At 45.9% G+C, this 504,929-nt stretch overlaps 1 protein-coding gene across 1 annotated transcript; it reads right to left on the bottom strand.

Annotated features, from left to right (window-relative positions):
• Window positions 1-80,540: 80,540 nt before the first annotated feature.
• LOC138246476 (IgGFc-binding protein-like) lies at window positions 80,541-453,007 on the bottom strand. The gene is made up of 29 exons (XM_069201113.1): window positions 452,435-453,007; window positions 448,014-448,213; window positions 434,137-434,278; window positions 419,591-419,922; window positions 418,843-419,413; window positions 415,804-416,402; window positions 396,826-397,387; window positions 391,873-392,444; window positions 379,210-379,780; window positions 375,056-375,255; window positions 367,453-367,594; window positions 360,666-360,994; window positions 356,514-357,087; window positions 339,472-340,070; window positions 302,822-303,392; window positions 263,393-263,988; window positions 254,334-254,913; window positions 252,886-253,085; window positions 249,411-249,552; window positions 220,126-220,457; window positions 207,713-208,283; window positions 202,543-203,141; window positions 169,155-169,716; window positions 166,208-166,800; window positions 163,272-163,842; window positions 151,147-151,346; window positions 92,198-92,572; window positions 88,599-88,885; window positions 80,541-81,435 (listed from the first exon to the last, which is right to left on the bottom strand). The coding sequence occupies exons 1-29, from the start codon at window positions 452,976-452,978 to the stop codon at window positions 81,426-81,428; spliced, it is 12,126 nt and encodes a 4,041-aa protein (XP_069057214.1). The 5' UTR covers window positions 452,979-453,007; the 3' UTR covers window positions 80,541-81,425.
• Window positions 453,008-504,929: the final 51,922 nt, after the last annotated feature.

The raw sequence follows: 504,929 nt of genomic DNA on the forward strand, positions 1-504,929 counted from the left end.
GGAGACACACACAAAACCAGGCTGAGCGCAAGCCGAAAGCAGTGGTAAGGGGGGAGAGGTAGGCAGCAGGCATGCACAAAAAAACAGGCTGACCACAAGGAAAAAGCAGTGAGAAGTAGGGAAATGTAATCAGCAAGCACAGACAAAACTGGGTTGTGCACAATGAGAAAGCAGTGAGAAAGAGGGAAAGGAAGACAGCAGACACAGACAAAACTGGGCTGAGCACAAGGAGAAAGCAGTGAGAAGGAGGAAGAGATGAGCAGCAGGCACACACAGAACCAGGCTGAGCACAAGGAGAAAGTAGTGAGAAGAAGGGAGATGCAGGCAGCAGGCACAGACAAAACCAGGCTTAGCACAAGAAGAAATCAGTGAGAAGGATGGAGAGGAAGGCTTGTACAGAAAAGGGCTGAGCACAAGGACAAAGTAGTGAGAAGGAGGCAAAGGAAAACAGCAGGCATGGAGAAAACTGGGATGAGCACAAGAACAAAGCAGTGAGAAGGAGGGACAGGTGTAGCAGACATGCACAAAACTGGGCTGAGCGTGAGGGCAAAGGATTGAGAAAGAGGGAAGAAAAGACAGCAGGCACGGACAGAACCAAGTTGAGTGCAAGGACAAAGCAGTGAGAAGAAGGGAGTGGCAAGCACTGACAAAACTGCGTTGAGAGGAAGGAGAAAACAGTGTGAAGGAGGGCGAGGCAACCAGCAGGCATGCACAAAAATGGGCTTAGGGCAAGGCGAAAACAGTGATAAGGAGGGAAAGGAGAACAGCAGGCACGCACAAAACCAGGCTTAGTGCAAGGAGAAAGCAGTGATAAGGAGGCAAAGGAGAACATCAGGCACACAAAAAACCAGGCTGAGTGCAAGGAGAAAGTAGTGAGAAGGAGGGAGAGGTGAGCATCAGGCATGCGCAGAACCGGGCTGAGCATGAAGAGAAAGTAGTGAGAAGGAAGTGAGATGAAGGCACGCACAAAACCAGGCTGAACGCAAGCAGAAAACAGTGAGAAGGAAGGGAGAGGCATACAGCATGCAAACACAAAACTGCGCTGAGCACAAGGAAAAAGCAGTGAGAAGGAGGGAAAGGTAGGCAACAGTCATGGACAAAACTGGGCTAAGCGGAAGGAGAAAGCAATGAGAAGGATGGAAAGGAGGGCAGGAAGCACGCACAACACCAGGCTGAGCGCAAGGGCAAAGCAGTGAGAAGGAGGGAAAGGAAGACAGCAGGCACGGACAAAACTGGGCTGAGGGCAAAAACAAAGTGGTGAGAAGGAGGCAGAGGCAGATAGCCGGCATGCACCAAAGCAGACTGAGTGCAAGGACAAAGTCAAGAGAAGGAGAGAAAGGAAGACAGAAGACACAGACAAAACTAGACTGAGCATCATTGCAAAGCAGTGAGAAGGAGGGAACGGAGGACAGCAGGCATGGACCAAACTGGGCTCAGTGCAAGCAGAAAGCAGTGGAAAGGATGGAGAGGCAGGCTGGAGATACACACAAAACCAGGCTGAGAGTAAGAAGGAACCAGTGAAAAGGAATGATGTAATATGTGGTGTAATTATCTGTGCATGGTGAGGGCGCGAGTTATAGTTACCATAGGGCACAAGTTATAGTTACTTGAAATACCACTAACTAATTATATTTCGTAACTATAACATCCCTGTAATCTTTGTTTCATTTGTTTTTTAACCAATGAATTTCAACTGTATATATATATATATATATATATATATATATATATTCATATATATATATATATAGAGTGAGAGAGAGAGCGAGACAGATATTAACTTATCAAGATGAATTTAATTTCCATTGCACTTCAAGTTTTCCTTTGTACAGCGCTATAAAACAGAGTCCAACTACGTGAGCTCGCACATTCTGTGTATCTGCAAGCTCCTTTATAATAAGTACTTTTCTAATGTCATGAACGAGATTACAGCATGTAGTTGCTTCATGTTTTGTTCAGAGGACACTTTTAATCACACCCTTTGCATTTTGACACTTCACTGCTTTGCATGTCTGTACACTATTTTCACATATTTCCCTACCTGGATTTAATATCCCTCCTTTCTTGCTCATATGTAAATACAAATATCACGTGTCTTTGTTATTGTGTCTTTCTTCATGCATCTGAATACACGTTATAGCCATTCGGGAATTACAAACGTGCCAAAATGCACGCTGCCACCTCTGAGGCTGATTGCTCTGTTAGTCATTCTTTGGAAACCGCTAGGCCCTGATTTATACTTTTTGGGACAAAACTGTAGTAACGCAATTTTGCAACAAAAAGTTTAGCACCGGCTTGCTCCATTTCTGTGCACCAACCGGGCACCATATTTATGGAATGGTGCAAGCCGGTGCAAAAGGTAGGCTAGTGTAAAAAAGAAATGATTTTAGTCGGGTGGGGCTGGCGGTATGGAAGAAGGGGGTTTTGCACCAAAAAATGACATCAGGCAGGTTAGAGTGAAAAAAATGACTCTAACCTGCCTAGAGTCATTTTCTGACGCAAAACCATCCATACCACATGACCCTTGCTTTAGAAAAGACAGGAGTCAGGCCCACCACCCCAATGGCCAGCACAGGGGACCAGGGACCCCTGGGCATGGCCATTGCACCCTGTGCCATGTATGGGAGCCCATTTTAGGGCCCCCATGACATTTAAAAAAAAAAAATAATACTTACCTGTACTTACATATACCTACCTGGGATGGGGTCTCCCGTCCTCCGCTGTCCCTCTGGTGTGAGTGGGGGTGTCCCTGGGGAGGGCACCTGTGGGCTTATTCCATTGTCCCCTGACCCAGGCGTTAAAAAATGGGACAAAGCCAGTTTTGCAACATTTTTTGATCCCTCTTCCCTCTCGTGCACCATTTTTGCACGTATAAAGTATAAATATTGCGTTAAGGCCAAACAGTCATTTTTTGCATGGGAACTCCAACCCTGCATCTCATTGACGCAAGGTAGGTTTCCACATAAAAAAAATAACTTTAACTCCATAAATTTGGCGCTAGATGGGTCTAGCGGCAAAGTATAAATATGGAGTTAGTTTTGCACCGAATTAGAGTAAAACAAAATTATGCTAATTCGGTGCAAACAGTGTATAAATACGTCCCCTAGTCTGAATCAGCGCCCTCTATGTGCGTGCGAAAAGTGGACTGCCATGGCGCGTGCTCTCTGGCGCGTGCTGCTATTCAGCTTTCGCCCTACAGGAAGACATTCATACAGGGGCTTCCCAGAGCTGCTTTCTAGCTAGGTTTGTGCTGCATTCCTTTGTAAATGTACATGTTGTGCTGTGTTCATGTTTTTGTGTACCGCACTGTTCTTATTTACCCTAAACCGTGTTGTACATTACAAAGGGTTACAGACTGGGCTGGCTTTTGGCATAAGCGGGGTGGGCCCGATCCCAGGGTAAATGTGGCGCCCTGCACAGCACCACAAGAGCATCACAAAAAGTGGTGCAAGGGCCTTCTAAATCTGGCATTGCGCCCTTTGTAAATACACCACGGGATAAAAGCATCCTTAATGCCGCCTTAGCGTAAAAAAACAAATTATGCAAGGGGGGCGCAAGGTGGCACAAGGAGCTTGTAAATATGTCCCAAAGTGTGTCAAAATGGAGCAAATCCATTGAAGAGCGTATTTTTTGCACTAAAATGCGTAGATGAAATGAGTTTTCATCTAACTATGGCTGCTTAGTCTTTCATAAAATTTCGCGTCTTGGCAAACCATGATGAAGCGAACCAGTTTTACAGTGTTATGCTGCATTACATACATTGAGGGAACGCCACAAATTAATTTCCCTCTACGTGTAAAATGTGCAACTTTGGCAAACACCAGAAGGCTCGATTTATTTTACAAAAGTAGCAAACACAGTGCACAATTGCGCCCGGGGACACAGAATGCACCTAACTCGACTCGTTCCTGTACACATGCTTTCTCCACTCCATATCAAGTAAGCTGCAAAAAAGCTGTAAATACATTTTGACTTAGTTTTTACATTAGTGCAATTTTAAGAAACGTAAGTCTTGGTGACCAGGACTGCAGCCATATTGCTCAAGGGGTAGACAGCACGGCGAGTAAATATCTGCCGGTTCTGGGTATCAGCTTGCCTCTTCCCTGCTAACCAGCCCCACCCCTCATCCCAGGCCCACTGTAAGCCCAGGAAACATGGAGGTGACATAGTTGTTTAGGATAGAACCAACAGGGTCATTATATCCCAACAGCCACATCTCTATGGTTGCTGGAGAATGCATGTGTGCAATAAGCATTTGTTAACGATATTGCAGCAGCCACCCTCCTTTCATTGGCACGGGCTGGCCCCAGAAAGGTGGTGGTTCTTAGTGCTGTATATGGTCCGGGAAGGGAGGGGCACTTTTTTTTTTTTTTTTTTTTTTAATGTAGCCAATTCACAAATCTGCTGCAATTTTTGGGCAAAGATTTGAAAAATGTGTTTTTGTGCCCTGGCTGGGTCCGATGGGCACCCTAGCACCAAGGCTAGGGGATCAGGATATTCCCCTCCTACCCCTTGCCTTGCTTTTTACATTGTTTTTTGGGACTTGGCTTAGTCTGAGTCCCAAAATGGCTGCCAACACTTCCTGGTTGAAGTGTTGGCAGCCAATCAGATCTCTGCATGAGACTGGGAGGATCTGCAAAGTGTTTGCACCTCTAGATATACAGTTTTGGTTTTCTTCAAATATCTCACAAACTATTGAGTAGATTTACACCAAATACCAAAAAGGAAGCTTTTTGGACCAAGAGCTACCATCCTGCAAAAAATTGTTGTAATTTCGTCCAGTGGGTTGGGCTGTAATCGTGTCTAAAATCCCTATGGTGAATTGCATGGGGAAAATGTGTTTTGGTCCCCACCCCCCTGGTTTCCCTTCCCCCGTCTTGATGAATCACCCCAAAACTTTCAAAACAGCTGCTGAAATGAGTGCAAACAAGTTTTGAAAATGTTGTGAAGATTCGTCAAACGGTGTCAAAGTTATTGACAAAACAAAAAATGCTTTTCCCATGAAAACTTAGGGCCTAACTATAACTATCTACTGGCGACTGCCAGTAGGTAAATTATATATTTATATAAACAAAGATTAAAGTGACATTGCAGATAGATGACAATGTCAGTTATAAAGTAACATTTCTAACTCAGAAAACAAACACTGAAATTCACCAGTTTATTGTTAACACATGCCCTCGCTATGCACTGCTTGTGAGAAAACTGGGCTGACTGCAAAAGCCCCCTAAGTTTTTATAGGTGCTTTCCTGACTCTGATGGTGCCCTGCTTACTGCTAACCAGTCCCAGGGCCTGTGCTTTGTGTAAAATGAGTATGCAAATTAGGCTAATTATAATTGGCTATGTCAACCTACCTATAAGTCCCTAGACTATGGTAAGGCATGTAGGTTTAGGAACCCCAGCATAGATTGTTCACCCATAGGTGCACTGCTGAGGTGCCCAGGGTCATATTAAAGGTAGGCCTGCCTTGCTAGCTGCTTTTAAATTAACATTACATGCAAATTCGACTTTGGAATTAAAAATGCCAAAGTCTTTAACTACCTTATTTTTACATGTGAGTCACCCCCAAGGTGTGCCCTAGGTGCCCCCAGGGTTGGGTGCAGTGTAACTACAAGCAGGAGCCTTATAAAATATGTTTTAAATGCCCTGTTGAGGAAAAATAGACAAATTTTAGTGAATAGGCTCCATAAGCTAAAATGGGGCAGACTTTATTTTAATTAATAAAGTCCTCAAATGAGTTAGATATGGCTAGTTTGGTCTCAAACTGATTGTTATGATAAATGCAACAATTTGCAATTGTTGGATTTCATATAACTAGTTCATGGAAAGAGTTTTAGAATGCTTCCTAAAAGTTTCCAGTTTCAGCTCTATAATGCCCTTCTCTGATTTGCCAGACTCTGGCAGCCTGGCCAGGCTGCCGTAATGAGGTGTGAAGTGGCCTGGGCTGAACACAAAGGAAGTGCCTGGGGGAGGAGATCTGCCTCAGCACATGGTGAAACAGAATTGGAGGAGAGCAGCCAAACTGATCTTCAAAGGAGTGAAGGACATTTGGAGGAGCTCAAACTCCCCCCCATTTACTGCAAACCCAGAAAACCAGGTGTCCTCTTGATTAGATTAGGAGAGGGTGTGTTAAGGATTTTTAGCCACATCATGGATGGGCTGAGCCAGACCTAACCTCCAAAATTCAGTTTCTGCCATTTTGAATTTTTAAGGAATGTTGCTCCCGGGATTGATTCTTTCTAGACTTCCCAGGAAGTGATCATCCAATAGGGTAGTGGCCACCTGTGGTTGGACAGTTGCCCCCTTGCTTTTCACCCCAGAAGCAAGGATGAATTTGGCAGAGCTGCACCCACACCTCAGATCCCTACAAGGAACAACATCAGAAGAAGAAGGACTGCCCTGGTGGACCCCTGACCTGCACTTGGACACTGCACTCTGAAGGACTGCACCAGCTGCACACATGGGCTTCACCACTAAAAGGACTTTTCCTGTTTTCAACTGGTTCAAGAAGGGACTCCCTATGTGCTACAGATTATAAATAGCTTACCAGAGTCCCCTGCATCAAAACCTGAAGGAACTGACCAGCTGACCAGTGGTAATTTTGGGATTTGAACAAGGTGTATTCTGGGAGTTGGAGTCCTAACACTCAAGGGGCCTCTCAGAGCTTCTGGAACCTTGGGGTGAGCTGTGGACTCCTAAAGGACATTCAAAGACCTTCTGGAAGAAGATCCAGAAGTTTGGAGAAGTTTGGAGGACTTTTGGAATAAAGCTCCATAAAGGGCTCCACATATTGTGGTGAGGTGAGTCAAGCTGGCTTACCTCAATCACGACTCGGCCTGACTTGCGGTTTTATTTTGCTGAAAAGCTCTAGAGCCCCAGACTTCCTGAATTTTACCGGGGGCTCCTGGAAAGGTGATTCGATGACCTTGCATCAAAATCGGCTTGCTGTGGAGGGTTGACTCCTGTTGGAAGGAAAAAGCTAAAAAAAAGTGACAAAGTCCGAATGTAAACAGTTGACCGGTACTTCCCGTGCAGCGTACCCGAGGAGGGCTTGAGAGACGTCGGATCAAGATTCAGCTTTGGCCCGGCAAAGATTTTCACCCCGAAAAATCATCTAAGTCAGAAGGTAGAATTCTTCAGGTCTTCGAGGTCTCCTGCAATGTGTATCCGAAGAGGGATCCAGGGAGGTCAGATCGGATTAGTGACTTCGCCCAGCTGAAGAAAATCTTCAAGAAAAAGACCAAGTCCAAAGGTAAACTTTCGACTGAGGCCTCCCACTTGCTGTAGCAAAGCGGGGCTCCATTGCGGTCAGCCTAAAACTTTGATTTTGCCCCGGTCTAGTGCAACCAGATGACCAGATTGCAACTTTTAGTTTCTATGCGCTAGAAAACATTAACTCTTTAAAAATTCATATCTCCGGTTCCGCTTATCCGATTTTAATCTTTTCATTTTAAAGATAAAAATATACTCTATTTTTATACATTGGTGTTGGACTTTTATTGTGGTGTGCGCCTTACCTATTTACTGTTTTGTGATTTGTAAATGCTCTACACACCTGTCTCCTAAGTTAAGTCTTGTCGCTCCTTGCCAAACTACAAAGGGTTGAGCAGGGACTAATTTATTGAGACCTTACTGGACATAGTGGGGGTTAGTGCCTATTGCTAAGCGTAGGTACTTACCTGCCCCTACCAATAATTCACTTTCCAACACTGCTCATGACCTCAGATAGTACATATCTCATGACACCCTCTGACATCCCTGATAACATCACAGATAATATCTGAAATGATATCATTGATGACAGAAGTCTACATGGTGTGAGCCCTGCGTCCAGCCGCTTGCGGGCAAGCAACCTCCTGCATGTGACCTACCCCTGCACCCAACCTCCTGCATGCAACCTACACCCTGCTGCGCGTGGCCATTGACCCTGTGCAGAGTGTGGTTGGGTGCAAGATCTGTGCTTCGCACAGGCCTTACACTCAACCCCCTACAAATGCCCTACTTGCTTCAGCCCACAGCATTCAGGCATGCACAGCATGTCGCTGGTCGTGCAGGTCCTGGTGTTACTCAGGCAGACTTAAGGCCATATTTAGATATTGGTGGATAAAATACTCAGTCACAACAATGACAGATTTCTTGTCCATCGAAATCTGAATCCCACAGGACAGAATGGGATTTAGATTTCGGCTGACGGGATCTTCATCACTGTTGTGACGTAGTAACTCCTCCGCCAAAATCTAAATCTGGCCTTTACTGACTTTGTCAAAGAGTCATCACGCCAAAATATAAAAAATGGGCCTATTATAAAGTTTCAGTTAAAAAAGTAAAATCAACATGACTGTGAGTCTTTCTTTAACATAGTTTTTATGATTGTATTTTCTGGACTGAAAACGTTAATAGAGAGAATCTGAGACATGTTGGATTTTTTAAAAATAAAACCAAAATGTCTCTGAGTCTTTCTTTTAAAATTTTTCAGGCTACATAACAATCACAAAAACAACCACATGAGGGACTTGTACTCCAGCTGAAGAAAAGAGCTCCAGGTAGGAGAGTTAAAAATTTTTTATAGAAAGCTCTCCTGGGGTCATGACCCTTAGTAGATACTAGCAGGAGACAGCTTCTTTTTTCATAAGTGGGTTAGCACTCTGGGCACCCACAGCTTACGTTTTTTGGGAGCCACCAGGGGAGCTGGGACCATTGGGGTCTGCTGTGTGAGCTCCAAGGCCACTGCTTCCCTAGCTGGCTCCCCAGGCAGCACCATACTGGGTGTTGGCAGGAACCAGCACCTTTCCTTTGCTACTGCCCAGGCGGGAGCAGCATTTAATTACTGGTCCTACAAGGCAGGGAACCACAGTGTCCCGGGGTGGGCTCCATGGGACACTGTTAATTTTTGGGCCCCAAGGATGGAGTCCCTGAAAACGATATTGCCTCTAGGAGGGCGGCATATGCCCTGCCCCTTTAAAATAAATTACCACCCTTGGGGAACAGGTCCCTGGGCCCTTAAAGGGTCAGGGAGAGCGGTTGCGGGACCTCCTCCCCCTTACAATGATAATAACCATGGGTGATGGGATCCTCTGGGCAGTGCCTGAATAGCTCTGAGGGGGGCCTTCAGGATGACTTACACCTCTCTGCCGGGTCTGGCCCACCCTTGGGGGGCTGTTAAATATATATTGTAATTTTGCTGTGGATTTACAGATCTGCCACAAATTTGAAGGAAAATATAAAAAGTATACATGTTTTTCGCCCAACGGCCAAACCCATACCCTACCACATTATATATTTTTATACACTTTTTTCTACGACTCGTCCCAAGTCCTAAGATGGCTGGTGCCACATTATTGTGATAGCAGCCAATCAGATGTCCTCTGGATATGTATACTTGTAATGGGAGTGTTGGATAAAGTCTAAGATCGGGAAGCTTGGGGAAAAAAGATTTCAATAATTTTACACTGTATTTTTTCAGATAACCTGATGGGAGTAATATGGAATGTTTTGGTTAAAATCAGCAGCTACAAAAGAGGAGGAAGATGATTGTCAAGAATTTGTATGGGACGGAAGTGTTCTATTTTATTGTGTGTTCATGCAGTGCTCTAGAAGTGGTGAATCAAGTGTTTATGATAGCCTCCGTGTCCTTTGTAAAATCACAATTCTCTGTACACTAAACCTCTGAGAATCGACATTCTGGAAAGGAACTCTCATACACCACAGCGAAGCACGTCACACCCAAAAGTGTCATGAACATCCCATGTCTAGTCTTCTTCCATTTGATCAATTTAAAACTGTGTTGTTTCAGCCTAGTTCATTACTATTTATGGCCAGAATCATGGACTGAAAGTGGAAACAGGCATTTTAAAAAGATCAAATGACAAAAGAACCAAAAAAGGATTTTGCAATCTTTGGAAATAAACCTATTTAGATGTGTGGGAGATTTTCCTTTCACGCTTGTTTCTGTGAAGAACATGTGTTTTTTGCTACAGGTTTTTATTCTTCTATTTATTTATTCTGTATTTTATTGGTTTTTATATTGACCTATCCGCTACTGCACTTTTCTTATATTTGTGCACTGTGTTGCTCTTCAGAGGGGTATAGCTTTGTCCAGACACAAGGGAGCATCCAGTATAAGTCAAACCAAGGCCCTTTCAGGGTTAGAGTGACGCATAAATTATGCAAAAAACAAAGGAGAACTCTGGGAAGTTCCCAATTTTAGGTGGAGAGCTGCTCTAGTGAGGAGCACCCTGCAACACCAGATTAATCCTTAAAATTAAATAGTTGTCTCTTTGTTACACACAATACCTGACATGCGTAAAAAATAACAACGTGCAGAGACTTCAGAAGAGGAGATGCATGGCAAAATAGGGTGTTGCTTTGAATTTTCTGGCGCAACTTAGACAATGCGTTGTTTCTTTCCACGCTGCAAGGGGTTTGTGTCGTTTTTCGGACCACAGGCTTGGTTCCTCACTGAGGTGCGGGGATATTTTGATGCCGAGGGACGATGCAGGGAAAATCCTTGACCTGCTGGAAGAAGGCACAGGCACTGCGTCGATCCGGTAGGTGATGCATCATCTTTTCTGTCACAAGACAGGCGCTGCGTTGAATTTCCAATCGGGAAGTTCGGCTGCGTCGTTATGGTCAGCTGTGCAGCGATTTCTCATTTGCAATGCAGCCTTCACATCGATTTTGGCAGGTGGTGTGTATCGATTTTCAACACACAAGGAGTTTCCTGAAGAAATGAAGTCTTTTTGGCCCTGAGACTTCAGAAAACAGGAGGCAAGCTCAATCCAAGTCCTTGGAGAGCACTTTTGGGGAAGACAAAGTCCTTCTCAGCAAAGTCAGAGGCCAGAAGGGCAGCAGGGCAACAGCAGGGCAGCAGTCCTTCTCAGCCAAGCAGTGCAGATGAGTCCTTTGGGCAGCCAGGCAGTTCCTCTTGACTGGATGCAGGTGTCGATCCAGAAGTGTCTGAGTTGGACCCAGTTTATATACACAAAAATGCCTTTGAAGTGGGGGAGACTTCAAACAGTGTTTGTGAAGTATACAAGTTCCCCTTTCAGTTCAGCCCTGTGTGCCAGGGTCCCAGCAGGGGGTTTAGCAGTTCATTGTGTGGAGGTAGGCCACTGGCCTTTGAAATGTAAGTGTCAGGCCCTCCATCCTTCCAGCTCAAGAAAATCCATTCAATATGCAGATGAATGCGGGTGTGACTGAGTGTCCTGTGTTTGTGCTGTCTGGGTGAAATGCACAAGGGTTCTGTCAACCAGCACAGACCAGATGTTGATTGGAGACAGGCTGTAACGTACAGATGGTTTTAAGTGCAGAGAAATGCCCACTTTCTAAAAGTGACATTTCTAAAATAGTAATATAAAATCCAACCTCACCAATAAGCATGATTGTCTTTTACCATTCTGGCCCTACTAAATGTGACCTGTTTACCCCTTTGAGATCAGAAAGGAGCAGGCCTCACAGTAGTGGAAAACGAATTTAGGGGTTTTTCACTACCAGGACATATAAAACACATATGTACATGTCCTGCCTTTTACCTACATAGCACCCTGCCCTATGGGTGACCTAGGTCCTACCTTAGGGGGGACCTATCTGTAGGAAAAGGGGAGTTTAAGGCTTGGCAAGTACTTTCAAATGCCAAGTCGAAGTGGCAGTGAAACTGCACATACAGGCCTTGCAGTGGCAGGCCTATCATGTGGTTAGGGGCTACTTATGCACTATCAGTGCTGCAGGCCTACTAATAGCATTTAATTTACCGGCCCTGGGCACATGTAGTGCACTTTACTAGGGACTTATAAGTAAATCAGATATGCCAATTGGGCATGAACCAATGTTACCATGTTTAAGGGAGAAAGCATATGCACTTTAGCACTGGTTAGCACTGGTAAAGTGTTCAGCGTACTAAAACCAGCAAAAGCAGTGTCAGAAAAGTGGAGAGAGGTAGGCAAAAAGTTTGGGGATGACCACCTAAGGCTGTCAGGTCTAACATAGGTGTACATGTGTTTACAGTTGTGAATATATGTGCATGTCATTGTGAACCTTTTACATGTATGTTTATGTGTGACTATCTGCCTACATGTGGGTTTCTATCTGGATGTTTGTGTAAATTTTGTATGTGTGCTTGTGCATGTTTGTGTGTCTGTATGTTTGTGTTTATCTCTGTATGTCTGTATGTTCAACAGTGTTTTCAGTTCTTGTGGGGTGTGTGTGCTGTTGTGTGCATGGCATTTTGTGACCGATGTTTAGTATAAATTCAAAACAGATCAGTGCTCTGTGTGTTATCATCCCTATTCACTGACCTGTCTCTCCAGTTTTGAGAAGAAGAGAGTGAAATCCTTTTTGGCTTGTGTCTTGGTTTCTCCATTTAGAAACTTTTATGCTTACTATCTGCAGCAGGTTTTTGCAGCCGTAACAGCCAAACCTTGCTACTGGACATGCCTTGAAAAGTGAATGACAAAGATGTTTTGTGACCCTGTAACAAGCAATGTCTCATGCTCTACTTGCCTTACACATTGTGTCCTGATCATGGCCCACCCTTCCTGTGTCCCGATATGTCTTCCCTGCTGATCTCCCTCTGTTTTTATTGTTTTTTCATCATCTACATCAGTGGTTCCCATCCTGTGGTCCGGGAACCTCTGGGGGTCCACAAAGCCTCCTCAGGGGGTCTGTGACTGCTTAGAAAATTTAATAATTTTAACAGATTAGTTCCCCAGCTTGCAGTAATGACTGACTGTGGGGGGTCCCCAGATTCCAATAATGATTCAGTGGGAGTCCCCGGGTTCCAGTACTGATTCAGTGGTGGTCCACAGAAGTCAAACAGTTGGGAACCACTGGTCTACATGTCTTCATGTGAAAAAAATGCTTTGCTAAAACCAATAGTTCTCATCTTAATGAACTAACGTGCGAATATAATCAAGATTAAAGCATTTTCAATACATTAGCACATTGAAACTGGACAGTGTGTATCGTCTTTTGTTATCAAGGTGCCTTCATCTGTGTCTATTTTCTTGTGCTTGGTTTTTGGTGATATCAGCCTACTTTCCATGTGCCTCCACCTAAGAAGACTGTCACTGTTACAGAAATGTATTGAGCCTCTCACAGCCTGTGCAGTATCTCAGTTAGAGTGGACCACAGTTATGCCCCAACCCTCCCTGATAGCTCTTGCAGGATATCATAAACATCCCACGTTCTAGCTACACCAACTTGTCTGAGTAGAGGGGAGAACATCAGTGTTGAAGAGGTAGGGTCAGAGTACTAAATCCTATGGAACACCCCACCCAATGTAAGAAGAGGATGACAGGAACAATTCTAATGGAACTTTCTGGGAATGGTAGGAGAGGAAGGACAAAATCCAGCGTAGCATGGCCTGGTTTAGTCAGCCTGGTTTAGTTCAACAGGAGTTTATGATCGACAGTGTCAAACTCTGCCATAGATTCAATATGGTCAATATCTTGTGCAAGTGTGAAGACTCCACCCTGCGTGTGAAGATTCCACCCCAATTGCAGGGACTCCGCAGTCGCAAATATACTACTCATAACTTACCTTTGTGAATAGCAAAAAAAAGTAAACCTGCACCAAAAGTAAGTTTACCTGTGTGAATCAGGCCCTCAGAGGTTTCCGTCTAAAGAGCTCACATTGGCAGTCTTGGGACAGATGCAGCAATGAGGAGCAAATTGTGTCTCTGCGGATTGGTGCACTCAGTGAACAATTTACTTTGAATACTTTTAAAGGAACTGTGTTGGTTGATGCTACTGTTGACATTCTGAACAAATAATGTGATACAACAAAGGTTGTAATGTGTTATTTAGAAAATGCACATCACTTATCGTAGTGAGCAAGGCTGTAAGGGCTTTCGTTGTGCGAAAACTAGACTACATTGATACAGCGTTGCTGCTAATAAACCCACAGTAATATAATGGATTTTGTATACATTAAGGTCTGTGCCCAGTTTTGTGACAACTGTAGCAGGCACTGTCCAATTGTCAATGAAATACTTGGTTAACAAAACATTCTTTGGCACAAACGCGCCCAGAATGTTTTTCCCGGACTCATTTATAGAATGATTTAAAAAGGTGCTCAAAGTAAAGGTTAAAATATGCTCAGCATCATTTCAAGAACTGTCCTGCACAACAAACCACCCTAGTGATACTTGGCAGTGGAACAGAAGCTTTCTTCATGGTCCACACCACCAGCAGCCCATCAACAAAACTCAGATTCAAAGCCTGGGTCATAAACCTGATGTACTCTGTCATTCGTTGTGGTGTCAATGAACAAGGCTGGAGTCTGGCACACCTCACCTAGAGTCAAAAGCTGGAGCGCCTTGGGATGGACTTCAGTGCACATATTCTTTTCTAAATGAGCACAAGCAGGAGAAGTATCTTAGAACTTGTTTTATTTAATTACCTGTTTAGTTGTGGTCTTGCTTTCTCTCAACCATGAGTTCATATGTTTAGGTGACTAATGACTGGTCCCCTCGAACTATTTGCATGTTGCAATAGTCCAGAACACGCACACCTCTGTGTAAAAGGTCCTATCTATTCTAGAGAGATTTAGGGGCCAGATGTATGTTGCGACCGGAAAACTTATTTTCCCCATGTAACAATCCTATTCTGTGAGTCGGTAACCTGTTACCGACTCGCAGAATAGGGTTGCAAGCCACTATTTGGAAGGGGAATGCCAAGGGTGTTCCTTCCTCATAGTGAGTCACAGGGGAAGGTAAGATTGTTTTGTGACCATGAAATGCACATCACTTACCAACTCCCATGAATATGGTCACAAAACAATTGAAGAAGTTGGTAGTAACCCATTCGCAAACGAGAAGGCGTCCCCACGGGACTTCTTCCCCTTTATGTATGGAAGCAAAAATATTTTTTCAGGGCAGGTAGTGGTCCCACAGACCACTCTCTACTCTGAAAAATGAAAAGAAAACTTTCATTTTTTTTGTTTCAAATGCATCCTGTTTTCCTTAATGGAAAACGGGATGCATTTTTTTTTTTAAAACTGCTTTATTTAAAAAGCAGTCACAGACATGGTGGTCTGCTGTCCCAGCAAGCCACCCTCCCTGAGTGGGGCCATTCCCAATGGGGTTGCAAATTGCGACCTACCTCATAAATATTGACGAGGTTCGTCTTTGCGACCCCATTGGAAATCGCTAAATGTGTCTGAGATGCATTTGTACATTTCATTTTGCGAGTCTCTAATTCCGACACACAAAAAGTCACAATTAGAGACTCGCAAAATGAAAGGGTCTTACATCTGGCCCTAGGTATTGCTAGCAGTGGCGTTTGCCTTTTTGGCAGGAATATGTTTTTCCTGGTACAGGCCTGGAAGCATCTATCGCTCTGTCCTGTACTGGAACATCAAGATGATATTGAAATGCCACCCTGGCACAAAGGTGAAAATTTCCTCTGCAATCCACATGCAGCCCTAATTAGGCTTTTTCAAACCCTGTCCTGGTTCAAGGCTTCACATAACTGTTTCTCTGTCTAGTACCAGGCCGTCATGATTGTACCATCCTGGTACCAAGCTACAAATATCAATGGCAGTCTATTCTCAACTCCATTATTCTAGTACTAGACTACAGACAACTGCTGCCCTGTTGTATACTTCCCTATCTTAACTCTGTCCTGACATCAAGAAACTTCTTCTCTGTCTCGTAAAGGCCCATCATGGTCATACGTGAAATGCCATCCCGGTACCAAGCTGGAAATATACACTGCAGTGTATATCTTCAGCTCCCACTACTGCCCTATGCTGAACTTCCCCATCTTGACTTTTGTAACTCTGTCCTGTACTGAGCTTGAGACAGCCGTCTCACTGCCGCGTACTGTCCCATCATGATTTTTTCAAACTCCGTCCATGGAAAAGACTGGAAAGTCCACTGCACAAGCCAGTATTTTGTCATTGTGATTATATTATGAATATATTCAACCTTCATCCTGATTCTGGGTTCTAAAAGTCTACCGCACATCAATCTATTGAACAATTTCTCTAAACTCTGCCCTGGTACTGTCCTGTAATGTAACATCACCATAATTGTAGCCAAACTTCATCATGGAGCTGGTCTTTAACTTAGAACACACTGTGCCCTACTGCACCATCATGACTTTTTCAAAGTCGATCTTGGTACTGGCCTGTAAACATATAAAGCAGTGCTATGTACTGCTCCTTCTTCATTACTGTATCCATACTGTATCCTGCAGCAGGGACTTAACTTTTTATGCACTGACACCATTGTACCATCATAATGTTTCCAAACTGCATCCTGGTACTGGGCTGGATGAATCCAGTTCATGTCCCTTCCCTGCCCTGTAATGATTGTGCCAGACTAAACACTAGTACCTAGCTGGAAGCATCCACAGCACTATTCACTACTGCCCACTCTCTTCAGTATCCTAACACAGTTGTAGAGCAGTCCTTGAAGCATATACTGAACTATGACAACATCTGCAGCCGTAGTCGAATTTAGTTTTAAATATACCAGAAATATACAAGAAATCTGATGTCCTCTCGCTTGACTGCTTAAGAATGTAAAATACCTCCTTGTACCCTGTATGGAGGCGGGATATTGATCTGTGAGCCCAGAATATCTTGGGATGTACTGAAGAGAAGATGCTTAAAGCAAATCCTTAATTTAACATGTAATATAATGGATTAGATGTGTACCAAATGGGTTAGATGTGAGCGGAATGTAAATTCTTTGCACAAGATGGCTGCTGTGTACATGATAAGATTTGTACACCAGTTAGCTAACCCTTATCACATTAAAATTTCTTGACTATGTTGGAATGAGGTTACTGGATAACCTATGAAGCTCTCTGTGCCTGGCCGGACAATCTATGACCACTTCTAAAAAAAATCTAAGGGGGAAAGAAACCTCGGAATTACCATGGATGCCAATTTGTCAGTGAATGCGCAATTGGATATGGTGGCCAACTCAAGGTTTCACACAATGGAAACACTGCAACACACCTTCTCACACCTAGGAATCTCTCACATGGTTTGAACTGCAATCTCGTTTGCCCTTTCAAAACTGGATCCATCAATGGTCTGTTTCATGGGCCACCTTTGTCAACTATGAGAAATGTACATATAATTCAAAATGCTACCTTTGGACTCCTCCTACATGTATAGCCCATATATATCCCCTGCTTCGAGGGCCCTATACTGGTTACCAGTTGCCAGAAGATCTACCTTCAAGCTGCTTTGTATCATCATCATCAAATACTTTATTCGGTTCAATATAAAACCATAAAAGACATAAAATATATACATACAAAATTCTCAGATGTACAATAAATAGCAATATTAATTACAATTTCCAATACCAAAGGCAGCATATATATAATGTAACGAAGCCTGTATTATCTCTTCATTTCCCAGATTGTATAAATAAGAAAAAGCAAGGTAACTAGCTCTAATACCCTTAGATTAAAAAAATGGACGTAAAAACCTTCTCCTAGGTGCCATATAGAGGGTACAAAAAAGGACAAAGTGCAAAGTGCTTTGAAGTGTTTTACCATCACAGCAACATGGCGGAAGTTTCTTAAACCAAGTGCCAGGGGTAGGGAATGCTACTAAATAATGTATAGTATTCAGGCGCAGCCTGGTAGGTAAAAATCTATGCCGTTCAGAGGTAATAATGTCCAACTATAACATAGGGTGTAGTTGCTGTGGCGGCATCCTCTCCTGATCCCTAGCTGTGGCCATAATTTGTTTTGAATCATAAATTGAATGCCATTATGTCTCCTTAATCCTTTTAATATCCCGTTGCGCTAAAGAGTCGGGTGAAAGAAAAAGTTCCCCTGCCCCAAGACGAGATAAAGTAGAATGAATATATCTGAGCAAGGGTATGTCCATTGATCGTGATAATGAAAGACAGTCCTGGATCACTGTTCTACACAAGTGAGCTTCAGGATGTGACCACATTTTTAACCATAGCAATACAGGTTGGAATTTTATATAATCCGATATGCCCCTCAAGCCTAATTCTTCATGACAAAACATTACAGAGGCACATTGTGGGACTGCTTATAACCTTCATAAAAACTTGTTCTCAAATACCTGAACACTTGAACAATCAGCATAGCCCCAGACTCCTGCTCCAAATGTTGCAATAGAAGAGCATTTACTTTTTAAAATAGTCAACATCTCTTTAACAGGTTTGTGCTCCATCTTTTTTGAAAATCTAAACAGAGCATCAATGGCTCTTTGGAATTGCATTACACAAACACTTACTAAAAATTCCCAATTCAACTCTACGTCAGTGGGAATCCCAAAATAGGTAAAATGTAAAACCTTGAGTATTTCTACACCATCCAGAACAATTTTTTGACTTTTTGCTAATTTTGGGCTGCTCTTCATATCAAATGACTTTGTTCTGTTAGTTTTAAGACTGAGGTTTCCCATAAACATATTAAAAGCATTTAATAAAACCTGGAGACCATTTGCTATCTTTGAGATAAGTACAGCATCATCGGCATAAAGGAGAATTGGGGAATTGTGTTACACATAAAACAAATTCCAACCCATTTTTGAAGAGGAGGAAAGGGAAAGGGGCCAACACACATCCCTGTTGTACCCCTTTCAAAGAGGCAAATTTATCCGTTAGCTCACCCTCCTGGGTAAAACGAACTTGTGACAAGGTGCAAGCATGAAGCCTACTAAGTAAAACAATTGTATCTTTGTCCACCCCCATATTTAGCATAACAGTCCACAATTTCACTCAAATGTGTCAAAAGCACAGGACAGATCCATGAAGGCTAAATGTACACAGCCTTTTTTAGCCTTTGTGTATTTTTGAACTATCAGGGTCAGGTTGATAGTTTGTTTAACTGTACCCAGCCCTGGGCGGAACCCATACTGCACCTTTGACAAACAGTTAGTCTCCATTGCCCAATTTTCTAACTTATTTAAAATCACTCGGCCTAGTATCTTAACTGAGCTATTTAAGAGCGAGATTGGGCGGTAACATTATGGATCGGCCCTATCCCCCTTCTTAAAGATAGGTACAATAATCACCTCTCTCCACGTGTCTACTAAGGGGCCTATCATAGCAGATCCTCAAACGTTAGGAAGTAATGGTCCCCAAAACTCTGGGATTGCTTTATATAGGTCAGCTGGGATTCTATCAGGGCCTGGAGCTTTATCAGAGGGGCAGTCTTGGATTGCCTCTATTACATCGGCTACATCTATTGTATTACAGAAAGCTGCACCTACCAAGACATTTCTTATAGCCATAAAACAATTCATTTCATCCTAGGAAACACTATTCTCTATAATAATTTTTTTAGAAAAGTGGTCCACCCATATTTGAGTTGGGATAACAGTATTAATTGTAATTTATCCCTATCATTTAATGGGGGAAAGTTAACCACTTGTCAAAAAGCCTTTGTATCTTTTTTTTCCTTGCTTCAATTAGCTCGTCCAAAGCTTTCTCCCTCAGTTTGATCTTCCTGGCAGCAAGTGCATCCTTATATGTCCTTCTTGCCACCTTAATAGCATGTCGGATTTTGAGGGAAAATGTTGGTTATTTTCTTTAGGTCTTTAAGGGATGAGGTACATGCATGATTGAACCAACGAGGTCCTCTGTCTTTACTGGTGCTGGGGGGTTGCAATTTGTCAGCCATATACCTTGTCAAGGCATAAAATGCCTCAACAATTTTATATGGGGGCATATCTTCCCCCGAAGCAATCATGACCTCTTCCCTTCTATTCAACATTAGGTCTCTAAAAAAACTAAACTTATCAATTGTTCCCTATCTAATGGTCAGACCTTTCTGCACAGAGAGCTTCATAACAGGCAGTCGTTCCACTACCCTTGAAACCTTTTCCAAACCCAATCTTGTTTCTAGCATTAAGGGGTTAAGATCACTAATACAGGTTTACATCACCCCAAACTTCCCAACAAAGGGGGTAGGTTCTCTAGATGTATTACAGTCCAAGCAATAAGTAGCAAAAGATCACTCTAGAAAATCAACAAATACATACAACAAAGGAAGCTATGCTCAAGGCTGGCTTCCTGTCTCGACATTCTTACAAACAAGAAAAAAAAACATGGGTGCTGCTTCTACGGTATTTACTTACATAGGGGTTTTCTCCAGCCATTTAAAACTCACCAAGTCTCATGCAGATATACGTATGTTTAAGTGAATTTCAGTTTTTGTTGTAAAAAAATTCTTTCTCACAACCTTTGTTTTATCCCTCGTCTTTTTGACTCTTCCAAACCTTTCTGACTACTATGAACTCCCAAACGCTCTTCTCAAACTTTTCCCTCCGTTTTCAGCCATGACACCACCTAACAGGCACGCACAACCACTACTTACAAAAACAACGTACCACTTCTCCTTTCAAATCCAGTCCCATCATTCCAGCTGCACTCTAAACTCTACTAAACACGCAAAAAGCGCAAACCTAACACAACTAATGCACCAAAAAGAAAAAAATGACTAATCTAGTATCTATTGACCTCCAATCTTGAGTTTCGGAGCAGGGCGCTAGTCTGACGAATCACTGAAGCCTGACCCGACATTAAAGCCTGACGAGGCTTCAATGCCTTGTCAGGGGTAGTAAGTTGTATATAAATACATTTTACAAGTACAAGTAAAAGAAATGGGCAAGATTATTAGGAAATCTGATTTATTTAAGAACATGAACGGTACACATGGTAAAATAAACCACGTGGATCCATTTCTTTAGAAAGGGGCATGGATAGCTTGCAAATAGCCATTAGCAATAATATTGACTTTTTTTTAACAGAAAATCCCAATTTAACTTACCTTATTATCAGTTCCTGTATGTTGATTGGTTGTGACTGTTACCTGAGACCAGAGATTCTTACATTTAAATTAGGCCCGGACAGGTTATTCTCTGTTCCAGGGCTTGGTGTAAGGTTAAGAAACAATAATGAGAACAACTCCCAATGTTTTTAAATCTAATATTTTTAGCCAAATATAGAAAGATTTTACATCCCTTGTTTTTAAGAAATTGAATTTTATCAGGCAATCTGCTATGAGTTTTATAGTAAATATGCACGTTTTAGTTGTGAATATTGGTGTTGCTTGTTATCTCGTTTTGGTAAAACCAAAAAAAAACACTAAATGGAATGTTGTTCAACTTAATGAGCCGACCCGAGGGCTCCATGGGTTTTTTGCCAAAGACCAGTGGGAGACTTTCAATCCTATTTCCAGTTTCAAATGAAATTTGAAACACGGTCTGTTTTACCTCGAGTTAGCTGAACAAATGATAAAAACAAATGTTTTATCACGCATTGGTGATTAACAAAAACAAAACATTAATGCCAGGAAACAAACCGATTTAGGGCATAATAGAATGTATTAATGAAGAAAATTATATCAAAAGAACTGAAGGAATCCATAGCATACAACTAATTCCGCATTGAAAAGGAAATTATATGTAGTGTTCTGTACAAAAACAGTTGAATTGGAATTAACATATCAAGTTCCTAATAAAAAACTCCGCCATCTGATTTGCTGCCTGGTATGTTTTTCAGTAAATCAGAATATGAATATAACATCACAAATCCTCTACTCAATTATAGAATCTTTTTCTTGTTGTTTTATATTCTGAATATTATAGCAATTATAAGTGTTCCTAATCAGTGCTTAATTTGTAAATAAAAACGTGCCGGTGCCCAAAGCCATCCTATGAAACATGCGGATGCTGCAATTAAATGTACGAGCACGGAATACTGAGGCAGCGAAATCCTTAAGCCATCTCGGGCCTCTTCAATCCATTCAAAGCCACTCCCAGCCCGTTCAGCTTACTCCTGCAGCTTTCTGCTTTCTCCCATCGTGGCGGTGTTTCGTTTTTCTCTTCCTCCGTCTTTCCCATGTGTGTATTTTGCTCGCAGCAAATGCTTGAGGCAGAAGAATAAGCGCCGGCCCTCAAAAATAAGTGCTGGTGCTTCGCACCGGAAACAATAAGCACAAATTAAGCACTTTTCCTAATCATAATGAGCTTTACAAATTTCGCTCGTCTTGCAATACCAAACTTCTAAGGAGTCTAAATTCAGTGTATCGGCTGCTACTTCCATTTATTAATTGGTCCCAAGTTTGCTGATAGTGTCATTCTCCTCAATTGGTCATGAAAGGCCTGCATCTGCTTCAAGGTCATTTCCTTAATAACTCAGTCTTTTCAAAGCATTGCCTCATTCCCGAGCTGTTGTTGTGCATCAGTACAAGAAGACCTGTTAGACATGCCCTTTCATAGGGAATTTCTCTGAAACATTTTGCTTTTTCCTCCCGTTTTTTTTGCTGACTGGTGTTAACACGTACTGAGCCTGCCACTGTAGGTCAGTCTGTGCGCACTTACCCAATGGTGGTTTAACATGTGCTGAGCCTGCCACTGTAGGTCAGTCTGTGCGCACTTACCCAATGGTGGTTTAACATGTGCTGAGCCTGCCACTGTAGGCTTGTGTGGGCACAGGAAGTGAAGAATAGCCAGTGAGGATTTCCTCTGCCCACAAGTTAACATGGGGAAAGTTTACCATTACTTCTAATTGCAATAGTGGATTCCTATCATTGAAATCGTCCTAACAAACCCCTTCCTATAGTAAAGGTGGTTTTGACAATAATCACTGAGAAATACCACTTCTAGAAAGTGTGCATTTCTCTGCTCTAAAATGCTTCGTGTGCCTTTTTAAATTCTACTCTATTCCACATTGGAGGCTGGGGAGCACATCTGTGCATTCTCAAGTGATAGCTATAAACCATGGGCACACAACTGGAATGCCAGACTGCTGCTGTTTGAGAGCCTGGCTGGATAGATTGGAGGGAGATGTTTTGACACTTGGCCTCTCGGCCAGATCATGGCCTCACTAAAAATTAAGATCTGCATTCCACAGCCCAATGGCAAGTAGGACTAAAATTCAGGGGATACATTTGTGTTTCAAAGAGGAACCCTGTGAACCACCTCCAACTTCAAAAGCACACTACAGTATACCTACTGGTGTCCCCACTGCAACAAACTAGAGATACACTTGCAGGGACGTGGGACCGGAAACCCTGGACTGCGTGGTGCACACTGCCAGAGGAATCTGTTGTGTACAGGAGTATTTACAGCGCACCCTTCCTGCATTGTGGCTGGCCTAGGCAGATTGCCTACTGCTGTGCGGCACTCTGAAGTGTGCTCTCCAAGGGATTATTGACTTGTCTCAAGCTAGTGATATTTCTGAATGTGATTTATGCCCAGATTTACATGATGCTCATGTTATGTTAACAAATGTGTGCGTTGTATACAAACTTTCTTTACATACAACTTGTGGGAAGTCTCTTTTGTGACACTCAGTGTGTTTATTGTGCAAGAGAGCTGTGCCAGTGTTTTACACCTTGCCCCTGTGATAAGCCCGACTGCTCAGTGCCAAGCTACCCAAGGGTGAGCACAGGTTACATAGTGAATGTAATCACCCACCTCTGATGGAAGTGGTAGGTCCTACCTGGTTAGGGCCTCGAATCATCCAACGAGAAAGCACTGCCTCAAAAAGTACCAGACCATGGTCATTCAGTGAGCTCCAGAGAACTCTCTGACGGTACTCAAAGCCACACATTTCACCCTCTGTAACGCTGTGCCATGTCATCCACACTCTGCATTACACTGTTACTTTTAGAAAACGTCTCAAGTGATCCTCACTTCACTTGACCCTTTGAACTATGGACAACCAATAGGGGAATATAGAATGGAGAAGCATCCATCTGAGCTGGTGCTGTACTACAGGGTCCTTGTTAGGTCTGGCTAGAGGGAGTTTTGTTTGTTTGCTAATAATTGTTATTCATTATTTTGCCATATTTCAAGGGGGCATTTGATCGTTCCCAATGCAGTAACACCCTCTTACCAAATGCTATTGCTTTTAATGTGTCATGCGGCTTCCTATACTCTCTTTGCCATGCGTAAGGGACTTCTTTACATCTAAAAAGTACACTTGGTCATCATATTTTGAATCCTTTGTCATTCATTAACAAAGCAATCCTTTTTTTGTTTTTTTAACTTTAGCAGACTAATTAAAAAAATTGTTAGGATTTAGTGCATGCTTGATTTTATGCAGCCACTATACTGTATCTTTCCTTTGTAGATCAGATTGCCTTACCCCTAGAAGGTGGCCCAGGGTTTCAAAACTGAAAAGACTTTGGGTGGCAACCTTGGAGTCAGCTGCTCGATCACCACACACCACAGTCTTCCCTCCTTTTTCCTCGCTACCACAAGTCTCCAGCAGAACACCACAGAAACCCAACACTGACACATGTGATTTAACTTTAAGTGTGACTGTATAAGCCACTGCAAATGTCACATTTGAGATGGTGGTGTCTTCTCATCTTGGAAACAGCATGTCTGTAATCAAGGCGCAACACAAAGCGTTGGTGGTTCTGCTTGGGACCAAGAGGAGCTCAATATTAGGCCTTCCTCACCTTGTGATATGGGACTCTGCTTCATTTCCCAGAGAGGCATGAACTTGGCTAACTCAGCTCAGTGGGACAAGCTTTGGCCTCCAGGCTGTCTCCTGTCAGTGGAGTACAGGGCCAGGACTGGGGTAAATATTTGGGCATTCAATTCATTGACAGACCACCACAAACCATGAATTATACAGCAGAAGCTGCAATTTGTACTTTTTGAGAGTGTGTTTTAAACACTGAGTGCTCAAGTCCTTTGTTGCTCAGGAGAAATCCCATGCCCATCTCCCACTGATCTTTCTGGCAAGACTAGTGTCTTGTAGCTATGTGTGCTATTGATGTGTGCTGCTGGAAATCATGTCTTGTTAAATAACACTCACTTGTACTTGTTCTTGTAGAGGGATAGACTCAGTAGTCCAACGTTGATTACACACCTCCTAGAGGCAAGCTAAAGGAACAGAAATCACGAACAAAGGCATAGCATACAAGGATCTACATTCCTCAGGGTCCCTGCCCTCTACTTGGTCCAAGTCCTTGGTCTGTTTCCATCAACCTATTTTATATTTTACAGACCTAGTAAGTCATTATGCCTTACATCACTGATAACAACATGAAAGGTGTTGTAAAGCCCCCTTTTTGGATAGTCACCCCCACCCCCCACTTTTTGCTGCTCTTGCTGTTGCTTTTGACCTGAACGTGTACTACTACCTGCTAACCAGACCACATTACAAGTGCTCTTTCCCTTAAATTGTACTGGGATGCTTGCAAACTCAATTGGCAAGGACTTTACCACTCCTGTATGGCCCTAGTAAATGGTACCAGTGGTACCCAGGGCAGGGATGCTAAAGGAGTCACTAGAGCTGCACAATGATTGTGCCACCCTGCCTGACCGAGTAAAAGTAAACTTGGAGAGCTGCCATGTCAGCCAGCATGAGCAGCTTGCCTACTCTGGTTGGACTCTGCCAACACCATGTGCAGTCAGACTCTATTCACTGCCATAGCACAGGTAAGTCACCCATAAGGCAAGCCTCTCATAGCCCAGGAGGCAGGGTTCACTGTGTTATGAGTGTGGGCATATATTCACGAGCATATATGACCCTGTGATAGCATTTGAAAATTAATGCTATCACAAGTGACCTGCGGTCCCTAGGATAACATGGGCTGGCACACGAGCAGTTCCCAGATGTCCAGCTCCATGATGACCAGGCTGATTCACCCTGTGTTTGGTATCAAACACTGTGTTTTTTAACCCTGAGCACAATTCTCATGTCAGGGTTAGCTAGCGTGTACCCTGGTGTTGTCCTTAGAGAATGCCCACCAAAATACCAGATGCCCCTGCCTTGGAGGGCTCTCCTTAACCAATTGCAGCCAAAACAAGAGTCTGCCCTCTTGCTGGTCATGCTAACACTTCCCCCAGGAAGGAGACAAAGGTGCTTGGCAGGAAGAAAGTCACACCTCCTCCCTCCCAGGAAGGCTAGTGTTTACAGTAACTGAGGCGGTGAGCCTCAAAGGCTACACTGCCCCTGATGTGTAATCTCTTGTCCCCCAATTGAGGACAAAGACCTTTCCGCCCTGACAAAGCTGGCAGGCAGGAACATTAGATATTCAGGAGGTATACACCCCCCCAAAGACTATCCACACCTTTAGGGTGGGCTATGTGGTCTGTACAGCCAAAGAAGGGTTCTTCCAAGTTGGCAAACCTTAGGAATAGTGGGTTCTGGGTAGAAAAGTGACATACTTCCACAGGAAATCATCGCTTCAAGGGTGAGCCAGCTGCAGGGACCAGTAGCCCATTGGCCACTGTTTCCCACACTCATAACGCCCCCTAAACCAGGATTTAAGGTGCTCTCCTGGCACCAGAACCTGTGTTCTGACTTTCAGTCCAAGAAGAGGCACAAAGAAGACGCTGTCATCGACAACAGAATTTTGGACTCCGTTGCAGTGCAAAGAGAAGACACTTACATGCCCTGAGGAGACCATTTAAAGGAACTGTGTGATCAATATGTGTCTGTGGTGAAAATTAATTGCTCCCAGCAAGAGGGACTCCAGTGGACACCAAAAAATAAAGCAGGATCCCCTGACTGTTGGTACCAGTCACCTGCAACCTGCAGAAGAATTGTCGTGCTGCATCCCCAGAAGTGCAACCAATCGGGCCCCTCGTGGGTGAGCCCAAAGAAAGTCGGTGACCTGCACATCTGGAGTGGTAGTGAGGTTCTCACCAAGTTTCGAGCGACTACCCCCTTCAAGACGACCTCCAGCCAACAAAGTAACCTTGGACTACTTTTGCTGCTGCCAAGGCTTGTCTGTTGCCAGCCCTGTAACCGATAGCTTCTCGGACATCACAGATTCCAGAGCAGTTCCCCAGCATAGTAACCGATGTCAGCAATGACTCCACTCCTGAGAATCTGCATCCTGAAGGAGGCAACTTTGAGAGGAGCAGCAAAGCATGTTTGGCATGAGCAGTCCTCGTGATTGACAGCTGCAAGGCCACATCTGCACCCCGGAAGTGGTGGCGTAGGTCCAGCTGCTGAATCCAGGTCCTGGGACCTCCAAAGGCCTCTGCTCTCCAAGGGTAGAGTGTGAGTCCATCCCACAGTGTGCTTTTGTCAAGTGCTGCAAGTTCACAACGCCTGTGAATCCCGCCAGCACTCAGGACAGCCAGAGCACCTCTGCACCCGGAGTCCCTGGGCAAGATAACTAGAAACTGACTGTTGAGTCTTGGTCCAGGGACACGCCGGACCTTCACTCCAGCTGGGTTCCCCGAAGCTCACCCTACAAGTGACCGACTTCACACTGTGAATTTCCCCATTGACTTTATTGGGAGTAGTTTGACCATTAAAAGTACTCTATTTTTCAACACTTTAAAAGGTCACAGCTCTGGTTGTCTGCAAGATAAAAAGTTAATTTTGGTGTCTAAAGTAAGATAAAAATCTGCTTTATTTTTCTAAATTGGTGTTGGATTTCTTTTGACTCGTGCCAGTTACTTGTCGCTCATGTGGGTGTTGTGAAATGCTTTAAACATCTTCTTCTACGTAGCCTGGCTGCTCTTTGCCACGCTACAAAGACTGAGCTAAGGTCTACAAGTGTGAAACTGAGGTCCACTACTACGTAAGGTGCTAATAGTACATGGTTAGACTCCCCAGTCATACCACATAATGCTGCCATCTTGCTACAAAACGGTAATTGCCAAAGGCAATAGATCTGGCTCTAATGTGTTAAAGCACATAAACAAATGTAAAGGCAGTAGGTCTGGCTTTAATGTGCTTAAGGACGTAAGCACATGCATGGACAAATACAAAGGCAATAGGTCTGGCTTAAATGCGTTTAGGCACGTAATCACATGCATTGACAAATGGAAAGGCAACAAACACGTCTGTCTTTAATGTGTTAAAGCATGTAAACACATGCATGCATAAATGCACACTAGTTCTGCCAGTATTTCCATGTGTTAACACATTAACGTCAGTTTTGTCGGCACTGCTAGCTGCTGCTGTGGTTCATGGAGGTTGAACAGCAAGAGGGTGTCGAAGGAGTGACTATAACATCCAAGGCGCTTTAAGAATATGCCCTCTCTGCCTACCTGCCTGCAAACACAACAAAAGTATGTTTTATGGTTGATCACAAAGACTTCCTGGTTCCTCCTCTAAATAATCTGAATTAAGAGTCGCGTGCAGCTGCATGCCTTGGTTCTGTCTTTCCCAGGTACCCTCTACGCCTCAGCATGCATGCGGGCTGTGCCACATTCACCACAGCACACCACAGCACTTCAGGTCCTCACCCAACTTTTCTCAAGCAGGTCATACGGTCACCACACTCTTCTACAAACAAACATGCAGGTCTAGCGGTAATCGCTGTGGACGGTGAGAGCGCCACGAGCCCACATCATTGCCGGTTGTGTGCTATACAAGTGCCAGACAACATAACATCCTCTTCTTACGCCTATGTTGTCAAACATGGACACGATCTGGCCTCCTGAGTTCTAAGTGACGGGCATTGTATCCTAAGTACCCCTCACATGTTCTACCTTCTGCAAACCGCCTCCCTATAGAGTGGTCGAATTTTCATCTGTGCCCATAAATTATGGAAAGCGCTGTTTCATTCATCCATTTGTTTTGTTGTCACTTATATATGCAGCGTGGCCCTGTATAAAGCATCTTGCACGTTTGGCGGCTGTCAATAAAGAAACGTGTGTAATTAAAAGTGAAAAGCAGGGAGCCCCCTGCACGAACTCAATTTAGGATAACATTAAAATCTTTCCTAGGATGTTAAATGATTTCATAAATTTCCCTGGGTTTCCCAGGGACTGCAGGAAACCACGCTAATGATTTAAAAATGCAGAATTAAACAATTCATGTATCTAGTCCCTCAGTCTGCACTCCACGCAGTGTTGCACAGAGGGCTCTAGTTACCATCAATATTGTAATTCAGTCTCAGTTCTGAAAGTGCAAGCAAGCTCTGAATGATGCATTAACACGTTTTGCTTGCGGGTCAAGAAGGAGATGCTTCAAGGCGCTTTACCTATTAGGTTTGTTGCTCCTTGGAGCATCTCCAAGGCAGCTCATTTAGTCGCAGGTTTGGACTCAGGCTGCGCACAATATGTGACACTGGCTGCTGCATACGCGGCTTAACTCACTTCTTTTCTACATGTTACAGTATACTTAGCGCCTCTGGAACTACGCGATTTTGCGGCTGTCGCATATTTCGCATAATTATTGTTTTCCCGCATTTACCACACAATCCATAATCTGAAGATTTAAACAATAGACAATTTTATTTCTATCTGAAACAGATCAAACGTTACTAAAACGTGGCGTCACGTGTTGTCACGCAGAGAAAGGACATTCCCAAAGGTTGACTGGTGACACCTCTGTGTTTAGATTTCGACGTGGTACTAATGAGATAAAACCTTTGCCCATATAGTATTAAAATGTATAAACACCCCCAAATGATGAAGTAATACTAACACAAAATGCCATGCATTACGTCACATAAGTTGCCTTTTTTGTTGCATAATTCACTCAACACTCCCACTTAATTTGGTTCTCATCTGCCGCATAATTCTAGTGGGCCTGAGAGTAGTATTCGACGTATCATATGTCACACTGAGGGACTAGTGGTAAAGCAAGGGTGCCACGGGCCTCCAGCAACCATGGAAAACATGACCCCTATTTTCCTGGTGAAGAAAAAACACATCCACAATTAGGGTACACTTGGCCCCTCACGGCCTTGGGTGCTGAGGCGGCGCAGTCTGTGCCAGTCAGTCACCTACCTGAGAGGCAGTCTCTCCGATCCTGGGTCCTTTCCCACTCCGTGTACTCTTATAGACGGGGTCATAAGCCTGTCTGACCAATGGCCCAAGGCCACGCCTCCGACAGAGGACCAATGACCACGTCCTGTCACTTGGATCACCACAATCAAAGCTTTCTGTCATTCTCCCCGCTAGGCTCGCGCTCCCCTTTTAGCTCTATTCCGGGTCATCTTTGTTGCAGCCCAGTTAGTTCTGCCTCTTGCCCCAGTTCAGTCTCGGCCCAACTGTACCCACAGACCAGCTGTTAGTGGCTCCCTGCCTCTATCGCCTGTCTCTTATGTATTTTCTCCCTCTGTCTGTCTTTGCTCATTCTGTCTATGCCTCGCTTTGAACCTGTCTTGCCCTCGCTCCACCCCGTCTTTGTTTCTCTGCATCTCCTTGAACTCCCATTTTCTGTAAACAGCTTTCTGGTTTAGCTAGCCTGACTCTGCCTGCCTGCCCCTCCCTCTGCTGCTGCTGCCCGCTGTCTCTCTCACTCACTTCTGGCGTCCTCCTTGGTTTGCCTTCCCTTTATCTCCTCCTCATCTTCTCCCCCTCATTTCTGAACCTTCAGTCCCTCGTCGCAGCCCTCTCCTTGCCTCACCATCTATCCCACGTGCTTCTTTTCCCCACTTACGTTTTCTCTCCTACCCCTGGCGTGGATTCAGGAAAAGAGACTTTTCCTCTAGCTGGAGAGGAAGCGGAACGAGAGAGAGGGAGAGAGAGAGAAATAGAGGGGGTGGGGAGGAAGAGAAGGGAGAGAGAGAGGGAGAGAGAGAGAGATTGAAAGGGGGAGGGAAGAGAGAGAGAGAATGAGTTTACCCAGTGCTTTAAATGAAAACAGAAGTGAGGGTACTCACTAGTTAGAGTACGTGTTTGCTCCTGACTAGTGCAGATACTCTCCCATTAAAGGTATTGCAGCAGTACTGACTAGTGCAGCTACTCTCCCATTAAAGGTATTGCAGCAGTACCGAGAAGTGCAGGTACTCAGTACCCGACAGTACCTGCCCATTTAAAGGACTAGTTTTAGCTTTTATGCCAGGGTATTTGGCATAATGCAAAGGCCTCGATCTGGCGCGAAGAGGGGCATTAGTGCAACATAGTTTTCAAATATTCAGAAAAGGCCTCGAAATGTACCTGTTTAGACAGGTCATTATATTAAATGAAAACTGCTCCTCTTGCAATGACCAACAGGCAAAATATATCTCTCTCTTCCATTTATTTTATTGTGACTATACCTCTCCCACTACAAAGCGGTTTGAAGTGGTCTTGCGTGAGCCTTAGTGCTGTAGACTTTCTGAGATACAGGGAAGTCATGAAAACCAGTGCCATCTTCTTTGGTAGGTTGGTGAATATTTCATTAAATAAACAGCTATGGCGGAGAAGGCCTGCCTGCCTCGCCCCCATGTGCCTGCTCCACCTCGCCCCTTCATCCTCCCACACTCAAGCTATTCTTCTCCCAGGTATCATGTGTGTAACTAAAGAGCATGTTCTAAAGAACTTTGATGAACTGGCTTCAAACCTGCAAGTTTTAAATATATCCCTGTTTTGCAAATTCTCCCTATGTTTGGTACTTTCTTGCATAACGTGAGACAGATTTATGAAGGCTTTGCCCTAAAGTGATGCAAACCTGCGCTGCGTCTTGCTGAACTAGTAACTAGGAAAGTAGCCCTAAAGGTACACGAAGCTGCCCCTTGTGCTACTCTGAGATGCTTTGCATCAACGCAGTTTCGCATCTTTGGTACATGGGCGTTTTCATGCAAACAACCATAATTTTTGATGCAACACCTCCTCTACTAACAAAAGTAGACGCAGCTTTGCATAAAAAATACAGTATTTTTAGTAATTTATTGTAACGGTCAATAAACTTTGTATTAATTCCCCCTATATTTTATTATAGGGACAGCTCCACAACCAACTGTGACATTTCCCTGTGGTGAAGTACAGAGAAAAGTACCAAAATTGTATTTACCAAAAAAAAAAAATGGATGAAATATTTTTATGATAAGTTTTAATAAACATTTCATATTTTGCAAATACCTTACCATAGGGAGATCGCCACCACCCTGTCGGTGGAGTCTGGGTATGGTAAAGAATGGGAAAAAGATTTAAAAAATATGTACCTTTAAAAAATTGTAAAATTATTATTATGTTAATTATGAAAGTAAATTAATGTTATAAATGTATTTTCAATGTAGAAATAAAACAAATTCTGTACAATAATAGTAACAATTTTTTTTAATAAACCTTTCATTGGTTGCAATATATTAGACTGATTAATATGTTTTTGAAGCTTAAATTAAAAAACACATTAAAAATGAATTTTTATTACACATTAATATTTTGTAAAAGTGCTGTATAGTATGAATTAAAAGTGTTTTATTTATATTTAACAAATAGTACTACATTAATTCACACATTAAAACATTATATTTATTTTTCATAATCAAACAATACATGTTTTATTTTTATATTTATTTGTTAGCATTATATTTATTTATTTTTTATTGATTCATTGAACATTATTTCCTAAGGAGTTTTATTTTAAGTCCCTACCGCATTATTTTTTTATGTGAGGGTTTTGCAGTACTGGTGGATGCCCATGTGTGGAGCTGGACTCACTCTACCTCTGAAGTGGAGTATTTTACTACAGTTGTGGGTCTGTTTTTTTAGCTGTAGTAAATTTAGAAGTGCAGTTTGTGAATAGCAATGGGCTTACTTTTATATGGGTGGGTGCATGTCCTTTTCTAAACCCCAACACTCTTTAAACCCCTCCTTACTCCTCCCTAACCTCTTCCGATTTAGTAGGAGTAGGCTCCTTTTTCCAGCCACTTCCCTGGTTCTTCCCACAGCTATTACTAAGTAGTAAATTTACATGAGTGAAGAACCCTCATAGAAAAGACTGGTGGAGGTGGAGATTTACACTCGGAGGTTTGTGAATAGTTTTTTGTACTACTTTAGCAGTAGTACTATAGTATTATTTTACATATTACAAAATGAAGTGTGGTTTGAAGGAATTTCCTCATTAGAGGGAGTTTGTTTCTGCTCCTCGGTGATGATCCAGGGCTTTACCGAGTTCAGGGTATTTCACTCCGAGAGTTCAGCTGTTGTGTTTCAGTGCACTGAATGTATGTTGAGGAATGAGGTCATGGATGCTCATTGGAGGTTCCTGAGATGTAATGCATGGTCGCTTTCTGGAGATGTGATTTGCTGGTGTAGGTGTCTGGCCAAGGAGCCCCCAGATCACAATTATATATTGCTCTGGAAGGGCACTTACATTGCCCCTGCCTTATACTTCCATAATGTACAGGCATTGCTGGAGTTGTCTGCAGAAGCCATACTGGAAGGTGACCTTATTTTGGCTATGTAATTGAAGATCTCATATATTTACAACACTGGCAAAGCAGGCTCTGTGCTCAGTAAGACCACACCATGATGTTGTGTTCTGTTTAAGTTCTTTCTACAAGCTTCTCTACTCCTTAGGGTGCCTAATAGTAAGGAGTACTAGGTGTCTGCACAATTCTGCCAATAAAATAGCTGGCCGCTGTACCACTAGCACTAAACTCTTCAGGCCCTATTACAATTACCTTGAGAATATAGTGCACCCAAAATAACTGAAACTGGGCATATCAGTAAAGATGCAAGAATGATGCAGTGTTCCGGGTTTGGTACATGGATACGTGCTTTGTACTGCCACGTAGTGAAAAGCATTCCTTATGGTGTATACATTTATATCGAGCTTGGGATTGCACAGTATGTCAGTACCTTAAATATCATGCTAGTACATACAAAGATTGTGTTCGGGAGGCGCTTATTAGTATAAAACTGGCGTGCATGGGCACCCACACCGCACACCCACCCACACACACCTTTAAACGCCTAATTTTTAATATATATCTATTTGTTGTTGTTTAGAAGTTGTGTACGAGTTGGTCAGAAGTGGACTTCAAATAATTCCAAGATGCCTTTTGGCTAGGTAATATGGCACGTTTTTGATTGCGCTGATATTATACATCGCTCTCTTTCGAAATGAGTTAGAGTCAATCATCTGCTTCAGGCTTGTAAGAATTACACTCCTTTTTATAGGGCAGAACCCATGAATGTGCACTGCCAAGAACCGGAACTTCCGTTCTGAGGCTTTGTGTGAAAGGTGTACATGGTACTTCTATTACACTCACATTGGGTGCACCTTTTGTTAAATGCTTTAAAAGTCCTCCTGTTGCCTGTACCCAAGGGGACGGAAAGTTTGTTTAGGATGAAACGCCTCGATACATTTTCTGTCAAAGGCCACTTAAAGTGCTTGAGAGGAAGGATAGAGATATTTTTTTGGGTACTGTATGTTGAGAAGGTCTCCTTGACATTTTTAGCTTCTCTGGGGGAAGACTTCTATGAAGCCCTTTATGGGCATTTAGTAGTGAATGGGCCATATCAGTATAGTGTTTTAAAACATTCAAATTGCATCTTTATTTGTCCACCTTTCATTCTGGACAAATAAATTATCATTCTTTAATGATCGAGTTGAGCGTCCCTGTGCACCTCTGTGCATGTATGTTTGTGCATGCATGCATGTGTGTGATTTATATACCAGGGACACTGCAGGTTAGTGGTTTCAAGAGACGGCATCAAGGGCTGGGATTGCAGAGGGGAGCAGAGGGATGCTGGCAGGGAGGGTAGCTACAGGCATGGAGGAGATCAAACCGGAGTGCCCTTGTGCTCGTGCCAGGCTCAGATCAGCACGAGACAACGCAGACGAGGTTCTTTCTTTTTTCAGTCCGTACTCTCTCTCTCAAGAGATACTTACTCACCCCTTGCCACTTGGTCCTTGACATGCTGAAGATAGGTCAGCAACTGTCAAGGCCTCAGACTGACGTCATCCTGGTCATAGCCTATGTGTCCATTGGACCTATGGGTACACACACACATATATCCATGAAAATGACGCCCCCCGACGAACGATTTTTACGCTCCACGCTCCAGTAACACTGGCTTCCCTGATCTACCGTACTGTTCCTTACCCCCTGCATCCAGATCTATCCTGAAAAGAGCCGGTGCATGTGAGTCCACCCACTAAAGAATACGCCGTCCTCTGCCAGGTCCTATATCCATCCTGTTTACTTGAAACGTACAACTTTGCTGAAGTCCTTCCTGCGGACCCGTCTCCATTGTTCGGTAACCCAGCTGCTCACTCACCCGGGGGGGCAAGGCAGGAGCGAGACGGACATGCCGGGCTGCGGTGTTTGCTTTGGAAAGGATAGATGGTTTGGCTGGTACACCCCCTCTGCTCGTCCATTGTCCTGCAAGGATGCTGTTGCACTATTTTATAGAAGCTCTACTGGTTCCGATTTGATGACCGGAATATCGTGACACAAGGTAGGTTAAATACAATTTAATTAAGCACTGGGAGCACTTTTTGTTCTCGTAGAATCAATTTATCTAATAGTACACAGTAAACAAACAGTTGCTGTCAACTTTCCTTAAGTAATGCCATCTACTGAATTCACTGTGTTTCCTTGATGGGTAGACATCTCTATCCAATTCGTGCCCACATGGGGAGGATGTGCAACTAAAGTGGTGGCAGTCTGCACGCGCATGTGGTGTGGTTTCCTTGTAGAGTTCAACCTTTAGGAAAGAGAGGGGAACAACACTGAAGGGCATACTTACTAAAACCCCACACAGTGCAGATCAGCAAGCAAAGTTGCTGGGCTGGGTTGCATGAGTGGGAGCGAGCTGAACAGCACTACGGCCCTGATTTACACTTTTTGGGGCAAAACTGCACTAACGCAGTTTTGCACCAAAAAGTTTAGCACCGGCTTGCACCATTTCTGTGCACCAGCCAGGCACCATATTTATGGAATGGTGCAAGCCGGTGCAAAGGGTAGGACAGCGTAAAAAAATGACGTTAGTCGGGTGGGGGTGGCGGTATGGAAAAGGGCGTTTTGCACCAAAAAATGATGTTAGGCAGGATAGAGTAAAAGAAAATGACTCTAACCTGCCTAGAGTCATTTTCTGATGCAAACCATCCATACCACGACTCCTGTCTTTTCATGCCCACCATCCCAATGGCCAGCACAGGGGACCATGGTCTCCTGGGCATGACCATTGCACCCAGTGCCATGTAGGGGGGCACATTTCAGGGCCCCCAATGGCACTTTAAAAGAATAAAATAAATACTTATCTGTACTTACCTATACTTACCTGGGATGGGGTCCCCCATCCTCCGCTGTCCCTCTGGTGTGGGTGGGGGTGTCCCTGGGGCCTGAGGAGCGCACCGCTTGGCTTATTCCCTGGTGTTCCACCATGGAAATAGGCACACAGGTCCCCTAACGCCTGCCCTGACCCAGGCGTTAAAAAATGGTGCAAAGCAAGCTTTGCAGCATATTTTGACCCCTCCTCCCTCCCATGCGTGATTTTAGCATGGGGGGATAAATATGGCGCTAAGGCCACGGAGTCATTTTTTGGACAGGAATGCCTACTTTTTATCTCATTGACGCAAAGTAGGTTTCCACGTCCCAAAAATTAATTTAACTCCATAAATTTGGCACTAGACGGGTCTAGCGCCAAAGTATAAATATGGAGTTAGTTTTGCACTGAATTTGCATCAAAAAAATTACGCAAATTCGGCGCATAACAAGTATAAATATGCCCCTAAATCTATTAAGATAGAGTAATCTTCGGCTCTCTATTTTCATTGCTGCACTTAATGCTGCCTAGCACCAACTCAGGCACCCTTGTGTTGTGTTGTGTCGCAAGAGTGCCTGAGTTATTGGCATGACCTGCAAAAATACAATCCTAAGAGGTAATTTCCTCTTTCTATGTGTGATGTAGAATGCATTACACACAGAAAGAAAAAGTATTGAGGAGAAATAATATATTTATCCATTTTACACCTCTCAGTGGTTGGTACACCATTTTGGTGCTTTAGTAATTTTGGGAATGCATGAAATTCCATGGATGAATGCATGAAAGCACCAATGCACAACCCATGGAATGTCTTCCACAATGAAATCTAATGCATGCAGCACAAGCTGCTGCGTTGCATTGCTTTTCTTTACAAAGTCATGCAATATGGCTCAACTAGCCCCATGTGTGGATTTGTAAATCTTGTTAAAGGACTGACGCTGCCTTGCGGCGATTTGCATTACGCAAGGACAACAAAAGTCCTTAATAAATCTGGGTCTGAATCTCCTGGTTCGTGCAGTCCTGGCCCTTCTCTACAGATGGAAGTCCTCTGAGTACAGGTGGGGTAGAGGCCAGTCTCTTAGTTAAGCACACTGCACCCTCTGCAAGAATTGCACCCAGCTGCCCCTCAAGAAATGACTGCCTAGGAAAGCCTAGTAATTGTTTGGCTGCATATGCTGATCTTGCACTTGCCTTGCAATTTCCATTGCATTGTCATTTTGGGCTTTCTCTATTGTGATTTGAAATGTAGGCCTATATGCACAAAGTATCCTAGCTCATGTATTCACACCTAATGTATCTAGCACCTTCATGTTACAACAATAGACATATATGTGGGAAATAAAACTAGTCCTCTTTTAATTGGAGAGGTGAATGCTGGCTCCACCATTGCGTGTAGCTTGAACAAGCAAGTTAGATCTCTGAAACAGATGGATACCAGCAAGAAGAGGGGGGAGATGGAATGCAAAATAGCCTATTGAGAGATGAATGTTGGAAATGGCCTCTCTGCAGGGTCACCCCCAAACTTTTTGCTTTCCTCCGCTCCTTTCTCTGACCTCATTTTTGTTGGTTTTAGGACTCTGGGCAGTTTACCACTGCTAATCAGTGCTAAAGTGCATGTGCTCTCTCCCTTAAACATGGTGGTATTGGCTCATACCCAATTGGCATTATTTAATTTACTTGTAAGTCAAAGTGCTCTACATGTGCCCAAAGCCTGTAAATTAAATGCTACTAGTGGGCCTGCGGCACTGATTGTGCCATCCACATAAGTAGCCCCATAACCATGTCTCAGGTCTGCCATTGCAAGGCCTGTGTGTGCAGTTTCACTGCGACTTCGACATGGCATTTAAAAGTACTTGTGAAGCCTAAAACTCCCCTGCTTCTACATATAAGTCACCCCTAAGGTAGGCCCAAGGTAACCCATAGGGCAGGGTGCTATGTAGATAAAATGTACACGTGTGTTTTATATGTCCTGGTAGTGGAACACTCCTAAATTCGTTTTCCATTGCTTTGAGGCTTGCTCCTTTCATAGGATGGCATTAGGGCTACCCTCATATACTGTTTGAGTGGTAGATTCTGATCAGAGAGGGGTAAACAGGTCATGTTTAGTATTGCCAGAATAGTAATAAAAATCCTACTCATTGGTGAAGTTGGACTCTATATTACTATTTTAGAAATGCCACTTTTAGAAAGTGAGCATTTCTCTGCACCTAAAATCCATCTGTGCCTTACAGCCTGTCTCCAATCCACGTCTGGTCTGTGCTGGTTGACAGCTCCCTTGTGCATTTCACCCAGACAACCACACACACAGGATGCTCAGTCACACCTGCACACATCTGCATACTGAATGGGTCTTCCTGGGCTGGAAGGGTGGAGGGCCTGACACAGTTCAAAGGACAGTGGCCTGCCCTCACACAATGGACTGCCAAAGCCCCAACTGGGACCCTGGCAGACAGGGTTATACTGAAAGGGGACCATGTGCACTTCAGAACCACTCTTTGAAGTCTCCCCCACTTCAAAGGCACTTTTGGGTATATAACTTGGGTCCCGGACCCCACCAACTCAGACACTTTCTTGGACAGACACTCTGAATCAGATCCTGCAACCTGCCAGGAGGAGCTGCCTGGCTGCCCAAAGGACTCACCTGGACTGCTTTGCTGTGAAGAACTGCTGCCTTGCTGTTGCCTGCTGCCTTTGCTGGCCTCTGGCTCTGCTTAGAAGTGCTCTCCAAGGGCTTGGATTGAGCTTGCCTCCTGTTCCTAAAGTCTCAGGGCCAAACAGACTTCTTCTCTGCAAGGAAACTCCTTGTGTGGAGAAAATCGACGCATAGCCTGCTGGAATTGATGCACAGCCTGCCCAGCGGTGAAAGAATCACTGCATCACGAACCGGAATGATGCAGCTGAGCTCCCTGAGTGGAGATCGACACAGCGTCGGTGTTGCGACTGGAACTTCGATGCGAGGCCCACCGGATCGACGCAGCCCGACTTCCTGCAGGAGGAATCAACAGAAACTCTGATGCATTGCCCACCGGATCGACGCAGCTCCTGTGAGTTCGTCCTGCACACCCAGGATTCCCACGCATTGGGCATCAAAAGACCCCACATCGCAAAGAGGATTCAAGCCTGCGTGCCAGAATTCAACGCAAAGCCCTTGCTGCGTGGAAAAGAATAAACGCATGGTCTGTGTGCACTCGAAAATCTGACGCACACCTTCCTTTGTCCACACATCTCCTCCTCTGCGGTCTTTGCACGTGTAATTTTGACGCATACCAGGTACTTTGTTCACACAAGAGACATTTTTTGATTTTTAAAGACTTAAGACTCTTCTTATCTTTGCAACAGTGATATTGCAGCTTAAACCTGTGTGGTGTCTTTTTGTGGTGTTCTCACTGTGTTATTGAATGCTTTATTGCAGAAATACTTTACACATTGCCTTCTAAGTTAAGCCTGACTGCTCAGTGCCAAGGGTGGGCACAGGATAATTTGGATTGTGTGTGTCTTACCCTGAGTAGGATTGTGGTCCCTATTTAGACAAGGGTGTATACCTCTGCCAACAAGAGCCCCATTTCTAACAATGAAGATCTATAATAATCTTAGCATAGAAAATATTGTGGTAAACCTTTAAGAGGAGGTCTCTGAAATTCATGGCACTTTTATTACTGAGGTTCTGGTAAAGAGGAAGGGTATTGTGATGTCCTGCTATTAACCAAGGGTATTGTTGATGTCCTACTTAGGGTTAAGATTCCACTTGATTTCCTTCTCACCACAGGAGTCACTGTTGATCCTATACAGTTGCTATCTTGCTAGTGATTGAGGTTACCGTTGATTTCTAGCTGGTGGTTAAGGTTACCGTTGATATCCTACCAATTGTTGAGGCTGTGCTTAATGTCCTACTACTGGTTTAGTTTATGTTATTTTCTGCCAATGACTAAGGTTGCTTTTGAATTCATTTCAGTGGTAACGGTTATGATGGAAGTCCTATAAGTGTGTTGATGACTTACTTGTGGTTACTGCTAATGTCCTACTAGGGTCACGAATCCCGCAGTTGGGAAGTCAGTGGGTGAGGTTATTTTGGTGTCATGAACCCTAACCTCTAACGCCTCATGTCCATTAATAGTTGTGTCAAGTCACTGTTACTAACCTACAAGTGGTGAAGTTACAGTTGATGTCCTCAAAGTGGTTTAAACTTATTTTGCTGTCCTAGTAATGGTCATTGTTACTGCTTCTGCTCTATTGTTGATGGTTGAGGTTACCCCTGATGTTCAGCTGGTGACCACATTAGTGTTGATATTCTGCTAGCTGTTGCAGTTATGGTTAGTATGTACTTGTAGTTGAGGATTACACTGGTGGTCTAGGTTTAAGTGGCTATTGATGTTCCACTCATGTTTCAAGTAACTCCTGTTCTGTTAGTAGCTAAGGTTACTGTTGATGTCCCACCTGTTGACATCCAACATATAGCTGAAGTTCTGTTCAGCACTAGGCAGTGGCTGAGCCTGTTCTGGAGTACTAATAATACTGAGATTACAGTTGATGTTCTTCTCATTGTTGAGATCACGTTTAAACTCATACTAATGGTTGAGCATGAAGCTAATTTTAGACTAACAAGCATGATTACTACTGATGTTTCACCAGTGTTTAAGAAAACAGTAATGCTCGATGTCTGTCATAAATTTGACCCAGCAAGTTCAAGGGCAGTCAGAGGGTACTGTGTTCCTACTGTAACAGCTGGATTACTGTACCGAAAACCACCAAACTGGTAACTGAGGGCCATATTTACAAGGCCCTGTGGCGCAGAGTGGCGGAGTAAGTGCCTTGCTGCGCCACCCTGCGCTACTGAGAAAGGGCAGAAATGCACTGTATCTACAAGATACGCCGCATTTCTGTCCTCTCCCCCTGCGCTGTTACAGAAATTGCTGCCATGCGCCAGCGCAGGCACCCTTGCTCTAAGGTGCAAGGGTGCCTGTGTTGCGGGGATGATTGTTTTTGTGCAGGAAGGGACATCTTCCTGCACAAAAACAATCAATGGAGGCATTTTCCTTCTTCTATGTGTGCTGCAGAATACAGCACACATAGAAAAAGGAAAAACGGGGAGAAATAAAGATATTCCTCCCCAGTGTGTCACTCTTGCGTAGGCTTTTAATGCATTCCCAGGTTTACCAAACCTTGTAAATTCGGGAATGCGTCAAAATCCATGGATGTTGCGTGGGAACACCCACACAACACCCATGGAAAAGCCTCCCTGACCGAAAGTAGGGCAACGTAGCGACTTGCGCTGCATTGTCTTACTCCATATCTACAAGGCCATGAAAAGCCACGCAGAGTGACTTTGTTTGGCCTTGGAGATAGGGGTCAGCAGCCTACACCACTGGTGCGTGACTAAAAGTGATGCACTGGTGCCGCAGGCTAATTGTAAATATGGGCCTGAGTATCTCTTCTTAGCATGGGACTCTCGAGCTAGAGGTGAAGAGCAGCCCAAGTCTTACTCAGGGGAGGAGCTGTGGGCTAAAAACTCAGAACTCAGCAATGCAGCACAAACACCTGATAATTTGTTGTCTGGCCAGTGTCTTTTCTTATAAAAGAAAAAATGATTTACTATACATGTAGGAAGTTGGCTCTGTATGTGCTATTTCAAAGTAAGAAATAGCATGCAAAGAGTCCAGGGGTTCCCCTTAGAGGTAAGATAGTGGCAAAAAGAGATAATTCTAATGCTCTATTTTGTGGTAGTGTGGTCGAGCAGTAGGCTTATCAGAGGGTAAGTGTTAAGCATTTGTTGTACACACACAGGCAATAAATGAGAAACACACACTCAAGGACAATTCCAGGCCAATAGGTTTTTATATAGCACACTTTCAAATCATAACTTTGCATCAGCAAAGGCAAAAAGTCAGGGGGTAACCATGCCAAGGAGGCATTTCCTTACAATACACATTACTAAATACTATACACAAACTAACAAATATTTACAAAACAGCAGGTGGAAATACCTGTGATGATGAATATCTTACTTTAGCCCGCACACATTAGGCCGCATGACTTTGCTCCACACACTTTTACTCTTCAAGCCTTTACTCTACACTTTTTTTTTAAATGTTGATATCTGCCTTTACAACCCCTTGGGCAGATTTATGAACTTGCTGCGCTGCGTTGTGTGAAAGGAAGATATCAGAAACGCTCCATATTTACAAAGATATGGCACATTTCTTCTGCCTTCTTGTGGTGGCGCACTATGCCTAGTGCCAATGCAGCACCCTTGCACTGGGGTGCAAGGGAAACTGCATTACAGGCAGGATAGTATTTGTGCAGGAAGGGGCACCTTCCTGCACAAAACAATCCTTAAATACATTTTCCTTCTTCTATGTGTGCTACAGAATGCTTTAGACACAGAAACAGGACGTAACGAGGAGAGAGAAAGATATTTCTCCTCGTTACACCTGGGTCTGGGAAGCACACCATTATTTCCCATTTTCAGATTTACAATTCTTTGTAACTCTAGGAATGCGCCAAAAGTCCATGGGTGGATATGCAGGCTGTGGTATGTGTTGCCTTGCGTTAGTTTTGATTTTCTAAAGCATGCAGAGCCATACAAGGTGGCTTTTCAGTACTTAGTAAATCCCACTAAAGGACTTGCGGTGCCTTGAAATGACTTGCGTCACGCGAGAGGAAAGCTAGGTCTCAGTAAATCTGTCCCCAAGTCTTAACTCTTCTCATATATTTTTTGCTCTGTGTGTGTACCTTTTTTGGCTTTTTAAAATTATATATCTATCTATTTATCTATCCATCTATCTATCTATCTATCTATCTATCTATTATTCACTGAAAAAAATAAATGTTAAAGTGGCGTTATAGTTCGGTGGAAATGTAATGTCTTAAACTTTAAAAAACACTGAAATTCAACAGTTATAATTAACAGAAGTAACTATATCTCATACTCCCTTCATGCACAGTGTTGTCACCAACTTGTCATTTTCAGTGTTGCGTTGATGTTATCAATCATGTCATGTGTGATGTTCTATGTGAAGACACAAGAAGTGCATGCATGGCGAGTTACAGTTGTTCAGTTAACATTGACTGGTACATTTTAGTGGCTTTTACAGTATAAAACGTTACATTTTTGTAACTATAATGTCACTTTAATTAACCCTTCCGTTTATTCATTGAGTTGCTGAGTTTTTTTAAAATGTAAAGTAACATAATATTAATTTGGGCCTCTCTTGCAGAAGTTGCTGCTTTCTTCTATGTTTATGATTTAAATTTCTCACTAATATTTTAACATGGGTTTTAATTTCCCTGTCCCACTGGCAAGAGAGCTTGTTAGGCATTACAGGAGGTGCTGAACTCAAGGTTGAATTTTGATTTTCACCTACCCATTTTGGATTCTAATGCACTCCTTTTAAAGCTCCTGTTTCTCTCATGGCCAAGCCTTTTCTCTGGCGGGGTACAAACAACCCTGCCAAGTATCATGCATCTTGCGTTAGAATAACGCATTTCCGGTCATTTTCCCTTCTTGTTCCATTTTCTCACTTTGCTCCGAATAGTGTTTATCAAAGGCCACAAGGTGGCACTGGTGTGCAACGGGAGGTATAGGAATCTCGCTATACTTATATAATTATATGGTTTCCTTGTTTTCATTGATTGATTGTGCTTGCAAGAAAGTGTCACTCATAGTCGTTGAAATGTCACTCATAATCACACTGAAATTATGAAAATGTCACACATAGCAATTTCAAACCTTGGCAGCTATGTACAAATGTGTCGCTGCTGAGATCTGTGGAGTGGATGTGCACAAACATGGGGTGGCACGAAGGCATGCCAAAGCCAACCTGCCCCCGGCGGGACTGGGTCTAGCACCTGGCCCCCTGGCTCTTGTTTTCCCGCACAACCCTTCTGAACTCACCAAATTGTCGGACTCACTATAAGGCCTAATATGAAAAGGTAAGCCTCCGCTGTGCTGCTCCGTCTCTCCTGAAACCCACTTTGGCCCTTTTAACAGCTGTCACTGTAGCATTTCATGTTTTTCTTCCCTTTTCAACGCATCCTTTTCATCCTAATGTTTGGCCCCGCATTGCTCCTCCTCCATCACCTACCACCTCTTCTTGCACTGTCCCATCAGTGCCAAGCCTATGCTGCTCTTTTAACATTTCCTCTTTGTTTAAACACTAGTTAAACATATGGGATTTTATTAATTCCTACTCCCCAATCTCCTATTGTTCCGAAACAGCTTGACCTATACTCCAATCCTGATATTTCTTCAACCATTCCTTCTGGATAATACTAAGACAGAACAGGCCCAACAGACAGGGCATAGGGTCTGTCCACTCGACCATCAGCTTCACCATCCTATCAGCCAGCTCGTATCTTCACAATAGGGTCAACCTCCTGCCTTCTGAGGAGCTCTCATGGATCGCGCCCTCGGGGGATTTCAGCTCTAAGTTGACCAACATCATTGCTCTATTAGTCATGAAGCGTTCAAATTTCTGTATTACTTGAATCCTCAATTTACATCTGTAGACGGCAGAGATATACGTCATCTCCTGGATGACATCCCAATACTTGGCCTCACCCTGCATGTCATTGGCCCCACCCATTTAGCTCGACGTATACTAGAACCATTTTATACTAATGTGGAGGCTACCACCACATCATCATCACCTATCACAGTTACCCTGCCTGACCGCTTCATAGTCTCTTTTGCTTGGGAAATGTCTTGGGTCCCAGTGCTCTTGCAGCCTCCTGCTGCCCCAAAATATCTCAGGCTGGACCTTTCATTAAGCACCATTTGCCTATCATCTTAGCATCCACACCTCTATCTCCTGGTTCTGACATTTCTACAGCTGCCATTAATTTCAGTCAGTGCAGCACCAGTGCGCTCAGTACCATCACCTCGCTTATGACTTAACGTTCTGCAACCAAGCTGAGCTTCTAAGGCCCCTCAGATGCCACTGCAAAAGCCTTGAGCAAACTTCCAGGCTTTCCTACTGTCACTGATAAAGCAACCTATAAGGTTGCTATCCTAAACTATCACAGGCAGATCAAACTTACTCGCCTTGCTTACTATACCATTTGCATCAGCAGCAGCTCCTCCCTTCGAGGGAATTTGTTTCCCACTATAAAGAAGTTTAGACAGCCCAAAGCTTGTAGCACAGTGGTGCAATACTCTCAGTAACTCTGCTCGCTTTTTCTACTCACATTTCTAAAATTAACAACATTCACACCAATTTTAACAAACAACTCCCGCTTGATTCACTACCATTTATCATGGGAAAGCATCCCGACTCCATTATTGTGCAAAAAGTCATTTATTAGGACAGGATTGCAATAAACATCATAAAATGTAGCAACATATCAGACTGAACTTCTTAATATTTCAGCTGTGTCTTCTGATTTGCCCCCCTTCACCATTCCCTCATCATAATGCCTCACGCGTTATTTTGCCATTTGCCTCGTCACTTCCTCCCATTACCATTGTCCTCCTCCCTTCCATTCCAAACATCCTCCAAACACCATTTCACCCTACTGTTCCAGCCAACCTACCCCCAACCTACCCCCAGATCTTCTTTCACCTGAACTGTGGACCCGCCCGCATCTGCCTGTCCAGCTCCTGATGTATCACCACCCAGAAAAACTCTGAACTGTGTTTTTCTGCCCCCCCACTTGTATGCATGCACTACTGCAACACGATCAGTCCCACAGGCTTTTCTCACACCAAACTTTCTCATTCCACAAACTTGCCATCACTTCCCTGAGTTCCATCACACAGTAAGTGTAGCCCAAATCAGAAAGTTGTACCCCATCATCTCGAAAAAGTGCCTTTTCCTCCTCCCAAATACCCCAGTGAGCTACCACCTTTATTCCATGAAGGCACAAAAAAACGTCATTGCTCTGTTAATTTTCTTGCGAGCCTTGTCAATTGCTGCATGCTTGACCTCACCCCTCCAATTCCTGCATAGCACAAATTCTGTCCACACTAAACAAGTTGCATACAACTTATGTTTCAGTATCTGCAGGTCCTGCTGTATGTGTTGCAGTAGTGACAGTCCCGACAATTGCACCAAATCATTCTCCCCAAAATGCACCAGGAGAATGTCAGGACAGTCTCTCTGCGGCACCATCGAAGCCAGAAAAGGCAGCAAACTTCCCCATCTCATACCCCCTTTTCCCCACCATAGCAGCTCATCCTATCTGCTTGGCAGTCCAAAATTTTGTCCATAACTCTGCTACTCAGCATACTTTGCCGCCCAGTGAACAAACTAATGTCCCACTATCCATACCACAGCCTTGTGGCTTGATGGGCCTCCCACACACCATAGGAAAAAAGAAATAGGTTAGCTAACCCCCTTCAACCACTGCCAGCCCCTACCAAAACACCCCCAGTCACACCGTTACTTCCGCATGTAACATTCACTGCACTTCAATTTCCATCTCCCAATTTGACGAATCCTGGACGCTCCCCTCCCCAAACGCAAGGCCGATGAAGGTGCCCAATCTGAAAAGAATGGGTCCTGAATGCAGGAGGATCTCGGCCTGCTACCACCACCACCTTGCGTAGCATGGCCAAAAGCTGAAAAGCCGTGACCTTGGTACCATTTTGATGACAAAAAACAGCCACTTGCCGGCATCCTGGCCATGCCAAAAACTCACGCCATTCTCTTACCGGTCAACCCAACTCACAACCCCTTCATTCAGTCAAATCCAATTTTCCTCCCTGAACTTGGTCTGTCTTAGACCTCCTCAACCATATCCCCACTGTTAGACCTGACAGCCTTAGGGTGGTTATCCCCCAACTTTTTGCCTGCCTCCCTCCATTTTTCTGACCCTGCTTTTGCTGGTTTTAGGGCTCTGCGCACTTCACCACTGCTGTCCAGTGCTAAAGTGCATATTCTCTCCCACCTAAACATGGTAACATTGGTTCCTACCCAATTGGCATATTTAATTTACCTGTAAGTCCCTAGTAAAGTGCACGTCTTGTGGGCCTATAAATTAAATGCTACTAGTGGGCCTGCGGCACTGATTGTGCCACCTGCATGAGTAGCCCCTTAACCATGTCTCAGGCTTGCCATTGCAAGGTCAGTGTGTGCAGTTTCACTGCCACTTTGACTTAACATTTAAAACTTCTTGCCAAGCCTTAAACTCCCCTTTTTCTACATATAAGTCACCCCTAATGTAGGCCCTGGGTAACCCATAGGGCAGTGTGCTATGTAAGTAAGAGGCAGGACACGTACTTATGTATTTGACATGTCCTGTAGTGAAAAACCCATGCATTCGTTTTCCTCTACTGTGAGCCCTGCTCCTCTCAAAGACTGGCATTAGACCTACCCTCATACATGTTTGAGTTGTAGATTCTGATCTGGAAGGAGTGGCCCGGTCATGTTTGGTATTGTCAGACTGGTAATATAAAATCCTGCTTACTGGTGGACCTCACGCCATTGCACCTGGATGGAGGTAAGCCGCCTCAAACTGAACTCGGATAAGACTGTGATCGTCATCTTCGGCTCCAACAAATCAGCATGGGACGACTCCTGGTGGCCTGCCACCCTAGGAGCCACTCCAACTCCCACCACCCACGCACGCAACCTCAGCTTTATACTGGACTCCTCGCTCACTATGACCCAGCAAGTCAAGGCCATCTCATCCTCATGCTTCAACACCCTCCGCATGCTTCGCAAGACCTTCAGATAGATCCCCATTGAAACCAGAAGAACGGTCACCCATGCCCTCGTTAGCTGTAGACTGGACTACGGCAAAGCACTCTACGCGGGAACAACGGCCAAGCTCCAGAGAAAACTTCAGCACATTCAGAACGCCTCCGCACGACTCATCCTCAACCACCCTTGCCACGAACACATCTCAGCCCACTTCAGAGACCTCCACTGGTTCCCCTTCAACAAAAGGATCATCTTCAAACTCCTGATCCACGCTCACAAGGCTCTCCACAACGCCGGCCCTGCCTACCTCAACGACCGTCTCAACTTCCACGTCCCGACACGCCAGCTCCGCCAACCTCATCCTCGCCAACGTTCCCCGCATCCACTGTACCACGACCAGTGGCAGATCCTTCTCCCACCTCGCCGCCAAGACCTGGAACTCCCTCCCTGTCAACCTACGTCTGACCCAGGACCTTCTGACCTTCAGGAAGCGTCTCAAAACCTGGCTATTCAAGCAGTAGCATCTTCCTCCCCCCCAGCGCCTTGAGTCCCTACCAGGTGAGTAGAGTGCTTAACAAATGATTGATTGATTGATTGGGTTTCTGACCCCACCAAATCAGAAACTTCTGGACCTACACCTGCACTCTGTCAGAGGAACTAACTGCTGCCCTGCTTGTTGCTTTGCTACCCCGCTGGCTTCTGACACTGCTGGAAGGACTATGCCTTCCTCCTGAAGTGCTCCCCAAGGGCTTGGATTGAGCGTGCCTCCCATTTCTGAAGTCTCAGGGTTAACAAAGACTATACCTCTTCAAGAAACTCCTTGTGCCTCTAAAATTAACGGAACACCTGCAGAAATTGGCGCAAAACCTGCATCGCAGCTGAGAAATTGCTGCCCTGCTGACCGGAACGATGCAGCATCGACTTCCCGACGGGAAATTCAACACAGCGTCCGCTTTGCGATGGAAAATTTGATGCATCGCCTACCAGATCAATGCAGTGCCTGTCCTTCTTCCAGTGTGTCAAGGATTTTCAACGTATCAAAATATCCCCGCATCGCAGTGAGGAACCAAGACTGCATGCTAAAAAACGGTGCAAACCCTTGCAGCGTGGAAAGAAACAACGCATCATCTGTGCTGTGCCAGAAAATCCGATGCAACACCTTATTTTCCCACGCATCTCCTCCTTTGTGGTCTCCGTGCATCATTATTTTTGACGCATCCCAGGTACTGTGTGTAACAAAGAAACAACTGTCAATTTCTAAGGATTGAGACTCTTGAAACCTTTTAAAAGTGATATTTCAACTTGTGCTCATTGTATTTTTGTGTTTTTTACCTTTTTTATTCAGATAAATATGATCTATTTTAATAAACCTGTGTGGTGTATTTTTGTGGTGTTTTCACTGTGTTACTGTATGATTTATTGCACAAATACTTTACACTTTGCCTTCTAAGTTAAGCTTGACTGCTCAGTGCGAAGCGACCAGAGGATGGGCCGAGGATAATTTTGAATGTGTTGTGACTCTCCCTGACTAGGATTGTGGTCCCTACTTGGAGAAGGGTGTATACCTTTGCCAACTAGAGACCCCTTTTCCGAAAACCACGCATCTGGTCTCCAAATGCACCTCATCACTACGAAGGCCCTCATCACGACCCATACCCCAAACTTCTGACACTCTGAATGCCCCAAAGAGCATCCAAATCATATACAAACAGAACAATGTCACCTGAAGCTTGTCATAAGCGCACCCCCCAAACAACCCAAAACATCAAACCAATAACTCAAATGTAATGTCTTCCCTCGGCCCCCTCCCGACCCCAGAGTCTCCCTGCCCCAACCCTTCAGGATCTTCCCCAACACTCACTCCCATGAGCCACCTTGAAAACGATATTCTTTTGCAAGCATAACAGCATAAATCACCTCAGCCGCCTCAAAACCCTCAGGTCCCATGGCTTCTGCCTGTTCATCACCTCCACCAGCATCATGTTATCCATATTAAACACCACTGTCCTGTTTTGCATTTCATCATCCCACACAGCCAATGCTACCAGGAGAGGAAAGAACTCCAAGAATGCAATGCTGCGCCCCTGCTGCAACCACTCCAAAACAGGCCAAAATCATGTGCCACAGCCACATCTGAGAAAATCTGGACTTGCCACACCATTTCCTCCACCTGAAACCATATAGATATCATCATGAAAAGAGTGCCGAACCCCCAAATCAGCTCTCACTGCCGTGGACATCTGTATCCTGTGATGCTGAAGTGTTGCACCAGACAAAGCCAAGCCAAGCCGCCTGCGAAAAATCTGGCCCCATGTACCACCCTGCAAGCAAAGTTAAGGAAACCCAACAGTTTCTTTGCCTTCCGAAGCTCCAAACATTGTTCACTCATCACCTCCTTCAAAAAAGCCTAAAACTCCAGCACCTTTGGCCTAGGCAGATGTGCAATCATGTTAACGTGACTAGTTCAATCCCCAGAAAAACCAGGGTTGTACTGGGGCCCTCCGTCTTTTCAGGAGCCATGGGCACCCCAAAGTCATCAGCAATGACCTCAAACTGACGAGGTACCCTGACACTCTCACCTAAGTCTGCCTGCAAGACAAATAAGAAGTTATCCAGGTAGTGGGTAATCCCCATAAGCCAGTGGTCTCCAAACTTTTTTATGCCGCGCCCCCCCCAGTTAAAAAATAAAAATCATTGGGCCCCCCTTCAGAATTTTTTCACAATTATTTCATAAAGATGGCAATGTTTAAATATGTCTAAATGTATATAAATATTGCAGTTAAGTACGGTTACCGTTTAAAAAAATGCAATACCATGTTTTTGCTTAAAACAAAACACTGTTATCTGTGTAATGACTGTTTTGATCAGAGTTTGGCGCCCCCTGGGATCACTTGAGGCCACCCTAGGAGGGCCCGCCCCCCAGTTTGAAGACCCCTGCCATATGCCCACTGCCCTTCACAAAGACCCATTGCAGGAATGAGCTGAAAGCTTTGAAAATCTCCCTCAAACTGCATCCCCAACAAGGTAAAATCCCCTGGGTGAATAGGTAGTAAATGAAATGCAGATTTGATGTTGCACTTTGCCAAGTAAGCCCCCTTGCCCGCAGTATTGGACCAAACCCACAGCATCATCAACTGAGGCATACACTACGCTAATATCTTCTGTGGCTGTGAAGCCATTGACCGATATCCCCTCTAGGCCATGATAGATGATGTATCATCCTATACTCCCCCTCTTGCTTCTTGGGCACCACCCCAATGGAGAGATCATGAGGTCCGACAGTGGCCAATCAAAGAAGTGGCTCACAATCCTCCCTTCCCTTGTTTCTTTGCACAATTTTGCCCTCACCACATCAGGCAGCTCCTTGGCTGACCGCAAATTGTCAGCCCATCTGCGACCCTTAGGTCTTTGATACCTCACTTGAAACCCTTCCTGAAATCCCCATTAAAGTCTCAATGCCACATCCAATTCAGGATATCGGGCCAGCCATGGCAACAATGCCTCTACCGAAGGAGCCCTTTGGACCAGCAGGGCCCTACTGTCCTCTGCCCCATCCGGCCTTCCATTGCTATACAGGGCTGGCCAGCATAAAACATTGATGGGATGTCTGCCCCTGCACTTCATGCTTGAATCTGGACAGACTTCTGCTGCAGAAACCCTAGTTATAGTTCCTACATGCCCCAGATGTTCCCCCTTCTGAAATGCTTCGGGCCCCAGTGTTGACTGCACTACCCGCCCCCTGCTGGGCGGGGTGCTGTTGAAAAGACTTATAAGTGATAGGTAATCCACTCGCAATAGGAGTCCATGCTGTGGACTGGGTGGATGACATCCACTGCATCCAGCGCTCAGAGTCCACATCACCCCACGGCTTGTCAGGCTTGACCCTGATTCGCACCCAGAATTCCTCATCGTAGCTAAGCCAGGCCAACCCCCCAAAGTCAATTTGGGCCTTCCTAATATTGTCCATGTATTTTAACAAGACGATTGCCCTGTCAGGGTATTTGTCACAATAAATGCTGTCATATATTAAAAACACTGACATCCATTTCTCCATGGTAATGGGAAAAGTGTGTCTCCTGGCTAACTCCCATTCATCCTCTTTTGACCCCTCTTTTGCCTGAATATCCCTGTGAAGGAGCTTAAAAACATTCACATATTCATGCTTCCAAATCCTGCTTTTAGTTCAGTCAGATAGATGTGATCCAAGCAGCATAGCCCACCCCTTAGAATGTAACCACTTCTTGTGCTGAGCCTCTTCTTTGGCCTCCTCACTTTATACAACACCAACCGCCGCCGATGGGCCATCTTTATTACCCCCTCTGCTTTCTCCTCTGCCACCCTCAGTGGGGCGCACTCCTTTCCAATAACACCATCCCCCACACAATTGGATTTGCACAACTTTTTTGCAGACAGCCCCTCCCTGCGCATCCGACACGGCCCACCAATCCTCTTTACCTGGTGAGATGCCTGCATCTTTCTTCTGGCACCTGCCAACCGGACCCACCTGCTTCTGCTGCCCTTGTGTGCCACCAAGATTCTTCCTCTTATTGTGCAATGTGGCAAGACCTGACGTCAGGGCATCACCAGCAGGCCCTGGCATGTTTGTCTGACCGTCCCGAACATCCTCACACACCTCACCTTCCTCCCATGCATCACTCTCATTGTCATAATCAAGCTCCAGCTCGTCCTGACACTCGAACATCTCAACCACTCTAGCTTGTGCTGGCATGGAAGGTCGCGAGGCCCCTTCCCGTGCTGTCTTTTCTTTGGTTGTCGCAGAATGCCCACAGTCCCGTGCTGTAGGGTGTGGCCGCATTATAGCACCCTATTTCTTCAGACCAACGCCCTGAGGCTGTCATACTTCCCGCTGGTGTCACCATCCCTTTGTCAGTCTCAACCGAGTGCCTTGAGCCACTATCCACCCTGCCGCTCCAACCAGGGGTGTTGTCACCTGTAATAGGTCCAAGAACACCCCCAGGGCCCTTTGCCTGCATCCCTTCCTATGCTTTCGCCCCTACCCACAGCCAGTGCCCTCTGGGGCCTTGACTCTCTGTGTCACTCTGAGGGCCACCTTTGACCGGCACCCTTTTTGCCTTCTTAATCTGCTGCACCTGCTCTGCCCCCTGGGCCTACACAATTTTTCGAATAAGGCCTCTGTCTCCTCCACTGCCCAAGACTGTTCCCTGATCCTGGCCTCCAGATCCATCACCAGCCCACTACCCTGCCCACTCCCCATGCTTGCCTGGTCTCAACTGCCTTGGCCCCCAGGCGCCCCACATCTCTTGCACCCCCTGTGCCTGGACTGCAGTCAACCCTTCACCCCCTCGTCTGTTGCCACTCGCTATTGTCCGCACCCTGCGGCCACCCCCTGCCTGTTTTCTCTTATCCCCGCTGCTTTGGGCCTAGGCTCCTCTCCCTTACTCACTGGGCAGGGCCCCCCATGCAGTCAGGTTAAGTGGACCCTCCCACCTTGTGACCCCAGGTCCCCTACAGGCCCCCCAATCCCATGCTCTCCTGAACTCGATCAGTGTGCTCCCTGCCTTTGGTTCATGACTGGCCTCTATGCTGGGTCCTGCCTCCCCCTCTCTAACAGCCAAGCTGAAACCCTCATGCCTGCCAGCTATTTTGGGACCCCCCACCCCAGAAGAATCTGACTTCTCTTTCCCTACTTTTAACTTGAAGGCACTCTTAGCCTTTGGGGAGGTGCCAGCTAAGATCGCAGCTGCTACACCCAGCAATGCTGCCGGGGTTGGCCTTTTCATGCTGACCCAGGCCTCTGCGAGCATGCTAGACCACAGGAGATCCGTGCGCCTGGCGGCCCTAATTCTACAATGCAGCCCGTACTGCTTCTTGGTCGGATCGCGCCTCCATGTTTGAGTCCAAATGGAACTCACTCGAGGATCGTGTAGCTGACATGCAATTGCTTTCCGGGCCTGAATGAATAAGTATGCGCTACTGCGCCCGCACCTGGAAAAATGCCCCACACACAACTCCTACCTATCTCCGGAGCTCATCTAAAAGCTCCAACCTCCCCTATGCTGCCCCGAGAGCTGGAAGAGGACGGTACTTCCCCCTCCAGCTCTCTTATCCCTGCACCTACCTACATGACTCCCTCACCCACCCCAGCACCCCAGACTATTTTGTCCTCCCTCTCGCTTCCCATGAAACTTTCCGGGGGAGGAGTAGTCACTGACTAGCCTCCCCCGGGCCCCTCCATTGGTGTCAAATCATCAGTGCTTCACTGACCTATTTTGCTTCACTGACCTATTTTCAGCCCGCTAGACTTTGATCTTGTTACTAAGAGTATTCCTTCTATCAAGTCTGGTTCACCTCTTGACCTTTGTACACAACACATATTTGCATGAGAAATTAATCACCTTAGGTCCACTCTGATCTCCCTCTGTAATCAAACCTTGCATACTGCCATTGTTGCTGATACTTGGAAGTATTCTCCTTCTCAAAAACACTTCTGCCGACCTGCTGAACAGGTTGAACTGTCATCCGATATCTCTCTCACCCCATCCTTCCAAGCCACTTCAGCAGCTGGTCACCTCTCAACTTTCTAAGAATCTTGAATCTTATGCTTTTCTTGACCTTTCTCAATCTGGTTTCAGGACAACCCACAACTCAGAAACTGTGCTTTTCATCTACTACTGATGACCTCCCCTTATTTTGGATCAGAACAAGGGGAGGGGTTGATCCTGTAAATCCTCAGTGGAAGATGGCTCAGTATAAACAAGAATACACAAAGAGCTCCCACTTGCTATTGATTAATTAATTATGATCCAAAACACAAAACAAAATCCTGTGTGCATCAAGATATTATTTGCGATTACTTAAACAATTTACATCATCTTTTTGCATTATACTCAACAGACACATCCGTTAGTCAACAAATCGAAAAGAGAGCATTCGAAACACAATTACAAATTACTTCCCAAATAAACAAGAAATTTGAAACCATAAAACGTAATTACAAAAAAAGGGGTGGAGGGGTTTCTTTAGTTAGGTACATTTTGATAAGATTCCGATAAAGACCTAGGATAGTTCACCCTCGGTCTACTTCCAGGTTATACTTGTTCAAGAAGTTCATCAAGATCCTAAGCGCAAAAGGAATTTTATTATCTCTATATGGATTCGCCCTCCCTATTGGTCACAAGTCCATTTGGGTGTTAAAAGTCTCCGTGAAGTTACGCCACTTACATTTGTTGCCAACCTGATTGCTTTGGTTCATGCATTCCAACGTGCTGAAAGGGTACATGGCAAGTTTAGGTCGAAAGGTCATTGTTACGGGACCTCGCACTGGTGAAAGAAACTCTGTGAAACGCCATATGTGCCTTTCTCATGAATCACCACCAAACGCCCAGGTTAAGAATCCCTGGGTCTGATTTAAGAGGCCCTCGCGGCACCTTAATGCCACCATAGTGTCAATTTTTTGACACTAAGGTGGCGCTAAAGTGGCTTTTTACACGTGCCATAGTTACAAAGTGGTGCAATGCATGCATTGCGCCACTTTGTAAACCATTGCGCCACATTATCTCCGGTATTGTCATGAGGCATAAAATGCCCTCTCGCATGGTGGGAGTTCCAAGCCTCTGTGACTCCGCAAAGATCGCAAACAGTTTCTCTCTAAGCACATCGGTGTACGCTTGGTAAAATTCAGTTGGGAAGCCAACTCCCCCAGGGGCTCTTGCCCTACTGAACTCGGGAAGGGCAGCTCAAATCTCCTCCAATGTGAAGTTCTCATCTAGGTCTTGTATCACATCCAGGGGAAGGCTGGGTAGGACTAGCATGTCAAGGAACTCCTTCTGAATTGAGGGAGGTTCATTGGGAGCACTATACACACTATGGAAGTGCACTGCCAGGATTGTCAGTATTTCACAACAATTTGTCTTCACCTGTCCTCTAGGAGTATGACTCTTAATATAGATGGGACTTCCTGCTTGCGCTTCAGTATCCAGGCCAGGAATCATCTCGATTTATCTCCCTCCATGTGGAGGCGCTGGCGATAAGAGGTAAAAGTGTACTTATCTAAAGTGCCTAATAGGCCCTGTGATTCTCCCTGAGTGCGCATGACCCACCCACGCATGAGTGCCGAGCTCACCATCCCCTGTGGAGAGTTGCCAGTAGCTGCTCTCTGTCTTTAATGTTCACATTAAGGGGTTGCCAAACCCCACAAGTAGTACTGATACAGACACCTCTGAGGACCGCCTTTAGTGCATCCCATACAGTAGATCTTAACCCTGTGATGACCCAATTACCATCAATCTATATCTGTAGTGCCTTCTTCAGCGTTTCCCTACAGGCCTCATCTGTGAGCAGATCTGGTGGCATATACCAGCGTCTGGTGGTCTGTTTGGAGTCCCCCCACTGCAGACAAAGCAAAACTGGTGCGTGATCAGTAAGGTAGCACCCTAACTGGGCCACTGTTTGATTCACCCCGGGGTTGACTCCTGTAAAAAGGAGGCGATCAAGGCGGCTATATGTGCCATTTGTTGAGGAATGACAGGTGTACTCATGCAAGTGTGGGTGAAGAGTGCGCCAGCAGTCGATGAATCCTATGTTAGTCATGACTTGAGTGAGGGATTCCATCACTCTAGGCTTGGTGCTTAGTCACGGTGGCTATCAATCCTTATTACCATCTAGCATACAGTTGAAGTCACCTGCCCACACTATTGGGGAGTTTACACTGTCTTCAAGCAATTCCTGAATCGTAGCATAAAATTACCCATCGTCTACATCCGGGTCTTTTGTGTTCAGTATCATGATATTCTTGCCAACTAACTTTTCCTGCAGGAGCATATATCATCCCTCCACATCTGCCTCTCTGTATATGTGTTGGAACATCAATCCTGGTACTATCCAGATTGCCACCCTCTTGCGTATGATATTGTCACTACCTGTGTCCAGCTACGTAATAGTAACTCTGAACCAGGGCATGTTTGATATCAAATATGTCAGAATCATACCCCAATACTGTTTCCAGTATTGGTTGTATGATTCCATGCACTCAGGGGGGCTCCATAGAGAACCCCCAGCATTGCTCCTACCAGTCTCCTAGGGTTTTCCTGGCATCCCGCGCTGCTGCCACCCCTCAGGCAGATTTCTGCCCCTCTGCTGCTTGACCAGCTCAGACAGAGGAAGGCAGAACAAAGGATTTCCTGTGGGAGAAGGGGGTAAAACTCTCTGCTTTGGAAATAGGTGTTACATGGCTAGGGAGAGGCAGCCTCCTCAAATTACTGGTATGCTTTGAAGGACACATTTGGTGCCGTCCTTACATAAACGAGTTTGCACAAGTCCAGGGAACCCCAGTCCCTGCTCTGGCATGAAACTGGACAAAGCAAAGGGGAGTGACCACTCCCCTGTTCATTCTCACCCCATGGGTGATGCCCAGAGCTTCTCCAGGTGGCCACTTGATTCTGCCATCTTGAATCCAAGGGGGGCAATGGCCCCTGGAAGCATGTGAGTGGCCAGTTCAGGCAGGTGACACCACAGCCCCCTCCTGATAGGTGGTCACCTTGCAGGTGACCAAGCCCCCTTCCTGTGCTATTTAGGGTCTCCCTTATGGGTGGGCCCTAAGATTCAATGTGCATGATTCCATCAGGAGTTCTCTGCATTGTTTACTTCATCTTCTGGCCACTGGAACCATAACTGGACTCTTTAGGAACCAACAATCTGCAACTTCCGCAATGACTCTGCTTTGCAGCATTGTTTCTCTGGCTCCTTCCAGCATCTGCCACATTTCCCCAACTGTGCATCCTCTGAGGTTAACAAGACTCCAACCTGGAACAAGAAGTAAGAAGGAATCTCCCTTGGAGTGAAAGAGTCACTTCCTTGCATCTGCAGGCACCAACAGCAATGACGACTGGCTGCGTGGATCTTCTTTCCTCCTAAATTGCATGGATCCTCCATCACTGGTGGTGGTCTGGAAAGGTCCCTTTGGTCCTCTCTGCTAACGGTACAACTTGAGAGTCAGTAAGCCCTTGATTCTCCTTGCAGGACAGTTCCCCTGTGCACCGCGAGTCTTGCAGCTACCAAGACTTGTTTCCTCTTGCTCCAAGGGATCTTCAGGTTTCATGCACCCCCACCCCAGCACTTCTTCCTGCCAAGCACAATCCCCTCTCTGCTGCTTCAGCAATGTGGGACTCCTCTTTAGGTGTGCTGAGTGGGCCTCACTGTGACCTGCTGTGCCTGCTGCCAGTGGGTTGCCTGTGGGGGCTGCCTCCTCTTCTGGTGACTCTCCTGACTGCTGAGGGTCACCCCAGACTCTCCTCCTTGGGTCGAGTCTCCTGTGCCTTGCTGGTCCCCTTCAGCCTTACAACTCGTCCTATTCTTCTTTTGCATTTGCCGAGGTTTGTTGGTGGTCTCCCTGCACCACTGACCCACAGCTACCCAACAGCCAATGTGGGACACCATCTGCATCACTTCAGAGACTCCTCTTCTCTTCAGCTCCTGTGTTGCACAGCTGGTCTTCTTCTTCCCCTGGCGACCTGGTCCTGCATCCGCAGAAGGGTGGGTAGTGGCTCCTGCCACAACCGGGCACTCCATCACAAACTGGACTTGCTCCCCTTCCTTTGCAGGTCCTCTTCTGCCAGAATCCATTGGGTTCTTCTAGTCTGGTCGGGGTCTTGTACAATCCTTTTCCAAATTCCACCTGTTGAGTTTGGGGGAAAACCAGGTACTTACCACTGCTCTCCTGGTTGCTGAGGGTCACTCTGGTACTCACCTCTTGAGGTTCCTAGTTCTTTCAGCTCCCCTCTAGCAATTCCACATCCTTGGGTGGGGAACTGTATCTCGCATTCCACTTATTTAGTATATGGTTTGGCCCTCACCTAAGGCCTACACTGTTTTCTAATACTTTTGCCAATGCTGCTTGCTCTTATGCTCCTTCCTGATTGCTATTGTGTATATAATTAGAGTGTTTGCTTACCTCCAGATGGCGGGGACTGCCTATTAGTATTCTAGTATTTATGTTACCATGATAATGTCCTTTAGTTTTGTATCACTGTGTGGCACTTTCATGTATGATAGTGCAGTGTCACTATAGTGGTATTGCATAAGCTTTGCATGTTTCTAAGATAAATCTTGGCTGCTCATCCACAGCTACCTCTAGAGAGCCCTGGCTTCCTAGACACTGCCTACACTTCACTAATAGGGGATACCTGGACCTGGCATAAGGTGATAACACCATAGGTGCTCACCACAGACCAGACAAGCTTCCTAAACCATTTTCATATACTCTGAAAAAGATATGACAAACATTATTTAAACCTTAAGGTAAACCAAATGGACTTGTGACCAATAGGGAGGGTGACTTCATAAACAAATAACAAAACCCTTTTTGTGCTTAGCCTCTTGGTGAACTTCTTGTATAAGTACAACCTGGGAATAGTCTGTATTAGGTCTTTGTTGGACTCTTATCAAAATGTATCTAGCCAAAGGAACCCTCCCCTTTTTCTGTAATTGCATTTTATGTTTAACATTTCTTGTTTATTTGGAAAGTCATATGTAATTGTGTTTCCAGTACAATCTTTTCGATTTGTTGGCTAATAGATTATGTGGCTGTTCGGTATACTACAAAAAGATGATGAAAATTGTTTAAGTAATCCAAATAATATAATGCCCCACACAGGATTAATGTGCTGTTTTGTGTTTTGGATTATAATTAATTCATGGATAGTGATGACGCAGAAAAAGAGGGTCCAACATATATTCATACATATCGTGTAATCAAGACGTATAATGTAGTGTGATTTTAGTAAAGAAAATAATGTACGAGGGAAATTGTGCCCTCGGGGTAGTTCGCCATCATTGTAAATGAGCTTTATTAATCATGAAGTATTGAAAATGTAGTAATCCGTCATAATTGCAAATGTATGCCATGATTTCTTGTTTGAAAACTGTTTTGCTTAGCTTAAATTTAGTACAGGCTTTGGCCTAGTTGCCTGGTCTCAAATTCTAACTGCGTGGCTTTTCCTTGAACTAATGAAACATATATTCTTGCTTGAAGTTGTATTTTTCCAGTAGAGCTGACTGATACACTTATCTCCAAGGTCTCGTACTAGGCCGGTTTCATCGCCTTTGATAGAAGGTCAGTCTGCAGGTGCGGACAATGAAGGTACAGATAGTAAAATAATTGGCAAACCATGTTACAACTTGTGTTCCAAGGCCCCAAGGACAGTGTATGCATAAATGAGCGCTAGTAAAAGACAATTTTCATTGGACAATTTGAAGCCAACCTATGAACCCTCCAATGGAAGACCCTGCAGAATTTGGAATGTTTCTTACTTAAACCCACTGGACAAAGAGAAGTCAGCCATTTTCCTCGATGCCAGTTTGAAGCCAGATGCCAGACTCCATTTTGGACGACACCCTGATGCCCTTTTCTCTATCTGAGAGAAAGAGACTTTAAGAATTCTCACCCTAGAGACTTTAACTTTGATTTGCCCCGTCTTGCCCATGCAGTAACTTTGCCCCATTCTCCTTGCCGCTACAAGGAAGCTTGCCCTTAACTTTGCCCCTTTGAAACTTGCCCCATGCTGATCGAATGACTTTTCTTGAAATGCTGATTGTATTTGGTAAATATGAAAGGATAAATGTATTATGCATTGTGTTTTTCCTTTTAGGTACCAACTGCTATTTTGATAGGGTCCTAGCTAGAAGTTTTCCAAATTTGTGTTGACTAAATTCGTTTTGCATGAAGCCCCACATGCCAATGCTAATTAGAGGTTAGTCGAGGTATTCATTCGATGTACCATGCTAAATTGAAATCTTGTTATGCTGACCAATGTATGAAATTAGTCAAATACAGTTAGTCATATTAGTGATTTGTATTGCCATAACTGAGTGTATCATTATCCAGATTTTGCGTAGATTGCGTTTCTTTCACCGTTATGGACAGCCAGTAATGTTCATATACATATATCATTTGGTTTTGAGACTTATATACATCGTTTTAGCTTTGTTAATATAGGGAAATAAATTCACTAACTTTTAATAAACTGGTGTGGTTATTCATGACTGAAAGGTCATGGTGCGCCGAAATACCAACTGTTATTGATTTCTGATGTTCTATATTGATCTATTAATTGAGAATTGATTACCGATTGCAATAGTTATTGAATATTGATCGGAGTGACTCAACTATTTTAGGATGAGGAGAGCCCGACTCGGTTAAAAGATTCACCGACCTCCAACGTGTCCAGGTACAGGTAATTTGTAAGGGCTGGACGTGTTATCAGTAGATGGTAGCAGAGATTGATGGTTTAGCCCTTTGGGACCCCATCCGAACAATAGACAGAGTCAAGTTAGAATTTTCTTTGATAAAACAAGTTGGAGGGATGATGATGCCCTAAGTCCCCAATGACTTTCCCGGAATCTCGGAGCTTGCGAATGAAGAACATGGAGGTATGAGAATGGTTTCGGCGTTTCTAGTGACGGTATGAGTGAAGTTAGGGTTTTGCGCTTGCACAGCTTATTGCCGCAGACTAATTGAGAAGTTTGTGAGGATTTAAGGGGTTAAAAGATATTAGAGGAGTGTTACTCCAAAAGTGTGAGAGTAGGGAAGTCGGCGAACTTCACGTGTGTGTAGCGCTTTGAGCAGAGAAAAAAATTGTCCATGTGGTTGTTGATGTTGAGACGGGCCTTGCGAGGTCAAGAGACTCTGGAGTATGTTGAAAAGTGTATGTGACACTTGTTTGATGTTGTGATCTGGTCAGGTTTAATAGGTTGATCGGGCGTGGTCAACAAGTCGGTATGAATGTTGCAGAGTGAAAGAAAACTTCAACTTTGAGATTTGACGAATTCTAAAGTGCACTAGAATAGTTCATTGATCAGTTGAGAGTAAAGTTTGCGGGTCAAATTTTGCTTGCGAAAGTGGAAAACCGAGAAAGATGGAATAACTGCCGAGGCTAGTGAAAAATCCCTAAGGTTTCTGAAGCGATTGTATTACCTTTCCTGTAGTAAACCGACAGATCTGTTTATTCTTTTGGTTAAGTGCTCACGTTATATTGCAGAAATTAGTTTATGAGTGAAGCCGAATGAAAAGAGGACAAGCCGCGGGACTTTGTCAGCCGCAGTGTGTGAGTGTGACGTCACTAGGAGCCGCGCTAGGATAGGTCGGTTGGTGAGAAGGGTCGCGCACGGATTGGACGCAGTCCGTGAAGCGCAACTGGAAGGGGAAAGGCAAGCGAAGAGTATTCCGGGAATTAAAGTCGCTTATTGATTACATATTTTAGAAAAACAAAAAAGATGACACTTTTCAAAGCATTTAAGAGTGCCATGAGGGGAGATGTTTATATTAAAGCAAACGTAGGAGAAGAAACACCGCCTGAGGGTACACCAGCTTACATTGTCATTGAAGAAAAGGGTGTAGCACCATGTCTTTGGTTAAAACAATGGTGCAAATTAACAGAGAAACATGGAAGTGTAGCGTTCCCTATCCACGGGTCGTTTAATCTAAGAGTTTTAGAAAATCTGAGATTTGCGCTATACGACATGAAAGTGCCTCCAAGACCAGCACAGTTTGAGGCACTAGCAATTTGGGAGCTAATAGCTAGAAACCAACAACAAAAGAAGTTCGAGACCAGAATAAGAAAAGTAGAAAAGACACTAGCTGATGCTAGATGGGACAGCACACAAAAGGTTTGGAGATCAGACGTATTGCAGGGGATTAAATTGTTTCCAGCGATTACTGATGAAGCGGAGACGGAAGGAAGGAAAGCCACCTATCAGACAAACAGGAGTCAGTCCAGAGAGAGAGAGAACAATAGAAACTCGAAAAGGGGAGACGAGTCAGATGATGAGGAGTTCATTATACAATTGCTGAATGATCGCCCGCCACCGTATGTGGAAAAAGGCTCAGGCATTAGTACTGCCCCTCTAGAACCAGTACAGGGTAATGTAACACCAAATTTGAGAATATCTCAGAGGCCGAGCAGCTCCGACATGCCTTTCTCACCACAAATACCATAGATTCAGAGAATATACCCAGACGTGCCTACATTGAAACCTGCTGATAACTATCAGCCACAGGTTCAAAGGCACTGCTGTGATGAGCATAACATGGGAATGACTTCTGATTCTATGGCGCAGGGAGGACAAAACTATCAGAGACCGACATTGATTCAAGCTGAATCAACACAGTTCTCGATGCTCCAAAAGCAGACACAAGAAGTGCGAGTAATAGAAAGCCAGTTAGGTATGCCAGCAATGATGAACCACAATGTGGGGATTAACATGCCACAGAATTCGGGGAACAGACAGAATCCAGACGCAATATCTCTGCCTATCACTGTAGGTCCACCAGTACCACTGTACATACAGGCAAATTCAAGCACAAGTGACCAAGGGTTAATGATACAGAATGGGACAGGGAGAAGACGCATAGAAACCACTCCAGAGACAACTCCGATAGCGGCACTGCCAAATGGATCTGGGTCCTTGTCGGAATTCAGTCCAATTCCAATTTGTGCTCCGTCAACCGTGGTAAGGTCACATCCACCACTATTAGTACCGTTAACCTCAGAGACTGAAACATTACAGAAACCATCAGTAGCAGTTGATGTAACTGCTACACTGATGGGACTGAACGCGCAACAGTTAACACAATGGTTCAACAGCCTGAACTCCCCACAGAGTACATCCAGTGGGAAGGGAGAAGAATACCTGAATAAAATAAGGTTGGGTATGGAGGCAGATGAACTGGTAGAGGGAACAATGGGTTTGAACAGATTAGAATCATACACAGAGGAAGAACTAAGATACATGTGCCCTAGGATTACAAGAGAAGTAAGCAGCATACATAAGAAGTTACAAGAAATTGCAGACAGAAACAAGATCGATATAAGTAAGACTAAACACCTGAGCAGAAGTTACAGGTTAGACTTTGAGACAAAAGATTTTGAACACATGAGATCCGCAGGGATGAAAACACACCTTAAAGAGATACTGCAGAGTGCACAGGTCTGGAGATGTTTAGACAAGTGGGAAAGCAGGTGGGTTAAGAAAAAGGACAAAAAGAAAGAAAATACTCCAGAGCAGAATGAGAAAAAACAATAGAATGACGATCTGATAACTATGTTACCAATGAGAGAGACAGCAGGGTGAAAACTTGTACATGTACCATGGCACAGGTGCGATATTCAATCCTTTACTGATGACTTTCCCAAATTGAGAGAGAAGCCGATTGAGTGGTATCAACAAACAGATAGATTTGTGAAACTCGCAAAATGTCTCTGGGAAGACCTGAATACTTTATTTGAAATCGTGGTTCCGGCAGATTTGTGGGAAGATTGTAAAAGGGCTGTAGGTTGGCCGACGAGTGAACCAGAGAGAGATAGGGACACAGGTGCACCATCACCTACGGTAATGAGTTTGTACCACAAGGTGATCGAGCACTTGAAAACCAAGGTTGCATCGAAAAATGTGGATTGGCAAAGGATTGACAGGACCGCCCAAGAGGTTAAAGAGTCTATACATGCGTATTATGAGAGGTTGTTGAAAGCGTTTAAGAATTATAGTGGCACGGAAACGATTGAGGCAAAGGACATGCTCCATTTTGTGTTCAGGTTTGTGGAAGGGTTGAGACCCGAAATCAGCCAGATGATTAAAACACATTTGATTTGTTGCCAGTCGAAGTCGATCGATGAAGTGTTGAATTATGTGAAATACTGCAGTGATGAGATTGAGACCAAGCAGAAAAGATTAAAAGAAAAGGTGATGGTGATGCAGCTTAGAGCAGCTCAGACAGGTTTGCAAGGTTTACAAGGTTGCCAACAACAGATGCCGCAGCAACAGCAACAGGGAAACATTATGTTTCAGCCGCAGATGAGTGGCAGAGGCCGAGGAGGTTTTGTGAATAATGGTCCTGATTTGAATACCGTTATGATTCCAAATGGTATACAGGCAATGAAGAAGGTGATGCCATGTCACACGTGCGGAATTGTCGGGCATTGGAAACGGGAGTGCCCAATGATGGTGCAGGAAGGTGTAGGTCAGCAAAACAATGATGTCAATGCATTCCAGACTATGAGAGGACCGAAACTGAGAGGTCCAAATCCAAATTTTCAAAACAATATAAACCAGCTGCAGGGTTTACAACCCATGCAACCGCAACAGGTGCAAATGACACAATTGCAGCCAATGCAACAGCAGTTTCCTATGGTACCTAATCAGCAAATGCAAATATCCTTAGCACCAATGAATCAGCAGCAAGCAATGCTTCCTCAACAGGTCACGGGTCAGGGAATGAGTCAAAATGACACAGTACACCAATTCCCACTACACAGCGAGAATGGAATAAATGATGTATGGGAGAGTGAAATTGTGTGCTTGCAGCATCCTTGGAAGTTGATCAAAAGGGACCGTATGTGGAGGGAAGAGTTATGGGTCATCGCGTTTCATTCTTGCTTGACACAGGAGCCACACGTTCCACTGTCAGGAGCATTGAAGTACCGAATTTGCAACTTTCAGGGAGAACAGTTCAAGTAGTGGGAGTAGCAAACAGGTACCTGACGAACCCAATCACAGATCCAGTTCAAGTCAGAATTGGTAACTACCAAGGGTCACATAAATTTGTGGTATGTGACTCAAGCTCGATATCACTGTTAGGGAGAGACCTATTGTGCAAATTGGGATGTTCGATTATGTGTTAAAACGATGGAATTAAAATTCAGACAAGCAGTGATGGGGAAGAAGAGGACAGTGTAGGAGGGGATGAGGTGGAGACTGTCGATGAAGAGTATCCCCTGAATACCCTTTATCCGATGATCACTGAAGCAGATATTCCTGCTGAGTTACAGGAAACAGTCGGAAAAGAAGTGTGGGATATGACAGGAAAAGAGGTGGGATTGGTGAAAGGAGTGGAACCAGTGAAAGTGACTGTAAAACCCAATTTAACCTTTCCCCAGACCCCACAGTACCATATGGCACAAGACACCCTCATGAAAGTCGCCCAACTCATTGATGAGTTTGTAAAACAGGGAGTACTGAAAGAGGTGTTAAGCAGTCCATGTAATTCACCAATTATGGGACTAATAAAACCGAGTGGAAAGGTCCGAATTGTTCAGGATTTGAGGAAAATAAATGACATAATAATCAAATGTTGTCCCGTAGTACCGAATCCAGCTGTGATAATGTTTCAAGTTCCCTGTGATGCTGAGTGGTTCTCAGTTATCGACTTATCACAAGCATTCTTTTCTGTGCCCCTACATGAGGACAGCCAGTTTCTCTTTTGTTTCAAATTCTTAGACAGAGTTTACAGTTGGTGTCGAATTCCTCAAGGGTTTTCGGAGTCACCGTCAATTTTCAATCAGATTCTAAAGAAAGATTTGGAAGCGTTGGAATTGCCATTCGAGTCAACCCTAGTACAGTACATTGACGATTTACTGATTGCATCCAAGACAGAAAGTGACTGCACAGCCGACACCATTGCCCTATTGAACCATTTGGGAAGGAATGGACACAAGGTGTCTCCTTCAAAATTACAGTTCTGCCAGAAGAAAGTGAAATATTTGGGTCACCAAATAGAGAAAGGGTCACGAAGAATTATGAAGGAAAGGATAACAAGTGTACTTCAAATGAGTCCCCCAAAGACGAGGAGGGAGGTGAGAAAGTTTTTGCGAATGGTGAGCTACTGTCGCCCATGGATCCCCAATTTCTCAACCCTAGCAAAATCTTTACTGAAACTGACCCAGAAGGATGCGCTAGATGAAATAGAGCTGAAAGGAGATGAGATGGATGCTTTTATTGAATTGAAAGAGTGCATGTGCAGGGCTCCAGCTTTAGGTATGCATGATTACACAAAGCCTTTCACATTGTTTTGTCATGAACGTGATGCGTGTTCCTTGTCTGTCTTGACCCAAGCCCATGGCGGCGTAAACAGACCAGTAGCATATTTTTCAGCTACTTTGGATCCGGTCGCAGCAGCACTGCCAGGGTGCTTGCGTGCCGTAGCCGCAGTTGGTATCAGCCTCACTCAGAGTGAAGGAATTGTGATGGGACACCCTTTAACAGTCATGGTCCCTCACTCAGTCGAGATACTTTTGACACGTTCCCGAACACAACACATGACTGGTGCTAGACTCACAAGGTATGAAACAATAATTCTGGGATCACCTAATGTGCAGCTGAAAAGGTGCACTACGTTGAACCCAGCAACCTTGTTTCCCAGTGAAAATGCCGAAATTGAGAACGCTGAAGACATCGAGCACGACTGTCTTCAGGTGACTGAATTTTGCACCAAACCAAGACCTGATATCAAAGATACCCGATTGGAAGAAAATGATCAAGTCATTTTTGTTGATGGTTCATGTTTGAGAGATGCCCTGGGAATATTAAAAGCAGGATATGCTGTATGCACGGTAACAGGTGTTCTGGAAGCATCTTGGTTTCAAGGAGTTTACTCTGCACAAGTAGCGGAATTGGTAGCCCTTACTAAAGCTTGCCAACTCTCTGCATTGATGAAAGTCACCATCTACACTGACAGTCAGTACGGATTTGGAATAGTGCATGACTTTGGACAATTGTGGTCACAGAGAGGCTTCATGACCTCTTCAGGATCACCAGTGAAAAATGGTGAAAGAATAAGAGAATTGTTACATGCCATTCAATTGCCAGGGGAAGTAGCAGTGGTAAAATGCAGTGCACACTCGAAGGGACAAGACTATGGCGGTCATTCTGACCGCGGCGGTCGGCGGTCGCCGCCCGCCAAGCGGTTCCCGCCGAAAGACCGCACCAAGCCGACCGCCAGAAGACCGCTGCCCGGCCCAGCGGGACAGCCCCTTCAACAATGAAGCCGGCTAGGAATGGAGCCGGCGGAGTTGAAGGGGTGCGACGGGTGCAGTGGCACCCGTCGCGATTTTCACTGTCTGCAAAGCAGACAGTGAAAATCTTTGTGGGGCCCTGTTAGGGGGCCCCTGCACTGCCCATGCCAGTGGCATAGGCAGTGCAGGGGCCCCCAGGGGCCCCACAGCACCCGTTCCCACCATCCTGGTTCTGGCGGTGGACACTGCCAGAAACAGGCTGGCGGGAAGACGCTCGGAATCCCCATGGCGGTGCTGCAAGCAGCGCCGCCATGGCGGGTTCCCTGGGCCAGCGGAAAACCGGCGGGAAACCGCCGGCTTCCCTTTTCCGACCGCGGCTTTACCGCCGCGGTCAGAATCGCCCAGAAAGCACCGCCAGCCTGTTGGCGGTGCTTCCGCCGCACTCCGCCATGGCGGTCATGGACCGCCAAGGTCAGAATGACCCCCTAATTTTCTCTGGGAAATGGATATGCGGATCAAGTCGCAAGGTTTTGCGCATTGAACTGTATATTGCTCAGGGATGAATGGAATTTGATAAATGAGCCAGAACTCGAACCAAGTGAAATCTTTGCTCTAAAGGTTGTAGATACAATGGACGAATTGAAATCCTTACAAAATGATGTCAGTGAGGATGAGAAACTCTCATGGACCAAATCACAATGTTTAAAGAGACTAGATGAATTATGGGTTTCAAGTGAAGGGAAATTTGTTCTACCAAACAGCCTTTTGACACAGATAGCCAGATGTTACCATGGACAAGCTCATCTTGGGAGGGATGCCATGATTAGATTGTTTAAAACTGATTGGTTTAACCCCAAATTCCGTCAAGTTGCTGAAGCAGTTTGCCATTGTTGCGTCATTTGCCAACAGATGAACGCAGGGAAGGGAACAGTAGTAAATTTGAGCCACATTGGAAGAGCAGGGGGTCCCTTCAGCAGGATGCAAATGGACTTTATTGAGATGCCTGTGCATGGAGGCTTGAAGTATGTGTTGGTGGTTGTGTGCATTTTTAGTCACTGGATTGAAGCATACCCTACACGCAGAAATGACAGTCTCACAGTTGCAAAACTACTCTTGAGAGAGTTAATACCACGTTTCGGATTTCCAATCTCCTTAGAATCAGATAGGGGAAGTCACTTCAATAACGAAGTAATAAAATTACTTTGTGCAGCGCTGAACATTGAGCAAAAGTTGCATTGTAGCTACCGCCCTGAAGCCTTAGGTCTAGTGGAGCAAATGAATGGCACATTGAAATCAAGGATGGCGAAAATATGTGCATCAACAAACTTGAAATGGCCTGACGCATTGCCTTTGGTGCTAATGTCAATGAGAAACACCCCTGACAGAAAGACTGGACTGTCCCCGCACAAGATTCTCATGGGCAGAGCCATGAGACTTCCAGCAGTCCCTGCAAATGCTCTTTTGAATATTACAGATGATATGGTGTTAGACTACTGCAAAGGTCTAGCTGATGTGGTTCGCTCTTTCTCTCACCAGGTGGAGGCAACCACCTTGCCACCGATCCAAGGTCCAGGACACGCCCTGAAAGCAGGTGACTGGGTCGTGATAAAGAAGCACGTGAGGAAGTCGTGTTTGGAACCCCGTTGGAAAGGACCTTTTCAAGTGATTCTGACGACTACTACCGCTGTGAAGTGTGCGGGAGTTCCCAACTGGATTCACGCCAGTCACACAAAGAGGGTATTGTGTCCCACAGATGAAGAAGTTGAAGCGCTGAAATCACCAGTGTCTGATAACAAAGTGGCAAGCGCTGAGACAGAGCGAAAGGGAACTAGAAGCGAACAGGCAGAAATAGAGGAGGGAGAAATAATATCTGAGGACGAAGCAACTGATTCATTTGGGGAAGACCAAGGAGAAGCCTCAGAGAGTGACGAAGGCCCGGAAGGTGACAAAGAGCCTGAAACAGCTGAAAGTGACAAAGAGCCTGAAGAAAGTAACGGTGACAAAGGGCTCGAAACAGGTGAAGAAGCAGGAGAGCCTGATCAGAGGAGGGCTTTCCCAGAAGCAGACGATACAGGAAAAGAAAAGGAAAACCTGATTGACTCCCCAGAAGGAGGGGACAAGGCAGAACAGAATGAAACTGCTCAAACTCCTTCAGAAGAGATTGCAGGTCCATCAAGTGGACACAGTGCAAAAAGAAGACCAAGCATATCGCCAGTAAAATTAAGAATTAGAGAAACGTTGAACGACAGTGAAGGGCCAAGAGTGAAAGAGAAAAGAAAGGAAGTGTCTGACGAAATAGCAGCACCAAGCGAAGAGAAAGACTTGGCCAAGGAAGAAAGTAACAGCGAGAAAGAATCAAAGAGAAATGCAAAATTGAAAAGAAAAAGGATACCGAGCAAAAGATATTCTGGTCCGGAGTGGGCATACTTAGCCAATAACGATTGGTCAGACGAATTCGTATCCCTCAGTCTCGAGAACGAAGAGGCAGAACTTCATTTTGGCACATGAGAAATAAAACTTCATGAACTTTACTGATTAAAGACATTGATCACCTGATTGGCTTTTCAACCGGCTAAGACATTGCTAACTTGATTGACTTTGAAACCGATCTTGAGACAACGCTGCTAACCGATAAGAGACTAAGCTGCTAAAGAAAACTGTGTGAACATTGAACTCGTTCAGCTTCGTAAATATCTGCAAATCCGTTTTGATAAAGTGTCTTCAACTTTCTGATTCTATACAGATCATGACTAGCTTCACTACACAGGGGCGTAAAATGAAGTGTTGTAAATACATGTGTATAGGTTTAATAACCGCATGCGTACTAATCATTGTAGCAATAGTTCTTGGAATGCATGGTAAAAATGAGAGTGAGACGAATGATGCTTCTACTTCTAAACCTACTATTGTTACTGAACTAACAGCTCTGAAGAGACTCGAACGAGACGAGAGACATTTGCATGATAAGAAGGAACTTTCATCTAACGTTTTCTATCGCTTGCTGAGTGAGTATGTTGAGACCATGGATGCGAAAGATTGTTATGTGTGTACACAAATACCTACCTCAGTAGTGGAAGGGGTAACGTATCACAGCATGCCTTTTACTTACGGAATTACATGTAGTATAATAACGTCCAGATTTTATGGTCAGACGTACATTCATTATTTTTACTCTAATTATGATGTTACATTTGCATATGTCCCCATAATTGAGTACCTGAGTAAAATAGCTAGAGATTATTATTTCAAATTAATGAGGGAATTCTTTGAGCCGTTGTCACCTTTTCACACAGCACACGCACATACAGAGAACCTTACATGCTTGCTTTCACAGGTAGAGATAAACTTCTTAGACCGCACTGATGATAGGAGGCAAGAAATGAAGGAGGAATTAGAAAAGGAATTACAACATCCGTAGATAACTATGCTTTTGCCGCAATAAAGACACAAGGGAAAATAGCTTTAGATACATTGCATGTAGGGAGATTTTGTATACATAGACATAAATCATATTATGACACAGTTTTTGTGGGAACGAGTGAATGCAAACATACGTTTTTGTTTCAACCTAAGTGGACATTCATGCTGAATGGACAAGACCCGGTTATTCCTGGGATATATTATATTTGTGGACTCAACGCCTATTATCGTCTTCCTAAAGGATGGTATGGGAGATGTTACTTGGGAATAGTGTTCCCAAAGATTTATCAACTGGATGACTTAACGAAATTTCCAAAGCTGTCTGAATCACATCATGTTCAGAAGAGAGAGACAGCTTCTGGTGTGGTAGGAGATATATTTGGAGCATTGATTCCTTCAGTGGGAGTCATATTGAATTCAATCAAAATACGAAAGTTGTCTACTATTGTGGATAACATGCTGACTAAGTTTTCAGGAGCTATAATCGTGATGGATGCTGAACTCGCTGCAGAAAGAGCTATGACTCTTCAAAATCGGCTTGCCTTAGACATTCTTTTAGCAAAGGATGGCGGCGTTTGCAAAATGCTTGGTACACGTCACTGTTGTACATATATACCAGACAGCAGTGGGAAAATTAGAACGATGCTTACAAATTTAACTAAAGAAAGTGTGGATTTAAAGGAATTGAAAGAACCAGGAGTTTGGGAGAAAGTTGGAAAAGGATTTGCTTCTGTGGGAAATTGGCTCAGCAACGTTTGGAACGGATTGTTACTAAAAATAGTAAAGGGAATATTAATAATATTAATTTGTCTATTAGGCTCTTGGGGAATATGGAAAGCTATCAAAATGTTAAAAGCAAGGAACAAAAGGAAAAGAGAAGAGAAAATAGAGAACAAAATGGTGGAAATATATAGAGAAAAGTCAAAAGGGACTAAAAGAAAAAGGGAATTGACTGAAGTGCCAAATTACTATACAGAATTTTAATGGAATAAAATTTGTGGGTAGACTTGATGTGATGACATAATTAGTCATCATAGGAGGGATTGATGACGCAGAAAAAGAGGGTCCAACATATATTCATACATATCGTGTAATCAAAACGTATAATATAGTGTGATTTTAGTAAAGAAAATAATGTACCAGGGAAATTGTGGCCTCGGGGTAGTTCGCCATCATTGTAAACGAGCTTTATTAATCATGAAGTATTGAAAATGTAGTAATCCGTCATAATTGCAAATGTATGCCATGATTTTTTGTTTGAAAACTGTTTTGCTTAGCTTAAATTTAGTACAGGCTTTGGCCTAGTTGCCTGGTCTCAAATTCTAACTGCGTGGCTTTTCCTTGAACTAATGAAACATATATTCTTGCTTGAAGTTGTATTTTTCCAGTAGAGCTGACTGATACACTTATCTTCAAGGTTTCATACTAGGCCGGTTTCATCCCCTTTGATACAAGGTCAGTCTGCAGGTGCGGACAATGAAGGTACAGATAGTAAAATAATTGGCAAACCATGTTACAACTTGTGTTCCAAGGCCCCAAGGACAGTGTATGCATAAATGAGCGCTAGTAAAAGGCAATTTTCATTGGACAATTTGAAGCCAACCTATGAACCCTCCAATGGAAGACCCTGCAGAATTTGGAATGTTTCTTACTTAAACCCACTAGACAAAGAGAAGTCAGCCATTTTCCTCGATGCCAGTTTGAAGCCAGATGCCAGACTCCATTTTGGACGACACCCTGATGCCCTTTTCTCTATCTGAGAGAAAGAGACTTTAAGAATTCTCACCCTAGAGACTTTAACTTTGATTTGCCCCGTCTTGCCCATGCAGTAACTTTGCCCCATTCTCCTTGCCGCTGCAAGGAAGCTTGCCCTTAACTTTGCCCCTTTGAAACTTGCCCCATGCTGATCGAACCGGTACCTGAAGGACGAAGACTTTTCTTGAAATGCTGATTGTATTTGGTAAATATGAAAGGATAAATGTATTATGCATTGTGTTTTTCCTTTTAGGTACCAACTGCTATTTTGATAGGGTCCTAGCTAGAAGTTTTCCAAATTTGTGTTGACTAAATTCGTTTTGCATGAAGCCCCACATGCCAATGCTAATTAGAGGTTAGTCGAGGTATTCATTCGATGTACCATGCTAAATTGAAATCTTGTTATGCTGACCAATGTATGAAATTAGTCAAATACAGTTAGTCATATTAGTGATTTGTATTGCCATAACTGAGTGTATCATTATCCAGATTTTGCGTAGATTGCGTTTCGTCCGCCGTTATGGACAGCCAGTAATGTTCATATACATATATCATTTGGTTTTGAGACTTATATACATCGTGTTAGCTTTGTTAATATAGGGAAATAAATTCACTAACTTTTAATAAACTGGTGTGGTTATTCATGACTGAAAGGTCATGGTGCGCCGAAATACCAACTGTTATTGATTTCTGATGTGCTATATTGATCTATTAACTGAGAATTGATTACCGATTGCAATAGTTATTGATTATTGATCTGAGTGACTCGACTATTTTAGGATGAGGAGAGCCCGACTCGGTTAAAAGATTCACCGACCTCCAACGTGTCCAGGTACAGGTAATTTATAAGGGCTGGACGCGTTATCAATAGCAAGTGGGAGCCCTTTGTGTATTCTTATTTTGGACCAGGGTGCTGCTCTCTCAGTGGCATTTTATACAAACTCTCAAGCATTGTCTCTGAATCACTAGCACAAGATTGCGAACTCTAAATTGGTTTCTCTCCTTTCTCACCAGCAAAACTCAATCTGTGCATTTTCCCCCTACGTCGCTTGACTGCAGAGCGCCTTACGGCTCAATACTGAGCCAAATGCTTTTCAATATCTGTATGTTACCTTTAGCAGGAAGTTAGATTATTTGGTTTCAACATTGCTCCATATGCTGACAACAATCAGATTATTGTCTCCGTCGTAAGTAACACTGCCTAGACTCGAGCTAGATTTTGCTCATGCAGGAGATCCATTGCGTCCTTGGTGCATCACAATTGTTTGAAATCAAATAGTAAACAGACGGAGGTCATCATGTACAACAAAACAGCATCAATTTGGTCAACCTCTTGGTGGCTAGTGGAAATAGGCAAGGCTCCCATCTCTATTAAGTCTCCCAGAAGTCTTGGGATCGTCTTGGATCAGGATCTCACCATGACTTTTCCCAAGTTAACCATTTAACAGTCCTTTGCTTTTTTTCCCTTGAGAATGCTCTGGAAGTAATCCCCATGACTTTCCACAAAACGGTAATGCAGAGACTTATAAAACTAGCTTTTTCAGAAAATCAATATTTAGGATACGGAGCACCATGGCGGTCGTTAGCACAATAGCATCCACATTTTTTACCCTATTGCAGCGCTTTGCTATACTAGCGTCAAAAATGTTGACTCTAGTGCAGCAAAGTGCAAGGATGCCCATAGGCTTCTATGGGAGCATCATTTTAACCCCTGCAGTGAGCAGGTATTAGAAAATGACCCCAAAAATGGTGCAGTGAAATCTTTTAAATTTCACTGCACTATTTTTGCAGGTCCCCTAGTGCCGGAACGCCCCCATTGCATACATTATGCCTCGCGCAGGCATATTGTTGCGCAAGTGGTTACAAAGTAGTGCAATGGAAGCATTGTGCCATTTTGTAATATGGCGTGGCAGAAAAGCCACATTAGCGCCGCCTTAGCGTAAAAAACGGACGCTATGGCGACGCAAAGGTGGAGCTATGGGCTCTTAAATATGCCCCAATGTTTTCAATTTTAGAAAACAGCGGCCACAGTAGCGCAGAACATATGCAGATTTATTATCATGTGACTGCATATTAAATTAAATTGGTTGAGAAATTGTGAATTAGGAGCGTCTGAGCAAATCATTACAGTGGTGCTTTTGGCAGCTGGGTACTGGGTGAATGAGCACCTCATTTGAGAAGTAGCAAAAGGGACTAACCTTAGGGTGTGCTGTTTTTTCACTTCTTCTTGTCTTCCCTATGTTCTTATTGGCCACTGCTGTCCACAGTGTACGCTCACATCAATTTATGTTATAGCTTTTGAAGCACACAGCCAGTTATGGCAAACTGTAATATTCATTGTCATATTTAATAAAATCAGTATGTTCTGAACACCAGCTATATACTGGATTTTGAATGTACAATAAAACATTATGATCATGTGTAGATTTTGTATCCTTACTGATAAAACGACCATGTAGGGAGCAGAGTTAGGAGGTGGTGGCTGGGACTTTTTGTGTTTTCCTCCTGATTTACACCTTGCACTGCTGTGCTCTTTGTCCCACTTATCACCAGTGTGTCCTCCTTTCTATGCAGCTTTCATCAGTGATTGAGCCCTCAGAGGACCGTGCACTGCCTTGCCTCCTAACTCCTTGCAATGTTAGACAAATAGCTAGGCTGTTGTATAGTGCATGTAAGGAGAGGCTCTCATATGTGCACATAGGAAGACAGAACAACTTTCATCCTTGCACATACAGACCAACTCACGTATAGGCACTGTTGTACTTTTTTGCTTATACAGGGTCATCCCCAATCTTTTTGCCTCCTGCCTCCTAATTTTTTCTGACCTGTCGCTGTTGGCTTTTGAACTCTGAGCACTTCACCACTGCTAACCAGTGCTAAAGTGCATATGTTCTCAGTGTAAGTTGCATGTGATTGGTTCATCCATGATTGGCATATTTGATTTACTAGTAAGTCCCTAGTAAAGTGCACTAGAGGTGCCATGGCCTGTAAATCAAATGCTACTAGTTGGCCTGCAGCACTGGTTGTGCCACCCACACAAGTAACCCTGTAATCATGCCTCAGAACTGCCACTGCAGTGTCTGTGTGTGTACTTTTACACTATAAATTCGACTTGGCAAGTGTACCCACTTGCCAGGCCTAAACCTTCCCTTTTCTTACATGTAAGGCACCCCTAAGGTAGGCCCTGGGTAGCACCAAGGGCAGGGTGCAGTGTATGGATAAGGTAGGACATATAGGGCCTCATTCCAAGTTTGGCTGGCGGTGGGCGCCGACAGCCAAACGGGAACCGCCACTTGGCCGCTCTGCGGTCAAAAGACCGCGGAGGCCATTCTGGCTTTCCCGCTGGGCTGGCGGGCGCCCGCCAAAGGAGCGCCCGCCGGCCCAGCGGGAAAGGCCCTGCAACAATGAAGCCGGCTCCGAATGGAGCCGGCGGAGTTGCAGGGGTGCGACGGGTGCAGTTGCACCCGTCGCGATTTTCACTGTCTGCTAAGCAGACAGTGAAAATCATGGTGGGGCCCTGTTAGGGGGCCCCTGCACTGCCCATGCCAGTGGCATGGGCAGTGCAGGGGCCCCCAGGGGCCCCACGACACCCGTTCCTGCCATCCTGTTTCTGGTGGTGAAAACTGCCAGAAACAGGCTGGCGGGAAGGGGGTCGGAATCCCCATGGCGGCGCTGAGGATTCTCCCAGCCGGGGGAAATCCGGCAGGAAACCGCCGGACCCGGCTGGGCGACCGCGGCTTTAAAGCCGTGGTCGGAATAGCAAAGGAAGCACCGCCAGCCTGTTGGCGGTGCTTCCGTGGTCATCGGACCGCCAGGGGTCAGAATGACCCCCATAGTAATGTGGTTTATATGTCCTGACAGTGAAACACTGCCAACTTCGTTTTTCACTGTTGCAAGGCCTGTCTCTCTCATAGGATAACATGGGGGCTACCTTTAAATACGATTAAAGTGTAGATTCCCCTAGAGAGTAGATGGACATGTGGAGTTTGGGGTCCCTGAACTAACAATTTAAAAATACATATTTTAGTAAAGTTGATTTTGAGATTGTGCGTTTGAAAATGCCACTTTTAGAAAGTGAGCATTTTCTTGCTTAAACCATTCTGTGACTCTGCCGTGTTTGTGGATTCCCTGTCTGGGTCAGTTTGACAGTTGGGTTGTTTTTCACCTCACACCAGACAGTGACACAAAGGTAGCTGGGGTGTAACCTGCATTTCCTGATTAGCCATCTCTGCTAGGAGGGAGGGGTGGAGTGGTCACTCTCATCTGAAAGGACTGTGTCTGCCTCTGACAATGCAGACTCCAACCCCCTGGTGTGTGTCTGAGGCCTTGCCTGGGCAAGGCAGGATTTCACAAGTAGGTGTGAGTCCCCTTTGAAGAAAGGTGACTTCAAAGACTAAAATGGGTATAAGAAGGGCACCCAAATCTACAGACTTTAGAAACACTTCTGGAACCAAAAGGAACCTCTGCTGGAGAAGAGCTGATAGCTGAGGAAGAAGTGCTGCCCTGCCTGTGACTGTGCTTTGTGGAGCTTTCCTGCAGTGCTGCTTCTGCCAGAGTAAGAGGGCAAAGACTGGACTTTGTGTGCCTTCCATTTTGTGAAGAAATCTCCAAGGGCTTGAGTTAGAGCTTGCCTCCTGTTGTTTGAAGTCTCAGGGACAGCAAAGACTTCTCTCTGCCAGCACCTGGAGTCTCTGGAGAGACTCCTGCTCTGACAAGTGGTGCCCTATCCAGTCCCTGGGCCCTTGAAAGGAAAGCTGGTGGAAATCCAAGAAAATCGACTTCGGACGACTCCGGACCGACGCCGCTGCTGAATCCGGTAACGCCGCCTGCACCTGACGCCGTGACCTTCGCTGGAACGCGACGCTCTTCGCAGGCCCGACGCCGCTGCAGCCCCGCTGAAGTCCGCGGCTTCGTGGAAGTCGCTGCACCCCGTCGTGACCGACACCGCTTGAAGCGCGTGGATTCAACGTTTCGCACAAACGCCGCGATCCCCGACTTCGCGCCTCGGCTTGTTTTCACTCTTCACCAAAGGTACTGTACTTGGGGGTCTACACGACTCTGTGTCCGGCGCCGCTGGTGTCGGCTTTTTGGGAACGACTCCGTCACGACGCTGTGTTAACATCTCATCGAAGCATTTTTGTTTCTAAGCGCTATTTTTGAGTTTAATCTTTAAAAATTCATAACTTGACTTCTGTATGTCGGATTTTTGTCGTTTTGGTCTTGTTTTGTTTAGATAAATATTTCCTATTTTTCTAAACTGGTGTTGTGTCATTTTGTAGTGTTTTCATTAAGTTGCTGTGTGTGTTGGTACAAATACTTTACACCTAGCGCTCTGAAGTTAAGCCTACTGCTCTGCCAAGCTACCAAGGGGGTAAGCAGGGGTTAGCTGAGGGTGATTCTCTTTTACCCTGACTACAGTGAGGGTCCTTGCTTGAACAGGGGGTAACCTGACTGTCAACCAAAGACCCCATTTCTAACACCATGGTTTTATATATATATAACCATATATATATATATATATATATATATATATATATGGTTATATATATTTCCTCTTCAAGAAAACTTCAACTAACAAAGAATAGTGGCACACTGTAGTGTGCTCTTTATATACGAGCATTATACAAGATCAAGGGGTTGATGCCTGTATGTACTTTTTCTGAATTAGACCATTGACTTTGTATAACCAATATGCTATAGGAAATGATGACCTACTGTCTAAGTAATAACATATTTTTGGTTTAGGATACCTTGTATAAAGGACCGGGACGGCGATGGGCACCTGCTTCGCCCCCAGCTTTGCACATTTAGTTTTAGGTTGGTGGGAGGAGCTGGCAGCACTTCGTACTACTTTACATCAAAAGGCCACAGCGGGCAATAGTGTGCTACATGTGCGCAGTTACCAACCCAGCACATTAAAATGTAGTGTGCCCTATGGGGAGCTATTGAGGGCCTGTAGAAATTGTAGTGATGGCTCAGATTTCGATACAAAACAGGAACTTATAATCAGTAGATTAAAGCAACGGGGTTACCCCACTAGGATTTTGCAACAGGCTATATCTAAAGTACAGGTCATGATGCAAAAGGAAATTCTCTTTAAGAATAAGGAAACAGGAGTTAACAAGAGAGTTATCAAAGAAGCGACCCCCAGGTTTATTACAACCTTTAATAACAAATCAAGGAAGATTAGGGACCTTTAGAAACGACAATGGGCGTTACTCAAAGCATTTCCTGTAATAGGAGAGGACATAGCAGATTCTCTCTAATGTGTTTTTAATTAAATGCAGTGGATTCATTACGTGCCCTGAAGAAGGTTGGTGGCTGGCTGGTCACATGACATTGAAACGCGCATCATGACAAATTCTGGCTGGACAAGACTATTTGACATTTCTCGCTTTGGACTCCACACAACTTGTGTTATGCTGATTTATGAATTTTGAGGATGAGTCTAGTAAGTTTGATGTGTGAGTGAGTAGTATGAGTGTATTAGTAGGGAGCATCATTTTTAAGTCCTACTATTTAATGAATATGCAAGTACTATGATATTAAATATATTTTTGATTAAGAATAAAAATAATACATTTATATAATTGTTCTGGGATTTATTATACTAATGCTTGACATGTAACTATATATTTTGGAGGGATTCCATTTTGGGAACCTTATTTTGGATGTGGGTTTTTCTCTTTCCCGTTTACACGGGAACTTGAAGACTGACATCACTTGCACTTTTAAAAGGACGCATAGGCTGGTCTGCTATGAGAATGAAAATATGTAAAAGTAATGGAATTATGTTTATAATAAACTTAGATTTGGAATTGCAACAACATTTTTGTTATGTGTTTTTGAGAGTTAATCGTGATAGCATGGAGACTGTGTTTACGGGCAGTGATCATTTATGTTGAGTCAGGGAGAGGGGCACACTGAACTCGAAAAAAGGTTGTTCTCTGTCAATAAACTACCTTCACCATACTACAGTGTGCTGCTATTCCTTGTTAGTCGAAGTTTTCTTGAGGAGGATTATAGGCGGCACCTACATCATGAGGAGGGAAGCGGCTTGCTTGCTGCCATTCTGTGTTTGAGAGAGATATATATGCATAGATATATATTCAAGGTATGTTGGTGTGGACTTTTCTAAAGGGAACTAAGGGGCATATTTATATTCTGTGCTGAATTTGCTTAATTGTTTAACGCAAATTCAGCGCAAACTTAGCTTCATATTTATATGTTGACGCTACACCCGTCTAGCGTCAAAATATTGGAGTTATAGTCATTTTTTGGATGCATGAAACCACCTTGCGTCAATGAGATACAAGCTAGGCGTTCCCGTCCAAAAAATCCCTTGCGCCTTATTTATCCTCCCACGCAAAAAAGGTGCACGGGTGGGAGGCGAGCCTAAATAATGGCGCTAAGCCTGCTTAGCGCCGTTATTTAACACCTGGGTAAGAGCAGGCTTTAGGGGACCTGTGGACCCATTTCCATGGTCAAACACCATGGAAAGGGCCCACAGGTGCCCGCTCAAAGCCACAGGAACACCCTCACCAGCGGATGGGGGACCCCATCGCAGGTAAGTAGGTTAAGTATAGGTAAGTATTTTTACAACAAATTTTAAGTGCGATTGGGGGTCATGAAATGGGGCATGGCTCCCGCAATGGCCATGCCCAGGGGACACTGGTCCCCTGTGCTGATCATTGGGGTGGTGGGCATTACTTCTGTCTTTTATAAGACAGGAGTCATGTGGTATGGATGGCTGAGCATCAGGAAATGACGCTAGGCTGGTTAGAGGCATTTTTTTTGCCTCAAACAGCCTAGCGTCATTGGTTGATGCTCAACCTCCATCTCCTCTACCGCCACCCCCACGGCGAACGTCTTTTTTTTTACCTTAGCCCATGCTTAGTGCTGACTTGCGTTATTCCTTAAATATGATGCCCGGCTGGCGCTGTGGAATGGCGCAAGCAGGCGCCTATCTTTTTGCCACAAAACTGTGTTTGCGCATAGTATAAATATGGGCCACAATGTGTTTTCTTTTTGAGCCAACGTGGAGAGAAACAAAAATAGGTTTGCTGCACAAAATAGTTTTGAATGTCTTTATTTTGCCAGCTCTTGTTTACATTAAGCAGCAGGCAAGAGGTCGCAGGGTAATAGAATATTGTAATGAAAATGAGTAATACATGATATGATCGAAGAAAGCAGAACACTAATACTTAAACATACACAGGGTTGTTATTACAAATACCTACATTTTTGTGGAGACAGGATTTATTGCTAATTCTGGCACCAACAAAAACAACAGATGCCTGGTTATTGCAGTGCACGCTCTGCATTATATCTGTGAATCATTTTGTTGTCATTCGTACTTTTCATATTGCATATAGAGATGATGTGTGTAATTAGTGCAAGCATCCTTTAGTAAAACAAGCCTAATACAAGCATAAGGCCCTCATTACCAGGGGGCTGAAAAATGGCCCCGATTCCCCAAACCCTCAGAGTTGCCTCTAAGGGTGGGAAAAATCCCCTGAGGATTGCCCTAGGAAAAGGGAATTACCAGAGAATCAGTAATTTGAGGTCTGTTGCTTCCAATACTTCCCAATTTTTCCCAGGATTTTCACACAGAGATTTCCACTACTTTCATGAATAAAAACCACGATCAATGCTGGAGCTCAGAATTTCACTGGGTCCCACAACTGCTCTTACCATTCCCAACCGGTCCCATCTGAATCAAAAGACAATGAAAGACTTAATCTAGCATTTAGTGCTAGCGGAGATCAAGCTAGTGTTCGGATACAGCTGTTCTGCACGAAACAGCTCTGTGCATGTGAAAAGAAAGAGAGCGAACATCAAAAACATTCTGTATTAAGTGAATCAGGCACATGAAACATGCCAGGGCTTGAGTAAGATGTAGGTAGTTCTTAGAAGGTAAGATGTCTGTCTCCTAGGTTACACCAAGAAAAGAGCGGGATGGAAAGAGGAGTTGATTGAGTATTACTTTACGCTGTAAAATAAAAACAGAAACATGGATTAAAATATTGCATGTTTACATAGTGCCGCATTATTAACAACGCTTAGTGAATTCAATACAGAGTGAGTTTGCACAGGGATCAGAATTACGAGTTAGGTGATAATTGCACCCTTGCAACCCCCCCACAATAGATTCTGGTAGTTTGAACTTGTCGGAAATTATTGGGGTGGGTGGTATATTAAATGCTGTAAAAAAAGCAAAACATGCAAAATTGGGTGTGTTAAAAATCAGTTCTGCATTAAAACTCAGTGGTAAATACTTAACCCTTTTGTAATAGAATGTCCCATATTGTAAATATCCCACTGCATCATGCCCAACTTCTAATGAGGGCCTGAGATTAGTGAAGACTTGTTTCAAGTCAAATGTTCTCGAATGTTCTTAAATGTAACATGAAATCCCCAGCAAACACAGAAAAGAAAGCACAATTGACTTTAGACAATAGGGGAAGACCCTTTGATCTGCACGGGATAAAGGATGGCCAATTGTAATAGACCTGGGGTGGGTCGTTACAAAATTGTTCTTCAGTGATGTTAGAATTTCAGCTGTGAATTCTGTGGTGGTTGAGGTTCGTGCCAAATTGCAACATATATATTATTCGTCCTGGCCGGTCCGACAGTACAACACAATGCAGGTGCAAACATTTAGATGAAGAAGAGGTAAAGTGGCTAAGGGAGAATCTAGAGTGTGAAATTTTAAAAGTGTAGACTATAGAAAAATCAATGCAGCATAGTAAATTGCACATTAATATGTAAAAGCCACAACATACTTCAAAATTACATATGAAGTATGTATAACGCAGTGTAATCCAGAATGCTTCAAAAGCTATGTTTGATAATCATCAACCTCAGTGACACCAATGTGGTCCCCGGCCCAGCTCTCTCTCTCGCTGTTGGTTCTCGATTACCCAGATTCTTGCCCTCCTTGTGATTTGTTTTTTCCTTCTTCTGGTCTTTGCCTTTTGTGCCTTTTTCCTTTTCCTTAGTGCCTTTCCCTTTTGTGCCTGCCAGTGCCTTGTCTTTTCCCTCCTTTTTCTCCCTGCTTATTCTCCCTCCTTTTTCTCCTGCTTGTTTTGGGGTCACCCATTTCCCACCTCTCGCTAACCCCACCCACCACCATCAAGGGCCTCAGCCTCTTCCCAGGACCTACTTAATGGAGACTGCAGTGCCAATGCACCGTTGCCGCACTGAAGGCATGCCAAAGGCAAGTCCATCTGCGTCCGTCCATGCCTGGTCCGAGTCCAGCATCAGGAGCACTGGTTCTCCTACACCCCGCAAATTCATTGCAGCGAACCCAAAGCCCTGAACCACAGACGCCGCAACAACTGCTGATGCCGCACCTACCATCAATCCATGGTAGGCCCTTTCTCTTGCATCGACTGCTCCTTCTCCTGCATCATCAGAGTGCCTACCAACATGCCATCAACCACCATGTGAACCAATCCACAGAATGAATCTGCTTCACAACAATTTGCCTGCCTTCTCCTCAAAACATGCTCACTTTGCAAACATGCCACTAAGATCTGGGACCTCATTACCACCCTCACCGCTGATGTTGTCTTCCTCACTGAGACCTGGCTCACACCCGTGTCTGCTCCCGACATCTCCACAGCAACAGCCGATGGATATAAAATCACACACAAAGAGGGCACCAACAAATGCGGAGGAGGGATTGCCATCAGCCACAAGGAAAACATCCACAGCTCCACCGAGGCAGAAGACTCCATCAAGAACATGTAACACCTCAACTTCAAACTCCAAACAGGTGGAAAAACGTCACATACAGACCACCTGGATCATGCCCCCAACTTCTTCACTGTGATCCTCAACTTTATCGCCCCTCTGGCCATTGACTCCAAAGACTACATCTTCATTGGAGATCTGAATTTCTACCTTGATGACCTCAACAATACCAACACTGCCAGCCTCCTTGACAGCATGAATAACATTGGACTTACTCAACTCGTTACTGACCCCATTTACAATGCAGGGTACATGCTGGACCCCATCTTCACCAAAGCAACAGGGTCAAGTACAGTCACGTCACAGAGCTCACCTGAACCCATCACTCCATAATGCACTTCAACATCTTCTTCCCCCACACTTCTACCGCCAAGTCACCCAGCACCCCCCACCGCAGCTGGAGCAAAGTATCAGAGAGCCAATGGGCTGACACCCTCAACACATCATGCCCTAAACCTGCATCAAATCTGTACCAAGCTATCAAAAAGTTCAACTCCTGGATCACCAACATCATTGCTGCCATCAATACCAGCAGACACAGGAGATCCACCAAGCAGGCAAGGTGGTACACCAAGGAACTGAGAACAACAAAACACCACTGCAAGCAACTGGCAAGAAGATCAACCACATGCAAGGACACTTCAGACAGGACCACCTTGAAGACCTCCCTCAACCTCCACCACTGGCTACTGAGAGAAACAAAGAGGAAAGCCCTAGCTGAGCGCATCAAATCCAGTTCCACAGGAAAGAGCTCTTCAACATTGTCAGAGAGTTCACCAACCACACAGCCACTGAAAACAGCATGAGGCCCTCCCAAGAATTAGGTGATGGATTCTTTTAAATTGTTTTTGCCATTATTCTTATTATTGATTCATGTTTTAGATACTTTTAATGTATAATCTATAGTCTTCTTTTATGTATATTCTTCTTTTATGTTTTAAAGTAATCGAATAAAGAATAATTGACTGAGTGATGTGACAGACTCGCCAACCTTTTCTCAGACAAGAGTGCCAAACTTTTTTCATCTTCATGCACTCACTGAAATCAATACGGACCTCGGACTTACCATGTGACCAGCTCATTCCCAAGGACACCATCATAAACTCCGTTCACTCAGGAGCCCCCACAGACCCCTGTCTGCACCACATTTTCAACCTGGAAGCTGCAGGATCAGTAGCAAGTTCACCACCCTCTTCAACTCATCACTTGCCACAACCACCATTTCCAAAGACTGGAAACATGCAGAAGTCAAACCGCTCCTCGAGAAACCATCTGCCGACCCAAGCAAACTCAAACACTACCACCCCTTCTACCTTTACCTGCCAAAGTCCTGGCAAGAGCCATCAACCAGCAACTCACAAAATATCTGGGGCTGAACCTTCTCCTAGAAAACTCCCAATCTGGATTGCGTACTAACCACAGCCCCAGACTGCCTTGATCACTGTCACCAATGACATTAGAACCCTCTTCAACAGGGTAGAAACTGCAGCCCGATCCTCCTTGACCTCTGAGCAGCCTTTGACACCGTATCTCATAACACTCTGATCAGAAGATTGCATCACATCAGTATCCAAAGAAACACCCTAAAGAGAATTGCCTCCTTCCTCACAGGATGAATGCAGAAGGTCGACCTACCTCCATTCACCTCCAAACCCATGGACATCATCTGTGGTGTCCCTCAAGGATCCTCCCTCAGCTTCACTCTTTTGAACACCTCCTGGCCAACATCAACTAAACATCATATACTATGCAGATGACACCTAGCTCATCTTCTTGCTCTCAGAAGATCCCGCCAACACAAGAATCAACTTCCACAGGAGCATGATGAGCGTAGCCAGCTGGAGGAAGGTCAATTACCTAAGCTCAACATGGAAAAAACAGAAGTACTAATCTTCTGCAACAACAACACCCCTTGAAACGACTCCTGGTGGCGTTTGGAACTAGGATCATCACGCAAACCGACCGACCACACTAGAAACCTCAGAATAATTCTGAACAGCAAACTGACCAGGAAGTCCCAGATCAACACAGTCACCTATGCCTGCTTTTGCACACATACCATGTTACGAAAATACTTTAAATGCCCCCCCCTGAGCACCAGCCGTATTGTCACTCAGGCCCAAAACACCAGCTGTGTACCCTATGGAAACACACTCTACGCTGGGATAATCACACATCTTCTGCAGAAACTCTATACAACACAGAACAACACTGCCAGCCTCACCCTCTACCTCCCCAGATGGACCCACATCACTTCCACCTCAAAACTCCACTTTCTGCCAATACAGAAGATATGCCAGTTCAATCTGATGATCCACACCTACAAAGCACTGCACAACCAAGGACCAGCCTACATCAACCTCCCCCGTATCCCCTGAAGGAACAGCCAAGAATGCTCCTTCTCCTACCTCCTGGCAAAATCCTTGAACGGCCTCCCTCTGCAGCTATGGATTCTCTCTAATGGATTCCTGAGAGCATTCAAGACCAGACTGTTTGACTGAGTCACCTGAACCATCATGACTGCCAAGCGCCTGGATACCCTCCCCGGTGATTAGTTGCACTATATATATCCACTTGATTGATTGAGTAATTGGATGTGCGGCATGGTGCAAACATAACAACTAGTTAACAGACTAAGAAGAAGACAAGGGTAACACTTTACATGGTTGTGATTTGCACTAAAACTGTGGCTACTGTATGTGGTTAAATAACATTGTAAAGTGTACAGGGAGTGCAGAATTATTAGGCAAATTAGTATTTTGACCACATCATCCTCTTTATGCATGTTGTCTTACTCCAAGCTGTATAGGCTCGAAAGCCTACTACCAATTAAGCATATTAGGTGATGTGCATCTCTGTAATGAGAAGGGGTGTGGTCTAATGACATCAACACCCTATATCAGGTGTGCATAATTATTAGGCAACTTCCTATCCTTTGGCAAAATGGGTCAAAAGAAGGACTTGACAGGCTCAGAAAAGTCAAACATAGTGAGATATCTTGCAGAGGGATGCAGCACTCTTAAAATTGCAAAGCTTCTGAAGCGTGATCATCGAACAATCAAGCGTTTCATTCAAAATAGTCAACAGGGTCGCAAGAAGCGTGTGGAAAAACCAAGGTGCAAAATAACTGCCCATGAACTGAGAAAAGTCAAGCGTGCAGCTGCCACGATGCCACTTGCCACCAGTTTGGCCATATTTCAGAGCTGCAACATCACTGGAGTGCCCAAAAGCACAAGGTGTGCAATACTCAGAGACATGGCCAAGGTAAGAAAGGCTGAAAGACGACCACCACTGAACAAGACACACAAGCTGAAACGTCAAGACTGGGCCAAGAAATATCTCAAGACTGATTTTTCTAAGGTTTTATGGACTGAGGAAATGAGAGTGAGTCTTGATGGGCCAGATGGATGGGCCCGTGGCTGGATTGGTAAAGGGCAGAGAGCTCCAGTCCGACTCAGACGCCAGCAATGTGGAGGTGGAGTACTGGTTTGGGCTGGTATCATCAAAGATGAGCTTGTGGGGCCTTTTCGGGTTGAGGATGGAGTCAAGCTCAACTCCCAGTCCTACTGCCAGTTCCTGGAAGACACCTTCTTCAAGCAGTGGTACAGGAAGAAGTCTGCATCCTTCAAGAAAAACATGATTTTCATGCAGGACAATGCTCCATCACACGCGTCCAAGTACTCCACAGCGTGGCTGGCAAGAAAGGGTATAAAAGAAGGAAATCTAATGACATGGCCTCCTTGTTCACCTGATCTGAACCCCATTGAGAACCTGTGGTCCATCATCAAATGTGAGATTTACAAGGAGGGAAAACAGTACACCTCTCTAAACAGTGTCTGGGAGGCTGTGGTTGCTGCTGCACGCAATGTTGAAGGTGAACAGATCAAAACACTGACAGAATCCATGGATGGCAGGCTTTTGAGTGTCCTTGCAAAGAAAGGTGGCTATATTGGTCACTGATTTGTTTTTGTTTTGTTTTTGAATGTCAGAAATGTATATTTGTGAATGTTGAGATGTTATATTGGTTTCACTGGTAATAATAAATAATTGAAATGGGTATATATTTGTTTTTTGTTAAGTTGCCTAATAATTATGCACAGTAATAGTCACCTGCACACACAGATATCCCCCTAACATAGCTAAAACTAAAAACAAACTAAAAACTACTTCCAAAAATATTCAGATTTGATATTAATGAGTTTTTTGGGTTCATTGAGAACATGGTTGTTGTTCAATAATAAAATTAATCCTCAAAAATACAACTTGCCTAATAATTCTGCACTCCCTGTATGTTATGTGATTCATCCTCATAGATGTGTGTGTGGTGCTTAATTTGATTAAGAATAAGTGCCAGGTCCAAAGGTTTTGCTCAGAAACCCACGGCAGGCGGTACTGAATGTCACTGTACATACTATCAAGGCTGCATGTTCTTGATTCCACCTCATGCCTCTTTAATTCACCACAGTCGCTACCTGCCCCTTTATCTCACTCTTGCAGGTTCCTGCTTTCTCATTTTGTCACAGCTATACTATATATCTCTTCTCCCTCGTGTGTGTCTCTCTCTCTTGCTCTGTGCCAAAGTGTGATGAGGAAAAATAAGTTCTGGTCCCCAAAAATGATTGCAGGTAGATCAAACCTACAGCCTTTGTCTCATATTAAGCACTGTTTGTGCAAGACCACACAAATATAGTGTAAAAACTAGGAGATAGAGGTGCATGGTTGTGTGAAGTTTAAACAAAACATCAGCTTTGGTGACTCCTTTCAGTAGCAGTAAACCATTTCCATTACCAAAATGTGCAGCAGGCGCATAAGCTCTGCATAACAGCCATCCTTCGTCAGAGCTCCCAAGCCCAACATGCCCATACGTATCCCAATTCTTGCATTTTTGGGAACCAGAACTACTGATTTGAACTGTTCCTCACCTCTAATGTCTCCAGAGCTCCAGCAAATCACCCTAGCACTAGCCTCCGTTCCATAACCCCTCTCCCCACCCATTCTCTGAGCAGTTTACAGTTGGAGCATGACCCCTTACTTCAGGGGCGTGACATCCTGTGACAGGGAAACAACCTAGTAGTGTAGACTGAAGGTGTGTAACATCTGTAAATAAAATATTGGGGGTCACAGCGACCGTCTTGGGAGCTAGAGAACTGGGTTCGAGCCTCCGGGTCGGTGCAACCTCCTGTGATTCTGGGCAAATCACTTAATCTCCCAGTGCCCACAGACAACGCCTTGAGACCCTCACGGGTGATAACCCACGATATATAAATCTATATTACATTACATCTGCACCCCAACCCCCCAGCATTATAACCAAAAGCAAAGGGGATAGTGGCAGAGGAAGCATCATGAGGGAAAGTAAGAGCTTCTCATTGCTGCTGGCACTGTAGATCTCCTTACCAGGGTGAGAAATCCGGTGCCCTCCAGGAAGTGATCATCTGAGATGCATCTGAAGCTTGTCCTCCCACGGAAAGCTGCAGGTCATCGTCTGAATTATCATTGAAGTTACCGCATGCACCGCAGAGCTTCCCAGCGTAGGTGTCCCATACCTGCACTCTCACATCTGCATTGGGACCGATGCTAATCTGCACTTTACCCCTCACTTCTAGGATGAGTTGATGCTCTCTTCTAAACACAGTGATGACTCCATTTACCCTGATTGGGACGGGGAGTGGACGTCCATTTAGCTGAAATAAGATAGCACACATTACAATTAGGCATTACTGCTGACATATGCAGAGGTATTTCTTTACAATAGGTGATGCACCCAACTTCTAAAATGTGTGTGTTGGGTGTGTTGGGAGGCTCTTCCCCACAAAGGATTATCAAATAAAAGGATGTACTTAAAGTAAATAGATTGACTCAGAAAAAAAAGTTATTGGCATTCACAAATGATATCACTACAAGCTGGACACTCAACATAGATGGTGGGGATGCTCGACCTTCCCACTCCCAAACCAAGCTTGAAAACAAAGTGGCAAGCCAGCCCATTTCATAGAACAATTCCTTTGAACTCGGCAAAAAAACATAGGTTTAAAAGGCTGTAAAAACTGTAATAGGTGAGCTGACATGAACATTTGTTTTTCAAGATTATGGGCCTGATTTAGAGTTTGGCAGAAGGGTACTCTGTCAGCGGATATAATGATCTTGTAATAAGGCTGACAGGATATCCATCATGTTTTTGACAAAGCAACTTGTTCACTAAACTCTAAATCAGACTCTTTCTGTCTTGTTTCTTTTATCTTGCCACCATGCAACTTTTAGATAGAGTTTAGAGATAGGATAACGCTAAGAATCTGCTTAGAAAGTGTTTGGTAGGAAAAGCTCAGGTTACACAGATCTCAGATCTTAACGCTGTGGACAGCAGAGCTCACAGCCTTAAACACTAGAGCTATTTCTCACTTTACAGACAGTTTGCAGGTTAAAACAGCAGACATATCTCTCAGGTTACACCAAGCTTTCAGGCTACAACGGAGACAGGGGTAGAGAAGATAATGTTATAAAATCTGCATCAATGATGAAATGCTTCTACATGAATCATGCATTTACTTTGTTGGAACGAATTCACAGGGGGCACCAAATCAATCACCTAGTATTTCCCTAAACACCAGCCTTGACTTTTCTGGTAATACATACAATTTTCTTCCGGACAGCAGTTTATAGGTACATGACTAATAATGCGAACCGAGCTACAGATCAACTGAACGCTGTAAATGATAGAGGAATTACAAGGGAGAATAAGGACTAGAGCTAAAAAACGCTAGGTCACAGAAGAAGGATACTTGAAGGGCTTAGAGGTGGGTGTGAGTTGTTAGATAAGGTGGGGCATTACACTGGAGGCCCCCAAATAGAGCTTGTTATTGTCTATAAGCTATATTTACCCCAAACACCAGCTTCCAGTTTCAATAGTTAACTGAGTTTGTCCCTCAATTATCAGCTTGTAAGACTGACAGCATGTGGTCTCTGCTGTTGACACAGATTGTGCTCACATACCCATGTGTCACCTCCTCACCTTCTAATAGGGGAGCACCTACCACAAGCTGGGTAATAGGGGAGCACCTACCACAAGCCGGGTAATAGGGGAGCACCTACCACAAGCCGTGTATAGTCATCACATGTTGAGAAGTCCACAGTATCACAAGGATGTCAGTCACAAGGCAATGATTGACACCATATGTCAGGGCTGCCCACAATCACCCCAGGCGTAGCCAAACCTGTGATTAAGATGGCCATAATTATGCCGAGGTTGTCCACAATATGCAAGGATAGCCAGCATATGCGGGGACAATTAACTGCTATAATCCATAGGATAGCCCACATTGCGTCAAATAAGAAAGCAATAGGGCACAGATGCCCAGAATATACCAAAAACATCATTTGGGAAATATAGCCATGACCGGGGACAACCAGCAACGTGTCAGGAACGGCCAATTTTAATGTCAAGCACGCCTTGATATGCAAAAGATGCCCATAAGATGCTAAGGCTTACATTATGTCAGTGGTGACCATGATAATGCTAGGAGCTGCACAATATGCCTAGGATAGTTTACTAGCCCTGCTCATCATTATGACAATGTCAGCTACTGTGCAAAGATTAGCAATAACCTGCAGTGGATGTCCACTATACACTAAGCAAGGCCATCGTATGCCATAAGCACCAGTATGCTAAGAATTAACACCACTATTCCCATGAAAGATACAATTATGCCAATGTACAAACATTATGCAAAGAGGGCACAGAATAGCATGACTGCTGTTATCCAAAATCAGGCTAATGTAATGACCTCAAATATTACAGTTTGCTAACTAAGGGAACAAAAGAGAAGGTCTTGCACCAGCATACAGGTGGCCCAGACAGGCAGAGGATGTAGACTAGGCTGGTGGACTAATGAGGACAAGGAAGCAACAGCAAGGCCAGGAACTGGAGCAGTCAGTGTACTCACTGCCACCCAAGGTCCTGCCTCAACCAGTCAATAGCTAAGTGCTGTGAACCTTAGCCAGTCAAGGGCCCAGGCTGAAATTTAGCAATGGCAACTTGCACTTCTCTTGACTCTCACATGCGCATAAAGACACGGACACGCGCGCACAGAAACACCATGACACTTATAATTATGAGGACCAGCAATTGACCGTAATGAAGTGTGTATTTACTATTTTAACTACACACACACTTCAATAGGAGGGAAGGTTATAAAGCGGGCCAAGACAAATATAACTGCACTTTTAGTCATTTGATGCAGAACACATAACTATCTAAGCACACTACGGGGACCAGTCCTCCTAACGCACTGGTCCTCACAAGGATAGGGTTTGTCTGGAACTGACAGTGTTTACCCCAGCTATGAGGACCAAACTGGTCCTCACAGCATGGGCTATATATGCCCACACACACACACACACACAAGGGTTTGGGGTGAAACTGAAAGAGCCCCCAACTTTTATGCACAGTGGGTGTGCACTGCTCTCCTACTGCATTTCTACGCTAAGACTCGGCAAAGAGAGGGCAGCAGCACGGTCTATGCATCTTGCTTCTCCTTCCCTCCACTGCTGGAAGGGCACTGTCTCCCTGCAGGCCTCTGATTTAAACTAAGGCACAATGTAGCATCTATTATATATTTGTAAATACTGTGTTACTTTCCTCCATTTCTTTGTGTGGAGGTCATTGCTGTTTTCCCTAGACATGGCTTCCTGACTCTCTGCTAGCTGTAACAACTGTTCCAATCTCTCAGTTAGCACCGACTCAGTGGCCTCAGCAGTGGCCTCAATCCTGTGTCTTTATATCATCCCAGCACTGTGTTCTCAGGCAACTATCTTTATACTCCTTTCTTCAGCCAAAGAATATTTCCTCGATTGCCTGTGCTTCTGAAGGTTAGCAACTATCTCTACCTCCTCAGTCCTTCCTCGAACTCAAATCCCACCACAGTGAGGCCAGTGGTACTCAATGCCCCAGCAACAACTGTTAAGCTATAGCTTATGACTTCCAAAATAACTTCACTCACCCAAAATTGTCTGTCGTCATTGACTGCGAAGAAGGCGTTCCAGAAGAAGACAAACACTACGGCCTTGGTGGACTCCACGCTGCATTGCTGCAGATCCACCACCACCCGGAACCAGTCCTTGCTTTTGCCATCACAGACGAAGGCCAAGTCGAAAGCTCCTGGGGACGGCACCTTGCCTCCCTGGTTGTCAAAGCTGATAAAGTCCAGTCCCATGTTGATAGTACAGTTGGCGTGTGCCCTGTAGCAGCCAAGCACATTATCACGGTGCTCGCAGACCTCATTAGGGCCACAAGTAAGTGGTGCACACACAGCAACACCATCAATCCCACAGGAGCAGCGCTGAGTACACGTGGGCATAACAATGGACTCATTGACCTAGAGTGAAAAAAACTGGTTAGTTAATTAGAAGTGGCTATGCCAGGGCACATGATATCCAGGTCATTTGTTTTAAACTAGGTAGAAACACCTGACTGGGGGCACTCAACTGTGGTGCTGGGATCCACAAACCAAAGACACCCTCATGAGAAGTCTTATCTACGTGTGAAGTCGAAAGTAAAAGACATATAGTGATGCTTTAGAGTCATTTCTAGGTCGGAAGTAAAATACCTGGAGACAATGATGTCTAAAATAAGTACACAATGATAAAACCATAACAATGTACAGTCCTTTGAGATTTGCAAAAAATAATATACACACAGATATGTTGCATTAGAGGCATAACAAGAAACTATTAACATGTTGGTTCCATTGCTAAAGACATCAGTCTTTAGTTGATATGGGCGAGCTACTTATCCACTCCCACAGTCCTTTTGTGTGATTAATTCACTATACTTTACCTGAAGCTCAATTCTAGTTTCTTTCTGTGTTACAAATCCCGTCTGCCCACAGGAGTGCCCCGGGGTGGTTTCTTTCTGAAACATGCTGATGTTACTGGGGACAGGCCTCAGATTTTAAATATTGCATTTCAGTATAGCTTATCCTTCCCTGTACCATCACCCTCTGTTAACTCTGTAATACAAGGAGGGCGTGTCTCCTCCTGTTGGGACCCTGATGCTCTCAAACTCATTTCCCTTGTTTTGTGTGTTTTTACGTGTCCAGGATGTATTGTATTTAGGTGTTATTTTAAAGAGGGATGTTTGATAGAGTTAATGTGATCTTATGTGTGGGGCACAAAAAGAGTTATCTCTTATGAATGTATATTGAACTATTTGCGTATATAAAATTAAACATGTATCTTTGAATTATTAGTTCCTTTTTTTATCTCAATTATACACTCTATCCACTCTCTTTTATATCCCGATGAATTTCCGAATGTTTAACTCTTGCGGACGCTGTGTCCGCAAGAGTTTTTTTATATATATTAACGTTTTGGAGCTAAAACAGAGAAAATATATGTATTCTGAATTTTCACGCAGCAAAATCCCAGGAAGCCATAGTTAGATAAGATAGCAGATAATATGGAAAAGTAGATTCTCATTTTCAAATGCAGGGTCGCCCTGTGGGTTCAAACAAAATGAGTGCAGTAGTAGTCCCACAATGCAATGCTGTGTGCCTAGAGTAAGAACGGTCACGGCCTCGAAGCGCTTACATCCCGCCACTGTTGAGGGCAGGATATTACACCAGTCTGATATAGTGCAGTGTATCCAGGCTGTCTCGGAAGGGGGCCTGCATCCAACATAGGGTATAGCAATCCTGGCATCCTGTGCATGCCTATTCTAACCAGGTTATATAACAGCGCAGGCTTACATCGAGCACAAGAGACAGATGTGTAGTGCTTGTATTCACTGTACCACCGTACACTCAAAAGTTGTGATATACATTTTTGTTACAAGCAGCGGCGGCCACCGCAAATCTCAAGATGAGGGGTGGGGTGGGTGTTTCAGGGTGCGTGGGATAAAAAAAGCTTGCCTTTCTGACACCGGCTGCCTTGCTCCTGTTCCATCTCGATGGTGTTGGTGTCCCAGCAGTACCTGGAACACCAGCTCTGCCTCCCCATGCGAGCATCAGAGCAGCAGCGGGACTGGTCTGAGTGACTTGGTCTGCCGCTCAGACACTGCATAGGAGCCTATGCAGTTTCTCCAACCTGGCTGTGCAACAAAGAAGAGTTGGAGAACCCTAAGTGTGAATATTTGTTTGGCTGGCATAAGACGGCAGGCCAAACACACATGCGCACTTAACTGCACTCCACTTTCCCTCCACTCTCTGATGGCCAGCCCGCCCCTCCCTGCACCTGCTGCTGGCTGAGCCAGCAGCTGAAAAACAAAACAATAGTAAACTATAGTTTTATTTTTCTGCTGCTGGCTTAGCCAGGGGGAAGTGACGCTCCTTCACCATTGCGAAGAAGCCGCCCCTTGTTACTAGACTTTTATGTACACACCTTGTACCTTCCTCTCTTTTTATTTCTCCACCTCTGAATGTTGTCACCCCCTCATATTTGATAGCTCTGTCTGCAGGCCCCTGAGCAGATTCTTGGGCTCTGGCATTTATTTAGCACTTGTGATGGGTGTTAAGAGCTCCTCAGTGATCATCTTTTGTTGATCCCAGAACAAAGACCTGGACTGGCAGCTCAGACACTGTGGCCCATGAAATGAGGGACTTCCTGGCGGGTGGGAAAGAGATGTAAACCAAAAGAAGAACAGGAGAAGTAGGAAAACAAAGTGAATAAATGTGCTGCTCTTTGGGGTGGGGGTCTTGGCTCAGTGGCTGTTGGACCTTGGGCAACAGCTGCCTAACTCTCTTGTGGTGCCAGTTCCCCCAACAAAGTATTTTATATTATTGCTAGTAGCAAAACTGTATCTTGTCTGAAAACATGCAAAAAAAAAAGCAACCAACTCTAACAGCAGAGGTCCAGTCGTATTATACAGCTGTCACTGCTTTTGACTTGAAAACACCTGCATGGATGAAGTGCTTGCTGGCAGAATTTGAAGTAAAACCTCTTTTAAGTTGTCACATATAAAAGGGACAACTTTATGAGTTTGGTCCATTCTCCATTCTCCAAACAAGAATACTATACCGAAGTACAAATACCCCTGAAGTATTCTCCTTCCAGCCAACTTCCACCAATAGTTTCCTCCGCCAGACCCTAAGCAAATCATTTGGATCTTGACTAGATTGTCAACCTAGGGCCAAAGTACAGACAATGCTCTGGGGACGCAATGGCATTGTGAGGCTGCTTTTTGCACCCCTGCGGCCCTTTGATATCACAGAAGGGGCTGCAGACGCTTGTGTGGTGCCTTCTGTAATACTGATAGCACAGACACACATGTAGCACCAGTGCTGTTATGAAAGAGTGTTTCCTCATTTGCATGGGGGCCTCGCCCCATGCAAATGAGGGAATCACTTTGACTCTCCGCCTGCGCCGTAATACCAATATGGGTGCAGAGTCAAACATGTACTCAGTGGATGCACTTACAGTGAGCAACAAAAAGGTGGCACATTGTTAGTGTGTCCCCCTTGGGGGAAGCCCTCTTGAGGGGCGAAAGGGGGTTCCATTGACTGCTCAGACATCTCTGTGCTCATTGCAGTGGCCTGCAAAGGGATCCCTGATACCTCTTGAAAGTGCAGGCGGGTTGCTATCTGAAAGCTCTGCCCTGGGGGCAGCACATTCGTCATAATAGTGGCAATTTTCCGTGTTTGTGGCTGGCACACCTGTTTAATGGTGTGCCTTGGCATAAACAGCGAAGATGTGTCATTTATATATTACAGGCCCAGATCTTGTTTTTTTAATGTAAATATTTGCATGGGACAAACTATTTTCTAGATGGAAGGTGTTGTCCTTCATTGTCAATTTTTGAATGAATGAAAATGCTAATTTAGACTTCAGAGGCCCTAGCATTTTAGGAAAGAGGACACCTCTGTGGAGGGCGGAGGATGGTGGGACACACACTTTCTTCCCTTGTTCCAGTCTGATAAAGTCCACACCCATGGCAGGGCGCGGGTGTTCCTGTTTTTCTGCTACTCCTCCCCACTCCACTTCCTAGAAGTTTTTCCATCACACTTCCTGCACGCCTTTCGCACATATCTTCAAAAATATTTGCCCTAAATCCCAAATGTCTTACCTCAACAAAGACCTTTACCAGCCCTTCCCAATGGCTACGACGAATGGAGCCTTCTATCTCACACTCAAATTAGGGGTGTAACGTACACCCCCACTCTCCTGCATTGGATGGAGCCCAGCAGTTCCCTGGGGACCCCAAAGCCAACTAACCAAAGGCTATCGGAAGTATAAGCCCAGAAGCAGAACGCTGCACAGCAGAAGTTGGTGATGCATCTGCTTGGACACCCCCTCACTTGTGACAGCCCGCCTGGAGCCTCTCAGTGATAGGCGTGGGGGGGCCATTTCCCCACCTGCACGGAGAATGCAATGACTGTACTTTCACTCTGTCTTACCACCTCTCATTGTGCGTGCTATACAGGGCAGGGGAAGGAAAGGCCGACAGTGCTGCCGCGCACTCAGAGGGCGCGCATGCGTACAGTGACCGAAGGCCAGTGCATGGTGAATTCAGCCACCTGTAAGTTTTTTTTATTTTATTTTAATGTGTTGCCCCAGGTGAGCGCCACTGTGGCAAAGGGGTGTCAGGCACTGTGATGTATGACAGCCACTTTCCCAAAAGAAAAGAACCCACCTTGTGTCCATGTTTTTATAGAACCTTATAAATAATTTGTATTTATGTGTAATATGACCTTTCTGAATTATAATTTTTTACTTTACGTATCAGTCAGGGACATTATGGCAGCTGTAGAGCACGTTTTAAAGTGCTCTCTTCTTATATTTGCTGTTTGAAGTATGTACTGATGAGAGGGAAGAATACTGGTTCTTTAGTTTACTACAACCGGGACAATAAAATGCCAGTACCGCTGTAGATTACAGGCCAAGTAGCAAGCCAATGCATGGCTGAGAAATATCCATAAAATGAAAATAGATGAAATCTGGAATGTATGTGTATAAAACAGATGACATTCAAAATGCATCTATTCAGTCCTCCGGGAAGCTGAAAAAGCTACATCCCAAAATACAATGAGCCAGGTTCAGAATGTTCATTTTAAATCTCAGTCTTATTACACCTCATGCCATTTCAAGACTGTATGCTTGGTGTGTGTTGGGTCTGGGCACGGTCACCTAAGAGTCAAGTGGCCCCATTTCACGTGTCACCATAAACCAGTGTCAGCTTCTCAGTCAATATCACTGTGGTTTCTAAACTCCTAGTTTTGCTTTTACCCTTACAGGCACGTTGCTTGATCCTATCACTGCTGCCCATGTTCTACTCTAATCTTTTGTGAGAGAGCCTTGTATTGCTGATTGTTACATATGCCATACTGTTTTAGGTAAGAGAGTCTGGTATTGCTGATTGTTTCATACGCTGTACGTGTTTTAGGTAAGAGAGCCTGGTATTGCTGAATGTTTCATATGCTGTACTTGTTTTAGTTAAGAGAGCCTGGGATTGCTGATTGTTTCATATGCTGAACTTGTTGTAGGTTAAAATAGCCTTGTATTTCTGATTGCTTCATATGCTGTACTTTCTTTAGTTAAAAGAGCCTGGCATTGCTAACTGTTTCATCCTCTGTACTTGTTTTGGTTAAAAGAGCCTTGTATTGCTGATTGTTTCTTAAGGTGTACTTATTTCAGTTAAGAGAACCTGGTATTGCTAATTGTTTCATAGGCTGTACTTGTTTTAGTTAAAAGAGCATTGGATTGTTGATTGTTTCTTGTGTTGTACTTGTTTCAGTTAGAGAAAGCCTGGTATTGCTGATTGTTTCATATGCTTTATTTGTTTCAGTTAAGAAAGCCTGGTATTGCTGATTGTTTCATACGCTGTACTTGTTGTAGTTAAAAGAGCCTGGCATTGCTAATTGTTTCATAAGCTGTACTTGTTTTAGTTAAAAGAGCCTTGTATTGTTGATTGTTTCTTATGCTGTACTTGCTTCAGTTAAGAGAGCCTGGCATTGCTAATCGTTTCATAAGCTGTACTTGTTTCATTTAAAAAAAAGGCAGGTATTGCTGATTATTTCTTATGCTGTTCTTGTTTCAGTTAAAAAAGCCTGGTACTGCTGATTGTTTTATACGTTGTACTTGTTTCATTTAAGAGAGCCTGGTATTGCTAATTGTTTCATACGCTGTACTTGTTTTAGTTAAAAGAGCCTTGTATTGTTGATTGTTTCTTATGCTGTACTTGTTTCAGTTAAGAGAGCCTGGTATTGCTAATTGTTTCATAGGCTGTACTTGTTTTAGTTAAAAGAGCCTTGTATTGTTGATTGTTTCTTATGCTGTACTTGTTTCAGTTAAGAAAGCCTGGTATTGCTGATTGTTTCATACGCTGTACTTGTTTCAGTTAAGAGAGCCTGGTATTGCTAATTGTTTCATAAGCTGTACTTGTTTTAGTTAAAAGAGCCTTGTATTGCTGATTGTTTCATATGCTGTACTTGTTTCAGTTAAGAGAGCCTGGTATTGCTAATTGTTTCATAAGCTGTACTTGATTTAGTTAAAATTGCCTTGTATTGCTAATTGTTTCATATGCTGTACTTGCTTCAGTTAAGAGAGCCTTGTATTGCTGATTGTGTCATATGATGACCCCCTAAACCCTAATCACCCCCAGCCCCCCACCCCACCCCAAAAACTAAAAATACCCTGAGTCCCCACCCGCCCCTAAAACCTAAACCCTGCCCCCAAACCCTATTTACCCCCAGCCGCCCCCCCCAAAACAGCCCCAGTCCCAGCCCCTTACCTCCTCCTTCACCGCATCCACTCCGACTCCCTTCTGTACCTTAACCACGCATGTATGTTGTTCAGACATGCGTGGTTAAGGTACCAAAACCAGGGAGTCGTGGAAAACGAAAGCGTTGTTTCGCTTCCATTTTTCACAACCTTGTGGTTCCGGACTCGTTCTTCCGGGTGTTTTCCTTTGCACAGCTCCTGTCTGAGTTGTGTCTCTTTAGTGCTAGGAATATTTGATGGGAGGCTCTGTGTTCTGTCCTCTGCCTGTGATTTACTACTAATGAATGCATCGGAGTACAGCAGCCAACACGGCAGCACTGCATTGCGTAAGGGGGAGAAACTCAGTCGTGTAGCAAGATCTTTTGGGGCCTCTCTGCAAACCACAGTGAGGGCCCCTTATATGCTCACTCTGCACTTGCTTTGTTCAAGTACCTCTCCCTTAAAACCACTGTCTATGATATACGCAGAAGTTTCAGAGATACAATTAGCTTTGAAGAGATCAACACAGAAACATATGTTTGTAGAGTTACCTTGTGTGGAATGCCGTGGCTTTGAAGTGCAGGGAATCCCCTTACTCCCTGCCTTGGCTTCAAGCTGGCTGGAGTGACAATACAGAGTTGTTGGGCCTATTGTGTGTGAACAGGGCACAGTCATTTAAGGTGCAAGTGAGGCTGTGCTAAGCTATGCGCCCCTCGATCAAGCCAGTTAATGGCTCATCAGGGCCTATCAAGTCAGAGCTAAGCTCCCATTGTGTGTGGCTGTCTAGAGGGAATGCACAAAGCCTAGCTGTCACCTACTCCAGACATGATTTGGAAGACAGGCTACACACACAAGGCTAAGAGCAGGAAAATGCCAACTTTCTAATTGTGACATTTTCAAAATTGTAACAATAAATCTGACTTTACCATTAAAGGGGATTTAGAATTAACATTTCATAGGTATTAAACACGAAATATTTACTGCCCCTCAGTCAGGAATTGCAGCTGATTGAATGTCATAAGGAATCCCTAATGTTATCCCATGAGAGGGGTAGGCCTCACAGTAGTGAAAAATAGATTTGCGAGTTTTTCACTACTAGAACAAGTAAAACTTAAGAGTGCATGTCCTACCTTTTAATTACACTGCACCCTGCCCTCTGGGCAACCTAGGGTCTATCTTAAAGGTGACATATGTAGAAAAAAGGAGTAGTTTAAGGCTTGGCAAGGAGTTTTAAACTGCTATGTTGACTTTGGAAAGAGTTTTAAACTGCCATGTGGGCTTGCTGGAAGTTCTGCCCTGCCAAGTGCTGCCAATCCACTCCTGGGTCCTTAGAAATGGAAATGGCATGAAGTGCTACAACTGCCAAAATCCATGCATCGCCGGCATTGCACTGGTTGGAACCAACACATCTCCTTTGATGCCGACTCATCGCTGCTCAAGGACTTCACATTGCCGGCTGCGCTGCTCAACAATGATGCATCAACTTAATTGCCAAAGGCACATCTCCGACTGCGCGGATTGGAACTGAAGTACCGCCTGCACCCAAAGGGATCAACGGTGATGCATTGCTTTGTCTGCTTCAGCAGGAAAAGGTTGGTCACTTTATCTAACCTGTGCTTCATTACGGATGGCCTGAACTGTAGGATTTGTCTCCATCAAGTGCGATCAGATAGTCTGGTTGGCTTTTTGTTTCTAAGCACTATATATTGCAGATATTCTTTGAAAAATCATATCTCTACTTCTACGTATTGGATATTTGTTCATTACATTGATCTCTATTTTTCTAACCAAGAGTGGTGTCTTTTTGTGTGGTGTTTTCACTTTTTTACTGTTTTTAGTGTTGCACAAATACTTTACACATTGCCCCCTAAATTAAACTTGCCTGCTCTGTGCCAGGCTACCAGAGGGTGGACACAGATTAATTTATGGTGTGTAACTGACTTACCCTGACTAGGATTGTGGTCCCTACAAGGACTGCCACTCTGGACTGCTGCTCTGGAAGAACTTCTTTTCTGCTGTGCTGCCCTGCAGCCTGTTGTCCTCTGCCCTGCTGAGAAAGGACTGGACCCATCTCACTTGAACCTAGAGTGGCTCCAAGGGCTTGCTGGCTTGCCTTCTGTCCTTCAGAATTGTCACAGACACAAAATACTTTGACCCCTCATCACTTACAGGGCATGGACTTTGATTGCTGCAGGTCTTGCCCTGCCAAGTGGTGCCAAGCCAGTCCTGGGCTCTTGGAAGCAGGTATAAAGTGCTGCAACTGCCAAAATCCACTCATTGCCACTATTATACCAGTTGGAACCGACGCATCTACTTCAACGCATCACTGCTCAAGGACTTTCCATCACCGGCTGTGCAGTTTGAATACGCATCGCAAAGGGTGTGCTGATGACGGATATCCAACTGCGTGGATCAGAGCAGACGCATTGCCTGCATCCAAAGGGATCACCGCAAAACATCACCACCTCTGCTCCCCGCATCGGGTCTATGACGTTGACTCATCCTCCATCCAAAGGTACCCTTTGAGCAGGGCAAGGTTGGTCCCTGTATCCAACTGCGCTCCATCATGATTGGCCTGAACTTTCAGATTTGACCCAGCTAAGTGAGACCAGATAGCTCCAGTTGGTGCTTTATGTTTCTAAGCACTATATTTATGGATATTCTTTCTTGACTTCTACTTATTGGATTATTGCCATTTTGATCTTATTTTGTTTATTAGACTTTTTTTGTTCTAACCTGGTGTGGTATCTTTTTGCACAGTGTTTTCACTGTTTTAATGTTTTTAGTGTTGCATAAATACTTTACACGTTGCCTCCTAAATTAAGCCTGCCTGTTCTGTGCCAAGCTCCCAGGATGTGAACACAGGTTAATATTTAGTGTGCAACTGACTTACAATGAGTAGGACTGTGGCCCCTACTTGGGCAGGTTGCATAACTCTACCAACTAGAGACCCTGTTTATAACAGTCCCTATGTCTATTAGGTCAGTAACATGTTTACTTATAAACCTCAGCCAGATCACTGAGATTAAAGCTGAGAAGCATAGTCTTCACTATAATTGATAAATACAATAGGTGCAGAATGGGCAGAAGTGCAGCATTTCCTCGCACAGAGTACAGGTGTAGCAGGTGAGTGCAATGTTCTTCCACACATACCATGGACCTGGTTCAAGTAACAGCATTGCAGGCTTCGCGCGCACACACACACACACACACATGCATGCAACATATACTGCATGGGAAGGACTGCAAGATTCTTTTGTATAATTTTATAGAAAGCCGTGCAAAATATTGCAAGGGTATTTATTTACTTTCCAACACAAAAGGTATTTTGTGCTGGAAAGGTATTTTGTGCAGGAACGTTGCCCTTTTCTCTGTGCCAGTAGCGCTTTGCACTGATTTGTGCCACTTTGCATCATGAGGTGGTACTTGGGTGTGTGGCTCACGCAAGCACCCATGGTTTTGATGCAAAGTCCATCCTGCAATGATACGCAAATCGTGATTTGCATCAATAAGTAACACCTCCATGAAGCAGTTTTAAATATCCCTTACCATTCTGTGTATCACATGTGCTGCAATCTAGAGCACACATTCAATGTGTGAATTGCTTTAAAACTTGTCTTGGCAAAGGATTTTGTACTGAAAGAATAGGAATATAATACAAATCCTATCTTACACATGAGGCACACACACACCTTTGCACTGTGGTGCAAAGGTTGTGCTTGGCACTAAGCAGCCTGAGGATGACAGCAGCAGGTTATTTTTGTGTAGCTACAAAGAATGTTTTTATCTGTACCCAGAGGTAGTTCTGAATGTGTATCATACAATGATTGAAGAGGATCTGTATTTTTTTCTATAAAAAGTTTATAGTTTCGTTTTCAAGGTCTTGGAGGTAAATGTGCCTTCATAGAGCAGAAACAGCACATGCACAAGTTAGTGTGATCACATCCGGATTCACTCTTTTAAATAGGATCTAAGAAACCGACTGTGCGATTGAGTAGGGACATCCTGCCTTGACTTGCCATAGAATATATTGTTTGGAGGCTTCTGATGAATGAATAAAACTTAGGTGCTATGTTTAAAAAAAATAAAAATAAAGTGAGCCTCTTTTCCGAGAGATCTGTGCATGGTGTAAAGAGTTGTAAGTGGTGGGGGACAGTTTTTATTACCCAAACCTTGTTGGCCAAAGTCATGAACCTTTGCCCTTGGTGAAAACTGCTGGAGGTTCCCACATTTTCTGATTTTGCCGAGGCATAGTGCATGCCTCAGTCCCACCTCTTTCAGCTGTATGATGTCTTCTATAGCTGGAAATCCATTACCATACTAGGCGGAGGCATCTTGTGCTTTCTGTTATCCACTACTGTGTAAGTTGGGGGTCACTATACACTTCCTTCCATGTAACACTGTATAAGGTGAGGGCGTTTTACTCTTTTTCATCAAGTAAAGGGTATGGTTTAGACACAATATGCTTTCATTCAAAACTTTATATGGTAGAGGGCTATGCACTTTGCTCCGCCCCATCTTCAATAATGTGGAAGTCCGAATGCACTTCTTTTTATCACATAAGACAATCAATCAAGTATTTTTAGAGCGCACTACTCACACACAGGGCCTCAAGGTGCTAAGGGGTGTGTACTCAGAGATCAGTTGAAGAGCCAGGTCTTGAGGTCCTTCCTGAACTGAGGCAGCGATGGCAACTGTCTGAGGTGAGGAGGTAAGGTGTTCCAACCTTTTGCTGCCAGGTATGAAAAAGGTCTTCCTCCAGGCGAGGAAAGCTTTATGCGGGGTACGTTGGTGAGTGACTGTTGGGATGATTGGAGAGATCTTGAAGTTAGCTAGGCTTGCTGTCGTGGAGGGCTCTGTAGGCATGTACAAGGAGTTTAAAGTTGATCTTCTTCTCGACGGTGAGCCAGTGGAAGTTTTTCAGGTGTTCTGTGGTGTGTTCTCAGCGGGGGGTGTCTAGGACGAGTCTGGTGGCAGCGTTCTGAATTTGTTGCAGCTTGTTCAGGTTCTTCTTGGAAGTTCCGGCATACAGGGTGTTGCCGTAGTCTAGTCTGTTTGTGATTAATGCGTGTCACAGTTTTCCATCTGAATATCTTCTGTAGGAGTCGGAGGGTGTGGAAGTAGGTGGAGTGGACAGAGTTTATCTGCCTGGTTGTGGTGAGCATTGAGTTGAAGACAAGACACTATGGGGGTCATTCTGACCTTGGCGGACGGCGGAGGCCGTCCGCCAAGGTACCGCCGTCAGAACACCGCACCGCGGTCAAAAGACCGCGGCGGTGATTCTGAGATTTGCCCTGGGCTGGCGGGCGGCCGCCAAAAGACCGCCCGCCAGCCCAGGGCAAATCAACCTTCCCACTAGGATGCCGGCTCAGAATTGAGCCAGCGGAGTGGGAAGGTGCGACGGGTGCAGTTGCACCCGTCGCGTATTTCAGTGTCTGCTAGGCAGACACTGAAATACTTTGTGGGGCCCTCTTACGGGGGCCCCTGCCGTGCCCATGCCATTGGCATGGGCACGGCAGGGGCCCCCAGGGGCCCCGCGGCACCCCCTACCGCCATCCTGTTCCTGGCGGGAGAACCGCCATGAACAGGATGGCGGTAGGGGGTGTCAGAATCCCCATGGCGGCGGAGCGCGCTCCGCCGCCATGGAGGATTCTGACGGGCAGCGGAAAGTCGGCGGTACACCGCCGGCTTTCCGCCTCTGGCCGCGGCTGTACCGCCGCGGTCAGAATGCCGGGCGGAGCACCGCCGGCCTGTTGGCGGTACTACCGCCAACCTCCGCCATGGCGGTAATTACCGCCGGGGTCAGAATGACCCCCTATATGCATTTCACCTAGTGCAGGATCAGGTGAATGCTCTAGGTGTTTTCAGGGCAGAACACGGTGAAAGCGCTAAATTGCCTTTGCCCTATTTCCAGGTATTTTATTTAAATGCTGATGGATCTGTGTGTCATTCGGCCACAGAGCTCTCAAGTTTCCAAGATCCATGCATCAGGGCTCACGCATTCCAGGTTATTTCTTTGCCTTCTGGCACTCGTAGTCCTGATTCGGTAATGGGATAAACAGGACTGAAAGTCTAGAATGCACATCAAAGAGAGCTGTGTAGATTAATATGGAATGACGGATTGTAATATTGCTCTAACTACGCCTTGGCATTTAAATCCTGAGCAGCAGAGCCACGCGGTTAAAGTTCTGATAATATGATTGGTGAACTGACATGGTCCGGTGTAGTTTGTTGCAGTTCTGGGAGAATGACTGATCCGGTAGCGCAGAGAAGACAGATCCGGTGTAGCGCATAGAAGACGGTCTGAGATATTGGAATTGTCAGTGAAAAGAAGAGGGGTAGAGAAAGTGTTTCTGAAAGTAAGAATTTGTGCTGCATGGTTAATCACTCCTATAACCAGGGAACAGGTACACTCAACTTATGGGGCCTACAGTTCAGCTTATGTGCACCGTTTTGACAATTCACTGGAGCTGATCCTTGGCAGGTGTATGTATGGGGGCTGTAGATACAAGCATATGTACAGGGGAAGGCGGATGGCCTGTGGCCAAAGCATGGGGCTGTTAAATGCCAGGGGCAGTGGTTTAAATAAATGGGCAGTAACTATGCGGTACTGCGTACGGTACTGAGTACCTGCACTTCTTTAATTTGAAAGTGAGAGTGCCTGTACGCCACACTTCTCAGCACTACTGCTATACATTTAATGGGAGAGTAGCGCACTTCTCGAGAGCAGACGGGTGCTCAAAAGAGTTCTGCACTTCGACATTTCTATTTAAAGCACTGGCCGGGGCTGTATCAAAGCCTTCACGTCTTTGCCGGATGTGACTGATCTCTCCCTTGGCCACATATCTCCTGAAAGGCAATAGTCTGTCAGGATGCCGCCGCAACTGGGGGAAGCCAGAGGATATTGATAACAATTCAGCGTTGCTTTTAGCGGCTGATCTACGGAGACCTGCACGGCTTGTCTTCCTGTCTTTGCTCGCAGCCTCGCACCTCTACCTCACATTCACTCAGGTGAAAGAGCGGCGGAGCCCCACCGACCACCAGTCATACGGACAGCACTGGGAAGAAAGAGGTGACAGTCTGGGCCAGTTTGCAGCCGGCTGCGTTTCGGAGAATTGTGCCCGAGTTTGCCCTCCCAGATACTGTCGCTAAGCCATTACAGTCATTAAACAAACTGAGGACAGACCATGGAGGGCAGATGCAGGCTTCTTTGTCACAAGTCGAAGCAAACCTTAAGAACATTTGGCAAACAAACTACACAGCAGACAAAACAACTTGACGATGTCGAAGTTAAAAGAATAGTTCAGCTGCGGCCTGTTGTCAGTATCGGTGTCCAAAGTGTTTTCTCATTTTCACGGCTATTCCCGACAGGGCCACATGGTGGCAGGAGAATGCAAGGCGTGTGAACCTGTCAAAGATACGAAGCTTCAAAGGCAGTTTCCTGGGACGAAAAGCCTTCTTCTATTCGAGAAGCAAAACTTAGAAATTCATTAGGAGTGGTCTGGTTGTAACCTTACACAGCCTCCACTCAGCACGGCAGCATCAGCCGTGCTATAACACCTCCATAACCCAACTATCACCTCCACCAATGAGGGTGTCACCACCCTCACAAGTAGCAGCAATTGGTGGTGAGCTGGTGGGTGTTATGTCGTTGGCCCTAGGCCTACATGCTGTGATAAATAATGGACGCAGACACCAGGATGATGGTTATTCGAGCTAGCCACAAGCACGTGCCCTCAGGTTCTTCTATTGACAGGGTCACGTGACCGGTGACGCCTGGTGTGGGATGGGAGTATTGTATTATATTGTATTGTAATAGTATTTATATAGCGCTTACTACCCCTGGCATCGAAGCGCTTTTTCGGCGAGTAGCACGCTACTCCGGAACCCAACAAGAACTAATTATAGATTAGTATAGGAAATATGAGTACAGTTTTAGTATTATTATGAGTTAATTCGAGCCGCGACTATGAGAGTTTGTAAGTTAGATTGACTGGAGTAATAGAGGGGTGGAGGAGGAAAGAATCCAGAAGTGTTAATTGGGAGTATATGGTAATAGGATTTAGGCTTGGGATGAGTAAAGGGGGATGGAGGAGGGAAGAGTGTGTGGAAAGGTTTAGGGAGATCATAGCAGCAGGGTGAGATAAACGAGGGTGAATTTAGTAGGGTTGTTTGGGAGGTCATGGTAGTAAAGTGAGGTTTGGTGAGTTAGATGTGGGAGCGGAGGGAAGAGCTTAGGCAGAGTTAATTAGGAGATGAAATTAGTAGTAGAACGGATTTGGGATGAGTCAGAGTGGGAATGGAGGATAGATTGATAGAGACATGACATATGGTGATGGGTAGATAAGTGTGATATAAGTTGAGAGCAGGGATTCATAGATATCTAGTATAACAACCCACCCAGGAGCCATGCAATGACCTACAAACATGCCAAGCACAGAACAACATACACACATACATACATATATATACACACACACACACACACACATACATACACACATGAATACACACAGATATGCACACATATATGTACACACATATACATATTTAAAACCATGAGTAAATATACTTAGTTAAACAGGTTTAGAGAGTGTGTGTGTAGTTTATTGTTATGACATAGTAGCAATACATATTTTCTAAAGAACTATACATAACTAGAGTATACACATAATCAGAAAATAATATTTATCAACATAGGCATATGCAGTCCATAGTTGTTTGAACATGGTGGTTATGAAGGAAAGAGCCAACTCTTGAATAGTTTTCTGAAGACCAGAAAGTTATCTGTGGCTCTTATAGTTGGGGGTAATGAATTCCATATGTTTGGCTGCTTGAACGGAGGATGTACCACCTATAGACTTTTTCTTGTATGGTGGTGCTCTAAGGCGGGGTGCCAATCTTGAGCAGAGGTTTCTTTGTTGAATGTATTAGGTTATTTTGTTTCTGATAAACAGCGGTCCTCTTCCATGTATAGCTTTGTGGGTGATACAAAGCAGCTTGAAAGTGCATCTTCTGGCAACGGGTAACCAGTGTAGTGCTCTCAAGGCAGGGGAGATGTGGGCTTGTGGCTTTACATATAATAGTAGCCTGGCTGCGGAGTTCTGAATACATTGTAGTTTTTTCATAATAGATAGAGATGATTCATGGTAGAGGCCATTGGCATAATCCAGTTTGGATAGTACAAGCGAGATAGTAGCTTGCACCTTGTGTGGAAATCCAAGGTGGGGAAAGATGCGTCGTAGAGTCTTCAAGGTGATGACGCTTGTTTGTGCTAATTGGTCCACTTGGGCATTCATAGTTAACTTGGAGTCCATAGTGTTTCCAAGGTTTTTAACTTCCTTGGATAATTGAGGAGGTGGTCCGAGATCGTCAGGCCAGGCGCACAGTGGGTCATAACTTTTCCATTCACCACATATGAGTATTTCTGTTTTGGAGGCATTTAGTTTGAGATGGCTCCAGGTCATCCACTGATCAACGGCTCTGAGGCAACTGAAGATTTCTAAGTTTTCAATGTTTTTGGGGCATTCTAATTTAAGTAGTATTTGTGTGTCATCTGCATAGTTGTAGCATGTGAGAAGAAAATAATTGATCAGTTCTGGTAATTATATCATGTAGATGTTGAAAAGTAAAAGTGAGATGATTGATCCTTGGGGGACCCCTGCTTTTGTGAGGTAGGGTTTGGACAAGAAGGGGGCGAATAGATGATATTAGATCTTTTTTGAAGATAGGATGTAATCCAGTCGAGGGCAGTCCCTTCTATGCTGGATTCGTGGAGTCTTTTAATTAGGGTGTCATGGTCAACCATATCAAAGGCAGCATGGAGGTCCAAGAGAAGTAGTACAGCAAATCCATTGCTGTCGACTGTGTTTTAAGATCATCCCAGATTGCTTTGAGTGCCGATTCAGTGCCTCTTTCTGGGCGGAATGCTGTTTGGAAGTCTGAAAGTATAGATTTGTCTTCAATGAATTGTGACATCTGGGCGAATGCTGCTGTCTGTAGTTGTTGGGGTCCTGCGGGTCTAGGTTTGTTTTCTTTAATAACGGTTGTATGTATGCCTTTTTCAGGTCTACAGGAAAAGTTCCTGTAGTTAAAGAGTTGTTGAAGATTCTTCTTACAGGTGTGGCAGCAGAAGTAGATAAAAGAATGTTCTTGAAGAGTTGTGGTGGACAAGGGTCAGAAGGGCAACCGGAAGGCCTGCTTGCTTTGACCAAATCCATAAATTCACCTTGGGATATTTGTTGGAAGGACTGTAGAGGCTGGGTTGGTTTATTCTTAGAGGGTAGTTTAGGAAAGGGGTTGGTTCTGATGTTTTTTTTCAGTTTTAAATAGGAGTCCAATGTGTCTGCCTTGGATGTGTAATGAGTTGCTAGTTTGTTTGTGAAATCTTGAGTAGTGGGGTGACTTCCTTCCATGCATGTAGGTTTTCGAAATTCATTGAGAATTTTATAAAATTCCTTGGTTGTAGATTTAGCATTTTGACTTCTGTCGGATTAGTACCTTTTCTTCGCTTTTTTGATTGATGATTTATATATTCTGTTAAGTTTGTGTAGCTGCAGTTTGTCTTGACTGTTGTTTGTTTTGAGCCAGGTCCGCTGCAACTTTCTGATTTGTTGCTTTATCTTTTTAAGTTATGTGTTTCTCCAAGGTGTTGGTTTTCTTTTGTTGTGTTTAGTTTTTCTGAGTGGTATTAGGATATCAAAAGCTTCTTGTAGCCACTCATAAAGTTTTGGAACATAATTAATTGCATCTAGATCTGTGTTGGCTGTTAGTTGTGTTTCTAAGTCATCCAAATTGAGTTTTCTCCATGGTCGATAGGTGCATGTATGTAAGTATTTGTGGGGTGTGTTGATTTGTTGAGTTTTATGTTGGAAAGTTATCAAATGGTGGTCTGACCATGTGATTGGCGTGATGCTATGAACGGTAACTCGTTCAGGCTTAGCAAAAACTGACATCTAGGATGTGTCCAGCGATGTGTGTGGGATTGTGTACAATCTGATGTAGGTGTTAATTCCAGCTTTCAGGGAGTCCCTGGTGGAAATGCTACATGCAAAGATTCACATGTGTCCAGCAGGACTCTGTATTTCCCCAAACTTTATTGAAAAACAAAAACAAAATCCAACTTAAAAAAAAAAATGCACAAAAACACCAACTAAATCTCTCAACCTCGAGAGGCAGGCCGCCAGCTGGCAGTGGACGGGTGCAGCTGGGAGCACCCGGGCATCTCCATATGAGTGTATGGCGTAACCAACTACTGCTGGACACGAACACTGTGTGGATGGAGTCTGGTCACAGTGACAGTCAGTTGGTTGGTTCAATGTCCACTCTCACACTGTGGGTCAGTCCTGCATGCTCTTGTGATGATGTAGTTGGTGTAGACAGCTCAACTTGTTCAAACTTGGTGCATCAGGAGCGTTGGTGGGTTCCGCCACAAAGATACTTCGGGAGACATTCTGACTTCATGAAGGTCTGTTCCACGAAGACTGGGAAGGCATTTGCAGTGATGTAACATCCTCCTTTGAGGCCCTGGCTAGTCCTGATATCTTGTCGGTGGAGCAGCTTCCAGACCACCTCACATTTATGGACTCTTCACTCATGAACTTCCTTGAGGCCCTTTTGATGGGTTGCCCAGGACTCCGTGGACTGTGTTGTGCTGCATGTGAGCCATCCGCAGGCTGCTGCAGGTTCTCTGACAAGAGCCACGGACAAATCACTTTTGCAACTGCAAGGGTGGATGATACATGGTCAGTGTGCTTACCAACAGGAGCCAGGTGCAGGTGGGCTCTCAGATAGTCTTTGGGCAATAGGTCTAAATATGTTGCCAGGAGTGCACAGTTGGTCTCTTGCCATTTTGCGGTGGTACGATTCCACTCTGGTGTTAAGATGCTCCTCAGTTGGATAAAGTGATGCACATGGCAATGATGGTGTTTGCCAGAAGGTGACCTTGGCGACAGGTGGTGATGTTGCTGGAGTGGGGGTGACTGGAGGGACTTCAGCATAGCTAGTGCAGTCTTTCTTTTCCTCATGTGCAGATGCTAGCAGTGATGCCATCTGCTTCAAGCAGCCAGTGACAGGTGGTTGGAGGGTCGCACTATGAAGTGTAGGGCCAGTACACAGTTCACACATGCAGGCGGCTTACGGTCGGTACTCCCGTTGAGCTGTCTACAGAGACACCACTGTACCTCAGTGGCTGGCTTGTCTGTAGGTGCACTCTCTGGTGTTGGCACGAGTCCTCCATCTATCCACTCTGGGATCTTTTGGTCTTGTGCATCTGTGGTTGCCAGGTCCTCCAGTGTGACAAGTGTTGTCACATGATCTTTTCTCTTCTCCCTTTTCTCCTTTCTTTGCGAAATGGCATTGTATCATGGTCACATCTTGTTTGCTCTGGTATGGCGTCCAGCAATATGTCTTCCCTTTGTGCAGTCCTTCCAAAGGTCTGGTCCTGTGCAAGGACTAGGCATCTTCTCCGTGTTTCAATGGTGGCAGCTTGCCACGCGGGGTATGTGCGACTCCTTTTGCCTGTTGTGAGTCACTTCTGACTCAGTCTTGAGGCAGGTGGAGGAGGACATTCCCTGATCAGTCACTGGCCCACTGCGGGCCATGATGGTGGGTTATATGCTTTCTGCCTTTTCCTTACTTAAGGGAGCGGTGCTTGCGTCTCAAGGTTGAGCCGTCACGGCGCCAGGCCCTTCCTCTGTTTGTGAGGGCTTGGCAGGGTTGGTCACTCCGTGTGACATTCTCAAGGATGGGCCAATTAGTGGCCATTCAATTTGGGTGGCCAACAAATACAGCTTCCTTGGCACTGCCTCTTCTTTTGCAATGGAGTGCTGCAGTGGCAGCAGGCAGCTTGTCATTGTCTTCAATGTGTGATCTTCATCTGGGACTCCCTCACAAAAGCCCCTCTCTTATGTCCATGGGTGACCTTGAGGTGGCAGTGCTGTTGAGCTACTCATGCCGCGGCAGCTTTATTTCAAATGAGGGCCCTGCAATTCCCATGTGAGCACGGTGCACCCAGGCAGTGGGGGCATTAAGCTGCTGGGCAGTTATCAGACACTCAGAGCAAGTGAGGCTGCCTTGGGTACAGCAGAGTTCTTTCTTTTGTTGCTGGTAGAGTGCTGTAGACATTTTCTGGCAGCCAGTGTGCACAGGGGCACACTTGTCATCAAGCTGCCGGGGGTGAAGTCATGGGACACTGCTGGTGCTGTGGCATGCTTGCCAGTTAGGCGGCTGGTGTCAGGCAGAGATAGTTTTGGACCAAGCCTGCTTCCTCACAACCCTCTCTCTCTGAAGCTGAGTGGTGCAGCAAGCAGCCACTAAGTGGCGATGCTGATGCCTTTCCTTCAAGGCAGCAGTCTATCCTCTGACTGCTAGCCTTGGTGGTTGCTGGTGCAGTCAGTTGCCACTAGGTGGTGGTCTTTCTTCCACCACAGCAGCTTTCCTCCAGCTGTGGGCGCAGTGATAGGTGCATGAGGGTGGGACAGCACTCGAAGTGGTGCAGCAGTGTGCCTCCGACAGCAGGGTCATGTGGCCGGCCGCCTCTCACCGGGCCGCAGCACCTCTTCACGTAAGCTGACTCCCCCCTTCCCGGACCAGGTAAGTGACTGTGGGATTAGGGAAATGTTAATGCCAGGGCTGCTTCTTCGCGTACACACCGCCCCCAGGCTCCTCACGCTGGTGCTGGCTTTCACTTTGTGATGGGTGGCAGAATGGCTTGCATTTCTTTTTCTTTTTAACTGATAGTCCCCATCGGGCTGTAAAACGGGAAGACCGGTTGAAGGGTGCATCACCTCACTGGCTCCCACTTGGACCATCAGGTTGGAACGCAGCCACGTCCCTCCAAATTCCAAATGCAGGCTCTGGAAAACTCACTGGCTTGGGAGCATGGCCTCTTCGGAGCAGCGGGGGGAGTACGCGGTGCCACACGCTTCCTTGCACAACTCAGCATCTCGGCTCTGCAGGTGAGAGCGGGGTGTCCTCCGGCGCGGGGCTCACTTTTCGCCCGACTATGTCTAGCTGTGCCTGGCTGGGCAGTTTTCTAATGCCGCAGTGGCCCCGATCCTCTCCTGATCCATCCCAGCGTTTTCTCCAGGGGCGGGGCCGTAATGCTGTACACTGTCTGTCAGCGGCCCCACCCTTCAACAGTCTGCGAGCAGATACTGCATTATCTCGGTGCCTCTCGGAATTGTCCAGCCCTTACAGTAGCAGCTTCTGGCAGCTTCATCGTTGTTTTTTTTTTGGACGGCCCTGTCTCACCTTGAGCGGCTAGCACTGCATTCTCATTGTCATGCTGCTCACCTAGTCCCTCAGCCGTGCAGTGGAGATGGGGCATAAGAGTTGCATGGTCTCCGTTCTCTCCTCTTCCCGGGCCAGTCCAAGGGTCGCCCTCTCCCTGGGGCAACATGCCCCCCTTCAAAGGCGGGCAGTAGTGGTTATGGCGCTATCTATCCTCCTTATCCACGCCAGATGAGGCACAAGGCAGCATGGCATGTGGGGTCGGACCCCTCGTCGCCAATGTTATGTCGTGGGCCCTAGGCCCACATGCTGTGACAAATGATTGACACAGATACTAAGATGATGGTTACTCAAGCTAGGCACGTGCACATGCATTCAGGCTCTTATTGGCCGGAACACCTGTGTTGGATGGGTGTGGAGTGGAGGTTAAGTCCAGCCCTCAGGGAGTGGCTGGTGAAAATACTACATGCAAAGATGCACCAGCAGGACACTACAGTGGGGAGGAGGGGCCTGGACTTGCGTTGGTCCAGCACCACTCCCCAGAGAACTGTTCAAAAGCAGGATGTTGTTATCTAGTTGTCCTAAGGACTGTTGCTTTACTGAGATTCTTTCTCTGAAAAGCTGCTGAAAGCCATTCACAAATACCTTCAAAAATTGGCACTTCTTGGATTTACTGGCAGCAAAGCCAATGGGTCTTGCCTTGGCAGGCTTGTGCAATTGTTAATTTTATTTATATATTGGCAATGGGCTGGTTTATGAATGAAACTGCCTTTTGTGTCATTGATGGGTTTAGACGCTCAGTAACTCATCATTCATATACTGTCTGTCATCTTTAAACTCATCCATCCACTAAATCATTCTTGAATTCACCCTGTGACACACACACAATAAAATACACACAGACTCAAGAACATATGCATGATAAATTAAAATAATGGAAGTAGAAACAAATGCAGCCATCTAAACACGGCGAGCATATGCTTGCAATAACAACAAGCATTTGCAATGCAACAGGTCTCGCGTTTGCTCATGGTAGAGCTGATCGCGTTGTAAACTCCTAACCCGACTTTTCACCTATCGAGCAAAAGTGCGTTTATGTACATAACCCGAAAAAGTGAAATTAACTATGTAAAGCACTCGACTTCTGCCAAGCGAGATCGCGCTCGTAAATTAGAGAAAAAGAAGTCCTCTAGCCCGATGGAAAACAGCGATCCTTGTATGTTTTCTGTACTTGGTCGCTGCACTCGAGGAGGGCTAGCCACCGGAAAAGGCATGAGTTATGCGTGCCTATGACGAATGAAAGCAAGCAGTTTTTATTAGGCAAGCCCATGAACCAATAAAAAACACTGACGTGACGTTGACAGGGCCCGAGCCCTTTTCTAAACACTAAAGCGTCTCTTTGCGATACGCATGCGCGAGCGCATGCAACGCAGGCTCGACCCTAAAAATGAATATATCAGTGCTTGTCTGTCTTGCAGAGCTTTTGTAAATAGTCTTTGTTTTGAAGTTCCAGCTTAGCATCCACATTTCAAACCAACATGCTGTAATGATAAAACAATAATACACTACGGACAAAAGCATTCCATAAAGGTATCCTGGCTTAGAAGAAGTAGCCTGATGAGATGCTGCTTCCAGCAGATGAAATGAGCCTTAAGCAAGTGACCCGTTAGCACTGCCTGGAGCATGAATTATTATCTTAAGACAGTAAAACAAAAAGAGAAGGAAGGAAATCAAAGGGGAAATATAAAACTACAGTACAGGCTAAGCAGCCCTTACACTGAAGCGTACTCATTTTCAGGTAGATTTACAAAAGCAATCAGAAAATGCTGCCATTTACATGGCACGGGAGCGAACAGCTGATGTGTAGTAAACTATTACCCCATTCAGTACACTCTAATAAATTGAAGCAGAGAAAAAAATTACATGTATGGATGCATATTTATCCACATGGAGACAGCTAAGAAAAGATCCTATCAAGAATTGTTACAGTGCAAAACTTATCCCTCTAGGGTTTGTCCCGGGGCAGTAACCAACACCAAAAGCTTTCCCTAAATAGGTAATCTGTAACATTTCATTTAAAAATAGTTATATCTAGGCTTTAATACATAGCTATCACAATCCATCCTTAAATACCTATTGATATCGACACGCTTTTTACAACCACTATGTCAGGCCTTCTTTATTTATCATAATTTATCATAATAAACAGGTCCGACCTATAGCATTGGAAATGCTGGTGAACCAATCAGGCCTCTAGCTGTTATCATTGGCTTGTCACCATAACTGACTCAGACCTAATATGTTGGTTGTAAGCCTTCCCACAAAGCAACCATCAGGTATAGCATAATAAAATTACAAATATGTTCACAATTGTTAAAAACAATATAAAATCCCCAGTAATAGAGCTGTACAAGGATTGATATAGTGCAAATCGTCTATCCCCATAGTTTGCTTGGGTGGGTCACCAACACCAAAACATCTGCATAATAAGGTAATTATTTCATTATTCCATGTGGCAGAGTACTTGCCTTCATACTTTAGTACACAGTAATAACAATTCACCCGTAAAAGATTATTGCCTTTTGCACATGTTTTTGACAATAAGTTAGGTCCACTTGGTTTGTCACAACTTTTCCTTATAAATAGATAACACTTAGAAACCTGACCTAACTTTTTCCAGTGTACTGATAAGGCCTCTAGGTTCTGCCAATCACTAAACATTTTATACAACTGAGTCCTACTGAAGTGTGCACCCATCATGCATATAGGTGTAAAATTACAAATATGTGCAAAATTGCAGTTGGAAAAACAATATACAACCTCCCTCAACAGGCCTAACAAAAATCACCAGAGGGAAATTCTGCTCTCAAAAGCTTTGCCTAGTATGTTAATCTGTTAGATTCCATGTCACCAAATATCTTTCTAAGTCCATTAACATAATATGACAACCTCCACTGTTAGAGGCATATTGGATTTGCCATATACATTTCACAAGAAATAAGTAGTCTATTGCTTTCGCAATAACTTTTCATAATAAACAGGCCACACCTATTGTATATGGCGTAACATTTTTCTGCACACTAATCAAGTCTATAGCGCTGACTTGTCACCCTAACCAGCTGAGGCCTACTGTAATGAGTGTAAAGTTTCCCACAAGGCAACCTTCAGGCCTACAGTCATAAAATTGTAAATGGTTACAAAATAATAGCTGACATGACAAAATACTATCTATTCTAACAGGGCTCCTCGAGAATTTACATGGTGCAAATCTTCTTTATCCATAGTTTGTCAGAGGGGGCAACCAGCATCTAAACCACTGCCCAATAAAGTAGTGTAGGGCACTGGCTCTCTATATGGTGCATTAAAAATAAATACACATTGCAGAGAGTCCAGTAGCACCCAAATTGGCTGACAGATGCAAAAGTAGATAATACTAATGCTTTCTTTTGCAGTAGTGTGGGCAAGTATTTCGGCTTATCAGAAGTCAGTGCAAAGCATTTGTTGTACTCACAGAGCCAATAAATGAGACACATACTCAAATAATAAACCCATGACCAATTTAGAAAAACAACACATCTTTTTTTAGATGTGTTTTGAAATCAAGACCTTTGTGAAAGAGTAAGTACTGCTTTTGTTATTACTTCTTACAGGTAAGTAAACAGTTCAAACCTGGGCGCTTTTATGCACAATGCAGTCTTATGGAAGGAAGAGTCAATAATGTATAAAGGTAAGTGCAGTCGGTTTCAGGGGGTTTACCTTCTTGGTTTAGAGATGTAGGGACCCAAGATCCAAAGTACTACCAGCAGTTTGTCGGGAGCTCCCCAAGTTCCACCGAGAGCAGCATGCTGGTGTGGTTGTAGCTGGGCATGTTACAAAGAAGGGGGCACCTGGAAGCAGGCTGCAAAGGGGGACTTGAGGAAAAGTCCAAGAGCTCCCAAATGGGGGCTCGGGTCATGGGGGCTCCTAGAGTAAGGGAGCACAGCCGGTTTTGTGGAATCAGGGTCGGGCGGCTCAGATGCAGAATGGGTCGGGCGGCTGGGCTTTGTGCACAAAGATGCTCCTCGTGGGTAGGGGCCAACAGCTTGCAGCGGCAAAATCATGACTGATGGGCCATTCACGAAGTTGGTTTCAGTGGTGCTGATGTCCCTCAATGGGTGCTTGGTCCTGGTGCAGTGGGAATCCGGTATGGACTCTCACTGTTGGTTCTTGGTTCAGGGTCCGGTACCCCAGGGATTAGTGCTGCACGGCTCTGGTTCATCCTGGTATCATCACACTCGTTGGGGAGACAGTCCTGGTCCTCCAGAGTACACGTACTTCCTCTTGGTTGTCTGCTGTGTAAATCGGGCCAGGGAGCTGCGAGGCAGTGGACCGAACTCTGCTTTTCGGTGCCTGCAGACTGCAGGAAAGTAGCTTCTCTACTCCAAGGGATACTGGCAGTGATCTGTGAGATGCTTGCTTTGTTAGTTCTCCAGCTTTGCAGGATGAGTCACTCTGTTGCAATTGTTGACAGAGGTGTGGGCAGGCAGGGTTTTGTGCTAAAAAGTCCACAGATCTTCGGCTGTTCTCGCCGGACAGTGACTCTTCTTCGTCCATCTTCTCTTGACCCAATGAATCTGAGTTCCTTGGTTAAGGGGTCCCACCTAAATACTCACTTAATTTAGAGGTGTTAAGGGGAGTACAGCGGTGGCTGCCGCAAACCTCAAGGGTAGGGGTGGGCGGGAGGAGGGATGAGAATAAGAAAAAAAAAACGTATTACTTCCTGTCACTGCCAACTCGTGCCGATTCGCTCATCGCTTCTCTTCTTCGGGTGTTCCAGCATTCACTGGGACACCAGCACGGGCTCCCCTGCAATCCTGGTGCTGCTTTCATGCTAAACCTAGCATGAAAGCAGCGTCAGCATTGGTCTGAGTGGCTTGGATTGCTGCTCAGACACAATGCTGGGGTCTGTGCAGTATCTCAGGCCCGGCTGTTCAACAGAACTGGGCTGGAGAAACCTAAGTGCGCATGTGTGTTTGGCCAGCCTGAGACGGCCAGCCAAATACACCATCGCACATAGGTGCACTCTCTCTTCATCCCCCCTCCCACCTCCCATGGCCCAGCCCGCCCCTCCCTGAATGTGCTGCTGGCTGAGCCAGCAGCTGATCGATAAAAAGATAAATATCTGTTTTATCTTTTAGCTCCTGGCTTAGCCAGGGGGGTGAAGCTCCTTCGCCATTGTGAAGGAGCAGCCCCGGGAGAGTGCCAGGTAGCAGCCAATGGGTTGCCTACCTTTATGGTGACTACATCCTCTATATATGACCACTTCCGCTGGGAAGTGAGCATAACCCTGACCCTAGAGTGCTAAATCTGTCCAAAACAAGACGGGGTAATTTGAAAAGTGGTGTCCACATCAGCTGGTCCACCTTAGGTGTGAGAATGGCATTATGTGGGCACACATAGTAATCTTACTAATTTTCCCACCTGTCCTGCGGCCAAGAAGGGGGTCAAGCCAAGAGGATGGTTTTCTCTGCCATCTGTAAAGACATGGGCTGCATAACAAAGGTGACCGGTCTTCTGAAGCTTTCCTCCCTGGAATGCCCATCATGCCTTCAAGAGGTGATAACACCCAAAGCAGGCCTCCAAGAGGCCTTTAAGATTGCTGGCTCTCACCTCAGGAGGTCAGAAATTTGTCTAGTGTCGCTGTGCTGGTTTAGACCAGTCAGTCCACATACTAGCAGTTGGGAGGGACTTCTAAGGTGCACATCTATCTAAAATGGCTTCCCTGCCCACTTACTATGTCTGGCTAAGACATAGCTGGGGCGTATCTGCTCAAGCAGATATGTCTTCACATGTGAAATAATTCACCCTGCCTTAGGGCTGGAGGCCTTCTGTAGGGGTGAATTACAAATATCACATGCTGTGGTAGAGGACCTGGCACACGGGGATGTGTGACATGTTGCGTTTTCACTTCTGTCTGCACCAAGGTAGCAGGTGATGGCAGCATTGTGTGCATGGGTGACTTCCTTCCGTGCATGTAGGTTTTCGAAATTCATTGAGAATTTTATAAAATTCCTTGGTTGTAGATTTAGCATTTTGACTTCTGTCGGATTAGTACCTTTTCTTCGCTTTTTTGATTGCTGATTTATATATTCTGTTAAGTTTGTGTAGCTGCAGTTTGTCTTGACTGTTGTTTGTTTTGAGCCAGGTCCGCTGCAACTTTCTGATTTGTTGCTTTATCTTTTTAAGTTATGTGTTTCTCCAAGGTGTTGGTTTTCTTTTGTTGTGTTTAGTTTTTCTGAGTGGTATTAGGATATCAAAAGCTTCTTGTAGCCACTCATAAAGTTTTGGAACATAATTAATTGCATCTAGATCTGTGTTGGCTGTTAGTTGTGTTTCTAAGTCATCCAAATTGAGTTTTCTCCATGGTCGATAGGTGCATGTATGTAAGTATTTGTGGGGTGTGTTGATTTGTTGAGTTTTATGTTGGAAAGTTATCAAATGGTGGTCTGACCATGTGATTGGCGTGATGCTATGAACGGTAACTCGTTCAGGCTTAGCAAAAACTGACATCTAGGATGTGTCCAGCGATGTGTGTGGGATTGTGTACAATCTGATGTAGGTGTTAATTCCAGCTTTCAGGGAGTCCCTGGTGGAAATGCTACATGCAAAGATTCACATGTGTCCAGCAGGACTCTGTATTTCCCCAAACTTTATTGAAAAACAAAAACAAAATCCAACTTAAAAAAAAAAATGCACAAAAACACCAACTAAATCTCTCAACCTCGAGAGGCAGGCCGCCAGCTGGCAGTGGACAGGTGCAGCTGGGAGCACCCGGGCATCTCCATATGAGTGTATGGCGTAACCAACTACTGCTGGACACGAACACTGTGTGGATGGAGTCTGGTCACAGTGACAGTCAGTTGGTTGGTTCAATGTCCACTCTCACACTGTGGGTCAGTCCTGCGTGCTCTTGTGATGATGTAGTTGGTGTAGACAGCTCAACTTGTTCAAACTTGGTGCATCAGGAGCGTTGGTGGGTTCCGCCACAAAGATACTTCGGGAGACATTCTGACTTCATGAAGGTCTGTTCCACGAAGACTGGGAAGGCATTTGCAGTGATGTAACATCCTCCTTTGAGGCCCTGGCTAGTCCTGATATCTTGTCGGTGGAGCAGCTTCCAGACCACCTCACATTTATGGACTCTTCACTCATGAACTTCCTTGAGGCCCTTTTGATGGGTTGCCCAGGACTCCGTGGACTGTGTTGTGCTGCATGTGAGCCATCCGCAGGCTGCTGCAGGTTCTCTGACAAGAGCCACGGACAAATCACTTTTGCAACTGCAAGGGTGGATGATACATGGTCAGTGTGCTTACCAACAGGAGCCAGGTGCAGGTGGGCTCTCAGATAGTCTTTGGGCAATAGGTCTAAATATGTTGCCAGGAGTGCACAGTTGGTCTCTTGCCATTTTGCGGTGGTACGATTCCACTCTGGTGTTAAGATGCTCCTCAGTTGGATAAAGTGATGCACATGGCAATGATGGTGTTTGCCAGTAGGTGACCTTGGCGACAGGTGGTGATGTTGCTGGAGTGGGGGTGACTGGAGGGACTTCAGCATAGCTAGTGCAGTCTTTCTTTTCCTCATGTGCAGATGCTAGCAGTGATGCCATCTGCTTCAAGCAGCCAGTGACAGGTGGTTGGAGGGTCGCACTATGAAGTGTAGGGCCAGTACACAGTTCACACATGCAGGTGGCTTACGGTCGGTACTCCCGTTGAGCTGTCTACAGAGACACCACTGTACCTCAGTGGCTGGCTTGTCTGTAAGTGCACTCTCTGGTGTTGGCACGAGTCCTCCATCTATCCACTCTGGGATCTTTTGGTCTTGTGCATCTGTGGTTGCCAGGTCCTCCAGTGTGACAAGTGTTGTCACATGATCTTTTCTCTTCTCCCTTTTCTCCTTTCTTTGCGAAATGGCATTGTATCATGGTCACATCTTGTTTGCTCTGGTATGGCGTCCAGCAATATGTCTTCCCTTTGTGCAGTCCTTCCAAAAGTCTGGTCCTGTGCAAGGACTAGGCATCTTCTCCGTGTTTCAATGGTGGCAGCTTGCCACGCGGGGTATGTGCGACTCCTTTTGCCTGTTGTGAGTCACTTCTGACTCAGTCTTGAGGCAGGTGGAGGAGGACATTCCCTGATCAGCCACTGGCCCACTGCGGGCCATGATGGTGGGTTATATGCTTTCTGCCTTTTCCTTACTTAAGGGAGCGGTGCTTGCGTCTCAAGGTTGAGCCGTCACGGCGCCAGGCCCTGCCTCTGTTTGTGAGGGCTTGGCAGGGTTGGTCACTCCGTGTGACATTCTCAAGGATGGGCCAATTAGTGGCCATTCGATTTGGGTGGCCAACAAATACAGCTTCCTTGGCACTGCCTCTTCTTTTGCAATGGAGTGCTGCAGTGGCAGCAGGCAGCTTGTAATTGTCTTCAATGTGTGATCCTCATCTGGGACTCCCTCACAAAAGCCCCTCTCTTATGTCCATGGGTGACCTTGAGGTGGCAGTGCTGTTGAGCTACTCATGCCGCGGCAGCTTTATTTCAAATGAGGGCCCTGCAATTCCCATGTGAGCACGGTGCACCCAGGCAGTGGGGGCATTAAGCTGCTGGGCAGTTATCAGACACTCAGAGGAAGTGAGGCTGCCTTGGGTACAGCAGAGTTCTTTCTTTTGTTGCTGGTAGAGTGCTGTAGACATTTTCTGGCAGCCAGTGTGCACAGGGGCACACTTGTCATCAAGCTGCCGGGGGTGAAGTCATGGGACACTGCTGGTGCTGTGGCATGCTTGCCAGTTAGGCGGCTGGTGTCAGGCAGAGATAGTTTTGGACCAAGCCTGCTTCCTCACAACCCTCTCTCTCTGAAGCTGAGTGGTGCAGCAAGCAGCCACTAAGTGGCGATGCTGATGCCTTTCCTTCAAGGCAGCAGTCTATCCTCTGACTGCTAGCCTTGGTGGTTGCTGGTGCAGTCAGTTGCCACTAGGTGGTGGTCTTTCTTCCACCACAGCAGCTTTCCTCCAGCTGTGGGCGCAGTGATAGGTGCATGAGGGTGGGACAGCACTCGAAGTGGTGCAGCAGTGTGCCTCCGACAGCAGGCTCATGTGGCTGGCCGCCTCTCACCGGGCCGCAGCACCTCTTCACGTAAGCTGACTCCCCCCTTCCCGGACCAGGTAAGTGACTGTGGGATTAGGGAAATGTTAATGCCAGGGCTGCTTCTTCGCGTACACACCGCCCCCAGGCTCCTCACGCTGGTGCTGGCTTTCACTTTGTGATGGGTGGCAGAATGGCTTGCATTTCTTTTTCTTTTTAACTGATAGTCCCCATCGGGCTGTAAAACGGGAAGACCGGTTGAAGGGTGCATCACCTCACTGGCTCCCACTTGGACCATCAGGTTGGAACGCAGCCACGTCCCTCCAAATTCCAAATGCAGGCTCTGGAAAACTCACTGGCTTGGGAGCATGGCCTCTTCGGAGCAGCGGGGGGAGTACGCGGTGCCACACGCTTCCTTGCACAACTCAGCATCTCGGCTCTGCAGGTGAGAGCGGGGTGTCCTCCGGCGTGGGGCTCACTTTTCGCCCGACTATGTCTAGCTGTGGCTGGCTGGGCAGTTTTCTAATGCCGCAGTGGCCCCGATCCTCTCCTGATCCATCCCAGCGTTTTCTCCAGGGGCGGGGCCGTAATGCTGTACACTGTCTGTCAGCGGCCCCACCCTTCAACAGTCTGCGAGCAGATACTGCATTATCTCGGTGCCTCTCGGAATTGTCCAGCCCTTACAGTAGCAGCTTCTGGCAGCTTCATCGTTGTTTTTTTTTTGGACGGCCCTGTCTCACCTTGAGCGGCTAGCACTGCATTCTCATTGTCATGCTGCTCACCTAGTCCCTCAGCCGTGCAGTGGAGATGGGGCATAAGAGTTGCATGGTCTCCGTTCTCTCCTCTTCCCGGGCCAGTCCAAGGGTCGCCCTCTCCCTGGGGCAACATGCCCCCCTTCAAAGGCGGGCAGTAGTGGTTATGGCGCTATCTATCCTCCTTATCCACGCCAGATGAGGCACAAGGCAGCATGGCATGTGGGGTCGGACCCCTCGTCGCCAATGTTATGTCGTGGGCCCTAGGCCCACATGCTGTGACAAATGATTGACACAGATACTAAGATGATGGTTACTCAAGCTAGGCACGTGCACATGCATTCAGGCTCTTATTGGCCGGAACACCTGTGTTGGATGGGTGTGGAGTGGAGGTTAAGTCCAGTCCTCAGGGAGTGGCTGGTGAAAATACTACATGCAAAGATGCACCAGCAGGACACTACAGTGGGGAGGAGGGGCCTGGACTTGCGTTGGTCCAGCACCACTCCCCAGAGAACTGTTCAAAAGCAGGATGTTGTTATCTAGTTGTCCTAAGGACTGTTGCTTTACTGAGATTCTTTCTCTGAAAAGCTGCTGAAAGCCATTCACAAATACCTTCAAAAATTGGCACTTCTTGGATTTACTGGCAGCAAAGCCAATGGGTCTTGCCTTGGCAGGCTTGTGCAATTGTTAATTTTATTTATATATTGGCAATGGGCTGGTTTATGAATGAAACTGCCTTTTGTGTCATTGATGGGTTTAGACGCTCAGTAACTCATCATTCATATACTGTCTGTCATCTTTAAACTCATCCATCCACTAAATCATTCTTGAATTCACCCTGTGACACACACACAATAAAATACACACAGACTCAAGAACATATGCATGATAAATTAAAATAATGGAAGTAGAAACAAATGCAGCCATCTAAACACGGCGAGCATATGCTTGCAATAACAACAAGCATTTGCAATGCAACGGGTCTCGCGTTTGCTCATGGTAGAGCTGATCGCGTTGTAAACTCCTAACCCGACTTTTCACCTATCGAGCAAAAGTGCGTTTATGTACATAACCCGAAAAAGTGAAATTAACTATGTAAAGCACTCGACTTCTGCCAAGCGAGATCGCGCTCGTAAATTAGAGAAAAAGAAGTCCTCTAGCCCGATGGAAAACAGCGAGCCTCGCATGTTTTCTGTACTTGGTCGCTGCGCTCGAGGAGGGCTAGCCACCGGAAAAGGCATGAGTTATGCGTGCCTATGACGAATGAAAGCAAGCAGTTTTTATTAGGCAAGCCCATGAACCAATAAAAAACACTGACGTGACGTTGACAGGGCCCGAGCCCTTTTCTAAACACTAAAGCGTCTCTTTGCGATACGCATGCGCGAGCGCATGCAACGCAGGCTCGACCCTAAAAATGAATATATCAGTGCTTGTCTGTCTTGCAGAGCTTTTGTAAATAGTCTTTGTTTTGAAGTTCCAGCTTGGCATCCACATTTCAAACCAACATGCTGTAATGATAAAACAATAATACACTACGGACAAAAGCATTCCATAAAGGTATCCTGGCTTAGAAGAAGTATCCTGATGAGATGCTGCTTCCAGCAGATGAAATGAGCCTTAAGCAAGTGACCCGTTAGCACTGCCTGGAGCATGAATTATTATCTTAAGACAATAAAACAAAAAGAGAAGGAAGGAAATCAAAGGGGAAATATAAAACTACAGTACAGGCTAAGCAGCCCTTACACTGAAGCGTACTCATTTTCAGGTAGATGTACAAATGCAATCAGAAAATGCTGCCATTTACATGGCACGGGAGCGAACAGCTGATGTGTAGTAAACTATTACCCCATTCAGTACACTCTAATAAATTGAAGCAGAGAAAAAAATTACATGTATGGATGCATATTTATCCACATGGAGACAGCTAAGAAAAGATCCTATCAAGAATTGTTACAGTGCAAAACTTATCCCTCTAGGGTTTGTCCCGGGGCAGTAACCAACACCAAAAGCTTTCCCTAAATAGGTAATCTGTAACATTTCATTTACAAATAGTTATATCTAGGCTTTAATACATAGCTATCACAATCCATCCTTAAATACCTATTGATATCGACACGTTTTTTACAATCACTATGTCAGGCCTTCTTTATTTATCATAATTTATCATAATAAACAGGTCCGACCTATAGCATTGGAAATGCTGGTGAACCAATCAGGCCTCTAGCTGTTATCATTGGCTTGTCACCATAACTGACTCAGACCTAATATGTTGGTTGTAAGCCTTCCCACAAAGCAACCATCAGGTATAGCATAATAAAATTACAAATATGTTCACAATTGTTAAAAACAATATAAAATCCCCAGTAATAGAGCTGTACAAGGATTGATATAGTGCAAATCGTCTATCCCCATAGTTTGCTTGGGTGGGTCACCAACACCAAAACATCTGCATAATAAGGTAATTATTTCATTATTCCATGTGGCAGAGTACTTGCCTTCATACTTTAGTACACAGTAATAACAATTCACCCGTAAAAGATTATTGCCTTTTGCACATGTTTTTGACAATAAGTTAGGTCCACTTGGTTTGTCACAACTTTTCCTTATAAATAGATAACACTTAGAAACCTGACCTAACTTTTTCCAGTGTACTGATAAGGCCTCTAGGTTCTGCCAATAACTAAACATTTTATACAACTGAGTCCTACTGAAGTGTGCACCCATCATGCATATAGGTGTAAAATTACAAATATGTGCAAAATTGCAGTTGGAAAAACAATATACAACCTCCCTCAACAGGCCTAACAAAAATCACCAGAGGGAAATTCTGCTCTCAAAAGCTTTGCCTAGTATGTTAATCTGTTAGATTCCATGTCACCAAATATCTTTCTAAGTCCATTAACATAATATGACAACCTCCACTGTTAGAGGCATATTGGATTTGCCATATACATTTCACAAGAAATAAGTAGTCTATTGCTTTCGCAATAACTTTTCATAATAAACAGGCCACACCTATTGTATATGGCGTAACATTTTTCTGCACACTAATCAAGTCTATAGCGCTGACTTGTCACCCTAACCAGCTGAGGCCTACTGTAATGAGTGTAAAGTTTCCCACAAGGCAACCTTCAGGCCTACAGTCATAAAATTGTAAATGGTTACAAAATAATAGCTGACATGACAAAATACTATCTATTCTAACAGGGCTCCTCGAGAATTTACATGGTGCAAATCTTCTTTATCCATAGTTTGTCAGAGGGGGCAACCAGCATCTAAACCACTGCCCAATAAAGTAGTGTAGGGCACTGGCTCTCTATATGGTGCATTAAAAATAAATACACATTGCAGAGAGTCCAGTAGCACCCAAATTGGCTGACAGATGCAAAAGTAGATAATACTAATGCTTTCTTTTGCAGTAGTGTGGGCAAGTATTTCGGCTTATCAGAAGTCAGTGCAAAGCATTTGTTGTACTCACAGAGCCAATAAATGAGACACATACTCAAATAATAAACCCATGACCAATTTAGAAAAACAACACATCTTTTTTTAGATGTGTTTTGAAATCAAGACCTTTGTGAAAGAGTAAGTACTGCTTTTGTTATTACTTCTTACAGGTAAGTAAACAGTTCAAACCTGGGCGCTTTTATGCACAATGCAGTCTTATGGAAGGAAGAGTCAATAATGTATAAAGGTAAGTGCAGTCGGTTTCAGGGGGTTTACCTTCTTGGTTTAGAGATGTAGGGACCCAAGATCCAAAGTACTACCAGCAGTTTGTCGGGAGCTCCCCAAGTTCCACCGAGAGCAGCATGCTGGTGTGGTTGTAGCTGGGCATGTTACAAAGAAGGGGGCACCTGGAAGCAGGCTGCAAAGGGGAACTTGAGGAAAAGTCCAAGAGCTCCCAAATGGGGGCTCGGGTCATGGGGGCTCCTAGAGTAAGGGAGCACAGCCGGTTTTGTGGAATCAGGGTCGGGCGGCTCAGATGCAGAATGGGTCGGGCGGCTGGGCTTTGTGCACAAAGATGCTCCTCGTGGGTAGGGGCCAACAGCTTGCAGTGGCAAAATCATGACTGATGGGCCATTCACGAAGTTGGTTTCAGTGGTGCTGATGTCCCTCAATGGCTGCTTGGTCCTGGTGCAGTGGGAATCCGGTATGGACTCTCACTGTTGGTTCTTGGTTCAGGGTCCGGTACCCCAGGGATTAGTGCTGCACGGCTCTGGTTCATCCTGGTATCATCACACTCGTTGGGGAGACAGTCCTGGTCCTCCAGAGTACACGTACTTCCTCTTGGTTGTCTGCTGTGTAAATCGGGCCAGGGAGCTGCGAGGCAGTGGACCGAACTCTGCTTTTCGGTGCCTGCAGACTGCAGGAAAGTAGCTTCTCTACTCCAAGGGATACTGGCAGTGATCTGTGAGATGCTGGCTTTGTTAGTTCTCCAGCTTTGCAGGATGAGTCACTCTGTTGCAATTGTTGACAGAGGTGTGGGCAGGCAGGGTTTTGTGCTAAAAAGTCCACAGATCTTCGGCTGTTCTCGCCGGACAGTGACTCTTCTTCGTCCATCTTCTCTTGACCCAATGAATCTGAGTTCCTTGGTTAAGGGGTCCCACCTAAATACTCACTTAATTTAGAGGTGTTAAGGGGAGTACAGCGGTGGCTGCCGCAAACCTCAAGGGTAGGGGTGGGCGGGAGGAGGGATGAGAATAAGAAAAAAAAAACGTATTACTTCCTGTCACTGCCAACTCGTGCCGATTCGCTCATTGCTTCTCTTCTTCGGGTGTTCCAGCATTCACTGGGACACCAGCACGGGCTCCCCTGCAATCCTGGTGCTGCTTTCATGCTAAACCTAGCATGAAAGCAGCGTCAGCATTGGTCTGAGTGGCTTGGATTGCTGCTCAGACACAATGCTGGGGTCTGTGCAGTATCTCAGGCCCGGCTGTTCAACAGAACTGGGCTGGAGAAACCTAAGTGCGCATGTGTGTTTGGCCAGCCTGAGACGGCCAGCCAAATACACCATCGCACATAGGTGCACTCTCTCTTCATCCCCCCTCCCACCTCCCATGGCCCAGCCCGCCCCTCCCTGAATGTGCTGCTGGCTGAGCCAGCAGCTGATCGATAAAAAGATAAATATCTGTTTTATCTTTTAGCTCCTGGCTTAGCCAGGGGGGTGAAGCTCCTTCGCCATTGTGAAGGAGCAGCCCCGGGAGAGTGCCAGGTAGCAGCCAATGGGTTGCCTACCTTTATGGTGACTACATCCTCTATATATGACCACTTCCGCTGGGAAGTGAGCATAACCCTGACCCTAGAGTGCTAAATCTGTCCAAAACAAGACGGGGTAATTTGAAAAGTGGTGTCCACATCAGCTGGTCCACCTTAGGTGTGAGAATGGCATTATGTGGGCACACATAGTAATCTTACTAATTTTCCCACCTGTCCTGCGGCCAAGAAGGGGGTCAAGCCAAGAGGATGGTTTTCTCTGCCATCTGTAAAGACATGGGCTGCATAACAAAGGTGACCGGTCTTCTGAAGCTTTCCTCCCTGGAATGCCCATCATGCCTTCAAGAGGTGATAACACCCAAAGCAGGCCTCCAAGAGGCCTTTAAGATTGCTGGCTCTCACCTCAGGAGGTCAGAAATTTGTCTAGTGTGGCTGTGCTGGTTTAGACCAGTCAGTCCACATACTAGCAGTTGGGAGGGACTTCTAAGGTGCACATCTATCTAAAATGGCTTCCCTGCCCACTTACTATGTCTGGCTAAGACATAGCTGGGGCGTATCTGCTCAAGCAGATATGTCTTCACATGTGAAATAATTCACCCTGCCTTAGGGCTGGAGGCCTTCTGTAGGGGTGAATTACAAATATCACATGCTGTGGTAGAGGACCTGGCACACGGGGATGTGTGACATGTTGCATTTTCACTTCTGTCTGCACCAAGGTAGCAGGTGATGGCAGCATTGTGTGCATGGGTGACTTCCTTCCATGCATGTAGGTTTTCGAAATTCATTGAGAATTTTATAAAATTCCTTGGTTGTAGATTTAGCATTTTGACTTCTGTCGGATTAGTACCTTTTCTTCGCTTTTTTGATTGCTGATCAATATATTCTGTTAAGTTTGTGTAGCTGCAGTTTGTCTTGACTGTTGTTTGTTTTGAGCCAGGTCCGCTGCAACTTTCTGATTTGTTGCTTTATCTTTTTAAGTTATGTGTTTCTCCAAGGTGTTGGTTTTCTTTTGTTGTGTTTAGTTTTTCTGAGTGGTATTAGGATATCAAAAGCTTCTTGTAGCCACTCATAAAGTTTTGGAACATAATTAATTGCATCTAGATCTGTGTTGGCTGTTAGTTGTGTTTCTAAGTCATCCAAATTGAGTTTTCTCCATGGTCGATAGGTGCATGTATGTAAGTATTTGTGGGGTGTGTTGATTTGTTGAGTTTTATGTTGGAAAGTTATCAAATGGTGGTCTGACCATGTGATTGGCGTGATGCTATGAACGGTAACTCGTTCAGGCTTAGCAAAAACTGACATCTAGGATGTGTCCAGCGATGTGTGTGGGATTGTGTACAATCTGATGTAGGTGTTAATTCCAGCTTTCAGGGAGTCCCTGGTGGAAATGCTACATGCAAAGATTCACATGTGTCCAGCAGGACTCTGTATTTCCCCAAACTTTATTGAAAAACAAAAACAAAATCCAACTTAAAAAAAAAAATGCACAAAAACACCAACTAAATCTCTCAACCTCGAGAGGCAGGCCGCCAGCTGGCAGTGGACGGGTGCAGCTGGGAGCACCCGGGCATCTCCATATGAGTGTATGGCGTAACCAACTACTGCTGGACACGAACACTGTGTGGATGGAGTCTGGTCACAGTGACAGTCAGTTGGTTGGTTCAATGTCCACTCTCACACTGTGGGTCAGTCCTGCATGCTCTTGTGATGATGTAGTTGGTGTAGACAGCTCAACTTGTTCAAACTTGGTGCATCAGGAGCGTTGGTGGGTTCCGCCACAAAGATACTTCGGGAGACATTCTGACTTCATGAAGGTCTGTTCCACGAAGACTGGGAAGGCATTTGCAGTGATGTAACATCCTCCTTTGAGGCCCTGGCTAGTCCTGATATCTTGTCGGTGGAGCAGCTTCCAGACCACCTCACATTTATGGACTCTTCACTCATGAACTTCCTTGAGGCCCTTTTGATGGGTTGCCCAGGACTCCGTGGACTGTGTTGTGCTGCATGTGAGCCATCCGCAGGCTGCTGCAGGTTCTCTGACAAGAGCCACGGACAAATCACTTTTGCAACTGCAAGGGTGGATGATACATGGTCAGTGTGCTTACCAACAGGAGCCAGGTGCAGGTGGGCTCTCAGATAGTCTTTGGGCAATAGGTCTAAATATGTTGCCAGGAGTGCACAGTTGGTCTCTTGCCATTTTGCGGTGGTACGATTCCACTCTGGTGTTAAGATGCTCCTCAGTTGGATAAAGTGATGCACATGGCAATGATGGTGTTTGCCAGAAGGTGACCTTGGCGACAGGTGGTGATGTTGCTGGAGTGGGGGTGACTGGAGGGACTTCAGCATAGCTAGTGCAGTCTTTCTTTTCCTCATGTGCAGATGCTAGCAGTGATGCCATCTGCTTCAAGCAGCCAGTGACAGGTGGTTGGAGGGTCGCACTATGAAGTGTAGGGCCAGTACACAGTTCACACATGCAGGCGGCTTACGGTCGGTACTCCCGTTGAGCTGTCTACAGAGACACCACTGTACCTCAGTGGCTGGCTTGTCTGTAGGTGCACTCTCTGGTGTTGGCACGAGTCCTCCATCTATCCACTCTGGGATCTTTTGGTCTTGTGCATCTGTGGTTGCCAGGTCCTCCAGTGTGACAAGTGTTGTCACATGATCTTTTCTCTTCTCCCTTTTCTCCTTTCTTTGCGAAATGGCATTGTATCATGGTCACATCTTGTTTGCTCTGGTATGGCGTCCAGCAATATGTCTTCCCTTTGTGCAGTCCTTCCAAAGGTCTGGTCCTGTGCAAGGACTAGGCATCTTCTCCGTGTTTCAATGGTGGCAGCTTGCCACGCGGGGTATGTGCGACTCCTTTTGCCTGTTGTGAGTCACTTCTGACTCAGTCTTGAGGCAGGTGGAGGAGGACATTCCCTGATCAGTCACTGGCCCACTGCGGGCCATGATGGTGGGTTATATGCTTTCTGCCTTTTCCTTACTTAAGGGAGCGGTGCTTGCGTCTCAAGGTTGAGCCGTCACGGCGCCAGGCCCTTCCTCTGTTTGTGAGGGCTTGGCAGGGTTGGTCACTCCGTGTGACATTCTCAAGGATGGGCCAATTAGTGGCCATTCAATTTGGGTGGCCAACAAATACAGCTTCCTTGGCACTGCCTCTTCTTTTGCAATGGAGTGCTGCAGTGGCAGCAGGCAGCTTGTCATTGTCTTCAATGTGTGATCTTCATCTGGGACTCCCTCACAAAAGCCCCTCTCTTATGTCCATGGGTGACCTTGAGGTGGCAGTGCTGTTGAGCTACTCATGCCGCGGCAGCTTTATTTCAAATGAGGGCCCTGCAATTCCCATGTGAGCACGGTGCACCCAGGCAGTGGGGGCATTAAGCTGCTGGGCAGTTATCAGACACTCAGAGCAAGTGAGGCTGCCTTGGGTACAGCAGAGTTCTTTCTTTTGTTGCTGGTAGAGTGCTGTAGACATTTTCTGGCAGCCAGTGTGCACAGGGGCACACTTGTCATCAAGCTGCCGGGGGTGAAGTCATGGGACACTGCTGGTGCTGTGGCATGCTTGCCAGTTAGGCGGCTGGTGTCAGGCAGAGATAGTTTTGGACCAAGCCTGCTTCCTCACAACCCTCTCTCTCTGAAGCTGAGTGGTGCAGCAAGCAGCCACTAAGTGGCGATGCTGATGCCTTTCCTTCAAGGCAGCAGTCTATCCTCTGACTGCTAGCCTTGGTGGTTGCTGGTGCAGTCAGTTGCCACTAGGTGGTGGTCTTTCTTCCACCACAGCAGCTTTCCTCCAGCTGTGGGCGCAGTGATAGGTGCATGAGGGTGGGACAGCACTCGAAGTGGTGCAGCAGTGTGCCTCCGACAGCAGGGTCATGTGGCCGGCCGCCTCTCACCGGGCCGCAGCACCTCTTCACGTAAGCTGACTCCCCCCTTCCCGGACCAGGTAAGTGACTGTGGGATTAGGGAAATGTTAATGCCAGGGCTGCTTCTTCGCGTACACACCGCCCCCAGGCTCCTCACGCTGGTGCTGGCTTTCACTTTGTGATGGGTGGCAGAATGGCTTGCATTTCTTTTTCTTTTTAACTGATAGTCCCCATCGGGCTGTAAAACGGGAAGACCGGTTGAAGGGTGCATCACCTCACTGGCTCCCACTTGGACCATCAGGTTGGAACGCAGCCACGTCCCTCCAAATTCCAAATGCAGGCTCTGGAAAACTCACTGGCTTGGGAGCATGGCCTCTTCGGAGCAGCGGGGGGAGTACGCGGTGCCACACGCTTCCTTGCACAACTCAGCATCTCGGCTCTGCAGGTGAGAGCGGGGTGTCCTCCGGCGCGGGGCTCACTTTTCGCCCGACTATGTCTAGCTGTGCCTGGCTGGGCAGTTTTCTAATGCCGCAGTGGCCCCGATCCTCTCCTGATCCATCCCAGCGTTTTCTCCAGGGGCGGGGCCGTAATGCTGTACACTGTCTGTCAGCGGCCCCACCCTTCAACAGTCTGCGAGCAGATACTGCATTATCTCGGTGCCTCTCGGAATTGTCCAGCCCTTACAGTAGCAGCTTCTGGCAGCTTCATCGTTGTTTTTTTTTTGGACGGCCCTGTCTCACCTTGAGCGGCTAGCACTGCATTCTCATTGTCATGCTGCTCACCTAGTCCCTCAGCCGTGCAGTGGAGATGGGGCATAAGAGTTGCATGGTCTCCGTTCTCTCCTCTTCCCGGGCCAGTCCAAGGGTCGCCCTCTCCCTGGGGCAACATGCCCCCCTTCAAAGGCGGGCAGTAGTGGTTATGGCGCTATCTATCCTCCTTATCCACGCCAGATGAGGCACAAGGCAGCATGGCATGTGGGGTCGGACCCCTCGTCGCCAATGTTATGTCGTGGGCCCTAGGCCCACATGCTGTGACAAATGATTGACACAGATACTAAGATGATGGTTACTCAAGCTAGGCACGTGCACATGCATTCAGGCTCTTATTGGCCGGAACACCTGTGTTGGATGGGTGTGGAGTGGAGGTTAAGTCCAGCCCTCAGGGAGTGGCTGGTGAAAATACTACATGCAAAGATGCACCAGCAGGACACTACAGTGGGGAGGAGGGGCCTGGACTTGCGTTGGTCCAGCACCACTCCCCAGAGAACTGTTCAAAAGCAGGATGTTGTTATCTAGTTGTCCTAAGGACTGTTGCTTTACTGAGATTCTTTCTCTGAAAAGCTGCTGAAAGCCATTCACAAATACCTTCAAAAATTGGCACTTCTTGGATTTACTGGCAGCAAAGCCAATGGGTCTTGCCTTGGCAGGCTTGTGCAATTGTTAATTTTATTTATATATTGGCAATGGGCTGGTTTATGAATGAAACTGCCTTTTGTGTCATTGATGGGTTTAGACGCTCAGTAACTCATCATTCATATACTGTCTGTCATCTTTAAACTCATCCATCCACTAAATCATTCTTGAATTCACCCTGTGACACACACACAATAAAATACACACAGACTCAAGAACATATGCATGATAAATTAAAATAATGGAAGTAGAAACAAATGCAGCCATCTAAACACGGCGAGCATATGCTTGCAATAACAACAAGCATTTGCAATGCAACAGGTCTCGCGTTTGCTCATGGTAGAGCTGATCGCGTTGTAAACTCCTAACCCGACTTTTCACCTATCGAGCAAAAGTGCGTTTATGTACATAACCCGAAAAAGTGAAATTAACTATGTAAAGCACTCGACTTCTGCCAAGCGAGATCGCGCTCGTAAATTAGAGAAAAAGAAGTCCTCTAGCCCGATGGAAAACAGCGATCCTTGTATGTTTTCTGTACTTGGTCGCTGCACTCGAGGAGGGCTAGCCACCGGAAAAGGCATGAGTTATGCGTGCCTATGACGAATGAAAGCAAGCAGTTTTTATTAGGCAAGCCCATGAACCAATAAAAAACACTGACGTGACGTTGACAGGGCCCGAGCCCTTTTCTAAACACTAAAGCGTCTCTTTGCGATACGCATGCGCGAGCGCATGCAACGCAGGCTCGACCCTAAAAATGAATATATCAGTGCTTGTCTGTCTTGCAGAGCTTTTGTAAATAGTCTTTGTTTTGAAGTTCCAGCTTAGCATCCACATTTCAAACCAACATGCTGTAATGATAAAACAATAATACACTACGGACAAAAGCATTCCATAAAGGTATCCTGGCTTAGAAGAAGTAGCCTGATGAGATGCTGCTTCCAGCAGATGAAATGAGCCTTAAGCAAGTGACCCGTTAGCACTGCCTGGAGCATGAATTATTATCTTAAGACAGTAAAACAAAAAGAGAAGGAAGGAAATCAAAGGGGAAATATAAAACTACAGTACAGGCTAAGCAGCCCTTACACTGAAGCGTACTCATTTTCAGGTAGATTTACAAAAGCAATCAGAAAATGCTGCCATTTACATGGCACGGGAGCGAACAGCTGATGTGTAGTAAACTATTACCCCATTCAGTACACTCTAATAAATTGAAGCAGAGAAAAAAATTACATGTATGGATGCATATTTATCCACATGGAGACAGCTAAGAAAAGATCCTATCAAGAATTGTTACAGTGCAAAACTTATCCCTCTAGGGTTTGTCCCGGGGCAGTAACCAACACCAAAAGCTTTCCCTAAATAGGTAATCTGTAACATTTCATTTAAAAATAGTTATATCTAGGCTTTAATACATAGCTATCACAATCCATCCTTAAATACCTATTGATATCGACACGCTTTTTACAATCACTATGTCAGGCCTTCTTTATTTATCATAATTTATCATAATAAACAGGTCCGACCTATAGCATTGGAAATGCTGGTGAACCAATCAGGCCTCTAGCTGTTATCATTGGCTTGTCACCATAACTGACTCAGACCTAATATGTTGGTTGTAAGCCTTCCCACAAAGCAACCATCAGGTATAGCATAATAAAATTACAAATATGTTCACAATTGTTAAAAACAATATAAAATCCCCAGTAATAGAGCTGTACAAGGATTGATATAGTGCAAATCGTCTATCCCCATAGTTTGCTTGGGTGGGTCACCAACACCAAAACATCTGCATAATAAGGTAATTATTTCATTATTCCATGTGGCAGAGTACTTGCCTTCATACTTTAGTACACAGTAATAACAATTCACCCGTAAAAGATTATTGCCTTTTGCACATGTTTTTGACAATAAGTTAGGTCCACTTGGTTTGTCACAACTTTTCCTTATAAATAGATAACACTTAGAAACCTGACCTAACTTTTTCCAGTGTACTGATAAGGCCTCTAGGTTCTGCCAATAACTAAACATTTTATACAACTGAGTCCTACTGAAGTGTGCACCCATCATGCATATAGGTGTAAAATTACAAATATGTGCAAAATTGCAGTTGGAAAAACAATATACAACCTCCCTCAACAGGCCTAACAAAAATCACCAGAGGGAAATTCTGCTCTCAAAAGCTTTGCCTAGTATGTTAATCTGTTAGATTCCATGTCACCAAATATCTTTCTAAGTCCATTAACATAATATGACAACCTCCACTGTTAGAGGCATATTGGATTTGCCATATACATTTCACAAGAAATAAGTAGTCTATTGCTTTCGCAATAACTTTTCATAATAAACAGGCCACACCTATTGTATATGGCGTAACATTTTTCTGCACACTAATCAAGTCTATAGCGCTGACTTGTCACCCTAACCAGCTGAGGCCTACTGTAATGAGTGTAAAGTTTCCCACAAGGCAACCTTCAGGCCTACAGTCATAAAATTGTAAATGGTTACAAAATAATAGCTGACATGACAAAATACTATCTATTCTAACAGGGCTCCTCGAGAATTTACATGGTGCAAATCTTCTTTATCCATAGTTTGTCAGAGGGGGCAACCAGCATCTAAACCACTGCCCAATAAAGTAGTGTAGGGCACTGGCTCTCTATATGGTGCATTAAAAATAAATACACATTGCAGAGAGTCCAGTAGCACCCAAATTGGCTGACAGATGCAAAAGTAGATAATACTAATGCTTTCTTTTGCAGTAGTGTGGGCAAGTATTTCGGCTTATCAGAAGTCAGTGCAAAGCATTTGTTGTACTCACAGAGCCAATAAATGAGACACATACTCAAATAATAAACCCATGACCAATTTAGAAAAACAACACATCTTTTTTTAGATGTGTTTTGAAATCAAGACCTTTGTGAAAGAGTAAGTACTGCTTTTGTTATTACTTCTTACAGGTAAGTAAACAGTTCAAACCTGGGCGCTTTTATGCACAATGCAGTCTTATGGAAGGAAGAGTCAATAATGTATAAAGGTAAGTGCAGTCGGTTTCAGGGGGTTTACCTTCTTGGTTTAGAGATGTAGGGACCCAAGATCCAAAGTACTACCAGCAGTTTGTCGGGAGCTCCCCAAGTTCCACCGAGAGCAGCATGCTGGTGTGGTTGTAGCTGGGCATGTTACAAAGAAGGGGGCACCTGGAAGCAGGCTGCAAAGGGGGACTTGAGGAAAAGTCCAAGAGCTCCCAAATGGGGGCTCGGGTCATGGGGGCTCCTAGAGTAAGGGAGCACAGCCGGTTTTGTGGAATCAGGGTCGGGCGGCTCAGATGCAGAATGGGTCGGGCGGCTGGGCTTTGTGCACAAAGATGCTCCTCGTGGGTAGGGGCCAACAGCTTGCAGCGGCAAAATCATGACTGATGGGCCATTCACGAAGTTGGTTTCAGTGGTGCTGATGTCCCTCAATGGCTGCTTGGTCCTGGTGCAGTGGGAATCCGGTATGGACTCTCACTGTTGGTTCTTGGTTCAGGGTCCGGTACCCCAGGGATTAGTGCTGCACGGCTCTGGTTCATCCTGGTATCATCACACTCGTTGGGGAGACAGTCCTGGTCCTCCAGAGTACACATACTTCCTCTTGGTTGTCTGCTGTGTAAATCGGGCCAGGGAGCTGCGAGGCAGTGGACCGAACTCTGCTTTTCGGTGCCTGCAGACTGCAGGAAAGTAGCTTCTCTACTCCAAGGGATACTGGCAGTGATCTGTGAGATGCTTGCTTTGTTAGTTCTCCAGCTTTGCAGGATGAGTCACTCTGTTGCAATTGTTGACAGAGGTGTGGGCAGGCAGGGTTTTGTGCTAAAAAGTCCACAGATCTTCGGCTGTTCTCGCCGGACAGTGACTCTTCTTCGTCCATCTTCTCTTGACCCAATGAATCTGAGTTCCTTGGTTAAGGGGTCCCACCTAAATACTCACTTAATTTAGAGGTGTTAAGGGGAGTACAGCGGTGGCTGCCGCAAACCTCAAGGGTAGGGGTGGGCGGGAGGAGGGATGAGAATAAGAAAAAAAAAACGTATTACTTCCTGTCACTGCCAACTCGTGCCGATTCGCTCATCGCTTCTCTTCTTCGGGTGTTCCAGCATTCACTGGGACACCAGCACGGGCTCCCCTGCAATCCTGGTGCTGCTTTCATGCTAAACCTAGCATGAAAGCAGCGTCAGCATTGGTCTGAGTGGCTTGGATTGCTGCTCAGACACAATGCTGGGGTCTGTGCAGTATCTCAGGCCCGGCTGTTCAACAGAACTGGGCTGGAGAAACCTAAGTGCGCATGTGTGTTTGGCCAGCCTGAGACGGCCAGCCAAATACACCATCGCACATAGGTGCACTCTCTCTTCATCCCCCCTCCCACCTCCCATGGCCCAGCCCGCCCCTCCCTGAATGTGCTGCTGGCTGAGCCAGCAGCTGATCGATAAAAAGATAAATATCTGTTTTATCTTTTAGCTCCTGGCTTAGCCAGGGGGGTGAAGCTCCTTCGCCATTGTGAAGGAGCAGCCCCGGGAGAGTGCCAGGTAGCAGCCAATGGGTTGCCTACCTTTATGGTGACTACATCCTCTATATATGACCACTTCCGCTGGGAAGTGAGCATAACCCTGACCCTAGAGTGCTAAATCTGTCCAAAACAAGACGGGGTAATTTGAAAAGTGGTGTCCACATCAGCTGGTCCACCTTAGGTGTGAGAATGGCATTATGTGGGCACACATAGTAATCTTACTAATTTTCCCACCTGTCCTGCGGCCAAGAAGGGGGTCAAGCCAAGAGGATGGTTTTCTCTGCCATCTGTAAAGACATGGGCTGCATAACAAAGGTGACCGGTCTTCTGAAGCTTTCCTCCCTGGAATGCCCATCATGCCTTCAAGAGGTGATAACACCCAAAGCAGGCCTCCAAGAGGCCTTTAAGATTGCTGGCTCTCACCTCAGGAGGTCAGAAATTTGTCTAGTGTCGCTGTGCTGGTTTAGACCAGTCAGTCCACATACTAGCAGTTGGGAGGGACTTCTAAGGTGCACATCTATCTAAAATGGCTTCCCTGCCCACTTACTATGTCTGGCTAAGACATAGCTGGGGCGTATCTGCTCAAGCAGATATGTCTTCACATGTGAAATAATTCACCCTGCCTTAGGGCTGGAGGCCTTCTGTAGGGGTGAATTACAAATATCACATGCTGTGGTAGAGGACCTGGCACACGGGGATGTGTGACATGTTGCGTTTTCACTTCTGTCTGCACCAAGGTAGCAGGTGATGGCAGCATTGTGTGCATGGGTGACTTCCTTCCGTGCATGTAGGTTTTCGAAATTCATTGAGAATTTTATAAAATTCCTTGGTTGTAGATTTAGCATTTTGACTTCTGTCGGATTAGTACCTTTTCTTCGCTTTTTTGATTGCTGATTTATATATTCTGTTAAGTTTGTGTAGCTGCAGTTTGTCTTGACTGTTGTTTGTTTTGAGCCAGGTCCGCTGCAACTTTCTGATTTGTTGCTTTATCTTTTTAAGTTATGTGTTTCTCCAAGGTGTTGGTTTTCTTTTGTTGTGTTTAGTTTTTCTGAGTGGTATTAGGATATCAAAAGCTTCTTGTAGCCACTCATAAAGTTTTGGAACATAATTAATTGCATCTAGATCTGTGTTGGCTGTTAGTTGTGTTTCTAAGTCATCCAAATTGAGTTTTCTCCATGGTCGATAGGTGCATGTATGTAAGTATTTGTGGGGTGTGTTGATTTGTTGAGTTTTATGTTGGAAAGTTATCAAATGGTGGTCTGACCATGTGATTGGCGTGATGCTATGAACGGTAACTCGTTCAGGCTTAGCAAAAACTGACATCTAGGATGTGTCCAGCGATGTGTGTGGGATTGTGTACAATCTGATGTAGGTGTTAATTCCAGCTTTCAGGGAGTCCCTGGTGGAAATGCTACATGCAAAGATTCACATGTGTCCAGCAGGACTCTGTATTTCCCCAAACTTTATTGAAAAACAAAAACAAAATCCAACTTAAAAAAAAAAATGCACAAAAACACCAACTAAATCTCTCAACCTCGAGAGGCAGGCCGCCAGCTGGCAGTGGACAGGTGCAGCTGGGAGCACCCGGGCATCTCCATATGAGTGTATGGCGTAACCAACTACTGCTGGACACGAACACTGTGTGGATGGAGTCTGGTCACAGTGACAGTCAGTTGGTTGGTTCAATGTCCACTCTCACACTGTGGGTCAGTCCTGCGTGCTCTTGTGATGATGTAGTTGGTGTAGACAGCTCAACTTGTTCAAACTTGGTGCATCAGGAGCGTTGGTGGGTTCCGCCACAAAGATACTTCGGGAGACATTCTGACTTCATGAAGGTCTGTTCCACGAAGACTGGGAAGGCATTTGCAGTGATGTAACATCCTCCTTTGAGGCCCTGGCTAGTCCTGATATCTTGTCGGTGGAGCAGCTTCCAGACCACCTCACATTTATGGACTCTTCACTCATGAACTTCCTTGAGGCCCTTTTGATGGGTTGCCCAGGACTCCGTGGACTGTGTTGTGCTGCATGTGAGCCATCCGCAGGCTGCTGCAGGTTCTCTGACAAGAGCCACGGACAAATCACTTTTGCAACTGCAAGGGTGGATGATACATGGTCAGTGTGCTTACCAACAGGAGCCAGGTGCAGGTGGGCTCTCAGATAGTCTTTGGGCAATAGGTCTAAATATGTTGCCAGGAGTGCACAGTTGGTCTCTTGCCATTTTGCGGTGGTACGATTCCACTCTGGTGTTAAGATGCTCCTCAGTTGGATAAAGTGATGCACATGGCAATGATGGTGTTTGCCAGTAGGTGACCTTGGCGACAGGTGGTGATGTTGCTGGAGTGGGGGTGACTGGAGGGACTTCAGCATAGCTAGTGCAGTCTTTCTTTTCCTCATGTGCAGATGCTAGCAGTGATGCCATCTGCTTCAAGCAGCCAGTGACAGGTGGTTGGAGGGTCGCACTATGAAGTGTAGGGCCAGTACACAGTTCACACATGCAGGTGGCTTACGGTCGGTACTCCCGTTGAGCTGTCTACAGAGACACCACTGTACCTCAGTGGCTGGCTTGTCTGTAAGTGCACTCTCTGGTGTTGGCACGAGTCCTCCATCTATCCACTCTGGGATCTTTTGGTCTTGTGCATCTGTGGTTGCCAGGTCCTCCAGTGTGACAAGTGTTGTCACATGATCTTTTCTCTTCTCCCTTTTCTCCTTTCTTTGCGAAATGGCATTGTATCATGGTCACATCTTGTTTGCTCTGGTATGGCGTCCAGCAATATGTCTTCCCTTTGTGCAGTCCTTCCAAAAGTCTGGTCCTGTGCAAGGACTAGGCATCTTCTCCGTGTTTCAATGGTGGCAGCTTGCCACGCGGGGTATGTGCGACTCCTTTTGCCTGTTGTGAGTCACTTCTGACTCAGTCTTGAGGCAGGTGGAGGAGGACATTCCCTGATCAGCCACTGGCCCACTGCGGGCCATGATGGTGGGTTATATGCTTTCTGCCTTTTCCTTACTTAAGGGAGCGGTGCTTGCGTCTCAAGGTTGAGCCGTCACGGCGCCAGGCCCTGCCTCTGTTTGTGAGGGCTTGGCAGGGTTGGTCACTCCGTGTGACATTCTCAAGGATGGGCCAATTAGTGGCCATTCGATTTGGGTGGCCAACAAATACAGCTTCCTTGGCACTGCCTCTTCTTTTGCAATGGAGTGCTGCAGTGGCAGCAGGCAGCTTGTCATTGTCTTCAATGTGTGATCCTCATCTGGGACTCCCTCACAAAAGCCCCTCTCTTATGTCCATGGGTGACCTTGAGGTGGCAGTGCTGTTGAGCTACTCATGCCGCGGCAGCTTTATTTCAAATGAGGGCCCTGCAATTCCCATGTGAGCACGGTGCACCCAGGCAGTGGGGGCATTAAGCTGCTGGGCAGTTATCAGACACTCAGAGGAAGTGAGGCTGCCTTGGGTACAGCAGAGTTCTTTCTTTTGTTGCTGGTAGAGTGCTGTAGACATTTTCTGGCAGCCAGTGTGCACAGGGGCACACTTGTCATCAAGCTGCCGGGGGTGAAGTCATGGGACACTGCTGGTGCTGTGGCATGCTTGCCAGTTAGGCGGCTGGTGTCAGGCAGAGATAGTTTTGGACCAAGCCTGCTTCCTCACAACCCTCTCTCTCTGAAGCTGAGTGGTGCAGCAAGCAGCCACTAAGTGGCGATGCTGATGCCTTTCCTTCAAGGCAGCAGTCTATCCTCTGACTGCTAGCCTTGGTGGTTGCTGGTGCAGTCAGTTGCCACTAGGTGGTGGTCTTTCTTCCACCACAGCAGCTTTCCTCCAGCTGTGGGCGCAGTGATAGGTGCATGAGGGTGGGACAGCACTCGAAGTGGTGCAGCAGTGTGCCTCCGACAGCAGGCTCATGTGGCTGGCCGCCTCTCACCGGGCCGCAGCACCTCTTCACGTAAGCTGACTCCCCCCTTCCCGGACCAGGTAAGTGACTGTGGGATTAGGGAAATGTTAATGCCAGGGCTGCTTCTTCGCGTACACACCGCCCCCAGGCTCCTCACGCTGGTGCTGGCTTTCACTTTGTGATGGGTGGCAGAATGGCTTGCATTTCTTTTTCTTTTTAACTGATAGTCCCCATCGGGCTGTAAAACGGGAAGACCGGTTGAAGGGTGCATCACCTCACTGGCTCCCACTTGGACCATCAGGTTGGAACGCAGCCACGTCCCTCCAAATTCCAAATGCAGGCTCTGGAAAACTCACTGGCTTGGGAGCATGGCCTCTTCGGAGCAGCGGGGGGAGTACGCGGTGCCACACGCTTCCTTGCACAACTCAGCATCTCGGCTCTGCAGGTGAGAGCGGGGTGTCCTCCGGCGTGGGGCTCACTTTTCGCCCGACTATGTCTAGCTGTGCCTGGCTGGGCAGTTTTCTAATGCCGCAGTGGCCCCGATCCTCTCCTGATCCATCCCAGCGTTTTCTCCAGGGGCGGGGCCGTAATGCTGTACACTGTCTGTCAGCGGCCCCACCCTTCAACAGTCTGCGAGCAGATACTGCATTATCTCGGTGCCTCTCGGAATTGTCCAGCCCTTACAGTAGCAGCTTCTGGCAGCTTCATCGTTGTTTTTTTTTTGGACGGCCCTGTCTCACCTTGAGCGGCTAGCACTGCATTCTCATTGTCATGCTGCTCACCTAGTCCCTCAGCCGTGCAGTGGAGATGGGGCATAAGAGTTGCATGGTCTCCGTTCTCTCCTCTTCCCGGGCCAGTCCAAGGGTCGCCCTCTCCCTGGGGCAACATGCCCCCCTTCAAAGGCGGGCAGTAGTGGTTATGGCGCTATCTATCCTCCTTATCCACGCCAGATGAGGCACAAGGCAGCATGGCATGTGGGGTCGGACCCCTCGTCGCCAATGTTATGTCGTGGGCCCTAGGCCCACATGCTGTGACAAATGATTGACACAGATACTAAGATGATGGTTACTCAAGCTAGGCACGTGCACATGCATTCAGGCTCTTATTGGCCGGAACACCTGTGTTGGATGGGTGTGGAGTGGAGGTTAAGTCCAGTCCTCAGGGAGTGGCTGGTGAAAATACTACATGCAAAGATGCACCAGCAGGACACTACAGTGGGGAGGAGGGGCCTGGACTTGCGTTGGTCCAGCACCACTCCCCAGAGAACTGTTCAAAAGCAGGATGTTGTTATCTAGTTGTCCTAAGGACTGTTGCTTTACTGAGATTCTTTCTCTGAAAAGCTGCTGAAAGCCATTCACAAATACCTTCAAAAATTGGCACTTCTTGGATTTACTGGCAGCAAAGCCAATGGGTCTTGCCTTGGCAGGCTTGTGCAATTGTTAATTTTATTTATATATTGGCAATGGGCTGGTTTATGAATGAAACTGCCTTTTGTGTCATTGATGGGTTTAGACGATCAGTAACTCATCATTCATATACTGTCTGTCATCTTTAAACTCATCCATCCACTAAATCATTCTTGAATTCACCCTGTGACACACACACAATAAAATACACACAGACTCAAGAACATATGCATGATAAATTAAAATAATGGAAGTAGAAACAAATGCAGCCATCTAAACACGGCGAGCATATGCTTGCAATAACAACAAGCATTTGCAATGCAACGGGTCTCGCGTTTGCTCATGGTAGAGCTGATCGCGTTGTAAACTCCTAACCCGACTTTTCACCTATCGAGCAAAAGTGCGTTTATGTACATAACCCGAAAAAGTGAAATTAACTATGTAAAGCACTCGACTTCTGCCAAGCGAGATCGCGCTCGTAAATTAGAGAAAAAGAAGTCCTCTAGCCCGATGGAAAACAGCGAGCCTCGCATGTTTTCTGTACTTGGTCGCTGCGCTCGAGGAGGGCTAGCCACCGGAAAAGGCATGAGTTATGCGTGCCTATGACGAATGAAAGCAAGCAGTTTTTATTAGGCAAGCCCATGAACCAATAAAAAACACTGACGTGACGTTGACAGGGCCCGAGCCCTTTTCTAAACACTAAAGCGTCTCTTTGCGATACGCATGCGCGAGCGCATGCAACGCAGGCTCGACCCTAAAAATGAATATATCAGTGCTTGTCTGTCTTGCAGAGCTTTTGTAAATAGTCTTTGTTTTGAAGTTCCAGCTTGGCATCCACATTTCAAACCAACATGCTGTAATGATAAAACAATAATACACTACGGACAAAAGCATTCCATAAAGGTATCCTGGCTTAGAAGAAGTATCCTGATGAGATGCTGCTTCCAGCAGATGAAATGAGCCTTAAGCAAGTGACCCGTTAGCACTGCCTGGAGCATGAATTATTATCTTAAGACAATAAAACAAAAAGAGAAGGAAGGAAATCAAAGGGGAAATATAAAACTACAGTACAGGCTAAGCAGCCCTTACACTGAAGCGTACTCATTTTCAGGTAGATGTACAAATGCAATCAGAAAATGCTGCCATTTACATGGCACGGGAGCGAACAGCTGATGTGTAGTAAACTATTACCCCATTCAGTACACTCTAATAAATTGAAGCAGAGAAAAAAATTACATGTATGGATGCATATTTATCCACATGGAGACAGCTAAGAAAAGATCCTATCAAGAATTGTTACAGTGCAAAACTTATCCCTCTAGGGTTTGTCCCGGGGCAGTAACCAACACCAAAAGCTTTCACTAAATAGGTAATCTGTAACATTTCATTTACAAATAGTTATATCTAGGCTTTAATACATAGCTATCACAATCCATCCTTAAATACCTATTGATATCGACACGCTTTTTACAATCACTATGTCAGGCCTTCTTTATTTATCATAATTTATCATAATAAACAGGTCCGACCTATAGCATTGGAAATGCTAGTGAACCAATCAGGCCTCTAGCTGTTATCATTGGCTTGTCACCATAACTGACTCAGACCTAATATGTTGGTTGTAAGCCTTCCCACAAAGCAACCATCAGGTATAGCATAATAAAATTACAAATATGTTCACAATTGTTAAAAACAATATAAAATCCCCAGTAATAGAGCTGTACAAGGATTGATATAGTGCAAATCGTCTATCCCCATAGTTTGCTTGGGTGGGTCACCAACACCAAAACATCTGCATAATAAGGTAATTATTTCATTATTCCATGTGGCAGAGTACTTGCCTTCATACTTTAGTACACAGTAATAACAATTCACCCGTAAAAGATTATTGCCTTTTGCATATGTTTTTGACAATAAGTTAGGTCCACTTGGTTTGTCACAACTTTTCCTTATAAATAGATAACACTTAGAAACCTGACCTAACTTTTTCCAGTGTACTGATAAGGCCTCTAGGTTCTGCCAATAACTAAACATTTTATACAACTGAGTCCTACTGAAGTGTGCACCTATCATGCATATAGGTGTAAAATTACAAATATGTGCAAAATTACAGTTGGAAAAACAATATACAACCTCCCTCAACAGGCCTAACAAAAATCACCAGAGGGAAATTCTGCTCTCAAAAGCTTTGCCTAGTATGTTAATCTGTTAGATTCCATGTCACCAAATATCTTTCTAAGTCCATTAACATAATATGACAACCTCCACTGTTAGAGGCATATTGGATTTGCCATATACATTTCACAAGAAATAAGTAGTCTATTGCTTTCGCAATAACTTTTCATAATAAACAGGCCACACCTATTGTATATGGCGTAACATTTTTCTGCACACTAATCAAGTCTATAGCGCTGACTTGTCACCCTAACCAGCTGAGGCCTACTGTAATGAGTGTAAAGTTTCCCACAAGGCAACCTTCAGGCCTACAGTCATAAAATTGTAAATGGTTACAAAATAATAGCTGACATGACAAAATACTATCTATTCTAACAGGGCTCCTCGAGAATTTACATGGTGCAAATCTTCTTTATCCATAGTTTGTCAGAGGGGGCAACCAGCATCTAAACCACTGCCCAATAAAGTAGTGTAGGGCACTGGCTCTCTATATGGTGCATTAAAAATACATACACATTGCAGAGAGTCCAGTAGCACCCAAATTGTCTGACAGATGCAAAAGTAGATAATACTAATGCTTTCTTTTGCAGTAGTGTGGGCAAGTATTTCGGCTTATCAGAAGTCAGTGCAAAGCATTTGTTGTACTCACAGAGCCAATAAATGAGACACATACTCAAATAATAAACCCATGACCAATTTAGAAAAACAACACATCTTTTTTTAGATGTGTTTTGAAATCAAGACCTTTGTGAAAGAGTAAGTACTGCTTTTGTTATTACTTCTTACAGGTAAGTAAACAGTTCAAACCTGGGCGCTTTTATGCACAATGCAGTCTTATGGAAGGAAGAGTCAATAATGTATAAAGGTAAGTGCAGTCGGTTTCAGGGGGTTTACCTTCTTGGTTTAGAGATGTAGGGACCCAAGATCCAAAGTACTACCAGCAGTTTGTCGGGAGCTCCCCAAGTTCCACCGAGAGCAGCATGCTGGTGTGGTTGTAGCTGGGCATGTTACAAAGAAGGGGGCACCTGGAAGCAGGCTGCAAAGGGGGACTTGAGGAAAAGTCCAAGAGCTCCCAAATGGGGGCTCGGGTCATGGGGGCTCCTAGAGTAAGGGAGCACAGCCGGTTCTGTGGAATCAGGGTCGGGCGGCTCAGATGCAGAATGGGTCGGGCGGCTGGGCTTTGTGCACAAAGATGCTCCTCGTGGGTAGGGGCCAACAGCTTGCAGCAGCAAAATCAAGACTGATGGGCCATTCACGAAGTTGGTTTCAGTGGTGCTGATGTCCCTCAATGGCTGCTTGGTCCTGGTGCAGTGGGAATCCGGTATGGACTCTCACTGTTGGTTCTTGGTTCAGGGTCCGGTACCCCAGGGATTAGTGCTGCACGGCTCTGGTTCATCCTGGTATCATCACACTCGTTGGGGAGACAGTCCTGGTCCTCCAGAGTACACGTACTTCCTCTTGGTTGTCTGCTGTGTAAATCGGGCCAGGGAGCTGCGAGGCAGTGGACCGAACTCTGCTTTTCGGTGCCTGCAGACTGCAGGAAACTAGCTTCTCTACTCCAAGGGATACTGGCAGTGATCTGTGAGATGCTGGCTTTGTTAGTTCTCCAGCTTTGCAGGATGAGTCACTCTGTTGCAATTGTTGACAGAGGTGTGGGCAGGCAGGGTTTTGTGCTAAAAAGTCCACAGATCTTCTGCTGTTCTCGCCGGACAGTGACTCTTCTTCGTCCATCTTCTCTTGACCCAATGAATCTGAGTTCCTTGGTTAAGGGGTCCCACCTAAATACTCACTTAATTTAGAGGTGTTAAGGGGAGTACAGCGGTGGCTGCCGCAAACCTCAAGGGTAGGGGTGGGCGGGAGGAGGGATGAGAATAAGAAAAAAAAAACGTATTACTTCCTGTCACTGCCAACTCGTGCCGATTCGCTCATCGCTTCTCTTCTTCGGGTGTTCCAGCATTCACTGGGAGACCAGCACGGGCTCCCCTGCAATCCTGGTGCTGCTTTCATGCTAAACCTAGCATGAAAGCAGCGTCAGCATTGGTCTGAGTGGCTTGGATTGCTGCTCAGACACAATGCTGGGGTCTGTGCAGTATCTCAGGCCCGCCTGTTCAACAGAACTGGGCTGGAGAAACCTAAGTGTGCATGTGTGTTTGGCCAGCCTGAGACGGCCAGCCAAATACACCATCGCACATAGGTGCACTCTCTCTTCATCCCCCCTCCCACCTCCCATGGCCCAGCCCGCCCCTCCCTGAATGTGCTGCTGGCTGAGCCAGCAGCTGATCGATAAAAAGATAAATATCTGTTTTATCTTTTAGCTCCTGGCTTAGCCAGGGGGGTGAAGCTCCTTCGCCATTGAGAAGGAGCAGCCCCGGGAGAGTGCCAGGTAGCAGCCAATGGGTTGCCTACCTTTATGGTGACTACATCCTCTATATATGACCACTTCCGCTGGGAAGTGAGCATAACCCTGACCCTAGAGTGCTAAATCTGTCCAAAACAAGACGGGGTAATTTGAAAAGTGGTGTCCACATCAGCTGGTCCACCTTAGTTTGCGAGAATTGCATTATGTGGGCACACATAGTAATCTTACTAATTTTCCCACCTGTCCTGCGGCCAAGAAGGGGGTCAAGCCAAGAGGATGGTTTTCTCTGCCATCTGTAAAGACATGGGCTGCATAACAAAGGTGACCGGTCTTCTGAAGCTTTCCTCCCTGGAATGCCCATCATGCCTTCAAGAGGTGATAACACCCAGAGGAGGCCTCCAAGAGGCCTTTATGATTGCTGGCTCTCACCTCAGGAGGTCAGAAATGTGTCTAGTGTGGCTGTGCTGGTTTAGACCAGTCAGTCCACATACTAGCAGTTGGGAGGGACTTCTAAGGTGCACATCTATCTAAAATGGCTTCCCTGCCCACTTACTATGTCTGGCTAAGACATAGCTGGGGCGTATCTGCTCAAGCAGATATGTCTTCACATGTGAAATAATTCACCCTGCCTTAGGGCTGGAGGCCTTCTGTAGGGGTGAATTACAAATATCACATGCTGTGGTGGAGGACCTGGCACACGGGGATGTGTGACATGTTGCGTTTTCACTTCTGTCTGCACCAAGGTAGCAGGTGATGGCAGCATTGTGTGCATTTGGTGAGTGGTCCCTGAGGGTGGCACAATTTGTGCTGCAACCCTCGGGGACCTTCTTTAGTACCCCATGCCCTAGGTACCAGGGGTATCATTTACTAGGGACTTACTGAAAGTGCTAAAGATCGTATCAATTGGGAGAAACAACTGTACAATTTAGGTATGGATCTGGCACAGGGGACCTGGTTAGCAGGGACCCATTGTACTTTCAGTTGCAGTCACATCAGATACCAGGCATAAAGTGGGGGCTAACCATGCCAAAAAGGGTGCTTTCCTACAAGTACTCTTTGAGATACCATGTGATAAAAAGACTACCTGAATGCTTTCATTCAAAGTAATAACAACCCACCCTGAAATGTCTATTGTCTTTTACATATGCTTGTCATAATCAGTATGCCGGGCCTTCTGCTTCTGTCGTAGCTTTCCCTAATAAAGAATCCGGTCAACATCCTTTATCTTTACCTATCTAATGCTACTTGCAGAAATAAATTATGTTTATCCCTGTTTAGATTGACAATAGCTAATGTAGGCCTGTATTTCAAAATGTCTGATGTTGTCTACCAACTTGCCATGTGATGCATTATCATTTTATATATAAGATCTTTGGAGTTCTAATTGTCTTACGCAGGAGTGTTGGGCGGCTCAGTTAGGGGAAGGGGTGATGTGTGCGCCGGTGGGGGGTCCAGAGGAGAAAAATTAATTTAATTTAAAAAAGCACTTTCCCGAATCAGTCCGCCGCCACCATCATGCTGCACCTTTTGCCTTCACTGCAGGCACAGGCACAGGTTCCCAGTCTGCCCTGTGGCCAATATGAACCCTGGCAACATAATAGCAGAGTTTGGATTGGTTGGAGTGCCAAGCCAGGGCACTCCAAGGCAGAGTGGGAGTCTCTGCCTGCTGTCTCCAACCTGGCAAAACAGTGCGGGGTTGGTGAGAGCCTAGTGTTCATGTATGTTTGGCTGGCCCGAGATGACCAGCCAAACATACATGCGCATTCCCCTCAGTCCCTGTCATTGCCTGTGGCCCCACCCCTTTTACAAGAAAACAATAATAAACATAATTTATTATCATTTTCCTTCAAACATTTTGCAACTGCTGGCGGGGGACAACGCTCCTCCGCCTTAGTGGAAGAGCCGGGCCTGGTCGAATGTGTTCATTTGTTCATTTCTTTCTGTCACATGTGAAGAAATGTTTTCCTTATAATTATCATGAAATGTGTTAATGAATAACACGCAGAAGACATCTGCAACATATAACACGTTTATGTACTTGATCTAGCTGCGGACAGTGTAAGTGTGAAGGACACAGAGCGAAAGCCTTTGTAAACCTGCAGAGTATGTCATTGTAAAATCTTGTCTTGCTTTAACCTGATTGGACAACTTTCATGACAACTGTGTGTAGGAGTGTAAAATGTTAGAATTTAGTTTTTAACGTAGTGCAAGGCTGACCTGTGAAAAGTAGAGATTGAGCCTGAGACCTGGATGTACAATGGAGCAGGGAAGTTTAGAGCGCTCTTTTAGTCCCAGAACTGCCTTTTTTTTGTCCTTTCGTTTGAGACAAGCTTACACTGGCTCATCCTCTGACTACATGATTTTGATAACGTTTCATTTGCGCATTATTTGAAGCATACGCATTTTGATTATGATTTGCTACTAACCCGAGTTTTGTCTTCTGAAATAATTTCTTTTAATCACTCTTCATGGTGAATATTTGCAATCTTCCCTGTGGAGCTCATGCTTCACATGTTATTGAATGTATTTGGTTTGTTGCCCAAGCTCAGTTGTGAAACTCGATCAATCCAATAACTCTTTATGGTCCCCAAAATTAGCACGAAGGAAAGCGCTACCACCACCATATTCTAAAAATCTGGTTGAAACGGGGGTTTCCTGTGCTGTGAAGCCATCAATAAATCAGGGTTCAATCAGGGTTATTATAAAGTGTGACCATCCACCCGTGAGGGGCTCAAGACGTTGGGGGGTATTATCGGTGGATTAGTCTAGCCATGCGAGAGACAGATGGGGTGACCAGGTGGCCCGGATTTGCCGGGAACGTCCCTGTTTTTCGCCAACTGTCCCATCAGATTTAGGCAAATTTGGCTTCTGCCCGTTTTTTGGAGGGGTGACCGAAAACGGTGAAATACAATTTTTCAGGTGTTCTAAAGGCGTGCTAGTTAGCAGCTGTTATAAGTAAGACATTTAATTAACAGGTATGATGCTGGCTTTAAAAATTACATTTTATTTCTTTTCATAGTGCCTCTTCTGTGTTCCCATGTTGGTGAGAGCTGTCAATCCACGCCACTCCGTTGATGTAAAATTGTAGTCCTTCTTCTATTTTTGTAAAATGTCCTGGTTGTTGCTTCTCAAGATCTGGTCACTCTAGAGACAGAGTGCTCAAGAAGGAGCAACAGGTACCTCCTACATAAAAGATATGTAACATTCATATCTATGACAGCTTGTTAACAGCAGCATTAGACAGTGATATTCATCAGGGCGAAGTGTGTCAATGGTTCCTTTCACTCCTAACCAGTGTGGGAGAGTTACAGAAAGGTTAGCGCTTACCTTGATGTACCTGCCGTTGTACACACACCCACAGGCCTTCCTGGGTACACAGCGGATCCCGTCAAACGCGTGCCAAGCATCACACTCGCAGCCCTCGTAGCATCGACGTGTACAAGAGGGTGGCCGCAGGAGGGCGGCACAGGTGTGCTCGCAGGTGCGCGTGCAGAGCTCGTAGTGGCTGCTGGCTGGACAGGTGAGGGCTGCAGAAGGAAATACAAGCTAGGAGTTTAGCAGGGCGACCACTGAGAGGCTGTAACCAATCCTAGGAGAGGAGTAGATTTCTTAAGACATTCCCGAGCTGAGATAGCATAACTGAAACCTTGATCTGAGCTCACATCCATGGTCACAGATCATGTTTACCTGTTTGCAGGTCAGCCTGGAAATCACCTAAAATGCTAGGTTGGGGGGGCACCAACCACATCACCCATATATTCAGAGCTACATTCTCAAGACATATATTCATCGTGCACATCCAGTGCACCTGCAAATTACAATATCAAGTGCAAATTGTGTAACCCAAACCCAGTTCCCGATCCTGTATGTGCATTTGCTGGTGTGTATATGCCCCGATTGCAAGCCACAAGCATTTGTTAAATTGCGTTCCAATACATTTTTTATTTCCACTCCTTTAGTAGTTATTGAACCTTAGAAGATGATTTGGTAATGATGACCTTTTTAAGGACTCTCCCCTCAGATCCCATCACCCAAGCAGCTGTATGGATGCATCATACATCAGCAGTCTCCTGTCCCTCCACTCACTTAAATGATGCACCGAGGTGGTGCACTGAGGCATTTTTCGAAGGATGCCTGAGAGTGAGCGTAGCACAGGCTTGTGCACTATGCGCCATTGTGAATCAGGAACTGGAGTTTGGTGAGGTCATAGATTCAAGGCCTTGTGAATATGGCCCCTATGAGGCCTCTGCGAATCAGATCATGTTACACCGCAGCGCTCGCTGCGGCCGCGGGCTCAGGTTGCCGCGGCGCGGCACGTTAATTTTGCCGCGGCCGACGCCCGGGCCGCGGTAGACGCCGAGGCAGACACCCAGGTCGCGGGGGTCGCCGCGGCTCCGGCGAGGGCCATAAAGGCTCCAGGGAGCCGGTCTGGGGGTCACGGCGCTCGCCGCTCCCCCTTTTTCAAGTTCTGCCTTAAAGGCAGACGCGGCAGAGCCTGAAACCCCGAGGGGGTTTCAGGCATGGCCGCACACAGCGCATTATGCGCTTAACATTTATTTCTCTTGCATGTATTCACCTGCCCACCACCACTTACCGATGTTCCTAGGACAAACCGAACCCTTACACTGGGGGTTCTTTATACTTGCCTTTTTTCTCTTCCCAGCATGCTTACCACTTCCTCTCTACCCAGCATGCATTGTCTAACACACATACCTAATTCATTACTGTTTTCTTTTCCCCAATCCAAGATGGCGGTGTTCTACTTCCTGTTTCCTGTTTCCTCTCCAGGGGTATTTAAGGGGATTCCAACTGCCTGTTCATTGCGTTGCAACACTCCTTGGTGATAGTCACGCTCCTATTTGATATCCTTCTGCGAATCCTGTCTGTTCCTGATTTGCTTTGTTTTCCTGCCTTCCTGAACTGCGGTCCTAATACCCTGGTGTCCTCCTTTTCGTTTCAGGGAGTTCCTGTGGAGGTTTTTTACCCTACTGGGGTTTTTCCTCTGGGACTCCTTCTGGAGGGCACGGACTGTAGTGGTTCGCTCATACCAAACAGCACCGTGGCTACCGGAAGGGGTCGCCCCTACCTCGGCCAGAGCAGAACCCGTCGGAACAAGGACCGTTCCCCTACGCCTCTCCGCTCCGAGGGTAAGACCGTTGAGAACCGCGACAGATTGCAACGCCCACAATTCCTGTTGCAGTCCGGAACTATGGATAACCCAGTGGTAAACACGGAACCTACTAACCAGGACCTACTGGCGACGATACAACAACAGGCTCAAGAACTCCAGCAATTACGTACTGAGAATACTGTTTATCGACAAACCTTTGCCTCCAGGACCACAGATGTCCCTGCAGTAGCCGCCTCTACACCTCGATTTTCCGGGGATCCCACCACATTAAAAGAATTCCTGGATGCCTTAACGGTGTACTTTGCCTTTCGCCCCTCGCAATTTGTACAAGATAAGACCAAGGTGGGGTATTTGATTAGTGCCTTATCAGGACCAGCCTTGGCCTGGGCCACACCTCTAGTAACCAGAAACGATCCCTGTCTATCTAATTATTCCACCTTTATCACTACTTTTAAACAGATGTTTGAACGCCCTGGACTCGAGGCGTCAGCAGAAGAGGCTCTTTGCGAAGTCCAACAAGGGAGTCAGGATGTATTACAATACATCACCCGTTTCAGACAATTAGCTGCAGAAACAACCTGGGTGGAACGTACCTTGGTGACACTCTTTCGTAGAGGTCTAAGAGAGGACATCAAAGATGAACTAGTACATTCTGCCAGGATAGAAAACCTCAAAGGGTTGATGGACCAAGCACTAACTATAGAGTATCGGTTAAATGAACGACGAATGGAGAAAAAGAAGAGTCGTTTGCCTTTTCACTCAGTACCATCTCGTCCCTTCGCCCATCGTTCCGAGGAAGCCCGCCCTGAATCCAAAGGGAATACCGAGGAAGAGCCCATGCAGATTGACACAGCTCGCGGACCTCTATCCGCCAGCGAAAGGGAACATAGACGAAGGAAGGGGCTTTGCCTATATTGTGGTGCAGCTGGTCACCTAATTCGCGCCTGCCCCATTCGTCCAACCAAGCCCTTGGGAAACGCCAACTCCCGTCCCCAGTAAGAAGGGTGAGGACGGGATATCGTGATATACCTTCTATTTGCTCTTCCAGGGAGGAAGGAACTGCTCTTTTTCTCTTACCAGTTATCCTCCATTTAACTGATGGCCGTGAAGCAAGAACTTTGGCTTTATTGGATTGCGGAGCCAGTGGCCTATATTTAGATGAAACCTGGGCCAAAGAACAACAAATAACACAAATACCCAAAGAAATACCAGAACAGGTACATACTGTTGATGGGTCACTCTTGGCCTCTGGACCGGTACAATACACCACCCCTACTTTCTGTTTACAGTTCGGTAAACATCAGGAAATTCTCTCGTTTGACTTAATCTCATCACCACACCATGTCATGATCCTGGGAATTCCATGGCTTACACGGCACAATCCTTACATCAACTGGGAAACAAAAACCATTTCGTTATCCTCCCATTTTTGTCAACACCATTGCTATCCGGCCGGGGATTATTGGTCCCCAAAAAGTCTCTCAACAGCACCTGCCCAGGTGGGAGGATCCATTAATGTTCTACAGGGAGTTCCCAGACAGTATCAGGACTATATCGATGTATTCCAGAAGCCAGAAAGACCTGAATTGCCACCCCACAGAGAATACGACTGTGCCATTTCTTTAGAGCCAGACACTGTAGTTCCTTTTGGGCGGATGTACTCCCTCACCGAACCAGAGAAACAAATTCTGAAGGAGTACCTAGATGAGAATCTACAAAGTGGGTTAATAACTCTCTCCTCTTCACCCGCCGGGGCTCCTCTTTTCTTTGTACCAAAGAAAACCAAAGACCTGCGTCCCTGTATCGACTTCAGAGGGTTAAACAGGATCACTATCAAAGACCGGTATCCGCTACCCCTCATCAAAGACATCTTAGAAGCAGTCAGAGGAGCCAAGAGGTTCACTAAGCTGGATCTCCGAGGAGCCTATCATCTGCTAAGAGTCAGAGAAGGTGATGAGTGGAAGACCGCCTTTAGAACACCTTTTGGTCACTACGAATATAGAGTAATGCCCTTCGGACTCACTAATGCCCCGTCCATCTTTCAAAGATTCATGGATTCTATCTTTTCTGATCTTTTGCAACAAACAGTGGTAGTGTATCTTGACGATATCCTAATTTATTCGGTTCATCCAGAGGAACATTCCAAACACGTCCGCCAAGTCTTAGAAAGACTCCGACAACATCATTTGTTCTGTAAGCCTGAAAAATGCGAATTTGATCAGATAGAAGTGAAATATTTGGGATACTGTATAGACCAAACCGGAATTGCCATGGACTCAGACAAAGTACAGGCTATATTGAACTGGCCATCTCCTTCTTCCATCAAGGAGACTCAATGTTTTCTGGGACTAGCCAACTTCTACCGGCAGTTCATAGCAGACTTTGCCCAGAGAACCAGCTTCATTACTCAAACCCTCAAAAAGGAACACCTAAAGAAAGGTTTTTGTTGGACACCAGGCGCTGAGTCAGCTTTTCAGGACTTAAAGAAAGCCTTTAGTCAAGCCCCTATTCTTCGACACCCAGACACTAGCAAACAATTCATTGTTGTCACAGACGCCTCAGAAAGAGCCATTGGGGCTGCCTTGTTACAAAGACAAGACAATGATGACCTAGAACACCCTGTATTCTATCTATCCCACATTCTATCTGATTCTGAGCGAAACTATTCCGTGCTAGAACGCGAATTACTCGCCTTAAAGGTCGCGTGCACTGAATGGAGACACTTTTTGATGGGATCAAAGGAGCCCTTCGAAGCCCGGACCGATCATAGAAATCTACAGTGTTTAAGAAATTTCCAGTGCCAAAATAGCCGGCAAGCTCGATGGGCCTTCTTCTTCAGCCAGTATGATTTCTATATCACCTACATCCCTGGTTCTCAGAACATCCTGGCGGATGCCCTGTCCCGACGTTATCCTGGGTGCGGTGATTCCGCGGTTCAAAACTTATTCGACAACAATAAAATCATAGGGGTAGCACAGACCTTTTTAGATCAAGTTAAGTCTGAATATGCCCGTCTACACGAAACAGAACTAAAGAGGTTACGTCCACAGCTGCACATAGATCATGACTACTATTATCATGATAAGGCCCTGTTTTTACCCACTAAAACAGTGCAAATCGAAGCCTTACACATGTGCCATGATTCTCCTATTGCGGGTCATCGAGGAGTGAAAGCGACTCAAGATCTTTTGCTTCGCTCTTTCTGGTGGCCAACTCTCAAGGCTGACACTGAGGCATATGTGTTATCCTGTCCTACATGTGCTCAAGCCAAGACACCCCGAACCAGACCTGTGGGCTTACTCCGCCCATTACCTGTTCCCCCAGGCCCATGGCTTACCATATCCACCGATTTTATGTGCGCCTTACCTTCCTCAATGGGAAACCACGTCATAATGGTAACTGTGGACTCCTTCACCAAGATGGCCCACTTCACGGCCTTGAGAAAGTTACCCACGGCAAAGGAGTTAAGTCAGGTCTTTACTCAAGAAATTTTCAGGCTACATGGGCTACCCCAAGTTATTATATCAGACAGAGGTCCCCAATATATCTCCCGTTTCTGGAACCAATTCTGCAAGATCTTGGGGATCCAGGTGGCCTTGTCATCCGGGTTCCACCCTCAAACCAATGGACAAACAGAACGACTCAATCAGGGTCTCGAGCAGTACTTACGTAGCTTCTGTAACGCTACACAAAGTAATTGGGCTCCCTACTTACCGCTTGCCGAATTCTCCTATAATAACTCTCTACACAGTGCCTCTAAAGTCTCTCCTTTCTATGGCTCCTATGGTTTCCATCCCAGGGCCTTCCCAACTCCCCTGAGAGACAACTCCAACCTTCCCGCCATCTCCTCTTTCGTTCGACAGCTACGGGGTATACAGCGAATTATCCATTCTAACCTTGTGTCCACCAAGTCCCGCATGAAGACAATAGCAGATAGGAGACGCTGTGCGGCTCCTCTATATCAAGTCCATGATAAGGTCTGGCTCTCCTCTAGATTCCTACCTCTCCGACTCACCCAAAACAAATTCAAGCCCCGCTTTTATGGTCCCTTTCTCATTCTCAAGAAGATCAACCCAGTGTCCATGCGTCTTCGCCTACCTCGGACATGGAAGATCCACCCAGTATTCCATGTCTCGCAACTGAAACCTTACCGTCCTGATCTCTTTCATAGGCAGTTGCCCTGTCCCCCTCCTTTGTTGGTTGACAATGTGCCTGAATACGAAGTGCAGGAGGTCTGTGACTCTCGATTTTTCCATGGGCGCCTCCAATACCTTATTCATTGGAAGGGGTACCCTTTGAGTGAGTGTTCCTGGGAGGATGCCTCTTCAGTCCATGCTCCTCTTTTAATCCGCCGCTTTTTTCGGCTCTTCCCTCACAAACCCGGGGCCTCGGGGAGGGGGCATACTGTTACACCGCAGCGCTCGCTACGGCCGCGGGCTCAGGTTGCCGCGGCGCGGCACGTTAATTTTGCCGCGGCCGACGCCCGGGCCGCGGTAGACGCCGAGGCAGACACCCAGGTCGCGGGGGTCGCCGCGGCTCCGGCGAGGGCCATAAAGGCTCCAGGGAGCCGGTCTGGGGGTCACGGCGCTCGCCGCTCCCCCTTTTTCAAGTTCTGCCTTAAAGGCAGACGCGGCAGAGCCTGAAACCCCGAGGGGGTTTCAGGCATGGCCGCACACAGCGCATTATGCGCTTAACATTTATTTCTCTTGCATGTATTCACCTGCCCACCACCACTTACCGATGTTCCTAGGACAAACCGAACCCTTACACTGGGGGTTCTTTATACTTGCCTTTTTTCTCTTCCCAGCATGCTTACCACTTCCTCTCTACCCAGCATGCATTGTCTAACACACATACCTAATTCATTACTGTTTTCTTTTCCCCAATCCAAGATGGCGGTGTTCTACTTCCTGTTTCCTGTTTCCTCTCCAGGGGTATTTAAGGGGATTCCAACTGCCTGTTCATTGCGTTGCAACACTCCTTGGTGATAGTCACGCTCCTATTTGATATCCTTCTGCGAATCCTGTCTGTTCCTGATTTGCTTTGTTTTCCTGCCTTCCTGAACTGCGGTCCTAATACCCTGGTGTCCTCCTTTTCGTTTCAGGGAGTTCCTGTGGAGGTTTTTTACCCTACTGGGGTTTTTCCTCTGGGACTCCTTCTGGAGGGCACGGACTGTAGTGGTTCGCTCATACCAAACAGCACCGTGGCTACCGGAAGGGGTCGCCCCTACCTCGGCCAGAGCAGAACCCGTCGGAACAAGGACCGTTCCCCTACGCCTCTCCGCTCCGAGGGTAAGACCGTTGAGAACCGCGACAGATCATTAGTGTTAGACCCATGATAATGCTGGAGTATTCGCTTCTGCTGTGACTCCAAGCAGGAAGGCACCATAGCAATAACTGATTAGGGTATGGTAGTTGCTGGAAAGATTTTATCTGAAGTAGTTTTCTCCCAAACTTTCATTATTAATGGAAAGTTGAGGAATATGGGGAAATGCAGTGCTCTCCACCTTGCACGAGGCAGCGGCACAGAGACTGGAATGTTAAAGGTAATAGAGCTCTGCAGCGGTAACCTTGCATGAGTCATTACCACTGTATGTCATAGTTTACTGAAAAAGTCAGAAAAAAATATTACAGTGACATAGTTGCTTAAATTATATTTTGCACCTCCTCGTGAGCTAATTGTTTTTGTGAGGTCCCAGACCAGTTCTCCCCCGCATCGCTCTCTCCTGTTTGCTGCCTCGTTCTCCCTGCCTTGTCCTCCTCCCCCCTGTTTTTCCGAGTGCTTTCCCCTGCTTTCTGCCTCATTTTAATAGCTTTTTCCCTCCATTCTCTGCGTTCTTTCTCCTGTTTTCTGACTCGTTTTCACTGCTTTATTCCCCCTTTTCCTCCATTTCTGAGTGCTTTCTCCTGCCTCATTTTCACTGCTTACTCCCTTCTTTACTTCTGTGTTTCTGAGTGCTTTCTGCCTCGTTTTCACTGCATTCTCCACCCTTTCCCTCTGTTTTCAGAGTGCTTTCTCCTGTCTTCTGCCTCATTTTCACTGCTTTCTCTCTCCTAGGCCTCCATTTCACTTTCTCCCGTTTTTTGCTTCCTTGCTTTCTCAGTTTATTCCTTTTTTCCCAATTCCTGCTCCTATCCGCTGCCTGTTTTCCCGCCTCCCGCCTAGCCCCACGCACCACCTCCCAGCACCCCTCCCACTCTCAGGACCTACTAAAAGGCATGCCCGTCTGCACCAGTCCGCGCCTGGACCGCGCCCAGTGCCTGGACCCCAGGCTGTTCCTCTCCACGAGGAAACACAGCTGCTGACCACCAAGCCCTGGACCCCAGACTCTCCACCAACCACTGCTGCCACTCATCCCTGTGATCCACCAGAGGACCATTCCCTTTCCGACACCGCCACCTCACCTTCAGCACTGAAGCAACCAACGCACCCAACACATCGAACGAGACCACCACAACACAATTCCAGTTCATCCTACTCAATGCACTGTTACTAATTAAACACACCACTGAGGTATGGGACACGATCTCCTCCTTCATCCCGGATGTCATCTTCCTCACAGAAACCTGGCTCAACCCCGCCTCCACACCAGAAATATTCCCCGCTATCCCCAAAGGTTACAAGATAACACACCAAGACTGAACTAACAAGCACGTTGGCGTAATTGCCATCATCCTCAGGGATACCATCCGCTGCACAACATCCCTTGATGACCCAAAACAGGTAATGGAACGCCTCAACTTCCAACTCCACATAGATGGAAAAAGCATCATCAGGGACACCTTTGCCTACAGACCACCAGCACCATGTCCCAGGTTCTGCAATGCCATCCCGGAACCCATCGCCCCGCAATCACTACATATTCCTAGGTAACCTCAACTTCCACCTCGACGACCCCAGCGACTCCAACTCCACGACCTCCTGGAAAGCTTGAGCAACATCAGCCTCAAGAAGCTTGTCACCGACTCTACCCACATCGCAGGACATGCACTTGACCCCATCTTCACTACCAGCAACAGAGTCAGGTACATCCACACCAAACCACTCACCTGGTCTGACCACCACAATGTACACTTCACTACATTCTGACCCACATACCCCGGCACCATTCCCCTCAGGTCCCCACAAAGAAACTAGAAAAAGATATCAGAAGACCAGTGGAACACTGCTCTCCACTCTCACCTCCCAGACTCTACACACAACCCTGAACAAGCAGCTAAGAGCTTCTCGCATTGGATGATAGAATGCACCAACGCCATGGCCCCAGCCAAGACAGTTAAGGGCAAAAAGCAAAGCAAAAGAGAAAGCTGGTTCACCGAGGAACTGCAGACCTCCAAATGCAACTGCCAACTTGAAAGGAAATGGCACATCAGTAAAAAACAGAAGACTGCACCGCCTTCAGGACCGCCCTCAACCAGTACAGCTGCCTCCCGAAAGACACCAAGAAGAACACACTAGAGAACAGCATCAAAGCCAGCTAGAACCACAGCAAAGAACTCTTCACCGTCTTGAAGGAGTTCACCAATCCTGAAGCCACTAAGAACAACGTAACTCCCTCGCAGGAACTGTGAGAAAACCTTGCAGACTTCTTCCACATTATGATCTTAGCTATCTAGGAAAACCTAAAATGCCAACCTTCTGCCGCAGACAGCATCAACCAGCTCACATGCACAAACACGAACCCCGAACGCCTTCTCACCTACTGGGAACTCCTCACCACGCAAGACTCTATCTCCATCATGAACTCTGTACCTTCCAGTGTACCTAGGTCCCTTGCCTCCACAATGTCTTCAACCTTGGAAGCAAAAGAACTGGCGATAAGCTTAGGAAGGTCCTAGATACCGCCATCACCATGACCTCCTTCTCAGAATGGAAGAACTACCGTCACACCTCTCTTCTTCCCTAGCCAGCAAAAGTCCATGAGAAATTAATCAAACATAACTCACCCAACATCTAGAAGGCCACAACCTCCTGAAACCGTACCAATCTGGATTTTGAGCTTACCACAGCACTAAGACAGCCCTGATTGCTGCCACAGATGATATCAGAGTCCTCCTGGACCATGGGGAAACAGCAGCCCTCATCCTTCTGGACCTGTCCGCAGTGTTTGACACAGTCTCCCACCACATCCTGATCAACAGACTCCATCACATCGAGGTTCAAGGAAACACCTTCAAGGATTGCCTCGTATCTCACTGGCAGAACCCAGAGGATCAGTCTCCCACTGTTCACCTCAGAGCCCAAGCAGATCACCCGTGGAGTCCCCAAGAATCATCCCTCAGTCGGATCCTCTTCAACACCTACATGACCTCCCTGGCCATCACCGTCAGATCAGATGGACTCAACATCATCTCCTACGCCAAAGACACACAGCTCATCCTATCACAGACCGAAGATCCTTCCATCGTAAAATCTAACTTCCACAGATGCATGATGAACATAGCAGAGTGGATGAAGGAAAACTGTCTCAAAGTCAAACACCGAAAAAACAGAAGTCCTCATGTTTGGGAACAACACCTGGCCATGGACTGATAGATGGTGGCCCGTAAAGCTCAGCACCCCCTCTGCCCCAACAGACCACGGCCGCAATCTCTGCATCATCCTGAATAGAAAGCTATCTGTTAAGAAAGTAGTTGATGCAGTTTCATCCGCCTGCTTCCATACCCTTCACATGCTCCGCAAGATCTTCAGGTGGCTCACAGGAGACACCAGAAGGACCATCACGTAGACCTTCATCACTAGCAGACAGGACTATGGGAACACACTCTATATAGGAATCACAGCATACCTCCTGAAGAGAAGCCGGACAATACAGAACTCAGTGACAAGACCCTTACTCAACCTCCTCAGAAGGATCCACATCACACCCCATCTTAAAAAACTACACTGATTCAGAAGAGATGCCAGTTCAAGATTGACCCACACCTACAAGGTCCTACACAAAGAAGGACCAGCATACATCAATAAACATCTGACCTTCCACAAACTGACCAGACACATATGATCAGCTCCTCTCTCCCTTGTAGACACCCCATGGATCCAACAAGCAAACAGCGGAGGATGCTCCTTCTCGCACCTGGCAACCAAGGCCTGAGACAATCTCCCCCTGCACCTCAGGACCGCACTGTTACTACAGTGATTTAGAAGAGAACTAAACACCTGAATGTTTGAATGATCATTCCTCCACACAGCAGCACACAGTTTTCCAGTGCCTCTAGACCCTCACAGGTGATTTGCTGCACTCTATAAATGTTTTATTAATTGATTGATTGATTGATTGATTGATTGAGATTTCAATGCTCAATTACAGTGAAACAGTAAAATCAGGCTGTAATCCGATTAGTAGACAGAATACTGGTATTTCTTAAATGAGATGCTGCATATGTTTTGCCACAATATGCCCATTTATGAAGCTTCTGAGAACTAGTATATGTATACTTTTCTGCATTATTTCCACAAGGCATATACTTTCTGAATTGAAGCCTACATGTTGACTGAGAAAGATAAGAATATTATAATTTTCCTACAGAAGAAGGTCAGTCTTAAAAAAAATCCTTGAGCACCACTGTGGCAATGGATGGAGGAGCTAAATGTGTATATATGGTTCTCCAGTGCTGAAAACAAGGGACATTGGAGCTTTCAGAGTGCAGGTTACAAACAGAGGCTATGTACCTGGGGACTCGGGGTTGTCATGGGAGCGCATGTTTAATATACAGCACAATCTCCCTAAATCCCACACCAAGTGGTCATCCCAGCTGAAGGCCTTGAGAAAGGGGCACCCAGCAGCACCACAGACCGTGCCAAATCAAAAGGCACTTTGGCCTCGTGAACTAGGGCTAAAGGACGCTTACATGATCTATACCTCACTGTCTAATGTACAGCAGGACCGGACTGGGAAATCCAAAGCCGCCATGGCAAAACACTCTTACCAGCCCCGCTCCCTTCCTCGCTTGACTCTATTCTCTCTTACCATACATCCATTCACTCTCTCCTCTCTCTCTTCACCCCCTCTGGTCATTCTCTCTCTCCATCCCTCCCTCCCCTTCTTTCCTTCTCTTTCATCATGTTCTCTCTGCTGCAATTATTAATTATGTTGAGGAGTTAGCGAAAATAACAGAGAGACCTGCAGTGTCCAGGATTTCAAAACCGTCCTTTAAGGGTTCCATTCCACTGGGGAAATACCCGGTGGAATAAATAACCAGTCCGGCCCTGCTGTACAGTTGTGTAAAAGTCAGTGTATTGCTTTGTGACTAAAGATATCAAAAAGTTAGCCAGCTGGTGTAACAACCCTGTGAGTCATACCACCATGTCATTCACTTACGGCAGGAAGCGGACTCCCTCCATGCATGGACCTCTGCTCCGGCATCTTGACAAGCCGCCGTGTACGCCTGCAGGTTGCTACAAAGCGCTTGTTGGTCATTGTTCAGCGCACACATATCATAGAGGCAGTGGCTGAAATAGCTGGTGGGGTCAACAAATTTGTGGCAGTTTTGGAAGGGTCCCTCTGTTGCTGTGATCATGCCACACTTGGTGTCTGCTGTGTATGGAGCGGTTCTTTCCTCGCTGCAGACCGGGCATTTGCTACCGCAGCCATCACTGCATTCAGAATCTTTCACTGGAAGCTTCCATGCTGCACAAAACTCATTCACATTTGTACTAGATTCGCCATTTGGCAGCAGGAAATCATCACTCGGATCACCATTGAAGTTCCCACAGAGGCCACACATCTTCTCCTTGTAAGTGTTAGGAACCTTCACTTGCACGTAATGCTCTCCATCATAGAGGACCTCCTCGCCTGCACCTGTGCGGACCACTATATTGTTTCCCTCTTGATTTACCATGACAAGTCCACCATCCAAGGTCACAGGTAGATTGTATCGTTCTTGGTTAATCTTTGTCAAGACAAGAGAAGAGTAAAGAACAACTGGTGAATTAATCAGTACATCATGTTAATTCAGCAAAATATAAAGTTGGTATCAAACAATACATGTAAACAAAGAAATGTAGTTCATGATATGCAACACAACCAAAAGCCTAGCAAAACATAAGAGAAGGATTCTCTAGTTGCACTGTTTCTCATCTATTCTCCATGCCATACAAATGCAGTTTCCTGTACATAAATGTACCTTCCCAACCTCCATGGAGCTTCACATATTAAGGAGGAAAAGTTTCTCTCCAAATCTGAGTGCATAACATCCAGACATATTCACGATATGTGCACAGCAAAAGGGTTCTGGAGGCAAATCGGATATCTCTCAATTTATTAATGCTGTCCATTATATACAGCAGAAAGGTGATCATCAAAAAATAATTATTTGCCTTACAAATAGTGCATTGTTTTGCACAAGTTAAACAAAAAAATGAAAAAAGTTACAGTAGAAAAGTTCATAATAAATCTAATGAGTTACATAAAATAACGAACGTTACATCTGTATCACATTTTTTTCTTTCACGGAGGGTAACTGAAACATCAGTGGTGTTTCAACCTAAGTGGTGTGTGAATGCAGTCTCCCTCAGGAAAGTTAACATTAAAACAGCATTGAAACTGGCAATCAGAAAAAGGAAACTGGTGTGAATGAAACATTTCAAACAATTTCAACTTCACCATCTAATACTGCAAGTCGGAAATTCCCAAAAAGTGGTTTGGGAGGGTCGGATAGAGATGCTCTCATCGACACATGAAGTCAGCAAGTGGGAAATCAAACAACCCTTGCTGAGTGCAGTTATTCAATAATGTGGCATAGTATCAGGTTAAGTGACTTTTTAAAGTTAATTTATGTCGATATGATTGATAATTCAGGAACGAGTTGATTCACATTAATTTGAAGTCGTAAAACAATCTTGTTAGTTACAAAGGATTACAAGACTCCAACAAGTGCGTAAGCTTGTGTAGCGTTTATTTCAGTGTAAGGGAGTCCTCTGTGCTATGATTATCTTACAACTTAAAATGAATGTGAACCAGCTTTGTCCTATATTCCTCAGTGAACTCAACGTGAATGGGTTAGGGGCTCCTCTTTCTAAGGAACAGCTGACCCTCCTACTCTACCCACTATACAAGGGTGCCCACGCCTGGGATCTTCACCCCTGGGTTTATTTGCATAATAATTAAAGAAGACTGTAAATTGGTTATTTTATTTAAATTAATCCAGTTGAGATTAATTAGGGTAAAGGTATTTATTTATTATATTTGGATCTAATTTCAAATCATTAAGTATAAGGGTTAGGATTGCTATCTTGGTTGGGTTAAGGTTACATTCTTTTTAAAAGAATGTAAAAGTAGACAAAAATTGGAACGTTATATTATACATTTTAAGTTAAGGAATTTTATTTTATTTTATTTAAAATAGTTAACAGTTATGCTTAGGGTCGGCATTATATTTATATTAAGGTTAATAATTTCATGTAATTTAATATAATGTAAACTACATTAAGGCGAGATGTACAATTAGATAATACAATTGATTCTCTAAAGTTTATTTTCCTGTCAGTGTAGCAGTGGAGTTACCAGCCAATTTACTAGAAAAGGATTTCGTTTAGGGATTTCAAGGGACAGCGCAATCAATGTGATACACATTTGCTGTTGATAGCAGATAACCTTTGGGTTCCCAGTTTCAGTCCTTGAAGGAACAACTCAGCCTTTCTGTTAACATTGGCAAAATGAGTGCTACTCATTTGACTAATGCTAATAGCATTTGACAATAAGTGGCATAAGGTATTCACTCCAAATCTGCAACAAAAACGCTATTTCCTTAGGTTTGCCACGTGCTATACACCACCTGTCCAGGCATGAAGTTCTCAATGTGCTCCATTTGTTGTGTCTAGTGACCAACCTCCACGCACAAGGTTGATAGCTCTCTTTAGAGTCCGCCATGTGTTCCTTGCCTGTGGCAGCTACATATCCTGCGAGCCAATGTACCATTGCATTGAAAACGCATCTTGCATCTAATTTCTGTCCCTCCATCCAATATGACTCAGCTTGAGAAATGTACGTTTTCTCTCCTGATTGTGAAAGGAGCTGTTTTATTTTATCAGGGTATTCTGACGCAGCCAAATATTTTACTTTGCATTTACAAAGCAGTAATATTATCCCTTGTCTGTGCATCTGCCACTTAGGTATTTTTTGTCTAGGTTAAAGGCATTACCTCGGTTGGAAGGCTTATTATTGCAAAAAAAAAGGATCAGCGTTTTTTTGTCAAACTCAAAGGCCTTACCTGGGTTGAAATGCTGATGCAGACAAAAGAGGGCACACAAACGTACCTTTACCATCCATTTCATTCCCCTTTCCATGGTGATATTGTGGTGGTCCAAGGACACCATCACCATCTTGGCGACCGCCACGTTGCTCTTTTCATGACGTCCATTGCCAACCACCACTGAAAACCTGTGTCCATGCTGACCACTGCAGATGGCCGCTAGTGTGTAGGTGCATGTTCCTTGGTAGTCAATGGCACGGTTATCAAATGATAAGTAATGTCGGTGACCCGCTGCCACACATATGCCGAATCCTGAGGGATGGCAGCCTTGGATTCCGTTCACAACTTTGCACTTCTCGTTGACACCACAGGAGGTCTTCACACATTCTGTGCTTCCACTGTCTGTGCACCTGCATCTCTCCTCACAGGTGGTGTCTGGGAAGAAGTCCTCTCCTTTCTTGTAGTACCTGCCCTTGTAGGTGCAGCCACAGTCTGCGATGGGGACACACGTATCTCCACTCAGCAGAAAACCGTTGTCGCAGAAGCATCCTTCAGTGCAAGGCTCATCACAACCAGTGGGCGGGGCAAGACCATAACAGGTGCCCGGACAGCCTCTGCCACACAACTCATAGTGACTCTTTCCGGGACATTTCAGATCTGTTTCAGACATAAGAACTTATTAATAGCAAATCTGAAGCACGGGTCATTGTGTTTTTAGAACAGATATCGTGCACAGCAGGTGGTAAGGCCAGTTAGTAGTAACAAATAATTCATCAATCAACAGCAAACATTTTTTTCCTTCATTAGGTGCTGCCAAATAATTTGGATGTTTCTGTGCGGGAAAGTTACATGGTTTTTCTCAAGAAGTGTACAGACATTCCTCGTACAATCCACAGATGATGGATGCTCTAGAACATATAACTAACTATATCAAGTTATGCATGTGGCCTAGGCACTCATACTTGTACCCCGAAAGTCTAGGTAGAGGGTTTCTTTTGACAGCTGCCTATCTCTTATGGGTTGTGACACTCACCTTGGGCAGTTACTGTTTTTATTAACTTTTTTGTATTCTACGCAAAAATCCCAATTTATCAATGCACAATAAACATAAAATGCTGGGATAACTGAGCAAGAAAAAAGTTTGCTGTGATTCTGTAAGAGGGCCATCATTGTGAGTTACACCACTGCTGGGGTCTGATGAATACAAGTGACCATGTCACATCCATCCATGACACTAAAGGGGCTCAGAAATTATCGGATGCCATAATGATTGGCTATTTCTAATTTTTGTGTTAAAAACAGGTTTCTTTTGATGCTTAGCATGCCAAGATCCAAATATCAAAGTAAATACTATGGGCCATATTTATACTTTTTGACGCACAACTGCGCCAACGCAGTTGTGCGTCAAAAAATCTGACGCCGGCTAACGCCATTCTGAAGCGCCATGCGGGCGCCGTATTTATTCAATGACGTTAGCTGGCGTTAGCCGGCGGAGCTGCCTGGTGTGCGTCAAACAAAATGACTTACACCAGGCAGCGCCCGCGTAGGGGAATATGGAGCTTGGGCGTCAAAAAATGGGGTAAGTCAGGCTGAGGCAAAATTTTTGCCTCAAGCACAAATCAGGCCCCCCTATGCCACAAAAAAAAAAAAAAAAAATACTTACCTGAACTTACCTTAAGTTCCCTGAGATGGGTCCCTCCATCCTTGGGCGTCCTCCTGGGGTGGGCAAGGGTGGCAGGGGGTGTCCCTGGGGGCATGGGAGGGCACCTCTGGGCTCATTCCGAGCCCACAGGTCCCTTAACGCCTGCCCTGACCAGGCACTAAAAAACGACGCAAAAGCGGCTGGACGTCATTTTTTTGACCCGCCCACTCCCGGGTGTCATTTTTGCCCGGGAGTGTAAATACGGCGCACATGCCTCAGAGTCATTTTTTAGAAGGGAACGCCTACCTTGCATATCATTAACGCAAAGTAGGTGTCCACGCTAAAAAATGACGCAAACTCCATGAACTTTGGCGCTAGACGCGTCTAACGCCAGAGTATAAATATGGAGTTCGTTTTGCGTCGAATTTGCGTAAAAAAAAATGACGCAAATCCGGCGCAAACGGAGTATAAATATGGCCCCATGTCTTTTACCCTTGTTAAATTCTAGCATGTTTCAGCTGACTACATTTAACAAAGGGTGCAATCACATAACTCCGATACCTGCGCAAACAGGTGTCTAAGTAGGCATCGCAAAGTAATGGGCATTTTGTAGCCAGGACCCTAAATTTGTAATGAATTGAGGGTCATAGAAGTGCAACTAATACATTTCTGTTTCTGATTATAAACTTGATTTGAATAGTAAACCTTTTATAATTTAACTGTATCACTGTTTCACTTCTTGTATCCTTTTACCCCAAAGCACTTTCTTAGATTAAAGTATTGCACTCTGCCCATGATACCAAAGGATGAGGCAAGGCTTGTTTTATGGAATATTTGGCTTGACTTCTGGGGTGCCCCCAAACAGTTTGCTTTGTAAGTGTGACGCCAGCGCATGCACGTCTTTCACTATTATCACTCCTTCAGTGTGCCACGATTAGGCCTGGGGGGAGTTTGGGGAGTTCCGCTGCGCAGAACTCTGTGAAGTGACCAAAAAAGAGGTCACTAACTTAACGTTGGAGAGCGCGAGTAAGGAAAAAACTCTGCTATGCAGAGTTTTTCTGAACTCCACCCACTAAGCGGAGCACGGAGTGGGAAAAACTCTGCAAGCAGAGTAGAGTTTACCGGCCAACCCTAGCCAAGATTATTAATTACACTGCTGCTATGTATCTATGCCACACTGCGCATGTCAATGTGTGAAGGCGGTTGTCTTCTCTAACTTTGTCTCAGCGCTTTACGAACTGTTAAACATATGATTGATTAAACAGTGTGAATGTGTGTGTGTGTGTATGTGCACGCATGTGTGTAAGGTGTTGGCTATTTCAATAAAAACAGGCATCAATAGAAACATAAAATCCATTGCTCAGCTTACGGCAGAAATGGTCTGTTCTCCATGCCTTGACCTCTACACCCTTGGCTTGGCAAGCAGTAACGTAGGCCCTGATGGCACTACACACTGTTGATTGTTGACCGTGGGTCTGGCAAGAGTCAAAGATACAATCTTTATAGTAGTTTGTTGGGTCAATGGTTTCATAGCACTGACTGAAGGGTCCATCAGGCTTGGTGAGGACCCCACAGTACTCCTCGGTCGTGTACATTTGCTTTTGTTCTTCGCTGCAGCTTGGACACTTGTCATTGCACTTTTCTTCACATCCTGGGATATCAGCAACTTTCCAACTGTCTGCAAACTCCTCTTCGTTGGATGTTGAATTTCCATCCTTCATGGTCAAGTCATCGTCAGCGTTTCCATTGTTGTTTCCACAAAGTCCAGACACTGCATTGGCATAGGTTTTGGGTATGGTAACACTAACTTCCGAGCCCCAATCAAACATCAATCTCACACCAAAGTCTGTTCTGATAACCACGTTGTCGCCAGAACGGATTGCTTGAAGGTCTCCAAAGTAGAAAGGTAAACAGATCTCAGTCCCATTCACCTAGGAAGAACACAAGACATCACATATTATTGTGCTGAGCCAATTCCAAAAGTCAAACTTTCTGATTTTTCCTTAAATGTTAACTTATTGAGAGCATAAAATTGTGCGGGCATAATAGGCTGCTGTTTGACCTTGCCCATATTTGCCAGTTAATGTACATATTTCTGTTGACCGGTTCTTTGCAGTATGAGATACCGTTTATGAGATATTTTTACCACAATATTGAAATTTTAATATCGAACGCCAACACACTGTCAAGTAGATGTGTAATAATAAACCCATACCTCCCATTTACAAAACTCTTTTAATTTTAGTTAAATATATATATATATATATATATATATATATATATATATATATATATATATATATATATATACTTATAGGGCTTTCAAACAGCCCTCTTCATCCATTGGTCAGTTGTGTCATGCATGCTATTCTTGCGCCTAGTACAGGGGGTCAAAAGGGCGTTAAGGAAGGAAGGCAACCGACTGGACTGAAAAAAAAACACCCATCAACCTCTGCCTCGTTTAAGAAAGGGGAGATATACCCCCACCCAAGACCAAACCAGTGGCACCAGTTAAACAATCCCCCTGGCCCTCCGGGACAGATTAGAATCATCCTCCCCACATGAAATCCTGCCCTAGCAAGCAAAGAGAGAGAGGCCTCCGCCTCGAGATCAACTAGCAATCTAGTGGCCCTCTGGGGTAGCTCACACAAACATTAACTGCCCTTCTTACACTCCCCCTCCCTCAAGGCCTGAAAAGCGTACAACGGAAGGGCAGGAACCCAAGCCAAATAAAGAATAAAAGCCCAAGAACAAGTCTCCCGGGCAGGCTAACCGGTACACTGCACTGCTGTAAGACAATCACTTTTAACTTGTTGATTTAAAACTGTCCTTTGCACATGTTCTCTTCCTGCAAAAGCTTTTATCCCCTGTACTAGATCTTGTTTCCCAGCTGGGGCACGCTCGGAAGTCTTGGCTTCACTGATTATGCCCTAATATGGCATCGATTTAAATTGCAAATGTATTCCAGGCAACCTGACTTTGTATGTTTGCAATGGCAAACACCTCACATATTGTTTGAATCATGATTATTGCTTTTAGGGCTGAGTCTGCTCATCAAAGGTTTCCGCAATTTTCACAGCAGACTTTTCACCACTCCACGTGGCTTAGGGAGTGTAGACCGGGCCACCAGGTGTGGCCTTCTCCCTTTCATCTTATGCACACTGCTGGGGTGTGGTCCCCATCGCCAGTTGGAAAGCCTCTTTTTATTTGTGATCTTAAAAAGCCTTTTTTTTATCGCACATTCTTTTTCATTGTATTTATATCCCTAGTATAAGGTACATTGTAATGGTTAAATTAATTAAACAATAAAGATTCTATCGCTGCAATGAATTTAATTAATCGATCAATAAATATTCTATTCTATTATTAACTTCCCTGTGAGCGATTGCATTTCGCTTTCTTTCTGTGGGACTCTTCACTGGGAGGGGGGAAGGAGAGGTAAAGAGGTGCAGTGATCATCACCACTAAGTGCACCGTGTAATGTGGGGCCCTAGGCCCTCATGCTGGTAAGTAAAGGGACGGAGACACGGTTTAAGGGTGGTACTGAACTGGCCTCAGGCACGTGCGCCCGGCCCCTTTTATTGGCAGGGTCACCTGACTGGTGACGCCTGTGTTGGGTGGGTGTGGGTTATACAAGTAAGACCAGCCCTCAGCAGAGTGGCTGACAGAAACACTAGAATGAGTCCAGCTGGACTCTACATCCCTCCCAAACTTTATTGAGGAACCAAACAAAAGTCCAACCTGTAAAAGAAACAATAACAAAGCACCACAATCAGTCTCTCGGCCTCGAAAAGGCAGACTGCAGAATTGCAGTGGACTTGGTGCAGCTGGGAGCACCCGGACACCTCCGCACGAGTCCATAATTTAACCAGGTACAGCTGGGCACGAACACTGTGTGGATGAAGTCCAGATACTTCAGTCGCTTGTCCACGACCTCACAGTTCGCTGGATATTGTCGATCCGGTCCTGCCTGGGCTCATGTGGTCAAAGTCTATTTACAGTTTCTGATGCGGGTGCATCTGGAGCAGTGGGGAGTCCACTGTACACAGTTCTGGACGGCATTCTGACTCTGGAGATTGTCTACCTCCTCAGACTGCAGATGACGTGACGGCCTGGGGCGCCTGGGAGTCCAGCGGCAGAGAAGCGGCAGTCTTCCCTCTCGTGCCAGATCTCCATCAAGCAGGAGTCTCCTCGAGGCCCTTTCACGGGCTTCCACGGAACTGTGTGGACTGTGCTTGCCTATCTCAGGCCCAGCAAAGACGTCTCAGAGGAACAGCCTACAGGACCACATCCTAGTCTCGCATGGAGCCACAAGGGTTGTTGATGCAGGGTCCGATTGCTCGAGCCATCCGGATTCAGGTGCTCTGGCCACGGTGCAAAGTCTTCAGGTGACCAGTCTCTCGATATGAGACCTCCGTGCTTCCGGATGCCTGACGTGGAGCTGTCTCAGATGCATTCTCTCAGCGATATTCCGCTCTCACAGGAATTTGTTGGAGGCCCTTGTCCCTGGATTGCGGCGGGACTGCGTGGGCTGTGCGGGCCAACGTCGGCCACGCCAAAGGAGTCTCTCTGAACTCTTAACAGGGCCACGTCCTAGTCTTGTGCAACCCCAAGGGTGGATGGTCCAAATGATCTGGTCTGCTCTCACCGGCAGGCGTCTGGTTCACGGAGCTCATGGCAAGTGTTCAGATGATAAGTTTCTACGTTGCCAGACATGCCTTGTCAGCGTCGGTTCTTGTTGCTGACTGTCTCCACTCAGGTGGTGCTGTGCTCCTCCTTCGATGATTGGACGATGCACCACATCATGATGATGATGTTTGTTTTCATCCTGTTGCAGATCAAACAGGTGGCGGCGGCTTCGTCAGCGTAAGGACCACTTGATGGACATAGGGGCCACGGCGGGTCTTGTGTGGCCTGTGCAGTCGGCGTCAGGGATGCCATCACAGCCAAGCAGCCGGTGACAGGTGACAGGTCGGTCGTACTGGGAAGCGTGGGGGACCACCCACATCGCTGTCTTCAGTGACTTCTGCTCACCCCGGTGACTGTCGTGTACTGATGGGTACCTCCTCATCTGCTCGCACGAGTCCTCAGTTGTGTCACTCTACTTCCTTCCACTTTCACACCTGCGATGGAGTTGATCTGTGGTGTGACCGGTCTGTCACACTCCTCTCATCATTTCTTGTTGGCATCGTGCCACTCTCTCTTCTCCTTGGTGTGGCGTCGTGCCACAGGTCACATGTTGCAGCACATGGACCTTGCGCTGCACCTCCGCTGGTACATCTTCCTCTTCGTCCTCGATGTGGCGTTGTGCCACGGGTCGCATGCTGCTTCACACGGACCTCTCACTGCACCTTCGCTGGTGCATCTTGCTCTTCATCCTCAATGTGGCGTTGTGCCACAGGTCGCATGCTGCGTCACATGGACCTATCACTGCACCTCCTCTGGTGCATCTTGCTCGGTCGCAGCCTCTCACAGGCTGAGTCCTGCGGGTAGGACATGATCTGCTCTTCAGGCAGACCTCACCCGGTCTGGTCCGTTCCCGGATCCTCTTGGTGGACCTCTCTCTTCTCCTTCTCTTCACTCGATGGCGCCATTCTTGCGCCTTGAGGCTGCGCTGTTACGGCGCTCACTCCTGCCATCTGCTCTGGCAGGGTCGGTCAGTTCAGATGACCTGCTCACTGATGGGCCAACAGTGGCCATGTTCCGTCGCTGCGCGGCCAGCTGACATGGCCTCTTTTCCCGTGCGTTACGTCACGCTCTCGGGTACTCTCTCCATCTTCACGGACTTTACCCATGTCGTCACATTCTCGGGCGCAGCTCTCTGTGCATGCTGCGCACGTGTCAGTCTCTTTTTTTTTCTGGGCGTCCTGTGGCCACGCCTGGCATGTCCCTTTCTTGTCCTGCGGTGATGTCCATCACTGCTGGGTCATGTGGCGTTCTTTCGGCGGTGGCGGCGGACAGCTGCCAGGGGCTGCGCAGACCATGCGCGCTCTCTTCGTACCTCACGTGGCACTTGCGTCCGTTTCTCACCGTTGCAGCTTGGCTGGGACAGCTGCAGTCTTCTCCTTCCCTTTTTGCAGCGTCGCCCGCGTCGCTTCCTTCTTTCTTGCCGTTTCCGTCTTCTGCGCCGTTTCTGTCCACGGGCGCACTCTTGGTTTGGAGCAGTCACTTTCTGAAGGTGCTGTTGTAAACTTTCCTTCATCCAAGCTTCTCTTCCCTTTAAAACAGAAATAGGGTGCAGTACCGATTCTGGCCACTGGATGCCAGTAGTGCACTTTTTTTCCTAGCTTGAAGACAGTCACACCGTTCGTCTTGCTTCCATTTTGGGTTCAATAACCAGAAGCCTCCCGGCTGAATCAGGGCTGTTGGCAAGTTTTTTAAATATATGTAATTGTCAGATAAAACGGTATGATGGTATTGAAGCTGTGACCATAAAAGAGAACATGCACAACATCTCTTGTTCTCGACACAGGCGCAGCATCTGACACGCACTCCGGTGCCGGAAACCATACTGGCTGTTCTTTGATCACTACTGCAGTATGCGTTTCATGCAATGGCCTGGAGGAGACACGAGGAACATGGCTTTTTCCCTTCTGAGCGTGACAACGCTGCCGCCGTGCCCACAGCTGGATGGCAGAATCTAGCTATATTGCAGTGTCACTGTACAAGCGCTGGAGATGTGCCTGTACCAAAGCATCAAGAACAACACAGGTGTGCACTTTGAGTCACTGCTTAATTTGTAAATAAAAATGTGCAGGTGCCCAAAGCCCTCGCAAAGCCCTGCTGCATTCAAATGTGCGAGTACAGAATACAGAGGCAGCGTAATCCCGAAGCCATCTCGGGCCTCTTCTATCCATTAACCCCTTCGCTGCCAGGCCTTTTCCCCCTCCTGTGCCGAGCCTTTTTTTGGCTATTTGGGGCATTTCGCACTTAGGCCCTCATAACTTTTTTTTTTCACATAAGCTACCCATGCCAGATTTGTGTCCTTTTTTTCCAACATCCTAGGGATTCTAGAGGTACCCAGACTTTGTGGACTCCCCTGAAGGAGACCAGGAAATTAGCCAAAATACAGTGAATTATTATTTTTTTTTTTTTAAAATAGAAAAAAGGGCTGCAGAAGGCAGCTCGTGGTTTTTCCCCTGAAAATGGCATCAACAAAGGGTTTGCGGTGGCAAGATCACCACCTTCCTAGCTTTCAGGAAGAGGCAGACTTGAATTGGAAAACCCAATTTTTCAATACAATTTTGACATTTTACTGGGACATACCACATTTTTACTATTTTTTGTGCTTTCAGCCTCCTTCCAGTTAGTGACCAAAATAGGTAAGAAACCAATGCTGGATCCCAGAAAGCTAAACATTTCTGAAAAGTAGACAACATTCTGAATTCAGCAAGGGGTCATTTGTGTACATCCTACAAGTGTTTCCTACAGAAAATAACAGCTGAAACAACAAAATATTGAAATTGAGGTGAAAAAAACAGCAATTTTTCTCCACGTTTTACTCTGTAACTTTTTCCTGCGATGTCACATTTTTGAAAGCAGTATACCGTTACGTCAGCTGGACTCATCTGGTTGCGGGGATATATAGGGCTTGTAGGTTCATCAAGAACTCTAAGTGCCCAGAGCCAATAAATGAGCTGCACCTTGCAATGGGTTTTTATTCTATACCGGGTATACAGCAATTCATTTGCTGAAATATAAAAAATTAAAAATAGGTATCAAGAAAACCTTTGTATTTCCAAAATGGCCACAAGATAAGGTGTTGAGAAGCAGTGGTTATTTGCACATCTCTGAATTCCGGGGTGCCCATACTAGCATGTGAATTACAGGGCATTTCTCAAATAGACGTGTTTTTTACACACTGCCTTACATTTGGAAGAAAAAATGTAGAGAAAGACAAGGGGCAATAACACTTGTTTTGCTATTCTGTGTTCCCCCAAGTCTCCTGATAAAAATGGTACCTCACTTGTGGGGGTAGGCCTAGCGCCCACGAAAGGAAATGGCTCAAAACACAACATGGACACATCACATTTTTTCACAGAAAACAGAGTTGTTTTTCACAAAGTGCCTAATTGTGGATTAGTGCCTCTAGCTCAGCCGGCACCTGGGGAAACCTAGCAAACCAGTGCATTTTTGAAAACTAGACACCTAGGGGAATCCAAGATGGGGTGACTTGTGGGGCTCTGACCAGGTTCTGTTACCCAGAATCCTTTGCAAACCTTAAAATTTGACCAAAAAACACTTTTCCTCTCATTTCGGTGATAGAAAGTTCTGGAATCTAGGAGGAGCCACAAATTTCCTTCCACCCAGCGTTCCCCCAAGTCTCCCGATAAAAATGGTACCTCACTGTTGTGGGTAGGCCTAACGCCCACGAAAGGAAATGGTTCAAAACACAACATGGACACATCACATTTTTTCACAGAAAACAGAGGTGTTTTTTACAAAGTGCCTACCTGTGGATTTTGGCCTCTAGCTCAGCCGGCCCCTGGGGAAACCTACAAACCAGTGCATTTTTGAAAACTAGACACCTAGGGGAATCCAAGATGGGGTGACTTGTGGGGCTCTGACCAGGTTCTGTTACCCAGAATCCTTTGCAAACCTCAAAATGTGACCAAAAAACACTTTTCCTCTCATTTCGGTGATAGAAAGTTCTGGATTCTAAGAGAAGCCACAAATTTCCTTCCACCCAGCGTTCCCCCAAGTCTCCTGATAAAAATGTTACCTCACTCCTGTGGGTAGGCCTAGTGCCCACGAAAGGAAATGGCCCAAAACACAACGTGGACACATCACATTTTTTCACAGATAACAGAGGTGTTTTTTACAACATGCCTACCTGTGGATTTTGGCCTCTAGCTCAGCCGGCACCTGGGGAAACCTAGCAAACCAGTGCATTTTTTAAAACTAGACACCTAGGGGAATCCAAGATGGGGTGACTTGTGGGGCTCTGACCAGGTTCTGTTACCCAGAATACTTTGCAAACCTCAAAATGTGACCAAAAACACTTTTCCTCTCATTTCGGTGATAGAAAGTTCTGGATTCTAAGAGAAGCCACAAATTTCCTTCCACCCAGCGTTCCCCCAAGTCTCCTGATAAAAATGTTACCTCACTCGTGTGGGTAGGCCTAGTGCCCACGAAAGGAAATGGCCCAAAACACAACGTGGACACATCACATTTTTTCACAGATAACAGGTGTTTTTTACAACATGCCTACCTGTGGATTTTGGCCTCTAGCTCAGCCGGCACCTGGGGAAACCTAGCAAACCAGTGCATTTTTGAAAACTAGACACCTAGGGGAATCCAAGATGGGGTGACTTGTGGGGCTCTGACCCGGTTCTGTTACCCAGAATCCTTTGCAAACCTCAACATTTGACCAAAAAACACTTTTCCTCTCATTTCGGTGATAGAAAGTTCTGGAATCTAGGAGGAGCCACAAATTTCCTTCCACCCAGCGTTCCCCCAAGTCTCCAGATAAAAATGGTACCTCACTGGTGTCGGTAGGCCTAGTGCCCACGAAAGGAAATGGCCCAAAACACAATGTGGACACATCACATTTTTTCACAGAAAACAGAGGTGTTTTTTACAAAGTACCTACCTATGGATTTTGGCCTCTAGCGCAGCCGGCACCTGGGGAAACCTAGCAAACCAGCACATTTTTGAAAACTAGATACCTAGGGGAATCCAAGATGGGGTGACTTGTGGGGCTCTGACCAGGTTCTGTTACCCAGAATCCTTTGCAAACCTCAAAATGTGACCAAAAAACACTTTTCCTCTCATTTCGGTGATAGAAAGTTCTGGATTCTAAGAGAAGCCACAAATTTCCTTCCACCCAGCGTTCCCCCAAGTCTCCTGATAAAAATGTTACCTCACTCGTGTGGGTAGGCCTAGTGCCCACGAAAGGAAATGGCCCAAAACACAACGTGGACACATCACATTTTTTCACAGATAACAGGTGTTTTTTACAACATGCCTACCTGTGGATTTTGGCCTCTAGCTCAGCCGGCACCTGGGGAAACCTAGCAAACCAGTGCATTTTTGAAAACTAGACACCTAGGGGAATCCAAGATGGGGTGACTTGTGGGGCTCTGACCAGGTTCTGTTACCCAGAATCCTTTGCAAACCTTAAAATTTGACCAAAAAACACTTTTCCTCTCATTTCGGTGATAGAAAGTTCTGGAATCTAGGAGGAGCCACAAATTTCCTTCCACCCAGCGTTCCCCCAAGTCTCCCGATAAAAATGGTACCTCACTGTTGTGGGTAGGCCTAACGCCCACGAAAGGAAATGGTTCAAAACACAACATGGACACATCACATTTTTTCACAGAAAACAGAGGTGTTTTTTACAAAGTGCCTACCTGTGGATTTTGGCCTCTAGCTCAGCCGGCCCCTGGGGAAACCTACAAACCAGTGCATTTTTAAAAACTAGACACCTAGGGGAATCCAAGATGGGGTGACTTGTGGGGCTCTGACCAGGTTCTGTTACCCAGAATCCTTTGCAAACCTCAAAATGTGACCAAAAAACACTTTTCCTCTCATTTCGGTGATAGAAAGTTCTGGATTCTAAGAGAAGCCACAAATTTCCTTCCACCCAGCGTTCCCCCAAGTCTCCTGATAAAAATGTTACCTCACTCCTGTGGGTAGGCCTAGTGCCCACGAAAGGAAATGGCCCAAAACACAACGTGGACACATCACATTTTTTCACAGATAACAGAGGTGTTTTTTACAACATGCCTACCTGTGGATTTTGGCCTCTAGCTCAGCCGGCACCTGGGGAAACCTAGCAAACCAGTGCATTTTTGAAAACTAGACACCTAGGGGAATCCAAGATGGGGTGACTTGTGGGGCTCTGACCAGGTTCTGTTACCCAGAATCCTTTGCAAACCTCAAAATGTGACCAAAAAACACTTTTCCTCTCATTTCGGTGATAGAAAGTTCTGGATTCTAAGAGAAGCCACAAATTTCCTTCCACCCAGCGTTCCCCCAAGTCTCCTGATAAAAATGTTACCTCACTCGTGTGGGTAGGCCTAGTGCCCACGAAAGGAAATGGCCCAAAACACAACGTGGACACATCACATTTTTTCACAGATAACAGGTGTTTTTTACAACATGCCTACCTGTGGATTTTGGCCTCTAACTCAGCCGGCACCTGGGGAAACCTAGCAAACCAGTGCATTTTTGAAAACTAGACACCTAGGGGAATCCAAGATTCGGTGACTTGTGGGGCTCTGACCCGGTTCTGTTACCCAGAATCCTTTGCAAACCTCAACATTTGACCAAAAAACACTTTTCCTCTCATTTCGGTGATAGAAAGTTCTGGAATCTAGGAGGAGCCACAAATTTCCTTCCACCCAGCGTTCCCCCAAGTCTCCAGATAAAAATGGTACCTCACTGGTGTGGGTAGGCCTAGTGCCCACGAAAGGAAATGGCCCAAAACACAATGTGGACACATCACATTTTTTCACAGAAAACAGAGGTGTTTTTTACAAAGTACCTACCTATGGATTTTGGCCTCTAGCGCAGCCGGCACCTGGGGAAACCTAGCAAACCAGCACATTTTTGAAAACTAGATACCTAGGGGAATCCAAGATGGGGTGACTTGTGGGGCTCTTACCAGGTTCTGTTACCCAGAATCCTTTGCAAACCTCAAAATTTAACCCCAAAAAAATGTTTTCCTCTCATTTCGGTGACAGAAAGTTCTGGAATCTGAGAGGAGCCACAAATTTACTTCCACCCAGCCTTCCCCCAAGTCTCCCGATAAAAATGGTACCTCACTTGTGTGGGTAGGCCTAGCGCCCACGAAAGGAAATGTCCCAAAATATGACGTGGACACATCAAATTTTTTCACAGAAAACAGAGGTGTTTTTTGCAAAGTGCCTATCTCTGGATTTTGGCCTGTAGCTCAGCCGGCCCCAGGGGGGGGGGCAGAAATGGCCTAAAATAAATTTGCTCCCCCAATCCACCCAGGGAGCGACCCATGCCTACGGGGTCGCTCCCCCTGCGTGACATTGGCGCAAAAAAAAAGATCCCCGGTGCCTAGTTGTTTCTGGGGGCAGATTGACATAAAATCGGCCGATTTGCCCCCAAGGGGGGCAGAAATGGTCTAAATACAATTTGCCTCCCAGGGGAGTGACCCTTGCCTAATGGGTCGCTCCCCATCTCTAAAAAACAAACAAAAAAAAACACACAAAAAAAAATTTGCCCTGGCGCCTAATAACAATAGGCAATCTGCCCCCAGGGGGGCAGAAATGGCTTAAAATAAATTTGGGGGGTGGCGCCCTGACATCACAGGGGGGGGTGGGGGGAACCATCCCTGCCTTGGGGGGGAACCCCACAGAGGCAGCGCTAGCGCTCCCTCTGCGCTCTGTGCCGAGGACATAATGGTTACGTCCTGGGCACAGGAGCACTGTGCCTCAGGACGTAACCATTACGTCCTGGGCACAGAAGGGGTTAAAAGCCCCTCCTGCCCCTTCAGCTCATTCTTGCAGCTTTCTGCTTTCTCCCATTGTGATGCTTTTTCGTATTTCTATTCCTCCGTCTTTCCCATATGTGTCTTTTGCTCTCAGCAATTACTTGAGGCAGAAGAATAAGCCCCGGCTCTCAAAAATAAGGGCTGGTTCTTAGCACTGGAAACAATAAGCACGAATTAAGCACTGGTTTTAGTATTTCAGGCCGCTCACATTTTGTATGTTGCGCGCAAAAGCAGAGCTCCAGCCAGCTTCCCAGTTGCACTTATCCGGATCCGGATGCACAGAGTTTGTCACATATATGTTTGGAAGACAACAGTGAAAAGTATTGCTTCTTAACTACTATTGTACTGCAGTTCTCCAGCAAAATCTGCCAGAGAGATTCCATTGGCTTCTGGTGGGAGAATTTCCAGCTGACACATGCATACCCATATATCATCTTACAGCAATTGAATTGGACTATACAAAACTATACTGACCAGAGGAAAACAGATCCTACTGCTGGGCTAGCAGAGGTCTAGATTATGGCTTACACAGAAGGATGGGTGTTGGGGCGGAAAAGTCCTGGGAATGGATGTGCACCTCTGACCTCGGTGCCCAGCTATTCTAATGCCTAGATCCCTAAGACTGTTGTTTTTTTGTTGTCAGAGACAAACAGGGATCTGGTGGGTGCTCAGTGACACAGTAATTTTCGGATACTCAGGCCTGCATGGTGAAATGTGGAGAGGAGGTAGAGATATTCCCCCAGACAGGTTTGTGTATTTTTGCATTCCTGTAACCTGGGTAAGATACACTGGAAAGGGGAGAGCCAGGCTTCCCTTCTCTAGTGTGTGTCAAAGGGTGTTCTATGATTCAGTGAGAGTTCAGAAAGAAGGGGCCTGGGCACATCTCAGGAAGGAGCCAGGGCTGATAAAGAGAATCATAACAGGTACGGCTGGGGCATTAGACTAAACATTTAACCATAACCTAGGATGCACAAGATCAATAATGTCTCACAACAAAGTCCACAACTGATTTTAAGCTTTGCCCAAGGTTTCCATTATTGAAACGTGGTAGGCAGGCTTGAGGCAATTTTAAATCATTTATTTGCACTTTCCAAACACGATCCCGCTCCGCTGTAACTCAGGCGTTGTAGCACACTGATGCATTAGGCGTCTTGGGTGGGAACCCTATGGTGAAGCATGTTGGTGAGGGTTCTCTTTAAAAACCCTTAGAGTTCCTCTTTGCCTAATTCCTGTTGTTTTTGCTAAATTCATTTTTGTTGGCCTTAGAACTCTGCACACTTTACCACTGCTAACCAGTTCTAAAGCGCTTGTGCTCTCTCCTTTAACCACAGTAAAATTGCCTTACTCCCAATTGGCACATTAATTCTACTTGTAAGTGCCCAGTAAAATTGTAATATATATACACCCAGTGCAGTTAGATTAAACGCAACTAGTGGGCCTGCAACACTTATTATGCCACCCACTTAAGTAGCCCTTTTAAATATGTCTTATGCCTTCCATTACAGTCTGTGTATACAGGGTTAACCTGGCATTTTGACCGGGTAAAATAAAACTTTTATTGGGCCTAAACTTTCCTTTTCTAATGCATATAGGTCACCCCTTAGTTAGGCCCTAAATGGCCCATACGGCAGGGTGCAGTGTATTTAAACTCCTAAGCACGTTTTTCACTACTATGAGGCCTACCTCTCCCATTGGATACTTTTGGGTTTTATAAGTCCTCACTTTCCATTGGGAGCAGGTAGTTTGGTGTCTGAAGAATTGTAATCTAAAACCCTCTTTAATGGTAAAGATTTTAAGTCACAATTCTGAAAATGCAACTTGTATAAACTTTGCATTTTCTTATCCTAACCGTTTGGTGTCTGCAGCCTGTATTCTGGCCCACGTGACTAGGTGTAGCTGGCAGCTGGTCTATGTGTATTACTCCCATGCAGTGAGACCAAAGGGGGATAGGTGTGGGCACGAGGGGCCATCTCTGACTTGAAAGGGGAAGAAGTTGTTACCTACCACACTTGCACATCACAAAGACTCTGCCTCAGCACACACAAAGGGTATCACACGTCGACTGTGTCACTAGACATGCTGTTGCCAAGGGAGGGAGGGAGGGAGGCAGGAAATTCCAAACACCTCTGGGGTTGGAAACCCCTAGATGCTTCTCTTAATTCAAAGTTAGCACCAAGTATAAATATGGGACCCTCAGTCCCAACTCTCCAGTACACCCCTGCACCTGTGGATATAACGGAAGTGGGACACTCTGCTGCACTGCTCCTTGAGGCCTGCCCTGCTTGCTAAGAAGGAAGACTGGACCTGCACCCCTCATCCAAGGCTGGAGTAACTTCAAGGGTCAGCTGATGGACTCCTTGTTCTGAGCCACAGGAACATAACAAGCTCCAGAGGCATCCCTGCCTCTGCCCAGCTGCCCTGATGCCTGCCCAGATAAATAGTTTGTTAGCAATATTAAGTTAACAAATTCTCCTTTATCTGCTCTTTTTTTCTTTTTCCAAATTCACTCTCATTGTACCCGACTGTCTGTGACCGTACCTGTGGAAACTGAATTCAAGCTTATCACCCTACAGTGCTACACAGTGTCTGAGCTCAAGGAGTTCTGTAAGGAAAGGGGATTTCCACCCAAACAGGGCACCAACATGTTGTAGCTTCAGAAAACTCTGACACCATATTTGGAAGTTCACCAGTTCCTGCCAGTGACAGATGACTATAATGAGGAAGATGATATGGAGGGGCAAATAGAAGGCCTGTGAATAGATCCTGAGATGCAGCACACAGAAGATGGGAATAACTTGTTCCCTGAATTGAAAATTCCTCCCAGAGTGGAAAGCAGTGTGTCCTCAGAAGGCTTTTTCCCAGAAGAACTGGAATGGAGTTTTAGCTTCAGATGACAAAACTTAAAATGAGGAAAGAGCTAGCTCTGAAGGAAAAGAAACTAGTCATGTATGAGTGTAGTCTCAGAGAGCTGGAAGTCAGAGCCACTGCCAGCTGCAATGGTGGCAGCATGCCCACAGTGTCTGAGGGGGACAGGGAAGTCCACATACCTAAAGATCTAGGGTCCAGCTATGTGGTAGGAAATGGTACTTACACCTGGCTTTCTGCCTATGAGGTGGCCCTCAAAATGTACAGGGTCCCAGAAGAGTATTGTGGGGCATCACTCTGGAAACACATGCTTACAGTGGATAGGGTTACTTTTCTTACAGTGGAGGTGGGGGACCAGATGAAGTATATCCCCATGGAAATCATCCTTATTACGAAATTTGGAGTAATTTCTGAGAAGTACCACATTAAATTCATGGATAGCCAAAAAATGAATAATCATTCTTGGGTGAATTTTCTTGATTAGGCCAGCAAGGCACTGAATAGCTGGGTGTTCGGGGATGTGAATCTGATGATTTTACTAAGTTGTTTAATCTGATACTGAGAGAGTAGGTGTTTAATATCTGTTTTACAGAGTTGTGCCAGCACCTGATTGATAGTAAGCCAGTTGACCCCAAAGAGCTTGCTAAGGAGGCAGACCTCTGGGTCAGCACCACAGTGTCTAAAAAGGTATCTGGCTGGGATTACCAGAAGGGTGGTCAGGGGTCCCTCCAGAAGAAGGCAGGGGTTGGGGTGGGGTGGGGGTAATAAAGAGTTCTCTAAAGGCCTCCAAAATATTTCCCAAGGGGACATAAGTACCTAGTCCCAGTCTGAGCCCCCCAGAAAGAAGGGGTTCTATGGCCAACAGACAATGAAGTTCATCCCCCAGTGTGCGGGGTGTTACAAAAGTGGGCACTAAAAGGTAGACACCAATGTCCCAAGAGGGCACTGCCCCCCACCTGTAGGCATACACCAGGGTTGGTGAGTGTAGCACTTGGGGAGGAGGTGGTCCCAGTTAGCTGGAGGGAGAGGACAGAGGTAACCCTAGTGTTCCTGGGGGATAGAGGGATGATGCAAAAGGCTCAAATGTCTTCAAATACTTCTAAGAATTGGGTCACCATCAATAGCCAAAGGTTGGAGGCTCAGAGAAACAAAGGAGTAAATTTGAATTCTGTGAGGAGTCATCTTTTGTCCTCAGGGAAGGTCATCCATAACTCATTCGCGCAGGTCACATATGCAGACAACTGTTAGAGTAACTACCCAGTAACTCTAGTCTCATTGAGCTGGGAGGGTACTCAGGTTCTCCAAAAGTAGCTGGAGCTCAGGTCACACCTAGAGATGTCTGGCTTGCCTAAATGGCTCTGTATGACGACAAGGTCCATGACTGCACTAAAGGAGAGAACCAAAGAAGCCTAGAAGAATGGTTTAGGTAACTGTAAAGAATTAGAAGGGCAGGGGGTGCAGGTTGCTGGGGCACCTGAGGAGGTCGCTCTGGAACAACCCAGGTAAGACACTGCCGCCCTGGGTGATTTGCCTGAGTTTGCTGGATGGCAAGTAGAGGGTGGGCCCACCAGGGAGGAATTCTGAAAGGAGCATAAAGTGTGCCAAACCGTAGAGGGCTTGAGGCAGCCACATGAAGCACAGAAGCAGGTGATACCTCTCAAGATCACCTTATCTATTAGGAGAATGACCTCCTATGCAGCAAGCCTAAGGTGCCTGGAGGTGGAGCAGCCTGTGTGCTGGGGGTCCCCAAGTGGTACAGGGCCTTTCTATTAGGGTTGCTCATGACATACCCTAGACAGGACATCTGGGGCAGGACAAGACATTTACCAGTCTTGTCCCCCCACTTCTATTGTCCCTGAATGAAGACAGCCTCAGACACGTTCAGAAGGTCCTGCCCCACCTGCCAGACCAGCAGGAAAGCAGGGGAAAAGCTGAAGGCTCCCCTTGTTCCAGTGCCTTTCATTGGCACTCCTTTTGAAAGGGTGGACATCAACATTGTTGGTCCTTGGACCCCTAGACAGTCTTAGGCAACAAGTTTATCCAGTGTTTAATTAGTAAATAAAAAGGTGCCAGTGCTCAAAGCTCTCCTCTTAAACACGTGGCTGCTGCAATTAAAAGTGCAAGCACATAATACTGAGGCAGCGTACTCCTGAAGCCACCTCGGGCCTCTTCAGACGATTTACAGCCACTCCCTGCCCCTTCAGCTCACTCTGTGAGCTTCCTGCTTTTCCCCTTTCTGACGCTTTTTCGTTTTTCTATTCCTACGTCTTTCCCACGTGTCTTTTGCTCGCAGTAAATGCTTGAGACAGAAAACGAAGCGCCTGCCCTCAGAAATAAGTGTTGGTGCTCCGCACCGGAAACAACAAGTACAAATTAAGCACTGGGTTTATCCTGGTCTTGGTGGACCACAACTCATGGTACTCAGATGGCATCTATCTGAGTTCGGTGACTGCACCTGTGGTGGTTAGGGCTCTGTTTGGAAAGTTTACCCGCGTAGGGTTCCCCATGGAAGTGGTGTTTGACAGGGGCACTAGCTTTATGTCAGGATACATGAACTCCATGTGGGATAAGTGTGGGATAATGTACAAGTTTTCCACATCCGATGACCCCTAAAAAAACGGGTTTGTTGGAAAATTCAACATGACCTTAAAGGGCATGACAATGTGCTTACCTAAGCCCATGAGGCCGAGGTGGAATGTCCTCTTGACATGCCTGCTATTTGCCTAAAGGGAGGAACCACAGAAGGGTGTTGGGTTTAGCCCATTTAGCTCCTCCCTGAACATTATTTTAGGGGCACTCTCAACTTTCTGAGAAAGAGGAGTAGGAGCAAGCTTCCAGGGATCTCCCTTATGATGTGGGCAGCTACATCCTGACTCTCCATGACCAAATACAGCACTTCTCAAAGAAGGCTAAAGACAAGCTTAAGGCAAGTCAAGAAGAAATTAAACTCTGGTATGAGCAGAAGACCACGCTAGTAGAGTTTCAGCATGGCCAGAATGTGCAAGTCAAGGAGCCAGTGGAACCCAAAGTGATCCAAGATTGCTGAACCAGCCCTAGGAGGTGAACAAGCAGACAACTTTCCTGGTGAATCTCAAGACCCCTAAAATACCCCTAAGGATACTCCACATAAAGCACCTGAAATCTCATTTGAGAGGTCTGAAGTCGCCATGCTCCCTGTGACAGATGACAGAGTGGAACAGGAGAGTAAACCTCTACCTGACCACCTGTCTACCCAGGAACATGATGGGTCAGTAGAGGGTGCTGACCCCAGAGCAGCAGAGTGACTGTCACCAATTACTCTGGCATTTTACTTCTCTATTCTCCCTCGCCCTTAGACTTACACACTTCTGTAGCCAGGACATCGATACTGGAGACAGTATGCCTGTTAAAAATAAAAATAAAAGGGCATACTTATCAGAGTTGCGTTGATCTTGCGCCTTGCAACTGAGTGCAAAAGCGACAAACTCTTAAGTTAGATTTATCAAACCCACAACTTGCATGGCCTTGCCTGGCTTGATAAATCGAGAGAAACTCAACACAGCACAAATCACTGCGTTGTGTTACTCTGCACCGCGAAGGCGTTCCATGGGTGGAGCCTGGGTGTTCCCACTTATCCATCCATGGAGCCAGTATCAAGGAGGAAGTCTCCAAGACACTGGTGTTAGGGGGGGATTGAGCACTACAGCATTCCCTTGTCCAGCTCTGTGGTGCTAGTACCAAGGCTGCCCTACCAGGCACCACCACAGAACTCAGGGTCTGCATGGACTACTAGGGACTTAATTCAGTCACCAAGAATGAAGCTCACCCGATCCCCCTGAATACTTTTGATCTCACATCAGGTTACTGGAAGATTGCTGTGACTGAGGGGTCAAAAGAGAAGTCGGCATTTTGGACCACAGAGAGCCACTTCCAATTGAGCGTGATGCCCTTTGGATTAAATAATGCCCCTATTGTCTTCCATAGGTTGGTGAACAAGGTCTTTTCTGAGAATGCAACATTCTGCGCTACCCAACTAGATGGCAAAGAGGTCTTCAGTTCCTTATGGAGGTGCTTCAGGCGCTGCAGCAGGTGGGCCTGACTATCTAGGCCAGTGTTTCCCAACCTGTGGTCCGGGGACCCCTGGGGGTCCATAAAGCCTTCTCAGGGGGTCCGCGACTGCTTAGAAAATTAAAAAATATTAACAAATATTGACAAATTAGGTCCCCAGCTTCCAGTCATGACTCAGGCGGGGTTCCCTGGATTCCCTGGGATCCATTAATATTAAAGTGGGGGTCCACAGAAATCAAAAGGTTGGGAACCATTGATGAAGGCCAGTAAGTGTCAGATAGGTCACGGTACCATGGGATATCTGGCCCACATAGTGGGGGTGAGGGCAACATGCGGCCCCTCCAGACCAAGATTGAGACTATTCTGGCCTGGCAACCCCCCAAAACTCTGACTGAGCTGAGGACCTTCTTGGGTCTCACAAGATATTACCAGAGGTTTGTTATGGGAAATTACACCATTGTTGCCCCGTTAACTGAGCTGACATCCAAGATGCAGCCCAAAAAGGTGATCTGGACAGAGGCCTGTCAAAAAAGCTTTCTGCATCCTCCATGAGGCCATGTGTACATCAACTGTACTCAATGCTACTGACTTCTCTTAGGAGCTTATTGTGCATACGGACACTTCATAGCATGGCATAGGGGCTGTCATGGCACAGTTAAATGAGGAGGGCCTAGACCAACATGTTGTCTTCATTAGCAGAAGGTTACTTCCCTCGGAACAAAGGTGGAGTGCTATTGAGAGGGAGGTCTTTACGGTGGTCTGGGCAATGAAAAAGCTGAGACCATACCTTTTTGGGACTCACTTGTGGGTTCAGACAGCCTATAGATCCCTCAGACGGGTCATGCAAATGACTGGTGAAAATCCCAAGATGATGAGGTGGTCCATCTCCCTATATAGAATAGACTTCTTTGATAATGGTCTCTCCAGGTTCTTCCCCCTTAGTGATAAGAACTCCAAGGAGGTTTGGTAGTTCCCTTCCACTTTTAGCTGAGGGGACACATGTTAGATCTATCAGCCTTACGGTGGTCTCCCCCAAACCTTTTGCTTTAGTTTTCCTTTTTTAGCTGGTATCATTTTTGTTGGCCTTAGGACTCTGCACACTTTACCACTGTTAACCAGTGGCAACGTAAGTACTTGTGCTCTCTCCTTTAAACCTGGTGAAATTGGATTACACCCAACTGACACATTAAGTTTACTTGTTAGTCCTTAGTAAAGTGGTACTACCTATACCCAGGGCCTTTAGATTAAATGCTATTAGTGGGCCTGCAGCATTGATTGTGCCACCCACCTATTTAGCCCTTTTAAACATGTCTCATGCCTGCAATTGCAGCCTTTATAAAAGAAACGCAGAGCAGCTGGAAGAAATGTCTAAATGGCTTCTCGCTGCTTGATGATAAACTGAGTTGAATCTGTTTTTCCTGGTGGGGTAGGAAGGAGGGGGAATTGAACATAGCCTGCTACACAAGGCCTAATAGGGTGAGATTTTCTTCGACCTGAAGGCACAAACCACAGCAGTGATGTCAAAGTGTAGAGCTCCTCTTGGTGCCCTTCACTGCGAACAGAACTGTGCTGGCCCAGGTTAGTCCAGTTGAAAGAGTTATAGGGGGATAATGGTAAAATATATTATTTACAGTCCCTGGAAAGTAGAGGTTATATAAAATAAGTTGTTAGAAATGGGGATCCCGGTTGCAAGAGTATGTACCTAAGCAAGGCAGAACCCACTACTTTAGTCACGGTAAGGGAGCTACACACCCAAGATAACCCCTGCTTACCCCCTTGGTAGCTTGGCCAGAGCTGTTAGGCTTTATTCCACAGGCAATGTGTAAAGCGTTTGTGCAACACACACACACATTTGCGATAACAATACACCACCATAGACCAAACTCTCATAAAACAGTGAATATCCTGTCAACTAGGCAATTGTCAAACATCACAATGCGTACAGTAAACAAAAATATTTCTAAGTTGCACATGTCATCAAAACACCATTACTGTGCACATTATACAGCCACTTCATATATTTCCCCACTATCTTGACAGTGCGAGGCATCAGTGACATATCACCATGAACACTAAGGGCATATAAAGCAGCATGTAATGAATAAAACCCCTTGATCACCAATACTATACACCATAAGCACATCATTAACTGTGGTGAATATTTTGGTCATAGAATACAGATCAGATTATGAAGGAAGCACTGGAGTCACCAACACTCACCATACACACGTAGACCACAATACATCTGCGCCACTTTTCTGTGTTATATGGTAAATAACTCCAAAACGTAGGACACAGGAACCTTTGCGCACCTACAACAGTTAACCTGATTCCTGAATACCTAAATAGAATTCCTAAACGAGGACTCACCCCCTTTGGTTACTCACACGGCAGACAAGTGCCCCCAAGGTAGGTACTAATATGTGCGAGGAGGCACAAAAGTAAAACACCACTGTCCAGCAATGTGCGGTGCAATCACAGGGGCCAACAGTACCTGACTCCCAAGGCACCAGGTCAGAAAATGACAGGCGTTGGGGTGGCTCCCCTCTCCAAGGGGTAGGCAAGGTCCAGCGTTGCTCAGTAAATCAGCTCGGACCGGGAGCGGACAGCAGACACCTGGTCTCCAGTCTTGCATAGGACATGTTAAATACACTACTGCTTCCACACGAAAGGGCTCCAAACTCCTGGGGTAGCAAGTGCGCTTGTATTACTGGCAGCGGGTGGCCAGAAGAGACAGTGCTGGGAGCTGCTACAGGGATTTCCACTTCAGCAACGAATCCCAACAGCCTCGGTAGCGCAACTCAGGTTCGGACACACGCTGCTCCAAATGGAGGGCATAACACTGGGCACCGCTGATCTGTATGGGCTTCAGACACAGCTCTCCATAAGCCCCAGCTCGGAGGGGACAATGTACGCTGCTTATTATAAAGAGGAGCGTTCACTCTGCATCATGTGAGGCAAGCTCCAGCACTTACTTGTCACTGACAAAGTGCTTACTACATGATGGAATGTAGAAAACAGGGGGGGCGCACCACCCCATCCCTGGAGAATGGGGGAGGGGGCACACACCCCATCCCTGGAAAACAACTGGTGAGCACAATTGCAGAGAGGCACGCAGCAGGCCAACACACTTGTCTCTTCAGCAAAGTGGCAGTCTCACTGGCAGCCAAGCAGGTCAGCACAGCAAAACAAACTCCAGTGGAGGTGTTAGACCTGGCAGCCTTAGGGTGGTCATACCCCAACTTTTTACCTGCCTCCCTCCACTCTTCTGACCCTGTTTTCGTAGGTTTTAGAACTCTGCGCACTTTACCATTGCTGTTCAGTGATAAAGTGTATATTCTCTCTCCCCTAAACATGGTAACATTAGTTCACTACATGTGCCCAGGGCCTGTAAATTAAATGCTACTAGTAGTCCTGGGGCACTGCTTTAGCCACTCACATAAGTAGCCTCTTAACCATGTCTCAGTCCTGCAATTGCTAGGCCTGTGTGTGAAGTTTCACTTCTACCCGACTTGGCATTTAAAACTACTTGCCAGGCCTTAAACTCCCCTTATTTTTACATATGTCACCTCTAAGGTAGGCCCTAGGAACCCATAGGGCAGGGTGCTAAGTAGGTAAAAGGCAGGACATGTACTTTTGTATTTTTCATGTCCTGGTAGTGAAAAACTCATACATTTGTTTTCCACTAGTGTGAGGCCTGCTCCTCTCATAGACTAGCATTAGACCTACCATGATATACTTTCAAGTGGTAGATTCTGATCTGGAAGTTGTGGTCCTGTCATGTTTAGTACTTCCAGAATGGTAATAGAAAATCCTGCTTACTGGTGAAGTTGGATTTTATATCACTATTTTTGAATAGCCTCTTTTAGAAAGTGGCCATTTCTCTGCATTTACTGTCATCTGTGCCATATGCATTTACTGCCATCTGTGCCTCTGTGACCGGTGTCTCCAGTCCGCATCTGATCTGTGCTGGTTGACAGCTCCATTTGTGCATTCCATCCAGACAGCCATAAACACAGGGCACTCAGTCACATCCGCATTAATCTGCATACTGAATGGGTCTCCTTGGGCAGGAAGGGTGGAGGGGCTCTCTATTACATTTCAAAGGCCAGTGGCCTGCCCTCACACAAAGGACTGATAACCCCAACAGGAATCCTGGCAGACAGTACTTGGCTGAAAGCGGAACTTGTGCACTTCAAAACCACACTTTGAAGTTTCTCCCACTTCAAAGGCATTTTGGGTATATAAACTGGGTCTCTAACCCCACCAAATCAGACACTTCTGGATCTACACCTGAACTCTGTCAGAACTGCCTGGCAGCCCGAAGGACCCACCTGGACTGCTTTGCTGAGAAGGACTGCTGGCCTGCTTGTTGCCCTGCTACCTGTTGGTCTCTGACTGTATTGGAAGGACTCTGCTTTCCCAAAAAGTGCTCACCAAGGGCTTGGATTGAGCTTGCCTCCTGTTCTGAAGTCTCAGGGAGATAAAAGACTTCACCTACTAGCTTCAAGCTAGTTTCCCGACTTCAGTGACGCCAGGAACGACTTCAGCAATGCGAGGGCACATGGGGCTCCTAAAGAGCACTGGGGGCAGGCCAGTGTAAACATGTGCCCCCACTTGGGAGGGACACGCTTCTAACATTACAGGTTGGGGACCAAACCAAGTACAGTCCTATGAAAGCCATTTTAATTGCCAAATTTGGACTGATCCCTGAGAAGTATCGCCAGCGGTTCAGGGACAGTAGAAAACTCCCCAAACCATCCTGGGTAGACTTTATGGATTATTCCAGTAAGGCACTGAATGGCTGAGTGCAGTGCAGAAATATCAGTGATTAAATTGGGTTGTACAATTTAATTCTAAGAGAGCACATGCTCAGTATTTGTTTTACAGAGTAGCGTCAACACCTAGTTGACAATACGCTGACTGATCCCAGGATGCTTGCTGAGGAGGTGGACCTCGGGGCTAGCAGCAGAGTGTCCAGAAAGGTATTTGGGGGGGACACCCACAAAGGTGGTCAGGGTTCCCAACAGAAGAAAGAGGGAGAAGAAAAACTTAAAAATAAGGAGCTCTCTAAAGGCCCCCAAAATAATTCCCAAGGGAAAAGTGGTAACCAGTTCCAGTCTGATCCTAAGAAGAAAGAGGTCTTTGATCACAAGACAGGGAGGTGGGTTCCCGAATGTGCAGAGTGCTTCAAGTACAGACACTCTAAGGGTGACTTCAAATGTCCAAAGAGGGCACAGCGCCCCACTGGTGGGCAGACACCTTGGTTGGCGAGTGTAGCGCTTGGGGAGGAGGTAGTCCCAGATAGCTTTGGGGACAGACAGAGGTAACCCCTAGTGTTCCTGGGGGATGCAGATGTGGTGCCAAAAGCCCACATACCTGCCAGTACTTCTACATATGGGCAGTGGGTCACCATTAATGGGCAACGGGTGGAGGCTCTGCGTGACACAGAAGCCAACATGACTACTATCAAGGGTCATCTGGTGTCAACAGAGCAGGTCCTACTGAACACATTCCACCAAGTCATAGTGCTGACAATTGCAAGAGCATCTACAGGTGGGTCTGGTTCCCTTTGAGTGGGGGAGGTCTCTGGTACTCTGAAAGTAGCTGTGAGTCATGCCTTGCCTGTATATTGTATGTTAGGCAATGACCAAGATTACACTCCTTGGAGGAAGGTAGAGCTTAGGCCTCACTTGGAGATGATGGGATTGCGTGAGTGAGTCTGTATGACCACACGTTTCATGGCTGCCCGGGTTGGGAGTCAAGGGCGTCTGTAGCGTGGAAAAATGGCCCAGACAGACAGGGGCCGGGGACATGGAAAACCAGCCCCCGAGGGGCCTGCGGTGGAGATTGACTGGGTCCCTGAGGAGGAGGCCCCTGAGCCAACCTGGTGAAGAAGTTGCCACCCTAGGTGACCTGCCTGAGCTTGCTGGTTGGCAAGTTGAGGGTGGGCCCACCAGGGAGGAATTCTGAAAAGCACAGAAAGAGTGTCCCACTCTTGAGGGCTTGAGACGACAGGCCTCAGCCCATGCGGCAGGTGAAGCTTCTGGTGATCACCTGATCTACAGGGAGAATGATCACCTATATAGTGAGGCTAAGGGTCTGGATACTGGGACATCACGTGTGCTGGTGGCCCCGTGTTACTGGGCCTTCCTATTGGGTTTGCCTCTTAACATACCCCTGACAGGACATTTAGGGCAAGACAAGACCTTTGCCAGGCTTATCACCCACTTCTATTGGGGCAGAGTGTTGACACATTCTGCAGGTCCTGTCCCAGCCGTCAGGCCAGTGGGACGTCAGGGAAAAAACTGAAGGCTACCCTGATCCCACTTCCCTTGTTGGCACCCCCTTTGAAAGGCTGGGCATCAATGTCTTTGGTCCATTGGACCCCAAGACAGCCCTAGGCAACAGATTCATCCTGGTCTTTGTGGACCATGACTCACGCTACCCAGAAGCAATTCCTCTGTGGTGACCAGAGCTTTGATGGAGATCTTTACAGATGTGGTGTTCCCCAAAGAGATAGTGTCTGACAGAGGCCCTAACGTCATGTCTGCATACTGGAAGTCCATGTAGAATACATGTGGTATAACTTACAAGTTCACCACACCCTATCACTCTCAATTCAATGATCTGGTTGAGAGATTCAACTATACCTTAATGGGCATGATTACAGGCCTATGTGAGGCCATGAGGCTTCAGGTGGATGTCCTCTTGTCACGCCTTCTCTTTGCTTACAGAAAGGTGCCCTCAGAAAGGGGTAGGTTTCAGTCCCTTTGAACATCTCTATGGCTACCCTGTTAGGGGGCCCCTAAGCACTGTCAAGGAGGGGTGGGAGAAAGGTCCCAGGAAACTCCCACAGGATGTGGTCAACTATATGTTGGCCCTCTGCAACCACATGCACCGCTTCTGAAAAAAGGCCAAAAGCAACCTTGAGGCCAGTCAAGAGGTGATGAAATGCTGGTATGACCAGAAGGCCACTCTGGTGAAGTTTCAACCAGGCCATAAAGTATGGGTCATAGAATCAGCAGAGCCCAGAGCTCTCCAGAATCGCTGGTCTGGCCCCTATGAAATGAAGGAGTGTAAGGGGGAGCCCACTTACTTAGTGGACCTCCAGAACCCTTGAAGCCCCTAAGAGCCCCCAAGGGTGCTCCATGTAAATAGACTAAAGCCTCATTTTGAGAGGTCTGAAGTCAGCATGCTCCTTGTGACAAATAAAGGTGTGGAAGAGGAGAGTGAACCTCTCCCTGACCTCCTCTCTTCACAAGAAAGTTATAGGTCAGTGGAGAGTGTCAACCTCTCTGACTCCTGACCCTAGACTAGCGAGGTGACTGTTACCAGTGACTGGGGCAGTTTTCCCTCACCCCTAGACTCACACATCTGTGTGTCCATGATATTGACACGAGAGACAGTCTCCCTGTAAAGAACAAAATCTACAGGTTGTCAGACATGGTGAAGACCAGCATTGAGGAAGAAGTTGCCAAGATGCTAGCTTTAGGGGTGATTGAAAACTCTAACAGTCCATGGTCCAGCCCAGTGGTGTTGGTACCTAAGGCTGCCCCACCAGGTGCCAAACCAGAACATCAGTTCTGTTTGGACTACCGAGGTCTTAACGCTATTACTAAGACTGACGCACACCCCATCCCCAGAGCCGATGAGCTCATTGATAGGCTAGGCACTGCCAAATTCCTCATTACCTTTGATTTAACATCAGGCTACTGGCAGATCACCTTGACTGAGGGGGCAAACAAGAGGTCAGCATTCTCAAACCCTGAGGGACATTACCTATTCCGGCTTGAAGAATGCCCCTGCTACCTTCCAACGGTTGGTGACGCGGTCCTGTCTGGTAAGGAGGCATTCTGTGTTGCCTACTTAGACGGCATTGCCATCTACAGTGCCAGCTAGGAGATACACCTGCTTCACCTCCAAGAGGTGCTCAAGGCCCTGCAGCAGGCAATCAAGGCCAGTAAGTGCCTGATTGGGCAGGGTTCTGTGGTGTACTTGGGACACTTAGTGGGTGGTTGTAGGAAGTTGGCTCTGTTTGTACTATCTCAAAGTGAGAGATAGTGTGAACAGAGTTCAATGGTTCTCCTTAGAGGTTGATAGTGGCAAAATTAGATAATACTAAGGCTCTAGTTTGTGGTAGTGTGGTCGAGCAGTAGGCTTATCAGAGGGTAGTGTTAAGCATTTGTTGTACACACACAGGCAATAAATGAGGAACACACACTCAAAGACTTAACGCCAGTCCAGTAGTTTTTATGTAGAAAAATATATCTTCTTAATTTATTTTAGAACCACAAGATTCAAGATTTGAGGTAAGTACATAAAATGCAAGTTACTTCACACAGGTAAGTATAGACCTATGATTTAAGACAGTAGTATACACAGTTTTAGTTAAAATGGCAATACGCTATTTTAAAAGTGGACACAGTGCAAAAATCAATAGTTCCTGGGGAAGGTAAGTTTGGTTACGTTTCTCAGGAAAGTAAAGCACTTACACAGTCAGTCTCCTGGGTATAGGCAGCCCACTGTTGGGGGTTCAGGGCAACCCCAAAGCCACCGCACCAGCAATACAGGGCTGGTCAGGTGCAGAGGTCAAAGGAGGGCCCAAAACACATAGGGGGTCATTCCGACTCCCGCCGGCGGCGGTAACCGCACGCCCGGCGGGAGCCGCCGAATGACCGCAGTGCGGTCAAATGACCGCGGCGGCCATTCTGGCTTTCCCGCTGGGCTGGCGGGCGACCGCCAGAAGGCCGCCCGCCAGCCCAGCGGGAAAGCGCCTTCAACGAGGAAGCCGGCTCCGAATGGAGCCGGTGGAGTTGAAGGCGTGCGACGGGTGTAGTGGCACCCGTCGCGATTTTCAGTGTCTGCTTGGCAGACACTGAAAATCAATGTGGGGCCCTGTTAGGGGGCCCCTGCAGTGCCCATGCCATTGGCATGGGCACTGCAGGGGCCCCCAGGGGCCCCACGACACCCGTTACCGCCATCCTGTTCCTGGCAGTGAAAACTGCCAAGAACAGGATGGCGGTAAGGGGGTCGGAATCCCTATGGCGGCGCTGCAAGCAGCGCCGCCGTGGAGGATTCCCTGGGGCAGCGGGTTTCCCGTTTCTGACCGCGGCTGTACCGGCGCGGTCAGAATGCCCATGGAAGCACCGCCAGCCTGTTGGCGGTGCTTCCGCGGTCGTTGGCCCTGGCGGTCGGTGACCGCCAGGGTCAGAATGACCCCATAGTCGCCTATGAATAACAGGGGTGCTCCGGTTCCAGCCTGCTAGCAGGTAAGTACCTGTGTCCTTGGGGAGCAGACCAGGGGGGTTTTGTAAAGCACTGGGGGGGACACAAACAGGCACACAAAACACACCCTCAGCGGCACAGGGGCAGCCAGGTGCAGTGTGCAAAGTAGGTGTCAGGTTTGCTATAGGAAGCAATGGAGGGACCCTCCCACCCACTGGGCTAGGGAGAGGGCCACCTGTTGGTCACTCCTGCACTGGAAGGTGGTACCTCTCGGTCCTGGGGGCTGCGAGTGCTTTGCTTGGTCCAGGCATTGGGTTCCTTGTTACCAGGCAGTTGCAGTCAGGGGGGGCCTCTGGATCCTCTCTGCAGGCGTCACTGTGGGGTGCAGGGGGGTCGACTCAGGGTACTCACATCGTCGTAGTCACCTGGAAGTCCTCTCTGCAGTGTTTGTTCTCTGGAGCTCGAGTCGGGGCTTCGGGTGCAGAGTGTGAAGTCTCACTCTTCCGGCGGGAAGAGAAAGTTCTTTGGAAGTTGCTAAAAAGTGGCAAAGTTGTTGCTGTTTTTGAACAGTGCTGCTGGGTTCAGGAGTTTCTTGGTCCTTCGGGTTCAGGGCAGTCCTCTGAGTCCTCAGAGGTCGCTGGTCCCTTTCGGATGCGTTGCTAGGCAGGTTCTTTGAGTCTGGAGACAGGCCGGTAGTGCTGGGGCCAAGTCAGTTGTCGTCTCTGTCGTATCTGCAGGGCTTTCAGCTCAGCAGTCCTTCTTCTTTCTTCAGGTTGCAGGAATCTGATTTCCTGGGTTCAGGGACGCCCCTAAATACTGAATTTAGGGGGGTGTTTAGGTCTGGGGGGCAGTAGCCAATGGCTACTGTCCTTGAGGGTGGCTACACCCTCTTTGTCCCTCCTCCCTGAGGGGAGGCGGGCACATCCCTATTCCGATTGGGGGAATCCTCCAATCTCAAGATGGAGGATTTCTAAAGGCAGGAGTCACCTCAACTCAGGGCACCTTAGGGGCTGTCCTGACTGGTGGGTGGCTCCTCGTTTTCCTCATTATCTCCTCCAACCTTGCCACCAGAAGTGGGGGCAGTGGCCAGAGGGGCAGGTATCTCCACTAGCTGGGATGCCCTGGGGTGCTGTAACAAAAGGCATGAGCCTTTGAGGCTCACCGCCAGGTGTTTCAGTTCCTGCAGGGGGAGGTGAGAAGCACCTCCACCCAGTACAGGCTTTGTTCCTGGCCACAGAGCAACCAAGGCACTCACCCCATGTGGCCAGAAACTCATCTGGTTGTGGCAGACTGGCAGAAACTGGTCAGCCTAGCACCAGGAGTCGGACTGGTAATCATGGGGCGTCTCTAAGATGCCCTCTGGATGTATTTTACAATAAATCCCACATGGGATTCGTATTTGATAAACTCCCAGACCATATACTCTTTATGGCTACCTTGCACTTACAATGCCTAAGGTTTTGCTTAGACACTGGAGTAGCCCTGTCATGTTTAGTATTGCAAGAATGGGAATAGAAAATCATGCTTACTGGTGAATTTGTATTTAATGTTACTGTTTTAGAAATGCCATTTTTAGTAAGTGGGCAATTTTCTGCACTTACTGCCATCTCTGTCTTACAGCCTGTCTCCAACCCACATCCGGTCTGTTCTGGTTGACAGCTCCCCTTGTGCATTCCACCCAGACAGCCATAAATGTAGGGCACTTAGTCACATCTGCATTCATCTGCGTATTGAATGGGTCTCCCTGGACAGGAAGGGTGGAGGGGCTCTCTGTTATATTTCAAAGGCCAGTGGCCTGCCCTCGCACAAAGGACTGATAACCCCCCACAGGGATCCTGAAATACAGGACTGGGATGAAAGGGGAACTTGTGCACTTCAAAACCACTCTTTGAACATTCCCCCACCTAAAAGGCATTTTGGGTATATAAACTGGGTCACTGACTCAACTAAATAAGACACTTCTGGATCTACACCTGAACTCTGTCTGAAGAACTGCCTGGCTGCCCAAAGGACTCATATGAACTGCGTTGCTGAGAAGGACTGCTGCCCTGCTCATTGCCCTGCTGCCGGCTGGTCTCTGTCTGTGTTGGAAGGACTCTGCTTTCCCCTAAAGTGCTCTCCAAGGGCTTGGATTGAGCTTGCCTCCTGTTTCTGAAGTCTCAGGGACAGCAAAGACTTCACCTGCTAGCTTCTAGTTAGTTTCCCAGCTTCAGCAACGCCAGGAATTACTTCAGCGACATGAGCACCTACCCTGCAGCCTGCTCCTGGTCTCTGGACATGGCTGCACGCAATGACCGTGGCCTGCAATGCAAGTCCGACGTTGTCGCAACACAATTAACGTCACACAAGGTCATTGTGACACTGTGAAGTCGACACATCACGTCTTGACCAACAGGATCCATCGACCCCGCCGGTGTCACAAGGAATCAATGCATCACCACAGATGCCCCACCAGCCCCCCTGCAACCGGATGAAACTGACACCCCGCCTGCCCCTGCCTCACAGTGGAAAACCGATGCCTCCTCTCCTAGGACGCTGTAAGGGACTGACGCTGCACTGGCCCCACCGACGCCTCATCTCCCTGACTCCGTGCAGAGTCTTTGTTTCTTCGTTTTTAAAAGTTACAGTACCTGGGGGTTCGTGCGACTCAGTGACTGACACCTGTGGCATTGGATTATAGGGAACAACTCCGTCAATGACACCGTGATAGCCCCAGTTGGATCTATTGTGTTTCTAAGCACTTTAGGTGGATTTAATTAATAACTTTGCTTGTGTACATTGAATTTTCAACAGTATTTTATTCAGATAAATACTCTCTATTTTCCTAAACCTGTGTTGTGTATCTTTGTGATGTTTTCATTTTGTTACTGTATAGGTTCTTGCACAAATACTTTACCTGTTGCCTTCTAAGTTAAGCCCGACTGCTCAGTGCCGACCGGAGGGTAGAACACAGGATAATTTAGATTGTGTTGTGACTTAGCCTGACTAGGATTGTGGTCCCAACTTGGACAAGGGTGTATACCTCTACCAACTAGAAACCCCATTTCTAACATGTGGTTTCCTCACACAGCACAGCAGTTCTCTGGTACAGCATGTGGAGCCAGCAGTATCTGGCTACAAGTCCCACGCAGTGTCTAAAACATGGGGTACACGCTTGCTTACACTCCAAATATCTTTGATCTAGGGGGCACTTCAAAAGAACTTTGGAAGTGCACAACACCCCCTTTCAACCCCAGCCCTGACTTCAGGCATCCGTAGGGGGTAAACAAGCCCTTTGAGTGAGGACAGGTCCCAGCCTATAGAGATGTAAGGCCACCCCACCTCCCACTCTCCTAGCTCAGAAAGACTATTCAGTATACAGATGTAATCCTGTTACACCTCCACCCCCCGTGTGATGGCTGTCTGGAAAGTATGCACAAAACCCAGTTGTCACTGTACCCTACATGTTTGATTGAAGGCCAGCTGCAAAGCACAAGAGTCATAAGCACACTGAAATTCCCACTTTCTAAAAATGGCATTTCCACAATAGTAAATAAAAATCCACCTGCACCAATAAGCAGGATTTCTCACTAACATTCCAGACATACCAAACATGCCCACACTACTCCTCATATATATATCAGAAATGACCATTTAGACATATATAAGGGAATTCCCAATGCAACCCTGTGAGAGGAGCAGCACTCACAGCAGTAAGAAACAAAATAGGCTGTTTGTCACACCAGGACATGTCACACAATAAAGGCACATGTCCTACCTTTTACCTACACAGCACCCTGCTCATAGGGCTATCTAGGGCCTACCTTAGGGATGACCTATATGGAGTAAAAGGGGAGTTCCAGGCTTTGCAAATAAATTTAGATGCCAAGCCAAATGTGGCAGTAAACTGCGCACACAGGCCCTGCAGTGGCAGTCCTGAGACAGATTTGAAAAGCTACTTCTGTGGGTGGCACAAGCTGCACTGCAGACCCACTAGTAGCACATCATTTACAGGCCCTGGCTATAGGGGATACCACTGTACGAGGAATTGCAGGTAAATCAAAGGTGCCAATCAGGTGTAAGCCAATTGTACCAAGTTTAAAGGAGAGAGCACATGCACTTTAGCACTGATCAGCAGTGATAAAATGCCCAGAGTCCTAATGCCAAGAAAAAGAGGGTCGGAAAAAGAGGAGGAGGAAGGCACAACATTTGAGGATTAAAAGGGCCAGGTCTAACACAAGTTATCATTATTCATTTTGTAAAGAAGACCACCTGATTCTGAAGAAGGTGAAACCTGTGTAGAAACTGGTGAAATTCAACAGATTTGTGTGGTGTAACAAGGGGAACCCCAACAAGAAATAATTTTTGTCATTGTGTCTGTCTTTATTAGATGCCTGTTTTCAGGGCTGACAATGGCACATATTTCAGGGTTAGAAGACTGTTTACATCATAGCCAGCTGGGCCAGTACTGTACTTTGCCAATGTTATTTTTTTTTAGTTACCTGTGTATTTAAACTATGTCTTCGGGTAACTTTACCTCAAATTATATTGCAACTTGTCATTGTGCCAATAATAAACATGGGCTCCTATACACTAAACCTAAAAAGGGGTTCTATGCCTTTTCTACATACACAAAGCCGAATGAAAATGCCTGTATTGTTCTTTTAAAATTTTTAAATACATTGCGATGGTTATTGTTTCTTGCATTTACATATTTATTACAAGCATGTGGCCACAACGTTTAGCCAGTGGCATGCTTTTTTTTAATTTATTTGGCACGTGCTTGCAAAAATATTAACATATAAAAACAAATTACCATTACACCTGCTGGCAGAGGGAAGACCCATTGATTTTGCCAATGCTTGTCTTGTTAAATGTGATATTGTGGCAATGTAGAGTGTGATGTTCTCATAGAAGGCTGGGGGCCTCATTCACCAAAGGTAAACTTACAGTTTTGTGTATGTTTACTGCCTTTCGTTATTCATAATTTCCTCACAGAGTTTTACAACTCTGCACTCCCTACACGTATGTGTATGGAGTTCTCCACAGCAAAACTTTCACAATTAGATGAGAGAATTGGCCCCACATGAGTAGAGGGAGGGAAGAGTCGGAAAACCTCCACATCTAGGGGCATATTTACAGTCCCCTAGCGCCACTTTGTGCCACATTAACGTCATTATTTTTTATGTTAATGTCGTCCAACAAGGCCGAAATCCCCACGCCGTATTTACAGAGTGGTGCAGTGCATGCATTTTGCCACTCTGCAACCCCTGTATGCTCCAGGCATAATGTATGCAAAGGGGGCATTCTCCCGTAGGGTAGTTGGAAAAATGAGCAGGCGTTAAAAGGGGGCTACCATTCTTTAGAATGGGCCCCTATGTACTCTGCAGGAGTAGCGCCAACATTTTGGCGCTACTCCTGCAGAGTACACCAATAGAGTCACATGGAATGAAGCTATTGCCCCCTACCCTGCGCCATGGTACACTGTATTTAAAATACAGCGCACACATGGTGGCAGTAGGGGGGCGCAAGGAAAGTGGTGCTGCACTAGGTGTAGTGCCACTTTCCATAAATCTGCCCTGTAGTTTGTTAATACTGAAAGGGTGTAAACTTCCACAGAAGTGTACCTTTGTGAATCAGGCCCAATGTATCGAAATTATTTGGTTAAATTAAACATGTTTGCTTTAAAAGAGTACATTCGCAATTTGTATTGGTTCCTGATTGTTGATATGGGCTCCTAAAGTTCAAGGTGTAAGAAGCCTAGTGGATCACCATATGTTCTCACTTTCTAACACAGGAGGAGGGGATTGTAGTATGCGGGACGAGGTGATTGTAAATGATTTCACCATCAACCGTCCAATTAGTACATCAATCCTGCTGGTAAAAATGGTGGGTGAAGCAATTCTAGGGGTTGGCCCATGGTAGGACTTGTGGTGAAGCACTCAAGTGTAGGGCCCAAGGGGCAGTAAAATTAATCTATTTCTAGAAGCCAGTGATCCATGTACTAGCCCTGCTAACGTTTGGTCTTTAAGGAGGGCAAAAAAATATACTCTTCACGGGGGTAGCTTTGCTGGCTCTCTCTGCGTATGACCTAGCTGACACTACCGCTCAGATAACATTGTCTTATAATCTACTCAGATCACTCTTGTTACAAGAAGAGATCATACTGTACCAAGATCTTTCCAGGGTAGTCCTTGCTCAAGGTAATCTCTGACCCATACAGCTCCAGTGTCACCTCCTTGGTGAATGATACAGCCTTGATATCATGGTGGTCATTCTTGACTATAATTCTAAATGGAGTCAATGCAGGATCTTCGGACGTCGTTCCAACCAGTAGATAAGCACAGGTGCCCATGAAATCGAAACGCCTCCCATCGTATGTGTAGTAGTGCAGGTTTCCCCTGGCTGAACATTCGGCATAGCTGACTGGGAAGCAGCCGCGGACACCATTTGCCACCATGCATCTTTCACTGTCTTTGCATCTCACAGTTTGGCACACCACCATGCCCAGGGCTTCGTCACACCTACATTGCCTTTCACAGTTCTTGTCCTCCCAGAACTCCTCATTGGGCTTGTAGTACACACCGTTAGAACTGCAGCCACAGTTGTCGATGGCGACACACTCGCCAGAGCTGAGGACAAAGCCTTGGTCACATTGGCAGGTCTCTACTGGTGGGTCAGTGCATCTGTCTGGAGAAGTTCTGTCCAGGCATGTAGCAGGGCAGGCATTTCCACTAGCCTCATAGTGGCTGTTTGGCGGACAGGGCAAGGCTGTAATAGCAAAATTAATCAGTGAGTAACAAGGTGACAAACACATGGAGAAGGCCACAAAAGAACCTCCTTATATTAAATTTAATAATGAGATTAAAGGATGCTTTGAGTGGTACAGCAGGCGTGGTAGGGACCATAATGCATACAACAAAAATGCTGTGTCTAAATCTTATCGAGTTGTACATAAAAGTCATATTTGGGGTTCATATGCCCATCACTATCCAGGTCTTAGGTGCTAATGCACTAATAGTAAGGATTCCCCTCCTGAGATGAAAGCTGTGCAAAATGTTTTTTAGATAGCTCAGTAATTTAAGCGCAGAATTTGCAAATTTAAATGCTGGCAGTCTCATCTTACTCTTCGAGTTAGCCAAGGACAATATTTGTATTTCCATTATGTTTTGGTAACAAAAATGCCTCTTATACAACAACAATACTAAGGCCCTCAATTAGAAACTGGAGAAATTGTGAACGATTGTGTTAACTAATTGGGAAGAGGATTTATGCACATTTAGCACAGTTTTTCTGTTGTGGTATAGGTGTACCTAGAAAGGCGGTAATTACACTCCCTGTTCAAACACCTGTGTTTTTGTTTACCACCAGCAAAACATTAATGCTAAACATCCATCGGTAAATACAAAAAAATTATGAACCCACCATTTTTGGATGGTGTTCCACAAGCTAAATTCATGGTAATATGATTGTTGGGGCGGAAAAGTCTATTGCATGGTGATGGACGACCACCCCTGTCCTGAGTGCCCCAACTGTGATGATGTCTGGATCCCAGATTCAGATTTTTGTTGTCCTGGGAGAACACAGATCATGCATGGGCTCCATGACATAGGCCTGTCTCATGGACTGCAGTCTTTTGGATTGGGAGGGGCACCTAAAGCACTACACTCATAGTGGTGAAGGACTACTGCCTTTGCCAGGAGCGTGGTCGTGGCAGTAGACTGTGTAGTGATCAGAAGAAGTAAACAAGTCTTTTTACCTGTGTCATTTGAATGAGGCTTACAGGCTCACTCATTTAAAGTTGCACTGCTGTGTTCTTAACTCACCCTTGGCCTGCATCGATTTAGTGTCAAACACTGTGCAGTGCATGTATGTTATACATATGTTGGGTGTATGTGTGCTTGTGAATGGTAGAATACAGGGATGATGCAGTGCAGTGCATGGGTGTTATATTTATGTGTGTGTGTGTGTGTGTGTGTGTGTGTGTTTGGGTGTATGTGTGCCTGTGAAAGGTACAATACATGGAAGACTCTGGGTTCCATTTTCGGATTTGGAGCAATATCTGGAGGTGTATGGGGAAGTAGAGGAATCCCCCAGACAGATTTGTGGATTGTCTCATTGCCGTGAGCTGGGTGGGACCCACACTGGTGGAGGGAGAGTCAAGCTCCTCAGTTCACATCAAAGAGTAACCTTTTCATACACATATCACTGTTGCTAAAATCCAGGTGTGAGCATCTAACTACTCCCATGGCCTGTGTTTTGGAATCTACTGTGACAGACTGCTTTCCAGAGGAGGGGCAAAGCAGAGGGGAGGGCAGCTCATAAGGAAGCAGACCCCCAAAATAAACTTCACAGACTCTGACTCTAACTCACATTTGTTTTCTGGAAATGTACTATAATAAGAAGGAGAGATTGAGGCCCCCAAACTTGTCAACTGCCAAGCAGCCAGTTGGGCAGGAGGAAAACCTTTGCAAGTCGACTGCCTGTGATCGGCAAGGGAGGTCAAGGTCTGCCAGTCTCCCAGTTGAGTGAGTGCCCATCACCCAAAGAGTCCAAAATCACCTGCCACTGAAGCCTGGAAGGGCCAGTTCCTGCTTGCATGCCAAGACCAGAGCGCCCTGTGAGGGAGAGGAAAGCGCTGGATGGAGCAAGGTCCAGAGAGGGATCCTGGCAATTGAATCTCTGTAGCGAGGTATGAGGAGATGGCTGCTGCACTGACTGGGTTGGTGCCCGTGTGTAGGTTTGAAGTTGGCGACCTCGTATACCAGGTGAGCCTACCATAAGGATTGCTGTTGTGACAATCGGGCTATAGCCCCTATGGGGAGTGCAGTGGGTGACCCCATATGCCACGTGGGGCCACTGTGAAGACTGCTGCTGAACCAGGCGAGAAGTAGCCCGTGTAGAGAGTGAGGACAGTAAGACCATAAGGGAGGGAGGAGGGCACAAAGAAGGAGCGGGTCTGGTCAGAACCGTTGCATGAGGAGGGGCCAAAGTGGTGACTCGGCAAGGCCCAAGCCCTAACTGAGAACTAGCACCAGGAGCATTGCATTTCCCCCCACCTGTCCCCTCCTGCCCTGTTGCTCCCACTTGACTTGTATGGAGTATCCTAGGATACAAAACAGCTTTGAAGAGCCATCAAGGAACCTCTGGCTGCTGCCTTTGCAGGACCGCGTGTGAGAGAATTGAGGACAAACAATCAATGTACCTCCTGAGCCACGTGTGAAGAACTCACCCGAGACAGCAGCCACTCCCACGAAGGGGGTGTTCCAAGATTCCAGTTGCGCAGGTCCTGCTGGTGCAAGTAAGACTGACTTATAGGCACGAGGGAACTTGCCTGCCATATAGTGCTTCAGTGCTGAAACCCTTTTGACTTTATAGAGAGTTGGAGTAGGACTCCTGAGACTCAGATTATTGGTGGGTCTTAACCTGAATGTCACCTGTAGTGAATGAGGAATAACCTCTAATGAGAGGGAGTTGGACTTGGGGTTAAAACACTAGAGACCTAACCTCAGGGGACTGAGTGTATTGTTTGTGAATGCTGTATTTTATTTGATATTTGTATACAAATATTACTTTTTTTATAAAAGTCAAGTATTTGACTAGACTATCATTTATTGCTGCTGCTGAACTTATTTTGAGTTTCAAGCCTGTGTGTCTACCTTCACCCACAATTTACCTGAGAAGCCTTACGCTGCTCAACCTGCGCTACCACTGAGAGTCAAGCGTTTAAGGGGAACTTAGCCCAGGTGCTCAGGATCCAGGACATCAGGAGTAAAAGGTTTCAACCCCCATGTTTGGGCCAAGAATCTCCTGCTAGTCCCATGGCCCTCTGAAAGGGGCTTTGAAAATGCTTATTCATTTTTGTGTTAATCCTATCTTTTGAAATGTGGTATTTGTGATACCTCTATGAGATAATCTAAATGAGGGCTCGATTTTGCTAGAGTTAGTATCATTCCTGATTTAACCGAATGTACAATAGATAAAATGAGGATATTACTGGTAGGAAGGAAGGGATGGAGTCAGGTTCTTTTTGAGTTTTTTCTTATGTTATTGAGGAACGATTTATTAGAATGCATGGTACTTTTTTGTAATGTTTTTATGAACTATACAATAAACCTTACTTAGATTCAGATTCTGGGAAAATATCTATATTTTTCCAAGTAAACGAAGGATCAGTATGTCCCTAATCAACGTCAATTTTATTTTCCTGAACGCATTACTACACTTCTAAAGACACGTTGCTGACACATGTTGCTCTCACTGTACACCCTCCCTTAACATCTTCAACTCCAGATCTAAGAAGACATGTGAATGTTTTTCTTTTTTAATCTAGATTCCCTTACTGTTGTATGGTAGGCAACATACGGGAGGCTAGTTGCATCAAAGCAAAGAACTACAGATATGAGGAACACATGCAAAAATGTATCCCCACACCTACTGTAGATGCTGTATTACTGTATAATGCTTTGTTATTGTAGTGTAGTTATTGTAGTGGACACCACCAAACAGCACAGGAGCCTAGGGGATGGCCAAGTCAACAGCTTAGGCTGGACAAGGTTTGCCCAGTTTTCACACAGAGAATGTTTTTACTTACTGAAAGAATCCTGGCTTAGAAAAATACAAGGTTTAATACCATAATATCATAACCAAAATGGGGCCTGATTCATAAACGTAAACTTAGACCAAAGGTCGAAGTTTAGACCAAAAGTCTAAGTTTAGACCTAAAGTCTAACTTTTCTTGTAGTAACGTTAGACTTCTTGTCTAAGTTTAGACTCTTATCATAAGTTTACACCAAAAGTCTAAACTGGAACCAAAAGACTAACTTTACTCATAGTATGACCTACAACTGTAAATGAAGGATTTTTTAAAAAAAGTATAAACTAACTTCTTGCTCAATAGTGTAGGACAGTAATTAGCTGTCACGTTTAGACAAAATACTTGATTTCCTCACAAAGGGGACCTGGGTGGTCTCCGGCCACGATGTTGCTATTGATCAGACCCATGTGAGAGGAGGGACTTGCACTTCATCTCATCTTGTGATAGAAATATGTCTAGCATTGACCATAACTCATTAATCAACAACTTAAGGGATGAACCAAGAGCATTTGGTATTTAACACAGACAGTAACGGGTAAAAATACACATCTACTCATATAGTACCAAGGTTAGTCAACACGTCACACAGAGAGAACATGTTACAAGTATTTATCACCAATATACCATGCAACTTCCCTTCAACAACCTTGGTGTATATTAAGGCTTGCTTTAAGATTCAATAGAGATGACACAACTAAGACCTTTAATGTCTCTCACAGAATGGAGTTAGCTGGTTGTTACTTACGGCATGCAGACGGCATCCTCCAGTCATATAGGGTGACACTACTTTTCAAGCAGGTGCTGGCATAGGAGCTTAGTGCCTGACAGAGAATTTGCTTAGCTCCCCCGTTCATACAGACATCGTAGAGACAGTCATCGAAGAACTTATCGGGGTTCACTTTGGAGTGACATTCGCGGAACGGTCCATCAGTGCTATTGATGATCAACCCACAGTACTGGTTGCCGCTGTACAGGCTTTTCATGCTCTCCTCACAGGTAGGGCAGTCCCCAGAGCAGTAGTCCCAACAGAATGGGTCGCGGTCGTATACCTTCCAGCTACCAGCCCACGCTATGATGTCAGTGACCTGGTTGCGACTGGGATCAAACATGTCATCCTCTGCATCCTGATTGAAATCCCCACAGAGGCCACAGGTGGCGCCATAGTAGCTGCTGGGAAGGGTCAGCACAACATGCCAGATCCAGTCGAAGCTCACCTCAAGCCCGTTCTCTGCTTTTAGCAGCACTTGAAGGCCGCTCTGGTACACTTTAAGTAATCCAGCTTCCTCATAGGGCAAGTTGTATAAAATACCATTCACCTAAAGGAAATGGATCAATAACTACTAGTTATGTTGTGTTCAACAACACATTACATAATAACAGTTTCATAACAGTTCTATAGACATTACATGCTAAACAGAATACCTGCATATACATGTTTTATTTGGAATATCAGCATTCGTAAAAAGTGCTTATTTGGGACAAATTATGTTTCCAAATGATCCGTCTGAGGCTCCAGTTTAGTAACAGCATCACAGAAAGTTCAATATCTTCAACACTCTTCAAAGACTTCTGAAAATGTAGAAAAAGGTCAAAAAACGGTTCATATAATTCCTCTTTTGTATTATTTCTGAATTCTTTAAGCCCACCTATGGGAGGCCCTAACAGTCTATTATTTTCCTTTCTACTTAAGAAACTGATGACCTAAGATGCCTGCTGTCATGATAATGGAAGGAAATACCAAAATTGTGTTATGTGATGTTATTTTATGTTCTGACATGAAGCCTTCTGCAAAAAACTGCCTATGCAGCACCGAAGCTAAGTCGAAGTTAATGTTTAAAAAATGGTGCGATTACAGTGTTTTTTTTTTTTTTTCACATAATTGGATCATAAGCGTGAACTGAGCAAGAGAGCATTTTATAAACTTGTGAATGATTGTTGGTGTACGATGCCATAGGTTTTGAGAAGACAGTGTTATCCCATTCTAGAAGTCTTGTTTACCATTGCATGGGCACAGACTAATTAGCCTGAATTCCAGGCTTAGGTTTCTAAAGTATACTTTGACAGCGAATAACATCTCTAAGTGGTACCAAAAAAAAACCAGAAGATCTTGGAGAATAAAATAAGGAAAACAACTAATATAGAACTCTTTACCTCCTGAACTCAGAATTGCTCCCTCATACTCTTCTTTGGAGCCTGGCCTAAAGAATTCAGAGTATAGGAACAACACAGTGCTCAACCTAGGACTTCCTAAACAAACTACTCAACTGAACTCGAGTGATATTGTCAGGTCAAAAACAGCAATAGCCTATCAGGTCGAAAAGATCTATGTTGAAAAAATCTATACAACTCATTGCTTCTCTTTTAGCAAAGACTATGGGTTTGACCTTACTACGGTAACACACGGCAATACAGACATGCACAAGTGCACATTTGTGCATGCTTGGGTATGCTTGTGTATGTTAAAGCCAGACCGATATGCATGTCAACACAAGACTATGGTGAAAACTCACCTGCCCTCATTATAGTCTTTTTTGTTTTTAGTTGAAAAGGAGATTGGATGGCAAGGTAGCCTACATTACAACCCTACCTTTGTTTCTATAGCAAAGAAGCGAACGTAAGAAACACACTAAAGGTTCTTGCCACTATCTAAAAAACAAAGAAAAAAAAATCTGCTTTTGTCTTAGTAATAAGGTCCCAGAAGCCATAATTAATGAAAGGAAATCTTGCAAGGCGGCACTGAGTAAAATTCAGTTGGCGGTGGAAGTTGAAAAAAAAAAAAAACTCTGTTTTGTCGGAACTGAGAAGCTAACAGGAGCTGAAAAAATGTATAAACTACCACTAAGTTGTTATCTCGTCTGCGCCACGATGGGCTGATGGGCTGAGCTGAAATATAAAATACGGTTTCAGTGTCATGCATCGCACACAAGCCCTGGTTTTGGCATAAAAAAGACAATTATGAAGAAAAAAAAAAATGTAGTGAAAACAAATAGCTTTATGTATACAATGTGTATATGACAAAGAAATTAGTGTGTAATGACTTAAAAGTCAAATAGTCCCTCATGTATTGCAGCGAAAGGGTATATCTAAACAGCCAACAGCATGAGGTGCACAGTAGTACTTCTCTGAGGCAGATACAAAGCCCTCTCCATTGATCTATTGATCTGGTTCACGCAGGATTAAACACCAAAAATGGCACACAAATAATATTTGGAGCGATCCCACAAAGAAACCACTTGATCAGTCCAGCTCGTACTCCCTCTTCTTTCTTCCAGCCTTTCTCCCAAGGGGAGGAAGCACACGGTTTCCCAGAACAGCCGCCAGCAACTGGAAAATGTACCTGGCTGATGTCACCTGAGCAGCAGTTTCTTAAAGACTTTATAGTAAAAGGTAAAGAACTGTTTAAAACACCTTCCTTTCTTAATAGTTGTATCTTTTAACTGTTAGAATCTGCTTCAAGAGTTTCGGTACTGGACTTCTGCACAGTGCTTAATTTGTAAATAAAAACTTGCTGGTGGCCAATGCTCTCCTCTTAAACAGGCGGCTGCTGCAATTAAATGTGCAAGCAAGGAATACTGAGGCAGCGTAATCCCGAAGCCAGCTCCGGCGTTCTTAATCCATTTACAGCCATTCCCTACCCCTTCACCTTACTCTTGCAGCTTTCTGCTTTCTCCCTTTGTGATGCTTTTTCGTTTTTCTCTTCCTCCGTCCATCCCATATGTGCCTTTTGCTCGCAGCAAATGCTTGAGGCAGAAAAATAAGTGCCAGTCCTCAAAAACAAGTGCTGGTGCTCCGCACCGGAAACCACAAGCACAAATTAAGCACTGCTTCTACAACAGTATGTTGATATAAGGTGGAGCCCAACTCCAGCACTTTATAAAGCTACATTTATAAAGTGCTTACTTGGATCCTGCTTGCAATGCTTTCATAACATGGAGCCGCTTGAAGCCTGCTTCTTTAAGGCTAAGAAGAAGCCTGGTGGCTTGTTGAAGCTCTGCTGGCCTGTTCTGCTGTACTTGGCCATGCCTGCATGTAAGTCCCCATTCAAGGAGTCCAGAGTTGCTAAACCAGCATGCCCAGGTTAGGTGCCAAGGAGCAATTTAAAGGCACAGCTGGACTAAATGCTATCTGGTGAGCAATCACCCTCCCTGTGCTCCTTTGTGGCACTCCTGCCCTGACCCTTTCTCTGTATCCTTTCACTTCCTTTTGGTGATGCGCTGGACAGAGTCCCTGATCTAGAGTCTTTAGATGGTCCTTGTTAGAAATGGGGTCTTTGGTTGACAGTCAGGTTACCCCCTGTTCAAGCAAGGACCCTCACTCTAGTCAGGGTAAAAGAGAATCACCCTCAGCTAACCCCTGCTTACCCCCTTGGTAGCTTGGCAGAGCAGTAGGCTTAACTTCAGAGCGCTAGGTGTAAAGTATTTGTACCAACACACACAGTAACTTCATGTAAACACTACAAAATGACACAACACCGGTTTAGAAAAATAGGAAATATTTATCTAAACAAAACAAGACCAAAACGACAAAAATCCGACATACACAAGTCAAGTTATGAATTTTTAAAGATTAAACTTAAAAATAGCGCTTAGAAACAAAAATGCTTTGATGAGATGTTAACACGGCGTCGTGACGGAGTCGTTCCCAACAAGCCGACACCAGCGGCGCCGGACACGGAGTCGTGTAGACCCCCAAGTACAGTACCTTTGGTGAAGAGGGAAAACAAGCCGATGCGCGAAGTCGGGGATCGCGACAGCTGTGCGAAACGTTGAATCCGTGCACTTCGAGCGGCGTCGGTCACGACGTGGTGCGGCGACTTCCACAGAGTCGCGGACTTCAGCGGGGCTGCTACGGCGTCGGGCCTGCGAAGAGTGTCGCGTTCCAGCGAAGGTCACAGCGTCAGGTGCAGGCGGCGTCACTGGATTCAGCAGCGGCGTCGGTCCGGAGTCGTCCGAAGTCGATTTCCTTGGATTTCCACCAGCTTTCCTTTCAAGGGCCCAGGGACTGGATAGGGCACCACTTGTCAGAGCAGGAGTCTCTCCAGAGACTCCAGGTGCTGGCAGAGAGAAGTCTTTGCTGTCCCTGAGACTTCAAACAACAGGAGGCAAGCTCTAACTCAAGCCCTTGGAGATTTCTTCACAAGATGGAAGGCATACAAAGTCCAGTCTTTGCCCTCTTACTCTAGCAGAAGCAGCACTGCAGGAAAGCTCCACAAAGCACAGTCACAGGCAGGGCAGCACTTCTTCCTCAGCTATCAGCTCGTCTCCAGGCAGAGGTTCCTCTTGGTTCCAGAAGTGTTTCTAAAGTCTGTAGATTTGGGTGCCCTTCTTATACCCATTTTAGTCTTTGAAGTCACCTTTCTTCAAAGGGGACTCACACCTACTTGTGAAATCCTGCCTTGCCCAGGCAAGGCCTCAGACACACACCAGGGGGTTGGAGTCTGCATTGTCCGAGGCAGACACAGTCCTTTCAGATGAGAGTGACCACTCCACCCCTCCCTCCTAGCAGAGATGGCTAATCAGGAAATGCAGGTTACACCCCAGCTCCCTTTGTGTCACTGTCTAGTGCGAGGTGAAAAACAACCCAATTGTCAAACTGACCGAGACAGGGAATCCACAAACAAGGCAGAGTCACAGAATGGTATAAGCAAGAAAATGCTCACTTTCTAAAAGTGGCATTTTCAAACGCACAATCTTAAAATCAACTTTACTAAAAGATGTATTTTTAAATTGTGAGTTCAGGGACCCCAAACTCCACATGTCCATCTACTCTCTAGGGGAATATACACTTTAATCATATTTAAAGGTAGCCCCCATGTTATCCTATGAGAGAGACAGGCCTTGCAACAGTGAAAAACGAAGTTGGCAGTATTTCACTGTCAGGACATACAAATCACATTACTATATGTCCTACCTTATCCATACACTGCACCCTGCCCTTGGGGCTACCTAGGGCCTACCTTAGGGGTGCCTCACATGTAAGAAAAGGGAAGGTTTAGGCCTGGCAAGTGGGTACACTTGCCAAGTCGAATTTACAGTGTAAAAATACACACACAGACACTGCAGTGGCAGGTCTGCGACATGATTACAGAGCTACTTGTGTGGATGGCACAACCAGTGCTGCAGGCCCACTAGTAGCATTTGATTTACAGGCCCTGGCACCTCTAGCGCACCTTACTAGGGACTTACTAGTAAATCAAATAGGCCAATCTTGGATAAACCAATTACATACAATTTACACGGAGAGCATTTGCACTTTAGCACTGGTTAGCAGTGGTAAAGTGCTCAGAGTTAAAAAGCCAACAGCAACAGGTCATAAACAAATAGGAGGCAGGAGGCAAAAAGACTGGGGATGACCCTGCATAAGCAAAAGTCCAACAGTCCTGCGTTGCTCTTGTTTGTGCCCTTTGCACCCCACATACCCTACTTTAGGACCATGGTCTGTTTCTCCTGCACATGGGCTCATTTATATTTTTATTTATGTAACCTTTTCCTGTAGCAGGTCTGCACATAGGGGCCTTAGAGTGCTTTAAAATGATCTAAAAGATTACAACAGCTATTCATCAACTAACAATGACAGCCAAAATACACTGAGGATATTAAGTATGTAATAATACACAAATGTCATAGTAGGAGAGTAGGTTCCATTTCGTTTGAAATGGACAACATTCCTGGAAGGCTGAAGTAAGTTTGACGGACAAGAGATTAAACCATATATCACAAAAACAAATTCATCTACAGGTGTTTCCTAAAAGTCAGAACTGAGGTTCGAGTTCGCAAGAGATTGAAGAGGGCGTTCCAAAGGATTTGTGGTGACTTTGGAAAAGGACTGTTTCATAGCTTGAGCAGCTCTGAATTTCGCGGTTTCCAGCATGAGGCAATTGTTGCTTTCTGCGTCCTGTTCGCCGACATACATTCACGAGATGAGCCAGGTATGGAGAGATTTGTGATTAAGGTTTAGACAGCAATTTTTTAACTGATCCTAACTTCAAGAGACAGCCAATGGAGGTCCTTTGGAAAAGGCAGCATGTGATGAAATGTCTTAACATCTGCCAGAACTCTAGCTATTGTGGTGAGTCTGGTATTTGGTGGAGGGAAGGAAGTGAGCGCTATTCTGGCTAGAATGACATGTACACAGCCCACTCTTGAAATAATTAAGGGGTATTCTGCAGCCCTAGTGGGCCCGAAGAAAATGCTTTCATTTTTTCAAGGAGTGTAGGTGGCAATTAGCCATTTAGGCTAGCTATGTCACGTGATGCATAGAGTAAAGTTATTATTGAGGGTGGAGCCCAGAGAGATAACTACCAACACCACTTATGGTGACTGAGTTTTAATTCATTCAGGAGAGCTAGATCAAATCTGTTTTGGTGAGCATGAGTTAAGGTATCCGCCATCAATGCGTGTTAAGATATGAAGTAAGCACTCATAGTAAGGATAAACCAGCCCATTGTCTCAAATGGCATTGGATTTCTTATTTGCGATTTCCTAATAGCGATTCCTACTTAGTAGGAATTGCTATTACAAAATCGGTATCTTTGTACGTGGCATGTTGCATTTTCTAAATAGCGATTTCTATGAAGTCGCTATTTAAGAAATGCAAAATTGCATTTTAATACATCTGGCCCATAGTCTTCAAAACTGCAGTTCTTTTTCTCAGATTTTTACTTTATACAGAATGCATTAATTGTTTCCCAGAAATTCCTTCTTTAAGGCTGCACTGTTTGACATTTACTTCAAAGTAAGGCCCTCATTACGAGTTTATCGGAATAAGATGGGATATTTACTACTCATGGTACATTCCACTACCCAAGTGTGAGTTGTTTGCATCCTGCTAAACACCTCTTGGTCCGAGTTTTTAAACAGAAAATGGAGCATAACAGGTGGAATCGGTTTTAACACACCGAGTGGTGCATGTTTTGATTTTTTACCCAGGCTTTTCCCTCCAATAGATTTTGGCAGGTCTGACCTGCCCTAATTTATCAGCAAAAACGGTGAGGGTGTGACACTTATCACAGAACTTGTAATTGGATCAGAATTTATACCTGAACTCATAATGAAGGCCTAAGACGAGAGAGAGAAGGAGAGAGAGAGAGATGATCAGAATTTATACATGAACTCATAATGAAGGCCTGAGACGAAAGAGAGAGATAGAGAGAGAGATTGTTTGCACTTAAAAATACTATCTGATATATCCAAAGGTGAGGAACAATTAAATGTGGAGGGTATATCCAAAGATGTGAAAAATGTCAAGGTCCCTGCTTTGACAAGTACTGCTTCTCCAAACATGAAATTCTTTCTTTCTTTAGACCCTTTTAGATGGCGAGGAAACTGCTGTTACTGCTAAAAAATACACCAGGCCAATGACTGACTCACTGGCAAATGTGGCCTTGTCAATTACCCAATGTTTGCAGCAAAATACCTCCTCATGGATGACCACCCAAGTTATGAATGCCTCCTTGTCGATGTCCAAGACCTTATTACTTGTCTCTAGCCATTGTGGGGCTGCAGATAAATCCTAGTTAATAACCTCATCAGCAGGACTGTTATGATTTGTGGACAATATCCTTCTCATTAAGAAAAATCAAAACATCTGGTTCACCAATAAGGTAACCTCAAAAATAAAAAGCCCATTAGCACACGCCTCATCAATGGTTTTGTTTACCAACACTAAAAAGCCTCCCTCATCAATGCCTTAAGAAGGAAAGAACAGTACATTGATGCATGCTTGACCACAATGACATTTTCCACTACCTACCTACAACCTTTATTATATGACATCTAGTTTCCTAGCATCTCATACACTGGGCTAAACAGGGCAGTCAATTGTGGCCTCTTGCACTGCAGGGCTGGTGTAAACATTTTTGACAGGGCTGACTTTAGTTTTTTGTCCATCCCTGCTTAAAAAGCGCCTTTAGAGCTTTGTATCCTGATTTTAGTCAAGGATGATGGTAAAGATGGCGTCATCGGCGAGACTGTGATGCAGATGTGAGGATACTCATTTTATACCTTGTGATGCATTGATGACTGCAATGATTACTATGAGAGGGATAGTATAGAGAAAGAATGGAAGGAAAAGGATGTGAGAAGACTTCACTGTTAGCGTGCCTACAGCATACACTACGTCAAACATTGCCAGTCATGTGCTCAGACCATCAACGCCCATCCATAATACTGATGCCTGAAGATTTTTTATATGTCCTGCAACAAATTACAAATTATTTTTTATGAGAAGTTGATGTTGGATTGGGTGGAGGTCGTCCTTTCTCTTTTCCTCTAAGCCCTCTGATTGCAAGAGTCCCATGGAAGAGCAGAGAACGTCCTCGGTGTGCAAGCATAGTGGCTTCTGCCTGACCTTGTCAAGCTTGATTCTCAGGCCTGCTTCATCTTCAGAGGCATCCCATTGACCTCTCCTGGACAACGGCAGGGAGAGTGTTACGAACTCCGCTACACTAACAGAGCTTCAGGGCATGGTTCCTGTAAGGCTAGCCATCATACACCCTTTCCTCTCTGCAGAAATCAGATGATCACTGTTAAAGTTAAAATATTTGTCTTGTGGATGATATAACAATAGTATTGCATCGTCAGGATCAATATGAGTCTTGGTGGACTCCCGACAGAACCTACTTAGCACTCATAGTGGGCAATCGGTCATTTACCACAGCCAATGAGCATCTTAATCAGACACCCGCGGTCTAGTATGAACCCAGTCCATTTCTATGCAGACTGATTCACAAACCTTTTGAACCAACAGCTACATATGAAAAATGGTTCTATTTGGACAGCCTCTTTCTTGGAGGCTATGCCATATGACTCACATAGGAGTAGGTTGCAAGTCCTGTATGGCTCAGAGCTATTCACTGTTGTCCACTGGGAGAGAGTGGGTCTCAAAACACTTTCTATGGGTTTAAGGTTCAAATACATTCTATGGGAATTCTCTGTCTAAGGAGGAATTCTCCTCCAGACAGTCTTTCCCCATCCACACACTACTTCTGCTTGTGTGATACTCCACATCCTGGAGGTGAGATGTGCTTTGTCATTTTACCTTGATAGAACTAGAGATTCACATTTTCCCAATCTACTGCTAGTGACATTCGGAGACACCAACAACAGCCAACCAGCTGCTAGAGCCATCATTGCCAGCTGAAGGATACCATGCAGAGCAAGGTCTGTCTGACAATACTCCATAGTGCAGCGTAGATGGCATTTTCTTAGCAAATACCCGTGTGAGGCAAATGTAAGTCTGCTAAATGAGCTACCTCGCAAAAGCTATGGCACTATTGTTCACTCTGATCTTCATTATAAAACAATGCTGAGTTTAACCAGGACAACCTCTTTGCAATGGCCTAGGCCTTGCTTGCTTCACTTTCTCCATTTCTCATTCTTATTTGAGGTGGCATCTACCCATCTAACTCCAAATGGTAAAGGATGGAAGAAGTCAGAGGAGGCTACTTTTTCCAAGTGCCTTTGACCTCCACTCAGAGCCCCCTCAGCAAAATTGGTAGGTGGTAGGCCGGGGAAGGAGTGTCCTCTCCATGCACTTTAGCGGGGGCCCCCTCAGGTTACTCAGACCACTTACCAAGCCCTATATGTTCTTAATAGGGCACTGGAGGGTGTGCCTGAAAGCTCAAGGAAGGGCCCATGCCTTGAAGGCTGCATACATGTGTCCATCTCCCCGACATGCAAAACTCCTATAATTTGCGGGATATTTTTAACAATGTATTCTTTCTTCTACAGGACCTGGGCGTTACTGGAATTGTACACAAGCACCCCACCCACAATAGAGGCGAAGTTTCTAAATAGTGATGAATGTGTTTTGCAATCACACTTGACAAAGGTGTGTATCCAAATAGATTAAGCAGATGTTCGTCTTTCCCAGTGTTTGTGGATCTGTTTTGGTGATTTTGTAATAAATAAGGTTAATATTTAAAATGCTGGACCACAAGTAAAAGGCATAAAACATAATTTACAAATTAAAATAAGAATCAGGTTGCACTGAATGTTGTGTTGCCAGCCAACTGAATGATTACATCGACAGAGAACAAAAACTTTCACCTCTCCATTCCTGCTTTCAACCTGCACAAAGCAGCTACAATAAAGGTACTGCGTGATGTGCACCACATTGCTGGTAGTGGGAATTCAAATGTAGCCATCAGATGTTCCAGACATTGGATCAAAAGAGCTTACGCAGAACCTTTGAACATCACAGAGCTTCAGAGGTTGTGTTCTCAAATGGTCCTCCCCCTTCTTCTCCAGTGGTTGTCAAGTGGTAAGAGCAAGGAACTTAGGGCCAGATGTAGAAACGAAACATTTTGCGACTTGCAAATAGCGAGTCATAGCGACTCGCTATTTGCAACTCGCAAAATGTTATGCAGTACGGTGTCTCAGACACCGACTGCGACTCCCTATGGGGTCGCAATGACCCACCTCATGAATATTCATGAGGTGGGTCGCAAATTGCGGCCCCATAGCGAGTAAAGGCACTCGCAAACATGGAGGCCTGCTGTAGTCAGCAGACCTCCGTGTTCGTGACTGCTTTAAATAAAGCAGTTTTTTTTTTTTAAGTGTAGCCCGTTTTCCTTAAAGGAAAACGAGCTGCACTTAAAAAAAAAAACGAAACCTTTAGTTTCGGGTTTTTTTCAGGGCAGGCAGTGGTCCCTTGGACCACTACCTGCCCTGAAAAAAATGTTTGGGGTCCATTCACAAACTGGAATGGGTCCCATGGGGACCCCTTCCAATTTGCGAGTGGGTTACCATCCACTTGAAGTGGATGGTAACTGCGATACCATTTGCGACCGCGTACGCGGTCGCAAATGGTATTGCATCCCACAGCGACTGGCAAATAGGAAGGGAACACCCCTTCCTGTTTGCGAGTCGGAAATGCATTTTGCGAGTCGGTCCCGACTCGCAAAATGCATTTCTGAATAGGAAACTGCGATTTGCGACTCGCAAACGGCAAATTTTGCCGTTTGCGAGTCGCAAACAGTTTCCTACATCTGGCCCTTAATCTCTGGAAAACCTGAGATCAACCACGAGCCCACTTATGCAACCCATACATCAAGACACTCAGAATGATCATCAGGTAATAAGAAGTGTCCTTCCATGGGTGTACTGATGTCTGGCAACTGTACCTTAAACTCTGCACCGTCACAGACATCTCAGTCTTCAGACCTTGCTTGAACACCCCTGATGGATGCCAGAAAAACGTATTCTTCTCAAAACAAACAAGGCTGAATTTCGGGATTTTCGTCCCTCATTTAATTGTAAAATGAGATATTTTATCACTTCAAAACTAGAAGGCGGATTTCTCACACTGGAGCCATCTGCAAAGTCTCTCAGCTCTACCAAGCCAGATTTAACTCCTAAACTCAAAAGGTTTCTTTTCTGTGGCAGCGGGATCCGCTTGGTCCTCTCTTCCTTGTACTGTCAGACCTCACCCTTCCATAGTTTTCGCCAGAAAGTGTACCTGCTCAGTATTTTGTTGGACTAACTCTGCTAATCTGCAACCTTCCCTCTAATCTGGTCCCCCTTCATCCTTCACTCATCATTTACCCTTTTTCTTCTGGATTAAATTATTGTGCTTCCTGTCCGTTTTTCGATTCGTGCTCTTGAAATGTTAATTGTATGGGTTCCATAGTTTGATGTCAAGCGTGTAAATGCCATAGGGTGTGTGACTAATATATAAAGTAAAGGCTAGCTGCCAGTGAAGTGCGTGCCAAAACTTTGATTGATCACAGTGTTTTGTGCTGTGCTGGACTCATATCTTGTGCCTTACAAAAATGGGAGTAGCATTCGAAGAGTCACACAGTATGTTTTTGCCCCAGGCCTCACAAACTTGATGGAGGGCCACTTAATCCAGTTAGATGCAGGAATTTTAGTAAATTGGTGGGCAGTTCACATCCATCTCACGCTTGCCGGGAACACACTGCCATTGGTGTAATAGGGCCTTTTGTTGCTTGTAGAACCCAACAGTTCTAGGCCAATAAAATTGTTCTTCTAACCTAGAAGTAATTGTTCCCAATAGATGAAGGATAATATATTCCAGAAGCATGCAACCAGAGATCGCAAAAAGACAATAGTTATTGATACAAACTCATCCAACATCTTACTCAATCAGATGACGTATAATAATGGGCTAAGATAAATGTGATAATTCATTACTCACTCCTATTTTGAGGTATTCTGCTTTTTTCATGGTGATATAGTTTCCATATATATAGGTATGGATTTCAGACACATATGATATAGATTGGATTCCTCCTCGCACTTCGTTCTTTACCACAACTCTGAATGGTACTAAGGTGGTGTCATTTCCACAGTATTCAGAGAGGATGTAGGAGCAAGTACCCTGGAAGCTGAACTTTTTGCCATCATAGGTGAGCAGGTGTGGATCACCCCATCCCCAGCAGGTGCCAGTGAACTGTGGGAAACACTGGGCCTTTCCGTCAACCAACTTGCAGTCCTCCTTTGCTCGGCACTTCTTAGATTTACATGGATCTGCAATAGAAAGCACAGTCTCAGCAAGACTAGTCTTACAGCGAGCAAATATCGTAAGGTCTCAGTCCTGAATGAGTGATTGGTTTACATTTTATTAAACCTTGATTGCATTGAGAGTTCTTTCATGTACCTGGTGTGACCGCCTTTGGAAATTGACCTCCTGACATTGTGCATGCCATCCAACATGCTGCCAGATTAACCAAAGACATTCCACGTGTGAATATAGTGTTTTTGAATATACAACTCTAATCACCTTATACTCATGTATTTTGTTCATGCAATCACTTTCCAAAGTTATGTCTTACATTTGCTAAGTATATCGTAACTTTAAATAATCAGTAACAAGGAAATAGGCCTTATTAACCCTGATTTAAACATGGATTAACATTCACCAAAATGTGAGTAGTTGCAGAAGTGACGTTACATGTTTTTGACTCCTAGATGATGTCACAGGAAGTGTGTGGTATCATATGTTATTTGACACTTGTGACACCACAGTAAGTGATCTCACTAGATCTTTGGGCAAGCTGGTGTTGTTGGAAGTGACTTCCCCGAAGTTAAAAACCTACAATAAGTGATAATGTTTACCAAAGTATATAAAGAGTGTTTAGTTATGGAACTTATTGTAAGAAAGTAGCATAATTCTGCATAGTTGCACCCACTTCTTGCCTGGTGTCAGTATGTTTGGACTGTAGTACACTGGGATCCTGCTAACCAGGACCCCAGTGCTAGTGTTCTAATCCCCTAAATTCTGTTGTATGGTAACTTTTACACCCCACAATTGGAATACTGGTGCACCCATGTAAGTCCCTAGGATATGGTACTTAATTACCCGGGCATTGGGACAAAAGGGGTCACCCCTGGGCTGCAGCATCCATTGTGCCACCCATGGAGGTCCATGCAAAATGTGACTACAGGCCTGCCACCCATTGCAGCCTGTGTGAAATGGTGCAGGCACATTTTACTCCAGATTTAAGGTTTGCCTTATATCATGGTCACTGCACTCTGACCCTGTAATTCACCCCTAAGATGGGTCCTTAAGCCCAAGCGCAGGGTACATGGTTCCAAGTGTGAGGGCACCCCTGCATGAGCAGAGGTGTCCCTATAAATCCCAGACTCCATATCTTGGGCCTTGTAATGGTGGGGAAGTCATCTTAAGATATGTAGTGGACACTGGTCAACACAAGTTGACCAACTACATAATGGCTTCACCGAACATAGGCATGTTTGGTATTAAACATGTTGGAATCATGAAACTACACCATTTCCAGTGCTCGTTGCATGATACCATGTACTCTGGGGTTCCCTAGGGGAGCCCCCAAGGTCTGCCTGTACAGCCCTGCAGGGTCTGCATGCCAGCTAGTGCTGCTGCCAACTCAAGACACTATTCTGCCCACTTGCTGCTGAACTAAGCTCGTGCAGGGGATGGCAAAATAAAGGATTTCCTGTAAGATAGAGGTTTGATCCCTATTCTTTAGAAATAGATATCTCTAGGCTGGAGTGGGGGTGCCTCTGAGCGCCACCAGACTGCTTTGAAGGGCATATTTGGTGCCCTCCTTGCATAAACTGGTTTGCACCAACACAGGAACCCCCGGTTCCTACTCTGGCATGAAACCACACAAGGGAACGAAGGAGTGACCACTCTCCTGTCCATCTCCTCCCCAAGGGAGGTGCACAGAGCTCTTCCAGGTGGCCACTTGATTCTGCCATCTTGGAAATAAGATGAGCAGAGGCCTCTGGGGGCATCTGACTGTTAATTCCAGCTGGGTGACATCCCTGACCCTTTCTGATAGGTAGGTCACTGCAGTAAGTGTCCAACCCCCTTCCTAGGTTACTTAAGTGGTCCCCTGAGGGACGGAACCTGTATTTGTCTGCAAGACTTTAGGAACTGTCTGCAAGTCTCCTCTGCAAGACCTGCAACCTGGACACGGGAACCACTGCTGTTCCTCGCTGGAACCAAAAGCAAGACTGCAACCAGCAGGAGGGCTCCTACTGCAACTTTGTTTCCATGTTCTGCAAAGATATCTGCAACTCCGTGGCCATGCATCCTCTGAGGTCACTGGGACTCTGCCTGCACTTAGGAAAGCAAGAAGGAATCTCCCATGGAGTGAATGAGTCACTCCCTTGCATCTGCATGCACCTCAAAGATGACGACCGGCTTGTGGATCCTACTGTTCCACTGACTCTTCAAGGTTTTACAACACAGGTAGTGGTTCAGTGTCTCTCCAGAGGTCTGATCTATCTTCCTTGCAGCTGGGAACTCTTTGGCCCCTCACTGGAGCTGCTTGGCTGGAACCCCTGTGCACTGCGTCTGTTTGTTGTTGCAAAGGCTTGTTGACTCTTCAGACTGAAGACAGCTCTAAGAACGACATCCTGTCTGCAACCCCTGCAACGTTGGTATCCCTCTTTGCTGTGCTGTTGAGGCCTCCCTGTGACTCCCTTTGCCTGCTGCCAGTTGGTCCTGCTGGGGCCTCCACCGATTCCTGCTGGTTTTCTTGTGTGCTGAGGGTTGGCTTTAACTTACCTGACAAGGTTGGGTTGCCTGAAACTTGCTGGTCCCCAAATATCATGCAAACTCTGTGAAACTCTTTCCTGCATTTGCCAAGGTGTGTTGGTGCTCCCGCTGACAACTGACCCCTCTGCAATCCGACAACCGGCATGGGACAGCTTGTGCCCACTCCTGGGATCTTCCTGCATCCCATTGTCTCCACAGCTACACTTCTTAGTCCACCGTCCTACAGGAAGGTATCACAGAGAAGGGTGGGCATTGCCCTCCTGCACTGCCTGGGCACCTCAGGGTTCCCTTAGGTACTCTTCTTTTGGAATCCATGCCTGGATTCCACCGGCCTGGTCCATAGGTCACGACAGCAGCTGGACAACTGAAGTCTCCATTGACTTCAATCCAAGTTTCTGACATGGCTTCGCCCATATGCACCTTTGCTCCCTGGTGCAAGTACTACACTGTTCTGGGTATCCACGGGTGGGGCACCTGTCCATTCTCCCTTGTCCCAACAGGTTTCTTTGGGGTCCTCTGGGAAGTATCCTAAAACGTGAAATCTCTAACCTTGATTCCCTATATATACCTATGGACACTAACCCGAGATTACTACTCTGCCAACAGGCATCTGGGGAATCCTACCTACTTACCTGTGGGCTATTAGTACTTTCCCAATCCTAAGGGTCCTTGGGTGGTAGTGTGAGTTGGGAGTAATTTTTGCATTCCATTTTTTAAGTGTATGGTTTGACACCCACCGCCTTGTTCCAGCCCCTCCCACAGGGGCCAATGTTATTTTATGACCTTTACTTACCTGCTGCTAAGTATATTTTTGTATGTCCATATCTCTGGTTAGGAGATATACCAAAGTTAGCTCTAGAGTGTGTGTTACAAAAAACATTGCACAGTTTTCTGACATTGGTGTGGTTCCTTCCTGTGTGTACATTACTGACTGGCCTGTGTGGTATTTGCAACCACGTTTACACCCACCTGGATAAGCCTTAGCTGCTCTCCACAGCTGCCCTTATGAGAGCTCTGGTTATCTACAGCCACCTGCACTTTCACTAAGGGTTGCCTGGACTCAGTAAAGGGTGCCTCACCTATAGGTGTACACCATATACTGAGCCAGACTCCTACACTTATACTGAGTAGGCTGCTTTCTTGATATGCTGATGTGCAAGCCTGGAAATCCAGGAGCACAGCTATCGTAGGCCAGCAGACAAGTTCTCATAGGCTAGCTAGTCATCATATTCCTAAACATAGCTTCAAATGCCCACCCTGGCACAGTCATAATGTGCTAACCATAATCATCATTTTCAAAGAACAACCACAGATTCTATCCCTAGATATAGCCTCAAATGTACATGTTCGGACAGAATCTCTACATGCAAAAACAAAACCACTATATAAGTGCATGCATAATGCCATATGATCAATGCTGTTCTATAGGAGCATAATCATTGAGCTGACCGTGGGTGGCCCAGGTATGCAGGCGCTCCGTATCAGAGCCAGTCTGTACACAGACTCCATAAAGCCAACTCTGGGCAAAAATGTCCCTCCAAAAAATTCAGAATACTTATCTCACACACCATTTGCAATCCTACTCCTCTGCCCTTCTGCTGTCCCATCTGTCTGTGCATAATATATGCAGTAGCACAGTCGGTAAAGAGTATGTTTATTTTATTAACTGCTTTGAATGAATGCTAATAATTATAATTGTGTTACTATATTTATGCAGTATCTGCCACACACGGGAAATCTAGACTTGGTACTTTATTTATTTTAAACCTCCGTGCACCTAGCCACATCTTGTTTGTGTGAACCATGCACACACCAAATGACATGCTATCTGTGCAACTGGTTCTCTGGCTTCTGCTTTCACTGAGCCACACATCACTGTGAACGTATTTTGTAACTTATCATATGAGTGCCCACCTGCGTGGACCTAGCCTGATCTCGTGTATGCCTAGCTCTGTTTTACTAGTGCACACTGTGTCCATCTTAAAGATGTTAAATAACTGTATCCCCTTCATCCACTTACCAGTACTCACCTGTGTGCACATGGAACTCTCTCACCCATACACATCTAGACCTCATCAGTGTATTTTACTTGCTCCTCTGTGTGCACTTAGACCCTATCATCTGTTTGCACAGAGCCATTCCTGGCTACTCAAAATGAAATTGGTAAAATGTAGTCTTCAGAGGTCACCTGGCCCCTTTCATGTAGCTCTCTCTAACCTGTGTTCACCTAATTCCGTTCTCATTTGGGTGAACATACATTCCACTAACCTGTCTAAACCTAATTCATACACGCTTTTTACCCGTGTGCATTTAGTCGCCGCTATGCTGTCTACAACAACTCGTTTGTGGCCCATTTGCACCTAGCCTCCATCACCTGTGTACACCTAATTTGTTTACATTCCAACGATCTCACCTGTGTGCACTAGTCCACCACTCACTTGAATACACCAAGAGGCATAGTTATAGGCCCCTAGCTCCACCTTGTCCCACATTAACGTCATATATTTTGACATTAATCTTGACCAACGGGGCAAAAAATCCCTGTGCCTTATTTACAGGGTGGAGCAATGCATGCATTGCGCCACTCTGTAACCTTTTGCGCTACATTATGCCTGCACCAGGCATAATTTATGCAAAGGGGGTGTTCTATGAGATTTTGTTGCTCCATTTTTTATCGCACTTTTAACGCCTGCTCAAAAGCAGGCGTTAAAAAGGGGTTGCCATTCTTTATTATTGCCATCAATATTTTAGCGCTACTCCTGCAGAGTACACCAATAGCGTCATAAAACATTACACTATTGCCCCCTACCCTGCGCCATGGTGTGCGTATTTTAAATAAAGCGCACAGTAAGGGGCTGCTAAGGGCCCCAGGGAAAGTGCTGCTGCACTTGGTGCAGCGCCACTTTCCATAAATCTGCCCCCAAGTGTTCTTCCAAATATGGGCACACAATTTCCTTGAACCTATTTGCACGACACCACTCGCCTGTATGTACTGATTGATCTCGCAATTATATGCCCAACCCGCCTTCATTTCTGTATCTACACCTTTCTCATCGAGATCACTCTGCCAACTCTCACAACTCTACACACATATCCAGACAAATAGTGCTAACATGGTCACCCATTCTTAACACTCACAAAGACACAGATACACACTGCTAAAACACACATCCAGGTGTGCATCACTTAAAGACACAACTCGACACACAGTTCTAGAAGCACATTATAAAGACGCAGAGCAAGGCACATTTTCCAAGCAATCACACCCTTGTTATAATCTCCATCAGAAATCTGTCCTAATGCAGGTGCAGCCAAACAACACACACATACACAGAGCAACCACAGCCAGAAACGCATCCCTTACACAGCCATGCATATAAAATTATATCCATTTCAGATCAGGGCTGGCTCTAGGGCGATGCGACCGGTGCAACCGCACCGGGTGCTGACTGTAGGTTGGGGCGCCGTGTTTGTAGGTATATTATTGTATATTAAAAGCACCTGCTGCATCATTCTTTGCCTCCAACAATTTTGAAGTCTCAAGATGACTGTTGATTTCTGAGTTTTCCCTAGTGGAAGTTTTAAGGTAGTGCAGAGGGTTAATATGCCTGCTGCAAGGGCCATGCAAAGAACGTTTATCATGCAGATCACAAAGTGCATATAATGCAAATTGGTCAGCGTGCTACTACGTTTGTCAGAGAGGTCCTTTTTTGGTCGAGAGCTTTGACCTGTTCTAATGTATCTGTGGACTTTTAACCACGCCCACTGCGCGCCCATCACTATCACTTGTTTATGGGCTTGGCTTTCAAAAATTCTTTGTTATCATTGGTAAATGCTTTATGTTTGTCCCTCCTTGGGGCAGTTTTGTTACCGTCCTGGACACCAACCCTGTTACATGGATAATTGAACATTTGCTGATATGTTTGACTTTTGTGTCTCTCCTTCGCGATCATGGAGGCCGTGGCGCTTTGAATCGGCTCGCTTATGTCAACTGTTTTACTTTTCATTTTCAATTTATGTGGCAAGAAAAGTCCAGTTAGGAATTTACAAAGCTAATAGCTCTAACGTGAGCAAACGTGAGACCCATTGCATTGCAAATGCTTGTGTTACTTGTAGTTTATACATTAAAAATTAAAATCCTAATATAGAACAGTGAGCAGTAAACTGTTATCAAAGAACTGCATGCAAACGGAAATGTATAGATTAGACAGCGTTATGATTTTTTACCCCATCCTTTCATTATCCTAAAGTTGCAAAAAGAGTACATTTGAGAAGAAATCATTTTTTGTTAAAGAGAACCCCCAACCATGGTATTACATTTTAATTTTGAGTTTGTGCTTCTCCAGAACAAGCACTCTTAAACTATACAACCTACCAGTGTGGATTACATGTGACTCCTGCACCTTGCAGTCTTCTGTTTTATGTAATACTCCTTATACAACTATGATTGATTGTCTCTGTGTAATGTGCAGGCAATTTAAAGTGCTCTGACACCCTACACTGGAATAAGTGGTGCTATAAAACAAATTAAATGCATTTGAGAGAGAGTGGTTATGGAGACTTGAGGGGCGCTCTTAAAGGGTGGTAGTAAGGGAATCCATGGCGGAGGTGGTCACTGGGGGGCGCCAACAAACATAGTCGCACAGGGTGCCACCAGTGCTAAGGTCAGTCCTGTTTCAGATATACACACATCAGTACACATACTATGGCACTTCTAAAAAAACAGCTAACCATATTGGCTTCTCTCACTGCCAGACACTTATTACATACGCACATGGACACACAGTCAGGCATTACTCACCTAAACACACAGCACATAGACAAACATGAGTTCAGAACAGTGCATGATGCACATTTAGGCAGAGCACACACAGTTCTAGCATTGCGGGCAGAAAGCAAACATGATCTGGTTCCACCATGAGGCCAAGGGTTGCAGCAACCAGTCAGGGATCTTAAGATGAAGGCATGTGGTTGGAGCTACAACCCCTGGTGACCCCTAAACGATGTCAGTGTATTTAGAGTATGGCAAGTTGTACTTCATTCTGCTAAGGCAAGGGAGAGACATGTGCCTGGCAGGCAGAGGTTTCTCTGTCTTCAGAAGAACCGACGCAGCTGAAGGTAGTGAAACTTTCCTATGTGGACATCATGTTCACCGTGCCTGGATAGCATAGTTTTCTGTTTTTCAAAACCAATATCCCAAAGCAGATGTTTATATATATATTTTTTTATATGTCCTTGACCTGTTGGGAGTTTTCTTTCAGTGTGTTGAGATCAGTGCTTAATTTGTAAATAAAAACGTGTCGGTGCTCAAAGCCCTCTTCTTAAACACGCGGCTGCTGCAACTAAATGTGAGAACATGGAATACTGAGGCAGCGTAATCCTAAAGCCATCTCAGGCCTTCGTTAATCCATTTACAGCCACTCCCTGCCCCTTCAGCTCACTCTTGCAGGTTTCTGCTTTCTCCCATTGTGATGCCTTTTCGTTTTTCTCTTCCTCCATCTTTCCCATATTTGCAGTAAATGCTTGGGGTAGAAGAATAAGCGCCGGCCCTCAAAAATAAGTACCGGTGCCCAGCCCCGGAAACAAGAAATACAAATTATGCACTGGTTGGGATCACTTATTTGTTTTCCTTTCCGGGACTGCTCGCCTTTCCCTGTCAGTCTCAACAATGTAGGTCATAACGTCCATCCTAAACAGCCTGACAAATGTGAGCTACTCTGACCGATGGCCCATTGACAGGTGGGCTGCTGTACCACTTTCCCATTTCAATCTCCCTTTGCATTTGCTCGAAACTGGCTCCAACATTTTTCCTGTGTGTTTGGGTCACTTCTTTGGAGATTCCTCAGTACTGAGATGGTGGAGCAATGAAACACAGGGTTTTGATGTTTGTTTCCCTCCTTACTTTGAGGAGGACTGTGGTACTTCAGACTGTGTTTAGATCGTTTTACACATTTTCTTTATGTCTTGCATGACTAAATCTATACCCTCTTGGGAATACAGTTTCTGTCTTTTGGTTTTTCAGTTCTTTGCCAAATTTTCAGGCATTTTCTGCAGCATTTGATTAACTGATTGTAAAGTAAATGAAAGCGCTATAGGAATGTGTTAGACCTGACAGCCTTAGGGTAGTCACCCCTAACTTTTTGCCTCCCTCCACTTTTTGGACACTGTTTTTGCTGGCTTTTAGACTCTGCGCACTTTACCACTGCTAACCAGTGCTAAAGTGCATATGCTCTCTCCCCTAAAACATGGTAACCTTGAATCATACCTGATTGGACTATTAATTTACTTATAAGTCCCTAGTAATGTGCACTTTATGTGCATAGGGCCGGTAGATTAAATGCTACTAGTGGGCCTGCAGCACTGGTTGTGCCACCCACTTAAGTAGCCCATTTTCCTTGTCTCAGGCCTGCCATTGCAGGGCCTGTGTGTGCAGTTTCACTGCCACCTCGCCTTGCATTTAAAAGTACTTGCCAAGCCTAAACCTCCCCTTTCTCCACATATAAGTCACCTCTAACGTGTGACCTAGGTAACCCCTAGAGCAGGGTGCTGTGTGGGTGAAAGGCAGGACATGTACCTGTGTAGTTTTGCATGTCCTGGTAGTGTAAAACTCCTAAATTCGTTTTGCACTACTGTGAGGCCTGCTCCCTTCATAGGCTAACATTGGGGCTGCCCTCATACAGTATTGAAGTGGTAGCTGCTGATCAGAAAGGAGTAGGAAGGTCATATTTAGTATGGCCAGAATGGTAATATCAAATCCTGCTGACTGGTGAAGTTGGATTTAATATTACTATTCTAGAAATGCCACTTTTAGAAAGTGAGCCTTTCTTTGCACTTAAATCTTTCTGTGCCTTACAATCCACGTCTGGCTGGGCTTAGTTGACAGCTCCTTGTGCATTCACTCAGACACACCCCAAACACAGGGTACTCAGCCTCACTTGCATACATCTGCATTTTGAATGTGTCTTCCTGGGCTGGGAGGGTGGAGGGCCTGCTCTCACACAAAGGACTGCCACACCCCCTACTGGGACCCTGGCAGACAGGATTGAACTGAAAGGGGACCTGGTGCACTTCTTAGCCACTCTTTGAAGTCTCCCCCACTTCAAAGGCACATTTGGGTATAAAACAGGGCCTCTGCCCTACCTCATCAGACACTTGCTGGAGAAGAAACCTGAACCAGAACCTACATCCTGCCAAGAAGAACTGCCTGGCTGCTCAAAGGACTCACCTGTCTGCTTTTCTACAAAGGACTGCTGCCTTGCTGTTGGCCTGCTGCCATGCTGAACTTTTGTCTGGCTGTGAAAGTGCTCTCCAAGGCCTTGGATAGAGCTTGCCTCCTGTTCCCTGAAGTCTCAGGACCAAAAAGACTTCTCTTTTTCACTTGGACGCTCCGTGCGCTGAAATTATCGACGCACATTTGTTCTGCGGCAAGAAAAACGCCGCACACCGATGCTGATCGACGCAACGCCTTCGGGACGACCAAGACTTTGACGCACGGCCTCGCAAGGACAACGCCGCCCGACTTCCAAGGAGAAATCAACGCGACGCCTACAGTGAGATTGAAACTTTGATGCACGGCTCCGCAAGGACAACGCCGCCCGACTTCCAAGGAGAAATCGACGCGACGCCTGCCGTGAGATCGAAACTTTGAGGCACGGCCCCGCAAGGACAACGTCACCCGACTTCCAAGGAGAAATCGACACGACGCCTGCCATGAGATCGAAACTTCGACGCGCAGCCCCGCAGAACGACGCGCAGCCGGAAAACAAGCAGGAAAATCCACGCACAGACCCAGGACATCTGGTAATCCCGCGACCCACAGAAAGAGACTGTCCGCGCGCCGTAAAACGACGCACGACTTCCCTCGTGAAAAATAACGACGCAAGTCCGTGTGTGCTGGGGAGAAATCGATGCACACACCCTTTTTCCACGCATCTCTACTTCTGCTCCAAACCAGGTACTTTGTGCTGAAAGAGACTTTGTTTGCTTTTTAAAGACTTAAGACATTCTTATATCACTTTCCAGTGATATCTCTACAAATTCACATTGCAACTTTATTCTTTTTGACCTACAATTATCCTGATAAATATTATATATTTTTCTAAACACTGTGTGGTGTATTTTTGTGGTGTTATATGGTGGTATTGTATGATTTATTGCACAAATACTTTACACATTGCCTTCTAAGTTAAGCCTGACTGCTCGTGCCAAGCTACCAGAGGGTGGGCACAGGATAATCTTGGATTGTGTGTGACTTACCCTGACTAGAGGGAGGATTTTTGCTTGGACAGGGGGTAACCTGACTGCCAACCAAAAACCCCATTTCTAACATTGGTGATCAGCGGTGAGGATAGGACTTGTATTTGTGCAGTGACATACAGTACCTAAGTATTTCAGTACCTACCCACAGTTGAAGGTCAACTTGATTTTTATCTCTTTTTGCAAATTCGTTTTTTCCTGACAATTTTCAAAAACTAAATCCTCACTCAACATGTCTCTGACTGGGTCTCAGATAGGAGTCTTTGACCTAGTCCGTTTGGATACATATACGGTCAAACAACTAAGAGGATTCTGCAGGGCAATGAGGGTACCCACCCAAGGGGCCTCCAAAAAGGAGGACTTTCAAGTGGCGCTGAGGGCCTGGGCAGAAGCCCATTTAGAGGATGATGAGGAAGAGGAGCCAGAAAATGGCCCCTCAGAGGATTTTTCACTATCTGTGGATGGTGTTACCACTGCAATAGTGCCCCCTTCCAGACCAGGGAGCAGTGTCTCTGTGCAAAGCCTGACCGCAGAGGAAAGGAGAGAGGAAAGGGAGTTCCAGTTGCAAATGGCAAAACTGAAAATTGAGGCTCAACAGGAGGAGAGAAGGGCAGAAAGAGAAGCCAAGCAAGCTGAGGCTGAAAGAGCAGCCCAACAGATTGCAGCTGAGAGATTAGCTGAGAGAGCCTTGGCTGAAAAGAAACTGTTATTGGCTCATGAACTGAGTCTCAAGGAGCTGGACCTCAAGGCAAAACAGTCTGAATCCAGCAATAATGGTGGCAGCATACTGACAGGACCTGCTGGAGAAAAGAAGGTTCGTATACCCAAAAATGTGGTGCCCAGTTTTGTGGTGGGAGATGACATAGATAAATGGTTAGCTGCTTATGAAGTTGCACTAAGGGCTCATGAGGTTCCTGAAGGGCAATGGGGGGTAGCTATGTGGGGTTATGTACCGCCATTGGGGAGGGATACACTCCTCACATTGGATCAACCTGATCAAAACACACCCACTTCAGAAAGCCACTTTACTTGCCAAGTTTAGGCTGACCCCTGAGGGATACCGTCAGAGGTTCAGGGACAGCACCAAACAAACCACACAAACATGGGTAGATTTCTTTGACTTCTCCAGTAAGGCCCTGAATGGATGGGTGCGGGGCAACAAAGTAGCTGATTATAAAGGTTTATATGACTTGATTCTGAGAGAGCATATGCTTAGTACTACTTATACAGAGTTGCGCCAGCACTTAGTGGATAGTAAGCTGACTGATCCCAGGAAGCTTGCTGAGGAGGCGGACCTCTGAGTTAGCACCAGAGTGTCCAAGAAGGTACCTGGGGGGGACACCCACAAAGGTGGTCAGGGTTCCCAACAGAAGAAAGAGGGGGAGATAAACTTACAGATAAGGAACTCTCCAAAGGCCCCCAAAAGAATTCCCAGGGAGGGGGTGGCAACCCTTCCTTTTCCAGATTTGGAAAAAAGCCAGGGACATATGACAGGTCAGGAAAATCCAACCCCAAATGCATGGAGTGTTACCAGTATGGTCACTATAAAGGCGACCCCCAGTGCTCCAAGAGAGCACCGTCCACTACCGGACAGGCACCTGGGTTGACTAGTGTAGCGCTCGGGGGGGAGATGGACCCAGATAGCTTTGGGGAACAGGTAGAGATTTCCCTAGTGTCCCTGGGAGAAGGAGAATGGTGCCCAAAGCCCACATGCCCCAAAATACTTCCAAGTACAGGCAGTGGGTCACCATTGATGGGCAGAAGGTGGAGGCTCTGCGTGACACAGGAGCCAGTATGACTACTATCAAGAGTCAGCTGGTGTCAACAGAGCAGCTAGTCCCTAATACATTCCACCAGGTCATAGTCGCTGACAATCGTGAGAGTCACCTACCGGTGGCTCTGGTTCCCTTTGAGTGGGGGGGGTCTCTGGTGCTCTGAAAGTAGCTGTGAGTCCTGCCATGCCTGTAGATTGTCTGTTAGGCAATGATCTTGAGCATACTGCTTGGAAAGAAGTGGAGCTCAGGTCTCACCTGGAGATGTTAGGGTTACCTGAGTGGGTCTGCATGACCACACGGTCCATGGCTGACAGAGAGGGAAGTCAAGGGCGTCTGGAGCCTGAAACAATGGCCCAGAGAGCTGCCAAGAGGAGGGGCAAGGGGCACGGGAAACCGGCCCCAGAAGTTCCCACAGTGGCTGACGGGGCCCCTGAGGAGGAGGCTCCCGAGCCAACTGGGGAAGACATTGCCACCCTAGGTGACTTACCTGAGCTTGCTGGCTGGCAAGTTGAGGGTGGACCCACCAGGGAGGAATTCTGCAAGGCGCAGAAAGAATGTCCCACTCTGGAAGGTCTGAGGAAACAAGCCTCAAACCAGGCGGCAGGTGAAGCCTCTGGCGATCACCACATATATTGGGAGAACGATCTCCTCTACAGTGAGCCTAAGGTTCCGGCCTTTGGGGCAGCGCGTATGCTGGTGGTCCCCCAGTGTTACCGAACCTTCCTACTGGGTCTGGCTCACGACATTCCCCTGGCAGGACATTTGGGGCAAGGCAAGACCTTTAACAGGCTTGCCACCCACTTTTATTGGCCCAGAATGAGGACAAACTCAGATACATTTTGCAGATCTTGTCCTACCTGCCAGGCCAGTGGTAAAGCAGGAAAAAGGGTTAAAAGCCCCCTGATTCCACTTCCTGTTGTTGGCACCCCCTTTGAAAGGGTGGGCATCGACATTGTTGGTCCATTGGACCCCAAAACTGCCTTAGGCAACAGGTTCATCCTGGTTTTGGTGGACCATGCCACTCGTTACCCAGAGGCAATCCCTCTGAGGACCGTAACTGCACCAGTGGTGACCAGAACTCTGATGGGGATATTTACCCGTGTGGGTTTCCCCAAGGAGATAGTGTCTGACAGAGGCACTAACTTCATGTCTGCGTACATGAAGTCTCTGTGGGATGCGTGTGGTGTAACCTTCAAGTTCACCACACCCTATCACCCCCAGACTAATGGTCTTGTGGAGAGATTCAACAAGACCTTGAAAGGCATGATTGGTGGCCTCCCTGAGGCCATGAGGCGTAAGTGGGACGTCCTCTTACCATGCCTTCTCTTTGCTTACAGAGAGGTCCCCCAGAGGGGGGTAGGGTTCAGTCCCTTTGAGCTTCTCTATGGGTACCCTGTCAGGGGACCCTTAAGCATTGTCAAGGAGGGATTGGAGAAAGCTCCAAAGGCACCCCCTCAGGATGTGGTCAGCTACATGTTGGCCCTCCGCAACCAGATGACCCGCTTCTGGAAAGAGGCCCAAAGTAACCTTGAGGCCAGTCAAGAGGTAATGAAACACTGGTATGACCAGAAGGCCACCCTGGTAGAGTTTCAACCTGGAGACAAAGGGGGTCATTCTGACCATGGCGGTAATTACTGCCATGGCGGAGGTCGGCGGTAGCACCGCCAACAGGCTGGCGGTGCACCGCTGGGCATTCTGACCGCGGCGGTTCAGCCGCGGCCAGAAACGGAAAGTCGGCGGTGTACCGCCGACTTTCCGCTGCCCGTCTGAATCCTCCATGGCGGCGGAGCGCGCTCCGCCGCCATGGGGATTCTGACACCCCCTACCGCCATCCTGTTCATGGCGGCTCTCCCGCCATGAACAGGATGGCGGTAGGGGATGCCGCGGGGCCCTTGGGGGCCCCTGCCGTGCCCATGCCAATGGCATGGGCACGGCAGGGGCCCCCGTAAGAGGGCCCCAAAAAGTATTTCAGTGTCTGCCCAGCAGACACTGAAATACGCGACGGGTGCAACTGCACCCGTCGCACCTTCCCACTCCGCCGGCTCAATTCTGAGCCGGCATCCTAGTGGGAAGGTTGATTTGCCCTGGGCTGGCGGGCGGTCTTTTGGCGGCCGCCCGCCAGCCCAGGGCAAATGTCAGAATCACCGCCGCGGTCTTTCGACCGCGGTGCGGTGTTCTGACGGCGGTACCTTGGCGGACGGCCTCCGCCGTCCGCCAAGGTCAGAATGACCCCCAAAGTGTGGGTAATGGAGCCAGTAGAGCCCCAAGCTCTCCAGGACCGCTGGTCTGGCCCATTTGAAGTAAAGGAGCGGAAAGGGGAGGCCACTTACCTAGTGGACCTCCAAACCCCTAGGAACCCCCTAAAGGGTGTTAACCGCCTAAAGGCTCATTTTGAGAGGTCGGAGATCAACATGCTTCTGGTCACAGATGAAGGAATGGAAGAGGAGAGTGAACCTCTCCCCGACCTCCTCTCTGCCCAAGAAGGTGATGGGTCAGTGAACGGGGTCATTCTTTCTGACTTCTTGACTCTAAACCAGAAAGGAGACTGCTATGAGCTGTTGGAGCAGTTCTCCCCCCTGTTCTCCCTTACTCCTGGACTGACCCACCTCTGTGTTCATGACATTGACACCGGTGACAGTCTCCCTGTGAAGAACAAAATTTACAGGTTATCGGATAAGGTGAAGGCCAGCATCAAGGAGGAGGTCTCCAAGATGTTAGCCCTAGGGGTTATCGAGAAATCCAGTAGTCCCTGGGCCAGCCCAGTGGTGTTGGTCCCTAAGGCTACTGCCCCAGGTGCGAAGCCAGAACTCCGGTTCTGTGTGGACTACCGGGGTCTCAACTCAGTCACACGGACTGATGCTCACCCCATCCCCCGAGCTGATGAGCTCGTTGACAGGCTAGGCGCTGCCAAGTTCCTGAGTACGTTTGATCTTACTTCAGGGTACTGGCAGATCGCCCTGACTGAGGGGGCTAAAGAAAGATCCGCATTTTCAACCCCTAATGGCCATTACCAGTTCCGGGTGATGCCGTTTGCATTGAAAATGCCCACGCTACCTTCCAACGGTTGGTTAACGGGGTCCTAGCTGGCAAGGATGCCTTCAGTGCAGCCTACCTGGATGACATAGCTGTCTACAGCTCCAGCTGGGAGGAACACCTGCTTCACCTCAAGGAGGTGCTTCAGGCCCTGTCACAGGCAGGCCTGACCATCAAGGCTAGTAAGTGCCAGATTGGGCAGGGTTCCGTGGTGTACTTGGGACACCTAGTGGGTGGTGGCAAGGTGCATCCACTCCAGGCCAAGATTGAAACTATCAAGGCCTGGCAACCACCTAGAACTCAGACGGAGGTGAGAGCCTTTTTAGGCCTCACAGGATACTACCGCAGATTTTTCAAGGGCTATGGTACCATTGTGACACCCTTGACAAAACTCACTTCCAAGAAACAACCTAGGTTGGTGAATTGGACAGAGGCTTGTCAGAAAGCCTTTGACGCCCTGAAGGAAGCCATGTGCACGGCCCCCGTGCTCAAGGCCCCTGACTACTCCCAGGAATTTATTATGCAGACAGACGCTTCAGAGCATGGCATAGGGGCAGTCCTAGCACAGCTAAATGAGGAGGGCCTAGATCAACCGGTAGTCTTTATTAGCAGAAGGCTATTACCACGGGAACAGAGGTGGAGTGCTATTGAGAGAGAAGCTTTTGCTGTGGTCTGGGCACTGAAGAAGCTAAGACCCTACCTGTTTGCGACTCACTTCCGGGTTCAGACAGACCACAGGCCCCTCAGATGGCTCATGTAGATGAGGGGTGAGAATCCAAAACTCTTGAGGTGGTCCATTTCCCTACAGGAGATGGACTTTACGGTGGAACATCGCCCAGGGGTTGACCACGCCAATGCTGATGGTCTCTCCAGATACTTCCGCCATAGCGATGAGAGCTCCCAGGAGGTCGGGTAGCTCTCCCCACTTTCCGCTGGGGGGGACACATGTTAGACCTGACAGCCTTAGGGTAGTCACCCCTAACTTTTTGCCTGCCTCCCTCCACTTTTTGGACACTGTTTTTGCTGGCTTTTAGACTCTGCGCACTTTACCACTGCTAACCAGTGCTAAAGTGCATATGCTCTCTCCCCTAAAACATGGTAACCTTGAATCATACCTGATTGGACTATTAATTTACTTATAAGTCCCTAGTAATGTGCACTTTATGTGCATAGGGCCGGTAGATTAAATGCTACTAGTGGGCCTGCAGCACTGGTTGTGCCACCCACTTAAGTAGCCCCTTTTCCTTGTCTCAGGCCTGCCATTGCAGGGCCTGTGTGTGCAGTTTCACTGCCACCTCGCCTTGGCATTTAAAAGTACTTGCCAAGCCTAAACCTCCCCTTTCTCCACATCTGAGTCACCTCTAATGTGTGCCCTAGGTACCCCCTAGAGCAGGGTGCTGTGTGGGTGAAAGGCAGGACATGTACCTGTGTACTTTGCATGTCCTGGTAGTGTAAAACTCCTAAATTTGTTTTGCACTACTGTGAGGCCTGCTCCCTTCATAGGCTAATATTGGGGCTGCCCTCATACAGTATTGAAGTGGTAGCTGCTGATCTGAAAGGAGTAGGAAGGTCATATTTAGTATGGCCAGAATGGTAATATCAAATCCTGCTGACTGGTGAAGTTGGATTTAATATTACTATTGTAGAAATGGCACTTTTAGAAAGTGAGCCTTTCTTTGCACTTAAATCTTTCTGTGCCTTACAATCCACGTCTGGCTGGGCTTAGTTGACAGCTCCTTGTGCATTCACTCAGACACACCCCAAACACAGGGTACTCAGCCTCACTTGCATACATCTGCATTTTGAATGGGTCTTCCTGGGCTGGGAGGGTGGAGGGCCTGCTCTCACACAAAGGACTGCCACACCCCCTACTGGGACCCTGGCAGACAGGATTGAACTGAAAGGGGACCTGGTGCACTTCTTAGCCACTCTTTGAAGGCTCCCCCACTTCAAAGGCACATTTGGGTATAAAACAGGGCCTCTGCCCTACCTCATCAGACACTTGCTGGAGAAGAAACCTGAACCAGAACCTACATCCTGCCAAGAAGAACTGCCTGGCTGCTCAAAGGACTCACCTGTCTGCTTTTCTACAAAGGACTGCTGCCTTGCTGTTGGCCTGCTGCCTTGCTGAACTCTTGTCTGGCTGTAAAAGTGCTCTCCAAGGGCTTGGATAGAGCTTGCCTCAGGACCAAAAAGACTTCTCTTTTTCACTTGGACGCTCCTTGCGCCGAAATTTTCGACGCACTGCTTGTTCCGCGGCAAGAAAAACGCCGCACACCGACGCTGATCGACGGGACGCCTTTGGGGCGACCGAAACTTTGACGCACGGCCTCGCAAGGACAATGCCGCCCGACTTCCAAGGAGAAATCGACGCAACGCCTATCGTGAGATCGAAACTTTGACGCACGGCCCCGCAAGGACAACGCCGCCCAACTTACAAGGAGAAATCGACGCGACGCCTGCCGTGAGATCGAAACTTTGAGGCACGGCCCCGCAAGGACAACGCCGCCCGACTTCCAAGGAGAAATCGACGCAACGCCTGCCGTGAGATCGAAACTTCGACGCGCAGCCCCGCAGAACGACGCGCAGCCGGAAAACAAGCAGGAAAATCCACGCACAGACATGGGACATCTGGTAATCCCCGCGACCCACAGAAAGAGACTGTCCGCGCGCCGGAAAACGACGCACAACTTCCCATGTGAAAAATAACGACGCAAGTCTGTGTGTGCTGGGGAGAAATCGACGCACACACCCTTTTTCCACGCATCTCTTCTTCTGTGGCCCTCTGATGAGATTTTCCGCTCCAAACCAGGTACTTTGTGCTGAAAGAGACTTTGTTTGCTTTTTAAAGACTTAAGACATTCTTATATCACTTTCCAGTGATATCTCTACAAATTCACATTGCAACTTTATTCTTTGTGACCTACAATTATCCTGATAAATATTATATATTTTTCTAAACACTGTGTGGTGTATTTGTGTGGTGTTATATGGTGGTATTGTATGATTTATTGCACAAATACTTTACACATTGCCTTCTAAGTTAAGCCTGACTGCTCGTGCCACGCTACCAGAGGGTGGGCGCAGGATAATCTTGGATTGTGTGTGACTTACCCTGACTAGAGGGAGGGTTTTTGCTTGGACAGGGGGTAACCTGACTGCCAACCAAAAACCCCATTTCTAACAGAATGTCATGACAGCACTAATAAATATACATTGCACGAGAATCTCCTTGAAATAGTTCCTCTCGCTTGTTGAGGATTGGTTGTAATTCCTTGTCACTTTTAACGTTTTCCAGCTCATGGGGCACATGGGGCACATTTGCCAAACTATTTCGCAAGTTATCTCATTCTCACATACAGTGAAGGCATTGAGTGCGCCAGGACAGACGCCCTACTGCACCTAAAGGACTAGGAAGACTGAGTTAGATAAAGTTAATTAAAGACGCTTCCTGTTTGGACTGCACGCGCTTCTTGGTAAAACTTCTTTGTAACTCAGCATTGGATCAGATTTTGACTTTGTGGGGACAAAGCACTTTGCGTCAGAATAACTTCTGAGATATTTATGCTAGCGTACTCTGGCAGGCCAGCTTCATTCCGGTTGTTCTGCATGTCAACTAATTCATGGTACTCCGTATAATTCGTATCCAACCCGAGGTAGAAAATACAACTCTAGAGTATAAACAACTGTGAGTAAACGGTACTGCCAATATTAGTAAAGATTTCCAAATACATTGCTGCGTGAGGATCTTGAACTGGCACCTTTTCTGGATTGGGGAGCCAGTAGTGGTGTCTGAGGTGGGGGTTGATGCGGATCCATTTGGGGAGGGCCAGGATGAGTCTGGCTGCAGCATTCTGTATGGTCTGGAGTCTTCTGAGGAGCTGGGTGGAGATGCCAAGTTGGAGAGCGTTGCCATATTTGAGATGGCTGGAAATGAGGGCCTGAGTGACAGTCTCTCTGGTGTTGACTGGGATCCATCTGAAGATTCTGTGGAGCATGCGAAAGGTGTGGAAGCAGGAAGAACTGACTGTGTTGACTTGTTTCATGGTGAGTTTGCTATTGAGGATGATGTGTAGGTTGCTTGCATAGTCTGTTGGTGTGGGTGTCAGTCTGAGTTCTGCTGGCCACCAACTGTGGTCTCAGATGGAAGTGTTCTTACCGATGATCAGTACTTCTGTCTTGTCGGAGTTGAGTTTGAGGCAGTTGTCTCTTATCCAGTTGGTCATAGTGTCTCAGAGGTTGGCTTTGGCATTGGACGGGTCCTCGGTAAGCAAAAGGATTAGTTGAGTGTCTTCTGCATAGGAGATTATGTTGAGGCCATGGGATCTGATGATTTCTGCGAGGGGGGTTACATAGGTGCCAAACAGATTGGGGCTGTGGGATGATCCTTGGGGTACACCGCATATGATATACTTTGGTTCAGTGCTGAAGGGAGGCACCCGGATGCTCTGTGTGCATCCTGTAACGAACAAGAAGATCCACTTGAGGGCATATTGCTGTATGCCAAGGTTGTAGAGTCTGCTGATGAGTGTGTGGTGGGACACGGTGTTGAATGCAGCAGAGAGGTTAAGGAGGATCAGGGCCATAGTTTCTTCATGGTCGAGGAGAGTTCTAATATGTCATCTGATTGAGAGGCGTCAAGTAGGTGGTTATGTTCCAGGTATTCAGTGAACTGTTGGTTGATGGCTTTCTTGGATACTTTGGCCAGGTAGGGAAGCAGGAAGACTGGATGGTAATTTTTTAGATTGCTGGGGTCAGTGGAGTGTTTCTTTAGGAGAGGTCTGCCCTCTGCTTGTTCCATCTGTCTGGGAAGGCAGCTGTGGAGATGGAGGTGTTGATGATAATGGTGAGTTCCGTGCTGATAGGGTTGGTTCCGAGGTTGTACAGATGGTGGGGCAGGGGTCACTAGGTGCGCTGGAGTGGATGGAAGACATGATGGCTGTGGTGGTCTGAGTGGTGCGAGAAGACCAGGTGATGATCCTTTGGCTGGAGAGTGCTGGTTCGATGAGGTCAAAAGCAGTGGGGTGAGGTTGAAGTTGTTGTAGATGGTGCCAATCTTGCTGTGGAAGTAGTCCGAGAGGGTGTATCAGAGTTCTTGGGAGGGGTAGATGGTGTTCTCTGTGGCTGTTGGGTTGGAGAATTCCTTGACTATTTTGAAGAATTCCTTTGAGAGTTTGGCCACAGTATCGATGCGGGCTGTGATGGCTGCTTTTTTGGCTTGTTTGATGCGCAGGTGTTAGTTGCTGAGTGCTGTTTTGTGAGCAGCTCTGTTAGAGGAGTTTCTTGTTTTGTCTCTTGAGTCTGTAGCAGTTGCGCTTGGTGGTTCTAAACTTTGGGATGTACCAACTGGTTCGTTTTGAAGTTTTGTTGGTTTTTGCTGGTTTCAGCAGGGAGACTCTGTCTACGCCTATGGTGATCCATGTGCAGAAATCCTGGATGGCCTGCTCAACGTCTGATGAAGCTTTGCGTCGAGAGGTGCTGAGGGCTTGGTGACCACTTTGTCCTGGTTACCTCGCTCCAGCTGCAGTGTAATGAGTTGTAATGCTTGATGATGGTGTGCTCAGCATCGGAAATGGTGAAGTGAATGATGGCCTGGTCAATCCAGGTGAGTTCTGTGATGTGGCTGAATTTGATTTTGTTGCTGGAGGTGAAAATGGAGTCAAGTGTTTGTGCAGCTTTGTGTGTGGGTTTAATGACCAGTTGGGTGAGACCAATGTTGTTCAGATTCTCCAGGAGGGTGATGGAGTTGGGGTCGTTGGGGTTTTTGATGTGGAAATTGAGGTCGCTGAGTAGGATGTAGTGGAGGGAGTTGATGGCTGAGGGGGGCGATGAGAATGGAGACGGCACCACAGAAAGCCAGTCGGGGGCCTGTATATGAGTGTGCTTCTTATTGTGGCTTTGGCGTTGATCTGTAGTTGAAAGTTGAGGGTGTTCCATAAGAGGTGTGGGGTCGTCGTTGGTGATGGTGCATCGGATGGTTTCCCTGAAGATGTTGGCAGTGCCCTCACTGTGTTTGTTGGAGTAGTCTTGCTGTATCATCTTCTATCCATCAGGTGTTGCGGTCGCGATGTTGGGGTTCGAGGAGGGGTTGAGCCATGTTTCAGTGATGAAGGCCACATTGGGGAGAGGGTGATGATGGTGTCTTAGATTTCTGTGGTGTGTTTGCTGAGGGAAAGAGCGTTGTGGAGGCTAAAAGCCGCAAGTGAAACAAAACAACGCTGAACTTAACAGAAAGAACCAAGAGGCCTGAGCTGCAAACAGATAAAACCAACAAAACAAGGGAAATGTCAATAAAAATATGCTACTAACCAAACTGTGAAATTAGCAGTAAAAGTGAGTCTGTGGCACACAGGACCAATCCAGGAGGGCCTCGAGGGCTGGGGGTGAGGCATCGTCCTCGTACTGGTGGAGCTAATCAGCAGTCAGGGGAAGCAGCACAAAAGCCCTGGGGAAAGGTGGGAGGGTCTGGCAGGGAGGCGGGATGGCAGGAACCAGTGGGGGAGCGGGAAAACGAACAACGGGAGTGGGTGGGGGCCGAAAGCCATAACTAAAATGAAACAAAACTAAACCTAACAGAAAGGACTAAGTGGCCTGAACCACAAACTCATAAAACCAATAAGATAAGGCAAATGGCACTAAAAATGTTCTACTACCTACACTGTGCAATTAGCAGTGAATGTTAGCATGTGACAGGTGGGACTGAGCCAGGAGGGCCTCGAGGGCTGAAGCCAAGGTGTCATCCTTGTACTGACAAACTAATCAGTGGCCAGGGGGAGTGGCGTACAAGACCAGGGGTTAAGGGCTGATTCATGGAGTAAGAGGAATAGAAAACGGGTGCTATAACCATGGACGACCTAGATTATCTGAGAACTTTGGAAAATAGCAAAGGCCTGACAGTTGTTGCAAGTCTGTGTCCTGCAGCGAGACTGCCATTAAGCCAGCTTGCCTCAGCATGTATCACACTCCTCTACAGGGTGACAATACATGGTAATATTTGTTACCTTTGGACTGCAAAGAAGATCCAGTGTGACTGTCAAAGAAGCAAAGAAACAGGAATTAATTTCCTCATTCTTGTGGGCGCAAGTGAGAATAGGCCCTTTACTTCCATATTGCTATAATAGGACTGAAGAATACGGTTTTAAAAATCCTGAGTTACAAATTGTGGATAAAACAGGCACACATCATAAAATGGGTAGGCAGATGGGCTTTAAGCTTTTGTTTGGGACAGTCTCCATAATAGGATTAGAACATCCTTCCTCAACTCCAAGACGGGTCAATCATTAGAAGAGCAGCTGATGGTCTGGTGGACGTAGAGCTTAGCCCAATCCCAAATCGAGAGAAATGTTGTCTGCAAGTGCAAATGGTATGGAAATGTTCATGGTCCAAAGAAAAGGAGGTGGCGATGGAGAGAGATGCTGCTTAGCCATTTGGAAATAAAGAGAATAAAGAACAATCCTTGAGAATGAACTGACATTCAACCATCAGGCATGAGTGTCATAGAACTAGAATGTTGCCATCATAAATTCAGGCACTTTACATCTAGGGAATGATGAAAATAGGAGGCACAAGTCATTTTACACTCTGGACCCATCCCCAATAAGTAGAAAGTAAAGGAGCATATTTTAAGATGGACATTTAATGGCTCGTGTCTGAGAAGGAGCACAGAGATGTGCAATGTAAAGACCATACCTATTTTAGATTGGAGATTAAAGCTCAGCAGAAAGTGCTGTTGAAGCAGATATGCTAATTAAGAAATTATTAATGATATACATGTAACTACTAATGAGAAAATGCGTAGAGTACCTTTAAATCAATGTGAAGGCGCTTTATAAGATCCAGTAGAGATACATCGCATCCCAGAGTTTCCATGATTTGCCACAGCTTCTCCCTGTTTACCAAATCAAAGGCGCTGGATAAATCAATAAAAGCCATATGAATTGGCTCCCTTTTGGCAGTTACATATTTGTTAAGTATAAGATGCAGATTTAATACTTGCTCGACTGTTCCCAAACCGGGTCGAAAACCAAATTGAATTGGAGACAAAATTTGTGTCTGTAACACCCAATCCTCCAGGCGAGATAAAATCACACTACCCAAAATCTTAGCTGTGGAGTCAATCAAAGATATATGTCTGTAGCAGGAAGGGTCTTGCCTATTGCCTTTTTTAAAAATAGGGATAATAATTGCCAATTTCCAAGAAGAGGGTATATTAGTTTTGACAACATTTCTTAAAATATTTGTTACTTAAGGGCCCCAGAGATTGGGCATGGATTTAAAAATGTCAACGGGGACACCATCAGGGCCGGGGGCCTTCCCTTGTTTAGAGCGGGTTATGGCTCCAAGGATCTCATGTAGGTCAAAAGAAATATCTACGGTATTAATATTGGGGTCTGTATTAGTCCGGTTATTGATGTTATCCTCCCTGATTTGGAGATCATTTTCTGGATCGAATACTTTCCTAAAGTGGTTCAACCACACTTCTTCTACAATAAAACAGTCGTCAACCTTTTTGTTACTATCCGTAAAATAGGAATGATTGATCACTTTCCAGAATTTTGAGTAATCCTTCAGATTTGCAGTGGCCTGAAGCTCTTCCCATGCCTCAGACCTTATCTCTGATTTTCTTTTTTCCAAAGTGGCCTTATACTCCGCCCTGACAGATTTAATTAAGGGACAAGACGAAGGAACTGATTTAAGGGTATCCTTTAATTTTTTATGGGCGATAGAACATGCAGAGTCAAACCATTTATGGCCGGGCAAGCCCATAGTAGGCCTGTCCACCACCAGGGCGTGTGAAATGGCATTACTAATTTCAAATTCTTGAGCAATATGATCATGATCAAGCTGCTGAGATAAACATATGTTAATAGAGTCAAATCTAGATCTTTTGATTTCTTGATTAAAAATTGTTGGATTTATTCTATCCCACTTCAAGCGTTAACCGGAGTTTACATGAAAAGTAGTATTTCTTCTCAAGCCCTTATCCCTGGGTACCTGATCTATAATTAAGTCTAGGTTGATACACATAGGGTTGTGGTCACTGGCACAATGAGGGATTATCTTAAAATCACGAATTGAATGATAATCTGGGGAGCCAATAAGAATAAAATCAATAGTGCTCCCTTTCACATTCCCTTTATATCTACAGATAGTACCATGGACAAATTCATTATTATTAAGCCACTTGAAAAGCTTACATGCTCATGATACAGGTGCTGAAGTATAATTCAGAATTTATGGCATTTCTGCTTGTAGATGTAGTGGCAAAGACTAAGGAAGGTCCATTTTCCACTTTCCCCAACTCGGGGAAGTTTCTTCATTGTTGCTTAATATTTGTATATCCTGATTGGCAGTGAGAGGGATACAGGAACCACCCAGGAGTCCTTGTGGTCTACTATGCAGGACTGGCCACATGGTGTAACTTGACATTGTCAATCGAAAGAAAGCGGCTTTCTTTAGAACCAGGAAGCAGTGGTAGGATGACAGTACAAGTATATTACCAGGACTGGAACCAGTCAAATTCCTTTTTCACAGCAGTTTGTTTCCCAAACCCCAAAGTGGCTGCAGGTACAAAGAAGTATTCATCAGTGAACTGTTGTAATTCCTGTAAGACAGTGACATGTTCATTTATGTCAAAAGGTGTTTCTGCTGCCACCACGCCAGAGCCAACAAAATCTGGGACATACATAGGTGTGCTGAGCACAACCTTGTATGGGATACACCCTCCCAAGGGCTATATGAACAGATCATTTAGTGCTATCTGGACTTCATACAGTTGGTTAAGCCAGCTGCAACCGGTACCTGGTACTCTTGCTGTTAAGGATTGCTTTAAGTCTTGGTTTTTCCGTTCCACGTCTGCGTTATCCCCTGCCTAATGGAGAAGGGAAATGGTGTTGAACACCAATTGTGGCCATGGTGTCCTGAATGCCCTGGAGGCAAAGGCAAGGCCTGATCCAGATGGAATGAGGCATATGCCCCGGTAAAGACCTGCACATCTTTAATAACAGTTTGAGCGTCAGCTGATCATTGTGGCCAAACTCATAGAAATTTGGAGCATGAATCAACAGCGGCTACAATACATCTGTATTCACCATCAGGTTGTAAGACACAATGGTCCAGCTTCCCACAATGGAGTGGCATATTGAAAATTAGGAGGTGTTAGAAATCGGGTCTCTAGTTGGCAGAGGTATACACCCTTGTCCAAGTGGGGACCACAATCCTAGTCAGGGAAAGTCACACACAATCCAAATTATCCTGTGCCCTCCCTCTGGTAGCTTCAGTCAGGCATGACTTAGAAGGCAACGTGTAAAGTCTTTGTGCAATAAAATGACTAAAACTGTATGAAATAATGAAAATATATGAGAAAAATGTAATAATATGTCATAATGAGATGTATAACCTATGTTTTGCATTAATTTGTAGTGCTAAGTTAGCTGGACTAAAAGCCTAGTTTCCCTGGGCCTCACTCACTTGAAAAACTGAAATACTAAATGCTATGCAAAGGACTGGGAGCCAGCAATAACCCTAACCCACTCGATGTTCAAGTTACTTAGCTAGAATTTTCTGCAATGCACTGGCGGACAGGAGATGATGAAGACAATTTGATACAATTATGTGTAGAGCCGGCTAAATGTACTTTCCCAGGACTTAAACAATAGAGGAACTGACTGAAGAGGAATATGCAACAATTTCTATTCCTGATGAGCCGGATGATGAGGGCATCGTATGAAGAACCAATCCACATCTTTTTAACGGACTCATATGAAAATTAGTACATTTGGTAAACAAAAACTATAGGTTAAAGTCATATCTGCCGACTGACTGACCAATTAGCAATTAGGGGGATGGACTGGGAGACCCTTATAAAAAGTCATGACAAGGGGCAAAAATTCAGAGTTGCAGGAGGAGAATTGATGACGTCAGGAGGTGCTGATAGTGGGCTCAGATCTGTGAGCCTGATCCGTAGCTGACTAATTAATGACCTGAAGACGAAGACTGACTTGCTGCTGATCCATCCTGGATAGGTAGCTATGAAAATGTGACTGAGGATTTATTCCTTTTCTTCTAGGTACCCACTGGGCTGATTATAGAAATTCTCACTCAGGTAGATTTTTCCAAGTTGATGTTTTCTCCAAATTGCTTTTCGCATGAAGACCCACATGCTGATGGTAATCTTGGTTAGGCAGGCTGTTAAGGGTGATGTTGACAGTGACAATGACTGATGAACTTAATTGCTGAACTTCACTATTAATGCTGGTATTCTTAGCTTATGAAAACATTGCATTGTCGCAAATGATTTCGCCAAGAGTTGATGTTTTCAATTAATAAATTAATAAATTAAGTTGATTGAATAAAGATTGATCTAACAGACGATTTAGAGTTGTAATCAATAGGGAAATAAAAATTGTTAACGCCTTTCCGAGTTGTGGTTATTCATGAGTAGATGGTTTTAAGGTGTTTTCCTATAAAATGTTACCTTGATTATTGATTTGAATATTGGTCCAATGGTCACAGCATGACTAGAATACTCCATGCGATCCAAAAGGTTCATCGACCTATACGTGTCCCCTTGTAAGTTTACTTACTAAGGACCAGGTGCGCTATCAGTGCCCAAATTACTACGCAGTGCACATGCATATTTGGAAATAGCCGTGAGGAGCTGTGAAGATCTTCTTTTCGAAAGCATAAAAATCACCACTCTTGTTTTCACAAACTAAAACCCCCAACCACAGGAGCAAACACTTACACTTGCTTTCCTGACTATGATAGGCATGCTCTGTTATAGACAGGGCCGGCTTTAGCGCTGGTGGCGCCGAGAGCAACAATCTTTTTTGGAGCCCACACCCCCAGTTTCCTCCTCCTGATTCCCTCACTACCACCTGGCAAAAGTACTCCTCATCTCTCCACACCCACTCTCTCACATGCATTTCATTTGTTTAAAAGCGCTTGTAAAGGCTGGCTATTAATTCACTCAGCTATCCACATAAAATACATATCTTTTCTTTGCAGCAGGCATATTAACCCTCTGAGCTACTTAATGGTGAGTCAAAACTGCCCTCAGTCAAAACTCCCATCTCTCTTGCTAGCAGATATATTAAATCACAAGGGTTATCTTGACATTTTGATAGCCGGTGCTCTTAAATAATTAGTTATTGCTAAACACAGCGCTTCCCCTGAAGTCAGTGCCCCCCATCCTTCCAGGCCAGTGCCTAGTGCCCCCAGTGCAGCTTCACTGGACTCACTGCCGTAATGCTGGCCCTGTTAAGAAATATTACATTTCTACCCTTCCCAAAGCTTTCATAGGAGTTTCTGTGGACACACACTGTGAAGAGCTATCTGTCCCATAATGTGGTTACCCACTGTGCTCGTATGGTCGGATTTATTCGTCCTATTCATTTAATGCGGTGGAAGTGCTCTATGGTGCACATGCTCCAAAGCTGGGTGTCTTAGACACAGCCGCTCACAAAGTGACGCGGCCAGCCAGATTGTCTCCCTGTACTGTATGCTGGAATGTCACAAGTAAAGGGCAGCCAGGGCTCCTTACTTTACGCCCAACGCATTTGGGGTCCCTGCTCTGACAGTAAAACACCTTCAATATAAGACAGACAGCCCTACTTGTTCCCTCTAAATGCAGCTAACATGAAATTATGTTTATGTGGCTGTAAACACAGGAGCATATTTACAAGCCCCTAGCTCCACCCAGCACATCATTTTTTTACACCAAGGTGGCGTTAGGTAGGCCTTTCTCCCGCACCGTATTTAAAAACTGGTGAAATGCTTGCAATGCGCCACTTTATAAACCCTTGTGCCACATTATACCTGCGCCAGGCATAATGTATCCAAGGGGGGCATTCCCACGCAGGGAGGCTGAAAAAAATGGCACAGCGAAACTTACATTTCACTGTGTCATTATTTCCATAATTTTTTATGCCTGCTCAGAACAGACGTTAAAATGACGCACCCATTTTAATCAATGGGCCTCCCTGTGCTCTGCTGCACTAGCGTCAACATTTTTGATGGTAGTGCAGCAAAGCGCCACAACAGCATCAAGAATGTTGACGCTATTGTCCTAACAACCGCCATGGTGCAGCGTATTGTAAATATGCTGCAGCCATGGTGTTGTTAGGTGAGGCAAGAACGATGCAAAAAAAGTTGCACATCGGGAACGATGCAAGACTTTCTTGTAAATATGCCCCACAATGTTTTAACTTTTCATTCAGAACATGTCTTTGCTTTATCACTAGCCGCTTCTTAGTTCTGAAACCTATAAAAAGTCCTGCAAATGATTTGCCCTGGTTTCACCAAATCTTCTGAAGTGGCTGATTGGATGAAGGTCTTGTGTTTCTGGACTTGGCTGTAAGAGGGCCCCCTTACCTTTGTTGATGCACTTTATGACTCCATCTTCATTGGTGCACTTCTCGTCATCAGCACAGCCATGAGCCTCACAGTCCAGGCCATCAAGAGGACTGCAGGTGCAGGATTTGGAGCAGTCGTCTGCCAGGACCACCACACCCTGCTGTGGTGGAAACATGGGTAGTTTGTGTCAGTTTGATGTCTGGAACAGCATGAGACTGGCACAAAAAGGAAGGGAGAGGGGATAACAGGAGGCAAGATTGGGAACATTTTTTATTGATTGTATTCAAATAAACAACAGAGAAAACTCAGCTAAAAGGTAATTACAATTAGCTTGAGGTATGCTCCATCAATTTAATTTAAAGCCATTGTAGATGGACTTGAGTAGGAGTTGACAAGGAGGCACTGTGAACAGTCATGGCTTAGGGCACGGTTTATATGTTGATGGCAAATATACTCAGCCACGACGGAGTATCATATTTCCAACATAAAGGTCCACCCTCCCAATTTAAATGAGGGAGAACTCTTCATGTGGCTACAGCTGAGACTACCCCATCACTGCCAAAGCCAAACCTCTCCCACAGCCGGAAAGAGTGAGGGCCCTCTGGAAAACGGCTATATTTTCATCCACCCAACCAGAAAAGGCGGGCATTTAGCCTTTTTTTCACTGTCCATCACTGCCAGGCAAACCCTGATGGTGAGGGACAGTAAAAAACAAATAACGCTTCCCCCGCCATGCGAGATGACACCAATGGCGAGGGGAAACGACTTTTCTTCTTTTTATTTTCAAAGAGAAAATCCTTTTAAGACAAAACAATCCCAGAAGGCATGACAAACATTTAATAATAATAATTAACATGAACCCCGTGCAGCGCGTAACAAAGGCCCCCGCAGGTTCCTGAGCTCCAGGAGGCCCGCTCAGCCTGGCCTGAGAGCTCCTGAGTGAGATCGGAGGAGTCCCTACTTGTACTTTGCAGGGGGGTCACCTCAGGTTTCGTTACGCCTCTGACAACATGGGTGATAGAACAATCATTCCTAACATCGGAGGTGGCAACTACTGGTTTAGCATTGTAACTGGGTTTATTAAATCCCTTAAACTTTTGCTTCCAAAACATCTTGATAAAATAGTGAGTACATCACTGTGGCTATCATTCGCCATCTTTCTACTGGGTTGGAGGCAAGGACTCTTACAATCCGTTTCAACTATAATGGGCTGTTTTGGTGGTAGCTGACGATCTCAAAGCCGTTACTTTTTTTTTTGTGTCTGTCCAATGGGACCTGAGCACAATCTGGACTTGTTGCGTTTTAGGTCTTGTTCCTACTAGCAGCCTTCGGATGTGATAACACAGAGAGCAAAATTTCATGAAAATTCCTTAATAACCCAAATTTCAGCATTGCGTAATACTTCAGAAACACCCAACACAAGTGTTACATACACACAGGGGTTATGCACCTTTTCTATATATATATTCAGAGTCTCATTTAGAGTTTACAGACGGGATATTCCATCCCCAACATGGTAGATATCCTGTCCGCTGTATTACAAGTACATTACAGTCAATGCACTGCTCTTAACAGCGAACAGACCCTTAAGGCCTTAGGGTTTTGTAGAAGGGATGCTCCATGTCAAACATGGCATATGCGCCCATCGTATTTACGAGTGCATAATAGCCTATGGCACCTGTTATACAGGGGATGGAATATCAATCACGTGTTCACAGAATATCCTTTCCTCCAGGCTCTACATAAGTCCTCAGTTTTGGTGTTATGCCTCTATGAGAAGAAACTCACTTGGATTGCAGTGTACCTGGCACGCTTTCACAGAAAGACGCTGACTGCAACAAGTGCTTTATAAAAGCAATGTAACTCATGTTTCCGGGCTGTATTTTATAATCTTGGGGAACACAGAGCATGATGCACGACTTCCGTCCATATCAGTTCCCCCTCACTTTATCCTGTAATCTGCTTGGTGGTATAACAGGCTGGGGCTGAGACTCCCTCTATAGACTAAAGTGCATACGTTTGTCAATGCACGTAAATAATTTTTAAAGGCTTTCAAACTCCAGCGGTGATTCAGCCCTTGTCCCCATCCATGGCCGGACTGGACAACGGGGCAGGCAGCTATTCCTCGAGAGGCCGGAGCTCCAGGAGGCCGTTTCTGACACATGGAGGCCGGTTTTGGCCTCCGGGAGTGCTGATGCACATTACGTGATCCCTGCGGCAACTGGAAAGACTTTCTCATTTTGTTGTGATTTTTTTTAGCAACTTCTACCGCGCATCAGCACATCTGCGCATGGGGCTGAATATATCATTTTTTGCCGGGGCTGTTTTAAGTTCCCAGTCCGACCCTGTTCGAATCCTTACCTTCCACCCTTGGGAAAAAGGGTGGAGATGGCCTGTTCGTTACATTACAACATGCGGAAAGAGGAATAATTGTATCAAAGGAGCAGGCCTCAGTGGCGGCTCCTCTGCTTGGGCGGAGGAGTGTCGCCCCCCCCCAGCAGCAACCGCTGCAAATCCTTTAATAAGGAAAGGATAATAAACATAGTTTATTATCCTTTCCTTGTTAAAGAGCCGGGCATATGGGGTGACGAGTAGTGAGGGGAGTGCACGGTGTACTCCTCAGTGCACATGTATGTTTGGCTGACCATCTTGGACCGGCCAAACACACATGCGCACAGGGCTCTTTCCAGCCCCGCAATACAGTCTGCCTGGAAGCGCCCAGGCTGGGAGCACGCAGCCAATCCTGATGTTGCTTTGAGCAGCATCAGGATTGGCCGCAGGGCAGGCTGGGAACCTGTGCTTGCCTGCAGCGACGGAGGAGAGGAGCGGGCGTGCGGACCGAGGTAAGTTTAAAAAAAAATATATATTACTTTTTAATGTTTTTAATGTCCCCTCCCCCGTCTCCCCCGCGTGTCGCCTCCTATGGCCCCGTGAGCCGTGACTGGGCTCAGGGTCTCCCTGAAAGTTCTCCATAAATGCTGTTCGGGCCAGTAACACTGCAGGTGAGACTTTTCCCCCCTCAGACTAATCTAGCGGTATCGGTCACTCATGAGGAGCAGGGGCACTGTGTCATTCTTTGGCCTGCTTGTAATTGTCCGTAAGAGTGTGTTATGGCCTAGAAGTGAAAACGCCACAAAACCTGGGACAGAGGGAAATACATCCTTGTGGGTGGGGTCCCCATCGGCCATATCCCTGTTGCTTTATAGCTGCTGGACAAGTAGCATTCATTGCACAGGCGGATGAGAAGGTGGTCCCCTCTCCATCTTTGCTTTTATATATGCCTGTACATTCCGAATTTCAGATGTGTCTGACAACTTTTAAGAGGCCACATCCCCATTTTAGGTACCCTCTCGAAACTGGATTTAGTCAAGATAACTTTTGAGCGCAAACAACAAATCTTCCAAAACAATCTTCACTTGCCAAAGGCCGAGAAACACCCTAATGTGCATTTGTATGTCATGAAGGTCAAATAATCACTGTAGTTGTTTCCTACCGGGTAATATCTTCCATCTACAAAGCATCCACACTTGTCCATTGGCACACACTGCTGTCCATCGAAGAGCAGGTCCCCATCACATTCACAGCCTTCTACACAGTCCCGAGGACAGTCCCACGGATCAACGAGTGCAAAGCAGCTGGAGGCACAGATGTTGGAGCAGGTGCTGGAGCTGCTGTTTGCAGGACAGTCCATTGCTGGAAACAAAGAGCAGCATTGTTTACTATAAATGCATATACTCCCATTGGTTGCTGAGCATGGCATAAGGTTAGCACAGAGATCAGAACAAATGAGAACTATCTTACAGAGAATCAGGGCGACAGGTTAGTAACAATACATAAACGTAGAGGAATTCGCTACAGAGCTTTGCAAAACATTTCAAAGTAAACAGCAAAGCCTAAATTTATTACTGATTGAAAACAAACAATGTCACTAATGCTCACATCAAATGCAGAATGATCTGGCACAAAATTATCTTGGTGGTAGTGCTGACAGTAATGGAACTGGTGCCAATGGTGGTGGTAATTGCGGTGGTGTAATGCTAGAAGTAGTGACACCAGTCTTAGTGGTGGAGATGGTGGGCATAGTGCTGGTCGTGGTAGTAGTGGTGAGGTGATGATAGTGGTGATGTTGGTGGTGATCGTGCTTTGGTGTTGGTAATTGTGGTCATAATGGTGATGGCGTTGGTCATAATGGTGGTGGTAAATGTAGTAACTATTGGTCGCAGTAGTGGTAATGGTAAAGATGGTGGTGGTAAAATGGTGATACTGATAGTGGTGGCAACGACAGCGGTGAAATGGTGGAGGTCGTGCTGATGTAATGGTGGTGGTAACAGTGACAACAGTGTTTCAAGCGGCAACAGTGAGTGTGCCAGTACTGATGGTAGTCGTAATAAAAGTGATGATGGTTGTAATGGTGGAGCAATAATGGTTGTGGCGGTAATGGTTAAGGTGGTATTAGTGGTAATGGCAGTTGTAGTGGTAATGGCAGATATGGTAATGATGTTTGTAACAGTGGTGTTGATGGTGCCTGTGGTAACGGTGGTGATGTAATTGTAAGGGTGGCAGTAATGGCGGTGGTAATGGCAGCAGGGCCGTTAATAGTGAGCTGGTAATGGTATTGTGGTGGTAATGACAAAGGTAGTGCTAATGGCAGACATGGTTGTAATGTTGGTGATGCCAGTAGTAGTTGTGGTGGTGGTAGTGGTTTTGATTTTAATAATGGTGGATGTAAGGATGGTAATGGCAGTGGTGGTAGTGGATGTGATGGTGATGACGGTGTTATAGTGTGGTAGTATTGATGGGAATGGTGTAGGAGTAATTGTTGACATAATATTTTGGACACAATATTTATGTCGGGCGCTATTTCTGTATAATATATTTTGACAGGTGGATGAGTCTCAGCGCTCAAAGCTTCATGTGCATGATTAGCATTTCCACACTCACGACAGAAGGAGTCGCTCCTCCAGGGCCGGATCGTCACCCCAGCAGCCTGGCAGTCAGCCACGTAGCTCTGAATGTTGTGACACAGCCTCATTCTGTCTCCATTGGCAGCACATAGGTCATACACACAGTTTTCAAAGTAGGCGTCCGGTTTGATGGCGCTGTGGCAGTCCCTCAGAGGCCCGGCCACATCTGTGAGGAAACCACAGTACTCCTTGTTTCTAAAGACCGCCTTCTTGTCTTCGCTGCAGGTGAAGCAGGGGTTGTCGGGGGCTCCGCAGGTGACCGGGTCACAGGGCTCCTCTGCCTGCACCGCCCAGGCTGCCCCAAAAGCATTGACATCCGTGGTGAGCTGCCCATCAGGAAGGGTGAACTCGCCTGAGGTGTCCCCATTGTAGTTCCCGCACAGGCCGCGCATCTCGCCCTTGTAGCTCCCCGGCACGGTGACTTTGACATAGTTTTGCAAGTCGAACTGTATATCTAGGTGAAAGTCAGACTGTATCCGGATAGTCATCCCATGCTGAAAGGCTCTGACTCTTCCATCCATCAGGCTGACGGGGAGTCTGTTTATCACTCCATCCACCTAAAATGGAAGCATTAGCAAAAACATATTCAGCAAGATATATGCACTGAACATCATAGGACTTGTATTGCTCATTAATGTAATAAACATAAACATGTTCTGAACTGTAAGCCTGAAACACAGGGAATAAGACAAAAGGAGCAAATGGAAGCTGGCCAGAGAAACCTTTGTATTGACTGAGAGATAGAAGTATGCCAAGATCCAGATGTGGTTCAGTCAGTAGTACGCTAATTTTGCTGCAGATTGATGCTAGAGTCAGAAGTTAGTAGATACAACTTAAATTGCGTTGCTAAGGAACTAAGGGTGTCAACCACAAACATAGAGGGGCTTATAAGTGCCTCTATCTTGTGGAGAGAATTCTGCGGGCAGATGAGCTGGGCATGGGGCCAACCAAAATCTGCAATGCACAACCACAGTTCAACCCTGTCTGCAGCCTTCTGTTTTCCTTTACTCAAAGCATACAGGCGAATCCAGCCCCCAACCCCCAAGCCCCCACTGTGCTTGTCCTAAAATGCACACTGAGTTATGTCTGCTGCTAGGTGGCACATTGTGTTGTGTTCACACAGAAATTGTGCACTGATCCTGGTTAAAAGTGCACGTGCCCAGACCCTCTTTTGTGTGTGTTTTCAGCCACTGAGAGTAGGTACTGTCCTTAAGGGGACAGAAAGCAGGGCCTAACTTCACCAACTCCTCCTGTACATGACCAAAGACCATGCACAGTGTGTTTAGTACATACATGTGTGCTGGGTTTAGGACCGGGTCAAAGGCCATGAACTATGCTCAACTCAGGCTGGTCAAGGCTGACGGCCTTGCACGGAGGGTCATATCATCACTGGCCTCTACTCCAAATCTGAAGACATGTGATTGGGGGCAGTGCCTGACCAGAGATCACATCTTGATCACATCTTGCAACAAAACGCTGTGTGCATGGTAAAAGGGCTTGTAGAATCTTGCATCAAAACTTTGCTGTGCATGGTAAAAGGCCACCCAACCCGAGATCATGAGGAAAGGCGAAAGGCACAGGACCTCAATGAAGGCCAGGCCCTTTCCCCACTCCAGGGTAATCGACAAACCTTCCACAAAAGGTCTTAAACCGGAAGACTCCACATCAAGATTTGATGACTTAAAATAGTACTGTAATTGAGCACTTATAGTGGCCCTATACATCCAAAGAGCAGTGCTTTGGTGAATGCATAGGCACATCATTTCCTTACTCGTCAGTTCTCAAGGAACATTTAGCCTCTGAAACTGACCAGTTATGATTATGATCACCTCTGGAATATTTCATTAGGGGAAATCTTAAATGGACACTTAAATGGAAAGAAACACAAATTACACATTACACTTAAAACGACAGCTAAGAATTCTGCATTATTTAGTGGTTTGAATACATGTTGTAATTTAAATAAGTTGTGCTTTTAACTGGTAATTATTGGTATATTGTTTGAGGGGTCATGAGCACTGCATTTGGTGTGTGATACAAGGTAACCGAGCATGGTGTCCAAGCATGGTGTCCGAACAGCACAGCTTAACTACTTTCAGTAGAGCTGCCATAGTGCTGTTCCACCGAAGGCACAGAGATCCCTCTTGCATGGCGGAGAACTCCAAACATGGTGGGCTGTAGTCTGCCCCGATACAATAGTGGAAAACTGTGAAGTTTGCCAATCTCTAAAGGATGGCCATAGTCCCTGGTCTGTGACTTTCAGCTATATAAGCAATATCACGTCCCTGGAAATCCACTGACACAGAGTATATCATGTATATGTAAATGTTTGAGCATTTTCATTGCACAAAATGCAGTGATATAAGGAGCACTATTTCTCAGCCATATGGTATTTCAAAGATGTCAGTGAACTACGAATTACATCCAAAATGAGGTCTGGATTTAGTCTGATTTCCAGCTTTCCTGTTAACTATTGTGCACTCGAACAAGTTACTCACTTTTGGTAACTCTCTTTCTAGTGGATACTATATCTAACAGCAGATGCCTCACTTTGTGAATACCCCAGGTGCCAGTCTGGATGTGGATATTTTTCTCAGTAATTACCTTTCACATTAGTAGGTGGCATCATGTTGCTCTGTGCTGGCTCCATCGCACGCTGGAAGTGACATCAAGGCCACAATAAAACAACCACCTCCGCATGTCAACAGCAATTTCTTTCTGATATCCGTCCATGGCGTCAGACGCATGGTTCTTAGGGATGGCCAGGAGGGGGTGTACGGTTATTGGACAGACGGGGCATGCAGCTCAATCATGCAACAAGCTGAATTGATCCCAAAGAGGAATACTGTCTTCAATACGAGGAACCTCAGGGAGGAGCTGTGCATATGCTTGAATGGAGAGCACATTAAGAATGTAACAACCAGACTAATGTCCCACATGTACCACCTGGTGAGGTCCACCCGTAGGATTAAGGAGGCCAAGAGCCCAAGAAGCCACAAAGCTACTCTCACTGAGACCCAGGTCAAAGGTTGAAACAGTGAAATCATAGCCCAAATATCCTGGACGAGTTGAGCAGGAGGGAAGGCTGTAATCAGCACCATGTGCAGGATGGCTCCAATGAAATGGAGCCTCTGTGAAGTAGTCATGTATGACTACAAGTTGACCATCATCTAGCGGTAGTTCATTGTTATTTGAGGCGAGCCTGCCTTTAGCAACCTGTCACTGAGGTTTAGGAAGACTGATATTCCCAACCTCCTCAGATGGGCACCAGCCACCACCATCACTTTCGTGAACACTCAAGGGGCGCTGGTGACAGATAGCACAGATAGCGTCTGTGGGATTGCAGGACAGGGATGCGAAAATATGCATCCTGCAAATCAAATGTCACTATCCAGTGGCCTGGAACCAGGGATGACAGAACCTGGGCCAAACTGTGCCTTTTGAACTTTCCTCTCTTGAGGATGAAGTTCAGGGGCCAGAAGTCTAGAAATGGGTGAAGTCCTCTGTCCTTTTTTAGCACCAGAAAGTAGCGAAAATAGCATCCATTCCAGATTGCTGATGTTGGTATCATCTTTATAGCTCCCTTGTCCATGAGAGTGTGAACTTCTTGTTGGAAAATGGACAAGTGGTCCTCCGGAAGCTGTTCTAGTGTAAGCGGCATGTCTGAGAGGGTAGAGGTGAAGAGCAAGGCATAAAGCACTGGACAATTTGAAGTACCCATCAGTATGTTCTGATTCTTTGCCACTTGCCAGAGGGACTTGGAAGGGTACCGGAATTTTGCAAGGCCTCTTTTAAGGTCTGAATCTACTGAGGCATCAGCGATAGACCTGGCAACTAGGGCTGGATTGGGACTAATGCAGGAGTTGGTTCTGCAGTCTGTGGCCAAGATCTGGTGGTATATACCAAGATCTGGTGGTAGACCCGTGCAATGTCTCCTGAAAAGACTGTCTGGATGTTTCTTCTTTTTTGACTCACCTGAAAATGTGGAGAAGGATTAAGATCTCTCTCTGTAGTGGACTAGGGCCAGAAAACGCTTCCACACCCTCTGCAATCAGGATAAGGCCTTCTGAGCTTTCCTATGGTGTGGTGCTCGGCGACGCAGAGTTTGGCCTGAGGTTCCCATATGGTCTTCGGGTTCATCTGCGGACATCTGTTGCACAACTTCAACTTGTGCAAGGAGCTGAGACACCAGAGACAGACCTTCTGCAGTTCTGTCACTGATATTATTTTCAATCTTTACATAGTTCAAAAACTGTTATTTTAGGAGGAGACATGTACCTTGCACACTGGTAAACTTTGAGAAAATGTTTTCTGAAACCGAGGGGGCAAGCTTTGGATCTCCATCGGAAGGGATAGAAAGAAAGGAACTGATGTTGACATGATGATGAAGTGGTTATTTGTGGCTCAGATGTCAGTTCTGTGGCAGGACAAACACAACATGGAACTGCACACCACCACCTACCAGCATGTGAGGAAATTGCTGAGAACAATTTTGGAATCCAGTCTGGCACTAGGGGATATGCAGAATGTGAGGAATCTATGGTTAGAAGAATGATGACTCTGAGGTTAGAAGAATACACCAGAAAAAGAAGTGTATTTAAATAATGGCCCAAACCACTCTGCAAAGCTTCACTATTGACCATTCTTTAATTAGCATCTTTTTCACCTAAACCTAGTAAAATCTAATTGTTCTATTTGCAATAATGAGGATGAAGAACACCACCCTCAGGTTCATTACTCTGTTAGCCAGTGGAATTAGGCTATGGTCTTACCCCAGCTAAGTGTCTGCCAGAAAGTTAGAAGTCACACCCAATTCAATCACCTAATTGCCACCTGTTTTGCCACTTTGAAATTGTGGAGGAAGGTGTTCCCTTTGCTTCAAATGGATATCTGCAAAACTTCTGTCCAGACACTAATCACCTTTTGCTTGGAATATAGGAATTCCCTCTACTTGAGTTCACTGGTGCCCGGACTTCAGGTCATTCAAAATTCAGTGGCAAGTCTTTTCATCACTCTTTCTAGCCTGCTCACATTCAATACTACTCGTGGGCCTGCAGGACTGGTTGTGCCACCCTCAATAGTAGCCCTGTAATCATGTCTCAGACCTGCCACTGCAGTGTCTGTGCGTGCAGTTGTAAACTGCTAATTTGACTTGGCAAGTGTACCCACTTGCTTGGCCTAAACTTTCCCTTTTCTTACATGTAAGACACCCCTAAGGTAGGCCCTAGGTAGCCCCATGGGCAGGGTGGAGTGTATGTTTAAGGTAGGACATATACTAATGTGTTTTATATGTCCTAACAGTGAAATACTGCTAAATTTGTTTTTCATTGTTGCAAGGCCTATCCCTCTCATAGGGTAACATGGGGGCTGCCTTTAAATATGATTAAAGTGTATATTCCCTTTGGGAGCAGATAGACATATGGAGTTTGGGGTCTCTGAGCTCACAATTTAAAAATACATCTTGTAGGAAAGTTGATTTTGAGACTGTGTGTTTGAAAATGTCACTTTTAGAAAGTGAGCATTTTCTCACTTAAACCATTCTGTAACTCTGCCTCTTTGTGTATTCCCTGACTGGGTCAGTTTGACAGTAGGGCTGTTTGCATCTCTCTCTAGACAGTGACATAAAGGGAGCTGGGGTGTAGCCTGCATATCCTGATGAGCCATCTGTGCTAGGAGGGAGGGGAGGGGTCGTCACTCACACCTGAAAGGGCTGTGCATGCTCTCACACAATGCAGTCTCTAACCCCCTGGTGTGTTCCTGGGGCTTGGCCTGGGCAAGGCAGGATTTCACAAACAAGAGAGACTTTCCTTTAAAGTAGGCCTACTTCAAAGGGCAAAATGGGTATAAGAAGGGCACCCAAAACCACAGACTTTAGATCTCTTCTGGAAATCAAGCGGAACCTCTGCCTTGAGAAGAGCTGAAGAGCTGAGGAGAAGTGCTGCCCTGCCTGTGATTGTGCTTTGTAGAGCTATCCTGCAGTTGCTGCTTCTACCTGGTGAAAGGGGACAAAGACTGGACTTTGTTGTGCGTTCCTGCTTGTGAAGAGATTTCCAAAGGCTTGTCCTGAGCTTGCCTCCTGTTGTTGAAGTCTCAGGGCCATCAAGGACTTCCCCTGCCAGCACCTGGACTCTATGCTGAGACTCCTGCCCTGCCAAGTGGTGCCCTATCCAGTTCCTGGGGCCTTGACAGGTGAAGCTGGAAGACCAAGCTTGAAAATCCACGCACAGACCGTCGTGCGGGGATATTTCTGACACAACCTCCTGGGCACGGCTGAGAACGACGCGCCACTGGCTTTGAGGCTAAAATCGACGCTCCACTTGCAGCGCGGCTGGAAGATCAACGCACGCAGCTGGAGAAACGACGCACAACATCGCTGACGGAGGCTGATAAGTCGCAACTCACACTGCGTGGTTTTTGGGATACTGTGCGGCCGGATTTTTTACGCAAACCTTGCTTGGTGTGGAAAAACGACGCAACGCCTGCCCAGACCCCAGTGCTGCCCGGATCGACGCATCGCTCTCCTGCAGAGAGGAAAAACGATGCACGCTGATCCGACAGGAGAAGGAGAACCGACGCACGATCTCACTTGCTGGTGAGAAATCGGCGCGTACCTTTTTCGACGCACAATCGCACATGCTTGTTATTTTGACGCTACCCAGGTACTTTTCAATGCTAACAGTGTTTTACCTGGTTACAATAGGATTTAAGACTCTTTTGCTTTTAAAATTAATAACTTGACTTGTGTATGGTGTATTTTTTTCGTTTTGGTCTTGTTTTGTTTAGATACATATTTTCTATTTTCCTAAACCTGTGTTTGTCATTTTGTAGTGTTTTCATTAAGTTACTGTGTGTGTTGGTACAAATACTTCACACTTAGATCTCAGAAGTTAAGCCTGCCTGCTCGTGCCAAGCTTCGATGAGCGGGGGTTAGCTGAGGGTGATTCTCCTTTACCCTGACTAGAGTGAGGGTCCTTGCTTGGACAGGGGGTAACCTGACTGCCCACCAAGGACCCCATTTCTAACATATGGCCTACATAAGGGTGACATATTAAGATTTAAATTGAAGGCTTTCTTCTGAAGAAAAGGGTTATTTTGACAGGTCTTGCTTAATTTTTTCAACCTCAGCAGTGGTAGGCCTGGAGTTTTGTTTACCTGGTCACATGAGAGGATGGCACAGTAGTGCTGTATTCTATAGGTGTAAATGACATTTACCTTTCCATGGCATGGAATCTTTTTGGGAAACATATAGGCCCTCATTATAACATTGGCAGTATTGACCGCCTACTGCCACGGTGACGGCTGCCATCATATCGTCGCTGTGGCTACCGACCGTCCATGCCATTATGACCAGAAGGCTGGTGGAATTCCATTGACAGTCATGGCGGCGGATGGCGGTATGGTGGCGCTGCTGCCAGCAGCAGCGCCACACCAGCAAACCACCGCCTACCATATCATGTTCCATGATGCAGCGTCCCATCTCCCGCCGGAGGACCCCCTGCAAGCAGGTAAGTCGGGTTCTCCGACAGGAGAGGGGGTGGGGGGGTGGTGGTTTGCATGTGTTGGTGTGTGTGTGACTGCGAGTGAATGCGTGCATGAGGATGTAATGCGTGTGTGCATGAGTGTGTGTGTGTGTACGTGCATTTTGTGTCGTGTGATTCCGTGTGTGACCGGATGTATGTTTGTGAGTTTGGATGTGCAAGTGTATGTATGCATGCATGCGTGGGTGAATGTGTGTATGCATGTGTGTATGGGTGTATATATATGTGCCTGTATGTGTGTATCTGAAGGGGGGGTTGGGAGGGGAAGGATGGGAGAGGACTCTAGGGAGGGGGAGGTGGCGGGTGAGACCCCTATCAGTGCCAGGGAAGCAATTCCCTGGCACTGATAATGCCTACCGCCATGGTTTTTGTGGCGGTAAGATTGCTACGAAAACAATGGCGGTATGCAGGGTCATAATCCTGAGCGTGGGATTGTGAGGGCCGCCTGGCTGGAGACCGAAGTCTCCAGCCCGGCGGCTGTTACCGCCCTGGCGGACGGAGTGGTACATTGGCCGTTTGGCTTAAGCCAAACGGCCAATGTCATATTTTGGGGGAAGGTACCGCCAGCCTGTTGGCAGTACCTTTCTCCAAAATTACGCCGTCTGCCAGGGTCGTATTGAAGGCTATAGTGTGGCTGTATAGGAAAGGTAAAAATGATTATTAGGGCATGACCAATTTCCACATGTTTTAGGGGTCAAAGCACACGGAATGTTGTCTGGTTAACAGTGTCATAGTGAATAGAGTGAAAATGCGTGGACAGTTGTTTAATTTTCACCTGTCATTGCACTAACTCTCCTCCCACCAAATCTTTAAGAAAAATCTGAGAACTGGGGTCTTAAACAGAACTGTTTAATTACCTCCAATCTTTAGAGTAGTTTTCTGTTTCTAATGTCAGAATAGCTCTTGAGGGTAACAGTGCACCTTATAAATCAATATAACATAACAATAATAGCACATTGCTCGGCGATCATTACGGAAGAACCTTAAAAAATACCTGAGTTAAGTAGTTCCTACTCTTTAGTCTATAGTCTGATCATGAAAGATTAAATGCTAATTGTAATCAGGGGCCGTTGTTAGTACTGTCTTGCTTGCAGCAGCTTCAATAGTCTCTCGCCTCTACAGACATAATATGATTTCTACCGAACTAAGCTTCTTTTCTCTTAGCAACCTGTTTTTTTTAGCTATCTAGTTTAATACTTTTATTTTTTGCAGATAATTAATCATTGCAGTTTGGTTATTCACGTACTGTTCCACTTCGTGGTCTTTGTTACAGTCCCTTTAATGAGGGTACAGAACCATATTATATAAGTAATGTGAATGGAAGGAACATTTTACGTAGAGAAAACATACAGTCAGAGTAAAAATGTGAGCAAAATGATAAAAAGAGAGAGATTAGAGAACATACAATGTAATAACTATATTGGATAGATCTTAGAAAGGGTTAGCAATATTTGTCTTATTTGTACTATGATTTTCATATAGATTTTTGTTATCTCACCAGTATGGCATCTTTTCTGCTCTGGATCATGCCGAATGAGTGGTTGTATACCTCTAGAGTTACCATTGATGTGACCCTCGCTTGCATTTTTCCATAGTCATTATGTTTTACTTTGACCTCAAATTGAGTTAAGTTCTTATTCCCTCCAGAGGAGGTGGCCAGAGTGTACATACATCTTCCTTGGTAGTCATAGTGATGTCCATCAAGTGTAGTATAGTGAGAGTCTCCAAGAGCAGCACATGTTCCAAAATCTGCAGGGATGCACTTCAGGATACCATCCTCCAGTGTGCACTCTTCATTGGGCCCACAGGTGAAAGGGATACAGCCAACAGATCCACCTTCTTGACACGTGCACTGTGTGTTACACTTTCCATTGGGGTAAAACACTTCGCCTTTCTTGTAGTATTTCTCCCTGTAGAGACACCCACACTGACTTATATCAACACACTGATCTCCACTGAGGATAAAGCCATCATTGCAGGAGCAGCCTTCTGTGCAAGTAGAGTCACATCCTGCGGGGGTGGTGAGCCCACTACAGGTGATGGGACATCCAGTGGAACATAATTCATAGTGGCTGTTTGTAGGGCATGCCATAGCTATAAAATGAACACACAGTAATGGTTAGAGGTAAAAAGGCATATGAGTAAAGCAATTAAAACCAGCTGCTAAAGACGATGTAAGTCGCCACAGCTTAATGTGTTCAACTGTCTAACACAAAATTGTTGCAATTACACAGGACACAGAACACAAGGAACACCAGCCCGCAAATCTCGCAGGAGCCAAAAGCAAAGATCTGCAAATACACTTATCTGACCTGGAGCATTTGGGAGCTAGGCAGCCTATCCAAAACACATATACTCCACATCTGCTTCAAACGCAGGGAGGTACACCAGGCCCTGTTACAAAAGACACATCTCAGATCACTCAAGAGACTATGCTTCAATTAATACAGAATGAGCAGGTATATGGAACTGCTTTTTTTTCCTTATGTCCATGTAGTCCTTGTCCATTACCACAGCAAAGAACATGCAACAGACAGGGAAGGGTAGTTTGTCCATGTGACAGGCTGGATGGCAGAACATTGAACACGATTTCTTTTAAAAATATTTTTATTACGTTTTGACACATATACTAGTAGATAACAGTGAATTAACTGTACCGAGCATGACATTTGTGTTCAAGCATCCTCGCCCCTTTCAATAATACAGCCTATCAATTAACACAGAACAAAAACGTGTGCCCAACCCCCTCCTCAATTCGCCCAACCTTACCTGTACCTACTTAGAGTTTGCAGTATACTTGTCTACAGTCATAGAGATCAGTACGACACTGGACAGCAGTAGTGTTCAAACTTTTATTACCACCTGAGAAACACAGACCTTGAGCTTCTTCCTCCAAGAGCATCTTTCCCTCTACTCCATGGACCTGCGGACACTTGGTAAGAAAGATCTCATTGCTATCACTCCGACTTATTGCTGTGTTACCTTTTATTCTCCCTGTCCCTCCCTCCCTTGTTCCTGATTTTAACCCCGCTGCCCATGTTCAGGGGTAGCAGGTGGTGCTAGCTGCCTATTGAGGCTTACTTTTAATTGTTTTTAAGACTGGAAGAGTGCCATTTTTCCTCTAGGCTTCCGTGCCTCGAGGAGACGCCATTTTGATTGTCAGCCTAGCTGCACTGTCTGCTGCCTCCCTGACCCCTTTATAAGGGTAATGAAACAGTGGACGTGCTGCTGGCACACCAAAGACATGCCTGTTTGCACCCTGTTGCGCCTGACCAGCACCAAGGGCCAGGGATGCTGCTCTCCCGGCCTAGATGTAATAACATTTTCAGCAAGTCAACTCCTTGCCCTCAGAACACCTGTTTTGGACTGCTGCCAGCACTCTTTTGACCCTGGTCTCCCACACTGGGTCTGCAATAACTGCTTATGGACTCCCCAATGTGAATTTGTGCAGCCAGGAAGGAAGTAAAATGGGTCAGTTGGCAGGTTCCTATTAGTCAAATGCAGATACCTACCCACTCACAAAACTGATATCCAGATAGGGCACATTCAAGAGGTGAGGGGATCACCATTATCTTTAAGAGCTCTATTAAATGTCTCTTCTACCCTCTGATAATTCCTGACTGTGAAAGCATGTCCTTATCCCTAGCAGTGAACCCTACATTCACATTATTTGGGGCTCTTATTAACGTCCCCCCTCGCCCTCACAATAGGTTTATTCAAGCTCTTCCTGAACAAGTTGCTGATCTAGTTGGCAGTAAATCTAACTTTACTATTCTCGGCGATTTGAATATTCATGCGGACGAACCAAGTAATGCCGTGGCTAAAACACTACTTACAAACCTTGAGGCGCAAGGTCTCACATGGATGATCAATGGCCCTACACATACCAAAGGTCCTATGATCGACCTTGTGTTCAGCAACATCTCAGAACTTTCAGCTCAGACACCACTTCCTCTATCATGGTCTGACCACTTTTTAATCAGGCTCATGATAATGAATACCGCCACTGACACAGGTCGGCTAGCAAACAAGTTATCTGGTCAGCACTGGTCTAAACTAAATTGCAAGGAATGGACCTCAGCCCTTGAGAACACTAGAGCCATTCTCCTTAATTCCATCCTAAGCTCAGTGGACAAATTCATTGAATGGATCTCCACGTCCTTAGACTCTGTACTACAAATAAAAACTATCACCCGAGGTGCTGGCCATATAAAATCACCATGGTTCACTCCTCAGCTATTGCTGCTAAAAAAGGAGTGTGAACGCCTTGAAAGAAGGTGGAGAAGAACTTATGATATGTCCGCTAAAAAGGAATATAGGAAAGCAGTTAGACACTTCCATACAGAAATTAAAGCCACACAGACATCATTTTATGCATCTAAAATATATCAGTCCTCCAACTCTCCCAAATAAATCTTCTCAATATTTAAAGAAATCATTCAAGTGCCCGCTCACACCGATCTCACTGAAGCCTCCAAGAAGCATAGCAATAATGTGGCCTGTTTCTTTCAAAAGAAAATTCTAGACATATTTTCACTTTTTCCAGAATGACGACCTTGCAGGTCAGGCTCAAGTTCTAAACTCCAGAGATCCTCTATTAGATTTTCCGCCCCTTACGGAGGAATCAGTAACTAACTTGTTACACATTATAAATGCAAGATCTCCACTGGACCCTGCCCCTCCTCACATTTTGGCATTAGGTTCAGACATGATTGCCACTGCTCTGACTAAGGCCCTTAACGAGTCTTTAATAAAAGGCCTTATTCTGTCACATTGGAAACATGCTATTGTTAAACCTTTACTTAAAAAGCCTCATCTAGATGCAACCCTATTGAGTAACTATAGGCCAATTTCTCTCTTGCCTATGGCAGCTAAACTGATTGAAAAACATGTCAATAGACATCTGTCAGGTTTTCTTGAAGAACACAAGATCCTTCATCATACTCAAATGTGATTCAGACCCCATCATAGTAATGAGACTTCCCTTCTGGCAGTAGTCGAAGATGCTCAACGACAACTGGATTTAGGGGGCGCTGCCGCCATCATTCTATTGGACCTAAGTGCTGCTTTTGACACCGTAGGTCATAACATCCTGCTTCATAGAATTTTCAATGCAGGCATCAAGGGGCGTGCTTTGAAATGGTTCTCCTCCTTTTTGAGGGATAGAACCTTTCAAGTTCTTGATCGCTCTTTCTTTTCCAACAGCCTTCTTCTCAGCTGTGGTGTGCCCCAGGGCTTCTCTCTCAGCTCTAAGTTGTTTAATATCTATATGTCCCCTCTGGCTGAGATTGTGGAAGCTTACGGCTTGTTACTGGTTTCCTATGCTGATGATACACAGCTGGTCTTCTCATTCTCAACCTTCTCTAAGACAGGTTAGCCCCTCCTGACACCCTGTCTTCAAGCAGTAGCTAGATGGATGGCCAGCTGTAAACTTAAGCTGAACAAAGAAAAAAGAGAAGTCATGCTGGTGGGTAATTATGACCCACTCAGATCCTCTTCTCTGCTCCCTGATGGGTTGGAAGGCCTGCCTCCACCAAGCGACAACATAAAGTCCTTGGGTTTTTGGCTGGACTCTTAACTGACTTTGGACTATCAATCTAAAAAGCTGACAGCCACCTGTTTTTGTCTATTAAGACTTCATAGAAAAGTATTTAAGATACTTCCTTTTCAAGCCAAAAGACCAATCACTCAGGCTCTCATAATTTCATGCCTGGACTATGGAAATATCCTCTATCTCAGTTCACCTCAATATGTACTAAAAAGATTTCAGGTGGTGCAGAATGTCGCAGCACACCTACTTATGAAGATTCCCAGACACTTGTCCGCAAAACCTGCTTTAGTTTCCTTCACTGGCTGCCTTAGGAACAATTGATCAACTTTAAGGCCCTCTGCACTTTGCACAGAGCTCTGCATAATAAGGGTCCGGCCTTCCTTAAACAGATTGCAACACGCTACATCCCTCAAAGGGCTCTTAGATCTTCGACAGACTCCCTAATTAAACTTCCATGTACTAAAAAAGCAAGATGGGGAGGTTGATCTTTAGCATTTACAGCCGCAAAACTCTGGAATTCCCTTCTCTTGGAGCTCCTCCAGGATAGTCAAGAAATGTCATTTCGTAAGAATTTAAAGATCCTTACGTTCACAGCATAAGTTGTCTCCTTGTCGTTCTGCTTCAGCTCTAGCAATGGGAGGCCTCCAGGTACAACTCCTAAACTAAACTAAAGTAAACTGTATGCTTTACAAACTTCTAAACTATACTAAAGTAAACTCCCCCAACATTCCTTCAGGTTGCCAAAGTGTCCCTGGAGCATCAGTGATGCAGCGTTTGTCTGTGACATTACAAGCGTCAGTGACATTACAAGAACTGGACAAACTACAACACATCCCTCCTGCAATAGAAACTTAAGCAATATTGTTTCAATATCCCAATACAAAATACGTACCAAAATAAAAAAATAAAACAATGGTTTAAACCACAATCCACTGACAAGTACATTTCTGTCAGGATGCAAAATAGAAATGTACAAACTTTGAATTCCATTTTTCCATTTGTCACTCAATTCATAGTTCAACAAATAAGAGGGAACTTTCCTTGAGCAAAGAATGTGGCGTCTTTCCACATTGTTCACTGTCTCTGATGAATTGCACTGATAACCATGTCTGTCTCTTCCTTCACACCTTGCCAACCTGGACATGCTCCACCCACTATGATCACACAAAACTACAACATTTTTCTTCACGCACTAATACGCTTAGCACCTTTGGGTGTCCATCCTGGCTTTCTCACAAAAACATAGGCCCTCATTATGATAATGGCGGTAAATGCCGCCTACCGCCACGGCGATGGCCACCAAAATACCATCGCCGTGGCTACAAACCGTCCACCATAATATGACCGTAGCCAGAATTCCACAGAAGGCTGGCGGAATTCCGTCTACGGTCATGGCGGTGGACGGCAGTAAGGTGGCCTGCTGCCAGCAGCAGCACCACGCCAGAAGAACGCTGCTGACCGTATTATGACACATGATACGGCTTGGTGGTGTTCCGCTGGCGGACGCTGCTGCTGGCAGAAGCGCTGTGTCCCGTCTCCTGCCGGAGGATCCCCTGCATGCACGTAAGTCAAGTACTCCGACAGGAGATGGGGGTGGGGGGCGTTGTGTGTGTGTGTGTTTGTATCCGTGTGCATGCATGCGAGTGTGGGGCATGTGTGATGCGTTTGCGCATCAATGAATGTGAGTGTGCGAATATGTTGTGACGTGTGAATGCGTGTGTGCTGATATGTATGTCAGTGCGTGTGTGTGTGTGTGAGCATGGAAGTATGCATGCGTGGGTGAATGTGGGTATGCGTGTGTATGTACATGTGTGTTTATGTTGGGGGATGGGGTGGGTGGGGGAGAATTCTGGGGAGGGGGGCGAGGGAGACCCCTATCAGTGCCAGGGAAGGAATTACCTGACACTGATAGTGCCTACCGCCATGGTTTTCGTGGTGGCACAAAAACCACGGAAACCATGGCGGTAGGCGGGGACATATTACTGTGGGCGGCCTAGTGTTGGCCGCCGGGCTGGAGACTGTAGTCTCCAGCCCGGTGGTCGGTACTGCAGTGACGGTCGATGTGTTACATTGGCAGTTTGGCTTTTGCCAAACAGCCAATGTCATAATATGGCAGTATGCACTGCCAGTCTGTTGGCGGTACTACCGCCACTATTGCACCGACCGCCAAAGTCCTAATGAGGGCCATAATCTCCACTTATCAAACTTGATCATGCACCTTGTGTTTAATGTCAAATTGCTACTTGTATCTCACTTGGTATCTTTCCACAACACATGAATCAACCTCCTTAATCGTGTCTTCAGATTAGGAATTAAGGCCCTCATTTGGACCTCGGCGGCTGCCGGGCTCCCGCCAAGCGTATTATGACTGCTGGCAGCCCTCTGCCCTTTTTCAGACGCCATACTGGCGGTCGGCGGTGAAGTGGAGGCTGGTCCACCTCCGCTGCCACGTCATCAGAACACCGCCCACCAAATCACGTCCCAGGATTCGGCGTGGCAGTGTTCTGGTGATAGGGAGCTGGCGGCGGAGCAGCCCCCATGGATCCCGTGCCCTCCCGGAGGATCACCGGACCAGGTAAGGTGATCGTCTGTTAGGGGGGTAGGGGGTTGTGTGTTGTGTGCATGCATGGGGGTGTGCGTGTAAGTGTGTAGAGGGGATGTGTGAGTGCATGTATGCATGCAGTGGGTGTATTGTGTGTATGGGAAATGTGACGAATGTCTGTTTGCATGTGTGCATGTATATGTGCATGTACCTGTGCATGTATGTGTGCGTGTATGTGTTTGAGTGGTGTGAGCCTGCCTGTAGAGGTGTGTGGGGTGTGTGTGTGTGTATCTGGGGGGGAGGGGGTCCTACCACCTTTGCAGGGTGGTAGGGGGGTGGTGGGTGGTGGGGGGGTTCTGGGGAGGGGGAGTGAGGAGGGAGAGACCCCAATCAGTGCCAGGGAACATATTCCCTGGCACTGATAGTGCCTACTGCCATGGATTTCGTGGCAGTACAAAACCCCACGAAATCCATTGCGGTATGCGGGGTCCTGATACCGCCGGCGGTATAGTGAAGGCCGCTGGGCTGGAGACCGAAGTTTCCAGCCCAGCGGTCATTACCACCCTGGCGGTCAAAGTGTAGAAGTGCCAGGTTGCCATGGCGGTAACCGCCATGGCCATTATTCCATTTGTTTTCCGCCGGCCTGTTGCCGGTATTACCGCCACTTTTACTCCAACCGCCAGTGTTGTAATGAGGGCCTAAGTTTGGACATTGCAAGCCTTCCTCTAAAACACTGAAAAGGTGATAACTTAGTCACCATATTGGGTGTATTGCAATGCACCCACAGTCCTTCCCTGAGCACATTTTTAATAGTATCCTCCCGTCCACAGCCAGCTGTGCAGGTGCTTTAATCAACTTGTTCAAGAATTCAACCAAGCTATTGGAATGTGGTCAATGCAATGCTTACGTAAATGTGTGGGCTAAATTCCTCCAAAAACTCTTTCATCTCACTTGATATAAATTAGACTCTAATGTCCATTACAATTCACTTGGGAATGCCTTCTGATGCAAATACATTTCTCAGGAATTCAAAAACTGTTATGGTCATCACAGTACCCACACAACTTGCTGCAACCCACTTAGATGTGTAATTTACCAATATCAGGACAAAACTTTCCCCTGCCGGCAACAAATCAAAAGGATCCACAATATCTAACCCCAGTTTAACCCAGGGGTCTTCTGGAAGCACTAATGGTGACAATGGGGCGGTCCTGGTCACTCTAGACTTGTAATTTGCTGCACATTGGATTAAATCTCTAACTACACCCTCCACCTGGCTGTCCAACCCTGGCCACCAGTACTGTTCTCTAACTCTTGTCTTAATTAATTTGCTTCCCAAATGCCCCTCATGTGCTAGGTTCACAATCGTATCCTGCAGTCCAACTGGGGGAGCCATGAGATTCTCTCTGAAAAGATTCTCATCTGCAATACACAATTTCTTTTGGACATTCCAAAATCCACTAGGTTCCACATCCAGATCTTTGAAAGTTGGCCACCCTGCTGATGCCAATTTTTTACACTAAATCTTTCACCTCATACTTGGCAGCTTCACTGTCCCATTCACATTTGCCAACTGCTGACTCTCTCACCCACAAGAGAAGCATCCATTACCTCGTCACCCTTGCTAGATTTGGTGTTAAGCAATGGCAACAAGCAGTCCGCCAAAACATTTTTTATCCCACGTAGGAACTTCACCTTCCACCCATCTTTTAACATGTGGGGAAATGTTTTCTAAACTTCTGCATCCCAACAGTTGTACAAGAGGCCTGTGATCCGTTCTGAGTATAAATGGTTAGCCCCACAGAAAGAACTTGAAATGGTGTATTGCCAAAGTGCAAACCAATGCCTCATGCTCAATGAGTGAATATCTTTCCTCAGTACTCTTAACAGAGCGTGAGGTGAAAGCCACCACCTTCTCCTCACCATCTTTCACCTGAGACAACACTACTCCAAGCCCTTTCAAGCTGGCATCAGTGGTTAAAAATGTTTTCTTCATTACATTCAAATGGTTCAAAGTAGGCACCTTTTCAATCTCGTTCTTTACAACTTTGAAAGCCTCCTCTGCCTCCTCTTATGTTATACCTTTTTTTAGCTGTACCACACTCGCAAAATTTGTAATAAATTTGAAGTAGTAGACCACTGTACCTAAAATTTATCTGGCCTGGTCATTGTTAGATGGGCACAGTGCTTCAACAATGGAGTCAACCAATTCAACCTTTGGACTGATCCCTTCATCAGAGATGGTATGCCCCAAATACAACACTGATCCTATTGCAAACTTGCATTTCTCCTTATTTAGAGTCAACCCCTTGTCCTTCAACCTAGTCAACACCTGTCTTAGCACTTCATCATGCTGCTATCTATCCTTCCCATACTCTAGGATGTCATCTTGGACATCTGGAAAATCATCACCGACTCAAGACCCTCCAACACAAGCTTCATCAGCCTTTGGAAGCGCACCGCCGCTGAAGTCAATCCAGAAGGCAGCCTTTTGAGCGAAATGCTTCCAAAAGCATGACAAAAGAGGTGAGAGCCCTGGAGTACATGTGCAGAAACACCTGATGGTACTCAGCAGATAAATCCATTACACTAAATACTGTGACACTTTTAAGTGGGGCAAGGGCCTCCGTAATGTTTGGCAGGGGTTGACGATCCATCAGATAAATCTGTCCCTGAGATCAACACACATACGAATCTTAGCCCCATTGCCCTTTGGCGCAAGAACCACTGGGGCCAACCATTCCGAGGACTCTATCTCCTCAATGATTTGACTCTGCCGTCTATTTAACTCTTCCTGTAAAGGCTTAAGCATAAGATTAGGTACCTTCATTGCTTTGTGCATTTCTTGTTTAGCACACTTTTATACAATTATTTTATGGTCAAAACGCTCTAGAAGACCTAATTGATCACAGAACTCACTCACCCAGCTAGCATTTTCGCCAAGGAGGTACACCAACATTACTTGGGTGGGTGAATTTGGGTTCTATGCAATTCTCAAATCTCTCTGGTGCCTCCATCCCAACACATTGTTTCTGCTTTTGGCTTTGTAAATTTTCCCAACAGTTTTCCTTCCTTGAACATTGATCATCATTACAGTGTACCCCACCAGATCTACAGTCATGCCTCCATACCCTCCAGGATTGATGTCTGGTGGTAGTAATGTGATGCTATTTGAACCATATACTGTTTCACAAATTTTGTCCCCCTCCAAGAATTAGCGAAACCAGTGAGGTTCTTGCCTTCTATTTCAGCCTTACATTCTGGCATTGTTATTGGACCACTGTCCACATTATAACCCAAATGTTTGATATCAGCGGAAGAAGACACTACATGCAAAATCACACTCTAATTCTCTTCTGGAACATCAAAAACATCATTCAATTTTGTACTTTCACACACATGTGCAAAGTGCCCCTTTTCCCCTCAATTCTGAGTCTTTCCACCCACACCAGATCCAGACACACCTTCACTACCACCGGATCTTCAAAGACAATTCCTCTGGTTGCTACTCAGCACCTTATCTCCTTACACTTTTTCAGTAGGCGTTTCATCAGGATCAGTAGAAGCCAAATCTACTGTGTGAGGGTACTTACTCACATCTCCTAAGCCCAATTAGATGCGTATTTCATTCCTTCCATTATTTCAATTGCTTTTTTATTGTAGAGTTTGTTGCCACCATCGTTTCTTGGACCCTCAGATCATTTGTGCAGTGTACTAATTGGTCTCTGATGAGGGAATCAGTTAACTCACCAAATTCACACGTAAGAGCGAGATTCCTTAAAACAGCTACATAATTAGCTACCCATTCTTCCTTAGTCTGCACTCTCATAAAGAACTTGTGTCTCTGCCTTACACCATTTAACCATGGCCAAAAATGTTTCTCCAACATACTTACAGACATTTCGTATATATCTCTCAGTTCACCTTCTTCAGTACCTGTGTCTATTTCCTATAAGCTGTTGTAGGACTCTTGTCATGGGGAGGAGACTGCTGGTTTCTGGCAGCAGCACCACCATGCGTTGGGGACTGAGTCTTATCCCACACCGTCGGGCAGCTGTTGGCCTAATCCTTTAGAAGGGACTGTATCTCTGCGGATGACCTTGCCACTTGGAGATTATAGGTCTTGCGGGCAGATGTAAGCGCCACGTGTTTTTGAAAGAAAAGAGCATTCAGTCTGCTCAGCTTGTCAAAATTTACATTCAAAGTAGCAATACTTCTGCTACTTTTACCTCTTGCGTGGGGGGGAAAAAGCACATTTCCGCATCAAGTCACAGTTTGGGAGACCAAAACCATTTAGGCGATTCCACCCTGCATACTACAACAGCCTTCATCCTTTAGCATCACATAATTCCTATTCAAGAGCACCTGGAACTTCGAACGAATTAAAGAGACAGGAACACAGTCATATAACAAGCTAAGTTCGCTGGTGAAGTATTACAAGCTCCATGCAAGGACAGCTGTTTACAAATCATCAAATGGCTCACAGAAGTCTCACATTGGCTTCCGCTAAGAAAGACCTCTTTCATGCCGTTGTATGAAAAGGGTAGCTCCCACACCTTGTGAATGTAACTATCTCCTAGCCCTTCAAATGTGCCTTCTGGAATGTGTTTCAAGCATGATGTAAATTGAAATGTTGAAATTGGCCGAATAATTACCCCGTGTATAAACCATACTTCTGATGGTATTTTTTGCAACAGTAAAAGGCACCTTTCCTAACTTTTCGATGTTAAGAATGATGTAAGTTGCTTCTTTCTTAGCCATTATGTGTTGTTTTCATGACAAATGAAACACGGAAAATAAGTCCTTGGAGTTTCCGTATTGCCTGGGCATGTAACCACATTTCAGGACTTGTAACATCCAACCTAACTGCATGATGGACCTTAGTTGGCTCTGTCTATGATGTAAAATGACACATCGTTTTGAAATATGTTAATTACAGATGTCATAATAAGGTTTAGGGTGTAAATGCGGTTGGACAATGTGTCCATACCATTATCGGCTAAAGCTTTCTGCAAATTTTCCTGATCTATTTGCCTCAACCAGGCAGCGGCTTCTTTCTGGGAAAGCTTCCAAATCTCCATAAAAGTCTCTGTCTTCTGAGACTAAGGTGTTTTTAACGGCTGCTAGTGTGGAAGATTTCAGCCACTGTTGACATAGTTTGCCCACACTATATGTGGCGATGATACCATAGTGCTGTGCTGTGATGTAACAAGGGTGGGGTCGGCTCGCTCTAAAACCCTGTGTGGAGTTCACAAAACACACATGACAATCATTTGTGTCCACTAGCCACAATAACCACCTGTTGTGTTAAATGTTGAGTTAAAGGTGGAATTCTGGACCCACCCAATGGGCTGTTCTTCAGTGGCATTGAAAATCCTTTGCCATTTTTCAAATTTAGCTGGTGAAGGAATACAGGATGCATTAAGGGCCTGATTTATAAAAAGTTAGTGCCGCCTTTATGTCATTTTGTGACGCAAAAGCAGCGCAAACCTACAAAATATATTTATATTTTCTAAGTTTGCACCGCTTTTGCATCAAAAAATGACATAAAGGTGGTGCTAACTTTTCATAAATCAGGCCCTAAATTCCTTACTTTTTCCCAAGCCTAAGCAACTTGTTTATTGTACAGTTTCACTAAGAAATATAATTTGTAAAGGAATAAGGTAAGCTATATATAAGGCTTCCTTTCCCTGTATTTGCCACTCTCTAGTTCCCCAAACACTCTTTAAGCCAATCAACTTCAACCAGTATGCATAGCCCTCTACAGCCAACAGGGAAACAAAGGAATCAGAATAAATCAATTTTGTATGTCTTAGCAAAATATTCTGCAGTTTTGTAGGTGGCAATTTAAAATATTAAGACTCAGCATTTTTGACGTCATGCCCGATAAAATACAAGAAGTTTTCTACTGATGTTGTGGATCTCCCCACTGGTGGAGTCAGACAGTGTCCCCACTGCGTATAATTATGAACACTTCTCGGGGGGCTGGCTTTTTGTAGAAAATAATGTCCCTAATGATGGTAACAGAGCGTTTCCCCATAATTCGCAGTTGTCATATAAACATCTTCACTTTCAAACACAGTATAATAATCAAGCTTAGAAAGCATAAAAGTGACTGCTTTTACATCCCAGTCATGAGAAACAACCCCATGTGATATAATATCATTTGTAGAAACTTTGAATACATATGGAATTTGAATCATTCCTGTCAGACCGAAGATATCGAACGGTACTTTAGCCCAAACAATGCCATCTGGAATTATAATAGCTGAAATGCTCACTAGGAACAAGTCTTTTTGGACTTTATGTGAGGACAGGTAAAGATTTAAAACCTCATCCACCAGTTCAACAGCAGAGTGTTCAGGAAGATAATGACCATGTACCAGCAAACAGAAAACAATGACAAAATCAATGAAGAGGAGGAAGGCAAGCAAAGTCAGAAAAATCCACAGATAGTACGATTTCATTATTTTTAAGCCACTTGAAAAGCTTACATGCTCTTGATACAGGTGCTGCAGTATAATTCAGAATTTATGGCATTTCTGCTTGTAGATGTAGTGGCACAGACTAAGGAAGGTCCATTTTCCACTTTCCCCAAGCTCGGGGAAGTTTCTTCATTGTTGCTTAATATTTGTAGTCAGTCAGTCAGTCAAAGAACTTTATTCGGTAGATGCCATAAAAGTACAAATTTAAATCAAATTTCCGAAAAACAAACAGTGAGAACACATCTTACATATATTGTCCAAAAAAAAGATAACAGAATAATCTTATCCATGGTCCTCCTTAATAAATATTCCAATATTCTTATCAGAAGGTTTACTAATTTCATGCAATATCATACTAAAAGAGAACTGTTTAAATACCCTAAAATATAATAAAAAACATTTCTTCCACTAAAATAAAATCTATACTAAACCACACATATAGAGTATAGAATTCTGAAATTTAAAATAAGATTTAAAAATCAGCATAGAATAAAATTAATAAATTACAGAATGTTAATGCCGGTTCCTAATAGCTATAGATGATCTAATAAAGTTTAAAACCTGATAGCAAATTTTATCCTTTGGTAATTTCTGAAAATGTATCAAAGCTTCCTTATAATGGATTGGTCTTAGAGTACGTAAAATAGGTAAAATGAAAGAATTTCTAGGGGAGGCGTAAAGAGAACAAAAGAAGAAAAAATGAAGAGTGCTTTGTTTTGAGCTGGCATCACAAGGGCAGGGTGGTAAATCTTTTTGCCAGGTACACTGCTCGGGAAAGGCCACCTTAAAATGAATCAAATTTAGTCTAAAAGAGGTTAGAAGAGAATATATTTTTGGGCATGAAAACCAAGTCAAATAAGGTTCAATATATAAAACCGTAGCAATCTGGATATAAGAATCTAAAGATTTCAAGTTAAGACAGCTATAAAGTCTCATGCATATGCCTTAGCCCCAGCTTATCAAAAGATGATCGCAAATACGAAAGCCATGGAATCCTATTCGAGTTAGCCAATTGAGTGCATTCCGTAATACATTCCCGCACAAGACTAGCCGCTGGATTCGTCCAACATCTAATCCACAACAGAAGGGGGGCAATAGAAACCGAGTACTCTAAAAAGCATTGGCCCACTTCCTCGTGGATAATGATGTTTGCTATACACTTAGGTACCATCAATAGTCTGCGCATAAATTTATTTTCAGTACATTGGAGAGTGGGTATTTTAATGTAACCCCAGTCTCCAGCCCCATAAAGGGCTGCTGAGACACACCTTGAGGTATATAGCGTCATAATCTGGGAAGACGGTCTGTGGCCTAGTTTACCAGTAAAACGAAAAATTGCTTCAGTATTCCTTGACATTTGCTGAGTCTTAAATTTGAGGTGAGTGTTTCAAAGCATAGTAGAGCTTATATGCATGTCTAAATAACAGAAATCCCTCACCTTATTAATGATATTGCCCCCCATACTAAATGTTTTAGATTTTGTATTTCGGGGGGCCACATGTCATAACAAATGTCTTAGAATAATTACCTTTTAAATCTAAGTCCAACATGAAGTCCAAAAAAAGATCCAACAAGCCTTGTAAACCATTTGCAGTGCGTGCAATAAGTACAGCGTCATCTGCATATAGTAAAACTGGAAGCAATTTCTGACCCATCTTTGGCACATCCTTCCCATTTTTTGTCAAAAAATCATAAAGCCCATTAATGTATATCAAGAAAAGAAAGGGGGCCAAAATGCATCCCTGTCGCAATTCTGTATCACCCAATCCTCCAGGCGAGATAAAATCACACTACCCAAAATCTTAGATGTGAAGTCAATCAAAGATATAGGTCTGTAGCAGGAAGGGTCTTGCCTATTGCCTTATTTTAAAAATAGGGATAATAATTGCCAATTTCCAAGAAGAGGGCATATTAGTTTTGACAACATTTCTTAAAACATTTGTTACTAAAGGGCCCCAGAGATTGGGCATGGATTTAAAAATGTCAACGGGGACACCATCAGGGCCGGGGGCCTTCCCTTGTTTAGAGCGGGTTATGGCTCAAAGGATCTCATGTAGGTCAAAAGAAATATCTAAGGCATTAATATTGGGGTCTGTATTAGTCCGGTTATTGATGTTATCCTCCCTGATTTGGAGATCATTCTCTGGATCGAATACTTTCCTAAAGTGGTTCAACCACACTTCTTCTACAATAAAAGAGTTGTCAACCTTTTTGTTACTATCCGTAAAATAGGAACGATTGACCACTTTCCAGAATTTTGAGGAATCCTTCAGATTTGCCGCGGCCTGAAGCTCTTCCCATGCCTTAGACCTTATCTCTGATTTTCTTTTTTCCAAAGTGGCCTTATACTCCGCCCTGACAGATTTAATTAAGTGATGAGATGAAGGAACTGATTTAAGGGTATCCTTTAATTTTTTATGGGTGATAGAACATGCAGAGTCAAACCATTTATGGCCAGGCAAGCCCATCGTAGGCCTGTCCACCACCAGGGCGTGTGAAATGGCATTACTTAGAATTTCAAATTCTTGAACAATATGATCATGATCAAGATGCTGAGATAAACATATGTTAATAGAGTCAAATCTAGATCTTATGATTTCTTGATTAAAAATCGTTGGATTTATTCTATCCCACTTCAAGCGTAAACCGGAGTGTACATGAAAAGTAGTATTTCTTCTCAAGCCCTTATCCCTGGGTACCTGATCTATAATTAAGTCTAGGTTGATACAAATGCAGTGATTGATTGATACACAGAGGGTTGTGGTCACTGGCATAATGAGGGATTATCTTAAAATCACAAATTGAATGATAATCTGGGGAGCCAATAAGAATAAAATCAATAGTGCTCCCTTTCACATTCCATGTATATCCACAGATAGTACCATGGTCGAATTCATTATTTTTAAGCCACTTAAAAAGCTTACATGCTCTTGATACAGTTGCTGCAGTATAATTCAGAATTTATAGCATTTCTGCTTGTAGATGTAGTGGCAAAGACTAAGGAAGGTCCAATTTCCACTTTACCCAAGCTCGGGGAAGTTTCTTCATTGTTGCTTAATATTTGTACATCCTGATTGGCATTGAGAGGGATACAGGAACCACCCAGGAGTCCTTGTGGTCTACTATGCAGGACTGGCCACATGGTGTAATTTGACATTGTCAATCGAAACAAAGCGGCTTTCTTTAGAACCAGGAAGCAGTGGTAGGATGACAGTACAAGTATATTACCAGGACTGGAACCAGTGCTGTAAATGATGAGTCAAATTCCTTTTTCACAGCCATTTGTTTCCCAAACCCCAAAGTGGCTACAGGTGCAAAAAAGTATTCATCAGTGAAGTGTTGTAATTCTTGTAAGACAGTGACATGTTCATTTATGTCAAAAGGTGTTTCTGCTGCCACCGCGCCAGAGTCATCAAAATCTGGGACATACATAGGTGTGCTGAGCAGAACCTTGTATGGGATACACCCTCCCAAGGGCTATATGAACAGATCATTTAGTGCTATCTGGACTCCATACAGTTGGTTAAGCCACCTGCAACTGCAACCGGTACCTGGTACTCTTGCTGTTAAGGATTGCTTTAAGTCTTGGTTTTTCCGTTCCACGTCTGCGTTATCCCCTGCATGATGGAGAAAGGAAATGGAGTTGAACACCAATTGTGGCCATGGTGTCCTGAATGCCCTGGAGGCAAAGGCAAGGCCTGATCCAGATGGAATGAGGCATATGCCCCGGTAAAGACTTGCACATCTTTAATAACAGTTTGAGCGTCAGCTGATCATTGTGGCCAAAATCATTGGAAATTTGGAGCATGAATCAACAGCGGCTACAATACATCTGTATGCACCATCAGGTTGTAAGGCACAATGGTCCAGCTGCCCACATTGGAGTGGTATATTGGAAATTAGGAGGTGTTAGAAATCGGGTCTTTAGTTGGCAGAGGTATACACCCTTGTCCAAGTGGGGACCACAATCCTAGTCAGGTAAAGTCACACACAATCCAAATTATCCTGTGCCCTCCCTCTGGTAGCTTCAGTCAGGCATTACTTAGTAGCCAATGTGTAAAGTAGTTGTGCAATAAATCATGCAATAACACAGTGAAAACACCACAAAAATACACCAGACGGGTTTAGAATAATATAAGATATTTATCTGAGTGAATTAAGGTCATAACGATCAAGATTTGATAAGTACAAGTTGAAATGTCACTTTTGTAATGATAAGAAGAGTCTTCAGTCTTTAAAAAGCATCAAGTGTATCTTGCAAGAACAAAGTACTTGGCATGCATCAATGTTACATGCCCGGAGACCGCAGAGGAGAGTATGCGATGGAAACAAAGGGTGTGCGTTGGATTTCTGTGTGCACACAGACGGTGCGTTATTTTCCACATGGTAAGTACTTTGCGTTCAATTGAGGCGTGCAGGCTCAAATCATTTTTGCGATGCAGGGTCTTTTGATGCCCCGGGATGATGTGTGGAAGTCCTGGGCGTGCAGGACGAAGTCACAGGTGCTGCGTCGATCCGGTGGGCGATGCGTCAGAGTTTCTGTTGCTCGGCAGGTGCTGCGTCAACTCCTCCTGCAGAAAGTCAGGCTGCGTCGTTCTGGCATGGCGATGCATCGATCCAGTGGGCTGTGCATTGAAGTTCCGGTCACAACGCTGGCGCTGCATTGATCTCCACTCGGAAGCCGAGCTGCGTTGTTCCGGTTCAGTGGTGCAGTGAATTTTTTACCACTAGGCAGGCTGTGTGTCAATTTTCACCGCACAAGGAGTTTCATTGCAGAGATGAAGTGTTTTTGGCCCTGAGACTTCAGGAAAGAGGAGGCAAGCTCAATCCAAGCCCTTGGAGAGCACTTCTCAGCAGAGCCAAAGGCCAGCAAAGCAGCAGTCCTTCACAGCAAAGCAGTCAAGGCGAGTCCTTCGGGCAGCCATGCAGCTCCTGTTGGTGGGTTACAGGGTCTGGTTCAGAGTATCTGTCCCAGAAAGTGTTAAAGTTGGAATGGTCAGGGACTAAGTTTATATACCCAAAAGTGCCTTTGAATTGGGGGAGGCTTCAAAGAAGGTGCACAAGGTCCACTTTCAGTACAACACTGTCTTCCAGGTTCCCAGTAGGGGGTCTGGCAGTCCATTGTGTGAGGGCAGGCCACTGTCCTTTGAAATATAAGTGTCAGGCTCTCCACCCTTCCAACCCAGGAAGACCCATTCAGTATGCAGATGTGTGTAGGTGTGACTGAGCATACTGTGTGGTTGTCTGGGTGAAATGCATAAGGGAGCTGTCAACCAGCCAAGACGTGGATTGGAGACAGGCTGCAAGGCACAGAAGGATTTTAAGTGCAAAGTGAGAATGCTCACTTTCTAAAAGTGGCATTTCTAAAATAGTAACATACCCAAACAGTATATGAGGGTAGCCCTAATGTTAGCCTATGAAAGGAGCAGGCCTCACAGCAGTGGAAAACGAATTTAGGAGTTTTCCACTACTAGGACATATAAAACATACAGTTATATGTCCTGCCTTTTGCCTACATAGCACCCTGCCCTGTGGGTTATCCAGGGCCCACCTTAGGGGTGACTTACATGTAGAAAAAGGGGAGTTTCAGACTTGTCAAGTACTTTTAAATGCCAAGTCGAAGTGGCAGTTAAACTGAACACACAGGCCTTGTAATGGCAGGCCTGAGACATGGTTAAGGGGCTACTTACGTGGGTGGCACACTAGTAGCATTTAATTCACAGGCCCTGGGCACATGCAGTGCACTTTTCTATGGACTTACAAGTAAATTAAATATGCCAATTGGGTATATTGGGTTTTAAGGGAGAAAGCATATGCACTTTAGCACTGGTTAGCAGTGGTAAAGTGCACGGGAGTCCTAAAACCAGCTAAAACAGTGTCAAAAGGTGGATAGAGGCAGGCAAAAAGTTGGGGGTGACCACCCTAAGGCTGTCAGGTTTAACATGAGGGGTATCTGCAGTGGGTGCTTGACGGTGAACTCTTTAAATTGTTGTCAGATGTCACAACAAAGGAAATACCATTTGGTCTGATTGTATAGACCTGACCACCAATAGCGTTTTTGAAGTAATGAAATAAAAGCAGCCACATCTGCATGAGCAGAAGCAACCCCCTCGCATTCTGATTGTTTTAGATCTAGTCTCTGGTCTTGGTTGGGGATCATATGTTCACCCTGCCCCCCCCATGGTATTGTCATAAATGGAAAGTTTTGGGCACTTTGGTTCTAGGAATCTATGGCATAAAAAGCCTTTGGTAAGGACTTGCTGTTAGGTGAAGTCTTCACAGTAACTAGTGTTTCATCATCCAGCCTCGTGTGAGATGAGAACAAGTAATCGCAGCAACAGGAGCCATGACCACTGCTGATTTGGCTTCATTGGCCAAAGTGTTACCATGGGCCTTTGCTAGCTTGTCTTTCAGATCTGCTACCTTCCCCCACAAAAATCTGTGTTATCTGGTGTTCCCTTTTGAATCTGTGAACTCATTTTTGTGCCAATAATACAGATATTCATTGAAGGACTTGGCACAGTAGTACGAATCACACACAATCAATGTAGAAAGTTCAAGATCTGTGTGTTCCAGTGCCCATATTAGAGCTTAAAAGCTATGCAAGTTGTGCATTGCAGTCCCCTAGGGTCTACGTGTAGATGTTTTGAGGGAGGAATTTACCATTCTACATTACTCCGCTCACAGCTGCACAAGTGGCGGAGTATTGTTGTTTAGTATCTGCAGCTAGTTTAGCTGAACCATCAATGTAAATTATTATTTGGTATTGACCGTGAGGCAAAATGTTTTTAGCCATTGGGTATTCTAGTTTATAATGAAGGACCTCTTGGGTCTGAAGTTTTGTACCGAAAACATAATCTACATCAGTAGCTGTCAGAGATGTTTCGCATTGAATCCAACGTGGGTGTAATTGTTTTGTATTTGGAACGCCTGCTTTTGTAACAGCCTCTAGGGCTGGTATTGGAGTAACAACAAGAATGCATTTTTCCTGGGTCAGAGGTCTCTCTTTTATGACAACCATCTGAACAGAACTCAGATTTTTTTCAGTGGGAACAAAGTGCTGTTTAGTGGTAGAATGCAAATGTGATTTGCATGTTATTGGAAAGGTGTCACCTTTTCATTGAATGTACATAGGTGAACCCGGTGGCACCAGCAATTACTCTGATGACCAAGTTGGTTTTGTTATCATGTGTGTGTAAGTGTTTTGCTTTGAACATGTCCTTTTGTAATACTTTAAGAATGTGTGCATGTTCAACTGTCCATTTTTTGCTTGAAAAGTCTGGACATATTAAATAGTAAAGTGGTTTTGTGCCTAGTGCATAATCTGGAATGTAGATTCTGCCACAATTGAGAAGCCCAACAATGATTGTAGCTTTTCTATGGTATTAGGAGATTGTAACTGTGTGCATATTTCTAGAACGTGGGGTGCCAGACTCTTTCTTTCATCTGATAACTTGCATCCCAAAAAAAGGACACAGAGAAAAGCAAAAATGGAGAGGTGAAATCCGTGAAATTTCAATGCTCAATTTATGAGTGCCTCCTAGCGTCAGAACAACCCCCTTGCATACATTATGCCTGGTGCAGACATAGGGGGTGATTCTAACCCTGGCGGTCGGTGTTAAAGTGGCGGCCAACCCGCCAACAGGCTGGCGGTCCAAAAAATGGAATTCTGACCCTGGCGGGAACCGCCAGCACCGCCCGCCAACTTAACACTCCGACCGCCGCGGCGGTACAGACAAACAGCGCGGCGGTCACCGCCAACAGGCAGGCGGCAGACAATGTACCGCCCACCCTATCATAACTCACCAATCCGCCACCTTTTCCGGGGCGGGAGCACCGCCGATAAAAACACGGCGGAAACAGACTACGAACGAGAAAACGCTCACCTCTACGCACTCCACGAGGACGGAGGACAGCATGGAACCCGAATTGAACATCATACCTGCTCTCGTCTACCTTCTCATCTACCACGAGTACGAAGTCCGGCGCAGACGACAACGGTGAGTACTGCACCTACGACACACGGGAGGGGGAGGACGAAAGGTTACGGGCACACACATATGCGACCCCCCCCCCCCAATCATGTACTCACCAATGCAGAGCACCAAGTCACAGTGACACCACCCAAACACCCCTGAAAAATGCTAGGACATAATCATATTTGGAATAAATATTTATGTACCAAAAAGCTCCAGAAAATTAGCGTACAACCATGAAAGATATCCACAACAAAACAAATGACATACACATCAGTGTATAACTGAAGTACCAAGTCCTGCACATCCTACGAATTCAGCATGTCCGTGGGCCAAAGTCTTGAGAAACAAGGGCAAAGCCCACACAGGAGACCTGAGTCCTTTGGAGAGAACACTGCAGGGGCATCAGATGTAAAAACTACAGGCACCTCAGGGGGAAGGGAAGGGGGGGGCACCACAGCCACATGAGTCCACGACGCCAGATCCACGAGGAGCCACCATGCCCACTGTTCAATCCTGGGGAGTGCAAAGCCACAGTCTCTCAATGTCTCTACAGTGGGTGGGCTGCCCACTGGACCAACCTGGGGAGTGCAAAGCCACAGTCTCTCAATGTCTCTACAGTGGGTGGGCTGCCCACTGGACCAACCTGGGGAGTGCAAAGCCACAGTCTCTCAATGTCTCTACAGTGGGTGGGCTGCCCACTGGACCAACCTGGGGAGTGCAAAGCCACAGTCTCTCAATGTCTCTACAGTGGGTGGGCTGCCCACTGTGCCATCCTGGGGAGTGCAAAGCCACAGTCTCTCAAGTCTCTGCAGTGGGTGGATTGCCCACTGGACCATCCTGGGGAGTGCAAAGCCACAGTCCATCAGGTGGATGACAGTCTCCACTGGTCAAGGAGGAGGCATGGTGGGCACAATGAACCATCAACGGTGCTTGAGACGGCGGTGCCCTGTTTAGCGGTGCTTGAGACGGCGGGGCCCAGCGGAGCGGTGCTTGAGAGGAAGGGCCCAGCGGAGCGGTGCTTGAGACGGCGGGGCCCAGCGGAGCGGTGCTTGAGAGGAAGGGCCCAGCGGAGCGGTGCTTGAGAGGAAGGGCCCAGCGGAGCGGTGCTTGAGACGGCGGGGCCCAGCGGAGCGGTGCTTGAGACGGCGGGGCCCAGCGGAGCGGTGCTTGAGACGGCGGGGCCCAGCGGAGCGGTGCTTGAGAGGAAGGGCCCAGCGGAGCGGTGCTTGAGAGGAAGGGCCCAGCGGAGCGGTGCTTGAGAGGAAGGGCCCAGCGGAGCGGTGCTTGAGACGGCGGGGCCCAGCGGAGCGGTGCTTGAGAGGAAGGGCCCAGCGGAGCGGTGCTTGAGAGGAAGGGCCCAGCGGAGCGGTGCTTGAGACGGCGGGGCCCAGCGGAGCGGTGCTTGAGACGGCGGGGCCCAGCGGAGCGGTGCTTGAGACGGCGGGGCCCAGCGGAGCGGTGCTTGAGTGGAAGGGCCCAGCGGAGCGGTGCTTGAGAGGAAGGGCCCAGCGGAGCGGTGCTTGAGAGGAAGGGCCCAGCGGAGCGGTGCTTGAGAGGAAGGGCCCAGCGGAGCGGTGCTTGAGACGGCGGGGCCCAGCGGAGCGGTGCTTGAGAGGAAGGGCCCAGCGGAGCGGTGCTTGAGAGGAAGGGCCCAGCGGAGCGGTGCCTGAGACGGCGGGGCCCAGCGGAGCGGTGCTTGACAGGAAGGGCCCAGCGGAGCGGTGCTTGAGAGGAAGGGCCCAGCGGAGCGGTGCTTGAGACGGCGGGGCCCAGCGGAGCGGTGCTTGAGAGGAAGGGCCCAGCGGAGCGGTGCTTGAGACGGCGGGGCCCTGTTCAGCGGTGCTCTTCTGCACCGCGGGCCCTGTTCAGCGGTGCCTATCTCCACGGCGGGGCCCTGTTCAGCGGTGCTCTTCTGCACCGCGGGCCCTGTTCAGCGGTGCCTATCTCCACGGCGGGGCCCTGTTCAGCGGTGCTCTTCTGCACCGCGGGCCCTGTTCAGCGGTGCCTATCTCCACGGCGGGGCCCTGTTCAGCGGTGCTCTTCTGCACCGCGGGCCCTGTTCAGCGGTGCCCATCCAGCAGGTCAAGGGAGCCAGACCTGGCCTGGACTCCCTGTTCAGTCGCCCTCGGACCGTGACGTTTCTGGACCCTTCGGCGACGGACTCCTGGCTTCCTTAGTGTCCTCCTTCCCAGCTGGGATGTGGCATGTGGGGTCCACCTTCTCCGCGCTCCTGCTGCCCTTCCGCTCCTTTGATGGGGCTCTCGGGCCCTTGCCTCCCCCAGATGGTGTGGGTGGTGAAGTGGCCGCACATTGCTCCTTGGGGGCAGCCCTGTCGGTCCTCGCACGGCGGTCCTTGGTTTTGCGGGTCCTCTTGCCGGGGGTGGGGGGCTGGACGTGTCCTTGCTGCTGATCGATGTGTCACTGCTGCCAAAGGGTGGGCTCCAGAACCCAGGCACAACAGTGACACCCGAAGCTGGGCTGGTGGTGGCTGCGGTGCTCTTGGGACTCTTTGAAGATGGATGGGGGAGGTCATCGGGGGGAAAGAGGTTAAGGTTAGCCAGGAAAAGTTTTTTAGGGCCAAGGTAAACGGTAGGAGAAGTGGAGATGGAAGTGGAGGTAGAGGAGGTGGTTGTAGGAGAGTCAGGTGTGCTGTCATTGGGTGAAGGTGCTGGTGCTGTAGGCTGTCGTGAGGTGGATGGCTGTTGGGTGGGTGGCTGCCTGCGTTTGTGTGTCTTGGAAGAGGGGGTGACAGACACAGTGGGAGAGGACACAGGGGACGTGTACATGGCAGTGGGGGTGGTGACTGCACGAGTGTGGACTGTACTGGAGGGTGAGGTGGTGATGGAAGCACTGGCTGATGTTGGGGTGCATGCAGGTGTGAGTGTAGACGTCACAGGGAGGGAGGAGGGAGACGAGGAGGAGGGGGACACAGGGGTGGCAGTGGCTGTTGGCATGTCTGCATCTGGGTGTTGCTCGGGTGAGTGTTTGCGGGATCTGTGGTGCTTGTGTTTGGATGAGCTGCTCTTGGGTGTTGAGGTGTGTGCAGGCTGGTCTGATGGTGTGGATGGGATAGGCTGAGGAACAGGAGACAGAGACAGGCTGGAGGCAGTCAGAAGAGGGAGGCTGGAAACAGGGACAATGGCTGCCGTCAGTGCTGAGGCCAGAGCAGTGAACGCTCGTTGATGGGCAGCCTGACCCGAATGAATGCCCTCCAGGTACGCATTGCTCTGTTGCACCTCCCTTTGCACACCCTGGATGGCATTCAGAAGGGTCGTCTGCCCAACAATGAGCGTCCTTACCAGGTCAATGAGCTCCGCACTGAGGGCAGCAGGGGCAACAGGGGCAGGGGCTGAGGTGCCTGGGGCGAAGGAGACGCGCGCCTTCCTGGGCGAACCGGCACGGAGCGAAGACTGAGGGGCTGCTGGGAGGGCGGGGCTGGTGCGCTGGGTGGCGGCTGTACCTGTAGAGGCGGGGGGCACGGATGTTGCCGCCACCCCTAGGGAGCTCCCATCCGAGGACGTGTCGCTTTCGCTGCTCTCACCAGCGGTCCCCGTCGTGGTGCTCCCCTCGCCCTCCGGATCACTGGTGCCCTCGGTGTCTGTTCCTGGGCCCACCGGGGCCTTGTGTCCTGCAGCTCCCTCGTGCTCCGATGCCATATCTCCTCCGCCTGATGATGCTAATGCACACATGCACAAGAAGATGAAGAGAAAGGGTGGGGGGAGAAAAAAGAAGACCAGGTTAAGTGCATGCAATGTCAACACCGTTGGCGGAGAGGACAGACACAGGTGCCTAATGCACTAAGCCGCGCATTCGGGGTACACTACTCAGTACTACTGACTAAGACAACAGGCCAAGAGACGTCAAACGCGCACATGGGAGATGCTGGACCTTCAATGGCTGTACTTGTCACCCTACAGAGGTGGGGGCCGGGGGCACAGGGCCATGCCTAAGGGAGAGGACTACACTACAGAAAGCGCCCTGGCCTAATGTCACCCACAGCCCTCCTCCCCCACCCAGACGCCTCCACTGCGCAGAAAGATAGGAGAATGTGCTGATACTCACCCCCTTGTGTCTGCTGTGATGTCTTAAAGCGCCCATCCAATTCAGGGTAGGCCACCGCCAGGATCCGGGACATCAGCGGGGTCATGGTGCGACTGGCACCCCTCCTAGGTTGGGAGGCTATCCCCAGCAGTGTTTCTGCGGTCTTCCTTGTTCCGCGGCGGATGTCCTCCCACCTCTTGCGGCAGTGGGTGCCCCGTCTGTTGTGGACCCCCAAGGTCCGGACTTCCTTGGCGATGGCACGCCAAATATCGATCTTCTGATGGGCGCTGACCTATTAGACATGTACAGGGTGGAAAGGAGGAAATCATCAATGGCCTGCATGTTAGATGTAATTGGCCCCCCCCACCCACTTTGCCATATGGCACATGCTCTCATCTGTCGGGCGTTGCACTCCTCATTCGCCCCCCACCCCACCCCACCAACTTACATCCACCCCAATCCACACAGGCATAGCCCATTCCATTAGCACCCGGGGTACTCACTTGTTGGTCTGGAGGACCGTAGAGTAGCGCATACTGGGGGAGGACCCCATCCACAAGCTTGTCCAATTCTTCAGACGTGAAGGCAGGGGCCCTTTCCCCAGTCACAGCAGCCATTGTATCTTCCAGACCGAGGTCACAGCAGCACTTGCAGTATAGGTCCTCTCCTGTGGATGATCAGGTCTCGAGTGATTAAGCAGATAGAAAATGGCGGTCACGTCCGCGGCGGTGCGTACCGCGGCGGTGCGTACCGCGACCGCCGGCGCACTTCGTTATTGGCTCCTGAAACCCATAGGCTTCAATGTTAACCAATGCGGCTTTGCGCTGCGGTCTTCGACCGCCTACCGCCACGGTGTGCCCCGCCAGCGCAGTGACCTCACATCCCATTGTCCCACTTCACAGGTCAGGCAGCCGCCATTTCAAGGGCCCACATGGCTTAATTTTGACTGCGACACACAGGCCTAGGCCTTGCATTGCCACACATACACGCCTTTCAACCCATTGCCATTCTTTAACTGTGCAAGCTGTCTGTACGTACCTGTGGTTTGGCTGACTCTGTGCTCCATGTTGTCCTTCCTAGGCACCGTCCGCTGGGACTTGGGATGAGAAGGAGGAATCCTCGCGTGTACCGACCGCTGGTGGACCTGTCGACAATGGAAGAACGCCATATAATCCTTCGATACCGACTTGACCGTGCCACTATCCATGAACTGTGTGCCCAGCTGGAGCCAGCACTGATGTCCCCCATCCGCCAACCCACAGGGATTCCCCCTCTGGTGCAGGTTTTGTCAGTCCTCCATTTTTTGGCCAGTGGGTCATTCCAGACCACAGTGGCCATGTAATCTGGAATGTCTCAGCCTATGTTTTCAAAGATTTTGAGCAGAGTGTTGTCTGCCCTGATGAAACTCATGCGGAGCTACATCATTTTCCCCGAGGAGGGTGACTTGCCCACAGTGAAGGGTGATTTCTATGCCCTTGGACATATCCCCAACATCATTGGTGCCATTGATGGGACCCATGTGGCTTTGGTACCCCCAAAAGACGATGAGCAGGTGTACCGAAACAGAAAGAATTATCATTCGATGAATGTCCAGGTGGTCTGTTTGGCTGACCAGTACATCTCCCATGTAAATGCCAAGTTCCCAGGGTCAGTGCATGACGCGTATGTGATGCGAAATAGCAGCATCCCCTATGTGATGGAGCAGCTACAGAGACAACGTGTGTGGCTAATAGGTGACTCTGGTTACCCCAACCTGCCGTGGCTACTGACCCCAGTAAGGAATCCCCGGACAAGGGCAGAGGAACGCTACAATGAGGCCCATGGGCGTACAAGGAGGGTGATTGAGCGAACCTTTGGCCTCCTGAAGGCCAGGTTTAGGTGCCTGCATATGACTGGTGGATCCCTAATGTACTCACCAAAGAAGGTGTGCCATATCATCGTGGCGTGCTGTATGCTTCACAACCTGGCTTTGCGACGCCAGGTGCCTTTCCTGCAGGAGGATGGTCCAGATGGTGGTGTTGTAGAAGCCGTGGAGCCTGTGGAGAGTGAAGAGGAGGAAGACTCTGAGGACGACACAGACAATAGGGACAGAGTGATACAACAGTATTTCCAGTAACACCCAGGTAAGAATCACCCACGCCATTTCACAATTGCTTCTAGCCTCCTGCATCTGTACTTTCTGTAGTTCCCCACAGATGTTTTTTATTAATTTATGCCTTTCCCTTCCCTTCTCAGTGCTGTCTGACTCAGTACCTGACTTCTGCTTGGTTCGCCCATGAAATACAGCGTATTGACATTGGTATGTTGTCATGACTAATTGACAGAACAGAAATTGAACAGTAATATGTTATCCCTTTGGTAATAATACAGCATGACTCAAAACAGGTTTGTGTGCAAAATGTGATTTATTTACAGTGCTAGATACCGGTACATGTGATTCTAAGGGTGATGGGTGGGGGTGGAGGAATATCCAGTCCAGTTCTCAGTCTCACAGGTGCATTGTTCTTTTGCCTGTGGAAGGATGGAGCATAGGCAGTTCATGGTTGGACAGGGTGGCAATGTGGGACAGTGGGAAGACTTGAGGGGGTATGTCCTGCTGGCGGGGGTCTTGACATCCTACTCTGTCTTTTTCTTTGGTCTCAGGCTCCTCTTACGGGGTGGTTGTTCTTCAGCAGGAGGTGGGGTTCTGGGGGGCTGTCGAGGTGTTGGGACCTCCTGTCCACTAGCGCCGGCGGAGGTGGTAGGCTGTTCCTGGTCCGGCCTAGTGACAGGGGCCCTGTGTGGTGCACCATGGTCCCGCAACGCGTCCTCTATCCTGTGGAGGGCCAGGACAATGGTCCCCATTGCGGTCCCGATGATTCTCAGCTCCTCCCTGAAGCCCATGTAGCGTTCCTCCTGCTGTGCCTGGATCTCAGTGAACCTGGCCAGTACCGTCGCCATCGTTTCTTGGGAGTGGTGGTAGGCCCCCATGAGGGTGGTGAGGACCTCTTGGAGAGTGGGTTCCCTGGGCCTCTCCTCCCCCCCCTGTCGCACAGCAGCCCTCCGAGCTGCCCGGTTTCCCCCGGCCTCTGTCCCCTGGCCGGTGTGCCCGCTCCCACTGCCCCCAGGTCCCTGTTGTTGTTGGGGTGTCGGGTTAGCCTGGGTGCCCTGTAGTGGCAGACACACCGCTGATTGAGCTGTCCTAGAGACAGAGGCATGGGCCCGCTGGGTGGGAGCTGTGCTGGTGTCGGCAGAGGGGGTCGGGTCTGGTGTGGCCTGTGTCTGGGTGAGGGGAACCGACTGCCCAGAGGTCCCCGATGGTCCGGGCTGGTCATCAGGTTCACTGTCGACAGAGCTGCTATCCTCAGTGTGGGCCTGTTCCGGTGGTGGGATGGACACTTCTGGACCCTCCTGGCTGGTGTGTTGTCGTTCGGGTCCTGCATGGGGTAAGAGAGTTTGGTTATTGTTTCTGTGTGTGCAATAGCATGCGTGTTGTGGGTGCCCTTGTCCCCCAGTGCAGGCATTCCCTGGAGGGAGGTGTTGTGAGGGTATTTAGTGGGGGGGAGGGGTTAGTGCAGTGGTCATGCTTAGGTGATGGGTGCCCATGGTTTGTGTTGGCATGCAGGAGTTGGTGTTGGGATGGGTGGGTTGTGCTGGTGAGACATTGTCAGGAAGGATGTGTGCTGGGGGGTTGGGGGTGAGGGTGGGGGTGTGGGTTGGCATGCTGGTGGGGTGTGGGGGATATAGTAGTTGAGATGGGACTTACCAGAGTCCATTCCTCCGGCTACTCCTGCGAGGCCCTGAGGATGCAGGATGGTCAAGACCTCTTGCTCCCACGATGTAAATTCGGGAGGGGTGGGTGGGGGTCCGCCGCCAGTCTTCTGGACCGCGATGTTGTGCCTGGAGACCATCGACCGGACCTTCCCCCGTAGGTCGTTCCATCTTTTGCGGATGTCCTCCCTATTCCTGGGATGCTGTCCCACCGCGTTGACCCTGTCCACGATCCGCTGCCATAGCTCCGCCTTCCTGGCTATACTGGTGTGCTGCACCTGCGAGCCGAAGAGCTGGGGTTCCACTCTTAGGATTTCCTCCACCATAACCCGGAGTTCTTGGTCCGAAAAGCGTGGATGCCTTTGGGGTGCCATGGGGTGGTGTGGGTGAGGTGTGGGGTGGTGTATGTGATGAGGAGTGTGTTGGTGAGTGGTGCTTTGTGCTACTATGTGGTGTGTGTGATGGTGTAGTGTGCCTCAGTGTGTCTTGCTTTGGATTGTCTGCTGTGTCTCTCTCTCCTTCTCTCAGTAATTGGGGTCGCAGGGGTTTGTGGGTGATGTGGGTGTGTGTTTTATAGTTGGTTGATTGTGTGGGAGTGGTGTGTGTATGTGTATCAGGTGTGTGTATTTCAAATTGTCCAATGTGGCTGTGTTTTGGTGATGTGTGTGTATTCTGACCGCGGCGGTGTGTACCGCCAATGGAATACCGCGTTTGAATGACCGCCGTGTGGATTCGTGGGTCGTAATGGCATGGGCGTATTTCTGTTGGCGTGACGGTGGAGGTTTGGTCATCTCCAGTTTATCGCTGCCCGCCGATGTGGCGGGCTGCAGTGGAGGACGGATTTTTGGAGGTTTGGCCGTTATGGGTCAGAATGACCGTGGCGGTTGACCGCGGCCGTGGCGGTGTTATGGCGGTCTTCTGACCGGCGGTAAGGGCATTTTACCGCCGAGGTCAGAATCACCCCCATAATGTGGCATAAGGGATTACAAAGACAAGTAATGCATGCATTTTGCACTTTGTAAATATGCTGTGTGGAAAAAGCCACTTTAGTGGCGCCTTTGTGTAAAAAAAAAGAAAAAACGCTATTGTGGCGGAAAGGTGGCACTAGGGGCTCTTAAATATGCCCCAAAGTTGTTAATTAATGCTCTGCTGTGTGCGTTTTGTATTGCAAATGTGCTTGTGAGACTGTTCAGGTGTCTGTGATTTATGACTATTCTATACGAATGGTCTGGCTTCGCTACTGGAAACAAAGGCTTGTTCATTTGGGATATGCAGGGTTCTATTATACCATGGTATTCTAGTTGTGAGAGTATTTCTCTCATCAGTACTTTAGCCTCATGTTTAATGGGATATTGTAGTTGAACCTGTTGTGTTGATCTAATTAGTATTATATGGTGGGGAAACTTTGTCCCATACTACGTGGTTGCGATACAGCATTGGAGCTTGCACCAATGCCCAATCTACGACATAAGCTTCTCTTAATACCTCAGGAACAAGAGCTGAGAAAGATGGCAAGATGACATCTTCCCTTCATGGGAGATTACAGACAAATTCAGGTGGCCAATCTTTTTCTGCCAAGAGGATATCATAACTCAGTGTTAATCTGCCGCAAAATATCACTTTTATTGTGCACTCTATGTCTCCCTCTGTTTGTATTTTCGGTTTGTAAACCCTGTCAGAGCGGTTAGGTGGTTAGGGGGATGACATCTGTCCACAGTTTCGATTTCGGAAAAGTCGTTAGCTGCTGTCACATCCAGAAGCTCTTGAAGATTCTGGCAAACTATTGTGACCTCTGCCGCGGTGTGTAGCAGAGTCTCTGCCCACGTCCTGTTCTTCAGTAAATGAAGTGTGGCATTTTTAGCTGAAATTGCTACCAATTTTTTCTATTTAAATGGGGTTTCTGTTGGGGAAGTTTCTCTTCATTTTTGTCTGAAACTTCAGATGAGGGTTGTAAATACTGGTTTCACATACTCATTTTGGTATTCTGATCACACTTCTATCTCACTGCGTTTGTTTGATGAGTCCTGGAAGGAAAGAGATTGGCATGTGTCAGTATATTGACACCTATCTGGAGTTTTTAAGGTATCGCTATTTCTTAAATTGTAGCGTTTCTCAGAGCTCTCCAAATGCTGAGAGTTTACTCTTTGTTTTTGACTGTCTTTATTGTGTTTTTGTTTATCCCAGCATTTTTTAGAACCCTTCTGTGCTTATTTGGTAGAATCCTTATTGGATTCACTTTGTATTTGTGATTTACCTGGTCTGGTTCCCAGACTATCTCAACTTATACTGGAACAGGTCTCGGGGATAATGTTTGCCAGCTTGCGTTCTTGATCCTGTACAGGGGCATCCCAGAGCCGTTGGTGTACTGACAATGCTACTGCTTCCCCTTTAAGATTGCTTAATATTATTGAGGCTTCTGTGGCAAAATTACCCATTAATTGCATCCCCAAGTCCAGGGCCGGAGAAGTCCTGTATTAGTCTTGAATCTGCTTTACACTTCCAGAAGATTCACAAGTGTTGGTGTACGGTGTGCAGAAGTGTAGATTGCAGCACATACTGCATTCCATGTGGCGCACCTGTCCAATGAGGGAGCCATTCCAAACTGCAAGTACACTGTGAGAATTCTATGTTTACCTTGGGGTCCGTATGGGGAAACACTGCATTTGCTACAGTGTAGTGATAAAATGTGAGTGCTGCTGGAAAAGTGACTCAAGAATAGAAAATTTCAGTTCTGAATGCTGCGTGAGCCTCAACAACAAACATAACTTCTCCTCTCTTAACTGTGGGGCCATGATTTTTTAAATGTGTTGTGAGGAGGAGTCTCATGTTTGCTGCAATTACGACCCGGTCTTGTTCAGAGGTAGAAACTCCAATTTGGGGACATCATTGTTTAAGGTTTAAGCTTGAGCAACCAACAATGTCAAATAGGTACTATCTAGCTGAGGAGGATATTCCCTAATACCACAGAGGTCTCAGTATAAGGTAATTAGGGTGCCTAACGAGACAGGTACTCTGAAGATCCGTAAAATTAGTGCTTAACCAATGTTTCTCGTGCTATGTCATAGGACTCTTGTCATGGGATGAGACTGTTGGTTTCGGGTGGCAACACCACCGCACGGAGGGGACTGAGTCTTATCCCACACTGATAGCTGTCGGCCTAACCCTTTAAAGCTGAGTGGTGGCAGGCTGATGCATGACACTCTAAGACTACTCAGGGAAGCTGTGGTGGAACACATCTTACCCCTTTCTCTCAGTTACACAAGTCTAATACATGCAGGAACCAAACAGAAGCAGTATTTGGTTCAATATATTTTACTGAAGCAACTGTGTTCTATGTAAAAACAATTTGATTATTCGGACAGTGAAACACAACACTATTACTGCAGTGACCAGAAAAGTGAAACAGATAAAAAGCCACACCATCCTGTCACGGTAGTGAATCTAAAATTCCTACCTTTACTATAAAAATCTACATGAGAGCAATAGCAGTGCTATCCCTAATATGGCGGTCTAGTCTCGGCAAGGAAACCCCCAAACCTATGGGGTAGGTAGAAAGGAGGTCTATTATACTGCTGGCAGTCCTCCCAACTGGATAGAGAGAAGACACTGGGTTCAGCAGAATTGCAATGACATGGTACATTGTAAAATGGCTGGCTGACTGGAATGCCTTAGTTTGGGCAACGTGCTGTTTTACAACATGTTGTTGTTCTAAGTACTCCCCTGAGGCATTAATACATATTTTCTGTATAGAGTAGACATTGTACTCTTCGGAACGGCAATACTCAGTAAATAATAATGTACAGCCTTGGGCCGAGCACACAATGAAATGTGCAAGAAAATGAATAACAAATTCTGCAAGGAAGAGCAGCTGATGAAAATAATAAAACATCTTCACTAAAATGAAGCTTTGCTAAAATAATAAAAGAAATAACATGTGGTGCAACCAGGTGAAAGGGCACAGGCCCCAGGACCTGAGTTAAAATAAATGGACCATTGTAAAGCTTTAAAATAACCACCGTCAAAGCTCCCTTTTATCCCTAAATTATGAAGTAACACTGCTTTCTTTCTAGCTGCAGAGAATTTTTCCCCACCAATTGCCACCAAATACATCGACTTGCACCTATTCCAAACTAATATGGGTTCTCCTGATTCCAATAAGAATTGTGGAGGTTGAGACATATTTGCTACAGTCATGTCTATATCCTGCAAAAAAAAACGTAATATAGAAAACTTAAATAACTGACTAATACAACATATTAAAATAACTGGCTAAGTTAACAAATTAATATAATAAATTAAAATAATATTTAACAACAGGATGTTCTTCCGTGTCTGGGATTCACCTCTGCAGTTGGAATCTGGAATGTTCCTGTTTCCGATGATATCAACACCGCCAAAGTGTTTATAATTCGAGGTTCTTGAAATAATGAGGTACGTATGTGCTGTATAGATGTTGCTGGCACACCAAGTTGACATGTTCACGCAGCATCAATGTGACCAATCAACGAGGGTGCGCAGTCCTGGTTAATTAATCTATATGCTGCCAGCACACTGCATTGACAAACTCACGAAACGTCAATGCCACAAATGAATGCGCAACCCCAATGAACTGCTGCCGACTGTAAACAGAGTAGGAATCTTTGCGCAAAGATATCCACAGTGCCGGTACATGCATACACTTCACACAATGTATATAGCTAGTGCTGCAGAGCGGTATTATGGCCTCTCTAACAACCTCTCTGCTGCCGCTGTGATGGCCAAAATACAATTAATTCACCACACTGCCAGGGTGAAATGAGCTTGCCGACATCAATGCTTCCTGGGAAACATACAGAATGATTAGCTAAGCCTCCGTCTGGCTGATTTTGATCTCCATACTGGTACAATTATTGGAGTAATGAATCGGAGGTGTGTTGGTGGGTTCCCTGTTCCTCACAGATCATTACGAGACTGGACAGCAGTAGCGTTCAAGCTTTTATTACTACCAACCAAGAGCCACAGACCTTGAGCTTATTCCTGCAAGTGCAACTGTTCCTCTACCCCCCCCAACATTCCACCAGGTTGCCAAGGTGTCCCCAGGACCATCACTGATGGAGCATTTGTCAGTTACTTTCCAAGAACAGGACAAACCAGAACACATAGCACCCTCCATCCTGTGCAGCAAGTATCATCGCCCCTCAGCAGTGTTAACCATGAAAAATTTGTGCGCTTCCAACACAGATAAAATGACGCACTGAGAAGGAGTGGGTGTGATGCTGGTTAGACACCCACACGAGCCATTCATTGTCGAGGGGACTTCACCTCCATTACGTGCATTGAAGAAGATAGACCACCTCTACTGGTGCACAATACAATGGTCAGGAAGTTAACTGAAGGTCTGACAACCTAGATTAAAAGGCATGGCTTTAACCAACTGCTGGAGAGCTCTCATCCCACTGAAGTGGGAATATTAATTTCTTCCTGTTACATGCTCTCCCCACATGAACATGTGCTGACTACTTGGCAAAATTATCATCCGAAAACAATCTGTTGTTCATGACTGTTTAATGGAAAATCTGTCTTGCAAAGATACCCACATGGAAATTACACACATCAATGCTCAACGTTCAGAGATGCCATTAAGGAAGAAATAATATGGCTCATTTTTAATTATACATTAGGGGGATGTGTCTGAAATCTAAGAGAGGGGTGTGAAGGATGCTATATGCCTATGCCTATATTGTAGACCTCAAGAACGGCATGGCACTAACTGAGCCTGAAACCCTTACTAATCCTGACTCACTCCCCAAACTAATGCAACAGTTTTGTTCCTACTGAGAGCTTTGAGACAGGCTAGGCATCTATGTCACTATGGATACCTGACTAGGAGTCTTTCCAAGTGCAACAAAATAGGGCATTGTTATGATTACACCACATGGTTTCAATGAAAGTAGTGATCTTTATTTAAGTAAAAGATCAAGATGCAGGCCAACACGTATCTCTCAGCTTCACCCGGTTACCACCTGTTGCTTTCTCCTTTCCTTCTTCACAATTCCATTACATATTCACATTCCAGTTGTGGTGACCTACCTTACATTTCACCCCAATGAAGTAATTAAAATACAATGAACACAACAGCCATCCACTTGCCAAATTGGTTCAAGCCACATCACTACGCTCAAATATTACCAAAGTACACTGTCAACATGGCCAGAGAGTGCATTCCATGGCAGGCATTAATGACAAGCTTGCAACATACTATCTTGATATATATATATACAATGCACACAATTCAGAACTATATGGAGATCAGTACATACATGATGCAGTTCCAGTACAGCTGTCTTCGGTACAGCATAATGAGCTCGATCCCCTTATAGTGTCGGACGAGGTCAAAGTGACCCTGACACAATGACGTACAGGCAAGACTCCTGGCAGCTTTTTACAAAATATTTCATGGGCATTTGATCCCCCATCTTCGAGACCTTTACCAAGAGGCCTACATGTGAGCTCAGTTACCATCAACCTCCAGGAAGAAGGTCATAACAGTGCAGCCAAAGGCAGGTCATGATCCATTGGCGGTGGGCTCCTATCACCCCCTATAACTACTTAATCTTGAATGCAAGATTTTGGGGAAGGTCCTGGCAAAAGGACTACCCTGAGTACTACCGTCTATAGTACATTGTGATCAGAGCGGATTTGTGTCTGGCCTCAGCACAATACTCAATGTTAGGTGGCAGTTCCATATCCTCAGCAGCATCACAGAGAACTCTTGTCAGGGCAGTGGCAGCCTCCATAGATATTGAGAAACCTTTTGAAATCTTCGAATAGAACTCTTTTGTGGTCATCCCTAAGACACATGGGTTTCGGACAATGTATCACCAAATGGGTGCAGCTGCTCTCTGCTCTATCCTGCTCCAGACTGCCCAGGTCAGAACGACGAGTGTGATCTCAGATGCCTGGATAGTGTGACCTGGGACATGGCCGGGGGTGCCCCTTGCTGTTTGCACAGGCAATGCAAGCCCTAGAATGCTACACTTGCCACCATGGGATGATGTCTAGAGTTTCTATTAAAGGCTGTACTCAAGTCATATTGCTATATCTTGATGATATTCTGTTATGAATTCTATTCTATTCCATGCATGACCACACTGATGGCCTGGTGACACTCCTTAGGGAGCGCCAGGTTTGGAGCACAATATGGCATCCATATGAATGTGGTGAAATTGTGCATCTTCCCCATGGCCGGGGGAGGTAATGCACAGATGCCCTTGCCCCAAACTAAGGGGCTACCAGTAGTGCTCACAAAATTAAAATATCCGGAGGTAAGTATGCGTAGAGATCAACAACCCATGCGCCAGGGCAATCTAGGAAGGGCGCCTCCAGGGCTTCTGTAGGTTTCTTGTGAAGGCTTCCTCCGTCAGTTATGGGTCAGGTCACCCTCACCCAAGACATACTTTCTGTTGGCACTGCTCAGTGTGGCTGAATGGTTTAGCCGTGGGTCATACCTTGCATTTGAGTCTTTACAAAAATAAGCCATTCCTCACAGACATCTGCAAATATGCACAAAAAAAACTACCAGGCTGCATGATATAATTAGCAATAACATTTGTGCCAAAGGACGATTTTGCAATAAAATACAAAGATGCAGCCCATGCAGGGCTGCTCGAAGACTAGGAGATCCCAGTACACAAGACTGACACCACACTTGCTAAAGCCAAGCTATATGGCTCCACAGCAGATCCTGGGGCGTAGCATACCTGCCTCTTACTATTATGAACTTCAGCAGCAAGTCAAAACACAGGCAGATGAAACAGGAAAAGGAAAGGGGAGAGGTGCCCTTTGGTAGCCATAAAGAGCAGAGGATAAAAAAGGTTACTTGTTCTCCTAGGTGAGGATCTTTCTTTTTGGGAGTTGCAAAACAGTTTCCTCTCTCCATGCCGCGGTCCAGAGTAAGAGTTGGGATGAGTAAGACGGACGATAAGAAAGTAGATAAATGGCACATTAGTAAAAAGAGCACCATTCACAAATGCATAGTTGTGTTGCCCGTGCATGTGATAAGTGCCAAACCTACACGTAACATATGAGTGTTAAAAAAAAAGTGCATAACAAAGGTAAGGGAGTGTGTATGAGTGCGCAAGAGTAGGCAATCTAAATGAACCTTCTAAACCCATAAACATGCACATCCCACTGCAGGATTGAGGATTTGTAAATTGGGTGGAAAGATGTTCTATTGTGGTCCTTGGTAGCAAAGTCCTCCTATTCCTCAGGATCGTTACTAACACTAAGGTGATGATGATCTTTTTTAGTGTTTAGAGTTTTTTTGTAACACAGGTACAACTTCTCTAGACAACTCACCTTTCATTACTGGGAGATCTCTTTAAAAGAAAAAACTCTTGGTAATTTGCTGAAAAGGATTTCACAAATGTATTTTTAATCAGCTAGTTTAGCCCATGAGCATTTCCACTCTTTCCTGCTGGTTCCATGTTAAATATTAGAGCTCTAATGTTTGGAAAAGTGACTAAGCAAGCAAGTTGCACTCTTCGGCATTGATGCAATGCTGGCTTGCAAAAGGCAAGCCCGTCTGTCCCTATCCATGTCCGGATCGCAGCCACCACCAGTTATACTGCTCATTGACGTAGGAAAGAAAAGGTGAGGATTGTCTTTAATAGAGAGGGACTCCTTGCACCAGGGGCAGGGAAGGGATGCAAAAATCGACTCAGTCCTCTCAATAGCATTAGCACTTTGAAATGCCATGCATGACAAAAAAACATACTGTAATATGGTTGAGTAAGGGCTACTGAGAAAGAGAAGGGTACACAAAGCCTGGACCAGCAAGATCCTTGTACAAGTACAACCCAAATTGAGGATGGTCAGATTAATCTGAGATCCCTCCCTAAGCATGCACTTGACATGTGAAGCTTTTTAAATGACGATTAGTGTAATGTTCTATTCTTTACTGAGACATGGTTTGGGGTGTCTTCTGGTCTGGGCATTGACCAAGCCATACTGGATGGTTATGTTATCCTCCAATAAGATTGGGAAAACAGAAAAGGAGGAGGGTTGCATTGATTTACCAATCATGCTTTACCTGCACAACGAGGATATTGGACAGGTTGGGTGAGGCAGAGGGTCTAATATTCTCTATCAAAATGTCACATAATTTTTCTATTTCAGCAGCACTAATTAATCATCAGACAATATATGGTGCAAACTGTGGTGAAGCATTAGCTAATGCAGTCTCACAAATCTTGTTGAAGTTTTCTAATTTTACAGTACTAGGAGATTTCAATGTCCATATAGATGATCCTCCCTGCAAGGGGCTAATGCATTGATAGAGGCAAAAAATTGATCTAAATCTTCAACAAAAAGTGAGAGGTCCACACATAAGTTGGGCAAGACACTTTGCTTTTCTGTAATTGCTGCAACCTAATAGGGGACAATCCACAACCACTGGCATGGTCTCAAAACTTCTTGGTGCCATTTTCGTTGGTTTAAATGGGAGCTCCGTTGAGCGATACCAAGCCAACGATTCCAGTGAGTTAATGGAATGCAATCTAAGAGACTAATTTGTTAGAGGCCTTGGACACCTCATGAATTAGCCAGAATGGGACTTTAGAGTCTGATGTTTTGACTTTCAGTACACCAAGGCTCTATGACTAAAATATCCCTGAACATGGCAAAGAGAGACTGGACTGTACTAGCTCATCCTTGGGCTAGCAAAGACAGGACTGTGCCTGTAGTGCCCAGCTTGGGGAAATGCAGTCCCCGATTCCCAGACAGAAGTGACTTGGCTGACTTCCTATTACAGCTACAGAAACACTAAAGCTGAAGAAGAAGCCTGCCTTGGTGGGTCCGTGGCCAAGATTGGCAGAATGCCGCTGACTGCTGAAGTGCAGGTGGGTAAACTGAGGGCCTGATTTAGATTTTGGCAGATAGGTTACTCCATCACAACGGTGACAGATAGTCCATTTGCCAAAATATAAACCCTGTTATATCCTATGGGATTTATATGTCAGCAGATGGGCTACCTGTCACTGTTGTAACGGAGAAAACCATCCGCCGAACACTAAATCAGGCCCTGAGTCTCAATGCTCAAATGTTGCATCTGGGAGGATTGTTGGAATGCAGTTTGCTCACCCAAGATGGAAACTATCCTCAGTTAAAGGGAATCACTGGTTTTGCTGTAGCCGGAGTGTAGTAGACCAGTGGTAGTTGGTTTCTGTACTTTAAGTCAGCTTTAAGGAACATCGACCCCTGTGGCCAAAATCACACCACCCTGGTCATGGATCGGGGGATGTCCCCAGAAGGACCATCATCACCAGATCAGCATCTTCAGAATCCTGCATCTCTTCCATCAGGACCACTCCACTGACGTCACAGTTCCGCATAGAGCCTGGAACTGGATTGGATGCTGCTTCAACTGCAAGGTAGCTGTCCTGCCAAGCCTATTATTGGTTATCTATGTTGCATTGTGTTACCCTTTCTCATGTCCTATTTTTTAAAGATTATTGCACAAATACTGCAATGCTTACTGGTTTTCCCTGCGTATTTCTTTACACTGCAGATGCACACATAAGAAACAGAAAAATATACTTACGACAGAATGTTTCAGTTCTCCAGGATTCCACCTGGCCACCTGCTTCTTGGCAGGCGACTGCGTAACTAGCCAAGGCGGGGCAAAAGGTTGCTTGCTGCCCTGAATAAAAACAAGAGTCATAGACACAGTCTTCAAAGTAACCCTCTGGGTCCACTTTACGGTGGCAGTTCTGGAATGGCCCCTCCGCACTGAGAAGGACTCCACAGTCAGTCCCACTTGGCCTTTGGCTGTCCTTCACGTCTTGCAGATTTGGACAGGTAGGTGTTGGGGTACTCTCTTTGCAACCTGGTATGTCTCTAGTTCTCCAACTGTCTCCAAAGGTAGCAGGGTTCGGGGCTTTTGCTCCATTTTTGAGGGTCAGATCATTGGTTTTGTCCCCATCGAAGTCTCCACAGAGGCCACAGACAAACCCTGCATATGTACTTGGAAGTTTTAGGGTGATTCGGTTCTGAAAGTCGAAGGTCACTGTTATTCCAATGTCGGTTTTGATAACCACCTTGGAGCTCGCCTTATACATTCTCACTTTGCCATCATCAGTGTTGTAGGGTAAGTTAATGCGGTGTGAATTCAGCTGTGAACGATAAATAAAGGAAGGAGATTACAATTTAGCACATTCCAAACAGTCAATGCTCTCCATCACTGAGTTATCAGAGGTAAAAATACAGGCTGTAGGTGATTTAACAAAGAAAATGGATTTTCCCTCAAAAATAAATTGAAAGACAAATTTCTTTTTTACACATTTTACTATACATTCAAAAGCAGATGAATTTTAAAAACCAGATGAAAGAGGAGCAGAATAAAATCAAGATAAAATAAATGTATTTATATGAAAATGAGACACATATTAACAAATACAACCAACTTAGATTAGCATTTGTTCTTACGATGTTACATATATGAGATACTAGAAACAGGAAGCAACAGTTGATTTAATCACGGGTGGAGTCTGAGTTGATATTGATAGAAGAAATGTAATTATTTCACCTCTTCTGCTAATTATGATTAAAATATCACTACTTTGGGGATTCTCCATCTTCATGACCATCAGAATAAAGTATTATATATATATATATATATATATATATATATATATATATATATATATATATATATATATATATATATATATATGCACACACTCATATATATAGCCACATACCCCTTCAACATTACAGGCTACTTTATCATTTAATTATATAGTATAATACATATTACATTTAATTTTTACAGCAGGGGCGCAAAATGGCAGACGCAAATTAGTGTTGCTCCCACTACAGCCTAGGTGTGGGTCTGGCTGACTTGACTCTGGACTATCTGTCGACCCCTCCCTGCACTACAGTGCACCTCCACTAGCATCACTATTGCCTGTATGGTACCCTGACACTTCCATTGCGCTGCGTTGTAGCGCCAACTACACTTCAAGACTGCCCCAGTGGGCCAATTTCGATCAGCAAAGAAGATGGTGACTATTACTCATATCGGTCAGGACTCTACTACCTCAACGAGCTTCACCCTGCACCATGTGGCCCACATCGATCCACACCAGTCACCCCCTGTTACTCCTCCGTGATAAACTGGATCTGATTCTCATGGCTTTTTGAGATACACGAACAGCAATGGAAGATAAAATCAACGTGCTATCCATTGACATTACCCTAATCCGAGATGACCAGTGAAAAGATAAATGACAGTGTCCATTGGAGAGAAGGTCCTGCAGGACATTCCACCACAGCATAATGAGATGACTGCTCCCTTCCTGGAACTCATGGATCAAGTCTAGATTCTGGAAAACCACACCAAGGATGCTGAAGACTGCACCATCAGTGGGCGTCCTTCCTGGCAGTCAAGAAAAGACTGCAAGCTTGTCCTTGAAATACACTATCTTGTTCCCCTCCCACTGGAAAATGATCATTGATTACCATTACCATCACATTTCTTCACAGACCCAAAAAACATCTAGGCCTGGATCAATGAACTTATGGCAATGTTAGCCTCTGCCCTTGTCAAGCCACCCAGGCCAAGAGGCAGAGACGATGAGGGCATCATCGGAGATCCCAACCGCAGACAAGACACCATGGGGGTCATTACGACCCTGGCGGAACAAGTCCGCCAGGGCCGTGGGATGCGGTGGCACCGCCGACAGGCCGGCGGTGCCCCGCGGGGCATTCTGACCGCGGCGGCTCAGCCGCGGTCAGAGAAGGGAAACCGGCGGTCTCCCGCCGGTTTCCCGCTGCCCCAAAGGAATCCTCCAAGCCGGCGCAGCATGCTGCGCCGGCATGGGGATTCCGACTCCCCCTCCCGCCATCCAGTTCCTGGCGGTTCTCCCGCCGGGAACCGGATGGCGGGAGGGGGAGTCGCGGGGCCCCTGGGGGCCCCTGCCGTGCCCATGCCTATGGCATGGGCACGGCAGGGGCCCCCGTAAGAGGGCCCCTAAAAGTATTTCAGTGTCTGCAAAGCAGACACTGAAATACGCGACGGGTGCAACTGCACCCGTCGCACCTTCCCACTCCGCCGGCTCTATTACGAGCCGGCGTCATCGTGGGAAGGGAGTTTTCCCCTGGGCTGGCGGGCGGTCTTGTGAAGACCGCCCGCCAGCCCAGGGGAAAACTCGGAATACCCTCCGCGGTCTTACGACCGCGGAGCGGTATTTCGGAGGGGGGAAGCCTGGCGGGCGGCCTCCGCCGCCCGCCAGGCTCGGAATGAGGGCCCATGTGGACAATCTGCTGTCGCAGGCCAAAATGCAAACAGACCAGCTTCCAGAACCATACCCTGCATATATCATTGGAGGACAGCTCTTGAGACTCATCATCCTCTCTGTGCTCAACCAGTGCCCCTAGGTTCACACCACAGATGGCAAATAATGTGGTTTGAGGGAGCGGCCCCCACTCCTCAGTCTGCTTGATTTCTCCCCTCTCCCCATCCGCTCAATTGAACACACCATACTTCCTAACTCAACTGACTCATTCATCGTCCCAGATGCCTGGGTCCACCTCTCCTGCTCAACCCACGCAAGACTTCCTGTTTCATAACTTTGCGCAACCTTACTATTATATCTGTTCACATGTATAGATCAGTGCACACTTGGAGGCTAATATAATCTTTCTCCAAGAGACCCATGTAAGTAATATGGAAGTCCTGGCACTTTGTTGCAAATTGCGAGGGCAAATCTTTAGCACAAAACACTCCTATGTTCGGGGAACCACTACCTGGGTCTACCCCAAAACCTTCTTCCAATTAGAGGACACCTGAATTGATCCAGAGGGCAGATATGTGCTGGCTTAAGGGTGCCTGGATAGTCTGCCCATAGTAGTAGGATTTAATATGCTCCTAAGACATACCAAGCACGATATTGAACTTCACTCACCACCACCCTTGTCCCATGCTTGGATCTCCCCTAGGGCCCTGAGTGGCAACTTCAGTGCTACCCTAGACACCACTTTAGACCAATCATACCCTCCCTTCTAGGGCGCTCCTGCCATCTGCAACTCAGCGACACTTGTCAATTGGCTTCATTATTGGACCTTGTTAATGTCTGGTGGATGCAACACCCTTAGGTGAAAGAGAACTCCATCTCTTCCCCAGCGCACACCATCTAGGTTCACCTTGATTGACTGGTTTGCGCCACATCTCTCCAAACGCAGTAACTTACTGTAGATTACCTCAGTACTCCGAGATCACAACCCCTTAATGGCACACCTTGCCTGAGAAAGGGTGCCTACCCTGGTACCCACCTGGCGGATGCAACCGATGTGGCTAGAACACGAAGCATTTTGGAAAACACTATGTAAAGCAACTGTGCAGTACTTTGAAGAAAATAGTGGTTTGGCCTCGACCAGAGTGATCGACTGGAAAGCGTACTGTATGCAGTGTTACAAGGTGCACACACATCTCTGGAGTTAACCTTACGACAGACTGAGGTGTTGATGCGAGAGCTCAAAAAAATAATTGCCACTGCCCTAAATGTCTCTGAACAGCTTGCACGCAAAAGAGGCAAGCATGACAAACTTATGGAACGCATGAAAAGCCTGGGCGCAGTGGCTAGAACCCACATGGAGTCCGATAGACCAGTCAGCTGATTAGCTTGCCTTATCCCTCCCATGACCTAAAGTCCTCTCTACACTCTATCAGGATCATCTCCTGTTCACCAGTGCTCACACAACACAACATGAATGTGACGTTCGTCTGTTACTACAAGGACTTATACAAAGCGGACCTTTAGCTGAGCCCACCAACTTAACATCAGTTCCTAGTGAGCCTAACAATTCCACGAATCTCTTCAGATGCCATTGTATCAGTCAAATCCCCAAGCTCTACACAAGAAATATGTCAGGTCATGCGCCCCATGGCACTCAAAAAGTCCTAAGGCCTTGACATCTTCCAACATTTTTATGCCCTTTTGTACTTTGCTTAGGACTGTTTGCTGTGCCACAACAACTATCTTGCCTCCTCCCTACCATGTGAATTAGTTGTTAAGCTTCATATCTAAGACCAACTGTGATCCCACAAACGTTGCCTCCTATCACCTGGATTATTATAAAATCATCAGTAAAATACTAGCAGGCCACCTACTGCCACAACTTACACACTTCTTCATGTCGACCCCAAACGCTTTGTCCCCCTTTGTATTACCTCCCTCAATATATGAAGCTTATACCACATCATAGAAGGGGCTTTGCAAACATGCCCAGAGATGGCCTGAATCACTGTTGATCTGGAACAAGCACTTTACATGCTTAGTTGGGAATATATGTTGTTAGTCTTGAAACAATAGTGCCTCGCCCCTGAAATACTGCAGTGGACCACAGTATTATACTCCTCCCCCTCTGTCAGGGACCAGACAGGCTAATACATTGCCGACTCACACCCCATTGCATGTGACACCTTTTTTTCATTCTAGTGGTAAAACCATTAGCAATCATACTACGAAAGACTGGAGGAGACAGGGAACACCGCTGGAGGGTACCATACACACCATCCTTCCTATACACAGATCATATGTTATTGTGTCTGCATTCCTAATTACAGAGCTTGAGGCTATGCTAAATGTCTTCCACTCCCAGTCTGGTCTCAATGTCAAACCAGACAAAAACATTATTTTTCCCACTGTTCCAAGGTGTTTCTCCCCATAAACTTACTTTTGGCAACAACCACCTCCAATGGACCCCGCATTCCTATAAATGTCTTTGATTAAAATCTTTCAGACTCTGAGCATAATCTGGAGGGCATGCTCGGCACCATGTGGGCCTAAGTAGCCTTTCAGAAAACTCTCCCGGATGATAAAGGGGCACCTAACCCTCTCCAGGATGGTGATCCACCTGCGCTTGTTATATTACTTTGCAAACCTATCGGTGTTAGTCACCGCTAATATGTTGCAAGACTTCAGTACTTTATCGCCCAACTTTATCTGGAACATAGGTTGTCACGCATTGCCTTGACAAAACCTTTCCTTCCTACTGACCTTGGTGATTTTGGGGTAACAGACTTTTGAGTCCACTATTTTGTGGCACCACTGCAATGGCCCGTCTACTTGCTAGCGGGACACCACTTGGCTGAGAGGGGCCTCACAGCAGACTAGATAAAAAGTGGAACACTCTACTATTTCCATATGCCAGAGGGCATTCCCACCTATGCCCTGCTCTTAGACGTGGCCATGCCTGACTGTATAATTCCTTGAAATATGCCAAGGCATTACCAGCCTATGCTCCGGCACTTCCACTGCTGGGATACCTGACTCGAACCACAGGACTCTCCTCCACCGACCTCGCACATTGGGAGCCTTTTGGTTTGTCCTCCGTGGGGGAGCCTGTTTGAGACTGGGCTCCTGCTGGATTTCCTAGCCCTAAGTGCCTGATCCGGGCTCCCTGCAAGCGAGTTCATAAACTATGGCAGGGTATGAGTGGGTATACACCATGCCTGGCAAACCCTCAATCAGGATACCCCTACTCATGCTGCACTGCAGACTCTCTGTGTGATTTGCCACAAGAGGAGGCGCGTAAACTGGCTATATATGGGCATATACCTTAAGTATCATTACTGACCCTTAGTCGTAGTTGGGAAGAAGAGCTCCAAACTGTGATTAATGACAAAGAATGGCAGGCAATGCTGCAATACCTCTCTCAAATACCACACAATGTACAATTTAAGTTTATCCAAAACCTGCATTCTCCACTGAGCATATCTTATCCCTAAGAAGTTCCAAGTATTCTTTCGAACACCCCCCCTGAACTATCCCTGATGAGTTGCACCTGACTCACATGCTTTTGTGTTGTGAAAAATTGGGACCCTTTGGCCTCGAGTGCTCTCTACACTGACTCAGTTTACAGAGCAGCTGCTCTTAGACCACCTGGAAGAGATCCTCACAGGTGGCTACTACAGGCCCAACAAAGGCAGACTTAGCACCCTGCTGAAGGATGTCAGATAATGCATTTGTGTTTCCTTTCCTCACTTTTTTCTAATGTACAATCTATACCTGGCCTGCTTTCGTGCTCCTGGCCCCCACACCCTGCTAGACCACTATAATTTTCTACACTATTGTGCTAAAACCTCCCCCAACAGTATCCATCAGGCAGCGGCACCACGCTTTGCATCTTTCTATAGTGTAACTCTGCACCAATTGTAGCCCTCCTCTCCCACCCCTCCTGTGGAGCTGTTAATGTTGGATGTTTTACTACTGTTGTTACACCTGCAGTGCCAGCATTTCATGGGCAATAATGGTATAAACACGGACACATATTTAACAGTCAAATGTATTACTACATGCTCTCTCCCTACTTTGTAAACATCAATAAAAATAGTTATGAAGACAATATATATACTTGTTAGACCTGACATCCACAGCGTTACTGTCCAAAAATATCTGTCTTCACCCCTCCTGTTTTGCTGAATTTAGTTTTGCCGGCTTTAGGGCTCTGTGTACTTTATAACTGCTAACCAGTGCTAAAGTGCTTGTGCTGTCTCCTACAAACATGGTAAAATTGGACTGCACCCAACATTTAATTTACTTGTAAGTCTCCAGTAAATGCTGCTAAATGTAACTGCTGGGAGGGAATTCTGCATGGTAAAAGACGTGTGCTATTGCTGATTATTTGTATCATAGATGAACACTGATCCTGTGTATGCAAGATGACATAGGCCTGTCTCATGAATTGGAGGGGTGCTCAGAGCACTACCCTCATAATGGTGGAGCGCTACCACCTCCACCAGTAGTTAAGAAGCACAGTGATGGCAGCATACAGTGTAGTGATCAGTGGTGGTGAACAGGACCGTTTTACCCTATGTCACTAGAGTGAGTCCTCCATATTCATTTACCTTCTCAAAAGTTCCGTTGCTGTGTGCTCAACTCACCCTTCGTCTACATCAGATAGATGTGGAGTGCCTCATAGCATAGGAGTTGTGATTCTGCATTGGTTGTATGTGTGCGTCGGAAGGGTACCGTACAAGGATGGTGCACTACTGTGCCATACATGAGTGGTTAGTACATGTGTGAGGTGTATGTATGCCTGAGGGGAACACATTACATGAGAGATGTAGTGCTGTGCAGTGCGTGCACAGGGATCGCATATGCTGGGTGTATATGTGCTTGCGTCAAGTACAATACATAAAGGGTGAAGAGTTGTCCAGCGCATATAGTTAGTGTGCATGCCGGAAAAGTAAGCACATCTTGGTTGAGTATAGAAAAGCTTCAGAACTGAACAGTGCATGCAAATGGAATGTATATAATGAGTGCATGTGTACTGGTAAATGTACAATGCATAGAGGTATTAGTGCTAGACAGTAAGTGTGCTGAGAATGTACACTGAGTACATGCCTCTGAAATGGTACATTGATGAGGACCCTAGGTTTCATTTTGGAGAGCAGAGGTCTGCTTGGTGAAGACATGAGGAGGAGAGGAATCCTCCCAGACAGATTTGTGGATTGCTGCATTCCTGTAAGCTGGGCGGCACACTGGAGAAGGGAGAGAGAGACTCCCATGTACACTTCAAAGGGTGCTCTTTGATTCAGTGAGAGAGACCACAAGGAAGGGGCCTGGGCACATCTCAGAAAGGAGAAAAGGCTGATAAAGGAATCATAAACAATGGGACTGAAAATCAAAGATTAATCTTTTGATGCACATATCACTGTGGTGGACACATCCAGGTGTGAACTCTTTTATGAATGAAGATGAAAAGGAGAAGTGCCCACTTCAAAAGAAGCAGAATCCCCAACATAGAACTTCAAAGAACTGAATCCTAAGTTACATTTGGTGTCTGGAAAAGTCCCCAAAAATGTGTTGTTTGCCAAGCAGCCAGACATGCTGTGTGAGGAAGAGAAGCTCTGCAAGACTTCTGCCTGTGAACAGGACTAATGGCCAAGGCATGCTAGTCTCTCTACTAGGTGTGGGGACAATACCCAGGGAAACCAAGATCATCTGCCCTGGAGCCTGGATCACCATCGCCTACCTGCTTGCCTTGCTCAAGGGCTACTGGGCCCAATCGTGGTGGTTGATGCTTTCTACTCCTGAAGTCCAGTAGCCTGCCCTACTATGGAGCCCGTTCAGATGGGCCAAGTATCCCTTCTGCACTTCATTCTCAGTGGGAGCTTTGGTTGAGAAGGTAAGGATCCCTCGGGGTGGTGTAAATACAGGTCAGTGAACATAGCACATAACTCAAACTGCAGACAGAACAAATAATACATCAGTGTGCCCTGTGAGGAAGAGGAGAGTGCTTGAGGGAGCAAGGTCCTGTGGAGAGCTCTGCCGAGAGAAATTCCTGAGTGAGGTGTGAGGAGAGTGACTGTGCACCCATCGGGTTGTGCAGGAACAGTCCTACTACCCCTGTATACCAGAAGAGGGCCACTGTAATCTCAGCAGTTTAAAGTACACTGCGCAGGAAGCACCAGGCCTGAACCTCAATACTGCTGGTTTTCCCATATGCCACAAACGGCCACCGGTGAACTTGGCCAGAGCGAGGGACTTTTGTTCACCATGTTTAGGGCGCCGAAAAGTCTGCACTCGACAGTGAGTAACGCAGCAACCCCATATGGCAGAATGGGCTGTCGGTTTCGCTGTGGCCAACTATTCAGGAGTGGCCTCGAGGAGAGAATTACTGCTGTGGCCAGCAGGTCTAGCCCACCAACCTCACCTGACTGTTTCCCAGAGGATTGCAGATGCCGCAGAAGATATTACATTATTGCTGAAGCTCCAAGCTGGAGCTGGAGAATCCCTTGCTTTTTAGGGGGAAAGCTACTATGTCTGCCTGAGCGAGAGCTTCTCTGATCACTGGATCTAGTGCTGCACAACAGGAACAGCCTGCACCAACGTGTCCATCGCAAGCGACCCAACTGATCCATACAGGATCTAGACATGGGAGTGCCTGAGTCAAAGGTACTCGCTGCACCACTTAACACTACCAATCCGCATGGTAAGACTAAAACTGGGCGTTTGAGGCTCCGGGGGAATCACTGCTGAAGGTGCTTTTGCTTCATAGGCACTTTTGACTGAAATCCCGAAGTGTCAAACAGAACTCTTAAGTATGGCCTAATAGTTTGCTCTCTCTGATGCGGCCATCGGTGTATGGGAAATAACTCTAAACATGTTATATGAAGGAGAGTGGGAGAGAGACTTTGCTGACCAGTGCTAACTGCTCTGTTAGACCTGGCATCCTTGGTGTGGTCTTCCCTGTTTTTTTTGCCTCTGCTTCCTATGTTGTGATTGTGTGCTGGACTTCATATTTTGATGGTTTTGGTACTTTGTGCACTTTACCACTGCTGACCAGTGCTAAAGTGCAAGTGCTCCCTGTGTAAATTGTATGTGTAATTGGCTTTCCATGACTGGCATATTTCATTTACTAGTAAGTCCCTAGTAAAGTGCACTCGAGGCGCCCTGGGCCTGTAAATCAAATGCTACTAGTGGGCCTGCAGCACTGATTGTGCCACCCACATGAGTAGCCCTGTAAACATGGCTCAGACATGCCACTGCAGTGTCTGTGTGTGGAGTTTTAAACTGCCAATTTGACCTGGCAAGTGTACCCACTTGCCAGGCCCAAAACCTTCCCTTTTTATACATGAAAGGCACCCCTAAGGTAGGCCCTAGGTAGCCCCATGGGCAGGGTGCAGTGTATGTTAAAGGTAGGATATGTACTGGTGTGTTTTTACATGCCCTAACAGTGAAATACTGCCATATTCGGTTTCACTGTTGCAAGACCTATCCCTCTAATAGGTTAACACGGGGGCTACCTTTAAATAACTTTTAAGTGCAGTTTCCCTTTGGATATGGAGTTTGGGGTCTCTGAACTCACAATTTAAAAAATACATCTTTTGGGTAAAGTTGGTTTTTAAATTGTCAGTTTGAAAATGTCACTTTTAGAAAATGTGTATTTTCTTCATTAAACCATTCTGTGACTGCCTACTTGTTCATTCCCTGTCAGGGTCAGACTGACAGTTGGGCTGTTTGTGAATCTCCACTCAACAGTGACACAAAGGGAGCTGGGGTGTAGCCTGCAAACCCCGATGGGCCATTTGGGCTAGAGTGGAGGGAGCAGCTGACACATCTGAAAGGGCTGTGCGTGCCCTCACACAAAGCAGTCTCCAACCCCCCGGTGTGAGTCTGGAACCAGGCCTGGGCAAGGCAGGATCTTATGAACAGCAGAGACTTTGCTTTGAAGTTTGCCAACTTCAAAGGCAGAAAGGAGTATAAGTAGTGGACCCAAAACCCCAGATTTTTAGATTACTTCTGGAGACAAGAAGAACCTGAGCCAAGGAGGGAGCTGAGGAGCTGGAGACGAAGTACTGTCCCTTTGTCTGTGACTGTGCTTTGCTGGGTTGGCATGCAGTTGCTGCTTCTGCCTCAAAGAGGAAAAAGACTGGACTTTGTGGTATATTCCTGCTTGAGAGGTATCTCCAAGGATTAGGATTGAGCTTGCATCCTGTGTTGAAGTCTCAGGGCTCGCCCGTGCTGCTTTATTTTTGACGCAAAAGAGGTACTATATGCATTCATTGTTTTCTATGGAGTAAGACTTTTTTTAATTAAAAAATTCATACCTTTACTTGTGTATGTTGGATTTTAGCTGTTTTGGTCTTGTTTGATTTAGATAAATATTGCCAATTTTCTAAACTGGTGTGGTGTCCATTTTGTAGTGCTTTCACTGCATTATTGTGTATGTTGGTACAAATACTTTACACTTTGCCTTTGAGATAAGCCTGACAGCTTTTGCTAAGATACCAACGGGGTGAGCAGGGATTATCTTTAGTGTGTATCTCCATTGCCCTGACAAGATTGAGGGTCCCTGCTTGGACAGAGTGCAAACTGACTGCCAACCAGAGACCCCATTTCTAACATGCTCGAACTCTGACTTCAAGAAACATTGAGTTGTTGCTTCTGAATGTCATATTCTTTTGCATGTTTAGAGTTAGAAATAAAATACTACATTTTGTTATAAAAGGAAGTGCTTGGCTTGATACTGATTTAATATTTGTACTGTCTGTAGTTTGAATTATGTGCTGTGTTCACTGACCTGTATCTACACCTCCCCGAGGGATCCTTACCTTCTCAACCACAGCTCCAACTGAGAGTCAAGTGCAGAAGGGATACTTGGCCCAGCTGATCGGGCTCCATAATAGGTCAGGCTACTGGACTTCAGGAGTAGAAAGCCTCAACCACCACGATTGGGCCCAGTAGCCGTTGCGTGACCCATGGCCCTCTGAAAGGGGCTCTGACAGGACCCACTGCCTGTAAGTTAGATGCTAATAGTGGGCATGGAGCACTAATTATGCACCTAATACAATTGTCTAATAAAAATCTTTGGTTTGCCACTGCAGCCTGTAATTTAGTTTTTAACTGCCATTTTGACCTGGCAAAATAACTCTTTTGCCAGGCCTAAACCTTCCTGTTTACTACATATACGTCTCCTTTATGGTATGCCGTATAGGCTCACAGGGCAGGGTGCACTGTATTTAAAACATAGGACATATGTTCTTGAGTTTTATATGTTCTGGCAGGGAAAAAATCCTAAGGTCATTTTCACAGTGATAAGGCCTGTCCCTCCCAATGACTAACATTTGGTTACCTTATTACATTTAATAGGTTTTAACATTAGATTGGGAGCAGATAAAAATATACTTTCATATTTGTTCACCATCAAATTAATTGTAATTTAAAATCCTCTTTACTGGTAAAGTTGAATTTTAAGTTTGAATTCTGAAAATGTCACTTTTAGAAAGTTAGCATTGTCTTGTCTGAAAAATGTGTTCCTTGTGTCAGTGTCCTGGGGCCCATGACTGTGAAATTCTCTGCTGTTGGGGTTTTGTGTATTGCTTCCAGACAGTAACACAAAAGGGATCTACCTGTCATCCCGGTAGGATGAGGGGGGAGTATAGGAGGTGGGCTTGTTGTGTGGTGGGTACCTATGGTACTTATACCTTATACCAGGTTGAGATATCCCCTATTAATGTAATGAGTCAGTGTCTAGAAGCCAGGCTCTCTAGAGGTAGCTGTCGATGAGCAGCCAAGGCTTATCTAGGAGACATGCAAAGCTCATGCAATACCATTGTAGTCACACTTAGTACTTAGTACACACATCAAAGAAAACACTCAGTGTTGCAAAAATAAATGTACTTTATTTTGGTGACACAAATACTAAAAATACAATAGAGGCTATACTCCCTTAGGAGGTAAGTAGTACACAACTTATGTAACCCGTCCAATTAGTGAAAATCACAATAGGAAGAAATAGGCCGAGTGGGAGAACAAACCATATACTAAAAAAATGGAATGCGAAAGTCGGTCCCCCACCTAGGTAAGTGTAGTGTGTAGAGGGGAGCTGGGAGTACTAGGAAAGCCCAAAGGTAAGTACCACAACCCACCCCAGTGACCAGGAACACAGGAGTAAATCACAATACGTTTCCCAGGACACACACAGAGAAGTAAAGAAGAAGAATGCAAAACCCAGAACAGACTGCAAGACTCCAATAGTGGATTCCTAGACAAGAAGACCTGTGGAAGAAGGGGACCAAGTCCAAGAAGCACAGCAGAGCCTACCCACCAGGATGAAGCTGCAAAAGGTGAACCACCGGTGAAGAAGAAGAGAGAGCACTGCACCCAGGAAGACGAAGTCGGGTTCCTGGAGGATGCAGGTGATGTCCTACGCCAGAAGGAGGATTGCAGTCGGGTTTGTATCTTCAAGTTCCTCCAACAAGCCTTGGCACACGCAAAGCTCACGGCTAGCGGAAAGTGGAGCTGCCGGGGACCAGGAAGGACCAGGTGGACTCTACCCAGAAGGCGAAGTCAGAGAGGGCCCTCACCAACACAGAGAGCCACAGAAACCCAGGCAGCACCCACAGGAGTTCTGCAGGCCGGGGTCAGGAGAGTCGCAGAAGAGGCCCATGCAGCACTACGAGAAAGGTTCCCACGCCGCCGGAGAACCACTAAGGGAGCTGTGTGTCACAGGAAGGAGTGCTGGAGGCTGGAGCTTCAGGATGCCTGAAGATCTTGGAGGAAGGACGCCAACAAGCCTTGGCAGCTGCAAAGGACCCGGCGCAGTGGGGTACTGTCCTTCATCCAAGTTGGACAGTTGGAAGAGAGGACCATCGGGACCACTTCAGTCCACCACCCGTGATGCAGGATCCACACAACTCAGCAGGAGACGGGATTCACGCAGCCAGTCATTATCGCAGTTGGTGCCTGCAGAATCAGGGGAGTGACTCCTTCACTCCAAGGGAGATTCCTTCTTTCTTCTGATGTGGGCTGAAGACAGGCTGTCCTCAGAGGATGCACATACAGGGAAATGGTGCAGTTGCTGGAAGGAGCTGGAGATACAGTTTTGCAGAAGGTGTCTTGCTTCTTTGTTGCAGCTTGTGGGGTCCTGAAGAGTCCCCCTGCAGGAGTCTTGCAATCTAAATCTGAGGAACCACCCAAAGGAGAGACCATAAATAGCCCTTAAAGGGGATTGGTCACCATAGCTGGGCGACCACCTATCACGAGGGGTCTCTGACATCACTAGCTGACACTGGCCACTCAGATGCTCCCGGAATTCCCTGCCAACCTTGAATCCAAGATGGCAAAACTCAGGGACCCTCTGGACGATCTCTGAGCACCACCCCTGGGATGGTGATCGACAGGGCAGTGGTCACTAGCCTTTCCTTTGTCCAGTTTCGCGCCAGAGTAGGGACTGGGGGTCTCTAAACTGGTGTAGACTGGTTTATGCAAGGAGGGCACCAAATGTGCCATTCAAAGCATTTCCAGTGGTTTGGGGAGGCTACCCCTCCCAAGCCTGTAACATCTATTTTCAAAGGGAGAGGGTGTAACACTCCTCTCCCAAATGAAACCCTTTGTTCTGCCTTTCTGGGCTCGAACTTTTCAAGCAACATGTGTGCATGAATGAGGTCCCCAGAGCCTAGTAAGACTTGGGGGCAGGGGCTGTGTGCCTCCCTTCACTTTTTTATGACATTTGGCCCAGGGGGATTAGGCCTGGGGCCCAATTGGGCTTTGGGGGGGCACACACCACGTGCCCGAAAACAAGTAGGACATCTTAAGGATCGAGGAGGAGGGGGGTCACGTACCCCCATCCCCTATTATTATTATTTGGCCTCAGGGGATGGCGTCCCTGGAGCCCAGTTAGGCCCATAGCTATGTTATCAACAATATCTTTGAGATGTCATTAGTCATATCATAAATGATGTCACAGAACATGTCATGAGCAATGTAATATGTAAGGTCATAAGCAGTGCTATGCGAGGGTGCAAGGTATAGTTAGCTCTGCTAACTATAACTGGTAAATTTCTGTGTTTTTTAAGTTCCAAACATTATCTTGGGACTGACATATTCACCTAAATAACATATATATATATCATACTACAAGTAAGCATTTGTTTACCACACAGAATGTGATGTGTTTAGTGGTGAAAGCATTCTTTCCAATTTTTCTTACATAATCAGGTAAATAGTTCCTGCTAGTTGCTTCTGCTTTTGAGAACAATGCACCCCATTGTCAAGGACTGGACCATGAGACATACTACTGGCTCTCCTTTTTGATTACCCAAGCAAAGGGTAAATCCCCCCCGTAGCCATGGCGCCACTCTGCACCTATCAATACATTGTTAAGTGAGGAGGAAAGAGCACAAGGAATAAAGAAAACCTCTTTGGCAAGCTTGTAGCTCTTACCTGAAGATGAAGATTAATTTAGAAGTTTATAGCAAGGCAACAGACTCCCCCTGTCATCAGGCAAGAGGAAGAGGCCAAGCAAGAATATACAGAAGTAGACCCAGTAGAATTTGCAACTTTAACAAGAAAAATCAGGGATAAAAATAGTAGCAAAGGGGTGGATAATTCAATGAAATATAAGAAATCAGAAGTGTGGTTGATGTATCTTACATATGGAAATGCCTCTTTATGATCTTCCCAGACTAGGTCGGTGTTCCGTGCCAGATGATTTCTTATGCTTTGTCACGTTTTCATTAATGTTTTGTTTTTATAAGAATAAGCTTTTATTTGTTTTTAATGGCCGCAGGATCGTCTTTTAATTATTTATATTTTGCACTGTGCTAGCTAGCAGACTGAGGCCCGTGTTCAGTGGGCAGTCAGCTGCAGCAGTGCGCAGCATATTGTGGGTGTCCTCTTCTCCCCCCACCTCACTTGATTATATATTATACACGCTGCCTTACCTGTTTGTAGGCTTCTCACGCTGTCCTGACTGCCAGGCCGGGTGTGCCCGCCATTTTCCTCACTGGGGCTTCAGTACATCTGACAGCCGGCATTACCGGGGGTTAGCAGTCTAGCTGCTTTGGTTTTCAGCTTAGACCCCTATATAGAGCACGATGCTGCAGTCGCGCAGCGGACGCGCACCAAAGGCACGCCTATGGCAAGCCCGTCTGCACCCGTCCGCACATTTTCTTGTCATTTATTTGCACGGGAACGCCTACCTTGCATCTCATTAAGGCAAGGTAGGTTTCCACTTCCCAAAAATGACTTTAACTCCATAAATTTGGCGCTAAACGGGTCTAGCACCAAAGTATAAATATGGAGTTAGTTTTCCACCAAATTAGAGTAAAAACAAAATGACGCTAATTCAGTGCAAACAGAGTATAAATATGCCCCTTAGCGTCAAAAAATGATGCTAATCTGGTTAGAGTCATTTATTTTGACTCTAACCTACCTAAAGTCCTTTTTTTTAATGCTAGCCTACCCTTTGCACCAGCTTGCACTATGCCATAAATATGGTGCCCAGCTGGTGCTAAAAAATGGTGCAAGCCGGTGCAAAACTTTTTGGTGCAAAACTGCGTTAGTGCAGTTTTGCACCAAAAAGTATAAATAAGGCCCTCAATACCTGAAACGGGTTGACCCAAATTTAAACGGAAGCCATTTTTTAGAACAAAAGTTTGTAGCCTCCACCAGAGCTAAAAACAAATAGGAAAAAATGTGTTTGAGCCTGTCCTTTGTTCTTTTCATTTCCCTCTCATCTTTTGTTTGTAAACCTTCTACCTGCTTCTGTGATAGTTTTCTACATCAAGATCATCCTGTCATCTGCACTGCTGAAGAGATGAAGGGAATAGAGTTATTTATGGCATCATTCTCTTTCAACATTCCCTTCAGCATGAGGCTAGTGTTAGTGGTATAAAATTGATTATTAGTCAATACAAACCATAAACATTACTAAAATGAAAAGTTGAGACCACAACTAATAAATAAAGTTGAAAATAGAATAACCAATCATATGCAATCAGTATGAATGCGTGCAACCTAGGCAGTTCTTGTCGCGCCGCGCTGCGCGGCGCGAGCCGAGCGTTTGGCACAAGCCGGGCATTCGGCTCGGGCCGCGCATCGCGTTCCTGGGACGCGGCGCGCCCCGAGCCTTTCCTGCCCATACCGGGCGTTTGGCTTGGGTCGCGCGTCGCGTTCCTAGGACGCGGCGCGCCCCAAGCCTTTTTCCTGCACCATACGAGGCCCCAGAACTTACATGGGGCCTCGCTCTGCTCTCTCTCTCCATTTTGGTTGGGGTCTCCTGACCCCTCTTACCTGTTTTTTGCTTCTTCTTTCTTCTTTCGTTTCTTGGTTCTGTTTATGGCACTTTCCTTTATGTCTTTTCCCCCTTCCCAGGTTACCTTTTTCTTCCCAGCATTCCTCATTCCCTATTCTCTATGGTTTCTACTCCATTCTGTTCTATCTACTTTTCCCTATCTAAGATGGTGTCCTTTTTCTTCCTGTGGGTCACTTCCTGTTCTTTGGTATATAAGGGAGGTGTTTTCTTCTTTTCTTTGCGCTGCAACACTCTCTGTTCAGATGGTGTCCTCGCTCCTGATTTCCTAGCCTTTTGGTTCTGGAATTCGCCTATTCTGTGTTATTCGACTTCAGTTCTTTTTGATTCCTGTTTTTCTGTTCTTGTTTTCAGGAATCTTCTGTTGGAGGTTTTTTCCCCTTTTTGGAAGTGTTTTTTTTCCCTCTGGCGCTTTTTTCTGAAGGTCACGGTCTGTTCACCTCTCCGCTGCCGAGCGGGAAGACAGACGAAAGAAAGGGTTGTATCTGTACTGCGGTTCTGCCGGCCACATGCTTCGTACCTGTCCAGTACGTCCATCAAGGCCATCGGGAAACGCCACTTCCCGTCCTCTGTAAGAAGGGAGGGGACGGGATTATCAGCTATACCTTCCATCAGTTCCTTTAATGACAATACCACATCCTTGTTTATAGTACCAGTCATGTTACAATTTCCTGACAGCCGTCAAGAAAAGACTATGGCACTACTAGATTGTGGAGCTAGTGGTATTTATATGGATAAGAAGTGTGCCACTACTCAACAAGTTCCTACACAACCTAAGGAAATTCCCGAACAAGTACATACAGTGGACGGATCCTTGATATCCTCGGGTCCAGTTGATACAACTACTTTGATGCTGAGTTTACAGATCGGTAGCCATCAAGAACACATCTCCTTTGATCTCATAACATCCCCCAACCATACAATTATTCTTGGAATTCCGTGGTTCATCAGACATAATCCATATGTAAACTGGGCAACCCGGACGGTCTCCTTGTCTTCACAGTTTTGTCACGAGCACTGTTTTGCTTCTGACAAGTATTGGTCACCTAAGAGATCAATAATCACGGAAGGTACTACCGGTTCTACCGGTTCTACCATTAATACAGTCCAAGGAGTCCCTGAACACTATTTGGAGTTTCAAGATGTATTCCAAAGACCCTCCAGACCTGTATTACCTCCACATCGAGATTACGATTGTGCTATTCCCTTGGAACCTGGTACTATCGTTCCTTTTGGAAGGATGTATTCCCTTACGGAACCTGAAAAGGAAGTATTAAAGGAGTATTTGGAAGAAAATATACAAAGCGGTCTTATAGTTCCATCGTCTTCTCCGGCCGGGGCTCCTCTCTTTTTCGTACCCAAGAAGACAAAGGATCTTCGCCCTTGTCTGGATTTTCGAGGCCTGAATAAGATCACCATTAAAGATCGTTATCCTTTACCTCTCATCAGGGATATTCTAGAGGCAGTCAGAGGAGCTCAACGGTTTACCAAACTAGATCTACGAGGAGCCTACCACCTTTTACGCATTAAAGAAGGAGATGAGTGGAAAACAGCCTTTAGGACTCCATTTGGTCACTTTGAATACAAGGTAATGCCTTTTGGTCTCACTAATGCCCCCGCAATCTTCCAGAGATTTATGGACTCAGTGTTTTCTGATCTCCTGAACCAGACAGTTGTTATCTACCTAGATGATATTCTTATTTATTCTAGAAATCCCGAACTCCATTCTTCCCATGGGAAACAAGTCCTTCAAAGACTCCGGGTTCATCAACTATTTTGCAAACCAGAAAAGTGTGAGTTTGACAAGACGGAAGTCAAATATTTGGGTTATCATTTCAGTCCCACCGGCATAGCTATGGATCAAGAAAAGGTACAAGCTATTCTAGATTGGCCTTCTGCATCCTCTATTAAAGAAACACAATGTTTTCTAGGATTAGCGAACTTCTATCGGCAATTCATCTTAGACTTTGCAAAACAAACTAGCCATATAACTCACACTTTAAAGAAGGAAAATTTAACTAAAGGGTTTGTCTGGACTAAAGCGGCCGAAACAGCCTTTCAAGAATTAAAGAAGGCATTCACTCAAGCTCCCATCTTAAGACATCCAGATACTAACAAACAATTTATTGTCGTTACCGATGCTTTAGAAAAGGCCATTGGAGCCGTCCTACTTCAACAACAAGAGGATGATGGGCTAGAACATCCTGTTTTCTATTTGTCTCATATACTCTCTATTGCAGAACAACATTACTCAGTATTGGAAAGAGAATTATTGGCTCTGAAAACAGCTTGCATAGAATGGAGACAGTTTCTGATGGGTTCCAAGGAGCCTTTTGAAGTGAGAACAGACCACCGTAACTTACAATGTTTACGAAATTTCGTATGCCAGAATAGTCGTCAAGCTCGTTGGGCCTTCTTCTTCAGCCAGTATAATTTCTACATTACTTATATTCCTGGCTCCCAAAACATTCTGGCTGATGCTCTGTCTCGTCGTTATCCAGATTGTAATCCTGCCCATCTCAACATCTACTGGAACCTAATAAGATCATTGGGGTAGCTCAGTCTTTTCTGGAGGAGGTACAACTGGAATACTCCAATCTATCTGATGACGAAGTAGAGAAATTAAGGCCTCTAATACATAAGAGACAAGGATACTATTATTATCAAGACCTGTTATTCCTCCCTACTAACAGAGTTAGAGAAAAAGCACTACAAATGTGTCATGATTCACCGGTTGCGGGTCATAGAGGCATCAAGGCCACACAAAAACTTCTTTCACGCTTTTTCTGGTGGCCTACCCTACATACGTTCAGGCTTGTCCCACATGCGCTCAAGTCAAGATTCCCCGAACCAGACCTGCAGGATTACTCCAGCCTTTGCCTGTTCCGCCAACTCCATGGCACACTATCTCTACTGATTTTATGTGTTCGCTACCACCTTCAGCAGGAAACCGGGTAATCATGGTCACTGTGGATTCCTTTACTAAAATGGCTCACTTCACTGCCCTGAAAAAGCTACCTACATCCCAAGAACTAAGCCAGATATTCATCGACCATATCTTCCGTCTTCATGGACTTCCACATACCATTATATCTGATAGAGGACCTCAGTACATTTCCCGGTTTTGGAGATATTTTTGTAAGACACTTAATATCAATAGAGCCCTGTCATCGGGCTTCCATCCTCAGACCAATGGACAAACCGAGCGTCTGAATCAAGGATTAGAGCAATACCTTCGTTGTTTCTGCAATTCTACCCAAAGCAACTGGAACACTTATCTCCCTATTGCAGAATTCTCCTACAATAATTCTGTCCATAGTGCCTCTAAGACCACTCCTTTTTTCTGTTCTTATGGCTTTCATCCTACCTCTTTTCCTACTTCTTCTCGGTCTCCCTCTCCCCTGGCCGCTATTACTTATTTTTCCAAACGCCTTCTACAAATCCATAGACTGGTTCGATCCAATCTATTACACACCAAAAGATATATGAAGAGAGTGGCAGACAAGAAACGTAGGACCACTCCGGACTACCATCCACAAGATAAAGTTTGGCTTTCTTCTAAATTCTTACCCTCACGTCTTTCTCAGAACAAGTTCACACCTCGCTATTACGGGCCTTTCCGTATTCTCCAGTTGATTAATCCTGTCACTGTCCGTCTTCACTTGCCTCACACGTGGAGGATTCATCCAGTCTTTCATGTCTCCCAGCTCAAACCTTATGTGCCGGATCCTTATTCTCGTCAGTTTTCCTGTCCTCCTCCTGTCTTAGTGGATGATGTTCCTGAATATGAGGTTCGGGAGATTTGTGACTCTCGTCTTTTTCACAAACGTCTGCAATATCTGTTTCATTGGAAGGGTTATCCTCTCAGTGAATGTTCTTGGGAAGATGCATCTTCTGTTCATGCACCTCTTCTGATTCAGCGCTTTCATCGTTTGTTTCCTCTCAAACCAGGGCCTTCGGGAGGGGGGCCTTCTGTTGCGCCGCGCGAGCCGAGCGTTCGGCACAAGCCGGGCGTTCGGCTCGGGCGCGCATCGCGTTCCTGGGACGCGGCGCGCCCCGAGCCTTTCCTGCCCATACCGGGCGTTCGGCTTGGGTCGCGCGTCGCGTTCCTAGGACGCGGCGCGCCCCAAGCCTTTTTCCTGCACCATACAAGGCCCCAGAACTTACATGGGGCCTCGCTCTGCTCTCTCTCTCCATTTTGGTTGGGGTCTCCTGACCCCTCTTACCTGTTTTTTGCTTCTTCTTTCTTCTTTCTTTTCTTGGTTCTGTTTATGGCACTTTCCTTTATGTCTTTTCCCCCTTCCCAGGTTACCTTTTTCTTCCCAGCATTCCTCATTCCCTATTCTCTATGGTTTCACTCCATTCTGTTCTATCTACTTTTCCCTATCTAAGATTGTGTCCTTTTTCTTCCTGTGGGTCACTTCCTGTTCTTTGGTATATAAGGGAGGTGTTTTCATCTTTTCTTTGCGCTGCAACACTCTCTGTTCAGATGGTGTCCTCGCTCCTGATTTCCTAGCCTTTTGGTTCTGGAATTCGCCTATTCTGTGTTATTCGACTTCAGTTCTTTTTGATTCCTGTTTTTCTGTTCTTGTTTTCAGGAATCTTCTGTTGGAGGTTTTTTCCCCTTTTTGGAAGGGTTTTTTTTCCCTCTGGCGCTATTTTCTGAAGGTCACGGTCTGTTCTTGGCGTTTCCATTGCCTACAGCACCGTGGCTACCAGAAAGAGTCGCCCCCTTTTGGGCCAAAGCCGAACGCTCAAGATCCACGCCACTAGATCTGCAGATTCCAGGCGCAAGCAGCACGTGAGTCGTGACAGTTCTAACATTACCAGCCTTTGCAAAATAGTTCGTAAAGTGCAGCCATGCAGATCTTCTTTCTTATTCTGATAGTAACCAAAAGATGAAGTCCAATGTCTAGCATCCTATATTGACAGTGCGCTAATGTAATAATGACAGAGGCCTATATGGCGTGCAAAATAAGCAAATATTGCAATAAGTGGTAATACTTAAATGTAAAGGTGTCGGGAACCTATACAGTGTGCAAAACTGTGCAAATTGAACAGCAATACTGATTTTTGGACATACAACTATTTGGGTAGATTTGGGCTGGTATCCAGCCTGGTGGGACAGGGACCCAAAAAGCTTAAATTGTCCTTAGCAACCCACCTTAATATGGATGCCACCTGAGTGTGTGAATCCATTTTGGCAAGGTATTTAAAGATGTCCAAAAACAGTACCAATTGAATATTGAGCATTATATTCCTTGGACCTAATGACTCAATTAGAGCAGATCTGCAAGATCTAATCCCTAGTGCATTAAATCCGTTTTTTAGCATACTCCTTCCCTGTTGGCCTAGTGCGGGCAGATACATGCTGCAATGTTTCCCCTGCCTGATGGCATAAACAGCATTACTGAACCCCTCTCCCCCTTTGACCTTTATCCCTCCTCTTTGGGGAGAAGTCCACAGCTGGAATACCACTAAGTCTCAGTGTCATTAGTTTCTGTTTATTCTTTAGGGGAAAGGTGCTTTCCAGGAGAGGAAGTTCTCTTTGGACATTGCTGGATTTCAACACCAGACACCCATGCAACCTCTTGGCCACTTTATCTTTGTCGTCCAGACAGCTTTGCAATTTAATGGATTTATTATCTGCTCTTCTAAAGCTTGGCCCACTCTAGTTTTTCAAGACTTATTTCGAGGAACTTTTTATATTCACAATTTCCTCTATGAAGGTTGATTTCAGACCAGATTTAATTGGCCAGTGAACCCATGGTGTCTGTTTATGGCAGCACTTGATGAATGCCATAGGCCTTGCTAATGACTGCTTTACTAATGAGAATAACTTGGGCCGGCAATGCAGACCTCAGTAGCCGGAAAATTTGTTTTTAGGATCTTATCACAATTGTGTCAAAGAGGCTGGCCTCTACGCCTATCAATATTTCTGCTCCATATGAGAGGGTAGGTTTCAGTTTAGCCTTCATTACTGCGGCCAGTGGCTGGAGGTTGTGCCCTCGAACAGATTTTGCTAGTGTTGTAAAGGCATAATTCAGAACCTGCACTTTCCCCTTAATCACCTCTCTTTCAGGTGCGAATGTAGCTCTTGCATCTATCTTAACACCCAAATGCACGTATTCAAGGGTTTTGTCAATTGTGTCTCCACTAAGGTACCATTTGTGATGATTTGAAATACGGCAATGAAGTGGAATGACTTTCTTCTTTTTACAATTTATTTCCAGGCCATTGTTTTCTGAGTATGTTCCAAAGCAGTCCAATAATCTCTGCAGGCCTATTCTAGTATTACTGAGCAGTAGCAGATCATCTGCATACAAGACATTTGACAGTGACTGGCCGCAAGGGCTCAGGCTTGGCATACCTGGCCGTTTCATTCTGAGGAAAGGTCTGCAATGTATAAATTAAAGAGTAAGGGCGCTAAGAAGCATCCTTGTTATAGTCCGGTTGAAGTTTTCACTTCTTTTGAAAGTTGTGTGCCATCCCATGTGTCTGAATATAGAAGCCTAATTGCCCTCAGAATGTTGGGCAGGATTCCCTTGTGTTGTGAGTTTTGCTCAGAGCGTACTGTGCATGACACAGTCAAATGCTGCCTTGAAGTCAACAAAAAACACATAGAGGGGGTGGGGTACCTGTAGCCTATGCTCTACTAAAGGTCAGCCCCACTGCCATAAGATTTGTTCATGTCCAATGGCTCTTTGTAAACGTGGTTTGGTTACATGGGAGTCCGCTCGTGTCTGATGTCCATGCTTCCAGGTCTTGGAGCAGCGAAGTAGAAAAATACTTAATATCTGCATCCAATAGCCCGATTAATTGGTAATTACTTGGTGAGGATGCAGCACCTCCCTCAAAGATGAAATTTATGATCAAACCTTTCCAGCTTTCAGGGATGACACCTTATGCTAAAATAAAGTTAAACATCACGGCTAGGAAGATGGCCCACCTTCAGGGCGAGGCACAGTCAGACCTAGATTTTTTGATGATCTAAATTATCTCTGCGGATTGTGTGTGCCAAGGATTTGCACAATTGTCCCCCTGGGGCAGATCTAGTTCAGTTGAATCATGAGTGCTTCATATAAAGTGGGATTTCAAGTGTTAGACCCAGTCACCCTCACTTTTGTTTGTGTTATGGGCTGCCCTTTGGCCATTTTCAATGTTATTAATAAGTTTCCAGAATTTTTTTAGTCATTTAATTCTGAGGCATTTAGTGGTTGGGCCCACGGTGCTTCCTGTTTAGATCTTTTGAAAACCTATGTTGCAGCTGATATGCTAATATGAGAATATTCTAAAGATTTGCGTATATTTACTAATAATGAGACAATTCGACATTTGATTAACAGTAATTGAAAATAACTTGTAATGTGCAAAATGTGCCCACTGGGAGTGGTGACCATCTGTATTAAAAGTACTAAATAATGTGAAAGTTTAATATTTTGTATTAATATGCTATAACGAAAGTTATAAATTTATGTTATGATGCCTCATATTCTTAACTTAGCTACATCGGAGGCCTGGTCGTCGCTGGGCCTTGCTTGCTTAAATGTGGAGACGCGATGAGCTGCCGCAGACTGGCACTGGAGAAAAGAACCTTGAACTGTACAGAGTTCATAATTGAGCACTGCTAGAAAAATCTGCAAACTCACCAGCGGACAAGAGACGATCAGAACAAATGTATACAATTATGTGTAGAGTAGGCTAAATGTACTTTCCCAGGACTTGAACAATGGAGCTACAGACTAAGAGCTGGGGGCAACAATTTTGTTACCTGAAGAACCGGATGATGTTCTCATCGACAAAAGGACCAATCATGTTAATGCAACTTGACTCTCAAAGTAACATAAACAAGTGGTAAACAAAAACTCTAGGTTAGAGTCATAACCCCTGATAAGGTTGACCAATGGGCAAATTGTGGGACGGACTAAGAGACCCTAATAAAAAGTCATGACACGAGGGGAGAAATCAGAACGGAGAGGCGAAAGTTGATGATGTCAGGAGACGCTATCCGAAGTGCTGATAATGGGGCTTGCTCCCTGTGAGCCCGAGCCTAACTGATGACTGATGACCTGGAGATAAAGACTGGCTCGTTGCTGATCTGTCTTGGATAGGTAGCTATAACTCAATTGACTAACGTGTGCTTTTTCTTCTAGGTACCAATTGCGCTGTTTTAAAAATGTTTTTCTCTTTTAGTTAGATGTTTCCAAATTATTGTTTTTTGACTGAATTGTTTTCGCATGAAGACCCACATGCTGATGCTAATTTGAGATAGGTAGGCTGACAAGGGTGACTAAGGGTGACTTTGACTTAGACTGACTGTCTCATATTGCTGAATTATTCAATGTCCATGAATTGCTATGCTTTGATTAATGTTGGTAGCATATTAATAAAATTGTGATAAATTATTGCTCATGTTGCTAATAACGTTTGGTAATCATGTTTCTGCTGAATAAAGGTTATTGGTTAGAGTTGTAACTAATGGGAATAAAACGGATTAACCTTGTTATGAGTGATGGTATTTTCTTATTAGGATAACCTTGAAATTATGTGTTGTCTGAAATATTTAGTGTGAATGTTTCTTAGGCACAACACTTGACTAGGATACCCTATTCGATCCAAAAGATTCATCGACCTATACGCGTCCCCTTGTAAGTTTACTTACTAAGGAAAAGGTGCCCTAGCACCTATATGTTCCATTTCAGTAATATTCTCTCATCCTTTATTAGTTTCTCGTTCTCAGGGGTTGGTCGCAATTGTCTAAGCAGTCTGCCTACGGTGGCTCTTCTCAAACGGGTTGATTGTGGCATGATTGTGCTTTTACGGCGCCCGAGTTGCACTCCCTTATTTACTTCGCTGGCAGGATGTTTTTTGTCATTTGCTCTATAAAAGCTTCCTATGCTGATATCAAGTTTGGAGCCCTCTGCGGCTATAATCTCTAGGGAGACAGCTTCTTCCTCTGTCGGATTTTTAACTGTACTTGAGGTGCACTTTAAGCATTTCAGGTTATAGGTACCAATATCCCAGAGAGGACTGCTGCTACCTCATGCTCATGCGGAGAAGTTATCTGCGGATGATGATCGTTTTCCTGGTGGTGGGATATACTAAAGTCCCATGCTTGAATATGTAATATAAGGTCCACCAGGATGTAGCCTAAGAAGGAGCCAGCCCACCTGATGCTGTAGTCCAAGTGGAAGGGGTATCGCCTGGCTTGCAGCCATTCAAGACAAAAAGGCCAAGTAGCTCCCAGGCTTCAACTAATTTTTCTCCAATTTTGTCTTTTTGATTGTAATGTGATATATTCTGAACTAGTAGGAGCCCAATTACCTCAGCGTGCCCCTCATTTGGTTAGTGAAATAAACTGAGATCACAATCTCCTGAAACTAACCAGTATGGTGGATGCCAAGTGAATTTTAAATGAAGCATGTGTGCAGCGAGCTTGTCTGCAGTTGCAGATTTCCTCTTAGGATTAATATACAGATTCACAAGGACCAAGGATTCACGAAAGTACTTGGCCCAACCATCCATAGGCAGGTCCAGGAGCCCATGGTCGTCTCTATGCAGTTCCGTTATCTCTGTATACAAGCTGGTGTATATATAAATCGACAGGCCACCTTTTGTCCTTCTAAAAGGGCTTCTTTTCTCAGCCGGCTTTCTGAACTCTACATATCCTATGAATGGAATACTGACTTAGACCTAGGTCTAGTCAAGTCTAGGCTAGTCAAATGATTCTGCAGTTGATATCCACACTACTGGTGCTGTGATTTACTCAGCACACACGTTAGGTAGCAAGAGGTTCAGAAAACCTAAATGAATGCCCTATAGCCACCACTTTGACCGCGCAAAGTTGCCTAGCTGTCTGATCCGTCTAATTTGAAGGGTTCTGTTGTTTAGTACTATAATCTTAATTTCATCAAAACTTGTATTTTATCAGTGAATTTATAAGGTACCACGCCTGATGCCCTACCCAGGGTGTGGCACTGTTACAAGGCTGATGTGTTTCAATTTGTGACAGTGGCATGTTAAGTTGGCTGTGAACGCCTCGTTGTTTAATCTCTTCTTCCTCCTTCTCTTTTGCGTTTTCAGATTGGTGGATGTTGCTTAGCATCTGTCATAATTAGCCAATAGGCACATTTTATGAGAACAGTAATAACTGACTCCATTTGAACTATGCCTTTGCATTGTTGTAATGTGAAACTCTCTTTCTAATTATAAAAATACTCAATTTCTGTGTATGTGAATATTATTCACGAAGAACATAGCTTACTTGAGGTTCTTATAGCCTCTCCTTTAAGCATAGATAACTAATAGTATGTAAAAAGATTCATGTGCATACATAGTCTACGCATGCATGAATAGGTTTTACATATTGTGAATTCAGCATAAATTACACTGACATAACTGACTCTTTTGCAGGTGTTAAGACAAGTATACTTAGATTCATACTAGTTTAGGCCTAGGCGATTGTTTTTCTTCTTGAGTAAATCCCAAATAGTAGGTTCGATCTATTTTGCATATTTAATTTTGTTTATCATGCATATTCTTTTTGTATAATTTCCACTCACCGGAGAGTGGTCTGAGCAGAGAAGATCTCATGGGACCTGTGAAAAATTTTAACTGTGTTTCCACCTTCACTACTCGTTTTTGTCTTAGATAGATGTGGTTTGCATTAACCTATTATTGAATTCATTCTTTAAACCCAATATTTTTATTAAATGTTTCATAGTGACCAAACAATCTCTTTGAATTTGAATGTAGGTCCACATGTAATATTTAATCCGAAAGGCAATTTACTTAAGGCCCTATACTCCCATTCGATCTTTTCACAATATTTAATTGTCACTCTCATCTACATATATACATATATGATTCTTATTTGTTATGTCCTCTTGGATATCAAAGTGCCTTCATTGGTCACTTCTTAAATTTCTTTGCAATAACTCGATTACGTCAAATAACAACCAGCCCAACATCTCAATGACTATGTAAGTGAGCTCCACTTAGAATGTTTTATTTAAATGTACTTTATGTGGCTATCATGAAAAACATTTGCCATGGGTAGGAACTTTCTGGACAATGGCTGAACACCTCAATCTAATATTAACTAGAATTTCAACATCCTCAAAAGAAACTAATTGAAAGGGGTGGTCTTTGAAAGTCTCTAGACTCTACTATTGCTAAGTGAACTTTCCAGCATGCTGTCTTGACTAATACTGAGAATAAGATTTTACATTTCATCATTGCAACTCGAGGGATTCTATTTGTACAGGTTATTCCAAACATTCTGATGTCCTTCTCCATTCTCTTCTGTATGGCTCATTAACTTACCTTCAACTAAGCCTTGAAGGTACCTTGAATGAGACAATACGCAATTTCCTATAGGCAAGTTTTGAAACTACTGTGGCTTTGCAGCCCTCAAAGTGTAGAAGTCAACTTTCTGATAATAAATACTTGTTGCTACTGGATGAGGCTGTACTGCACATTCCCGAACCTTAAATGCATATTTAAATGTGTATGATTAAACCATAGTACTGGTACAAGTTTGAAAACACAATTCTATGAAAGAAGACTGGAATGGATGTGAGGTATGACCCTTCTAACATGGAAGCAAGAAAGTTAGAAAGGCATATTTTGTGACAGAATTAATTTGGTGCATATGTATTCTAAGTCCCTTTTTGAAATGATCATGTGAATCCTGAAGAATCAACTGGCACTGAATTATATTACAAAATGAATGATATCAGAAAAAGATTAGTGGTAAGGTGGAAACTCAGCAGTTTTGTCTTGTCTTGTCTTGTTTACTACCTGGCCTGATAGCTGCCTTTTGGGGGCTTCACCGAAAGGATTTTTGTGATTTAATAAATTGCCGCAAACTCAAGTAGAAAGCAGATGATATCCTCATAGCCAAAGTCAGACTAGATCTATTTAATCTTCGACTATATTGCCTCTAACTTTTGAACTTTCATGATTCACTAAAAGTGGCCATATCTCTTCTCTGTTGAAAAAACAAATATTGATTCCTTTTGTTTGTGTAACTATGGACTGATCACTACGGAGTTGTGCTAACTGAGAGCTGTTGGCAGTAGCAGTAACATACCTCCCAGAAAACAACTGCTGAAGTATTAGGAGTCAGGGGCGCAGCCGTCGGTGGTACAGCCTGTGAAATGGAACCAAGGTCAGAGGAATGGGACCAGCCTGCCCTGCACCAGTTGCAATTTATTCAACAGTTCCTCTGTGGTGATCTGTCATTGCTGTCATCCTTTGTTTAGAGTATGATGCACATGGAAATCCAAGTTCTCATGAAATGTATGAATTCAAACCAGGTTGACAGTTGTCTCTTGGTGCTGTTCAGGTACTGCAAGATTAAACTCATCTCCTTTATCTTTTGTGCCTTGTGGTACACTGGGGTACTACAATTTGGCAGCAAGCGGTTCTGTTCCTTCAGCGAAACCCCCGCATCTATTCGAACCTGTCAGTTTTGTAAGTAAGGAAAGTTTTTGTGAATAGGCACATTTTATGCTAAGTTCATCAAAAATAATTGACAGTAAAACTGAGAGGCTAAGAGATTTGCTCAGAAAAAACACAGTTTTCAAGTGGAATAAGAGGTGTCAGGAGGATTTTACCCAGTTGAAGGATGAGATAAGTTCAGAGAAAATGTTGTCACCGTATGATCTTTCCAGTCATTGCCTTATCACTGTTGACACAAGTAACAGTGGGTCTGGGGGAAATCTTGCTCAAGTAGTCAGTCAATTTGAAAGAACTATAGGTTTCGCCTCTAGGGCTCTATGAGACAATGAAAAAAAAAATCTGTAATCAAAAAAGAACTTCTTGCCTGTTGTTGGGCTGTTGAGTGTTTCAAGTGTATTGTTTGGGGGTGGAAGTTTACTATAGTGACAGACCATAAACCTGTGATTGGTATTTTGAGCGGAAAATTTATCAGATATTTGATGCCCAGAATTGCCAGGTTGAGTGCAAAACTCCTCCAGTACATTTTAGCATTGAGTATCTAAAACTATTAGAGCGGATTATTTGTCAAGATCACCTTCCGTTTATGTGGGAGGCAATCTGAGGATAAGGAGGAAGAATGACTCATTGCAGCTGTTGCGTTGGGAGCACCTTTGATAGACAGGGATGGATGGATTTTATGGAGAAAGATGAAGTTCTAAAAATGTTTCATGAATTTGTTGTTGGAGGTTGGAAAAAAGAGAGCTCATTACCTTCAGGAGTCCAACCTTATTTTAATATTTTAGATGAGCTGGCGTTAGAGGAGGGGGATTTAATTATGAGAAGAGACAAGTTTATTCCACCGGTGTTGGAAAGCGAATTATTGGTAAGGGCAGGTAAGTACCTACACTTAGCAATAGGCCACTAAATCCCCCCCATGTCCAGTTTAACCTCAATAAATTAATCCCAGCTTAACCCTTGGTAGCTTGGCAACGGGCAGTTAGGCTTAACTTATTAGACAGGTGTGTAAAGCATTTCAAAATCCAAAAAACAATAAATAAGTAACACACAAAACACAATAAAAATCCAACACCAATTTATAAAAATAGATAGTTGTATCTTTAAAATGACACTAAACATGCCATAGCGTGCTCCTTCCTATGTAAAATAAGACCTTATTATTTTAAAATCAAGTCTCCCCATGTTAGTCTATTGAGTCCGTTCACTAAAATTGGTTAAAACCAATTTAGCTATTTTTCCTTCGCCAGGGCTCATAAAACATATTTTATAAGGTCCCTGCTTACAGTTACACTGCACCCAATTCTGCGGGCGCCTAGGGCACGCCTTAGGGGTGACATATGTAGAACTAAGCTAGCTTAAGATTTAGGAAGTACTTTTAATTCTAAAGTCAAATTTGGGGTTAACTTTAACTTAAAAACAGCCAGCAAGACAGGTCTGACTTTAAAATTACACTTGGCATCACAGCAGCGCAAACATGTGTGTACTACCTATGGTGGGGTCCCTAAACCTACATTCCCTACCATATCCTGGGGACTTATAGGTAGGTTGCTACAGCCAATTATAACCAGCCTAATTTGCATATCCATTTTTAATCAGAGCACAGGCCCTGGGACTATTTAGCAGTACCCAGGGCACCATCAGAGTCAGACAAACACCAGCATAAGTGAAAAATGGGGGCAAAAAGTTACGGGGCTTCTTCAATCAGCCCAGTTTTCCCACAACTGGTTTTACTTAGACGAAGAATCATTCATAAGGTTATGCAAACTGCTACCGGACCTCTCCCCACTGTTGAGCTCCCTGAAAAGTCCTGGTTCAAGCTTTGCCACCAAGGTTCAGATACGCTTTTAGTTGATTCTTGTAGTAAGTAGTGGAGGTGGAATTTGTACAGGAACCAAATTACCAGAGCTGTGATATCATTTTTCAGTAAAACGTTTTTGACAGAAGGGTTCCCAAAGAAGTTAGTTTTCAATATTAGGGTTCAATTTGTTTAAAAAGAAATGAGGGATTCTTTGAGTAAGTCTGGTATCAAACACAATAGGGTTGCACTGTATCATTCACATACAAATGGTTTGGTGTAAAAAATGAACAGGAAACTAGTAGATTGTATTTAGTGGTCTGTAAAGTACAGTTTTGAGGTGTGTTTTGCCATGGATGATATGTTGTTTGCCCATCGTACTAGTCCCAATGCGGGTACAGGCAAGACATCTTTCAAGATTATAAACGTTAGGGTACCTACTAACAATATGTTACTAGCATGGTAAAAAGAGTGTCATACCAGGTCTTCCCATGAAAGCTGCACATACAAAAATTAAACCAAATGATTGATTTCAACATGGTGTTGGCACGCATGATAACAACATTCTTAAAGGAGATTGGCCTGCAGAAAAGAACCTTCTCATGTACCAAAAGGTTAATCAAAGTACAGAGAACCTGTAAAGGTGGAAGCTGACTGAGAGTGAGAGGAGATGAATGCTGGAATTGTTCAACAGTTGTGAAGGTTAAAAATAGGGAAGTGGTGGATGCACAGGAGGAAGATGATCTATCTATGGTTTCAAACCAAGGACCATCTGGGATTTCCAACCAAGATATAGACCATCCTACTCATCCAAGAAAAATTATCAGGAAACCAGCTAGGTTTCATTAATAAACCATGGTATGCATTGTTATATTTATTTTTACTGATTTTGGTGTATGGTAAGTTTTTAAGAATTATTGTGTAGAAGTTAAGTTTCTTTTAATATTTATTTTCATTTTAAATCTATGTTGTTCTTTTGGGTTTAACAGTTTTGCAGTCATCCTTTGTTTAAAGTGTGATGTGCATGAGTTCTAAGTTCTCATGGAATATAAGGGTTCAAAACAGGGCAACAGTTGTCTCCTGGTTCTGTTTAGGTACTACGTGATTAAACTCTTCTCTTTTATCATTTGTGTTTTGTGGTACACTGGGGTACTATACCGTCTCCTCTTATTTTGGTAGTGCATTAAACATAGCTTATGTATTCTCTTTCCCCAGGGTAGGGGTTGTGTACGATTGCTATGGACAGTGTAGGAAAGAAGAGATTTATGTGCAGAGAAAATGTGGGTAGAAATGGAGAAGGAGGCGTGAAATAAGACAAGCTATGAAGAAGACGTAGAAAGCCGAAAGAAAAAGGGAGGTGAGAATGAGGGAGGAAGTAAAAGGAGGAGTGCACTGTAGCAAAGTGGGTAAATGTCAAAGATGGGAAGGAACTAAGGGAGGAAGATAAAGGAGAGTGTGAGAAAGGAGATAACAAACAAATGGAGCCAGTGAGGAGAAAGACAGAGTTTGGAGAAATAAGGAACTCTGAAAGACTAGGACTGAGGACAGAGACAAAGATGGGGTGAGAAAGAGCATAGGAGACAAGTTATAGCTTTCAAAGACAAAGGAAGGAAAGAAATTGCAAGGCTTGTGAGATTAAAGAAGTTTGGGAAGAGAGAAGTGAAGATGCAGAGGATAAAAGAGAAGTGGTGGCTGAAGGAAGGAGAAACAAAATGAAAAAGAGGGTAAAACGGACTGAGAGAGGAAGAAGTTAAGAACGAGTTAGTGAGGTGGAAAACGGAAATCTGAAGTTGATAGGGAGGGAAAAGTGAAAGGAGAATGAGATGAGAGGAAAGAGGGATGGGAATAAAGAAGACAGGAACAGTGGGTAGTTATTATTAGCACTCAGAGCAGACGTACCAGGAGTACAGTGGGTGAGGAGCCCATTGCACAGCCATGTCCCCTCACATTTGTGCCCAACAAAAAGAGTGTCTGTCAGGCTGAGAATAGACAGACACACTTTGTGTACAGTTCAGGCAGCCAGGAGCAAGTCATGAACTAAATATACAGGCTCCTGGCTGCCTGAGCTGAATTTTACTAGGCTGAAGATGTCACAGTTCCTGTATGTGTGACCTGTCAGTCTGGCAAATCACTTTGGGACCCTTCCCCTTGTGTTGAGAGGGAGCATTACTGGTTGCCTTGGACCTGGGTTGTTCAGATTTAAGCACTAAAAATGCAGGGCCATGTGTCAATCACTTACACCTTGTCACAGGGTGGGATGGGGTGGGCTTGAGTTTGCAACTCTAACTCAACCCATCCCAGTTTTTGATGAGATAAGGACTGCTGCCTCCCCCAGCTAATGAGGGGAGGCAGTAGTCCCAACCCTCCTGGGACCTCTGAGGCAGAGCTGCACAGATGTGTTTTTTTTAATGCTTGGTGCATGCGTCTGTGTATGTATGAATATTTGGGAGTGGGTGTTGTGAATAGATGTATGTGTTAACGCATGAGTGTGAATACATGGGTGTGAGTGAGTGTGTGTCCCTGCCGTTCTTGTGGATCCAGTTTAGCATCTAGACTGGGGGCAGGATTTGGCTTAGCTTCAGCTTGCAGCCTGTGCCCTTTCATACAGATAATATGCTCTGTTTTCATTTATTTGATTTTATTCATTTGAGCACAGCTTGTTTTTGCAGTAATATAGACTCAGCTATATACTTCTGGTCAAATGCCTTCTTTCAGCCTTGCCAGACTCCACCTAACACCCTCTTGCACTTTCTGATCATGGCCAAGCCTGCAAACTGACAGTTATACGCTCTACGAGACCCAAAACTGAGGGTACCTGTAGGCTCCGAGATAACCCCTGGGGGTCCCGGTGACAATAGTGAATGTCAGGAAGGGTATTAAAAAAGACTATCTCCTCCCTAACATTACTGGGGAAGTCAGTGGGACCACCCTCTTGGACACCCGGAAGGCAGTCCTCTGAGTTTTGTTTATAGTGTAGGCCTCTTGACTCCGTAAACTCCGCAAAGCGCTGCACCTCAAACTGGGCACAGACCTCGAGTTGGAACACAAGAGCACACAGTCCCCTAAAACAAGGCAAAAAGTCTTGGCAGCTCAGGGAGAACTACGGGCCCCCATAACCAACAAATCTGCATATATTCTTGCACAACTTGACAATAAATTTGACGACCAAAGCACTTAGTCAATGGTGGTGAAATCTCCTGCAGACTCACAGGACCAGAACGTTTATATCAGAAATTCAGCAGGATATCATATGCTCTGATTATGGGGGAAAGGTAGCATCCTTCCATATTTATTACACCAAGCTATACACTAACGCACTGACACCCAGGAGCGATCGACATACCTTGTGGAAGCTCAGTTACCCAAACTAAACCCCTCAGAGAGGGCGACCCTCTACTGGCTGCTTGGAAAAAAATAATTAACAGCTATATCCAAGTTACTGAGGATTACCAATTTGACCAACTATTATGTATTAGCCCACCTACGTTACCTCATCCACTGGACAAGAAGAGAAATGCTTTAAGGTTGGTGCATGATTGACAACACAATGGCGGTGAGACCCTGATGGGAAATTCCCTGGCGTCCTAGGTGCAAGAGAAAGAAAACACTCTATGTACCACCCATCACTAGGGCGTGATGAGAGATACATCTGGGACTGGGTGAGAGTCAGGTGGAGCCTCACAATTGTTCCCTCCCCCTCACACCCTTTTGGGGCAATCACAGATTCACTCCTGGTCTGACCAGAACCCCTTGTGACAAGTGGTTGGAGAGAGGGTGTAAAACGCTACAGGACATACACATGCAAGGTTCTCTCAAATCGTTCAAACATTTGCTTTGAAGGAAGAGTTCCACCTCCCAGAGACTCAGAGATATTGCTATGTGGAATCAAGCAAGGAGATACGAGAACCCTCACACCTTTTGACACCCTCCCCTCTTTAACACAGACTATAAACATGCAATTTCCAATATCTACAATGTGCTTCATACTATGCAACACCCCTCTAAACACTCCTATCAGCCAGCATGGGAGAGGGAATCAGGTATTGCACTTGACCGTAAACAGTGGGCAAATTCTGACTGAGGTAATCAACTATGCATCACACTTAGGAGGACAGGAAACTATCCTCAAGATACTGTACTGGTGGCATTACACTCCGACCTGTCTAGCTAAAATGAAAAGAGGTCACACTGCTGGAGAGAATATGGGGAGGCCGAATCCATAAGACATATACTCAGGTCCTGCCCCAAGACACAAAGGGGGTTATTCTAACTTTGGAGGAGGTGTTAATCCCTCCCAAAAGTGACGGAAAAGTGACGGATTTACCACCAGCCGTATTACGAGTCCATTATATCCTATGGAACTCGTAATACGGCTGGTGGTATATCCGTCACTTTACCGTCACTTTTGGGACGGATTAACACTCCTCCAAAGTTAGAATAACCCCCAAAATCTTCTGTACCGCAATCCTCTCTACAGTAGAACACATCACAGGCTCTGATCTTGCTCGGTGAGCTGAAGTGATTCTGTTGGGTAGTCTAATGCCAGTGGCTTACCCATTGTTTGGTTTTCTGGGTAAACTGATATCCTACCTCCAGATGGAGGTAAAACATATCATCAAGTCTTTGGGAAGAGCCAACCCTCTGAACGTAAGTGGATTGAACACCTGTGGTATATCCTTAGCATGGAGAAGCTGCTAAAACCTGCACGAGGGGAGGAGAAAACTTTCATTAAGTAATAGGGGCACCTCTTAAACTACTTCAGTAGGGATTATAGGGAGCTGTCGTGCCCGAAACACCTTTTGGCACTGATTCTGCTTGGTTCCTCCAAGCTCCAGGACTACTACCCTGCAGTCTGCCAACATCACAGAGACCGACTGAATCCCAGTATGGCAGACAATGAAATCTAAGAGACCTGGGCCCATATTTATTCTTTTTTAGTGACGCATTTGTGTCATTTTTTGATGCAAAAGTGTAGCAGACTTCCAAAATACAATTGTATTTTGTAAGTTTGCGCCGATTTTGCGTAACAAAATGACGCAAATGCGGCGCTAAAAAAATATAAATATGGGCCCTAATTTATTATTAAAAAGGCTGTTGCCACTTTGTGCAGGGACTGAGAATGGAATGACCAGAGCAGATGACATGAGGGTGGGAGAAGGGAGTTATAAGGGAATATCTCGTTGTTCGCAGTTGTAATGCCTATGCCTACTTATGATGCTTTGCAGAAGCTTGAACAAGATGCCAAAAGGTTAATAAAAATATATTCAAACCTTAAATATTAAAGATTCTTATTCCCCTGGAAGGGTTGCGGTGCACAACTGGGACATCACCATCATGCATGAGAAATTTACAATTGACCAATGGACATAAGAGGGTGCAAGATAACTTACCATCACTGTTCCAGGGAACTGTCTGCTTATTATGGTTGCCAGTCCATAAATGGTAAATTCAACAGTCCTGATCAATGTCACAGGCTTGCTGCCCCGGTGTTCATTCTGTACATTCACTTGGAAGTCGACCAGATCCACAGTCTTGTTGCACAGTGCAGAAAACTGGTAAACACAGTCACCTTGGTACACAAACCTTACCCCATCTAAGGTGTTATAATGTGGTTCTCCAATTGACGAACATGTGCCATAGCCAACTGGATAGCAGCCACTCACGCCGTTTACTATTCCACACTTCTCCGAAACCTTGCATTGAGCGGCTCGACACTCTACTTGCTTAGTGTTGGGGTTACAGGTGCAGAGCCTCTCGCACTTGTCGTCTTCCCAGAAGACCTGGTTCTGGATGTAGGGGAGTCCTTTGTATGTACACCCACAAGTGTTTTTCGGGACACATTTGCCCACGTTCAGCACAAAGCCCTCTTTGCATTCACAACTTTCAACACAGGGATCCATACATGTGGTAGAAGCGGTGTCATCCTCACACGTATTTGGACATGCAGTTCCACAAAGCTTATATTGACTGTTTGGGCCACATTCCAGTGCTAGAAATTTAGAAAGAACAATTATGATTTTATGCTAGGGATTTAGACAATTAAGAACTCTGGCATGAGGCTTACTTACACAAATATCAAGAAGGCATATTTCAAAGATCGCTAAAGGGAGAAATGAAGTTTAGGTGTGTATGAATTTCTTTAAAATTTTCTTTGTGGTCGTATGATATATTAAAGCCTCATAAACTGTGTGATAGCTAAGTATGAGTAGACAATACAAACATTAATCATGTTGGACTAAAAAACATTGTGTCAAACGTACTTAGAAAAGTACAGTTGCAGCCAAAACAGGAAATAATCGGTGTGCAGATCTCTGCCTCACCGAGAATGCATCTTCCCGCCCATTTTTATCTACAAAACCTTCCCAGGTGCGCGCCTTTGAAGGCTGCTGCTCCTGGAAAGATGATGTGACTTTTTCTGTGGACCTCTGTTCCATTTGAATGGAGTTCTCTAAAGATCGTGCCAAACTGTGACTCCGCGACTTTTTGGCACTTCTAGGCTTTGTAAACATACCTTATTCTTGAATCAAAAATCTAAACTCTTGGGCCGGTGTCCTTGATCTATTGACTTGCCAGGGTTGAAGAAACAAACTCTTCCTGTGAGATTGATATTTCCACCCCCTGTTGGGGCCCTCACGTATCTGGCAGGCCAAGCGTCCTGGGATCTGTGTAGGTTTAAAGAGCACAAAAGCACAAGAAGGCAAAAGTCACACCTGCAGTTCTGGAGACTGTTGACCCTCATTCATGGTGTCTGGATGTATACAGGAGGAATGACAGGTTTTTGACTAAGCACCCCCTCACCTATGAGAAGGAATCACAACCTGCAAAATCAAAAGCATGTATCTATTAATGATTGAAACTGCTAGGTGTAGGGTGGGGGTGTTTGTGTACACCCCTGGGACAGCGCTGAAATAGAAATTACTCTGACTCCTCTCAATGTGCTTCAACTAGGGCGTACCCTGAAAACCACAAGGGGAGCGCCCACCTTTATTTTATAGCCCTCACTCCGGACACCGTACCGCGTCACCAAGCGGGGCAAATGAAATAGAAGAGAGCCGAACTGGCTCTCTTCACCCCCCCAGGTTTTAGCATAACATTATCAACTCCTCAACAGGCAACGAAAACACTCCAACAGAAACCAAGATACAAACAGAAGAGCAGACAGAGAGAGAGAAATAATTTGATGCATCAGTGTTTTTTTCATCAGCACAGGAAGTCCTTCAACCGATGGCTGGGATTCGGGTGGGCCGTAATGTTACCGAATATGCCCACCTTGGAGTTCAGTCCTACTTGATGGCCACAGGTTGGGGGAGCTGGCCCCCTCTAAATCCAGTTCATGTCCAAACCTGTCACTTCCAGAACTTTCACGCGGCGAGCCGAATTGCGAGGCATCCTCCTTCTGCAACTCTTCACTTTCTTCATCCGCGCTTTCCGCATTAGCAAGATCCTCGCCAGCCGTCACCTTCGGGAACCATGAGACATTCCGCGTCACCCTCCGTCCCCCTCTCACTGCGATCACCATGGTCCCTTCGACTTTCTCCACACCTTCGATGTCTGGTTCGAAGGGGGTGCGGAATTTCCAACCGGGGATGGCGATCCTTCAGGATGACTGTCTCCCCCACCTGCAAATTGGGATGTTTCGCCCTCCACCTCTCTCTGGCTTTCGCATTCGTTTGTGTTCTCTTTTCCTGTGTCTTTGTCACATCAAGATCCACTGGCTGCCAGCAACAATCCACCGGTATACAGTCTCTGGGTGGAGAGCTAAACATTAATGCTGCTGGGGCACATCCAGTGGAGCTGTGCGGAGTCTGTGGGTAGGCCCTCAAGAAGGTGTGGAGACAGAGCTCAGCATCCTCTTGCTGACTCACACCAATGCCTCGGGCGCGATTCAATGTCCTTATGAATTGTTCTATGTCCCAGTTTGCCTGAGGCCATTGAGGGGTGATTCTTGGACGGCTTAAAGCCAAAGAGCGCAAATTGTCATGGAATTCTTGAGCATGGAATGGGGGTCCATTGTCAGTCCGTATTTTGTCTGGCAGACACTGCAGGGCAATGTCTTTTCAAGAACTGGACGTAAATGATCAAATGCCGTGGACACCACCAGCTCCACTACCGGAAACCGAGTACAAGAGTCAACCATTACGGCCGTCAGCCAACCATCTGGAAAACTGCCGAAGTCTAAGCTGATCCAAGACCAAGGTCTAGTGCTGGGTGACTTCGTCACAACTGGAGCAGGGACAGGATCATGAACCGTGATAGCTCACGGATGGCATTTATGTATCATGTCGTCAAACTTTGACATCCATTCCCGGGAACCAAACCTTGCCTCTCGGGCCCGCCTTTGTCTTTGTGGCTCCTTGATGACCTTGGTGCCCCAGTTTCACCACTCTGCTCTGCAGGCTCTTGGGTATCACCAAACGTTGTCCCCTTAGAAGGAGGCCTTCGGGGCTTACTGAGAGCTCCAACCTCACTTTCCATATCTGTTGCATCGCACAACGTTCCTCGGGGTCAGACACAGATGTTTTATCAAGAAAATGCTTCCAGGACCGGCGGTGTAGTGCCTCCTTCACCCGGCCTATGAGAGAGTTTTGGCCGGATGCTACAGTGAGAGCCGTGGGGCACGGCATGCCTACGATCATGCTTATGAGGCATTCCATTTGTTCAGCTTCCTCTTCTGCTTCCTCCTCAGAGCGTGACTGCAAAGGATGGCGTGACAGATAATCTGCTGGATTGTTGACTCCTGGATGGTAGATCACTTGAAAGCGATAGGGCTGAAGGAGTACGGCCCACCTCTCAATCCTTGGAGGAGCCAGCCTGGCGGAGCAGGCGAAGAAGAACACCAACAGCTTGTAATCCGTAGCTATTGTGAACTCATTCCCGCATAGATATAAGTGGAAATACTGACACGCCCACCTGATGTCTAGTGCTTCCCTCTCAATTTTCTCAAATTGCGTGTACCGGGCCTCAGAGGCTGAGAGAGCTCTGCTGGCATAGGCCGCCAGCGTCCACTGCTGGTGACTTTGATCTTGCAGCAGCACTGCTCCAAGCACGATGGGGCTGGCCACCACCTCCGTTCTTTTCCGTGGGTGAAAGTAAGTCATGACTGTCGTGTCCAGCAGGGCTGTTTTCACAGCCCAGAATGCTTTGTCCTCGTCAGCGCCCCACTCCCACAGTGTACTCGCTTTTGTGAGTCGCCTGAGAGGATCGGCGACCGTGGCCAGGTTGGGGATAAACCTTCCGCAATACGTCTCCATGATGGCTTCCACTTTCTTCAGGTCAACTTTCAGTCCTTCCCTCGAAAAGATGAAGACAAAAAACTCTATCAAGTTGCAGCAGAATGCACACTTCTTCCTGTGAAGCGTCAGTCCTGCCTCTGACAGCCGCTGTAGATTGTCTCTCAGGTGCTTGTGGTGTTCTTTCAGAGTGTCTGAAAATATCAAGAGTTCATCACTTAGATTGATGACACCAGCCATACCAGATAGTGTCTCTCTTATATCATTCTGGAAAATTTCCGCTGCTGAGGAGCCCCCAAAGCTTAGCTGTTTGTATCGATGCAGCCCCACGTGCATCAAGAAAGTGGTGACGTTGCAGCTCTCCAGGGTTAGCTCCAGCTGATTGTATCCCGGGTTCAAGTATAGCTTCCAGAACCACTGAGACCCATTCAGGTCTGCGATTATATCGTCCATATTGGGTGTGATATGGCGCCCCCTTCTGATGTCACTATTGGGGAGGCGCATGTCCACACACAGCCGGATAGCTCTGGGCTGTTTGGGCTGTGGGGCGATGACCAGAGTCGAAACCCAAAGTGTTGGTCCAGTCACTTTCTCTATGACCCCCTTAGTTCTTGTTCCACCTGACCCTCGGATGCCGCAGTGCAATTGGTTGTACAGTAGGGTCGATGTGTAGCTGAAATTGCTTTCCTTTGAGCTTTCCCAATCCTCGGAAGAGCTCCGGGAACTCCTCCAACACCGCTTCGGCATGGGAATCATGCACCTGTCGGGCAAAGAATACTAACTCCAGGTCTTCGGCCGTGTGACACCCTAGAAACGTTCCTTTATTCCCTTCCGCTACGTAGAACATTGCACGTGTAGAGTGTTGGCCGCTGCCCATGGTAACCTCTATTGCCCCTCTGGACGGAAGCGGTTCTACACCGTCATATACATATATTTTGGTGCAGCATGGCTTGTGTTCTGGTGGGGGAGATAGCTTGTTGTATTTGTCAACGTCCATGACATTAACCGATGCCCCCGTGTCAATGAGCGCTGATACCGGCGTGTCCTTGATTGTTATTGTGCAGATAGGAGGAGGTTCCCGCCTCTGATTTCATCTGTCAGCGAATGAGACAACGAATATCTCCTCCTCTTCATCATCGTCATATGGGGTGGCGCATTGACATGGGCCTGCTGCAGCTGCCCCTGCTTCCTTGTCTAGCCTCATCTGTTTCACCACTGCTCTTCTTGCAGAAGTTGTGCCGGGTCGCAGCTGTCTCCCTCGGCAGACCCTGGCAAAGTGGTTGGGTTTTCTGTATTTGGAGCAGCTCTTGCCTCTCGTGGGGCACGTGCCAGGTATGCAGTGATCACTGCCACAATTTCTGCATCCCTTTTCCTCCACTCTGGCCAGCTCAGCTGTTCCGGGCCGAGTTCTGATGGCGATAGATAGCGTCAACTTGTTCTTCCTTCACAGGATTCGGCTTCGTTTGGACCTGGCGCAATGGATGATCGTGCAAGGGCGACCGCCATGTCCTCAGCGCGGCTGTTGGACAGCTCATGTGACCTCGCTAGGATGAGGATGTTTTCAAGCGAAATGCCCGGCTGCCGTAGAATTAGCTTGCGCAGCACTGTAGAGCGACATCCCTGGATTATTTGCGCCCTAATCTTGTCATAGTGATTCATGACTGTGCAGGTGCTTGCGCAGGCGCGCATAGAACATGTCCACCGACTCGGTGTCGGTTTGCTGGGCCTTTCGCAGTTTGAACTTCTCATAATCAGGATTTCGCTGTGGGTAGAAATACCTGTTGAGGGCCTCCACTGCAGCATCAAAGTTGTTATCATTGCCCGTGTTTGGCAGCGTCTCGAACAGGTCATACAGCTCATTGCCCCCAAAGTGTAACATAAGCGACCTTTGCACTGCACCATCAGTCTCTCAGGTGGCCCAGAAGTAGTGTTTCAGCCGTTCGAGCCAGTGGTGCAACTGCAGCACGGCTGTAGCAGGATCCACCAGCTGGCTGAATGGTGGCAGCGCAGTGATAGATGAATGTGACCCATGATGGTGGGCTGGGTTTTGGTCGGGCGGTGTCCGGCAAAGAGCTCATTGTCCCACCGGGGACACGCCTACCTCCTCTCTGTGTAGAGTTCTGTTTTCACCCCTCGGACCTCTCTCCTGTGGGCTGGGATCGTAAGTGTCCACAGCAAATGTCTGTGCCCCCCGTGTTGAGAGGGTTGGGTGTGGAAGGAGGAAACAGGCACACCAGAGGAAAAAAAAAAATCCAGAAGAAAACCCTTATGATGATGGCTGGATATGGAGTGGACGGTGCTCCCACACAAATTCCCCTGTCTTGGGTCTCGGTGCTAACGAGAACAAAAATGTCTTTATTACCTTTATTTATTATTTATTTATTATTATTATTATTATTTTATTTTTTTCAGGCCGTGCTCCTCTGCACTGGTCCACACGGGGATCCACCTGATAGGGCCTCCGCCCCAGCACCGATGAGATGAGATGGAGAAACTGAAGAGAGAAAGAAACAGAACTCTCGGCCTCCGAGCTGCTGAGGCCGCACTGGCAATGAAAATGGCGTTGCCGGGGGCCGCTGGGCCATTGGAGCACTGCGGATGTGACCGCTGCTGCCGGCGTAGGCCAGACCAAAGTTGGAGTGCCTCGGCTCTTCTCCTGAGAGCACGCTCGATCACAGGAATTGGCTTGAGCTAGAACTGCGTGGAGCCACGGACTACCGGCTAGGAGCAGGAACCTGCCATACACCGGTGAAGGGCCGTGCGCCGACGGCAAGGGTCTGCCGCAGGAATGCCAGACAAGGCAGGCGTTGGAGGCAATGCGTGGGCACTGCCTCGTCACCAATTGTAGGGTGGGGGTGTATGCGTACACCCCTGGGACAGCGCCGCAATAGAAATTACTCGGACTCCTCTCAATGTGCTTCAACCAGGGTGTCCCCCTAAAAACCACGAGGGGACCGCCAACTTTTATTTTATACCCCTCGATCCGGACAGCGTACCACGTCACGGAGCGGGGCAAACAAAATAGAAGAGAGCCGAAGTGGCTCTCTACACTAGGGGCCATCAGCTGAAAAATGCAGAGAGATGGCACAGCGGACAGGTGAGAAATGTGTCTAAATTTTGACTTCCAGTAAAAGAAATCTGAGGATTATGTTTTAATATTCTCAGAGCTAGCCAGTGGCCTTCCACTTAAGCTTTTAAACCATCACACTAGAGTTATCATCCATGCTAGTGTGTTTTTTTTCCAACAAACCACGCCCTCTGATAGCCGTAAGAGGGGTAGAGTGCTCTATTGTGGGTAAGAGCAGGCGTTAAGAAGATCATATCATAAACTATAGTTAGTGGATTTTAGTTACACATTTTATTCTAATGGTTGAGCTCAGTGACTCGCTGAGGGTACTCTAAGCATAATAATTCATAGTCAGCACTGTGTTGTTCCCGTTTGGGATCATTTTAATGAAGACACACAGCTTAATGTACATTCTGGACATTACAGCCTAGGAAGAGGCCTTATTCTTGTCGCTAAAGACCTTTCACTGTGTGGAGGTGGGCCTCCTTTGGAACATGATGGCAGCGTTTGGCTTCAATATGACATATATCAAGGCTATAGAGGCATTTTGTATAACTCCATTTGAAAAAATGTAATTAAGTAAACAACCCATTGCACAAATACTCCTTGATCGTGGCTTGAAATAAAGCTCTTGCATCAGCTTGTTCTGTTTCACTGTTTCTTGAACTGTTTAACAGGATAAAGGTGCCCACAACTTTAAAAAGGTTTACTTTTAGGCAGCCCGCTTAACGCTCCTAATTGTATGCCAACAAACTGAAAACCTAGGGCCTTATTCAGAGGGGGCAGATGGGATATTCCATCACAAACGTGGCAGATGTCCCGTCTGCCTTATTAGAATTGCATTGTAGCCTATGGCACGTGTAATACAAAGGACGGAATGTCCTCCATGTTGTTATGGGGTATTGCATCCACCAAACTCTAAATAAGGCCCTTATTCTGGATTGCTCAGAATTGAACTATTTCACTAACTTCCTGAGCCCTTGTGAAATCATATGAACATAGAGATAGGTATTACGTTAGTCTTTAAACATCAGATGCTCTATATTGGCCGCAAACATAGTTGACAACGACAATAACACATTTTCAGTGTTTGGGTTTTCATATTATTGATAACCTGCCTGACGTCTGACCCATGAGTTTTTGGTGCTTCTGTCTGCAGTGGTAAGATGACTTCAAAAGATGGTCCCAGGGTGAATGTAGATTATGTTAACACATGGGTATTTTCAAAATCATGGTATAAACATTGTTATACTTACTGCTATTCCACCAGCACTACCATATGCTAATACAGAACATTCAATTACGGGTCAGTATATTAACCTGGAATACCAATATTTTTGGATTGTGGTGCAAGAAGCTATCAGAAAATGATGACTGGATTGGTTCTGTCCAATTCGAAATTCTGTTGCTATTAGGCACCAATTTTGCCTAACCTTTGACTCAATGTGGGAGTCATATTGAGCACTGTAGGTGCAATATCATAACAGTGTGTCACCTTATTATAAGATTTGTATATCCCATGGTTCAAAAAGGCTTGTTTGAAAGCCTATTGATGGCACTCTTTAGTGATAAAGCTTAGCACACATTAGTCATACAGTTCAACTATGCAGTTGGGTTCGGGTTATTATTATTTTGGCTCAGTCCATCTTTCCAACAGCATTGAGCATGATCTACTGTGACATTACACCTTTTCAGGTGTACCAGTAGTATATGGGGAAGTAGTAATTATCAGATGTTCCCAGAAAAGTCTTGGTGGTCTGAGTATTTATGCTTATCAACAGGGAAGCATGCAGTTACACTTCATTCCAGCTATTGCTATGAATCCCAATTAGCAGAGGGTTTATCGTGTGTTATTCCACTATTGCAGTTTGAAGGGACTTGGTAGAAGAGTGGTGATAACAGACAATGGGCCATATGTACGAACACATTTTCCCATTGACACAGAATGGGAAAAACCCTTTGATACATCTGGCCCAATGTCCTTTGCATAACGTAGCTTCTGAACCAACAGAACATATCCTTTGTTTATGCCCTTCTGTACAAGTGGCACACTTTCGAAACCACACTTTCAACAAGCAGGTACAAAGACACTTAAAGATGCTATGCAGTTTTGCTTTTCCAGGTCCTTAAATAAATTAATTGGGTGTGTAACTCAATTTATATTACTCGTAGAGCTACATATGAAGGTAGAATGTAAATAACTGATACTGGGCGTCCGTTTCGAGCATTAGAGGATAGGGTTTATGGAAAGTGTGATGAATTATTCTAATATTTCTTATATTTTACTGGAACTGTTTTGTTGTTTTATTATATTGTATTAATTTTTAATATTATTTATACAATAAACTTTGCCTGCCTACCATTTCACTGTGATTGCCATATTGATCGGGCTCTGTAAGGAAATGCCTTCCTTGGCATGGTTACCCCCTAACCTTTTGCCTTTTGTTGATGCCAGTTATGATTGAAAGTGTGGTGGGACCCTGCTAACCAGGCACCAGCAGCACTGTTCTTTTCCTAAACTGTACCTTTGTTCCCACAATTGGCCCAGCCCGGGCACACAGATAAGTCCCTTGTAAATGGTACACCTGGTACCAAGGGCCCTGTGGCCAGGGAAGATCTCTAAGGGCTGCAGCATGTATTATGTCACCCTGGGGACCCCCCACTGAGCACATGCACACTGCCTCACAGCTTGTGTGTGCTGGTGGGGAGAAAATGACTAAGTCGACATGCCACTTCCCTCAGGGTGCCATGCCCACCTCTCACTGCCCGTGGCATAGGTAAGTCCCCCCTCTAGCAGGCCTTACAGCCCTAAGAAAGGGTGCACTATACCACAGGTGAGGGCATAGCTGCTTGAACACTATGCCCCTACAGTGTCTAAGCAATACCTTAGGTGTTGTAAGTGCAGGGTAGCCATAAAGAGTATATGGTCTAGTAGTCTGTCAATTACGAACTCCACAATTCCATAATGGCCACACTGAAATCTTCACACACTGCATCCGACGTCCCGGCTCGAGTTCAGGAGAACCAACACTGCAGAGAGGACTCCCAGGCGACTACGACGATGTGGGTACCCTGAGTCGACCCCCCTGCACCACCCACAGCGACACCTGCAGAGAGGATCCAGAGGCTCCCCCTGACCGCGACTGCCTGGTAACAAGGAATCTGACGCCTGTACCAAGCACTGCACCCGCAGCCCCAGGACCGTGAGGAACCAGCAGGCAGCCCTCATCCTAGCCCAGTCGGTGGCTGGCCCGAGAAGCCCCCTGTGCCCTGCCTGCATTGCCTAAGTGACCCCTGTGTCCCTCCATGGCTTTCAATAGCAAACCTGACGCCTATGTTGCCTATTGCACCAGGCCGCCCCTGTGCCGCTGAGGGTGTGTTTTGTGGGCTTGTGTGTGTGTCCCCCAGTGCTCTACAAAACCCCCCTGGTCTGCTCCCCCAGGACGCAGGTACTTACCGGTAAGCAGACTAGGACCAGAGCACCCCTGTTCTTCATAGGTGCCTATGTGTTTTGGGCCATCCTTTGACCTCTGCACCTGACTGGCCCTGTGTTGCTGGTGCGGTGGCTTTGGGGTTGCCTTGAACCCCCAACAGTGGGCTGCCTATGCCCAGGAGACTGTCTGTGTAAGTGCTTTACGTACATGAGAAACTTAACAAAACTTACCTCCCCCAGGAACTGTTGATTTTTGCAGTGTCCACTTTTAAAATAGCTTATTGCCATTTTAACCAAAACTGTGTGTACTACTGTTTTAAATCAAAGTTCTATACTTACCTGTATGAAGTACCTTGCATTTTATGTACTCACCTCAAACCTTGAATCTTGTGATTCTAAAATAAATTAAGAAAATATATTTTTCTATATAAAAACTATTGGCCTGGAATTAAGTCTTTGAGTGCGTGCTCCTCATTTATTGCCTGTGTGTGTACAACAAATGCTTAACACTACCCTGTGATAAGCCTACTGCTCGACCACACTACCACAAAATAGAGCATTAGTATTATCTAACTTTGCCACTATCAACCTCTAAGGGGAACCCTTGGACTCTGTGCACACTATCTCTCACTTTGAGATAGTATATACAGAGCCAACTTCCTACAGGCTCTATGGCAGAAATGGTGGCAGGAGACAGTATTTTATCTTTAAATGATTTCATTTATGTGATGAAAGTCCCCAAGCAATATAAAAGTGACTATCAAAGAGATCAGGGCTTAGGTTGTATAATCCCTACCTGACCTATCCTTCGATTTGTGGTTTTCTAGATAGAAGCTAACAAGAGTGTTGATGTAATACAGTTGGTGGTGATAATTTCCCAACGTTTAATAATTTTGGGGTAGTGAAGAGATCACATGTATTTGCAACTGATTAGGGTAGGTCAAGTATTTATGTTCTTTTTACCACCACAATTGTGTATTTGAATATTTTGTGTAAGTTTCTAAAGCCGGAAATGCCTTGGGTTTCTAAATTTTGGGAGTAACCCAGTTTCAAAGAAGCATAGAGCGAGAAATATGTTCTAGGAGTAATAAACTTATGTTATGCTATGAAATTTGGAAGACATTCAAAAGTTAGATTCACCAAAATATCAGCACCTCTACCCCTGGGCCCACCTGGTGATGTCTTGTTCCTACTTCAATCAAACAATCAATCAGGGAAGTGCACTACTCACCCGTGAGGGTCTCAAGGCGCTGAGGATGGGAGGGGGGGAAAACGTGGGGGAGAGATGTGCTGCTACTGCCCGAACAGCCAGGTCTTGAGAAGTTTCCTGAAGGTAAAGAGGTCTTTGGTCTGGCCCAGGTGGGTGGGAAGAGTGTTCCACGTTTTGGCGGCGAGGTGAGAGAATGATCTACCGCTGGTTGTAGTTCTACAGATGCGTGGGATGGTTACAAGGGCGAGGTCGGCAGAGCGGAGATGCCGGGTCGGGGTGTAGAAGGAGAGTTGTCTTTTGAGGTATTCTGGTCCGGTGTTGTGCAGTGCTTTGTGAGCATGGGTGAGGAGTTTGAACGTGATTCTCTTGTTGACTGGGAGCCAGCGCAGGTTTTTCAGGTGGTCTGTGATGTGGCAGTGGCGGGGATGTCCAGGATGAGGCGTGTGGAGGCGTTCTGGATGTGTTGCAGCCTCTTCTGGAGTTTGCCCGTGTTTCCTGCATAGAGGGCATTGCCGTAGTCCAGTTTGCTGCTTACGAGGGCTTGGGTGACTGTTCTTCTGGTTTCAGTGGGTATCCATTTGTAGATCTTTAGGAGCATGCAGAGGGTGTTGAAGCAGGAGGAGGAGATGGCTTTGACTTGATGGGTCATGGATAGTGTGTGGTCCAGGATGAATCCTAGGTTGCGTGCTTGGTCGATGGGAGTCGGAGCGGTTCTGAGAGTGGCAGGCCACTAGGAGTCATCCCATGCGGAGGGGGTGGAGCCGAAGATGAGGACTTCCGTCTTGTTGGAATTGAGTCTGAGGCAGCTGCTCTTCATCCATTCAGCGATGGCCTTCATTCCTTCGTGGAGGTAGGTCTTGGCGGAGTCCTTGGTGAGGGAGAGGATCAGCTGGGTGTCGTCGGCATATGAGATGGTGTTGAGGTTGTGGGATCGGGCGATGTTAGTGAGCAGGGCCATGTAGACTTTGAAGAGGGTCGGGCTGAGGGACGAACCCTGGGGTATGCCGCGGATGATTTTGGTGGCCTCCGAGTGGAATGGGGGAGGTGGACTCTCTGGGTTCTGCCAGTGAGAAATGAGGTGACCCAGTCCAGGGCTCTGTCGCAGATTCCAGCATTGCTGAGGCGTGCACGTAGGGTGTGGTGGCAGATGGTGTTGAACGCGGCCGAGAGGTCAAGGAGGATGAGGGCCGCGGTTTTGCCGCTGTGCTGCATCGTTCTGATGTCATCGGTGGCAGCGATGAGGGTGGTTTCGCTGCTGTGGTAGCTGCGAAATCCGGATTGGGAAGGGTCCAGAGTGCGGTTCTCCTCTAGGAAGCCGGTTAGTTGTCTGTTGACGGCCTTCTCGATGACTTTTGCCGGGAAGGGGAGCAGGTAGATAGGCCCGAAGTTCTTGAGGTCCGTTGGGTCCGCCTTGGGTTTTTTGGGGAGGGCGTTGATCTCGGCGTGTTTCCATCTCTCCAGGAAGGTGGCGGACTCAAAGGAGCTGTTGATGATCTTCCGTAGTTGGGGTGCGATGACGGAGCTTGCTTTGTTGAGGATGTGGAGAGGGCAGGGGTCAGATGGAGAGCCGGAGTGGATGGTGTTCATGATTTCGATGGTGTTGTTGTCGTTGACGGGGGTCCAGGAGAGCAGGAGGTTGGTTGGAGGTGAATCTGTGGTGTTGGTGGTTGCCAGGGGGGGTCTGGGTGCTGAAGTTGTCGTGGATGGCTGCAATCTTGTGGTTGAAGTAGGAGGCTAGGGAGTCACAGAGGTCTTGAGGTGGTGGGATGTCGTTGGAGCTGGGGTTGGAGAGTTCCTTCACGACGTTGAAGAGCTCCTTGTGGCTGTGTGCGTTGTTGTTGCTTCGGTCTTTGAAGGCAGATCTTTTGGCGGCTCAGATGAGTTGGTGGTGTCTACGGACGGCATTTTTGAAGGCTGTGTGGTTGTCCAGAGTCTGATCTTGGCGCCACTTTCTTTCGAGTCTTTGGCAGCTTTGCTTAGATTCGTGGTGGTCGGCAGTAAACCAGAAGGCCTTTCTGTATGTGGATCTATTGGAGGGATTCTTGTTAGGGGCGAGAGTATTGGCACAGGTGTTGACCCATTGCCTGAAGTTGCGGGCAGCTGCATCAGTGTCGGTGGTATCGATGAGTGGGTTCTGTGAGAGGGTTGCCATGAGTTGGTCTTCGGTGACCTTGTTCCAACTGCGGTGGGAGATCTGTTGTGGGTGGTGGTGTGTTGTGGGTTTCTTGAAGGAGAAGTGGTGGTCTGTCCAGTGGAGTTCGGTGTTGTGGCTGAAAGAGTTGTGATTGCTGGCAGAGAAAATAGAGTTGAGGTTGTCTCATGCGGAGTGGGTTGGTTTTGTGATGAGCTGTGTGAGGCCGAGGTTGGAGAGGTTGTCGAGCAGGGTGGCGGTGTTGTTGTCGTTGGTGTTCTCGAGGTGGAAGTTTAAGTCTCCGAGGAGTATGTAGTTGGTGGATGTGAGAGAACGAGCTGAACTGCTGTCGTGGGCCGGGGGGCCTGTAGACGAGGGGCACTCGGAGGGTGGTGTTTGTGTCAGTGTGGATTTGGAAGTGCAGGAGTTTGGCGGTGCTGAGGGTGTCTTCGGTGTTGGTCGTGATCCTGAGGGTGTTCTTGTGGATGATGGCGATGCCTCCACCCAGTTTTTTGGAGCGGTCCCTGCGGGTGATCTTGTAGCCATCCGGGACGGCTATGGCGGTGTCAGGCATTGAGGAGGGGTTCATTCAGGTCTCTGTCAAAAAGGCGACGTCTGGGGAGGCTGAGTCAAGTAAATTCCATAGCTCTACTTAGGCTTGTGGATGGAGCTGGTGTTGAGGAGGAGACATCTGAGATGGTTGCGTCCTGCCTTGCTGGGTGGGTCGTTGGCATGGAGGCTGGCGAAGGTGCAGTTCCGGTAGGAGAAGGGTCCACGGGTGGTCTGCGAGGAGGCTTGAAGGCAGGCGGGAGAGCTGCTGGTGTTGAGGGCGCGGAGGGTGGCGGCTTTGTAGTGAAGACGTGCGTGGTGGCGGTGGGAGGGTGGGAGCCAGGGATTCTGGCACTGGCTGCGGTCCAAGCATGGACGGGCACAGACGGGCTTGCCTTTGGCGCGTCAGTGGCACACCTGCTGCGCGTGGCTGCTGCGCAGCCACGCAGCACCCGCCATTATATAGGGAGGTGGGGGGAGGAGAGGACAGCTGGGAGATGGTAAGGGGACAAAAAATGGCACAAAAAGGGGGCAGATCCTAAAGAGGGGGTGGGGCTGCGGGGGCAGCAGCGGCAGGGGAAAGAGAGAGGGGGGAGCGAAAGTGTGAGAGAGAGAGCGGAGTGAGAGATAAACTATGAAATGGAGCACTAAGGGACAGTAGTGGAGCAGAGATCAAAGCAGAGCAGAGAAAAGGAGGAGAGAGGCAGAAGGTAGCCTAGTAGGAGAGCAGAGCTCTCCCACTAGACACCAGGGATGAGGCGCAGGCAGAAGCCTGTGGTCGGAGGAGGGCCTCGAACTCCTTACAGGGGTCAGGAGTTCAGAGGAGCCAGGGAAAGGGAAAGGTCTCTACTTAAAGAGTGTAGCCACGGGAGGCAGAGCAATGCACTGACCAGGTCCTTGAGATGTCTGTCCCCCTCTAGCTGTTGTCCTGTGTCTGATAATATCAAATACCTCACTTGGAATGTATGGTCGGTCTCTCAGTCATATACACTCCTTTGACCCTTTAGTGGTTTCCTTCATTTCTCTTTTATGGGAACATGTTTGCAGTGCAGATTGGTCACAGATATATATTATGAACATGGCACAACCTCTAATTAACCTTAGCTAAGAGTCAAGGCCCTCTGATCTGAATTAAACAGCCCTCAGGACCAACTCAATATTATGGTTGGGACTGCTGGAGAAACTCTGTACAGTGAGCTGAGAGGTGCATCTGTGGTAAATTATTGTGGAATTTGCAATTAATTACGGAACAATTAACTAAAATTTAGTTGGATTTAAAAAAAAAAGTGCTAGTCTCAAAAGAGGAAACCCAGGTTGTCTCAATAAAATTACCTCCACAGGAGGTGTGAGGAAATTGCAGCCCTCATGGCCATGACCGAATCGAAGACGTGCACTTTACAAGAAGGTTGTGACATGCACAAGACCCCTACATGAAAGCTAGTGTACTGAGCCTGTATGAGCCTGAGGTATTAGCACCATTTCAACATTTATGGAACCTCTCATCGCCAGTTTTCATGCATCAGACGGACACTGGTTATTTTCCTTTGCCTTCCACGGTTTTGGTGATTGTCCCATTTCAGAGCTTGGAATCCCAGAAATAGAACCATTGGGCAATCTCTTTATTGCCTGCGGTTTCCTGATACTGAATCTCACTTCCCCAGCCTCAAGTCGGCCAATGGTTGCTTTAGGTTGCTTTTGTTACACCATCATCTTATATGTTTGACTAGGCTACCAATTTATGGGATATGGGAACCTAATATTTCCACCCAATACAAACCTATTGTTGGTGCTTAATCAATTTCCAGCACCTGCAGCTCCATGCCTGAGCTGTGACACTGGAGAGCAGTAGAAGCTGTAACTGGTTCCCCTGTGAACAGAGTTCAGTGCCATCGGTCATTGCTCGTCTGATCCTCACTAAGTGGAGCCTGAAACTTTGACTCAGGAACGAATCCCTATTCGAGAAGCAGAAACCTCCTTGTTACTCTATGATGGGAGTCCCAATTCATTTTTTTAATGTCGAGTTTCATGGAGTTTAAAACACTGGCTTGAGCCAAAGCTGGTGCGAGTCACTGAGAAACTAGGGTCAAGTTCAGACAGCTCATAGTACACTTGATGCAGTCATAACATTCTGTCTAGCATCTTTTGTTTTTGATAGTCATTGTCCTGAATCAGAAGAGTTCCAAACCTACTCCTCCCCCTTAGAGTAACTGTTTTCCCCCCACTGCTACACCTTGAGGGTCAGCTGGACAAAAGGAGTAACTTGGTATTCCAGTTGGATCCCAAACAACAGCGCTTAACCTCAAACACTGCCAAGAATCCACTAGTTGGATTCAGAGAAACCACATTCTGTGCCCAGTAGTTGTGCTTGAGCACTTTCTCTCCACATGGGCATTGCTGGTCATTCTGTTATGTGACCTATTATGAAGACACCTTGCGAAGAACGATAGATTACCTACTCTCCAAAGACATTTCTACTCCTAGGGAGAAAAGCCAAATCTGGTGTGACACCTTCCACAAGATGTACGATTTCATTCTGTGAAGACCATCAGCATACATTCCTGAGCTATTTTACCTTACAATAGACTCCTTGTGTTAAAACCAATTTATTGGTGGTCTCATAGTGCCACATAGTCAGAAAAAGAAAATCATGGACAAACAAAGGATACACTTCAGACAGTAAATTGTCTACTCTATTTTACTCACGATTTCTCAAAACTTGAGAGAAATAAAGATTATACAGTAATTGAATAGCATGTTTTAAAGATTTATTCAATCATTAGAGAGTGTCTTTCATAGGTGGTGGTATACTTACGACATTGCGCTGCTTTCCTCCAATCAGCAATTGCGACACCAGCTTTCTGGCATGTGTCTGCATACACCTTCAGGCTCTGACAGGCTGCTTGTTTGGCCCCATTATTCAGGCAAACATCATATATGCAGTTGTCCAAGTAGCTCTGTGGGTCAATCTTAGCGTGACACTGGATGAAGGGCCCATCTGTTGCTTTGGCTATCAATCCGCAGAAGGATTCCGACTTATAGGTCTCCAAGAGATTCGGTGGGCAGTCCTTGCATGGACCAATGCAGTCATGCCAGCAGGACAGATCGCCATCCTCCACCTGCCAGCTTTTTACAAACTCTTCAGTGCTCGCGGCCTCTGTCCCCTCTGGAGTGACAAAGTCATCGTTGGGGTCTTTGTTGTTGTTCCCGCACAGGCCACAAACTCTCCCAGTGTAGCTGCTTTTTAAATCAACCCTCAAGTAGCCTTCCCAGTCAAAGTAGACTTTTAGGCCATATTTAAGCTCCACTACTGCATAACCACCACCATTGTAGATGTGTATCTGTCCTCCAGCTAGGGTTATTGGCAGTCCCGATTTGATACCATTCACCTTTCCGAGAAAAAATAAGAGCTTTTAGTTGCAGTTAAACTCAGAGTCCCTGTTACCTTCCTAAAATTTTTCATAGTCAATATATCTTTTATTGTCACTGATGAAGACTTCACATTATTCCACTATTTGAACTAGCGCAATGTGTGATCTATAGATGGGTTGCAACTACTGATCTGTTATTAAATGCTGAGTTTCACGTGGGTGGGATAATCCCTTCCAATCAGTAAGTGTATGCCCAGTGAAGTAGGGTTTGGTAAAGCAGGGGTATAGTTTGGCTTGTTCTGCAAACTATAATAGATATCATTGTGCTTGTAGAACTTAGGGAGGGTATGCTATCAGTGTTTGGTCCCTGATGTACACTGCGCTGGTTAATAATGGGTGAATATTATAGATCAGGGCAGTGATGTTTTTTCTGAATATTAGAGGGGTTTGTTACAAGACTGGCAAAGGAAAAGGCTGTGTTTGTTTTTTACTGTGGACTGCTAATATTACTGATTGTGGTTTACAGTCTTTCTTTTGCCCTGTAGAGGGCAGTTTTTTTTCCAAACGGATTTATATCAAGGAAGAGGCCACAAATGCTTACTTCATTAAGCTGTAGTCATTGGAAGCTAAATAAAGAATAGTGCTGGTTGGTTCATCCTGTGAACTACAGACTTTAGAAATGGGATTTTTTTTATAGACGAGTTTTATGGAGCCTATGGAGTGTCACTAATGGAATTATGGTATTGGCAATGTGGTATTTATCTTAAATTATAGGATGCTGAGTTTACTAATGGAATTACAGTATTGATAATGGTGATATTTGGTTTATACAATGGGTTGCTGGGGTTACTAATGGAATTACAGTATTTTATGCCTTGGGCTGGTTGGGTTAGTAATGGAATGTTGGTATTGGCAATAGTGATATTTAGTTTAAATTATAAAATGCTGGGATTACTAACGAAATTACAGTATTTCTAATGGTGATATTTGATTTATACCATGGGATGCTGGGGTTAGTATTGGAATTATGACATTGGCAATAGTGATATTTAGTTAAAATTATAAACTGTAGCGGTTAGTACTGGAGTTATAGTATTTATAATGGTGCTAATCGGTTTATACAATGGGCTGCTGGGTTACTAATGGAATTACAGTATTTTTAATGGTGATATTCGGTTTATACTAATGGAATTATGGTTCAGATAAGGTTAGTGCTTGCACTGTACAGGTGAGTGCTGGGCATATCGGTGGGACTATGATCATGGCAGCACAAGCTCTGTACAATGCACTGCTGGGGTTACTAATGGAATCATGTTATTGGTAAGGGTGGACTTTGCTTGGCATAGCTGGTTGCTGAAATTACCAATAGGGGTATTGCTCTGATAACAGCTTTGGTCTCCCTGTACCATGGGCGCCACGGGTTAGGGGGTGCAAATTACTTTCCTTGCCCTGGGTGCTGACAACCCACGCTACGCCACTGCCACGAAGCAATCTGAGGATACTAATTAATTTTTTAGCCTATAATTTCACATTCCTTGACATTTACAGTATGTTTTACATTTTCAAATGTACATTTAGCCACTTTATTTATATTCACTCTATTAATCTGTTAATATTAGTTAGTATTCTAAGCAGTCACTGACCCCCTGAGGAGGCTTTGTGGACCCCCAGTGGTCCCCTGACCATAGGTTGGGAACCACTGGTCTGTGGAGTTGATAAAGTCTGCGTGTGCTGTGCACTTTTTTTGCAGGAGGTAGTAATCATATTTACAGAGATAGGAAAGGCAATGTGTGCTGTTTGCTTTCTGGTACAGAAGGGGCCGTCTCATGCTTTGCTCTGTAATTAGTCATTAATTGGAGAGTTTTTTTTATTTTTAAAAAGGGCTTGTGCGTGGGTTGTATTGCAGGTGGTAGGTGTTGGGCGTTTGATTATGGTAAAGAAATTAACAATCACTGATTAGTCTTTTAAAATGTAGGGTTGGTAATAGGGCTATGTTAAAGCGATAAATATGGTGGCAGTGTTGGTTACTAATGTAAAATCTGGGAGTTAGTTTCGTAAATTCATAAATGTGTGCTTAGCATGCACTTTGGCATTAGGTACAGTGCATTTAGAAAGAAGTCGCGCATGGCGTTCTTTAGATTGTGGTAGACGCGATACTTCATCAAAGTGTGATGGGGATGCCATCCACTCTATCACAAGAGCCAGAGACTATAATTCACTTATAATATGGTGGACGAGACATACATCAAGGTTGAGACAGAGGGCCATATGTACGAAAGCTTTTTCCCATAGACACAGAATGGATAAAATCCTTTGGTACATCTGTCCCAGAGTGTCCTCACCGTCATACTCTAAATAAGGCCCATAGGTTTAGAATCCAAATTATAGGGGTTCCCTATAATAATGTAATGAAGAATGGGGCATTGTTTGGTTTCTCCTGTAAGGCGTAGATGTTAGGAATGGAGCTATAGTACAAAACTGAGTTGTGAGTCACTTGTATTTTCTTCCTTTAGGTGTTGGAGAAAATTTACAGTAATAAAGACGTTAGAGTGATTTTTTTCTGTCAAATGCAGGACACAATTCCTAAACGAAAATAAGTAGGTGGCTATTTAGCACAAACAGTATCCGTTGACGTCACATGGAGTGACATCACAGTAAATGGTGTAGTAGGTACACAAAGTAACACCACAACCAGTGGCCTAATAAAAAACGATAGGATATCTCTGTAGGGGCCCCTGACGTTTCTGTATCTTGGAGACAGACATTCATAGGCCCAAAAGACCACTGTCTATTCTCTCCGAGGCTGGCAAAAAAATTCACATCGGGGGAGGTGTCCCCTCCTTTGAGATGTGGTGGTCTCAAGCTACACATACATACCACTGCGACTCCTAGTTCGAAGGGGATGTCCCTTTTATGGATCCTCCTAATCGTGTTTGAGGATAGAATACAAAACCCATTTTGGGGGTCGGATATCCGTTTCTGCCTTGTAAAGCTGGTTTAGTGTATACAAAGCCTCTGTGCTGATGCAAACCTGTGATTTTGCGACTTGCAGGATTTGTGACAACGAAAGGGCTTTGTACATCGGGTCCCCATTTAGTGATTTGCCTGTAGGACTAAAAGCTTCATCACAAGTGCCCTTGAGGCTCGTAACCAGCCTAGTTGGGAGTTACAGGAAAACTGAAACACTGAAAGACCACAGACCTGGCACGCTTTCCCCAGACATTCCTGCTGCTTGAGTGCAGCAGAGATCTCTTGGGTAAACTGTATAGGAGAATGAAGAGTTACTGGGGGAGTCAGTCATGACCCCTGGTAATTACTCATTAATCAGGGAATACTCGGGATTCAAGCCTGAAGCCTGATCATTCTGCACCCTTGGAGATACCAGGTCCCTGAGTATCATTAAATGTTAGGGGGTTCGGGTTGGCCAGGAAGGATGGAGATGGAAAAACACCCATTCCAGGGCACTAAGAATGAGCCAGTATGTGTCACAGTAAAACTGCTACTTTCATTCGCCTTAAAACAGCACCAGCCCTCTTACATCCACCTCCTACATGTGTCTTTCCTTAAAGCCATAGGGAATTACCTATAGCACTCACCCTCACTTGCCATTGCTCCATTGCATAGATGGTGACATTTTGCCCATATGCCTGTATGTTGATCATGTCAACATATGAAACCCGTCCGTTGCCTCTGTTCCGATTCTTGGCCTCCACGTTGAAAGGAGGGAGCTGGCCATTGGCCTCACATGACTTGACCACGGTGTAGGTGCAGGTGCCCTGCATCTTATACTTGTGTCCATCATAGGTGTTGAAGTGAAGATCACCGTAGACTTGGCAGACGACAACACTGTGAGGCGCACACTTCGGTTTCCCATCAGCCATTACGCAGATGTAATTCTTCTCACATTGTGTGTAGTTGCAGGTGGCTGTTGAAAAAACGATGGAGATAGTGAATATTTGTGAAGGAGTCATCTGTCCTCAGTCTCCTCCAGCTCCATTTGTACTGCACATCCCTGCACCACCTAACAGAGACAAATGCAGTTACTAGAAATGCAATATCATGGACGTGCAACTTAGATACCATGGAGGCAATGCATAAGCTCTACTAGCGTACTTAAATTAATCTTAAGTGTACAACAACAATTTAGAGTTTCTCTTTTTCATCCCCATTCACATACGTCAGGATTTATTCATGCAAATGGAACTTACACCTGGAAACAACCCTCTAGTGTGGTTAGACCTTTGGGATTGGGAGGCAGGCAGTGCTTAAATTGTGCTGTTGTTTCCAGTGCTGAGCACCGGCACTTATTTTTCAGGGCCGGCGCTTATTCTTCTGCCCCAAGCATTTGCTGCGAACAAAAGACACATATTGGAAAAACGAAGGAAGAGAAAAACGAAAGAGCATCACAATGGGAGAAAGCTGCAGGAGGGAGCTGAAGGGGCAGGGAGTGGTTTTAAATGGATTGAAGAGGCCCGAGATGGCTTCAGGATTACGCTGCCTCAGTATTCCGTGTTCCCACATTTAATTGCAGCAGCCGCGTGTTTTAGCGGAGGGCTTTGAGCACCGGCCCGTTTTTATTTACAAATTAAGCGCTGGAGGCCGTTAATGTTTAGAATTCCTTTCATAATGAATGACATTTATTAGCTATTCATACATGTTTGGTCTGGATATTCTCACTGTGGAAACACTCAGTCTTCTAGTCCAAAGACATGTCAGGGGTGGACAAGGAAAGAGACTACCCCCAAAATTAGCAGGACTCCAAAAGAGGCGGCTCCACTTTCAGGAAAAATGTTTTTTTCTGTTGGAGAAGAAAGGAATGAAAATATGAAACGTGCATAGGCTCAATTCAGCTAAGACTGCTGCTGTATATTGTTTATTTATGCTCAGTTTCATATAGTGCAACCCACAGCCACAATGCTTCGTAGCACTACAGAGATATGTGGGTGTAGGTGAAAAAGAGTGAAAAGAATTCACATTGAGCAAGTGGAATAAGTGCCAATGAATAAGGTAAATGTGTTGAGAACACAGTGTAGTAACAACAAACAAGATAGATATGTACAACTGCAGTAGTATATTCATTTTCAAACTCTACATCGACCCCCGTAGGGCTTTACTGACAGGTAATGCTATTACAGTTCACCAATAATGCGAGGATACACAACTCTGTTTGAAAGTTTCCTCTGCTTGAGACACCTAACGTCTCAAACACTCCTCCTCATCCAGATCTGGAAATCCAACGCCTGCTTGAAGCTCAACCCAACCAAGACAGAATTCCTGTTATTTGTCAAAAAACAAGAGGCAACAACGATACCAAACCTAGCAGAACAGCATGGAGTGGCATGGACCTCTATGGTTTTAAAACTCCACTCTCACCCAATGCTATGTCACTTGAATTCACTCTGGACACCAATCTCGGCCTCAGGGAACATATTGCTAAGGATGAAAACAGAGACAACCTAGTACCATCCCTCTCTTCTTAAGGGAAAGATGCAGCAGAAAGTGACTCCAGAACTACTGTTAAAACCCAGATATTCGGGTACCTGGATGATGCCAATGTCAAACTATATGGCCTCTCAGTTTCCACACTAGCCACCTTAAGCTCCCTTAGGGCCATCCTACAGCACACCTCATCCATAGCCTTAAAAAATATGACCACATCAACCCCATAGTGGTGGAAATCTACCTGCTCTTTTAGCTAGCACAATCTTCATAACCAGCTACATCATATACAAAGCCATCATAAGCAGTACACTGCATACTGCACTAAGAGGTGGATTAACTAGGTTTTCGTGCAGCACAGCAACAAAAGTGGATGTTCTCTGCTGTGTTTCATGAATGGATGAAGTAGAAAAGCACCATATCTTGTACAATATGGTGCTGTTTCTCCATACTCCTGTGCAGGACCACTTTTGATTGAATTGCACAACTGCACACACCCTTGCACCATAGTGATGTCAGAGCATATGCTTGGTACTGCAAGGGTAAGCTTCCATGCAAGTACACAACAAAGTGCATATACATTAACTTTCTCCACTTTGTACATGTGCTGTAAGGCAGCCCAAATCCAAATTTGGAAAGGTTTGGAAAAAAGAAAACTTTTCACAAACTTTATGCCTCTCTCTCTCGGAGGTGTTATTTTTTGGCTACCTCTTTTAGAACTTCGTGCCAAAATCCATAGAAGAAATTAGGGAACACTCACACAGAAGCAGGCTTGATTTGACTCCCTTTTCCAAAGTTTTTCCAAAGTGCTTAGGAATGACCAGACCCATCAGTGTTCAAAGGCTTTTTTGGCACAATTCAAACTTTATTTCAATGAGTCCCTGGAAATAGAGTGCTCAGAAACAGATACGCTAAGCATCACACATATTTGTTTTTGTTTTTTTACTGCACAGCCAAAATGTATCAGCCTCTGATAACGCGTCCAGCCCTTATAAATTACCTGTACCTGGAAACGTTGGAGGTCGGTGAATCTTTTAGCTGAGTCGGGCTCTCCTCATCCTAGAATAGTCGGGTCACTCAGATCAATAATCAATAGTTACTATAATCGGCAATCAATACTCAATTAATAGACCGGAATAACATATCAAAAGTCAATAACAGTTGGTATTTCGGCGCACCATGACCTTTCAGTCATGAATAACCACACCAGTTTATTAAAAGTTAGTGAATTTATTTCCCTATATTAACAAAGCTAGCACAATGTATATAAGTCTCAAAACCAAATGATATATGTATATGAACATTACTAGCTGTCCATAGCGGCGGAAGAAACGCAATCTACGCAAAATCTGGATAATGATACACTCAGTTATGGCAATACAAATTACTAATATGACTAACCGTATTTGACTAATTTCATACATTGGTCAGTATAACAAGATTTCAAATTAGCATGGTACATTGAATGAATACCTCAACTAACCTCTAATTAACATTGGCATGTGGGGCTTCATGCAAAACGAATTTAGTCAACACAAATTTGGAAAACTTCTAGCTTAGACCCTATCAAAATAGCAGTTGGTACCTAAAAGGAAAAACACAATGCATAATACATTTATCCTTTCATATTTACCAAATACAATCAGCATTCAAGAAAAGTCTTCGTCCCTCAGGTACCGGTTCGATCAGCAAGGGGCAGGTTTAAAAGGGGCAAAGTTAAGGGCAAGCTTCCTTGCAATAGCAAGGAGAATGGGGCAAAGTTACTGCATGGGCAGGACGGGACAAATCAAAGTTAAAGTCTCTAGGGTGAGAATTCTTAAAGTCTCTTTCTCTCAGATAGAGAAAAGGGCATCAGGGTGTCGTCCAAAATGGAGTCTGGCATCTGGCTTCAAATTGGCATCAAGGAAAATGGCTGACTTCTCTTTGTCCAGTGGGTTTAAGTAAGAAACATTCCAAGTTCTACAGGGTCTTCCATTGGAGGGTTCATAGGTTGGCTTCAAATTGTCCAATGAACTTTGTCTTTTTAATAGCGCTCATTTATGCATACATTGTCCTTGGAGCCTTGGAACACAAGTTGCAACATGGTTTGCCAATTATTTTTGGTATCTGTACCTTCATTGTCCGCACCTGCAGAGACTGACCTTGTATCAAAGGGGATGAAACCGGCCTAGTACGAAACTTTGGAGATAAGTGTATTAATCATCTCTGCTGGAAAAATACAACTTCAAGCAAGAATATATGTTTCATTAGTTCAAGGAAAAGCCACGCAGTTAGAATTTGAGACAAGGCAACTAGGCCAAAGCCTCTACTAAATTTAAGCTAAGCAAAACAGTTTCAAATAAGAAATCATGGCATACACTTGCAATTATGTCGGATTACTACTTTTTTCAATACTTCATGATTAATAAAGCTCGTTTATAACGATGGCGAACTACCCCGAGGGCACAATTTCCCTCGTACATTATTTTCTGTACTAAAATCACACTACATTATATGCTTTTGGATACATGATATGTGAATATATGTTGGACCCTCTTTTTCTGCGTCATCACCTCCCAGGTGGTAAATCGATTGCTTCTGGTAATATTAGCCAGATATATAAACCTGGAAGCCTGAAAATGCTCGAACTCGAATTATTCTAGCTCTCATGTGATGGTTTGAAAGACTTCAAACGATTGAAGTTTCGTTTTTGCTTATTCCACTAGAGCTGGTTTTGTGTTACTCAGGAAGAAAGTGCAACATATATATTTTGCATACATTCTCTGTTCTGCACATGGTTTAAGTAGATAAAAAGACCCGACACTTTAAAAAAAGGATTTGTTACTGGACTGTTCTTGATGCGGTATGTTGATGGGGTCAAACCCCGAGGATGTGCGATTTCGCGCATGCGTGGCGGATCTAGTCCTATAGTTTTCTTGCATTTTAGTGGTCCTATAATGACGATGTGACTAGCAAAAAAATGGTTCCAGAATGCAAATAATAGGAGAAAGGTACGAAATAAGCCTGCAGTGTCTATTGCCTTCCTAGCCAACATCAGTATACATGCTGCCACTGCCAACCCATGCCTCTAATGAGATCGGTGAACAGCAAGGCCTGCATTGAAAAGCAAAACTGCTTTAAAGCCAGGAGTGTTTGAAATTGTCACATATGATAGTGACTTTTATGCAGATATTTAGCAATGTGTGCATTGACAGGCAAATTGAATTAGTCATATATGTGGCACTATTATTTAGTTTTTCTTCTTTTTGCTCCTAGCGCAATTGTTAGATAACAATATCTATCTATGTACTCGTGTTATCTTTCTGCTGCTCCTGACAAGCTATGGAATATAGATTGTGGCTGGAGGGGGGATCCCAGGAGAAGGGAGATTGGGTCAGGGGTCCTTGCTGGTAAGTGAATACACAACCTGTACCTTTATTCCAAGATTGTTTCTTCCTTTTTGGAAAAGCAATCCTTTTTGACAGTTGCATGCCTTGAAAGCTCAAATAATTTGTGTTTTGCACACCTCTGCAATTTTGTACACCAAATATAGATGTTAAAGGGTTAAGCAGTTAGCTTTCAATTCTTTCTTTTCAGTAAAATCAAACAGGAAATTTCTTCAAATGAGTCTAAGCTAATCAGTTCAGCGCTGGCACTTTAGCATGTTGATGGGAGTAGATTCCACAAAACAGGTCACAGACAGTGCTGGTCTGCTCAGGTCCAAATGGTTCAGCCATTTAATTATAAACCACTGTTCCCTGTGTGATTTGTGAGACTTCAACTATCCACTTTCTAAAAGTATCTTTTTAAAACCACCACACAAATGATCTGCATTCAAAATTAAGGTACTCAGGAAAAATACGTCTATTTCAATGAACGTTTTTGAAGAATGATCTATGTAGGGTGCCCCCATGGTATCCATCTATTGTCTACATATGTGGTTCATATCTCAAAAACGTTTACAGGTGGAAACCTCTAGAGTCTCTTGCTTCGTGTCTAATTTTCATATAATATTTGTGTTGTACAGTACTAATTTCCTCTTAAAGTGATAATCACTAGCAAGTCAGAAGTGTTTTCTTTACAAAGGGAATGTATCTTTTTACCCAAGGCTCAAATAATTTCCTTTAACCCCATTCTTCTTTAGCCATCTCCTCGGGTGACATCTTATTGTGGCAACCATTATAAAACTCCCATTGGCCTGCAGGTAGCAGATACAGCACTGGCAGGCAGGATTGTAACCTATGTCCTTCCTTCTGGATAGTCGCACCCCTCAAGACATGATCCATCAAGCCATGGACTTTGAGGCATACCATACCACCATCAGACATCATTTGTGATAGATTTTGCGTAAAGTCATCCTAGGAGTGCAAAATCAGGATTCACAAGTCGCTAAAGCGTTTCAAAATAATATTTTGACTTGAAGCATAGAGACCAAGTGGTTTTATGAGGTGGTGGAGCTCTTTAGCAACTTTCAATATAAGCACTTTGTATACCTGAAGAGGTTTTTTTCTTACTTCCTCAGCCACCCATTTTTTGAAGTATTGATTACTATGCTGTCTGTGAAGCTGTCTCCAGAGACACTGCAGTAACTATAGACTGAACACAGTTCACACTGGAGTACACAAGGAACTCATCTAAAGACAGACAAACCAGGGATTAATGGATGGAGACTGATGTATCTTCCTGGAACAGGAAGAGTAGAAAGAATAGCTCTGTAGTGTTGATGCAAACTGGAGACTGGTATTAATACATGTATTCAGGTAGCAAAAAGTATTCCCCTGTTCCTTAGACCTGGCACCACCTTGTCCTCCTGGTTGCCCATCCACCAATTAACTTTTTTAAAGTTTTGTGTGATCTTTTCGGGGGTGATATCTGATGCCTGCAATTATTCAGCACAAGTGTCCAGTGAAACAACATGATCACCACAGTAAATTTAAGCATTTGCCAGTGCAGTGACTCCCTTACCTGTATTGACACATTTTATAACTCCATCTTCGTTGAGGCATTTTTCATTATTGGTGCAGCTGTTATCTACACAGACCACTCTACCGCCTGGACCACAATTGCAAGATTTGGTGCAGCCATTCACCAGGATGGTCATACCCAGCTAGAGAGGGGAAATAGGTACAAAGTGTTAGTGTCATCCATCTTCCACTTACCCTGAAGAAAGACCGTTTACAGCCACATTCAGAGCGCGGTGGTAAGTGCTAGTATAGTGCGGACTAGTATTACACCTAATTTTACACTTTCACCACTTTGTGAGTGTCGTACAACTTGTGCTCAGTCTTGATGACTCCAGGTTCCACCTAGAGGAAACTGCACATGCAAAACAGTGTGGTAAGGGAATATCATGAAAGAAACACAATTTCCTGCATTTCGCCTTATTACGCAGCACAAAACATGAACTCTGGTGCAAAAACCTACTCGATTCCATGTGCAGCGGTATTTCACTAGGTGGGTATTGTGCCCGACTTCTACAGCAAGAATTGAAGTGACTGAGTGCTCCAACACAATATCCTAATTTAAATATCGACCTGCACTTACACTGACTACACACTAAAGACTCCCAACACAATTCAGTTAAGGAAAGTGTGTAGCCATCCAAAACTCTTTAAAACCAAAGTCATAGGAGAAGATAGAAGGCCATGAGTGGTACAAAAGAGGAGGCTAAACAGAGTAACTCAAAAGATTTCTTTAAAATGGGATGATGGGTCCATTGTGGCCATTTTCATTCTGAGCCCACCGACTTTTAACTCGCCGAATTAAATACTGCAATGCAACTGAGAAAAATGTACACTTTCAAATGAAATTCATAAAGATCTCATAATCATAAGACACATCTTGATCTAAATATGTTTCAGTTCTGTCTGTGAATTTGCGGACTAAAGGAAAATGTAAAAATTTGTCTCTGGCTTGGACATGTCTCAACTTCCTTAGCTGGGAGAAACAACTAAAGGGTGTGTCATTTATAGGCGATTTCTCAGTAGTACTCTTTCATTATTATCCAGGGAGTCACTAGATGTATATGTTGTGTAAAATCAATGCATCAGGAACAAGGTTTGCAGAACAGAAGATAACAATAAACTCTAGTCCCACTTAGGTGGTAATAACTCTCTATGAAACACAGGACTCCACTAGAGATGCTTATCATTTCAGTTCACTTGTCTGCTGCCAACTTCACCAAACATTAGATTAGAGAAATGCCATCCCCATCAAGCAAGGAACTATTGAGACAGGAATAATGCTAATATGGCACAGATCAGGCAACAAGACGTTATCTTCCTAGAGCCAATGTCAGGGCATTGACCATAAACCCACAGATGTTCTTCATGAAACATATGTGACTTTAGTTTGACTTTAAATCCATTACCTTTAATTCAAGTTAGTGAGGACACCTATTAGTGCTTAATTTAGTGTTGTAGAGGAGCTGTAAAACCTCTGTTGGGTGATCTGCCACTATAGGAAAGCTGACCACCAGAGTTATTCGTGGTGTAAGATCCCTTTAGTAGATATCATTTTTTGGTAGATTCCTTTGGATTAAGCACTTCCTCCAAAAACCAGAGGAGTTTCCATTTTACATATATGGCATTTTTATAGCACAATCCATTACCACCAGACTCTTAATCAGCCCCCCTCTCTCTATATAATCTAGCTGCATTCAAGATTGTTAGGCCCAGATTTAAGAGCCCTGAGCGCCTCCTTGTTCCACATTAATGTCATTTATTTTACGCTTATGTTGCCGAACAAGCCCAAAATCACTGCAGCAGATTTACAAAGTGGCTCAATGCTAGCATTGCACCACTTTGTAACCCCTTGCGCCACATTATCCCTGCACCAGGCATAATGTATGCAAGAGAGGCATTGGCCCATTAGGGGTTGCAGAAGAAATGTCAGAAAGTAATCTCTTTTCGGCATTTTTAACGCCTGCTTAGAGCAGATGTTAAAAGAGGGCACACCGTTGGTTACAATGGTCCCCTATGTACTGTTCAGGGTTACCGCCAACATTTTGGCGGAATGTATACAAAGGGGCGATCTCCCGTTAAGGGGAGCAAACAAATGGCACAAAGAAATCTCTTAGAACTGCCATTTATTTCAGCACTTTTAACGACTACTCAAAGCAGGTGTTAAAAGGAGGCTTGCCATTGTTTTCTATGGGCCTCAGTGGGCTTTTCAGGACTATTGTCAAAGTTTTAGACGCTAATCTTGCAAAGCTCCAAACTAGAGGTCAAAAATGTTTACGCTAGCTCCTCTAACTACCGGCAAAGTGCCCCGTATCTTAGATACGGTGCACACATGGTGGCATTAGGGGGTGCTAAGGGGCACAAGAAAAGTGGTGCTGCACTGGGTGCAGAGACACTTTTCTTGAATCAGGCCCTTAGTTTCATTTTTGAAGTTCCTAATAGCGAATCTTTGTGACTCACTTATGTACTAATGTGTTTTCTTTAGTGTTTTCTAATGGGCTCGCAATTGACCGACCTCATTAATATTCATGAGGTAGGTAGCAATTTGGGACCCAATTGGAACCATCAAAAAAACACACCGGTGGTGACCTGTGCTTTTAAATAAAGCAATTTTTTTAATGCAGCTCATTTTCCTCAAAGGAAAATGGGATGCTTTGTAAAAAGAAAAATTAAACGTTTCAGTTTCATGTTTTAAGAAAAGGCAGTGATCCGTGGGACCGATGCCTGTCGTTAAAAAACATTTTTGCATGCATCCACAAAGGGGAAGGGGTGCCTTGGAGCCCCTACTCATTTGCAAATGGGTTGCCACTTCCTCTATGGAGTCGGTAAAATATGAATGTTTTACAACCGCATTACGATCACAAAACATTCATACACACCAGTGCAATTTGAGAGGAGGTAGGGACACCCTAAACATGCCCCTTCCCAATACTAGATCGCAAAAGCAAAATGTGATTCGGTAACAAGTTACTTAGGGCCAGATGTAGGAAGCCTTTTGCGCCTCGCAAACAGCGAAAAACGCAGTTTGTGAGGTGCAAAAGGCCTTATGCGATGCAGAGTCACATTTTGCGAGTCTGTACCGACTCGCAAAATGTGATTCCGACTCGCAAATAGGAAGGGGTGTTCCCTTCCTATTTGCGACCGCATCACAATGTTGAGTTGCTTTGTGACTGCGAAAGCGGTCGCAAACCAACTCGCAGTTACCATCCACTTGAAGTGGATGGTAACACATTTGCAAAAGGGAAGGGGTCCCTATGGGACCCCTTCCCCTTTGTGAATTTCCGAAAATAGTATTTTTTCAGAGCAGGCAGTGGTCCTATGGCTACTCTGAAAAAAACGAAACTAAATGGTTTCGGTATTTTTTCTTTTTGCAGCTCGTTTTCCTTTAAGGAAAACGGGCTGCAAAAAGAAAAAAAAAACAGCTTTATTTAAAAGCAGTCACAGACATGGTGGTCTGCTGTCTCCAGCAGGCCACCATCCCTGTGAGTGCCTAGACTCGCTATGGGGTCGCAAACTGCGACCCACCTCATTAATATTCATGAGGTGGGTCTTTGCGACCCCATAGCGAGTCGCAGAAGCTGTCTGAGACACCTTTCTGTATTTCATTTTGCGAGTTGCAAATTGCGAGTCGCTAGTACTCGCAATTTGCAACTCGCAAAATGAAACCTCCCTACATCTGGCCCTAAGTCACAGTTTTGCCTTTGGTCCATGGCAAAAGGTAGTGAAGTCTTGACTCATCAGAACTGAGGCTTGTCTATATTTTATGCATTTGCAGTAACAAGTGGTATTGCCTAGGGAAATATTCTAGTTTGTGCTAGAATAAAGCAAACTGTCCACTGAGTACTGCTGCTGCTGTCTTCCAGTGCAAGCCCAGTGTTTTTTGCGAGTTTCTGTAGCTTTGATGCATTACGTTATTAAATGCTGCCGGATATGACTGGCACCAGAAGGGGTGAGGGACCTGCCCTAGAGGCCCTCGCAGATTTTCTCGAGCTCCCCCTGCGTCCGTGGGTCACATCTTGGAGTCAAAGTATTCAGTTGTCTCAAAGACATTTTTCCAATGGACCAGGTGGAAGTAGTTCTCAAGGTTCTGTGGTGAAAGGTCATAGACTTATCTGCATAAGATCTTTAAAGGCTGTCCAGAGTCAGAAGTCTGTGCTGTTAAAGCCCCTCTTTTTTGGCTCCAGGATGTGTGGTAAATTGCTTGAGAAACTAACCAAAAAGACCACAAAGGACATCGAGTCCAAACCGCAACTCAAAACTTGGGGCCAGATGTACGAAATCGCAATTTTGCAATTCCTAAGTAGCGACTTCATAGAAATCTCTTTTGAGGAAATGCAAAGCCAGGGATGGCAAAGGAAAAAAGGCCCCCGTGCACCCTAAAAATAGGGGTGCACCTATAGAGCGCACATATACCTAAGGGGCATGTGTGTGCTCAATTGCAATTATAAATAAGCACCTTGGGGTGCTTTTTTTGAAATTCAACTTGGTTATCACCGACTTCAAGTTGGTGGTCATTGCATCTCCAAAATGCCCAAATTACATGCATGGTACATCAGAATAGGAAATGTAAATAGGAAATCCCTATTTGTATTTCCTATTCTGGGAATAGCAAATTGCAATTCCAACAGGGTGGAAATCACAATTTGCAATTCCTTAAAGGGCTTTGTACATTAGAAAAGCCCAGTTAGCATTTCTTAATGGCTTGAAATACTGATTCAGACTGTTAAGAAATGCAAAAAGGCTTCATACATCTGGCCTTTGATTTCATTCTCTAGAAAGTTTTGTTATCCATCATCAGCTTCCCTGGCTAGAGAGCCCTTTGAAAGAAGGAGTTCTGGTGCGAGGCCCATATTTCCAATAAGTTCTGCCAAAATTTCCACTGTGCTCTACTCTGCTCTAGTAGCCTCAAAGACACAGAAATGCCAGGACAGAAGATCTTCCTATGGAGATGGCATGTCAACATTCTCACCATGATCGGGAGGATCTATAACAGATCATCAATATTGTAAGTAACAGATATCAGATTTAGGGCCTCATTTAGAGTTTGGTGGATGGGTAACTCTGTCACAAATGTGATGGATATCCCGTCCACAGTATTACGATCTCCATAGGCTATTATGGGATCTAACTCTAACTGTAACTCAGGCTTTTAGTTTTTCCCAATACTCTTCATCCATTTGTCATACTGATGTCATGACTGTGACACATAGAGAGGCGAGTAGCTCTTCAGCAGGGTATCATGGAGCTGTTAAATAAATGAAATGCCTTGAGACGGGCAGCTGCCTGCAAGGAAAACTTCACCTCATTATCCATTCAAGATACAATCCTTTCTGACCGTCATCGTGTTGAAACTTCAGAGGTCTGCACGGATGCTGTAGGCTTAAGCATTGCATACAAATGTACCTGAGGTTCCAGAAGTACCTCAGATATACCTTTGGCACTAAACATTTATTGTTCTTGATCTTTATATTTTGATTCTCCATAGTGGCAAAACTGTTCACCCTTTTTTTTTTTTGACACACTCAAGTACTGCTGCATTTCTCCATTTCATCAACTGGCTTACTTCTGCCCCTTCTCTCCCAAAGACACAGGACGACATTACCAATAGTACCATTGACTGCAGTCCTATACTTTTTTCTCAACCAGGTAGTCTCATGAAGAACTTGAATTTCCTAGATGCCCCTATCTAGCCACATGCTGAGGCATGTTTTTGTCACAAAGACAACAAGCAGGTATGGTTGAGTTATATGCCATGGCCAGGGAATGATTGAAGGTCTGGAAAGGGATGGTGGCTTGCATCAAAGTGTTCTTTGGAAGCCATCAAAAACTCAAGGTCCTGCTTCATCATGTGCTTCCTCATTGGCCTCTTATCTCAAACACCTTAAAGGTGCTCATTACAGCCACTTTGAAGATCCACAATGACCTATACTTGGGATAATTGTCTGCTTATCTTTTGGAGAACGTTCTCTATATCTTCCTGCTCCTTGAGTTGTTGGGTAGCAGTCATGTCTACTGGGCTACTCCTGAAGCCATTAACAATTTAGGGGTCATTGATCTGAATGCATTTTAACCATTCCTCCAAATGCAGGAAGCTGGCAGTCATACATCGAATTCTTGTGGAGTTTCCCTGACCCTGTAAGGGAGGGCAGGCTTAATTCAGATGGACAATCAGATGGCAGAATCCTATCATCATGGGAATATCAGGTCTTCCAGTTTAGCAGATCTAGAAAATACGACAAGTCATTGGGCACAGCAGAGTTTCCTGAAGCAAGCTTGAGCTAGTACAAAAGTTTTTCAGGCTTTACGCTTCTCTTTTCCCCTTGTTTCCCTCCCTGGAGTTTTTACACCGGTTGTCTGTGGTACAGGTTCCTCTATGTGACTCTGTTTGAAACAAAAATAAACATCCCGCTTTCTCAGGATTGGATACTCTTTTCAAGCCAGGTAACATGGGGGTGAGGGTAAGGTAAAAGCATTGCAGACCCTTCTCCACAATCTAATCTATGGAGAGACTTGGAAAATCCCAGGGCAGACATCCACAATGAGCACTGGTAGTACTAAGTTTTCTTCACCTAGAGCATCAGAAAGTTAGGTTCAAGGGGAAGGTTGTTTACATAGCCGTACCTTTGAACTGCTATTTTAGAGGCTATTTCTGAGGCGTGTTCTTTTTTTCCATCAGGTATCCTGTGACAGGGCTCCACCCCAGGTCTTGTGACCAGTTCCAGGTTCAAGTCACCCTTCAATGCTTTCATTGTCTCCTCTTTAGGGCAGTGAGCTGTGATTAAGTCCTAGGGGCAGCGCTTTGGGGAGGGATCCTCTGATGACATTTACTGTGCCCTTTGCCACACAGTCTCGAACATGAGTGACAAGAAATCCATTCACCCATTCTATCACTTATTTCGCCACAGTTGTCTAAAAGCAAGGGATTATAGGGCTCGGCTATGTCACGATTGTTATCCAAAATTATTACCAGACAGCAAGCACTATGTTCAAGGCCCACATTTTCCCTAAGATCCTATCTTAATTTCACATACAACAGAATGCAGTCCTTCTGTTTTTTATTCTAGAATGGATTGTCTCACACTTAATGCACACTCCTTTAACTCATCCATCATTTGAAAAGTAAATTGCATTTGACTGTGTTATTCCAGCAGCAAATGTTAAAAGCTTTCAGAGGCTCCTTGTAGCCTCCGGCCTTCCCTAGCTGTTGTCTTATCCTACATTCAGTACTCCCTTTGCAAAACAGATTTAGGGCCATTCCACCAGGGAAATGGCTACCTCTTGAGCTTCATCTCCAACTGTTTCCACGCAGGGCATTTGCAATGCAGCCACTTGAAGATTATTGATTAGTAAATGTAGCTTTTTTTCTTTTCTCCTACACTTATATCCAATTGTCTCTTTGTAGTGAGAGACAGAGCTTTGCAGTAAGTAAAGGGGTCCATATTTTTTCCTTCTCTCTCTTCTTTTTCCACCTTAAATACACTTCTCAGTTTTGAACACTATTTTTCCTTCACTGGCCAAGGCACTTTGCTAAGTAATATATTAGGGCAGCAGTTCACATGCAATTACTTTATTTTGCCTTTATCAAAGTAACATTAAAAAGCTTTTACCTGTAGATACCTCCCGTTGTACATGCATCCACAAGAGTTCCTGGGCACACAGAGGCTGCCATCGAAGACATACCCGGCATCACTCTCACAGCCCTCATAGCATCGTCCTGTGCAATGGGTTTGCTCCAGGAGGGCTGGACAGGTGTAATCACAGGTGTATGTGCAGAGTTCATAATGGCTGTTAGCTGGACATGTGAAGGCTAGGGAAATAAATAAAATGTTCCTTAATGTCTGCAATGTGGAATTTGTACATTTAATTTATCCACTCAGCTCCACCATCATTGCCAGTTTTGAAATCCAAACTCTTGGTCTGCAGAACAGTGGCATCTTAGCCTGAATCAACTCTGTGAAAATATAGAGTTGAACCAAAATATGAGCTGGACAATATTACTCTCCTGCTACATCCAGATTTTAATATGTGTGAGATAACTTCTCCACTCCCCTAGGCCATTCAGATATCTGCTGCTCCCTCTGCCTGTTCATAAAGCCTAAACACAGTATCTGCTTTTCCTCTCCCTTAGGCCATCCAGATTTCTACTCCTCCCACTCACTGTCCATAGAGCCTAAACACTGTATCTGATTCTTCGCTCGCCTAGTCCATCCAGTGTTCTCCTCTTCCTCCCTGGTCAGAGAGCCTAAACACTGTTTCTGATTGCCCACTCTCTTAGGCCATCCAGATTTCTGCTTCTCCCTCTCCATGTTAAGGGAGCCTAAACACTATTGGGCTCATTATGAACACGGTGGGAAACCCCGCCGTGCTCATGCTGGCGGTCTTTCCATAGACCACCAGCCCCCTTGAGACCCCGCCGGCCGCATTACGAACATTCTGTGGGGCCGGGACATTGCCGTCACAAATGCCTCAATGTGGCGGGTACAGCAGCACCCTTCACGCAGATAACTGCCCGTAAATCAGGCAGTGACCTGCGTGACGAAGAACTGCACGGGGGCCCCTGCACTGCCCACGCCAAGTGCAGCACCCCTTCTGCCAGCCTTTATCAGGCAGGGGAATCCGCCAGGGAAAGGCTGGGGGAAACAGGGTTCATTATCCAAGCAGCGCTGCCCTTTCGGATATTGTATTCCGCCATTGTCAGGCTTCCTGTTGGCCGTAGCCTGGCAGCCCTCCCTGTGTTTATTATATGGCGTTTCAGACTACCATGCCAGTGGCGGTCTTTTCCACCGCCGCAAGCATGGCAGTCTGAGCTACCAGGTTCATAATGATCCCCTATATCTGCTTCTCCAAAACCCTAGTCCATCCAGATTTCTACTCCTCCCACCTGCACAGGGTGTCTATAATGGTGCCTGCTCCTTCACTTCCATGGTACATTTGTACCCTGCTTTAATAATGGAGGGTATCAAAGAGCACCCCTGTCTGTCTGCCCTCTTTTCTCCTTATTTACTTACCTTACTGTCTCTTCCTTTAATAGTGAAAAGAAAGTTGAAGGTCCCTACTGCAGCATCTGAATGGTACACAAGGTTCACAATTTACTCCACAGGTATATCTACATTTTTACTCATTCTTCCATTTCAAAAAATTTATGGGGACAGGATTTGCCTCCTATCTCCAGTGGGAACGTAATGACTATACTACATTTCATTGCTATGATCTATCGATGGTGCCCACACTTCAGCTTCACTTACTGAAGAAGCAGTGGCTCTTGGGGTATGTTGGAGTGAAAAGGTACCTCCTTTCCCTATGCTGTACCTCTTTTTGTTCCCTATGCTATAGCTCCTTATCTTTCAATGCCCTCCCTACTCCAGTGTGCATTCAAAGATATGGCACACATTCACTGACCTGACCTAATTGTTAGTCCACTTGCTTGCCGAGACTATGTCAAGGTCAATTCAAAATACACTGTCCCTCAATACTTGAATCACAGACTTTGGATAGCACATTATGCTTCCATACATTTTTGCACATGTTTCCCATCCTATTCTCTTCCATAAACGAAGTCCTGAGATATAGCTCCTTATTGGAGATGAAGAAATTCAGGTAGTTAAAATAATCAGTATAGTGAGAAGGAACTGCTGTAACCTCTGCCAGGTGGAGTTTGGAACCTGGACACTGAACTGTATATACATGTGACAATATTTTACATGGTATGGTACATGCAGAAGAGCAGTGATAGCTAAAGGAAGCCATGAATGGCAGAAGCACTATCACTTTAAAAAAGCTGGACCTGAAAAATTATAGAACAAAGTGGATATCCAGAAAACAACATACCTCAAGAAATTACACCAATTTTCAGGTCAACAATCACACCCACTGGCTGCAGAAAACCACTCAACCACAAGTAAGTGATAAAATGACAGAGGATACTCTCACAGATGTCAACCCTCTGCCAGAGACAAACTTTTCCCACCAATCCAAATAGTTAACAAACTTAACCTATCTAAAATCATTGTTAAAGTTCTTGTACTGGGAGTAAATTAAATCATGAATGACATAATACAGAAACTGCTCTACTGGCTTGTATGAATGGTTGGAACATATGCAAAAACACTGTTGAATGCTTTACATCTACAAATGGTGCCACAGCTGATATACCTCCTGTTGTGGTATTCTAGTTATTGAAAAGGAAGATTTTTATTTACTTAAGTGTGATAGCCTATGCTTTGATATAGGAGGAGGGCAAAACATTATCTTTACAAGAAGTGGGCTTGAGGAAGTTGAGTATGTTGGTGAGATCTGCAAGAGATAGGACTTCGGAAGGATGATCATTGGGGGATTCTGTGGGAAGGGCTGACTGAAACAGGAGACGCAGGGTTGGTGTTGTTAATGTGTTGTTAGATAGTCTGTAGGTTTTCACTGAAGAAAAGGTTGATAGCATTGCATTGGTCTGTGAAGTGCTGGATAGGAAGGTTAGGCATGTTGATACTGTGCTCGATTTTCTTGTAAAATGCCCTGATTCTGTTGTAGGTACCATGGGCCTGGGCTCACTGCTGACCATCCATAATTGGTTTCTTTCACACCTGCTCTTAGTTTGAGTGGTTTCCCATTGTCACAGATATCAGGCTTTCATGGGACCAAAGGTCCCACTCCTGATTGACTGTTGTGTCAAAAGCAGCTTCCTGCTCAGCCAATAGAAAGAGTTCAACCTGAACTGCCAGAATTAACCTCCCCCTGCCCTTCCTGCGAAGAAAACACAAGCAACCCGAGACCAATTTCAGCCTGTTAAGGCTTCATAAGTGAACTGTAGCTTGATTACTCTGGCACAGTTAGCAAGGGACTCACACCTGGGCAAAGCGCATGCCTATAATTGGGTCCTGTACTCAATGTGTCATAGCAATCAAGGTGTACCTTATTGATGAGGCCTAAATAGGCAAAAATGTGGTCTAGGATTGCTTGTGCTCTGAATTTCACACAGATAAGCTCTGAATAGAGTGGCACGGGGGCAAAACAACTGTAGACTGAAATGCGGCCTGATAAACTACTAGGGGCTGTGTTTATTTCAAGCATCACACCCATCAGGTTTTTGCCTCTCCTCACTGTAAGACACATCATTCCTTGCTTTCAAGAGAAAATTTAACAAGTGAACTATGACAAGTAATAGTGAGGTACTCTGTTCATGTAGTTCAGATGAGGTTGTGGCCTTTTGCATTTCTTGCTGATATTAAGGTCCTCTTCAGTAAATTGTTCTTACAGGGAAATCACTAGAAACCAGTGTTAGCACAGAGTTGAAATATCCACAGGTTGAACGTTTTTGTGTAACTATTAAAAAGTCACAATGTGGACATCCTATATAAAATTGAAGGGTGTATCATTGGCACAGTAAAATGTATTAATCTCCTTGCAATCAAAACAAGGTCTAATACTATCAATATTAATGCAACTAGACATTTTAAAATGAGCATGAACTTCGCATGTAACGATCTTTCATACCGCTTTTTAGTTATGTTTCTGACCTCAAGGTTAAAAAACTATGAATTAATTCCCTATCTGTAAAATTTTAATGGTATAAGTAATGGTGAAATCTGAGTAAACATTTATAGCGTTCCATGGCTTAAGAGTGTTGGTTTCAAGCTGCAACTTTATAGGAAATCAGGGTGTAGGTGCATTTGTGCAATGCAGTACACTGGGTACAATTATGGAAAAGCAACCAGTAAGTTGGCATTGTACCACAACTATGAATCAAATTATCATATCATTCACTTACGGCAGGAAGCGGTCTCCCTCCATGCATGGACCTCTGCTCCGGCATCTTGGCAAGCGGCCGTGTATGCTTGCAGGCTGCTACAAAGCGCTTGTTGGTCATTGCTCAGCACACACATATCATAGAGGCAGTAGTTGAAATAGTTGGAGGGGTCGACAAGTGTGTGGCAGTTTTGGAATGGTCCCTCTGTTGCTGTGATCATGCCACACTTGGTATCTGCTGTGTATGGAGCGGTTCTTTCCTCGCTGCAGACCGGGCATTTGCTACTGCAGCCATCAGTGCATTCAGAATCTTTCACTGGCAGCTTCCAGGCTGCAAAAAACTCACTCACATTTGTACTAGATTTGCCATTGGGCAGCAGGAAATCATCACTCGGATCGTCATTAAAGTTGCCACAGAGGCCACACATCTTCTCCTTGTAAGTGGTAGGTACCTTCACCTGCACGTAATGTGCTCCGTCGTAGAGAACCTCCTCGCCTGCACCTGTGCGGACCACCATATTGTTTCCCTCTTGATTTACCATGACAAGTCCACCATCCAAGGTCACAGGTAGATTGTATCGTTCTTGGTTAATCTGCTTGCAAGACAATGACAGAAATCAGAGAGGATGGCAATAACATCTAATGATTATTGGACTGAAAATGTAAAATCCCTCCAATGTGTATGGATCACAATTGCAACCATGCTCTGCAGACAGGTCAACATGAGTCTATTACAGAAACAGACAGTGGAACTCAAAGAAACAGAGCAGTCATCACTAAACAGTCAGAGGTTCAGCTTCTGTCACTCTCTGGGTCTATAGTGGATACTGCATCTGGTAATGAGGTGGCTTGCCAATTCTAGTGGATTTGCTCTCGCCCTTCCTTCCACCAACAGAGCAATGGCAAAGCATTACACACTTAACATGTTTTTGAGCTGAAGCAGACATTCCAAAGCCAAAAAGCTCAACATTTCTAAAAAAGCTCCTTGTCTATGTATTGCCACTTGCAATGGGTTGTAATGCAGGAGTATTATCAATTAACAGGCTAACCGCTGAGTCAGGATCAGGAAGGTCTTGTACTCAATGGACCTCAAAAAAGGTATTGTGTATACCTTCACCAAGAAATGCACAAACTGTTCTGAATGAAGCACATCAGTGCAAAGAGGAGAATGATCAGGATATCGAGGAAGCTTTTATGCACAAAACCACAACCATTTGTGTTCACCCCATTCCTTGAATCAGGTGCCAGAGCTGGCAAAACTGATCTCTTTACCATTCGTTTATGTTCCTATCACAAATATAAATGCATGTAATGAGTTTTCAGGGCATTCTGAATTTCCCATTCCTTACCACTCCCAGTAATAATTTCAATCAAGTTAAATAAAAAACAAGTTACCAGGCACGGACCGTCCTTTAGGGTAGTGGGACCACGCCCCCCCACCTTTTGCCCCTCATGAAGATTGCCGGTGAGGGTGAACAAAGGACAGCCTGACAGACACTCTTCATGGTCAGGTCAGGCAGCCAGGAGCAGACATGCGCGAGTTGTGCAGACTCCTGGCTGCCTGAGCTGAACTTTGCTAGGCTGAAGAGGTCACATCTCCTATGGGTGTGACCTCCTTAGCTCAGCAAAGGTGTCTCAAGGCCCTCCCCCAGGTGACAAGGGAAGCGTCACCCATTGACTTCAACCTGGGTGCTTCAGGTTTAAGCCCTGAAGCGCCCAGGGCGAGTGTCAATCAGTGACACTTCGTCACAGAGTTGGATGGGGTCAGCAGTCTCACTGACCCCAACCCACTCTGTGACGAAGTTGGGACTGTTACCTTCGTTCATTGGCAGACCTAAGGTCAGCCAGTGAGGAAAGGCACCAGTCCCAACCCTCCTGGGACCTCCGAGGCTGAAGGTAAGTGTGTGTGTGTGTGATCTTCTTAAATGAATGCTTGGTGCATGCATGTTTGAATGTTGACAAGTGTTGTTAATTGACGTGCGTGCATACGTGTGTGTGTGTGTGTGTGTGAAAGAATGAGTGTGAGTGTGCTTGCCGTCCCCCCCACTTTTAAAACTGCTGGCCGCCACTGCAAGTTACTTATCTTTGGTAATGAATTATCTGGTGGAGGCATATTCTAGTTGCAGATTGCTTTCTTTAGAATTTCCCTCAGGTGTCAGCCTGGATCAGAAGATTTTTCTTCGAGCAGTACCCTTGCATGCCCTTAGGTGACGCCGGTCAACTCAGCGTCCGTCGTTGGCGTCATGGTCACCAGATGTGATATTGCGGGTCGTACATAGGTGCCACCCCAGCATGCTGACATCAGTTTCTTTTTAGGACTTTCTAAACCAGAAGCGCAGAGCCATGAATAACACTGACTCTGGTGCACCAGAACTAGGGGCCTGAAAGGGAAGTCCCTGTCCCTAGAAATCAGTTCGCAGACAGGGGAGGATGGGTGGGTTGGTAAGGAATCTTCAACTAGAGTATGTCTCTACCAGATAATTTGTTACTGAAGGTAAGTAACTTGTTCATCTAAGAGAGACTTCTAGTTGCAGTTTCCTTACCTTAGAATAGATCCCCAGGCAATACCATCCAGGGCAGGTCTGTGAACCAAGATGATACTAGGAAGTCCTGCTGGACCAAACGGGCAAAGTACCCTTTCCTTCGGACCTGACTGTCCAGGCAGTAATGTTTAGTAAAAGTGTGCAAGGATGCCCACATTGCTTCCTGGCAGATATGCAGGACTGGAACTCCTCATGCTAACACAGTGGTTGCAGCTGTTGCTCTGGTAGAATGAGCGTGCAAGCCCTCCAGTGGTTGCTTTTTTGCCAATGCGTAGCACATTTTAATGCAGAGGACCACTCATCTAGAGATGGTTCTCCTCTGCACCGCCTGCCCTTTCTTAGCACCCACATAACCCTCAAAAAGTTGATCATCAACCCGGAACTCTTTTGTACAATCAAGATAGAATGACAATGCTCTTTTTGGCTCCAGACAGTGGAGTATCTCCTCTTTCTGAGAAGGATGTGGGGCTGCGTAAAAAGTAGGCAAGGTAACTGATTGGCCTACATGAAAGGGCATGGCCACTTTAGACAGAAAAGAAGCCCTAGTACGAAGCACACCTTGTCAGGGTGGATGGAGGTGAAAGGTGGCTTCGAATGAGGAGCCTGCAGCTCACTCACTCTGCGGGCAGATGTGATAGCTACGAGGAAGTCTGTTTTCAGAGCAAGCCGGTGAAATGGACAGTTGTGAAGCCGTTCAAAGGGAGCACACATTAAATAGGTAAGAAATAAGGGGTATATTTATACTTTTTGGTGGAAAACTGCACTAATGCAGTTTTGCATCAAAAAGTTTTGCACTGGCTTGCACCATTCTTGAGCGCCAGCCAAGCACCTTATTTATGGAATGGTGCAAGCTGGCGCAAAGGGTAGGCTAGTGTAGGAAAGTACCATCTTTCTTGGCATGTTACCCCCAATTTTACATGTATGCCAGTATGTTTTTGCCTGTCTTACTGTGATCCTGCTAGCCAGGACCCCAGTGCTCATAGTTTATGGCCTAAATGTGTATGCCTGTGCAGTGCCTAACTGTGTCACTGAGGATCTGCTAATCAGAACCTCAGTGCTCATGCTCTCTCTGCCTTTAAATTTGTCACTGTAGGCTAGTGACTACATTTACCAATTTCAATTGGAATACTCGACCCCCCTTATAAGTCCCTAGTATATGGTACCTAGGAACCCAGGGCATTGGGATCCAGGAGATCCATATGGGCTGCAGCATTTCTTTTGCCACCCATAGGGAGCTCAGACAAATCTTTACACAGGACTGCCATTGCAGCCTGAGTGAAATAACGCCCACGTTATTTCACAGCCATTTTCACTACACTTAAGTAACTTATAAGTCACCTATATGTCTAACCTTCACTTGCTGAAGGTTAGGTGCAAAGTTACTAAGTGTGAGGGCACCCTTGCACTAGCAAAGGTGTCCCCACATAGTTAATGGCCATTTCCCCAGACTTTGTGAGTGCGGGGACACCATTACACGCGTGCACTACATATAGGTCAATACCTATATGTAGCTTCACAATGGTAACTCCGAATATGGCCATGTAACATGTCTAAGATCATGGAATTGTCCCCCTATTCCAAATCTAGTAATGGGGAGCCAATTCCATGCATCCCGGAGGCTCCACTATGGACCTCCAGTACAGCCAAACCAGCTCTCTGGGATTTTCTCTGCAGCTACAGTTGCTGCCACCCCACAGACAGGGTTCTGTCCTCCTGGGGTCTGGGCAGCCCAGTACCAGGAAGGCAGAACAAAGTATTTCCTCTGAGAGCAGGGTGTTACACCCTCTCTCTTTGAAAATAGGTGTTAAAGGCTGGGGAGGGATAGCCTCTCCCACCCTCTGGAAATGCTTTGAAGAGCACAGATGGTGCCATCCTTGCATAAGCCAGTCTACACCGGTTTAGGGAACACCCAGTCCCTGCTCTGGCATGAAACTGGAAAAAGGAAAGGGAAGTGACCACTCCCCTGTCCATCACCACCCCAGGGGTGGTGCCCAGAGCTCCTCCTGTGTGTTTCAGACCTCTGCCATCTTATATTCAGAGGTGTGGGGGCATTCTGGAGGCCTCTGAGTGGCCAGTGCCAGCAGGTGACGTCAGAGACCCCTGCTGATAGGTGCATACCTGACTAGGTGGCCAATCCTCCTCTGCAGGCTGTTTAGGTCTCTCCAGTGGGCTTTTCCTCAGATTACGCCTTGCAAGAGTTCATCAGGGTTCCTCTGCACTTCTCTCTTCGACTTCTGCCAAGGATCGACCGCTGACTGCCCCAGGACGCCTGCAAAACTGCAACAAAGTAGCCAGAAGACTACCAGCGACATTGTAGCACCTAATCCTGCCAGCTTTCTCAACTGTTTCCTGGTGGTGCATACTTTGGGGGCTGCCTGCCTTCACCCTGCACTGGAAGCCACGAAGAAATCTCCTGTAGGTCGACGGAACCTTCCCCCTGCTCCAGCAGGCACCAAACTTCAGCTTCACTGGTACTCTGGGTCCCCTCTCATCCTGATGAGCGTGGCCCCTGGAACACAGGTGGTGGACCCAAGTGACTGGGACTGTCTGAATTTGGAGGAGGTAAGTGCTTGCCTCCCCACCCCAGACAGTAATCCTGTGCACCGTGTGATCTGCAGCTACAAGGGCTTCTGTGCACATTTCCCAGACACCCTGCATGCACAGCCGAGCCTAGGTCCCCAGCACTCCATCCTGCGATGCTCAGCTCCCTGAGTTGATCTCCGGTGTCGTGGGACCTCTCTTTGCAGTGTTGAGACGACTGTCATGTTCAGACTTCTTGAACCCATGTTCAAGGACTTTTGCGGGTGCTTCCTTCTTGTCCATGGGCTCTCTACGTTGCTGAGGGCTCCCTCTGTCTTCTCTCTCAAGTGGAGACATCCTGGTCCTTCCTGGGCCCGGGCAGCACCCTTTTTCTCCAACTGCGACTCTTGCAGGTAGTAAGGTTTGTTTGTGGTCTTTTGCCAAGGAAACAACTCTGTATCCTCCAGCACGCCGTGGGACATTTTCTGCATGAAGAAGAACTTCCTATCTCCTTTCGTTGTTGCAAAACCTGCAGCTTCTTCCAACCAGAGGCAGCCATTTTGCACCTTCATCCGGGGTTTAGTGGGCTCCTGCATCCCCTGGACACTTTAGCGACTCTTGGACTCGGTTGCCTTCCTTTGCAGGTCTTCAGGTCCAGGAATCCGTCTTCAGTGCTTTGCAGTTTGTTGTGGTTCTTGCAAAATCCTTTATCACGACTTTAGTGTGTTTTTGGGGAAATAGCAGTACTTTACTCCTACTTTCCAGGGTCTTGGGGTGGGGTTTCCTTTACACCCTAAGGGGCATATTTATACTCCGTTTGCGCCGGAATTGCGTCGTTTTTTTTTACGCAATTTCGACGCAAAACTAACTCCATATTTATACTTTGGCGTTAGACGCGTCTAGCGCCAAAGTCCATGGAGTTAGCGTCATTTTTTAGCGTGGACACCTACTTTGCGTTAATTATATGCAAGGTAGGCGTTCCCGTCTAAAAAAATCGACTCCGAGGCATGTGCGTCGGATTTATACTCCCGGGCAAAAATCACGCCCGGGAGTGGGCGGGTCAAAAAAAATGACGTACGGCCGCTTTTGCGCCGTTTTTTAGCACCTGCAAAAGGCAGGCGTTAAGGGACCTGTGGGCTCTAAAGGAGCCCAGAGGTGCCCTCCCATGCCCCCAGGGACACCCCCTGTCACTCTTGGCCACCCCAGGAGGACACCCAAGGCTGGAGGGACCCATCCCAGGGACATTAAGGTAAGTTCAGGTAAGTGTTTTTTTTATTTTTTATTGTGGCATAGGGGGGCCTGATTTGTGCCCCCCTACATGCCACTATGCCCAATGACCATGCCCAGGGGACAGAAGTCCCCTGGGCATGGCCATTGGGCAAGGGGGCATGACTCCTGTCTTTGCTAAGACAGGAGTCATTTCTATGGGGGTTGGGAGTGAAAAACAAATGGCGCAAATCGGGTTGAGGCGAAAAAATTGCCTTAACCTGACTTGCCCCATTTCTTCACGCCCAAGCTCCATTTTCCCCTACACTGGCGCTGCCTGGTGTACGTCGTTTTTTTTAACGCACACCAGACGGCGCCGGCGGCTAACGCCGGCTAACGTTATTCAATAAATACGGCGCCCGCATGGCGCTTCAGAATGGTGTTAGCCGGCGCTAATTTTTTTGACGCAAAACTGCGTTAGTGCAGTTTTGCGTCAAAAAGTATAAATATGGGCCTTAGTGTTTTCTCACACTCCCAGCGACCCTCTACACACTACACTTGCCTAGGGGTGCATTCGTGGTTCGCATTCCACTTTCTTAGTATATGGTTTATGTTGCCCCTAGGCCTATTGCATCCTATTGTGTTTTACAGTGTTTGCACTACTTTCTGTCTGTTTTACTTACCTGTTTTGGTTAGTTGTGTATATTGTGTATATCTTACTTACCTCCTAAGGGAGTATATACTCTGAGATATCTTTGGTACATTGTCACTAAAATAAAGTACCTTTATTTTTAGTAACTATGAGTATTGTCTTTCTTATGATATAGTACCTATAACATATAAGTGACATTGCATGAGCTTTGCATGTCTCCTAGTTCAGCCTTAGCTGCTCTGCTGTAGCTACCTCCATCAGCCTAAGCTGTTAGAACACTACTACACTCTACTAATAAGGGATTACTGGACCTGGCATAAGTTGTTAGTACCATGGGTACACACTACAAGCCAGGCCAGCCTCCTACTGCTAGCGTTAAAAAAATGATGTTAGCCAGGCGGGGCTGGGGGTGGCGGTATGAGAGGAGTGGGTTTTGCACCAAAAAATGACGTTAGGCGAGTTAGAGTAAAAAACAAATGACTCTCACCAGCCTAGCTTTATTTTCTGATGCAAAACCATCCATACCACATGCCATCTGTCTTAGAAAAGACAGGAGTCATGCCCACCACCCCAATGGCCAGCACAGGGGACCATGGTCCACTGGGAATGGCCATTACACCCAGTGCCATGTAGGGGGGGCCATTTAAGGGCCCCCAATGGCATTTAAAATAATAAAATATAATACTTACCTGTACTTACCTATACTTACCTGGGATGGGGTTCCCCATCCTCCGCTGTCCCTCTGGTGTGGGTGGGGGTGTCCCTGGAGCCTGGCGAGTGCACCTATGGGCTTATTCCATGGTGTTTCACCATGGAAGTAGGCCCACAGGTCCCCTAACACCTGTCCTGACCCAGGAGTTAAATAATGGTGCAAAGCACGCTTTGCACCATTATTTGATCCCTCCTCCCCCCTGCGTGAATTACACACAGGGGATGAAAATGGGGCTAAGGCTATAGAGTCATGTTTTGCACAGGAACTCCTACCTTGCATCTCATTGACGCAAGGTAGGTTTCCACATCCCAAAAATGACTTTGGTGTTTTGTAGCGAATTCGCGTAACAAAAAAGGATGCAAATTTGGCACAAAATAAGAATAAATATGCCCCCAAGTCCCATTGGGGTATTATGAACAGGGAAGGAGGAAAGAGATGGTAAGGCCCTTAAGAAATCATTCAGCAATGGGAGATTTAAATAAGGAAGGTTGGTCAGGCAATCGAAGGAAAGCCGAGATGGCAGACCAAAAAGCCTTTAGGGTGCTCAGAGCCATGCTGGGCCAAAGAAAGAATAAACAAAAGAACCTCCAAAAGAGGAGCAGCGAGGGGGTCAATAGATTTGTCTGTACACCATGCCGCAAATTTGTTCCAATCTCAGGCGTATACCATTTTGTTGGAGGGATACCTAGCTGCAAAGATAAAGTTACAGACTTCGGGTGGAAGGTCAAAACCTGTCAACTGCTGCCGCTCTATTTCCACGTAAGAAGGCAGAGACTAGGGAGGTTCAGTTTGAGAACCGTCTCCCGCTGCTGCGTCAGAAGATCTTCACGAAGGGGTATTCTGATTGGAGGATCAATGGCTATTTTCAAAAGCTCTGGATGCCATACTCTTTGTGCCCAATCTGGAGCCACAAGAATAACTTGGGTCCGGTTGTTCTTGATCTTTTTGAGAACTCTGGGCAGAAGTGGTATTGGTGGAAAGGCGCACAGGAGGCCTGTACTCCACTCAAGATGAAAACTGTCGCCAAGCGAGGGCCTCCTTGGAAACTCCAACGTGTAAAACAGCTGACATCACGCATTCTCTGCGGAGGCAAACAGATCGAACCAAGGATCTCCTCACTTCTGAAAGAGACCTTGAGCCACCTTCAGATGGAGACGCCATTCGTGATCGACCAGGCATTGACGGCTGAGTTTGTCTGCTCTGACATTTAGAGAGCCTGTGAGTTGTTGAACCACCAGGGAGTTTCACTCATGGTCCAGCCATGTCCAGAAGAGGACAGCCTCCTGACAAGGGTCCATGAACCCACCCCACCCTGCTTATTGCAGTACCACATGGCAGGGGTGTTGTCTGTGAACACATGCACCACTTTCCCTTTGAGAGAGGGAAGGAATGTTTTCAATGCTAGTCAGATTGCCCTGAGCTCTAAAAGCTTGATATGGAAGTCAGACTCTGCTGGAGAACAGACACCTCTGATCTCTGCCTGTCCTACGTGGCTGTCCCATCCCAGGAATGACGCATCTGTCATTACAATCGCATCTGGCTGGGGAAGGGAAACGGATCTGCCTCTGTCCCAGTCACGGTTGAAAAGCTACCACTGCAGATCTTACGCAATCCCCTCCAAGATTTGGACCATGACTGAGAGATTCCCCAGATGGTGCATTCACTGGAACTTCAGGTCCCACTCCAGATCCCGAATATGCCATCTAGCATGAGTCACCAGCAAGGTGCAGGAGGCCATGAGGCCCAGCAGCCTCGGACTAATTCTTACCGAAATCTAGGATAGAGGCTGAAACGTCGGTATGATAGCTGAATATCCTGGACTCGCCTTTCGGTAGGATAGGTCCGAAACTGCACTGTGTCAAGAACAACTCTGATGAAAGGTAGCATCTGAGAGGGAGTCAGGTGTGACTTCAGCACATTTACAGTAAACCCCAGCAGACTCAGGAGGTCTGCAATAGCCTGGAGGTGGGGGACGACAGCCTGGGGCAAGCCTGCCTTCAACAGCCAGTCGTAGGGGTAGGGGAAGACTGAAAATCCTAACCGGCACAGAAGAGCTTACACCACAGCCATCACTTTGGTGAACATCCGAGGGTGCTGGTAAGGCCAAAGGGGAGCACAGTGAATTGAAAATGCTTGTGACCTACCACAAACCGCAACTAATGTCTGAGGGCAGGCAGGATAGGAATATGGAAACAAGCGACCCGCAAGTCCAACGCTACCATCCAGTTTCCTGGGTCCAGGGCAGATAGAACCTGAGCCAGAGTGAGCATTTTGAACTTCTTCTTCCTGAGGAAGAAATTGAGGGACCGGAGGTCGAGGATGGGGTGGGGGCCCTTCTCCTTTTTGGGGACCAGAAAGAAGCAGGATTAAAAATCCCGAACTACTTCTGGCACAGGGACCCTCTCTATAGCTCCCTTTGCCAAGAAAGTCATAACCTCCTTGCACAGAAGTGCCAAGTCATCCTCTGTCATCCGATCGTAGGATGGTAGCATTGAGGGAGCGGTAGTTTGGAAGGGGAGGGAGTAGCTCCTTCAGACTATTTGCAAAACCCACCTGTTGGTGTTCCAGTGGGGCAAGTGATGGTCGAATCCTACCTCCGACTGGTCCCTTGTGGGGAAGTGCCAGACTAGGAAGGTTTGGAGGCTGCAGCTGAAGGGGGAGGGAGTGTACTGTCTAGACTGCTGGCTTCCTGATCCTCCCTGGATCCTACATCCTCAGCCACGAAGAGGCTGAGCAGCATGTGTGGCACTGTGGCTGGAGGGGAACAGGCATGAATGGGTGCCCCTTTCATAGCCGCAAAAGTGGCAAAAAGAAGGGGGGGGGACTGAGAGGGGTGAGTGACAGCAGCGAGGCGATAGCCTGGGACCTCTCAAAGCACTTGAGCGCCGAGCCTGCTTTGCCCCCGAAGAGACGGGTGCCATCAAAGAGCATGTCCATCAAAGTACATTAGACATCCCTGAAAAGCCAGATGACCTTAGCCAGACATGGCACCTGAAGGCCACCGTCAAAGGAACCGACCTGCCCCAAGAGAGTCAGTTATCGAGAACACATCTGATTGTAAATTTGGCTGCATCTCTCCCATCAGCAACAGCCTGGGAGAGAATGTCCCGGGCCTCCTCGTGGACCTTTGGCAGCACTAGTGTGACCGTGTCCCATAAAGTATGGGTGTAGGGGCCCAAGGGGCATGCAGTGTTCACGGAACCCAATGTCACGCTGGAGGAAGAAAACATCTTCTTCCCAAAGTGTTTCAGCAACTTTGATTCCCTATCCAGGGGAGTGGAAGGGAATATACCATGGGACGCTGAGGCTTGGATGAGCCGGGTCGTTAATCACAGGTGTATGGCGGTGGGCTATTGTCCTATTGACAGGAGCCCCTGTGCTGGGTTTGGACCAGGTCCCCAGTAGGACATCCGTGAGGACTTCATTGAAGGGCAAAAGGGGTTCTGATGTGGAAGCCCCAGGCTGAAGCACCTCAGTCAGGAGAGTAATCCTGACAGCCACCGAAGGCAGCTTGAGGCCCAAGACCTAATCCACTCTACACACCTTGATGGAGCAAGAAGCCCCCTCCTCTGTTGCCACTGTGGAGGAAGAAAGTATACCAGTATCAGGGGAGGTATCTAGACCAATGGCTTCATCTAGTTCCGGAATTCTAAAGGGTCCAGCGACCCCTCACACTGTCACCAAACGCATTACCACAAGAATAAGGGTCAGGATCCAATCTAGGGACCAAAGCCCTCCCTGAAGTCGGAATTGGCATCAAGCAATGCCACTCAGGCTCTGGGTCAGAGTCAGCAATGAGTATAGGATCGATGCCAACCTCAGGTCCAGGCAATGTCAGAAGTATTGATACCAGAACAGTCGTCAGGGAAGGGCGCAATGGTACAACAGTTGCGGGTTGAGATCCAGAAGCAGATCCCTGGGTGCCCCTCAGAGCCAAGGCCGAAGCTGCCGACACGGAGCCTGAAGGGACCCCTTCCAACCCTGGGTGCCCAAAGCCTCCAGACTGCCCAAAGATGCAGTGCATTGCCTTGTAAAATCCCTTTAATTGGGCAGGGGTGGCTTCGGCTCACGGAAACTCAGGGCGGCGCGCAGCTGACCCAGAAACAGGCTCCGAAGATGGAGACCCAGAGTGAGATAGCTCCTTCTCCCAGATCGTGTCATCCGACCAACGGGGTGAAGTCAAAGAAGGCTTGGTTTCTTGGATTTCTTCTTGTGCTTGCCAGAATGGCCCGATGATTTCAAATGAGACAAGGAGGAGTGGTGATGGCTCCGCAAGCGTTCTTGCAACCTTCCTCTCGACTGAAAGCAGAAGCAATGCGGTGCCAGACACCGGGCCACAAGCAGCTTTAGTGACTGCTCCCGCAAAGCCTTTGGGTTCATGGCCCATCAGTCAGAGCATGACTTCAGGTTGTCGTCATGCCCCAAGCACCACAGACACACCAGGTAGGGATCCTTCACCAACATCATGCAGTGACAGGAGTCGCAGGGCTTGAAGCCAGTCTTCCTTGATGACTTCTCAAAGCACTAGAAGTCAAAAAGCTTCCACGAAAAGTCGAAAGGTCAGTCAAAAAGTGACTGTAAGGGTAGCTCTCTCCGAATCTTCGTGGAGGCTGGTGCCGAAAGAAAAGAACTAACGTCACTGTGATGGGTTGGCACCTGTATATGACCCACAACGTCATATACCAGTGACCATGATGCCAATGACATATGCGGAGTCAACAGGCACCACCCAACAGTATGCAAGGATACTGCTCGAAGAAAATTTTCTGGATCCAGACTGACACCTGGGGGAAATTCTAAAGTAAAGAATCTGCAACTCGAGGTCTCTATCAGATAATCTGACTGCAAACATTTGCGTCAACACATTTTTTGAGCACTAATAATATTACTGGCCTTCATGGGAACACGTTTAAGAAATTGGTGTATAATTATTTTGTCTAAAGTTTCATACGTATCAATTCATCAGGATTTCCAATAAATCCAAATCAAGATGTCAAGTCTTCCAGTGGGATGCTTATTGTTGTTAAATAATAACTGATAAAAAGAACTTACCGTCACAGTCCATCTGCTACCTAGATTTAAGGTGATATTGTGGTGGTCCACTGACACCATAATCTTCTTGGCATCCACTACATTATGAACCACAACTGAAAACCTGTGTTCTGGATGGGCACCGCAGATGGTAGCCAGAGTGTAAGTGCATGTTCCTTGGTAATCAAAGTCAAGGTAATCAAATGATATGTAGTGACCATGGCCCACTGCCACACATACACCAAATCCAGATGGGTGGCAACCCTGGACCCCGTCCACAACTTTGCAATCCTCGTTGGTTCCACAGGATGTTTTCACACATTGTGTGTCTCCACTGTCTGTGCACCTGCATCGCTCCTGGCATGAAGCATCTGGAAAGAAGTCCTCTCCTTTTTGGTAGTACCTGCCCCTGTAAGTGCAGCCGCAGTCTGCAATGGGGACACACTTATCTCCGCTCAATAGATATCCACTGTCGCAGAAGCAACCTTCAGTGCACGGCTCATCACAGCCAGTCGGCGGGGCAAGTCCATAGCATGTGCCAGGACATCCGCTGCCACACAGCTCGTAGTGACTCTTTTCGGGGCATTTGGGATCTTCAGAAGACACAAAAAAGGAATCGTTATTGTTTAATTCGCAAATCTGTAACAGAGGTCTTGGGTTTAGTGGAAGATTATCACACATTAAAGACGATTATTCAGCAGGCACACACAACTGTTTCCATTATAAGCATGGGCTTGAGAAAATGTCTCCTCCCCTTAAAATGGGAAAAGATTATTGTCAAATGCAGTGAGGCAAGTTCCTTTGATGGAGCATTGATGTTATGGTCAGAGGGTAATTACCTTTTGATAGGTGTTCTGCCTCTCTTGATACTGTTCTAGGAAGGATGACTATATCCCCCTTATATGCACCCTTGCACATACTAGATTCAACAGTTTAGATAAGGCGGCTGCAGCAGTTTGATCGCAAGCTACCAGTAGCTCACAGGCTGCCACTGAGTAGCTAGCACATGATAGTTGCCTGTTACCAGGCTTAAGAATATACAGCTGTCCACCTGATAAGGTAGCTAGTTGAAAAAATTTGCATGTTGCTGTGAGGACTCCTATGCTGACAGCGCAGGATGATGCAGTTTACCCTCTTCTAAAAATGCCTTTTATTCCTTCTTTTATTTCTCTCTTGCCTCTCCTTCCTTATCTTTGTTTTTTCCTTGCATTCATGTCTTTCTTTCCTTTCTCAATAATTTCATCCCCTCTGTAGTGTCTTGTGAGTTAGCAATATCGGGACCCTTTTGGTTTTCTGTTGGACTCTGTAAAACTGTGATGCAAGTGTTCGGGTGTGGTGAACAGATTTTGTGTTTTGAATGTTGATTTCATCATTAAATGCAGAGCAATAAAGATGTGTAAGACCAAGCTGCATGTGTGGTATAATCATTTATCAGTACCCCGGCTGGGGAGGACTGTACAGCTGGTGACGAGATAGGGTATACGTAACCCGAAGATCGACAGTGCTCTCCCAGAGAGTTTGCTGTGGTCCAGCAAACTGCTTGTGTGTGCCACGCGTGTCTCAGTCGGAGTAAAGATCAACGTTTGGCGTATGTGGAGTTAGAGCACCTCCCCAGCCAGTGCAGGCTTTTAAAGATAATGAAAACCTCATTTAGAAATGTACGCATTGATGGCCAGAAACTTGCAAGTAAGATCATGAAAGGGGTACTGCACCACTATGCAACACTGAGCTAACAACTATACGGTACGACAACGCTACTAAAGGCAGCTACACCCTGGTACAGAGAAATGCTACAGATAGAAGAAAACAAATAAAATGCAGGGAAGCAAGAAGAGTGAAGTTTTCAGTTTCATTGTGAAGGAACAGTAAGGGAGAGGGATGTGCTGGATGTACTTCTGAAACACATGTGCATGTCGAACTGGCCGCTTTCAAAAAAGTCAAGTTAAAAAATGTTGACAAGTAAAATCTCAAAAGTCAGTCAAATATTGTACAAAGATTACATCAAAAGTAAACAGTTGATCGATACCTTTTATTATTGACAGTGGTGCGTCGATAAACATTATGTCTGCGGAGAAATACAATGAACTGACTTCATTGCCCCATTTCACACCATCGAAGACTAAAGTGTATACCTGGAGTATTTTGTGGTTTGCAACTATGGGAATATGACTACACTATCATGCACCAACAAGGGGAAAAATCACAACCCTGCTTACTACATTTCACAAGTGCCAATACAGTGTCATGGTATCCCTTCCAAAGCTGCTGAAACCTGCATTAACTTCATCGTAAAGTCCATTACCCATGCCACTACTTCTTTGAAATAAATTATTACTGTAACAAGTAAAGACCGTGACATGTTGATACTAAAAGGCATTATAGCTCCTCAATCCTGGAAAAAGCACACTCAACCTCACATACATGACAGTGAATATCAGAAATTCAAAAACGTGAAAGAATACTCAAGAAGGTATTATCTTACTTGGTTCTAGAACTGTCATACCAGAGAGTCTGAGACAACAAGTAAGAGAAGTAGCCCATGAAGGGCATTGTGGAACTGTTACCACTTAAGGGGCTCTCAGAGACCAGGTTTGGTTTCCTCATCTTGATGAGAGAGTTGAAAGAGAGTTGAAGGCCTTTCGTTTGTGCGATTGCTTATCTACCAAAATTGCTCAACATACCTTGAACATGCTGTATTTACCAACACATGTATTGGAGAGAATTTCTGTTGATTTCTTTGGTCCTCTTGATAATGGACATCACCTGATGGTGATTATTGACAATTACTCCCGTTTTCCACTAGTAGAAGATCTCATATCCATAACTTAAGAATCATTGAGAAGTTAGATGGCATCTTTGCAATATGGGGTGTTCCTTCAATTCTGAAGTCTGACAATGGCCTGCCTTTCAACAGTAGATATTTCAGAGACTTTCTTGATCATCTCAATGTGAAGCATCAGAAAAGCTCACCTCTTTAACCACAAGCAAATGGCGTTGTTGAATGCATTATAAGCACACTCAAAAAGACTGTAGAAAGTGCTAAATTGGAAAAACTTGATCTGAAGTCAGCTCTTCATTCTACTCTTCAAGCTTATAGATAGACTCCTCATTAAATGACAAATAAATATCCTGCCAGGCTGATGTTTGGGAGAGCCATGACGCCCAAGTTACCACAATAGACCAATAGAAGATATACAACTGATGGTGAATTTCTTCGAACAGACTTGTGTCGTGAGCACAAAATGAATGTATATGCCGACAAACGTCGAAGTGCTACAAACATTGTTTTCTATGAAGGAGATCGAGTTTTGGTGTGCAACGGAAAAAACGCCAATCTGGTGCTCCCTTTGATGCTGAACCCTTCGAATTTGTAACTAGCAATGAACACATGGTGACTGCTCACTGTCCTAGCAAGTACATTACCTGAGACTCTTCAGGCATCTGCCTCATCATTTGCCTGTTCCTGATGTCAGAGATGAGATTGGTTTGACTGAGACGATAGAAAGCCCATTGACTGCATCTGTCCCTCCATAACCAGTACAACCAGTACCAGTCATGGACGATTCTCTACTCTCTTCACAGCCTCAGAGGACATGATCTGGCCAGAGCTCCAAAGCGGCTTATAGAGGAGTTGTAATATATGACAGGACCCTTTTGTTTCCTGATGGATGCCGTAGAACTGTGACGAAAGTGTTTGGGTGTGGTGAATACATTTCATGTTTACAATGTTGAGTTCATGGTTGCATGCAGAGCAATAAAGACAGATAAGACCAAGTTCTGTGTGTGGCATAGTCAGTTATAAGTAACGCGGTGGGGAGGACCCCACACCCTCTTTCCTGAGTTCCCTAGTTCTTTATTTCTCCTTCTTCCTCTCTTTCTTCCTATCTTTTTACACTACCTCTTTCTTTCGCTACATCTTTCTTTCCCTTCTTCTTTGTTGTGCATTCTTTTTAAGTTTCCTTCTCTCATTTTCTTTCATTATTGCTATTTTACTGTTTTCTGTTTTTCATTTCTAACATTACTTTTCTCCTTTTCCTTCATTTCTCCTTCTTTGTGTCTTTGTAACATTTTTCTTTCTTCCCTCTCATTCTCTTTATTTTCCCTTGTTTTGTCTTTGTTTTTTTTTTCTCTAATTCCTTCTTCTTCACCTTTCTTTCTTTCATTCTTTCTTTGGTGTTACCGCACCTCGATTTTTGCGAACACCAGACACGGTTTTACCAACAGTGAAATTCAACAGAAAAACACAGGCAGTAAAACTGCTTGGTGAAAGGGATGCAGTGCACCCAGTATGTTTCCAGACTTCTCTTGACACTTGCACAATGTACAGAGAAGCACGCAAAACTCGTCCTCCTCCCCAACACACCCTGAACAAGAATCTTGCCCACATTTACCACCTTCTCGTAGTGGGTTGTGAATGTGTGTGTTAAGCCGCTCAGAATCAGGAATTCTATGCAGAATTTCACCTAGTAAATCAGGGCCCATGCGATTTCCCCTATTCCAGGGTGTTACCTCACAATAAGGGAAATTGTATGTGTAGATTCCAACCAGTAATGAAAATTCCAGCCCCTGGAATTTGCGTGTAGCATTCTGCATATCGTGCAAAGAGGAGATAGTAATTTTTTAAATGAATCCTAGGCTTCCTAAAGAGGGTTGTTTCAGGAGACTGGCTGTAGCACTCACATGAATTTGGCCACTCTGCTTCTCTACACATGGCCGGGGGCAAAATACACTGCAGCTGTGTAAGTATGCCACATCGACCATGACAGTGTGTAGTCTCGTTGTCTTATCTATCTTACCCTTACCACTAAAAGACACATCTTTAAACAAAGAGTTTGTACATTGTGCTGACCTCATTAGCATATCATTTGCATGATTGTATTACAAAAGGGCTGCCATGATTGGATGTATGTTCAGCCTGGATCACTTAAGCAATCAGTAATATTTAGAGAAACATAAAATCCATTCTCAGCTTACAGCAGAAATGGTCTGCTCTCCATTCCTTGACCATCACACCCTTGGCTTGGCATGCAGTGACGTAGGCCCTAATGGCACTGCACGTTGTTGATTGATGACCCTGGTTCTGGCAAGAGTCAAAGACACAATCTTGAAAGTAGTGTGTTTGTGAAATCGTTTCATAGCACTGACTGAATGGTCCATCAGGCTTGGTGAGGATCCCACAGTACTCCTCTGTCAAATATGTTTGTGTTTGTTCTTCAGTGCAACTTGTACATTTTTCATTGCACTCTGCTTCACATCCTGGGACATCAGCGACTTTCCAACTGTCTCCAAACTCCTTTTCATTAGATGCTGGGGTTCCATCTTTCATTGTCAACTCATCATCAGCGTTTCCATTGTTATTCCCACAAAGTCCAGATACTGCATTGGCATAGGTGTTGGGTATGGTAACACTAACTTCAAAGTCCCAATCAAACTTTATTGTCAAACCAAAAGGGGTCTGGATAACCACTTTGTCTCCAGAACGGAATGCTTGAAGGTCCTTGAAGTAGAAAGGCAAACATGTCACAGTCCCGTTCACCTAGAAAAATTAAAAGACAACACACATTAGTTTAGTTGTATGTAATTGATTCCCAAACTCAAGAATTTTGGTTGGTATTTTAGCCCTTTCATGCTAAAGGCACTGACCTTTCATGGGCAGATGTGACAGTGTTTGTCCAACCTATCTGCTTAGTCATCCCCAAACTTTTTGCCTTCAGCCCTCATGTTTTCTGAAACTGCTTTCGTTGGCTTTTGGGACTCTGGTGGTCATTCTGACCCTGGCGGTCTTTGACCGCCAGGGCGGAGGACCGCGGGAGCACCGCCGACAGGCCGGCGGTGCTCCAATGGGGATTCCGACCGCGGCGGTAAAGCCGCGGTCGGACCGGCACCACTGGCGGGGTCCCGCCAGTGTACCGCCGCCCCATTGAATCCTCCGCGGCGGCGCAGCTTGCTGCACCGCCGCGGGGATTCCGACCCCCCCTACCGCCATCCAGATCCCGGCGGTCGGACCGCCGGGATCCGGATGGCGGTAGGGGGGGTCGCGGGGCCCCTGGGGGCCCCTGCAGTGCCCATGCCACTGGCATGGGCATTGCAGGGGCCCCCGTAAGAGGGCCCCTACAAGTATTTCACTGTCTGCTGCGCAGACAGTGAAATACGCGACGGGTGCAACTGCACCCGTCGCACAGCTTCCACTCCGCCGGCTCGATTCCGAGCCGGCTTCATCGTGGAAGCCTCTTTCCCGCTGGGCTGGCGGGCGGTATGAAGGCGACCGCCCGCCAGCCCAGCGGGAAAGTCAGAATTACCGCCGCAGTCTTTCGACCGCGGAACGGTAATCTGACGGCGGGACTTTGGCGGGCGGCCTCCGCCGCCCGCCAAGGTCAGAATGAGGGCCTCTGTGCCCTTCATCCCTACTAACCTATGCTCAGGTGCTTGTGCTCACTCCTTTAAACATGGTAACATTGGATTACACCTGATTGGCATATTAAATTTACATGTAAGTCCCTAGAAAATTTGTAGACGTTATAGCCAGGACTGGTAAATAAATGCTACTAGTGGGTCTGCAGCACTTATTGTGCCACCTACTTAAATAGCACTTTTTAACATGTCTCAGGTCTGCCATTGTAGCATGTTTGTGCAGTTTAAACTGCCAATTCAACTTGGCAAAATAACCCCTTTGCCAGGCATAAAACTCCCTTTTTAATAAAATAAGTCACCCTTAAAGTAGGCCCTGCACATGACATAGGGTAGTGTGCATTGTGATTAAAATGTTGGACATGTAATTGGTAGTCGATATTCTGTAGTTGGTATAAATGCAGCTCGATATTACTGACTGTTGTGCCGCAAAAGTCCTCTGCATGGTTATGGGCATATACCCCTTTTCAGAGTGCCCAACTGTGGTGATGTCTGAATCCCTAATACAGATTTTGTTATAATAGGCAATCATGGGCCATGCATGTGGCCATGACACAGGCCTGACTCAAAGATTGTTGTCTTTTTAGACTAGGAGGGGTGCCCAAAGCACTATCCTCATAGTAGTGGAAGGCTACTGCCTTCACCAAGAGTTAAGCAGCACATGCACAGTGGTGGAAACATAGTGGACAGGTCTTTTTAAACCTGTGCAACTGGAGTGAGGCTCATAGGCCCACTCACATTTTTCAAAGTCCTGCTACAGTGTGCTTAACTCACTATTTCCCTACATCACTTAGGGCCAGATGTATCATCAAGGCCATTTGCGATTCGGAAATAGCGATTTTTAGAAATCGCTATTTCCGACTCGCAAAGTGCCATGTATCACATTTGCGAATCGGTAATAGCGATTTCTTGAAAATAACAAATGCTATTACCGATTCGCAAATTGTGATACCGGCCCCATTCGCACCTATGGGCCTGTTGGCCCATCTCTGCGAATTGTTTGCATTTCCAAAATTGCTATTTCTGAACCAAAAATCACAATTTTGGAAATGCAAAACCCCAGGGTGCTGGGGGCCTAAGGCCCCCGCTGCTGCACCACAAAAAAAATTGGGGGGACATGTAAGGTGCACACATGCCAAAAGGGCATGTGTGCTTTACATGTACAATTTAAATATGCATTTTAAATGCATTTTTAAATTTTGCACATGGTTACCACCAAGTTTAACTTGGTGGTAATTAGCGATTCCTAAATGCCAAAATCGCATTTAGGAATTGCTTCATACATGTGCTATGGAATCGCAAATAAGGAATCCTTATTTGAGATTTCTAATTTAGAGAGTCGCAATTTGCGACTCTCTAAACAGGGTCGCAATTTTAAGGAATCACTATTTTAGCGATTCCTTAAAATTGCGTTCAGAATGTATTTCATACATTCTGAAATGGCATTTTGCATTTGCAAATGGGCATTCGCACCGTTTGCGAATGCAAAATGCTTTCATACATCTGGCCCTTAGTGCTGTGCAGCCCAGCAGTAGTGACTCTGCTCTGGATGTATGTGTCCCTGGAAAGGAGACAGAGCAGGGAAAGAGCAGTGCTGTGCAGTGAGTGCATGTATTGGGTGTATGTTGACTAGAGAGAATTATATTACATGAGAGATGTAGTGCTGTGCAGTGCGTGCGCAATAAAAGCATGTGCCTGGTGTATGTTTGCTTGTGTAACGTATGATACACGAAGTGTTGTGCAGTGTGTGCTCATTGAAAGCTTATGTTGGGTGTATGCGTGCTTCCGAAAGGCACAGTACAGATAGGCAATATTACTGAGCAGTAAACGTGTGTATTAAATGTATGTGTGCCTGGGGAGGCACGACAGACGAACATAACAGTACTGGACAGTGTGTGTACTGTGTGCATACACTCAGTCCAAGGATGCCTGTAACGGTACCTTACATGGAAGACCCTGGGCTCTATTTTGGAAAGCCCAGGTCCGCCTGGTGAAGGCATGAGGAGTAAAGGAATCTCCCCTGACCGATTTGTGTATTGTTGCATTCCTGTGAGCTCGGTGGGACACACTGAACACTGGAGAAGGGAGAGAGAGACTCCCCCTGTACACTTGAAAGGGTGCTCTTTGGTCCAGGGAAAGATCAGAAGGAAGGGCACTGGACATATCATAGGAAGGGGATGGATGGAGAAGATAAGGGAATCATAAAGAGTGGTACTGGGAGCCCAAGATTAACCTTTTGACACATATATCACTGTGGCTCACATCCAAGAGTGAACTCGAGTCACTCCTATGGCCTGTGTTGTTAGTTAAGGAGTCTCGCCTGCTGTGACAGACAGCCTTTAAAGGGAAGAAAACTGTGCATTTTGAAAGAGAACCTCAACATAAAACTTTAAAGACCAATCCCTAAATTACATCTGGTGTCTGGAAATGGACAATAAGAAGGGGAGATTGAGACCACTAAAAATTGTCATCTGCCAAGCAGCCAGATGGGCTGCGTGAGGGTGGGAATTTCGGCCTGTGAACAGGACTGGGGGTCAAGGCCTGCATGTCTCCCTGCTGGGTAAGGGAACATCACCCAGGGAAACCAAGACCTCCTGCACTGGAGCACCAGTCCCTGACTGCTTGTCACGACCAGAGTGCCTTGTGAGGAAGAGGAGAGCGTTGGAGGTAGCGAGGTTCAGTGGGCAGCTCTGTCGAGAAGCCTCCTGGTGTCAGGAGTGAGGAGACAGGCACTGAACGTGTCATTGCCCTCGTGTAGTATCAGATTGGTGCCTCCCGTATATCAGGAGAGGGCTGCTGTGAAGATACCCATAAGCGAAGTACTGTGCGGGGAGCGTGAAGCAAGGAGGGGCTGCATGTACTAATTAACTTTTGGAGTTCAGGTTGCTGCCCGTGAACTGAATTGCACCTCGCAGATTAAAACTAAGCATTTAGGATATTGCCCCCGACCTGCATTGACATCCCTTTGACCAGATTGGGAGCACCTAGATCAACCCCCCTCCTCCAGAGGGGAGCTCTGAACTTACCATGGAGGAAGCACTGGATACCACCAATCACTGCTAGAGCTGGTCACGCATGCTCATTGAGAGCCAGTGCCTGTCTGATGCTGCTGCACCTCCCGCTGAGACGCGGAACACTTCCTGCCTGCTGGAGCAGGTAAGACGTAATACGGGCCTACAGGACCACCAGGGACTTGTGCTACTGGTACTGCAGCACCATAAACACGTTTGACTACATTCCAAGTGTCAGAGTGGACTCTTTGAGCAAGGCCTACTAGTAAGCATTGCCTGGATGAGGCCATCAGTGAATGGGGAATAACCCTGACCACAGTACAAGAAGAATGTGGAAAAGGGATTTACCACTGAAACACTAGAGCCCCCACCTCAAGGGTGATTGTGCTACCTTTTTTGAATAGGTAGAGTTAGAAATAAAATACTTATTTTTAATATCTAAATAAGTATTTTACTGAACAATGTTTATTGACATTGCGCTCTTTAAGTTATGAGTAGTGTTCACTGAACTGTATCTACACTTGTCCAACACCCAACCTGAAGGAGCGTTGGACAGCACGACCATAGCTGCCACTGAAAGTCTTATGCAAAATGGGAACTTGGCCCAGTTGCTCGGGATCCATAGTAAATTGGGCCCTGGGGTATCAGGAGTAAAAGGCCTCAACCACCACGGTGGGGCCCAGCAACCACTGTGTGCCCTATGGCCCTCTGAAAGGGGTTCTAACAGTTGGCAGCAAGTGGTGGGGTGCCTCATGCTTAGGAGCTTTGAGACAGAGGTGTCATTGGCCAGTACTGCAAAAAGTCATTTTTTTTAATTCTATACAATAAGGTGACAGACATAGACAATGGAAAACACAGGTTTAGGAATTGATCTCAGCACCATGTCAATAGATCAGTTGAAGGATTTATGTAGGGACAGAGGGTGGAAAATTCCCAGGAGAAAGGACAGAGAGGTCCTTGCTAATTTCATTAAGGACCTGTTTGAGATACTGGACAAATGGGATGAGGCTAAACTGAACTTGGGGGAGGGAACCATGGTAGGAACCCAGGAAGAGGGTGCTGTGGACTCAGGCTCTAGACTACCCTTAGTTTAGATGTATCTCAGACAGATGCCGAGTATGTTCCCTAATGCATTTTCCAGAGTTTCACCAAGACACTTACCACCTCTAGTTTCTAGAATATCTCAGCTGTGTATTGTACCTTGAATTTCTAGGAGTAAATTTCTTGTGTGGGTCGAGTCTACCAGAGACTGCAGTTGGCAATTGAGAAATATAAAGCTGAGGAAGATGAGGAATCCAGAGAGTTTGAGAGGGAGAAGCTAAGATAAGCTCATTGGGAATAAGAGGAGAAGAGGTGGGAGGGATAGGAGGATTTGGCTATAGAGGAGAAATTGTGTGAGAGTGAGGAGAAACAAAGATAAAGGGAGGAGAAAAAGAGAGTGTGAGCGGAGAAACAGAAGGAAAAGGAAAGAGAGCTAGAAAGGGACCAGTTAGTCCTTGAGAGAAGGAGGAATTTAGGATGACAGCAATGACAGCTCTATTTGGGGTAAACAATTCTACTTCCAGTTCAGGCCAGGTTGTGACCAAGGTTCGAAAAACCTTGTAAGGTACAAGCCTTAAATGAGGTGTCTAAGGCAGCTGCCTTAATGGGATGCATGCCATTGGAATGGACAGCCTCATCAGGAGAATGTCTGTGGCAGACCAGATGGTCTATGAGCGAATGGAGGAAGCTCTCATTAGGCGGTTTGGGGTGAAGCCAGCTCAATACTTGCACAGATTCTGTGACTGCAAGTGAGCGGGTGGTGTTCCAATTGAGACTTGTATTCAATGGAATGGAAGAGGAAGAGGAATTAAGGGATTTCCAGTCCCTTAACAATTTGATGGTGACATAGTGACTCTAGGAGGAGTACTCTACTCCACTTAGGCGAGACCTGTCTAATGTGACAGACAACAAGTATATCTTGATTGCGTTGAATCACACTACCAGGTAACCCAGAAGCTGTACCTCTAAGGACCATGACTGCAAGGGTGGTAGAGGGAGCTAGAGTCAAAATTCCAAGGACGGTAATTTCTGACCTGGAAACCAGCTTCATCTCTTTTTACATGGGAGAGATTTGAGAGCAAGTTGGTGTGATATACCACTTCTCCACAGCCTACCACCTGCAGGACAATGGGTTGGTGGAGAGGTTTATCAGAACACTGTAGGGCATGATGTGCACACTACCCGAGAACCTCAGAATGAAATGGGATCCTCTCCTGCCATGTCTCTTATTTGGCTACCAAGAGTTTCAGCAGAAGGGAGTCAGGTTCAGTCTCAACACCTGGTGAGGGTCCACTCACCTTAGTCAGAGAAGGGTAGGAAGGAACCTCAGAGTCCCCACAGAAGGATGGGTGGACAATGTGATAATCCTCAGGAAGTTGATGGCACAAAACATGAGTCAGGCAAAGGAAAGCCTTCAAGCTAACCAAGCACTGGTCAAGGAATGGTATGACCAGAAAGTTACACTGACTAGATATTAGGAAGGTTAGAAGGTGTCCAAGGGCTTTGGAGGACAATTGGAGTGGGCAATACAACGTAGTTCAGAAGGTGTCTGAGGCAAACTGCTTGGTGGACACAGGGGCCACAAGGGAACCCAAGAGGGTGTTCTATGTGATCAGGCTGAAGCTTAACCTTCGGAGAGATAACACAATGAATGTCATGGCTATGGCAGAGGAAGTTTAGGAATACAGTGAGCCTCTTCCTGGCTTGCTGCATAGTGACAAGAAGGAGGGCACTGTGGAAGGGGTTTAGTTATCCCCTGAGTTAACACCTGAACAGCAGAGAGAAAGTGTAAGGATGATTTGCCAATCTCTTCTCATTGACTCCAGGGTTGACCCCTGTCTGTGTGCATAAAATAGACAAAGGTGACAGTTGGCCAGTGAAGGGCATAATATAAGGAATGTCTGGGTTCAGGGATACATGTAGGTGGAAGTAAAAGTTGCAAAGATGTTTGACCTGGGAGTCATTGAGGGATCTCATAGTCCTTGGGCTAGTCCTGTGGTTCTAATACCAAAGCAAGGGTCTATAGACTTGCGGTTCTGTGTGAACTACAGAGCCCTCAATTTTTAACCAAAACCGATGCCCATCCAAGTCCAAGAGTGTATGAGCTTGTGGATCGGTTAGATGATGCAAACTACTTGATCACCTTGGATCTGACCAGTAGATATTGGCAGATCACTTTGGCAACAAATGCTAGCCTTTTGGGTTGAAGAATGCTTCTGCTTTTTTTTAGCACCCTGTGAACCATGTTCAGGCAGGGTTGGAAGAGTTCTGTGGGGCTTACCTGGATGATATTGCGGTGTTCAGCAATTCATGGAAAGACCACCTGAAGCAGCTAGGACAGGTGTTGACCAGGATACAGTGGGTGAAACTGACCATTAAGTCAACTAAGGGGCCGATTACGACCTTGGCGATCTAAAGACCACAGGGTCGCGGTGGTGAACTGCCTGCCGCCAAAGCGGTGGTCCGACCGTTTTGTCGGCGGTCTGACTGCCACATGATGACCGCAGCATTCGTGCTATGGTCAGACTGCCAGCGGTTACGTGGCCGTAGTACCGCCATGCAACGGCTGGTGGAGACAGGGTGCAGAGTGGCATGGGCAGTGCTGGGGCCCTCCTGGCCAGCCCTGTCACAAAGTTCACTGTCTGCTTTGAAGACAGTGAACTTTGCAACGGGCGCTGGTGAACCCTACACAGTATAGCATTGCCACCGGCTTGATTACGAGCCGGAGACAATGCTGTAGGCCGTTTCCCGCTGGGCCAGTGAGGGGGAAACTCTGTTTCTGCCCGCTGACCCAGCGGGAAACTCATAATGGGGCCCACAGGGAGGCAGCCGCATTGGCAGCAACCTGCCCATCTGGACTTCAGCAGATGGTGTAAGCCATCCGCCGAAGTCATAATGACCCCATATGTGTCAGGTGAAGCAGTATTCTGTAGTCTACCTTGGGCATGAGGTCAGAGGTTAAGAAGGTCAGTCTACAACGAAACGTGGCTCCTTGCTTCTGTAGGGTGTCCTCACTATAGGGAAGCCCATAGAAATGTGAATATACCTCCATCCAATGATTATCTCCATAGCAGGGAGGTGCACGTAAAGAAGAGAGGTTCACCTGGCTTTTCAGAAGAAAGCATGAAACGGCCTTAGCAAAGAAAGGTAAGGGTTGACCAAATAACAGAGCACCCAGATTCTAAGAAGAGACTTCCTCTTCCACTATTTGGGTTCACTTCCAGGGTGGGAATTGGTGAAAATTAAACGCCAGGGATTCAAGTTTGGGAGCAAGTCAGAGTCAATGTGTGTTTCTCTGCACCAAATGGCCCTGATACTCAAAGAATGCAGGAGAGTTGAGCTCACTGTTAATCTGTCACCATCACAGATTTGAAGTTGAGAGAATGGATGGAACCGTTACTATCTTAACCCCTATTATGTGCCCAGGCTCTACTTTGTGCATGGTATCCAGAAAGCCCTGCTCGCATCCAGCCACATTGATTTGTTGTTGTCTTGTAGACAGACTCTTCCTGGCAGCAAAATAGCTAGTTTCAGAAATCCAGTGTACTTAAGGATTGAATCTTTTTTTAAGAAGAATTTAATCTTTCCTTGATGCCATCTACATGTGCCTCACTGACACACAGATTCAAAGAAATGAATGTATTTCATTTTAAGGATGCGAGATGATTTAGAGACGAGTCAAAAAAGATGAAAAATCAGAAAGCAGTAAACGTGAATCCTTTACTTGTCATCGCAGGCAGACTATGCTTGCCAATAAAGCACACAAACAATTATTCAGAATAACCATCAAAGAACCAGCTGCCCTGAGGAGGCCCAGGATGGTGAGGATTGGCTTGTTGCATTTCATCTGCAGTGATATGGCTAGGCCAGATGAGTATTTTACAGGGATTCTGCCACACACACAGAGATATTTCACTCAGAATGCAACTCTATTGATAGGGCTAAGAAGCAATTGGAGGAAATAGGTCAAGGGAACTACACCATATTTCTTTGGCACCCAAGTTTGTGAGAGGTTTCTACTTGATTCTAGACCTCAAGATAGTCTATCTGTACAAACAGATCATGGAGACCTCACAGTTTAATTTTATGTAAGCAATGCAGGTAATGACATCTCTTGATTTAATGAATGGTTATCTCTGAGTTCCAATCTGTTAGTCCTATCACTGAGATACAGCATCAGCAGTATATGACATGCATCATTGCAGTCTTGCTTTTTGTATGGAAGATGGTGCCAAAGTCTTGAAGTAGGTTTGGGTATTTACTATATTCCATTAGGAAACAATTACCATGTACCAACATCTATGTTGTATTTCCCCTCGGAGGAAATGTGTGATTTAGAGGCAACAGTGCTGCTCATGCTGGTCAGTGATGGTCATGGTTGAGGGATATAGTTTAATTTTATCTATTTATTTGTATTGCTTGATCTATTGTTTGATGATGAATTTAGATATGACTTGGTCAACATTTATCCTTAAAAAGGAGGAATGAAAGTCCAGTTTAAACACAGATCTGGGAGACAGTTCAAGCATCTCAGAATTTAGTTAAGCAGCCACTATTACCATTGCTGCTAAGAGGGCAGACAAGTTTTGCAAAATTGGCACGTGAACAAGGTATATATGATAAAAGTTGACATGTTAAATTACTGGCCAAGGGACATTTTAATAGGCCCGGGCAAAACTGTCGTTTACACCCGTGAAGTTCAATCATCTTTGATTTAAAGTATGTGATACTGGTGGCAATGACGGTTAAGTGCTACCATAGAGCTCTGCCAGGATGGAAATAAGGGAGAAGACATGCAACATCAAGGGAGAAATGGAGTTTCCGCTTTCACTGAAGAGAAGCCTTCACTATAGGGAGTTTTTGGTTGAAATCTGGACTCCAGGACCGATATAAAGCTGGAGGGGCTTTCTTAGACTGCAGATAATCATGATAAAGAGAATAAATGTTATCAGGAATACAAGTTATTTTTCTCACTGTGATCATTTTTTGAGGAAAAATTAGACTGGGATTTCAAAGCTCATCAATATACAGTCTCACCAGCCTATTTAGGAAACTATTACATGCAGTATCACTAATTGCACTGACATTTATCGATTATGTGAATTGAAACTGACTAACTGAGCAATCGAAAATGTATAAAATATCCACTTACAATTGTGAAGGAGAGTTTGTTTTGTGAACTCCATCGCAGGTGAGATTGGTGCCATGCAATATCAAGGTCTGCTTAATTGGCTGTATTAGAGGTTAAATGATAAACTCTTTAACAGTCCCTAAAAGTTGGTTCATGATTTCCTTTTGTATTGCCTTGTTCTGGTTTCTACACTACTCTTGTTGAGTTTTCATAGGTCATGTTGGGAACATTAGAGTATATATCTACTCTGAAGCCTCCATGGTAGTCCTAGACTGGTAATAAGTCACGCCATCAAAACAGCTGCACTACACTAGAGAGAATCAGCTAGTCCGCCACATACCAACTTACACAAGTAAAAGCTGCCAGGGCAAATACAACCAAACAGGGCAACCCACTGATGCACAATATGTCACACACAGAAACAATAACACAGCATTACATCCCCACAGGTATCCCAGCCAATGTTACCAGAGAAGAGGTGCCAGCACTATCCAGTCCCCCAACTGAAGAGGCCCACAGTGATGACAGCAGTTCTGGTCCCCTGGATCTAAATGACCAACCTGGCCCATCAGGGACCTCTGGACAGTCGGTTACCCAGGCACAGTCACAGACAACCACAACCACAGAGCCAAACACCACCGTGCACCCACCCAGCATACCCACACCTCTTTCCCAGGACACATCAATCAGCAGTGTGCCCACCTCCACAGGGACCTGGGGTCAGTGGCAGTGGGCACACAGTTCAGGGGACAGAGGCACAGGACAACAGGGAAACTGCTGTGCGCTAGGGGGAGGACAGGCCCAGGAAACCGACTCTCCAGGAGACACTCACCGAGATCCTGGGAGCATACCAACATTCCCAGGACACGATGAGCCAGATCCTGGACAATGTGCAGGAGAACAGGCGGCTGCAGGAGGGACAATACCAGGGGATGAGGGAGGACTTGCAGGCCATCAACCTGCAAGTCCTCCCTGGTTTCCATTGAATGGGTGCTGGCAGACATGGCCAACATAATGAGGGAGGCAGTCTCACAACAGTAGGCCCCTGTCACCAGCCAGACATTTGAACTGCCTTCAACCTTCGCTGCCTCTAGTTGACAGGAGGCCCACCACAGGACCAACAGGCCACCCACACCCCTCCCCCTGCAGAAGGAGAACCACCCCGCAAATGTTCCCTGCGATCCAGGCAGAAGCCAGAGACTGTTGCCAAGACCCCAGCCAGGAAATGAAACGCTCCTGATTGTCACCCTTGTGTCCCACTCTGTCACCCTGTCCAGCTTGAACTGCCATTGCTCCCCTTCCTATGTCCCCAGGGACAATGAACCTGTGCTACAAATAGACTGGAACAATACCTGGACTTTCATCCATCATCACCCCATCCCATTGCACTTGCCCCTCTTCTTCTTAGCACTTCAATAAACACCCTTGTAAAAAATAGATGTATGGAGTATGTAACATTTTTTAAGCATGTATTCGCATGTTGCAATTCAACTGTACAGTAATGTACACATGGGAAAGACCTGTATGTGGCTGCAGTGATCACACCAGGACTATTGTTGTATAACTGCTGTTCTGTTGTCCTCATCCTCATCCTCTGCCTCCTCATCCTCACTGTCAACAGGTTCCACTGCTGCCACACGGCCATCTCCAGCCTCCTCCTCCTGCAGAAAAGGCACATGGCGTCTCAAGGCAAGGCTGTGCAACATGTAGCATGCCACGATTATCTGGCAGACCTTCTTGGGTGAGTATCACAGGGATCCACCTGTTAGATGGATGCACCTGAACCGGGCCTTCTGGAGGCCAAAGGTTCTTTCGATTATCTGTCTTGTTCACCCATGTGCCTCATTGTTATGTTCTTCTGACCTTGTCCTGGCATTCCTCACAGGGGTCAGCAGCCAAGATAGGTTGGGGTAACCAGAGTCACCTGTAAATATTGAGGGGCAACATTTAGCCACACACTATGCCATATGGCCAACACCATACCCATACACCAACAACTACTGGGTGGGAACCAGGGCTCACCTATTAGCCACACCCTGTGCCTCTGTAGTTGGCCCATCACATTTGGGATGCTGCTATTCCTCAGGATAAAGGCATCATGCACCGACCCAGGATACTTAGCATTGACATGGGAGATGTACAGGTCTGCCAAGCACACCATCTGTACATTCATGGAGTGAAAACTCTTACGATTTCGGTACACCTGTTCATTGTGACGGTGGGGAGCACAAATGCAATATGAGTTCCATCAACCGCCCCAATTACGTTGGGGATATGTCCCATTGCATAGAAGTCAGCCTTCACTGTTGCCAAATCCTCCACATGGGGAAATACAATGTAGCTGCACATTTGTTTAATCAGGGCAGAAAACACTCTGGTCAGCAGTACTGAGAACATTGGATGTGACATTCCTGCTGCCAAGCCCACTGTCACTTGGAAAGAACCAGTTGCCAAGAAATGGGGCACTGATAGAACTTGACAAGAGGGGGGAATCCCAGTGGGGTGACAGATAGCAGATATCAGGGCAGGCTCCAATTGGGCACACAGCTCTGTTATTGTGGCCCTGTCAAGTCTATAGGTGAGAATGATGTGCCTGTCCTCCATTTTTGCCAAGTCCACCAGGGGTCTGTACACGGGGGTATGTCTCCATCTCCAATTCATCAGCAGTGGTGGCAATCGAAGGGACAAAGGAGTGAGGAGCCGGTCACAAATTGAACATTGGAGCCACAACAGTAAAATGCATGATGTCAATTTGTATTGGGTAAGTGGGATTTGTCCTGTATGTCCAAATTTTAACTGTGACGCATTTATTATTGAGGGCCTGCCCCCCCCCGAAATGGTGTTCGACTGTCCTGTATGGAGGGACAGATGGAAGTGAGGTAATTCAGCTGACATTGTGCACCGTTACGGGAGGCAGTCAGAAACCACTGTGCAACTCCTCATTGGTTAATATTGAGCCCTATGGGGTACAGTGCCAATGGTGATGTACGCCGGCGGTGACGGTTGTGACCGCCATTTTCTATCTGATTCCTCACTTGCTACCTGACCTTCAACAGGAGAGGACCTACACTGCATGTGCTGCTGTGACCTGTGTCTGGAACCTACCATAGCCCGTGTGACTGGGGAAAGGGCCCCTGCCTTCACCTCAGTGGAGTTGGAGCGACTGGTGGATGGGGTCCTACCCCAGTATGGACTGCTATATGGGCTACCAGACCAACAGGTTAGTACACTGTGAGCATGATGATTGTGGCATGAATGTATGGGGTGGTGTGTGTGAAGGCCTCGTGTAAGGGGTGTGGGTGGATGTCCTCTGGGCGACGTATTGGTTGTGTGCTGGGCCACGTGTATGCAAATGGTGATGTGAAGGGGTATGGTGGGCCATAAGTATAACAGGCAGGACTGTCTGACTGAAACTATTTTGCTGTGTGTAATCCATCTGCAGGTCAGCGTCCATCAAAAGAAGGGATTATGGCGTGCCATCGCCAAGGACGTGCGGACCCTGGGGGTCTACGGCAGGCGGAGCACCCACTGTCGGAAACCGTGGGAAGACCTGAGACGCTGGGCACGGAAAACAGCGGAGGCCCATCTGGGGATGGCCTCCCAACGAGGAAGGGGTGCCCATCCAACCCTGACCCCCCTGATGGCCTGCATACTGGTGGTGGCCTATCCTGAGCTGGATGGGTGCTTGAGGGCATCACAACAGCCACAAGCGGGTGGGTACAGTGCCCATCATTACAACTTACGCATGGTAGGGTGGTATGTGGGTGGGGGATGTGTGTCAGTGGGTGCCCCTAGCCCAGGCCTGCCATTGCAGAGTAGGTCCCCTGTTGCAAGGGTCCAGAAAGGATAATCATGCTACCTAGCTCGTAGGCATCCACAACTGCTCAGGGCTGCGTGGATCCCAGGTGTGCTTCATTTGGTGGTGTGTGCCCCTCACCATGCCTTGGTGGCTAGCAAAATAACTGGTAGTGCAATGCATAGTGCGTATGGCTGTTCCCTGTGTGTGAGGGTGATGTGGACACCAACAGTGGTGTTGGTGCAGCCACTGACCAGGTGTATCCTTGGTCTCCCCCTCCCCTTTTTGTTTTGTCACCCTGTCCTTATGTGCATTAACATCATCTGGTGGAGGAGCAGAGGCACAGGCAACGGAGTGAGCTGCATCCCTCAGGACCCAGGAGAAAGAGTGCACAATGCTGAGGGCACTAGTGGGACGGAGGGCTAGGGGAGCACCACGGCGGAGATTGGGGGGACGGTTCAGATTCTGATACCTCCTACAATGGAAGCTCCCTTGTGGTGGCGGACACTTCTAGTACAGCTGCCACCTTCCGTACCAGCACCGCCCTCCCAGCAGCCCCTCAGTGAGTTGCCCGTACCCGCTCAACCAGGAGCATCTCCTTCGCCCCAGGCACCTCAGGCCCTGCCCCAGTTAGCCCTGCTGCCCTGAGTGAGCAGGCTACTGACCTTCTGAGATCCATCTCTGTAGGGCAGTCAACCATTGTGAATGCCATCCAGTAGCTGGCAGCCCAAATGCAACAAAGTAATGAATTTCTGGAGGGCATTCACACTGGCTTGGTGGCCCAACAGAGATCGATCCTGGTCCTGGACTCCTCTCTGATGGCAGCCATTGTCCCTGTTTCCACCCTCCCCCCTCCAACTTCCTCTTACCAATCCCATTCCCCTCAACCCCAGCCTATCCCAAGCACACAGGCAGACGAGCATGCACACAAGACAACACAGAAGAGTGGCACAGCAAACACAAACAACACACATCATCCCACAGGCATTCACTCAAATACCATCCAGACGCAGACATACCAACATACAGTATTTCCACTGTCTCCCCCTCCTCCTCCACCTCCATCCCAGTTGCGTCTACACTCACACCTGCATGCACTACACCATCATCCACTACACCTAGCAGAACACGCACCTCACTGGCAGACACCTCCACAACAGCCATGCACACGTCCCCTGTGTCCTCTCCCACTGTGTCTGCCCCCCCTCCTAAAGTACACAAAAGCAAGCACTCAGACACGCAACAGCCATCCACCTCACAACAGCATCCAGCCCGTGCACCTGCACCCAAAATCAGCAGACAGGCCCCTAAAACCACTCCCTCTTCCTCCACTCCCAAACCTTCTCCCTCCTTTCACCCTATTGTCCCTAAAAAGCTTTTCCTTGCCCAACTTGACCTTTACCTAGCCCCTCCCCCCCGTCCTTCTCCTCTGGCCAGGGTGGCAAAAACCCAGGCAAGCACCTCAGCCACCCAGTCCATGGGCCCAGAAATCCCCACACCCACTTGTGGTGGGAAAGGATCCAGGGCACCTGTGCAGAGGGTGAAGAAGCTTGCACCAGGCAGCTTCAAGGAAAGGGTGCCTGCCCCAGCTGCTGCCTGGAAGGGCAAAGAGCCAGCCCCAGCTTTTGCCAAGAAGGGAAAAGAGCCAGCCGTAGCTGCTGCCAGGAAGGGCAAGGAGCCAGCCCCAGCTGCTGCCAGAAAGGAAAAGGAGCCATACCGAGCTGCTGCCTGGAGGGGCAAGGAGCCAGGGGCAGGGACTCAGACGGAACCCCCACCACCAACCATGGTTTTGCAGCCATCCAAGGCTGCAGGGGAAGGGCTGGAGCTTCCCCCCAACACCACCAGCAGCAGCAGCAGGACCACCACCACCAGTGGGCAGCCGTCCGAGGCTGCAGGGGATGGGCTGGAGCTTCCCCCCACCACCAGCAGCAGCAGCAGCAGGACCACCACCACCAGTGGGCAGCCATCCGAGGCTGCAGGGGATGGACTGGAGCTTCCCCCTACCAGTGGCTGCAGCAGCACCACTGACAGCCGTCACGGACGGCAGGCGGAATGTAGTCTTGCCTCCATGGCTGCTGTGCGGCCTGCCCCGGCAAATCCAGTGGGTATGACACCCACCTGAGAGACTGTGACCTTGCACTCCCCAGGATCAAAAGCATTCTGCACTATGCCCCCTCCAGAACCAGTGGGTAAGGCACCCACCGACCCCAGCCTCCCCAGAATCAAGAGCACAGGGCACAATGCCTCCTCCAGAACCAGTGGGTATGACACCCACCAAGCCCAGCCTCCCCAGGATCAAGAGCACAGGGCGCGATGCCCCCTCCAGAACCAGTGGGTAAGACACCCACCGACCCCAGCCTCCCCAGGATCAAGAGCACAGGGCATGTTGCCCCCTCCAGAGCATGTGGGCAGATCACCCACCTAAGAGACTGTGGCCTTGCACTCCTCAGGACCAAGCACAGGGCATGTTGCTCCCTCCAGAGCATGTGGGAAAAACACACACCTGAGAGACTGTGGCCTTGCACTCCCCAGGACCAAGCACAGGGCATGTTACCCCCTCCTGGGCATGTGGGCAAATCACCCACCTGAGAGACTGTGGCCTTGCACTCCCCAGGACCAAGCACAGGGCATGTTGCCCCCTCCTGGGCATGTGGGCAAATCACCCACCTGAGAGACTGTGGCCTTGCACTCCCCAGGACCAAGCACAGGGCATGTTTCTCCCTCCAGAGCATGTGGGCAAATCACCCACCTGAGAGACTGTGGCCTTGCACTCCCCAGGACCAAGCACAGGGCATGTTGCCCCCTCCAGAGCATGTGGGAAGATCACCCACCTGAGAGACTGTGGCATTGCACTCCCCAGGACCAAGCACAGGGCATGTTGCCCCCTTCAGAACCAGTGGTCTTGTTCCATCTGGCGGTTGAGGTGCCCCCTTGTACCCCATCCCCCTGAGGTGCCTGCCTTTTTTCCAACTGATGCCCCTGCAGTGTTCTCTGCATGTTGGTGCAGGTAACAAGTGGGGCCTTGGACTTTGGCCTGTGGCCCACACACACACTGAGGACTGGGCAGTTTCCATTGAACTGTACATTTGTATATAGCAGTTACATTGCATATTTCTTATTTCTACTGTTTTGATCTTATTACACTCACTTTGGATAAATTTATGTTGTCCTTGTATTTTTCATCCGAGGTACGGGGTACAAATGTCTTGGTAATGCAGCTGATTGTGTGTATGGTGTTGGGGTGTTTGTGTTGCATGTGTGTGTCACTCTCTTGTTCCTCCCCCCCTCCCTTGTGTGCTAGGCGGCTGTACTCACCGTCGGCATCTTCGTCGTCACTGGTGTTCGTGGTGGAGCAGTACGTAGAAGACCATTGGGAAGACATGCAACTCGGGATCCATGGCAGTGTGGTTGTTCCCTGTGCCTCCAATGGTGAGTCCTTTCACTTCTGAGCTCTGTTTCCGGCAGGCTTTTGATGTCATTGGTACTGTCCCAGAAAAGGTGGCGGTTTCCTGTGTCTTATTACGGTGGGTGGAACTTTGATTTCTGCCTGGCTGTAAGTGGCTACTGCCGTGGTGGCTGTTGTTTTTGCCCTGGCGGTCGGTGTGGTAAAGTGGCTGTCTATCTGAGTTCTCACTGCCATGGTCATAATTTGGCGGTACTTACCGCCAGCCTGTTGGCGGTATTACTGCCACTTTATCACCAAACGGAAGGGTTGTAATGAGGGCCTAATTGCCTGATCTTCTCACGGTGACAGGTGGACTGCTGCACTCCAGGCGGTCTGACCGCTACATTAGACACTGGCGGTTTGACCACCAGGGTACCTTTGTCACCGCCGGAACTTGGTTCCCGACGGGCTAATGGTGGTCAGACTCATGGTCAGCCATGGCGGTGCTGAACTCAGCGCCGCCGTGCTGATTATGACTCCTGTTTCCGCCAGCCTTTCCTGCCCGGCGGCAACATCCCAATACGACTGGGGGAGGGCCATCTGGTATTACGGCTGCTTCCTTCCCGCAGCTTTGACGGTCAGATTATTCCGACTGCCAAAGTCGTAATGAGGCCCTAACACAAAGCAGCATGCCTTTCCCATTTGTGCACCCAGGGTCTAAAACAACATTTCAGCATCCATCAGGACTGCCCAACATTGCTCCAAATTAGAAGGATTTAAAGATGCTACTCTTTAAAGGATACAACCTCACAATGCAGAAAAATTATAATAACGTGCTACTTCTAATATCACTTATTGACTTTATGCTTGCCTTTGACCCTGTAGAGTGCTCTACGGCCTTTTGTCTACGTATGCTACCAAATACTATATATATACACACAGTGGAGGAATACTCATATACATCCTTTCACATGCATGTGCCACTCGTCATCAGCATGTGTTCATCCACTGTTTGTCAACATGTTTTTGTATCTTGCAGTGAGAATCTGAGTATAAAATTACATGTAATAATTTGATTATGGAAAACTACGTATGTATTTTTGCAAAATACAAGGGATGCAAAACACTGCCTTTTAATGCACTCGGATAACTCTTGTTACAGGAAGAGATCATACTGTACCAGGATATTTCCAGGGTAGACCTTGCTTAGGGTAATTCCTGTACCATACATCTCCAGTGTCACCTCATTGGTGAATGATACAGCCTTGATGCCACGGTGGTCATTCTTGACTATGACTCTGAATGGAGTCAATGTAGGATCTTCTGACTCACATCCAACCAGTAGATAAGCACAAGTGCCCATGAAATCGAAATGCCTCCCATCGTAGTTGTAGTAGTGCAGGTCTCCCCTGGCTGAACATTCAGTATAGCTGACTGGGAAGCAGCCGCGGACACCATTTGCCACCATGCATCTTTCACTGTCTTTGCATCTCACAGTTTGGCACACTACCATGCCCAGCACTGGGTCACACCTACAGCGCCTTTCACAGTTCTTGTCCTCCCAGAACTCCTCATTGGGCTTGTAGTACACTCCGTTAGAACTGCAGCCACAGTTGTTGATGGTGACACACTCGCCAGAGCTGAGGACAAAGCCTTGGTCACATTGGCAGGTCTCTACCGGTGGGTCAGTGCATCTGTCTGGAGCAGTTCTGTCCAGGCATGTAGCAGGGCAGGCATTTCCAGTAGCCTCATAGTGGCTGTTCGGCGGACAGGGCAAGGCTGGAATAGCAAAATGAATCAGTGAGTAACACAAACACACAAAGCAGAATAAAAAAAAACAGTGAACTGAACTTCACATAAGATATCCGTGGATGCCATAAGCAGAAAGGTCCTACGGCAATCTTACTTTGGGCGGACAAAGGAGTTAGCACTGAAATCAGAATTATAAGTTTTGTGGGAAACACACATGGGGTATTTTTTTCTTGTTCTGCCAGGACAACTTTGGTGCTCGGAAGGAGGCAAAATGTGTAGTGATTTGTGGATGAAACTCTGACTGTGCATGTTATGTTTTATAACATCACAGTCATTACATTAGGAGTACCATTACATCGTAGTATTTTACATTATGAGTACTTTAGCTTGTAGATAAATTGGTAAGTATTGGGAGAGAGAGTTAAATATTTATTGTTTAAAAAACTATTTTAAAATATTTACACATTTAATTTTTGGGAAAGTTAATCAATCTAATGGCACTCTTTATAAATTAATTTACATAAAAAGTACATTGATACATACAGTCTCAATTTAAGTTTACACCCCATGGACCATAAAACCCCATTACTACCCCTATTCTAAGCCCATGACTGTACCCTAAAAACACTTACTATCACTCTACACTACCTATCCCTGAAGTCTACAAACCCTTACTACATCATACAGTATTCATTCCTAAACCCTAAAAAAACATTACTATTCATTTTTATATTTAATAAAATTAAAATCATTAACAATTCTTTTGTTTGGATTTTCTAAAAATGAATTGCTGAGTATATAATAATTATGTACATTAAAGAACAAAATTACTTTAACTTAATTACTTAATAGCCATTTAAATTAAATTTAAAAGTAAAATTCAAATATCATAAGCAAAATAAATTTACTATGTTATATATATTACCTACTGACTGTAGCCAGTAGGTACTTACAGTTAGGACCTAGTTCCCAAAGAAAAAGCATTTTTTGTTTTGTCCATGATTTTGGCGCTGTTTGAGGAATCTACTTGAAATGTTCAAAACTAGTTTGCCACTCAGTTAAGCCACTGTGTTGAAAGTTAAGTAACTTTAGGCCACAAGTTATAGTTACTTAACATAAGTATCACTATAAGTATAACTATAGCTGCTGAATTTCTATGGTTTTGTGTGGGTAAAACGTGAACCTAACTATATCGTTCCTATAACCTTTGTTTTTTTAAGTAGATAGATAGATAGATAGATAGATTTTTTAAATTAGGGCTCTTAAAAGTACCTTACTAGTGAAATAAAGTCAATGCCCTGTGACGTGAAAGACTGAAAAACTATGTTAATGCAATGATTTGTTATGTAACTCCTGCAATGTAACAGTTTCACCCCGTTATTCCCTCTTTGATCACCTAAGTGAGGTGGTGGCAACTTGTTCATCAGCTAATCAGAAGATGAGGCTACAGACAGCATTGCCACCTAAATTCATATTTTAATAACTAACTTAAGTTGTTGGCTATAGCTGTCTTGTTCTTTAGTTCAATTCAATAATAATAATTGTAATCAAATTATTTTTTCCTATGGGCTATAACTGCACTTGACCCTCAGTTGTGTACCAACAATTTAGGGTCTTTATTATGAGTTTGCTGGTCGGACCTCAGGACTGCCATGGTTGCGGTCTTTCAGAAAGTGCTAGGCTAATGGTCCCAAGATCACCGGCGGGGGCAGTGGGCAATATAATGGAGCTACTGCCAGCCATGCATCCCTATCTGTCGGCACAACAGGCAGACTGTGCCCATGCACCACATCATGCATGGGACACAGTGCATCCCAAACCCCTGATTTGGGCCCTTTACCTACCTAACTGTTAAGCTTTCCATGGCAGTGGGATTGCCATTGAAAGCTTGGTGGTCCTGCAGGTCATAATGGCCATGGTGGTCTCCAACATTGACCCCGGCGGTCAGGAGTGCTGAAGTCCCCACCGCACTGACTATGGCAGGGCCAGCAGTCTCCAGGTAGTCCGACCGCCAAGCTCGTAATCCGAGATCAGGCTGCCAAACTCGTAATGAGTCCCTTAGTCTCATACTTCCTGAGAAGATGAAAAGCTGCCACATTGTTCCATAACGCACAACTTCTTAACACTAGAGGGTATGTGTAGGATAATCATTGTGTAGCCTTATCTGACTCTTTACCCAGTCAGAGGCATGTACCCATACTGAGAGAGAAGCATGAAGAGGACAAACATGGCCAAATCAGACATCAGTTGGTAAGGAGCCAGCACCTCCATAAATAGCCTCAACTAGTTTTCCACTTCCTACACAGAGAGAACAGAGAGTGTAGTATTAACAAAGTGAACAATGGATTTCTGAAAGTTGTACACCATGCTTTGTGTATAATTGAGCTCCCCTTAGGACTCTATAGAGATATCACAACTAAGACCACTGTTGTCTTTTGCAGAGTGGAGTTAACCAAATGTTACTTACGGCATCCAGACGGCATCCTCCAGTCATACACAGTGACATTATTTTTTCGGCAGGTGCTGGCATAGGCGCTTATGGCCTGGCAGAGAATTTGCTTCGCTCCCCTGTTCATACAGACATCGTAGAGACAGTCATCGAAGAACTTATCCGGGTTCACTTTGGAGTGACATTCGTGGAACGGTGCATCAATGCTATTGATAATCAACCCACAGTACTGGTTGCCACTGTACAGGCTTTTCATGCTCTCTTCACAGATAGGGCAGTCCCCAGAGCAGTAGTCCCAACAGAATGGGTCGCGGTCGTATACCTTCCAGCTACCAGCCCACGCTATGATGTCAGTGACCTGGTTGCGATTGGGATCAAACATGTCATCCTCTGCATCCTGATTGAAATTCCCACAGAGGCCACAGGTGGCGCCATAGTAGCTGCTGGGAACAGTCAGCACACAATGCCAAATCCAGTCGTAGGTCACCTCAAGCCCATTCCCTGCTTTTAGCAGCACTTGAAGGCCACTCTGGTACACTTTAAGTAATCCTGCTTCCTCATAGGGCAAGTTGTATAAAACATCATTCACCTAAAGGAAATGAACCACAAAATGCAGGTTATGTTGTTTCCAACACAAATCTATACACCCACCACACACACACCATACACACAAAGTTTGAAACAATAATCATAGAGGCACTACAAAAATATATAGACACCCACATTTTCACCAAGTAAAGTAAGATATCTGTTAATGATAACTCACTCTTATTTTGGGGTAGTCCGCTTTTTTCATGGTTATGTGTATTCCACTTATGTACGTATGAATTTCAGACACATATGATACAGATTGGACTCCTCCTCGGACGTCGTTCTTTACCACAACTCTGAATGGGACTAAGGTGGTGTCATTTCCACAATATTCAGAGAGGATGTAGGAGCAAGTACCCTGGAAGCTATACATTTTGCCATCATAGGTGCCCAGGTGTGGATCACCCCATCCCCAGCAGGTGCCAGTGAACTGTGGGAAACACTGGGCCTTCCCATCAACCAACTTGCAGTCCTCCTTTTCTCGGCACTTCTGAGATTTACATGGATCTGCAACAGAAAGCAAAGTCTTAGCAGGATTAGTCTTACAGCGAGTAATTATTGTAAGGTCTCAGTCCTGAATGAATGATCTGTCTACCTTTTAAAAAACTTTTATTGAATAAACAGTCCACTTCAGGTACGCAGTGAGACTGCCTTTGTAAACCGACATACTGCGATCATGCATGCCACACAACATGCTTCCAGATTAGCCCAATATATTATTACACACATTAATATAGCATTTTTGAATACACAACTTAAGTCACTGTAAGGTTTAACATTTTGTTCATGCAATGACTTTGTGTCCAAATTCAACCAAAAAATTGTTTGCTGAGAAAACAATTTCTGAGCACTGACCTTCAATCAACCTAATCTTTATCATAACAGAGTACAATAAATTGTCAAGCTAATTTTGGATTGCAATTCCAACATTTTGATATATTGGGTATTCAGTAATGTGGGCCATATGTATATTATCCTGCGGCTTCTTGCCCAGGAGGGCATGCGGTTGGTGGCTCATAAGTAATTTCTTCTCTCACTCTGAGGCCCTCAAGGTGTCCCCAGGCCCTGCCCTCCTTGGACTAATCTGATGAACAGATCTCAGGATACAAGATCACACAACAAGACGGCCAACACAAATCAGAAGGCTGATATTGAAAGAAATTTTTGACTGACTAAGACCACAGTGAACATGGCTCTCTTCATAAAGCACCTACATTTCAAACTGAGAGTCTCAGCAACATATATACTGAATGGAACCCTCATCTACTGACCACAGGTACCAAGAGCAAATTTCACAGACAACATTGTTGATTTTGTCATTTCCCCCTCACTATTGACACCAGAAACTTCATCCTACTAAGAGACCTCAACTTCCACCTGAAAGACTGGAACAACCCCAGGCTTTCCCACTCCCCACAAGCCTGAGACTGACACAACATGTCAATGGACCCTCACACTAAGTTGGATATACCAACAACCCAGTCTTCGCCACTTTTACACCTGGCATCTATGGCATGGTTTTCTCCCTAAAATTTTGCCTTCAAACCTCCTGTTTTGCTGACTTCGTTTTTGCTGGCCTTATGATTCTGCGCACTTCACCACTGCCAAACAGTGCTAAAGTGCTTGTGCTCTCTCCTTAAAACATGGTAAGTGTTGGAAAATGGGTTATTGATAGGGCAGGTAGGTACCTACACCTAGCAATAAGCCACAAACCTCCACAAAAGTACAGTTAGGTCTCAGTAAATTAATCCCAGCTCTACCCTTGGTAGCTTAGCATCGAGCGTCAAGGCTTAACTTAGGAGACAAAGTGTAAAGCATTCAAATATCACAAAACAGTAATTAAATAAAACACAGGAAACAGTTTAAAAATCCAAAACCAATTTATAAAAATAGCTTATATTTTTATCTTTAAAATGACACAAAAACGATTAAAATCGGTTCAGGGGAACCGGAGATATGAATTTTTAAAGTATTATTATTTTCTAGCGCTCAGAAACAAAAAGCGCCAATCGGGTCATCTGGTTGCACCAGGACCGGGGCAAAGTCAAACTTTCAGGCCGACCGCGATGGAGCCCTGCTCGGCTACAAGTCGCGGGAGGCCTCGGTCAAAAAGTTACCTTCTGACTTAGTCTCTTTTTCGATGTTTTTCTTCCCCGGGACGAACCTGCCAGTTGGATCCGACCTCCTGGAGCCCTTGTCCGGATACGCGAAGTCGGTTTCCTCGGTGGTGATTTTTACCTTCGGACTTAGTCGTTTTTTCGAGACGAAAATCCTTCGACCGGGGTAAACCTGGATCTTGATCCGACGTCCGTGGAGCCCTTCTCGGATACGATGGCTGGAAGGTCCCGGTCAACTTTTTACGTTCGGACTTAGTCTTTTTTTCGGATGTTTTTCTTGACCGGGACGAACCACGAAGTCAGGCCGGGTCGCGGTTGAGGCAAGCCGGCTAGAATTTCCGCGTCGAGTCGGTCACTTTATGGAGCTTTTTTCAAAAATTTCTCCAATCTTTTCCAAACTTCTGGGGCTTCACCCAGATGTTCTTTTAAGGTTCTTTTGGGGTCCACAGCTCACCCCAAGGGTCCAGAAGTTCTGTGATGGTCCTTGGGAAGTGCGGACTTCAACTCCCAGAGTGCACCTGGCGCAAACTCCTTTTTGGCCACTGGACAGTGGTCAGCTGGTCACTTTTTCAGGAGTTGGTGCAGGGGACTCTGGTTAGCAATTTTTCACCTGTAGCAAACAGGGAGTCCCTCCTTGAACCAGTGGAAGCCAGGCAAAGTCCTTCTTGTGGTGAAGCCCAAGTGTGCAGCTGGTGCAGTCTTTCTGAGTGCAGGGTCCAGGTGCAGGCCAGGGGTCCAGCAGGGCAGTCCTTCTTCTCCTTGTAGTTCTTTCTTCTTGAAATTTGGTGGGGATCTGAGGCGTGGGTGCAGGTCTGCCAGTTTTATCCTTGCTCCTGGGTGAAAAGCAGGGGGGCCCTGGTCCTCCAATCAGGGACAGGGTCGTCCCCCTGTGATGACCACTTCCTGGGAAGTGTGGCAAAAATCCATCCCAGAAGGCAACAGTCTCTAAAAATCCAAAATGGATTAATCTGATTTTTAGAGGAGAGATCTGGCTGAGCCCACCCACTGGTGTGGCTAAAAATCATAAACACACCCCTCTCCTGCCCTCTCCTAATCTAATCAAGGGGGCACCTAGCTGTCTGGGGTTGCAGGATGTGGGGGTGTTGCTGGGTGCTCCAGATGTTCTTCTCTGCCTTTGAAGACCAGTTTGGCAGCCCTCCCCCTTCCTGCTTCCCCATCTGCTGAGGGGAGATTCTCTCCCCCAAGCACATTCCTTTGTGTAAAGCCAGGCCACTTCACACCTCATAAAAGTGGCCTGGCAGAAGCTGCTGCAGGCTGGCCAATCAGAGCACAGCAGCAAAAACAATGCAGAGCTGAAATTGGCAACTTTTTAGGTAAAGTCTAAACTTTTTACCTGCACTAGTTATATTAAATCCAACAACTGGAAGTTGTGGGATTTATTATAACAATCAATTTGATACCAAATTCTTGGTATGTAACATTTAAGGAGACTTTAAAATTTAAAATAAAGTCTGCCCATTCTAGCCTATGAAGGCCATTTACTTCAATGAGGGAAAAACGAATTTGGCTGTTTTTACCTCACCAGGGCTTATAAATCTATTTTTATAAAGTCCCTGCTTATAGTTACATGGCACCCAGCCCTAGGGGCACATAGGGCACACCTTAGGGGTGACTTATATGTAAAAATAAGGTAGTTTAAAACTTTGGAAGTACCTTTAATTCCAAAGTCGAATTTGCATATAACTTTAATTTAAAAGCAGCCAGCAAGGCAGGCTGGCTTTTAAAATGACACTGGGCACCTCAGCAATGCACCTAGGTGTGCACCACCTATGCTGTGGTCCCTAAACCTACATGCCCTACCATATACTAGGGACTTATAGGTAGGTTAACTTAGCCAATTATAATTAGCCTAATTTGCATATCCATTTTACACAGAGCACTGGCCCTGGGACTGGTAAGCAGTACCCAGGGCACAGCCAAGAGTCAGTAACCACCAGTACCTATCCAGAAAGAGTGGGGGTGATCAGGCAAAAAAAAGGACTTTCCTACACTGCCCCCCCCCAGATGAAAGGTGATGGGTACTAACCTACACCCTGGTAGTCCTCATCAGCTAAGTGGAAAAACCTGGAAAGGCCATCTGCATTGGCATGAGCAGTCCCAGGTCTGTGCTCCACTGTGAAGTCCATCCCCTGTAGGGAAATGGACCACCTTAACAGTTTTGGGTTCTCCCCCCTCATCTGCATCAACCATCTGAGAGGTCTGTGGTCAGTTTGTACACGGAAGTGAGTGCCAAACAAGTAAGGCCTCAACTACTTCAGGGACCAAACCACAGCAAAGGCCTCCCTCTCAATGGCACTCCATTTCTTCTCTCTGGGGAGTAGTCGCCTGCTGATGAAGGCAACTGGGTGATCATGGCCCTCTTCATTAACTTGTGCTAACACTGCCCCAATCCCTTCCTCTGAAGCATCTGTTTGCACTACAAACTCCTTGCTATAGTCAGGGGCCAGTAACACTGGTGCTGAACACATAGCCTGTTTTAGGGTGTCAAAAGCTTTTTGACACTCTGGGGTCCAAATGACCTTCTTGGGTTGTTTCTTGGAGGTAAGCTCAGTCAGAGGGGCCACTATGGTCCCAAAATTCTGAACAAACCTCCTGTAATACCCAGTCAGGCCAAGAAAGGCCCTGACCTGAGTCTGGGTTTTTGGAGCCTCCCAATCCAGGATAGTCTGGATTTTGGGCTGGAGAGGTTGTACATGGCCTCCACCAACAAGGTGGCCCAGGTACACAACAGAACTTTGCCCTATCTGGCACTTGCTTGCCTTGATAGTCAGGCCTGCTTGAAGCAGGGCCTGAAGCACTTCCTTCAGGTGGACCAGGTGGTCCCTCCAGGTGGAACTAAATACAGCTATATCATCTAGATAAGCTGCACTAAAAGATTCCAACCCAGATAGGACTCTATTCACTAACCGTTGGAAGGTGGCAGGAGCATTTTTCATCCCAAAGGGCATCACCTTGAACTGAAAGTGGCCCTCTGGTGTGGAAAATGCTGACCTCTCCTTGGCTCTTGGACTTAAGGCAATCTGCCAATATCCTGAGGTCAGATCAAATGTGCTCAGGAATTTGGCAGCCCCCAACCTGTCAATGAGCTCATCAGCTCTAGGTATGGGGTGAGCATCAGTCCTAGTGACTGCATTTAGACCTCTGTAGTCCACACAGAATCTTAATTCTTTCTTCCCACCTTGGGGACTAGCTTTGGGCACCAGTACCACTGGACTGGACCAAGGACTATCAGAGTGCTCAATTACCTTCAGATCCAACATCTTAGCCACTTCAGCTTTGATGTTGGCCTTGACCTGGTCAGACAGCCTGTACAGCTTGTTCTTGACAGGCAAGCTGTCACCAGTGTCAACATCATGGACACACCAATTGGTGAGTCCAGGGGTCAGGGAGAACAGACTAGCAAACTGTCCCAAGACTTGCTTACAGTCTTGTTGTTGCTGATCTGTCAGTTTGGGAGAGAGTACCACTCCCTCCACTGACCCATCTTTTTCCTTTGAGGACAGGAGGTCTGGCAGAGGTTCACCCTCCTCCTCCTTCCCTTCATCAGTGACCATCAGCATGGTCATGTCTGCCCTGTCCTGGTGGGGTTTCATCCTATTAACATGCAGGATCCTGTGAGGATTCCTGGGGGTGCCAAGGTCCACCGAGTAGGTGACCTCACCTTTTTTCTCTAGGATTGGATAGGGCCCAGTCCATTTGGCCTGTAGTGCCCTAGGAGCCATGGGCTCCAAAACCCACACCAGCTGTCCTGGGTGATACTCAGGCATGGTAGCCTTTTGATCATGCCAGAGCTTCATGAGCTCCTGACTGGCCTCCAGGTTCCTGCTTGCCTTCTTCATATACTCAGCCATGCGAGACCGCAGGCCTAGTACATAATCTAGCACATTCTCCTTGGCTTCCTTGAGAGGCTTTTCCCAAGACTCTCTCACCAAGCACAATGGGCCTCTTACAGGGTGCCCAAACAGTAACTCAAAGGGGCTGAATCCAACCCCCTTCTGTGGCACCTCCCTGTAGGCAAACAGCAGGCATGGGAGGAGGACATCCCATCTCCTCCTGAGTTTGTCAGACAAACCCATGATCATGCCCTTCAGGGTCTTATTGAATCTTTCCACTAGACCATTGGTCTGTGGATGGTAGGGTGTGCTGAACTTATAAGTAACACCACACTCCTCCCACATGGCTTTCAGATAGGCTGACATAAAGTTTGTGCCCCTATCTGAGACCACCTCCTTTGGGAATCCCACTCTGGTGAACACACCAAGTAGGGCCCTAGCCACTGTGGGTGCAGTGATTGTCCGGAGGGGTATTGCCTCAGGGTACCTGGTGGCATGGTCCACTACCACCACAATGTACCTGTTACCTGAAGCAGTTGGTGGGTCTAGGGGACCAACAATGTCAATCCCCACCCTCTCAAAGGGAGTCCCAACCACTGGCAGTGGAATTAAGGGAGCCTTTGGCTTGCCCCCTGTCTTGCCACTGGCTTGACAGGTGACACAGGAGCTGCAAAACTCCCTGACTTTTTCTGACATTTCTGGCCAAAAAAAATGGTTGACCAGCCTGTTCCAGGTCTTGGTCTGTCCCAAATGACCAGCTAAGGGGATATCATGGCTTAAGGTAAGGAGGAATTCTCTATACTTTTGGGGGACCACTACTCTCCTAGTAGCCCCTTCTTTAAGGGTCCTAGCCTCAGTGTAGAGAACTCCATCCTCCCAGTAAACCTTGTGGGTACCACTGGTATCCCCTTGTTCTTGCCTGGCAGCAGTCTGCCTCAGGCCCTCAAGAGTGGGACACTCTCTTTGTCCCTGGCACAAATCTTCTCTGGTGGGCCCACCTGCCCCTTGCAGTTCTGCCAAGTCAGGCAGAGTTTGCAGGGAAGGTGTCCCTCCCTCAGAGTTCAGATCCTCCCCCTCAGGGTTGGATTCTTCCTGACCCTCTGTACTTGTTGGGGCTGGTAAGCCAGACCCAGTGCCCTTTCTCTTCTTCTTGGAGGCTTGGCCCATTGTTCCAGGGTCCAAGTGTCCAGCATTTCCCTGTTGTGCTGCCTGTGACCTGGTCACAGCACACACCCATTCAGGGAGATCCAGCATCTTTGCATGGACCCTTCTCTCCACTTCTGACCATTCAGATGCTTCAAGATCATTTCCCAGTAGACACTCTACTGGGAGGGCAGGAGCTACAGCTACTTTTTTAGGGCCAGTCACACCTCCCCATTCCAGACTCACCATAGCCATGGGATGGAGTTTGGTTCTGCTATCTGCATAAGTCACCTGGTGGAAGACACCAGGTAAGACCTGCTCTGGAGAAACCAGCTTTTCTGTGACCATTGTCACACTGGCTCCTGTATCTCTCAGAGCTTCCACTTCAGTCCCATTGACTTTAGGCCTCTGCCTATACCTCTGCATGATGGGAGGTAAGGTGGCCATAGTTGCAATGTCCACCCCACCCACGGATACTAAGGTGACTTCAGTGTACCCTGATTCCACCCCTGGGCCAACTTCCACCCCCAACCCTACACTAGCAATCCCCTGGGATTGCCCACCAGTGGGGGGCTTCTTGGTGCAGATAGCATCTCCTCTTTTATGTCCTGGCTGATAACAGTCAAAACACTTGCCGGCCTTAGCAAGCTCCTGAAACCTTCCTGCTTTAGCAGGATCAAAATTATTTCCCTGATACCCTTTCCCTTTAGAAGTGAATTGGCTCGGGGCTCCCCCTCCCTGAGAAGTTTTTGGGGACTCTTGTGAGGACTCTTTGGGTTTTTTGTCATCTTTCCCCTGGTTCTTCCCCTGAGAAGAACCATGTCCTCCCTTTTTCTGATCACCCCCTGGGGGTCTCTGGTTAACCCTAGTTCTTAACCAGTCATCTGCTGCCTCCCCCAGCTCTCTGGGGTTGGTCAACCTAGAGTCTACTAGATACTGGCGGAGCCTCTCCTGGACACAATTAGTTAGAAGGTGCTCCCTCATAATCAAATTGTACAGCCCCTCAAAGGTACTTACCCTGTTGCCCTGTATCCAGCCCTCCAGTGCTTTCACTGAAATGTCCACAAAGTCCACCCAGGACTGGGTGCTTGTCTTTTGGGTGTCCCTAAACTTAAGCCTATACTGCTCTGGGGTTAGACCAAACTTTTTAGTCAAGCATCTCTTCATACTGGGGTATGAGTCTGCATCCTCCCCACTCATGGTTAGGAGCCTATCCCTCCCAGAGTTGGGAACTAACTCCCAAAGGAGTGAACCCCAGTACTGAGGCTTGACTTTCCTCATCTGGAGGGCCCTCTCAAAGGCCCCCAGCCACTTATCGATGTCATCCCCCTCTACATAGGCAGGAACCACCCCTTTGGGTAATCTGGGGGCAAAACCCCCACCCAGGGACACCTCAGTTTCTTTCTCGCTGCTTCCATCTTTTTTTTCTTTGCTTGCCCACTTCTTTTTTTCTAGGGCAAGCTTATCTGCCTCCAAAGCTATGTAGGCTAGCTGGGCTTCCAGCTCTCTCTCCCTGATGGATGGGTTCTCTCCTCCTGAAAGGACCCTCTTCCTACCACTAGCTTTGGGTCTACCCCTAGTGACTGTGTCCAGTGAGGACCGTTCCTCCTCTTCCTCACTTGGGGTCTGATGCCTTTCCTCCCCTGAATGGTTAGAGTTAGCATCATCTTCTTTTGGTTCCTCCTCTGGAGCTTCCTCTGTCTCTACCTCTTGGGCCTCAGCCCATGCTGTCAGGGATTTAATCAGGATTTCTTTCCTGAGATTAGTGGTTGCAGGCAACCCCCTCTCAATACACAACCCCCTAAGCTGGACTACTGTCAGTGTGGGTAGGCTAGCCAGATCAAGCTCCATGGTTCCCTAGTTTTGTGTCAACAAAAACTTTTTGCAAAAATTGGTAACAAGAATTTAGAAAAATTACAAAAATTCAATAATTGAAATTAATCCAAATTAATTTAAAAAAAATTAAAATTAAAAATTAAAAACAATTTTTGCACTAGGACAATTTAAAGGATTTTTAATTTGTTTTATCTAAAACTGTAACGTGATATTGAACACAAGTACAGGATCCCGTCGCTGCTTCCAATTATGTTGGAAAATGGGTTATTGATAGGGCAGGTAGGTACCTACACCTAGCAACAAGCCACAAACCTCCACAAAAGTACAGTTAGGTCTCAGTAAATTAATCCCAGCTCTACCCTTGGTAGCTTAGCATCGAGCGTCAAGGCTTAACTTAGGAGACAAAGTGTAAAGCATTCAAATATCACAAAACAGTAATTAAATAAAACACAGGAAACAGTTTAAAAATCCAAAACCAATTTATAAAAATAGCTTATATTTTTATCTTTAAAATGACACAAAAACGATTAAAATCGGTTCAGGGGAACCGGAGATATGAATTTTTAAAGTATTATTATTTTCTAGCGCTCAGAAACAAAAAGCGCCAATCGGGTCATCTGGTTGCACCAGGACCGGGGCAAAGTCAAACTTTCAGGCCGACCGCGATGGAGCCCTGCTCGGCTACAAGTCGCGGGAGGCCTCGGTCAAAGAGTTACCTTCTGACTTAGTCTCTTTTTCGATGTTTTTCTTCCCCGGGACGAACCTGCCAGTTGGATCCGACCTCCTGGAGCCCTTGTCCGGATACGCGAAGTCGGTTTCCTCAGTGGTGATTTTTACCTTCGGACTTAGTCGTTTTTTCGAGACGAAAATCCTTCGACCGGGGTAAACCTGGATCTTGATCCGACGTCCGTGGAGCCCTTCTCGGATACGATGGCTGGAAGGTCCCGGTCAACTTTTTACGTTCGGACTTAGTCTTTTTTTCGGATGTTTTTCTTGACCGGGACGAACCACGAAGTCAGGCCGGGTCGCGGTTGAGGCAAGCCGGCTAGAATTTCCGCGTCGAGTCGGTCACTTTATGGAGCTTTTTTCTAAAATTTCTCCAATCTTTTCCAAACTTCTGGGGCTTCACCCAGATGTTCTTTTAAGGTTCTTTTGGGGTCCACAGCTCACCCCAAGGGTCCAGAAGTTCTGTGATGGTCCTTGGGAAGTGCGGACTTCAACTCCCAGAGTGCACCTGGCGCAAACTCCTTTTTGGCCACTGGACAGTGGTCAGCTGGTCACTTTTTCAGGAGTTGGTGCAGGGGACTCTGGTTAGCAATTTTTCACCTGTAGCAAACAGGGAGTCCCTCCTTGAACCAGTGGAAGCCAGGCAAAGTCCTTCTTGTGGTGAAGCCCAAGTGTGCAGCTGGTGCAGTCTTTCTGAGTGCAGGGTCCAGGTGCAGGCCAGGGGTCCAGCAGGGCAGTCCTTCTTCTCCTTGTAGTTCTTTCTTCTTGAAATTTGGTGGGGATCTGAGGCGTGGGTGCAGGTCTGCCAGTTTTATCCTTGCTCCTGGGTGAAAAGCAGGGGGGCCCTGGTCCTCCAATCAGGGACAGGGTCGTCCCCCTGTGATGACCACTTCCTGGGAAGTGTGGCAAAAATCCATCCCAGAAGGCAACAGTCTCTAAAAATCCAAAATGGATGAATCTGATTTTTAGAGGAGAGATCTGGCTGAGCCCACCCACTGGTGTGGCTAAAAATCATAAACACACCCCTCTCCTGCCCTCTCCTAATCTAATCAAGGGGGCACCTAGCTGTCTGGGGTTGCAGGATGTGGGGGTGTTGCTGGGTGCTCCAGATGTTCTTCTCTGCCTTTTAAGACCAGTTTGGCAGCCCTCCCCCTTCCTGCTTCCCCATCTGCTGAGGGGAGATTCTCTCCCCCAAGCACATTCCTTTGTGTAAAGCCAGGCCACTTCACACCTCATAAAAGTGGCCTGGCAGAAGCTGCTGCAGGCTGGCCAATCAGAGCACAGCAGCAAAAACAATGCAGAGCTGAAATTGGCAACTTTTTAGGTAAAGTCTAAACTTTTTACCTGCACTAGTTATATTAAATCCAACAACTGGAAGTTGTGGGATTTATTATAACAATCAATTTGATACCAAATTCTTGGTATGTAACATTTAAGGAGACTTTAAAATTTAAAATAAAGTCTGCCCATTCTAGCCTATGAAGGCCATTTACTTCAATGAGGGAAAAACGAATTTGGCTGTTTTTACCTCACCAGGGCTTATAAATCTATTTTTATAAAGTCCCTGCTTATAGTTACATGGCACCCAGCCCTAGGGGCACATAGGGCACACCTTAGGGGTGACTTATATGTAAAAATAAGGTAGTTTAAAACTTTGGAAGTACATTTAATTCCAAAGTCGAATTTGCATATAACTTTAATTTAAAAGCAGCCAGCAAGGCAGGCTGGCTTTTAAAATGACACTGGGCACCTCAGCAATGCACCTAGGTGTGCACCACCTATGCTGTGGTCCCTAAACCTACATGCCCTACCATATACTAGGGACTTATAGGTAGGTTAACTTAGCCAATTATAATTAGCCTAATTTGCATATCCATTTTACACAGAGCACTGGCCCTGGGACTGGTAAGCAGTACCCAGGGCACAGCCAAGAGTCAGTAACCACCAGTACCTATCCAGAAAGAGTGGGGGTGATCAGGCAAAAAAAAGGACTTTCCTACAGTAAGTTTCTCATACCCAATAGGCATATTTAATTAACTTATAAATCCATAGTACGGTGGCACTACCTGTGCCCAGGGCCTGTAAATTAAATGCCACTATTGGGCCTGCAGCAATGATTGTGCCACCCACTTCAGTAGCAATTTAAACAAGTCCAGGCCTGCCAATCTGTAACTCCCAAATGGGTACAGGTAACTCATTCATGTTTATTGTCTTTGGAATTGCAATGAAAAATCCTAACATGGTGATGTGGGATTTTAAATTACAATTTTGAAAATGCCACTTTTAGAAAGTTGGCATTTTCCTGTCTTAGTTATTTGGTGCCTGCAGCCTGTCTCTGAATCACATGACTGGGTGTCATTGACAGGTTGGCTTTGTGTATTCCTGCTAGACAGCCACACACAATAGGGAACTTACGTGAACCTGGATGGGCCATCACTGGCAGGATGAGAGGGAGGAACTGGGAACAGCCCCTCTTACACTAGAATAGACTATGCCCTTCATTTTGACTTCGGCGGACAGAAAAGGCCATCCACTGTAGTCCGGCGGTCAGGTTCCAGCAAAACAGACAGTGAAAAGCACGTTGGAGCTGGCCATTGGGACCTCTGCACTGCCCATGCAAAGTGCATGGGCAGTGCAGGGGCCCCCTGCACCCCGTCTCTGCCAGCCTTTACATGGTGGTGCTACCGCCATGTAATCGCCGGCGGAGAAGGGACTCGTAATCCCCAGGGCAGCGCTGCCTTGGCGGATTAAGACTGTCAGCAGTGCTAGCCCCTCCAGTGGAGAAGTGGCGGTGCTGGTGGTTGGACTGTGGTGCAACTGCCATGGTCGTAATGTGGCTGTCGGACCGCCACATTGGCGGCAATCCAACTGCCACCGCTGCCCAGGTGGTCTTAACACCGCCAGGGCCATAATAAGGCCCTATGTCTTGCCTCCTCCTAAAGAGCTGCTTACCCCCTATAGTTAGTCTGGAGCCAGGGCAAAGAATGTAGGGCATCTGAGCACTTTGAAGGCATGCCTATAGAAGCATCACCACAAGACAGACCTGGGTATAAATATTGGACCTCACACACCAGCTCTTCGTTACACTTCTGGACTTGTGGATACTCTGCCAGGAAGGACTACTGTGCTGCTGAAAGGACTATTACTCTGTCAAACTGTTGCTCTGATAGACTTCTCCCCTGCTGTGCTGACCCACCCTCCTGTCCAGGTGAGAAGGACTAGACCTGCATCTGTTGAACTCAGGACGCCTAAGTGACTACAAGGGAGTATTGGCTGGCTTCCTGACTACAGCCTCAGGGAGGGAAGGCTCCAACAACCTTGAACCTAGCACTCAGACTGTGTGTGTCTACCCTGCCAAGTGGCACCACCCAGGTCCTGGACCCTTGAAAGTGGGTCTAAGGTGTTCTGCCAGCCTCTGTGAATCCAACTGAACTGACACACCTTCTAATCTGTGCAGAACAACCCCGAGCTGAACCGACGCATAGTCACCACTGCTTGAGTCTTGCTCCATCACATCACCCGACCTCGTCAGAATCGCCATTGCCTGATGCATCCTCGGCACATGCCCTTGCATCCTTTATCAATGGAGGCCTCGACTATGATGCCAGACTCCGCATTGCAGCCTCGTAGCTCCTCGGAACCTACGCATCACCCCGATTGCACAGCACATCCTCAATGTCAAACTTCGCATCACAAGCTGTTGACGATGGGATCCTCAATGAAGATGCATAACCTCGCATTGCATCCTTGCCACATCTTGCAACTGCCACATTGATTCAGCTGTGCAATACATCTTATAAGAGGACAATTCCAACACTCCACAAACCCGGATTTAAGATACTTTTTCCAGCTGGCTTAACTGGGTCCTCATAGCCGGCCCATGCACCATGGCAGTCGGGCTCAACTCATGACTTTGACCCAGTCCAGAGTGACCGGATATCCACGGTTGCCGAGTTGTGCTTTTTGGCGTTATTTTCACTGAAATCTTAAAATTCCTATCTCCAGTTATACTGATTGGATTTTTGTCTTTTTAGTCTTGTTTTATTTATTAAAAATAACTCTTTTTTTCTAACCCATTGTGGAATCCTTTTGTGGTGTGTTTTCACTGTGTTACTGTTTGAAGTGTTGCACAAATACTTTACACATTGCCTCTAAGTTAAGCCTGACTGCTCCATTCCAAACTCCTAGAGGGTTGAGCACATGTTAATTTAGGGTTGGCTTGTGTGTCACCCTGACAAAGACTGTGGTTGCTGCATGTCCAGGGCCCACACCCCAGTCAATCAATAACCCAATTTTTACAGCCATCTTCAACATCAAAATCACTGCAACTGCACCTCTAACCTGGACTGATCATGCCATCATCCACTTCCAAATCAACATCCCTCACCAAACAAAACCTGTCATCCTAAACCTGGCCAGACACAGCTGGAGCAGCATCTCAGAAGCCAACTGAGCCCTGCACCATGCGCATGAACCAGCACCCTGTGTCAAACCAGCCCAACGTCACCGGCAACCTGAACAGTGACCACAAACAGCCTGACGAGTGGATCGCAGATTGCACTGACTCCCTGGCACCTTGCACACACAACACTCAAAGGAGAACCTGGAAACAAGGAAGCTGGTACACTGAGGCTTTCTGCTCAACCAAACAACATTTCAATCAACTGGAAAGATGCAGAACGAACCACAATGATCAGAAGTCTACACAAAATAATCATCCAAGTTCCTGTCCCTAACTGGATCTGCTCATCCCTCACAGGAAGAACACAACCAGTCAGCATGTCAGCCTATGCGCCAGAAACCAAGAACCTCATTTGCGGAGTCCCTCTAAGATCATCTCACATCTACATGACTCCACTGGCAGACATCATTAGATTATCAATATACTTTGCTATGCAGATGACACCCAACTGATTCTCTTCCTTTCAAACAAGACCCCATGGACAAAAGCTAACTTCAACACCTGCATGCCCAAGGCAGCCACCTGGATGAGATCCAACTGCCTAAAGCTCAATTCGGACAAGACTGAAGTAGTAATCTTTTACCTTCATTGATACACTTTATGACTCCATCTTCATTGGTGCATTTCTCGTCATCAGCACAGCTGTGGTCCTCACAGATCAGATGACCAAGAGGAGTACAGGTGCAGGATTTGGAGCAGTCATCCGCCAGGATCGCCAAGTCCAGCTGTGAAGAAAATATGGATAGGTAGTGTCAGTTTGACCTCTAAAAGTGTATTGAGAGGAGTCCGAAAGAGTGAGCAAGGTACTACACTGCACATGTTGATTATTTTTAGATTACTGTGTGTTTTCATATGAAACCTGCTCCCACCTGAAACGTATTCAGTGTCACAATAATGATCCTCAAAGCAGTGCTAGCTGTGAAAGGGACCTCTCCTTTATGAATGGACAAACTATATTCAATTTATTTAGTAGAGTTACACACAACAATACTCATTTTAAAAAAACACAAGCTCACAGTACATTAAACATCTAGAAAAAATGTTTAAAAAATATATAATCTATGAGATATTCACAAGACAAGGCATATATCCGTTCACTGGCTTCTGAAATGGTAATGATTTTTAGTGTGAGCTTAACAATAATGCCCTAGTGCAAGTCAAATAAATCCAACATGATTCATATCCTGTAAAAGGCATGGACAGAGACTGCACTTCTTATTCGAATCACGCCCAGAAGTGCACGCTGTAAAGTTAGTGCTATCTACTACCCTAAGATATATGTTCTTCCTGATAGAGAATAAGGACAGGCTGGAGTCACATGTCTATATTGTAGAAGAACATTTTCACAGCGCATCGTGGATGTAATCAACTTTCATCATGTTTTTAGTGTGCTAGATTAGCCAGAGTATCTTTAGTAATGTGCACACATGTTGTGCCATTCATGTACAGCCCCCATGAACCTTGTACCACAATAAAGGTGTTAGAAATGGGGTCTTTGGTTGGCAGTCAGGTTACCCCCGTCCAAGCAAGGACCCTCACTCTAATCAGGGTAAAGGAGAATCACCCTCAGCTATCCCCCGCTCCACCCCTTGGTAGCTTGGCATGAGCAGGCAGGCTTAACTTCAGAGTGCTAGGTGTAAAGTATTTGTACCAACACACACAGTAACTTAATGAGAAACCTACAAAATGACACAACACAGGTTTAGAAAAATAGGAAATATTTATCTAAACAAAACAAGACCAAAACGACAAAAAAACAACATACACAAGTCAAGTTATTAATTAAAAAGCAAAAAGAGTCTCAAATACTTTTGTAAACAAGTAAAACACTGCTAGCATTGAGAAGTACCTGGGTAGCATCAAAATAACATGCACAGGTGAGTGTGTGTCGAAAAAGGTAAGCAGTGCATCGATTTCTCACCCGCAAGCGAGATCATGCGTTGTTTCTCCTTCTCTAGGTGGCGTGAGTTGTTTTTCCTCCCTGCAGGAAAGCGATGCGTCAATCCGGGCAGCACTCGGGTCCAGGCAGGTGTTGCGTTGTTTTTCCGCACCCAGCAAGGTTTGTGTTGAAAATCCTGCCGCACTGTATCATTAAAACCGCGCAATGTGGGTTGCGATGTTAACAGCCTCTGTCTGCGGGTGTTGCGCATCGTTCTTCCAGCCTCGTGCATTGATTTTCCAGCGCCAATGCCGGTGGAGCGTCGATTCCTGCCGCGAAGCCAGCAGTGTGTCGTTTTTCAGCTGTGTCTCGGAAGGTGCGTCAAATTGTTCCCTGTACGGCGGTCTTTGCGTGGATTTTCAGTCCTGGTCTGCCAGCTTAATCTTTCAAGGCACAAGGAACTGGATAGGGCACCACTTGGCAGGGCAGGAGTCTCAGCAGAGTCCTGAGACTTCAACAACAGGAGGCAAGCTCAGGACAAGCCCTTGGAGATTTCTTCACAAGCAGGAAGGCAAACAAAGTCCAGTCTTTGCCCTCTTGCACAGACAGAAGCAGCAACTGCAGGACAGCTCCACAAAGCAAAGTCTTAGGCAGGGCAGCACTTTTCCTCAGCTCTTCAGCTCTTCTCCAGGCAGAGGTTCCTCTTGATGTCCAGAATTGATCTAAAGTCTGTGGTTTTGGGTGCCCTCCTTATACCCATTTTGGCCTTTGAAGTAGGCTTACTTCAAAGGAAAGTCTCTCTTATTTGTGAAATACTGCCTTGCTCAGGCCAGGCCCCAGACACACCAAGGGGTTGAAGACTACATTGTGTGAGGGCAGGCACAGCCCTTTGACCACTCCTCTCCTCCCTCCTAGCACAGATGGCTCATCGTGGTATGCAGGCTACACCCTAGCTCCCTTTGTGTCACTGTCTAGAGAGAGGTGCAAACAGCCCAACTGTCAAACTGTCCCAGACAGGGAATCCACAAACAGGCAGAGTCACAGAATGGTTTAAGCAAGAAAATGCTCACTTTCTAAAAGTTGCATTTTCAAACACACAATCTTGAAATCAACTTTACTAAAATATATATTTTTAAATTGTGAGCTCAGAGACCCCAAACTCCACATGTCTATCTGCTCCCAAAGGGAATTTACGCTTTAATCATATTTAAAGGTAGCCCCCATGTTAACCTATGAGAGAGCTAGGCCTTGCAACAGTGAAAAACGAATTTGGCAGTATTTCAGTATAATTTGCAGTATAAAAGACAATAGTATACGTCCTACCTTAAACATACACTGCACCCTGCCCATGGGGCTACCTAGGGCCTCCCTTAGGGGTGTCTTACATGTAAGAATAGGGATGGTTTAGGCCTGGCAAGTGGGTACACTTGCCAAGTCGAATTGGCAGTTTAAAACTGCACACACAGACACTGCAGTGGCAGGTCTGAGCCATGTTTACAGGGCTACTAATGTGGGTGGCACAACCAGTGCCACAGGCCCACTAGTAGAATTTGATTTACAGGCCCTGGGCACCTCTAGTGTACTGTATTAGGGACCTACTAGTAAATCAAATATGCCAAGCATGGATAAACCGATCAACCATACAATGTACACAAAGAGCATATGCACTTTAGCACTGGTTAGCAGTGGTAAAGTGCTCAGAGTTCTAAAGCCAACAACAACAGGTCAGAAATAATAGGAGGCAGGAGGCCAAAAGATTGGGGATGACCCTCCATAAGGAAAAAAGTCCAACAACAGGATACAACAGTTCTAAGCAGCCCTCCAGTTTCTTATGGAATGTGTGCCAATATTGTAAGATTTGTGCAGACGCTCTGTATTTCAGTAAATTTTTCCCAAATCTAAGTTTATACGCTCTGTAGAATACCTTTATTGCATCGATAGATAAGCCCTCCTTAGTCTTTCCTTCACCTAGGTTAAATCCTCCAGATCACGAGGATTTACATTTTCAACACTGTAGAGGCGAGACCTGGAATGCTTTTGGACTATGACTCCCATAAGAATGACTTTAGGAGGCTTAGAACATCTGCGTTTGTGCTTTACTTTTGGGATTCCTCGTAAGAGTTATTTGGTAAATTGCTTGCCAAGGTGATTCCTAAATAGTGATTGTTAGATCTGACAGCCTTGGGGTGGTCTTCCCCCAACTTTTTGCCTGCCTCCCTCCATTTTTCTGATCTCGTTTTTGCTGGTTTTAGGACTCTGCACCCTTTACCACTGCTTACCAGTGCTAAAGTGCTTGTTCTCTCTCCATGAAACATGACAAAATTGGCTCCTAACAAATGACATATTTAATTTACCTATAAGTTCCTAGTAAAGTGTACTATATGTGCTCAGGGCCTATAAATTAAATGCTGCTTGTGGGCTTGCAGCACTGAATGTGCTATCCATATAAGTAGCCCCTTAACCATGTCTCAAGCTTCCCTTTGAAAGGCTTGTGTGTGCAGTTTCACTGCCACTTCGACTTGGTATTTACAACTACTTGCTGTTAGAAATGGGATCTCTAGTTGGCAGTGGTTTGCACCCTTTCCAAGTAGGAACCCCTTACTCTAGTCAGGGTAAGGGAGCCACACAGCAAAGATAACCCAGGCTCAACCAAATGGTAGCTTGCCACGAGCAGTCAGGCTTATCTCAGAGGCAATGTGTAAAGTATTTGCAAACACACACACACTAACTCAGTGAAAACACCAGAAACATACTCCACACCAGTCTAGAAAAATAGCCAATATTTATCTGAGTAAACAAGACCAAAATGACAAAACTCCAACATATACAAACAAAGATATCACTTTTTAAAGGTTTAAAGTCTTAATCCATAGGAATCAATTGTTGTATCTTTTTAGCACAAAGTAGCTGGGATGCGTCAAAAACAAAGACGATGCAGGCCGCATGGGAGGTAAGGTGCCCAAAAAGCAATGCATTGGTTCCTTACTGCACAGGGGAGATAATGCCTCAATTCTGTCCTTGCAGTTGAGGTAATGCGTCAGTTCATTACTGGCAGTGGAGGTGATGAGTTGATTCTTTACTTGCAGGAAAGGCGATGCGTTGATTTCCATACACGCAGCTTCGGTTCCTTTCTGTGGTGCGGGTCAATGAGAAATTGACACCCAGGACCGATGCATGGAAACTCCAGATGGGCTGTGATGATGAAACATTAATGAAACAGGCTCTGTGTTGACTCTGCAGGTGCTGTGCCTATTTTTCAACCGCAAGGCAGGTGCTCTGTTGATTCTGCAGGCATTGCATCGATTTTTCTGCCGCAGCATGTCAGGCAGTGGATTTTCTCCTTTAGGTCACCATCTTACACTTCCATGGGCCCAGGGACTGCAATTGGCACCACTTGACAAGTAAGGACTCTCAGCAGAAGAACCCAGGCACTGGTAGATGAAGTCTTTGATGCCCCTGAGACTTCTAAATAGGAGGCAAGCTCCCTTGGAGAACCTTGCAAAGCAGGATGTATAAGGCAAAGTCCAGTCTTTTCACCCCCCGACAGATGCAGCAAGCAGCAGGCCAGCACAGAAAAGCAACAGTCATAGTGGCAGTCCTTCCTACAGCAATCATCTCTTCTTCCTGGAGGAATTTTCCCAGTTCAGAAGTGTTCTAACTGGTTAGGGTCAGAGATCCAGTAACTATACCCATTTCTGTCTTTGAAGTAAACAAACTTCAAAGAGAAGTCTTTGTAGCGGACAAAGCCTTGCCTTCCCTGCCAAGGCCCCAGACATACTCCAGGGGTTTGGAGACTGCTTTGTATGAAAACAGGCACAGCCCTATTCTGTTGCAAGTGTCAGCTCCTTTCCCCACTCTAGCTCAAGAAGACCCATCAGCCTGGGGATGGACCATCAGAATATGCAGGGCACACCTCAGCTTCCTTTGTGTGACTGTCTAGAGTGAATGCACAAACAGCCCAACTGTCATCCTGACTCAAAGGTGTATTCTGCAGATAGCCAGAGGCACAGAATGATTAAGCAAGAAAATTGCCACTTTTTAAAAGTGGCATTTTCAAATCTACAATTCAAAAACCAACTACGCTACAAGATGTATTTTTAAATTGTGAGTTCAGAGACTCCAAACTCCATGTCTCTATCTGTTCACGTAGGAAATTACACTTAATAGGTATTTCAAGGCAATCCCTATGTTACCCTATGGGAGAGATGGGCCTTGCATTGGAGAAAAATAAATTTAGCAGTATTTCACAGTCAAGACATGTAAAACAAACACGTCTTACCTTTTAAATACACTGCACCATGCCCCTGGGGCTGCCTTTGGCCTACTTTAGGGTTAGTTTACGTGTAGTAAGAGGGAAGGTTTGGGCCTGGCAAGTGAGTGCATTTGGCAGGTTGAATGCCTGTTTAACACTGCCCACACAGACACTGCAGTGGCAGCTCTGAGGCATGTTTGTAGGGCTACTCATGTGGGTGGCAGAATCAGTGCTATAGGCCCACTAGTAGCATTTGATGTACAGGCCCTGGGCACACATAGTTCATTTTACTAGGGACTTACTAGTAAATCAAATATGCGAATCTTAGATAAACCAATCACCCATACATTTTAGACAGGCAGCATATGCACTTTAATACTGGTTAGCAGAGGTAAAATGCCCAGAGACCTAAAGCCAAAGAAAAAAGGTCAGAAAAAATAGGAAGAAGAAGGCAAAAGGTTTGAGGATAACCCTACAAAAAGGGCCAGGTCCAACACTTGCCAAGCTTTAAACACCCCTTTTATTACATATACATCACCCCTAAAGGAGATCCTAGGTAGCACATTGGGCAGTGTGCTATGTAACTATAAGGCAGGACATATACCTGTAAGGTTCACATGTCCTGCTAGTGAAAAACTCCCAAAGTCATTTTTCACTACCATAAAGCCTGCTCCTCTCATATGCCAGCATTGGAAATTCCCTTATATACTCTTAAGTGGTAATTTCTGATCTGAAAGGAGTGGCATTGTCGTGTTTGGTATGGTTGGAATGGTAGTGAGACATTCTGCTTGTTGGTGAAGTTGGATTTAACATTACTATTTTAGAAATGTCCCTTTTAGAAAGTAGGCTTTTATCTGCATTTACTGCTATCTGTGCCTCGAGGCCTATCTTAAATCCACATCTGGTCTGTGCAGGGTGACAGCTCCCCTGGGGCATTCCACCCAGATAGCAATAAATACAAGACACTCAGCTGCATCTGCATTTATCTGTATACTAACGGGTCTTCCTGGGCAGCAAGGCTGGAGGAGCTCTCACTTACACTTCAAAGATTATTAGCCTGATGCCACACAAAAGACTGATAACCCCCCACAGATCTCCTGGAAGACAGGACTGGGTTGAAATGGGAACTGGTGCACTTTAAAACCACTCTTTGAGGTCTCCTCTACTTCGAAGGCACACGTCGGTGTATATATACTTGGTCTGTGATCCCCTAAAACCAGACACTTCTGGACCTACGACTGGACTCTGTCAGAAGGACTGCAGAGCTGCCAAAGGACTCAACTGGACTGCTTTTCAGTAAGAGCTGCTTTCCTGCTTTGTGCCCTGCTCCCTCCTGCTCCCTGACTCTGCTTGAAGGACTTTGCCTTCCCACTGCAAGTGATCTCCAAGGGCTTTGCAGCGTGCCTCCTGTTAAGAAGTCTGAGGGCCATCAAAGACTTCACCTAAAAGAGAACATCCACGCCTCAACACGACGTGGCTGAAAAATCAACACAACGCATGTCCTGCAGCTGAAAAATCAACATAGCACCTGTTTCACTGCGGTTCCATCATTACAGCACATCTGGATTTTCTATCTTCATTCCTGGGTGTCAAGTTGTCATCAACCCTTCATCGCAGTAATGAACCAAGGATGTGTGTACAGAAATCGATGCATCGCCTTCCCTACGAAGAAAAAATTGACGCATCACCTCTGCCGCACCGGAAAAATCAATGCATTGCTTTGTTGACCGGCATCCCACCTCCTCTGCAGACTGCATCATCTTGTTTCTAACGAATTTCAGGTACTATGTGCTAAAGAGATACATCCATTGATTCCTATGGATTAAAACTTACTTAAACCTCTTAAAAGGACCTTTGTCCTTTTGGTCTTGTTTTATTCAGATAAATATTATCTATTTTTCTAAACTGGTGTGGAGTACTTTTTGTGGTGTTTCCACTGTGTTACTACATGAGTTATTGCATAAATATTTTACACATTGCCTTCTTAGTTAAGCCTACCAGCTCTACGCCAAGCTACCGGATGGTGAGGACGGGACAATTTAGATTGTGTTATGACTTAATCTGACTAGAAGTGTGGTCCCTATTTGGACAGGGTGTATACGTCTGCCAACTAGGGTCCTAATTTCTAACATTGATACTCTTTGACCTGTACCACACAAAATGACAGATATAGCAGTACTTGCTTGTTAGATTCACAGGACAATCACAAAGGAAATAATGAAAACAACAAGGGGGCTATTACATATAAATATGGTTTTCGAAACCCACATCCAGACAGCAGTAAGTAAAACAATGGGAACATTAAGCAACTCAACCAGAACTTCCCAGTGTATTATTTTCATCCATTAAACGGCTCTGTCAACAGTGCCTAAGAGAATTGAAAAGTCAATAAAGGCTACATATGCATTCTGTTTTATTATGGGCAGTACACTTTTCTAAGATTGTTCTCAATACCTTAACACTGTTAACTATGCTATAGCAGGGATAAAAGTCAGATCCCTGGGAACACCGCAGCTATCTTTACTTTCACCTGGAGATTTCAGATGCTGTGACCCGCTCAAATCTCCATGTGAAAGTACAGAAAAAAATAGGATTTAACTGAAATGGTACCAGCAATTACATTTCTTAGTGGGCATTCAGAGTCAAACTTGTATTTTGCCAAATGTTGCTCGCCTCCGGAGTTACCTTTACCGTAACATCGGGGGTAGAGACAATTTTACCCGTTACACGATTACTCATGCAGTGCGCTTTAGTAGCAAGCCATTCTCCATATCAGTTTGACTCATAATTTCCTTATGGATGTCTGTTGCATGGACAGTATATATGTTCGAAATGGTCAAAATGGGACATCCAGTCATCTTCTCCAACTGGAATAGCCTGTTTTACAATTCCTATCCCTGGGGTTAATGCCACGTACGCCAAGAATTGTCCTAAGTTACCATTATTAAAATGACTTTGGACTGAATGCCAAATTCTTCCCACATAAATTTCAAGTTCACTTTTAGATTTTAATGAGGGATTGCTTGCTAGCATAGGCCAGCGAGGGACTGGAAGGTAAGTGCTTGACGATTAGAACTTACACTTGGTACATTCATACGTCATGACAACTAAAATCAATGGTTACAGCCCTAAAAAGGTCTTTAGATACCGCCTCTAGCCAAGATGTGAAGTTTAAATTAACCAGAAGGGCCAGTTTATTTTAAGTTGTTTATGATCAGCTAGGTTTCCTGAAGGGAATATCCTCAGCTGTGCTTCTTTTTTAATTAACAAAAGTGACTACAGCAGTAGTCAATGGTGGCACAGTTCGAATTGTATGATTTTGAGTTATGTTACTAACTCAGCTCCTTCATATGTATTATAGACACATAATCAGTCGTGAAGAATGCACCTTTATTTCATCATGATAGTTTGTAAGAAAGGTCCCCCATTATTTTCTGTTTAGGGGGGCAAGTTTGAGTTTCGATGACCAAGTGAGTAGGAAATGTCCATGCCTATCTAAGGAAGCATTACACACAAGAGATTTATCTAGAGCTCAGGATTCATCTGGACAAGGAGGTCCATGGTCAAATGAATACTGGGGAAAAGACAAGCATTAGAATCGCCCAGCGTGCAACTAAAAGAGCTACGTTCATTTGAATATATCGCTAGAGTGTGCAATATTATTGTTTCTAGTTATCATGCCTTCTTTATGCCGAGCGGTATATTAAGACTAACTAGAATTAGTTCCCAAGCTATGCTCAGGTGTGAAATTAAAGATATATAAATTACCATCTGGATTTTACAGGTTACTGGTATTGGGTTAATTTCCCAATTATATCTATTCCGTAATAGAATGGAAGGCCCACCATTTGCATGTTCTTTTGTATTAGGGCACGTTTTCAGAGTATAGAGAAGAAAATCATGTTCAACAAAATTCTTAGTCATCAGCGCTTTCAAGTGTTCGATGATATCCTCCTTCAGGAGCCAGGTAAAGCCACACTTCATCAGTCCTTCTAAGCCTACTACTTTCCTTTAATGATGAAATTATGCAAATATATGAAGCTGTAAAACTTGAAAATAAGTCAGCAAGCATTTATATGTTCCAGGACTTTGTTTATATGCATTCCATGGGAAAAGAGGGCCTTTCCTACTTCCTGTAGATGAGCCCCATGTCCTCTGCTGTGTGGTGGCTATATTCCAAGCATGGCACTAGCAGTAGGCACATTTTCAGCTACAGTGAAAATGTCACCCAACTCAACCTATCTCTGACCGATGAGTACACCACCACCAGAACCAACTCCTCCAACTGTATGATAAGCATAGCAGGCTGGATGAGAGCCAACTGTCTGACACCCAACTCTGACAAGCTAGAAGTGGTGGTCTTCGGGCACAAGAACTCTCCCTGGGACTCAATCTGATGGCCATCACAGCTCTGATCCACACAAGAAACCACGCAAGAAACTTGGAAATCATTATAGATGGCAAGCTAAACATGACAGCACTGGTCAACGCAGACACCTCCTCCTGCTTCCATATACTCTGCATGCTCCACAAGTGGCTACCCTGGAGCACCAGAGGTAAAGTCATGTAAATCTTCATCAGAGGCAAACTAGACTATGGTAACACACTTTGTGCTGGGATCTCTAACCATCTCCTCCACCGACTCCAGATCATCCAGAATGCTTCAACAAGACTCATACTCAACCACCCACTATGCAACAACATTGAAGAAACTCAAAGAGCTCCACTGCCTCCCCATAAAGAAACACTGCCAATTCATACTCCTCACACATTCATACTAGGCACTGCACTAACTGAATCAACATACCTTAACAACCCCCTCCACTTCCACCAACCCACCAGACACCTTCACTCAGCCTTACTCTCAATCGCATACACACACAGGATTTGCAGAAGCAGAACGGGAGGTCTATTTTTCTCCTTCATGCCACCCAAGGCCTAAAATGGCCCCCCTCTACACAGTTCTTGAATTCTGCAAGACACTGAAGACCTGGCTCTTCAACTAATTCTTTTGGGCCTACTCCTATCATTCTCAGTCCTATACCTACACCCTCTCTCCAGTGCCTGGATACCCTACTGGATGAATTATCTTCACAAGACAAATCAACATAACATATATCAACATTGGAGGATCCCCATATCTGTTTTAAGTGTCCTTTATGGCTTTCATCCTCTCAGAAAGGGAACATGATTCATGGTTGACAAGGCCTTTTGGCGGTACCCTAGATAGTTGTTTACTAATGATCTGGTGTTAAACAGACCCTGCATAGAGTTGTGGCTATTTTATTTGATGTATAGTATGCAACATCTAGATGGTCCTAGCTGAGATAATCAGGGCCCATCATGTAGCCCTCTGAAGCCTTTCACTTTTGTGATCCGCCCAGGAAAAGCCAATAAATGCAGAGCCCATGTTTGGGGAGTCTAATTTCTAATCCATCTGCATCACTCCTATAAAACCATTGGTATCTGGCCCCCATACAGTACTAGAACCATCTAGTTTATTTTCGTGTTCTTGTCCTCCATTCTAATGAGTCAAGGCATATTAAGACTCAAGAGCTATTGTTTTTAAAAACTATATTCCTAACGCCAAGTTGGTGTTTTGCTGTATCTGATTTCCACTCCTGCTATCACTTCATGAAGTGTGCTTTGAATACTCAACTTACCTGTTTTGGGGCGTTATTGTTATAGAGGAGAGTAAATTGTTTATTAAACAAACGTCGGTAGTACCTGAGGTCCTGGGACATCAGTGGGAACCATGAAATGGCCTCTGCAGATTAAAAATCGCAAAAAAAAAATACACTTGTAATATGACACTAGGAATCTCGGGTATAGCACATTATGGTAAATATCGGGTGTGTTATTATCATATCATTACTAGTTTTGGGCCATGAAATGGGGAATACCGATAGGAATCAGTGATTGCGCACTGATGTCTGAATATTTGTCCCTTGTCCTAGACCATATTCCCTGCATGCATAACATCAGGTTTTCTTGTTGAAATGAGTACTGAAGGGAGTGCAATGTTTCCGCACTGCTTGTAATCCCGTTCATACAGTAAGTCTCACTACAGTCTGAATCAGGATAACCTCACAGCTTGAAACTGGGGCCTAAGTGGAAAACCACATCCATTACACTAAATGGACCTCATTGTCATTTATCTTCTGTGTTTGTATACAATTAGATAGTATATCATCAAAACACACATTGACAGGTCCACACCTATCTCCTGGACAGACCACACCCTCATCAAGATTCAGCATCCCATCTTGGTCAATCGCACATACAGCACTGCCAAACCAACCAGTCAAAAGCTGAACAGCATCACTGATAAAGACTGGGACACTGATCTCAACACCCACAGGCACTAACATAGCAACAGCCTCCACAAAGAAATAACAAATTCAACAATTCGATCACTCCCTGTGCCAACTGCTTGGCCCCACTCAACCGTAGCACTATAGCAAGATATAGACCCCAGGACAAATGATACATGGAGGAACTAAGACTGATGAAACACAACTGCAAACAACTGGAATGCAAATGGAGAGTGAGGCACGGCAATGCAGACAGGAGACTCTACCATTAAATGATCAGGACCTCCAAATGCACCAACAGAGGCAAAAAAATCTTTGCTTTTGTGGAGGATTGCGCCTCACCAGTGGACGCCTCCAACTCGTTCACCCCTTTACAGGGCCTCTACAACAATCTCTCAATTCTCCAGCAACAAAATCACCACCATTTACAGTAACTTCAACGCACAACTGGACCCAACAGACCTCACCAAATACCTCACAATTGCATCCAAAGAACCAGTGCTAACAACATGGCCCGTGTTCACTCCAGAAAAAAACTGTGTCCCCATCAAACCTACTCCAAAGGACTGAAACTCATTAGCACCATGCTCACACCCATTCTGCATGCCTCTGCCTCAATCCTGACCTTCACAGATGCTTGGAAACAGACTACTGTCCTCTCATTGCAGAAGACACCCTCTGTGGACCCTTCAAAGCTAGCCAGCTACATACCGATCTCCCTGCCACCATTCCTGGCCATGGTCTTAGAGAAAGTTTTCAAAAAGACACCTCACCGAATGCCTTAACTACCACCAACTAGTCAATACTACTCAGTACATAGCATGGAAACTGCCCTTGTCACCACCACAATGGAGTCCATGGAGGAGACACGGCGGATCTCATCCACCTGGACCTCTCTGCAGCTTTTGACATTGTCTCCCACCCCTTCCTCATCCAATGCCTATACAACATCATAACCCCGGACACGCTCTCTAATGGATCTGGTCCTTCCTTACTGGAATGACACATTCAGTAAACCAGGCACAGAACACCTCAGACTTCTGTAACCTTGTCTGTGGAGTTCTGCTAGTCCAACCCTCTTCAAGTCTTCAACGCAAATATGATGCCTAAAGCTGGAACATCCTCTCGAAGCATTAACATCTTGTCCTACACCAACAATGTGAAACTCATTTTCTCCACCATGCACAAGACGCCCAGCACCTGGCTCAAATTCAGTGCTTGCATGACTGAAATCTCCCACTGGATGAAGACCAGCTGTCTGAAGCTTAACACCAACATGACTGAAACCATGATCTTCGAGAAGAGCACATCACAGACTACACCTGGTGACAAATAAAGCTAAGACCCATACCAACCCCCACCACCAATAATGAGAACCTCGGAATGATCACCAAATGCAAACTCGACAGGACTGCCCAAGTAAATTCCGTCTCCACCTCATGCATCCATACCCTGACAATGCTGAGGAAATTTTTTAAATGGCTCCCAATCAACACTTTTGTCACAAGTAAACTGGACTACAGGGACATCACCCATGCCAGCATCATCAAAGAACTCATCTTAGGGCTGCAGACTATTTAGACAACCACAATTCATAATCCTCACCCACACTTTCAAGGCACTACATAACACTGGCCCAGCCTACTACAGCAATCATATTTGTTTTTGCAAACCTTCCAGGCAACCTCCACTTGTCTGGACTCCTATTTGCACACACCAACACACACAGAAAACTAGATCTGGCGGTCCAGACTTCTCCTCCTGCATTGCTCCTCCTAAAGCATGGAACAACCTACCTCTACACATAAGAGCATCCTACTCACTTCTTGAATTATGCAAGAAGCTGAAGACCTGGCTTTTCAAGTAGTTCCACTGGCCCAAGGTTTAGTTAGACTCTCAACTGCTCAGTGCCAGGATACTCTTCTGGGTGATAATGCACTCTATAAATCTACATAACGTAACATAACATAACATAACATAACATAAACATACCATGACATAACATAATTCCCTACCGGGCAATATCTTCCATCTACAAAGCATCCACACTTGTCCATTGGCACACACTGCTGTCCATCGAAGAGCAGGTCCCCATCACATTCACAGCCTTCTACACAGTCCTCTGGACAGTCCCATGGATCAACAAGTGCAAAGCAGCTGGAGGCACAGATGTTGGAGCAGGTGCTGTAGCTGCTGTTTTCAGGACACTCCATTGCTAGAAACAAAGAGCAGGATTATTTACTATAGATGAATGCAGTCCAATTGGTAGTGCTGATTCTGAGGTCCTAAAGGGATGGACAAGGAATCACTTTAGGGAGTGATTTGAGGAACCATTACTCAACAGGTAGAGGACAAGTTGTTACATAGGCTGTAGATCGGAATATTGTTGACAAAAGTAAAATCTGACACATAGAAGTTCTTAAATATTTAGTCAACAGTGTTCTGGTACCCACGTTACGAAAAAAGATAAAACTAGTCAGTGAGGTGAAGATGTGCTAAAGCTGTTCATATATTTAGTGGCATCATGCAAAATGGCAACTCCCTTCCATTGCAAAATAAAATACCTTGGTGTTCCTTCCAGTAACAAACCACCCTGCCCACAAACATCCCCAAATACAACCCAGCTCTAATTAGAGTGCAGAGCTAGATTCCAGACAGCGCCAGAGCCACAAAGTTAGTGGCAGTGTAGCTGTGACATGATGCTTGTGCCTGGTGCCCAAGGACAATATGGCGAGTGGGTCCCTTTGACTGTGGCAGGAGTGTCTGTATGTATCCTTGCAAAGAATGATGGACTGCGAGAAAGGTGATGCAGATATGTATAAATTGAAGAGAAAGAGTAAGGACTTTTTTGAGAAATAAATACAGAAGAAGAGGTATGGTATTTTTGGGGACAGGAAAAGTGCATTTCATCCATCCAGAGGATACTGAAGAAGGGAGAGGGGAATAGGCAAATATTTACCAGAAAATACACAAGAGGAGACCACTATTTTCTTGCCAGAGTCTGAATGTCAATGTGAGTGGTAGTCCTGGTGCTGGCAGGGGTCCTTGAGAGAGCGGGAGTGAGAGTGTGTGTGTGTGTATATATGCATGAGAGTGTGTATGCGTCAGTGTGTGTGTGTGCATGTGCATGTGTATGCGTCAGTGTGTGTGTGTGTGTGTGTGTGTGTGTGTGTATGCATATGCATGAGAGTGTGTATGCGTCAGTGTGTGTGTGTGTGTATGAGAGTGTGTATGCGTCAGTGTGTGTGTGTGTGTATGCATGAGAGTGTGTGCGTCAGTGTGTGTGTGTGCATGAGAGTGTGTATGCGTCAGTGTGTGTGTGTGTGTGTGTTTGTGTGTGTGTGTGTGTGTGAGTTTGTGTTTGTGTGTGGCCGTAAGTGAAGTGGCAGGGCAGCCACATGGCCATCGAGCTTGGAAGGTAGCATCTGATAACCAGACAGGGTGGGAAGCCTTCATCTACCAATGCACACCCTGTCCCCTAAAACTTAATATCTTCCTTCCAGAAGCTAAGGGTATCTGCAAAGTGACAGTCAGAGGTGAGGGATGGAAATATGTATGGGACTTAGAGCCACATACCATGCCTCACAGCGCTGAAGTCCTAGAAGGAATGGAGGAGAAACACTCTCACAGACCCTTCTTCTTTTGGGACTCCAGGGAACAGCGAAGCTGGTGTTAATTCAGAGGTTTGAGAGCCATATCATCGGAAAATGACTTTAACGTAGCCGATTCTGCTACGGAAGCCTGAATAGTATTATCCTGGTGAAGGGCAAAAGCCAGGGATTCTTAAGGCAGTGCGAATAAAATAGGGGAAAGGGGGGAGGCCTACCATATTTCACGGCTTATTGATATCCATCCTGCTGAATTTCCATTAATGATTCCGGATGCCTTAGCATTAAGGTATAGGTTTTTAACTACATGCACAAATTGGAAAGGAAAGCAAACTTTGTAAGCCCAGAAAAAAGTATGTTCCATTGGACCCGATCGAACGCCTTCTCTGCGTCTACCATTATAACTGCTGCTTTAGTTTTATGTATAGTAAAATATTCAATAGCGTGGATCAGATAATGTGCATTTATTGCTATGTTCCTGCCTTGAAGAAAGCCATTTTGGTTGGCAAGAATAATCCAGGGAACCACTGAAGAAAGAAGATTGGCCATAATCTTCATGAACATTTCACGATCACAATTTAGTAAGCTTAGGGGGTAATAGGAGTTTGTATCTCGCCCTGGCTTGCCTTTCTTCCAACAACTGACCTCTACCACTTGAGTAAATGAATCCGGAATCTCACAGCCCTTCCAAATACTATTAGATAAACCACCTAGAAATGTGTTAAGTTGGTGTGAACAGCTTAAATATTTCTGCTGGGATCCCATCAATCCCACAAGCTTTGGCAGTGGGAGATGTGTTCACAGCCTGTGTAACTTCTGCTAAGGTAATTGGGCTAAGTCGGCTCTTCCATGCTTCAAAGAAAATGAGGGAATATTCGATCCTGCCAGCCATTTTCAGATCTTCTCTACAGGTGAATTATGTGGATCTGAGTAGAGTTCTGTTTAGTGCTAAGGAAAAACACTTGAGATCCCTTGTGGATAATTTTAGCAAGTACTGGATCGTATATCTGTTTAATACAATTGGCATCAGAGTTTCACTTCACTGACCAGGCCAAATATTTCCCTATATGTTCGTTGTTTTCGTAGCTTTTTTGCAAAAATGAATTATGATTTACTATGTCTCGAGAGCTAAGGTAGTCTTTAAGGTTGTATTTGGCTCGTGCCAGCTTGGACTTAGATTCTTGCATGGGGAATGCTAATGAAAGTTGAGGAAGATGAATAAGATGGAAGATCCCAGTAAGAATATAGGTGCTATTTATAGGTGTGTGTTCTGATGACAGCTGAAAAAGAATGCTACAACTCTAAACCTTGAAATACATTGAGTAATTGCACCGCAGTAAAGGAAAATAAAGAATCCTCCTGGGTGATGGCAAGGGCCATTGATGTCCAAACATGGTGCAATGAGATGCCACTTCAATGGTGGAATAGGGTGACAAGCGCCAATCATAGGCGCAAAACAATGGGCGAGCAGCTGGGGAGCCGCAGATATGCAAGGTGCCTTTCAGAGTTTTTCCGGGCAAGGTACCAGGTTTGGTTAGGGACAGGAGTAAAATGGATTAGGTTTACACCTAATGATTGTTACTGCAGTAAAGATTAAAAGGTGGACAGCAGAGGCTGCCAGAGCTTTTGAGAGGTGAGTATGTGCTTCAGGTGAGCTTGATGGTTAAGGATGAAAGGGCATTGTAACATGAAGAGATGTATTATTTCACAAACTTGTCTGCATCCATAGCGAGATCAGGAAACATTTTTTAAGTGGACCAGAGTGAAGCAATGGAATTCAAGAGACACAGAAACCGAGGCACGGTGATTAACCACAGGACCCACAAGATTCAGGGGCTGGGGAGATGCGTGGATCACATGGCCCTTCGTAAAACTATAGCTTTCTGACACAGAAGAATTTTTACAGTGTGCAGAGACTATCAGTGGCCTACATAAACAGTAGACTAAGAGGCAGATGAATGGGTTTTGTGGTGGCTGAAGAGCCACAAACTTCTGACCAAGAGCAGATATTTGACTGTGGCGCCCAGACATCAGCAACTACCAAGAGAGTCTTTAAAGATACAGAGGGATGTCTCAGAAGGCCCCTTATGGATAAAGGACTAGAAAAAGAGTATAAAGGGATACAGAAATGGAAAGCAGGACCCAGAGGAATGTCATCAACAACAAGAAATTCCAGAACTCTGTGCCAAATACCTAATACATATTCTTGGAAAATTGATTTACGGAAGGACACGTCATAGGTCATACCCAAGATCCAATCAAAATTGTCGTCGTCACATATTTGTTAATATTTTATGTTGTTATGCCTCCCAAAGGAGACTGACAGTACAGTTATCTCCGGGTGGTCTTTTGGCACAAGCAAACAAGCGAAACTGGCTTTTATAAATGTTGTGACTTTAGTGTTTGTCATGAATCCAATGGACAAATCATAGTCTCTTAATCCCTTAGGATTCTAATTTTCACAAAATTAGCTAGACCTGATGCAAATGTAGTTTCTTATTTTATGCAAGTGAGTGAAAAACAGTCGTGAGGGGACCTTTACGCACACCGAATTTCCGGCCAGGAAATATTGTCCCAACTCTCGCAGTCAAGTGCCGCCTGATTGGCCAACATGAACAGCGCTCCAGAGGCCGCCCCAAGGAACGAGGGAAATCATGGACCTATTGTGCAGTCAATAACCATAGAGTATTGAACCATAGATTATTAACGAGGGATGCCTCTGGGAGAAAGAGCAATAACGAGGGAGGGGGAGTGGGTAGAGGATGAAGAATGGAGTCAGAAAGTTTTATAGTATAAGGCTAGAGCATCTGTTGAATTTCTATACTCACGACAGAAGGAGTCGCTCCTCCAGGGCCGGATCGTCACCCCAGCAGCCTGGCAGTCAGCCACGTAGCTCTGAATGTTGTGACACAGCCTCATTCTGTCTCCATTGGCAGCACATAGGTCATACACACAGTTTTCAAAGTAGGCGTCCGGTTTGATGGCGCTGTGGCAGTCCCTCAGAGGCCCGGCCACATCTGTGAGGAAACCACAGTACTCCTTGTTTCTAAAGACCGCCTTCTTGTCTTCGCTGCAGGTGAAGCAGGGGTTGTCGGGGGCTCCGCAGGTGACCGGGTCACAGGGCTCCTCTGCCTGCACCGCCCAGGCTGCCCCAAAAGCATTGACATCCGTGGTGAGCTGCCCATCAGGAAGGGTGAACTCGCCTGAGGTGTCCCCATTGTAGTTCCCGCACAGGCCGCGCATCTCGCCCTTGTAGCTCCCCGGCACGGTGACTTTGACATAGTTTTGCAAGTCGAACTGTATATCTAGGTGAAAGTCAGTCTGTATCCGGATAGTCATCCCATGCTGAAAGGCTCTGACTCTTCCATCCATCAGGCTGACGGGGGGTCTGTTTATCACTCCATCCACCTAAAATGGAACACATTACAGCAACAATTGCCAAATTTACTTTAACTTTTAAGAAACACTCAAAAAATAAGTTTATGTGCAATAGGTTTGTTTTAAAATTATTACACACTGATGCGGTGCCCCTGTATCTGTGCTGGGAAGTCAGTGAAAATCATGCAGGAGGCAGCTTGCACGAGCATGCAGTTGTGATAGTAGCGCTGCACATCAAATTGTATTATTATGTTTTAATTGAAGTGGTGTGGTGTTTCACTTGTAGTGTTGCTATTGTTTAGGTTTTGTTTTGTTGAATTTATAGGAGTTTTTATATAAAAAATAGTGTCACATCACTTTAACTCATTCAATTAAATATTTTATAAATAATTAAATACATAATAATATATTTCAATTTATAATTATCATTATTTTAAACAATTTATAAAAACCCCACCCTTACTATGTTTTACAATTAACATACATACAATAATTATCCCAATTGTTTTATTTTTATTTATCATTACTTCCTAAGTAGCGTTATTTTAAGTCCACACCTTCATTGTTTTTTTTTTTTTTTTTTATGGGAGTCTGTTGTAGTTCCTATTGGTGGTCATGTGTGATGATGGATTTATTTTAAGACTGAGCTGGAGTACATCTTCCAGCCACTCCCCAGGATTCCCCCTACATTCACTACTAAAAAGTATAGCTACATGTGGGGAGTCCTCCACAGTCAGGGCAGAAAACTATGCATAGAAAAGATAGGAGCAGTGGAGGCAGAGATGTCTAAATTTAGGTTTGGGAATATAATTTTATAGTACGCGAGTGGTACTATTCTGTAGTACTGCTAAATTTACTACAAAGTGCAGTCTGGATTAGAGTTTTAGGTCAGCTTCTTGCCTTTACAGGATGCTATGTTGGTATTTCAAATCCCTACTCCTGCTTCAGTGGCCCTACATATCTGTTTGTCCCATTCCAGGAGCATTTAGGTTTCACCTTTGGCTGGTTCACTTTTTCATCCCACCCACTAGCATTGTGCCATCTTGAAATGTTATTTTGTATATTTTCCAAGACGGCCAAGGGAATCAGCATGCTGTATATATAGGCAGGAGAAGTCAGGAACGTCAATCAACCTTACAAAGAACACAACCATTAAACACATGCATACAATAAATGTCTATGAATGGTTAGCAACAGGAGAAAAGGCAGAAGGTAGATGAGTTTAGGCAGACTAGCAGGAAGAAGTGGAATCTGCAGTAGTGGGTAGGAGAAGGACTGGAAAAGAGAGGATAAAGTTGCAAGAATTTTTACTTTTAGCTCAAAAGATGAGATAAGATACAGTGATAATAAATAGTGTGATGTCATAGTGACAGGAACTATAGAAGAACGCTCTTGTAATATGTAGATTGATATATCAACCTTTGCTTTGTATTGTACTTAGATACATCCAACAAAATGGAAATGTCCGCAGGTTGACAATGAAAAAAGGTGATAGGAAAATGAGTATGTGGGGGTGTTGATAAATTAAGGGAGCGCAAAATATTAAGAGAAGAAAGGCTACCTATATTACTCTCATATGTACAAATCCACTGGGCAATATAGCAAAAAAACACTGAATGTATTTTTGACAAATTTGAAAAATGAATCTTTTGTAGCTTCGTGAAAAAACTCTTTAACAATGTTTGTAAAAAAAGCATAAAAATGAGAGGGTCAATAGTGGTGCAAAATAGAGATTGGTCAGCCTGAGTCACCATCTTGGATTTGGAGAATCTGTCAGTCAGATGTAAAAAAGGAATTGACCCAAGTCATTTTTCCTTGGCCCAGTGGTGTGAAAAGTGTTTTCCCTTGGCCCAGTGAAGGAAGGTGGTTTGCAGGTTATCACAATCTCATAAGGAGACTTCTAATTAATATTTTTGTTGAGTTTTCTATTGTATGACCATGGAGGTGTGGTGGGGGAGCAGGCCAAATACCCAGAGCTGCATTTTGTACATAGAAGCTCCATAGATCTGCACAGGATTTAGGGAGATCAAGGAGTCCGCCAAAACTGTGGCTTCATGGTGCCATTTTGGATCCACAGATACATCTTACACATTGGTAGTTGCCACTGTTGGTTATGGTTCACCTGCAATTTACATTAAATTTTGTTATTTTTATTTTACTTTAACTTTGGCTTCCCTAGACGGATATGCATACATTTCGCAAGCACAAAACATAGCTACGTGAAAACTTGCTATTTTTCGTGCTGTTCCTTAAAGGAAAACAACATTTATTGGGAGTGAAAATATAAGGGTTTTTCCATTTCATCTACCAAAAGAAATTTTGCTCACGCCTACACCAATGTGATTGGCTGATTAAGATAACGTTTTCCCGCCATCCTGAAAATCACAAATAATAATATAAAGATCACAATGTTAATGCTGTGGAAAAAAAATCTAAAGCAATTCGGTGGGTCACAGTGAGAGGTGCCCGATCCTAGGACAGTGCTGGAGACACTTAGGCCCATATTTATACTTTTTGACGCAAAACTGCGCTAACGCAGTTTTGCGTCCAAAACATTAGCGCCGGCTAACGCCATTCTGAAGCGCCATGCGGGCGCCGTATTTATTGAATGACGTTAGCCGGCGTTAGCCGCCGGCGCCGTCTGGTGTGCGTTAAAAAAAACGACGTACACCAGGCAGCGCCGGCGTAGGGGGATATGGGGCTTGGGCGTCAAGAAATGGGGCAAGTCAGGTTGAGGCAATTTTTTCGCCTCAACCTGATTTGCGCCATTTTTTTTCCACTCCCAACCCCCATAGAAATGACTCCTGTCTTAGCAAAGACAGGAGTCATGCCCCCTTGCCCAATGGCCATGCCCAGGGGACTTCTGTCCCCTGGGCATGGTCATTGGGCATAGTGGCATGTAGGGGGGCACAAATCAGGCCCCCCTATGCCCCAATTTTTTTTTTTTTAAAACACTTACCTGAACTTACCTTAATGTCCCTGGGATGGGTCCCTCAAGCCTTGGGTGTCCTCCTGGGGTGGGCAAGGGTGACAGGGGGTGTCCCTGGGGGCATGGGAGGGCACCTCTGGGCTCCTTCAGAGCCCACAGGTCCCTTAATGCCTGCCTTTTGCAGGCGCTAAAAAACGGCGCAAAAGCGGCCGTACGTAATTTTTTTGACCCGCCCACTCCCGGGCGTGAATTTTGCCCGGGAGTATAAATCCGACGCACATGCCTCAGAGTCGATTTTTTAGACGGGAACGCCTACCTTGCATATAATTAACGCAAAGTAGGTGTCCACGCTAAAAAATGACGCTAACTCCATGGACTTTGGCGCTAGACGCGTCTAACGCCAAAGTATAAATATGGAGTTAGTTTTGCGTCGAAATTGCGTAAAAAAACCGACGCAAATTCCGGCGCAAACGGAGTATAAATATGCCCCTTAGGGCCTTATTTATACTTTTTGGTGCAAAACTGCACTAAGGCAGTTTTGCCCCAAAAGTTTTGCACCGGCTTGCACCATTTTTTAGCACCAGCTGGGCACCATATTTATGGAATGGTGCAAGCCGGTGCAAAGGTAGGCTAGCTTAAAAAAAAATGACGTTAGGCAGTTTTGAGTCAAAATAAATGATTCTGACCAGATTAGCATCATTTTTTGACGCTAAGGGGCATATTTATACCCTGTTTGCACTGAATTAGCATCATTTTTTTTTAACTCTAATTCAGTGCAAAACTAACTCCATATTTATACTTTGGTGCTAGACCCGTCTAGCACCAAATTTATGGAGTTAAAGTCATTTTTTGGAAGTGTAAACCTACCTTGCCTTAATGAGAGGGGTCTAGCACCAAAGTATAAATATGGAGTTAGTTTTGCACCGAATTAGAGTAAAAAAAAATGACACTAAGGGCCATATTTATACTTTTTGACGCAAAACTGCGCTAACGCAGTTTTGCGGCAAAAAAATTAGCGCCGGCTAACGCCATTCTGAAGCGCCACGCGGGCGCCGTATTTATTCAATGACGTTAGCCGGCGTTAGCTGCCGGCGCTGTCTGGTGTGCGTTAAAAAAAACGACGTACACCAGGCAGCGCCGGCGTAGGGGGAAAATGGCGTATGGGCGTCCACAAATGGTGCAAGTCAGGCTGAGGCAAAATAATCGCCACAACCCGATTTGCGCCATTTTTTTACGACGCCCATCCCCCATAGAAATGACTCCTGTCTTAGCAAAGACAGGAGTCATGCCCCCTTGCCCAATGGCCATGCCCAGGGGACTTTTGTCCCCTGGGCATGGTCATTGGGCATAGTGGCATGTAGGGGGACACAAATCAGGCCCCCCTATGCCACAAAAAAAAATTTAAAAAAATACTTACCTGGACTTACCTTAATGTCCCTGGGGTGGGTCCCTCCATCCTTGGGTGTCCTCCTGGGGTGGGCAAGGAGCCCAGAGGTCCCTTAACGCCTGCCCTGACCAAGGCGCTAAAATCCGGCGCTAATGCGGGTTTTTTAGACCCGCCCACTCCCGGGCGTCATTTTTGCCCGGGAGTATAAATACGACGCATATGCATCGGAGTCATTTTTTAAAGACGGGAACGCCTACCTTGCGTATCATTAACGCAAGGAAGGTGTTCACGCAAAAAAATGACGCTAACTCCATGAACTTTGGCGCTAGACGCGTCTAACGCCAAAGTATAAATATGGAGTTAGTTTTGCGTCTAATTTGCGTCGAAAAAAACGACGCAAATTCGGCCCAAACGGAGTATAAATATGCCCCTAATTCGGTGCAAACAGAGTATAAATATGCCCCTTAGTGATTCGAAATCTAAAAAATAAACAATTTGCTATAGTCAAATTGCATTTCTTTTTTTAACCAATGTTGGGAACCCCACTTCGCACAGCCAGAGGACGAGCTAAGTGGAGATACGCCTTCTGTGGATTTTTGGGCCTGTGGCCAACTCCAGTGGTGGTTTGCTACCCAAGCATTTGTTGGGTGCACGATCTGGCCACACTTTCTGAAGTTTGGAAACTAAACTGTATCCAATATTTTAATTGCACGGCCATGAGCTAGCCCACCCCACTGCACAGGCCTTTCACCTCCCTCTGTCCTTCAATACTGCTTTCAGTGACCCCTTATGCGATTTTTCTGTCATTGGTGTGAGTAAAACTTCCAAATTCACAGACACCTACAAGTTCATGAAAATGCACTCAATTGTGATGACATGATAATGGCTAAGTGCTTGTAAATATTTGCGAATGAGCAGGTTTACTGTTTACCAATTGAACTTGTCTAATTTTTGGTTTATTTTTTTTCAAGCCTTCAGCACTTGTCTTTTCTTCTTTGGGGCCTAGAAATAGTAATTGGGTCTCCCCTTTTCTTTGTGTTTTTTCCATGGCATATAATTTGCAATTGGTCAAGTCTGAATGCAACAGAAAAAATACATTGAACCCCTTTACCAGCCGGTACCTTTCTTAAAATTCCTTTGTGATTAACAGAGATTTATTTACATCAAATCAAAAAGCATACTTTCGGCATGATGTTCTACGTTTATGCCACTTTTAGTGTAAATTTGTTTAGTGGTTTTTGCTATATCAAAGAGCAAAATGTTTTTGAATCCCACTTAACTTCTTACCCTTCCCAGATCGGCAGAAAAAGTGACAGGATGAACCTCAGCCTCCTTTGCTGGTGCGATTTCAAGCAGTTAATCAAATGGCATCAATGTCATTAACAATAAGAATGCTCTGTGTATGGAAAGTTTGGCTGATCCTCTAATACTTATTTTGATAGGGAGAGTGAGAGTGAGACAGAGAGACCAAGAGAGATGAATTAAACGCGATGGGGACCAAGACAGCCAGACGACTTTTTAAATACAGATAGAAAATGAAACTTTATGGAAAAAGTAAAAGAGTTAGAGAAAGAGAGAAACAATTTATGAAGTACTGTGATATTGATAACAATTTAATTAGAATCTGCAGTAATTTTGCTTTCATTTGAATATATTTAAAGGAAAAATAGTTTTGTTATCTCACCATGATTATCTCTTTTTTGCTCTGGATCATGCCGAATGAGTGGTTGTATACCTCTAGAGTTACCATTGATGTGTCCCTCGCTTGCATTTTTCCATATTCATTATGGTTTACTTTGACCTCAAATTGAGTTAAGTTCTTATTCCCTCCAGAGGAGGTGGCCAGAGTGTACATACATCTTCCTTGGTAGTCATAGTGATGTCCATCAAGTGTAGTAACATGGGCGTCTCCAAGAGCAGCACATGTTCCAAAATCTGCAGGGATGCACTTCAGGATACCATCCTCCAGTGTGCACTCTTCATTGGGCCCACAGGCGAAAGGGATGCAGCCAACAGATCCACCTTCTTGACATGTACACTGTGTGTCACACTTTCCACTGGGGTAAAATACTTCACCTTTCTTGTAGTATTTCTCCCTGTAGAGACATCCACACTGACTTATATCAACACACTGATCTCCACTGAGGACAAAGCCATCATTGCAGGAGCAGCCTTCTGTGCAAGTAGAGTCACATCCTGCAGGGGTGATGAGCCCGCTGCAGGTGATGGGACATCCAGTGGAACATAATTCATAGTGGCTGTTTCTAGGACAAGACATGGCTAAAAATGAACAAACAGTAAGGGATATTGTTGAATTCAGTACACAAATAAAAAACACAGAATGCATTGTATATTTGGTTCATTTGTTTTATATATATATTGGTATTCACATAAGTGGACCATCACTTAATATACTATTTGTATTAAGGCTTGCATATGGTTTATGCCTTAGAAATCCAGCCTAGTCAGAAAAATGAAAACTTTTTTTATAATGTTAGAGTCAAACTGCAAGGGCATTGTTTTTCAATATGTTATTTGTGAAGGACAGCTTGTCACAAGGCTGCAGTTACAAACGGGAGTTTGTGGGCAATAATACCCACATTAAAGTCTGCCAGGAATTAACAAAGGAATTCCTAGCGGGCGTAAATGGATTCAGCAGCTATAGATGTCACCACCATGAGTGCATAGAAATCTGCAGTGGCAAATCTCACCAAAGGGGGTGACAGTGGGCATTCCAAGGTGTGTGCCTTGGAAGTTTTGCCTTAGAAGTTTGTGAACGCCCACAAACATATATACCTCTGTGGACATTACAAAACTTTGATCCGACTGCTTCTCACCCTGAAAATGTTCGGAAATGTACGTTAGATAAGGAATGAAGTAACTTCCTTTTCAGGTTTGCGGGGGACAGGGAACGGATCAGTCCAAGATTTGCTGAGGAAGCGTGAGAAGAGCGTTCTGGATGTTAAAAATATTTTCCAGCAAAGAAAAAAAATGCACAGTAGTTTTCATTTCCCCATGTAAGTTTTAATGCTATGCAGAACTGCACAGGGAAATAATGTAAACCGTGGAACATGTCACATTACAGCCCCTGTAACACGCCTGGAATAATATGGCTGGTGCAGATTCCAAGGATAATACAAAAAATGCTGTGGAGTCAATAGTAAGCAGAATAGTACATTTGCACCCACATATAGTACTTTTTTCGTGAATAAGGTCCAATGTCTGCTATTTTGCTTGGGTTAATGGTAGGGGTGGCTCCTCGGTAGTGGCGGAGGGGCGTTGCCCCCCTAGCTGAGCCAGCAGATGAAAAAGAAAACAATAGCTTGCTATTGTTTGATTTGTCATCATTTATTATCTGCTGGCTCATTCAGCAGAGTGTACAGGGAGGGGTGGGGGTGGGCCTGGGCCACAGGAGGTGGGAGGGTGGAGGAGGGAAGACTGCACTAAGTGTGCATGTGTGTTTGGCCAGCCGTCCGAGGCTGGTCAAACACACATGCGCACTTACGTTTGTCCAACACAGCTGTATACACAGCCGGGCTGGAGAAACAGCACAGACCCCAGGCTTGTGTCTGAGCGGCAGTCCGAGCCGCTCAGACCAGTCCTGATGCTGCAGTGCCAGGATTGCTCGGGAGCCTGTGCTGGTGTCCCAGCGAATGCTGGAACACCACAAGAGGAGTGACGCAGCTGGAGGCGTGGGGAGACAGCGGCACAGGGGAAACGGTAAGTGTTTTTAAAAAATGTCGTTTCGCCCCATTTGTCCCCCATCATCATCTCCTCCCCTCCACACACCTTTGGCAGGATAATGAGTATGAAGTATGTAATATGAGTATAAGATATGTGAAGAGGTGGACCATCATATTTTCACAAGTAGAACCCACAGTTCACTTGTATGTGAAATTAGGGTATTTTTAGGTTTGGCTTAATGTCTTAAAGCGCTACAATGCAAGCATTTTGGAAATATATGACTAAGAGCCATACTCACTTTATAGAACTGAGTGAGCTATGAGCACTTCACGAATGCTATGCTAATATTGCATCTGATGTTTCATTTATTCCCTTTACACATGATTTAAGTTACCTAACGTAATGACTGACATTAAAGAGTTTCACCAAGTCTCTAATATTCTACACATCCCATTTAATGTGTGGTTGTCTTTGACATACACTCTCTGACTATGAAACATTTACAAACTTAGTTAATTAAAATGTTGAGAGTGAAAAATCAGAGAACACAGTAAAGTAGCAAGACAAGAATACGTCAAATTGTCACCATCATATTTAGGAAAGGCATGTATTCTATTTTCTGTTTCATCCATATGCACATTTGCCATTGTGTTTACCATAACAATAGGTGAATAAACCAAGCATTAAAAATGCTGCTGTACAAAGCCCCAGGACTAGGACAGGGGCATGGCAACACTTCAAATGTGCATAACCTAATGTTCTTACCCATAGGTCCCGATTGCACATAGCCTGTGTTCCCACTGCACAACTCCCTGTGCCACCATCGTGCACATGGCTCTGTTAGACCTGTCAGTCTTAGGGTGGTCTTCCCCCCAAAGTTAACTTTTTGCTTTTCTCCTTCATTTTTGCTGATTTAGATTTTGCTGGCCTAGGGGCTGTACACACTTTACTACTGCTGACCAGTGCTAAAGTGCATGTGCTCACTCCTAAACCTCATTAGTGCGGGCATCAGCCACCGGCCGACACCCACACTACCTCCCTCGTGCGGGTCACGAGCAGTGGCCGACACCAGAGAGGGGGTTAAAAAATCCTCTGATGCGTTTCATCTGAGGATTTTTTTTAACTTAAGAAAACCCCGGGAGACACAGAAGATCTTCGGTGTCTGCCCCTCTCCCCCCCCCCCACCTGCCCCTTTGTGGCGTCAGCGTGCCTCGAGGTGGGCTGACGTCACTATCTGTTTTCCCAATCATATCAGGAAGTGGCCACTTCATGCTCCGTTGGGGAAAACGGGCCCAAACTGGCCTACCCGACGTTCGGGAAGGCCTTGTTTGAAAGGGGAGATTCTCCCCTTTCAAACGAGGCCTCCGTGAACAGGTTTGCTGGCCCGCGATCACAGCTCAGCTGCGATCGAAGGCCAGGAAACCCCACTAGACACCAGGGATTTCGCTTGGGGGGGTGATGGCCCCCTCGGAAAGCGGGCTGGCCTGACAGGGGATTTTTTTTTTTTTAAAGGGTAGATTTACCCCTGGGGTGGGGGGGCGCCCCCAGGGGTTTAACATTTAAAAAAAAAACTAATAATAAAAAGAAATTAAATAAACAGGGGGTCGCCCGTGAGGAGGGCGACCCCCTATGGGGGCAATACTTTTTTAAATAGTTTCCCTGGGGGCCACTATGGCACCCAAGGAAACCAAACCATACAGCTATTAAAAAATATATAGATCGAAATATATATATATATATATATATATATATTATATATATATATATCGACCTATATATAGACATATCCATGTAGATATATCTATCTATCTAGATAGATATATCTATCTATCTATCTAGATAGATATATCTATATATAGATATGTATATATATATATATATCTATATATATATATATATATATATATATATATAGATATAGATATATATATATTAATATGTCTATCCAGAGCGATCACTTTTTTCAATGCATGTGTGGTTTCCCTGGGGGCTGCGTTCGTCCCCCAGGAAAACCACACCCACATGTAAAAGTGATCTATACATAAACATATATATATATATATATACATATATATATATATATATATGTATATATATATATATATTCGCCACCAGTTCAATTGCAGTTGCAGCTTGCGTCTTCAAAGCAATGCACATACTTCAACTGACGCGTTTCAACTGTAGCTTTTAGGCAGCAATAAAAAAGTCTAGTAAGTCTTGTGATTATGTTTCTGCTACAGAAGGATCTGACTTTTGTCTATTGGCAGTTTTGATGCCATAAAGTAGCGCGGAAGGTTTATATGCCTACTGCAAAGATCAAATCTGTATTTTATGTAAATAGCTGAGTAGACTATTAAAGTCAGCCATTACTTATGCTATAATACAAATTAAATGTGTGTGCGGGGGGCTATGTAGAGATGAAGGGCACTTTTGCTGGGTGCTAGTGAGAGAATCCGAGGAGGAGGTCATGGGAGTGGGAGAACCAATAATGATTGTTGGGCTGGGCGCTAGAGGCGCTAAAGACTGTGACGATTGGTATGTGACAAGGTGACGTAATAGTGTGTCTTTTTTTGAGTGTTTTGAAAAAACGTGCTGATTGAGGGAAGAGTGAGGGTAAGGTGACCTCTACTGTTGCACGTATCACACACACACACCCACCAGCAATTTTGTGACTGTCTACGTAGGCTGGTGTTTTAGAGCGACAGTTTAGGCAATAGCAGAGATGGCATCTCATTGGATGACTGCTGCTCAAGCCCTCACTCGGGTTATAGAGGCCAGCTCTGATGTAGGATCAGAAACTGAGACAGCAGAGGAGTCCCATTCGATAACTCCTCTTCCATTGATTATGAGGGAGGTGATGAGGACAGTCCTGCTGTCCCTTCACAAGCACAGTCTGTGCAGCGGGACAATAGCAGGTTAGCGCAACCCAAAGAACAGGTGCATGCGGCGGCAAGCACAGAGAGAGTGCTCAGTTGGGAGCTCCCCAATTTAGTTCAGCCCCAAATTGCATCGCCCAAATCGTATTGTGGAGACATCAAAATTATCCATCACAAAATAACCTGGTTTTGGAAGGCAGGCACCTGCGTTTATGGTCCTGGACTTGGCGGCCATAAAGGGAAACCTACCAAACCCAGACAATTCTGGAAACTAGACATCCGAGGTAGTCTACAGAGGTGTGACTTGTGTGGATTCCTCAATGTTTTCTTACCCAGAATACCCTGCAAAGGTGAAATGTTGAATAAAAACTCAAATTTTTCCTGCATTTCTGTCACACAAACTACAGGTATATGCTGGGATCCACAAAATTCCTACCGCCCAGTGTTTCCCCACCTGTCCTGATAAAAACGCAACCTCACTTGAGTGCCTGTACCTAGTGCCTGTGTCAGGAATGGATCACCCCAGGGTCAACAGTTGCCCTCATGTAAGGACCAACATTGACCGTTGTGTGATCTATTCCTGTCGCAGGCACTAGGCCTACCCACACAAGTGAGGTACCATTATTATCGGGAGACTTGGGGAAATGCTGGGTGGAAGGAAATTTGTGGCTCCTCTCAGAATCCAGAACTTTCTACCACCGAAATGTGAGGAAAGTGTTTTTTTGCCAAATATTGTGGTTTGCAAAGGATTCTGGGTAACAGAACGTGGTGAGAGCGCCACAAGTTACCCCATCCTGGGTTCCCCTACGTGTCTAGTTTAAAAAAAAGCACAGGTTTGTTAGGTTTCCCTAGGTACCGGCTGAAGCTCGATGCCAAAATCCACAGCTAGGCACTTTCCAAAAAACACGTACGTTTTCAAAGTAAAAATTTGCTGTGTCCATGTTGTTTTTATGGGCACTTCCTATCGCAGGCACTAGGCCTACCTGCACAAGTGAGGTACCATTTTTATCAGAAGACTTAGGAGAATGCTGGGTGGAAGGAAATTTGTGGCTCCTTTCAGATTGCAGAACTTTTTGTCACCGAAATATAGGGAAAAAGTGTTTTATTTGCCAAATTTTGAGGTTTGCAAAGGATTCTGGGTAACAGAACCTGGTGAGAGACCTACAAATCACCCCATTCTGAATTCCCCTAGGTGTCTCTAGTTTCCAAAAATATATGGGTTTGCTAGCTTTCCCTGGGTGCCGGCTGAGCTAGAGGCCAAAATCCACAGCTAGCACTTTGCAAAAAATACGTTTGTTTTCATTGGAAAAATGTGATCTGTCCACATTGTGTTTTCGGGCATTTCCTGTCGTGGGCACTTGGCTTACCCACACAAGTGAGGTATCATGTTTATCAGGAGACTTGGGGGAATGTTGGGTGGAAGGAAGTTTGCGGCTCCTCTCAGATTCCAGAACTTTGCAGCACCGAAATCTGAGGGATAAGTGTTTCTTTGGCCACATTTTGAGGTTTGCAAAGGATTCTGGGTAACAGAACCTGCTGAGAGCCCCACAAGTCACCCCATCCTGGATTCTCCTAGATGTCTAGTTTTCAAAAATGCACAGGTGGTTTCCCTAGGTGGCGACTGAGCTAGAGGCCAAAATCCACAGCTAGGCACTTTCCAAAAAACACATCAGATTTCAATGTAAAAATGTGATGTGTCCATGTTGCATTTCCGGCCGCGGGCATTAGGTCTACACACGCAAGTGAGGTACCATTTTTATCGGGAGACTTGGGGGAACACAGAATAGTAGAACAAGTGTTATTGCCACTTGTCTTTCTCTATATTATTTCCTTCCAAATGTAAGACAGTGTGTAAAAAAGACGTCTATTTGTGAAATGCTCTGTAATTCACATGCTAGTATGGGCACCCCAGAATTCAGAGATGCACAAATAACCATTGCTTCTCAACACCTTATCTAGTGCCCATTTTGGAAATACAAAGGTTTCATTTCTACCTATTTCTCACTCTTTATATTTTACCAAATTAATCCACACCCGGCATACAATGAAAACCCATTGCAAGGTGCAGCTCCTTTATTGGCTCTGAGTACCTAGGTTTCTTGATGAACCTACAAGCCCTAAATATCCCCTCAACCAGAAGAGTCTAGCAGATGTAACGGTATATTACTTTTGAAAATATGACTTTGCAGAAAAAAAGTTACAGAGTAAAACGTGGAGAAAAAGGGCTGTTTTTACCTCTATTTCAAATTTTTTTTTATTTCAGCTGTTATTTTCTGTTGGAAAACCTTGTAGGATCTACACAAATGACCCCTTGTTGATTTCAGAATTTTGTCTAAGTTTCAGAAATGATTAGCTCTCCGGGATCCAGCATCGGTTTTACACACATTTCTGTCACTAACTGGAAGGAGGCTAAAAGCACAACAAATGGTAAAAATTGGGTATGTCCCATTAAAATGCCAAAATTGTGTTGAAAATGTGGTTTTCTGATTCAAGTCTGCATGTTTCTGAAAGCTGGAAAGATGGTGATTTTAGCACCGCAAACCCTTTGTTGGTGCCATTTTCAGGGAAAAAAACACATGCTTTTTTCTGCAGCTCTTTTTTCCCATTTTTCTGCAAAACAAAATTTTTGGCTGTATCTTGGCAAATTTCTTGGTCTCCTCCAGGGGAACCCACAAACTCTCGGTACCTTGAGAATCCCTAGGATGTTGGAAAAAAAGGACGCAAATTTGGCATGGATAGCTTATGTGGACAAAACGTTATGAAGGCCTAAGCACGAGCTACCCCAAATAGATAAAAAAAGGCTCAGCACATGGGGGGGGAGGGGAAGGGAAGAGGCCCATCAGCTACGGGGTTAAATCATGGTACCTCTGGCCTATCGCCAATTGCCATATTTCAATTGTTTGTAAGTTCCTAATAAAGCGGTAGTACATGTATCCAGGGTCTGTAAATTAAATGCTACTTGTGGGCCTGCAGCACTTATTGTGCCACCTACTCAAGTGTCCATCTAAACCCATCTGAGGCCTGCCACTGCAGTCTGAGTGTGTGCAGTTTTGCGAGACCAAAACCTTCCCTTTTAAAACATATAAGTCACTCTTGGGGTAGTCCCAAAACAGCCCAGATGGCATGGTGCAATATATTTAAAGGAGGATATGTAATTTTAAGTTGTACATGTCCTGGTAGTGAAAAAGTCTTAAACTTGTTTTTCACTACTGCAAGGCCCCACCCTCACATAACATTAGAGTTGACCAATTACATTTAATAGCTGTTATTTCCAAAAGGGAGCATGTAAGCAGTTTATGTTTGATTTCTTTGGAAAATTGTAATGAAATATCCTCTCTCATGGTTGTCAGATTTTAAATTACGATGTTGAAAATGCCACTTTTAGAAAGTTGCAATTTTCCTGCCTTATCCATTTAGGCCCTTATTACAACATTGGCGGTAAAAGCCGCTTACTGCCGTGCAGAAGACCGCCAACACACCGCCGCAGCAGCGGAATTCCACCACGGTCATTATGACCCACAGCTCGGAATCTGCCAAAATTGAGACACCAACACAAGTCCGCCACACCAAAGGTCAGTGATAAACTGGCAAAAAAAAAACCTCCACCGTCACGCCAACATAAATACGCCCACACTATCATGACCCACGAATCCACGCAGCGGTCTTTCAATCGCGGTATTCCATTGGCGGTACACACTGCCGCGCTCAAAATACACACACATCTCCAAAACACCACCAGATTGGACAAATTGAAATACAAACACCTGATACACATACACACACCAGTCCCACACACCCAATACAATATAAAACACACACCCACATCACCCACATCACCCACAAGGTTATATGACGGAACACCGAATCTTAAACTACTACTAACCTTAACAACGAGGTCGGAACACCGACCTCGTCTTTACTACTAATGATTTTACCACGAATGCCTTAACAACGATATTTCGTTGTAAAGGCATTCCTGATAAAATCATTAGCAATAGGCACCATTCACCCTACATCCCTCACCCCACCCCCCCAATCCCACCCCAAAACCTAAAACCCCCTGACCCCCCACCCACTCCCCAAAACCAAAAACGCCCCACCCCCCCAACCCCACCCTAAAACCTAAAACCCCCTGACCCCCCACCCACTCCCCAAAACAAAAAAAACGCCCCACCCCCCAACCCCACCCCAAAACCTAAAACCCCCGAGCCCCCCACCCACTCCCCAAAACCAAAAACGCCCCAACCCCCCCAACCCCACCCTAAAACCTAAAACCCCCTGACCCCCCACCCACTCCCCAAAACCAAAAACGCCCCACCCCCCCAACCCCACCCTAAAACCTAAAACCCCCCAACCCCACCCCAAAACCTAAAACCCCTGACCCCCTCCCCAAAACCAAAAACGCCCCACCCCCCCAACCCCACCCCAAAACCTAAAACCCCCTGACCCCCACCCCCTCCCCAAAACCTAAAACCCCCCACTTACCTGATTCGTCACCTTGTCATCTGCGTCGTCCTCCTCAGCCGACTCCCTTGTTTGTACCTTAACCATGCATGTTCGTTGTTCAGGACATGCGTGGTAAAGGCACAAAATAACGAAGTCGTGGTAAAGAAAGCGTTGTTCCGCTTTCGTTAACCAGGACTTCGTTATAAAAAATTCGGCATAAAGGTTGTTTACCCACCCACAAACCCCTTCTACCAAAATCCCGAAAGAAGGCCAGAGAGAGAGAGACACTACAAACTACAACCAAGCATCGACAGACACACAATACCATCACCCACATAACTTCCATGCACCTCACACAACACACCACTAAATATCACCCCACACATCACAACACACACCACCCCACACATCACCTACACCACCCCGTGACACGGCAAAGACACCCCAGGTTCTCTGAGAAGGAGCTCAGGGTCATGGTGGAGGAAATCGTCCGGGTAGAGCCACAGATATTCGGATCACAGGTGCAGCACACCTCCATAGCTAGGAAGATGGAGCTATGGCGAAGAATAGTGGACAGAGTCAACGCAGTGGAACAGCACCCAAGAAATAGGGATGACATGAGGAAGAGGTGGAACGACCTACGGGGGAAGGTGCGTTCCGTGGTATCAAAACACCACCTTGCGGTTCAGGGGACTGGCGGCGGACCCCCACCTCACCCCCCACAACTAACAGCATGGGAGGAGCAAGTCTTGGCTATTCTGCATCCTGAGGGCCTCGCAGGAGTAGATGGAGGAATGGACTCTGGTAAGGCAATTCTTTACTACTATATCCCCCACCCTACCTGCATGCCATCACATACCCCCACCTTCGCCCTCACCCCCATCACTCCAACTCCTCACAAATGTTCCAATATCACAAACCACACATCCCAACACCAAGCCCTGCATGCAACAACAAAGCAGGGACACCCATCACCAAAGCATGGCCACTGCACATACCCATACACACTCCTAAACCATCATCACACAAGGTCCCACACAGGAATGCAAGCACTGGGGTACACGGTCACCCACCCATAGCACACCATGGCACACACAGATGCAATAATCATGCTTTTATACCCCTGCAGGACCCCTACCCAACGTCACCGCACAGGAGGGTCCAGACATGTCCACACCACCAACAGAAGAGGCCCACAGTGATGACAGCAGCTCTGTCCAACTGGATCTAGATGACCAGCCCGGCCCATCTGGGACCTCGGGACAGTCGGCTCCCCTGACACAGTCACAGGCCACCACAGAGCTTCCCCCCTCTGGAAACACCAGCACAGCACCCACCCAGCGGGCCCATCCCTCTGTCCCCAGGACACGTCAATCAGCAGTGTGTCCACCACTACAGGGAACCCAGGCTAACCCACCACCCCAACAACAACAGGGACCTGGGGGCAGTGGGCACACGGTCCAGGGGACAGAGGCCCAGGGAAACAGGGTAACTGGGAGGGCTGCTGTGCGACAGGGGGAGGACAGGCCCAGGGAACACACTCTCCACGAGGCCCTCTTCAACATCATGGGAGCGTACCATCATTCCCAGGAGACGATGGCAACGGTACTGGCCAAGTTTCAGGAGACCCAGCGGCTGCAGGAGGAACAGTATTTGGGCTTCAGGGAGGAACTCAGACCCATCAATTCCACCCTGGCCACCATCGTAGGGGTGCTGAAGGAAGTCCTCAACCCCAGGAGGGACACTGTGACACAACAAGGGGCCCGTGACACTAGCCTGGAGGATGAACTGCCCACCACCTCCTCCGGCGCTAGTGGACAGGAGGCACCACCACAGGACCACCACACCAGCACCCCACCCCCTGCAGAGGGAGAACCACCCCGCAAACGGTCCCTGAGATCTAGGACAAAGACAGAGAATGATACCAAGACCCCCGCCAAGAAATGAGACCGCCCTGAATGTCATCCTTTTGTCCCACCTTGTCACCCTGTCCATCCTCAAACTGCCCCAGCTCCACTTCCTATGCCCCTTTGGACAATGCACCTGTGAGACTAATAGACTGGACTTTGCCATGGACATTTGTCCACCATCACCCCTCACCATTTTACAACCCCCTCCAATATTGAGCACTTAAATAAACACCCTTAAAGCACAAAAAAATCTGGAGTCTGTATGTGATTTCAATTGTAATGTCAACATACCTATGTCACACAGCTCTAGTCCAGGAGGAAACAAAGCAGATGTCACACAGTGGGACCCACATCTGTGAAATCGTAAGGGAAAGTGACAACTCAGTGACCATACACTGGGTGAAAAGGACAGACAGTAGAGAGGTAGTAGTGTTAAAGTACATGTAGTAGGCAGGTTTGTATTCTTACCTGTGTCTCACTGGAAGTATTGCAGGATCACAGAGTCCCTGTTGTCGACGTCCTCTTCTTCTGCTTCCGCGTCTTCGCTGTCCACAGGCTCCACAGCTGCCACAACACCTCCTTCTGGACCGTCCTCCTGCAGAAAAGGCACCTGTCGTCGCAAAGCTAAGTTGTGAAGCATACAGTAGGCCACGATGATCTGGCACACCTTCTTTGGTGAGTAGAATAGGGAACCACCTGTCATATGGAAGCACCTGAACCTCGCCTTCAGGAGGCCGAAGGTCCTTTCTATAATCCTCCTAGTTCGCCCATGGGCCTCATTGTAGCGTTCCTCTGCCCTTGTCCTGGGATTCCTCACTGGGGTCAGTAGCCATGACAGGTTGGGGTACCCAGAGTCACCTGTAAATGGCGAGGGACAACTGTTAGACACACACTAACCTGTAGGGATATCCCCAGACCCAGACAACTATTCCTAACAATTTGGTTTCAGGTGCTCACATAATAGCCACACACGGTGCCTCTGGAGTTGCCCCATCACATAAGGGATGCTGCTATTCCGCAGGATGTAAGCGTCATGCACTGAGCCAGGGAATTTGGCATTAACATGGGAGATGTACTGGTTGGCCAAAGACACCACCTGCACATTCATCGAATGGTAACTCTTCCGGTTTCTGTACACCTGTTCACTCCTGCAGGGGGGGGGGAACCAAGGCAACATGTGTCCCATCAATGGCACCTATGATGTTGGGGATATGTCCCAGGGCATAGAAGTCACCTTTCACTGTAGGCAAATCCTCCACCTGAGGGAACAAAATGTAGCTCCGCATGTGTTTCAGCAGGGCAGACAACACTCTGGACAACACGTTGGAAAACATAGGCTGGGACATCCCTGATGCTATGGCCACTGTTGTTTGAAAAGACCCACTTGCAGGGAAATGGAGTACTGACAGCACCTGCACTTGGGGGATTCCTGTGGGATGGCGGATAGCTGACATCAGGTCTGGCTCCAACTGGGCACACAGTTCCAGGGTTGTGGCACGATCAAGCCTGTAGGTGATGATTACATGTATTTCCTCCATTGTCGACAGGTCCACCAGCGGTCTGTACACCGGAGGATGCTGTCATCTCCTCACATGTCCCAGCGGACGGTGCCTATGAAGGACAACAGCGAGCACAGAGTCAACCAACTCAGAGGTACGTAAACACAGCTTACTCAGAAAACCATTCATAACCCGAATTTTGCCTCTATGAGTGTTGAGCCAAGGCCTAGGTATGTGTGACGCAGTTATAAATCAAGCCATGTGGGCCCCTGAAATGGCGGCTTCCTGACCTGTAAAGTGGGACGACGGATGTGAGGTAACTGCACTGGCATTGTACACCGTTGCGGTAGGCGCTCGAAGACCGCAGAGCAATTCTGCATTGGTTAACATTGGACCCTATGGGTCCCAGGAGCCAATGACGATGCACGCCGGCGGTGACGGTACGCACCACCGTGGACTTGACCGCCATTTTCTATCTGTTTAATAACTCGATACCTGATCTTTGACAGGAGAGGACCTACACTGCAAGTGCTGCTGTGACCTCAGTCAGGAAGAGACAATGGCTCGTGCGTCTGGGGAAAGGTCCCCTGCCTTCACCACGGAGGAGTTGGAGAAACTCGTGGATGGGGCCCTCCCCAAGTACACGCTACTCTACGGTCCTCCAGACAAACAGGTAAGTACACTCTGAGCATGCTGTATGGGCAATGCCTGTGTGGAGTGGGGTGGATGAAAGAGAGGGGGGGAGAATGATGCGTGCATGAAACAACAGTGAGGGCATGTGCCACATGGCAAGGATAGGGATGCGGGCCAATGACTGTGATGGTGCAGTTGGTAATAACGTCTCTTTTTCCCCTGTACAATTGCTGTAGGTCCGCGCCCACCAGAAGAAGGATATTTGCGTGCCATCACCAAGTACGTCCGGACCCTGGGGGTCTATCGCAGATGGAGCACCCACTGCCGGAAAAGATGGGAGGACATTCGCCGCTGGAGCAAGAAGACGGCGGAGGCCCAGCTGGGGATGGCCTCCCAACTTGGGAGGGGTGCCCGTCACACCATGACCCCCCTGATGTTCAGGATCCTGGCGGTGGCGTACCCAGAGTTGGATGGGCACTTGAGGGCATCACAGCAGCAACAAGGGGGTGAGTACAGTCTCATTCTGCTGATTCAGCGCGCAGTGGAGAAGTCTGGGTGGGGGAGGTGGGCTGTGGGTTTCCCTAGGCCAGGGCGAGTGTGCTAGTTAAGTCCCCTTTTTCAGGCAGACCCTGTGGCACCTTCCCCACCTGGGTACAGTGGCAACTACACGTAGTCCGGCTCCTGTGACATCCATGTGTGCAGATATCGGCCCTAGCCTTGTAGGCCTTTTACCAGGCATTGAGTAGTGGACCCCAAGTGCACAGCGTAGTGCAGGGGGCTTCTCTGTCTGTAGCGTCCGCCAACGGTAGCGGTAATGCATGCACTCAACATGTCTTTCTTCTGTCTCCCCCCCCCACCTTTTTGTGGTCTCCCTGTACATGTGTGCATTAGCATCATCAGGAGGAGGAGCAGGGGCACCGGAGCAGGAGGGAGCTGCATCCCACAATCCCTGGAGGGCAACACTACGGAGTCAGATTTCACCAGTGGGACAGAGGGCAAGGGGAGCTCCAGGGTGGGGACAGGAGCTGGCACCAGCGATACGGACTCATCCTCTGATTGGATCTCCCTTGTGGTGGCGGCCCCATCTCTGCCCCCCGCATCTACAGGTACAGCCGCCACCCCCCTCCAGAACCGCCCTCCTAGCAGCCCCTCAGCCTTTACCCCGTGCCCACTCACCCAGGAGGGTGGGCATCTCCTTCGCCCCAGGCACCTCAGCCCCTGCCCCAGTCACCCCTGCTGCCCTCAGTGAGGAGGCCATTGACCTCCTCAGGTCCCTCACTGTTGGGCAGTCTACCATTTTGAATGCCAACCAGGGTGTAGAGAGACAGTTGCAACAAACCAATGCATTCCTGGAGGGCATTCATTCTGGTCAGGCAGCCCTTCAGCGAGCTTTTCAGACTCTGGCCTCAGCACTGATGGCAGCCATTGTCCCTGTCTCTAGCCTCCCCCTCCATCTTCCTCCACCCAGACCCAATCCCCTGTACCTCAGCCTACCCCAAGCACACCATCAGACCAGCATGCACACACCTCAACACACAAGGGAAGCTCAGGCAAACATAAGCACCACACATCCCACAGGCACTCATGCAAGCATCACACACATGCAGACATAGCAACATCCACTGCCTCCACTGTGTCCCCCTCCTCCTCGTCTCCCTCCTACTCCCAGTCTCGTATCGACTCACACCTGCATGCACTACATCTACAGCCACTACGTCCATCACCAGCACACCCACCACCATACCCGCTCACGTGCAGTCACCACGCCCACTACACATCCTCTGTGTACTCTCCCAGTGTGTCTGTGACACCACCTCCCAAGGTACACACACGCAGGCACACACCCACCCAACAGCCATCCACCTCACGACAGCCTCCAGCGCATGCACCTTCACCCAAAGTCACCAAACGTACACCTCCTACAACCACAACCTCTTGCTCCACTCCCAAACCCCCTCCAGCTACCCGTCCCAGTGTTCCTAAGAAACGTTTCCTGTCCAACCTTGACCTCTTTCCCTCACCTTCCCCACCCCGTCAGTCTCCTAGGGCCCGACTCTCCAGGTCCCAACCTAGCACCTCAGCCACAACATCTCCGGGACCAGTGGTGCCAGTAGTCACCGGATTCTGGAGTGCACCAGGTAGCAGGGCAGCAAGTGTGGCAAGGAGCCACAGCACGGACAGTCCCCCACCTGTCAAGCATCAAAAGTTGGCCAGTGCCCGGCGGGTGAGGGGGAAGACAACAGCCAGCAAAGCTGCTCCCAGGGGCACAGGTGGGAGTGTGGAGTTAGCAGCAACACCTTCCAAGGTGGGGAAGGGGCACAAGAAACCCGGCAAGTGTGGGAAGATCACCATGGCGGAGAAGACCGCCAGCAGCCCCGCTGGCCCAGACAGGACCGCCAGCAGCAGCCCGCTGGCCCAGACAGGACCACCAGCAGCAGCCCCGCTGGCCCAGACAGGACCGCCAGCAGCCCCGCTGGCCCAGACAGGACAGCCAGCAGCAGCGCCGCTGCCCAGGAGGCAACCACCAGCAGCCCTGCTGGCCCAGACAGGACCGCCAGCAGCAGCCCTGCTGCCCAGGAGGCAACCGCCAGCAGCCCCGCTGGCCCAGACAGTACCGCCAGCAGCAGCCCCGCTGGCCCAGAGAGGACCACCAGCAGCAGCCCCGCTGGCCCAGACAGGACTGCCAGCAGCAGCCCCGCTGCCCAGGAGGCAACCGCCAGCAGCCCCGCTGGCCCAGACAGGAACGCCAGCAGCATCTCCGCTGCCCAGGAGGTGACCGCCAGCAGCCCCGCTGGCCCAGACTGGACCGCCAGCAGCAGCCCCGCTGGCCCAGACAGGACTGCCAGCAGCAGCCCTGCTCGCCCAGACAAGACTGCCAGCAGCAGCCCCGGTTCCCAGGAGGCAACAGCCAGCAGCCCCACTGGCCCAGACAGGACCGCCAGCAGTTGAAGCGCTGCCCAAGACAGGACCGCCACAAGCACCGCTGCCAAAGACAGGACCACCACAAGCACCGCTGCCCAAGACAGGACCGCCACAAGCACTGCTGCCCAAGACAGGACCGCCACAAGCACCCCTGCCCAAGACAGGACCACCACAAGCACCGCTGCCAAAGACAGGACCGCCACAAGCACCGCTGCCCAAGACAGGACCGCCACAAGCACCACTGCCAAAGACAGGACCGCCACAAGCACCGCTGCCAAAGACAGGACTGCCACAAGCACCGCTGCCAAAGAAAGGACCGCCACAAGCACCGCAGGCCCATGAGCGCTAAATGCACTGACACTACTGACGCCGCCACGAGCAGGATGAAGCACTCTGGGCACCAAGCCCCCTCCAGAACCAGTGGAGTATCACATCCACTACCTCTGTCCTTGGCAGGATGAAGCACTCTGGGCACCAAGCCCCCTCCAGAACCAGTGGAGACTTACATCCACTACCTCTGTCCTTGGCAGGATAAAGCACTCTGGGCACCACCCCCCCTCCAGAACCAGTGGAGTATCACATCCACTACCTCTGTCCTTGGCAGTATGAAGCACTCTGGGCACCAAGACTGTTATCCACTTGAGAGACAGTGGCTTTGCACTCCCCAGGATTGAACAGTGGGCAACCCACCCACTAAAGAGACTTGAGAGCCTGTGGATTTGCACTCCATTCCCTAGGATTGAACAGTGGGCAACCCACCCACTGTAGAGACTTGAGAGACTGTGGCTTTGCACTCCCCAGGATTGAACAGTGGGCAACCCACCCACTGGAGAGACTTGAGAGACTGTGGCTTTGCACTCCCCAGGATTGAACAGTGGGCAAACCACCCACTGTAGAGACTTGAGAGACTGTGGCTTTGCACACCCCAGGATTGAACAGTGGGCATGGGGCCCCCTCGTGGATTTGGTGTTGTGCACTCAACCGGCTGAGATGCCCCCCCTTTCGCTTCCCCCTGAGGTGCCTGTTTAATTTCTATCCGATGTCCCTGCAGTGTTCTCTCCGTCACGTTCGGGTATCTTGTGTTGGCCTCTTCCATGCAGTGTGGGGCCAGTGGTCTACGGACTTTAAGGGTGGAATACCCTGGACTAATATTCTTGAGTATATATTTGTAAATAGTGTATGTATATTATTTGACTACTGAATTTTAATATATTACAATCGTTCAGCTCATTTCCTTTTGTCTTTGCATTCTTCCAGGGGGGTTGGGGAGTGTAACTGTAATGTATCATGCTGTATTGGTGTGTGTGTTGTAGTGGGTGAGGGTGGGGATGGGGGTGTTGCGTGTGTGTGTCACTGTTTTTTCCCTCCCCCTCACCTGTGTCATAGGTGCAGTACTCACCGTGGTCTTCGCCACTGGCGTTCGTGCTCCTGTTAGAGGAGCAAGAAGATAAAGGCTGGTAAAATGTGGAGCTCTGGTTCCATGGCGTCCTGGTTCCTCGTGGGGTGTGCAGAGGTGAGCGTTTTCCCTTTGGAGTCCTGTTTCCGCTGTGTTTTTGTTCGCGGTTAATCTGCCCCGGAAAAGGTGGCGGATTGGTAGGTTGTGATACTGTGGGAGGTACACTATCTCCCACCTGTCTGTTGGCGGTGACCGCTGCGCTGTTTGTTTGTACCGCCGTGGCGATCGGAGTGTTTAAGTGGCTGTCTTTGTTGGCGGTTTTCGCCACGGTCGTAATTCACTTTTTTTTCCGCCGGCCTGTTGGCGGTCTTACCGCGCTTTAACACTGACCGCTAGGGTTGTACTGACCACCTTAGTGTCTGTGGCTTGTTCCTTGGTCACATGACTGGGCATAGCGGATAGTTGGGCTTTGTGTATTCCTCCTAGACAGTCACATACAATAGAGAGCTTGGGTGTGCCTAGATGGTCTATCTCTGACAGGATGAGAGGGCAGAGATGGATGCAGCCCTACCTACACTTAAAATGGCTATGTCCTGCTTCAAAACTAAGAGCTGCATACCTCCAAAAGTTAGTCTGGAGCCAGGACAGGGAAGGCAGAATGCCTGGGAACCTCAAAAGAGAAACTTCTAGAAGCTTCTCCCACCTTCAAGAGGAAGGGCACCAGGTATAAGTAGTGGACCTCGGACACTAGCTCTTCAGTGCACTTCTGGACCTGTGGTTACTCTAAAAATCACACAAAGAAGTACGGGGATATCTAATACAAGATGTCAAGGGTACAGCTTGTGCCCTTGGTTACTCATGTTCCTTTATTGGATACGTGAGATCAGTAAGTTGCTGTGGAATGTAGAGGGGAAGCGGGGGAATTTCCTTTACGGACTAGGTGGTCTCACACACCATATAGGCCCTCATTCCGAGCCTGGCGGGCGGCGGAGGCCGCCCGCCAGGCTTCCCCCCTCCGAAATACCGCTCCGCGGTCGTAAGACCGCGGAGGGTATTCCGAGTTTTCCCCTGGGCTGGCGGGCGGTCTTCACAAGACCGCCCGCCAGCCCAGGGGAAAACTCCCTTCCCACGATGACGCCGGCTCGTAATAGAGCCGGCGGAGTGGGAAGGTGCGACGGGTGCAGTTGCACCCGTCACGTATTTCAGTGTCTGCTTTGCAGACACTGAAATACTTTTAGGGGCCCTCTTACGGGGGCCCCGCGACTCCCCCTCCCGCCATCCGGTTCCCGGCGGGAGAACCGCCAGGAACTGGATGGCGGGAGGGGGAGTCGGAATCCCCATGCCGGCGCAGCATGCTGCGCCGGCTTGGAGGATTCCTTTGGGGCAGCGGGAAACCGGCGGGAGACCGCCGGTTTCCCTTCTCTGACCGCGGCTGAGCCGCCGCGGTCAGAATGCCCCGCGGGGCACCGCCGGCCTGTCGGCGGTGCCACCGCGTCCCACGGCCCTGGCGGACTTGTTCCGCCAGGGTCGTAATGACCCCCATAGAGTCATGCTTCATCATTTGACCACCTAGCCCCACCCAGGTAGGACAGTGCCACCTGGGCGGACTCAACCTTGCTGTTAAAAGAACAGGAGGGAGTGCGTAAATAAATTCTTGGTCTGGAAAAGTCGGGATCCTTATAATCTAATCAAAATAAAACACCTAAACAGCCACCTGTATGAAGTTACAATTTAATAATGGTGTCTGATTGGTGTGGTTAAAACAAAGGTTGGGACACCTCCGTGAGAATGAGGACTCACAGGGTCACCTATCTAACAAAAAGTAGCCAACATGTTTCTGCCCTCAGGAGTGAGCAAAGGAAGGTCTTGGGGCATTCATCAGGGCCCCCTGGCCTACATGGGGACGGTGTCTCTCTAGAATACAGGCTTCTTTATTCAGGTATGAGGGATGATGTTTCCCAGGGGGGAAACCTGAAGGGCGAATTAGGCTTATTGTGCTGTGCTCTTAAATAGCTTAGGTAGGAGAAATACATACCAATCCTAGTGACAGTATAGTGGGACTGTTTTTGTGTTTCACTCTCCTTGTCACAATTTTGCTTTTATTGTGTTTTATCATCCTAGTTATTTCAATTCATACCATTTTATCTAAGATGCAGTTACTTCAATAAATCTTTATTGAACTACATTCTGCCTTTGTTTGTCTTTGTCTGTATGAGACTAATGTAACTGAGAGAAAGGAATAAGATCTGATTGACCACGATTCCCCTGAGGAGTCTTTATTGTCATGCGCTCGGTTGCCACAATCATCTGTGTTCCTGGGTAGAGATGAGGCACTGCTAGTTAGCCGGAAAACCCGGATTAAGCCGACAGGCGTCACATGGTGTGGAATTGTACTTAGTACCCCACAATCTGTGTGATTCTGCCACCCAAATCCAGTAGCCTCATTAGGATAATGAGAACCTACGTGACAGTCTGAGTAAGCAGCACAGCAAGCCTCTTTGCTAGCCATGACCCTATTAACCAACCATTGGAAGGTAGCAGGGGCATTCTTCAAGCCAAGGGCATCACCTGGAATTGGTAATGGCCCTCTGGGGTTGAGAATTCTGACCTCTCCTTTGCTCCCTCATTCAAGGTGATCTGCCAGTACCCTGGTGCTAAATCAAAAGTTTGGAGGAGTTTGGCAATGGAAATGGGGTGTGCGTCAGCCTTGCTGATGTGATTGAGGCATCTGTAGTCCCTGCAGAACGAAGTACTGGTTTGGCGCCCGGTTGGGTGGCCTTTGGTACCAACACCACAGGGCTGGACCAGGGACTGCCAGAGGGTTCAATCACCCCTACAGATACCATCTTGGAGACGTCCTCCTGGATGCTGGCTCACCCTGTTTGACAACCTGTAAATGTTGTTCTCTACAGAGGGACTGTCTCCCGCATCAGTGTCATGGATGCACAGATGTGTGAGTCCAAGGATAAGGGAGAACAGTGAGGCAAATTGTTTCAGCAACTGGTAACAGTCACCTTGCTGCTCTGGGGTTAGGGTGGCAGTGAGGTTGACAGCCTCTACTGACCCATTGTGTTCCTGTGCATAGAGAAGATCAGGGAAAGGCTTGCTGTCCACCTACTCACCCTCATCTGTCACAAGGAGCATGCTCACTTCGGACCCCTCAAAGTGAGGCTTCCATCTGTTAATGTGGAGCACCCTTAGGATGTCTGGATGTCCACTAAGTAAGTGGCATCCCCCTTACGCTCCTTGATCTCATATGGGCCAGTCCAGTGGTCCTGGAGAACTCTGGCTCTACTGGCTCCATGACCCATACTTGGCTGGCTGAAACTACTTTAGAGTGGCCCTCTAGTCATACCAACATTTCATTACCTCTTGGCTGGCCTCAAGGTTACTCCTGGCTTTTTTCCATAAGCAGTGCTTCTGGTTCCAGAGGGCCAACATGTAGCTGACCCTATCCTGGTGGGTTTCCTGGGAGCTTTCTCCCACCCTTTCTTGGCAATGCTTAAAGGTCCCCTGACAGGCTAGCCATAGAGGAGTTCAAAGGTTCTGAGCCCTACTCCTTTTTATAGCACCTTTTTGTAGGTGAAGAGAAGGCATGGCAAGAGTCGTACTACTTATGCCTCATGGCTGCAGGTAGGTCTGCAACCATGTCCTTCAAGGTCTTGTTGAACCTTTCAACTAGATCATTGGATTGGGGGTGGTAGGGTGTGGTGAACCTATAAGTTACACCACACGCATCCCACATGGACTTAATGTATGCAGACATGAAGTTAGTACCTCTGTCAGACACTGTCTCTTTGGGGAACCCCACAGGGGTAAAGATCCCCATCAGAGTTGTGATCACTATAGGTGCAGTCACCGTCCTCAAAGGAATTGTCTTAGGATAGCGTATGGCACGGTCCACCAAAACCAGGATGAACCTGTTGCCTAGGTCTGTCTCGGTGTCCAATGTACCAATGACTTCGATGCCCACCCTTTCAAAGGGAGTGCCAGCGATGGGAAGTGGGATCAGGGGAGCTTTCAGCTTTTTGCCTGACTTGCAACTGGCCGTGTTGGTGGGATAGGACCTGCAGAATATATCTGAGGCTGTCTTTATTCAGGGCCAATAAAAGTTGTGGTCAAGCCTGATGAAGGTCCTGCCCTAAATTTCCTGCCAGGAGTATGTCGTCAGCCAAACCCAGTAGGAAGGCCCGATAACACTGGGGGACCACAAGCACACATGCTACCCTAGCCCCCAGAGCCCTAGGTTCGCTATATAGGAGATCATTCCCCCAGTAGATTAGGTGATCCCCAGAGGCCTTATCTGCTGCATGGCTTGAGAACTGTTGACTCCACACCTCAAGAGTAGGACACTCTGTCTACACTTTGCAGAATTTCTCCCTGGTGGGCCTACCCTCAAATTGCCAGCCAGCAACCTCAGGTAGGTCCCCTAGGGTATATCCTTCCCTGTTAGCTCAGAGGCCTCCTCCTCAGGGACCAGGTCAACCCCCACCGCAGGAACTTCAGGGACCGATTTCCAAAGCACCTTGCCCCGCTCCTTGGAAGCTGTCTGGGCCATTGTTCCAGACTCCTGATGCCCTTGACTCTCTTCCCTGGCAGCCATGGACTGTGTGGTCATACAGACCCACTCAGGCAATTCCATCATCTCCAAGTGAGACCTCAGCTCTGCCTTCCTCCAGGTAGTGTGCTCCAGGTCATTGCCTAACAGACAACCTACAGGCATGGCAGGGCTCACAGCAACTTTCAGAGTACAAGAGACCCCCAATCAAAGGGAACCAGAGCCACCGGTAGATGGCTCTCGCAATTTTCAGCAACTATGACGTGGTGGAATGTGTTTGGTAGGACCTGCTCTGCTGACACCAGCTGACACTTCACAGTTGTCATGCTGGCTCCTTTGTCATGGTGGCTCCTTTGTCATGCAGAGCCTCCACCCATTGCCCATTAATGGTGACCCACTGCCTATACTTGGAACTATTGGCAGACATGTGGGCTTTTGACACCATAGCTGCATCCCCCATGGACACTAGGGTTACCTCTGTCTGTCCCCCAAAACTATCTGAGACTACCTCCTCCCGAGCGCTACATTAGCCATCCCAGGTGTCTGTCCACCAGTGGGGAGCTGTGCACTCTTGGGACATTTGGAGTCACTCTTAGAGTGTCCATACTTGATCACTCTGCACCCTGGGGTATAAACCTCCCTGTCTTTTGGTCAAAGGACCCTTTCTTCTTAGGATCAGACTGGAAGTGTTTACTACTACTTCCTTGGGAATTATTTTGAGGGCCTTTAGAGAACTCCTGATTTTTCTGCTGTCGGGAACCCTGACAATCTTTGTGGGTGTCATCCCCAGATACATTTATGGACACTCTGAAGCTAGCCAAGAGATCAGCCTCCTCAGCAAGCTTCCTGGCATCAGTCAGCTTACTGTCAAGTAGGTGCTGACGCAGCTCTTTAAAAAAGAATACTGAGCATGTGCTCTTTCAGAATGAAATTGTACAACTCAACATAAGCACTCACTTTGCTGCCACGCAACTAGCCATTAGGGCTTTACTGAAATAATCATTGAAGTCTACCCAGGATTGGTTAGAGAGCTTGATACTGTCCCTGAATCTCTGGCAATACTTCGCAGGGGTCAGTCCAAATTTGTCAATGAAAATGGCTTTCATGGGTGTGTACTTGATCTGGTCCCCAACCTCTAATGTTAGAAGTATATCCCTCCCAAGTGTTGCCATGTGTTTCCACAGACTCCCTCACCCCCCTCCAGTGCTTTTCAGGATCCCCATGTACCCACAGTGCAGCTTTATAATCAGAAAACTGCTTATCAATGTCATCTCCCACCACATAACTGGGCATCAAGTGCTTGGGTATACAAACCTTCTTGTCTCCATCAGGTACTGTACATATGTTGCCATCACTGCTGGAATCTGCCTTTCTGGCCTTGACTTCCAGCACTTTCAGACTCAGTTCATGAACAAACAACGTTTCTTCTTAGCTAAGGCTCTTTCAGCCTCAACTTTCCTCTCCTCAGCCTCAATTTTTAATGTTGCCAACTGCAGCTGGAATTCTCTCTCCTCTCCCCTTTCCTTTGCGGTCAGGCTGTGACTTCAGACACTGCTCCTTACCACAATTCCAGGATTATCCTCCTCCACTGCTGTAGGTAGCTCTTCAGAAGAAACATTCCCATGGTTTAGGAGCAGGCCTCTGCCCAGGTTCTGAGTGCCATTTGGAATTCCACCTTCCTGGTGGCTCCTTGGGCTCCCCCATCCCTTTGCTGAATTGTTTCAACTGGCTGACGGTGTAATACTCCACCTTAGCCAGCTCAAACTCCATGGCTCCACTTAAAGAACCAGCCAGAGACATGATGTGTAGGATGTATTAAAATGCAAAGCAGAGAAAATTGCAGAAGAAGCAACAAAATCGAAATGGTCTTTAAATGTGGGTAGGGAGTCTACACCTAGCTATTGTATGGCACTGCACAAACACAAGTCTTATCCTCACCACTGATCACCAATGTTAGAAACTGGGTCTTAAGTTGGCAGAGATATGCACCATGTCCAATTTGGGACCACAGTCCTAGTCAGGGTAAGTCACAACGCAACCTAAATTATCCCTGCTCACCCTTCGGTAGCTTGGCACAGAGCATGCAGGTTTAACTTATAAGGCAATGTGTAAAGTATTTGTTTTTGTGCAATAACTCATATAGTAACAGAGTGAAAACACCACAAAAAGTACTCCACACCAGTTTAGGAAAATAGATAATATTTATCTGAATAAAATAAGACTAAAACAACAAAAAATCAATACGTACAAGTCAAAAAATCAATTTTTAAAAGTTTAGATTAGTGTCAAGCCTTAAGAATCAGTGGTTGTATCCTTTTAACACACAGTACCTGGGATGTGTCATAAATAATGACGCAGAGGGGCCGCAGAAGAGCAGATGCGTTGAAAAGTAAAGCAGTATGTTGATTTTTCCAGAACGGCAAATGCGATGCACTGTTTCTTTCTGTGCTGCAAGGCAATGTGTTGGTTTCCTGAAGCACAGCCTTGGTTTGTCACTTTTATGCAGGGATATTTTGACCCCCAGGGACGATGCGTGGAAAACCCAGAACACGTTCAGAAGAGGCAACAGGCACTGCATCAATCTGCCTGGCGATGCAGTGATTTTCCAGCCTCAAGGCAGGTGCTGCATTGATCCGGCAGGCGTAAATTTTTCTGACATGCTGGATTTTCCTCTCTTAGGTGAAGTCTTTAATAGCCACGGGACATCTGAACACGAGACTAGCTCCATCCAAGTCCATGGAGAGCACTTGTGGAGGGAGGCAGAGTTCTTCCAGCAGAGTCAGGGGTCAACATGGCACAGGGCAACAAGGAGGCCAGCAGTCTTTCCAGCAAAGCAGTCCAAATGAGTCCTTTAGGCAGCCAGGAAGTCACTCTGACAGATCTCAGTTGTAGGTCCAGAAGTGTCTGATTTGGTGAGGTCCTAGACCCAGTATATGTACACCCAAAAGTGCCTTTGAAGTAGGGGAAACTTTCCCCTTTCAACCCAGCCTTGCCTGCCAGGAGCCCTGTGCAGCATTATCAGTCCTTTGTGCGAGGGCAGACCACTAGCCTTTGAAGAGCCCCTCCACCCTTCCTGCCCAGGAAGACCCATCAGTATGCAGATGAATGCAGATGCAGTTGAGTGTTCTGTGGGTGGAATGCACAAAAGGGGGCTGTTAACCAGCACAGGCCATACGTAGACTGGAGACAGGCTGTAAGGCACAGAGAGCAGTAAGTGCAGAGAAATGCCTACTTTCTAAAAGTGGCATTTCTGAAATAGTAATGTAGGATCCAACTTCACCATTAAGTAGGATTTCTCACTACCATTCCAACTATATCAAACATGACAAGTCTATTCCTCTCAGATCAGACATTACCACTTAAAATCATATAAGGGTACTTCTAATATTGGCCTAAGAGAGAAGCAAGCTTCATAGTAGTGAAAACATCTTTGAGGAGTTTTCACTACCAGAACATGTAAAACATATAAGTACATGTCCTGCCTTTTACTTACAAAGCATCCTGCCCTATGGGTTACTAAGGGCCTACCACTTATATGTAAGAAAAGGGAAATGTAAGGGTTGGCGAGTAGTTTAAAGCCAAGTCGAAGTGGCAGTGAAACTGCACACACAAGCCTTACAATGGCAGACCTATGACATGGCTAAGGGGCTACTTATGTGGGTGGCAAAATCACTGCTAAATGGTCTACTAGTAGTATTTAATTTACAGGCCCTGGGCACATCTACTGCACTTTACTAGGGACTTACACATATGCACAGATTCACCACAGTTAAAGTGCAGTTATTCAAAATAAAACTGAAACCCACCTGAAAGTTCGAAGTTATGCTTCGGTCCTCAAAGCATATCTCGCAGACCTGCCATGGAAACCATAACTCATACACCAATTAATAGACCAGGAGCAGGAATTACCAAAAATTACTGCCAAAACCTACACATCTATAGGCTGCAATAATCTAGGGACCAGAAAAAATAAACCACAGTTTAAAGGTAATCCTGAAGAGGATAATACTAAGAAAGCACAAGAGACTTGTTTAATAAATGAAGAAAAAACAAAATCATAGGGGGAATCTCTAGTCAGAGAGCTCTATAATTTATATAACTGCAATACTTTAAAACAACCAGACAGGTATCAGTAGACTGTCAAACGGACGGAGAGTGTGGGGCAGTCAGAGCGCAGATAAGAATGGTATGTAAAACCAAAAAAGGACTCACACTGCTATAATCATAAAAAGGAAGAAAAACTTCCACAACAAAAACTCAAATTCAAAAAGAAAAAAGTTGTGGGAATTTTCAAATAAATATGGAGCACATACTGAGAACATTACTTCAGAACTGGATGTGGGCAGTGAGGCGGACGTCATGATAGTTCGCCAGAATCTTGAAAAGTTTCTGGATGTGAAAGCAACTAACAACTACATAGAAGTTGAAACCCCAGATAGATGGGTCACCCCTCCAGACAGAGGGAGGTATAAAAAAAAAAAAAATTGTTTGTGGGAAACACTTACACTTAGGTGGTCATTCTGACCCTGGCGGTCTTTGACCGCCAGGGCGGAGGACCGCGGGAGCACCGCCGACAGGCCGGCGGTGCTCCAATGGGGATTCCGACCGCGGCGTTAAAGCCGCGGTCGGACCGGCACCACTGGCGGGGTCCCGCCAGTGTACCGCGGCCCCATTGAATCCTCCGCGGCGGCGCAGCTTGCTGCACCGCCGCGGGGATTCCGACCCCCCCTACCGCCATCCAGATCCCGGCGGTCGGACCGCCGAGATCCGGATGGCGGTAGGGGGGGTCGCGGGGCCCCTGGGGGCCCCTGCAGTGCCCATGCCACTGGCATGGGCATTGCAGGGGCCCCCGTAAGAGGGCCCCTACATGTATTTCACTGTCTGCTGCGCAGACAGTGAAATACGCGACGGGTGCAACTGCACCCGTCGCACAGCTTCCACTCCGCTGGCTCGATTCCGAGCCGGCTTCATCGTGGAAGCCTCTTTCCCGCTGGGCTGGCTGGCGGTCTGAAGGCGACCGCCCGCCAGCCCAGCGGGAAAGTCAGAATTACCGCCGCGGTCTTTCGACCGCGGAACGGTAACCTGACGGCGGGACTTTGGTGGCCGGCCTCCGCCGCCCGCCAAGGTCAGAATGAGGGCCTTAATTATAGCATTCTGTTGGTTGAAATTCATTGGCCTCTGGAGATTTATTTATCCGTCCCTCAAGGACCATCTTTCTTTGTCCTACTTCCCGAAGAAGTATAACAAGCCTATGCTGCTGAATAGGCTGTTGCACAAGTCCCTACAATATACCACAACCATGTGGGCTGGGATAAGGACTTATCATGTAATACCCATAAGGTCAATAAAACATGAAGCAAAAGCTCCTGTGAGAGACATTCTCTCACAACTTGAGTACCAGGAAATAACTGAACCTGTTGTCTCCCATGAACAACCCTTTGTTTCCAGTAGCTAAGCGGGATCATTTCTATAGAACAGTCATAGATAATAGACATATATAACAGCCACAAACACACATTTACAATACACAATTCACACAATACAGCTTTAATGAACAATACTGTCTATAAAAAATATAAAAACAACCCTGAGTATTTCCAAAGGGTTTTTCAGCCAGAACATTGCACCTGAAAGCAGTGATCTAACTGCTTTTTCCACATTCTGCTCACACCATTTTTGTTGACGCACATCGCCATTTTTGTTGGCTCCCTCAAGGGTATAAGAACTGTCCAGGACTGTTTGCTGCCTGTGTAACATCAATATTGCATGATATTGATTCAAAAGCATTGTCCTATATTGATGACATATCTAATGGATAATGACTTAAACCACTCATCTGGCCAGGGTACATCATATTGTTTTGGAAAATGCTGAGCATGGCTATAAATTCAACTTCAAGAAAGCTAAAATTGCTTTTTTCAGGGTCCAGTTCTTAGGATACAAGTTATCGAATGAGGGAAAGAGCCTGGCCCACACTTCCTTGAAAAGTGTGCCAAATTACAACCACCAAACACTATTAAAAAACTGCTTTCCTTGCTAGGATTTTAAAATTTTCGGCAAAACATATATTCCAGACTATGCACAGTGCATAAATCCATTATACAATTTAATTCGACTAGGTTTCTCCAGTAAAAGTTCAACACCAGAACACAAAAAAATTCTCAGATCACTTCAGAATGACATGCTTGCAGCACAACACTTACACACATGTGTAAATAAAACAGGTTTGGTCATCAGGATAATACCTGTGACCTTATGTCACATTTAATGAAGTTGATACAGTGCCGTTTCCATATAAATCACATTTAAATTTAATGCAGAAATGCGTTTTGCATCCACTGAACAAATGCTGACTGCAGTTTAGATGGCTGTCCTAAAGGAGACACCACTAGCTCAAGGGAAACACATAATTGTCATTACTCCCATCCCAGCACTAAAGGCTGTCACAAAGGCCAGCATTCTTAACGCAAAAGCCTTACATCCTAGATGGATAAAATGGGCCACCTCCTTGACTGCCAGTGATTTAAACCCGAAACTGTAAATTCCAAAATGAACAAATACACCCGATACACACCAGCATTTTGCCTCTTGATCAGTATAAATACCCTATATATGATAAAGGTTCAGCTCAGCTTGCTTTAGGCACCAGACATCAATACTTCGCAGCTTGCGCAGCTGTATATGGAGTAATGAGTGATGGAGAATTTCACTCTCAACAAACCTCTATGAAGGCCCTACAGAATTGCACTGCACAACTGGCTGAACTCATAGCTTTAATTCTGAAATTGGAACACAAGGATCCTGAATTCCCCACTCTTATTGTGATTCGCATTACGGTGTCCTGTTTTTAAATGAAAACTTGCATTATTGGAGCCTAAGTGGCTTGAGAAATTCAAAAGGGAATACTATAGCATAAATTGCTTTGGGGAAAGGTGGCAGGACTCAAAGACAGGAGGCGATAGGCTCATGTAATTCATACATTGAGTCACCAACGTGTTAGAATACATGTTGTAGGGGATTCACTGACTGATGAAGCACCAAATATGCAGTTAAAACTGCTACTGTAGCTGCGATTACTCATTCCCACACAAGGGTGGATAAAGACATTACAGCTGCTGTTAATGCTTCAAGCAACAGCACTCCTTTACCAAAAGCATATCAAGCAATATTGTTCTACCACTTAAGTGCCCCAAAAGTTCCTTATGCAACTATTCCAGGGGTGGGTGACCACCAACCAAAACCACAGACTGGAATTGATTAAAGCTGCACAAGAGAGGGTTGAATCTGCCCATGCTAGAGTGGCGGCCCCAGTCTCTCTGTTAAAAAAAAACACATTTGGTGGCATGACCTGTACAAACACAGCTATCTGTCCTTAGTTGTGACATTTGCCAACAAAATAAAGGTTCCCCCTCAAAATCCCAATGCAGACAACTCTCTTAGTTTCAAACAAACAGCTGTAATGCGTGTACCTAGACCATAGTGGCCCATTACATTTGAATGGTGCATTTAAATATATTCTACTTGCTATAGATACTCCAGAATTCTCTGGTACACCCACAGCGATCAGCAGAAGCTTGCACTGTTATTACATATTTGCAAGTCTTTATTGGGACATAGGCAGTAACTGCATTCCACTTGGACTAGGGCCCTGCTTTCACCTCTAAGGCTTGCAGGGACACCATGGGAATGTTGGGTGTGGCGGTGCATTGTTCCTCCCCATATCATCCTCAAGGAAATTCAATAGTGGAGAGGAAGAAACAAGATTAAAGCAATCATTAACAGCTAGAGTATTACACTCAGGTTGCAGTTGGATCCACCATCTTTATGGAGTACAAAGAGCATTAAATAATCTGCCTAGAAGATCTCTGGGTAGTCAAATCCCATATGAAATCCTGACTTGGCCCCTGTGTCCTGTAAATGAATTAAAAAATATGTAAATGGCAGAGTAAGCACACCCAGACACCAAAAGGCATGTGGTGGAGGGGTCTAACGGGACTCTCCCGCCTTAATTGGCTGGCCACAACATGGATGACAGGCTGTGACAGCGATTACAGGACTCTGGGCATGGACCCCATTGAAATGCATTGTAGTGAATGCCAGGTTTTCATGGGTCACAAAAAGGAGCACATTAAAAGGGTTTTAACAGATTTTAGTTACAATATACTTATTTGCTGGTGGTACTATACTAAGCCTAAGAATTGTGGTGTATTCTAAGGTGGTTACCCTTTGAAAAATGCTGACCTTCTGCATGTTTGAGAGAAAACTGTTTTCTCATGATTTTCACACAGAGGTTATGAAAGGTGCTCCTTAAGCTAAAATGAGACCATACTCTGTACATTCACACTATCTTTCTCAGCCATGTGAGAATTAAAACTGACACCCTCAGTAATATATTTATGTACTTTCATCAGGAACGCCTGCCAGTTTATTCCCCTGTGTTCTACGGCATTCTCCCAGAGTGTTCTAAAGAACACCTCAAGTACTAACAGTCTTACTTATGACAAAAGTGTGGCAGCTCTGAAGTCATCTTGATTGAATCAAACTGGTAAAACTTAAAACATTTCATTTAGAAAGGAACAAAATGAGGGGATTAATTTTGTCATACAAATTGTGGTTAGTGCTGGAGAAAGCAAACTTAGGACATTTTCTCAAATATCTTCCTCTTCTATTTCTGACATGTAGATTGAACCATGCACATTCAACACCAGTGGCAAACTGCCACTTAACTCCTTGGTGACCACAGTGTTCCTAGGAGCAACTAATGTGCTAATATTCTGAATTTATGCCAAAAGTGTGGCGCATCTGAATGCCATCTTGATGGAATTGAAGTGTAAAGCTGAAAGCATTTTCTTATGAGGATACTGCAGTAAGGGAGGAAATTTGGGAGCTACAACAAAAAGACTCCCAAAACGGCCACCAGAGAGCAAATAACCCAAATGTTGCACAAATTGTGCCCAAGTATAGTCCAAAGACAGATGTGTCCAAAACCCTTATTATTATTTATTTATGTATTTTGCAGTTTTATATAGTGCAAACCGGACTCGGTTTTAGAGTGTTTTACACAAACATCAGTTATATTACACAAGGACACATTCATCTTGGACTTAGGCCTGGAGAGATTAAGGCCCTCATTATGTCATTGGCGGTAAAAACCGCTTACCCGCGTGGCGACGGCCACCAAAAGACCGTCCCCGCTACCAACCGTCCGCCGTATTATGACCACAGCCGGATTTCTGCCAGAAGGATGGCAGAAATCCGGCTGTAGCCATGCCGGGGGATGGCAGTAAGGTTTTCTGGCGGACGCTGCTAGTGGCAGCAGCGCCCCATCCCTTCTCCTGCCGGAGGACCCCCTAAACACAGGTAAGTGGGTGCTCCGACAGGGGAGGGGGTGGGGGATGTTGTGTGTGTGTGTGTAGGGGTGTGTGTGTAAATGTTTGTGCGTGCGTGTATGCGGGTGTGTGTTCTGTGTTGAATGTGTGTGCATGTATGGAGGTGTGAGTGTGTGTATGTTGTGTTCTGTGAATGCGTGTCTGCATATATGTATGAAAGTGTGTGCAGATGTGTGTGTGAATGGATGTATGCATGCGTGGATGAATGTGGGAATGGGTGTGTATGCATGTGTGCGTGTGTGAATGCGGGGGCGTGAATGTAGAGGGGGTTTGGAGAGGAAGGGCGGTGAGAGGAATCTGGGGAGGGGGCTGGTGGTGGGGAAGACCGCAATCAGTGACAGGGAAGGCATGGTTTTCATGGTGGTAAGGGAGCCATGGAAACCATGGCGGTAGGGGTCATTATCCCGCAGGCGGTACAGTGATGGCCGCTGGGCCAGAGATTGATATCTCCAGCCCGGCTGCCGTTACCGCCGTGGCGGTCAGTGTAGTACATTGGCGGTTTGGCTTGAGCCAAACCGCCAATGTCATAATATGGTGGAAAGTACTGCCAGCCTGTTGGCAGTACTTTCCACCATATTACCGCCGACCGTCAGGGTCATATTGAGGGCCTAAGTGATTTGCTCAAAATCACTGGATGTTGAGCTGACACCGTAACTTAAACCTTGTTCCCTAAAGTTGGCATCTCTGACCATGACGCCACATCTTCTCTCATAAGTGCGACAAATATTAAAGTGATCAACTGGATAAAACACACATAACTGTATCAAATGATTTTAAAGTGCTTTGTAGCCATTTGAGAACTCAGAAAATGTGTCCTCATTTTACTTTTTCAGAACACTAACCATAAGTTGTATGGAAAAAAGACCCCCTCATTTTTATAATTTCCAGAGGAAATGCTTTAGGTATTGCAGTTTTGATGACATCAAGATGGCTTCAGCACACATTCCAATATTTTAGAAAAAGGAAGTGTGAGATTTGAAAAAAAATAATTGGGAGATTGTATTTCTCCCATTGACTTCTATTGAAAGAGAGGCAGTTTCAGAGGGGAGACAGTCTAAACACTACCTTTTTTGGCTTCAAAAATTGTGAGTCGTATTCTGGAATCAAGTCTGTTGGCATGTATTCTAGAGGAGTGCCATTCTTTTGTGATAAATATAGAATGTTAGTGTTATAAAGTTCTGTGCATGAGATCTGTTTTGAAAATATGTCAGAACAACGCATGCTGGAACCACGCATGCATGAACAACGCGGTCGGAACAACAACCGTGTTGTTACCACTAATGACTTTACCACGAATGCCTTAACAATGATTTTTCATTGTACAGGCATTCCTGGTAAAGGCATGAGTGGAATGGCATGCATGGTTCCAGCATGAGACCACCCTGGCCCCCCACCCACACCCCTAAAACCTAATCTACTTCGAGCCCCCACCCCTGCCCCTAAAACTACCCGACCCCCTGCCCCACCCCTAAAACCTAAACTACCCCAACCCCCCAAAACTACAGCGACCCCCGCCCCCTAAAACCTAAAAGTACCCCAACCCCCACCACGCCCCTAAAACCTAAAAGTACCCGGACCCCTCACTCTGTCCCTAAAACCTAAACTACCGTGACCCCCCACCCCTAAAACTACCCCGACCCCCCACCCCACCACTAAACCCTAAACTACCCCAATCCCCCACCGCTGCCACTAAAACTACCGTGACTCCCCACCCCCACCCGTAAAACATAAAAGTCCCCCGGTCCCCCACCACCGCCCCTAAAACCAAAACCTAAAACCACCCCAACCCCCCACCCGCCCCTAAAATTACCGCAACAACCCCACCCCAGCCCCTAAATCCTAAAACCACCCCAATACCCCACCCGCCCCTAAAAATACTGCGACCCCTCACCCTCCCTAAAACCTAAACTACCCCAACCCCCCCAAAACTACAGCAACCTCCCCATTCCCATAACCTAAAATTACCCCACCGGCTCCCCTGCCCCTAAAAACTAAAATTACTCCCACCCTGCCCCTAAAAATACCCCCCAACCCTACCCCAGCACCACTTACTTGACTGCGTCCTCTCGGATCCGAAGTCTGTTTTCTTCTGCCTTAACCTCCATGTTCGTTGTTCCGGACATGCGTGGTTAAGGCAGTGGAAGACGGGGTTGTTGTTCAGGAAAGCGTTGTTCCGCTTGCGTGGACAATGACCCTTGTTCCCTCGTCGATCTTCAGGCTGCCTCCCATCTGTTCCTTGTGCATTACAATGTTAGCAGGACTGTTAGACCTGGCATTCTTGCGTGGTTTCCCCTAACATTTTGACTCTATTTCCCAGGTTGTTGCTGGACTCTGTTTTTGCTGTTTTTTTTGTTACTCTGTGCACTTTACCGCTGCTGACCAGTGCTGAAGTGCAATGCTCCCTATGTTAAATTGTAGGTGTAATTGGCTTATCCATAATTGGCATATTTGATTTAATAGTAAGTCCATAGTAAAGTGCACTAGAGATGCCTAGGGCCTGTAAATCAAATGGTACTAGTGGGCCTGCAACACTGATTGTGCCACCCACGAGTAGCCCTGTAAACATGTCTCAGACCGGCCACTGCAGTGTCTGTGTGTGCAGTTTTAAAACTGCCAATTCGACCTGACAAGTGTACACACTTGCTAGGCCCAAACCTTCCCCCTTCTTACATGTAAAGCACACTTAAGGTAGGCCCTAGGTAGCCCCATGCCCAGGGTGCAGTGCATGTTAAAGGTGCGACATGTGCCGGTGTGTTTGTACATGTCCTAAAAGTGAAATACTGCCAAATTTGGAATTCACGGTTGCAAGGCCTATCTCTCTAATAGGTTATCGGGGGGGCTGCCTTTAAATGTCCCTAAAGGGCAGTTTCCCTTGGAGAGCAGATAGAAATGTGGAGTTTGGGGTCTTTGAACTCACAATTTAAAAATACATCTTTTAGTGAATTTGTTTTTTAGATTGTTAGTTTGAAAATTACACTTTTAGAAAGTAGGCATTTTCTTAATGAAACCACTCTGTGACTCTGCATGTTTGTGGATTCCTTGTGTGGGTCAGACTGACAGTTGGGCTGTTTATGAATCTCCACTAAACAGTGACATAAAGGGAGCTGGGGGTGTAGCCTGCATATCCTGATGGGCCATCTGGGCTAGAGTGGAAGGAGGAGTGCCCACACACAAAGCAGTCTCCAACCCTCTGGTGTGTGTCTGGAGCCCGGCCTGGGCAAGGCAGGACCCTGTAAACAAAAGAGACTTTTCTTTGAAGTTAGGCAGCTTCAAAGACAGAAAGGGGTATAAGTATTGGACCCAAAACCCCAGGCTTTCAGTTTACTTCAAGGATTCAAGAGGAACCTCTGCCAGGAGTAGTGCTGCCCCTTCCTGTGATTGTACTATGTTGGGCTGTCTTTCAGTTTCTGCTTCTGCCTGTGAAAGGGGACAAAGACTGGAATTTGTTGTGCATTCCTGCTTGAGAGGTATCGCCAAGGGCTTGGACTGAGCTTGCTTCCTGTGTTTGAAGCCTCAGGGATGGCAAAGGTTTCTCCAACCAGTCTCTGAGTCTGCATGCTGTGGACTCTAGCTTGCAAGAGGGTGCCTTTCCAGTTCCTGTGCCCATGGAAGTGAATTTCTGGTGACAATCCTGTGAAACAACACTGGAAGACTCTGTGCGACTTCGCTGAGGACGCCGCTGCACGAAGCCCGCAATGCCGCTTGCACCTTGATCCGTGGACCCCGCTGAGGCACGACGACCCCACCGTCAACATATGCCCAACGTCGCTACAGCCAATGACGACTGCCCAAACTTGTGAGTGGGAGTGTCGTACACCTGACTTTCATGACACCTGACTCTCTCGCAGCAGCTGTGACCCTGTGACCTGATCGCAACCCATTGTGGTTACCCTGCAGCATTGTGGCTTCGCCGGACTTCAACTTTGCCGGAGGTGCCACAGGACTGACTCTTTATAACCGCCGTTGCTTCACCTCCACTGCTCCGCAGCAAGGACCCGATGCCTCTTCATGACACCTCCACTCCTGCACCCCACAGCACCGGAACCAATGTCTCATCGGATCCAGTGACGCATCGCTCCCTGACTCCGGGCACCGGCCTGTTTTCCACACATTTTGCTAAGGTACTGAACCTGGGGATCCCTGTGACTCTGTAAACAGTACCAGTGGTGTCGCATTGTGGGAAGCGACTCCGTCACAATGCAACTTTAACATCAGATTGCAGCATGTGTGCCTTTAGGCACTATATTTGTGTTTTTAATTGCTAAACTCATATTTTTATTGGTGTATGATGGATTTTAATCCTATTTGGGCTTGTTTTATTGAGATAAAAATGTAAAAAATTTCTAAACCTGTGTGGTGTCCATTTTATAGCGTTTCACTGTATTATTGTGTGTGTTGGTACACATACTTTACACATTGCCTCTGGATTAAGCATTTCTTTTCATGCCAAGAAGCTACCAAGGGGGTGAGGGGGGGTTAACAGGGTGTGTTTCTCTTTTACCCTGACTAGAGGGAGGGTCCTTGCTTGGATGGGGGGAACCTGACTTCCATCCAAAGACCCCTTTCTCACATTGGTGATCAGCGGTTGGGATTGAGCTTGTATTTATACATGACATATAGTAATTAAGGGCCAGATGTATCAAAGGGTTTTACCCATTCTATGTCTATGGGAAAATGTGTTTGTACATATGGCTCTAAATGTACACTACATTTTCAGTGCAGACCATCACTTAAACACATACCACTTGGTTTTGTGATTTAGTTTTTTCTTCTCTTCTTGGACTTCATCTGCTTCCATTTGTTTTACCTCTTGAACTTCTCACTGGGAACTCTTTGTTCTCCCTTGAAACTGTGCACTTTTGACTTTCCATAATGTCTCAATCTAGAAATGCACCAGCCAGCTGGAGCTGTTTTAGAGTTGGAGAAGCTGGACAGTTCAGTAAGGATCTTGTCTGTCCCATTAGGCTCTCCGCCAGTACGGAGGAACTACAAAAGGCACTGAGAGCCTGGGTGACAGCCAAGGAGGTAGGAGGGCACACAGAGGAGGAGATTGAGGGTGAGGAGGTGCAAGACTGCCATGAGGCCATAGTAGAAGAGCCTGTACTGCCTAAGGGGAAGGTTTCCAGGGCGGGTAGCAGTGTGTCCTCTAAGGGTCTGACTCCTGAAAAGTTGCAACACAATAAATCAGAGAGGGTTCACCAATCTGAGTTGGAGAAGCTCAAAATGGAGATGGAGGAGAGGAGGCTGGCCATTGAGGAGAAGAAGATACTGCTGGCACATGAGCTTAGTTTAAGCGAACTAGATCAGAGGAGCCAGTCTAGTAGAGATGGTGGCAGAAGTACCCCAGTGCAGCCTGGGAGGAGGGTGCACATTCCCAAAGACCTAGTTAAGGATTACAAGAGGAAGGATGACATATGCTTGTGGTTCAAAGGCTATGAGTCTGCTCTCCACATGAACTTGGTACCTGAAGGATATTGGGGGATGGCTCTGTGGAAGCACTTCGAGGTGGAAGGGAGGGATACCTTGAAATCCTTAAGGGATCCTCAGAGACTTACCTACACCATCATGAAGGATGCCCTACTAACAAGGTATGATCTTACCTTAGAGCAGGTCATACAAAAAGAAAGAATCTAAAACCTGGTTAGAATGTGTTGACTCTTTTTGCCGGTCACTGGATGGTTGGGTGAAAGTCAGTAAGGTAACAACTTATGAGGGGCTTTGCAACTTAATTGCTTAGGAGCACTTGTATGTTATTTGTTTTTTCAGAGTTGTGCCAGCACCTGATTGACAACAAGCTGACTGACCCCAGGAAGCTTGCACAGGTAGCGGACCGTTGGGAGAGCACCAGGGTCCATAAGAGGTGTGGGGGAGACCACGCCAAGGGTGGGCAGGGTCTCCATCAGAAGTGGGGTAAAGGTAACCAGGGGGAGTTCTCTAAAGGTCCCCAACCTACTTCCCAGGGTAAGGGTTCCCAGCCCCCAGTGAAAAGAAGCCATGGGTCTCTACAGGGAAACCTGCAGAGAGGGGTCCCCGTAAATGTTATGCATGTGACCAGGTAGGTCATGTGAGGGGGGATACCAAATGTCCCAAGTGGACACTGGCACCCATTGGTGCTGAATCACAGGGTTTGGCCAGTGTAGCGCTTGGGGAGAAGTTGGTTCCAGGTGGGTGGCAGCCAGCTGAGATGACCCTTGTCTCACTAGGGGACAGTGAGATGATCTAGAGTACCCTTGTGCCTGAGAACACTAAGAAATACAGGCAATGGGTGACCATCAATGGACAGAGGGTAAATGCTCTGAGAGTCACAGGAGCTAGTGTGACTACTGTGAGAAATCACCTGGTGTCTGAAGAGCAAGTAGTTCCCCATGCAGTTCACAAAGTAGTTGTGGTAGACAACTGCCTGTGCAGAGTGGTGCAGGTTCCCTTTGAATGGGGGGTGTACCCAGGTGCCTTGAGAGTAGCTGTGAGTCCAACCATGCCTGTAGATTGCCTGCTTGGCAATGATCTGGAGGATTCACTTTGGAAGGAGGTGGAACACAAGTCTCACTTGGAGATGTTGGGTCTTCCTGAGTGGGTGTGTGTGTCCACCCAGTCAATGGCAGCCCGTCAGGGTGATCAGGAAGCCCTGGAGCTTGAAAGAGTGGCCCAGATGTCTGCCAGAAGGAGGAGGAGCAAGGGGCTCGGGAAACCCACCCCAGAGGTTCCCACGGTCCGGGAGGAGGCTCAACCTGAGGGGGATGCTCCAGAGCCTACAGGGTAACAGGTGGCTGAACTGGGGGAGCTGCCCGAGCTGACTCAGTGCAGCAGGAAGCGGGACCAACCAGGGAAGCATTCTGTAAGGGACATAAAGTATGCTCAACTCTGGAGGTTTTGCGGCAGCAGGCTGCAGACCAGGCGTCTGGTAAGGAGTCTGGTTCACACTTGCTTTATTGGGAGGATGGCCTCCTATATAGTGAGCCCAAGATTGCTGAGCCTGGGGCAGCTCATGTACTAGTGGTACCCCAGTGTTTAAGAGCCTTACTGCTGGGTCTGGCTCATGATGTGCCTTTAATCTACTGCCACCCCTAAAACCTAAAAAACAAAAAAAAAACAAATAGCGCGACCCCCTGCTCTAAAATACCCAACCCCCGCCACTAAAAAAATAAATTAGCCCAACCCCCCACCCACCCCAAACCCTTAATCCACCCACCCCTAAAACCTAAAAAAATAATGTTGTGACCCTCCTTCCCTAAAATGCCCAAACCCCCACCCAACCCAAGCCCTTAATCCACCCCCACCACTAAAAGCTTAAAAAGAAAATAGCACGACCCCTACCCTAAAATACCAAACTACCCCACCGCTGCCCCTAAAAATAAAATTAGCCCAACCCCCAGCCACCCCAAGCCCATAATTCACCCCAACACCTAAAAAAAAATAGCTTGACCCCTTTCCCTAAAATGACCAACCCTCCACCCACACCAAGGGCCAGATGTATCATCACGGCCCTTTGTGATTCAGAAATAGCGATTTTTAAGAAATCGCTATTTCCGACTCGCAAAGTGCCATGTATCACATTTGCGATTGGGTAATAGCGATTTCTTAAAAATCGCAAATGCTATTACCGAATCGCAAATTGCGATACCGGCCCCATTCGCAGCTATGGGCCTGTCGGCCCATAGCTGCGAATTTTTTGCATTTCCAAAATTGCGATTTCTGAACCATATATCGCAATTTTGGAAATGCAAAACCCCAGGGTGCTGGGGGGCTAAGGCCACCTCTGCTGCACCTCAAACATTTTTGGGGGGTCATGTAAGGTGCACACATGCCAAAAGGGCATGTGTGCTTTACATGTACAATTTAAAAATGCATTTTAAATGCATTTTGAAATTTTGCACATGGTTACCACCAAGTTCAACTTGGTGGTAATTAGCGATTCCTAAATGCCCAAATCGCATTTAGGAATTGCTTCATACATGTGCTAAGAAATCGCAAATAAGGATTCCTTATTTGCGATTTCTAATTTAGAGAGTCGCAATTTGTGACTCTCTAAACAGGGTCGCAATTTTAAGGAATCGCTATTTTAGCGATTCCTTAAAATTGTGTTCAGAATGTATTTCATACATTCTGAACTGGCATTTTGCATTCGCAAACGGGCATTCGCACCGTTTGTGAATGCAAATGCTTTCATACATCTGGCCCCAAGCCCTTAATCCACCCCACCCCTAAAACCTAAAAAATAAAAGTGTGACCCCCTACCATAAAATAGCCAAATCCCCCCACCCCAGCCAAAAAAAATAGCCCACCCTTTCACACCCACCCCAAGCCCTTAATCCACCCCAGCCCTAAAAATTAAAAAACAAAAATAGCACAACCTCCCCACCCTAAGCCCTACCTTAAAAAAATTTTAAATCCCAACTACCTCTCACCCACGCCCCTAAAAGATTAAATAGCCCAACACCCCACCGACCCCAAGCCCTTAATCCACCCTCACCCCTTAAAAACTTTCCCCCAATCCTTCCCCAGCCCTGTTTACCTCACCACGGCCTCTCCCGATCCACTCTGCCTTTTTCTGTGCCTTAACCACGCATATGCGGAGTTCAGCACATGCCTGGTTAAGGCACAGAAAAGGCAGTCATTTTTCCAGCAAGCGTGGTTACGACTGCATACGAAACGTCTGCGTTGTTCCCAGCGCGTTGTTTCGGAAGTTTCCCCTTCAGGCACATGAGCGCAGCTCTTTATTTCGGTCTCCAAGGAAGAGTTGAATATTTATATCTGACAAATTAGTTCATTTGAGTTGCACCAGTCTTGTGGACAGAGTCATGGAACACAAACTTTGCTCTGCCCCGTCCCTCCATAAACTTGTGGTCAGCTTTGAAGTTTTAAAAAGGAAAGGTCCCACATTATAATCAAATTGAGGACAAAAAGAAACATGTTGAATCTTTTAAAGTGGTTTCAAAATAAAGCTTCACAATGACTAGTTCTATCAACGGGTTCCTCCCGCCCACACACTGCATGTTGCACAGTCCATACAAAAGCAAGCACTCTTTTACAGAGCCCATTCGGCCACTTTACCACAGAGGGCAGACAGAACTGCCATCACTCGATGTCAAGGCTGTGCCACGACCACCAAGCAGCAGCACTTCAGCCTCAATATCAGAACGAAATGAAAAAACTGGAATGAGTCAAAGTAAAAATAAACTAAGGGCCAAATGTAGGAAATTCCTATTTTGCATTTCCTAAATAGCGAATTCTAAGACATTGCTATTTAGGAAATGCAAAATAGAATGTACAAAAATACTGATTCCCTAATAGCGACAGAGTAATAATCACTATTCGGAAATAGCTATTTAAAAAGTGCTTCGCCATTAAATCCTAGGGGCGAATAGTTTTGAATTTCCAAATGTGCAATTTCCTAATAGGAAATCGCAAATATGGAAATGTAAAAGAAAGGGTGCCTAGGGGCCTATGGCACCCCCTTGATGCACCCCCAAAAAAATGGTGCACATGTAAAGTGCACAAATTCCCTAGGAGCAAATGTGCACTACATGGCACTTTACAAAATGCATTTTGAATGCATTTTTTAAACTTGCACATAGTTACCATCAACGTGGAGTCAATGGTAATTGCATGTCCTAAATGCCAGTTTTGCATTTAGGAAATGATTTGTACATGTGCTTAGGAAATCGCAAATAGGAAATCCCTCTTTGCGATCTTCTGTTTGGGAATCACAAAATGTGTTCTCTACTGGGTAGAAATTTAACTTTGCGATTCCCTATTGGCCTTTATGCATCTGAAAAGGCAATTAGCATTTCTTAACAGGCCGATATTGCTATTCGGTTTGTTAAGAAATGCAAAATCTTTTCATACATCTGGCCCTACACATGTTCTATTTCTAACAGGGTACAGTGGAGTCAGGAGGACAGCACCTAATATGCTTCTATAGACATTTCAGAAGATAAAGGGAGGAGGAGTTTTAGTGATAACTACTGTGAAGAAAATAAATGTATGTTGTTTTAACTCATTTTTATGTTCTTGCTCGGCTTTCAATTAGATCGTGAATAGTAAAAATGGGTAGATGAGTTCTCAATACACTTGGTTAGTAGGAATACATATTGTGGTTCTTGTTTTTGAGAGGAAGTGTGTAGGAGATAAGTACTGTGATGAGTAAATGGTTAATTCTTATTTTTTTAAAAAGTTACGATGTTGCAAGACTCTTGCGTGATCTTGAAAAGTAGAAAGGAGTAGATGATCTTTGTACATACTGTAGTACGCACACTTGCTACTGTGGGAAGCAGTGTTACTGGAGTGTGTTCACTGGTCATCTGACAGGGAGGTCTGATAGGTGAGGCCAGTCTCTCTCCATACAACACGTGTTTCTTTTTCTCATAAATCTAAATGACTTTTTCCCCACAAATGGATTGCATTTCATTAAACTAAACACACTGTTGCTATTCTGATGTATGTAAATTATAAATACATCAGGATATAGTCGGTGTAAATGCGAATTCCATTATAAAAAGTACAATCCTGCCAGAGGCTCGCAAGAGCACACCAGGAAGCACTGCCCCCTCAGGTTTGCCTTCATGCCTCTCGCATACTCTCACAAGAGGATCATGAGAGCTGCTGGTTATGAGGGGGTCCTATGACTCTCTTGAGAGTCTCGCAAGTAAACTTAAGAACAAAAAAAAGGGAAACAGTACCAAACACCGTACATGATAAACCTAGAGAGTAGCTCTGTAAAGAGCTGTTTTACTTAACAGTTTAGAGGCTCTTGTGAGAATAATAGCACATAAAAAAATAGATTGCTGGTATCATGTATTCATATGAGAGTTACTAGAACTGAGCAAATACACATTCACTATTGAAACATTGAATATTTATCTGTTTAATACCTTGTTATGTTACAAGAAAAAAAAATATTTTCACAAAATAATATCTAGGAAGGTGTGGGCCTGCCAAAAGATTTATTTTGCTCGGTGTGCATGGCAGGTAAAAATTACACACACAGGCTCTGCAATAGCAGGCCTGTGACGTTTAGAGGACTACTTACATGGGTGGCAGACCCAGAAGTAGCATTTAATTTACAGGCCCTGGGGACATATAGTGCGAATTTACTATGGACTTACAAGTAAATTAAACATGCCAATTGGGTATAAGCCAATGTTGCAATGTTTTAAAGAGAGAGCACGAGCACTTTAGCACTGGCTAGCAGTGGTAAAGTAAGTCAAATCCAAATGTCAGTAAAAATAAGATCAGAAAAACTGGATGAGGAAGGCAAAAAGTTGGGGAAGACCACACTAAAGCATACAGATCACACTTGCCTCAGTATACAGATTGTGTACCAGCTGCAAGTCACATTCAGGTTATTTGAACATATACTCTAAAAGCATCATTTAACATACTGCCCCCAAACAGGGTCCTCAACTCTGCACCAGCTCACCAGCAATTTGTTACCAATATATGAGACCATGCTCCCTGGCCCCCACATGAAGCACTAGCTCCTGAACAGCTCTCAGGATGTTCTGGAGTTCATCAAAAGCAGAGACAGCACTGTGCCACAGTCCCTTAAACCTGCACAAGATGCAAGTCCAAACACATTCCGGCATTCTGACTCACGAAGTGCTTAAGCAGAAGCCAACTTCAACCCTAAATCCTGTCATTGCCTGGCACGATGTGAAGAGCATTTTCTCTGCTTCAAGAGCTTTGATAAATCTGCTTCCCAAAATAAGCCTGTTCATACCTATCGAGTGGTTCTCTGTCCCTCATATCTTTAACCAGTCAAGACTTTTTCAGGGAGTGGAATGTTTCATACTACGATTTTATCCCACAGTTACAACATTGTTGTAGCTCCAGCGTGGTCCTTGAGCTTTCGAGTGATTTACAACAGAACCAGACTTGAGACAAGGCCAGGATTCAAACCTGCATCCTCATGTTCCAAGGTCTGCATCACTAGCCACCAGCCCATGTGTTCGTCCCAGTGTTAAAACCAAAACTGCATATCACAGAATGTAAAGTTTTGATGGGTAGAGGGTCTAACCTGGTTGAAAATGTCACTGATGTTAAGTAGCAACTTTGTAGTTTTGCCTGTTCTGAGTGAAAATGTATTTCTAACCTGCTGGCTATGACATGTTCTGTGACCATGGATCCTGTACAAACATAATGATCACTGCAGTCTGACCAGTGCTTAATTTGAGCCAGTGGTTGCTGGTGGGTGTCACCGGCACTTATGTTTGGGGATTAATGATTATTTTTCCTCATCAAACATTCATTAAGAGTAAGACAGTGAAAAACACACAAGGTGGAAAGATGGAGGAAATGAAAATGGAAAATACATCATCAAGGGAGAAAACTGGGCCATGCAAGAGTGAGAGAAAGGAACAGGTAGTATCTGGTAGTGGATTAAAGAGGCATGAGGTGGATTGGTTTTCGACACGCTGACATTTAATTGCACCAGCCACAGGTTTCTGAAGAGTGCTTCTGACAATAGCACTCATTTTACAAATTAAGCACTGAGTCTGGCAATGAAGCACTTTTCCATCCCAGGTTATATTATGCTATGTTAAGTTATGTTATGTTGATTTGTATAGCGCAATGATCACCCAAAAGTGTATCCAGGCCCTTGGGCAAGGTGTGTCGATGTGTGGTCCCAAGGTTCTGATATGAAGAGCCAGGTCTTCAGCTTCTTGCGGAAATCAAAAAGTAAGGTGGAGGCCCTGCTGTGTTGAGGATGGTTTTTCATGTCTTGGGTGTGATGTAGAAGAATGAGCCACCTCCAGTTTTGCCTTTGCGGATGCAGGGGAGTTTGTAAGAGTAAGGCAGAGTGTAGGTGTCTGGTGGGCTGGTGAAAGTGTGAGGGCAGTTCAGGTATTCTGGGCATTGTTGCGTAGGGCTTTGTATGTTGCCCATACAGCATGCAGAGGCACCTCCTCAGACTTTCTAGCCATAGCACCTATGGCCAAATAGTAATGCCCGCAGATAAGGACTGGGGGAGCACCAATACTGCAAGAAATCAGGTACCCCAAGCACACTGTGTGCATCTGCAGCACAGTGATCTTCACAAGAAGGGCTGATTTAGCACTCCCATCAGCAACACAATGAAACACAGAGAAGATGAAAGACTAAGAAACAAAACAAAGCAGAGAAGGAAGAACAATAGATACAGCCAGTCACGTGCAGCACGGAAATATTCATCACAGCAGCAACAGAACTGCTGTAGTGGAGATGCTCTCAAGAGGAGTGACAACACCAACTGCCCATGTTCACCTTGTCATAAGGGAAGCCTTCAGCCACGCCTGGCTGCTTAGACAGAAACACTTTGGCAGCTGTAATTCCATGGCTTGTACTGATACAGTGAAAGTGAATATACAAGCCCCAAACTGCAGTGTGGGTTTTCTTAAAAAGCAATGGCTGTCTGATATGACCCTGGGCTACAAGGCAGATATGTGTATACATATGACACTAATAACACAATTCAATAGGAAATGCAAAAAAGTAGTCACGAAAATATGAGTGCCACAAACTGATGAAGCGGAAATACAAATGTCTAAATGAAAAATGTAGTTTGGAAATGACCCGCTCCACCCCTCCTTCTTTACACAACAAAGCAGAGAAAGTAATGCCATTTGTCAAAGAAAGATGACTACAGCATCACAGTTAAACTTCCATTCACATAGCAATTACTTTGCATTTTTACAAAAGGACGCCAGAATCATGAAAAAGAGGGGCTGCGCAAACTGATTTGGAACTAGGACGTTTTCTTCTGCATCTTTCCTCTGCTTTTGTTTTGAACACTACACATACTTTAAAGTTATTTAATGAAACCTGAACTGTACTTCAAAAAGAAAGTGTCTACTTTAATTTAACCTCAGGTCATAGAATGCGAATCAGTGAAGTATATTGATAAATTAATATCAGCACTGTGGTAGGCAAGCCACAGATACTATCAACTTGCACTGCCAGATAAAGATGTACCATCAGAAGACAGCCATTGTCCCAAGTGAGATGGGGGTCATATCCAACAACTACATATGGAACCCCAAGAGATACTGTATTACCCTTTGTAGGTTATAAAAGTATAGTAGGTGCTCTAAATAATATATTATGTTATGTTGATTGGTATAGCACACTAATCACCTGTGAGGGTATCCAGGTGCTTCAGGAGGTGGGTAGGGATGTGGTTCCCATATAGTTATTCCAAGAGCCAGGTCTCCAGCTTCTTACGGAACTCCAGAAGTGAGGAGGAGGCTCTGATGTGTTGTGGAAGGTTGTTCCATAATTTGGGTGTGCTACTCCATGGTATTGTTATTTATCAGTTACAATAAATATTACACTTAGTAC

The sequence above is a fragment of the Pleurodeles waltl genome, chromosome 7 (genome assembly GCF_031143425.1).
Source record: "Pleurodeles waltl isolate 20211129_DDA chromosome 7, aPleWal1.hap1.20221129, whole genome shotgun sequence".
NCBI classification, from domain to species: Eukaryota; Metazoa; Chordata; class Amphibia; order Caudata; family Salamandridae; genus Pleurodeles; species Pleurodeles waltl.

Excerpts from the sequence above, each read along its gene's own strand:
- LOC138246476 (XM_069201113.1), bottom strand. The coding sequence starts at position 452,978 with ATGGATGGAAGAGTCAGAGCCTTTCAGCATGGGATGACTATCCGGATA. Across the intron at positions 357,088-360,665 it reads TGGAGCAATGGCAAGTGAGG|GTGAATGGTATCAAATCGGG; the intron begins GTGAGTGCTATA and ends TTTCTCGGAAAG. Across the intron at positions 303,393-339,471 it reads AGTTCCCTGGAACAGTGATG|CTGAATTCACACCGCATTAA; the intron begins GTAAGTTATCTT and ends TATCGTTCACAG.